Below are 453,562 nucleotides of genomic sequence, written 5' to 3'. Positions count from 1 at the left end.
GACCCTGGGATTATGACCTGAGCCGAAGGCAGATGCTTAACCTACTAAGCCACCCAGGTGTCCCAGATAGCTGGATTTTTTATGGAGCTTCTTCTAGGACTGACATTCCTGTGGAACACATGTTAGGAAGCACCAGTCTGGTGAGTTTTGGAAGAAAAAGCTGGATTCCTCAGTTTTATTCATCATGATGTGCTTACTGTTTTGTAGTACCTCCAGAGCCTTCTTCCCTCTCCATTTATTTCTCCCCAAAATAGGACTTCTTTTTACAAATGTCACAGAATGAAGTTCTAAAGAGCGATTCCTAGCATCCATTCAAGTGAAAAGTTCAGCTCCCAACAGGACCAGGCAACATCCACAAAGCTGACCAAGGAAGACCCGTGGGGCCAAGGCATGACTGGGTCCCTCAGGATGGCAGGACATAGCTGCTTCTTCCCTCCTGCCAGGGAAGCTTTAAAAAGTGCGGGTACTCCCCACACCAGAAGGCATCAGCAAGGAGAAAAGAGATCTCTGTCACTTGTCACTCACCCAGGGAGCAAGAGGCTGGCCCATCCAGAGTGGCCCGGCTTAGCTCCTGTCCATGCACTTGGCCACCCTGGCCCAAGGAGGGGGAAAGAATTAAACAGAGGATCAGCTTTTTATTTTCATGTAAAAAGCACTTGCCCTGGGGTTATAAATGTTATTGCATTTGTGTAGCACTTTACTGCTGCCCTCAGCTTGCAAGCATCACGGGATCCCAGTGGCAGTACTTTTATAACCCTTGATCAATAGCTTATTTCTATCGCCTTCAGTCCCAGCTGCCAATCCGTTCTGTATAATGTGGGAGGCAGACTTCACTGCTCTCCAGCTGTACATGGCATGAATGTCAACTGTGTGGGGAACATATGTATGTGTGTGTGTGCATTGAGTGGGGGACATGGGATTTTTGAACAAGGAATGACAAAAATGGGCCCCTTGTTCTGGGAGACTACCACAAAACTGAGAGTTTTCTCTCTAGTAACTAGGAGAGCCTTCTCTCCCTTTCTCTCTCTCTCTCTCTCTCTCTTTCTCTCTCTCTGAAAGGACATGGTTGGTATACTTTGGTGGGTCAAGAGAAATAAGACATGATTCGCTCTTGCTTGATTTTCTGTTATGTATATGCAGGAGTGGGAGGGGTGTTGGTAAAAAGGTGGAATGAAAAGATGTGTGTTCTAGGAGAGAAAGGGCCATGGCTCTCTTATCACCACCCTTGTGTTCCCGGCACCAAGACAGAGCCTAGCATGAAGTAGGTGCTCAGGAAATATTGCTTGGCTAAACTAATGAATTCCCATTTGCAGTAGGAGGGGAGGAGGAGAGTCCTAGAACATTCTCCCAGAACTGCCTGAGCTAAGAGCAAAGGACAAAGGCTTTACGTTGCCTGCAGCACTGGAGACCACAAACAGCTATGGCGTGTCTGCTTTATTTAAGGCTCACAGTTAGGCAGCATAGGAACCATGGAGAAATAAGATGGGTAAGGGCAACCAGCTTCCACTGCCCTATCTTTCCATTGAGCAGAAGCAGCCAAGCAGCCCCTCAGAGGACAGATAGACCTCACCTGGCTGTCTTCTCCCCAAGAAGCCAATTTTAGGACCAACCCCCACGAGGAGAGGCCTTGAAGCAGGACCCCAAGACTCCTCAACATTCTCCAGCACCAGGAAAACGACTCTGGCTCTCACTAAGGCAGCCAGGCCTGCCCTTGTCTGAACCTGTGTCCTTGAGACTCAGCCAAACCTCTCCCGGCTTGGCGGAGGGATGTTGAGGTGACATTCTTCTCTCCCTGCCACTCAGCATCTTTTAAACAATCCTCCTCCACCTTGGGAGAAGACGCATGAACTCGCTGCAGACCAGGGCCACGGAAGCTGAGAATTCCCTTTCTCCCTGGGAGGGGATTTTGGTGCAAGTGGAAAAACACACCTCCCATGAAAAATAAGAATCTGGGATCTCTGCAAGTTGTTTCCAGCAAAGTTTTTTCGGTTGCCAGTGGCAGAAATCCACGTCAAACATAGTTAGGTGAAGGAGGGACAGGGACCTCGTTGGAAGGATATGGAGGTGTCTCATGGGGCCAGGTCAGTGGGCCTCAGAAGGACCTGGAACTGAGCCCTGGAAGGGGTGGAGAAGCAGGAGTAGCAACTCCCCACGTCTCCCTGCTGCCAGCTGCACTTGAGTTTCCTCCTGCTTCCAGCTCATCCCAGAGTTCACAGACTCAGGGGCATGTGGCAGGAGGGGAGCAGGAGGTTGGCACAGGCTCTTTTGGCTCTGGACCACACCGCCTGTAGTGCACCATGAATTAATATTTTTAATAAATCCTGTAATTATCTTGTGAACAGAGCATTTTCGTGGCACTCTTTTTTTTGGGTGAAAAGCATTAATTTGTTCAATATAAACATTAAAAAAATATACCATCATTTTTTCTAACCTTGTTTCTTTATTTCTTGAGGCACCAGGAGCCTTACAAACCAGAAGTGAGCTCTAAGGCCCCAGCTAAGAGGTGCGCTGTGCTCTGTGTAGGCACCCCCACCCACCAACCACCCCGTGGCGAGCTCCCCAGGCCCCGTTGCAAATGTCTGGGAGAGAGATTCTGCTAGGCTCCACCTGTGCCAGAGGTTCACCCAAGCACTGTCGGTTGTAATACTGCAACTTCCTTTACCAACGCACAAGAAAAGGGGTTGCTATGGGTGGCACAGACAGATGACCCCACAGTGTAATCTACTGAACAGTCCTCTTCGTGGGCTTGCTCTGTGCAGATGCCCAGCTCTTGCAAGTCTCCATCGGGGCTAACGGAGGACCCCCAGGACCGTGGAACGAGGAGGGAGCTTACCTTTCATCATACCCAAAGTATGATATCCCTCAATCTTGCTGTTCTAGTGTGCCTCTATTTGCCTAGAGCCTCATACTCTTCCTTTGTAATTTTCTGACTTATCCTATCTTTTGAGTTCCCTTAAATTCTTTGTGGCACCAAAAAAAAATTTTTTTTTAAATAAGTGTCAGGGTTTATATTTAATGGTATCAAATCAACATGCATCTTGTAGGCTTCTCAGGATCCTAGCTGTCCTCCAAGAGGGTTTGGTCCAAGTTAGCCCTGGCTTGTCCATCCCTCCTTCCCTCTCTCCTTCCTTTTTTTCTCTTGTTGTCCAAGAGTAATGTTTTTCTGTAGAAGCAATACAGACACCTCAAACTATTTTTTAAATGGGAAGTATGACCAATAAGATAAAAATCATTCATATTTCCACAGCACATCCAAAAGATAATCATTGTGAACATTGTGGTGTATAACTTTCCAGATAATTGTCGATTAAATTAGCCCTACTCTTAAAATAACCCTGCTATAACATTAACATCTATCCTCCTTTTCCACCTAGCAATATATCATATGTGTCTTTGCACATTGCTGCATGTTATTCTGGAAACATTTTACTTCCTAAACTGGAATCCAATTTGTTTTTCTGATGTGTAAAATATTCAACCCATACAGAAAAATAAAGTTTCCCTCCTAATTCCACTTCCTAAAGATAACCGCTGTTACTAAAAAATAAATCCTTCAAGTTTTCATATATATATAAACACACATTTACATAAACAGAATCATAACACACAGTGTTTTGTAACCTGCTTTTTGCTATATATCACTAGATCATGAGTATCTTTCATGTCAACACATATAACGCACCATCTTTCTTCATGTTTACGTAGAATTCCATTCCGTTGAATGAGTAAGTTATTTAATCACCTATTGTTAGAAACATGTGAGCTATTTCTAATGTTTTAAACTATTATCTTACTATTATTCACTGTTATTACTAAACATTATTGTGTACACATCTTTGTCACATGGCTGATTATTCCGTTTGAAAAAATTCCTAAAAGGAAAATTGCTGTGAAAAATAGGATATATCTTTCTAAATTTGATTCATATTAAAATGTCACTCTGTACAAAGTTTTACCAATTTATATTTCGCAAACATGTATGAGTTAAGATGATTCTTCATACTGTCTCCTGGATAGGCCATTCTCACTCCTTTTTATCTTTGCCAGTATGATGGCCAAAAATGACATTTTATTGTGGTTTCCATCTGCAAGTCTTTAATTATTGGTGAGGTTTTTATATCTTTGTCATCAAATTAATTTATGAATTATCTGTTTATGTTCTTTGCCCATTTTATTCTATTGAAGTATTCTTTTTTTTCTTATTGGTTAGTGAAAATCCTTAACATATTAAGGCTATTAACCTGAACACCTATGTTGAAATTATTTTTCCTCATTTAGTTCATTGTGTCTTTTGCCATGGAGAGTTTTTTTATATATACATATTTGTACTAGCCCTAGGTAACAGAAAGTCAAGTAACAAGGGCTTAAACTAGAAAATATTAACTATTTAATTAACCTGAAATCCAGAGGTACATGGTCCCAGAATCCGTGTGGTGGTTCAGAGGTATGATCTGTCTCTATGTACATCTCTCAGATTTGCCATCTCCAATGTGCTGACAAGGTCTCCCCTCATAATATGAGATGGCTGTGACACCTCCAAATCTTACATCCTCATAGTCCAATTAGGAAGGCAGAGGATGAGGACAAAACAGGTTTTTTTCATCTCACAGATCTGTTATCTCATTAGGAAGGAAAATCTTTCCCAGTAGTCCCCAGCAGATTTTTATTTACATCTCACTGGTAACCAGTAGTGTCTGCCAAAATAGTCAAACCTGTCAGTCATTTCCTCCATGACTTGTGGCTCACTACCATATTACCAAAGGCCCTTCCCACCCCCTAAATTATTTTAAAATGAACTCCAGTATTATCTTCTTGAACTTCTGAGGGTTTTGTTTTTTTTTTTTTTTTTTTTTTTGTCAATTTCGTTTTGCTAATTTCCAAATCTTTGAACTATCTGGAATTCATTTTTGGGTGTGGTTGAGATTATCAGTGATACCAATAGCTTTTATTAAATAATCAATACCTTTCCCCCACCGCATTGAAATACTATCTTTATTATATGCCACACTTTCCTACATTCATGGATCTGTCTCCATTACCTGTCTCTTCCTGCATTCTCTCACAAGGTTTTATTCACTATTGTTTTATAGGTCATTTTTACATCAGGCAGAACAAGTTAACCTATTTTCATTATTTTTTGGCTATTTTCCATTTGTTTATTCGTCTAGATAAACTTCAGAATAAGTTTAACTAGTCATCTCCCCCCACCCCAACAAATGTTATCTCGGTATTTTGGTTGCAATTACATCAGAATTACAGATAAATAAATAAATAAAAATTACATATTAATTTTGGGAGACTTCAGATCTTTTTTTAAAAAATACTTTATTTATTTGAGAGAGAGAGCGAAAAAGAACACAAGCCAGGAGGAGAGGGAGAAGCAGGCTCCTCACTGAGCAGGGAGTCCAACACAGGGCTGGGTCCCAGAATCCTGGGATCATGGCCTAAGCCAAAAGCAGATGCTTAACCGACTGAGCCACCAGGTGCCCCTAAGTTTTATACTTTCTTCAGAAATATCCATTTTTGTTAAAGTTACTGGTATTTTATTTTTATTTTTTAAAAAGATTTTATTTATTTATTCACAAGAGACACACAGAGAGAGAGAGAGAGAGAAGCAGAGACACAGGCAGAGGGAGAAGCAGGCTCTATGCAGGGAGCCCGAAGCGGGACTCAATCCCCACTCTCCAGGATCAGGCCCTGGGCTGAAGGCGGCGCCAAACCACTGAACCACCCGGGCTGCCCAGTATTTTATTTTTTACACGAATTGTGAATGGATCTTTTGTGCTAAAAGAAAGGGAAAGGAGGAACCATTCTTGCCTTCCTTAAATATACCCTATTTGGTTATGATTTTTTAAAAATATTGCTTGACTCAATTTGCTAATATTTTATTTAGCATTTATTCCCAAGAGAGGTTGGGCTATTGTATTTTGTATCTTTTGAAGGATTTTTATGATGAAATTTGCAAAGCTTATAAATGAATTAGAGAACTTGTGATCTCTAGCTTACTCTAAAGCCTGTTCTCCAATACAGTAGCCACCGACTATGTGTGGCAACTGAGCATTAGAAATGTGGTTACTGAGGAACTACATTTCTAATTTAATTTTATTTAGATTAACTTACATTTATATTTTTTAAAAGATTTATTTAATTATTAGAGATGGGGGAGCACACAGAGGGAGAGGGAGAAGCAGATTCCCCGCGGAGTAGGGAGCTCAATTTGGAGCTCAATCCAAAGACACTGAGATCATGACCTGAGCCAAAGGCAGACACTTAACTTATTGAGCCACCCAGGAGCCCCATCTTACATTTATATTTTAAAACTGATCCTCGATTCAATTATTGGAAAACTTTTGACTATGTTTGGAATAATGTGGGTATGTGACTCTCCAACTGAAAATTTCATGAAATCTAAAATCTTTAGAGATCGATATTTCTGATGAAAATTTAGCGTCTGAATTGAGATGTGCTTTGAACACTGGAGTTCAAAGAGTGTGAAAAAATCATGTAAAATGTCCCATTAATAATTTTTTTATTAATTACATGCTAAAATGATAATATTTTCACGTATTGGATTAAATAAAATGTATTATTAAAATTAACTTCACCTGTTTCTTCTTACTTTTTTATGTGGTTACTAGAAAAATTTAAATTTTGTATGAGTCTCACATTATACTTCTTTCTATTGGACTACACTGCTCTAGATTTTAAATAACAGCAATTACCTGATACTTAACATTTGCTAGAGCTACACTTGTTTTTTTTTAACAACTGCATATTGTCCCATCAAATGGATGAACTAAATGTGGTTAACCAACTGTTATTGTTGAATATTTTAGGTTATTTTTTCCTTTCTTTTTTCTACCTTTCTTCCTTTCAACAATCACAAACAATTTTGTGTTTAACACGTTTGTGGCCGTATCTTTGTAAAAGAGAATGACATGATCAGATGTACCTTTCGGAAATCACTTTGGTCATATTGTAGAGCACAGGGTGGCCAAGGCCAAGCATGGATTCAGCCAGTTAGGAAGCCATCGCAAAACTTCTAGGGAGATGGAGCAGTGGAGATGGAAAGAAATGGACACTTTCCAGAGATATTTAGGACAATTGGATTTGGAACGGATTAGATGCCAGAACCATGGCAAGGAAATCATCAAGGAGGTCTCTTCCAGTTCTTATGGGGCAACCAGAAGTTGGTAGACAGTCATTAAGTTAGGAATCCTAAAGAAGGATGAGTTTGGGGGGATAAAATCTAGAGTTCAGTTTTGGAATAGTGATTTCACATGCTCTTGAGACATCCAAAAAGAGATGTGGAATAGACAAGTCAGAGCAAGAGGAGAGGAGAGGAGAGGAGAGGATGGGGCAAAATTTAGGAGTCATTAGAGTATAAGCAATATTTGAAGTCTGGGGGGGGGTGCCTGGGTGGCTCAGTCAGTTAAGCATCTGTCTCCAGCTTGGGTCATGATCCCACGGTCCTGGGATAGAGCCTCATGTGGGGCTCCCTGCTCAGCTGGGAACCTGCTTCTCCCTCTGTCTCTGTCCCTCCCCTCTGCTCATGCTCATGCTCTATCTCATAAATAAATAAATAAATAAATAAATAAATAAATAAATAAATAAATAAATAAATATTAAAAATCTTTAAAAAGCCTGAATAGGCCTGAATTATACCTTCTGGGGAAAGAATGTAGATTGAGAGATCTGTGTGCTGGGAGGAGGGGTGGGAGAGAAACTAAGCCTTAAGGAACACCAATATTGAAAGCCAGGTGGAGAAGGAGGAGTTAAGGATGGAGACTGAGAGTGACTAGAGGTATGAAGCAACGCCAGGGTCTGTGGGCTGTCACAGAAGCCAAGGAAAGAGACAACTTTAGGGAGAGATTATCAACTATTACTGAGAGTTTTATTGAGATGAACCAAAAAAACCAAAATCTATTGCTCAATCTCACTAATAATCAGGAAATACAAATTAAAACAATAAGATACCACCGTTTACCCACCGGATGGCTAAGATCTTCAAGATTGATAATATTCAGGGTGGGCAAGGGGAAGGGGAAGGTTTAATCTCACATCCCATCCGTAGAAATGTAAAGGTACCAACTTTTGGGGTTGTCTTGGCAGCATCTATCAAAATATAAGCGATATACACTCTTTAACCCAGCTATTTCAATTCTAGGTATCTATCCCAGGGAGATACTCACTCATGTGCAAGAGGCTGTGATTACAATACTGTTCACTGCAGCACTGTGTGTAAAACTGAAAAACTGTTAATAACATAAATGTTCTTTGGTGGAAAGAAAACAGTGCCACGTACTATTGAATACCGGGTAGTGGTTTAAAAGAATAATGTAGGTTTATATACACTTAAATGGAAAGCTCTCTAAGACACTGTGCAATGAAAAAATAAGTCATATAACAATATAGATAACAAAATACAATTAGTATATGTTTAAATACCTGTATATTGCGCATTTAGATTTACATGTGTATAAATGCATAGTGAAATCTCTACGAGGATATCTGGCAAACTGTTAACAATGATGAACCTAGAAAGTGTTTTAGGGTTAGTAAGTATGGGTAAAGGAAGACTTAGTTTTACTTTGGAATGGTTTGCATTTTTAAAAAAGATTTTATTTATTTATTCATGAGAGAGAGAGAGACAGAGACATAGGCAGAGGGAGAAGCAGGCTCCCTGCAGGAAGCCTGATGTGGGGCTTGATTCGGGATCCCAGGATCATGCCCTGAGCCGAAGGCAGATGCTCAACCATTGAGCCACCCAGGCATCCCAAGAATGGTTTGCATTTTTAAAATGAAAATGTATTCATGAAGTGTTGAAATTTCTGTGCTCATGGCATTCAGAAACATGAGGATTATTGATGATGAGTTTTATCTAGGTTGTATCCATGGATGAGCTGATGGGAGTGAAGCCATATTGGGGAGGTTTTCTGTTTACGTATGTACTGTTATTCCACCATGACCCCCATTAGATCTGTGACAGCTATGTTTGAGCCAGGCTCTTGGGGTGGGGTGGGAAGGGGTGGAAAGAATAAGAGCTTGAGATGTGAAAAGATTCAGGTGGTGATCCCAGTACCACCATGTACCAGCTGAAGCCTTTTCTTGTCTGTTTAATGGGAGCATTCACTGAGTTTTGTAAGGATTCAATAGGATGATATTGGTTGGATTTTTTTTTCAAGATTTATTGATTTATTTGAGAGAGTGAGCGTGAGCAGGGAGAGGAGCAGAGGGAGAGAGAGAATCTCAAGCAGGCTCTCTGCTGAGCTTGGAGCCTGACAAGGGGGCTCAATCCCATAACCCCAAGGTCATGACCTGAGCCAAATTAAGAGTCCACCACTCAATGGACTAAACCACCCAGGTGCCCCGAATGAGATGATATTGTATCACCAACACCATTCAGGTGGTCTCTAATGTTATCTTAACACTAGATCCTGGGGCCCAAAGCCTGTCCTGGGTCTTGAGATGACCTCTCCAAGTGCTCACCCCAAGCAGCCATGGCTTGCCCAGGACCTGGTTTCACGACAGGGAGGCTTCCCCTCAGCTAACTGGTAATGGCACCTTGAGTAGCTCTGTTAGAAAGGATGCTTAAGGCCAGCAGGCAAGTGCATCACAAACCATTAGCAGTGTCTGAAGCGGATATAGGAGTGCGGCACAACCACATGTGTGCCTCCTATATATACCAAACAGGACCAGAGGCTGCCTCTCTACCACCTTTTCTGGGAATTGGGTCACTTATTTCTCTTTCTCTTCACCTTTCCACCTTTCTCTTGCTACCTACTGCTTCTATCTAATCTATTCTGAAGTGTTCTCCCCCTATTACGTCTTGCAAGTGTATTTGTGTGTAGGGACGGCTTCTTGAAGAGAAAGGCCCTCAAAAATCCCGCAAAGATGAATATTTAATGATGAAATAGAGCACAGTGATAGTTGGTCATTGAAATAATTTGGGGGCCAGAGCTTTACCCTAGATTTTTCTTTTAAAGATTTGTTTATTTATTCATGAGCGACACAGAGAGGCAGAGACATAGGCAGAGGGAGAAGCAGGCTCCTTGTGAGGAGCCCAATGCGGGACTCAATCCCAGGACCTTGGGTTCACAGCCTGAGCTAAAGGCAGACGGTCAACCGCTGAGCCACCCAGGTGCCCCCATCCCTAACTTCCTTTTCGGCTCCTTCTACAGTCAAAGGGACACTCGAGCAGTTGATGACACCTATAATGGCATTCTTCAAGCCTGGATGGGCCCCACAGCCTGCTTATGACCACAGGACAATCCAACTCTGAATGTGGGGAAACCCAGATGGATGTCGACCCTGGTGAGAGGAGCCTTCCAGGCCCAACAGCTTCCCACTTCACTTTTCTCAAACTTCCATCTCTCCCCTACTTAACAAACTAGGCAGCATCTGGGACGTAAAAGTGGTTGGGTGGAGGCACCTGGGTGGCTCAGTCAGTTAAGCCTCGCAACTCTTGATCTCAGCTCAAGTCTTGATCTCAGGATTGTGGCTTCAAGCCCAGCACCCACGAAGGAGTGGAGCTATTTCTCCCACCTCACATACATAAACTAATGCTCCTTGCACACTGTCCTTTTCTCAATGATGTCTTAATCTTAAAACTGAATTTTCTGGGAAGATGACCTTCCATTTTGTCTGTATTGTTAGTTTTTTTTTTTTTTTTTTTTAAGTAATGATTATGTTTTGTTTTGTTTTAATAGAGGGTTTTGGGTTCTGTTTTTTTTTATTTTTTTTTTTTTTCATTTTGTGGGAGGTGAGGGAAGGAGCAGACTTTCAAGTAGCTTTCTCTACCTTCATCTTTTAGTGTGGAGTTACTACCTGTTCGCTTGAGTTTACTGGGTGCCAGCTAGATATGGTTTAAGAGTATTTTTCCTCTTATCCATTGATTTGATACAATTAATACATTGGCATAAAATACAAACAACTTTGCCTATATCATTTGAAAGACTCTGGAGTTAGGGGCCATGAAAGCTGAGTGGCAAGAGCCCAATAATGGGTCAAAGAGCTGAATTAGAATGGCATTTTTTGTTTGTATGGAAACAAAACTCTCTCATTCTATTTGTCCTAAGTTGTCATTTCCTTCATGTTTTGCTGTTCGATAGCATCTCTATTGGCTTTCATTGCTGCATTACAAATTATCACAAACAACACCCATTTATGATTCGAAGTTTCTGTGGATCAGGAGTCTGGGCAGGGCTTCAGGGGGTCCTTTGCTCAGGGGGCTTAATAGGGTGCAATGCACCCAGGGCTGGGGTCTTATCTGAAGCCCAGGGTCTTCTTCCAAGCTTGTGTGGTCATTGGAAGAATTTGGTTCCTTGCAGCTGCTGCTTCAAGACCAGCAAGAGCTTCTCTGATCTCAGGGATGGTAAAAGATGCTTTAAAAGCTTCTCCTGCTTAGGTCAGGCCCACCCAAGAGGAGCTTCCATTTGATTAACTCAAAGTCCATGGATTCAGGATTTGAGCTACAACTGCAAAAACCTCCTCACCTTTGCTTTATAATGTAACCTCTCAAAGGAGTGGTGGCCATCTTATTCACAAGTCCCACCCACACTCAAGGGGAAGAAATTATACAAGGGTCATTGAAGTCCTCTTAGAACTCTGCCTATCACATCATATTTTTGCACTGAGCCATCATAGGCAAATAAGAAAATATAATAAAAAAATTAAACAATTGGAAACACTACGATATGAAAACGTCCTTTAATGTGTTGATTTAGCCCTCTACACTGTTCCCATATGAACATGTATTTTTTGAATGGGATTATGCCATACATACATAGCATCTCTATTTATTGGTTTTCTATTGCTGCATGACAAATTATCACAAACAACACCCATTTATGATTCGAAATTTCTGTGGGTTTGAAAGACTCTGGAGTTAGGGGCCATGAAAACTGAGTGGCAAGAGCCCAATAATGGGTCCAAAGAGCTGAATAAGAATGGTACTTTTTGTTTGTGTGGAAACAAAACTCTCTCATTCTATTTGTTCCTGACTTTTTTCCACTCCAACATGTTTTGAAAATATCTTTCTACATCCACACATAGCTATCTATTGCATCTATGTTAAAGGCTGTATGTAGTATGCTCCAATTTATGAAGCTACTATAATTTATTTAAGCAGTCTGCTATTTTGGGCAGGGTAGGTTAAATAAACTTTTTATTTTTGAGCAGTTTTAGATTTATGAGACAACTGCGAATATACAGAGCATACAGTTTATAGGACAGAGAGTTCCCATATTCCTCACACCCAACAAAATAACAGTTTCCACTCTCATCAACATCTTACCTTAATATGGTACCTTTTTTTTTACAATTAATGAATGTCTATTGATAACATCATTATTAACTGAAGCCCATACTTTATTCAAATTTCCTTGGTTTTTACATAATATCCTTTTTCTATTCCAGGATCCTGTTCAGGACACCGTATTACATTTCTCATCATGTCTCCTTAGGTTCCTCTTGACTGTGAAGTTTCTCAGACTTTCCTTGCTTTGATGATCTTGACAGTTTTGAGGAGTACTAATCGGGTTCTTTGTAGAAAGCCTCTCAATTGGGATTTATATGATGTTTTTCTTACGATTCTACTGGGGTCATATTTTGAGGAGGAAGATCACAGAAGTAAACTCCCATTTTCATCCCATCCTACCAAGCGTATACACTATCCATATGACTCATCACTATTGATGTTGACCTTGATCAACTGGCTGGGGTGTGTTTGTCCTGTTTTTCCACTGTCAGATTACTCCATCTTTTCTCCCTTTCCCCCCTCCTTTTCCACCCTTTTCCTTCACTATGTGAAGCCCACACTTCTGGAATGAGGAGTTTGCTCCCCCACCTTGAGGACAAACTACATGAATTATTTGAAATTCTTCTGCATGGCAGATATGGCTCTTCTCCTCCAGTTATTTATTCAATCATTAACATCAGAATGGACTTGTGGATGTTTATTTGGGTTATAATCCAATATTACTTTATTTTTCTTCTCACATTGTTCCACTTTTAGCCATCGACAGCTCTTTCATTTGGCTCCTGTGACTCTCTGATAGACTGCTACCATTGTGGATGGTAGTCTTCCTTACTTTTTGATCCTACAAGATGCTCCCAGCTTATCTTACAAATATATTTTTTTAAGATTTTATTTATTTACGAGAGAGAGAGAGAGAGAGACAGGGAGAGGCAGAGACAGAAGCAGGTTCCATACAGGTAGCCCGACGCAGGACTCAATCCTGGGCCTCCAGGATCACGCCCTGGGATGAAGGTGGTGCTAAACCACGAGCCATCAGGGCTGCCCTCCCAGCTTATCTTAATGTGTTTCCTGCCCCCGTCCTAGAATCAGGGGTCTACTAGTTTGTCTTTTAAAAAATATTTTATTTATTAATGAGAGACAGAGAGAAATGCAGGTACACAGGCAGAAGCAGGCTCTCTGTGGGGAGCCCGATGCAGGACTTGATGCTGGACCCCAGGATCATGACCTGAGCCAAAGGCAGATGCTCAACCACTGAGCCCACTGAGGCATCCCAAGGGGTCTACTAGTCTTTGATACTTAAATCATTTCCATGATTTTTAAAAACAATTTCTAAACAAGACTGTAATGAACATTCTTGAAAATATATAAATGAGTATATATGTCTGATGATTTAATTTGAATTCTAAAAATGCAGAACTGGAACTTATATAAAGCCAATGAAAGGATTTTGAGCAAACCTCTCTCTGTGTAGCCACTTTGGAAAATGGGCAGTTTCTATAAAGTTAAATGCACACTTTCTATATGACTGGCAATTCCATTTGCAGATATTTACCCAAGAGATATAAAAATATGTCCACTAAAAACACTAGTACCAAATATTCATAACAGCTTTATTTATATAAGCCAAAAACTGGGACAGTCACAATGTCCATCAACAGGTAAATGTAAAGACAAAGTGTGGTAAATCCAGATCATGAAATATCACTGAGCAATGGAAAGAAATAAACTATTGATGGGTGTGACAATATAAAAGCATCTCAAAAATATGCTAAGTAAGGGGTACCTGGGTGGCTCAGTCAGTTAAGCACCTGCCTTAGGCTCAGGTACTGATCCCAGGATCCTGGGATTAAGCCCTGCTCAGCAAGAAGGCCACTTCTCCCTCTGCCGCTCCCCCTGCTTGTTTTTTTGTCTCTCTCTCTTTCTAATAATAAAAAAATGAAAATCTTTAAAAAATAAAAAATATGCTAAGTAAAAGAAGCCAGACACAAAAGAGTATATCCAATATGGTTCCATTTATATGAAATTCTATAACAGGTATAACTTACAAATAGGGATAGAAAACTAACTCGTACCTGGGGTGGGGTGAGCTGGGTGGGGGAGATTGGCTGCAATCTATAGGGAATCTTTTAGGGCGATGGAAATGTTCTATATCCTGAATATAGTAGTGGTTTTGCAGGTTTACACATTTGTCAGAACTCTTTGAGTTGTGCACTTAAAATGGGTGCATTTTACTGTATGTAAATTATACCTCAATAAAACTGACTTAAAGAAAACAACAGAAACGCCTGGGTGGCTCAGTGGGTTAAGTGTATGCCTTTGGCTCAGGTCATGATCCTGGAATCCAAGGATCAAGCCTTGGTCAGGCTCCCTGCTCAGCGGGGAGCTTCTCCCTCTCCCCCTACCCTGCTCATGCTCTCTTTCTCTCTCTCTCTCAAATAAATGAAGTCTTTTAAAAAGAGAAAGAAAGTTTTCAACAAGAAAACTGAGTCCAAAAAAAAAAGAAAAGAAAACTGAGTCCAGATGGCAGGAAAAAACCCTGTGTTGAAGGGAGTAGGCAAGGAGGGATGCACCTGCCCTGGATGGGTCTTCTCAGGGAAGAGGCTGGGGCCTCTGTAGCCTTCTCACCCCCTTCGCCATCTACAGACTCTAATCTGATTCTGCTGTGTGCCCTCCCTACTCCTCGGCTGACTGCTGGGGAACAGAAGGGATTCTCTCAGGGACTGAGTCCAGCTGCTGGGCCTGGGCTTGGAGAGACCGAAGCCAAAGACACCAAGGTTACCCCCGTACCCAGCAAGCCCCAAAGCTGGAGATGCCTTGTGACATGTCTGTGTGTTGGGGTGCAGAGAAAGGGCTGTCAGGCATCGGGGCCCCAGGAAACTTTGCCGCAGAGTACTCCCCGACGGAACATGACCAAAGTGTGGGTGCCTCAGTGTGGGTGCAAAAGTGGGTGCAAAAAGTGGGTTCATACATGGCCACTTAGGGTGGGCTGCTGGCCAAGGAGTGAGCCTCAAGTCCTGGCCCAACCAGCAGCAATGTGATACTTCAAAGAGGGGGTAGCACGGGGGGCCTGGGAGGACAGCAGGCACAGGTCACTCAGCAGGAGCGGCTTCTGGAGGCTGTTGGAGAGACCAGGACTTGAGACTCTGGTCTGAGGGACATGACTAAGTGTCCCCCTCCACCTAAAGGCAGTGGCAGTCAGCGATGACCCGGACCAGCCTATAGAACCTTCGAGGGGAGCCTTAGTGGTGTGGGAGAGTGGGACATTTGTAAAATACCAGACCTGCTGCCAGTCAAGCAGAATTTTGAGATCTGAGGTATTTATGCAACCGAGCTCACTCACTCCTGCGTGAACCTTTGTCGAGGGCCTTTGATGAGTCAGATGCTGTATTAGTCATCAGGGATTAAGCAGGGGCAAAACAGAAGAATTCCTGCTATCGTGGGACTCCTGGTCTATGACAGACCCACGCTGTCATTTCACCTGGAGGTGGGTGCTTTGGAGGAAGACAAGGAAGGGTGGGTGCAGGGAACAGGAGAGCTACTTCGGTGGGGCTGGTTCGGGCCTCGGGGAGATGACACTTGAGCACGGCAACTTTGTGCCCACGGGCTGGAGAAATCTGGAGAAGCCTGGAGCACACTGGTTACTGGACAAGTTCCTAGCAGGGCAATTTCAGGGTCAAAGAGAATAATCATTTTAAGGCTTTTTATAATACTGGTAACTCTCCAGAGAGTTCCCTAGATTGCCTTTTCAAAGAAACAGGAGACACACTATGCATTTAAGGAGTGCTCCAGAGACTTTAAAAAGTGTGTGTGCAAATGTGGTGGGGCAAGGTCTTCTTCCTCAAATGCCATCTCTGAAGGGACAGTTCAAGCCCACTTTCCACTCACGTCAGACCAAAGATTTTAGGAGCTAAACCTCCTAGGAGGTGAAACACCAGTCAGAAAGGCCTGCATTAAAAAAAAAAAAAAAAGAAAGAAAGAAAGACCTGCATTTCTACCCCAGCCCTGCCACTCAAGAGCTCTGGTGCAACTTTGAACAACTTGGTCTATAGCTCTGTTAAGTCTCACTTTCTCATCTGTAAAATGGGCCTTCCACAATGCTTTGCTCAGAGGTTTGTGTGACAATTAAGTGAGATGATCCAAATGAGGTGCTTTGCAGAGCACCCAGCACAAGGTGAGTGGCCATGATTTTCACTCTGTGAGGTCAGCAGTACTTGGTGGTCAAGAGCAGCCCCCTAGCACAGGGCAGCATGTTCCCTCGTGGACACAGAGATGGTGTGGGCTTGCCCTGCGCCTGCTTCTGGACGTCATCAGATCAATCACTGAAGTTCAAACGTTGCCTGCTAAGGTTTTCTATCTGCCTAGGATTTCTTACCCAGGTTTGAGCTAGCCCAACTTTAAAAGACCCCCAAATGACATGCACATATCTGTATGTGTTTGTGTGTGGTGTATCTTTTTTTTTTTCCTCCTAGAAAGAAACTGGATTTTTCCACTCTCCCTTAAGCAAAACCAGCTGAGCAGAGTTAACTCAAACTTCTCAAAAACAATTCACCTCTGCACTTAGACCAGATTTGGAATGTTTCAACCCTAACGTATACTTGTGGGGGGGGGGGGGGTAGGGGGTGTCCGAAAATCCACAAGTGATTTGAATGAAACGGGGTCTGAGTGAAATCATCATAAGCCTGAGCACATTTCAGCCACCAGATGTGGCAAGTTTTCATTGTTTACTTGCAACCGTTTGTATTTTTTTAAACCCCAAACTCAGATACAGCCATTATTTTACTTGGAACTCAGACACGAAATGTTCTGTCTCTGCTCCCCTTGCACACTTTGTATTATAACATCAACTTCTCACACCCGCTCGCTCAGCAATCACACCGTAGCAGTTCCTTAAACTTAACTCTGAAAAATATGCTGCACCCTCAGACTCCCTCCCCAGACCCCTCCCCACCTCAGGGTGAGGTGTCCACGGCAGGAAACCCCAATCTGGAAAACCCTTCTGAGCTGTCAAATGCATCAGCTTCCCAATGCCGGTCTGTGAACCAAGCGTTCACTCCTCCCTAGTGAGGGAAGATCAACAAGAACGATTCAGGGAGGTTTTTGTAACGCTAAATATGTGCCATGTCTAACCCTCACATAACATCCTTGTTAACTTTTTGTTTTCAAATATGCTTTTATGAAATTGAGCACAAATAGATGGAGGTTAGTTATTTTTCTATACTGTTATGCTTGGCAAAATAAAAAGCTGGCCAACTGAGGCTCATCAAAATATATTTTGAGATTTTCCTAGCTAACGAGCTACAAAAATCTGGGAATCACCTGGAAAAGGAGCCAGCCTAGGGCATGAATTGAAGGACATGTGTGTGAACCAGACACCTGCTCTGTGCTGGGCTCATACAAGCCATTTCATCCCACCCTCAAGACCACGCTGGGGCGAGGATGACCGTATTTTCACGTAACGATTCAGCAAAGTGAGGTTTCCTGTCTGTTAAGTGACCTGCCCACGGCCACTCAGCTGGGAAGGGGGAGGAGGAAAGCCAGGATTTGAACCCAGGCTGCCTGAAAGCCCATCCAGCGTGGCCCCCTCCACCACCCCACATCTGTTCCTGCATCCCCTCACACAACGGTAGATTCAGAAAAGGATCTAAAATCCACTTGGAGTGGAGTCTTATTCAAGAGCCTCTGTAAATAAATACATTCATAGATCAAAACAAACCCATCCACAAACAGAGAGAGAGAGAGAGAGAGAGATGAACTACGGTATTTCGTGGTCGATGCACTTTCAATAAACACACGGGCTGAAATTAGGAAAGTGTTAAGTGCTGACAGTCAGGGAGAAGCTGATTCATAATGCAAGGGGGCAGGGGTGGGTCCCGAGCACATTAACTGCCCTCTTCGGACGCCCAGTCCTCAGAACAGGAAGTGGACACGGCAGCGGCTGCCTCATTACCAGACAAATGTAAAGAAAGTGACAGTCTAGGGAAAAACAAGAGTGATTAAGGGATGGAAGAAGCCATGAGTAAAGATGAAGAAATAATTATACAGCTTAGCTAACTCATAAATCAAGGACAATCATTCCGTCTATAAACACCAGCAAGGTGAAAAGAACCAAAGCGAAAGATGGGCTATTTAATGTACATTTAGAGATGAAACAATGGCTGGAATTAAGAGAGTGTTAAAAGCCCAAAGTCAGGGACAAGAGGACTCACTGTGAAAAATCACCTCCCAAGGGGAAAAAAATGGCCAGAACTGCAGGGGGTGGGGGAGTTGAGATATAAGAGGTTGGACAAAAGTTCAGAAGAGGCAGGTGGGGAGCAGCCCCCACTCTGGGCCCTGCAGGACAATCATCTCTGACCCGAGTCTTTCCCTGCTTCTTTCACACCTTCTCTCCCTCCTCCTTCACCTCAGGAAGATAGGATGACAATTCGAGGAGGAAAAGAGAGTCAACAAATATTGCAAGGTGTCATAACACAAGCCTGGCTGGGTTTGATTTGGGGCTGTGACAGAGGAGCACTAATGATCTCCGAGAAACCAGTCCCACTGCAGAATGATCCTGGGGACAGGGCAGGCCCTCACAGCCTTTCCCCTGGAGCTCTGCGGGGGATCCGGTGACCCAGGCTTGTTTATCCAAAACCAGCTGTCACAGGATTACCTGCCAGCTCAAGAGGGGCTCCCCATCACTACCACCAGAGGAAGGTGAGAATCAGGCAGAGTTTTGGCCTCAGCCAGCCTCTGGAATCTTCTGCCAGTGGGTGGTTTTTTTAGAAACCCCGAAAAATGCCTTAGAAATGCCTGGGCCCTGATACCCAGAAGAGGATAGAAGACCGAGGTTTTTGTCTGCTTCCCACTGTGATCAAACCATTTGGGCCAACCTGTGAAGAATAAGTCCTTGTCCTGAAAAGCCTCACTGAGGAAAACGCTGGTCCAGGAGGTCAAAGGTTGAAATGTGGATTCAGGGGAGAGTGGAGAAGTTGGAGATGTGAAGAGAGAAGGTGAAGGGTAGCTCCTTCTGGTAAACACACAAAACCCAGGGCAGGAGGGGAGACAGACAAAAGGCAACAGAGGTGGAAAACCCTAGAAACCTGGCTTGTGTTACAAGCCTCCTGGGGCCTAATTTCAAGTTTCTTGCATTGTCATGCATATCACTGGCGGTCCACAAAGGTTTACCATCACAGCACAAAGAAAGAAACCTAAAAACAATGGGTGATAGAAAGGCCCAGAGAATCATGGGACGCCTAGGGCAGCAAGCTAGGAGTTAACTAAATAGGGCACATGGTAGAAATGATAAGCATACTGAGGGCAAGGAATCTGACTACAGGTTCTAGAGAATTTTCTCCCAGTGCAGCAATAAGCCTTTAGCGGATAAATGAGGTCAGCTAAAAAGTCACTATTTTAAAATAGTGACAACCCTCATGAGGAGCGGTTCTTCTTTTCAATTTCTCTCCTTGGTCTCTTTGTGATTTTTTTTTTTCCCTCATAAAATGGGCAGTCCAAATTTTTAGTCTGACCTGCTTCTCAGAATGGCCCATCGGCTTTAAATGAGCAAAAGGAAAGAAACAGAATACCCTGGTTTGGAACATCACATCCAGCCATTGATTACATGGCCAGCCGGCCTAACAGGAGGGTGGCTGTGCCCTGGGCTCTTGGTCTCAGGGACAACCTTTATACTCTTGCATTCATTCACCAAACCAGGAGCCACCAAGCACAGATGGCAGGCAAGGCACAGAGCTGGTCTCTGCAGGAGAAACAAAAACACACCGGACCCAAGAAACAGAGGTCCTTGAGGACAGGAGGGGTGGTGTTTCTTTGAGGACTTTTTTCTATCCCTCAGTTTCTACCCCGTAGGAAGAGGGACACTGCAAGCCACCATGAATCATTTACTAGTTAGTATAAATGAAAGCTCAGAAATGAGGTTAGTATAAGGGTTGAGAGAGAAAGAAGACATGGATCTGTAGGAGGGAGTACCAACCAGGGTACAGAGGGGAGGGCCAACCCGTGAAGATCAGAGGAACTGAAGACAAGCCCATATAACTCTGTTAACTAATTAAATATGTACACACATGCGTGTGTGTGCATGTGCACAGACACATACACATACACATACACATACACATACACAAACACACAGAAGATAAAACTTATAAGGCAGCTCATTGGAGCCAAGGATAAAAGATATAAGCCCGAACTCATAGGGTTACTGTATGCATGCAAGAGTGTAAGAAGCAGACAAAAGTGAACAAGGATCTGTAAAACTATGTGACAATTGTTACCATTAGTTATAGAGAAGGATAATGGATGGGATTTTTTAATGAACCGTGTATTAGATAATGTATTTGTATCCGAGTTAAAAATCCTGACTTTGACAATTATACTGCAGCCCTGTAAGAGAATGTCCTGATCTTAGGAAATACACACTGAAGTGCTTCGGGGTTAGGTCAGTTTTTTTTTAATGGTGCATATACAACATCTGAAAAGCACAAAGGATGGAAGACTGATGGCAAAGGGGTGAGGAAGAGAAGGCAGAGAGCGGAATGAAGCTTCACTAAGGATTTGATGACTGAGGACGGCGTGAAAAACAGGGAAGGGGTTCATGAGAAGAGCGGTTGCAGAGAGGGCATACCAGACAAGGGTCATGGCATGAGCAAAGGTATGGCTCAAGCATGGAGCTTAGCCCACCTAGACAACTTAAAGAGTGAGGCCTACTTAGAGTTTCCAACATGTGAGGAGGAATGTGGATGGACAGACAGATGGGACAAGACTCTGAAGGGACTTGGCGCTAGTGCAGGGTAGGTAGGCTCTGAAATTGGAAGAAATTTCTTATAGACACAATTCTTATCTGCAAATCAACCACTATCTGTCTTGTGAGACAGAGAATATGCATGTAATGTGTGCAATAACAGGCTCAAGACCATTTTGAAGAAACGGTTTTTAAAATCAGGTCAACTGAGCCAAGAAGCGCTCGGAATTGAGTTGAGTGAACTCTGTTTCATAGATGTCTATGAGCAAAGACTCCATAGGCATGGTGCCAGACTCTGGGGATAGAGAGATGAAATGATGTGGTCCCCACCCTCAAGGTAGATCACAGGCTGGCAACAGGAAGAGCTTCGTAGACAAAGTGAGTTTTGAGTGGGAGAAAGGGGATGCAGATTGATAACCAGCCAGGCCTTTCTTCCAGCTTACCACTGACCTCCAGAGTGTTTGGCCTCTACTATGGTTGGTACTTAGGCATCAGTGCACTGATGTTAGGGATGGAAAGGCCATTTGGTGGCCTTCTAAATTGGATGTAATTGACCTCTACTTAGCCACAGTGATGATCTGTTGGAGGAAGGAAAAAAAAAATTAAACTGGTCAAGAAAATTAAAGACTAATTTCATTCATTCACATAGATGCAAAAGTCCTAGAAATTGAGTTCAGCAATGTATAAAAAATATAATATGTCATGATCAAGCTGGGTTGATCCTAAGAAAGCAAAAGTGATTTAACATTGGAAAAGCTATTAATGTAATTCATCCCATCAAAGGATAAAGAAGGAAAACTGTATGGTTATCTAAACAATTGTAGAAAAAAAAATCATTTGCTAAAATCCAGCACCAATTCATAATGAAACTTCCTGCCTGATAGAATTTTGTTTTTGTTTTTGTTTTTTTACCAAATAATTAGAGTAAACGTCATTCTTCAAACATCATTCTTCAAGGTGAAATGTTAGAAGCATCCCTTTAAAAGTCAGGAACAAGACAAAAATGTCTGCATCAATTCTTCTTTCCAGCATTGTACTTGAGGTCCTATCCAGTACAATAAGAAAAGAAAAAAAATTAAAATGTATAAGTTTTGGAAAAGAAAAAAAAAAGACTGACATTATTATAGATAATATAGTTGTTTACTGGAAAACACAAAAGACTTTATAGATAAATTACTAGAGTTAATTTTTAAAAGCTTAACAAGGTGAGTGGATAATATAAATCAATTGCATTTCTAAACTCCAGCAATAAACAATTATAAAACATAATTTCAAAAGATGCTAATTATAATAGCAACCAAAACTAAGGTACTTAGGAATAAACATGATGTAAGGTGTGGAAGACCTTTATAGAAAAAATCAACTTTATGGAAAGACTTTAGATAAGTTTTAAGTAAATGGAGAGATGAGCTGTATTCATGGATAAAAAGTCATAACATGAAAATGATGCCAATTCTCTTTCAATTGATCTATTGAGTCCACTCAAGTCTTTATCCCAAGAGGGGTTTTCAAGTAACTTGACAAGCTATTTCTAAAACTTCTATGGAAGGACAGAGTCCTAATAGTAGTCAAGATATTCTTGAGTAAAGAATAAGGTGTAGGGACCTTTTCTACTATATATAAAAACATAATATAAAGCCATAGTAATATAGTGTGGTATAGGAACAGGGACAGACAAATTTTCCAAAGAAATTGAACAAAGTACTCCAAAGAAGACCTACTTGAAATCTTGGAAGACCTTATGGAAACTTGATTTATGACAGAGACAGCACAGCAGATCACCAGAGAAAGAATAAATTATCCATTTAATGATGCCCACAATTTATTGTTCACGTGGGGAGAGGGGAAATAAGACGGATCCCTATTTCACACCACATCCAAAAATGAATATGTAAATTAAAAGCAAAACATACAAGACAACACTTAAATTTTTAGATGAAAATATAGAATTTCTTTATGAAGGATACCTGGGTAACTCAGTGATTGTCTGCCTTCAGCTCAGGGCATGATGCAGATCCAGGGATCATGTCCTGCATTGGGCTCCCTGCGAGGAGGCTGGTTCTCTCTCTGTCTATGTCTCTGCCTCTCTCTGTGTCTCTCATGAATAAATAAATAAAATCTTTAGAAAAAAAATAATTTCTTTATGAGATCAAGACATAGACGGATTTCTTTTTTTTTTTTTTAAGGATTTCTTATACAAGGTACAAAATGTGCTAACCATAAAACAAAAGGCTGCTATATTAGACTATATTAAAAACTTCTTTCATCAAAATATATCTTAAATGAGGCACCTGGGTAGCTCAGTCAGTCAAGGGTCCAAGTCTTGACTTCAGCTCAGGTCATGATTTCAGGGTCATGAGATCAAGCCCCAGGTCAGGCTCTGAGTTGGGCATGGAGCCTGCTTAAGATTCTTTCTCTCCCTCTCCCTCTGCTCCTTCCCCCCTAAAAAAAGAAAAAATATATATTATATATATATATATAGATTAGACTTTAGATATAGATAGACTTTAGACTTATATATCTTTAAGAAAATGAGAAGCCAAGCCACAAAATGGGAGAGGATGTCTGTAATGCTTTAACTGACCAATGAATATATAAGAAACTTCTCCTATAGCGGTCTGCATGCTCATTTCCTTGTCTCTTTCAGAACCTTTACTCAAATGTCATGTTTTTAATAAAACCTTCCCTGATCACTGTTTAAAAAACTGCAAGTTCACCACCACTCCTGGCCCTGCCTATTGTCCTTTCCTGCTTTATTTTTAGCTGTAACACTTATCATTACCATACATACTATATATGTGACTAAATATGTGTCTCTCCTTCTCCCCAACAGACTGTAAACTCTGAAATGAGACCAGGAATTTTCATCTATTTTGTTCACTACTGTGTTCCCAGCATACAGAAGAGAGCACATAGCAGGTGCTCAATAAATATGTGTTGACTAAACAAACACTTACAAATCAATAATAAAAATAACAACAACCCAAAAGAAAAACCAGCAAAAGGCTTAAACAAGGCATTTCAGAAAAAAAAGGAAAAAAACACAACTTGTCAATAAACATATAAAAAGATGCTTGAATTTATGAATAATCAGGAAAATGCAAATTAAGACCAAAATGAGATACTCTTTTGCATTTACCAGATTGGCAAACATTAAGAATTCTGATAATACTAAGTATCAGCAAGGATGAGGAGCATAGGAAACTCTTAATACATCTACTGGTGGGAGCGTAAATGATTTCCCTCTTTAGAAAATAATTTGGGATTATCTTGTAAAGGTGAACATGTGCTTAGTCTACATGTTGGTTTCTCTGTTCTTGGGTTTATACCCTGGACCAACGCCACTTGAGATGCAGTCCACAGACTGGTGTCAGTATATAAATGATCTGTGATAAGCCATCATGAGACAAGTACAAAAATTGAAAGTAAGCATTAAGAAATGTAATAGCAACCTGATGCTGCCAACTTATATTTATTTTTCAGATAAAGATTTTATTTATTTAGTCATGAGAGACACACAGAGAGAGGCAGAGACACAGGCAGCGGGAGGAGGAAGCTCCTCGCAGGGAGCCTCAAGTGGGACTCCATCCCTGGACCGGGATCACACCCTGAGCTGAAGGCAGACACTCAACTGCTGAGCCACCCAGGTGTCCCCAGACATTTTTTTTTATCATGGTGAAATATACCTAACATAAAAATTGACCATTTAGAGGTGCCTGGGTGGCTCAATTGGTTAAGTGGCCAACTCTTGACTTCAGCTCAGGTCATGATCTCAAGGTCCTGGGATGGAGCCCCATGTCAGGCTCCACACTCAGCAGGGAGTCTGCTTGAGGATCCTCTCACTCCCTTTCCCTCCCCTTGCTTGAGCTTTTTTCTCTCTCTTTCAAATAAATAAATAAATATTTTTTAAAATTTGACCGTTTAAGTAAATCATTTTTAAGTGTATAGTTCAGTGGCATTAAGTACATTTACACTGTTGTGCAACCATCACCACCATCAATCTCCAGAACATTTTTGATTTTCCTCAACTGAAATCCCGTACCCATTAAACAATAACTCCTCATTCTCTCTGTCCCCTCAGCTCCTAACAGCCATTCTACTTTCTGCCTCCATGATGCACATGGAATCATAGAGTATTTGCCCTTTTGTGACTGGATTATTTCACTTAAGATAATGTCCTCAAGTTTTGTCCTTGACATAAGGACAGGATTTCCTTCCTTTTAAAGGCTGAATAATAGTCCATTGAATGTATACACATTTCATTTATATATCCATCTATCAATGAACACTTGGGTTGCTTCCACCTTTTGTCTATTGTGAATAACTGCCATGCCATATTTAGTGAAATATATGTCTGTTGCATATAATAACATTTCATTTTCCAAGTAATCATGTTTATGGTGTTTTATATAAATATCAGTCTGGAACAGATTGGAAAAAAATTTCAATTGACCCACAGATAGTTCAAGAAGCACCACCCTGGGGGTAGTGGAAGGGGAGGTGGGTGGGGAGATGGGGTGACTGGGTGATGGGCACTGAGGGGTGCACTTGATGGGATGAGCACTAGGTGTTATACTATATGTTAGCAAATCAAACTCCCATAAAAAAAATTAAAAAAAAAAAAAGCACCACCCTGGAGTAAAGGCTTCCAAGCTTTCCTAAAAACCATAGTAAGAAAACTCTTCACACAACAGCCTGGGACACATAAACCTAACTGAAGAGGAAGCTTCATGAAGCAATACTTCACATGAAATGCACTAACATAGTTATAGCTGTCTTTCATTAAAAAAAAAAATCCTGGTTGAATCTATTAAATTGATTTCATAGCCCACTAAAGATCATGAATCTCACTTAGAAAACCAGTGCTCTTGAGAAATCCTTGTACATGTATGTCAGGAGCCATGTGAAAGAATATACCCAGTAGCGTTCTTCATAGAAGCCAAAAAAAAAAAAAACAAAAAAACAAAAAAAAAAACAACCCAAACATCCATCAATAGGAAGCTAAACAAATAAACTGTGATATATTCACCTAATAGAATATTACAGGGGTCCAATCAATGTTTATTGAATGAATTAATAAACAGCTGTGAAAATGAGCTATTTGGATGAATCTTAGAAGTACAATGCAGAATGGACAAAGCAAATCACAGCCAACTCTATACTGAATTAAACCATTTTTTAAAAGCGAAATAAATCAAGCAATACTAAACACTACATGGCTAAGAGGTGCATACATGTGATGAAACTCTCCTACAAAGCAAGGGAATGATAAACACAAAATTCCAGACAGTGGGTACCTCTGAGGGCAGGGGCAGAGGGTGGAACCGAGGAGGAGTTCACAGATTTGGAAATATGTTACAAATGTTCATTTTAGGGACACCTGGGGGGCTCAGTAGTTGAGCGTCTGCCTTCAGCTTGGGGTGTGATCCCGGGGTCCAGAGATCAAGTCCTGCGTCAGGCTCCTCACGGGGAGTCTGGTTCTCTCTCTACCTGTGTTTCTGCCTCTCTCTATGTGTCTCTCATGAATAAATAAAAAAATAAAATCTTCTTAAAATGTTTGTTTTATTAATTATATTTTATATAATGATATGATATAGTATAATGTATACTAATGCTATATAAAATATATAAATCTAATATAAATATTATCTATTTATACAAATGTTCATTTTATTGTTACGCTTTGTATCCAGATATATACTATACATATTCTTCTAGCAATCAGAACATCTTTTATAGAAATGAAATAGATGGAACTGGAGGACAGAGAATTCTCCCCACCCTAAGCAAGTCACCTCTTCCATTGGTAGCAAAATATCAATAAAATGAGCCCCCTGAGCTTCTTCCAAGACCGTGGGAAAATCGCCGATAAGCATCTGAGGATCAAGTTGGAAAGAAGGGTATCAAGACAAGCACTGGCACACATCATGTCCCCTGACAGAGGAACTGCTCCAAGTCTCTTAAACTCATTCCGCAAACCTCCATCTCTCACCACTTCCAACAGCCATGGAATGTTGTTCTGCATCCCTAACTATTGGTTGCTCTTAGAGTTCTGCTTTGGGGAGCTCAGGGAGGCGATAGAAGACTACCGGGCTCCTAGGCTCCTAAGGGGTCAGGGGCCATACCTTATTCACATCTGTATTTCTAACTTTCAATCCAGTGCGTGTGTGGAATAGGTATTGGGTAATTGTTTCCTGTATAAATGGATGAAGCACTTGGTGAAAGAAAAAATAACCATTGCAATTAAACTAAACTGCTTCTGTCATTGCCAGTGAGTGAGATCACAGCAGGTGGCCCTGACTCATTGGCTACCTATGACATAGTTATGGGCAAGGCTTCCCAAAACGTATTTATGAATTGAAGATCTACTAGAGAAGGTAAGATGAGTTCACAGGATAGAAGTGGGGAAGTAGTTGGCTCTAAAATAAGAATGAGAAACCTTGGGGATTTTAAGTCTCATCACACATATCAGTAAATTGGGGATTATCTCTTTTATCCCCACGTTAATTGTTATGGTTCTTGACGAAGTGTCATGACCATATAGAATCACAGTAAGTGGCATGTGGAGGCACTGTCTGGGATTGAATCCCGGTTCCTCCATGTATTGGGCAAGCTTGGACAAATGACTTAACCTCTCTGTCCCTCAGTTTTCTCCTCTGTAGAATGGAAACAGTGGTAGCGCCTAACTCACGGAGCGGTAATGACCACAAGTGACCAAGTGAGCTGCTATCCATGAAGTGAACAGTGCCTGGCACATAGTGACTACCCTATTTATCATTAAAAAAAAAAAATCTTTACCTAGATTGACACTCTCCCGTCTGCCCACATGCCCCCAGTCCCTGTTTCTGCCAGTTAATCTCTGGCCCCGGGGACACATCAAATCTTCCTCAAACAACCCTTTGCATAGCATTCTCACCCACCCACCTCTATTCAAGCCCTCCCCTCCCTTGTCACTTTGCAAAGTAATATTCAAATTCCTCAACTTGACCTATCAAGACCTCTGTGGTAGCCGTAAGCCCTTTATCTCTCCCTACTTGCCTGCACAAATTTTTTTTCTAATAACCAAACCAGTCTTCATTGTGTCCATACTGATCATACCGACGCCCACCCAGACAACACCATTTCTTCCACTCCCAAGCCTGGAATGCTCTTCCCATGACTTCAAGGTCTGGGAAAGACACTCTGAGAAGTGAGAGAAAGGCACCAAAATGGAGACTGGGGAATATCCAAAGCAGATTTTGCATTTCTAACTTGACTTGGCTATGATCCCAGGAATGGGGGAAGGATTTTTCTCCCTCTTCCTCCTCCTTCTTCTCCTAGAAGGGTATAGAACATAGTGGTTAAGACCATGGGCTCTTGGGATCCCTGGGTGGCGCAGCGGTTTAGCGCCTGCCTTTGGCCCAGGGCGCGATCCTGGAGACCCGGGATCGAATCCCATATCGGGCTCCTGGTGCATGGAGCCTGCTTCTCCCTCTGCCTATGTCTCTGCCTCTCTCTCTCTCTCTCTCTCTGTGACTATCAAAAATAAATAAAAATTAAAAAAAAAAAAAAAGACCATGGGCTCTGGCTCTATTAGTTCCCAGTTGGGCAAGTTACTTAATTGCTCTGTGCCTCAGTTCTACTCATCTGTAAAAGGGAGGTGGCAACCCTTTCCCTTTTACCTAGTACCTTCTGGAATGGATGTGGTGGTGTGCCACAAGGATCCCCCTTCGAGACTGAGACACTTATTCCCCAGCTGCAGGAGTGATGGCCACCGACTGCTCACACTGAGTCCCTCCCAGGAACTGACCTCAACCAAAGGAAGCTGTACTGCTCAAGATTACGTCCCCTCCCTGGGGAAGCCTGCTTCCAGTACTGAGGCAATAGAGGGTACAAAAGCCTGGCACCCTGGCCTTTTTTAGACAACTCCAAAGGGGCACGGCAGCTTCTAATCTCCCCCATAAAATCTCTTGAGGTCCCTGTTGTGACCACATCAGAGGCCAAATTCTCTCTCTGCCCACTGCAGCTCCCGTTCCCTTCCCTCACAGGTGTTGTTCCCAAAACTACCCTCAATAAAACTGCCTGCATGCAAATCTCTGCTTCAGAGTCTGTTTCCCAGGAAACCTGACCTACAACAGGTGGTTGGTCTAGGAAAGCAGTCTCAAAACTGGGATTTGGGAGCAGAACTGCTTGTTAGCTGACTGGCTCTGAAGACCCCATTACTGATGGAGGTGGACCACTGAGAGCTCTGACACGTGGCTAGAGTGCAATTGCTAAAACTTTCACGGCTGGTGGCCTGGGATGGGACACAGGTGGACACTGTGCCCTGGGGTGCAGCATATCAAGTGTTACAGAGGTTCTGGTAAGTACTATTTATAAAGACTATAGAATGAGATGGCTGTTGCTGGGGGTGGCAGGGGATTGATTCACTGGAGAAAGACACTGAAAGGCCCAGAATGATTAATCACCAATATAAGGCGGAGTGTAAGAGCTTGAGGCCATCTTTGGCAGCATATAGAGAGACTCATCTCCTGCGCTAGAGGGCAGAGAAAATGAAGGATCAGGCCCAGCACTTAATTATAGGAGGAACAGGACTCCAAAGAAGATTGAATTCTCAACTCCAACAGATCTGCTATGCCAAGGTCGGAGGCCTGATTAGAAAGAATGGGACCCTGAGATTCTTGTGAGGCTGCAAGCAAGACTGGTCAGGACTACAGTCATCTCAAGGTTTAACTAAAACTGGAGCATCTGTCCAAGCTCATTCTCATGGCTTTTGCAGGTATTAGAAGATCCTTTCCCAAGCTCATCCCTGCAATTGCTGGTAGGCCTTTGTACCTCTTCCTGAGTCCTGATTGTTCTCTTCACATAGCAGCTGGTAACAGGAGGGAGGGAGGCAAAGAGGGAGGTAGAGAGAGTGAGAGGGCACCAGGAAGTCTCCCAAGCCATAGCCTTTTTGTGTCCTAATCTTAGATGTGCCATCCCATCCCGTCTGCCATTTTCTATGCATTAGCACCAAACCACTGGGTCCAGTCCACACTCAGGGAGAGAATACATGAGGGAGGGAGTGCCAGGAGGCAGGGGCCATTTAGGGACCACCTTAGAGGCTGCCTACCACAACCTGGCAGACCTTTTCAGGTTCTGGAGATAGCGCGTCCCATACTTGAAGATACCGAGGCAACCCATTTACTTAGTGACAAAGAAGAATGTCAGCTTTCAGTGAAGCCCAGAGCAAGAAAGGACTCTTCAGCAGGTGCAGGCTGTGGTGTGAATGACCCATCAAAGGGACTATGATGGGAAAGGCACTGTATGAAGTTTATGGCAAACCCCAGGAAGAGTCACAAAGCAGATCCCTAATATTTTGGACCAAAGCCATGCCGTCTAGAACAGGGGACTGTATATCCCATTCAAAAAATAAACAGCAACCTGTGTTCTCCTGAGCCCCAGTAGACACAGAGGACTTGGTTATGGGACATTAAGTGACTGTGAAGCCAGAACTCTCCATAACAAGCTGGATCTGTCAGACTCACCAAGTCATAAAATCATTTGGGCTCAGAGCTCTCCATCATAAGATGGAGGCATATATCCAGGCTTGATGAAGCCTGCACAGAGCATGATGGCATAAGTAAGCCACATGAGTAGGTGACTCAGACTCCCATGTACCTCTTTCTCAGTTCATACCAATGGCCACATGGGGAATCATTTATGGCCAGCAGATGAGAAAGGGAAAAGGCTGAGCGTGGGTCACAGATGAGCCCCTCAGTATGTGGGTGCAAAATGAAAATGTACCATGGCTGCATACAGCCCTTCTCAGTAAGGGGTGGGGAAAGGTGGCAGTTCTGAAGGATAACAGTGGGGAAATCCTTCAGTGCAAAGCTTTAGATGGTCATTCATTGCATACAAAGAAAAATGGCCTGAGATTAGACTATAAAGACTCAAAAGCAGGTGTGATTGGCTTGATTACTTGGTCAAGGGTCTGGAAGGAGAAAGGTGATCTGGGAAAGAGGTAGATAGATGAACCTATGGGATTGTGCATGAAGATCTTTTTTCTTTAAGATTTTATTTATTTATTCATGAGAGACACAGACACAGAAAGAGAGGCAGGCAGAGACACAGGCAGAGGGAGAAGCAGGGTCCCTGCGGGGAGCCCGATGTAGGACTCGATCCGGGGACCATGGGATCATGCCCTGAGCCAAAGGCAGATGCTCAACCACTGAGCCACACCCAGGCATCCCAAGCGTGAAGATCTTACTGCATGTCAACAGCCATTAAAGGTCATCCACCACGTAAAGGACACCAAACAATCAAGTAGGCAGAATTTCACAGGTAGTTGATGTCCGCCAGCCTCTACCACCAGCCATCCCAATACTAGCATGAACAGAGCAGCCATAATGGCAGGAATGGAAGCTGAGCATGAGCCCAACAGTATAAGCTCCCACTCAGCAAGCTGCTCTAGCTACTGTGGCTGCCAAATATCAATGTACCAGCAACAGCGACCAATGCTGGGCACCTTCATGGCCCGATCCTTCCAGGAAAGCAACCAGAACTTGATGGGAAACTGATTACATTGTAACCCTTCCACTCTGATTGGGGCAGCAGGCTAGAATGAACACATATCCCATGCATGAACTTGTCTGACTACAGACAGAATGTTTGACACACTGGAACAGAATCTCGCATAATGTTGTCTGAGACCAAAGAGCTCCTGAAGGAGGTATAGCTATGGATATATGATCACAGGATCCACTGGTTCATGGTGTACTGCACCACTCAGAAGCTCCTAGCCTCTCAGGGTGATGGAATGACCTTCTGAAAGTACAACTGAGCTACAACATGGAGATAATGCCCAGTGAAGATGGAACACCATCCTCCAGGACATAATTTAGAGCCTACATCAATGGCCATTATATGGTGCTGTGTCCCAGTCAGGTGGAATAGATGGGTCTGGGGATGGAGAGGTGGAAGTAGGAGTGGTTCTGCTTATCACTACTCCCAGCGACCTCAGCTCAAGGAGCCTAAAGGTCTTTGTTCCTAGAAGGTTCTAGGAAGATTCCATTCTATCAGGGATGCAGTAATCCAATTAAACTTTAGGTTGCGTGATCAATTCAAGTTTCTTGTGCCAAGAGACCAGTGGACAAGGAAAGGGTTCATCGTGCTAGCAGGGGAACTGATACTTACCATTAAGAGGAGGTGAGACTGCTGTTGTAGAATGAGAGCAAATGAGATCACTAGATGATCACCGGGACACACTCTACATCTCTTCAAACTCTGTGTCTACTATCAACCTTAAGTTACAAATGCAGCAACCACAGCCTGAGGCCAAGCAAGCTGCCTAAACCAGCAGATGTTAACTGAGAGTGAGGGGAATCTGGAATGCAGAGAGAGGTGGTAGCAAGGAATATTTAGTAGCCTGAAGAGTCAGAACAGTTGTTGTCCTACTACCTTCCTTGCCTATGTTTCCCAGAAAGAGACTTCTGGAGAAGCTTCTGAGGAGGCAAACAGTATATTAAGCAAGTGGATCTGAGCACAAGGGACAGACTGTAGTGGATCCTCTGGTGTTCTGCACATATTACCTTCCCTCGTTCAGGGCTGAGTATTGGTTGCTAACAACTCACAGTTCAGTTCCTCTCCAGGCATCGCCCTCTGTCAAAGGAAGCTGCTTTGTTCAAATTGCCTCCTCTCCCTAGCAGCTTACATCCAGTGGTTTGCTAACAGGAGGTAAAATAATTCAGCTCCTTTGTTTTAATTGGGACAACTCTGCAGGGCCCTCCCAGTCCCAGCACCTCCTAGAATCTGCTGAGACCTCTGTTGTAACAGTTCCACTCCCTCTGTTAAAGGGCATCCACCACCCTTCACAGGTGTTTCTGAGAGTATTCCCACTTCCTGCATGCAAATCTCGGCTTCACTATCTGTCTCCCATGGAACCTAATGCTTTTACCCTGAGTCATTATAAGAATTAAATGACTTAGTTTCTGGAAAGAGTTTGGAATAGTGCCTGACACAGAGTAAGCCCTGTATAAGTGCTTACTGTTACTACTCTCTCCAATATTATGAAGTGTCCTGCCCTCATTCCTTAAACCTAGGTTAGTTCTATTACTTCCCCCACTCAGAATCTTCTACTGTGGAAGATCCATGTGCTACCGGTGATATTTGAAGTGATTTTAGGTAGTATACTGACAAACATCTTTTAACTATTGTGAATTTTTATTTTACTTTTCATTTTGAAATAATTTTAGATTCACAGGAGGTTACAAGGAAATGGACGGGAAAGTCCCAGGCACCCTACTCCAGTCTTCACCAACATTAACATCTTACATCACGATAGTACCATGGCAAGACCAAGAAATTGGTTTTGATATAATCCATAGAGCTTATTCAGATTTTGTCAATGTCATATGCACTCGTGTGTATGTGTGTGTGTGCAGTTCAAAGCAATTTTATCTGTATGGGGTCTTGCATAACAACCACCATAAAGGAGATTCTCAACTGTACCATCACCTCATGAATCCTTTGTTACCCCTTTATAGCCACAAACCTGCTCTTTTCCCCATCCCTAAATCTCTGTTCTTCATTTCTATATTTTTGTCTTTTTAAAAAATGTTATATCAATGGATTCATACATTGAATAGCTACATAAAGCTATTACCAATAAAGCTACTATGAATGTTCATGTACAAATTCCTGATAAAAATAAGTCTTCCTTTGTCCCAGAATACATGCCCAGAAATATAATGGCTGAGTTATACACTAAGTTTTCAGTTTCGAAAGGAACTGGCAAACTATCTTCCAGAATGGCTCTACCATTTTACGTTTGCACCAGCAATGTATGACTGATATAGTTTCTCTACACCCTCAAAGGCATTTGGTATTATCACTATTTTTCATTTTAGTTGAGTTTACTTGTATTTTTATTAACATTTTATTTATTTATATTATTGTTTTTTAAAGATTTTATTTATTTATGAAAGACACAGAGAGAGAGAGGCAGAGACACAGGCAGAGGGAGAAGCAGGCTCCCTGCAGGGAGCCCAATGCAGAACTTGATCCCAGGACCCTGGGATCACGACCTAAGCCAAAGGCAGATGCTCAACCACTGAGCCACTCTGGTGTCCCTATTTATATCATTCTTATATTTATGGCAAATAATACTGGTTTTGCTTTTATAGCAGTGATATAAATTTTTATTTAAGAATAAAATTAGGTCTTAAAAAGTAAGTTGTATCAAAGGAAAATATTAAGTAACACTTCCAGTGTACATGTTGATGGCAAAAATCATGAACTTGGTGCACAAATGTGTGAAGTTTAGAAAGCCCCACCACAATTTATCTGTATTATGAGTTAAATAGGTTTTTGTGGCCCAACCATTTTGTTTATGTAAAAAATATTCCAATTAATTGATCCACAGTAAAATTTTAGAACATACAACTCTATATTGAAATCCACTCCCACTAACTTGTATTGCTTCATTCCTTCAGACTATGTTCTATGTTATCTACCCAATAGGAAACTCCATAAAGATAAGGATTCTTACACTTCTTATGACTTAGCACTTAACACATCAATAAGTGCTTTGTGATTACTTAAATGCATAGTAAGAATTCCTGGGAATATTGAAATTGCTTATTATGACAGACTGTTATACTGGCAGCCCCCAATGAACCATGCCTCCTGGCAGTTAAGTGCTTGAGTAATACCTTCACTGTAATACCAAACTGACTCTATACTTATGCAGAGCCTTGGACATTAGCAAATGTGACACAAGCGGAGGCTTGATAAGCACTTGCACGTCAGAGCTTGCTTGTCCTCTTGGAATGTTCCCTCCTGGAACGCAGCTGCCACATGGGAAGAAAGTCCAGGCTTTCCTTCTGGAGAGAGACCACATGGAGATGCACAAGGCCACATATGGAGGACTGAAGTGCCCAGTCAAGTTCTCAACAAAACCAAGCGCATGAGTGACCCTAGCTAACAACATATGGGACAGAGCTACCCAGCTGGGCCATGAATCATGAGAAATATATCACTTCTGTTTAAAGCCATTATACTTTGGCATGGTTGGTTATATAGCAATAGACAACAGATACACTTAATGCTGCCTAGGCTGGGGAAAAGAGATGCTTTAGCAATTGGATCAATGAACCCACAATGATGGGTTCTGGACAGCTGTAGAACCCTGAGAAGACACAAGCAAAGGGAAGACAGAAAGAGGACAGGAAAGAACATAGGACAGGCTTATTTATTGATGAAGCTCAGGATGTTTAAAGAAAGGAATCATAACGTTTAACAGCCTAAATTTCCTTGTGATCACTTAGGCCAGGAAGGGCTACCAAGCGACCTAAGTACCAAATCTCTCAACTGCCAGGCCCACCACCAAGGGATCACAGAATTCTTTCCTGATGAACTTAGCATACCTTCTGGATCTTTCTCAGCATACTCTCTGGACAGCCACTAACCAATTAACCAAGTTGGCACAGGGTGTAAGATCAATATCCATCTCCAACCTCTACCATTATTTTTACTAATAAATGATTCTGGGACCTAAGGGATTTCTCTGCAGAGCTTGTCACAGATCTGAAAAGTAGCTACTTTAAGTAGGATTAAAACTCCATATTCTTGAAGAGCCTTGAAATTGGTCAAATCTGGGTTTAAGGTCAGGATATGTCACTTTTTAGTCATGAGATCTAGCTCGGACAAGTTATTTAATCTCTCATTGGCTCGATTTCCTCATCTATAAATAGGGATAATATTTTTTTAAACGTTGAGCACTGGAGAGCTCCTTATTTTTTAAAATTTATTTATTTAAATAATCTCTATATCCAACGTGGGGCTTGAACTCACAAACCTGAGGTCAAAAGCTGCATGCTCTACTGACTGGACTGAGCCAGCCAGGGGCCCCAGCAGAGATAATGTTTTTACCTCAAAAAGTTGCTGTTAGAATTAAATACATTCATATATTTTATATAAAAACACTGACCACCATGCCTGGCATGTAGTAGACTGTCTGATTACACTGACTTCCCAGCAAATAGCAAGGAGTGCTTGAAATCTGACCCATGAAAATGAGCAAAGGGAAATTTAACATACTTTGTCCACAGCAGAGATGTGTGGTGGGCATCAGAACCAGTGGGGAGGGCCATAAAAGGGAGAAGCAGCAAGTGGGAAGGAGACATCTGAGAGAACTCTCTCTCTATCCTCTGGGTGTTGGGGCTGTCAGCAATGAATCCTACTACCAGTGCCACTCTCCGTTCTGTGATAATTGTCTCATAATTTTGCCATTTACCTACAATATGCAAATTGGGACCTGCGGACATGACACTGAAACTCTGGCCATCACAAAAGTTTCTCAGCAAAGCAAAAGCCATTCTCCAAGCTTAGTCTCATTCCTCCTGTCTGGACAACTCCTGCAGCTCCAATAAAGACATCCTGAGCCTCCTTGCTCTCTCCCCGCAAGTCCTTGAGGAATGCCCCCAAAGTCCCATTCCACTCACACCCTTCCTAATCTGATCTTTCATTTGCTTAAGAGCCTTGCCAGGTCCACATCCTTGCCAGGCTGTGAGGTCCCAGGTAAGAAGGCACTTGCTTGGGGCACCTCGGTGGCTCAGTCAGTTAGGCAGCCAATTCTTGACTTCAGCTCAGGTCATGATCTCAGGGTCCTGGGATCAAGACCCATGTTAGGCTCCATGCTCTGCAGGAAATCTACTTGAGGATTCTCTCCCTCTCTCCCTGTCCCTCCCCCACTTAAATAAATAAATAAATCTTAAAAAAAAAAAAAGGCAGCACTCACTAATCCATTGACCAAGAAGAGCATCACAGTGTTCTCACCCAATCATCCCAGCTCATCTTGACAAAGAGGATCCCATCTTGCTGGAGGAAGCCAGCCTTCCCATAATTCCTCCCTACTCCAGGTAGGATCCTTTGGTTGCAAGCAACAGAAACAAATTTGGCTAAGTCAAGCAAGGGGATATATTAGGAGGATGGGCCAGTTCACAGAAGCAAGAGACAGCTGAGGATGAGGCTGGTGGAGCTAGGAACAATGACAGCCATGACATCCTGGAATAGGAGCAATTAACCATCTTGTTAGAACTCTGCCTCTGACTCAGTCTTATTTTATATTTTGCAATTCTGTTGAACATCCCAAGTCCTTGAATCTGACTGGCTTGGCTTGAGCAAAATGCCCTTTTCTTTGCCACCTTGATTGACAGCCCAACTGAGACTACAACCAATGTGGCACGAGTAATTGTCCAAAACTGAAAATGGGTTTGTTGCCAAAAGAAGGAAGCAGAATGGTGGACCAAAAATTGGATAATGAAGCCAAAACTTACATGTGTCCAAAACACCCCCATTCTCTCTCCACTTACACAATTCACCTAGCCACCAGGATTCCAGGTGCTGTATATGAACAAAAGTTGGCAGAACTGTAAACCAACTCTGGTGATAAACCAGCTGAAGAAAACTCAGAGGAGAAATTGTTTTTTTTTGGGGGGGGGGTCAGAAGACCCGAGTTCTAGGTCCAGCACTGCTACCAGTTGTGACCTCTGTTTCCTCATCTAAGTAATGAGATAAGCAGTGATCTATCCAGCAGATCATTATACACATCAAATAGGTAATACACTTGAAGGCTTTTGAAGGCTGTTGAACATGCAGACTTGAGGGGCTGTTATTGGTCTGCCTGGGTTTTTATAATTTATTTTACAGATTGCATCATATCAACTACTTAACCTGAGATTGTGTTCAGCCAGGAGCAATGCAGTTTTGCCCTTAGCTGGCAGACAGGCTGCAGTGAAGTGAGATGAAGGAGAGACAGCCCTACAGGTAATGCAGTGGGCAGTCTTATTTCAACCTATTTTGCAATGCAATGATCTTGAGGAAATATTAGGATGCAGTTCATAGAGAGTTCTTACTAACTCAGAAAAATCAACTCCAGTGAGAGCCAAGAAATAGAAAACCGCCAGTGTGTAGGAAATAGCCATTTGGAAGAACGCATCAGATATTCCAATATTCAACACAGAATTGAATGGCAATGTAGCATAGTCGTTCAGAACATGAGCTTTGAGTCATGAAGACCTGAGTTTGAACTCCAGCCACATCCCTTGCTTCATATTTACAAGTATGACAATAATCCATTCAACAAATATTTAGTAAGGACTTATCAAATGCCAGGTATTATTTTAGGCACTGGTGATACAATAGTGAACCATATAGATTAAAAACCCCTGCCCTCATGGACTTTACATTCTATAAACAACAACAACAAAGTAAAATATACAGTATATGAGATAGTGATAAATGCTATGAAGAAAATAAAGCTAGAAAGGAAGCCAGTGGGGTGATTGTGGAAGAGCCATTATAATCTGTCAGGTGATCAGGAAAAGCCTCACTCTGATAATTACAGTTAAACCAAGAGATAAAGGAAGGGATAGACTGGACTATGCGGATGTCTGAGAGAAGACTATTCCAGGCAAAGGGGATAGCAAGTGTGAAGGCCTGGTCATAAGAACACACCTAGAAAGTCCAAGGAACCACAAGGTAGCCAGGAAAGAAGAGGAGAGCTTATAGTTAGAGAGAAGTTGGACATCAGAACAGAGTATTGGAAATGGGGCCAACACATAGGGCCTCATACTTTGGCTTTTACTCTGAGTGAGATGGGAAGCCATTAGAAGGTTCAGAGCAGGAGAGTAACAATCTAATTTTTTTTTAATTTACTTTTTTTTAAAGATTTTATTTATTTATTCATGAGAGACACAGAGAGAAGGCAGAGACATAGGGAGAGGGAGAAACAGGCTCCTCACAGGAAGCCTGATGCGGGACTCGATCCCGGAACTCTGGGCTCACACGTGAGCCGAAGGCAGATGCTCAACCAGTGAGCCACACAGGTGTCTCTTTTTTACTTTTTTTAATTTAAATTTTGTTAGCTAACATACAGTGCAATGTTGGTTTCTGGAGTAGAACTCACTTACATACAACACCCAGTGCTCATCATAACCAGTGCCCTCCTTAATACCCATCATCACCCATCTAGTAGGACATTCCCCACCCACATCCCTCTATCAACCCTCGATTTGTTCTCTATCATTAAAAGTTACTTATGGCTTGTTTTCCTCTCTTTTTTTTCTTTTCCCCTTCCCTTACGTTCATCTGTTTTCTTTCTCAAATTCCACATATGACTGTGATCATAGGTGTCTTTCTCTGACTTATTTCACTTAGCATAATATACTCTAGCTCTATCCATGTCATTGCAAATGGCAAGATTTCATTATTTTTGATGGCTGAATAATATTCCATTGTGTATATATACACATCTTCTTTATCCATTCATCAGTCAATGGACATGTGCTCTCTCCATAGTCTAGCTACTTTAACAGTGCTGCTATAAATACTGGGGTGCATGTACCCCTTCAAATCTGTATTTTTGTATCCTTTGGGTAAATACCAAGTTGTGCAATTGTTAGATCATAGGCTAGTTCTATTTTTGGCTTTTTGAGGAACCTCTAAACTGTTCTACAGAGAGGGAGAGATCACAACTGACACCACAGAAATATAAACATCTGTAAGATAATACTATGAAAAATTATGTGCCAACAAACTAGGCAACCTGGAAGAAATGGACAAATTCCTAACAACCTACAAACTACCAAAACTGGAACAGGAAGGTAGAGGAAATTTGAACAGACCTAGAACCAGCAAAGAAATTGAATCAGTAATCAAAAGTCTCCCAAAAACAAAAGTCCAGGGCCAGGCAGGTTCCCAGGGCAAATCTACCAAACCTGTGAAGAAGAGTTGATACCTATTCTCCTCAAACTGTTCCAAAAAATTAAAACATGGAAGGAAAATCTCCAAAGTCATTCTATGAGGCCATCATTACCTTGATTGCAAGACCAAAGACCCCACTAAAAAGAATTATAGGCCATCATCCCTGATGAACATGGATACACAAATTCTCAATAAAATACTAGCCAATTGAATTCAACAGTACATTAAAAGAATTATTCACCATGATCAAATGGGATTTATTCCTGGGCTGCAAGGGTGGTTCAACATTTGCAAATTAATCAATGTGATACACTGCATTAATAAACGACAGGAAAAGAACTATATGATCATTTTAATAGGTGCAGAAAAAGCACTTGACAAAATACAGCAGCTTTTCTTGGTAAAAATCCTCAATGAAGTAGGATTTTTAGATGGAACATACCTCGATATCATAAAGACCATATACAAAAGACCCATGACTAATGTCATCATCAATGGGGAAAAACTGAGAGCCTTTCCCCTATGACTAGGAACAAGATAGGATTTTTACTACTCTCACTATTACTATTTAACATGCATTGGAAGTCTTAGTCTCGGCAATCAAACAAAAAGAAATAAAAGGCATCCAAATTGGCAAGGAGGACTTCAAATTTTCACTATTTGCAGACGATATAATACTCTATCTAGAAAACCTGAAAGACCACCAAAAAATTGCCAGAAGTGATACATGAATTCAGCACAGTTGCAGGATATAAAATCAATGTGCAGAAATCTGTGCATTTCTATAAACCAATAACGAAGTAGCAGAAAAAGAAATCAAGGGGCAGCCCGGGTGGCTCAGCGGTTTAGCGCCGCCTTCGGCCCAGGGCATGATCCCAGAGACCCACCATCGAGTCCCACGTCAGGCTCCCTGCATGGAACCTGCTTCTCCCTCTGCCTGTGTCTCTGCCTCTCTCTCTCTCTCTCTGTATGTCTCATGAATAAGTAAATAAAATCTTAAAAAAAAAAGAAAAAGAAATCAAGGAATTGATCCCCTTTGCAACTGCACCAAAAACAGTAAGATACCTACAAATAACCTAACTAAAGAGATAAAAGATCTGTACTCTGAAAACTACAGAACACTTATGAAAGAAATTGAAGAGGACACAAAGAAATAGAAAAGCATCCCATGCTCATGAATTGGAAGAACATTGTTAAAATGTCTATGCTACCCAAAGCAATCTACACATTTAATGCAATCCCCTATCAGAATACCAACAGCATTTTTTCACGGAGCTAGAACAAACAATCCTAAATTTGTATGGAACCACAAAAGACCCCAAATAGCCAAAGCAATTCTGAAGAAGAATAACAAAACTGTAGGCAGCACGGTTCCAGATTTCAAGCTACATTACAAAGCTGTAGCCATCAAGACAGAATGGTATTGGCACAAAAACAGACATGTAGATCAATGGAACAGAATAGAGAACCCAGAAATGGACCCACAACTATATGGTCAACTAATCTTTGACAGAGCAGAAAAGAATATCCAATGGGGAAAAAGTAATTTAAAAGTAAAAGGCTAATTTGAGCTGTTCTGTTATGGGCAAGGGCAGAAGAAGGAAACCAGTTAGGAAGCTAGAATATAAACGCACGTGAGTCTTCTAGTTTCTGGCCCAGCATGTAAAGTGGTTGGAAGTTGCCACAAGAAGCAAAAAGCTGAACAAATTGAAAAAACAATGACCCTTCTTAGATCTGTCAGAGAAGTAAGGTCTCAGGGCAAACCACTGCTGCCATAATTTGGAGATACAGACAGGTGAATAAATATAATCACAACTCATCAGAGCAGAGATCACAAGCAGAAACCTTTGTGAGAAGCAGTGCTGGGTTAGGAAAACTTAAACTTTAAATGACAAACTGCTGGTGGCTCAGTGCAGACAAGTCTAAAAGTTAAAAACTGCAGGGGGACCCAGTTTTTGAGGGGCACCCACGCTTTTGTGAGTTTTACCCCCAGGAACGCAACTAGGTTCTCACAGCAAATGTTGGAGAAAGAACCCCTCCTGGTTCTGGCATGGGTAAAGGAAAAGGAACCCTCTGAACTAGACCAGAATATTGTGTTCTTCTTAGTAAGGCTTGCCCTCAAGAGAAACTATTTTACTGGAGCCTAAACCATGGGAGATTTTCCAGAGCCTAACCAACATGAAGGAAGGGAAATACTCAACTCCAGCCCCTCTCTGACCATCCTGTCCTACTTAAGGCAGGGCGGGGTTGAGAAGCATCTGTGAAATTCACAGTCTAGAGGGACAGGCTCCCTAAAAGACTAAGACCTACCCAATCATAGAACTATGTAACACTTTCTTCCTCCCACAGTTACATACTACAATTCCTTTTACCTAGTACATTATGTCCAACCATCAAGAAAAAATTACAAGGCATAGTAAAAGGCAAAACATACAGCTAGAAGAAGTAGAACATGAACTAGACTGAGAGATGGTAGGGATGCTGGAATTATCAGACTTGGAATTTAAAACGACCATGATTAATATGCTAAGGGCTCTAGTGGATGAAGCAGACAGCATGCAAGAACAGATGGGAAATGGAAGTTCTAAGGATGAATCAAAAAGAAATGCTCTAGAGATTTAAAAAAAAACCTGTAACAGAAATGAAGTATGTCTTCAATGAGCCCACCAGTAGACTGGACACAGTTCAGGAAAGAATCACTGAGCTTGAGCATATCTCCACAGAAACTTCTGAGATAGAAAAGTAAAAAATAAGCAAAAAAAAAAAAAAAAAAAAAAAAAAAAAACCCGGGGGAAAAAACAGGACAGAATATCCAAGAACTGTGGGACAACTACAAAAAATATAACATACATATAATGGGGATAGCAGAAAAAGAAAAAAAAGAGGAAGGAACAAGAATATATATTTGAAGCAATAATGACTGAAAATTTCTCCAAAATTTTAAAAAGATTTTATTTATTCATGAGAGACTGAGAGAGAGAGAGAGAGAGAGAGAGAGGCAGAGACACAGGCAGAGGGAGAAGCAGGCTCCATGCAGGGAGTCTGACGTGAGACTCAATCCCAGGCCTTCAGGATCACACCCTGGGCTGAAGGCGGCGCTAAACCGCTGAGCCACCCGGGCTGCCCAACTTTCCCCAAATTAATGCAGAAACCAAACCACAGATCCAGGAAGCTCAGAAGACATCAAGCTGGATAAATACCCCCCCCCAAAACCACCCCAAAACAAAAGCAAAAGGAAAAAAACTATACCTAGGCACGTTATATTCAAAATGCAGAAAATCAAAGGCAAAAGAAAGAAAAGAAGCCAGAGGTGAAAAACATCTTACCTTATAAAGAAGCAAAGGTCAGAAACACATCAAACTTCTCCTCAGAATCATGTAAGTAAGAAGACAGTAGAATGAAATATTTAAAGTGCTGAAAGAAAAAAAAAAACCCACCAACCTAGAATTCTGTATGCTGTGAAAATGTGCTTCAAAAGTAAAGGAGTTTAGGGATACCTGAGTGGCTCAGTAGGTTGATCAGCTGACTCTTGGTTTCAGTTCAGGTCATGATCTCATGGGTCATGGGATGGAGCCTCACGTTGGGTTCCATGCTCAATGGAGAGTCTGCTTGAAGATTTTCTCTCTTTGCCCCTCCCCCTACTTGTGCACCTGCTCTCTCTCTCCAAAATAAATAAATCTATTTTTTTTCAAAGTAAAATAGTTTATTTCTCAGACACAAAAAATGAAGTTTGTTGCTAGTAGACTTGCCTTGCAAGAAATGTTAAAAGAAGTTCCTAGAGAAAAGGAAAATGATATGGGTCAAAAAACTTACATCTGCATAAATGAGAGAAGGAACAAATGAAGGTTAAAAATAAAAATGTTTATTTTTCTTAATTGATCTAACACAACAGTCTGTTCAAAATAATAATAGCAACAATGTTTTCAATGGTGTGTGTGGGTCTGTGCATGCAGGCTGGTATGCTTATGTGTAAGTAAAAGGAATGACAGCAATGATACAAGGGATGAGAGGAGAGAATTTGAACTATTCTGTTATTATAAGACACCTGCACTACCCATAAAGTGGTTTAGTGTTATTTGAAAGGGGAATTGGATTTGTTGTAAATGTATGTTGCAACTCTAGGCCACTAAAAAGTCTTTTTTAAAAAAGCATAACTGATATACAAGAAAGGAGAGAAAATGGAATCATATAAATGCTCAATTAAAACCACAAAAGGAAGAAAAGAAATAAAAGATAAAAATAGGAACAAAGAAAAAAGACAGTGAATAACAAATTAACAAACATGGTAGAGACTAATCCAGCTATATCAATAATCACCTTAAACATCAAGGGTTTAAATAAACTAATTAAAAGGCAGGGATTGTCAAAGTAGATCAAAAAACAAGACTCAACAATATGTTGTCTACAAGATCCACTTTAATATAAATACATATATAAAGCAAAATTAATGGATGAGAAAAGATATACCATTTTAACACTAATCAAAATAAAGCAGGAGTAGCTATATCTATTTCGGACAGAATAGACTTCAGAGCAAAGAAAGCTATCAAGGATAGAGAGGTGTATTATATAAGGATAAAAGGGTCAATTTTCTAGGAAGACATATCAGTCCTTAGTGTGTATATGCTTACCAACAGAGTGTCAAAATATGTGAGGCAACAAATGATAGAACTGCAAAAAGAAATAGATGATCCACTATTATAGTTGGAGACTTCAACACCCCTTTCTTAGAAATGGACAGATCCAACAGACTGAAGATCAGTAAGGACGTAGTTGAACTCAACAGCACCAGCAATCAATTGGACATAATTGATATCTATAGACTACTTCATTCAACAACAGCAGAATGCACATTCTTCTCAAGTTCACATGGAACATTCACCAAGATACACCACATTCTGGATCATAAAACATACATTAACAAATTTAAAAGAACAGGAATCATATGGTAAAATTAAACTAGAAATCAGTTACAGAAAGATAACTGGAAAATCCCCAAATACTTGGAGATTAAACAACACATTTCTAAATAACACATAGGTTAGAGAAGAACTCTTGAGAGAAATTTAAAAATATTTTTAACTAAATAAAAATTAGGGGGCACCGGGGTGGCTCAGTGGTTGAGCATCTGCCTTTGGCTCAGGTTGTGATCCTGGGGTCCCGGGATCGAGTCCTGCATCAGGATCACCTCAGAGAGCCTGCTTCTCTCTCTGCCTCTATCTCTGCCTCTCTCTGTGTCTCTCATGAATAAATAAATAAAATCTTTAAGGCATAAAAAATAAAAGTTAAAATACAACTTATTAAAATGTGTGGCATGCAGCAAAATCAGAGTTAGAGGGAAATTTCTAGCATTGAACGCATATATTAGAAAAAAAAGAAAGAAAAGATCTAAAATTGATCATCTAGGCTTCCACCTTGGGCACCTAGAAAAAGAAAAGCAAATGAAATCCAAAAGCAAGATGAAAGAAAATAAAAAATTAAAGGAGAAATTAATGTAGTTGGAAATAGAAAATCAATAGAGAAATTGACAAATGCTGGTTCTTTGAGAAGATAAATAAAACTGATAAGCCTCTAGCCAGGCTAACTATGTAAAAAAGAGAGAGGGCACAAATCAGAAATGATAGAGAGGACATTATTACAGATCTCATGGACATTAAGAGGATAATCAAAGAATATTATGAGCAACTTTTTGCCCACAGATTTGATAACCTAGGTGAAACGGACCAATTATTTGAAAGAATCTGCTAAAACTCACGCAAGAAAAAGTAGACAATCTGAATAGGCCTATGAATATTAAAGAAACCAAATCCATAAGTGACAATCCTCCAAAACAGAAAGCACAGCTCAGATGGGTTCACTGGTAAATTCTACCGAGAATTTAAGGAAGAAATTGTATTAATTTTGTGAAATCTCTTACAGAAAACAGAAGCAGAGGGACTACTTCCTAACTCATTCTATGAGGCTAGCCTTACCTAAAGACCAAAACCAGACAAAGACATTACAGAAAGGGAAACTACAGATCAGTATCTCTCATGAACACAGATGCAAAAAACCCTCAACAAAACATTAGCAAGTCTAATCCAACAATGTATAAAAAGAATTACACACCATGGCCAAGTGGGATTTATCCCAGGCATGCAAGGCTGGTTCAACATTTAAAAATCAATTAATATAACCCATGACATCTACAGGCTAAAGAAGAAAAATCACATGATCAAATCGATAGATGAAGGAAAAGTATTTGACAAAATCAAGCACTTACCCATGATAAAAACTCTTAGCAAACTAGCAATAGAAGGAAATCACAACTTGATTAAAACATCTTCAAAAAAACCTACAGCTAATGCCATACTTAATGGTAAGAAGCTGGAAGGTTTCCCAGTAAGATAACGAACGAAGCAAGGATGTTCCCTCTTAACATTCATTTTCAGTGTTGTGCTAAAAGTTCTAATATAATAAGACAAGAAAAGGAAATAAAAGCATACTGATTGGGAAGGAAGAAATAACAGACTCTTTGTTCACACATGACATGACTGTCTATGTAGAGAATCTGAAATATTCAACAAAAATAAAAAATCTTGGAACTTATAATCAATTACAGCAAGTTTGTTTGATACAATATCAGTATATGAAGTTAATCACTTTCCTATATATCAGCAATGAACAAGTAGAATTTGAAATTATAAACAAAATACTGGGACGCCTGGGTGACTCAATGGTTGAGTGTCTGCCTTCGGCCTAGGTCGTGATCTCAGGGTCCTGGGATCAAGTCCCGCATTGAGCTCTCTAGAGGGAGCCTACTTCTCCCTCTGCCTGTGTCCCTGCCTCTCTCTGTGTGTCCCCCATGAATAAAGAAATAAAAATCTTTTTAAAAATTCTATATTAGCACTTTTCAAAAATGAAATACTTAGGTATAAATTTTTTTATTTAAACTCAATTAGCTAACATAGTACATCATTTGTTTCAGATGTGGTGTTCAACAATTTATCAGTTGCATATAACACCCAGTGCTCATCACATCATGTGCCCTCCTTAATGCCCATCACCCACTTATCCCATCCCACCACACACCTCTCCTCTAGCAACCCTCAGTTTGTTTCCTATAGTTAAGAGTCTCTCATGGTTTGTCTCTCTCTCTAATGAATCTCCATTCAGTTTTCCCTCCCTTCCCCTATGTTCCTCTGCCCTGTTTCTTATACTCCAAGCATGAGTGAAACCGGATGATAATAGTCTTTCTCTGATTGACTTATCTCATTCAGCATAATACCCTCCAGTTCTATCCACATAGATATAAATGGAAGTATTCATCCTTTCTGATGGCTGAGTAATATTCCATTGTATATATATACACCACATCTTTATCCATTCATCTGTCGATGGACATCTCGGCTCTTTCCACAGTTTGGCTATTGTGGACATTGCTGCTATGAACACTGGGGTGCAGGTGCCCCTTCAGATCACTACACTTGTATCTTTGGGGTAAATACCTAGTAGTGCAATTACTGGGTATAAATCTTAACAAAATGTGTACAAGGTTTCTATAAAGTACTTAAATGAGGAACAGAAGAGAGAACCAAGTAGTGGACCCACATAAATATAGTCAACCGATCTTTGACAAATGAGAAAAGGAAATACGATGAAGAAAAGATAGTCTTTTCAACAAATGGTGCCAGAAAAACTGAACATCCACATGCAAAAAAAAAAAAAATTGAATCTAGACACAGACTTTATACCCCTTGCAAAAAGTAACCCAAAGTGGGTCATAAAGGGGCTGAAGTCACATTTAAAAAAAAAAAAATAGATCGTAGACCTAAATATAAAACATAAAAGTATAAAACTCCCAGAGGATAACATAGGAGAAATTCTAAATAATCCTGGATTGTTTGGTGATGACTTTTTAGATACAACACCAAAGGCACAGTCCATGAAATAAAGAGCTGACAAGCTGGACTTCATGAAGATTAAATATTTCTGCTCTGTGAAAGACGCTGTGAAGAGAATGAGAAGAGAAGCCACAGTCTGGAAGAAAATATTTGTAAAACATCTCTGGATTATGTTTTCAAAGAAGACCTAGCAGAGTTACCAGTGGAGTGGTTGGAGCATGAGGGCAAGAGAAGAAGAATCAGCGTGCAGCCTAAGCAAGATAAAATGTGACGAAAATGCCGTAGGGTGCCGGGCACATACTAATTCAGCAAACACCAAAATCTCCTAAAATCACAGAAGAGATGATGGTCCTCCCCAAGGTAATATCTTAATTAAGTAACTTGTGGGGATGGGGTTCAGGACACACAAAAAACTTGAAAGTAGAGGATGGCTAAGTTCTAGTCAACTCTCCCCCCTCATTTTTAAAGATTTTATTTATTTATTCATTTGAGGGAGAGAGAGCATGAGTGAGGGGAGGGGCAAAGGGAGAAATAGACTCCCCGCTGAGCATGGAGCCCCATGAGGGGCTTGATCCCAGGACCCCAAGATCATGACCTGAGCCAAAGTCAGATGCTTAACCTACTGAGCCACCCAGGCAACCCAACTCTCCTCTTTTATAGGCAATATTTTCTTGTGATCAGCAGCTCTGTTCTGGAAAGAGAGGATAAATGAAGTAGGGGCAGATAAATAGATGATTCATCCAGAGCCAGTACATAGTAATAACTCCACAAGTAACACCTATTAGTGATCACAGTGGCAATACTAAGCCAGAATGGTGGCGTGTTATATTTTTTGAGGCCATGTGCTAGACCAGCATCTTCACTGTAGTCATGTAGCCTGTAGCATGAGGTTAAGAGGAGATTTGCGTTAAGGTATGGAAAAAAGCCAAAGGATTAGTTCTCTAAACATTGTCAATTCCCAAAGAATACAATTCTACTTCAGTTGGAACTTTCCTATCATCTTTCAAGCACCTACTCTGAATTAGGCACATATATTTCTCTAGTGCTAAAATTAGCCCAGCAAGGTAGGTATTACTGTGTCCATTTTACAGACGGGAAAAGTAAGGCTTACACTAGGGGATCCCTCACTAGGAGTTTCAAACCTGAGTTCAAACCCAAGCCTGTGTGTCTCCGAAGCTCATGCCCCACCTCACTTGGGTTTTGTTAACAATAGCAAACCTTCACTGAGCACTTACTCTGTGCCAGGCCTGGTGTTTTACAGCTATTAATATAAACTATGATCATCCCCATCTTACAGATGAGGATATTAAGGCCTAGAGAAGCTAAGAAACTCACGTAGACCCCCTTGGCTGGTCATTTGGGACCCAGGCAGTGTGGTTCGAGGCTGCAAGGTTCATACTCATATGTTAAAAAAAAATGTTTTAATATCATAGTAATATATGCTCATGGTAACAATTTTAGAAAATATAGCAAAGAAAAAAGAAAGTATCCCCTATAATCTTACCATTCAGAGATAACCATGATTACCATTTTGGTGGACAACCTTTTCATCTTTTTCCTACACACACATGCACATATTCACACACATGTATACACATATTTTACAAAAAATAGGATTATATGTGCTTTTACCTTATTTTTCACTCCCTAACTATAGTAGTATGTTGTCAACACCTCCCTGCTTTAAGTGTTTTCTTCAGAGGTGATTTGTTACTCTCTTGGGCCAGGCACCTATTTGAGGATCCATAAGAATCCTCCCTTCCACCAAAACGCGCCCACATACACACAAACAAACGCGCAAACACACACGTGCATGATTTGGCATATAATTCCAGAGATTCCCTGAACCATGGACTGTAACTGAGAACCCCAGTTTTACAACATTATTTCTAATGCCTGAATAATATTCCAACATGAAAGGATTCCCTATAAGTTACTGAAACCTAAGTCTGTCCCCTACGGCTGGACATTTAGATTATTTCCAATTTCCTGCTAGTGTAAACCATGTTGCAATGACTACTCCTATGGAGAGATCTTTGAGTATGGCCTTATCTATTTCCTTGGGATCAATGCCAAGAGCAGGATCATTTTTAGCACTTTCGATAGTATTTTCAAATCACCCTCCAGAAAGGTTGTATCTATTTGCGCTCCCGCCAAAAGAGTCGAAGAGGGCCCATTTCCCCACATCATTGCTCACAGCCGGTCTTCTAAAACACTATATTTTGTACCTTTTTAACTCTGCCTTCCAACTTCTCTTTTTCTTTTCTGCTGTCTTGGAGACAGTGATTTCTGACTCAAGGAACTGGAAACACTAGCCGTCTTTGGGGACGACTCCAGGATGAGAATTGTTGTCTTTCCCTGCTTCAAAAAAGCCCCAAAGGCTGTGGTTCCCTGGATATTTCAGAAGACACTCCTTTGCAAATCTTTTTGCCCTTGTCTCTCATAGGAAAAGTGTCACTTAGGCGCGAAGAAACAAACAGGCTACCCTTAAAAAAAAAAAAAAAAACTTGGTTGATTTTTAAACATTTCTATTATGAAATGTTTGTCCCCAGAGGAACTAGGAGGGTTCCTTTTAGTAGATCTTAAAATTCATAGATAAGTAATTCTGTAGTGTGACTGCTCCTTCTCTCCCACTTTAGACAGCCAAATCTGTCCTGATGTATAAAATTTACTGGGGGGGAAGAAAAGCCAAGTTTGGCTCGAGAACCCCACGAGGCTGGTTATAAGAAGAAATCTCTTGCATATAGTAGGCACTCAATAAATGTTTGTTGAACCGCGCTGGAAGATTTGGACACGCACCCTGGAGTAATAGGGGATTTCGTGTACGTGTTTAACTACGAAAGCTTTCATTAACTGTGGCAGTGTTAAATACAGTCGGTACTAATGAGGAGGAGTGGTGACCTGAATACACCAAAACAGAGGGAAATCCCAGATCAACTCTATTTAGTCTTGAAATACAGTCCATGATTTTTTTTTCCCCTGTAACAGATGTACCTTTCCAATTCTGTTTGGCTTAGGCGAATATTACAACAAGCTTATCCTCCCTGAGCCCGCAGAGAGAGACTGTACCAGGCAGCCATCGGGCCAGATTTAACAGTCACCAAAGAAATCCCAATATGGACACATTAGGTGATATAAAAGAATCCGCATTAATTGCGTTCGCTGTGATATGGACATTAGTTTAGCTATGTCGGGATCTGTCCTTTCTTTTCTAAAGTTGCACGCTGGAATTAACAAATAAATAAATGCCTAAAAGTTGCCACGGGCCATCTGCAAAAGGGGTGATAAAGATTTGACTCTGTGATAGCAAGAACTACAGCTTCCTGGAAGTCGTTTGTGCAAACCAGTTTAGATGTATTAACTCGAAATCCTCACACCAAACCTCTTCGGGGCAGGTCATGTTTCTGCCCTGATTCTGCTCCAGAGAACTGTCCTCCCTCGTTGGGGAGTGTAATGTTAGAGCCCGCAGTCAAAACTTCCTGCCCTCCTGCCCTCCTGCCCTCCTGCCCTCCTGCCCTCCTGCCCTCCTGCCCAAAGGGTGGTGGGGCACCAGACCTCTCCTGCAATCCTCAGCCTGCATGGAGGAATCTTCAGACCGATGAGGAACAGCCCTGAACACCACTCTGAAGAGCTCATCCATCAGCCCTTCCTGAGGTCAGAGGCTGGGGCTTTTCTGCCCATTCCACACCCCTGCCCTGCTAGGGCAGCCCCACATGGTCTCTATCGCATGCAATCCAAGGATGCGGGTCAACAGAGAAAGGCGGGCTGACTCACCCCCGACGGCCCAGCTAGTAAGTGGCTAAGTGAGAATTTTGAACCCAAGGCGGTCTGATGTCACAGCCCCATGCCACCTCTCAAAGGATCTGCATAAAGGATACGTCCCTGTCCTTCCAAGTCCTGACGTTTGCTTTCTCTGCCACCTGCTTCTTCCCTCTAGGATCCTTACACACTTAACTTCCATATCCGTCTACCCACAGGGCTGGAAATACATCACTGGACTAATGCAACTTAGCCCTCCACGCTGCGCATCCGGTGTTAATTCAGTGAGTGCTTTCAGCCGCCCTCCTACCACCTCTCTATAAGGAAAACACCACTGAAGGGGAGGCATGAACAGGTCTTCTGGTCCAGCCTCCTCCCTCAAAGAAATCCTGCCTTAAAATCAATAGACTTCAGTCACATGACAGGAGTCACGTTGGCCCCCACCATTATCAGCCTCCCGTCAGCCTCAGGGCGCACTGTGTGCTAACCGAATACAGGAGGCCTGGTTCCTAAAAAGACAGACTGGAAGAGAGGGTGCCAGGGCCTCGTGGGAGTGGGAAGACCACAGGTCAGCGAGCCACATCTTGTACCTGGTGGACGAGTTTCCCCGAGCCTTGGTTTCCTCATCTGTAGGATGGAGACAATAGTGCCAACCTCACAGGTTCCTGAGAGGCTTGTATGAGATGAGAAAGTTAAACTGCCTCATACACTGTAGGAGCCAACAATGCTAGTGCTTCCCTTCCTAAAGAATTTAGGACAGTTGATTGCTTATTCCTATTTTTAAAGATCTCCAAGGAAGGAGAAACCATAGCATCCCTTGGTAGCTAGTGCCAGTGTTTCACAACCCACTTAGATGATGTGTGAATATAGCACAGAGGCCCACATCCAAGGAGCCTGGCAGAGGCTGGGAGGTGTGCCAAGCAGCTTGCTGGACCGCTACCCAATCCTATCCCTTCCCCCGCCATTGCCTCCTAAATATATATATTAGCTTAGCCATCCTTCACAGGCCAACCTCCTTTTGGAAACCCTGTCTGATAATCTGGTTTGAAATGTTTTCGGTCTTCTAACCACTCTATCACCTGTTGGCTGTAAGATGCTCCAGACATTTATCAAAAACCGCCTGGTACTATATAATTATGTTATTGGTTCATTCAATAAATATATATCAAATGCCCTTCTGCATTGCCAGGCAGCATCCTAGGCACTGGGCATATAGCAATGAATAAATCAGATGAGGTCCCTGCCCTCATGAAGGGCACATTCAAGCAAGCAAGCAGGGGATTTTTTTTTTTTTTACTAGAAAATCAGCACAGAGGATGTCAGTGGATCAAAAAAGCAGTAGAGGAAATTAGGACAGGGTTGGGGGTGGGTGACCCTTCTTCATAAGAGGAATGACCGGGCCTTGCTCCTGCCCACCTCGTACGAGCTTGCTCTCATTCCCTGTGCCCCCAGGCAGGCTTTTTTTAGCTTCCTCAATTGGCCACACTCCTTCCAACCCCAGGGCCTTTGCATACTCCTCTTGTCTGGAATACTTGTCCCTCCCTACCTCACCTGGTTAACGCCCTCTTTTTGATGAGGTAAGAGTTGAGCAGATACTAGAAGGAAGGTAGGAGACTACTTAAATGTGCTTGGTTTCTCTAGGAATATATGTTCCTGGAGGGTAAGAGAAGGCAGTGGGGAATAGTGGTTAGAAAGGCTAGTTCCGGGGCACATGGGTGGCTCAGTGGTTGAGTGTCTGCCTTTCTTTGGGGTCCTGATACCCAGGTCCTGGGATTGAGTCCCGCATCAGGCTCCTCACAGCGAGCCTGCTTCTCCCTCTGCCTGTGTCTCTCTGCCTCTCTCTCTCTCTCTCTCTCTGTCTCTCATGAATAAATAAATAAAATCTTTAAAAGAAAGAAAGAAAGAAAGGCTAGTTCCTAAGTTGGATTCTCAGCATCCCTACCTTATCACACCCTAGTTGTATGACAAGTTCGTAATTTCCCCAAGTCTCAATCTCCTGGAAAATGGAGAAAGAATGTATTTATCTCATAGGAATATTGTAAAGATTAAATAAAGTCACGGAGGTACAGTGGTGGGCATCAGAGACCGATTTATCCTGAAACTTTACTAATGAAACTTCAGGAATTTACCCCCATGCACAATACACACACACACACACACACACACACACACACACACTTGCATAAGCCTCTTACAATGAATGCCTTCAGAGGGGCCTAGCAATGGGTTTACATGGTCACACGTTTTTGTAAAATATATTAACAACAATCAGTTAAGACTACTATCTCTTCCCATCCTGACCCTCTTCTGTTATATTTCTCACATGAGATGGCACTGGAAAGGACAGGGGCCTTTTGCATTCATAACTCAGACAATGAACCCAACCATTCTACCCTTAAGAGGAGAGGAGACTGGCCTTCCCAGAATGTGGTCGGTTCACCATCCGAGGATCCTTCTAGAGTGTGGTGGGCTGTGAGCAGGGGCTGGGGTAGCCCACCCACCACTGCCCCCACACCTGGAGGAGGAGGCTTTGGGGGAGCAGGACAACACATCTCCCCTGGGACCTAACTCCAAAGCCTCACGCTGAGACCTCAGGACACTCTGGGGCCTTCCTGAACCATTATCAAGAGCCAGCCCCAGGGCCTGGCAGTTCTCATACTTAAGCTGAAAAGCTCTCGAAATCTCTACCAGCATAGGAATGAGCTGTTTTCTCCTCCTAAGGGCGGAAAACAGCTCATGACCATCTTCCGAAGGAAAACCTTCTCCCTACTTGAAAGCAGTTATAAAATCATGTCTCAGCCTTTTATTTCCCGGCCAAATGATGCCAATTACTAATAGTGAAAGGAAAGAACGTGACTCATTGACGTTCCAGTTCTGACGGCTGATTGCCATAAATTCCCTGGTCCCTAGAGCTCACTCCGCCTCTCCTTTGTGACCATTCTCATAGTCAGTGCCCAGAAAGTCACCCTTTCCTCTTGCTCTCCTCCAGGAAACTTCTAGGAAGATTTCTTAAGGCCTACCAACCCATGTGCAAGGTCACACTAAGTCCCTTTGCTCACCTGCCAGCCAGACTTGGGGGGAGGCCTTGATTTTAGTATCTTCCTGTGTATTGGTGTGTGTGCAAGCAAGTTTATTTCTAGGACCGATTAAACAGAGAATCTTTGTCCACCCCACCCCGCCCCCAGTTCTACCTGCCATCCTCTCCTGCTTTCCCTGAGGTTGTGTTTCCCATTCATAAACTCAGCAGGTTCACCATTACTCAAACTACCCAGCAGCAACGGTGGCGGCAGTGGCAGCAGCAGCAGCAGCAGCAGCAGCGCATGTTCGCCCTGAAGGGACATTGTGCTCATGACCCCCTGAGCCCCAGGTTCCCAAAAGGTCAAGACCTCAGCCTTCTCTCTGCCTTCCTGCCCACCCCCCAAAATCAGAGTAAGAACTTCAGGCTCACAGGAGCGACTGCCTTTTTAGGCAGGAGGGAGAAGAACTTGGGTTGACTTTTAAATCATTGTCATAATACATTGAATTTATGGCCCAACCATGTTAGGACACATATTGCCCTGAAAGTGTGAACTGTGTCTTGGTGAAGACTGGAGGCAGGGAGGGGAGGGGAGGGCCACATAGAGTAATAATTTCTTCCTAACTTTCTGGAACAGTCTCAATCTCTGGGCATTTTTAAAAAATTGAAGTGGTTTGTTAAATGTGTGATTAAATGTGATTAGAATGTATAGCTTTCAAATACTTAGAAAAGGGGGCGGGGGGAATGTCCTTTCTTAGACCATGTGCCCTGGTTTGGATTCAGAGAATCTGATCCCTGTAATGGGAGAACACTGTATCCTCAGGTCCAATAGCTTTTGCTGACAGATTCAAGAGGCTGAGGCTGGAGTGGCGAGTGTGAAAACACTTTGAAAAGACCTTCCACTATCGATGCAAGCATTTATCATCATCATCATATCATCATTATTAGCAATAATAAGTGCATCAGGGGGAGCTTTTCAAATGCAAATCTAATCACATTGTGTCTTTCGTCCAAGGCCTCCCACTGCTGTTAGGACAGAAGCCCTAGCGTGGCATTCTTTGCAGGAGGAATTGGAGGTCCTGGTTCCTGCCCACCTTGCACCAGCTCCTTCTCACTCCCTGTGCCCCATGCAGGCCTTCTCTCAGCTTGAATTCACTGTTCTCCTTCCAACCCCAGGACCTTTGCATGCTCCTTTTTGTCTGGAATATTTGTCCCTCCCCAGATCACTTGTTTAACCCCCTCTTTTTGTCCTAATATCATACTTTCTCAAGGAAGCTTTCTCCACCTTTCCGGACTGGGTAAATCCTTCCCTTCTATGTCCCCATAGAATCATGTTCAGCCATCCAGCTACTTATTAATTCATAGTTACCGAGTGTCTACTCTGTGCCAGACAGCATTTTGGAGATGAGGAATATAGTAGTGAACAATAGAAGTCCCCAGGGAGCATCTACTCTAACAGAAGAAGAGGTAATAAGCAAATAGGCACATACATGTACTAGCACGTCAGGCAGTGGTAAGTGCTGTGAGGGGAAAAAAGTTGGGTAAGGATTAGTGTGGTAGCAGGAGCAGGAGTGATCATTTCAGATTAAGGGCAGCAGAGAAAGCCTTCCTGAGCAGATGATACTTAACCTGAGGCCTCAATGAAATGAGGGAGCAAGCCATGAAGAAGTGTATGGGAAGACGCCTTTGGACAAAAGGAATAGCAAGGGCCAGTGTCCTGGGGCAGGAATGAACTTAAATATAAGTCCAAAGGACAGCAGAAGACCGATGTGCCTGGAGTCGAGAGAGCAAATTGGGAAGGTACAACACAAGGTTGAAGGACATGTAGACAAGTCTTTTGAGGAATTTTGCTACAACCAGGAGCAGAGGAATAGGGCTCCCACCAGGGGAGCATATGAATTGTACAGAGGGGTGTTTCTGTTTTGGCTTCTACTTTGTTTTAAGATGGGAAGCATGGGGATCCCTGGGTGGCTCAGTGGTTTAACACCTGCCTTCGGCCCAAGGCATGGTCCTGGAGTCCCAGGATCGAGTCCCACATCAGGCTCCCTGCACGGAGCCTGCTTCTCCCTCTGCCTGTGTCTCTGCCTCTCTCTCTCTCTCTCTCTCTCTCTCATGAATAAATAAATTAAATCTTAAAAAAAAAAAAAAAAAAAGACGGGAAGCATTACAGTATAGTTGTGTGCCAAAAGGAATGTTCCAGGCGGGAGGGTGATACCGGTGATTCATGAGAGAGAGATCACTGCAGTCCTCCAGTAAGTGAGAAGAATGGGATCCAGGGCCCAGGTGGAGAGTTTGGCACGACACAGGCACGGGGACGATTTGTAGTCTGTGACAGGAGAGGGCACAGCACATACATATTGATGCTGGAGGCTGGTCAGCTTAGTGGTGGATAATGAGCATTCTGATGGCCTCAGTGAATGGAAAGATGAGCTCTCATCAGCTGAGAACCAGGCAGGAGAAGGGCACTGGGGCTGGAGAGAAGAGGAGAAGCTACAAATACCGTCTTGGAAATTAGCAGACTGGCTGGGGGCTGTAGTAGGAGCGCTGGGCATCGCTGAGGCAGGCCAGTCATTCGAGGACTTAAATTAAGACCGGTCTGTGCCGTTGCGAGTGTTTTCTCCAGGCCTGTTCCTGGGTATAGATGCAGGTGCAAAGGAAGTGCTCCCATTGAGTTTAACCAGGATTGGGTTTCGGTAGGTGGATACAGCGAGCATGGAGGTTATGAGTGATCACAATCCTAGACCATAGAGCCTAGGTTGGGTGAGGAGGAAGCCTAGGTGAGAGGCGGTGAAAAACAGGAAAATACGATAGTCAGTAGATCAAAGACCTCCAAAGGGTCAGAGAACTGTTGGAATGGTAGTCCTAGGATCACTGAGCTGGGAAGATAACATGGTGATGGTCTGAATGGGATGCTTCGAATGGAAACTTTAGAGCTGCTGTAGTGATGGCAAGGTCTGCGTGTGACTATGGCTGAGGCAGAGAGGAGGAGGGGACCATGGTATTGAAGCATTTGAGAAACAAGAGGCAAGATTGACAGAACATTGTCAACGTGGGTCTCACAGTCACCATGGACGATGGCAGGAGTGGAGGTAAAGAGAGAGTCAGTGAGCCAGGTGGTCAAACTATCGATGAACATGTGAGCAGGAGGTAGGTACAGAGCACAGAGATGGTCCGATGACAGGTGCTCATATTTTTCGGGTTTATATGATTTTTTTATTAATGTTGATTTTACCCAGGACACTGTATGCACCATTAAGAGTAGGGACCATGTCTGCTTATATTCACCACATGTACCTACAGCTTCTAGCTCAATGCCTAGCGCATAATAGGTACTTAATAAAAACTTCTTGAACAAATGAATGAATGAGCAAATACTATTCTCTGGAATTGGAGAAAGAGAGAGGGTGAGAGGCATTGATCCAATAATTTGCTCCTTTTTATTCCCGTTAAAGTCCTCAGCACAGTGCTTATTTTCAGAAATTTCAGTCAATGGTCACTCCACTAACATTTATGAAATACCTGTTAAATGCCAGGTGCTGTGCTGCATGCTTCAAAGAGCAGTAAGACATGGTTGCAGCTCTCAGAGATCTCAAAGGATATCCAGATGAACTCAGGAATAAATAACTTTAGTATGATGTGAATAGAGCAATGATAGAGGTATGTGCAAAATGCTCTGAGGAGGGATGCCTGGGTGGCTCAGTCGATTAAGTGTCTGCCTTCAGCTCAGGTCATGGTCTCCGGGTCCTGAGATCGAGCTGCGAGTTCGGCTTTCTGCTCAGGAGGGAGTCTGCTTCTCCCTCTGCCTCTGTGCATTCACACACACGTGCTCTCTCTCCCTTTCTCTCAAATAAATAAAATCTTTTTAAAAAATGCTCTAAGGATACTGAATCTGACTGCTGGGGGGAGACGGGAAGGTTGCGGGTTCAGATAATATCTAGAGGATGAAGATGGGCAGCTACCAAGACAAGTAGAAGGTAGGTGAAGGACCAACCTATCCAAAGGTATCAAGGATAGGAAAAGCTTACCAAATTGAGAGGTCTGATGAAGACTGGCAGTTAAACTAAAATGTCTTTGGCCCTTCTATTTATGGTCAGTCGGTTTTTGCAACCAGCATGTTAAATAACACAATGGAGAAAGAATAGTCTTTTTAACAAATGGTACAGGGACAACTGGACATCCACATGGAAATGAATGAAGCTAGACTCCCACTTCATACCACATTCAAAAAGTAATTCCAAATGGATCAAAGACCTAAGTATAAGCATTAAAACTACAAAACTCAGGGCACCTGGGTGACTCAGTGGTTGAGCGTCTGCCTTTGGCTCAGGTCGTGATCCCGGGGTTCTGGGATTGAGTCCTACATCAAGCTCCCCATAGGGAGCCTGCTTCTCCCTCTGCCTATGTCTCTGCCTCTCTCTCTGTTTCTCTCATGAATAAATAAATAAAATCTTTTTTAAAAAACTGCAAAACTTTTAGGAGAAAATCTACGTGCAAATCTTCATGATCTTGGATTAGGCAATGGTTCATTAGCTATGACACCAAAAGCACAAAAAAAAAAAAAAAAAGGTAAATTGAACTTCAACAAATTTAAACTTTTGTGTCTTATTTTTTTTAGCATTTTATTTATTTATTTATTTGTTTGTTTGTTTATTTATTTATTTATTTAGAGGGTGGAGAGAGAAAGCTCAAGAGAGCACAAACGGGGAGGGAAAGATGGAGAAGGAGAAGCAGACTCCCCACTGAGCAGGGAGCCTGATGTGGGGCTTGATCCCAGGACCCTGAGATCATGACCTGAGCTGAAGGCAGACGCTTAACAAACTGAGCCACCCAGGCACCCCTAAACTTGTGTTTTAAAAGAGACCATCAGGGATCCCTGGGTGGCTCAGTGGTTTGGCGCCTGCCTTAGGACCAGGGTGTGATCCTGGAGTCCCAGGATCAAGTCCCACATCAGGATCCCTGCATGGAGCCTACTTCTCCCTCTGCCTTTGTCTCTGACTCTCTCTCTCTCTCTCTGTCTCTCATGAATAAATAGATAAAATCTTTTTTAAAAAACAAATAGATCATCAAAGTAAAAAAACAACCCACAAAATGGGAGAAAATATTTGCAAATTATATACCTGATAAGGAACTACTGTCCAGAATACTTACAGAACACCTACAAGTCAACAATGAGAAGACAAATAACCTAGTCTTAAAATGGGCATAAGATCTTCACCAAAGAAGATAGGAAAATGTCCAATAAGTACACAAAAATCATCCTGTCATTACTCATTGTGGAAATAGAAATCAAAACCATGAGATACCACTTTATAGCCACTAAATGGCTCTAATGACAAAGACAGACATTAACAAGTATCAGTGGGGCTGTGGAGAAATTGAAACCCTCATATAGGGCTGGTAGGAATGTAAAACAGGGTAGCTGCTTTGGAAAATAGTCCCTCAAAAATTAAACATAGAGTTACTATATGACCCAGCAATTCCATTCATGGGTTTGTGTGTGTGTGTGTGTATACAAATATATATATCTTGGATATACTTTTCAATTTTTTTGGAGATATATATGTATATATATATATCTCTCCAAGAAAATTGAAAACATATGCCCACACAAACAGTTGTACATGAATTTTCACAGCAGCATGAATCATAATAGCCAAAAAGTGAAAACAATTCAAATGCCCATCAATTGATAAATGAATAAACAAAATGTGGTATATCCATACAACATATAACTATTATATAGCAATTAAAAGGAATGAAGTACTGATATATGCTACCACATGGATGAACTTTGAAGCATTATGCTAAACAGAATAACCAGTTGCAAAAGACCACATATTATATGCTTTTATTTGTATGAAATGTCCAGAATAGGTAAATTAATAGAAACTAAAAGTAGATTAGTGATTACAGAGGCTGGGGAAAGCAGGAAATGGGGAGTGACTGCTAACACAGGGTTTCTTTTGGAATTGATAAAAATGTTCTGAAATTAGATAGTGGTGATGGTTGTACAACTTTGTGAATATACTAAAAACCATTGAGTTGTACACGTTAAAATGTAAATTTTATGGTATGTGAATTATAGCTCAATTTTTTAAAATGTCACCTGGGGTCTCTATGGCATGCAGGCCATGTTAAAGTATGTGGATTAAATCCTACAGGCAAGGGAGAGTTTCTTAGTGCTGTGTGTGTGTGTGTATGTGTGCTCTTCTTCCACTACAGTTGGAAAATCAGGAAGGTGGTATCAACAAAAACCCCCCAGGGTGCTATCACCTCAGGGCAATCAGTGTGAATGGTTTGTTGTATTTCCTTACACTCTCGTTTGTGTTTACACTGAGATTATGTTTTATGTACAATTTGATATGCTGCTCTTTTTTTCAGTTACCATAAACTTATCCTAAGCATTATTTAAAAGTAAATTTTCCTACCTAATTATAATAGTTATTTATAGTAGAAACTTTGGAAAATATAGAAAATTATAAAGAAGAAAATTAAAGTCATTCATAATCCCACCAGTTAGAAATAATCATTACAGACATTTTAGTGTATTTTATTTTGTCTTTTTTCTATGAGTAAATGTCATTTTTAATAGCTGTATAATAGGCCATCCAGTATCATAGATTACTTTTATTGTAATACAGTTAGGCTATTTCCAATTTCTCTCCATATAAATAATGATGTAATAAATATCTTTGTTCATGAAGCTTTTTCATAGATGGGGTTATTTCCCTAGCTTCTCAGAAATGGAATTTCTAGTCAAAGACTGAATATGCTTCAACTTTTATGATGTATCCTTCAACTGCATTCTAAAATGGTTCAAAAAATTGCATTTCTATTAGCAATAAATGAGACTGCCAGTTTCACAGCATCCTCATCAGCATTGTGGATTATACTTTTTAAAATTCTCTTTTTTTTAAAACAAATTTTCATTCTAATAGAGATTTCACAAGAAATAGAACAGCAGCAGCTCAGGTCTGTATTTTAGATGATAAAGCAGCTGGACTAAAGAGAGGCAGGAGAGTGCTCGCGTGGGAGCCAATTAGGGAATTGCTGTGCTGGTTGCAGTAGTAAAGGAAAGAAATGACACCGCCAGGCAGTGCAGATGGGCTTAACGACATTCAAGATTAGAAAGGCATTTCTAAGAAAGAATGGGTTGGATTTGTGACTTATCCAAAACTAGCAGGAAGTGAGAGGTGTCAAGTTTGACTCCAAAATGTCTAGCTTTGAAGGTAAAGTGGAGGGTGATTGCTGCAGCCTGAGGCAAGGAAAAAAGGAAGCAGGAACAGGAAAAGAAAGCTTCCTGATTGCCCCTTGTTACTTTGGGTGCCTTCCAGCAGTTCCAGGTGGAGACATCAATGTATCCATTAACGACATGAGCCTGAAGCTTGGAAGAGATGGGATAAAAGTCTGGAACCATCTGTATGTAAATAGTAATGAATGAGATCCCTGTGGGGCCAAGGAGTAAATACCAGGGGAAAACCTACCTTCATAAGGCAGAAAAGAGGAATGAGCGAAGGAGAAAGAGTTGCTTAGGGAGCAGGAGGGCAACCAAGAGACACTGGCAGCAAGCACCAGGGGGAGGGAGAGGGTCAAGAAGGGAGAATAGTCAACAGCATCAGATGCTTTGGATCCTACAAGAGTCATGAGTCAAAGAGGAGGACCCAGGAAGGTCTCTGGAAAGCCGGCAGCCTGGGGGTGTCGGGAGGGTGTAGCCTCATTGGGAAGCCATTCTCCTCAAGGTTTTGCCTCTCCTTTCATCGGGGCAGGAGCTGGTCAGTGATCCCACTCTTTCCTGCCCACCAGAGTGGACAGTGTAGTACCAATGGAAGCCGAGGAAGAGGCTGGGAGGCCCGGCTCTCAATCCCAGCTCTGCTGTAATCCCAGGCACCTTTGATCTCTTTACCCATAATACGAAAGGGTTGGTGAATAAAAGGGTGCCTGAAGTTGGCCTTGGTTCAGTGTCGTTCTGCACCCAAAGTTTCCTATGATTGCAGCAAAATGAGAAAAACAAGGCCAACGCCGGGTGTTCTCATGAAGGAAGTTAATTTCATGCCATGTAAAAGTCTGTCCTTTATTCCGAGATGATGTCTTTCCTGCTGCTTATAGGAAGCTGTCTTTTCTTTGGTGAAATGGTGGTAGATGGCAGTGGGGTTTTTTTTTCCTGGTGTTTCTTCCTCGTGCCTTCATTTCACAAATAGGTTGGTAACTCTCTGTTAGCCCACCAAATCTTCTTGGAATGTGACTGATGTATGATTTTTTGGAGCGGGGGGGGGGGGGGGGGCAGAGAGCGAGAATCTTAAGCAGGCCCCATGCCTAGCAGGGAGCCCAATGTAGCGCTTGATCCCATGATCCTGAAATCATGATCTGAACCAAAAATCAAGTTGGATACACTTAATTAACTGGGCACCCCCAGTGGCCTAGATATTTTTTAAGGCTCTCACCTCTACAACCCAGAAATCTCAGCGCTCTGAAGATAGTCCTAAGAAGGAAAATACGATAGTACAGTGTGGGGTGGAGCTAGCATCAGTACCGTTAACCCCACATTTCAGCCTAAGGGCTTTGAGTCTGAGTCTGTGCCCTGAGATGCTGCGTTTTGGCCCCTCTTTATCCTGCTGTCTTCTGTATGCTCTGCAGGTCTGGCCTCCCAGAACTCCGCCTCGGCCACTGCCACTCCTCCCAGCAACTGAGGCTCTCCTGGCATTTTATCCCAGCTCAGTGCCAGGCTCCTGCACACAGTAGATACTCAGTGAGTAGTTGTTGAACAAGTGAATAAATGACTTCCCGTTTTATCCATGAGGAAACTTTTTTTTTTAAGTCAACTCCACACTCAACGTGGGGCTTGAACTCACAACCCTGAGATTAAGAGTCACATGCTCTGCCCACTGAGCCAGCCAGGTACCCCTATCTATGAGGAAACTAACTCACCTCCTCCTTTAATCCCCCCAAAGACAGGGATGTGCATCTCCACACAATATCTAACAGCTATCCTGTGGGTGCTCAGGGAATATTTGAGATGAGGGCTATATTTTTGTTTTTGTTTTTTGTTTTTTTCAAAACACCACTTGGCTAATCTTCAGGCCTCCCCAGATCAAACTCAGGCAACAATAGAAGCATGAGCTAGATCTTAACCCTGAGAGGCGATTTTATTCTGTTTACACTGGTGGATGAAAAAGGAGTCCATACGTGAGACGCAAAGCTTTTGAACTTCACCTTTATTTTTCTCAAAGTATAATTGCTCTTAGTTTAAGAAGTTAAATTGTGCTAAATACACCTTTAACGAAAAACATCTCCTCTCTACCCCAGAGGCCACCACGATCACTCTTCTGCACTTTTTTTTTTTCTGGTATTTACCTCCATAAATCTAAAGAACAAACTTAGATGCTATGTCTCCATCAGTTGAGTTCCTCATCAACAATTGGCCAGCCAATGAATGAGGAGTTCTCTTCTCTAAAGCACTACTGTTCCCCTCTTCCACTCAATGTAAGTATAATCCCTGCTCATGTTCACACTTAATATTGACCTTATTTTGATTATATAGTTTGTATTTACTTGAGCTAGTGCACCAAGATTTGCTTCTCTTCTTGGACAACTTTTTGTTTATCCCAAAGTTAATACCTGCCTTTTTTTTTTCTTTCTTCATTTGCTTATTATTCTGGATGCCTCACAATGCTTTTCCTTAGGCCTTCTAACAGCCTTTTGAGATTTCCACAAACCAAGCAATTCAGATCATCTCCACCCATTCCGTTTTTTTTTTCTCACAGACCTCCCTAACCATCTTTCTCTTTTCATCTGGACTGATTGCTTCCATTGTCATCCTAGAATCCTGGAAGCTTCCTTTGCCATTCTCCTGATTTAGATCTTCTGAATCCCACGTCACCTTCTAGCTTGGTTTATTCCACACAAAAAAAATAACCCTGTGTATCTAAAAATGTCTTTACTTCCCTTCAACACTTAATTGATAATTGAACTGAATACAGACTATAGGTTGAAATCATTCTCCCTCAGGATTTTGATACCTTGCTCTATTTTCTTCCAGCTTCTGATGTTTTTCTTGAGCAGTATGAGGCAATTCTAATTGCTGATCCTTTTTAAAAATCTACTCGTGTCTTGGGAAGCTTTGAGGATTTTTTTTCTTTATCTCTAGGGTTCTAAAATTTCACAGTGATATGCCTCAGTGGGGTCTCTTGTCCATCTCTGTGCTTGACACCCAATGGACACTGTCAAACCAGAAACTCATATCCTTCAGCTCTGGGAAAACTTTTCCTATTCCTTGCTTTAATAGTGTTCTCCCTTACCTTTCTCTGTTCTCTCTTTCTGAAATTTGGCAGAGTGAGGGTAGAGGGTTTTGTTTTAGACAGAGTGGCCTGAGAAAGTCTCTCTGATGAAGTGACATTTGAGCAGAAATCTGAATGAGCATCTTTTCGTTTAACTGAGGAGATGTCACCATTCATTCATCCATTCATGATGAATTTAATTCATAATGAAATTTTATTTAATTCTCCTCAGTCTGCCTTCAGTGACCCCCTGAAATGCCTGGGCCTTTCTGAGAATCTGGAGGGCAAGCTTTTAGACCTCTTGTGGGCATTTCCCCCTATAGGGCTTGAGTAGATGCTCTTTCCATCCCTTCTCTTGTCCACGGATGTCCCTTTGCCCATTCTTCTTGTCCTTTTCATTTAAATGGGACTTTAAGAGAACATGCCAGTAAACATGTATTTGACCCACTATGTTTAACCAGAGGATAGGCTACCCTGTGAAACAAATTCTAGCAAACAGACAAGGCTAAGAATTCTTTTTTTTTTTTTTTCTAAGGAAAAGAAAACCCTTGCAGAATCTCCCTCCTGTAGTGAGAGCACTGCACTTGACAATCACGGAATTTTATGGGTGAAGTGACCTCAGACATTATGTACTCTCACCACCTCATTTTACAGATGTAGAAAACGAAACCCAGACAGCATAAGTAACGCGCCCAAAGTCACAGAGCAGAGAAATATAAGGAGTCCCTGTATTTTCCACTTGTAATCCTATGCAGTTCCCACTACCATTCAGCCTTCCCAGAAAAGCCCCTCAGGCAATAGAAAGATTTTCCTCTTGACAGGGCTTCCAAAGCAAATGCCTTTTTGCTCTCTGGGCCAGTCTGACCCTGATCAGTCCCATCTGGAGAAGAGCCATGACAATGACCTAGACCGTTGTTTCTCAGTAAGACTGGGAGTGTTGGTGGGATAGTAAACAGAGATGATTTCTTAAAGGACAGAGTCAGGATAACAAATCCACCTTAAAATAAACATCAAGTCAAATTACCAATTAACACCTAAATGTATTTAAACAGAAATAAGTTTAATCGCCTAATTAATTTTTCACCAATTAAGTCCATTTTTACATGTTGCATTTTACACTGTCTTGGCAATGAACGTGATCAGATCCCTTCATAACCATTTTCCCACTTCCTTGTTTGCCAAGGAGTTCAATACGATTGTCTGTCCACAGAAAATATAAATCGCCCCAAACTGGTCATGTTGCAACTTTATGACGTTTATAAAGTAATTCTGTGGGCCGGCCCGGGGGATGGGGAGCTGGGTGGAGCTGCAAAGATGAAGATGACAAGATAGGGTATAATGGAGTAGAAAAGGTACCTGTGGTAGGCAGCCTCTAATGCGGTCCCTAAGCATCCCTACTTCTTGGCATTCACAGTCATGTGAAGTCTCCTACCCTGGAGTGGAGGCTGGCCTAGTGACTAGCTCCTAAGGAGGAGAATTGATGGGATGTTACTACTGAGATGAGGTTATGACTTCCAATGTGGTTGCTCCCCTTCCCCGACCCCTCCCCAACCCCCTGCCCCTTCTGCTCTGTCCTCCTGCCCACTCATCCTTCACCCTTTCTTTTTCTGTCTGGAGTCACTGAGTCTGGGTAAAGTTATGTCATGAGTACCCCCACAGAAAGGTCCACACGCCAAGGAGCTGAAGCCTCCTGCCAAAAGCCCCACAAGGGAGCTTAGAGATGGCACCTCCAACCCCATTCCAGCCTCTAGAGACTGCAGTCCCAGGCAATGGCTTCAGATCAACCTCCTGAGAGACTCTGAGCTGGAAAGACCACGGGGCTTAAGCCACTTCCAGATTCCTGACATTGAGCACCTTTGTGAGATAGTAAATATTTACTGTTTTCAGCTGCTACATTTGGGGATAATGTATTAGACAGCAACAGTGGAGGAGACCTAGGTTTGAGTTCTGACTCTTCTAGTTCCATATCAAGGCTTCTTGCATGTGTCCCTTCACCTCTCTTAATAATGCCTGTTTTCTCATCTGTAAAATGGGGATAAAGACCATAACTACCCCACAGAGTTGCTGAGGGGGTCAAGGAAAAGAAAATAGATTTTAAATGATCGTGAGGCAGTAGGCACTTTTATCTACACTGCCTCATTTAATGTCCTTCAAATGGGAAAAAAACAACACATGTGAAACATATCCAGTAAATTGGAAAAGCATACTAGCATCATTAGAGCCAACTCGTTTTATGATTTATTAAAACGTTGTTTAACCAAACATCAAGCTTGGATCAACCTTAAATAAACCATATGCCTTTTAGAACTGATGGGTTTTAATTAGTTTTTTAATTAGCATGTGAGAAGTTTGTAAACCTGTTAGTTTTGCTATCCAAATCAGAAGAACAAGCTTTATAGGATTCTCACAAGAGGAGCTCTTCAGGGGCCAGGGTTAAGGCCCATGGGCCCCTTGAATGAATATGGCCCAAGCATAACTCTCAAACACAACCCCCCAAGCCAAGCCTGATTAATGACCTCGCTCTCTTCCTGTCTCCAACTTGGAAACCGAGTCATCTACCCAGAATCCTCCCCTTCCACTCTTCACCCCACATCCTGTCACCAAACCCTGCAATTCTAATTCAGAAGCATTTCTTCCTTCCCACTCCTGTGCTGCTGTTTTAGTCTATAGTCATCACTTCCACATTTACTCATTAATATTATTAATATATGTAATTCTAATAATATACATAAATATATATAACTATACTATCACAATAAATATTAATAAATCCTATTTATTGACAGTGCCTTGGTTTCACAGGTTCAAACTCTGCACTGTTGGTGAAACGCATAGGACCCTGTCTTCGCAGAGCTAATAGCTTGCTTCATTCAGCTCCACAAGAACTACCTTAGATGGAAGGTTAAGAATAGGCTGCTTGGGATCCCTGGGTGGTGCAGCGGTTTGGCGCCTGCCTTTGGCCCAAGGTGCGATCCTGGAGACCCGGGATCGAATCCCACATCAGGCTCCCGGTGCATGGAGCCTGCTTCTCCCTCTGCCTATGTCTCTGCCTCTCTCTCTCTCTGTGACTATCATAAAAAAAAAAAAGAATAGGCTGCTTTGGTCAAATCTTGGCTTTTCCGCATACTGTGTGCCTTTGGGCAAGTTACTTAACCTCTCTGTGTTTCAATTTTCTCACTTGGAAAACAAGGATAATAATAACACCTACCCCATAAAGATTAAGAATATTTCAAATGCACAGAACAGTGCCTGGCAATCAAAAAATGTTAGGTATTATTATTCTGGGGTCCATTTCACATTTTCTCCAACACCTGTGTATCTCTCTAGGACAAACCATCCTTCCAGAGCAGTCCGATTCTTCTTCCTAAGGAGCCATTTGACCATGTTGGTCCCCTAGAAAATGTCAGTAACATAGGCCTTAGCATGGCCCACCTGTCTAGCTCATCACTCTGGCCCTCATCTTCCACTTCTCCCCATCCCATCCCCCACGCTCCTTCTCCACTGAGTGTCTCACCATTCCTAAAACAGACCACTCTGAGCCTAACTTTGTGTCCTCGTGCCTGGATAAATGAGGTCCTGTGGAGAGACAGGCTTGCTCAAAGCGTGGCAAAGGACAGCGCCCAAGATGGCGGCTGGATGCTCCCACCTCTCTTTCAAGCTCTGTAAGGAAGAGATGGAAGAGGGCTGGGACTTAAGCCCTTCTTTGTGGCAGGGAATAGCACAGGCCTTAAAATAGCTGGGATGTTTGCTACCAAGAAAAAGCACATGAAAAGAAAACGAATTAGACCTTTTCCTACCTTCCCTGGGAGCAAAGAACTGCCTCTGCTATCATCAGGGGAAAGAGAAAAAGAAAGGAAGAAAGAAAGAGCATGGACTTTAAAGTGAGACCCACGTCTAAATTCTGGCTCTACCTCTAGAAACAAACACGTGCCCTCAGTTTCTTTGGCTGGGAAGTAGGAATGATAATGGTTCCTTTGCAGAGTTGATGTGAGTGTTCCACGGGAAAACTTATGCAAAAGTACCCAGCACAACCTGCAGAGCTCTAAATGAAAGGCTACCTTCTGGTGTTGCCCTGTTCTTTGCCCTGTGCCCTGCTCGACCCACCCTATCTGCCCAATGAACTACTCCAACCTCAAGTCCCAGGCTCAGCAGCCACCCAGAAAATTCTTTCCTGGTTTTCTCAGGCAGAGTTCATGGCTCCTGCCACTGCCTACCCCCTCCAGGCTGGGAACTCCTCCAGAGCACGAATCACTACTTAAACACCTCTGGATCCTCAGCCTGGCATCATTCAAAAACAAATGTCTGTTGGGTAGTGAGTGTTCTATGATTTCCTTATGAAAATAAAGACTTCTTAGATGCCTTAAAATATTTTCATTACAGTACTCTTTGCAACAGAGAAAATTTGGAAGCAATATACACATCTAATAATTAGAGGTTACGCAAATTATGGTTAATCCTCAAAATGTGTGCTGCCATTAAAATCATCTTGCAGAAATGTGCTGTTGACATTAAAAAAAATGTTCTCAATATACATTGTGAGGGAAAGAAGCAGGTTTCAAAACAGTACTATGTACAGAATGATCCCATTTTGTGACAAAAATATAAATGTTTATGTATGCATAAAAAAGGTCTGGAAGGACCCAGTGGTTGTCTCTGGGTGGGTGGAATTTGCATGTTTCTTTTCCTTCCTTATGCTTATATGTATTTTGTGATTTTTCTATAATGAGCATAAATTACTTTTGTAGTAAGAAAAAAATTTTTTAACTACCAAAATTGTTTTTCTGATTGTAATGCATTTTCATTGTAGAAAATTTGGAAAGTCTGAAAACTATAAAAAAGAAAAGATAATTATGCACGTTGTTCTACCAAGAGAGTCTATTAACATTCTAGTATATTTCTTTCTAGTCTTTTTTTATGCATGTATGAATTTTTTTAAACTACTTGAGATCAAACTGATCTATAGTTTAATGTCCTGCAATTTTTTATTACATTGTGAATATTTTCAAAAATTATTACCAATTCTAAATGCTAGATGTTTCACAAAGGGCTAGAAAAATCAGCTATCCTGGGAGGGAAAGAAACTAAAAAGAAGGTTAACAGCCTCCCAAGCATAGCATAAGCATTTTAAAGACTTTCTTAGGCCCTAGAGAGGGCTTATATTGTTTAAAATACTTTAAAATATTCCATAATAACAATTTTAACTACAAAATTTTTGAAGGGGACTTTTATACTTTTGCTATTGAATTTGGCTAAACATACTCATTTAATTTACAACTGGTGAACAACTCCCTTAATTTATAATTGGCTATAATTTCTCAGTAATAACTATTGTACATATTTGGGAACTCTTGCAAAGTGAGAAAAATCCAACCTACAAATTGTTTTCAAACATAAAGAAACCATAAATTTCAACAATTCATGATGTTAACATGCTGTTACATTTAATAGGTTTTTAATTAAACATTTCTTGATTTTACAATTTCCTTTTCATGTTTTAAAGCCAATAACTTTTTTTGGATTTCGAACTTTCCCATAGGCCCTTGAAAAGAATGTAAGCCTTGGGCTGTGTGTCTACTCTGCCTCACTGAGGAAAATGCCCTTGTTTGAGTCACTCAGGCTACTGGGCCTGCAGCAGACAGACATTAAAAACTTCCAGAAGAAAAAAAAAAAAAAAAAAAAAAACTTCCAGCAAGGTTGGGAGCCACTGCAAAGAGCAGCAATGGGAGAAGCCAATTTATTCGCCAGAGTTGGTTTTTCTGTGCCAATCTCCAAATAGAAAGTAGGAAGTTTTGGACAAGGGATTCCTGCACCAATAGGCTTTTGCTTCTCGAGTACAGAAAGTAAACCGGGGAGAAGGAGGAGAAAAAGAGGGAGAGGTAGAAAAGGAAGAAGGAGGGAGGGAGGGAGAGGGCCACCACTCATTAGTCGTTTATTACTACCCCTTGCTGAGCTGAGTTGATTTACATAACCTATTTCATGCAATACTCACAACAATCCTATGAGACAAACTATTGTCACTGTCCTTTTACAGATAAGCGTCCTGAGGCTCAGACTGGTTAAGTCATTGCCCCAAGGTCACACAGCTAGAAAGTACTGACCCAAGACCTTCTGACCCCAAAGCCTGTGCATTAACCCCTATACCATAAGGCCTCTCCAAACATACCTGCTCTATCTGGATGGCCCTCCTACTTCCAGAAGAGCAGAATTTAAAGCTGCTAGAGCCCTGTGAGATCAGCTCACCCTTCCTTTGTCATAGCACTGCTCACAAGGAAAATCTTGTTCCCTGTCGGAATCCTGCTGAGCCAGGTGCTCCCATGGCCCAGGGGCACTGTGCCCGGCCCAGAAAATGTGCTCAGGAGATGTTGGCTGAATTAACAAATTAAATAAATCTCTCATTTTGCTGAGAAGGAAGACCAGAGAAGGAAATGTGGTGGACCGTGCAATGCAGGTAACCTGCCTATGGCCACCAGCAAGGTAGTGATGACCGACTGCATTAGAGTGTCAGCCCAGGCTTATTGCACTATTTAACCTAAATATATACAGAGCTTTCCTCTTTCTTTTATGGCACTTCATTCTCACAACAACCATGTGATTGTTCTCATATGTCATCAAATCTCAGACCATCCATAGGACACACCACTATTTTATGACACAGTGAGAAGAAACAACACTGTCAAGTATCCTTGAGAGACACCCATCAACTAGAAGACGTAGGCCTACCACATGAAAAATGTGTGAGATGTTATCCACAGTTTATAGATGTAGAAACGGAGGCTCAGAGGAATGAAATGGCAAGTCCCGATCACAGAGCTATTAAGGGGCAGACCTGTGTGATTCAAAGCAATCCTGGGCTCTCTCTACAATTTTACCTCAAGGCGTTATAATTTGATGACTAAGGGTTTTCTTTGGGGGGGGGGGAGTGCTGCTATTTAAATGAGCATCATTAGGTGGTGACACAGCTCCTTCCCTACTGGATTATAAACATGATGTCTGAGAGCCATTGTCTCAGCACCTAGCACTGTGCTAGCACAGAGCAAGCCCTCAAAAATGATCTAAGAGATGGAAAGGGGTCATTCTATGAGATATGTCAGAAGTACAGAAAACGGGGGCTGCCTGGGTGGCTCAGATGGTTAAGCACCTGACTCTTGATTTCGGCTCAGGTCATGAGCTCAGGGTCCTGGGATTGAGCCCCAGGTTGGGCTCCATGCTCAGCAGAGTCTGCTTGAGATTCTCTCACCCCTTCTCCCTCTGCCCTTCCCCCCACTCATGTGTGTGTGTGCTCTCTCTCTAAAATAAATAAATAAATATTAAAAGAAGAAGAAGAAGGCAAAGAAGACGAAGACAAAGATGAAGAAGAAGAAGAACAGAAAACATGGACATGATGTAGAAGTCAGCCACCTTGGGCCAGGTGAGGTGACAGGTAAGTACAGAATGGGGGTGGGGTGGGACAGAAGGCCAGTACTTTGAATGGGTCCTGATACAGATGGACCTGGTCAGAATCCCAGCTTTGCCAGCTACTGGCTGTGGGACCTTGGGTGAGTCACTTAATCTCCCCGAGTCTCTGTTTCCTCATTGGTAAAATGGGAATAATACAGTTCTGTGTATCTCATAAGATGGTGTGAGAATTCCATGAGAAAACAAAAGGAAAAAGCTTAGCACAGTGTCTGACACTTGGCAAATAAGCCATCAAGGCTAAAGCCAGGTAAAGGAAGAAATATCTGTCTTAACACCATCTTGAACAGAATCGAACCAGCTGGGTGGCAGGGGATTTCATAATTGGGAACCCTCAGCCTCAAACTGGCCATATAAACAGACAGTCCTTCCATGGAAGACCTCCCACCAGCTTTTGCAAGATCAAATACACAAAATAAGAAATGAGAGCTGAGAAATCACCTTAGCATAGATACTGAGCTAATTAACAGAATCCTACGCACTTATCTTGGTCAACCAAAAAGCAGAAATGTCTAAACCCTGGGTAGAAGGGATGATTTTCTAGGAAAATAGGAAATATTGCAGCTAATTCCAGAAGAGTTTTAAAAAATACACTCCCAAAACCTGAAGCCTATTAAATACTGCAGAATAAATTGAGAGTGTTTTCAAAAAGCTATACCCCAAAAAAGTGTCAGGTCCAGATGGTTTCATGGGTGAATTTTACCTGCTATTTAAATTGTTCCAGAGCAAAGAGAAAGCAGGAAAACTTCCAAATTCTTTTTATGAAGCCAACAGAACCGCGTATGAAACCTGACAAAAAGAACACAATAAAAGAAAAGAGATACTGGAAGCTGCCTCTCTGCAAAGTCTGTAAACACTGGAAGCATTTCCCTTAGAGTCAAGAGCAAAATAAAGATCTCCACTAACACCATCATTATTTAACATTGTTCTAGAAGCGCTGGCCTATACAATTATACAACAGAGGGGAAGAAAAAGAAAAGAAAAACCAGGAAGTATGAAAACAGGAAAGAAGAGAGCAAAATTATCATTATTTTTAGACGATGGGACTGGAAGCCTACAAAATGCAAGATAGCTAATTCAGGAATTATCAATAAAATCATTCAATATTGATATAATAAGATGACTGATGATATGACTGATAAAAGTGGGTAGCTTTCTTATATGCAGTCATCAACCAGTTAGACAATATTAAAAGAAAGATTGCATTCAGAGGGGCCACAACAAAAACACAACTATTACAAATGTGCTAAATCTGTAAGAATGCTGTAGAATGCTACTAGGCTTAATACATACCCTGTTTTTGAATAGGAAGATGCACTATTGTAAAGATGTCAGTGCTCACAAATCATCATAGTTACAGTGATTCGAACTTTTTTTAAAAAGATTTTATTTATTTATTTATTCATGAAGAGACACACAGAGAGAGGCAGAGAAGCAGGCAGAGGGAGAAGCGGGCTCCCTGCAGGGAGCCCGATGTGGGACTTGATCCCAGGACCCTGGGATCACATCCTGAGCCAAAGGCAGATGCTCAACCACTGAGCCACCCAAGCATCCCCCAATTTTTAAAATATACAAAAAGAATTGCTTTTGGAACAAGATGGGCTGATTCTAAAGTTCATGTGGAAACATAAGAATGCAAGAATAGCCTGACTAGCATGGGAAATGTGTGGGGGAAGGCAGTGAGGATAGACTCCTTACCAGACACTAAAAAATAATGTAGTTTCTTAGATAAGACATGGAAACCACAGAAAAAAAGGAAAAAAATAAGTTGAGACTTCATCAAAATTAAAAACGTAAGGAAAAAAAAACCCCAAATTAAAAATGTTTGTGCTTCATAGGACACCATTAAAGAAGTGAAAACACAACCCACAGAATGGAAGAAAATATTTGCAAATCATATATCTGATGAGGGACTAGTGTCCAGAATATATAAAGAGCTCTTACTACTCAATAAAAAAGGATAAATGATCTCATCTTAAATGCATGAAGTATTTCTCTTTTTTTTTTGGTATATTTTTTTATTGGAGTTCAATTTGTCAACACATAGCACAACACCCAGTGCTCATCCCATCAAGTGCCCCCCACAGTGCCCATGGGTGAAGTATTTCAATAAACATTTATCCAAATAAGATATGCAAATAGTCAATAGCACAGGAAAAGATGCCCTACATCACTGGTCATTAGAGCAATGAAAATCAAAACCACAATTGGATACCAATTTACACCCACAAGGAGGGCTATAATCAAAAAGGTAACTATATTAACCAGTGTTGAAGGATGTGAAGAACTCAGAATCCGTACACACTGCTGTTAGGGAAGAATATAAAATGCTGCAACTCTTTGGGAAACAGTCTGGGATTCTTCAAAAAGTTAAACATAGAGTAATCATAGGACCTAGCAATTCTGCTCCTAGACAGATACATAGATATACCCAAGATAACTGAAAACATATATCTATACAAAAACCTCCACATAAATGTTTATTGCAGCATTATTGATGATAACCAAAAAGTGGAAACAACCCAAATGTACATCAATAAATGAATCAATAAATAAAATGTGGTATAGACATACAGTGGAATATTATACAGCAATAAAATGGAATGAAGTACTGATCTGTGCTACAATGTGGATGAGCCTTGAGAATATTATGGCAAACGAAAGAAGTCAGCCATAAAATGTCACATACTGTATAATTCTATTTATATGAAATGTCCCAAGTAGGCAAAACCATAGAAATAAAAAATACATCAGTGATTGCCAGGAGCCAGGGGCAGGAGAGAGTAGAACATGACTACTAACAGGTATAGGGCTTCTTTGTGCGGTAATGAAAATGTGGTGGAATTAGGTAGCAGTGATAATTACACAACTCTGTGAAGCTAGCAAAAAACTGAATTGTACACTTAAAAGGCTGAAGTGTATGGTATGTGAATTATATCTCAATAAAGCTGTTATTTAAAAAAACATGAAAAAAAATAAAAAATAAAAATAAAAAATAAAAAAAATAAAAAAATAAAAAAACATGATGTAAAACTTTGGTAAGCAAAATAGTTACCTCAAAAGACTAGAATAAAATACAGTTACCCACCAGACTTTAGTATATAACCAAAGTGGCATTTCCAAAAAGAGGAAAGATGGATTATCTGGAAAATGATACTGGACCAACATCCCTTGATGGGTTAACAATGAGGGGGAGGGCACTTGGAACCCTACCTTGCTCCTTTCACCTAAATATATCCAGATGTATCAAAGACTTAAATGTCAAAAAGAAAGCTGGAAAAACACAAGAAGTAAACAGGGTTTGTTTGTTTGTTTTAAATCTCAGAGTAAGAAAGGCAAGACACACACACAAAGGCTCCCAAGAAAGAAAATGTATAAATTTGACTTAATAAAGGTTTGAAATTTCTAACATGGAAAAAAATCAAAAGACAAATAATAAACTGGACAAAATATGTGTAAAAATATAACACATTTTCAATTTTCCTTTTTATATAAAAAGTGTGTTTGTGTCACTAAGATAGAAAAACAAACATGAACAGATCATTTCCAGAAATAAAAATGTAAATATGAAAAGATGTCAACTTTGCTCTCAATTAAAAGAATGTACATTAAAACAACTAGATACATTTTTCATCTATCAGATTAGCCAAGGTGAAAAAGTTTTCCAAAATACTGTGTGTTCAAAGATGTGTAAAAAGTAGTACAATTGGAAACTTATGATCCACATAAAAATCTGCACACAGATGTTTACAGTTGACCACTGATACAAGTTTGAACTGTGTGGGTCTACTTATATGCAGATTTTTTTTTGGATAAATATAGTAAAGTACTGTAAATGTATTTTCTCTTCCACATAATTTTTTTGTTTTTTAAGATTTTTATTTTTAAGTCATCTCCACACTCAATGTGGGGCTCAAACTCACAAACCCAAGGTCAAGAGATGCACACTCCTATGACTAAGCCAGCCAGGTGCCCCCCATATGATTTTCTTAATAACATTTTCTTTTCTCTAGCTTACTTTACTGTAAAAATATGCATATCATACATATAACATATAAAATATGTGTTAATTGTGTTTTGGTAAGGTCAATAGTAGGCTATTAGTAGTTAAGTCTGGAGTGGGGGGAGTCAAAAGTTATACTCGGATTTTCAACTGTGCAGGGGTCAGCTCACCTAACCCCCTCGTTGCTCAAGTGTCAACTGTATAGCAATTTCATTCATGATTGCCAAATCTCAGAAGCAACCAAGGATGTCCTTCAATATGTGAATGGATAAACCACCTGTGGTACATCCATACCATGGAATATTATTTAGCAGTAAAAATAAATGAGCCATCAAGCCACAAAAAGACATGAAGGAATATGAAATGCATCTTGTTAGGTGATAGAAGCCCATCTAAAAAGGTTAAAAAGAGTCTATAATTGCAATATGACATTTGGGAAAAGGCAAAGCTATGGAGACAGTAAAAATATCAGTGTTTGTTAGGGGTTTGGGACAAGAAAGGGAGGGATGAACAGACGGACTACAGAGCATTTTTAGGTTCAGTGAAACTACCCTGTATGACACCACGGTGGTGGATACATGTCCCTAGACGTTTGTCAACCCATAGAATGTACAACACAAAGAGTGAACCCTAATATAAAGTATGGACCTTGTGTGATGATAATGTATCATCAATAGTAATAAATATGCCACATTAATAGGGCATGTAAACAACAAACTATGAAGGGGGGAGGGAAGGATGTGGGAACACTGTACTTTCTAATCAATTTCTCTGTAAACCTAAAACTGCACTTAAAAAAATAAAAGCTGGGGATCCCTGGGTGGCTTAGCGGTTTAGCGCCTGCCTTTGGCCCAGGGCGCGATCCTGGAGTCCCGGAATCGAGTCCCACATTGGGCTCCCTGCATGGAGCCTGCTTCTCCCTCTACCTGTGTCCCTGCCTCTCTCTCTCTCTCTCTCTATGTCTATCATAAATAAATAAATCTTTAAAAAAATTAAATAAAATTTTTAAAAAGCTACCAATTTTTTTAAGCTTGCACAAATACAGTGGTGGTAGGTGTGTAAAATAGTACGATCCCCTTGGAACGAGATTTGACAATACCTTCCAAAAATTTTAAAACACATATCATTTCTCATAGGCAGTCCACTTCTCAGACTTTTCTAACACACACAGTCATGGGTAGGAAATGGCATTTATACAAGACATTTATCAGTTCTGTAATAGCAAAAAAAAAGAAAAAGAAAGAAAAAAAAAAAAAACAAGAAATAACGTGGTGGCAAGCAGAATAATGCCCCCCCAAATGTCCACATCCCAATTCCCAGAACCTGTGAATATGCGTGGCAAAAGAGAATTAAAGTTGCAGATGGAATTAAGGTGACTACACAAAATAAGGAGATTCTCCAAGTTGACACAATGTAATCACAAGTGTCCTTAGAAGTGAAGGCAGGAAAGTAGAAAAGAAGAGTGAGAATAGGGTGATTTGAGAAAAACTCCATCTACGGTTGCTGGTTTTGAATATGAAGGAAGGGGACACAAGCCAACGAATGCAGGTGGTCTCTAGTAGCTAGAAAGAGCAAGGAAACGGATTCTCCCCTTAAGCCTCCTCCAGAGGGAAGGCAATGCTACCGACATCCTGATCTTAGCCAGCAAGACCCGTTTTGGGCTTCTGATTTACAGAATTGTTGGATAATAGGTTTTTGTTGTTTTAAGCCACTGAATGTGTGGTAATTTGTTACAGCAGCAATAGGAAACTTTACAGACCTAAACGTCTATCTGCAGAGAACTGGCTGAGCAAATGCAGTACAATACTGTGCAGCCTTCTCAGAAAGGTGCCTCTATAAATACTGATATGCAAGTCATTTCAAGGAACATTGTTCAGTGAGGGGGAAAAAATGCAGAGTGTAAGAAGAACGTATATTGCATGTTATCTATGTCAAAAGGAGGCACAGTTTAAAATTCACATACATCCTCATACATGCATTGGCTATCTCTGGAAAAAGACACTAAAGCCTGGTAATATTATTTAATATTTATTGCCACCAGGGGAAGAGAAAGGGTCACAAGAAGTTCCAACAGCAGAGATGCTCATTTTTCACTATATCCTCTCTCAGGCTGTTGTGCTTTTTGTTTTCTGGTGTGGGTTTGTTGTTGTTGTTGTTGTTGTTGTTGTTTTTAATCATGTACAAGTATTACCTTAAGAATAGAGAGAAAGAAAACAGTTTCAAAAGGGAGGGAGCTCTGCTCAGACTTAAATGAGTTCTTAGTGTTTTCATCTTCTCAAGGAGTACTGACTTAACCCCTTCCACAGTGGCGTACTGTCGCATGCCTTTTCTCTTGTAATCTTCCTTAACGACCCCGACAGGTTATCATCATCCCCAACCCACAGGGGTGGCAAAGAGGCTCAGAGAGGTTTAGTGGCCAAACTGTACAGCTGCTAAGTTTTGCAGTTGGGTTGTAGAGCCTGGTCCTCTGCTTCTCCTCAAAGCCCACTCCAGGATGTGGCTGGAATATGGACCATTCCAATAGCCATGGTAGCGGCCCTTGGAGCCCTCAGCTGCTACCACGCAGAATTGTCAGCCCTCCCTGGGCCTTAGGGTCCCTCTCCCAGACCTCAGAGGAGGCCCTGTCTACACTGCCTCCTGGATGCCGCCCACCTTCTCCAGTTACATCCCTCAGCAAAGTTCCTTTTGGGCCTTCTGGGGAGAGGCCGCTACCAGCAGGTCATTGTGGCTCTAATTGTTCTCTGTGGTGAGCTCACGTTGCACTGGACTCAGTGCAGACACCTGCTTTCCTCAGGCAGAGATGAAACCCTAGAGATGACGGGCCTCTGTGGAGCATGACATCTTGATCAAATAAGGCTGCCCTGAGATTTCTCATTCCTCCGAGCTTGGGGCCAGAGATGAAGGGGGTTCCCTCCTGTCTGTCAGCAGCTTACAACTTTAGGCGCTCAAATCTACCTTCCTGGACCTCACTTTCTGGTAAAATAGAGATCATATTCCTGTGTAGCACGGACAGATGTTGCTGGGCCGTTTACCTATCAGGAGCCCTGATTAAATAGAGCCAAACTGCCTTTTATGTTGAGGATCTCAAAGCATTTTAAAATGAGTAATTAGTGAAGTTCAACCTCCCAGAAAAAGCCAGAATTATTGTCTTCGTTTTATAAATAGATCAAAGGTCACACAATCAATGGCAGATGTAGGAAACAGATGTAAGAATTCTGCTTTTGTCCCTGGCTGCAGCCACTAAATCCCACCCCTGGTATCACTGACAGACCTCCTTTCTGCTCTCTGACTTCTGGCCAAAGACGTGGAATTGGCCTTTATATGTTTCCACTTAAAGGTTTGAATTCTATGTATGGTTCGTATGCCTTTGATATGTCTGGAATTTATAAAAGAGAAGGAGAAGAATGATATTTGATGCTTTTCAGAGATCGTGTTGGGACTGAGGCTTATATAATGGGTCAAATGCCAATAAAGGAAAAAAAAAAAAACCCCGCTCACCAGATCTTCAGGAAGTTCACTTTTATTCTCTCTCTGAAAGAATTTTGTCTGTTAAAATTAAACAGAGTATATCTTTAGTCACCCAAATGATTATTGTGGGAACAACAGAAGTCACCACTTATTGAGCACCAACTGTGTGCTAAGTACTGTTCTTCTTACTGGCATGTTATACATTGTGATTTTCACAGACTTGCAAGGAGGTCTTTATTGTTTGTTCATTTTACAGATAATATATAACTAGGCTTAGAGATAAAATATAAAGTGGGGAGAAAGGAAAGAGAAGGCTCAAATAAAATTAATTAAGCAAAAATGATTGGCTATATACTCCATGCCAGAGGTGTTGCGTTGTGATAGAGACAAAGATGAAAATACAAAGATGAGGAGAATAGCACCAGATTCCTGCTCTCGAGGAATTTATAGCCTTGTGAGTGTGTGGTTGAGGCTGACGGCTGAGCAGAAGCATATAAAAAGACAAATAATGTCAATACAATTCAGTCCAGGGATCCCTGGGTGGCACAGCGGTTTGGCGCCTGCCTTTGGCCCAGGGCGCAATCCTGGAGACCCGGGATCGAATCCCACATCGGGCTCCCGGTGCATGGAGCCTGCTTCTCCCTCTGCCTATGTCTCTGCCTCTCTCTCTCTCTCTCTCTCTGTGACTATCATAAATAAATTAAAAAATTAAAAAAATACAATTCAGTCCAGAAGTATTTATTGGTTTGCTGGTAGGTGTTAGACAATGCATTGGTCACAGGGGATGGTCCCACTTCTCATGGAGCTTATAGTCTAGTGGGCAAGTCAGACATTGATCAAATAATTACACAGATTTAAACTGCAATTGAGTGGAGTAAAAGACACCAGATGGGCTACCACCTGACAAAGGATTAGTATCTAGAACATATAAAGAGCTCCTACACATAATAAAAGATAATCCAATAGAAACACTGTCAAACCAAGGGCAACTTTTAAAAGATGAACGGCAAACGGCCCATAAACAAATGAAAGTATGCTTAGTCTCTCTTGTAAACAGGGACTTGCAAATTAAAACATCGAAATACCATTTCACACCCATCAGCTTGGCAAAAATTTTAAAGGCTGACATTACCAAGTGTTGTTGAGGATGCCAAGCATGGGAACTCTTACTTACATATTGCTATCAAAGTGTAAATTGGTACGACCACTTTGAAAAACTGTTCAGCCATGCTGAGTAAAGCTGCCAATTCACATGACCCGAGTCCAGCAATTTCACACACAAGTATCTGCTCAATGGCTCACTTTCACACAAGGGGATGGGTTAAAAAACATTAATTGTAGCATTGTTTCTAACAACACCAAATGTGAAAATCAGCTAAACAAACTTCAGAAAGAGATGGGTAAATAGAATGTGGTGAAACTCATACAATGGGTCCCGAATTAGCAGTGAAAATGTATGATTTAGAACTACATGTATCAATGTGACATTTTCAAATCATAATGCTGAGTAAAAAAAAGCGAGTTGCACAATGATATATTCAGTATAATGCCACTTCTCCAAAGTTTACAAACATGTCAAACAATTCTATAAAGTGTTTATAGACACAAACATATGTAGTAAAAATACAAAAGCATGTATAGCAATGATATGCCCCAAATGCAGGAGAGTGGTTGGTTACCTTAAGAGAGGGACAGACATGGGTTCAAAGGGCTCTGTCTAGATCTAAAGATGTTTTATGTTCTTGAAAAAAATGATTTGAAGAAATTATGACAAATGTTAAGCTTTGGCAAAGGTTGGAGGGCAGGGGAGGGGTGCAGAACAAACAGGTTTGATGATACTACTCTCTGTAGTTTTTTTATAGGCTTTGATCTATCCAAGAAGGATTGGATTGAATTGGAGGTGGAATGAGGGGAGGGGTCAGGGAAGCTGTCTCTGAGGACATGATGCTCACTTAGAAAGAGAGCCAAAAATTGAGTAGGTGAGGAAGGGCAGAAAAGTGCACCAGGTAGAGAGAAAGAACAAGCTGTGCAAAGACCCTGGGGTCCTAGGGTGTGCATAGACACTGGGAACTGAGACCCCAGTGTGGCCAGAGCAGGGGGAAAAGGGGCTGGAGTTGGAGGTGATGGGGGAGGGGCAGTGCAGAGACCATGCAGGGCCTCCTAGGCCATCTTGAAGGGCAAGTCTTTACCCTATGAGGAATGCAGCAGAGACGGGAAGCTTTGGGGCCCAGACAGACTTCTCTTCGATAGACAGCAGACCAGAGAAGGCATTCCTGTCTCGAGTGACTCATATCTTGAGTTGTGTAGAATGAGTAAGAGGAAGCCAATTGGGGAAGGAGAAAGAGGGAATGAGGTGCCAGTTCCCGGGAGAAGGCTCAACAGCAGTAAAGACACCACGGACCTTCCTTCCATAGGGTGGTCCCACCTGGGTCCTACACCCAGGACTAGCTCCGAAGGTGCTCGAAAATGGCAGACCAGAGTGTCTATGAAGACAGAGAGCCTGAGGTCCCAGGCCGGGCAGCCAGTCTCAAGCAGAGAGAGAGGCACGGCCCGGGCCCACATGGGTTGTAGGTGGCTTGTAGGTGGCTTGTAGGTGGCTTGCTCCAGCAGTGGTGGGGGATGGATCTGAAGGAGGCTGGAGTGCAGACAAGATCTTTGCGAGGAATATGTTAATAGCCCAAACCAGGATGGCTGGACCTAGGAAGCCAACCCAGAAGTGGAGAGCGCCCAAGAGGTATTTCGGAAGGAGGGCGAGACCGCTAGGGCGTCGGTTGGGTGGTAGCGCCCTGGCCCGCAGGGCAACAGTAGGGGCGCGCCGGAGGGGCGCGCAGGGCAAGCCAAGTGGAACCGTCCTGCGAGCAGCGGGGTGGGCGCCCCGGGGCCCAAGACGGCAAGCTGGGACCGGGGGCGCCTCCTGGGGGCGGCTGCTGACCACTCACAGCAAATGAGTTGGTCCAGAAGGGGGGCAGAGGAAGAGGAAAGTGAGCAGGTGTCTGCGGGACGACGAGGAGCAGGACCGCGGCGGACTGGGGGGCGGGGAGGGGGCGGACCACGCAGACGCTGCGCGGCCGCGGGGAGACCCGCCGGGAGTGGGGGGGCGGGGGGGGGCGGGGGTGCAGGCGGAGCCCGGCGGCGCACGGCGCGGGCAGGCGGGGTGGAGCGGGCGCGGCCGACCCCCGCCGCGGACTCCCCGCGGCTCCCCGGGCCCCCCCCCCCCCCCCCCCGGGCTGGAGCGGCCGAGGCCGGCTGGGCGCGCCTCCTGCAGCCCGGGGCCGCCCGGGTCCCCCCGCCCCCCGCGGCGCCCCGGGGTCCCCGCGTGCCCGGGCCGCGCCTCCCCGCGCCTCCCCGCGCCTCCCCGCGCCTCCCCACCGCCGGGCCCGGCGACGTCACTGCGGCTCTGACGCGCGCTAATGGAGGCCCGGGCGCAGGCGGCGTGGCGCGGGTGTCCCCCGGGGAGGTCCCGGTCCTTGCAGCCCGCGGCCGCGTCCTTGGCCCTCCTCCAGGGGAACCTCGATTTTCCCATCTCGGGAAGGCCGGCTGTCCTTCGGCTACTGACAAGGACGCGACCGCTTGGTAAAAGATCTGAACAATGCCCGGAAAGAAAGAGCCGGACCCGAGACAGAGCCTAATAATAGCCGCCCGCTCGAGTTCTGCTCGCGTGCTCAGCGCTCTTAAGAACAATAATAACGACAACAGCCATAAGAGCCACCATTTATTGAGCGCTTACTCTGTGCCAGGCACTGTGTTAAGCGTTTTGCGGGCAACCCTCGGAGGTAAGTACCGTTATTCTCCCTATTTTAAGGAAGCCGGGGCACGGAGAGGTTAAGGAATTTGCCCCAGGCACACAGCTAGCTGATGTCAGTGCCACAATTGCAACCCAGGCTGTTCTGATCCCGTGTCATCCTCATGTCAACCCATAAGGTCGGGATCCATCTTAAAGATGAGGAAACTAAGGCACATGGAAATTCAAGTACCTTGCCCAAGGTCACCTAGCTGGAAAATGGATGAGGCAGAAAGCGAACCCCGGGCTCCTCTCTGTCCGCAGAACCCGCGGTCTTGGCCATAGGCGATGCCACTTCCAAACCACCTCCGACAGCCCCGCAGGCTTTGGCCCCGGGTCGCAAGAGGCGCAGCCCCTGCAGGGTTTAAGTGGGTTCCCGCGGCCTCCGATCCCCGGGTGAATCGGACGTTTCGGAGCATCGTCTCTGCTCAGCCCGCAGGCGTCTGGTGGGGACGCGTCTCCGGGAATCCGGTCGGGACCCGGCCGCGCGGTCCTCGGAAGGGAAGGAGCGGGGGCGGCGGCGGCGGGAGGGGTCCCTGGTCCCACCTGCAGAGCGGCGGGGCCGGCGGCTTGCTCTGCGCGGCCGGCAGAGGGCGCCGTAGCACGCGCCTCGGGTCCCGTGGTCACCAGACCCCGGGGCCCGCAGCCTGGGCCTGCGGACGTTGGGACTCGGAACCGCCCAACTAGGGACCCCTCCGGCCTGGCGACTGGCACCTCTCCGGCCCCTCCTCTCAGCCCAGGGGGCCGCTTGTCCTGACGACTCTCGCCCATTTTCTGTGGTCCTGCCATCCCACCGTAGGCCTTGCAGTCTTCCCCAGTCCCTGCAGCACTGATCTGGTCCATTCCATTCCATTAGGCTCAGGTGTTTTCAAAGTCAGCCTTCGCTCTGTCTCCCCTTCTCATGGGCGCCTTGGTGATGTAAAATGGGGATAAATCATTGACTTGGAATAGATAACTAATTTTCTTCTCCAAAACAGGAGGAGGGGCTTGTGTAAGGAAGGAGCAGCCGATTGGGGAAAGGATCTATTTTTAATAGCTACAGTGTCTTAAGAGCTTGTTTCGTGCTGAGCCCTTTCTGTGTCTTGACTCCTTAATCCTCACTACAGCTCTGAGAGGAGTGCATCACTATTTCGACAGAGGAGACAAGACTGGTAAATGGCAATGCGGGCATCCACCAGGAGGATCTATCTGTAAAGCCACGTTCCCATCACCCGAATGCACAAGCTGATCCAACTGAACAGAAGAGGTAAGATACAAACCGAGCAAAAAGAAACCAAAATCTATTCTAAGACTGCTTAGAAATACCACACGTGAATCAGGGGCTTCCCGTTGCTCTCTGAGCCCAGTTTGGGACTCAAATGTCTGAAAAAGAAACACAAAACCTAAAGGTGCAATGAGAGGAGAATAGGAATAAGGCTTTTAGCTTTTGTTTGAAGAGCATCCAGAGAGGCCCACTCACTTTCTATGACTGGGCTCTGAGGAAATAAAGGTGGTTCTAGGAAAATCTGAAAAATATGAGAGGGGAAAAAAAAATGCCTTCTGTGGTTTTTACTTTAACCAAGCCGCATTTTGCTATTTGTGTTTTATTTTTAAATTAACATAGCTCTCCCCACCCTTTAAATTGGCACATAAATAGCAAAAACAGAAGGAAGGCCAGCTACAAACTTCAAACTTGGTGGGTTTCTCAGGAAGGAGGCGCATGACTTGAAGTGGAAATGAGGATTGAATGAGGTGCTTTAAACATTTGAAAGACAGACTTTCCACAAGGAATTTAGATCATAAGCCCTTAGAACGGGAGCTTTGTCTGGATTTGGGCTCAGTATAGTGCCTAGAATCGGTGAGTGCCCAAGAAATGTGGAAAACGAATCACACTTTTAATGTATGTCTGCATCATCTAACCATCTGGGCCACCACTTTGCTTATGGTTTTAGAGGATTTTCCTGTCCCCTGAGTCTTAGTCACACACCCTCCCACAGACCCCTTAGTTTCCCAGAATTTTGCTCTGGGAATTCAGTCAAGTTGAGGCAATTGTTATTGATGATGATGTCACTAGGCTTGGTTAAATAGAATGACTGCTCAGCTCTGGAATCACCAACTGGAGGAGTTTCCAAACAGGGAAACCGAGGCAGAAGGGACCTCGGGAGACTTGTCACTTCACAATTCTGATTCTCTTGTCCTGTCTTTGAACTAGAGGAACTCTCCTCTTGCCCAACGCAAATGAGCCCTGGGCATCCCAGCTGCCTCTTGCAAAATTGTTGGACTTTTCTGACCTCACCTCTCTCTGCTCCTTCCCTCATTTTTTCAGGACATTCATTCTACAAACATGCATGGACAGCCCACTATATGTAAGTGCAGCTAGGAACCTAACATGAGCTCATGAGCTCACTTTCTCCCACCTGGCTTCTGACTTCATGGCCCATGACCTTATGGCTCCAACTTTCATGCCTGGAGAGGTGCCACAATGGTCAATGGCTTGTTCTCCAGGTGGTGACTGTTGCTCAGACATATCTGACATTTTTTTAAATTTTTTATTTATTTTTGATAGTCACAGAGAGAGAGAGAGAGGCAGAGACACAGGCAGAGGGAGAAGCAGGCTCCATGCACCGGGAGCCCGACGTGGGATTCGATCCCGGGTCTCCAGGATCGCGCCCTGGGCCAAAGGCAGGCGCTAAACCGCTGCGCCACCCAGAGATCCCCCAATATCCGACATTTTGGATGTGTCTCCCCTGGCAGGGCATGGTCTCCCCTGGCAGCTAGGGGAGACCATGCCCTGGGACCCCAGGATACCACCTTGGTGACATCCATTTGGTAGAGACTTGGGCCCTGATATATATTCTCAGAAGCAGGGCCTGGAAATGCTCTTGCACTTGCCTATACTCCTTCCTACCCTTTCCTAGTTGTCATATCTTCAGTTCATATGATCATTGTTGACAACCTTATTAATAGCTTGGGCCGTATTTATGAAGCATTGGTTACAACAACAACAAAATCCCACTAGTGCCACAATACCCCACTGTTCAAAGGAAAATGTTGGCTCAAAAAAAACAGCAGTGACTGGCTGGGATAATGCTATGAGTCTTTCGGGTCATTTTGTTATTGAGCCTTGGGATCAAGTGATTCAAAATAATGAGAAGGAAAAACACTAGCCCTGTTTTAGCCTTCCAGATTATTCAGATGGAATAGATTTTCAACATCAACACACTGGTAAAGAAAGAATGCTTAAGGTATACATCGTCAGTTTTTGTCTTTTTGGAAAATCCATTAATACTCAATGACTCGGTCTTCACCCATTTCCCCCTCCCCCCCAAAAAAGAGTATTGAACCACACAGGATTCAGATGATGTCCCTGGAAATCCCTTTAGAGAGTAGATTCCAAATCATAATCATTCTTCTTGAATATCTCACCCCCTCCCCAAGACTGTCCCATCCCTGCTAGCTAACCACAGCATCATTTTCTCTCCCCATGGGGAAGGCAGATGCCCAGAGACCAGAAGAATGAGGGAGAGTAGTGAGTAGAGCTCTTCCCTTACCTGAGCTGCAGAGCCACTTGAATCTAGAGAACTGTTACATTTGGGCTGTGTCTGTGTGAGTTCGTGGTTGTGCTTTTTCTGGCTGATCTCCCAGATCTCCATAACACCGGGACCTGAGATACTCTTAAAAAAAAAAAAAAGCCTATCTGTGACCTATCTGTGAAGGACGTGTGTCCGTCCACCCACCAAGAAGTTCTTGGTGGTCAGTGTCTGCATGTCCAGCAGCTGGGGTGAAGAGCTTTGGAACCACTGAACATTCCTGCTGGGATCTTTCCAAGCCCTTTTGGGAACCGGCAACAGCGCTTGTCTGGGGAAATTAGTTTTGCACTTTCACAGAGTGAGAAATTCCTCAGGGGCATTCTTGTACTTGGGAAGAGAAATCAAACCCGGCTCATTCCTTTAGAGCCCATGCCGTTAATAAAGCAGACCGGCTCCAATTCAGTGGGTCCCAGCCTGGGGCCCGAGGGGCGGGGGCGGACGCAGGGGAGTCCGGCGAATGTCACCTGCGGCTGCGGCCCTCCCCCGGCTGGCGCAAGCCTGAGGTTTCGGGGGATCGTGTTGCCAGCGTGTAAACACCGTGAGTGACAGCCAACGCTCCCATTCGACCACAGAAGATCTCAAACCCTTCCTATCTTCCTAGAAACCCTGGCGGCCCGGCCCGGCTGCTTGCTGTCTGATGCAACAGTTTGCAACGCTCGGTTCTGGGAGCAGAGCCTGCCGCGGGGCGCTGGGCGCCCTGCTGACGCGCATGCGCGGGCTGCGGCCCCGCCGGGCCGGGCGGGGGAGAAGCTTTTCACCAGATGTGCCGGGGCCGGGGCCGGGGTGGGAGGGGGCGGGCGGGCGGGCGGGGGCGGGGCGCGGGCGGGCGGGGAGACCTTTGGCAGCGCGCACCGGCGATCTGAGCTTAATTAAACTTCTCCCGAGGCATTGGCTGACTGATTGACCCAGTGATCCAAAAAAAATCAGAGAGGCCTGAATCGCCCTAAACGCGACCGGAGAGAGAAGTTGGGGAGTTGGCTTTCGGTTTCCAGGGCTGGGCCTTTGGAGTCGGCCGGCCTTCCCGGAGCCCCGCAAGCCACGAAGCTATCGAGACCTCTTGGGGCATCGGGGCCTCCCTTATCTGGGCCCTCCTACCGATTTCTCATAAAGGGAAGCACAGTGGGTACAGGGAGGGGGGGACCAGGGCAACGTTCGGATGGTGTCTTGATCCGTATCTTCCTGCCTCACTTCTGCACCCATGTGCTTTAGAAGGTTTTACCAGCAGAAAGCATCACGGCTTATTTAACCAGTTTTTTCCAGCCATTCTGGTACTGGCTGCATGGTTTTCCTCCATATCCACATTCCATCTATATTGCATATTTTTAATTGACTTCTTTTATGAACTTTCCTTATTCTCTAAATTAACTTTAAATCGATTCTCTTTTTTTCTACATAGCCTCGCCCTGAGGAATAACATTAGCGAAACCACAGTTTGATGTGTCAGTCATCTATTTTAATACCCTTGAAAATAAATTCATAGCTGTTCAAAATTTTTTTAAAACATGTGTACGTTAGCTAAGAATTTCTTGCCTACTGCATTTGGAGGAAAACTCCAGGGGTAATAGAAAATAATGTGGGTTGAGTGATTGCCAATGTCCCAGGCACTGAACTAAGCACTTGAAGTCTGCATCCTTATGACACCTTATTAGGTGGGTGTTCTTTCCATTTTACAAAGGGAAAGTGGGAGGCACAGAGAGGTGAAATAACTTGCCAGAGATCACAGAGCCAGGATGCAAATTCTTACTCGCCTCACTCTAGAGCCTGTACCGCTGGCCTATCCAAGAAAGCTCCGTTACTGCTGGAGATCACCCAGGTGGTTAGTATAGGCTGGATTTGAACCTAAGTCAGTCTGACTCCAGAACTGAACTGTTAACTGCTGTGTGGAACTCTTCCCTATTTCCTCAAATCTCACCTCATACAGCCTTTTTAAATGTCTGCCTCCTTTGGAATTTAAAAGGGGCTTCCAAGTTCTTTTTTCCTCACCCCCCTACATCTCCACACTCCTCCCCCTGGGTGGGACAGAGGTTCTGTTTCCACGGTTTCCTTCTCTCCTCTGAACTAAAGCAACCCGCAAAATTTCTCATGATATCCATGAGAACCCCCACCTTAAAGATCCTATCCACTCTTCTCCACTGACCATAGAACTTCCACCCACCAGCATCATGAAACTACATTTCCCAGACTGCCATTCTCACCTGGAAAGAGAGCAAAAATCCTATGTCAAACCATGTGGCTCCTATTTTGGGGTTGGAAAATCTGGTCACTAGCTTGGATAAAGATTGGTATGCCCATAGACTAATTCTTCTGGCCCCAGGCAGACATGAATTTCCCAGGCCTCAGTGATGGGGGGAGGGGGGCAAGTTATTTCAGAAACAAAACCTTCAATTAGAGGCATAAATGAAGACTTGGAATAAGACTTCTAAAAGATGGCTGACCCCAGCCCAGGAGGTATATTTTCTTTCTTCAACTGCCCTTACCACCACCACCCCTTCCCTCTCTTCACTTCCTCTTCCTTCCCCTTCTTCCAGATTCTTCTTTTAATTGTACCATTGTGCCACTCCCTTCCCCCCTCCTCAACCCCCCGTGCCCACACCCACTCTTTAACTGTTTAGTATAAAATCCAGCCCACCAGACTGAGGTTTTCTTCGACCCAAATGTTATTTTCAGAAGGAGCCATTGAGGTTGGGGTGTAATTGCAGCGTTGGGCCTCTGCAAGCCAAGCTGAAAATAATCAGTGAGGCAGATGGGGTGGGAAGAGAGTGTGGTGGCCGCTTCCACCAAAGAGCGGGAGAAACCCAACGGAGTGAGTCAGAGAGGGGCGAGTGCCAGGCTGGTCTGCTGGGCTTACTGCTGGGAGTTCAGTTAAGGGGAAACTACCTAAGGTTTTGGGACCTTTGACTAAGGCCCGATCCAAGGTGGTTCCTGGCTGCACATCACAAGTCCATATTTCTTATGAAGCCGCTAAGCTGCTCTTGCTCTCATTCAGTTGGGCCATAGCAACCAGCAGGCCAGATGGGAACTTAACCATCCAGTTGGCTCACCAGTCTTTAGAGCAGGATTTCTCAGCATCAGCACTATTGGCATGTTGGGCTTCAGAAGTCTTAGTTGTGGGGGGTGGCTGCTGCATTATAGGATGTTGAGCAAGATCCCTGGTCTCTACCCTCTAGATGCCAGTAACACACACACACACACACACACACACACACACACACACACAGCCATGACCATCAAAAATGTCTCTAGACATGCCAAATGTCCTTGGGAGGCAAAAAATGCCCCTGGTTGAGAACCATTGGTCTAGAGTGATCCAGGTCTATAACAGGATCACATTACCTGTCCCATGGTAGCCTCATTGCCTTACATCACATCTGAATGGGCCCTGATAAAATCTATTGGCCAACTCCTATTTCCAATGATAGCTGTTGAATACTTCAAACCCAGCATGAGTGCCTCTGTAGTGCCAGGCACTAAACAAGGTGCTGAGAAGAAAGGGGCCAACAGACAGACATGGCCCTTGTCTTCATGGATATGACAGACTGAGGGAAGACAGACACATGAAGCAACCCTGAGCCAGAAGCATATAAAGAGAAGAAACTGGTACTATAAGAACATCAAAAAGGGTTTGTCACCTAGGTTGGAGATTCAAGAAGGGCTTTTGGAAGGAATAAGGAATTGGCCAGTTGGAGATTTGAGGGTGAGGGAATTTTTTGCAGAGTAGGAACAGTGTCCCCAAGGATCTCAAAGAAGCCTGTCATGAACCAGGTTTCAGACAGTGGGAAGTCATTCTCTCCTCTAACCCCCAAATTTGCTTCTCCTGTACTCCTCCAGATTTCTAGTACAAGCATTTAAACTTAGGATCATGTTTAACTATCTTGACCACCCCCGCCTTGTTCCTGCCCAACCCCCTTGATCACCCAGCTACCAAGTCCTGTCGGTTCTATTACCAGAATCCCTGCAAACTGCTCCTCGTCTCCATTCCCAGCACCACAACCCCAATGCAGGCTCTCTTCATTACTCAGCCAAATTTGTGAAATAGCTTCCTAAGGAGTCATCCTCCAGTCTCTACCTCAGAGAAAGACGGAGACAAAGCCCACATCTCTGCTGGGTTAAAAAAAAAAAAAAAAAAAAAGCCCTGCATGGCTTCCAGAGGCCTGTCAGGCCTCTGCCTCCCGTGACTTTCATGACTTTTGGGTACTCTTCATTCACTGCAGCCAGCATACCTCCCGCCCTCCCACTCTCCAGCCACACCAGACCCTTAGCCACATCCCATGCACCCCCACAGCTCTGCAATTTTGCTGTTCTCTTTGTCTGAATTATCCTTCTCCAACCAAATTCAGTTGGGGAATTCCCACCTATCCTTCGAGACCCAGACAAAATGAACTCATTATACTCTCCTATCCCTTCTCAGAAGTCTTCTCTTAATTCTTCCTTTTGTTTTCACTGGGATTTATATATAGCTGCTGGTTTACCATTTGTCTCGTTGATCCATAGTTAATCTGTTTAAAGACGTCCCCTCCGCCAGAGTCAGAGGGCCTCAAAGGCAGGTCACATAGTGTTCACTACCAGTTGATTACCCAACACTCATTCCCTTCCTAAAAGAAGCCAAAGAAATGCAAGGCTTTGGGCAGCCCCAGTGGCTCAGCAGTTTAGTGCTACCTTCAGCCCAGGGCCTGATCCTGGAGACCCTGGATCGAGTCCCACATCAGGCTCCCTGCATGGAGCCTGCTTCTCTCTCTGCCTGTCTCTCTCTCTCTCTGTCTCTCATGAATAAATAAAATCTTTAAAAAATAAAAAGAAATGCAAAGCATGGTGTATTATTTGGCTTATAAGCTAAGCTGCTATAACAAACAGACCCAAGGTACAGAGGCTTACGTAAGCCCATGTGCCTCAGTGGAAGCTGACCCCATGCCCAGCTCCAGGGGTTGGCCCACCACCCTTCTCAAGAATTGGTTCAAGAATTGGCTCAAGAACTCAGGCCTAAACTCATCAATGTGCAGTAGAGAATTTTCTGGTTCCCCAATATCAACAGTCCCCTTCTTTCATAACAGAACAGAAGATTTGGGGAGATGGCTGCCTTATAAGAGCTACATTTCCCAGACCCCCTTGTAGCTTGATGTGACCTCGAGTTTAAGTGGGCAGAAATGATCTTACCGCTTCTAAGCCGTGTCCTCAAAAGGATTGTGCATGTGCTTCCCTGGCCCTTCCCCAGCCCTTCCCCCTGACTAAGAGATCAGAAAAATTAAAGCAGTCTCCCTGGACCTAGGGAGGGAAGCCACATTTGGAGGACGGCAGAGCCCTTCTATCAGTCTTGGATGACTTTTCTCTGAACTCTTATAGGATGTGGAAGTGACATAAATTTCTCTTTTGCTTACTCTTCTGTATTTAGAGTCTCTTTGTTAAAGCAGCTGTTCCCTGCTCTGGAAAACACACAGTGCCTGGCTTCCCTGGGGCCTTGGGGCCTGGTTCAGGACTGGGCCTATGACCTAGTTAGGGCCAATGAGACACGAGGCAAAGTTTGACTGGGGGTTCTGGGAAAGAAGTCTCTTGTTATGAAAGAGCATCATGGAGCGACCCTCTCTCTCTTCCTCTGGCATTGCTGGGCCCGGGACCGTGGCAGTCCTCTTGCTCACACCCTAAGTATGGGGCTTAACCTGAGGGGATTGCTGAGATGGTGGCAGGAGAATGAAGTCAGAGTTTCTGGACCGAGTACCTCCGAGCCCACCATAAGGTAAGATGTGATGGAAAACCAACCCAAGCTGCCTTAGACCACAGGACACTTTTCTATCACATCTCACCTTACGGCCACCCTCCTCTCACTCCTCTTCCTGCCCCTGCTGGGTCTCACACAGGAGTCAATAAATACTTGTTGCATGAAGGCCCAGTTGTTCTTTTGCCCTCTTACCTATAATGATGACCTCACGGATAAGCTCTAAGCATTTATCTTTCTCTCTGCCCCAACCTAAACATCTAAAGTAGTCACATGGACTTCATCTCTAGCAAATTCTTCTCAGAACACCGCCCCCCTCCCCCCAACTACTTATACAGGGAGCTGAGGGTTCAGCTATAAAATGAGAGGGTTGGATTAGATACATCCAGCACATTTTCCACCTCTAATGTCCCATGGCTCTGCCTGAGGCTTGTTCTGAAGAAGCCATCCAGTGCTCAGACCAAAGACCCGTCTAGCACTAACCGCGGACAGTCGACTGAGAGGTCCCTCAGGCCCCCGCCCCAATTCCAGATGATTCCACAGGAGCCCCCTTCCAGCACTAACAGTCTAGAGTTCTGTTCAACATCTTTGCAAGCTCTGAAGGCCCACGGTACTATCATACTATGCTAAGCCCAGGAAGTTTTTGACTGGCTGCCAGACCTCCTGCCCCAAGCACAAAAGATAAAGGCCTAGGGAGGGCCTGGGCCATCACAACGTTGTCCTTCCAGATGAGGCCAGAAAAACTGGCAGGCAGCAGGAAAGGGGGCCTTGCAATGCTCAGGCGTTCAGGAGGTCCTGCAGCAAGGACACTCAGGTTCCTGTGCCCATTGCCCAACCCTCCAGACTGCCATTATTAGTGCTGCTCCAAATGGGAGTATAGGCCAGTTCCGGGCAAAACATTTCCTCTTTCCAGCCATGAGACCTCCATGAGACCAGGGAAAGAACTGCTCCGTGACTCAGCCCCCTGGAATGTAGGAGAATTCCATCTCAAGGAAAATGACCAGTAATGGACCCTGGCAGCCAGGGTCCAGAGGTGCTTCCTCCGGAGTCTGCAGTGACTCCAAGCTTTCCTCCCCATGCTTTTTGAGGTTGCCGTTTATAGGATGCTCACTAAGAGCTAAGCCCTGTGCCCAGCACTCTACCTGCATTGGCTTATTTTACCTTCACAGCAGCTCTGCAGGTAGGCATCGTTGCTGGTCCCATTTCATAGATAAGCAGATTGAGGCTTAGGGAGGTGAAATCATTGCTTGGCATTCATAAGCCACAGAGCTAGATCTGACCTCAGGTTCTTAACCAGAGTGTTTGGTAGGAGGCTTTTGGCAGCGTCTTCTCTGGTCTTCTAAGTTGGGCAGGCAAGGGGGAAGGGCACAGTGAGACCTCAGCCCTGTGAGGTCAGTGCTGTTGAGGAAGAAGTCGGGACCAGCGAGAAGGGCAGGCAGTCAGTCACTGGAGTGAAGGGCAAGGCAGGCAGAGACCACCAGGCAGTCCCGGTCACATATAAGGAAGGTGGCCGGCTCCACTGAACCCAGCCAGTCATGAGCTGTGGGGGAGTCAAAGCCTATCCTGTAGCCAAGGCACCAGGGCATCCCTTGGGTGCCAGGTTAGCTGACCATGAGCAGAACTGAGCAGCCCCCCACAGGACCCCATGGATCCCAAACTGGGAGCCCTGGCACCCAATGGGTCTGAGTCTGTAGAATGTCTTCCTGCCCAGCAGGATCCACTCTGCCACTCACATCTTCCCAGCCTTCATACAGTCTCAGGTGGGCCACTTCCTCCCTGATGACCAGGTCACTTGACCCCTTTGGAGTTCGGTGTCCTCATCTGCATTGTGGGGACCTTGCACAACACAGTGCAGTGCCTGGCACAGGGCCAGAGGTCAGTAACCGGGAGCCGAGTTCATTGTCATGAAGAACAGCCTGGGCAGCACTAGAAGAATCAGTGACCTGTCTGTGAAGATCTTTGGAGAGCAGGGGCAGAAAAGATAAGGTCACACGGGGTGGGGGAGGGGGGGAGTCACATGGTCGTCAAATGGGGAAGCAGCAGGATTTGGGGTAGGGCATCCAGGGACACCTGCTGCTCTCCCTGCCTGAAGGACTGGCACCCATTTCCCTGGCACCTCAGACTCAACCACAACCGCAATGCCTAAGAAGGGGATGGAGGAGGTTTGGGGCCTCCCCTGCCGCTCCAGAGGGAAGACTAGATGCCTAAATGGGTCTGGGGCGGGGAGGGGAGGCAAAGGGCCACCAAGTATCAGATGTTGCCACTGGGTGTTTGCCATATGCCAGGCTCTATGCAAAACATCCAGACACTAACTGTGGACTCTCCAGCTCACCCCTCCAGCCGCTAGACAGGAGGCATGTGTCTGTTATCACCACCAACAAAAACATCCCCGTTTGATGAAGGTATTGAGCCTCAGAAAGGTTAAGAAAGCTGCCAAAGGTCACAGAGCCAGAATGTGGCAGAGCTAGAATTTCAATCAACTTTATCTGATAGAAGCCTCCAGCCTTCCCAGGATGATTGAATGTGTCTCACTGCCCATGGCTCTGGCATCGAAAGGGCACTGGTCCTGGCATTTGAATCAAGGAAAGAGGAACCCCATGGAAATGGACCGTGTGCAGACCTGCCATGACCCAGCATGGGCCTCTGGGCCTGTTCCACCTTGGGGATGTGCGCCAGATGTTGGAGACAGGGGCAAGCCTGAAAAGGATGGTTCACTAGGAGGTTGCCTCTTCTGATGCTTGTATGAATGCGGGCACACGTGTGTGTCTGTGTGTGTGTGTACATGCACCTACATGTACACAGGCACGTGTGGGCACACCAGCTAACCCCCATCTTGGCCCAGGAGAGAATGAGGAAGGACAGGTGAGGTGGGAAGGGTTGGATGGCTCCACAGTCATCTCCATCTCAGTTCCCCGGGCGGAGGCTCTAATATTTTCCTGGAAAGCTGGCCATGAGCCTGGAGGCCGTGGGTCTCCACAGAGTCAAAAAAGGACACTGGCAAAATCTTCTCCAAAATCAGTTCAGACTTTATCACCCTCTCTGAGCCTCCAAGCCAGAGGGTGGAGTCCTGCCAAGTGAGGACAGGCTGTCTCAGAGCACTTCCTCGCCAGATCCGGCCTTCTGAAAATCAACCTCCAAATGACCCCACGACTTGCTCCAGACTCCGAGCGATGCAGAATGGTTCCCTCATAATCGCCCCATGGGACACAGCGTGGTGTGGTGTGAGGAGCATGAATCTTGGGCTCATCTGAATTTCAGCCTGGACATCAGTCCAGGAGCTGTGAGTCCTGGGGCAGGTGACCCAGTCCTTCTGAGCCTCTCTTTCTTCTTCCGTAAGATGGTGGTAATAATTACCCATGGTAGATGCAGCCAGAGTGTGAGTGCTCCTGCCACTTCCCTTTTCTCCTTCTTCCTTCTGGACCTCCCTAACCTCCACTGACCACTTGACCACCTCGCTTCGGGCCCTCAGTTCCCAGAATCCTCCCAGCTGTGGCCCAGCTTCTGAGCTTCGCAGGAGACAGTGGTTTTGCCACCCTTTGCTTGTGGCCTGCCATGGGCCCGCTCCCCTGAGAGCAAAGGCCTCAGAGCACTGCCACCGGGACCCCACCCTCTTCGTAAACACCAGTTGGGCACCAACTGACCTCAGGAGGGAAGTGCTCAACTGGGACCCTCCTCTTCCAGCCCTGCCTGCTGCTAGATGTTCCAGGGGAAGTGCCAGGCCAATCTGGCACCCATGCACCCAGGGCGCCTCCATCCTGGAAATAGGCACTTGGAGCCAAACCCTGGGCTGAAGGTGGAGGAAGTTAAGGTGCTTGAGTGTTGCTTCTCTCCTGCCCTCCCACAGCACCAACCTGGGCCATCCCAGACAGGGCAAGTGCTTCCCAATTTAAATGTGTTTTAATAATGATCCTAATAGACATCCATAAGAAGGGCTTTACCATCCCTCTTGGTTTCTTAAAAAGAAATTAAATATAATGAAATATTCATTTTAATTCCAGGCAGTGGGGATGTAACTGTGTATTTTATTATTCTTTGTAACAGCTTTTTCTGTATTGTTAAGATTGCTCTAAAAAAAACATTTTGGGGGGCACCTGGGTGGCTCAGTTGGTTAAGCATATGCCTTCAGCTCAGGTCATGATCTCCCTCTCTCTCTCTCTGCTGTTCTCCCTGCTTGTGCGCGCGCTCTCTCTCTCTCTCTCTCTCCAATAAATAAATAAATAAAATGTTTTTAAAATAAATAAATAAAAATAAAATAAAAACTTTTTTTAAGATTTTATTTTTAAGTAATCTCTACACCCAGCATGGGGCTCAAACTCACAACCCCAAGATCTATTGACTGAGCCAGCCAGGCACCCCTAACGAAAAATATTTTGAAGTTGATAAGATTCATAGGATTTTTTAAAAGATTTTATTTATTTATCCATATGGATCCCCTTGGGATCCCACCATTTATACCATTGATTATTCTTTTCTTACCTGAAAAAGTACACTTTGTCATGGGAAAGTTAGAAAATACAGACAAGCAAACAAATGAACACATAAAATCCTTGCAGCCTCACCCTGCTGAAATAACCCTTGCTGACATTTTCATGTTTAACCATCCTGTCCACGTTTTTATGTACGTAGGTAAACGTATATAAACACACATTTTACAATAAAATCGGAATCCTATGATTCATGTTATTTTTAACTTACTTTGTGTTGTTGACTTACCAATACATCTGACATTGATTAGGATTGTTTCAGCTACAAATGACAGAAAATCCAAAGGAACAGTGGTTTAAACATGTTAATTTCTCTCTTTAGGAAAGGATGTCCTAAAGTAAGCAGCCCTGGCTGGTACAGCAGCCCTGTGACCATCAGGGACCCCAGGCCCCTTCTACCCGGGGCTCCCCATCATCAGTGCATGCCTTCCACTAGTGACCCAAGACGCCAATGGAAGAAGCAGCAGGAAAGAAGAGAGTCCTGCCTCCTCAAAGGACGCTTCCTGGAATTCACATGCATCACATCTGCTTGTACCGTACTAGCCAGAACAAAGTCCCACGGCCCCCAGAAGATAAGATTTATCTAAGTAGAGCTTTTATTACTATAGAGAAAGAACAGATATTGGGGGGATAACTGGCTTCTCTGCTGCATTTTACAAACGTCTTTCCAGAGCACATAGTTTTATATCCCTTTTGTTTTTCTCTTATTTTTTAGTGAATGTGTGACCACATCATTAAATATTCTTCAACTTTTAATGGCTGCTCAATATTCCATGATAGCAGGTAGCATCACTGATAGATCCAATACCTTATTTGATATGTGGGTGTTTTGCTCTGATAAATAAGACTCTTCAATGGCTAAAACTTGTCAGAGGAAGAGATCCCAACCTTTCCTCTCTACTTGGGGGCTGCCCTCCAAAGACATTTTGCTGAGGAGTCAGATTAGTATCTGCCTTGAAAGCTGGCTTAAGGTTCTGTGTTTGTTTCTGAAAAAAAAAAAAAAAAAAAAAAAAAAGAAGCTTTTTGGCAACAGGAATACTCCTCCATTCCCCTTGCAGAGGAAGTCACAAGGGTAGGCACTTCTCCCTTGGGTGGGAGGAAGATGGGGTGAGGATGTGGGAGCTGCAGGTGCAGAGTCAGTGGGAGGAGACCATGGACTCTACAGAGCTAGGAGAGGACCTGCTCCTGTAGAGGCTTAGGAGACTGGATGGGGCCCAATTCATTCTCCACTCAAGTTCAACCAGCACTTTCTGTGCCTCTTCTCAGGGTCATGCCCTGGACCAGTCCCTGGGGTTGTCTCAGAGTAGACATCGTCCCTGCTCTCCAGGAACCCAGTCAAGTATAAACTCACCGATGTAGGAGTTCAGCCTGCCGTGTCGCCTCAAATAAGAATCCTCAGGCCCACACCCAAATACCTGATGCCATGTAGGTGGGCCTAGAACCTGCATTTCTTTCCGTCTCCTGGAGTGACTGATGGGCATGCTCAGGAACCATTTTAGTGGAGGAACATCAGTCAAGGTGTTTAGAGGAATCCTTTTAAACCAGGCAGACCAGGAGCCTCCGTCTGCTCAGTATGTGGCTTGAACCTTGACTGAGAGTTAAGCTATAAGAGGACACCTGTCAGACACACCTGAACCCAAATAGCAGGTCCATCCTTCTGTAGCTGAGTGATCTCAAGCAAATTATTTAACCTCCCTAAGACTCAGTTTTCCCATTTGTAAAATGGGAAGAATTGAAGTCCTTCCCACGTGAAAAAATAAACATCAGTGCTTAGCAGAGTGTCTGGCACCCTATAAATGGTAGCTGTTACTATTAAATCATTAAAATTATTGTTAAAATTAAAATAATTGTTATTATTAAATTAATTAAAACTGGTGGCCCAGCAGTTTAGCGCTGCCTTCAGCCTAGAGCATCATTCTGGAGATCTGGGATCGAGTCCCACGTCAGGTTCCCTGCATGGAGCCTGCTTCTGTCTCCACCTCTGTGTGTGTGTGTGTGTCTCATGAAAAAATAAAATCTTTAAAAATTTTAATTAAAACTGCTTCTATGTAACTACAGTGAGGAACTAGAGACAAGATATAGAAAGCATCTTATACGCTGCCTGACTCATGGCGGTAGACATTCAATACATTGGTATTATGATTACTATCATCCTTACATTCATTTTAATTCTAGGCTTAGCACCTCTGCAAGCTGTACCCGCCACACAATATTATCCTCCCAATAGAAATCATGGATAAAGCCTCGGACTCGTGGCTCGGAACTGTGGGCTTACTGTCCACCCCTAGTGCCTGCCCCAGCATGAAAGAGATTTTCTCAGAGCCTTCCAGAAGGATGTGCAAGCTGCAAGCAGGTCAGCGTGAGTGGGAACCTCAAGTCCCTACTTTCAACCTCCGGCTTTCTTGGGGAGCCAGGCAGAGCCCTGGGCCATTCGCCCAGCCCCAAGGATCAGGAAACCGTGCAGGCCCCGCGCTGCTGGGACGCCAGGAGGAAGAGGCGGTGTCGCTGTTGATAACTGCATTTTCGAGTGTTCCGTGGATGGCGCGGTTACCATGGTGATGCTGATGGCTGTGAGCGAAGCTGCAGCCTCTCTCGAGTTGTGAGTCAGGTTCAGCTTTATTTATTTAAAAAGAAAACCAACGCCCTGACCTGGGAAGGACAAAGCAACACGCAGGTAGAGGCCGGGGCGTCCACTGTGGGTGGGGGGTGTGATGCAGGGCACCCCTCGCAGGCCACCCGGCTTCTGACGTCAGTTGGCCCAGGCGGCTACCAAGGCCTGGAAAAGTCCACAGAGGTAAGTGGGGAGGCCGGCATTTCAAACTGGCCCAGGAGAGGAAGCACAAAGCGAAGCTGCACTGCCAGTCGGAAACCTCTTAATAGGAAGCAGATCGCATTTTGTCAGCTCTGGGCCAGACTCCTTCAGGGGACGCTGCCCCGCCCCGCTGTGACAGTCTTCAGGGCCCAAGATGATAGGCAAGTGAGGGCCGGGTCGGGCCCTGAGATGACTGGTGCTGGCTGGCCCACACCCGGTGTGTATACACCAGCAGTGCCCTCTGGGGGGTGAGGGGGGCAGGGTCCTGGAAAGGACAGCAAAAATCTTCTCCCTGGGGCAATGGGGCCCCTTTAACCAGAATTCCTGCAGGGGAAGAGGTAATCATAATAGCACCTACTCCCAGGGTGGCTCTGAGGATGAAATGCGATAATATTTGCAAATGTTTAACACAGAGCCGAGCTGGCACATAGTAAGCGCTGGATAACTGGGCTATTGTTAACTTTTGTTCAGGCCCTTATCTGAGCCCGGCTTGGGTAGAACAGCAACAGCCTCCTAACGCGCCACCAGCTGGTTCTAGTCTTACCCCCAATCTATGGTCCATACCACAGCAGAATGGTTTATTGAGAATACATCCCAACCGTGCTATTTTTCTCCCCAAAAACCTGCCAGTGGCTCCATTTACCTTCAGGATGACTCTTAGAATTCCTTGGAGGGGGCCAAGGCCTTAAATGATCTAGCCCTTGGCTGCCCTCTCCAGCCCTGTAGCTCACCACGCCCTGCCTGCCTTGATAAGTTTTGGCCATTACCCCAGTGTCAGCACTCTCCCCAGGGTGCCAGGCTGTCATTCCTCCAGGATCTTTGGCATGCTGTTCCCCTTGCCCAGAAAGTCCACACTAGCAAATGCCTGCTTACCCTCCAAGACCCACATCAAGAACCCCGTGTACCATGAAATCTTCCTGTCTTCCCCTCAAACACGGAGCAGGCCACTTCCTCCTCGGCGCCACCTCAGTACCCTCCATAAAGACATTTCTCACTTTACATTGCAATCCTTGTGACCCGTGCCCGTGACCTTTTCAGCTTCTTGAGGGCAGCACTGATTCTAAATAATGTCTGGGTGCCCAGAACATACCACAGTATCCTAACATTCACAAGGGAGGACTGTGAATGGATGAATGAATGAATGAATGAATGAAGACAAAAATCCCATTTATAGAAAAGGAAACAGGCCCAGATAGGAGGAGTGACTTGGTTTAAGTAGAATCCTGAAGCTCTATAATTCAGGCCCTTCTGATTCCAGAGACCAGGGACGGACCATCCATCCATCCATCCATCCATCCATCCATCCATCCATCCATTGCTTACTGAGCACCAATCATCCAGCAGGTACCGTGTTGCCCCCTACAAGGAGTAACCCTGGCCCTCAGGAGTCTGCAGACAGGTGGGATAGAATGACAGGTATTCAGACAATTCCCACACTTTTCGCTATGAGCTGGGACAGAGGATGTAGAAGGAGCTATGGGAATTCCAGGAACCATTATATGGATGGACAGAGGGAAAGCCTCTCTGTCTGTGTCTTCCACTCCCCTCTCCCCAAACTCTAGAGCCCAGGTTCCCTTGGACAGCAAGACCAAGGCAGCTGCCCTCCAAGTGCTGTTAAAACAGGTAAGCAGACATATACATAGGCACAGATGTACCTAAGACAGGTGACATGGAAGTGCCTGACCCCATGAGGCAGGACATGCAGTCACAAGGACACGCTTGCACTCCTAAACAATCATGTCAAGAGCCATCAAGGAGCAAGGATAGAGGAAATCAGACCCGCAGAGCATTTTCGGACCTTTGACAACATACCTCGCCCTTTTGCACACCAGGTCTCATTGGATCCCCACCAGGGGCGATCCTCCAAACAGATCTATTGTTTTCTCCCATTCCATTTCCAATGGACAAACTGAAACTCAGATGACTTGCCCCCCATACCACCACCACCTGGTCAGTGGAAGTTCCAGAACTGACTCATCATTCCCCAAGCATTTGCTAGCATTTAGCCTGTGCCAGGTCTCCTGTGGGTCACAAGGGATGCCAAGGTGAATGAGCCACAGCCCCTGCCCCTTGTGGGAGACAACAGCCTTGGCTCTCCTCCAGGTTTGAATCTCAGGGTCACCACTGACTAGCCATGTGAGCCTGAGCTAGTTGTTAGCCTCGGCAATTCTAGTTTGAGTCTCTGATTCAAAACATAAATCGGATCAAGCCTGTCTTGTGCTCAAACTCTCTGGTGGCTCAAAATAAAATCCAAACTCTTCAACATGACCCAGCTCCTGCCCCCTGACCCAGCTCTCTTCCTGTCACTGTCCACCTCTTGTCCCATTGGCCTCAGGTCTCTGTGTCTTCACATGAGAGGACACCACTGGGTTCAAAATGATGGCCCTATACTTTCCTTCAAGGTAATATCTTCATATTATATGACATGATACTATGTATATTTGACCGTTTGTTTATGAGTTACTAGTACAAAAGGGTAGGAATGTGCCCACTGTATTTATTAGTACACCCCCCAGTGCCTAGAACAGTACCTGGCACACAGTAGGAACACAGTAAATTTTTATGAACAGGAATGTATCAATAGGGGCATCTGGGTGGCTCAGTGGCTGAGCATCTGCCTTTGGCTCAGGTCGTGATCCTGGGGTCCTGGGATGGAGTCCTGCATCAGCCTCCCCACAGGGACCCTGCTTCTCCCTCTCCCTGTCTCTGCCTCTCTCTCTGTGTCTCTCATGAATACATAAATAAAATCTTCAAAAAAAAGGGATGTATCAATAATCCTGTTTCCTCCCCTTTAAAATGATACCTGCTGCACATAGCTATAAGGATTAATTATGTTATAAATGGAAGATGCTTAGCCTGGTGCCTGGCACTTCCCTGGCACACAATAATGCTGTTATTTTTTGCTATTGCTGTTATCATTGGGGAGTCAAGGGGGAGACAGGTGTAAAAATAAATTGCACAGTATGGTAACAAAGCTCTTACTTCTGAGGCCTCTCCTCCACTCTGGGGCTCAGGTAGCAGCCTCTCCATGGTCTGAAGATCAAGGGCCAAAGCTCTTGCCCTCCTGTCTGTGGGGGTCACCCTCAGGGTCTCACCCTGATGGCCAGGAGACCTCTGGGCCCCGCCTGGCCTGGGGGCAGTGGGCAGAGTCCAGACCAGGCCTCGGAAACCCTTGACTTCTCCCCTGGGAGCAGGCCCCACATCAAAGCCAATCTGAGAGGGGCGAGGCCTGGAGATAAATGGAAGATTAAAGAAGGCGAGGTCTCCACAGGCCGCAGGGAGAGGCAGCAGGCAGGCGACCACAGAGGGGAGGCCCTGACACAGCCCTGGCAGCAGCCATCTTGGGGGGCAAGAGGTGAGAGGGGGGCCCAAGCCTAGGCCAGTGGAGCCGGGAAGAGTAGCTTAGCCTGGGCCTGCTCCCCCAGCATTACCCTTCCTCTGGTTCCTCTAGTGCATGCCTACTTCTTAACCCTTTCACAGCCGGGCTGCATTAGGGAGGTACATCAGAGGAACCCCGGGCCTCTCTTCAGGAGAGTTTGTTTGGTCATTGGGTTCGGTCATTGGGGTTTGCTCCCTCCAGCAAAGGAGCCTGTAATGAAGACCTCCTGGCCCCAGTCTTCCTCCCCAGGAAGGTCTGTAATTAGTGCAGGAGGCGAGGCTGGGGAAGCTCAGACAATGTCATTTGAACCAGGATGAGACAGGGCTCAATTGCTAGTCTGCACATTTTTTTTCTGGTGCCATTTCATATACAAAACTCCAGCAAGCTTAACCCTTTCCTAGCTGGGCCCTGATGCTGGGGTTTCAGCTTGGCATATCACCCATTCCTGCGTGCAACGTGTGCCCATCTCACCTGCCCCCCATGCACACCCCGATGCAGGTGATCCAACGTCCATAACAGCCAACAAGCCATCTGACAATTCATCATCCAACAAGCCCTCGCTGAGCGTCACCAGATGCTAAGCACCCGGAGAGGGGACCCAGAGGAAAGTCTGCCATCTTGCCATCAACGAGATTACAACCCTCTGAGCAGTGGTGGAATGCACACTATAAGCAGCTGGTGAGCAATGCAAGACAGGATAGAGGCAGACGGTGAGGACCAGCAAGGGGCAGGGAAGGAAGTCTCCAGGAGTCAGGGATGGGCTCATGGGAGGTTCACATGTGGTAAGCATTCTGTAAATATGTACTGAGAGAGCCGTCTTCCTGGAGCAGAGCATTTCGGCAACTAGGGTGTGAGGGCTGAACCCACAAGGAGAAGCAAGAGTAGCTCTGAGCCAGCCAGATGGATACAGATGTCAGAGTCTACTGGGAGGCAGAGGCTATCGCTTCCTCTCCCTTGCCCTGAAGCCCTCATTCTGAACCCCTGACCTATGGTCTGTCTCACACTGATGTACAACCTGTTTGGTTACAGATCTGAGACCCCCCCTGGACTTTGAGCAACCTAAGGGCTTTGTCTATTCTCCTCTGGTCTCTGATGCCTAAGCACCGAGCCTAGCACTCAAGAGGTACTCAGCAAATACTCATTGAATAAATGCCTGAGTTTGGATGGGAGGGTGGAGGTGAGGGGAAGAATCAGCCTCTATAGCCTTTCCCAGAGGGGATGCCAATTGTGGCCTCACTGCCCCTATAAATCATATCACAATCTCCCCAACATATAAAGAGCTTCTAAAAATCAATAAGACAAGACTGACCACTAATTTTTAAAAGGTCAAAGAATATGAACAGAGTCTACAGAAAAGGAAACAATGTTCTAAGGCATCTATAAAGACTCTCAACCTCACTAATATAAGAGAAATGCAAGCCAGAAACCATTCAAAAGTTTACTCATATCCTTTATTTGAAAGACTGTAGAGAAACCAGCACTGCTGTATATTGCTGCTGGGGGTGTAAATTGATATGAACTAGTTGACAATATCTATTGACATCACAAATGCACATTCTCTTTGACCCAGTAATCCCGTTCCTGAGAATTTACCCTACAGATATACAGTGCTGGAACAAGGCTATCATTATAGTATTGTCTGTGATAGTGAAAACTTGGAAACAATCCAAATGTCCATCATTTGGGGACAGGTAAGTAAATTATGGTACACTCATACAATGGATAGCTATGCAGCTATTTAAAAAAAATAAAGAATGAGGACGTTCTCTATGTACTAATATAGGCAGATCTCCAAAACAGATAAAATGGGGGGGGGATGTAGAACAATGTGTATAATATGCCTCTTTTCAGTTAAAAAAGAGAAAAGAGACAAGGCACCTGGGTGGCTCAATCGGTTAAGTGTCCAATTCTTGATTTTGACACAGGTCATGATCTCAGGGCCATGAGATTGAGCCACGAGTTGAGCTCTGCACTGAACATGGAGCTGCCTAGGATCCTCTCTCTCTCTCTCTCTCTCTCTCTCTCTCTGCCCCTTCCCACATCTGTCTCTCTCTCTCGCTAAAAAGAGAGAGGAAAAAAATATATATGTATATATACGTATATGCAAATACACGCACAAACATACACACCCCAAAGAAGATACCCAAGGAAGTAATCAAATTGATTATATGTTGGTTGAAGGGTGGGAACATAGTGGTGAGGATATGGGATATAAGAATGGGAGGATTACCTCTCATTGTCTTCCTTTTTTTAATTTTTTGAGTCACATGACATATTTATCTATTCAACAAATTCAAAAAGACTAAAAAAAAAAAAAAAAAAAAGCCCTCAAAAGCCATCTACCTAGATATCAGGGGTTCTAGGCTTTTCCCCAAGTTGCTAGGTGAGAGGATCCCACGTCAGCTGGCAGCCCCTCCCTCACATTTCCTCCCCAGGCCCTGCCCGTATTTCCCTGAGGCCTTGGGTCCCAGTCTGTGGTGGCTGTCATCCCAACCCATACTTTATAAGCATGGACTATGACATCAGACCAAGTCACTGTGTGAGCCTCAGGAAAATAGGATAATCCTGGTCTCTGCTTCCAAGGGTTATGAGAAGGCTTAGATGAGGCTTAAATAACAAAAGGCATAGGAAATGCTTAGCCTAGATCCCAAGACATAAATGTTATTGTGATAAATGTTATTGTATAAATGTACCAGACCCATTGTTCAGGTTTTTTGCCAATATATTTATTGGATTGTGGTCGTTGTCTTATTGATTTATAGGAGCAATCTATAGATTCAGAAGATTGAGATATTCACTGCAAATTGGCATGGTGCAGAGCACGGTGCATTGAAGGACAACAGGACCATAATAAATGGCAGTTTGTGAGAATCATTATTTCTGTGATTATTTCTCCTCTGGGCCATGCACGCTAGTGTCTGCAGGCATCCCCTATTAGCGGCCCCAGGGCTCATCCGGACAGGACAGGCCCGAGGAACTGAGTCTTTATTCATTGGCTCTATGTCACCATGTGTCTCTGCCAGTGTCCCCTGGGTTGCCAAAGACTGTCATTCTCCACTTCAGCTCTCAGAACAACAACATCCCCTTCCACTCTCGATTAGACTCATTCTTGGTACCTTCCCCAGAGGTCCCCAGGTTTGTGGAGCACAAGTGTGGTGTCAGCCCCTATAAGGAATGAATTCACTAATGAGTAAGTATCAGGCCTACCCTGGGAAACCCTAAGTCTTCATGCAGGGGCTCCCCTAGGGGAGACAGAGTCCAGGTGGACAGGCCTGCAGGGGTCCAGCAAGGGATCAGGGCCCAGAACACACACCATTGGAGCCCCTCACCCTGATCCTTGGATCCTCGCTGCTTCCTTGCCATAGAACTAAGAAAAAATGTGGCTCCCTTTGGGCCCACATCCATTCATTTTCTCCAGGGACTTAGTCCGCCCTTCAATTCTGGAGGCTCCAGAAATGTTTCTCAGAGCATCTGGAATATATATTTGCTTTAACTGGTGATTGCCAAGGCCAGCTCTGCTGGTTTTCTGTTTGTTCTGCTCCACCATGGGAGCTGGGGCTGGTCCCTGAGGATGGGGGACGCCCATGGCCCCCAAAATCCTCTCTCTGTGCATGACATGGGACAGGAACCCTGACAGGGACCTGCTCTTCAATGAGAGGAGCCTGGATGAGGGCCACCAAGAGGTAAAGTTTGAGTCTAGGGGCACCTGGGTGGTTCAGTGGTTGAGCGTCTGCCTTTGGCTCAGGTTGTGATCCCAGGATCCTGGGATCGAGTCCCACATCGAGTTCCCTGGAGGGAGCCTGCTTCTCCCTCTCCCTGTGTCTCTGTCTTTCTCTGTGTGTCTCTCATGAATAAATAAATAAAATCTTTTAAAAAATAAATAAAGTTTGAGTCTACAAAGCCCCCAGGCTCCTCCCAACTTCCCAGAGAGCCTTCAATTACTGTGCAACTTGTCCAGTACTAGAGACTGGCACAGTGGAAAGATTAGGTCAAACAGACCCAAGGTCGAATTCCCACCTCTTGCTTAATGGCTGTGTGACCTTGGACCAATAACCTCTCTGAGCCTCATTTCTTCATCTATAAAAGTAAAAATACTTTTGTATTTATACCTTATCTCACTTCAGGATCTAATAAAGGTGTTTGAGAAACCCTGCAGACAATCGAATTAGACAGCTTTTACCAGAGGAAAAGGGTTTTGGAGAAAGGGGGACAAAGACCTAAGATAAAACCAGGGCTGCAGTCAGCTTGTGAAATATACTCCCATGAGCTCCAGGTGCAAGAGGTATGCCCCAGCAAATTCATCTCTGAGCTTCCTGACAGTTCAAGTAAAGAAGGCAATCCAATGAGACACAAAATCCAAAGTGTCCATTACTGGGCAGCCCGGGTGGCTCAGCGGTTTAGCGCTGCCTTCAGCCCAGGGCCTAATCCTGGAGTCCTGGGATCGAATCCCACGTCAGGCTCCCTGCATGGAGCCTGCTTCTCCCTTTGCCTATGTCTCTGCCGCTCCCTCTCTCTCTGTGTCTCTCATAAATAAATAAGTAAATGAATGAATAAATAAATAAATATTTTTTAAAAAAAACAAAGTGTCCATTAGATTCAAAATGCCTGAGGGTGTGGCCCTCTGAGTGGCCAGCACATGGCAGGTGCTTAATATGTGCTCACTTCCCAACTTCCTCTTCCTCAGCCCTCTGTCGTCTCCCAGCTAAGGAATATCTGTGGGATCTTTCGTGCAGGCAGCAGGCAGCTCTTCAATCGTTCAGTACAGACTAAATACTTACTGTTTACTGGGCTCTGAGTAAGGCAAATGTGGATCTAGCTGCCCTAAACCCAGCTAGATCCTTTCCTGCTGTCCCCAGATCCTTGGTCCCAGAAATTATCTCCTTCCTTCCCCCCACCCACCACCCACCCTTTAGGGTCTCAGGGCTCTGCCTCCCCTCAATATGCCTATAAACCCCAGGGAACCCCGCTCTTGTGGCTTGCCCCTCATTCCCCACATAGCTTCAGGCTGCTCCCTCCTACCACCACATTCATGGAGCTCAGCCACGTGCAAAAGCACAATTAATATTCCACTCAGTCTCCCCCAGCCTGCTGCCTATTGGAAGAAGATGGAAACCAGATTTGTGGCCGCACGCGCTGGCGTGGATGCGCACAGGGGAGGGGGGGGGCGCTCTTAGGTGTGAGCTGGAGCTTTCTCCCCAGAGGCTTACACATGGGCACAAATGGCAGGAGTCCCCCCTTTGCCAGTGCAGATCTGCACCTCCAGACCCAGGAACGTCCACCTGAGCAGGGTGTGCACACACGGCCACCCCGCCGCACACTGCACTCAGCTCCTGGCCAATCAATGCCCAGAGAACACATGAGCTCCTCACACACAAAGGCCACATTTGCTTTCGGGCCAGAGGGAGACAGAATCACAGCAGTTTAGAGCTGGTAGGATGGAATCTGAGAGAGCATCCTGTCCAAAACCCTCATTTCACAGAAAAGAATCTGAAGCCCTGGCTTAACCTTGAATGTTATGGGTTGCATTTTAGCAAAGCTCCAGATTTAAATGCCTAATGCTGCCTCTGTGCCTCCTGGTGATGGACCACTTCGGCCTTGTGGGACTTGGAGGTTGGGGAAACTGAGGCATAGGGGCAGGCAAGGGGTGAACGTGGCAAGTGTGGCAGGTAATGGGCAAGGTCCAGCCTCTGACTTTCCATAGCCCTGGCCTCCCTCTCAGCCTCATACTTCCAGCTCTGCCAGGCCTAGGTGGGGCAGGATTTGTAGGGGAGTGTCCCCGACAGCAGGAGGGCTCACAGAAGCAAGAGGGAGCCTGGCATTGTTGATTTTTTCTCCTCTGACTTCAGACTGAGAAGGCAAAGGGGCTGGAACCTGTATCCCTGCGTGTACGTATGTCTCTGGGGCTGGAGCCAGTGGCCTGAGTTACTCAGGCATCTAGAAGCAGGGCTGGTACAGGTGATTCGAGGTAGAAGAAAGAAGGGTGAGTTCAGAGCAGGACTGAGCAAAGCAGGAAGCGGGTGGGGCTGTTCCCCAGGCGGCAGGCAGACAGAGGGCCAAGGGGCGGGCCTGCCTCCCGTCCAAAGATGGGACAGTAGAACAGAAATTCAGGGAAAGCGAAGCTAAAATAATTACCAGGAAAAGTCGCTGGAAGAGAGGCAAGTGTTTTCTTAGTCCTTAAGGAACTTCAGTCTTCAGAGAATTTGGAGAGGGAAAAAATCTATCTTCAAGGTCCTTTTCCAAGGCAGGGTGGCTGTGATTCACTAGCTGCTGAGGAAGGGCCCTGGCAGGCCCTCCCCTCAGCTCCTGCCTCTCCCTAGTGAGCAAACCCAGGTCATCTGGGGTGAGTGGAAAGGGCCCTGGGTAAGAAGCCTGAAGGCCCAGATTTCAGCCCTATCTCTGCCCCCATTGAAGCTGGTGACCTAAGGCAAGCCTCCGGTGCCCCAGGCCTTGGTTTCCTGTGAAATAAAGGAGTGGTAAGTCATCAACTCTCTGAGCCTCAGTTTTCTCATCTGAGGATTGGGGATGATAATGAATCATGTTTCATCAAATCTAGGAATCGATAGCATCGACTGTGTGATGCACCACTATTTTATGTTCATTAAGAAGGAAAAAAACAACCATCGATGGTAAGACATATTCTGATTTCAGTGATGCTAAAACGTGCATCTCAGAATCAGTGAATATGATACTTATTTCACAAGCTTCTTCCAAGTATTAAATGCAATAATATAAGTATTCAGTGCCTGGCACAAAGCAAGCACTCAATACATTTCAGGTATTTTTATTGTTCAGGGTGGAGCAGGGAAGGAACCACAGGCCAAGGGGATGGGGAAAAAGGAGAACCTGGGTCTGAAGCCCACCCCCACCCACCTGGCAGGGTGCCACCCCAGGGACTCCACATCTAGCCCCAGCAGGGGGCACAGGGAGAGCAGCCATGCAGCCCATTTTAGGGAGCTCCAGGAGAACAAAGGGCCCCATCTGTGCCCCGGAAGTCAGACTAATCTCCAGGATGAATGCATTTTCATTTCTCAGAAGTTCCTGTTAGAGTATGCCAAAGTGTTTTTCCCTTTACAATCTGGGCAAACAAGGCAAGTTTACTTTGGGTGACCTTCTCACCACCACCCAGGGCCTGCCTGCTGAATGTAAATACCCAGCCTTGCACCCTTCTGGAGGCTCCGGGTGGGAGCCTGGAAAATCGGAGTGCCAGGCTTCCTAAGGAGGCAGGTGCTTCGCCCCTTCCCACCTTCCCTCTCCAACAAGACCTGTCCTGCTATTCGCACATTTAGAAGGTCCTTGGAGAGGACAGGACCCTATGCGTCATTAACACATCTCCCATTTTATAGATGTGAAAACTGAGACCCAGAGGACAATGACTCTCCAGGGGTATCAAGGTGTGGCAGTCCGCATCCACGCTCCCCCACCCTCAGATACACACACACAGACACCGTCCCTGCTCACAGCTCAGCTGGACAAGGATTCCCTCTCTGCACCTGACCTTCAGTGTCTGGGACAGCCAGGAAGCTTATCTCTGTCCTTTCTCTCTCCTGTGCGTCACTGCCTGGGTTGGGATGTCTTTATGCATTTCACTTCACATCTGAAGCAGCTGCTGGAGAGCAACAACCAGATGTTCCTAAGCCCATAATACAAGGGACTACAGTCTGTGCTCTTCTTGACCTGGATTGCAGGTGTTTGCAGTACCGATGTTTAGCCTCCTTCCCCTGACCCTTCATACATAGAGAAGGGGCCTAAGGGGCTGGGTTTTGGGACCAGGTCCAGGGACTGGCCGGGAGGGAGCAGACCCACCCTATTAGGAGAGAACCCAAACTTCAGACCCCATGATCAGTCTAATTTCCTCTCCCAGAATATCGGTAAGAGAAGATATAGAAGGGATGAGCTGCTACAGAAGGCTTCAGGTGGGCTCTCTAACCTGAAATAGCATGATTCTTTTCAGTACATGAATAGAGCCTCTGTATGATTGTAGGCATCAGGTTTGTGTAGGGCACTGGGGTTTCACGTTTATCATCTCACTCCCACATCAAGGCCTGCCCTTCCCACTCTTTCTCTTCTACGTACTGTTGCCTTTGTCTGGAATGCTTTTCCCTCCATTTTGCCCCCCTTATACCATTCAGCTCAGACTTCCATGCCCAGCTCACACATTGCCTCTTCAGAGAGGGCTTCCTTCCCCACCCCATTGTATTATCCTCTTTATTTCCTTCATGGTCCTCCCACTATCTGAAATCACCTTCTTAAATTTTTTCTTCCTGTTCTTTCCTCATTCACTGTGTAAAAGTTCTTAATCACCGCTGTATTGCCAGTGCCTGGTCTAGGGACTTGTCATCATGCTCAATAATACTTGCAGAATACGTGACTAAATCCCCCACCATTCTTGTCTTTGTTGGACTTGGCCATGCCCTTCATCCCAGAAAAAAAAAAAAAAAAGGTTCTTATTCCTACTATGTGCCAGGCTCTGCATTGCCCATTCCCTCTCTTCTCTCCACCAGCCCCCCCACCCCCACCCTTCCAGGATTTCTCCTGGGAGATCCTGCCTCTCAGACTCCACAGGAGGTGCCGGAACCAGAATGTCTCCCCAGGATTATTTTCAATGGTTTCCTGGGGTGTTCACCTGGGTAAGAATCAGGAAAGAGAGGACACTCTAATCCTATTTATCTAAAACTATATAATCTTCCCCAATCACTTAAATGGTGCCTCTGTCTCTAATTACAGAGCCGGCTGGGAGGAACACAGGCACAATTTCCAGCCAACCTCAGGCAGAGGGACACTTTTGTTCGTCCTGGGGACCTGCAGGGACTCTGGCCTGGGAACCAGGACCCCCAGACACCTGCTACCTCAAGCTCACCCACCACAGACTTGGCGTGTTGGTCCAGCCAGAGACTGTGCCCCCCTCCTGGAAAAGGATCAGCCATATTCTGAGTGTTGGAATGCTCCCCAGTTGGCCAGATGTGATGCATATGGGGAACACACTCACAGCCTCAGCACCCTAATTCTCCCTGTCACTGTTCTGGAGAGTCAATTGATTGCTTTACTTTGGCCCACCTAAACTGCTCACAGTTGCATTGCCAGGTGAACCAAGTCCCTGGAGCATGGGCTGTGTGCTCAGCTTCTTGGGAGCACACTCTCCGGGAGGCCTGGGAGCTAATACTCATGTGACAGCCTGGAGAGTCAGGACCTTATTCTCCAGAACTATGTCAACTGGGTCATGAGATGGAGGAAAAGCCACGTGCCTGCCTACCTGCCCCAGGCAAGCAAACAGCCTCTATCTCTGACTCACTGTGTGTGCCCACCTTGGCACCAAGAGAGCAATTTCAGTGACATTCTGGCTTAACGGCAATGACATCTCTGCTTCTTAAGGGCTTTTTGGTTCCTGAGTTAATTAAAAGCCCCAGACGGAGAGGACACACTTAATCCTATTAATGACTTCTGGGCAGGAACTGGTGTGCTCAGCCCTCTGAGGGAGTGCCTTTCTCACTCCACTCCATTTGTTCAGGTGCCTGGTGATTGTTTATCAGCCCTTTTCAAGAGATTAAGCTGTACTCCTGAGCAGGCCACTTAGGTAATGGATCCGGGGGGCCTGGGAGTGTTCAGTGACCACGGAGTGTGCAGCCAGCCGCACTTGGCAAGCTCCATGGCCACTGTTCTTCAACTTCTTGTTCTTCAGAGCCATTAGAGGGACTGGATGATTGATGAGAAGAGGGGTCCTCGCCTCATTTCTTCTGTTCACTGGGCTCTTTCACACACAAGAAGGCTGGACACAGTCTTTGCCCTGAGGGATCTCAAGAGTCCAGTGGGGTCATAGACACGTGAGCAAACAATAACACTTTAGACTCACCACAATGGAGGTAAGCACATTGCTTGCCTCGCGTGTATAGGATGCTAACTGCTCCAGCCTGCGGACCAGGGAAGTCTCCCTGGAGGAGGAGACATGTGAAAATCTTCCCACTGAGAGATCTGTTGAGGGGCCCAGAAGGTGGAATTCATTCCCCAGCTTCAGATTTGGTTTGGGTTCTAGCATAAGGCTGGAAGAATGGAAACAACTCAGCGTCCTCATGAACTTATGGGAGAGTTGGTTGGCAAAGCCTCAACAAGATGCCAAGGTTCCAGGAACGAGGAATTGGCTCCAGGATAATTTTGCTTCAAGCCCCTACCTTGATCTTCCAGGGAGCAGAGACCTTGGCAAGGCAGCTCAGCTTGCAGAGGTCTCTTTAAAAGGGGAGGGACCGTTCCTCAGGCCGCGCCCTCCTCTCATTAATATGAAATCTATCGTGAATATTGATGTGGGGGCGTGGCGCCCGGGCCAGCTGGGCTAACCAGCCAGGGGTTCCCGGTTTCACAGAGAGGAAAGTGACAGAAGCCGTGCAGAGGGAGACGCCGAGAGAGCGGAGCGCCGGGCAGCCACCCAGTCTCGGGGGAGCGCTCAGCTCCCCCACCCCCGGCTCCCACCCTGTCCGGGGGGCTCCTCCAGCCCTCACCCCCACTCCCAGGCTCTCCATGGAAGCCAGCTGTGCCCCGGGAGGAGCCGGAGGAGGAGTCGGCTAAATGCTCGCGGTGCGCCCGGGGCCCCTGAGCCCAGCCAGCTCCGCGCCGCTGCCCTAAGGCCCCCGCGCCCCCCGCGCCCCCTGCCCGGGGCCGCGCCGCCTCCGCCCGCCCCTCCCCGGGGCTTCGCCCCGGACCTGCCCCCGCCCGCTAGCCGGCGCTCAGGCCGGAGCTCTGGGCCGGGCGCGCCGCCGCCCTGGAGTGAGGGAAGCCCAGGCGAGGGGGTCTCCGGGGCCGGCCGCGATGGACGCCGTCTTGGAGCCCTTCCCGGCCGACAGGCTGTTCCCCGGATCCAGCTTCCTGGACTTGGGGGATCTGAACGAGTCGGATTTCCTCAACAATGCGGTAAGACCGAGGGTCCGCGTCCCCCTTCCAGCGCTCCGCACCCCTCGCCGCGGCGGCGCCCGGGCCCCCCGGAGGGACGGGACTACCCACCCGCGGGCAGACGCGGGGGCAGACGCGGGGGAGGGGGCTCGCTGCAGGGTCCCCGGGAGACACGTGTGTAGAGCTCTGAGATTTGGAGGCTAGGTGCCTCGACACCTCCCTGGACCCCGGACCTAGACCCGAGCTCCGAGCTTGCGCCAGTGCGCACCCCTCCCGGGGGCTCGGTCCGCGGGGACGCCGACCGCCGCCTTCTTGGGGAAGGGGACGTCGAGGCGTCGCAGCCAGCCGATGCTCGGATACTAGCCCGACACGCACCAATGCTGCCCCCTCCCACGTCTTCTAACCGTCCTCCACCCACCCCTGGGTTCCCGGACCAGATTGGGCGCAAAGTGGCGGCGCCCCTGCCTGCGCCCCCTTTAGGACCTCCTCGTCTGCGCGGCTGGTTCTCCGCTGGGGGGCGCACAGGCAAGCGTTCGGGAGGCCGGGGACCCAACGCCCCTCGGGGGGCCAGAGTCGTACCCGGGTTCTGAGCCCGTCCTGGAAGCTTAGGGGCGCTGCGGCGGCCGCCCCGGGGAGTCAGACCCGAGGTTCCCCAGGGAGCGGCCTGGGCAGCACAGGGTGATCGTTCAGGGGGAGCGAGGTCTTTGGAGATCTTTCTCCCCATCTCTGTGTCTCTAGGTCTGTTCCTCTGTCCCTCGGGTCTCCCCGGCTTTCCCTGCCCTCCCCCCGGTCTTCGTGACTGTCTCGGTCTCTGAGCTTGTCCTTCTCTCTCTTCCCCTCCCTCCCTAAGGAAACGTGGCTTCTCTGTCTTCTTCCCTCCCTTCCTCCCTCTCTCAAGCTCAGCCCTAAAGCCCTGCTGGGGGGAGGGGCATGGGCTCGGAAACGCAAGAAAATATTTGGGTTCAGAAGGGCCTGCTGGGTGGAAATGAGAATCTGATGGGATCCCCTCCGTGAGTGAACTGGCCATCTCTCTCCCTGTCTACTCTCTCTCTCTCTCTCTCTCTCTGTCTCTCTGTCTCTCTCTCTCTCTAACGGGTCTCTGCTGCCCGGCCTCTACCTCCTGGGACCACCATAAACTTGGCCAGACAAGAGCCAAATGCACAGAGACTTCAAGGATTGGGGCATCTTCCACTTAAATTGTCCCAGGAAACAAGCTGACGGCCAGGAACCTGAGTGAGGGAGGCATGGGGTGTGAGGTCTCCCAGCCCTCCTTAGGGAGATCTGGGTCACCCTGCTCTCTGAGGATGGCCTCTGGTCCCAGTCAAGTGGAAGAAGGGAGAGGCCTGGAGCTGGTAGTGGGAAGAACAAGGCTCTAGTCCTGCCCTGCTTCAGCTCACCCCTGGGAGCCTGGGCCCCGCTACCAGCATTCCTCCCTGGGCCTCTGCTTCTTTGTCTATAAAATGGGGAGAGGTTGGATCAAGTGTTTCTGAGGATGGTCTGGCACGGATCCTAGGAATAAAGTGGCAGGGATTTGGGGTTCCGTTATACCCCCACCCCTGGAGTTGGTAACAGACACTAATCAGGGGGAGAGAGGTTTGTTGGAGTCTATACCCTTGCAGCCAGGGGCTGACAGAGCCCTCCCCACCGCCACCCGCCACCATGAGGTGCCCTCTGCAGCTCTGAGTGGGGCTTTCTTCTGAATGAACTCTGCCGCCTACAGCCTCTTCCTGCTGCTCCATTCAGCCTTGTGTCCCCAGCTGCTTGGCTGGGCCTTGGTCCAGCGCAGGAAAGGAGGCAGGATCAGACAGTGGTATCCAGCACTGGGACTGGGGAGGGAAAGCCCTGCTGGGGAAACTCCTGACCTTGAACCCAGGCAAGGCCAGGCCAGGCAGGGAGAAAGGAAAGGATTCCTAAGAGGAGACACCAAGAACTCCCAGGCTGGGAAGCAGGAGATTTGGTTCTCACTGTTCTGTCACCAGCCAGCTGGCAGTTCAGACAAGTGACTTTTCTTCCTCTGAGACTGGGTCCCCTCATCTGAAACACGGAGGTATAGATCCTTCCCCAGAGTGTTATTATAGAGACCCAGTGAGAAAATTAAAAATTGGGAGGAAAAAGCCTGGCAGGTAAGTTTCCACAGTTAACTTGTTTCAGAAATTAGATGGGGTGGTGTTAAGAACTACTCAGCAACGAGTTGCTGTGTGGCCTTGAGCGAGTCACTTTCCCTCTCTGGTGCCTCCACTTTAATGTCTAAGATTCCTTACGACTGGGACCACATACCAACCCTACGCCCAACTCCCTCTTCATTCTGCATGAGGGTAGGAAAATGTTTTCAAGGTAAGGATGGGAAGGGAAGGAGCCTGTGTTGAGTTTCTCAGTCTGGAAGATGGAGAACAGGGCATTCGCTATCCTTTTTAAAAATCCAGATAAAAGCCATAGAGTCATGTGGAAAATGTGTGTGCTCTGTTGCTCCGTGTAAAAAGAAGAATCAAAAATGATGATGCTCACCCCGAATACAACTCTGTAAGAAATACACATTGGCTTGGACAGAGACAGAATGAGTATGCAATTCAGGTCAGCAGGCATGCTCAGAGGTGGTCGGGGGTGCTTTCTTTTTTCCTTCTAGAAAGAGACCTTCATGCTCTTCCCAGCTTCCCTCAGTGATTCTCTGATTCTCGGAAATACCCCTCAAAAGGGGCTGCCCTTCCTGCCAGATGTGGGGGTCTCCTCCTCCCTTCCCCACTCTCCCCCAGCTCCTGATGTGACCCCAGGAGAGCTTTGTCCCCTGGATCCGGTGATCCTCCTCCAGGCCCCCGGGGAAGGTATGAGAGGCTCTGGTGCTCAGAAAACTGGAATAAAGGACCAGAGGGAGAACAGGTTGTGTCTCCAGATAGAGATACTAGGTCTGTACGGTGTCTCTTGTCTTCTTTTTCTGGCTCAGGAGAAAGGATGAACTCTGGTTTCTCTAGGGAGAAATAGCTTTGGATCCCAGAGATGCCCCAACTGGGAGGGTGTGGGGAGGAGGAAGAGAAGGAGGAAGAGGAGTACTGTTTTCTCAGAGGGGAGCAGCAGGAAGCTGCAAGGATGTTTGCCCAGTACATTCATTTACCTCCCAGCAGTTGGGGAGGCCAGGTGTGGGAATGACTAGGACCCAGGGACCAGCCCAGGGGAAGGGAGGTGTGGGGGCTAAGCCGAGCACAGAGCTAAATAGGGAAACAGAGAACCACCACCACCACCACCCCAGCCTTGGGGGATTAGGGAGATTAGAGAAGTATGTGCATTTGGGTGTTCCTGTGTCTGTGTGTGGGCCTTTAACAGCCCCTAAAAGGGGAGGTGTGTGTGTATATGTGTGTGTGTGTGTGTTTCTTTAAATTCTCACCAACAGGAAGAGGACCTAAAGGCCAAGACACTCTGGTCTCAGAGTAGAATCCCCTAGGAAAGGACTAATGGAGGAGCCAAAATCTGAAGGCTCCAACTCAGGAAGGGAGATCTCCCCAGACACCAAGTCCTCCTCCAAAACACTGAGTTCGATGGGGGTTGGGGTCTTTTGTTTTGTTTTTGCTTCCCCCACTGGGCTACAAGCTCCTTGAGGGCAGGGGTTTGTCTTGTTCACGTGATATCCTCAGTGCCTGGCACAGCACCGAGCCTCAAGGGAGCATGGCTAAATGAAGGAAAGGGGGCCCAGCCCAGAGCCCACATTTTTTTTAGGGAGGAGGGGAAAGGGTGCCTAAGCCCCCAGCCATCAGGATCCTGCAACCCATATTGTCTCTGAGATTCAGGAAGTGATCTCCACGATTTCCAATGAGTTGTCATTACCTTGAACCATCCCCATCCTATGGCACAGACCCCTGGAGCCCCTGAACTAGGTAATGTATAATTCGTTGACCCACAGCAGATCTGAACTTGTGGCTTAGGCCTCACCTTTGAACATTGGCTCTAGGGCTTCCATCTTCCCCAGTTTTCTCTAGTTTAGGTTGCTGTGGGACTCCTGGATCCACATTCACCCAGCTTCAAGCAAAGTCTCTTCTAGTCCTGCCTCAGGGCCTTTGCACATGCTGTTCCTGACATCTAGAATGCTTTCCCTCCAGTTCTCTCCATCCCATTCTCCTTAATTCAAATGCCACCTCTTTAGAGAAACTTCCCAACCACCTCAAGTGGGATGCCTTCTGATTTGCTGTTTCAGCCCTTTGATTTCTTCATAGCCCTCATCCCAGATTACAGCTATTTTATTGGCTTATTGTCCATCTCCTCCATTGAGAAAGCAAGTTCCATGAGAACAGACAACCTGTCAATTCTGTTCATTGCCATAAACCTAGCCCAGCGCTGTGGCACAAAATAGGTGCTTAATATAGTAAAACTCCATTGTAAGACAAGAAGCCAAGTCCAAAACTTTCAATCATGTAAAATGTAAAGTTGTGTTATTTCAGGATCAATGAAGAGCAACATTTTTCTGTTGGTCCGTACTATCACGAAAAAAAGCACAAAAGTAGACTGTGGCACCTTACCACATGCAGCAGACCAAATGAGAAAGCTCCAGAGGAGCACCAGGCAGTCATATCTTTTACCAACCGCTCTGCCTCGAGATAAGAGCTTTGCCCACCTTTATTTGAGGTGGGCCCCAGGCATAGGACAGAGCCAAGTTTTGGTTGCATTATAGTGGACTTTGCTCCATTTCAAGGACTTACTGTATTTGTAGAGAAAATTACTTCAGACCAGAACTTCCCTTGTAAGGGAAGGGGAGAATGTTTTTTAAAAGACAGGCCTGAGGGACACCTGGGTGGCTCAGTGGTTGAGCGTCTGCCTTTGGCTCAGGTCGTGATCCTGGGGTCCTGGGATCGAGTCCCGCATCAGGCTCCCTGCAGGGAGCCTGCTTCTCCCTCTGCCTATGTCTCTGCCTCTCTCTCTCTGTGCCTCTCATGAATAAATAAATATTTTTTAAAATAAAAGAGAGGCCTGAGTGTTCAAGAAGTGTATTGCTAATTCCAGAGGGGGCCCGGGGTTCTCAGGGTCCTGGCCTGGCCAGGCCTGAGGCTGATGGGGATGCTGGATCCCACAAAATGCTGCCTGTCCCCAATCTACTATGAGGGTCCCTCCGGCTTCCCTGGACCAGCTGGGGCTTTGCTTGCTTGTTCTTCAACATCCAGTCCTTTAACAAATGGGCACTGAAGGAGCCCCTTGCTGGTCACTATGCATAGTGACCTCCAGCCACTGAGAGCAAATTGAGAGGGAGGGGGAGCCTTGGTAGCAGCACCACAGAGCACTGTGAAAGAATGGAGCAGGGCAGGTGCCGGAGGAGGAGCATCCAGCTGAGATGGAGGTCATGGAAGGCTTCTTAGAGGAGGTAACTTGGCAGCCTCCCCCCCTAATAGCTCCATCCCTGTTGGCAAAGGAGCTGCTGGAAGTCACTATCCCTCTTATGGAGCCTGTAGAGGTATCATTGTCGCCTGTGCAGATAAGAAAACAGAGTTTGGAAAGGAGGCAGGGGTCCCATGGAGTCTATCAAGTTGGGGAGAGAACCATCTTCTCTCTCTCTCTCTCTCTCTCTCTCTTTCTCTCGTTCTGGTTTGCACTTTGCTCTCTAGGGCAAGGAAAGTTTGGGCTCCTGATATCAGAGGGGACCCACATTCATTCTCACCCACTGTCATCCTCAGGGCACCATCGATGCCTAGAGCATTAGAGGCAGAGCCAGCAGGTTGCCTGGCCTGTGAGCTCAGAGGCCCTGCATTCCATCCCAAGCCCTGTCTTCAGACTCCCTTCAGGATGCTGCTCCCTGGCCCACCTGGGAATTCGGACATTTGCTCCCAGGACTCCCCAGGAGGGTCTATCTATGTTGGGCCTGGCCTGGCTACTGTGCCAGGAGAGGAGAGGGTGAACAACATCCCCACTTTGTGTCTTCCCCTCCCCATACCATTTGCCTCCTGCAAGTCCTGGTACGGAGGCCCTCCCAGAACATCCTTCTCTGGGACCTAGCTTGCCCCTGGATCTCCCTCAAGAAACCAGCTCCAGATGCTGGAGAACAAGCTGTTCTTCTGGAAGTCTCTGCGCTCCAGGGGGGCAGGATAGAAGAGGAAGATTAGGGTGGAGTTAAGTCAAGACCATGAGCATGCTCTGGCTGGAACACTGTGTAACCCCCTCAAGCAGAGGGGAAGTCAGAATAAGTGGCAGGACCCTTGATCAAGGTGGGGGAAAAGGTAAGGGTGGGGTACCCAGTTCAGGAGAAGTGGGGAGGTGCAGGATATGGTCCAGAACTCTGGCCATCCTAGAAAATATGTCAAAGGGATCGATTTCCTTGGAATGTCAGAGATTCTGATCCCCATGACCTGGATGTACCATGTTACCAAAGAGGTCAACTTGACAACCGGGGCAGTAATGGGCTTCTCTGCCGCTGGTTTCCCTGTGCCTCCTCTCCCACCTCCTCTCCCAGAGCCCTCACCGCAGCTTCCTTGGCCCTTGGCTCCTGACTCTTGGCTCTTGGCTCTTGGCCCAGGAGCCATTTCACCCATCCCAGAGAGGCTGACACATCTGGGCTGGGCTGTGTGGTCCAGCATAACAGCTGGACAGCAGCAGCTGTCCCCCTTTCCCCCTTCCAAAAGAAAAACAAAAATGAAAGCAGCAGAGGAGCAAAGCAGGCTCTTCGGGCCCTCATGGAGAGCCAGGAGGCAGTTTTAAAGCAGCAATTGAGAGGGCCTGCTTCAGAGGCAGGCAGGCCCAAGCCTTTGCCCACATGTGCCCCTCTGCCCGGACTGTCCTCGCCTCTCCTCACCCCATTTCCCAACTACTGTGTGACCTTGGGCAAATCACTTCCCCTCTCTGGGCCCTGGCTTCCCCCTTGCTGAACTAGACTGAGAATTCTTTGAGAGCAGGGACATCAATTATTTTCATCTGTTGCCTAGTTATAGCTAGAGCGACTGAGTGCTGAGTAAATGCTTATTTATTGGATGGATGGATGGATGGATGGATGGATGGATGGAAGGAAGGGAAGGAGGAAGGAGGGGTGATGGATGGATAAGGTGGGTAGATGAACAGGTAGTAGAAGAAACGACAGTTCCATACTTGTAGCTTCAATGGTACTTTTTTTAAAGTGGATTTTAGGGCAGCCCCAGTGGCGCAGCAGTTTGGCGCTGCCTGCAGCCTGGGGTGTGATCCTGGGGACCTGGGATCGAGTCCCATGTCAGGCTCCCTGAATGGAGTCTACTTCTCCCTCTGCCTGTGTCTCTGCCTCTCAGTCTCTCTCTCTTGCTGAATAAAATAAATAAATCTTTAAAAAAAAAAGTGGATTTTATTTTTTATTGAAATAGTGAATTTTTTTAAAGATTTTATTTATTTATGAGAGACACATAGAGAGAGAGGCTGAGACACAGGCAGAGGGAGAAGCAGGCCCCATGCAGGGAACCTGATGTGGGTCTCGATCCCAGGGCTGCCCTGAAATATTTTAACCTAAATTCTACATCTTCCTTTTATTTTACCATAATAGCCTTTTCTATCATAAAAGAATAATAGGTTGCCTGCTTATGAATTACAAACTATAATAAAAGCGATACATGTGTACTCACTACGTCACTGAACAACTAGACCCAGTCCTGAATATTTGGGTCTCTCAAAGCCACATGAGTCTGGGGGAGAGGTGTCCAATAGACACTGAATCCACTCCAGTCTGGGCAGATTCTGAACAGGAGTGTCCTGAGACCTGGTGCCTACTCCCAGACCCAAGTCCACAGGTCAGATAGCCAATACCTCAAAAATAGGGGAAGGGGAGCAGGGAGGTGGTGCTGAACCATACCTGAGGTGAGGTGGGGTGGCCATTAATGGTTTCCTTTAACTGGTCAGACCCGGGAGCAAATCTTGGCTCTCACCATTTGTCATCTGTGTGAACTTAGACAGGTACCTGAACTTTTCCCAGCTTACTTTCCTCTCCATTGAAGTATGGCCATAGAACAAAGGGTTCTATGAGGATTCAGTCAGATAAGGCCTACCACAGAGCCCAGCACATAGTAAACCCTCCATAAGTAATAGTTATTGCCACTGATTTTATTCTGATTGTAATTGTCATGGCCTGAAAGGAAGGACCCCCAGCATTGGCCAGGCTTGGAGGAATGGCCCACCTTCTCCATCCCTGTGATGAGCTCTGGTGGTAGGGATTTTATTTCCCTGTTGGGAGCTGGAAGGCTCTTTTGGGGTAAAGACAAAAGATACCAGACCCCTTCTCAAGGCTCTTTCTGGGCTTCAGGAGAGGAATGACCTGGGGTGAGCTACACTGGGGCCCCAAGTGAGGACCCAGTGCATGGAAGTCGGGGCCAGAGTTTGTACCTGGCTCTGTACTGGGTGTTGGGATGAGGCAGCAGAAAATCAACCATTCCCTCCACCAACCAGTGTTGTCCTGTGTGCACAAGCTCTACAGTCAGGGCTTGGATTCAAATCCTGATTCAGCCTCTTGCTAAATGAATGAACCTGGGAGAAGCTACTTAATTCTCTGTGCCTCAGTTTCCTCAACCTTAAATAGAAGTACTACCTTCTGAAAATTAAATGAGATACTCCATAGGAGGAACTATAACAGTGCCTGGGACAGAAATATTAGCTATTATTATTATTATTATTATCATTATTATTATTATATTATTTTCATTCTTAGGCATACTCTATATTAGGCCCTGTGTGAGGCCTAGCAGAGGGTTCAAGGACTCTTGAACCTAGCAGAGGGTTCAGGAACTCCATCCTGGCTCCTGCTCTCAAGGAGGCAAAGATCAGAAGGGGAGATATAGGTCACATTGTACCCACTTAGAGTTCAAGGCATGACACTAACCAGTGATCCAACAGTCTGTAAGTGCTCTAGTGGTTCAAGAGGGACCTCGGGTGGTACAGGTGGACGATCAAGGAAGACTTCCTAGTGCAAGTGGCATTTTAATTGGCCCTTAAGGGATGATAGGAGTTGGAATGATAAGGGCAAAGGTGTTCCAGACCCAAGGAATGATATAAGCAAAGGCCCTGGGGCATTGGAGCTCACAGCAGTTTTCAGGAGCCTGGAGTAGTCATCCAATTAGAATGGAGGGAAGAAAAAGATGAACGTCTCCAACTACAGTGCTAGTATGTATGAGACGCATGTACAACAGACCTTGAATGTCATGCTTGGGAGCTGGGAGTTTTTTCAGCAGGCAGGAGGGGGCCAGTGATAGTTCTGAGCTGGACAAAGCGGTGGTCCCAGCAATTCTGAACTCTTAGTGCTAGGAGGTCTAGGGTCCGTTGGGAATTGGCTGCCAGCCTGTCTGGATGATGAGGGACCCTCCCCAAAGGGGGACAGAATTGTGGGCCCTCCAGGAGTCCAGAGCAGCCTGAGGTCCCTTCTCTTCTCTGACTTCCACCCTATGCCCTGATATGACTCTCACACTGGGCCAGGAGTACCAGTTCCCATCAGGCTCTTTCATCCCCAGTCCTCGGGCCAGGCTGACCTGGAGAGGCCCAAGGCAACTCCACCCTTGCAAAGGAACAGGCTTCCCTCTTCAGGGCTGAGAGCTCCAATCTAAACTATGTTCTTCTCCTGGCCCAACCCCAGGGCCTTAACGGGGTTCCCCAAACCCCTCCTACGGCTCAAGACCCTCCATTCTCAGGCAAAGCATGTCCCCGCAGGGCCTGGAAGTCTAGAAGGTTCCAAGCCCTCCTTCTGAGGCCAGGCCCGCCTGGCACCCTCACCTCCTTGGCCCTCCTACCCATCAGTTGGGACAAGATGCCCAGAGCCCCTTTCATCATCCTCCCAGAGAAGAGGCCCAGCCCTGCCCTCTGCTGCCCCAAGGCCTTCACCCCTTCCTCTCCTAAAGCTGCAAATCAGTTCCACATTTGGGATCTGGCATGTACTATCTGCTCAGAACTTCCCCTCCCAGTTAGCTCAGGCTCACATCTCCCCCCCCAACCCCACATGGTCAGCCCATGGGGTCTGCAGAAGGGGAAGGGCTCCTGCCTTCACTAACCCCTCCAGAGGTCTGAGAGGGAGCTGGACTGTGGCTAGATACCAGAGAGACCATGGACAGGAGGTCCTCCAACCCCCCCCCACCCCCAGGAGAGATGAAAGGGAAAGGGTAGAGGGGGTGGGGCAGAGGCAGAGCTTGAGCAAGCACATGAGGGGATGAGGGGTTGGGGGTGGTGAGGGAAGGAGCGAGGTAGTTCCGAGCTCAGCACATTCCTGAGACATCTGGCCGTGCTGGAAGGGCCCCAGCTGGCCCGCATGGCTGTCGTTCCAGCTTCTCTGCTCTGTGATGTCAGGACCCAGCACTCCCCCTCCTCTCACAGCCACACTGGCCTGAGGTCCACCTTGGGGCGGAGTGTCGGGGTCTCCTCCCCAGCCCCCTCATCCTCAGTGAGCAAGCATGGGGCCACCGAGGACTGGAGGAAATGCCTGCCCCAGAGAAGGGCCTGGGTATGGCAGCAGGAGGCCCACACCAAAGACTCAGGGGTTTGCCCATGCAACTGACTCAAGGAGATTCCTCTTTGGGGTTGATGCCAGTCCCTCCCTTCTCCTTGGAAGGGAGATAGAGACAGAAGAGGGACTCTGGGAATGGCTGCTTACCTCAAGCTGTGTGATCCTGAGCAAGTCCACTCCCTTCTTGGCTTTCTGTTTTTCTCTCTGTAATAATAACAATAATAACAACAACAACAACAACAGCTCCACTTCAGTGAGACCCTTTCATGCCTCCTGCATTGTGTCAAGCACTTTACAAATGTCATCATTTATTTAAACCTCACTGCAACCGAGGAGCTGGAGATAGGTACCTCCTATTTTAGAACCGAAACTGAGGCTCAGAGAGGTTAAGAAAGTTGCCCAAGGCTGCACAGTAGGTAGCGGAGCCAGGGTTAGGGCTGGATCTGTCTGCCTCCCTTGCTCTTAACCATCAAGCAACATTGCCTCTGTCAATAAGAGGGGACGGACCTAATGATGCCAGAATTCTTTTCAGCTCAAAAATGGTGATGATTTTTTTTGGCTATTGTGGGGCTCTTCAAGAAGGGCAGGGGCAGGCATTAGTCACACACTGGGTGGGGGAAGAACAGAGGCAGCTGGCTTTGAAGCAGCTGATGGGCCAGGAGTCTTTGGAGGTCCCCTCCCTTGGAGTCCCAGAGAGGCCCAAACCCCCAAGGCGAGAGCCACAGCCTGATCCCCAGTCGTACCCAGGGGTCCCACACCTCTCCTGCTGGAAAGGAGTAAATAAGGAGAGAGGATGCAGCTTCTTCCAAAAATAAAACCTGAGGACAACTCAGACAGGCCGGGACAGCAGAGGAAGCCAGAGGCCGAACGCTGAGTGCACTGGAGAGAGAAAAGGGGCCAAGGGAATTCCAGCCAGAGCCCAGCGGCAGGCTCCAGCTGAGGGCCTTCCAGCTGGCCAGGGGCCGGGAGAGCAGCTTGGCTGGGTGGCCACGGGGCTCTGTTGATACTCCTGGGCCTAGCCAAACCCTGGGGGCAGCTCCTGTGGTGCTGAGTGGGGGACCATGGTCCCCGTGAACTGGTCTGTCTGGGGCTTAAGAACAGAAAGGCCTTGGGAAAGGACAACCTGAGTGCAATAGGCTCCACCAGGGAGGAGCTGAGGGGAGGAGGCCAGGAGCATGGAAACTCTGCCTGGAGCAGGAGCAAGCTGGCACTGCAGCGGCATTCAGGGCAGTCATTCCTGGAGGCTCAGCTGCAGAAAAAAAAGGCCTCAGTCCATTAATTTGCTGGCACATCCCTTCATTCACCCACTCATTCAGTCCATCAAGCAGTCACTCGGCAAACATCTGAGCACCTACCATGTGCTGGGACCAATGTTGGGCTTTGGAGAGACACATGAGACTTGGACAGAGCAAGACATAGAGGTAATATGGCTGGATCGTTTCAAGCTATGGGAAGGCACTTGGCAACTATCCTAAGGGCAGTAGGGAGTTATCGATAGATACTGAGGAGGAGAGTCACATGGTCATATTGTGTTAGAGGAGTCCTCTTAATGGAAGTTAGAGAATGCTCTGGAGACAGATCTGAGTTCGAGCCTTAGACCTACCTTCATCCTTCATGTGGGGTGTTCATGCTGCTAGTCGGAAAGCCTTTTCTGAGCAGGAATTGGGCTTTGTTCATCTCTATATCCACAGGGCCGAGCACACAGTAGGTGCTTAGTAAATACTGAACAAATGCATAAGGGATGAATAAATGGATGCCATTAGATGCCCTTATTCTTCAGAGGTCCCCTGTGCCAGCTCTGGCACTTAGTCTCCAGTGTCCTGAGCTGTCCCACAGGGATCCTCTGGCCACCATCTATGGACCAACATCTCCAGCAGCCAGACCGTGGGCTGCTGTGCCCTCACTGGTGCCAGTCACAGCTAATCCCAGCCCTGGGCGGCGGCATTCACTGCCACCGCTTCCTCCGGCCCAGACAGTACTTGGCACTGACCCCAGGGCTGGGCCACGGTACATGGGCCGCCTGGTCAGAAGATGCCAGGGGCTGGCCAGGAACCTGCAGGCCAGTTCTCCATTTTCTGAGGCATCTGCAGCCTGGCCAGGGAAGGGTTACCAGTGTCAGGAGAAGGAACCGGGGAGCCAGACCAGCAGGGCTGGGGGGTCGACAAAGAACACGCACCTTCCCTGGGCCCTGCAGTGTACAGAAAGCAGCCTGTGGTGGGTGGCAGCCTGCGCTTTCCTCTCCCTTCCTTTCTCCAGCGCAAGCACAGAAAAGCTCAATCCCCATGTCATCCCTTCTTCTAGTCCCAGCCCTCAGTGTCCCAGCCCCAGGCGAGCCTGGGACTCCCAAAGCTCCCTTGCTGGGGGTCATATGACTCAGGCCTGTGGGTTGGCGCAGTCAGCATCTAGTTCTGTGGTGGTGTGAGATGTTGTGCATGTTCAAGTGAGAGCGTGCATGACCGTGTCTGACCATCTCTGGGGTGGCTGCACATATGTGTGGGTGTGTAAGAGACTGTCCATCTGATCACACCTGGAGTGTGTCCTTGTCGGGGCTGTCTTAGGTGCCTGCCTGTGAGAGCCTAGGTGAGCCCCTGAGGGTGTGTGTATGCCAGGCTGTATGTGGAGTGTGTCTGTGGGTGTGGATCTTACACTTAGTGTGGTATCAGAGCAGTGGTGTTTCCCTATGTAAGAAGGAGTCTCACAGAGCACGTCTGTGTAGCACATGCACACGTATGCACACACATACACACACAGAGAAGCATTTCTGCTTATTTGGACTTGGGCTCTGTGGTGAATAGTTTGGGAGGGGGAAAATATGAAACCTCAGCACCCGCCTTCCCTGGGCTTGTGGGGATTGGGGGATAAGAGTGAGGTTGGAGAGTGGAACAATGTGCCCCCCTTAACCCCCATGCCCTTGCCAGGAAGGCTCAGGGCCTGGCTCCAGGGACGGGAGAACTGGCTTCATCCCTTCCCAGTCCCCAGGGAGGCCAGACAGAGCAAAAGAGCCCACTCTGCACACTAGTTCACCTCCCTCTGTCCCTGCCTACCATTTCCGTCTCAGTAGGAACGCAGTCTATACCACATGGGGAAACAGGCCTGGAGAGGAGACACCACCTGTCCCTGCCCAGGTCTGCCCCAGAGCACGGCTGGATCTTGAACTGGAGCCTCCCAGTCTGAATCCAGGCCCTTTTCCCCTTCACAGGACCACTTTTGATTCTGGCCCTGAAAAGGGGACCCCCAAATGCCTGGATGGTGATGCTTAAGGACAAGGAGGGCCTGACAACTAGATACCCAGGGGCCCACTTCCCCTCCCCTAAGTCCCTCCCTGATCTCTTTTGAGTCTACCCCCCACCACACATGCACACTCTCTCAGGGCAGGCACTGACTCAGACTGGTGGCCCATCAGCTTGAAATGGGGTCGATTTTCTAGTGACCACGAGGCAAGTAACCGTCCCGGAATGTATGGGTCAGTGGAGGGGGGGCGTGGGGGCCCAGCCTTCGGGGGAAGGAAGGGGGAAATGTGAGAGGACTCTCCTCCCATCTCTCCCCAGAGCTCACTCTCGGAAGGAATGTCCGGGCTCGGGGTTCCCCCCCACTCCTTATCCCACAGCTCAGCCTGGACCCACTCTGCTCTCCTCCCCCCCTTTCCCCAAGCACAGACTGAATCAGCGCGGGCGAAGGGAGAGGCAGAAGGCAGGGACCGGGGTGCACGCGCCCTGGGGCTGGGAGCCGAGGGACGCAGGCGCTCTGAGGCCGCCCCAGGTCCGGGCAGAACCGTCCCCTACACACCCTGTCAGCAGACAGCGCCCCCCCCCCCCAGCGCTGTCCCCCACTCTCTGCATGGACCCCAGTGGAGAAATTGCTGCAGAGGAACTGAGAGGAGCTTCAGGTGGTCCTACGACCGCCCCCGGGAGCGTCCCCACTCCCCGCACGACCGAGGACCCGATGCCCGGTCCATGCGCCCTGTGGGGGGGACGGAAGAGGGACGGAAGGAGCGGAGCTGGAAGAACCTGAAGGGGCTTCGGGATGGCGGGCCGGGGGCGTCCGAGGAGACCTCGCTCACCGCTGGCGCTGCGGGGTCGTGGGCCGTGCAACTCGGACGGGCCTGCGCCTGCGTGGCGCTGTCGGCCCTCCTGGGAGCCCCAAGGGGGATCCCTGCCTCTGCCCCGAGCGCAGAAGAGGCCGCACAGCCGGACCTGGCGCTCCCGGCCCTTCCCACGGCCCCGCGGTCAGCGCGGCGCACGGCCCCCCTCGGCTCGCGCCCCGCCGCCGGCCGCCCGCAGCCGCCTCCCATTGGCCGGGAGCTCCGCGGGCCCCACCAATGAGCGGGCCGGACTCCGGCGCGGGGCCGCCCCCCAGCGCGCAGGCGGTCACCTCCCGCGGGCCGCGGGCGGCCGCTGGGGCTCCGGCCGGGCTTGCGCTCCGGGCGGGGGGGCCGAGGCCCGGCCCGCGGTGGGGGCGCCCGCGGGAGACCAGGGCGCGGGGCCGCGGGACCTCTCCTCCGAGAGACAGGAGCCGGGGCCGACTGCGCGTGGCCTCCGAGAAGGAGCTTATATTGGCATGGCTGTAGGAAAAAGTCTTTAACGAGGAGGGAAACAAATCATAATATTTCCTTCTCTGGCTCCCCATCCCGGTTGCCTGGCAAGGCACCCCAGAACGCTCACCACCCCCGTAGAACCCTATCCCCCCTCTGAATGATGACCCACGACCCCCTGCCGTTTGTAGATTAACACCCCTCCTTTTTCACCCCCCACCCCGCCCCGGGCAATAATTTTCTGCGGGCAGTCTTAAATCCTCAGCTTCTAGTGTGTGCCCTGGAGGTAGTGCTGGCTGTGGTTGGAGGGGCGGGGGGAGGGGGGGACCGCGGGCATGCTGGAGTTGAGGAGGCCTGAGATCCCCAGGGTGGGCTTTCCAAGGTTGGGGGAGGGTGGGTACAGTGGGAGAAGTGAGAGAACAACGCGGAGAAGGTGACCCCCATTCCTGTGCAGCCTCAGAGCTGCAGAGAATCCCACCCCGTCTCAACATCACCAGCTCATGGTGTGACCCTGGGTAGGTGGCTTTCCCTTTCTGGACCTCAGTTTCGTCGTTGGCAAATGGGGTGGGGGGAGGATCATGGGCTTTCTCAGGTCCCCTGCCTCTAATATGATGATATAAATCAACCATAACGGAGCTGCTTTGAGAGGCCAGGCTCCAGATAGAAATAAGGCTACAAAGCTCTCTGAAGGGAGTCCTTTCTGGCATGGTCCCATGAGCAGGAGGCTGGCCTGGAGGTAATGAGACATGCCCACCATTGCCACCAGTGGCCTCACCAGCACACGAGGAAACCTTGAGCAAAGAGGACTGGGTTTTCTGAGTGTCCTCCACCCCCACCCTGCCTGCCCCTTGGCCGCCCTCCCCTTCCACTTGGCTCCCACCCTCTGGAAGCTCCATCCTGCTGGGCCTCAGCTGCTGTTTCCAGCAGGTGGGGTGGGAGCTGCTCACAAAAGGGGGCCAGGTTTCTGTGGGCACCCCAAAAGGGCTTTCTGAGAAGGACCTGGCTCATCTGCCTGGAGCTGAGGCCTTCAGGGACCCCAGCCCAGACTGGAGGAAGCATGTCTCCTCTCCCAGGCCCCAGGAAAGGCCTTGGCAAACCCTTATCGCCTGAGAAGCAGCTGCTGGAGGAATACCTTAGCGGCTGACTCACTGCCCTCCCTTCCTCACCACCCCCTCCCACTGGGCCCCACACCAGGCCTCTGAAAAACCCTGAAGGAGAGGGCAGGGACAACGCGCCCCCAGCTGGGCTGGCCCAGGCCCTACAGAGGGTGTAGCTAGCACAGTCCTGCCTGTGGCTGGCTGGGTGTTTTTTTTTTTGGGGGGGTGTACCCTGTAAATGGCCTTAATGTGGGACCACAGTTATTCTTAGAGACATGTTTAAACCTAGGACTTCCTGGTACTGCCTCACCCCAGGCACTGATGAACACTTGACATACCAATGGCATTGCCTTCTGGGGTACAAGGCCCTGTCCCTCCACCAATAGGTACCATGGGCCAGGTGCTAGGATCCAGCAGGTGAACAAGCTACAGACCCTGCTTTGGGGAATTTTCAGTCTGGCAAACAGGCAATTATTGAATAGAGGAATGTCTGCCACAGTTGGGGAAGGACTAGGTGGTGAGGGGTTGTGGACACTTCCCTGCTGTCCTTGGCTTCCCGGGCTTCAGTTTCCTTGTCGGTCAAATGCAGCTATGCAACCTATTTCATGGGGTAATCATGAGAAGTAAATAAAATTGTGCATATGATTTTAATCGTGCACTTTGGAAGGTTAAAATCGCAATAAAAATGTATGGTGATAAGTTCTGGCAAACTGGGAAAATGGGAGAGTACCTGAGTCAGTGGGTTTCTGCATTTATTTTGCCCTAGATTCTCTGATCATTCTTCAGCTCACCTCAGCTCAGGCCCAGAGTTTGGCTTTTAGGAGCTGCAGTTTTCATACTAATAACAGCTAACAACTATTGAGTACTCACTACATACTAGGCACCATTCTGCTACATACATTTCTTGTGTGTGTGTGTGTGTGTGTGTGTGTTCTATGTATGAGGAATATGTACTTAACTCATTTTACCCTCATAATCCTATGAGTGTTAAGCACCTAACAAATATTTGATCTTCATGACAACACTATAAAGTAGGAACTATTATTTCCCCTTTACAGATAGGGAAACTAAGACACATGGCAGTGAAATAACTTAGCAAGTCATGGGGCGAGGAATCAAACGCAAGTCTATCAGACCCCACAGATGTTCACATGGCTCTGAACCTTATTCTCAGAGGGTTTTTCTGTTCACCCCTTTGGGACTGGGGCAGGCTTTGAGTATTCCATGCCAGAAAGGCTCAACAGCTCCATATCTCAAACCAGTCCCTGAGAAGCCACTTGTTAACAACTCCCCAGGTTGGACGCCAGGGCCTAATGCAACCCCCCTCACACAATCTCTTCCAATCCAACCCACTAGCAAATTCGTGCAGTCAGTAAATAATGAACAGCAGTAGCATTTCCTTACATGTATATAATTATTTAGAGAGAGAAAAAATAAGCACCTACTATGTACCAGCCACCAGGTGCTTTATTAATAAGAGGCAATGTTTGTTGAGTAATTATTATGTACCCGGGGCTATTAGAAGTACTTTACATGTATGAATTTGTTTTGTCCTCACAACAATCCTGACAGAAATGATTATCATCCTCACTGTACAAAGAAAGAAATGAAGCAGAGAGAGGTTAATTATCTTTCCCAAGATCTCAGAGACAAATATTTTTCAGATTATTTTGTTTCTAATGTATTTTACTTCATTACCAAGCACGTATGCACAGGCGCGTGCACACACACCCCTGAGATGAAAATTTCACCAGGTATTTAACTTCACTATGAAGTGCACTCTAGTATTTTCTACTCTTATTTTTTTTCTGTTTTATTTTTTCTTAAATCCTGGTTGTGACCTACTAAATTGATTTCACAACCCATTAATGAGTCACCACCCACAGTTTCATCGGCACTGAGTCATAGCTAGAAGGATCAAGGCCAGGATTCGAACCCAAGTGACATGGCTTCAGAGCCTAATCTCTTGGCATAAAGAACATCTTGGAAAAAGGAGAGTCAGAGGCATGAGGACAGTTGGGGACCGTGCTAAGGAGGGGAGTAGAAGCCTTGATAATCCCACCACCTTGCACTCCAGCAAGAAACACAAAAGTCACTAATATTGCCTTTGGGATGCAAACTCCCTGGCATAGACACGCACTCCTTACTTGTCTTCCCACGAAGTAGGGTGGACGAAGAAACAGACTCAGGCAGTCTGTGCGATTAAACCAAGGTTACAGGAGCCAGAACTAGAGCCCAGTTTTGTCATCTGGGATGCTGTTGTGCCCTCCACAGTTCACCCTTGCAGATAATGACAGTGAGGCTGGAGGTGGCAGGGAAGGTAGAGGGAGTGGTGGTGGCAAAGGTAACACAGTGACAGTGATGATGGTCATGATAGAAATGAGAGTAGTTGGTCCTGGGGCTATGGGCGGTGGGGAGGTCGGTGGTGATGGTGGTGGTGTTAACGATGGCGCACAAATGATGGGGAGGTTGCAGCAGCAGTGGCGGTGGTGGCAGGCCCAGGAGCCCCACCACAGCAGTATCGGTGCCCCCTTGCCACACGAAGCTGACTGTCCCCACCCTCCTCCTCCTTCCCTAGCACTTCCCTGAGCACCTGGACCACTTTGCGGAGAACATGGAGGACTTCTCCAATGATCTGTTCAGCAGCTTCTTTGATGATCCCGTGCTGGACGAGAAGAGCCCTCTACTGGACATGGAACTGGACTCCCCCACACCAGGCATCCAGGCTGAGCACAGCTACTCCCTGAGCGGTGACTCGGCACCTCAGAGCCCCCTTCTGCCCATCAAGATGGAGGACACCACCCAAGGTAAGAAAGGGTACAAGGATCCAGGGACAGCACAGGCCCAGAAGGCCCAGGAGGGGAGGAAGCTCTTGAGGGATCAGAGGGGGACACTGCAGGCTGACACTCCCAGGGGCTCCCTGGGGGAGTCCTCCACCAACCCCTGTCAGAGGAGTGCTCCCTGGTGCCTTTTTGCTGTCTCTCCTGTCAAACCCATATAGACACTGCTCAACAGGGTTCTTTTGCTGACTTAGATCAATGGTGTGCAGAGGGCGGTTCCTGACCGGCAGCACCACCCGGGAACTGGACATTTCTGTAGTACTGTCCGGTTCACAAAGTACCTTCATGTTAATTCTCTCATTTACCTCCCACAAGTCACAGGTGGGATAGGAATCTATCATTTTTTTCACAATCCCCATTTGATCAAAAAAATGAGGCTTCGGGAAAGCTGAGTTGTGTAGGTCACAAACACAGTAACATGCACAGTAGGGACTTGGGAGAAAGCAAAGCCCCGCGAGCGAAACCTCACACCTTTGCCACCATCACGTGTACCAGCCTCGAGGGCCAGCAGGAGGTCCTGGGTGTGGGCCCCGGGCAGATGCAGCTGGGCATTTTGATGCCTCTACTAGCTGCTGGTGTAGATCTTGAGCAAGGTGCTTGACCTCTTTGGGCCTCTGTTTCTTCAACTATAAAATGAAGATAATATATGTGCCATAAGAATTCTGGCCAGGATTTTTAAATCTCTCCATAAAGTACCCAGTTCAGTGCCAGCACCTAATATATAAAAAAGAATTAGTGGCTATTTTCATTGCGCATATAAAAGTCCTCTTAATACTAGAGTGGCTGGAACAATGAACAGCATTTTTAATTCCTCTTTCTCTTCAGAGGACAGTGGTCTTGAATGAGTTTCTCAATATTCTCAGCTATTCAATGGGGAGAATAAGAGTGCCTGCCCCTTAGGATTGCTGGGATAAAAGAATTCCTAGATAGTGAGGACTGAGAGCCCCACTCAGCTAAAGAAGTGTGTGCTGCTTCCGGGGGGCTTCAAGATGCCCCAGGGCCAGAGATGGGACTCTTTACCCCACCCTGCTCACCCTTGTGAGGGCAGGGACGTCCTCTGGGGTTTCAGTGGCTTCAGGGCTTGTGGCTGCAGAGGTCTTAGCTTCCTTGCTTACTCTGACCTCTCAGCCAAGCGTCTGGAAGTCACGTCAGCTCGTCCTCAGGCACACGCCCACCCAGGGAGGGGCAGCATGTGGGGTGGACCCCCCTCTGTGGCAGGTTCTACATCCACCCCTGCTGGGTCAGCCCAGCAACTCCTTGGCCACCCCAAGTCTATTTTTAGAGCAATTTGTCTGTGGGCCCTTTGCAGGGGCAGCTTCCCGGAGGCCGGACAATTGGCCCTGTAATTTGGGAAGATTGTGGGTGTTCCTGGAGCCCTGGAGCAGCCTGTGGCCCAGAGCTGGGGCGCTCAGGCTCCCAGCAGGGTGGGGCCTAGTCTCTGAGGTGGGACCAGGCACCACTGACCCCCTCTCTCTACCCTCAGCAGGCCCCAGAGGCCAGAGCCCCCAGTCCTTCCCTTGCATATTGGCTCCCCAGACCCCCACTTCACCTCACCACTGCCTGGGGCTTGCTGGGGCCCCCGTGAGCAGGGCTGACTTGGGGTGTAGGACTGGAGGCACCCATCCGGAAAAGAGGTGATGCCTGCCAGCCCTGTGGCCCGGGTGAAGCCAGGAGCCCCACTAAGTAGGCAGGAAGTGGACACTTCCCTGGGAAACCTGAACATCACACCTCACCACCCACATGCCCTCCCCACCCTCATCTCCTCACTCCCCACCTCACACCCCATCACCAAGTCCTCTGAACTCTACCTTCTAAATATGTCTCCAGTATGCCCTTCCTCTTCATCCCCACTGTCACTTCCTTTGCTTCAGCTTCAGCTTCTCTCATTAGACTGTCACCAGCCTCCTGCAAGCCTCCCTGCCTCCATCTTGCCTGTAGGCTGACCTGTCTCCACATGCAAGCAAAATGATTTTTTTCAATATTACAAATCTGAGCGTGCTTAAAACCCTTCAGCGCTTCCCCATTACCTTTAGGACAAAGTCACAGCTGTGAGCCCAGCCTCTAAGGCCACACTACGCCTACTGACTCTCTGAGCCCATCTTCCCCTTCCCTTTCCATTCCAGCTGCATTAAACTGCTTGGGACTCTCACTAGGTCCCCAACGCCTAGCACAGTGCTCAGCCAATGTTCACCAAGCAGCAGTCATTGCATTAATAATTGAACATTTACATCTTGTCAGGCACTTTCACAGATGAAGCAGCAAAGGCTCAGAGAGGTTAAGCAACTTACCTAAGGTCACACAGCCAGTCAGGAAGGGGTCCAGATCTACTGTCCACGCCTGCTCTGTGAGCTGCTGAGTAAAGAAGGTGCCCCACCTCTTCTGGCCCCAGCCTACCCCACAAGCGCCCCTCTCTGCCCTTGCTCGCCTGTACCCTAGCATCTCTCCTCAGCCCAGTGTCGAGCAGCTCCCAGGGGGAGAAGGGCAGCAGAGCCCTCTGCTCCAGGCTCAGGAGTCCTCAATCAGTCCCCTGAGCCTGGTCCTGCCCCCTTCCCCAGACGTGGAACATGGAGCATGGGTGCTGGGACACACACTGTGCTCCGTCATGGTGAAGCAGGAGCAGAGCCCGGAGCTGCCCGTGGACCCTCTGGCCGCCTCCTCGGCCATGGCCGCCGCTGCCGCCATGGCCACCACCCCGCTGCTGGGCCTCAACCCCCTGTCCAGGCTGCCCGTCCCCCACCAGGTGAGCCTGGGGACTGTTCATGGGGCCTGAGGGAGGGAGGCAGGGGGGTGCATCTCTGTGGGAGGAGACCTCCAACCCTGCAAAGCCCAGGGTTATGTGAACCGGGAGCAACGTGGCCCTCGGGCCCTGAGGGTCAGAACTCCCAGACCAGGCCTCTGCCTACCCCTCGGGCTGCCCTTCACCTTCCTAGAGTGGGGACAACCCGCTCTAGGGGTGCTTGTGGGGTAGGCTGGGGCCACAGCACCCTCACTGTGTGCAGGAGGCTTACGGGGCCCCGGGCAGGGCTTGGCATCAGAGGCCTGGTCCAGGCTCTCGAGATGAAGATAGCACAGGTCAGAATGCTCTCCCAGAGTGTCAGGATTTTTTAAAAAGAAAGACCAAAATGAGAATATAAAAGGTGCGTGAAATTTCAATTGTATATATTTGTGAGATCAATATTTTTTACCTCGTAAATTCATGCCACCTCCCATGATATATAGATCCAAACTTGACATCTGAAGAGCCTCCTGAGAATGCAAGGCCCAGACTCCCCAAGCCTGCCTGGGTCCTAGCTCGGGTCTCACCTGTGCTCTGGACATGTTGCCTTCTCTTTCTTCCTCAACTTTCTTATCTGTAAAATGGGGGCATGAATTGCCTCTAAGGGGCTTCTAGCCTGGAGTCTACAATATAAGGGCGGTCTTAAAATCCCTAGATTCAGGGTTTGACTGCCTCTGCCCCCTGCTGGCCACACGTCTCACCTGATCCAAGTGTATGTGGCCAAAGGCCAAGATCAGCCCCTCTCAACTCCCAGCTGCAAAAGGGGAAGATCTTTTCTTCCAAGACCATCTCCCAGACTGGCTCAGTGACTCCTCAGGCCTTGTCAAAGCAGGAAGGGAAGGCACAGCAGCAGCAGTAACAGCAGCAGCCAGAGTCTTGGGAGGTTGGGTGTGTGCCCCAGAGAAGGAACCTGAGGCCCAAAGAGTTAAGCCACTTGCCCAGAATCAATCACACAGTCAGAAATAATGAATTTCAGGGCACCTGGATGGCTCAGTTGGTTAAGCGTCCGACTCTCGATTTCAGCTTAGATCATGATCTCAGGGTCGTGAGATGGAGCCTGCTTAAGATTCTCTCTCTCCCCTTGCTCTCTGCCCCTCCCCCACCTCTCTCCCCTTCTCCCTAAACACACACACACACACACACACACACACACACAGAAATAACAAACTTCATTCCAAACTCAGCCTACAAAACCTGGGAGCCCACACTTCCCACTCCAGCGAGATCACAACGCCCTTGTGGAAAGCACAGGAACCAGAAGTTGGCATTGTCAGTAATGGGCGGTGTGACCCACCCTTCTGCATCACAGTGCCTCCTCTGTCACTTGAGGGCTGAACTGGGATGTAGACCAGGGAGTCTCCAAGGGCCCTGCCAACTTGAACCTTCTGTGATTCTTACTCATCCACCTAAATTGGAGATTCTGTGTCTCACCCACAATATCATGACCTCTCTCTTCTGGCTGTGGACCCAAAGCGGGGAGACTTGGTCCTGAAATCTAGCACCCAACGACACAGTGCCTTCCTCAAAGAAAACACCACTTAGATGCATGTTGATGATCATGTCTAAGAAATCATGCATGTACTTTTTTAAAATTCAATTAACAGCGTATTATTAATTTCAGAGGTAGAGGTCACTGATTCATCAGCCGCATATAACACCGAGTGCTCATCACATCACGTGCCCTCGGTAATGCCCATCACCCAGTTATCCCATCCCCTTACCCCCCTGCCCTCCAGCAACCTCAGTGTTTCCTATGATTCAGAGTTTATCTTTGTCTCCCTCTCCGATTTCATCTTGTTTTATTTTGTACTCCTCTGTTTTGTTTCTTAAATTCCACTTATAAGTGAAATCATATGATTGTCTTTCTCTGATTGACTTATTTCTCTAAGCATAATACCCTCTAGTTCCATCCAAATCATTGCAAATGGCAAGACTTCACTCTTTTGATGGCTAAGTAATATTCCTCTGTGTGTGTGTGTGGTGTGTGTGTACACGTGTGTGTACACATCTTCTGTATCCATTCTTCTCTCAGTGGACATCTGGGCTCTGTCCATAGTCTGGCTATTGTAGACATTGCTGCTATAAACATTGGGGTGCAGGTGTCCCTTTGGATCACTACATTTGTATTTTGGGGGTAAATCCCTACTAGGCCATGCATGTTCTTGATGTTCTTTCTGGAACAGCAAATTGGAATATAAATAAACAGGAATGCACGTTTGCTTAAAACATAAATCTATTTCTGCCAGTCCCTTGCAAAAAAACCATCAGGGACTCCTTATGGTTTCAAACTTCTTTGTCTGGTCCCTTCCTATCTTCTGGGAATCTTACCACCACCCCCACGGCACCCCCTCGCCAGGCCTTCTGGCCTTGTTTCCTACTGCTCCACCCCTGACACATACCCCTCCCTACACCCTGGACACCCTGAATACTTGCAGTTTCCAGATCCGGCCGTGCTCTCTGGCCTCTGTGCCTTTGCACATGTTTTTCCCTCTGCTTGGAATTCCTTTCTTTTCACTTATCACCTGCTCTGTCCTTTATCTGGAACACTCCTACTTATACTTCAAGACTCCTGTCAAAGTTCAGCTGTTTAGAGAGCTCACCCTGAGCCCCCAGCCAATTAAGGCCTTCTTCGTCTGCACTGCTGTTAACTATTCACGGAACAGCTACAATGTGCCAGACATTACTTCTCATCCCCTTGGCAGCCCACATACCCAGGCCCATGTGGCCTTCACAGTCAGCACAGTGGCAGCCTCCACCAAAACGATGGGCTTGGGCTTGGCGGCCACAGGAAGCCTCCTTCGCTAAGCTAAAGATCTAAACTATACTAACTACTTAATCATCATTCCTTTCTTTTAGATCTGACTTGGCTTCTCCAAACCTGAGAACTTGCCTCTCCTCCCCCTGGGCTGTGCCCAGAACCTTGTGTCCAGCCATCTCCTTAATTGTGCAGAGCAAACTGTCAGACTCAAGAAGGGTGGTGGGTTGAATGGCATGGTGGGGACAGCCCCAAGGGCAGCTGATGAGCTGGACCTGTCTCTTCCTCAGGCCCCAGGAGAGATGACTCAGCTGCCAGTGATCAAAGCAGAGCCCCAGGAGGTGAATCAGTTCCTCAAAGTGACACCAGGTAAGTGTGTCCAGAGAGGGACCTTCCTCTCCAGTCTTGGGCAGACAGCATCCCTACTCCCTTGGCCCAGCCCACCCATCTCCCTCAACACCCACCATCTCTCCCCAGAATATGCTTTCCTCCCTGCCCTGCACATTTTCCATCCCTCCAGCCCCCTTCTTACCCAATCGATAACTGTTATCTCTGTTATTGACACCCTCACCTTGTTTTCTAATCCCCCCCATCATTCACTAATGGAAGCCCACTCTGTAGCCACCCATGCACCCATTCATCCATCCATCTATCCATCTGTCCACCCATCCATCCATCCATCCATCCATCCATCCATCCATCCAGTAAGTGTTCACTGGGCATGTCTGGGGAAGCAAAGAGAGAAGACAGTTCCTATGCCCAAGTAGATCACAAAATAGCAAGGGCCAATTTCATAGCAGCCATCTGAGTTAAAGATGGCAGATTCCCCAGGAGGCCTTGGAAGCACATCCCCAGACCTGACAGGGGAAAAGGCAACAGAGGAAGCTTCTTGGATTGGCCAGAAGGAGAATAGGCTAATTGAATCTTTCCAATCCTACCTCACTAATTCACCAAACATTTGGGGTTTTGGGTTTTTTTAAGATTTTATTTATTTATTCATGAAAGACAGAGAGAGAGAGAGAGAGAGAGAGAGAGAGAGGCAGAGACTTAGGCAGAGAGAGAAGCAGGCTCCATGGAGGAAGCCCAACGTGGGACTCGATCCTGGGACTCCTGGATCACACCCTGAGCCAAAGGCAGACGCTAAACCGCTGAGCCACCCAGGTGTCCCAGCCAAACATTTGTTAAGCATCTACTATGTATCAGGCCCCGGGCTGAGTAGCATAAAGTTTAGAAAGATGAGTAACACCCAAGTTTCACCCTCACATTGCTCACTCCCTCACAGAGAAGATTCACAGAAGGTGGAAAGGGGCCATTGTGAAAACACATCACCTTGTAGAGTACCCTTCAATTTGTAAGGCATTTTCACATGCATGAGCTCATTGGGTTCTCACAGCTCCCTGCAGCCAATGTACCCCCTTTCGACAGGGAAGTGAGGCTTGGAGAGGTTAACAAATAGGACTATAGGTCACACACTTGGGGCGCGTGGCAGCAGAACTTGAACTCAAGCCCTCTGACTCCAGGTCCCAGGCTCTTTACATTATGACATCCTTGAGAGGCAACTCCAAGTCCAGGAAGGGAGAGAGGACTCGTGCAGGGGGCAGCCTGGGGTGGAGTCTAGGAGGATGCAGCTGTTCCTCTTGAGCCTCAGCCTGCTGTCCTGCTACGCTCAAGTTGCAAGTGGAAATCCTGGGATTGATAATGGCTAAATGTTTTGCAGTGGGGGAGAAAGGAAGTGACTAAGGCTGTTTCTTGCCCAGCCTAATCCCCATGGGTCTGGCTGTGGGCAAACTCCAGTCACCTCTGGGATTACCAAGCTGGAGGCTCAAAGGGCCCAGGCCCTGTGAAGTCAAGGATGAGGGGGGACTTCAAGAATCCGGCCTCCATGGTATCTACACCAAGGACCAGGCTTAAAGGAGCCAGGTCTCTGTGGCGTCAGACATGGGATGGCATTCAAGAATCAACTTCTGAGCTCAGAGGGGCTCCTGCTGTTACAAGGCCCAGTATTCTTTCCCCACAATGTCAGGGCTGGCTGACCTCTGATGTCCAAGCAGAGGTGGGATGCAACCTTGCTAACCTGGATTCCACCCCCCTTCCCACTCTCCCCAGAGGACCTGGTGCAGATGCCTCTGACGCCCCCCAGCAGCCACGGCAGCGACAGTGACGGCTCCCAGAGTCCCCGCTCTCTGCCCCCCTCCAGCCCTGTCCGGCCCATGGCCCGCTCCTCCACGGCCATCTCCACCTCCCCACTTCTCACCGCCCCTCACGTAAGCAGCTGGCAGTGGGCTAACCATAGAGGCAAGGGATTGAGTAAGTCCACTCTACATGAAACCAGTGGAAAAGGGTCTGGGGAGCCCCAAGCCTGATCCCCCATCCCCATTAAAATTCATAGAGAAGTGCCTGCCTGGCAGATGGGAGTGAGAATCTCTAAATCCTGCTTTGGGGTAAAGAGGACACAGGTAGAGAGGTCCAAGAGGCCTGTCAAACCCCCACTGTTGCAAAGTCAGGTCTAGAACTTGACATTCCTGACCTCCAGGGGGGATGGCCCAGGCTGCCTCCAAAGGAGTGCTGCTTGGAGACCCCAAAATCGCTCAAGAAACATGGAGCTAGGCCCTGAGTCCTGTGTGGAGCCTCCCAAGTGAAGACTGTTAGGGTATGAGGGGGTTGCTCTTTAGGGGCTTTGGAAAAGTAAGCTTTGAGGTTGTAGATTCCAGGATGGGATCTAGGGACACCCCCACCCCCACCCTGCAAAAGTATACTGAGTGCCCAACATGCTGGACTCCCAGCACAGTCGATACATGTTATTGGATTTAATTCAGACCCACCCTTCTTCAAATTAGGAAACTGAGGCTAGAAGAGTTGAATGCCTTCCCCAAGTCACACAAAGAGTAGTAAATGGCAGAGCTTGAATTTGAACTGGTGGCTCTCTGGTTCCTAACCATCACATCCTACTTCCCACAGAAATTACAGGGGACATCAGGGCCACTGCTCCTGACAGAGGAGGAGAAACGCACCCTGATTGCTGAGGGCTACCCCATCCCCACGAAACTCCCCCTCACCAAAGCTGAAGAAAAGGCCTTAAAGAGGGTGCGGAGAAAAATCAAGAATAAGGTAAAGCATGAGCTGGACCCTGGCCCTGCCCCTAGGACTCCCTTGGTGGATGGAAGCCTCTGCTCCCCTGCTGATGCCAGCCCTAAAATTGAGGGGGCCCTGGAAATGGCTGTGTGACTGTGGTAACCCCTGTTTTGGGGCCTCCCCCTCTAGATCTCGGCCCAGGAGAGCCGCCGTAAGAAGAAGGAGTACGTGGAATGTCTAGAAAAGAAGTAAGCATCCTGGGCAGGGGGGCAGGCCTGGGACCCACTCCCCAGGCTGCACTGCTCTCCCCAGTGCTCCCTCAAAGGGCACTGGAGTAGGGGGCTCAGGGAATAGGATGCCACAGGGTGTGGCGGACAAGACAGAAGGGGCCCTGGAAGAGTCTGGGGCCTGCCCCTGAGCCTGTGTCTGCTTGGCCCCCTCAGGGTGGAGACATTTACATCAGAGAACAACGAACTGTGGAAGAAGGTAGAGACCCTGGAGAATGCCAACAGGTGAGTGGCACCTCCTGCACACTCCCTGGCCCCCTGTCCTTCGGCCGCCAGCACCTGGGTCTGGCATAGCTTGGGAGGCAGGAGACAGGAAAGGTAACTGAGTTCAGGATGACAGGAACCCCAGAAACAGGAACCCTGGCTTCCCATCCTTCTTCCTCCGCACATAGCTCTAAACACCTGACAGGGCAGGTGAGCCACTTAAATCCGTTGATGTAGAACAGTGGCTTTCAAAGCAGGATTCCCCAGACCACCACCAGCAGCAGCCCCTGGGAACTTTTAGAAATGCTTATTTTCAGACCTCAAGCCAGGCCTACTAAATCAGGAATTCCCAGGGGGGGCCCAGCAATCTGCCTTTTAACAAGCCCTCCAGGTGATTTCAACGTACCCTAACATTAGAACTGCTGGGGTAGGTGCTTGCCACTCAGAGCTCTTCTCACCAACAAACAGCATCAGCAACCCCTGGGGGCTTGTTAGAACTGCAGAATCTTGGGCCCCTCCCCCGATTTACAGAATCAGAATCTGCATTTCAACAAGATCCTTCAGTGATTCGCAGGCACGATTCCCTTTGAGAAACCTCAGTATGGAGCCAGCTAGCAGCAGCCTGGGCTTTTTAATCCCACTCTGCTGTTTTTTTCGATTGGGGAAAATTGTGAAACCTCTCTGGGCCCCAGTTGCTTTGTCCAAATGGGGATGATAGAAGCCCTACCTCACAGGATTTGGGGCCCAGCTCTGTGCTTGGCATTTAAGGATACTCAATTCATGTTAGCTTTTCTTCTTTTTTTTTTTTTATGGTTATTCTGAATTCTTGATAGTGCCTAGCGATGAGCCCACAGTAGGTCTCTAATAATTATTTGCTGGGGTAATTTAAAATGACAGGCGACAGCTGGTATGTAGCAGGTGCTCAACAGAAGGCTTTTTCCTTCTTTCCTTCCTTCTCCCCCAGCCTCTCCAGCAGGATCCAGCCACTCCCCCGATTGACCTGGAGAATGCCCCCCACTCAGGGAAGGGGGGCGGGAGCCCGCACCCCTCACCCCTCTACCTCTGGCCCAGATTCCACTCTGGCCCAAAATAGGGCCAGGCCCTTGGAGCTATTTCGCCACCTGCTGTACATTCTGGTAACTGCAACCCCACTGCCCGGCTAGGTGGAGGAAAGAGACCATTAAACTGTTGTTTGCCAAGCGTGGGCTGAGTACCCCCCTGTGTATGCCCCCAGAGAATTCCACCTTGGGTGGGACCCGGTCCTCGCCCTCAGGGAGCCCACAGTTAGTGAAGGAGACTGACGTGGAAATGCATGGATATAAACGAAGTGAGGCTACAGATGCTGTGATAAAAGCAACAGCAACAAGATTAACAAAAATGGTAGCTACCATTTACCGGACCCTCACTATACACCAGACAGCTGCCAGGCATAGCCTTCCTATCAGCTCTGGGAGATATGGGGTACAAAGAAAGGAAAGTCTATGTAGCCCTGGCTAGTGTAAGTGAAGAAAAAGGTGACCTCGGCCCAGGTGGGGCAGACACTCCTCCCCAGCCCACTTTGGCCAGGAGCCTCACAGGCACACCTGAGCTCCCACAGACTGACCCAGCGATTCACCACGAGACAGGCCCCAGTTCCCCAAGCCACACCACAGAGAAGCCAAGAGGGAGGTAATCTTTTCTGTCTTGACTGAAACGAGCTCCTGGTGTGGAAGTGAAGTCTGAAGCCAGCCCAGGTGCTCCCTGGGAGAGCTCCAGGAGGCAGAGATGCCTGCTGGGGCAGAGCCTGCTGGGTGACCACTGTGCCCTCCTCAGGACCCTGCTCCAGCAGCTGCAGAAACTCCAGACTCTGGTCACCAACAAGATCTCAAGACCTTACAAGATGGCCGCCACCCAGACTGGGACCTGCCTCATGGTAAGTGCTGCACAACTACGAGTCTTCCCTAGGCTGGCTTTCTAGGAAGGCAGGCAGAGCTTTGAGGGATTGGCAACATCACCAGGGCACACCATCCTAGTGCCTGGCGAGCTGGCTCCTGCAGACCCCAGCTTCTCTCCCCAAGCCCATGGAGCCTTCTAGAACATGCCCATCCCTGACCAATTCTAACACAATGTGGATGTGTAGTGACTTACATGAACCCAGCTAGGGGATAGCAAGGCAAGTTCCTTCAGGAGGCAGCTTCTACACCCTGCGGGGGGAAGGGGCTTAGGGAGACACAAGGAAGTACGGACTTGGTTCTTGCTTTCTGGAACAAATAGTGAGAAGGAGGCTGAGTAAATCTCTAGAAACCCAAAAGAATGTGCAGGGTGTGGCTCAGGCATCCACAGGTCCCTCTTCCACTCTGTCCTGGAAATGTGCAGCCTGCTGCCTCCCGGCTAATGGCTCCTCAGGCCCTCTGAGATCCTAGTGCTGTCAGGCAGTTACAATGTGGGCAGGGCTTAGTTCCAGCTGTGTGACCCTTAGCTCCTCCTGCTGAGAATCTGGTGTGATGCTCTGTCCCCCATCCTTGTCTCCTCCTAAAAGCCCCCACCTACTCCTTTCTTCCTATCCTGATTCCTCTACCTTATAGGTAATAACTGTGTTACCACTTCCCTCCTTTTCTAATGCTGACTGTGGTGGCCCCCCACCCTACGATGGGCTGAGATGGCCTGAGCAGCCTCCTCCACCTTCTCCCTAAAGGGTGGAAGACCCCACATCTAGGAGGTGGTTGGCTCTGGGTGCTACTTTCTTGGAAAAATATGGGCCTTTTATACCTATTGATTTTGGGGGAGAAGGATTGGGGATGGCCAGGGTTGCACACCCCCCACATCTGCTCTGACCCCCACCCCCTCTACTACCAGGTGGCAGCCTTGTGCTTCGTTCTGGTGCTGGGCTCACTTGTGCCCTGCCTCCCTGAGTTCTCCTCCAGCTCCCAGACTGTGAAGGAAGACCCCATGGCCACTGACAGCGTCTACACAGCCAGTCAGAGTGAGTGCCTCCTGAGCCAGGCTACCTTCCCTCAGTCTCAACTTCGGGGCAAAAGCCAGATAAAAGAGAGGAGGCCGGCTTCCAGGTTGGCAACATCTCATTCGACCTCTTCATTTTGCAAATGGAGAAACAGGCCCTAAAGGGTCTGTGATTTATTCAATGTTCATTGTGGAATTGGGACCACAATGCAGGCTTCCCGATCCCAGCCCACCCAAGAGTGGCCTGCGGGGGTGGGGGTGGTTTAGGGGATAGTGGGAATGTTCCCACCCTGCCCTTTCCCACCGCCCCACCCCCAGGAATTACAGTAGCTGTGGTTATGGGCATCTGCTAGAAACGATTAGTATTTCACACCTGGGACAACAAATGAGTTGAGGTTCCAGCGCCCTACCCAATAAGCTGGTGGTGACTGTCCGAAGCACCGTGTAAGGAGAGCCAGGATCCACTGGTAGTGTCAGGCGTGTGCAGAGGAGGGGCAGTTGTGGTTGCAGGCTCAGACCTTTACCATCCCCTGGGTGACTGTGAGGTACGGTGCTTAAAGAGCATTGGGCCTCAGAGTTGGTCATGCCTGCCATCACCACTTGCTGACTGCGGGACCTTGGGCACATGTCTTGAGCTCCCTATGCTTTAAATGTCTTCATCCAAAAAACAGGAGTTACAGTTCTGCACTCACTGAGCGTGGTTGTCATCACAACTAAATGGCATGATGCACATACACTCTTAGCACAGGGTTCAGTACACAGCAGGCGCTTACTAAAGGAGCACATTCCCTCCCTTTTTGAAGACCTCACAAGAGGAGAGAAGAGAGAGACAATATGTGGGCGGCAAGGAGAGAACTGGTAGAGGGTGCGGCAAAGAATAGTATGGATTTCCAGAGGCAGAAGGGACTTCAGGTAGACCTACAGAGGAACTTCCTCCCTGGGAAGGAATTGTCTGGCAGGGCAGGAGGAGGAAAAGGAAACGGATGGGAGGTCAAAGAGGGAGGAGACAGCAGGAATAGGACTCAGGAGGGATAGGCAGGGAGAATGAGCTAGACCAGCAGGGCCTTCAGAGGTGGAAGGGGTGGGGAGGGTTAGAGGAAAAGGAAGTGGAGGCGTTGAGTGGTTGACTGAAAGCCACTCCCAGGACATGTGTGGCCAGAGACTCTTCTTCAGGACAGTTGCTGAGGGAGGTGGGGTGCAGGGGGTGTGAGGCCTTGAGAGTCATGAATTCATTCTCCAAAGCCAGAGAGGCCCTCTTCCGGTGAATTTGGAGGAAGAGAGGGATGTGGAAGGTGGAGGCCATGTTGATGGATGAAGCCAGAGTCTGAGGAAGTGAGGGGATGAATGAGCTCCTTGGAGTGAGTGCAGTGGGTTGCAGACTCCCAGTGTGCACCTGTGGTAGGACTTGGCTTCTAGAGCTGGCTGGCTTTCAGAGCAGGTACATTGCTCAGTTGCAGGGAGTGCCCTTTACACAGACTCTTAGGTCATGGCCTGAGGGCAGGAAGGTGGTGGTAGATCCTGGAGCCAGACGGACCTGGGTTTGCCTCTGGCTTCCAGCGTAAGCCCAAGTATCTGATAAGCTGGAAACTCAGTTACCTGTTCTATAAAACAGAGCTAAAAATATCTCCTTCCCAGGACTTTCAGTGAGATATGAGTGATTTGATATGCAGGTCAAAGGGCTTTGCACAATGCCACGCACAAAGGAGATATCCAACAGATGTGTTTTCTTTTCCTTCATTTTCCAGAAGGACACACTAGGGCCTAGAATGGGAAAGGGGGTGGGCAAACTCCTGGGTGGCTCAGTGGTTAAGCGTCTGCCTTCGGCTCAGGGCGTGATTCTGGAGTTCTGAGATAGAGTCCCACATTGGGCTCCCCACATGGAGCCTGCTTCTCCCTCTGCCTATGTCTTTGCCTCCCTATCTTTCTGTGTCTCTCATGAATAAATAAATAAAATCTTAAAAAAAAAAAAAAGAATGGGAAAGGGGGTGCCTGGGTGGCTCAGGGGGGTTAAGCCTCTGCCTAGCTGTTCCCTCCCACCCCCCCTTTACTCCCCCAAGACTCCTTGCTCACCGGGAAATCTGCTTCTCCACCCCCCCCCCTTGTGCTCTCTCTTTCAAAGAAATAAAATCTTCACCAAAAAAATTTAAAAATAAAAGGGAAGAGATTGATTCAAGTTCTCACAGAAAGTGAGTTAGTAGAAGCAGGATCAGAACCCAACTCTCAGATGCCCACCCTGGTACCCAGTGCTTAGGAAGAACTACTTTCTCCAAGTTCTTCCCTAAACAATTTTCAATCACTTTCCCCAGATTGTCTCATTAAACCACATTTCTATGAGGTTGGCCCTAGTATCCCTATTTTACAGATGAGCAAACTAAGGCTCAGAAAGGTTAAAGCAAAGGCCTGACTCACCTGAGGTCATACCAATTGGAAATGTTAGAACTGGGGCTCAACAAACTCAGGCCTGTAAAGTTGCAGGGCCCTCATCCCTCACTGTTGGGCTGGGAATGTGGCTGGGAGCAGGGAGCCTCTGCACTGAAGCTCACCATGAGTTCTCTGTCCAGTGCCCTCCCGGAGCCTCCTGTTCTATGACGAGGGGGCAGGCTCGTGGGAGGATGGCCGCGGTGCCCTGCTGCCTGTGGAGCCCCCAGATGGCTGGGAAATCAACCCCGGGGGGCCGGCGGAGCAGCGGCCCCAGGACCACCTGCAGCATGACCACCTGGACAGCACCCACGAGACCACCAAGTACCTGAGTGAGGCCTGGCCAAAAGACATCGGTGGAAACGGCACCAGCCCCGACTTCTCTCACCCCAAGGAGTGGTTCCGTGAGAGGTAAGTGGTTGGCCCTTTGCCATCCCAGGGTCCCAGGCTCCACCCACATTCTGCTCCAGCATGCAGAGAGGTGAGAAGCTCCTCACTGGACAGACTCACCCCAGACTTCTGTTCTCTTTCCAGGGATCTGGGCCCCAATACCACCATCAAACTCTCCTAGGCCGCGCCAAGACCCAGGACACAGGACCTACCCTCTGGCACCCAGAAGAGGGATTGTCTTGCTCTCTAACCCGGATCCAGCTTGTACCCCTGTCCCCTGGGCTCCCACCCCAGGAGAAAGGGTTCCACTTCTCCCCAGCCCTATCTTTGCCCCAATCTTTACCAGGGCCCCTCCTTTCCCCACCACATTTGGACTGTTCCCTTGGGCCGACCACTCTGTTCTCACCCCTCCCTCCCACAGTCATCCGTCCTTCTCAGATAAACCACTCACTGGGCTAACCCCCTCCTTTCTCATCATGACCAACACGACCACTGCCTGCCCGCCCCCTCCCCGCAAACACACCCACCAACATACCGACACACCCCCCCACCCCCGCCCCACTGTACAGAGACCAAGAACAGAAATTGTTTGTAAATAATGAACCTTATTTTTTATTATTGCCAATCCCCTAAGATATTGTATTTTACAAGTCTCCATCCTCCCTTCACCCCTCCCTTGTTTTATATTTTATAAAGTTAGTGCGGGCTTTGCTGTTCCCGGGCCCTCATCTGGCCTCCCCCTGCCGCCGCCCAAGCCGCCAGGCCTTTTTAATTGCCAGACTGCTTCATCCATCAGCTCAGCACATGCTTTAAGAAGGCAAAAGTAAAAAAAAAAAAAAAAGATGCAGCATCAATTCCTGACTTTGTGCCTTTCTTCATGGAGGGGGGTGACCAGGACCTGGGGATAGGCAGTGAAAAGGGGAAGTTGATTTTATGTCCTGCCAGGGGTTCATTGGAGAGGGCAGGGGTGAAAGGCATTTCTCCCAGGCTCCCTCTTCCCTCTGGGCGCAGGATTCAAACTAGACAAAGGATTCTGCTGTAATGTCCCCACCCCGCGGCCCCTCCTCCTGCGCTGCCTATGGAGGTAGAGAGGCCTGGCAGCCAGTCTTGGCCTTTGGGGATGCCACCTGCAAGCATCAAGCACCTGCTATGGACCAGACCCTGGGCCAGACACCTTCCGGGCAGTACCCAGCTTGGTCCTCCTGAGACCCACCGCATTTCAGCTCTTGTATCCTCGGCCTCAGCTGGGTCAAAAGTACAGACTTCACGGCAGGAAGAGCTGTGCTCGACTGCTGGGACTGCCACTTACTAGCTGTGTGTGGTAGGCATCCAAGCTTCCTGCCCCCCAGGCTCCCCCCATTGCCTCCACCACACACATCTATTTAATCCCCCCCCCACTAGGGTATGCAGAGGACTTGTAAATATAAGGGGATGTCACTCCCATAACTAGGTGACCTTTTATTGCAAAAGAGACTTAGCAGATGTCATTAAGGTCCCAAATCAATTGATTTTGAGTTAATCAAAAGGGAGGTGATCCTTGGTGGGTCTGGCTTAATCAGGTGAGAGCCATTTTAAAAAGGGATTGGGCTTTTCCTGAAGAAAACAGGCTTCTGCTGCCTTGAAGCAAACAGCCATGTGTGAACCGCAGGGAGGGGGCCGCCTCCAAGAGAGCTGAGGGCCTTGGGGCTAGAGTGGCAAGGCCCTGAATTCCACCAATGACCTCCACATGCCTCATCCCCGCTCCAGAAGAGACCCCACAGGGCCAACGAGGCTGTGCTGACTGCGAGCCACAGAAACCAAGATCATACATATGCTGTCACAAGCTGCCACGTTTGTGGTAATTTGTTACACAGCATAAGAAAGTAAAATGCTTTTGTGAGCTGAGCCTCCATTTCTCCATTTGTAAAGCAAGGACGTAACACCCAAGGCATGAGGTGGTTGTGGGGATTTAATAAATTATGTCAGGTGCTTAGAATAGGGCCTGGCCTGTGGTGACTCCAAGAAAGATGAGCTGTGCAATCAGAAACAGTATCAATCAGCGTGCTAAGGGCCAAGCGAGGGGTGCTGTCATAGCACAGAGGAGGGTACCTCACCCAGACTTGAGGGCTTCCTGGAGAAGGTGACATGGACTGTTGGAAGCAGGCAGGAGGCAGAAAGGGGTATTCCAGAAAGAAGGTGAGCAGCTCGAGCAAAGGCCTTCAAGATGAGAGAGAGCAGGAAAACTTCAAGAAAATGCAAATAGTTTAGAAGAGCCAGATGGTAAACAGCAAGGATGCAGAGAGCTGAGGCCAGAGGGTGATCAGGGGCCAGATCCCAAGGGGCCTAGAATGCCTTCCTAAGGCATCTGGACTTTATCAGGCAGGCATGATACTTTCCTATTCAGAAGTGGTAGGACAGTGCCTACACCAGTTGCCCACCAGAGGAAAGGCTGGACAAGACCAGACAGTATCATGGAACCTCAGAACTGCCATCAGGCCCCATCCTCTATCCCTTCTATCCCTCTTCCTTCACCACCTCATCTTAACCACTTGATAAGGACTTCATTGCCTGATGCGGTGCATCACTTTTATTTTATTTTAAAGATTTTATTTATTTATTCATGACAGAGAAAGAGAGAGAGAGAGAAACAGGCTCAGGCAGAGGGAGAGGGAGAGAAGCAGGCTCCATGCAGGGAGCCTGATGTGGGACTTGATCCCAGGTCTCCAGGATCACACCCCAGGCCAAAGGCAGCGCCAAACTGCTGGGCCACTGGGGCTGCCCAGGTACATCTGTTTTAACTGCTGGAACACGCAGGTCTCTCCGCCAAGGCCATGAAAGGCTGGGATCTTGGCCCTAAACTTTTATCATCATTATCCATAACTTCTAATTTTTTAAAAATATCTTATGTAGGGCAGCCCTGGTGGCTCAGGAGTTTGGCACCACCTTCAGCCTAAGGTGTGATCCTGGAGACCAGGGATCAAGTCCCACATCAGGCTCCCTGCATGGAGCCTGCTTCTCACTCTGCCTGTGTCTCTGCCTCTCTCTCTCTCTCTCTCTCTCTCTCTCTGTATCTCTCATGAATAAATAAATAAAAATTTTTAAAAAGATCTTATGTATTTATTTGACAGAGAGAGAGCACAGCATGGGGAGAAGCAGAAGGAGAGGGAGAAGCAGGCTCCCCACTGAGCAGGGAGTCCCATGCAGGGCTCGATCCCAGGACCCTGAGCCCGTGACCCAAGCCAAAGGCAGACGCTTATCCAATTGAGCCACCCAGGTGCTCCTTCACAATAACTTTCAGCAGACCTTTCCTGAGATCCATCCATTCCCTCTAAATCACCCAACAAATTGTCCTCAGAGGCAATAGGCTGGTGGTTGAGGCTAGGGAGTAAAGCAGCATCAGGGCTGGTGTGATGGAGGGCTGAACAGAAAAGTGTCACGTATTTCAGATTGGATGGGCCAGGGAGGGCAACTCAGAAGAGGTGGCCCTTGAACTGAGTCTTATAGGATGGGTAGGAGTTGATAAAGTAGAGAGAGGTAAGGGTGTTGGGGGTGGAGTGAATGGCCAACTGCTAAGGAGTAGAATCTTGAGAAACAGAGTCAGGACCGAAGGGAGGCAAGGGGGCGGTTAGGGGGCCAGATGTACAGAGGGGCTTGTACAAACAAGCCTGAGAATGAGCCCTCTCTTAAAGGCACTCAGCTAGCCTCATCTTAGTCGTGGTCCTGATGAAATAGATGGCCCTTTCAGGGATCTAAACAATGAACACGGGCGCCCTGGGTGGCTCAGCGGTTTAGCGCCGCCTTTAGCCCAGGGCCTGATCCTGGAGACCCAGGATCGAGTCCCATGTCGGGCTTCCTGCATGGAGCCTGCCCTCCCTCTGCCTGTGTCTCTGCCTCTGTGTGTGTGTGTGTGTGTGTCGTGAATAAATAAATAAAATCTTTAAAAAAAATAAACAGGGATCCCTGGGTGGCGCAGCAGTTTGGCGCCTGCCTTTGGCCCAGGGCGCGATCCTGGAGACCCGGGATCGAATCCCACGTCGGGCTCCCGGTGCATGGAGCCTGCTTCTCCCTCTGCCTGTGTCTCTGCCTCTCTCTCTCTCTGTGACTATCATGAATAAATAAATAAATAAAATCTTTAAATAAAATAAATAAACAATGAACATTTCATCCTGAAGGTGATGGATGGGGAGCTACTGAATATTTTTAAGCCAGAGACTCAGATAATCAGATTTGCCTGTCCCAGGGCTCTGCAGGGGGTATACAAGAATGAGACAGAGTCCAGAGCTAATTAGAAAGAATTACCAACAGCTTTGATAGCAAATTAGCTCTGGGGTACAGGGTGAGGGCAGAGCGTGGGATGACACTGAGGCAGCTGACATGGAGGCTATGGTGGATGATGGGATCACTGGCCAAGACAGGGAGTACAGGAGGAAGATCAGGTTTGGAGAGAAAAAGAATTCATTTTAGCACATCTCGAAGTGAAGTTGCCTGTAGAATGTTCACATTAACGCGGAAGTCTAGGGCTAGGGAGAAAGGGATCTCAGGCGAAGATTAGGACATTGTCAGCATCGGGATGGTATGTTGAAGTCTTGAGTCTCCATAAAGGGAAGAGAGATGAGGGCAGAACTCCAGAATACAGACATTAAGAGACAGTAGGAGGTGAGGAGCGAACAAGGAGGCTGAGAAGGAATGACTGGAGAGGAGAGAAAACGGAGAAGAGAGTGGCCCAGAAACTGGCAGAGGAAAGCCTCCAGGACTGGATGGAGCTCAGTGGTGTCAGATGGCATCTGAGAGGCTGGGAAAGATGAGAAGGAGACAAAGTCTCTGCTAGCTTGAACAATGAGGAGGTCACCAGTGATCTTGGTCACAACTGTGTTGGGGTGGAATGGGATGGAAGTGAGAACAGGAGGGACACATGGGAAGGAGGGGTCAGAGGGACCTGGGGATGTAGTGAATTCTTTCAAGGAACTCCATCCACTATGAAGGGAAAGAGGGTGGCACCTAGAGGGTGGAGGTAGGTGAGATCGAGAGCAACTTGGAGGAACGCTTGGGTGGCTCAGTGGTTAAGCGTCTGACTTTGGCTCATGGCATGATCCTGGAGTCCGGGGATCAAGTCCTGTATGGGGCTCCCTGCATGGAGCCTGTTTCTCCTCCCTCTGCCTGGGTCTCTGCTTCTCTGTCTGTGTCGTCTCTCATGAATAAATAAATATATAAATCTTTTTTAAAAAGAGAGTGAGCAATTTGGGGCTGTTCTTTTTTTTAAGATTTTATTTATTTATTCATGAGAGACAGAGAGAGAGAGAGGCAGAGGGAAAAGCAGGCTCCATGCAGGGAGCCCGACATGGGACTTGATGCCATGTCTCCAGGATCACACCCTGGGTTGAAGGCGGCGCTAAATCGCTGAGCCACCTAGGCTGCCCCTCTTTTTTTTTTTTTTTTTAATTCTATTAGTTAACATACAGTATAATTTTAGTTTCAAATATACAATATAGTGATTCCTTTAGATGGGAGAGAATTGACCATGGTTATTTCCAGAGGACAAAGAGCCCACGGAGAGGGAAGAGGATGGATGAGGCAGGTGGGGCAAGGATCCATGGTGTGGATGGAGAGGTCCACTCCAGACCAGAGAAGCCCAGACAAAGGGAGGGCATTCTACAGGTGCAGAATGTGAGGAGACTGGAAACTGAGGCAGCCCCCACCCATAACTGTGAAGTTGGGTCATTGTAGAAGGTTGGCTGGGGAGTTGAATTGGGGGAAAGAGGAAGTTTGAAATAACCACTCAGAGGAAATGGGAGACCAAGATGACTTTTGGTGGGACCCCTCATCATTTGTTCATTCATTCACTTAACAACTATTTACAGGGTATCCCTTATGTTCAAGGCACCATACTAACATTGGAGCACAAACAAGATCTGGCTCCTGATACCAAAGGGCTTGAAATCTAGGGCCACACAGTTGGTTGGGTGTCTGACTCTTGGTTTCAGCTCAGGTCTGATTTCAGGGTCATGAGATCAAGCTCCCATCCAGGCTCAGCATGGAGTCTGCTGGAGCTTCTCTCTCACTCTCCCTCTGCCTCTCTACCCCCCCTCAAATAAATACATAAATCTTATTAAAAAGGGAGGGGGCTTAAAGTCTAGCATTTTCCCATTATTGACTAGTGACCATCTGCCAGGCATTGAACTGATAATTTTATATGTCCCCAGTTAGGAATCAAAATAATCCTAAAGGTTGACTATCTTTACAGATTAATAAAGTCAGGTTCAGAGAGGGAAAATGACTTGACCAGGGTCATGGCTAGCAAGAGGCAAAGTTGGTATTTGAGCACAGGCCTATTTGGTTTCATGCTGCCCCTGTAACTTTCTGTCATTCTAATACCCCTTTCTCTCTCTTCTAGATGCCCTTTCTCCCAGCCCAGCTTTTTATTCTTGCACTAGATCCAAGGACACCAGGGCTTCCTAGAGCAACTAACCCAGAGAGCTCAGGGATTGGTGAGCTGGTCTAAGTGAGGTCATCTATGATCACCACCCTATGCCTGTCCATCCAAGACAGTCTTTCCTACCTCTGTAAGGATGCAGGGCTAATCCCCTTGCACAAGCCACCTATCAACATACCACCTCCTCAGAGCCATGTATCACCACCCCTACGGGGGTGACACCCCCCACAGGTCCCTGGTGATGGAGCTGCAGCCTCCACACTCTGCTGGCAGCCAGCTTTGACACACACACACACACACACACACAAACACAAACGGGCAGCCCAGGTGGCTCAGTGGTTTAGTGCCGCCTTCGGCCCGGGGTGCGATCCTGGAGTCCAGGGATCGAGTCCCACGTCAGGCTCCCTGCATGGAGCCTGTGTGTGTGTGTGTGTGTGTGTCTCATGAATAAATAAAATCTTTAAAAAAAAGACACACACAAACATCTGATGGCTTTCACGGTGCCAGTCATCCTGTGCAGATTGCCACAACAAACCCTTTGTTACACCTGGAAACCAAAGCTCTAGAAGCAGGGAGAACACTGTGGACAATGCTTGGAGCTGGAGAAGGCCAGAGCAAGGTTCCAATTCCAGAGGGCTAGATGGTCCCAGGAGCCATCTGGCCAAATTGGGGTGTAAGTCACAGGTGCTCCCTGGGTCACTGGGGGAGATAGGCTAGGAACTCACCCCCCAAAGGAGGCTCAGTTGCTTTGTCATCAGAGTAGCAGTTAAGGGTAGAGGTGCTGAGGTCTGTGCTGCACTTCAATGGGCCATCTTGGCAAAGCACTTAGCTCTCAGAGCTTCAGTGTCCTCATCTGTTAAAGCACTCACCTTCATAAAGAGGCTATTGGGGGTAAGTGAAAACTTGCATACGAAGCTCCCAGCACAGGTCAGCTGTGCAGTAAACACTCTAAAAGGCATTAGCTATTATTTTCTGAGCACAGTGGCAATGGGCTAGAGATGATCAGAACAGTTAGCTGCAGCTGGGAGAGGCTGCAGAAGGTGGCCAAACTGGTAAGAGGAGAGGGCCTTCATTTTTCCCTTGGATTCTTGGAAAGTGAGCAGAGCCATTGACTAACTGATAACACAGTCAGCAGCTGGTCCTAAGGGAAGGGGGGTGAGGACAGGGGGGAGATGCTTCAATTTAAAAAGGATTGAGTGGGGAGAGCTCTGCGGGGAAGAGCTGAATGAAAAACCACCCTGGAAACCCAGCAGCTAGGCAGCTGGTGAGGAAATGTCAAATCCAGCCAGAACTACCATAATTCATGGTATAGGAGGTTACCTTGGGCCAGGCTGCTTGGAAAATTAGAGATCCCAAGGGCAAACTGGGGGGGGGGGGGCTCCCAAGTACCTGCCCCAGCAGGCTTCTTTAGAACTTGGATTTAGAAGGGAAGCTCCCCCGTGGCCAAGATGTTTAAATGCAATTCCATTTATTCTGTTCATCCAACACAGGAGGGCTGGACCAAGAGAGAGGTGGGACACAGATCTGAGGCAAGCCAGGTCCTGCCCTTTGGGAGTCATATTTATTAAATAAGTGATTTATTTGCTTGAATCATTCAAATGACATCTCACTGTCTTCATCTGTAACACGGAGGAAGTGATAATATCTACCACCCAGGGTTGCGGTGAGAATCAAATGAGATGTTAGTTATTGTTAGAATGTGAAGGGGAGTGCCCTAACAGAGGCCCAGGAAATACAGGGCTGAAGAAGGAAGATGGCATCTGCAGCAGGGTATCAGAGAGGGGCATGTGGGGGCTGAGACTCTTGAGAACAGCCTTGACTAAGGATGGTGGACAGGATTTTAGAGAAGGGGACACACCCCAGACAATGGGAACAACCTGCACAAAGTCACAGAGGAGGACAGCCCTTGTAGGGCCAGTGAGGGTCGGAGGAACCCTGAGCAGCCGTCTCCTTTTGCAGCCCATTCTCTACCTCTGGGAGTCTGGTCCTTCCCACCTCCCTGGGCTGAGTCAGTGGCAGAAAGATAAGCCACAGACTAGATTAGATACAGACTAGACACCGGATGCCGAGGACAATGGGGTCTCAGAGGAAGGAGAGGGCCTTTCAGCTGGAACCCTCCAGGGAGACTTCCTGGAAGAGGGGGCATTTGAGTGGAGCCCCAGATTTTGAAGTATACTAAGGAGGAGATTTCGAATGGACAGTGCTATACAGAATCAGGAGTGCAGGGCAGCCCTGGTGACTCAGCGGTTTAGCGCTGCCTTCAGCCCAGGGCGGGATCCTGGGGACCCAGGATTGAGTCCCACGTCAGGCTCCCTGCATGGAGCCTGCTTCTTGCCCTGTCTGTGTCTCTGCCTCTCTCTGTCTTTCATGAATAAACAAATAAAATCTTAAATAAATTTTTAAAAAAGAATAAGGAGTGCAGATGAGTGGAAGGAAAGAGATGGAACCAAAGCATAGGATGTGGGAAGATAGATTCAGGCCTTGAATGCCAGGCTAAAAGTGTAGGCAAAGGGAGACCTTAAACTCCACAGGGGGGAGTAAGTGCGATGGTCAAAGGCCAGTTTCAGAGAGATGAGTCTGGGGTAGTGAATAGGAGGTGTTAGATCTGAGAAGTTAACCAGGGTCCCATCAGCATCCAGATGTAAGGTTCAGCTAATGAACATCCCAAGGTTAAGAGGAGAGGATGCAAGCGGGAACCATGGTATTTGGAAGCGGAGAAAGAGGGAAGAGTCCAAAATGGACTCCAAGGAGACCTGTAGTCCTTCCTTTCTGAATGGTTCCCTCCTCTCCCATCAGCTTTTCCTAACGCAGGAGGATGATTCAATCTTCTGGAAGACCCTGGCTCAGGAGCCTTAGGGAGTTAGGTCCTAGGAGGCAGCTAAGCTGAGCCTTGAGGCCTCTGGGCTCCAGTGACAGGAAGCTCTCTGTTCCACCCCCACCCCCAGCTGGGGGTCCCTGTCCCGGCACGGTGGGTGCGGAAGAGCTCTAGGCCTAGAGACGGGGTTACGGGCAGTCAGGCCCATCCCCAAATTTAATGCACGCGAGAGTATCACCCTTTACGGTGCCCTTCCCCAAGTCTAAGTGGGTCTCTAAATTCCCGTGGCGCCGACAGGGTTAAAGCCAGCTCAAGTCACCGCCCCCGCCCCCCCCGCGCACCTGCCCGCGGCAACGGCGAACGCCGGAGCCGGCAAGCGCGGGACTAGGGCTGCGAGGGGTGCGCGGGGGCGGGGGGCAGCGGAGCAGCTGATTGACGGGCGGGGCGGTGATTGGCAGCTGCCGAGCGGCGGGGTGCGGGGAGGGCGGGGCGGCGGGGCGCTGGGTGGGCGTCCCACGCCCCCGGTGTCGCGGGCCGCGGCGTTGGCGCCCACCGCCGGCGGGCCCGGGACCGCTCCTGCCGTGCGCGAGCCGTGCCTGCGCCGGGCGGCGCCCTCCTCCCCGGACCCCGCGGCTGGCGGTGTCTCTCGGGCGACGCTCGGGTGCGCGGCGGTGGCGGCGGCTGCCGGAGCGCGCTCGCCGCGCGGGCTCGGGCTCGGGCTCGGGCTCGGGCTCGGGCTCGGGCTGGGGCTCCGGCTCCCGCCGTCCGGGGAGCGCCCGGCGCGCACACGCAGCGCCCCGACCCCGCCGAGGGCCCCCGGGGCGCGGGAGGGTCCCCGCCAGCAGGTCGCCGCGCCCGTCGGCTGCGCCCGGCGTCGGGAGGGACCGCGGGCCCCGGGGCGTCCCTCGCTCCCTCCCCGCCTCGCGTCCGCCGGCCCAGGAGGCGGGGAGACTGAACTTCAGCGGCGACGCCCGCCGGGCCGGGAGCCGCGCGATGGCCGAGGGGCCGGGCGGCGGAGGGCCCCGCGGGGACGGGGCCGGCGGCCGGGCGGCCGAGGAGGAGGTGGTGCGGCGGCGCTGCCGGCGGGGGGAGGAGGCCGAGGTCTCGCAGCCTCGGCCCGAGGGACCCCGCGGCCTGGCCGCCGTGCCCCCAGTGGAGGAGCGGTTCCGCCAGATGCACCTACACAAGCAGGTGTCCTACAGGTAAGGAGAACGGGGGCGAGGGGAGCGAATGGCTCGGGACCCCCACCCCCACCCCCACCCCCACCCCCACCCCCTTTCAGTCAACATTCTCTGGCGCTGCTCTAGGCCCCCGCGATTCAGAAAGGACCACCACGGGGTCCCTGCCCTCCGCGTGCCAGGGTAAGGGGGCGCTTCGGGAGCCCCTCTCTCTAGGAACCACCCTATTCATTCAACATGGAATTACTGACGCCAGCTGAGAGTACCAGACGCTGTACTAGGCACCGAAGAGAGAAATAACCGAGACATGATCCCCACGAACCTCTCTCTGCTGAGGAGAGCCAGGAGATGCCCCCCATGACCCTTCTTCTGGGGCAAAGGGGGACCCCCCTATTCAGTCTCTAGGCCTTACCTGGACTTCCCTGTGGGCTGACCAGGTGCTTGGCACTGGCTTGAGGAAGTGACTAGGGTGCTCCCTGCCACCATGGCTGAGACCCTGCTGCCCAGAGGTGAAGAAGGAACCCCCTCCTGGACCTCTTTGCCCTGACAGGCCCTCGCTGGCATCCCCAGTAACAGAGTGAACCTCTCACTACCCTGGAATCTCCTTAACCATCTTCTGTGAATGATTCCCAGCCTCCCTGGTCCTACCATCTCTACCCAGGGGAATCAGCTGCCACGGGCCCCAGAGACCACATTTACAACTTAGAATAGGGTGTGGGAGAGCTGCCCCTCAAGTAAGAGTGGGTAGGGGGTCTGAGGAGTAGGTGGAGGTAGGGCAGGGGCAGCCCTTCCTGGGAGAGGTCTTCCTCTCCCAGACCACAGCCTCCACATGGACTTGCTGCCCCTCTAAAGCCCCTAGGCCAGAGTGACCTCCTCTGGATGGTCTAGTAGGGACACTGAGGCATCTGCAGTCCCTAAAGCTGTCGGCCTGGTTAGAGAGGACAGGTTTCCTGTCTGTTTGCAACCTGGGGACTTGAGGTGTGTCTCAGGCTGCCCTGCTTCTCCTTGGGGCTTCTGGGAAGGCATTTCATAAAACTGGCCCAGCCTTGGGAGCTTGACAGGCTTGAATGGACCATGAGGCCTCCATCACTTGGGGGAGGATGGGAGAGAAGGGGAGGAAACTTCACTATCATGAACTGGGATGCTCAGAATAAATAGGGAGTAGGATGGGTCCACATCGGCTCTGCCTTCATTTTCTGGGGTTTGTAAGGAATCAGGGCCCCCCGGCTCCATATCCAGTTCTCAAACACCAAGTTGAGAGGAGGGCATCATCTGTCCCCTGCCTTGTGTTTGCAGATAAAAGTGTCCCCCTGAAGTCCTCTGGGGGAGGAGAGAGGACCAGGGACTGATGGGGAATGGAGCATAGAATGTAGAATCCTGGAAGAAATATTAGTCTGGGAGTCCAGAGACCTGGCTTGTGTCTTACTTCTGCCAGGGACTTGCTATAGGTCCTTGAGCTAGACAGTCCCTGTCTCTGAGCCTCAGTTCTTCATCTGTAACGTAAGGGGATGCCTCCCCACAAACCTTCCTTGGCTGTGGAGCAAGGACAAATAGCATCTGAAGCTGGAAAGGAGGCCAGAATGGGATTGAGATTAGAGGATTGTAAACAGAGAATAATGAAAGGGCTGAGATGGGAAGTGTGTGCATGGTGTGTGTGCACGCGCGTGTGTGTGTGTGACCGTGCATGTGCACGTGCGCACCCCCCCATCCAACCTCCCCACAGGAACAGCAGCAAGGACTGGGATTCCCCCAGGGTGGTTCCTGAATGGAGACCCCTTCACAGCCCCAACTTGAGGCCTCTAGTCACCTCAACGATGCAGGGTGACCCAGCTGTGGCTTCTCTCAGGTTGTAAAGGGATCAGGAGACCTTCAGGTCCCCTGTGTGAGGGCCACAGGACACAGCAGTGAGGTGGGTTCCAGCTGGCACCCCTGGACAGATCACACAAGGCACCTCCTTGCACCCCGCAGTCAGGCCAGGAGCCCAATCTTAGAGCAGCACATGGCATCGAGGCAAAAAGTCTCGTGGGTAGAGGGCAGCCCTGGAAAAGCACAGCCCTGGGCCTCTCGGGGGGGGGGGGGGGGGGAGACCCTGGCTGGAATGAGCTGTGTTTCTAGCTGTGTTTCTAGCTAAGCCCTCCCGTGTGGCTGCTGTCCTGCATGGCCTGATGACGATCCCACTCCTCCCTTGTACAGGTCACTGGGGGCTGGCAAGACTCCAGCCCACAGTGGCCTTTTGCACATCCTCCGCCTGCCACAGTTGTGCACAGCTCTGGCTCGCAGATAAACCTCCCACCCCGCTGTGACGAGTTGCTAAGAAAAGCAATTGAAAGCCCTTCACAGAAAGAAAAGGCTTTTAGACAGAAATGCGGGGGCAAAAAAATCTGAGGGCGAGGGGTGGAAGCGGAAGCAGGATTGAGGCCTGGCTGCCTCTGACGTAAGTGAGGACGGGGGCTTTCAGCAGGACACTAGAAGCTTTTAGGGACGTTATGGTTTCTGGGAAATAGGTTCCCGCAGGCCCTTTTGTGGGCTGGATGCGGCCCTGGCAACTGCTTTAGGTGGTTGGAAAGATGGCACAACTGCCAATAGTAACTCTTGATGGGTAAGAGGAGTGGGGGTACATCTCGTATCTTTTTTTTTAATTTATTTATGATAGTCACACACAGAGAGAGAGAGAGAGAGAGAGGCAGAGACACAAGCAGGCTCCATGCACCGGGAGCCTGATGTGGGACTCGATCCCGGGTCTCCAGGATCACGCCCTGGGCCAAAGGCAGGCGCTAAACCACTGCGCCACCCAGGGATCCCCTACATCTCGTATCTTTGTGTGGGCTCGAGGAAAAGTATCTCCCATATAGTTGAGAAAGTCCTGAACACTCAAGATTGGGCTCAGGAGACCATTTCTCCAGCCTGGGAAAAGCCAGAGGGGGTACAAGCGACATTGGGTTTGGTCTGAAAGGGTCAAAAGATGATGAGCTGAGTAGCTAAGCCCAGTGGTTCCCACACCAGATCACCTGGGGATATTTTTAAGAAATCCTTTCTAAAACCTTATCTGTGGAGACCCTGCCATAGGTCACCCAGGGTTGGGACGTGAGCATCTCAACTTTAAAAACCCTTCCCAGGTGATTTTGGTGGTGAAGCACGTTTAGAAACTTGTGAAGAAGCTGAAGGAGAGAGAAAAGGTAACATGTGAGTGTGGCTGGCAGGGGGCTCCCCTGTGCTGGGCACTCCTGTGGCCCCAGTAGGGCCCTGAAGGAGGACCAGCACCTCTGTCTACAGTTCTGGCCCTGGGCCAGGTACTGTATGAGACAGAAGTGTGGGACACGGTCCCTTCCCCTGCCAAAAGCATGATTGTGTCCCAGGCCAAGCTTTGCATGTCACACAGTCTCTGTCACTCTGCTCTGCCATTGTAGCACAAAAGTGGCCACAGACAATACGCAAACGAATGAGCGTGGCTGGATTCCAGTAGAGCTTTATTTATAGATGCTGAACTTTAAATTTCATATCATTTCCACTGTCACAAATATTATTCTTTTGCTTTTTTTCCCAACCATTTAAAATTGTAAAAACCATTCTTAGCTCACAGTCATCCAAAAAGAGGCAGCAGGTCGGATATGGCCCACCGGCCCTGGTTTGCCAGTCCCTGATCCAGGAGATGGGACAGACGTACCACAGGGAAGACAGTGATGGTTGGCATTGAGAATCAACCCCGGGTGTTGGGCGAAGCAGCCCAGGCCTTCCCACTGAGAGAGGCATTGCACATGCATGCAGCCTTTGGGGTCAGATAGACCTGGGTTCTAACTCCAGCCAGGGCCCTTCCAACTGGTTAGGTCACTTTCCCCTCTGACCCTGTTTCCTCATAGAGAAAACAGGAACAATAATACCCACACAGGAGAATGGCTGGGAAGATTAAAGAAGATAAGACGTGTAAAATTCCTGATTCCTGTAGCAAGGATGAGACCCAAGTTAGAAGATCTTTGGCTCTCTCTAGCTGGGCCTCCGGGGGTGGGGGGTACGGCAAGTGTCCAGGAGGGCCCCCAAGGAGGCTGGCCCTGAGTGATGGATGGGTAATAAGACCTGGGAGTGGTAGAGTTTTACGGAGACTAAGCAAAGGCTGAGCATGAGTGCACGTCCCACAGTGCAGCTCTCCCTCTTCTCCCCCTCCCCCGCCAGAGGGGGGCTGAGGGGAAACGACTGGGGGAGCCAACTGGCAGGGAAGGGTGCCCCTCCTGTGGGCACAGGGGGCTGTGGGCACACAGCTCCTCAAGGGAGGGGCACCTGATCCAACTCTCCCTGCTGCTATTTACCAGAAGCTAAAAATAACCCAAGAGTGACAGGGAGATGGGGCCGATTTGTAATTTAAATAGCAACAGGATAAAGCAAGGAGCTGCAAGAGATCACATTCTGTCCTGAATTAAAAATGCAAAAACCGGGGGCAGAGAGCTGAGCTGGAGCCAGAGGAGGGGTCTGCTGCCAGAGGAAGCTGGGGAGGGGTGGGGGCTGGAGATCCTTCCTCCCCTCAGGCACCTGAGGTTCTTGCTGACCAGTGACTCTAAGGCCAAGGAGGGCAGTGCCCAAAGGTAGAGCTGAGAGCAGTGCCCGGATTGGGATCCCAAAGAGATGGTTTTCTCCAACCCTATTTTGGCACAGGGTGCTTAGGACATACTCCCCAGCAGCTCGTGCTCCCACCCCTGCGTCAGGGGAGCACAAGCTATTTGGGCATTTTGGAAGGAAGCTGGCAGCGTGCTGCTGAAAACGTAGCTCGGGGCCAGGCATCAGGACGCCTGGCTTAGGGTCTCATTTTTGCTTCGATTGGTACAATTTCAGAGCAGAGCATTCTGAGAGGCCCCTCGAGGGTCCAGGTCCCACGGACAAAGGTTAGCACAGGCTTCAAGGATGTACAAAGTGGGTAAGGAAGGCATTAGGAAGAGATTTGGCTTCTGCTGAGCTCTACTGTGCTTGGCCGGGGTCCTCAGCCTACAGATGTCCGCAGAAGGAAGACTAAGCCATGTTCATAGAGTAGGTGGGGATTTGAGGACTCCTGGGCAGTTCACTCCAAAGCCCTTTTTACTCTGCCAGGCTTCCAAGGGCTAGACTTTCATCTTTAAGGATCTTTTCTTTTGGGTCTAAATGTACCTATCTCTAGGAAGGGTGGTAGGTCAAGAGGCATGAGGTTGAAAGGTGCTTCTGCAGCCCTGTCTTATGACCTGATAGATGGGGGTTGGAGGCTTGAAAGACAGGAAGTCTGCTGATCCTGCCCTGGGGGCTTGGCTACAGTGGGGGTGGGAGGGAGCTCCTTCCTGAAGATCCAGCTGACCCACAGTAAGGAAAGAACCACCCAGGCTCCTCTCACCTCCAGCCTGGGAACCTAGGAGGTGCCAAAGGACAGTTTCAGAGAGAGATCATGGTTTGAGGGCTGCCCTTGACTGCAGAGCTGCTGATGCTATACCTCTAGCTCTCTTGCCCCCGCAGAGGAGGATCCCAGCACCCCCTCCAGATTTCTTCCTGCACATGACTTTAATGAGGCTGCCCAGAGGAGTCTAATCAAATTTCCATCTGTCACTAGCCAGTGGCACATGCAGCCCTACTCAGGTACATGTCTCCTCTGTGGGGGCAGAGGCTCTGTACTTTGGCAGAGATCAGTGATCAGCAGGTGCTGTGGGACTTTGGGTTGCTCAAGGGCTTCAGCAGGTACCTGGATGACAGGCTTAGCTGCTCAGGAGGGATTTAGATTCAAAAAATTCCCCATGTCTCACCACAGCCACTAGTGCAAACAGGACAGTCTCCCTCCTTCTGTTCAGCTTGTTGGTAACCTTTACTCAGCATATCTCCACTTCCATGGGAAGTTACTGAACATGTACTGTGCACTCAACATGGAGCTAAAAGCAGCACAGGGTTCGAGAATCTTGTAAGGAGACAAGATTAATGTGTACAAAAGGTCTCATGATATAGGAATATTCTTGGGAACAGAAGCGAGTGTCAGAGATAAATTGTGGGGTGAGAATGCTGGTTCTAGGGCACCATTCGAGACTTAGGTGTTTAAAAAATATTTGTTATACAAATGAATAAGTAAAAACCTGGAGGTTGGGAAGGAGATGCAAATGAATCAGCACAGAGAGATTTTAGAAATCATCTGGTCCAACCCAGAGATGTTAAGTGACTTGCCCAAGAGTCGCACAGCAAGGGCTGGGGTTTGAACCAGAGGATTCTGTGCCTGGAACTCTTTTCACCTTCCCACTTTTGCTTCTTGGGCTTCGGTTTTAAAGGATGGAGATTTTGATTGGGCAAGCATTATGGGCAGACAGGACAAGGAAAGCACCATAGGCAGAATGGATTGGCACGGGTGAGGGTGGCATGTTAATAGAAGTGTGAAAAAGCAATGTTTATTGAGCACCTACTGTGAGGCAAGCACCAGCACGGTGTGAGCTGAGAGAAAATCTCCACGGGGAAAGCCTGGACAAAGAGGCAAAAAAGAAAGGAACCAGGAACCAGAGCATAAGGAGCCTCGAAGGTCAGGCCAAGGAGGCCAGCTTGGCTGGTTTTGAGAGCAGAGGCTGTCCAGATTGTGGGTTGAGCATTTTGTGCCCTGGTACATTTCTTTTCCCCAGCTCCCATTTGCTCATCCAGGCCACTGAAAGTAGAACATCTCACCCTCTGGGGCCTCAACAAAGCCCAGAATAATTTTCTTACCCAGATTCCTCTTCCTGTGCGTATCTGAATGGATTCTGAGGGGTCCCCAGCTCCCCAATGCTGGCACAGGTTGTACTAGGAACTGTCAAGGGCATCCTTCCCAGCACTGCGCACCTGTCCTTTCCAGCCTTGTCCTCCCAACTCCACCTGGAAAGTACTGACAGTTCGGAGGAGCACAAGCCCAAGGGGATCCTGGTCCTACAGTCAGGAATGCTCTGCCTCTCAGAGCCTCCAGCCTGTCCGGCTTCCCCTTCAGGAGTCACATTTCCTGCTCTCTGCTGCTCCAGGGCCAACCTCAGACTGAAAACAAGCCCAGCCTCATTTCCTCTGTTTAACTGCTCCAGCGACTTGCAGAATCCCTGGGAGAGGAGGACATGGCTCTGCAACATTCTCCTTCTAGAATAAGCCTTGGCCTGGCTGGCAGAGTCTCTGATGGGCCACAGCATACAGAACCTGCCTTGAAAAATTCAGATGATGGGCTGCAAAGGGGGGTGCCAAGCCTCAGAGTCATCACCATGCTATGTCTCAACCTCAGAGAGGCAATGCAATGTCTTATTTAAGGATACAGATCCTGGGATGAGGTTCTTAATTCTACCACTTACCAGCTGGGTGACCTTGGACAAATGAGCTTAGTGGCTCTGTGCCTCAGTTTCCCCATCTGTAAAAGGAAGGAAGAAACAGGATAGGGTCGCTATAAGGATTCAAAGGTCTCTGGGACAGACATGTCCAAGAAATATTCACTGTTGTTTTATCATTATTGAATGTGAATTATTCAGACAGAGCATAATTTATTAAACAAATATGCATTGAGAAATATTATGTTCCAGCCATGAGGGACACAAAGGTGACTATAGCACCCGATGGAGGTTTCCAAGGCTGGGATAGCATCGTGTGCATTCCTGTGTCTGCAAGTTCTGCAGTGTAAATGTTTATTGAACTGAACTGAACTGACACCATTTCTGTCCTCGAGAAATTTACAGCCTTTCTGGGGTAACAAACACATATAAAGCTCAAGCACTAATTACAGGGTGGTGTGATTAAAGAATGCTTGAGGAAGGGATGATTTCCATCTCAGAACCAACCCTAACCATAAAGAGTAAGCGTATGCTTTACTATTTATTTACTAAATCTTCACGATGGCCTCAGAGTCCAGCAGGCAGTTTTGTTATTTTTCAGACACATCAAGTATGTCCCTTACTCAGGGCCTTTGCTATTTCTGTTCCTTCCACCTAGAATGCTTTTCTCCCAAATAGTCGTGTCATTTGTGCTCCTGATTCATCTAGGCTCAGAGAGGCCTTCCCTGATATCCCACCTAAGTGGGAAATCAAACTGTTTCCTCCTCATCAAACTCTTTCCCCTTCACTTTGGCTTCTTTTTTTCTCTATAGCACTCCTGGCATTACTTCGTAGAATATCTGCTTTCTAGGTGTCTTCCCCACTAGAATCTGAGCTCTGTGAGCTTAGAGCCCTGGTTCCTTGCTCACTGCCTAATACAGCGTTTGATGCACAGAAGGCGCTCAATAAATATTTATTGAATGAATTCATCTATAAACCCTTTTACGTCTTATTTAATCCGCACTAAACTCCATGTGCCTAATTATTACTATTGCCCTTCCTTCCATTTTACAGATAAGAAAAGTGAGGCTCAGGAAAGCTCCCTGACATATATTCATCAGCCTGTTTATCTCCTACATTATTCCAGAAAGGATTTAAGGTGACTCAGAGAAGTAGCCCTCTCTGACCTGATCCAGTAAGTGGCAGAGTCAGGACAGGAGCCCCCATCTTCTGGCTCTGTTCTGTTTACTTTTTCCTCTCCACCGCTGTCCCGTGTGCCCAGCCCTGGGTTGGATGGTGTGATGCTCACAGAGGCGTTAAGGAGAGAGAGGTGTGTGGGGGCTGGCCACTGCCCACCGATGTACCCTCAGAGTTGTGATGAAGTGGGAGATCCTAGCAGGTGCAAGAGGTGAAGATGGGAGAGTCCGCATGGAGAGGATGGCCAGACGGAAGGCGAGCTTCGGATTCCAGCCCGGGCAAGCCTAAGCCTAAGGCTGGCTGGCAGCCTCTGACTCGGGCTGTCTCTGGCTGCTGGGCTGGGCTTGTCCTCACCTGCCTCTGGCCCTCCCATGCCGCTCCTCTTCCCAAGCAGCCTCCTGCCCAGCCGGCGGAAGGCGCCTACGAGGCCTGTGGTCCTCTTCTGGGGCGGCCGGCCGGCCTCTCGCGGGGCCCCCCGGTCAGGAAGTGCCGAAAGAGGAAGAGAGTCGCCGCCGGGCAGGATGAGCGTACTGGGGGCTGGCCACAGTACCGGGGCAGGCTGCGATGAGGCCACAGCCCTGGGCCCCGCGGAGGCGCTGGGGACAGAAGAAGGGGAACGGCCGGGGGCACTGAGGCAGATGTGGCGCTACCGCTCCTGGGACGTGCCACAGATCCCAGCCGAGGCCCCCCAGACACAGTAGGTACTCGAGGAGGCCCGGGAATGGGCTCGTGGGCTCGGGGACCTCTGGGCCTCTGTGAGTCCTTTATCTGGGGTGGGGTGGGGGTGGTGGCATACGTGAGCTTATCTACCAGTTGTCCAGCGGCTCTGCAGAGGCTCAGGGAAGGGCAGAGGGGTCCTCGACAGGGCAAGGGAAGTTCTGGTGTTTGAATTGTTGGGGGGCAGTGTGGCAGGAGGCTGGGCTGAGGGAGCTAACAGCAGAGGGATCTGGGAAGAAGAGCCCCTTCCCCCGCCAGGAGTGTGGTAGTGGGTGTTGTGAGACTGTGTGCAAACTCCAGCTGCCTCTGGTCTCCTCCCTCAGAGCTTAGTGTCAGAACCATTGTGAAACTTCCTCAGAGGGACCCATGCACCCCAGAAGGACAGTGTCAGGGCGACTTGGGGATTTCACTGCCCTCTTCCTGGTTCCCCCGGCACCTGTGCTGGCTGGAGGGCTGGCGCCCCACCTCCCTGGGTCAGACCTTCTCTGGAGAACCTTTAAGGATGCTGGGAGAAAGTTCTGACCTCCTGGGTGCTGGCTATTTCTCAGAACCACAGGCCTGCCCTCAGGTCACGGCCCCGAGCGTTGGTGATATGCCGCTGGCTACGGCTGGAAAATGGGCTGCCAGAACCCCAGAGGAGAGGGTGAAAGTGAAGGTGACACAGGATGTGGCTTCGCAGAGAGGAGTGCTAACAGAAACAGCGGGCAACTGATGTGGGCATTGGGGTGGCAGACTTTGGGAGGAAGGGGATCCTGTTTTCCAGGTTCCTGGTGTCTGCTGCTCATTCCCAAGCATGCATGCTGGCTGGGCCAGCCCAGGGGATCGCTCTCTGATTCCAAATGCTTTCCTCATCTCTTGAGGGGGACCACCTCTGCTGCCTTTGGGGGTGTGTTTGTGCTTGTGCTTGCGAGGTATACTTCTGGGCGGGTGATGAGTGCATAAGAGCGACGTGGCAACTTGCAACTGCTGTGGGCGGGGGGGGCAGGCGGAGGTGGCTATCTGTGAGTAGGAGAGAGATGTGTATGTTCCCTGTAGGTGTATGTGTTGGTGGATGAGAATATGGTTCTTATGTGTCTATACGTGTGCATGTGTACGAGGCATGCAGGTGACTCCTGTAGTGTAAGAGATCTACAGGCTCCATTGGATATTGCATTGGGAAAACACTACATGTTAGGAGTGTGCCAAGGGGTGGGAAACGACTGTGAAGAGCTGAGGAGAGAGGAATTTGTATGAGAAACGTGTATGTTCTTTGTTGGTGTGTGCCAGGGTCACTACATGACCTTGGTCCTAGCATGTATATCGGAGTGTGAGGCTGGGGTGGGAAGTGTGAGTCTAGGTAAGGAGTGAGCCTAAGTGTGTGTGAGAGGCGTGTTTGTTCTGTGTCTGTGGGGAGCACTGTGTGACTTCTGCGCCTGTGGGTGTGATTTGGGAGAGCAAGAGGGTAAGAGTGGAGACTGAGCGGTTGGGAGTGGGTACAGGGTGAGCAAGAGAGGCGTCTGTACCCGAGCGGCTGCGGGAGAGAGGGGGTGACAGCTGCCCTCGCGGGTGTTCACTCGTGAGCGGTGAGCGTGTAGGTTGTTCGGGGAGGGGCTAAGGGGAGGAAAGGCTTTGTGCGCCGGGGCGTGCCCAGGGCAGGTGTGTCGGCCCGGCCCGAGGAGATACTGCGGGATCCGCGAGGACCAGCGTGGGGGGGAGGCGCGACCTCGAGGCCCCGCCCCTCCCGGGCCCCGCCCCTCCCGGCCCCGACCACTCCGGCCGCCGGGGCGGGTTGCGGCGCGGCCCACGGCCGGCAGAGGGCGCCGCGAGCCGGAGCCGCCGCGCAGCCGAGGGGGCGTGCTCGGCGGCGGGCAGGCAGCGGCCCGGCCAGCTATGCGGGGTCCTGCGGCCGCGGCCGGCGGCACTTCCTGGAGCGGCGGCGGCCCCTTCCCGGGCACCTGGGCGTGGGGCGCGGGGGCGCGCGGCGCGGGGCGGGCGGAGCGAGGGCGCGCCATGGCCGCGGCAGGCGGCGCGGAGCCGGCGTGCTGAGCCCCGGCCGCCCGCCCGGCATGGGCGTCTCCCGCGGGCCCGCCGCCGGCCGGGGCTAGGGCCGGATGGAGCCGCGGGACGGCAGCCCCGAGGCCCGGAGCAGCGACTCGGAGTCGGCCTCCGCCTCGTCCAGCGGCTCCGAGCGCGACGCGGGTCCCGAGCCGGACAAGGCGCCGCGGCGCCTCAACAAGCGGCGCTTCCCCGGGCTGCGGCTCTTCGGGCACAGGTGAGCGCGCGGCGGCGGGCGGGCGGGCGGGGCGGGCACCGCGGCCGTCTCGGGACGGACCTGGACGGGACGTGTCCGCCGGGCGCGGGCGCCGCGGGCTGTGTGCGGTCGGCCCCGCTCGGCTCGTCCTGCCGCTCGGCGCGCCTCCTCTGTGGTACCCAGGCCGGGGCAGCCTCCAGCTGCGTGCAGGGGCAGCACCGGCAGGGGGGTCCCCGTGGCCACTCACGCGCCCCTTCTTGGCACGGAGAGACCAGGGTCCCCTCGAGCCTCCTGGCCGCAGTGAGGTGTGTGCAGGGGGTGAGGGGTCATGCCGCCCCCACCCCCGGGCCTCGCCGGGGCGCTTGCCTACCACCCCTGCATGGCATCTGCAGAACATGGCCTCTGCTGATCCTGGCACAACACATGGCTGTCCCAGAGTTCTGGCCACTGAGCTGATCGCTCATCACTTTAAGCCTCTCGCGGAGGCTGGGGGTGCCTGGCCACCTGTTCTGTATTGCTCTGCTCTGCGTTAGCGGAGAGACCCCAGCCTCTACCTTGTTAGGCAGTAGGCACTTTTCCCCTCTACCCCGCATCCAGCTCTTGCTGGGTAAGGGGTGGGGTGGGCTGCAGCCTGGAATCTTTGCTGCCTGCTCAAGCTCCGTCCGTCCTGCCCCCTCCTCTTGCACACCAAATGTCACCGTCTTATGCCTGGGACGGGGTTGACCAGGACTCTGGTGAGGACCTGGGGGAGGGTGTGGAAAGACTGAGTGCAAGCCGCTCATGGCATGTGTGCCAGCGTTGGCTGGGAGCCGCTTCCTGCCATGCAGCCCTGGTGTAAGGTGAGTGAAGGTGGAGCCCCGTGAGTACCCCACCTGGCTCCCTGGGCTTTTTCCTGACTGACCACTGCCCTCCTGCAGTGGTCAGGGAGCTTGCAGCCAATCAGCTAAGGACCCCAGAGGCTTGGACTCTGATCACTTGGAGCCTGCCCAGGTCCTCCCTCTCACTTTTCTTCAGTTGCCCTGGCTTCGGGGCATTCGGCACACCCCCTACCCGAGCTTTGCCCTGACCCTTCCCAGGGTAGACTTTACCCACCAATAACCCCGGGCAGTTTTTTCTCCTGTCGCACGGGTTGGCAAACCTGTAATGCTGACCTATGCCCTCTGCCAGCCTTACCCTGGCCAGGGCCCTGTTCTTTGTATCTGTGTCACCAAGCACACGCAGAGAGCAGGATTCTCACACTGCCAGATGGAGCTCCGTGGGCTCTTGTGAAGCCACGCAAGCTTCAATGTCATATAAAACAGGCAGAGAGAGCGAGGCTTCCAGTACCTCTGTTTTGTCACCCACAGCCCTGCAAGATGGAGCAGTTTACACCTAGCTCTGCAGGATGTAGCCTCCGGTGTTCACAGGCTCCGGAGGGAGAGGGAGGGGCTCCACCAGAGGCTTCCTGTCCCTGCCCACAGGGTACCAAGTGTTGGGTTCTTGTGGCCTGTGGCTGTGGCCCCTTCTGAAGGGTACAGGTTTGTGCGTGTAGGGATGACCCTCAGGCACGTCCAAAGGCAAGAACAAGAAGCAAGAGAATCAGCAAATACCTTCATGGAATTCTCTAAGCAGGATACGTGTTGTATAGATGAGAAAAAACTCAAGCTCAAAGAAATGAATAGTTTGTCCAGAGTCACCCAGCAAGCAAGAGAGGAGAGGGAGAGTTTGAACTCTAGTCCAAAACCCTTTCTGTCTACCAGGCTCCCAAACAGAACATCACAATGACCTAGGGAGCTTTAGGAAATTCAGATTCCTAGATCTTATCCTCAGCATGCCTGACTCATCAGGTCTGGAGATTGGGTCTGGGTGTGTGTGTGTGTGTGTGTGTGTGTGTTTTAAAGCTTCACAAGTGTTTCTAATATGCTACCAGGTTTGAGGACCAAAGTATTACATCACTCTGGGGATGGTACGTGATCTGATAGGCTGTTTAATAAGAAAATCAAACAGCACCTCTGGAAGCATGTGAGGAGCGTCTCTGCGTAGTAGCACTGTGCTGGGGCAGTGGGTTATTCAGAAATGAATATATTTGGAAAAGCCAGTAGAGTCAGGGAGAGGGCAGTTGGGAAAAAGACTTTCCTGAATGGCCTGGGAACTCAGAGAATCAGATGCCCCCTGGGGCTGACCCCCTACCCCTTGCGTTGGTTGGAGAGAGGGGGCAGACATTTGGGATAGTACACTTGCTCTGGGCATTGTCCTTTAATGTTTTTTCTTTGGTTGAATCGCCTTTGCTAGTTGCATTTTCAGGTGAAAGTCCCCAGTGCCGTGGCTGGAGCCAGCCCCTCCCCTCCATCTTTTCCTCGGTCTCCATGTTCATCCTTAACCAGGCTCTTGCTTCTTGTTGGGCTTCCATCCTCTGCGTTTAGCCCATCCTCAGACCTTGGGACTGAGGGACCTGAGAAGTGAATTGACAGTGGCCAGAAGGAAGGACCGACGATAACAAGTAGATTGGTGGTGGCCGCTGAGGCTGCATTCAGATCTTGGCTTGGTGCTTGAGTTCTATAATCAGTGCTCTGCTGCGGGCTTGGGAGGGGTAGTGGTGGTACATGGGCCTCGCGTTTGCCATCCCCAATCTGGGCAGGTTGAACAGTCTGTGAATGGCAGCCTCTTTGGCATCTTCCTTAAAGAGGCTTTTCCTTAAAGCCCATCTCAGACCCCGGCAACTGGCTTCACTCTCTTGGAACCTGGGGAGCAGTAACAACTGCTTCTCTTTTAGCACAGCAAGACAAAAAGCTAGGCCCTGATCCTCCCAGTTCCATTCCACCTCATGGATCCTTGCGGGGAGCCATCAGCCCCTCCCGGAAGAATAGGTATAGGCCCTGCCCTAATTCCAGGACATATGGGGTTTCCTCTGTCCTTATCCTTCAGATGCTATTGGCCTAGGGGGTGGTCAGTCAGAAGCGGGAGGGCAATTGATTCCACCTTCTTCTGCTCTTCCAGGGCCCACATGGAGAGAGGACTCACTTATCCTCTGGCATGGTCCCAGCAGCCTGACCCTGGGCAGGTCACACAGCTTGTGGATTAACTGGTTTTGCACCTCAGGGGCATCAGAAATTACTTGGCACTTCACACGCCTAGACATAAGGAGCCTGGCCCTGCAGAGCCCCTGGGAGCCTGAGCATTGGCTCTGTACCCCCTGTCCCTTCATTAGTGCTCAAAGTCGTCAGTTCCCAGAGGGCAGGAAATGCAACTGTGGAACAAGTTTGAGACAGTAGGTCCCATTTAGAGGTGATGCCACATGGCCCCAAGTGAGCGTAGTCTAGACTGGTAGAGGGTGCCCGCTGGGCAGCCTGAGCTGAACTTTGGGTTGGATTTTGCAGTGCTCGGGAAGGTACGTGGTGAGGGATGCCTCTTGTAGAGGTGAGAACCCCTGTCTGTGGTGCCGGGATGTCTGGGAGCAAAGAAGCCTCTTTAAGTGGCTTGTCTTACTCAGGCTAATACTGGGAGTGGCCCGGGTGTCCAGAGGACCAGGTGCAGCCAGAGTCCCTGGATTCCTGCCAGTTGGAGAAGAAAAAGGGACTCCAGTAGCTGAGGTGTGGCGCCAGTTTACCCCATTCTGCCTAGCCCCTGCAACATCGTGTACCAACGTGGAGCAAGCCGAGGTTGGGAACTAGGAGAGGTGTCTGTCTATCTGTCTCTCTCTCTCATCTTCCTCTCGTCTTCCTCCACTGCCACACACCGGCCAGAGTCTCTGCTTACAGGTCACGGGAGGGGATGGGCAACTCTTGTCATTTTCTCTCCGTGCTGTCCTCCAAAAAGGTCACATCTCAGGATGCAGAGCCACCCAGCTGGCAGAAGAGAGCAGGAGGGAGAGAGGATGTCCTCCCAGGCAGGGACTGAGTGACCCTAGTCAGAGAAATCCTAGGCGCTGGGCAGCTGCAGGTAGAGGAAAGAGAATCAGACTTGCTGTCCCTGACGTCCTAGAGCCCTCTCCAGAATTCACCTGTCATCCCCCCAGGCAGAGGAGGAAGTGAGTGAGCACATGGCCCTGAGGCTTGGCCTGTACTGGGCTCTAGGAGGAGCAGAGATTGGGTCCCTGTATCCCTGCAAAGGCTCAAGAGAATTTCAAGGTCCAGAAGCAGATGGGCAACTTGTCCTTGCAGTATTGCTAGAGCGACACAGGGGGGCGACAGCTACCGTCGTGGAGAGGGTGCTGGGAAGGGAGATTCTCCTTCCATCCAGTGCACTAGTCCTAAACACCTGCTGTGGGTGGACCCACAGACACCTCCCCCTGCCAAGTAAGTACCTGATGCTCTGGTTGCCAGGGCAGAGCCAGTCAGAATGAGGCAGAAGGCAGGCGGGGCGGGAGCTTCCCCAGCACCTGGCCCAACCCCTCCCCCTCCCTAAAGATTAAGGCACAGTGATGCAGCCCTGACTGGGCCACGGTCTCACAGCTAGCTAGGGGTTATCTAGGACCCAACACTGGTCCCCTGACTCCAGTTTCATGTCAATTTGTACCGCATCTCAGGACCCCATGGCCTTCCTTGTTTTCTCAGGAATCCTCATCTGGCAGCTTTCACCCTACCCTCCACCTGTCCTCCTCCCTGCCCTCTCTGCATCTCCTTCTGGAGACTGCCACCTGAGTGGCTCTGTAGGTCATCGTGGGAGACGGTGTGGGTAAGAAGGGGGAATTGCCACACCTGCATCCAGGCTCACCAGCTCCCCTTGTCCCTGGGCCAGATTAGTGGGTACACCTGTGGGTGGTGCTTCCTGTTTCCTTGGTGGAAACCCTGCTACCCTTAGGGCACCCCCATAGTTCTCAGCATGGGACCTTCGTGGCACTTTAGTCAGGGGTGGGAGCCTTGAAAGGTAGTTTTGGGTGGGAAAAGAATAGGCCAGAGCAGTGACCAAGCGCTCTCGACGAGCTGCCTATCATTCTGCCATCTTTCCTTTGTGTCCCCTTCCTGATCTGAGACACCAGGTACAGTTAGGTGGTGGAGAGCAGGTTTGGGTGAGACCAGGGACCCGTGGCCCAGGGAGAGGAGGGGGAAGCTGAGGCCATGAGCACTCCCAACCGCCCCCACACTCGTCTGTATCCAGGTTTGTGATGTACAAACTCATCTTTCTCTGCCAATTAACAGTTGCCAGAAATCTGTGAATCTATACATTTTGTGTAATCCTTACAACAGTATTGTAGTTGGTTTTATTCCCATTTTACGGATGAGAAACAAAGGCTCAAAGAGGGGACACCTGGGTGGCTCAGCAGTTGAGCCTCTGCCTTGGCTCAGGGGTGATCCCGGGGTCCTGGGATCGAGTCCCACATTGGGCTCCTTGCATGGAGCCTGCTTCTCCCTCTGCCTGTGTCTCTGCCTCTCTCTCTCTCTCCCTCTTTGTGTCTCTCATGAATAAATAAATAAAACCTTTAAAAACACAAAAAGGCTCAAAGAGGATAGAGGCCTGGCCTGGAATCACGCTGCTCGCACTGGATCTTTTCACGACACAGGCTGCTCCACTTCTAGCATCCTTTTCTCTTGTTCCCTAGCCCCAAACTGGTAGTGCCTAAAACAGGTTTGAGTGTTCTGTGACTTGAAGAGACTTTTGTCTTGTATGCAAGTGGAGTGGGACCCGGGAGATGTTCTGTTCCTTGACCTCAAGGGAGAATTGGCACCAGAATCCCAGCTTCAGGGGCAGCAAGGCTGGGCTGGGGGAACCCTTGGGACTGGGACGAGGAGAGTTTGAGGGAGAATGGGCTGTGAGCAGGTTGTCATGTGCTCCCTGGCTGGGTGTGGCGTGGAGGGTCAAGTCTGTGATCTTTTATCTTGCTTTCAAAGTGTGGGTTGCAGAAGACTCAAGAGACGTGTTCAGAGGAACCCTTGATATCACCCTGAGGTCATGGGTGGCCTGTGGCCTGTGGCCTGGGGAGAGGTGATTGGAAGACAGCACGATGCACTGGGCCTCATTTGTACTCAGCACCTCACGAGCAAGAAAGAGCCCCAGAGCCCTCTCCCTCCCTTTCAGAGACCTCCTCCCCCTGCTCCTGGCAGAGTGCCAGTCCAGAGCTCCCACATAGAGGCCTCTCCCCTGCCAGGGCTGAGCCCGATCACAGCACATGCCAAAATAGCTGTCTGGGAGCCTGGGCCTGCACCACCCACGCCCCAGCATCAGCATCTCGCGGGTTAACAGCTTGCCTGGCTCTCCGCCCCCCCTTCCCCAGCTTGCTGACATTTTACTAAGGCGGGGGCGGTTGTGAAAGGGAGCAAGCTGGTTCCTGCTCCCCAGCCCACACAGACACCCCACTGACACAACCTGCCACCCGCTCACCCTCCTCTGGAAGGCATCCTTTGGGGGGAGACCTTCCAGGCCCCACAGACATGGAGTTCCTACTATGAGACAGTGTAAAGAACACAGTTCGGCTTCCCTGCCACTGCTGAATCCATCTGTGGAAGACCCAGAGCAACCCCAGGGAGCTGTTCTCCCTCTTGGGGGTGGGAGGGGGGGTGGTTCTTAAAAATTATCTTATAAATCTTTTAAAAAGCACAAAATATTTTACAGTTAGAAGAGCTAACAGAATCCTGTAACACTCGCCACTTAGTTCGGTCAAATCTTAACCATCATGCCATCTTTATCTTAGATAGAGGTAGAGGCCCTGTGTCTCCCTCCCCAGAGGAAACCACAATCCTGTTTTTTTTTTTTTTTTTTTGGTGTTTGTATTCTCATGCCTTTTAAAAACATTTCCTACATAGGTGTCCATCCGTAACAGCATATAGTATTGTTTTGTATGGTTTTGCACTTGACTAAATGGTGTACCATACATATTCTGAGTTCGGGTTTTTTTCTCCATATCATTTTGGAGATTTAACCAGCTAGAGGCATGAGCCCTGGTGTTCCATTTTGGGTGCTCTATACTAATCCTTTCTATAACTGTATGGCAGCTTATTTGTGCAGTACCCTGTTGATGGTCATTTAGGTTGTCGGTGGTATGTTTGCCATGGGAAGCAGCCCTTCAGAGACTGTTCCAGTACAAGGCTCCTTGTGTGCTTGGTTACAGGGTGGTGTATCTTCCACTTAGTTGTTGCCAAGCACTGCTCTAGAGCAGTTGTCCTCATTTTTAGGTCTCTGGAGTTATTTCCTTTAAAGTTCTGCTCAACTGAAGAGTCGGTTACCATGAACAAACTTCTAGGCTCCCATGAGGAAGACAGGGTGGGTGTTACCCTCATGTATTAGATAAGGAAATTGAGGCTCAGACAGGGTAAGAAACCTGACTTGAGGCCCTGTAGCTGAACTGCTCTGGACCTTTGAGTCTAAGTCCTCGACAAAGCTCTCTGTCTCCGGCAATTTCTTGGAGACGTTTTAGGCACAGACTCAAAGGCAGGAAAAGGCCCTGTGTGTGGTGTGTGGAAGCAGGGCGGTGGCGGTGGCATTTGGGGGGGGGGGGTTGACAGCTGATTCTGAGAAGCTCTTCTAGGGGATGGAGGAGGGAGCAGCACAGATAGAAAGCTCAGAGAGGGAGTTAAATTTTGAATGAGGGATGAGGGGGCATGCTGCTCTGGGCAGATGGGGAATGGGAGCCTGCTGCAAATACAGGAGAAGGCAATGAGAGGACCGGCCACGAGGGAAGACTGTTCCGGGGGCCAGCAGGGGTGTGGGAGACTCGGAGACATATGGACAGCTCCGTCAGGGATCGGTTTCAGCATGTGCCTCTGAGCCACCAGAGCTCAGCCCTCACCAGGAACTTGTCCTCCTAGTGCTGGCCAGACGGCCTCAGGAACCAGCCAGCCCCTGGGTCGGTGTGCCTGAAGCTCTTTGCTCTCAGCTTAATCAGGCAGCTGAACCTGGACCATTCACTTTTTCCTCCATTCACTCTTTCTTCCACGTCCCACACTTCTAAACCCTGGGGATGCAATTACGGGCACTTCGTGGTCCCGGGGGCTCACAGTCTGGTAGGGGATACCAAACTAGCGCTGGTGGCCAAGAATAACCAAGAGAGAAGGCCTGAGCGTGGGAGCAGCTAACCTCCCGGGAGAGGGGGCTGGGAGGAACTTTCCAGCAGAGCCAGTGTCTGAGCCAGCTCCGAGAAGACAAGAGCAAAAAGATGAGAGGTCACTGAGCAGAAGAGGGGAATGGTATTCCGGACAGACTGCCCAGTGCCAAAAGCACAAGCACAGAGAGAACCCGGAAGTAGAGAGGGAGGGGTTTCAAGCATAGACCTAGAGCAGACTCCTGGGTTCAAATCCCAGCTCTGCCATCTACCAGCTGGATGACCACAGGCAAGTTATTTCATCTCTTTGTCCCTCAGTTTCCTTACCTCTAAAATGGGGGTAATAATACTAATAATTTTTACAAAGTTTCATGAGTTGAAATTTGTAAAATGCTTATTAGAACAGTGCCTGGCACAGGCTGTGTCATCTGTCAAAATGTAAAGAAGTACAGAAGAGATGGCACAGGAGGCCGAGAGGCCAGTTGAGTCCAGGCGCAGGGCTTTGCGTTTTGCTCAGCTGACAGTGGAAGGCTACTCGGGGGTCAGTGGGCACCCTGGGATGATGTGTGGTGCTGGTGGGAGGATGGCTTGGAGAGGAGGCTCTAGAGGAATGAGTCAGTCAGTCATTCCACAGACGTTTCTCCAGGGCTTTGCAGGAGCCTCACCCTGAGACGAGCTGGAAGACTGGGGATGCTTCAGCAAGGAGCTCAGAGCGGGGGCCTGGGCCGACCCCCCAAGCCCCTGAGCCGCCCTTCCTCTCCCTCCTTGCCCACCACCCTCATGTTGCCAAGTCCTCCTGTCCAGGTTTCATAAGGAAAGCCATGGAAGCATGGAGTGGACCATGGCACCTAGCCCTGAAAGGGGGCTCCCTCATCACTCTTTGGGCTCTAGAGAGGAGAGGAGAAGAAGGTAGCTGCTAAAACAAAGGCTGTTGCCATCCCCTTGTGCCTGACAAAGAAAAGTGGCCTGGGCCGGCCTGGGCCCTGTGGTCAGTCCTTGGGTGCGGTGCCTGAGGTGGAGGAAGCCCATCTCTTCCCTTATGGCCCTCGCCCCTCCCCCACGGAATTCCCTTTTCCTTCCTTCTGAGCTGATCGGTGGTAAACACTGGACTCACTGCCAGGCACTGTGCTGGGCATGCCCAGATATACTGGACCTGGCCCCTGGTCCCCGGGAGCTTGTGGCCTGGTGGGTGGGTGGATGGGAGGAACAAGATATGTGCATTTGAAAGAATTAGGACTTCCAGGGGTCCAGCGGCAGAGAAACCAAAATGAGTGATGTGACCAAATGAGTGATGTGAGGTTACTAGTGAGAATGGTGAATTCTTGGTTGGGGCAGCTGTGAGCAGGTGGGGTTTTGATACGAGCTGGGAAGCAGCCAGTATTCCGGGCAGAAGGGATGCTGTGTGCAGGGACACAGTAGTGGGCTTGGGCAAGGCCACATTGGGGCACAGAGAATAGGATGGCTTGGTTAGAGCTCAGGGGTTTGTGTCTGGGCTGAGGAGGCTGGGTTAGTGCCACACTGCAGAAGCCACATTTGCCAGGCTGGAGGTTTTGGAATTCATTCTGAGCTAGTGGTTCCCAAAGTGGTCCTGGAGGTGCCCTAGACCCTTTCAGAGAATTAGTGTGGTCAGAACTATTGGCATAATAATACTTTCAGAGCCGCCCTGGTTCACGCCCTTTTCACCGTGTTAGTAGTGTTTGTAGTGACCGTGCAGAGGCAATGGTGGTGTGGAGCAGCTGGCCCTCTGACACAAACCAAGGCAGCGGCTCCAACACGAACTAGAAGCCGTGGTATTCTTCACACTCACCACAACAAAATGCAGTAAAATGTATTAATTTTATAAAGCCCAGACCCTCGAGTATACATCTTTTTAAATATTCTGTATGAAGAAATGTGAAATCTAAGTCAAGGCAGTTTTGCAGACTGTGATGGTTGTCTTGAAAAGCAGTCTTGGGCAGCCCTGGTGGCTCAGCGGTTTAGCGCCGCCTCCAGCCTGGGGCGTGATCTTGGAGACCCAGGATCGAGTCCCACGTTGGGCTCCCTGCGTGGAGCCTGCTTCTCTCTCTGCCTGTGTCTCTGCCTCTCTTTCTCTCTCTGTGTCTCTCATGAATAAATAAATTAACTCTTTAAAAAAAAAAAAAAGAAAGAAAGAAAAGCAGTCTTGCTGCTGGGTTGCAAGCTGTACTAGTTACTTTTTTTAAGGAACACCTTTTTAACTCGAAAGAACACCTGGCAGACAAAACTCTTCAGAGTTGGGTATTTGGCAGACATTTTCTCAAAAATGAATGAAGTGAGCTTGTCACTTCAAAACCAGTATCAGTATTTGTTGCTGATGATAAAATTTGAGCCTTTGAAAGGCAAGAATTAGAATTTTGAAAACCTCATATGCACTGTCTAGAGCCTGACAGCTTCCCAGGACTGGAAGACTTTTCTGGTGAGACCAATAGCGACGTTAGCAAGTATGACTTCTTGATTTTGTATAAGGAAATGTGTCAAGTTTGGAAGATCTGCATAACTCAGTAAAATATATTTTCCAATGCTTGATATTACAAAATTCACAATGCAAGATAGATGAGTGAAAAGTTCATTAATATGGTTTCAGATTCCATATAGCCACTAACCTTTAAGAAACTACCACTTGTCACATTTTGATGAAGTAGCAAAGAAGAACATCCATAATTGCCTAAAAAGGCTATTAAAATACTCTTCTTCTAACTACATGTCAATGTGAGGCAGAATTTTCTTCACATACTCAACCAAAACAACATATCACAACAGATTGACTGCAGAGGCAGATAGGAGAATCCAGCTGTCTTCTATTAAACCAGAAATTAAAGAGATTTGCAAAAATTAAAACAATGCTACTCTTCTACCTAATTTTTTTTTTTTTTAGGAAATACAGCTTTTTAATTTTATTTTTATTTTTTTTTATTTTTTATTTTTTTGGAAATACAACTTTTTAAAAAAATAAAAGTATGTCTGTATGTTAACATAAATGAGTTTATTGTTTTTAGATAAGTTAATATTTTTTAAATCTCTCAGTTTTAATTTGTAATATGGTAAATATTACTAGTTCTGACCCCCGTAAACAAAACCTTTTGGGATCTTCAGTAGTTTTTAAGAGTGTAAAGGGGCCCTGGGAGTTTGAGAGCTACCACACTTGACCCTGGAGAGCCAGGAGTGTAAGCTGGAGGAAGGGGGTGGCATTCTGGACAGGATGGGTGTGACATGAGCTGACCTCTCCGGGACACAAGCCAGGGCAGCTCTGACAGACCTCTCTTGGCAGGGTGGGGAGACCCAGGCTGGATAGTCCCAGCTCAGCCACTTCTGGGCTCCGGCAGTCACAAGCCTCCATGAGCCTCAGCTGCTTGTGGTTTAGCTGGGACGGTAATGCCACCCGTGCAGGAGAATTATAAGCCTTCCGTGTGATAATGCTTGTGAAAAAGTGCTTTGTAAGTTGTGAAAGACTCAACAGATATTTGTTTTTGTGGTTACTTTGATGGGAGCCAGTGCTTAGCTGTCTCAGACGCTTTCCCCCAACCCCAGAACACCTGTCCAGTGGGTAGGAGAGGACATTCGATGGCCAGAAAGGGTGCGATCCACCCCCCACTTCTACCTCCCCAGACCTTCTCTGGGAGCCAAGGCAGGGGCCGAGTGGCTCTACCGGGTGCCAGGTGGAGGGGAGGCTACTGGGCTATTGCTCAGGCTGGCTCTGGGGACTTTGGGAAGAGAAGCCAGGAGGCAGGACTGGTGCGCGTGTGCCCGCCCGCCCACCGGCCGCCTGCTTGCTGCAGGGCCTGGAGCTGCCGCTGGGAGAGGAAGTGCAGTTGGTTACCAATCGGGTTATTTTCATAACGGCTGTCTCAGGCTGGGGGGAGGAGGGTGACGAGGGGGAGGGGGCAGGGGAGCAGCCACAGCGGCTCTGCTCACTCTCCAAACTAGGACTTGCTCCGCCAGAGGCCGGCAGCCTGGAGCTGGAGGCAGAACCGGGGCTACCTGCCCACAGGGACCCCAGGCCCCACCCGTTCGCCCACCTCCTGCCCGCCACCCTGCCTTCCAGATCAGGTCAAAGGGGACTACCCCCCAACCCTTCCTTGCCTTCTGCTTCCTCCTTCCTGTATCTGTCTGGGTGGGTCTGGGGAGGAACGGATCATGGTGGGCCCAGGCACCACCATTCCTGGATGAGGCTCTGAAGCTGATGGAAAAGGGAAGGGAAGGGGTAGGCTAGGCTCCTGCCCCAGCCAGACCCTGTTGAGGTCAACATTACTGGCCTGCGGCCGCCTTTCCTATGCAACCCTGGCTCACCTGCTCCCTGCTGCGCGTTTGTTTTGTTTTGTTTGGGGCAGGCTTCTCTTAGCAAGTAAAGACCTCGGGAGAGCCTGGACCCTGTCTCACCAGCACCCTCCCCCCCCCACAGGCCTGCCTCCACACTGTCTCCACCTCCTTCCCTCTGACCTTCGGGCTGTGGGAGCAGAGCACCCAGAGGTGGCTTCTGACCAGTAGCCCCTGGGGAGGCCTCTCCAGACCCTCACTCTGGGGCCACTATGCACCATTCCCAGCCTCCCTGAGGAGATGGGCACATGGGGCCCTGCTCACAAGGGGGGATGAGAACCCTGGCCAGATCCCATGGGGTGTCCTGTGCAGGCACCTCTGGGGGCCAGGCCTGCTATGAGGGGCAGAGGGCATTTCTTACTGTATGAGCAGATACCCAGGTGGCTCTCGCTGCCAGACTCTGTTCTTCATGTGGTGGGTGGTGGCTACCCCAGGGACTCCTGCTTCCCTTTCTAGGTTCCCACTCCCACCACAGGCAGAGACAAAAACCCCAGGCACGATCCACACACCCTTGTGTCTGCTGTGGGTGTAGGCTCTGCCATGCCCCTACCCTCTGCCAGGTATCATCAAGTACTTTATACCATCATCTCATCAGAACCTCCCTTATGCCAACCTTCTCAACTGGGTAGTATCACCCCATTTTGCCGATGAGAAAGTTGAGGATCAGAAAGGTTAGTTGATCCAACCGGGAAAGCAATGGGAGGATTCCAAAGCCCTAGGGCTTTTCCACTTGAAACTAACATAGGGAGGGAGATAGTCTAGGCTGGGCGGCTGGGAGTCTGGTTCTCTCGAGCCGGTAGCCAACGAAGCTGGGTCGTTGACACCCGCTCACCCACTGGCAGCTGCCCGTAGCCACACTCGCTGCTGTTCATCAAAGGCACATGGCCGGATGTGTGTCCCTCCTATAGCATCCTTTGTCTTCCCCAGGCTCTCAACAGCCAGCTGGAACCCTTGAATCCTTTCCCATCCTGTTCCCTTTGGGTGTGACAAGCTTCCCTCGGGTTCCCCGCAGAAGGCTCAGAGGCAGCCATTTTGCTGTGCTATTGGTGTCAGAACCCTGCGGGGTCTCCTCCAGTGACCTTTACATGTAGTGTGTGGTATGCTGAAGATAGATGGCAGAGCACGAATCGAGAAGACACTGCTGCTTAGAGCTGTGCTGCGGGGAAAGGCTGGGACACGCCTGAGGCCAAGTGGGGCTTCTCAGAGGACCCAGGAGAAGCCTCAGCAGAGATAGGAAGTCTGGAATCAGGCTATTGCTGACCAGAGGACAGAGGTTTCTATGGAGACCAGAGGAGCAGGAAGCATGGGGCCTGGGGGGAGGAGGCATTGGGAACATAGAGGCATGGGTGCTGTGCAGGACAACTTGTCATAAAATATCAGCTCAGCCAGTCTCGTAGTCTCCTTGGACAAACAAGATGACAGGCCCATGTGGGGACGGCTTTGTACATGGTCGCACGACAGTGGCCTGGCTAGCCTGCTTTGCTCCCCACTCAAAGTGACTGCACCGCCAGGCAGCTGATGAGACTCCTGGACGGTTGGACTTGGGGCTCCCCGGCAGCATGTGGGCTGGAGCCCTATGGAAGCACCCGTAAGCTGCCACCCTGTTGTGAGGCGGCCCCTGCCTCCTGGCCCCACTCATCAGTGTGGGTCTGGGCCCTGGCCACTGCCCCAGACCTCATCGCCGCTCACAGAGTGCCTGCAGCACCTCCCCCCTACTTACTGTGGCCTTTTGTTTTCTGGGTGACACTAGCATCAGGCGGTGTGTGTCCGGGTGACTAATCTCCTCCAGGCTGGGCAGCTGTCACAGGGCAGCCTGACCAGACGGGCGGGGAAAGCTGACACCCTGGGGGAGTGCTGGCAAGCCAGTGCCCAGGCAGCAGTGGGCAGCTGGGCCTTCAGGCTTCTTTTCCTGGGTACAGAGCAGACCAGAGTCAGGCAGGCCTGGGTTCAGGTCCCAGTCCTGCCACCGAGCGGCCTTGTGACGTGGGGCATGTACTGCACCTATTCAAGCCTCGTCTCTGTAGTGGAGCCACTGATCCTGCGTGCCTCACAGACTTGTGGTGGGGATCAAGTGAGATGATAAATGAAAGTACTTGCTTAGGGCCTTGTCCATTGTAGGTATTCAAGCAGTTCAGCGGCCATTGTTGCTCTTATCAAGGCTCCCCTTCCTGCCCCGGCCCACCTGAGTCTCAGCCCCATTGCCCAAAAAGAAAGATCCTACTCTCCGCTGAGCTTCTAGAGTACAAACTTTGCCTTCACGCAGACTTGGGTTCCGTCATCGGCTCCCCATTGGCTAGCTGTGGACTTCAGGCAGCTTACCTCCTTGTGTCCCAGCTTCCCATCAGGAACATGGCATGATGCAGGGCCTATTTTTTCATGTTGCTCTGGTTTATAAAATGATAACGTGTGTTTATAAAGGGCTTAGCAGAGTGCCTGGCCCATGGAGGGCACTCCGTAAACGTTAGCTCTGGCGATAGTGATTTTTGTAGCTAGCCAAGAGCTCTCTGCCCACGCCCGTTCACTTGCCCTCAGAGCTTAACTCCTGCCCTTCTTCCTGTCGGAGGAGGGACTGTAACAGGCAGAGACCAAGAAGAGCCAGGCAGTCTCGAACACTGGTTCCCCAGGCACACTGCCTCCGTTGTTCCCTGGTCACAGGAGCTCAGACACCTTGGCCCTATGTGCCTCTCCCTAAATACCTCTGTACCCATCCAGGGCTTCAGCCTGGCATTGCTTGCCTGGACTCACAGGGTAGTAGCAGATTAAAGAGTGGGTGAGTGGGTGATGGGAGAAACAGGCAGTCGGCACGTAGCTGTGGGCCTGGGTCCTCGAGCCCTGCATCCACCACCGTTTGTCCAAGGCTCCCACCCACCATGCCTGACTTCCTCTAGGCCCTTAGCAGGTGGCCGTATGTCTCTTGCTGGCCCCAGGCAGATGTCCCATGGCTGTGACTTGGACCTCTCTGTGGCTGCCAGGGCCCAAGAGATCACTTGGTGGTGGGATACAGGCCCTGGGCATTCTGGAGGCATCCTCCCTACCCCTGCCCCAAGTATACCTGGCTTCCTGCCCTTCCCCCACTGTTTGGAAGAAGTGAGGGTACAGTAATCCCAGCAGCCTGTAAGAAGGGGCAGCCAGGAGTAGATGAGCTGGCGAAGGAGGCTAAGAATGGGTCAAGGGAGGGTGGTTTGAGTAAGGATAGTCCCCCACAGGAGGGAACTCTGGGTATAGAGTTGGAGCTTCTAGCATTGGTCCCCAGGACACAGTGCAGTTCACAGGCTCCCTTGGCAGCAGGGCTGGAAGGGTTTTCAGACCTCACCCGTCACCTGGTACTTGCACACATGGGAGATCCGTCCTCGGCGTCTCCAGAAAGGTGAGACAGAGCAGTCTAACATCAGGAAAGGGCCTGCTTTTAGCCCCTCAGAGATAGAGATGCACACCCAGAACACACCTGAAGGCTTTCCTCTTGGCTCAGGCCTCTCATAGCTTCCCATGTAGAGTCCCCATGGTTGAGGACTGGGGTGGCTCTCTCCCTGTATAACTCCCCCAGTCTGAGGGCGTTGGTCACCAGAGCCCTTTGATCCCTAAGTCAGATCTTCCCCTTGTCTGGTGCCCAATCTCTGCCTGACCCCACGGTTTGGGGCTGAGTCTAGGGGTCTTATCTGGACTGAATTTCCTTTCAGAGAGCCTCCTTTTATTACCATAGCTTACTTTGTGCCATGTCCCAGGAGGGGACACCTAAACCTAACCTGCTCTCAGTTGGTAGCTAAAAAAAGGCCCAATGAGAGGGCGGGGAAAAAGGCTTCTCCTTGGCCCCTCAGTCTGTAGAAGCCAACTGTACACTGGAACCCAGGACGGTGGGCTTCCAGTTTCCTTTTTTTCTTTTCCATCAGCTTCAGGCAAGGGAGTCAAAGGCCAGGGCTTTGTGGTTTATGATGCCTGGACAGGGGAGCCACATGGGTGGCTGGAAGCCCCTTGTACTCGTTACTCTTGGGGCAGCAGAGGGTATAACTGGGGAGAGCGGTAGTGCTTCCAACAGTGGTGCCTGTGGGCTCCCCTGAGGATTCCGTGGTACCCTCACACGACCTATTTATGGAGGTCAGAGGCCGTGGACCCCTCCTTCTTCCTCCCTGTGTCCCTTCTCTGTTCAAAGGGTAGAGGCCATGACTGGGCTCCAGAGCGTAGGATGGGCCAGAGCCTGGCCCAGCTCCTGATGCTCCCGGTCTCTGCCCAACAGCCCTCCACCTGCCCCTGGCATGGAGACCTTCTTTAGGAGACGCTTCCAGCGGAAGGAGCCAGGCCCCGGGGAGGGGCAGCGGCGGCCCAGCAGCGTGGGGCTGCCCACAGGCAAGGCCCGGCGCCGCTCCCCTGCTGGACAGGCCTCCTCCTTGCTGGCACAGCGGCGCCGCTCCAGTGCACAGCTCCAGGGCTGCCTCCTGAGCTGCGGGGTGGGGGCCCGGGGTGCCAGCCGCCGGCGCTCCAGCACCGCACCTCCTGCCTGCAACCCCCGCTTCGTCGTGAATGAGGTGCCCACCGCACAGCCTGCCACTGTTGGGGCGCAGCTTCTCAGCACACCCTTGCTGTTGGCTGGGCTCATAGGCATGAATGAGGAGGAGGAGGCGTCTCGGGAGGAGGACGTGACAGTTGCGGCATTGAGTGCCACCCAGCTGGGCGCCAGGAGACTGGGCCCCTCCTTGCACCGGGGCACCCTCCTGCCTGTGCCTGGCTGTCTGCGCCGGCGGCGCCGAGCCTCCTCCCACCTGCTCCCTGCTGACGTGGTGTATGACTGTGCCCTCTGGGGCCTGCACGGTTACTATCGACGCCTCAGCCAGCAGCGGGCCCCAGGCCCACACCCCGGCCCTGGGGGCCGAAGAGCCTCAGGCACCGCAGCTGGCGCTCTGCTGCCTGCCCGAGTGCGCCCGCTGTCCCGCAGGCGACAGGTAGCCCTACGGCGCAAGTCGGCGGGACCCCAGACCTGGAGTGCCCTGCTTGCGTAGGTATAGCTGCGGCCGGCAGGGCAGGTGTGCAGACCCCGAGGAGGCTGGCCTGGAGGAGGGACCTCGAGGCTCTACCTGGCCTGAGGGCCCCCTTCTTGGGAATAGCTCTGGATAGTGCCTGGAGGCCAGCCCACCCTCCAAGGGCAATGAGGAGGGCTGAGTCTCCTGCTGGGAACTGCTTAGGTTCCTAGGCTGCTATGGCACGGGTGTTGTAGTCCCTGCCTTGGCCAGGGGTTGAGGTCACGGTGAGGGCAGAGATCGCAGGTAACACGAGGGGAAGGAAGTAGAGTTACCAGGTGCTCAGCTGGCCTCAGCGATCTCCTTTTCTGTAGGAAAGCCATCACCAAGTCGGGCCTCCAGCACCTGGCACCCCCTCCTCCCACTCCCGGGGCCCTGTGCAGTGAGCCAGAGCGGCAGATCCGGAGCACTGTGGACTGGAGTGTGAGTGGCAGGGTGCTGGGAGGGAGGGACAGGTGGGTACCAGCCCCTGCTGGGCTTGGGGGGCTGCTGCGGGAGGAGCCCATGGGCCTTTGGGGTCAGGGCAGACCTCCTGGGGTAGCCCGGTTTGAGCCAAGCCCTCAAGAGCGGGGAGAGTGGGAGGAGCCCCTGGCTGGCTCAGTTGGTAGAGCTTGCAGCTCTTGATCTTAGGGATTGTAAGTTCAAACCCCACGTTGGGTGTAGAGATTACTTAAAATTTTTTTAAATCTTCAAAAAAAAGAAAAATGGGGACAGTGGGGAAACAGGATGGAGCAAAGTAGATTGTGGTGGCTGGTTTATCTTGGGGGAGAGGTGAGTTGGCAGGGCAGGGACTGACGTGCTGGGTAGCAGGTTGCTCTGAGCATGCTCATCTCATGGTCTAGGAATCCGCGACGTATGGGGAACACATCTGGTTCGAGACCAACGTGTCGGGGGACTTCTGCTATGTTGGGGAGCAGTACTGTGTAGCTAAGATGCTGGTGAGTGAGCTCTGGGTGGCATGCTGCCCCCTGCTGGTGGAGCGAGTCTAGAAGCCTATGGACAGACCTGCAGGCCTGACAAGGGAAGATGGGAAGACTCTCACTTGACACCCCTGCTGTGGGCTGCCTGAGGATGGCAGAGGGAATGGGGGCTGTGTTCTTTCTGACGCCAGGACTGGGAATTCCCAGTGAACACAGAATTCCCGGCTGTGCTGGGGCAGATGTAAGGATTTCTCTTTCTGCCTGGGGCAGCATCCTGGAGGGAGTTACCTGGTGCCTCAGGGCCCTCTCTTTGTTTTCTGTAGCAGAAGTCAGTGTCCCGGAGAAAGTGTGCAGCCTGCAAGATCGTGGTGCACACCCCCTGCATCGAGCAGCTAGAGAAGGTGAGTATGGGTCCTCAGCCTTTCCTGCTCCTCCCTATTGAGTGCTGAAGTCATTTTAGTACACGCACGCGTGTATCTCTGCACGCATATTCACGTTACAAGCATTGTGTGGTGAAGAGCCAAAGACCTTGGGGCTGAAATGTCTGCCTTTGAATCCTGTCTCCCCCCATAAGCTCCTCTGTCCCCACTGCCCAGAACAATCCTGGCACAGAGTGGTGCTCACTGACTGTTATTCGGTGGGATGAATAAATAAGTGACGGCCAAAACACCATTTTATCCGCACCTAAGTTAGCATTTAGAAGGGGCCATTGTCTTGCCGAAGCTTGGCTCTGTCCCCTATATGCTGCTGCTCTAGAGACCTTTCCCTAGGGACTGTTGTCCACAGTGTGTCTACAGCTGGTGCCACGTCTGGGCCCTGTGCTTCTAGAGGGAAGTTGGGGGAACCCTGGGTAGGCAGGTCCAGGCAGAGGGTGGGAGGGCTCCCCAGGCAGCAGAAACCCATCAGCACATGGGAAAGCCTGTAAGACTAGGACCAGCGTGAGCAAGGGTAACGTGGGCCACTTGCCCCAGCCCTTAACTCAGAGAGTGAGGCTTCCCTTGGCAACTTGGGTGCTCCAGCTAAGGCTGGAGCAAAGACAGTTGGGAAAAGAGAAACAAACGTAGCCCCAGGCATTATAGAGCCCAAGGTGGAAATCGGACCAGTTTCCACAAATGAGCTCATGGTCTCCAGGGATCAGCCCGCGCGAGTCTGCAAGCAAGGATCAGGGTGCCTTCCCGTGCCTAGGTTGGGAGCACTGGAGGGCAAGGGGAAGTATGGGAAGAGGCAGGGAGGTGGACGCAAAACTCCCAGTGTCCCCCATCCCAGGATACTAACAGAGGAAGGAAGAGCCCTTCTGGATAGTGGAGAGGAGGCGGAGAAACAGGAGGGCTTCTGAGAAGAGGTGTCTCATATTCTGATGGTTCCCAGGAGGCTTTGGGGCTATCACTACCTTGTGAAGATGACTCCGAATGACACTTTCTTAGAGAAGGTGGATAGATGCCTGACTGCCTGAAAGGAGGTTCTAACAGTTGGGTGGTCATTGCAATGTTTCACAGATAAATTTCCGCTGTAAACCATCCTTCCGTGAATCAGGCTCCAGGAACATCCGTGAGGTAAGTGCCTAGGGTAGTTATGGGTAAGGAGGCATTGAGTTTCCCGAGTGGGCTTCTCCACGGTGTCTGTAGAGTGCCACCAGGGGACCCAGCCGCTCTGGGGCTCAGGGACGTGCAGGGCTGAGGCTCTGAGAGGGTCTCAGTGGGGGAAGGCCTGGCCTTGCCTGCAGAACGGGTGAGGCACAATGCCTGCCTCTTGGGCCTCCTCGCTCTCCAGCCCTCTCACCTCACACACACTTCTGTGGAGAACTTGCTGCGGCCCCACGCCTCCCATTAATATATGGAGCGGTGCAGGCCATGCTTCAGGCTTGTGCCTCTCCCACTCCTCACTCCAGTGATACTCTCCTCCTCCAGCCAACCTTCGTGCGGCACCACTGGGTACACAGACGACGTCAGGATGGCAAGTGTCGGCACTGTGGGAAGGTGAGGCTCTGCCCAGGCTGGTTGGCCAGCCTGCTGCCCCTGGGCCTGGACCCCGCAGCCCCCAAGCCTCAGGCCGAGCATCCGGTCTGCCCATCACTGACACTGTCTCCTGAGTGCAGAGTCCTGGGGCTCACTCCCACCCTGGCTGAGGTGCCCAGTCAGCTCCAAACGCTCAGGTCTCTACACAGAGCAGGAGAGCAGGGAAGAAAGTTACCTTTGGTTCAGTGTATCTGGACTGCCTCAAAGTCGTGGTTGAGCCCTCTGAGAATTTCATAGACTTACTTGTTTGGTCACTGAGGACATTTGTTGAGCACCTGTTGGGTGCTGTACTCAGGGCTAGGTAGTGAGGCCTCTGCCCTTCCTGCAGGAGACTGTGGCCTGAAGACACACTGTGGGCGGTCTTCCCCGAGTGCAGTGCACGGTGTGGTGGTCACTTGTTCCTTGTGTGCTTCTGGTTTGTATCCCTCAGGAAGCATAGGTTCTAGAAGGTCTTGGGGCCCTGTCTCTTTCCTCTGTTCATTCTCAGTCCCGAGCACAGTGTCCGGCACACGGCAGGCCCTTGATCAATGTTGTGGGATGAACAAGGGAATGAATGTGATAGATGCCTCGAAGCATATACCAGGGGGCCTTGGGGTATGGGCTCAGGAAGGAGGGCATCTGAGCTGGCAGGAGTCAGTTGTGGACCCTTCGCAACAGATTGGGTATGTGCACCCAGCGCCTCGCGGGTAACTTCAGGTTAACCTTGTAGAGTGGCAGGCCGCCCGGCTCCAGGGGCTTATCTTACAGATTTTTTTTTTAATGTGAAAAAAAAAAAAATGTGCTCAGTTTCCCTGGGGCCCCAACCACCCACTGCCTGCTTCCTACCCTAGGGCTTCCAGCAGAAGTTCACCTTCCACAGCAAGGAGATTGTGGCCATCAGTTGCTCCTGGTGCAAGCAAGCGGTGAGTGGTGCTCGCCCCTCCCTTCCCTGGCTGCTCTGGGTGTGTCCCCCCCCCCCCAAACAGCTGAGGCCTCAGCTCACCTGCGCCCCCTATTCTCTAGTACCACAGCAAGGTGTCCTGCTTCATGCTGCAGCAGATAGAGGAGCCGTGCTCCCTGGGTGTCCACGCTGCTGTGGTCATCCCGCCCACCTGGATCCTCCGTGCCCGCAGGCCCCAGGTGAGTCCTGCCCGCGGCTGTGATACCACCCCCATGCTCGGGCTCTGCCAGCCGTCCCAGCCCACCTTCCTTGTCACCAACACCCCGGCTTTCCTTGCAGAATACCCTCAAGGCAAGCAAGAAGAAAAAGAGAGCATCCTTCAAGAGGAAATCGAGCAAGAAAGGGCCAGAGGTTAGTCCTGGGGCCCGACAGACAGCGGGAGGGGAACAGGAAAGAGGGGCCTGTTCCTCCAAGTGCCGGGCTCTGGGCCCTTGAGGAAAGTAGGAGACTGTGGCCAGGCCCACCTTGAGGTCTGCCCTGGAGGTGGTTATGGGAGGGGCCACCGCCGAGAACAGGGGCGAGGTCTGCCAAGACAGGCTGGAGCCTCATAGTCTCTCCATCTCCAAGGAGGGCCGCTGGAGACCCTTCATCATCAGGCCCACCCCGTCACCCCTCATGAAGCCCCTGCTGGTGTTTGTGAACCCCAAGAGTGGAGGCAACCAGGTACTCACAGCCTGCCCTCTCTGCTGAGAGCCTTGGGGGTTAGGAGGGGGTGGTTCAGGCTCCGCACCCCTCCCTGCTCCTCCCCAACTACTGCTCCCAGGTCCATTGCAGGCTCCTGCCCCATCCCTCTTGCCCAGAGATTCTGAGGAAGTCGGAGTTGGTCTCCACCCCTCGCCCCCTGCTGGGCCTGGTTCCCACAGCCCCATCCTTCGGTCCTTGTGGACGTCTCCCCACCTCAGTCCACCGGCCTCAACTGACCCCTGCCCTGTCCCCCACAGGGCGCTAAGATCATCCAGTCCTTCCTGTGGTATCTCAACCCCCGCCAAGTCTTTGACCTGAGCCAGGGCGGGCCCAAGGAGGCGTAAGTACTTGCTAGGGCTCTGCAGGGTCAGTGGCGAGGGCTTGCCGTGCACAGAGGGTGGGGCACACGGACCCTGACGCCCTTCCTGTCCTCTGACTCCAGGCTGGAGATGTACCGCAAAGTGCACAACCTGCGGATCCTGGCGTGTGGAGGTGATGGCACGGTGAGTCCTGCTGCCTCTCCGGGGCCCAAGTCTGGGCCCCGCTCAGCTGACCCAGCCTCTCCTGCTCTGCCCCCTCCAGGTTGGCTGGATCCTCTCCACTCTGGACCAGCTGCGCCTAAAGCCACCACCACCCGTCGCCATCCTGCCCCTGGGCACTGGCAATGACTTGGCCCGTACCCTCAACTGGGGTGGGGTAAGAGCCCACCGGCGGGGAGGGGGCTAGAGCAGGGGCTGTGCAGCTAGGGAGGCCTCTCCTCCCCTCCTTGCCCTCGCCTCCACCCCCCCCCCCCAGGCTCAGTTCCCGCCTGTCTCACCAGGGTTACACGGATGAGCCCGTGTCCAAGATCCTGTCGCATGTGGAGGAGGGGAATGTGGTGCAGCTAGACCGCTGGGACCTCCGTGCTGAGCCCAATCCTGATGCGGGGCCTGAGGAGCGGGACGAGGGCGCCACTGACCGGGTAGGTCGCCAGGGCAGGGGGTGAGGGAGTGGGGGGGAGGGCAGTGGGGCAACGGGGCAACCCCCAGAGCCCTGGTCTGAAGCCTTCCTTCCCACTTGCCGGTTTTGGGGCTTTGGACAAATCTCTTCATTTCTCCTGACTTTGAGCTTATCCTATATGATGGCAATAATGGTCCCCCGTAAGCTAGCTGTTATCAGCCGCTTGGCAAATATTTACTGAATATCTACCGCATGCCAGGTACCATTTTAAGCAGCAATGAAACAAAGTTCCCTGTCCTCACTACAGAATATGGCACTTCGGGAAGAGCCTACAGAATATGGCACTTCGGGAAGAAGTGTCGGCGGGGCTGGAAAGCCAGGGAAGAGAGTGCCAGCAGGGCCCAGGTTGTTTTACATCTGGGGTGCTTGGAAGAGCCCCCAAGGGAGCTGGGAGCCTGAGGGCAGAGCCTGAGGCAGGCTGCGGGCTAGCGGAAGAGCTTTCTGGTGGATCCTGTTAACCATGGAAAAGGCTTTCAAAAATGAATGGGCTGAGCCAGCCTGGTGACCTCTGGCCTGCAGGAGGCCAGAGCAGGGTGGTGGCTGTGAGGCCCAGCCCTCACGCTGGGCCCTTGACCTTTTTGCAGCTGCCCCTGGATGTCTTCAACAACTACTTCAGCCTGGGCTTTGATGCCCACGTCACCCTGGAGTTTCATGAGTCTCGAGGTTGGCAACTACTTGCTGAGAAAGCATTGGGAGTCTTGGGAGGGAAGGACACGGGAGGGTCTCCGAGAGGGTCAGAACTTGCCCCCAGCAGTGCCCAGCCCTCGCTCCCCGCCCTATCCCAGAAGAGCCCCAGCGGGATCAGAATGACTGACTGTCCCGTTTCTTGTCGCCACCCAGAGGCCAACCCGGAGAAATTCAACAGCCGCTTTCGGAATAAGATGTTCTATGCCGGGGTGAGTCTGGGGTGTGCCAGCAACAGCCCCCCCACCCCGCTCCACATCCACTAGTCTACCGCCCATGCCGCCTGCGCACCTGTGTCTGCCAGGCCACAAGGCCCCTGCCGGGCAACGGTGAGAGAAAGTCCCTGTCACCAGATGGTGACGCCCTCTCTCTCCCACAGACAGCCTTCTCCGACTTCCTGATGGGCAGCTCCAAGGACTTGGCCAAGCACATCCGAGTGGTGGTAAGTGGGCCAAGCTGGCAGGCAGAGTGGGTGGGCCCAGTGGGGAGGGAGGCCCAGTGGGAAGGGAGGCCGCCTTGGCGCGGGTATATACCCTCCACTCACCTCTGTTCCTGCCTCCAGTGTGACGGAACTGACCTGACCCCCAAGATTCAGGACCTGAAACCCCAGTGCATTGTTTTCCTGAATATCCCCAGGTGAGCAGGGGAGGGCTCTGTGTGCCCGGAGGCCTCCATCCTGTGAGATGGTCCTCTGAAGGCCCTTGTGTTGCCTTCTCCTCCAGGTACTGCGCAGGCACCATGCCCTGGGGCCACCCTGGGGAGCACCATGACTTTGAGCCCCAGCGGCATGATGATGGCTACCTCGAGGTCATTGGCTTTACCATGACGTCCCTGGTGAGTGGGCCAGCATGGAAACTGCCTGGACTCTGGCTCTGTCCCCACAGTGACCAGAAGGAAGGATTGGGTGGGGGGTGGGAAATCACCAAACTTCCCCTCACTGGCCAAGATGGGAGAATTCATGCTCCTCTCCCTGCCTGGGGTCTTGCCCTCCCTCCCTCCTCTGATCAGGCTCTCACTATCCCCCCCCCCCAACTGGGATCTTGTCCTCCTTCTGCTCTCTGTCCGGGGGGGGGAGGTTACTGTCCCTGTGTTCCCTGGCCACCAGAGCATCCTTGGGGGGAACAGAGCTTGGGGCCCCACTACTCCCTGCCCGGGCTCCTGACCTGAGCCTTCCCGGCCCACAGGCAGCACTGCAGGTGGGTGGGCACGGCGAGCGGTTGACGCAGTGCCGCGAGGTGGTGCTCACTACGTCCAAGGCCATCCCGGTGCAGGTGGATGGCGAGCCCTGCAAGCTCGCAGCCTCGCGCATCCGCATCGCCCTGCGCAACCAGGCCACCATGGTGCAGAAGGCCAAGCGGCGGAGTGCCGCCCCCCTGCATAGCGAGTATGTTCCCCTCCCAGCCACCACGTGCCCTGGGGCCCAAGGCCAGACTCTGCCCCTCCCTCGAGCCTTGGTTTCCCCAGCTGGAAAGAGGGCCAACAGCCTCTCTGCCTCGGGGAGGCTGGGCAGGTCCCCTCGGTCTGGTGCCTGGCCGAGGACCCTTCCCGAGTGCTCTCTCACCGCCTGCGCCTCAGCCAGCAGCCCGTGCCTGAGCAGCTGCGGATCCAGGTGAGCCGAGTCAGCATGCACGACTACGAGGCCCTGCATTACGACAAGGAGCAGCTCAAGGAGGCCTGTGAGTGGCAGGCAGGGTGGGGGTGGCAAGGAGCTGCTAGGTGCCCCGAGGACAGGCCAGGGGGGCACGGCCAGCTGCTGACGGCCTGCTCTGTCCTCCAGCTGTGCCACTGGGCACCGTGGTGGTCCCGGGAGACAGCGACCTAGAGCTCTGCCGTGCCCACATCGAGAGGCTCCAGCAGGTGAGGGGGCCGGGAGCCTCCCCTGCGTGCGCCTGCCTGCTCTGGTCTTTTCTCTGCCAACTCCCGGCCTTGACTTCTCTCAGCAGGAGCCCGAAGGTGCTGGAGCCAAGTCCCCCACCTGCCAGAAACTGTCCCCCAAGTGGTGCTTCCTAGATGGTGAGTGGCCCTGAAGGGCCAGCTCCTGGCAGTCCTAGGCTGTGTCCTGCTCTCTCGCACAGGGCTCCTGGTTGGGCAGCAGGGTACCCGGGCCTGGGTAAGGCCCCCTGCACCCTCCGACAGCTTTCTGCCTCCCCCACAGCCACCACTGCCAGCCGCTTCTACAGGATCGACCGGGCCCAGGTAAGCACTCGCCATTGTCCATCCACCGCTAGTTGCAGGCCACCCGGGGACCCCATACCTTCGGCCTGCACTTCCACACATGGGCTTACCCGTTGTCACACTGTGTAGTGCCTGCACACCCGCTCCTACTCACGGACAGGGTGGAAGCACGCTGCTCACGGGAGAAGGGAACTGACATGCCCAGGAGAGACTGGCTGGGTGGGTGCAAGGGCTGTGGAGCATGGCTACCACCCAGGAAGACACAGGTGCCAGGTGACCTGGGTAAAGGCTTAGCTGCAGGAAGGAGCTAGGAAGGCAAGGAGGAGACTGGCCAGGCCCCCTCCCCTGGCTTCCGGTGTTCATGCTCCCTGCAGAGGCTTTTTTGGGTCTGCTGGCCTTGCTGCATCCGCTCCCCTACCGTCGTCGGCTAACCTGGGGGGTCCTGACTCTCGGCCCCTGACCTCCCCACCCACAGGAACACCTCAACTACGTGACCGAGATTGCACAGGACGAGATTTATATCTTGGACCCAGAGCTGCTGGGGGCATCTGCCCGGCCTGACCTCCCAACCCCCACTTCCCCTCTCCCCACCTCCCCCTGCTCACCCACGCTCCGGTGAGTCCCGGCTCTCCTCTGGCCCCCTGGCTCGAAACCCCACCTACAAGCCAGTAGCTCCTGAAGTCCTGCCTGCGGCGCCAGACACAGACACCAGACGCACATCCAATGTCCAGCTAGCTGCCAGTTCCCCACGGCCCCTCCCTGGCCGGGTCACTGGCAGAGAACCAAACCTGGCCAAAGCCCAGCTGACCACCCCCGGGGAAGTGGCGTCACCGTACACCCCGCTGCGCTGGCCAAAGCCCTGGGCTCCCCGTCTCACGTGTCCACTGCACACGCCCCCAGCCCCCCACATCTGAGCACCGCAGCCCAAGCCTTGGCCCCCAGCCTCCCCTCCATCCCCACTGCCCACCACCCGTGGCCTTCGGGCCTCAGGGCCTCAAGTGTGCCCACCTCTGCACTTTCCTTGCCTCAGACACAACCCCCTCCCTGTACCTCACTGAGCTCCCCGCTCCACTCAGACCTCAGCTTAGGGGTTTCCTCCCCAGAGAAGTCTTCCCAGGAACCCTGGCTGCGGTTGTGAGATCCCACTACCCCGTCTGGTGTTCTTCTTGACCCTTCCCACCTGGAGAAGGCCTTATTTATTTGTTGACTTGTCTGTCTCTCTGACTAGAATGTAAGCTCCGTGAGAGCAAGCTCTCCGTGTCTTGTCCCTGCTGTATCGCCAGCACCTAGCACGGCACCTGCTAGGCACCTGCTACGTAGGAGGCACTCAATAAACTGTTGAAAGAACACAGGGCGCCCCCTGCTTGGGGCAGGGTGGGTGACAGGCTGGGCCTGTGCTGTCACTGGGTCCCATCTCATCCTGCTCTGCTTGCAGGTCACTGCCAGGGGACGCGGTGCCCCCCAAAGGTGAGGCCTCTCCCATCTCCCTGGTCCTGGGCAGGGCGGGGAGGGGGACCCACACACACCCTCCCACAATCACAGCCCCGAGGTTGGCATGGTCACGCCACCTAGCCCTCAGCAGGCGCACCTCGGCAGGCCCACATCCCCGCCCAGGGCGGCTGTGTGCCGCCCGGGCCGGGCCTCAGCCCCAGAGCGTAATGGGCGGGTGTTCCGTGCAGGTGAAGAGCTGATTGAGGCGGCCAAGAGGAACAACTTCTGTAAGGTACTAGCGCAGGGCCGGTCTTCTCCCCACGGCGACCCTGAGACGCGTGCCCTGTGGGGCAGGGCCTCCAGGTGGGGCTGAATCAGCCTGTTCCAAGCTGTCATCATCTGTCATTGTCCAGCCCTCTGTAGGGTCTCCATGGTGACTGTCCCTGTCCCACCCCCAGTGGCCTTTCACAGTGGCTTCCTAGCACGGTCTGTCCCTAGTGCTCAGAAAGGAGCGAGTCCTAGAGGAACCATGGGCTCAAGGCCTTGGTGGCCAGTGCTCCCCAGGAACCCATGGGTGCCTGGGATGGGAGAAGCCCAGCGTGTCTCCCCTGCACCCCAGAAAGTCCCCCAGAGGGATGATGTGTGCGAGCGTGCGGCCTCTGTGAGGTGGGGACATTTCTGTGGCTGGCGGGAGGGTGGTCCTGAGGAGCCCCAGCCCTGCTCTGCCTCCTGCCCTCAGCTCCAGGAGCTGCACCGAGCGGGGGGTGACCTCATGCACCGGGACGAGCAGAGCCGCACGCTCCTGCACCACGCGGTCAGCACAGGCAGCAAGGAAGTGGTCCGCTACCTGCTGGACCACGGTGAGCTTGCCACTAGGGTCCCCGCGGCCAGGGGCCAGGCGGGAGGGCACCAGGCGTCTCTGACCTCCCCCTCCCCTCTCCTCCAGCCCCCCCAGAGATCCTTGATGCTGTGGAGGAGAAGTGAGTATCTGGGCAGGGCCAGACCCTGGTTGCCCTGGAAACTGCCCTGTCCCCATCTAGCCCCTCCCACTTGGCCGGTCAGAGCCTGTAAACCCTTCCAGGCCACATCCGCCCTGCCCTTGCCCCCAACGGCCCCGAGCTTCCTCTTCTGTCTGACCGCCCTCTGGGGACAGACCAGAGGGCCCCAGGACAGGATGGGGGTCCACGGCCAGCCCCTCTTTCCACAGTGGGGAGACGTGTCTGCACCAGGCGGCAGCCCTGGGCCAGCGCACCATCTGCCACTACATCGTGGAGGCTGGGGCCTCTCTCATGAAGACAGACCAGCAGGTGAGCAGACCAGCAGGGAGTCCACGCAGCACAAAGCAGCCCTTTCCCGACGGAGGACTGGAAGCTTCCAGGCTGTCCTTCAGTCACTGCTGTCCAGACCCTGAGAAGCCTCAGCCTGCGGTGGGGGGAGGGGGGGCGAGGGGGGGTAGCCTGCGACTGGCTGTCGTTTGAAGCTTTTCCTTTCCTCACTGGCGACCTGGAGGGAAGGTCCCCTGCCCTCTCCTAAGCATGTTGGGGCCAACAGGTCCCTGAACTGATGGCAGCTCCCCCCCTCATCCAGGGCGACACTCCCCGGCAGCGGGCCGAGAAGGCTCAGGACACGGAGCTGGCCGCCTACCTGGAGAACCGGCAGCACTACCAGATGATCCAGCGGGAGGACCAAGAGACGGCCGTGTAGCTGTGAGGCCAGCGCCGGGCAGCAGGAGGGACAGGGCCAGCCGGAGGAGGAGCCCCCTCATCGCCCACTGCACTGCCACATTCCAGTCGGACTGCCACGGGGGGACCCAGGCCCCAGGGAAGGAGCCCCGTGCTGCCCCCTGAGGAGCCGCCCGGGCCCAGGGCTGGGCTCTGAGGAGCTGGGGGACCTCACCTGCCCCCCTGAGGCCCCAGCCTGACCCAGGGCTGACAGGGGAACAGGAAACTGGACTGGGCCGGGCAGGCCTTTGGGGGCCTGGGGCTGGACAGCCCTCCCCCTCCTGCAGCGGGTGCCCTCCCTGGGGTTTAGGGGTGGGGGGGCGCAGCAGGGTTTGGGGCCCTAGTGGGGAGCCTTCGGGAAGAGGCTTCCTAAGCCATCTGGTCCCTTAGGGCCCTGGCTCTGAGCGTGCTGGCAGCTTGGGCCCTCTCTCCTGCCCTGTCCCCACTCTTCCCGGGGCTTCCTCCCGGAACCACAGAGCCTGCTGCATTTGCCTGCCCGCTGCCCTGCTTGGCGCCTACCCCGGTGACCCACCCCCTGCACCCCAGTCATTTCATCCCCGCTGACTGTGTGGCCTGGGGATTGGAGTGGGGCTCTCATGGTGACATGTTTACAGCTGGGTGTGACTCAGTAAAGTGGATTTTTTTCCTTTCTGCTCTTCTTTTCTTGCGGAGGAGGTCTTCCAGGAGCAGTGGGGTCTGGTTGGGGGGTGGGGGGCCCGGGACTGGCCACCCTGGACCCAGACCCTTACCTGGGGGAGACCTGGCTCTTGCTTGGGGGAGGGGTCTCTGGCCTGCCCGGGGCCTGACCTCGGCCTGGCGGCCCAGCTCGGCGGGGCCCCGGGGAGGAGCTGATTTCCTCTCGCTTCCCGCTTCCCGCAGGGACGATAACAATGAAAGTGAAAGAGAGGTGGGCGGGGGGCGAGGCCCAGATTCTTCGGCCCCTTGGCCCCGCGGCCTAGGGCAAGCCCCCTCCCCCAGGCCTCAGCGGCTCTCGCTGTTTAGGGCTCGGGTGAGGCGACCCCGGAGGCCCCGGGTCGGAAGGGGGGGCGCTTGCTGCGGCCGAGGCGGCCGGTCTGGAACTTCTCAGACGGCTCTTGTCAGCTCCGAGCCTCACCGGCTCCAGGCCCGGGTCCCCTCCCGCCCCCGAGCCCGAGCGCCCTCTCGGGGCGGCGCCCCTTCCCCGGCGGCGGCGGGGTCGCGGCGGGCCGGCCCTCGACGGGGTTACACAGGCCTCGGGGCCGGGCGCACCGAGGCTGGGACGCTGCTGGCGGGCCGAGCGCCGGACCCGGACCGCGGGGCTCCGGGCCCCCTCCAAGCCGCGCAGCGGGCAGGGGCGGCGGCGGCCAGCTGGGGCCGGGGCGGCCGGGGCGGACGGGGGCCTGGGGCCGGGCGACCCCGGGCTCGGAAGCGGGGCGCCGGCGGGGCCCGTCGTCGGAGCGCGGACGGCCCGGGCGGGGCGGGCGGGGTGCGGGACCCGCGGCGGGAAGCGGGGCTGGAAGCCCGGGGGCGCGGGGCGGGAGCGGAGGCGGGCACGCCGGGGTCGGGGGGCGGCGCGGGTTTGAGGGGAGGGGGCGGGGCGGGTCCTCCGTCGGGGGGGTGCGGGGGGCGGGGAGGGGGCGGGGGCCCATGTGACCGGCTCAGACCGGTTCTGGAGACAAAAGGGGCCGCGGCGGCCGGAGCGGGACGGGCCCGGCGCGGGAGGGAGCGCAGCACCGCGGGCAGCGAGCGAGTGAGCGGCGGGGCCCCTCGCCCCCGGGCCCCAGCCGAGCCGCCGCCCCGAGGCGGGCTGGGGGTCCGGGCCGTGCGCCCCGGCTGGCGGCGAGGGGCCGACCCCACAGCCCTCCCGCCGCCGCCGCCGCGGCCCGTGGGCCTGGGGAGTGGGGCGGGGGCGGGAGGGGCGCGCGGCCCCCCGTGGGGAAGGGGGCGGGCGGGGGCCCTGACCCGACCTGTCCCCGCAGGATGCAGCTCCGAGGCTTCCTCCTCCTCGCCCTCCTCACCCTGCTGGCGCTCCCCGCCGCGGTGGCCAAAAAGAAAGGTGATCTGGGGTGTGGGGGCTTGCCGGAGGGCTGGAGACGCGCGGCGCGGCCGGGACCCCGGGAAGCCGCCCCCGAGCGAGTCTGAGCTCCGTTCCCCGTGCGTCCTAGACAAAGTGAAAAAGGGCGGCCCGGGGAGCGAGTGCGCGGAGTGGACCTGGGGGCCCTGCACCCCCAGCAGCAAGGACTGCGGCGTGGGTTTCCGCGAGGGTACCTGCGGGGCCCAGACCCAGCGCATCCGGTGCCGGGTGCCTTGCAACTGGAAGAAGGAGTTCGGAGGTGAGCTGGGGCGCCCGCGGAGGGCAGGAGAGGGGCGCGCGGCCTCAGCGAAGCCGGGGCGGCCCGTGGCCTCCAGCCGCGGGCTGCGCAGGTCTGACCCCGGGCGCTCTCCCCCAGCGGACTGCAAGTACAAGTTTGAGAACTGGGGGGCGTGTGACGGGGGCTCGGGCACCAAAGCCCGCCAAGGCACCCTCAAGAAGGCGCGGTACAATGCCCAGTGCCAGGAGACCATCCGCGTGACCAAGCCCTGCACCCCCAAGACCAAAGCCAAGGCCAAAGGTCAGAGAAGCGGGGAGGGTGTGAGGTCATTGCGGGAGGGGCGGGGGGGGGGGGAGGCGCGGGGGCGCTGCCACCGCCCGGGAAGGGGAAAGGTTAAGGCTGAGGTTTTGGACGGTGGCGAGTGGCTTGACAGCCTTGCCCCGGGTGTCCCCTCTGTAGAGATCCCTTATGTGAGCCCGGGCGGAGTGCGCGGGGCCCACAGAAGGTGCTCGGGACTTAGAAGACCCTCTGGCCCAAGTGGAAGTACAGACAAGCTCTGCTCTGCGGGAGCATCTTGCTTAGGATTCGGGGAAGCTGTCCTGGAAGGGCTTGGCTTTGTCGTCTGTGCAGCCCGAGGGAACCCGGGGTCAGCGTGGGTCCCTTTCTGGTGTTAGAGGGACTTCCCGGCCACACTTGCCCCCGGCCCTCGGCTCATTCCTGACTCACGGCAGCGCAGAGAGGCCACCGGGCAGGGGCGAGTCCGCCCACCGCGCCGGGCAGGAGGTGGGGGCCGGGGCTGCGGGGCCCACAGCCGGGAGGGTTGGGGGCCCAGCCAAAGCGGAGGTCGGCGCGGGGCAGCTCCTGCCCCAACATGGCTGCGCTCCCCACCGGCGGCCGCTGAGCAAGAGCCACTAGGGGGCAGAGTCTTCCCCCCATGTAGCTACCCGGGTCCCTGCCAGGTCACCCCAACTCGGCTAACACCTTATTTCTTGCTTGTTTTACAGCCAAGAAAGGGAAGGGAAAGGACTAGCAGCCAGGTCTGGATGCCCAGGAGCCCGGGGCCGGTGCCCTCCCTCCCGCAGGCCCAGGATCTAACTACCAGTGCCTTTTGTCTCCTCGTTAGCTTTATCAATCATACCCTGCTTCTTCCCTTCATTCCTCCACCAGCACCCCCAAGTGTCCCCGGCGGGGAGGGACAGGGGATTGTGGACAGCTTGAGCCTCCTGCCCCAGAGGGATGTGATTCCCGGGACCCCCTTTTGTTCTTCCCCACAAAGATGCCATTACTAAGAAATAAATAAACCATCGTTTTTTGTTTTTCCCAATAAAAGCTTTTCCTTTAATATATAAAAGCCCCAACCCAGGGAGTTTGCTGTGGTAATTTGTAGGGGCAGGAACTTGTGAAGGAAAGGCAAGGCTGGAGGAGCTGTGGCTTTCAGGGGGGTTGGGGGCTTGGCGGTGAGTGCTCCCCAGAGCTCATGGATAAAGCAGAATGGTTATGAAAATTGCTTCCAGGGCCCCTCCTCACTCCTGAAAGGGTGCCCCCATCAGGTCCCCTGAGCCCTTCCGTGTGGTCTTTCCAGGGGGCCATACCAGGGGCTGGGAGAGAACCCAGAAGGCTCGTGAGAACTGACACTCCTCATCTCAGCCAAAGGTCCTTTGGTACAGCCCAACTACCACTAGAAGGTTCTGTCCACTGGGAGGGAAGAAATGGGGGCTGCTTGCCTGTGCCCACTGCCACTGAGGCCTGTGTGGGTCAAGTCGGCCCCATTCTCCCCTGAGCCCCCGGGCCTCCCTCACACTCTGCAGAAGCCTGCTGGGAGGGCTCTTCAGAATCAAGTGGGCCTCTGCTCAGCATGGGACCGCAGGAAGCCAGGCCTCAGTTCCTGAGTGTTGAGACCCTGATCCCCCGGCTGCCCCATCCTGACCGTGACCAGGGCCGTGCTGTGGGAGGGTGAGGGAGGGCGGGGTGCCCAAGAGCCCACTCCACCTGGCCTCCAGCTAACCCACCTGCCCACCCAACCAGGGCCTGGCTGAGTACTGCAGCAAGGGGAGATCTCTGCCCCTGGGATGGGACCTGGGAGGAGGGGCTGGGCCTACATGCGGGGTGCAGCAGGGAGAAAGCACCAACTACAGCAGAATGGGGGGGCCCCACCCTTCCACCCCCTTCCCAAGCCTCCTCTCCCAGGCACTGGCTCCTCTGCTCCTCCCGAGGGGATCCTGGGCTTTTGCTCCCCCTCCAGACGTCCATTCTTCCAGCCATGCTGGATAGGTCACAGTGGGGCAGGCGCCCCAGAAGGCCGGTGCCCCCCCCAGCTCCCTGAGGCAGGGCGACGGAGGCGGGCCAGGCAGTTTTGGCTTCGGACGCTTCTGGGGCTGACCCTCCTCAGCCTGAGCGGAGATCTGGTCTCTCTGAATCCAGCCAGAGCTTCTTCCTGAGACTCACGGGGTCTTGGGGACCTCAGTTCTCCTCCTCGGTGAACATGGACGCGGAGAGATGCTTCCAAATCTCTCCCTGAACGGCCACGTGAGCGACCACGCAGCCCAGCACACACTCGTGACCACCAGCACCTTCTGTGGCCCCCCTGCCACCTACCTGGCAGTGCCGATGTTCCGATACTGGCACAGCAGCAGGTGCCGGAAGGTCTTTTTAAAGGTGGCATTGCAGAGAGCGTAGCAGGCCGGGTTGATGGTGCTGTTGACGTAGCAGAGCCAGTAGCCGATGGACCACACCGTGTCAGGAATGCAGCTCTGGCAAAAGGTGTTCACCAGGACCATGACGTTGTAGGGCGTCCAGGTGAGGATGAAGGCCAGCAGGATGGCAAAGATGGTCCGCGTCACCTTGCGCTCCCGGGCCGCCATCTGCCGCTTCTTGCGCACCTGGTTGCGGGCAATGCTGGCGAACTTGCGGGCCACGTTGGCCGCCGGACGCATGCCGGCCGGCGTGGCAGGAACGATCTCGATGGCTGTCACGCACTCGTTGCCTGTCTGCTTCGTCACAATCTGGATCTTGGACCATTTGGACGCGGGGTTGAGGGCCCGCGGCTGTAGGGGCGGGGCGGGCATGGCAGGCGTGGTGGCCTCCGTGGTGGACAGCTCCGTGGCTGGTCGTTCCTTGGTGTTGTGCGTGGCGCTGCCGGAGCTGGACTCGTTGGAAGTGTCCTTGTCGGCCACGGGGCGCGGCGGGGGGGGCAGCACGGGGGGCGGCGCCTCCTCCAGCTTCCCGTTGCGCAGCTCCTCTTGAGCCGCCTCCCCCGGCGGGGGTTTCTTGATGCTCTGCTTCATCAGGGGGCTCTTGAGGAAGGCCAGGGTCTTGGCCTTCTTCTCCTTCGGGCCCTCGGGCCGGTGCTTGTGCACTCGGCTGCGACTGGCCAGGGAGATGTGGATGTAGAGCACCGTCATGATGACCACGGGCAGGTAGAAGGCAGCGATGGCTGTGCCGAAGGTCACCGCTGGGTTGGACAGGAACTGGATGAAGCACTGGTTGTCTGGCACCGTCCGCTTGCCCACCACAAACTGCCAGAACAAGATGGCAGGTGCCCAGAGCACGAAGGACAGGACCCAGGCAGCGGCGATCATGAGGCCCGCCATCTTGGTGGTGCGCCGGGCGGGGTAGGTGAGGGGCTTGGTGACGCAGAAGTACCGGTCAAAGCTGATGATGAGAAGGTTCATGACAGAAGCATTGCTCACCACGTAGTCCAGGGCCAGCCACAGGTCGCAGACCACGGCGCCCAGGGGCCAGTAGCCCTTGATGATGTACACGGTGTAGAGGTTCATGGAGAAAGCGCCGATGATGAGGTCGGCGCAAGCCAGGCTGAACAGGAAGTAGTTGTTGACCGTCTGCAGCTGCCTGTTGACCTTGATAGACAGCATCACCAGGATGTTGCCCACGACAGTCACCAGGCTCAAAGAGCCCGTCACCGTGGCGATGAATATCATCTCCACCGTCTCGTAGCGGTTATGGGCCGACGTGACCAGGCGGACGGACTGGTTGCCCGAGCTGCCGTTGACTGGCGTGAAGTTGGCCATCCTGCTCGGCGGAAGTGGGCGGCCGGTGTCTGGAGGAGGAAGGAGAGAGAGGAGAGGGTGAGCCGTGTCCGAGCGCTTTACAGAGGTAACTCGAGGCCACCGAGGGACACCGTCCTGCCGGGCCGCAGAGGATCTGTCCCCTCGCTCGCCCCGTCGTGTCTTCAGCCAGTCACCGCGGTCTGAGCGCCTGCTGCGCACAAGCACCGTCCCGGGTGCCCGAGTCACAGGAGAGAATGAGACACGCGCGGCCCCCGCTCTCGGGGAGCTCACAATCTGGCCAGGGCAGACAGATGAACACGCGAGCAACCCAACAAGTGCTAGAAGGAAAACAAGGCAGGGCCACCGCAGAGTGGGTGAATCAGAGGACAGACCGGGACGCTTCCTTGCTGGGAGATCAGTGAAGGCCTCTCCAAGGAGGTGATCTGGACGATGGCAAGGAGGCGGCCATGCGAAGAGCTGCAGAGGCGGCTTAGTCAGGGCCAATGGCCAGAGCAAAGGCCCTGGGGCACATGCGGGGCACAGACAGAAGGCCGGTGTGTGCGGGGCCCAGAGAAGCAATGGGGAGGGCTCCAGGCAGCACGTGGCTCTGGGCAGAAGTGTTCATTCATTCACATCCTCCGTCATTTTGTAACCAAACATTATCAGGGGACCTGTCCTCCATCCTTCCAGGAGGCACTGAGGACACAGGCGAGAATACATATTAGCAGCTGACACTTACTGTCTGCTACGGGGCCGACACTTCCTGTAACTTTCTATAAATATTAACCGATTTCTTCCCCCCAACAAGTCTGTGAGGTAGAAACCTTTATTTCTCACTACTTCCAGATGAGGAAATCGAGGCACAGAGATGTTCAGTAACCCGCCCAAGTCTCCAGGAGTCCTTGACATTGTGTTGCTGTCCCAGAGCTAAGGGTTCCGTCAGAGGGAGGCCCAAAGAGCCGCAAGAGCCGGTGATCCCACCTTGGTGGGGAAGGCTCCTGGGGTGACCAGGGGTGCCCTGGAGTGGGGAACTTCAAGGATGAGGAGGAGAGTGCCATGTGAGGGGGCAGGGGGGTGCCCACCACTGCAGCATCCCCTCCCTGAGCTCCCTCTGCCGGCCCCAGGACGGGGAGCTCAGTGCTGGGCAGTAGGGCCTGTCCACAGCCAGGGGCTGAGGACCCCGAGTCATCAGAGGCCGAAAGGAGGGCCTGTCAGCCGTGGAAAGACGTGCATGGCTTCCAAGGGGCCAGAGCCAGGCCTCCGTCCAACTGGGAACCCAAAGGAACCCAGCGTGTCCCAGAGGGAAGAGGGGGGGGAACGCTGCAGGGGAGCCTGGAGCCAGCTCAGGGGCACCTCCTGGCCCACCAGCACACATGGGGGTCCCCCAGCTAACCCCCCCCCAGCCTGCATCCCCTTCCCACCCAGGTTCTTCATCTCTCCCCCGCCTTCCTCTCCATACACGTGAGAGAGGCCCACGCCCAGCGCGCTGTGCCAGGGCAGCCGTTCAGCCCTGCCTCCTTCACACCCGCCAACACGCGCACCATTACACACACGCACACGGGCCCCAGCCCAGCCCCGCCAGCCCCGCGCACTGCCGTATACACAGCGTCTGTGTGTGAGAGAGAGGCAGAGGCAGAGGCAGCCAGTGTGGAGGAAGGAGCACTCACCCTGCAGCCCAGGCTCCAAGGCCAGCAGGGTTGTGGCTGTAGAGCAGCCACTTCACCTTCAGGCCCCTCTCTCGTTTGCAAAATAGAGAGGACTGGGTCCTGGGGCCCCTCCCAAGCAGCTATGGGGATCAGGAACTAAACTTTCCATCTGCAGCATGACAAAAATGCACCAGAGGCTGGAGGCGAGTGCCAGGGTGACCCTCGTGGCCTGGCAGTTCACGTTCCAGGGTGACCCTCCTGGCCTGGCAGTTCACGTTCGCCTGTCCAAATCCCTGGTTCTCAGGAGGAGAGGCTCAAAGAGTGGTGTTGCCACCTCCAAGGTCACAAAGGAGTCAAGGGCAAAGACTAAATGCCACCCTCTCCGGGGGCTCGGACAGCCCACTTTTGGGCTTTGAGAGCTTCAGGTGCCACCTCTGAGCTGGGAGGCAGAAGCAGCAGCTGCAGAGGCTGCCCTCCCCTGGCAGGTGCAAGCAGGTGCAGAGAGCGGGAGGCCTCCGTCCCCCGGCTCCAAGGAAGCTCGCTTTAGCCTCCCCGGGGCCAAGACGCAGGCCAGCGAGATGGAAACGGGACTGGAGGGGCCAAATATGAAAAACATAATAGCCCTTGTTCATTGAGTGTTAACTATGAGTCGGGAATCCCTCTGAGCTTTTTATGTAGATTATCTGGGTTAATCCTTACAGGAGCCTGAGAAGGCAGGTACTGTTAGCATCCCCATCTCACTGATTACGGATCTTCTGACAGATGAGGATAATGTTAATTAACTTGCCCAAAGCCATCCAGTGTGTAAGCGGGGCTGGGCGGGGGGGGGGGGGGGGGGATTAGAATCCAGGAGTCCCCTTCTCAACCTCAACCTGTCTCAGGCTGATTTCCTGCCTCTGCCGTCCACTGCTCCAAACGGAAGGACTAAGGGTCCCCCCACCCCCGCCGGCTCCCCCACTTAGCTTTCTCAGAAGAGAAGAGACCTCTCATCTCCATCTTGGGGCATCTTGTCTCCAAGGAGGCGGCAGGTGGTTTAGTCCTGCTCTGGATCCGCTTGGGGAAGCTGCCAGCCGCAGAAAGGGCGAGGCCTGGTGTTTCCCAGCCTACCCCCCCCCCCCCCCGCCATCCTTCTGGACCCCTTGGGTTTCCCGCAGACATTCTGACAGCAACCCTCTCTGGGGCGTTTCTCTGCCATCCAGGCCCGCCCGAGATCTGGGGAGGCAAGCAGCCGCTGCCCAGGGCTGTGCACACCGCTAGATGGCGATGTCGAGCCCCGGGTGCCAGCTCCGGACAGCAGCTCTCCGCCACCGCCCCCAACTCCAACGCGACCGAAAGCGCAGAGGCTCCAGGGCAGGGCCGCCCCGGGGAAGGACGTGGATCCCCCCCCCCTTCTTGCCAGCCCCTGCCCGGGGGCTGCCCTAGGCTCCGCGCGGGTTCGCCGGTGGCAAAGTTAGGGGCGCGCGGCTTCCACTCGGCCCCGCGGAGGGACGTGTGGGCGGGAAGGCGAGTGCGAGTTCTGTTTGTGTGTGATCACCGGGGAGCGCGAGTACAAGCGAGTAGCTGTCTGCATGTGCGTGTGTGCGCGCTCGGCCACGCCTGGATACCGGTGTGCCCGTGTGCGCGTGAGCAGGCCCGTGCCATGTGGACACGTGCTTGTGCATGCGTGTGCGGGCCGGGGGGATGCGCACGAGTCCGGTTAAGCGCGCACCTGTGAGTTGGGGCGCAGGAGCCAATGCAAGGCCCACGATCGGCGACCTGCCCGGGTGTGGACGGCCCTGCCGGGAGGCTCGGCTCAGACTTTCGCAGAGAAGATCGAGTCTAGAGCCAGTGTCTGGATTGTGCCCCGCTCGTGGGAGGGGAAGGGTCGTGGCCAGACTACAACCCGAGCTGCAAGGGGCCCCCTGACCTTGGGGCATCGTATTAGCCAGCGCCCAGTTGGTGTCTGCGCCCCAACGCGGCGATGTGGCGACCCAGCCTGAGCCTGACTTCTGTCGAAGGGCCGCTGCTTGAGTCGCCCCGCTGGCCTTACAGGACACCGGGCCCAGGGCCCAGCTCGGTGTGCCCGCGGAGCGTTCTGGCCAAAGGGTGCCCAGTCTGCCGGGGGTGCGGGTGGGGGTGGGGGTGGGGCGGGATTGTACCGCAGCACCCCCAAACCGCGGAGGCCCAGCCAGGGCTTAGGTCAGTTGAGTGTTGAGTGTGAGATTCTTGCCCTCCCACACTTCTAACCCTGCACCCCGCCAGAGAGGCACCGTCTGGACCCAGCGGCTAGGGTGGGCTCCCGGTTTCTCAAGCCCTGGACCTGGGCGGACCTCGAGGGCCGGGTTGGGGGTTATTTCGGGCTCATCTGCAGGCTCCTCCAGGCCCCCGGCCCGGTGGATGGGGCCCTGGCTCCCCGGTGCCCCGCCCTCCCCCCAACCCCCTAGCACGCAGTTCCTGCAGCCTCTGGGCGTGGGCACCGTGCTTTCCCGGGTTCTGGAGCCCCCCCTTTTCCGGACGAGAAGGAGCGCGTGCTCTGGACGCCGTGGGGAGGGGGTTGGGGTGTGGGTTCTTAGGCATTCACTCCAGGGCTCCGGGAGGGCTGTGGCCCCGGATCCGTCCCTGGGGCGGGGAGAAGAGACTCCGGAGTTCACAGGAGGGAGAAGGGGCTCGGGGGATCTGGCATGGACACTGCACCTGACACTTCCGCCACTGGGCTCGGGGCTGGGCTCCGGCTCTCCCGGGCTCGCAGCCTGGGCAACAGCAGGGGGTGGTCCTGGAGTGGGGGAGGGGCGCCAGGCCGGTAGGGGCTTTCCGTCGGGGTTCAAGGTCGCGGATGGAGGACTTCAGGTACCGGGGTGGGCCGGCGGCGCCGGGGGCGGGGGGCGGGGAGACGGGCGGGAAAAAGGCTCCTGAGGCTCCAGCGCCTGGCGCCCTCCTGAGCTGCCGGTGGGAAGGCTGGAACGCGGGGTCCCGCCCCCGACGGCTGCCGGGGCGCCCTGAGGGCTGTGGGCCAGCACCCCTCCCCCGACCTCCCGAACGTCCATTCCTTCCCAGGGGCGCACCTGGAGCCGCTTCCGAGACTCCGGGTCTTCCCTCCCGCGGGGCCCCTCACCCCCGGGCCCTGTGCAGCTCCCAGCACCGCGCTCGCGCCCAGAGGAGCCTGGGGCCCCGTCCCGGGGGGACCCGCCTCCGGGGAGCCTCGGAGGGTCCGGGAGCCCCGGGTCCTTCTCCCGCAACCGAGTCCCGCCGCCCCCGCGCCGCCGCGGAGTCACTTACCAGACACCTCCGCCCCGGTCCCCTCGCACCTGACAGACGGCGGGACCAGCGGGCGGCCCGCGGGCCGGGGGCGGGGACCGGGTGCCGAGGGGCGGCCCCTGCTCCGCCCGCAGCTCCCGGCGCTGTGGCTTCGACTCGCGCTCACGCTCGCACTTTTCCCCGAGCCGCGTGATGTCACGGGGAGGCAGCCAATCCTGGTGGGGCCGCGCCGCCCGCCCCGGGCCGGCCACCCAACTGCGACGCGCGGGGGGCACCACCCGGGGCGTCGGGGACCCCGACTACGGCGCCCCCCCGGGAGCCGGCCGGCAGCTCCGCGCTCGGCCACGGCGGGGGCACCGCCCACGGTGGGCAGTGCGGCTTAGCGGGGGGCGCTGCCCTCCCGGGAGGCTGGGCTGGGGGTGGGGTGGGGTGTCCGCGTTGTCATGGGGACGCGGCGCCCCCTCGCGGGCTGGGGAGGGAGCTGGCAGTCCCGTCTGGCTGCGCTCTCCGCCTCCGCTCTGACCGAGCACCAGGACCTGGAGGTGGCGTCGCGCCTCGCCCGGGCCGCACTCTCCGCAGGGTCCCGCTCACACGGGGACCTCGGAGGCGCGAACGCTTGACCCCAACGAGAGGTCACGGGCGGGTGGGATGGGCTCGGCCGCTGCGGTCCCGTCGGGGCAGGGAGCCGAGCGCTGGCAGTTTGCAGCCCCAGGGCCGCCAGCGTCCGGCCGCCGGGCTGCGGGAGAAGAGGGGCGCCGTCGGGGCCGGGGAAGGAGCTGGAGAGAGGAGGCAGGCAACAGTCCGCCGGCGAGAGAGGAGCCCGCCCATCGCACACAACCCTGGCCCGGCCCCCCACCCCCGCCGCCCGGCTCCCCGCTCCCCGCTCCCGCCCTCCAGGCGGGGAGAGGGTGCGCGTCCTCCCTCCAGCCGCGGTGGGACGCGCCGCCCATCCAGCCGCGGCCTAGAGGGCGAGTTCGCCGATGCCTTGAGGGGAAGCCGAGTGCCCAAGGTCACCCGGGGCGGAGCCGGGAACGGGACCTCAGGGCGAGCAGCCGGTCTCTTGAGGTGTCCGGGAACCGCACGGGTCGGGGCCTGGGGACTTGGGGCCTTGCCTGTGCGGAGCGGGAGGGCCCGGGAGTCCGCGGCGGGGGCGCCCGCGGGGCCGAGGCGGTGGCTTCAGCACCTCGGAGAGCTCCGCCTCGTCCCTGACCTTGCCCGCTCGCTCCGCACCACCAGGCACCCGCGATTCGGCCTCCATCCGAGACGGCCCTTCCAGGGGTCCGCCAGGGGCCTGAGGCGGCCTGTCACCCCAAACTCTTTGAGCGCAAGCATCCGGTTAACCTTAAGACCGCCGGTTCCTTTTCTCGGAAAAACAACCCGGTCCCGCCCCTCCACCCTCCCCCAGGAACCGGGCGAGGGGCTGTGGGGGGGCGGCAGAGGCGGGTAGGGCAGTGGAGGAGAGGCTGACGGGGGGGGGGGGGGGCAGGAGGAAACTGGGGCAGGAGCCAGGCTGCGGGGCTTTGGGTGTGGAGTTCTCCACGCTGAGGGAGGAGGTCGGCCCTGGTGCTCCCGAAGGCGGCTGCGATTGGCTGTCTAGGCTTAGTGTGAGAAGCCATGTCCTTTGTGCGAATGATCTGATCTCCCCGGAGCCTAACCAAGGACGAAAGAAGCTATTGTTCTTGCCCCCACTTCACAGATGTGGAAACTGGGCTCAGTTGGTTCATAAGACAATAGGTGACAGTCCTGCCCTTGTTCCACTTTGCCATCTCTCTCATAGGGTCCAGGAGAGGGTGGTGCTGCCAAAGGGGGAACTGTGGTGTGCCTGTGAATGGGGAGGGGGGGTGGTGGCCAGATGCTTATAAAGTCAAACAGAGGAAACAAGCCAGGCCAAGGACAGGAGGCCACAGAAACCAGAGATGTCTCAAACTACTGCCTTGAGTTCTTCCAGAAACTTTCAGGCAAAGCTGCTCCAGTTTCCCTGAAATCCTTACCATGGGGTAGGTAGGGTTGACCCCTCCAATCCCAGACCCCAAAGTGGAACTGAGTTGGGAACCGGGGCACAGTTTTGTCTTTACTCCTCGCCTTCCACCAAAGGTGAGAGGGGCGGGGCAAGTACGTGGGTGGAGGGCTTGCAGTGGGGCAATCCTTCCGCCCACCTCTTCAAAGAAGGCTGGCTCTAACCATTCTGCTGCTCTCTGACCTAGAATGACTCGAAACTACAGTTCCAAGTAACTTTAAGAAGTTACATAACACAAGCCCTATATCCTACTACAAGGGAAGAAAGCGAAGCAAAGGCAAGTGGCTTGCCCAAGGTCATACAGCTGGCTGAGGTCTTTTAGTCCAGAATCCACTCAAAATTTTCTAGAAAATCCTAGGGTTCATAACTATGTAATTGCTCTTCACACTGTTTTTTTTCCCCCCACACTGTTTTGTATTACTTGCTTGCCCATTTAATCTTTTGGTTATATCTCTGTTGGGACTGTAATTCTACATGCTCCATAGCATCTGCGACAGAGCTGACTGACACAAGAGACAGTTAAGAAATAGCTGCTGCTGGGGCACCTGGGTGGCTCAGTCGGCTGAGTGTCTGCTTTTGGCTCAGGTGGTGATCTCAGGGTTCTGGATGGAGTCCTGCCTGGGGCTCCCAGCTCGGCAGGTCCCTCTAACCCCCAACTCATGCTCATTTGCTCTTAAATAAATCGTAAAAAGAGAAATGGCTGTTGCTGGCGAAAATGCCTGGGTTGGCCCTGTCTTCCCTGTATACTTCTCTAAGAGTTGGGGCAAATATCCTCCTCCCACTTTCTAACTGGCTTGAAACTCAACGTGGCAAAGGCCCACGACTACGGCAGGCCCTTCAGCCAGTGTACTAAGGATACAAGGTAAAGGGGAACTCAAACAGCCAGCAAGTGGCTTCTCTGAAGAATACCTGTAGTCAAGACCAAGCTCTCTGCCTGGCCAGCCCAGACACCCATCATGGGTGGTTTCCAGAGACTAAGGAGGATCCAGCCTTTTGGCCAGTTACATTTTCATTCCAGACCCCCCAGTCCTGGTAAGAAGCAGTCAGGATGAGTGATTTCCCATCATCTCTACCTACCTGTCACTGTTAAAGCTGCCCCAATCCTTAGTGGGGGCCTGGGGGGAAGCAGGAAGTGGTGGTATGTAGAGACATGGTATGCAGACACCTGGTATGACGCACACGTGGCCGCCCTCACCTGACTGGCAGCTTCTGCTGAGGTGACAGACAGGGCTCCCCACATAGGACAGCAGCACCAAAGACAGAGCCTGACTGACAGAACCTGGGCCCAGCTTAGTTCAGTGACCCTCCTCTCCCCCCGCAGCGCCACCCCCTCCACCTTCCACAGAAACAAACAGAGAGGAGCCTGGTGAGGGGCATGTCATCATTTTAATGATGTAGATCTTTGGTGTTTCCCTCATTAGCAGTCAGACTATCCCCTCTCCTCCCACCACAATGTTTCTATGATGAGTTACAAACAGAAAAGAAATCACATTTTCATACTAAAAACAAAATAATCAGAGCCTTGATTTCTCCACTAGAAACTACACGTACAGTTCAAGATTCCACATGCAACACCTTAAGTCACAGACCGAGACCTCACACTCTGACCTGGAGTCTCATCCCCTCCCCCAGCCTGGGGCTGGCTTTGGCCTGGGCTCATGGAATACTGCCACCCACAGGTGCTGCGCAGAGGGCCGGAGGGTGGGGTGGGGCAGGGGGAGAGCTTGGTGGACAAGCCCTGGGGGCTGGCCAGCCTACACCCCCCACTCCTGAGTGAGGACCTGCCCACCATCCCTTGACCCCATCCTGTATCAGACAAGCAGGCTGCCCCCTTCACTCCGTGGCTGTCCCCTATTAGTAAGTGCAGGAAGTTCCTGTCCTCAGGAATCTGGGAGCCTGGCCTGACCCCTGACTGTGGTCTCTGTGGGGTAAGATGATAGAGACAGGGTGAAGTTCTGGAAGGCTCAGAGATGGAGGTGGTTCCTGGGGGCCAGGCTGCTCCTCCTGCTCTTGGGCTCCTGGTGGCTCTGCCCATGCAACAGGTAGACAGGGCAAAGCTGCCCCACTGGCCACTGTCCAGAACGGTTTGGCCCAGATCTGGAAGACAGTTCACCCTTCTGGGGCTCTCTGCCCAGGGGTGAGTCTCTTAAGCCATGTTTCTAGGAGAAAGGGGAGGTTCATGGCAGGGATACCCACTTCCTCCTCCATTCACACGGAGCACAGCAGTATGGCTCTCCTGGGCTCCAGATCCTGGAAGGTTCTAGCCCCCTGAGGCAAGCCTTGCCCATTCGACTGCCTCATGCCCACTGCCTCTGACTTCCTCTCGACCCCCCAACCCTCTTGCTCCTGTTCCCTGATGCAGCCCGCAGCTCTTCCGCGTGTACAGTTCCCAGTCAGCTGTGAGGTCCGGTTTCTGCTCAGCGGTTCGAGGGGGAAGCACCAGTGCACACATGTGTCTCTACCTGTTCCGTGGCTCCCTGCTGGGGCCTGCAGCTTCCTCCCTGCCGCTGCCACCGCCATCAGCAAGGTGGTTGTTGCTGGTCAGGTCGCAGTGCAGCGTTGGTCCTTCGGTGCCAGGAAGGGGGAGAGGGGCAGGGACAGGGGAGGAAGAGGGCAGAGGGTGGCAGGGGGGGCTGGGGCGGCTCTCGCCCGGGGGCACCAGGCTGGTCCCAGGAGGCTGTCCGGGGGCTCAGGCCCCGCTCCGCCAGCTGCCCAGGCTCCGGGAGCAGTCCCCGAGAGGCGGAGGGCCGGGGCGAGGAGGCGCGGGCGGCCGTTGGCTCAGCGCCCGTCTGGGAGCCGCGGTGGATGCGGTGGCTGACGATGATGCTGTTGCCGAAGCCGCCCATGGAGGCCATGGTGGTGCTCTGCTCCCGCTGCACCACGGCCGTCATGCCCCCTTCCGCCATCAGCCGCTGGATCCTGCTGAGGGCGTCCTCCCCGCTCGCACCGGACTCTGAGCCTTCGCCTGGAAGGTAGGGAGCACAAGACAGGGGGAGTTGGGCGCTGATGGGGGCCACTGAGGCAGGCAGGCAGACCACCGTGAGGAGGAGCTGGGGGATTCTCTGCTAAAAGCAGAAACAAGAAGGGTCCAACTCCCTCCTTCTGAGACTGATTCAGAGACCTGAAAGCCAGATAAGACTCCTCAAAAATGGTCATAATTCCCATTTCTGTTTTACTGGTGGGGAAACTGAGGCTGAGGATGGAAGGAGGTGGCTGAGGCCACCCAGCCAGTTAAGAAGCAGAGCTGGACCAGAAGGCAGGCGTCTGGCTTCGACCCTTCTGGCAGTAGTCACCACACGGGTGAAGGTGGCTGGGGTGGACACACATGGCTTGCTCGGCCTGCCCTCTCCCTGTCCTGGGGAACGGGGGGCCCGGGCCCGGGGAGCGGAGTGCTGCCTGGTACGCGGAAAGAGAGGGCAACCCACAGGCGTGGCCCAAAGGCAGAGTCTGCTCTGCTTCATTTCAAAGCTGTGCTATCTTCCCTCAGTGTTGTTCTGTTTACTTCCTAAAAGCCCACGAGGAAGACAGGATTTTGAACTGTTCCCTAGAAGGCATTCGGTCTCCTCTTTCCCCACCAGCTTTCCCAGGCTGTTTCCCATTTACTGTTCTCCTTGGGCTGGGCTGGATGCCTGATACTCTCATCTTTCCCCAGAGACAGCCAACTGCCCAGGCCTGAGGATTCAGCCCACATCTCCAGGGAAGGAGAGAAGGTTCTGGCCCAGATCTGTTCCACTCACTAGCTGTGTGACCTTGGACAAGTCCCTTAACATCCACCTCCCTCAGTTTCCAGACTTTGGAAGAGGGATGAAAAGATCCAGCAGGCACAGTGCTGGGCTGAGGAAATGAGGTAATGGGCAGAGCAGGCACTTCACAGCGGCTGCAGTGATCCACCTGGGGGCTGGGAGTGGGGCTACATCCTGAGGGACCCTCCCCTCCGCCTGTGCGCAGCTCTCGGACTGACCCAAGCCTGTGGGCAGCTATGATCAAGGCCCCCGGGGCTGCCGGGGCTGGCGCTACCTATCAACTTATTTCCTTTGGCTACTTGCTGGACAGTTTGGGATTTTGCAGATTTGGGGGCGCTGATGGTAAGGGTTTTTCTTTTTTGGGTACTTATTGTCAACAGCTATTTTTGTAAGATTTTTTTTTTTTTTTTTTTTTTGCTCCCTCCCTGTCCAGTTCCTTTTCGCTGCTTGCCTTGTTAGAGCTGGATTTCCAGCCAGCCAGTTTCACAGCTTCGCGGTGTCTAAGGCCCCATTAGATCTTTCCCTCCTTGTTAGTGCTTGGCAGCCTCACGCCATGGCTCTTCGTCAGACGGTTCTCCTCAGCACTAAGCAGTGGGGACTCCGGCTGGGCTTTCTCCCTGTCAATTCTACCCATCCACCCCCCGCCCCCTAAGGCAGCTGCCCTTCCCCACTTCCCCCTCAGACAGCTCAGTGCCAATTCTCAGGGCAGAAGAATCTGAAGGGCTCTCAGCACTTCTCTTGGGGGCCAAGAGTGAGAGGAAAAGTCAACCTAGGGCCCGGGTGCCAGCACAGCTACTACCCTGTGAGCCAAAGGGCTGCCTGGCAAGGCCCCCCTGGGGACCTTCTTGTGCTCGCCGCCACCCCCATCGCTTTCCAAGAACTCTGTGCACCAAGGGCCTCCCAAACTGGGTCTGGGATGTGTCGGGGGCTGGCCCGAGGCCTGCTGGCATTGGAGCTCACTGTGCTGGGCTCTGTGCCTAGTGAACTATCAGCTCTTTTCATGTAGCTCACTTCCAGGGGGAGGACAGGGCTGCCCCTGGGGCTCTGAGGGAGGTGCCAGAGCCAGGTCCTCAGAGAGACCCTCCTGCCCTTTCCCACTGGGCCTGTGGCTTTGGCCCTGGCCACCTCTCACCAGGACTGCAGCTGTATTTCCTGGTCTTCTTGCTTATCTCTTCCCCTTCCACCCAGCCTCCATGCTGCTGCTAGTAATTACCATTCTAATTAAGCTCAGATTCACTGAGTTCTAGTTAAGTCCATAATCTGTTTAAAACCCAGCAGCTCCAAGAGCCCTCACAGTTGTCAAGACGCCTTAGCATGACATTTAAGGGCCCTCTGGTCAGGTCCGAGCCTCTTCCCTGACCGTCCTCCCTTCCTGCACCAGTGACCTTAGCAAAGCCAACTGGGCACTGCTGTGTGCCTGCCTGCCCCTGCTCACACACACTGTGAATGTCAAAGTCAATGTACATACCACCCTTCTCACCTGGCCTTCTGTGGACCCCAGCTGGAAGTGCCTGCTCCCCCCAGAGCCCTCACAATGCCCCATTCCTCCATGCATGTGTGCATGTGTGTGTGTATGTGTGTGTATGCGCACGCGTGTGTGTTTTATCAGTGGCTATGGTATCTCCCTCCAGGGCTGCAAGTCCCTGACGGTCTCAGAGTAAGTTTTATTTATCTTCAGGTCCAGTGTCTAATGCATGGTCTTGGACTTGGTGTCTATTCCACCACATGTGGCTGAATAAAAGGGCTCCCAGAGGCTGAAGACAGGTGCTCCAGACTTAAGGTAGCTTCTAAAACCTGGTCACATGTCACCCCTCTGCTGTGTGAGAAGTACTTAAACATTTGTTTCCTTTTTGGACTTCTTCTTCTTCTTCTTTTTCTTTTTTTTTTTTTAAGATTTTATTTATTTACTCATGAGAGACAGAGAGAGAGAGAGAGAGAGAGAGAGAGAGAGGCAGAGACACAGGCAGAGGGAGAAGCAGGCTCCTTGCAGGGAGTCCGACGTGGGACTCGATCCCGGTTCTCCAGGATCGCACCCTGGGCTAAAGGCGGCGCTAAACCGCTGAGCCACCCAGGCTGCCCACCTTTCTGGACTTCCTATTGAAGGAAGAGACAGTGGCTTCACCTCTGAACCTGATTCTCTCTGCAGTATCTTTGGATTCATGGTGCCTAACACAGTATTAGCCATAAACTAAGTGCTCAAAGGAGACGAGACAGAAGAAGTTAAACCATGCCCACGGACGGCTTCTTCATGGCTGTGAACTGTGCTTCTCTTTCAGGGAATTCCAAGCCAAGGCTAAGAGCCACTGGAGGCAGCTGGCACATCCTTCAAGAAGAAAACATGCTGGAGCTTGAGGAAAAAAGGCAGCTGTGGCTGGGGATCCAAGCTATTAGCTCTAGGAGCAGTGGTGGCCACAGAGGTTAATTCTGCTGTCTCTTTCCCCAGCAAAAGCATTTCTTTTTGTCTTTGAAAAATGGGAAATGGAGTTAGTGTTGACAGGACAGCTTTTCCTTGGCAAGTTCTAAGGTACTTTCTGGATGCGGAGGCCAGGATGGGATCAGCAAGTTCCCATAATGCCCTGTAACTACATTTAATTCTGGGACTTTCACTGCCCAGAAGAGGGAAGCCAGGCTGAGTGGAAGGAGGAGCTGCCCCTTCCTGCCCTCAGGGGACATGCTGGCCTTCTAGCTCCTCGCTTTCCACATCTGCTTTTCCCTGGCCCCGGGCCCAGGCTATTGCAGCGAGGCTAACTAACATCTTCACCAGACAAGAGGAGGCCCTGGCAACCTTTCTCCAGCAGTCAGAGACAGGGGAGTGCAGTGCAGCCAAGCTCAGGGACAGGCCTTTGCCTTCACTCCATTCACTCATTCCACAACTTCCTGAGTGCCTACTGTATGCCGGGCAGGCACTGTATTAGTATGGGGAGCAAACAGCGAGCCCAGGGGATGCTCCCCTTCGTTTCTGAGTGATGGGGTTGGGAAGCTTTGAAAGTCGATAACCCAAAAAGCTGAGACTTGCCGACTCTCCCTGTGGACAGCTCTTCCTAGAAGTCTTAGAGCTGAAGAGATTTTAATCAAATTTTTATAGAGCAAAAAAAATGAGGAGTAGCCTGGAAAACTTTTGGTGCTGACTGACAGGGAAAGGGCTAAGGAAGGAGCAGCCCCAGAACGTGAATTACTCAGGCAGAGCTGTTGCCCTCATTAATCCATCTGGGAACTCTAATGTGTAGGGGTGTGTGTGCAGTGGTATCCCCCCGGCCCCACCTTCTAGCTAAGTCCAGAAGGGTCAGCTGACTTCACTAAGGGTTTCTTCTCCATGTTCCTGCAGGTGGCCCCCAGTTTGCCAACATGAAGAGAGAGGAGGCAGGGCTGGGAGTAGAGGTGGTGGTGTGTGGAGCCACTAGGCCTGCCTGCTAGATGGGAAAGTGGGCCCAAAGAGACTCTTGCTTCCTGGTCCCCTGTGTCTTGCTACCAGAGTGGCAGGAGTGGTTGGTGGCTGATGGGGTAAGCACCTCAGAACAAAGCTCCTGGCCCCAGGAGAGACAAAGCTGGCAGTGACATACCTCTCTCTTATTTCTATCTACGTGAGGGGGTGCTTTCTGAAAAGGACTGGGATGCTGAGAAGACCTGGGATCCAGAGCTCTAGGCAAAGGTCACAGGGTACCAGACAGAGCGAGCTATCTGAGCCCACTCTGCCTGCACTCCAACATTAGACGGCTATACATGCCAAAGAGTGCCTCTGGCCTCTGAACAGTTCACCCTCCACCACCTGCTCTCCTCTGTGGGGTGGAGGCCGGAAGGGAATCAGGTTCTGGCCTCTGAAACTGGCCAGAACCCAACAATGAGTCATGGGCCTCAAAGGGAGAGGGCCCAACTTTTAAAAATCTCAGTTCATGGCGGTGAGAAGGACAGTGCCCTGTAGGGAGCTACAGTATGGAAAGTTGCTCCCTGGGGGGAAGACAGGCAAATTTGTTACCCTGCCTCATGCACACCATGGCTTTTCCTTCTATGATCATTTTTTGAGCACACAGCTCAACACAGACTGAAAGCATGTGTGTCTGCTGGTGGCTGCCTTGTTTGATGCTCCGACTGACAAGGGGGCTCGGGTGAGGGTAAGGAGAGGGACCGAGTGAGAACAGCCTGCTTAACACAGCTGCCAACAGGCTCCAAAGTGGCTCAAGCTCTACTGCTGGGAAGTGCTAATTGGTTCTCAGAAGTGTGAGGCCAGCACAGAGCCAGCCAGGGCTGAGGCTGGCTGAGCTACACCTGACGTAGGTGAAGGAAGGGGCCGGTGGTGTGTTGGCACAGCCAGAGTGGCAGGGAGCCACGAGCGTAATAGCAGCTGGCCTAGAAGCCCAAGGCCGGCGTGCTTGTCCCCAGAACAAGAGCTTGCAGCAGTGAGTCTCTCTGGTAGTCTTTTCCATCTAGGCCACCCTGTGTACTTTCTCTGGAAGAACAGCCTGGGTCCTCTGAGTTTTACAGAAGACGGAGGTCAGGGGACTTGGTAAGAGCAGCTCAGCTTGTTGGAAACAGTGACCCAGATCAAGGACGTACTGCTCCTGCCTGAGGAGGCTCCTCACACCACCAAGGGAATGTTCCCCAGGCAGATAAGAGGGTACTCCTTTGGAGAGGGGAGGGTCCTTTCTCAGCACTACCAGTCTGTACGGAGGGACCAAGTGATAGGACCCGCAGTCCTATTTCCCCCGTAGAATGCCAGGACTCTTACCTTCACCAGGACCCGAAGCTGCTGTCCCGGGCTCCTGGATTTCCCTCTCCGTCTGTGTTTCGGCATTCTGCAGCTGAAGGGCCAGGGTCTGGGTGCCCTGAGATGTCACAGAGGTGGTGGGGTTCCGGGGCTGCAGCCCAATTGCATTCATCAGACCCATGTCTCTGTCTGTCCTCCACGTGGCTCTGCTGGTTCTAGGAGAAAGAAAGGCAGACTGAAGCCAGGCAGGGCTCGGGACAGCATGCCTCACAGAGTTCCGCTTGTTCCCTGCCAATCCTCAGGGCACACAGTCCCCTGCACCAGGGCCTGCAGGCTCAGAGGACAAGCCCTGAGCTCGGCAGCTCCCCCCTCTCCACCATGGCAGATAACGCCCCCCGGATCAGGTCAGGCTCTGGAACAATGAAAGGCTGCAGAACCATCCAATTTTGCAGACCAGCTAACTGAGTCACTCATTAAGCAGTGAGTGTCTTTCTGGGGAGGCAGAGATGGCTGATCTTAGGACTCTTATCTACATACATTCAGGAAGCCATCAGCTGACATCGTTGGACAAAGGGTGAGCAGGAGAAGAGGGATCTTTTCTCTCTTAACTTTTCCTTCCTTCTAACTACATGCTGACAAGATTCCAGTTTAAATTCTTGGAATTTCCACTGTATCTCCATTTTGGAGGAAAAGCCCTTCTGGGCTCCTTCAGGGCCTTCCCACAAGAGAGCCGTGAAGGTAGGCAGCACAAGCTGACCTACGAGTAAGGGCCAGGCCCCCCCACCCCAGGATAGCTACAGCTGGCAGCAGAGGGAGCCCAGGACTTCCATGGCAGGCACCAGCCCCTCATTTCTAGCTGCTTCTGGGGACTCCTCCAGCTGTGCCCTGTAGGAAGCAGTGGTTGCCTCGGGTGTATTATTGACCCAGCACTTTTTCTCAAAATTTTCAGTCCTCATTAATAAATTAAGTGATAAGAGGATCAGTACCAGGTTCCTACTTTCTAACTGGCCCCTGGGGAGGGTCTGTCTCTGGGCTACAGCTCTGAGCAGCATGGTCCCTCAGGCACTGTCCACAGATTCTCCTTGGACCACGAGCACACTTCTTGGGGACAGCATCCCCCCTCTAGTGCTCCCTCTTCTCTCCTCACCCCGCTGTGTCCAGACACCATGGCCAGGATGGGAAAAAGCCACAGGATGTCCTAGTTTGTTCTCAATCAAGACTAAGAGCAGATGTTTTGTTCTCTTCCTTAGCCATAGAATATTTTCCTCAAATGAATTTGTGCAAAAGCTCAATGCATAAAGCAGATCAAAGAGGAGATGCTGTGGCTGAGGAGAGGCACCCAGAGAGCCCCAGAGCAGTCTGAGGGCACCGCTTGAGAGTCCATCTGAAGCAGGTGGAAGGGACAGGCCTCTAGCAGCTGTGCCCTTCCCCCTTCCCAAACTCACCCAGGCCTTTCACTGCTCCTGCTGCTGGAGTGGACAGTGAAGACAGTCTCATTTAGCTGGTCCCAGTAGTACTCAACACCAGAGTTTAAGGCCCTGAAAATCAGTTGGGAAGGGTGGAGGGGGAAAGGTGGAGAACATTAGAGAGAGAATGGCCAGAACTCCTTACACTTCCTGAGCTTTGGCCCAGCAGTCCTCTTTTGTCTCTCCTAGGGCTGAGCTGAGACCAGGACTAGAGATTCCCACCAGGATGCTCAGTGCTGGAGCAATGTGGATGACTCTCCAGCAGCCCAAATGCCTGTAGTGGTGGGGTTTTAGCCTCTTCCTTCCTCTGAACAATGCCTAACCAGCTCCTTCTTGGGACTAAGAGATAGCTAAAAAACAGCCACACTTTACATAGGCAGTGGGTTGAGTGGTTTTCAGACATAAAGAAAGGAGCTAAGATGGCAAATGAGAGGCTGGGGAGGCCCTGGAGAGACAGGGTGCCATGGACAGCCCTGCCTAAAGTGTGGGCTTAGTGCTTTGAAAGGGAGAAAGCATGGGTTCTTGTTACTGGGTCTTCTCTGATGCCAGGGGTGGGTGGGTTGGGGGGAAGGCCAAGAGGAAGGAAAATGAGACACCTTACCATTATTAATTGGCCTTGAGCTCAGAAATCTAAGCAGGGGAAAGCCACCACTGAGCCAGAATGGCCCACATGGCTTTCTGTTCTAGAGCTTGAGCCTCCTTTGCCAGGGCAGGCTGAGAAGCAGCTGGGAAAGGTGCTCCTAGAACCAAAAATGGCCCATGAGTGCCCCAGAGCCTCCTACTAGGGTAGGAGACAGAGAGCCTTGAGTGGCCACTGGCCGCACCGCTGGCAGCAGAGAGGAGTTTCTATCTGTCCAGTTCTCTAGTTGCCAACCTTGCCCTGCTTCCTCCTTTCCCTGTAATGGACCATCAAGCAGTTTCTCCCAATCTCACATGGGAACTGCCACCAGAAGGGATGCAGTAGCTTCTCAAGTTTCTACAATGACCTGCCACCCAGGCAGGAATTCTGTTACACAGACTGCTCTGCTTTTAAGGATTCCTTCCTGGAAGAGGTGTTACCGAGCAGTTGCTGTGGTTGAGGGTGGGGTATGGGTGGTGAAGGTGGAGACAGGAGATGGGGAAGAGGTGTCTGAGCTCATCAGAACTCTGGTGTCCCAGGGACATCCGGCTGGCTCCGTCGGGAGAGCATGCAACTCTTCACCTTGGGGTAGTGAGTTTGAGACCAATGTTGGGCATAGAGCTCATTTCACAAAAAAACAGGGCAGCCCCGGTGGTGCAGTGGTTTAGTGCCTCCTGCAGCCTGAGGTGTGTGATCCTGGAGACCCGGGATCGAGTCCCACGTCGGGCTTCCTGCATGGAGCCTGCTTCTCCCTCTGCCAGTGTCTCTGCCTCTCTCTCTCTCTCTGAATAAATAAATAAATCTTTAAAAACAAAAACAAAAACAAAACCCTGGTGGCCCTGTGGAGACTGTAAGAGACCCAGCCCTGCTCCTAAATGGGACACAGCATGCACATGTGCTTGAAGAACTGTGCCCCCCTCATCCATATACTGGAGCCTTACCCCACAGGGTGACTGTAGCTGGAGGGTCTTTAGGAGGTAATTCAGGTTACATGAGGCTGTAAGGGTGGGACTACAATCCAATAGGACTGTGGCTTTATAAGAAGAGTGAGAAAGTGGGATGCCTGGCTGGCTCAGTCAGTGGAGTGTGAGACTCTTGATCTCGGGGTTGTAAAGTTCAAGCCTCACGTTGGGTGTAGACATTACTTAAAAATAAACTCTTAAAAAACAAGAAGAGTCGGGGATCCCTGGGTGGCGCAGCGGTTTAGCGCCTGCCTTTGGCCCAGGGCGCGATCCTGGAGACCTGGGATTGAGTCCCACGTCGGGCTCCCAGTGCATGGAGCCTGCTTCTCCCTCTGCCTATGTCTCTGCCTCTCTCTCTCTCTCTCTCTCTCTGTGACTATCATAAATAAGTAAAAATTAAAAAAAAAATAAAGTAAAAATAATATTCTTAAAACAAAAAAACAAAAACAAAAACAAAAAAAAAACAAGAAGAGTAAGAAAGACCCCCCGCCCTTCCTTCCTTCCTTCCCTCCTTCTCTCCCTCCCTCCCTCCCTTCCTCCCTCCTTCTCCCTACCATGTGAGGACACAGTGAGAAGACAGCCTTTATCAGAACCCAACCCTGCTGGCCCCTGATTTCAGACTTCCAGCCTCCAGAACTGTGAGGAAATAAATTTCTGTTAAGGCCCCTGGTCTATGGTGTTCTGCTATGGCTACCCAAGCTAAGACAAGCTCCAACAAAAGCCAACTTTTCAACCTAGAGGCGTTGGTCACCTTCCTTTAATGGCAGCACTTCTTCAGTCAAGAGCAGAGAAACCAAAGCCCGTGGGTCATAAGGAAAAGGCCAGCCGTAGGGGAGTGATGTCAGGATTAGCCAGGGTAGAAACCTGATAGGACCAGGATGACAAGGTATTGTGTGTCAGGTGGCTGTGTTATTGCAGGTGAAAGGGAACAAGCCTAGCTCAGAGCCCCTCATCGTGAGGGTCATGAAGATTCTGGAGACTGGGCTTCACCTGAGGGCAAACAAGCGTCTCCGGAGGGAAACAAAAACAAAAACAAAAACAAAAACAGAGCCAGACACAGTGCTCTTCCTTTTCTGCTCTCAGCTACCCCCTGGGGGCCTTCGGGGCTGCAGATTTGGTGTGATCTTCAGACCATCCCTTTAAAAAGCTCCTTTCTTTTCAAAACATTCAGCTATTTCTATGGGTGTTGTCTGAGGCAGCAGGGGCACTGCAGCGCAGAGGTGACAGGAAAGGACCTTCCACGAGGGAAGAGGCAAATGGCCAGAGGTCAAAAGCAGAGGCCTCCAAAAACAGTCATTACTGAAGCTTTTGATGAGCAAATCCTGGCTGCATGAGGCCCTGTGTAAAGCCAGCTGCCAGGGAGCCTCTGATTTATAAACCTGTCAAGATTTATTGACAGGTGGCAGTACCATCTGGGGCCCTGCCAAATACTTCCTCTGTAATTCCTGCTAGCCAGGGCTGGTTAGTGACAACAAACTGTCCACATTAGACCTACACTGAGCCATGTGCTGTGTGACCAGGAACCTTCCTTCCGGTCTTAGAAGACAGGCCACCGGAAGGCCCACTCTCTGGGCTGGGACTGTTAGTGTGATGCTGATGGTCAAAGGGTCTCCTAAAACACTTTCCATCTGGCAGTATGCACTGTCAGCTCAGAGCTGCGGATTCGGGACATTCAGTGATAGGGTCAATGGTCAAAGAGAACGAGACAACGGAGACTGGCAGATGTGCTGCTCTGTGCCACCCATCTTTTCTGCCCCCACCAACAGGTCTACTATAGCCCTGACTTGTTCTACTTTCTGTGGTCAGAGCAACATGTTTTGGAAAGTTTGGTTAAAATTCCAGGTACTGGACCAAGGATAAGAGCTAAAGACACCCTCTCTGGCTACTGAAACTCAGCCTTTAATACTCAGTATTACTGATTTCCTTCTATAAGCTAAAGAACACTTCAACCACCTCCTTTCTCCTTGGGTTTTAGCAAGGATCAATGAGTCACTGTTTGCTCTGCATTCTTCCTGGAAGCCAGGAAAACACACGAAGGGATAAGGAAGCATGGGAAGGCTGATCAGGTGAGTCTTTTCAAATGGACTTCTACTTCACACCTGGCTTCCTTCTGCAGCATCTGTAAGCTGTGCTTTCTGGGCTTGGCTAAGTGACTCCCTCACAGCTGGGACCTCCTGGGCTCCCTGAACACAGCTAGGAGCCAGCCTGGATTCCTTGGTGGTAACCACACTCTCAAGCAGAATATGGCTCTGGACTTCTCACCTTTTTTTTTTTCCCCCAAGATTTTATTTTTAAGTAATCTCTACACCCAATGTGGGGCTTAAATTCACAACTCCTAGATCAAGAGCTGCACACTCCACCAACTGAGCCAGCCAGGTGCCCCTGAACTTCTCCACTTCTAGGGAATATTCCCTTTGAGAACATTCTTCTTTCATCTATCACTTACATGGCTGTCTCTTTGGAAAGAAGGACAGGCATTTATCCCTGCTCTCCATAACGTAGGAAAAAGTTGGCACCTGGATCTTGTGGAACAGCCTGAAAGATGAAGTGTCTATGGCTCCCCTTTTGATTTAGGGGTGTGCCTTTCCCTTCTCTGGTCAGTGAGGCTTGACTACAGTCGCTGTTTATAGCAGTAGCTTTGTCTTCAGGGATAGAGTGGGGGCCTTGTCAGGGGTCCCACACCTAGCCAGGGGGCCAGACGCCCCACAGGCCCGGCCTAGTTTCTTCTGGCATGAGTCCCTCAATTCTGTCTTCAGAGCTGACTCTGAGAAGCAGTGGTCTTCCCAGCAACACCTCCCCCCCATTTGTAGGGCTGATCTATGAAGCCGGAAGTGAGCAAGCTCCCCCTCACATCAATCTGGTACTTCACACCCACTATGGTTATCGGTGGGGGTGTTGGCTGGGCTGGCAGTCAGCCAGAGGCACAGCAGCAGCTTGGGAGGAGTGGCAGGAGGGGGAGCAAAGCAACGGAGAAAGGAGTGCCTCACAGCTAGGAAGGGTGAGGTGACCGGGCTATCAGCCACCCTAACGGCTTTGTATAGGGGCTACAAGGCCAGCTATTCGTCTCCTCACCTGTCATCAAAATTTCTTTCCCTGGAACGATAGGAGTATTTCCTACAGCCTTGTTCTACTGTCAGTGGGGTTTTAGTGCCACCAAGAGATGCCCAAGGGGCTGGTGAACTCTGTCTTTGGGCTTGGAGCGAGTGTGGAGGCTAAGACAATGGAGGAGAAAAGAAGAGCAGGACTGAGAGCACAAAACGAGGTGCGGCTGCCTGTGTCCACGGACAAAGGTAGACAAGCACCTGTTCTGGAGGAAGGGCTTTAACCCTGGCCCGGCTGGCTATGCCCTCGGGAACAGGTGTGCCAGAGCCGTGTCAAAGGGGGAAGGGCGGTGAGTATCAGGCAGCTGCCTCCTGGAGAAACAACAACCCTGAGCTCCTACTGCCATATTCGTTTGTTCTCCTTGTTCTCGGCCAGATACCAACCACAGACTGTTCGAAAGATGTGAATGTTCTCGCCTCTCCACTCATTTCCCACCGTGTCGATCACCTGACTTGCTTAAATGCCTCAACGTGATCAAGAGCTGCATTCTTTACCTGAGGTCTTAAGAGAGTTATGAAATTATATGGGTGCTCTTATGGTATATTTTCCTGTATAAGAGTGCACAATGTTTCCATCACAATTTTAAAGACATTTGTGATAGAAAAAAGGTTAAGAAATCAGCTGTAGGAAAGAGCTCTGCCTTGGAAAGTCAGGAAGCCTAATTCTATCACTGATCTGCTGGAAGGCCTGGGGTGAGTCTTCCCTTCTTTACCTGAATACTGTGGTCTTCCCTACCTGAAGCCAAATCCCACAGATACAAAGGGGACTGAGAAGTGGAGAGACTCTGAACAACTTAGGACAAAGTCATGTCTGTCTTAATTTACTTGGTTCCCTCAGATATGCAGCCCTAAGGTTTGGGACATTTGCCAGAATGACCCAGAATTCAAGAGAAACAGCAACCCCAAATGGGCAGGCCAAGCTAGCTCTCTCTTGAGCCAACACAAGTTGGCCTGCGATAGGCCACTGTCCATGGTGTCAAATGCTAGTGTCCCCTTGCTCCTGGAAAAGGCCTGAGTTCCTGAGGCTACATATCCCAGGCAGTCCAGGATGGCTCCAGCCTGCTGACGCTGGATGTTGAAGACGACATATGGGGAGAAAAGAGAGAAGAGAGGCCAAAGCCAGCTTCATGTTTGGCTGAGGTGTCTGTGACTCACACCAAGTGCGGAGGCCGGGGTTTCAGACATAAAAGCCTTTGTGGGACCACGATGAACCGGAGGTAGAGATTCTGCAGGTCACTCTTGCAAGGGAAGGGGCTGGGAGTTTGGCTGGGACAAAGGTTTAGTGGCTAGAACTACAGACAAGACAATAATGTTGAGGAAGGAGGTCTTGGAGAAACAGGGAAAGAAAGACCTATAACTAGTGTTGGTAAGAATAAAATGATGGTCCAGAATTCTGTGCCAGTTTTGGAGAGGATGCCTATCAGAGTCCTCTTATGAACTCCTAAGAGGGTGAGATAAAATAATCAGTCTCATGTGCTTTGGGGAGAAAGAACAAGCTCAGAGCAGACTAATCCCAGAACTACGGTCAGGCCAAGGGGAGGGCAGAGACGGAAAGACCCAGCGCCGGGACTAACAGCGGCACAGTCGTCAGAGAGACAGGCTCAGTTCTGGAAAGGCATACGGACCTGCTAAGAGAGGCCCTCTGGACAGAGAGCCTGAGAAGAGTGCGGCTTGGCGGAACCACAGTCTCAGACAACAGCCTCTCTTTGGGAAGGACTCCGAAAATGCAGGATGGTATCAAAGAGCTGCCCTTAGACCTGGGTTTCCTTTCCCCTGAGCCACTGACCTAGCTCAGCTGACAAGGGCTCAGTCACCAGTCACCTACCAGGCACAGAACTGACCCAAATACACACCCCAGGAAAAAAATCACCAAAGGCCCTATCAAAAGGCAATGCGGACATTTCCAATAGCCAGAGACCCTACCAGACCAGTCACGCCATGCTCTGTGATCTGCAGAACGCCCTGGGAGAAGACTCTGCACCAAGTGAAGGACAGCATGAGGACGGCCTGGAGGCAAAAGTGCCATTTAGTCGGTCGGAACCCTGTGGTGGCCCACGCAGCAATCAGCCTGATCTGCACGGAAGCACAGAGCTTCACGCGCCCCACCTGGCTGGGTCTGGAGACTGATGACAGACCTGGCGGACGCCCAGGGTCTGGAGTGAACGAACAGACCTCTAGCCTCCAAACCACCAGGGGAAGGGGTGTCATCAGGACCTACGACAGAAGTGCTTTGGCCCCCTGTCCCCTCGTAGCCCTTACTTCAAGACCAGACAACAATCATTTTGATTTTAAATGGAGATTTTCAATTTGCCTTCACTTTATGAAGCGCAAGCAGAAAGGAAAACAGGCAGGACACAGACCCAGGCTGCTAGAGATCAGTGGCCTGACAAATTAGGGCTTTACCAATACTCTATTTCCAATTTTATTTCTTAAGTTATGTCTATGGCATTTACACAAACCCAAGACCACCTGTTGAATTTTTCAAAAAGCATTTAGAAAAGAATCTTTGATATCTATGCTTTTGCCTGCAGGGAGACTTTACTATCACTAGGGAACCAGAGAACAAGAGAAAAACAAAGGAAAAGAATACTGCCTTAGATTTAAGAAGACATAACAACTAAACCAGTCTTTTGAAGATTTCTGGGACAGACAGCTAACCCTAACAGCCCTAAGGTAAAAGGACCTTCTATGGAGTGATGCACAGACTGAGGCAGGCTCTAGCAGAACTTTGATTTCCCATCAACAAGACCCCCACCTCATGGCCAGACCCTCAGATGATACCAATTACTACCGTCCTTAGCCTGAATGACCCCCCTCCCCACCCCCACCCCCCACTGCTGCCCACCCTGGGCCACTCACTCTGGTCGGCAGATCACCAGGTCTCCTTTGTTGGTACCATAGGCCAGGCCAAGCCCTGGCTCGGGCAGCCAACGGGCAGAGTTGATGCTGACATGTCTCCGCTGGTCAGCAGGCATGGGGTAAAGGACGTTGAAAACTCTCTGGGTTGGGGAGAAAAGAAGGAAGAAAAGAGAATTCAAGGAGAAATAATTTGTTACCAAGAATAACAAAGTCCCTTCTATGGCCAGAAGCAAGCTAACCACAGGGAGGAAAGGAGCCGGTCAACCTGGGAATGGAAGGCCTCTTACACATACAGGAGAACCTGCGGTAGCAGGGGAAGGCTGGGGCCCTCTTACTTTAGGAGGAAAGCTACAATTCTCTTGAGCAAGACTAGGGGCACACTTTGGCTTTTCCGCAGGAAGCTTCCTTGTGCTCTCCTTATAGCCTTTTAGCTCCTTTTAGCTCTCTCACTTCATGGCTTTAAGGCAGCCTCCTGGAAAGGCAGGCAGAGCTCTGCTGACCAGCAAGGCCTGTCCCTAACTTTCCCCTGACCAGACAAACCAGTGAGAGCCAAGCTCAACTGGGAGTCCCGTTACCATGGAAATCACAGCTCTCACAGCAATGGGGAATTGAAGGTGACAGGGGGGCGGGAGGGGGTGATAACACCAGAGAACATTCTTAATTCATCTAATTAAAAGCAATGTTAAAAATGCTATTGTTAAGGAAACCTAAAAGGTGCTCTACGATTGTAGGAAGCAGAGGAGAGGGGAATCTTGAACACACAGGTACATGATTTCTTTCTAGCTTATATAAATCACCAAGAAATAGATTGTTTCCATTTCTCCAAGGGAGAGAGTCCCCTTCAGTAGTTGGCTTGCTTCCAAAGCTCCTATTTTCTCAGGAGGCAGCTTAGCTGTGGCTAGGGTTTGGACGGGAGGTGAAAGAGAGTCTCCAATCTCTCTGGCCACTGCACTGCAAGATATTCCACAGGGCAGTGGGAGAATGAAGGATGGGGACTTTCTTTCGAGTTTAAAAACCCTGGGCTGGAGTCCTGACACTACTTCCCTAGAATAGCAACTTCTCCAGATCTCAGCTTAAAAAGAGATAGCACTTGGGGTGCCTGGGTGGTTCAGTCAGTCAAGCATCTGACTCCTGTTCTCAGCTCAGGTCTTGTTCTCAGGGTAGTGAGTTCAAGTCCCACCCCTAACCCCCCACCTCCCTCCAAAAAAGAGAGGACCAACATCCAAATAATTGGAGACATGAAAACATAAGATGTGTAGAAAATGCCTGGTACAGTGCAAGCTCATAAATGGTAAATGCTGCTATCATTATCTGCATCTGGGGCTTCAAAAAAGGTCATTAGGGTCTAGGAAAAGGAGGAAGCCAAGTATCTATCTTTTTTTTATTTTTATTTTTATTTTTTTTAATTTTATTTATGATAGTCACAGAGAGAGAGAGAGAGAGAGAGAGAGAGGCAGAGACACAGGCAGAGGGAGAAGCAGGCTCCATGCACCGGGAGCCCGACGTGGGATTCGATCCCGGGTCGATCCTGGGCCAAAGGCAGGCGCCAATCCGCTGTGCCACCCAGGGATCCCCCAAGTATCTATCTTGAGTTTTAGTCAACGTTTTCCCTTTTAGCCCCTTCAGGTTTTAATCTATAAAACAGGGATGAACTACGTCTGCCTTTCCCTGCCCCCTGATGGAAGAAAAAAAAATGGAAGACCAAATGAGATATGGTTTAAAAAGTAATATTCAAAATTGAATTTAGGGTGGTACAATAATTATTACTTTTCATATTATCTTGAGAGACTTAAAATTAAAAAAAAAAAAAGGAAAGAAGTAAATATTGAGCTAAGGGTCTGCTGCACATACACAAATTAAGTGATAAGAAGCTCTGGATGTGGGCATCCCGAGTGGCTCAGTGGTTTAGCGCCGCCTTCGGCCCAGGGCCTGATCCTGGAGACCTGGGATCAAGTCCCACGTCGGGCTTCCTGCATGGAGCCTGCTTCTCCCTCTGCCTGTGTCTCTGCCTCTTTCTCTCTGTGTCTCTCATGAATAGATAAATTTAAAAAAAAATCTTAAAAAAAAAAAAAAGAAGCTCTGGATGTGGGGCTTGTTCATGTGTCTTGGGTGTCTACCTGAAAGGCCTTCACCAGGATGGGCTCTATAATAGAGAGGAGAGCAAGCAGCACAAGTTCTCAACATACTGACACAGAGAATAATGTTGTGAATAATTTTCCAGATTTTGTAGTGCCAAGAAATGTGCCTGGGTGGCCAGTGGCACACCTCCAGAATGGCCCTGCTAAGGTCCTAAGGTTGAATGGGTCTCTTACAGAGATGGAATTGATTCTGTTTTGAGGCATAAGACTGATAGCCCCACAGCTGCTGCTTTAAGGACCTTCTATGCCCTCCCTTTCTGAATCAACTCCAAATGTAAGAAATAGCAAGAATCTTTGGTCTAACTGAGGAGACTACCAAAAAAGAGGCCAATGGAGTTTATGAATTTCTAAACTAGTCATGTAGAATATGGCTGCTTGACCTTCAGATTGTCTCTTCCTTGCACATATATATCTGGCAGGCGCCTTGAACAAGCCTATGGCTACTACTCTCCATGAAGATGGCAATACCTAGCTTTTCCCTATGTACGTAATCAACTCTTTTCCTTCAAATCAGGGGATGAAGTATGGTACCTTTACCCTTTCTCATAGAGGTTTTCCTTCCCAGAAGATAAACCAATGGTTTCTGTCCTCCTCATAAGTCCATATGGTTAAATATGAGTTGGTGTATACACTCAGAGGACAAAGTGGCTGTGATCTAACCACTGTGGTAGGATCACTGTTTAATTTTCCTTCACCCCAAGGGCAGGTGGCATGAATGAGCAGACACCCAGGGTTAAGGAGGGATAGGTGTTAATTTCAGGGGATTAAATGAGGGGAGCTTTGGTCTTGGCCTGTGGCAGCCCTACAAAGCTTCACAAGGGATTCTCACCTAAAGTCACAATGATTCATAACTGCAGGGAGCTGGGCAGAGAAAGTAGCCTTGCAAGAAGAGGGATTATGTTAGTAAAATAGACGCTTTAAGGTTGTGCCGAATTTTTTGATGGAGGTCTCAAAGAAGAGAGTAGGCGAACTCTTCCAGAAATGTTCCAGACCAAGAAAGAAGCAAACATTGTCTCACATGTCACAAATTTACCTTTTATAGTTGTTGCAAAGGAATTAACAAATACTATCAATTTGCTTCTAAGTACAGGAACCTACTTTGGAGACAAAACCCTCAAGAGACCAGTATGAATGGATGACCCAGCTGAGACAAGGTCAGATGGACTGGGAAGAAGTAATAAAGGGTGAGACCCCCAGACCTTGCTGCACAGACGTTCACAACCTCTATGGCTACAGAAGTCATGGGGCATGGATTTGTCCTCTGACTACGGTAGTCCCCCCGGTCTTCCACCCCTGTCAAGTCCTTAAACATCATCCAAAGGGCAGCTCCCACGTGCCCATCTCTTCCAGTGTTTGGGTATTAGACTAAATCCTGCTTTGTGGCAGGAAGCCAGAAAATGCCACGTGAGGATCAGCAGCCACCAGGACTCCTAATAAGCACTCGCTTGCTTATCACACTCTAATGTGGGGGGTGGGAAGGAGGGCGATGAGAGCAAAACATACGGGGGTGGGTGGGAAATAAGAACACAGAAGGTGAAGGATGGGTAGGACTCAGACTTACAGTCCTGAGAGGCCATCCGGTCCAACACTCCCCATTTCACACATGCCTGAAACTAAAGGAGCCCGGAGAGAAACTGGCCCATTTTCAGAACCACTCAGAGATGTAGTTTTCCCTCCACATTCTCTGGCCAGAGCTCTCAAAGCACCTCGCCGAGAAGGGTATACTCCTCACAATTAGCCCTAGTGATGAGAATATCTCTTTGACGAGTTTCATTTTTTTTTATTTTTTATTTATTTATGATAATCACACACACACAGAGAGAGAGAGAGAGAGAGAGGGAAGGAGGGAGAGAGGCAGAGACACAGGCAGAGGGAGAAGCAGGCTCCATGCAGGGAGCCCGACGTGGGATTCGATCCCGGGGTCTCCAGGATCGCACCTTGGGCCAAAGGCAGGCGCTAAGCCGCTGCGCCACCCCGGGATCCCCTCGACAAGTTTCCTAATGCTGAGAGGGGCTTTGGTAGCTCTGGCTACTCCCACAACATTGGTGGTGTAGGCTAGCAGTCTTTCCAACCTAGTGACTGGGGGAATGGTCTCCTCTCAGATTCCAGTGGGGACCAGCTCTGGCTCCATAAACTCAAGGTTCATCAGCCCTCACCAGAAAGTCTGAGACAGTGTTAAGGGACAGCTCTGGCCTTCCCTTAAAATCACCCCAAATATATCTCAAGTAAAGGTTTCCTTAACACTCCTCAAGGACAAAGCTAGGTGGCCTGCCAAAAAAATCTCTTTTCCCTTCCTCTTCATGAAGCTGTACCACCAAATTCCATGACACTGGAGGAGGATTATCAGAACCTGGGGACCCTTTGTGGGGCTAAATGTAAAACCCAGCTGCTGATTCATGTTGGCAGAGTTCTGGTTTCACCTGTCTCAGCTACAGCTGCTTCCTGATAGATGACAAACACTGACAGCAACCCCTCTCCCCAAGCAGACTGTTCTCATTTCTGTCTAACATCTATGAAGGGAATTGGAATCAATAAGCTGGAAGGAGAGTCAGTGGAATCTCAGCACGTCACCAGATCTTCACAGTTCCAAGGGAGTGGGAGAAGATAATGATTCTTCCGCTTCTGGGGTCCAAGACAGTCTCTTGTACTTCTTGCTCTGCCATCCCTCAAACTTTTGACTAATAGTAAGTAGGAACAAAAGAAAAACAGTTCCTAGATCAAAACTAAAGGGGTCTTGTTTCTTGTTCAGAGATGGACAGAAAAAGAATGAGAGGCGACCAGTTGCTCAGTGGGAAACCTTCCTCTCTACCTTTTTAAAATTAAGAGGAAAAATGTATTGTTGCCCTCAACAAGATGTTTTCTTTTTGGCTGCATATCAATAAAGCTTAGACCATTAGTTCAAGCAGCAAAAGGCACTGTTCAAATCAGCACAGATAAGAAGCTAAAAGAAAAAACTTTGTGGTTATCTTGTTTGGGTTTGGGAATCTCATCATCTATAAAACTGAAATGGCTCCACGGTATCAAGACGATGTGTGTACTCCGCAGATCTTCCCTGTTTTAACGAGGACTGTGGAAGCTGATTGAAAACTGAGGCTGGAAGGGCCATGAGAGAAGGCACAAGCCAAGGAGTCCATGAAGAAGAAAGGAAATGTGAAGAGGAAAAAAATGCCTTTTTGGTAAATCAGAGGTCTTAAGCTTTTAGAGAGGGTTACTAGAGAAAAATTAACTCTCTGGGAAGAGGGAGAAATCAATGGAAAGCAGATGCTAAGGGACACCTGACCTTTCCATTGGAAATGAATGGCTACACATCTTGTTAGAGGCTGAGAAATGCACACTTCCCAGAGCAGACCAGGGGAGAGGCTCTGCTCATCTTTCTTTTGAGCTGCTGATTTGCTTAGATTCATGAATTACTGAAGTTTCTTCATCCCTAGGAAAATCCGTTTTTCAGAAATTTTAATTTCTCTTACTGTCTCTGAGCCTTGTTTATATTCTACTTTGGAGTTTAGAACTTGTAAAGAGGCTGATTTTAAAGTGACCATTTAAAAACAAGAATTAGAATACCAGTTCACCTACCTCTCCCCTTTATTCAGCTTTAGTAGGAACAAATCTGCCTAGATCACTCTTGTCCAAACCAAAGTTCTCCCAACAGAAAAGAAGAGCAACAGTCCCTTAACTTTTTTTTTTTTTTTTTTTTAAAGTAAGCTCTAGGCCCAACGCAGGGCTTAAACTCACAACCCCAAGATCAAGAGTCACGTGTCCTACTGACTGAGCTGTCCAGGCACCCCCTTTTCCTAACTTTTGGAATGTGTCAGCCTTTGCTGCCATTGATAATAATGCTTTGAAGTCATTTCTAGCCAACCTCTTGTGATTTACTGAGACCTGTAAACTCTCTTATTCATTTATTCCTCTCAAACAGAACCCATAGAAATAGTCAAAGAACATGAATTTTCTTTTTCAATTGGCCTGATGTTTTCCAAAGGCCATCTCAGGCCATTAGGATCAAAACAGAGAGGTTACTTCAGCTGAGGGACCTACTTTAGTGCTAAATAAAATACCAAGGCACTTAATACTCCTAGAACTCCCAGAAACTAAAATAATTACTTCCTCCTCTTCCCACAAGTCTGTGCAGAGAACAAGTTCTTGAACTTCCTTAGTTTCATAATCTCAAAAGAAATGGCCAAATGAGTAGTTGTTCTAGATATTCACCTTGGATAAGAGAGTCTTTCAGTATATTCCAACACATTCACTATGTTTTAGTTGATATGTATTTTTGGAAGAGGAGTGTTGAGGATGATTAAACATTAAAATACTTTGTATTTTATACTTAAAAATATATTAAAATACTTTCAGCTTCTACAAATTCCAGAATTGGTTCCCTTACCAATCCTTGAAAAAACAAAATGTTTTGCCTTTTGCTTTTGCAACTATAACTATCTACTGGGAATCTCTCAACATGTCTCAGTGCTGGGACTAGCACAACAAGAAACCAATGTTGGACAAATTGTGAAATGAGTGGACACTCCCTGTTTTCATAAGAATTATCTCCTGGATATTTTCATTTAATTACCATTACCAAGACATGTGCTAGACACACTTATAGTGCTGGTGACCAGAGGTGTGTGTTCATGTATGTGTAGGAAATACACACCATGCAAAATATCAAAGGGACACACATTCCTGGAAATGCTGAGTGTCTCCTGTGTGCAGGAGAGAGTGAAGGCTGGGAATCCAGCAATGTAAAGACCAGTCAAGAAGCCAGTTGTGGGAGCACCTGGGTGGTTCAGTCAGCTAAGCATCTGCCTTCAGCTCAGGTCATGACCCGGGGTCCTGGGATCGTGCCCTGCACTGGGTGCCCTATTCAGCAGGGGTCTGCTTCTCCCTCTCCCTCTGCCCCTCCCCCTGCTTGTGCTCTCTTTCAAATAAATAGATATAATCTTAAAAAAAAAAAAAAAAAAAAGGAAGCCAGTTGTGTGGAAAGAGAACAGGGACCAGGTCCATTTTATGCATGGCATTCCCAGACCTCACAAAATACTTGGCATAGTAGGGGCACAATAAAATTTTGTTGAGTGTAAAGAATAACACACAGAATAGATTGCACTCTACTAAGAGGCCATAGGGGAAAGAAATCATGAGTTACCCTAGAGGTATCTGTCATGGAAAAATTCACCTAAACTAATTGTAGCTCTGTTTTTTTTTTTGTTTTTGTTTTTTAAGAGAGAGAGAGAGAGAGAGAGAGAGAGAGAGAGAGAGAGAAGCAGGCTCTATGCAGGGAGCCCGATGTGGGACTCGATCCTGGGACCCCAGGATCACACCCTGGACCAAAGGCAGACACTTAACCGCGGAGCCACCGAGGTATCCCTCTACTTGTTATTTTTAATGTTTTATCTTGCCCCCTCCCTTCTCTGACAAACTGCATCAGAAACACCCCTGAATTCTCCCCTACTCCCTCCCCCTTTCCTGCAGTGTACTGAAGAAAGGCACTTTCTGAGGATAGATGCTTTGTACCACATCTCAGAAGTCAACTTTAAGATAATTGCAGCGGAAGCAGCTTTTAATCAACTGACAGGCAGCTTTAAGAAAATTAATGAGGACAAAATCTTAGGAAGGAGTAAATCATTTCTGACAACAAAGCAGTCTCTCTTTTATCTCAATCTCCCCTTGAAGAAATAGTACCCACCCTTCCAGGATACAAAAATAAAATATCTTTATTTTTGGTTTTTGCGACTCCCAAGGCCAGACAAGATTAAGAAAGGCTCATTCCCTTAGATTTCTGTAGAATACCCCGGACTGAACTAGAGTTCTCGGGCACTTTTGAAAAATTAAACTTTCAGAATCTTGGGAAGTATAGATGAGTGGATTATGTCACAGGCTAAATACGGGGCAAGGAGGCTACAGTGAAGCCTACATACTGAAGAATTGAGCTAGGACAGGCCCAAAGAGCCTGCACATGTTGGTTACATAAACGCTGGTCAGTGCTGACAGCACTAGACACTCAAACTGCCCCAGGATCTAAGTTATAATTTAGTTGTGACTAATTTTGAGCACTCTGGATACCAAGGCTTTTCTGTGGTTCATTTTAATGAACTTAAAATAATAATCAGTCATCACTAGGCTCTGTGAAGATGGCTATAAAAATGACAGAAAATGGTTATAAAGAGAAAGACAACTGATGTTTCTTTATAATTAAGATGACTCTAAGATATCCATTAATGGGCATCATAGTGATGTATCCCATCAAATAATAACAGTGAATGGAATGTTGGAAAAGGGAACTCAAGAAGTCCTCCTTCAGATGGGGAAGGGCCAAGTGAAAGATAAAGATACTGCTTCTCACTTTTTAAGCTGAAGCATCTCTGTATTCTACAGCACACAGGCAAGCAGGCATGAGCTCACAGTTAAGAGCTCAAGTAAAGTCAGCTGTGGGCAGGTAAGAATTTTAATCAGAAATGGAAAAAGGCAGGACACCTGGGGGATTCAGCGGTTGAGTGTCTGCCTTTTGGCTCCAGGTGTTCAGGATTCAGGATTCCAGGGTTCAGGATTGAGTCCCATATCGGGCTCCCTACAGGGAGCCTGCTTCTCCCTCTGCCTGTGTCTCTCATGAATAAATAAATAGATCTTTTTAAAAAAAGAAAAAGAAATGGAAAAAGGTAGGGTGCACCTGGGTGGCTCAGTCAGTTAAGTATCTGCCTTAGGCGCAGGTCATGATCTCAGGGTCCTGGACTCGGACCCTCACCTTTGGCTCTCTCCTCAGAGGGGAGTCTGCTTCTCCCTCTCCCTCTTTGTGCACACATTCTTTCTCTCTCTCTCAAATAAATGGGTGGAAGGAAGGAAGGAAGGAAGGAAGGAAGGAAGGAAGGAAGGAAGGAAGGAAAACAAGAAATGGAAAAAGGCCTCATGTCATTAGTACTATCACTAGGATGCTGGCATGATCCAGAATGCTTTGGGCTGGAGGTACTCATCAATTTCTCAAATTCCTGTAAGTATCCGAAAGATCTGGTTAATTGGATCCATAGAAGTAAATCAGATGAGGTTCCTGAGACAGAGTGAGAACACAAAGGGAAAGGTCAAAGTTATACTGACATGTGAAGTCTAATAAGAATCCCCATGCAGTCAGAGATTGGTTCTCCATCTAGACTGAGTGTGCAGAGTCATCAGGAGGGCCCCACCTCTACATCCTCTAATTCTGCAGGTCTCATGTGAGGCTAAGAATCTGAATTTCTCTGAAGTTCTCTAATGATGCTGATGTGCTCTCAGGGGAGTACACATTGAGAACTACAGCCCTGTTACTTATGAGTAGATTGTAGTTCTATAAAAAAATGTTAACAAATCTCCCTTCCTTTCCCTGTTGCCTTGGATCACTTGAAGATGAGGGGGATGCATATCTCTAGAACCAGAGCTCCAGAGAAAAAAAGGTGTACATGGGGACAGTTCACCACTGTAGGACTCTCAAGGTGAAGAAGTAGGGGAGGTCAGGGGCGAAGAGGAAGAGAAAGAGGGGGATGAGAGGAAGATGAGGGAGAGAAGGGGAAAGAGAAGGGATAAATAAAAGAAGGGGGGGAAGAAGGGAGGGAAAAAGGGGATGGCTCTCTTCCCAACACCCCCTCCAAACTAACAACCTACCTAGGTAACAGTTGCTCAACACTTGAATGCAGTTTTACCACATAGCCACAAAGAAAAAGCTTTCAATAAAATTGACCCTTGCATATTTGAAGCTTGGCCTTAAAGAGCACTGTGCTGTTCCACAGAGAAAGGAGAGCCAAATTGCTTCCTGTCCTAGAGCTTCTCCCATCCAAGTCAAATGACAATGTCCTCATCCATCACTTCTGCCAATAAAATGACCAGAGAGAAAAAGCAAACTAGCACTGGTAAGATTCAAGCAACCAGTGCCTCTAGGACTTGCAGGGATTATGCAATGAGGATCTTCTTCAGTTCTTACTGAAGCACTTATGTGCACATATCCCCTACCTGTTGGGGGAATAGTCTATGTATCTGGGAAAAACAGCAGACAACACTTTAATTCCTGTGTTGAAAGCACTAATCCTTATTCTTGCTTTCCAGCTCAACATGCCCCAGAACCACTTATACCCTTTCCCCCCACCCCCCAACCCCAGTTGCTAATTTTTGCCCTAGGTAAAATAGCACTTATTAGTTACACAAAAGTGGAAGAGCAGTCTGGTCTATGACTATTTCTGGTATCATTAGTAATTTTATATTTTTGTTATGCTTTCACTTGGTTACAACCAAAGTTATAACGTGCAATTGCGACTATTTTGGAAAATTAATTGCAGTTTTCTGTTACAATATTATGCCTTTGTTCCAATTAGAAAATGAAAGCAGAGAGGGCACACATGCAGCTTAGTGTTTGAGTATTCAGCAAAACTTTAGCTCAGCAATCTCCAAATGCCTAACTTAAAAAAACCAGACAAGTGAACAAAAAAGCCCTCCCTGGCTCCAGAGCAAGGGAGTCAGACAGAAAATAAGGCCCTAATGCAGAATAGCATCCCTAGCCTGGAAGAGCCTGGAATGGATTGGGGTGGGGGGAAGGGAATTAAATATGTGCTCAGTCTTATTTTTCCAGATTTGCCAATCAATACTGAAGTTGGGAAGACTGAGCCTAGCCTCAGAAGGAGAGAAGGGAAATATCAAAAGGACCCTGATCCTAGAAACACGGATAAAAATGAAATTGCTCAACGTGGAGGGGAGCGGGGGGTAAGGCAGCAACAGCGAGAAAAGATGGGAGGTGAAACGCAGACAACCAAAAAACTTAGTAAGAGTCTGGTGGGAAATGGAGCACAAAGGCCATGGTGCCTGCAACAAGATTAGCCAAGGATCAAAGCACCATGCATGAAACCACAAGTAAGCTTGAGACTGTGTCTCTGCCTTGCTGAAGAGGCTGAGGGCAGAAACCTAAAATGAAGAAAGCAGTCATTAAGAACAGCAGTTCTCAAACTCAAGTGCGTATCAGAATCACCTGGAAAGCCCGTTTTACAAATACAAACACCTGCGCCCCTCCTGCCCCATTCTTAGGTGGCTCTTTAGGTCTGAAGTGCTGTCTGTTTCTGATAAGGACCCCATGTATTCTAATGCAGGTCGTCCGAGGAGCACAGTTTGAGAAGCACTAATCCAGAGACTTGAAGAACTGCTTAGAATAATTGTACCCAGACAAAACAGCAATTAGCAATTCATTTTCAGAAGAGTTTTCATATGGTATTGGGTAAGAGATCATCTCTTGGGGAGAGATGTCACTTAGTGGGAATTAAAATAAGGTAAGTCAATGCTCTGGAATTGACTCCTGGGAATGTCTATTGGCCCGACAAGCTCACCTCTCTGAATATTATCACAGTGAATTCCAAGAGGTAACACCAAAATGAAGGGGAATTCCAGGCAGAAAAGCTTGAGGACAGGCCAATTACCCACAAAAACATTCCTTGGCAGACAGAGCTTGACATTACAGATGGAGACACCCACCTATACTTACCTGTGCAAAGAGGGAGATGCTCTATTGTCCCATTAAACCCTTGCTCCCTGTTCTCAGACAAAATGGCACTTCTTGCCTTAAACGGCGGTACAGCACAGCTATCCAAAAAAGCTGGTGTCTTCCCTTCCACCAATGACTGAATTCAGGGACAATTGCTGAATGCTTTGGTGCCTCTGGAGGTAAGGGGCAACCAAGACCTGGAAAACCAGAAACCTTTCTGTAGCGCAGGGGTTTAAAGTCAGACTCGGTGGACACAGGGTAAGCAAAACCTTGTTCAGAAGCCTGGATCCTGTCTCCTGGGTGAGAGGAACACTTCCCAAATGGGAGCTTTCTAGTTACTTCAGCTCCCTAAGTGGCAGATGGTGCCTACTGAGAATCAAAAAAGCCTCACTAGGAGGCCTGAGAAATAGCTCTTGTCACGAGGCATGCAGCAGCTGGCTAGCCGCCCTGAGCCCCTTAGCAGGACAGCAATGGATTACCACATCTCCTCAGCAGACTCCTCCAACTGCATTCCCTGAGCTGCCAGCCCCATATGTGACATCTTGGCTTCCGCCCTGTAGCTGTTTGCCCTCAGCCAGATGTTTCTAGCTACTTATGGGAAAGAGGAACCTTGCTAGGATGGAGGACTGGCAGGCTGTGCCCAGGAGTTGGGCAGGAGCCCTGGCTTCCGGAAGAGGCTAGAGATGTCCATTAGTGTTGCCAAAATCAGATCCTGTCTCTTAATGATTATAAACAATTATTCCACAATTAGGCAGGAAGGGTTTAGAAGAACAGCTGTTGGGACCAGGATTTTAGGTAGTGAAAGGCAGGTACTTTTACCATCCAAATCTGCTAAAGAGAAACAAAAGAATATTTAAACCTCTGTGTCCATCCTCAAATATCTAGATAAGAAAACAGGCCTGTGAACTTCCCATGACATCCTCTTCCAAGCAACTAATACCAGATATTTCCAAAGTCATCTGGAATTCAAGAATCGGGAGTTTCCTGTCAGTATGATGTCAAGAGCACAGATTGCCTGTTTCTTCCCTTTCAGAGGCTTGGTGGAACATGCTGTCCCCTATCACTGGTTCTGCTTGTTATCTATCACCTAGAAATGCTAAGGAGGATGCTTTTCTTGAGATTCTCTTCCATTCATTCAGCTTTTCCTAAATGTCAGGTTCCTTATTAGGTACTCGGACTTCATAAACATGACACAGATATGGTCTTCATTTCTGGGAGCTCACAGGTCCATAGATGGAGAATGACATGGAAACAAATAAGTGAAGTCTGGTGTGATGAGTGTTAACATGAGCGCGAGTAACAAAGCATGGTGGTGGCACAAGAAGGGAGTGATTAAGAAAGGTTTTGCAGAAGGGAAAGAGCTGCCAAAGTCAGGTTTGAGAGAGAGAAGAGCAGGCCAGGTAAGAGGCACACTGGCAAGAAAGAGCCTTCTGAAATTCAGGATGCTTGGAAAATGACTCAGTAGAGTCAGATAGAGCGTCCTTGTAGGAGATGGGAGGAAGAGGCTGGCATCGACCACGCTAGGCCACCCACTCTCTGTCAATTTCTACATAATGGATCCTATCTCTACCTTTTTCTTTAAAACAAATGCTTCATCCCAGGCATTAAACATCTATATGCATAGCACTAAATGAAGGACCCTGGGGGATACGCCCCTAAGGAGCTTACACTGAACCTAATTGGGCAGATTAAACATACACACCACTCAGATAAAGAAAACACAAAACAACACATAAACATGCACATAAAACTATAAATGGCACCGAGAGAGAGTGCTAAGGGAATTCACAGGTTCTTAGCTTGAGATGGAGCTTAAATACCATCTAATTAGAGAACCATTCAAATGCTCAATTCCCCTTGGCAAAAGCAAATGAGTCCCCATGGGAACTCAGTCAGAAACCAGTAGAGTTGAGTCCAGAAGGCCACTAACCCCATGATGCCCATAAGGCTTTTTATGGCAATACAAGAGACATCCACCTTGGACAAAAGAGGGTCTCAATAGGACCTTTCTCTGCTAATGAAATGGATGAGACTGTTAAGAGCATAGCAGCTACCCAAAGGCCTCATCTTCTAACATGATTACAACCCATAGAAAAGAACACTTCATAGTATACCATGTATCACTTTTTATAACTTACTTCCTCAAAAAAATTTTTTTAATAAGCATAAATATTTCATTGGGTCCTTTATGTATCTCCAGACTAAAGGTCTCACACTGAGGTAAGGAGGTATTCAGTTTGGGCTTCATCCGAAATACTTTCAGGCCTCTGGGGAGTTCAGCTCAGGAACTAGGGTATGAGAAAGCTCCTGCCTTTTAATAGTCCAAAGCTTCTAAAAGTGAAGCCTCCTGGTCAAAGATGGGCTGGACTGCGGTCTTTCTCACTCCTTACAGACATGCTATTTCTAGTCCGTGCTGGGAGGTCACACCATTGTCCTTCACTATCCTACCAAGTCTGGAGAACTGCCCTATGATGGAGGCACAAGCCATGGCACTCACCCTCATGGAGGTCTCGCCACCATGGGCCTGTTGCAGCCTGAAGACTTGGGCCACCATGTGCTCTGTGGAGGGATGCAGCAGGATCCTCCTCGAGGCCAAGCCCACCATTACGTATCGGCCCATTGGCGATAGGCTCACCGAAATGGCATTGGGACCTGAGAGCCAACAGAACAGAGAGACGTTTCCCAGAGTTCTTGCCATTACAAGGAAATAACACTCCCTCTCAGTCTTTTCTCTTTACTTCCAATTTGCACTGTTGGTTTCCCAGGGGCTCTCTCATAGGAGTGCAATGAGGAGGACAATGGGAAGGCATGTCAAGTGTTGGATACAATGTATGACATATAGAAAGTACTTAAACGCTAACCACTGTCATCACAGAATCACATCTTAAAAAAAAATTGGTACCAGTCTGCAAACACTACTTTGAAATCTATTTTCACTTCACATATTATGATCATTTTTTCCACCATTAAATATTCTTCTACAAGAGCATTTTAAGGGCCAAGTGGTATTCTGCCTTATTGGTGCACCACTGCTGATTTAAGCAATTCTTCACCATTGGGCATTTTTCTCTATGATAAGCCACACTGCTGTGAACACCCCTATATATAAATCTTTGTACAGTTTTCCGATTATTTCCTTAGAAGTGGGATTGTTGGATCAAAGAGACCATATTATTTAAGGGGCTTCTGATACACAATGCCAAACTGCCTCGCGGTGCATGAGTGTACGTGCTTCCCCAAGCCGTGAGCAAAGCTCCTCCTTTATCTGGAGCCATCAAAACAGGAGCACGTTGGTGATGCTAGCATGGCAGGAAGGACTCTGATAGTCTTCTGCAATGCTACCAGCCAGGACTCCTGCAAAGTAATCTTCCTCTGGCCTGTGCCCCAGAGAAGCAGGTACAGGATATGACCATTACTCCAACCTAAGCTGTGCCTCACCTAGGAATGCCCATGCCAAGGCACCAGCATCCCTCTGTCACTAGGTTGGGCTTCCTATCCCTTACCAAATCGCTTGGTGTAGAGCATTTCACCCAGGTTATGGGGGGCCAACGAGTACACTGCCAGGATGCCTTCATCAGGAAAGCCCCTTTGGCTGCTAGGGATGAAAGCTGCTAGGAGCTGGCCATCTGCAGAAATGTCACAGCTGGCATCATTGTAGATCTTGCAGTTCTGCACCAGCACATTCACGGAAGCTGCATCAGACAAAGAAAGAAAAGAGGGTAAGAAAGTTTGAGTTGATGGTGTGAAAAATTCTGGGCCAAGAAATTTCAGGGCCTTTCTAAGGGCCTGAACCCTCTTCAGAAATGCTAAAGGCCACTTCATCAATCAAACTAAAATATGATGGGACAAGCAACAGAAGAGATAGAAAAGATATGTGTCTTTTACCACGTTAATAGGAAATGACAGATCGTCAACACAATCACAACCACCTGCTGAGTCTTAGCTCACACTTAGGAAACATCATTTGAGAGAGATTAGATAAGGAAAAAGTTATTAAAAATTGTTCCTAAAGAGCCACTCAACAGGTGTTATTGTCCAAAAGATCAAAACTAGGATGAATGAAAATGCAAAACCACTGATTCCAAGAGAAAGGTGATGCAGGGAAGCTTCCTTGGGGTGAAGGTCCTACTGCACAGCTGCTATGTGCCCTCAGAGAAGTAAGTCATTTCATAAGTTTGGGTCTTACTTTCCGATTTCAGAGAAATGGAACAGTTACAGATTTCAATCTTCCAGACAGCCCCTAACACCACAAGAGAGGACAAAGAAAAACACAGCCCAGTCATGGCTGAAGGGCTAGAACCCTTCCTTTCTCACTAGGCTCTAGGCCTTATCCATACCATAAGCAACATCCAGGGGCAGCCTCAGCCTGTACTTAGCAGCTACTAAGAATTAAGCCCAGGGTCAGCCAGGCAGCAGGCTCAGCACAAGGGAGCAGGGTAAGGGTGAGGGTGGGGTGGAGGAATGTATCAGTGGGGAAGTGGAGATCCCACTCCACACAAAAGGACTAAGGAGATGTTGGCCAGCACTGGGCCTGTTCCTGCACGCTTGTGGTTTGGTTTTCATTTGAAATCTCCGAAGCTCACTGTGTAATTCCCTGCCAGGAGGAAACTGCTTACCCTTGATGTGAACCGGGGAATAGAGTGCCCAAACCATGGGAACAGCACAACACATCCAAAGGGACCATGCTCCTCTAGGCTGTCTCACTACTTCAAATTCACACGCAAAGAAACTTTTTGGTCTCTTTTTTAAAAAGACTTTATTTATTTATTTATGAGAGACTGTATATACAGAGAGATGCAGAGACATAGGCAGAGGGAGAAGCAGGCTCCCTGTGGAGAGCTTGATGTGGAACTCAATCCCCAAACCCTGGGATTACAAACTGAGTCAAAGGCAGACACTCAACCGCTGAGCCACCCAGGCATCCCACTTTTTGGTCTCTTATTTGGAGATTACCTGGATGTTCACTGTCAAATGCATTATATGGTTTAAAAAAAAAAAAACCAAAAAAAAAAAAAAAAACAAGAAGAAGAGGCGAAGCTCAGTTGCCTTCACAAGATTCCAGGTGATCTATTCCAGGAAGCCCAAAGGCAGGAAATTAAGGAAAACAAAACAAAGAACTGCTTTTCAGGGGTCTTGAGGCTTAGGGTCTCAGGAACACAGAGTGATTTCTAACACCCTATATTCATCCTCCTTTCCCTGTGTGCTGCTAATGAAGCCACAGAGATGACAACGTAGATCCCAAAAGACATCAGAACACATTGATTGGGCTATTGTGCCAACTATCGGGGGCTGACACCTACAGCACCATTACACATAAAACCGAAAGGGACCACAAGGGTGGCTCTGTTTGCTAACTAATAAAATAATGACATCCAAATATTCACTGCTATCACCATTAGGGCTCTGTACTGCTCAACTTCCAACCCACCATCTGCTCTACCCTGTGTGGCTAGATTTATCTAGTTAGCACTGCAACCGTATGCTCCTTACTCAGGGTCCCAAGCCTGGTGCCAAAAAGATGACAATCTTTCCTTACTTCTCTGGACTGACACATGATTCCAGCTGGGAATATATGAAAAAGGGAAGGGGAAGAAATAAAGGAACAGGGGAAGCTTCAGGAATGAGTCCATTTTGATTTTCTAATGTTGAGGCTGACACAACCATCAGAAAGATAAAAAGAAACTGTGACCACCAAATTTTAAGATGGTTTTGCACAATTACCATTTATTCCACATTAAAGGTCTTAAAAATGCATGGTGTGTATTTTATGAAAGGCTTTTCTATCTTACTGTTACATAGATCTTACTCGTGTGTTAACATGTAACTCCGTTAAACATATAGAAGCCTACAGTAACTCTCAAAACTCACCACCAAAGTAAAAAAAGCATTGAACTGCTTACTGCCAGATTAATTCCTAAGTGGGGCCAGGGTGGGAAGGAAAGTACAAGTAGGGTTTTCCTTCTTCTGGAAAGCTTGGCTCTAAGCCCCTGAAAAACTGGGCATATAGACAAAAAACATTTTGTCAGCCTCCAATCCAAACCACTGTGTTTGTGTTTACTACATTATAATTCCAAATCAGTGGCCACCTCACAAATTTTGTCCCCTCTCCACCAACTCCACCCAGTTTCGAAAGCACTCCCAGTCATTGCAGTGAGCACACAGACAGACATGCAAATGACAAATGAAAAGAGAATGCTGAAAATTCAAGCAGAGCTTCTCCAGCAGCAGGTTTAATTGCAGAAACTGTGCAGCTAGTGATCTAGGGTTTCGCTCCTGCCCTAATGAAAGGGATGTGGCAGGCACACAGTGATTTGGTAGCTTCGTTTCTGCAAGCACTGGGTGGTGTGTTTATAATTTCATTTTTATTTCAAAGTTCCAATTAGCAGCTTTTATTTGCTGTTCATTGTCTATTAATTTCCCACGTGGAAATGGAAATGTTCAGTTACATGGTGAGTGGTCACTGCTTCAACTCACTTGTGCTGCTTCTCCTCCTAAGGTTGAAATTTTGATGAGTTATTTTACACAGGTAGAGACTTCTTAGATCTGTTACTTGTTTTCTTGGGCCCCAGGAAAGTAATGCACTAATGACAAAGACAACTCACTCTTTGGACTTAACAATAATGTAAGCAGATAGAGAAAAACGTGAAGTGTAATAAAGCCTAAGATACTGGTAACCCACACACCACAAGAAATCTTTGTTCTGCTCCCTGCCTGGCCTTTTGACACTGCTTCTCAAGTGTTAGCATGCAACAGAATCACCTGGAGGGTTTACTAAAACACTGAATGTTGGGATGAGGCCTGAGAATTTGCATTTCTAACAAGTTTCCACGTGTCTCTGATGCTGCTGGTCTGGGACCACATGGGAAAACTGCTGCCTTACTAAACAGTCCTTGATCCTTGAGCTATGGCTCCAGCAACCTGCCCTGCACTTAAAGGCAAAAACACATGTGGGGAAGACTGAGGGGGCAGCTCAGAATGGAAATAAAGGTTAGGAAAGAAAGGATTTTTCAAATCAAAGCTGCTTAAGAGCTTCAGGGGGCAGCTCCAGGGGGAAAAAAAATGATGCAGAAGACAGCAGGAAGCCATGTTCCAGACTCTGCAATGTAATCTCCTCCTAATTATAAATGATTTCCAAGTGAAAATGCCCTAGCAGGGAATGGGAGGGGTTAGAAATACTGATGCCTGGAGGAGCAGATGGCTCTGCCTTCCTATCAGCTCCATAAATTATAAACAAACACCTTGTACAAAGATCGATTTGTAGCCTGTTGCTGGCTGGGAAGATGAGGCCATGGGAGCGATTAGCAGTTGCAGTACTTTTGCAAATGCATTAGATACTGATTTGGAAAGCTCAAAGGGGTTTAAATCAGCAGGAAAATTTCCTTTTGGCTATCTCTGAGGCCCTCAGGTTGCAGAATAAGACCTCCTACACAGTATTCCACATGACACTACAAGCCCTCCCCTAAGGCACCAATCACTATATTTCCTATGTCTGCCTTACAGAACATAGCTGTTGGATTTCTGAAGGCTGGTTCTGGCAAGGTACCCAAGTGACCAATCCTCTTTACCCAATAAAAGCTCACTCTTAAAAACCAAAGTGAACCCACTGAGCTATTTTTTCATGAAAGTGGTCTCAAAATTATGTCTGTGAGGCCTTTACATAAACTTCTAAACTTTACAGAGAGTAATTCATTAATACTGCATCCCAACTGAAAGAAACATGTGGCAAGAAGCTTTAACCTAACTCCAGAAAAAAGTTAAATGCCATTCAGGTAAGTCAGGTGGCCAGCAACATAGTGGCTTTTGAACACATGTAAAACTCAAGACCAGTGGCTCCCAGGCACAGGCTGTGCCAAAGCCAAAGGCTACCCTTCATTGAGACGTATGTATTTTTCAGAAATGAATCCTACAGCAAAAGAGATTCCCTACTTACTTTTTCTCATAGCTAAATCTATCAAGAGTGAAGATGTAAACTGTAACTAGACTTTATTAGGACCAACCAGCAAACAGTTAAGAGATAATGATGGGAAACTAAGATAAAAGTGACTGTTATTCTAGAGGGTAATACTATTGAAAGGAACACTAGCTATCATCAGACATAGATGCCCTTAACTCCCAGGATTCAGTTTTTCTTCTAAGGTCAAAACTCTTAAAAAAAAAAACTAGGTACTATTAAAAAGTAGGATTCTAACACGATGTATGAGCCAACCTAGTCAATCTCGTTGCATATGATGCTGCTTTCTCATAACTAAGGTTTTAAAGTTTCATGATCAAAAGAGGTAAGAAGAAACACAGAAGGAGAATTATAGAAAGTTGTAGCTGGAACAAGTTGAGGCTTATTTAAAGATTTTATTTATTTATTTGTTTATTTATTTATTTGAGAGAGAGAGAGAGAGAGAGAGAGAGAGAGAGAGAGAGAGGCAGAGACACAGGCAGAGGGAGAAGCAGGCTCCACACAGGGAGCCCGATGTGGGACTCGATCCTGGGACTCCAGGATCACACCCTGTGCCGAAGGCAGTTGCTAAACCGCTGAGTCACCAAGGAATCCCCAAAGTTGAGGCTTATACAAAACATCTTAGGGACGATCAGAAAGGCCAATCAAAGCTATGCCAGCAGCATATTCAATGCCTATATTTTGAATACTTTGCTTTTCTGTCAAGGCAAATGATCTGTCACTGGGTGGAAATGACATGCTTGAGAAGGGTGAGAAGCCTATTACAGATAAGGCAACAGGGTGAGAGCAACATCTTATTCATATGGACATCACTCTCCAGAGATGATGACTATATGTACCTCAGAATTCTAAAGACGAGAGCACGTGGGAATTTTTAGAGTTATGGCCATCACTCAAAGACTCATGGTGCAATTTTCTAGAAAAAGATATGATGAAAATAGCTAGCATTCACTGACCATTTAGTATATGACAGGCACTGTTCAGAATGCCTAACACTATAAACTAACTTAATTCTCATAACTACACTATGAGGTTTGCACTATTACAATTCTCATTTTATAGATCAGGAAATGAAAGTGGAGTGATTAAATAACTAACTAACCAAGGTCATACTGCTAGAAGGCAGCTGCCCAGGGATTTGAATTTAGACACTGTAGCTTAAGAGTTCATGTGTTTGGGGTACCTGGGTGGCTCAGTCAGTTAAGCATCTGCCTTTAGCTCAGGTCATGATTACAGGGACTGGGATAGAGCCCTGAGGCGGGCTCCATGCTCAGCAGGGGCCTACTTCTCCATCTCCCTCTGCACTCTGTCCCACTCACACACACATGTACTTGCTCACGCCCTCTCTTCACTCTCTCACATAAATAAATAACATCTTAAAGAAAAAGAGTTCAGGTGTTTAACCATCATAGGAAGTTGATAGAGAAATTTATCAAAGAACTACCTACCCCTATGCATGCAAAAACAACCAAGCAAAAAAGCAAGTAGGCATGCATGCATCAGGACCAGACCTTTAAAGTATAAAAAGTATAATTACAATTTTATTTAAACCATTCCAAAGAAAAACTTCCAAATTATATTTATAACACAAGCATAATAACATTGATACCAAAAATCACAGATTTCATAAAAAAGAAGACTGGACAGAGCCATCTCACTTACAAATATTAGTGAAAAAATCTATCAGCAAGCCACATGGAAGGAATTTTACATTAAAGAATACTCCACATCCCATATAAGGATGGGTTTAATATTACAGAATCTATTAACATAATGATTATACTAGTAGATCAAAGGAGAGGAAAAAAATATGATCATCTTCAATAGATACTGAAAAGTCATGACTAAATTCAATATCCATTCTTGATAAAAACTCTTAATAAAATAGGAATAGATGACTTCCTTAAAATGACAAACTAGTTCTAGTTCAACCTAAAAGCCAGGAATATGCTTACTGGGAAAAAGCTAGGAATGCCTGGCTGGCTCAGTCAGAGGCTCGAGCATGTGACTCTTGATCTTGGGGTCATGAGTTCGAGTCCCATGTTGGGTATAGTTTACTTAAATAAAACTAAAAAAAAAAAAAGTACTGAGAAAAAGTTAGAAGTTTTCCCACTAAAATCAGGAGCAATATGAGGATGACTATTATTTAACATTGTTTTGATGGTAGCCAAAGCAAACAAGAGAAAGAAATCACAAATATAAAACTTAAAATATAGAAGGTAAAATTATCATTACTTAACAGATAACAAACCTAGAACACCCAGGAGATTACTCTGGGTAACAATCATAATTAGTAAACGATTCAGTAAGATAGTACGATTTAAAAAATAAGCTTCTAACAGTAAACTTAAGAGCTGTATAAGATCTAGGGGCCCCTGGGTGGCTCAGTCAATTAAGCATCTGACTCTTGATTTCAGCTCAGGTCACGATCTCAGCAAAGAGTTTGTTTGGGATTCTCTTCCTCTCCTTCTGCTCCTCCTCCTGCTCGCATGCATGCACACCTGTGTTCTCTCTCTCTCTCTCTCTCAAATAAATAAATCTTTGGAAAAAAATGTATAGGATCTACATGAAAACTTTAAAACATTCCTAAGAACACAAGAGAAATTTGAAGAAATGGAAAATCATACCATGTTCTTAAATCTAACCATAAAGATATTGAATCTGGGGCAGCCCAGGAAGCTCAGCGGTTTAGCGCTGCCTTTAGCCCAGGGCGTGATCCTGGAGACCCAGGATCGAGTCCCACGTCAGGCTCCCTGCATGGAGCCTGCTTCTCCCTCTGCCTGTGTCTCTGCCTCTCTCTCTCTCTGTCTCTCATGAATAAAATCTTTTAAAGAAATAAAAAAAATAAAGATACTGAATCTCCTTAAGTTAACTTACAAATTTATTTATTTAATTTAAATATTATTTATTTATTTATTTATTTATTGTAGACACACACACACACAGACACAGAGAGAGAGAGAGAGAGAGAGAGGGGCAGAGACACAGGAGGAGGGAGAAGCAGGCTCCATGCCGGGAGCCTGACGTGGGACTTGATCCTGGGACTCCAGGATCACTCCCTGGGCCAAAGGCAGGTGCTAAACCGCTGAGCCACCCAGGGATCCCCTTAATTTACAAATTTAATGTGATTGCAATAATTACAGTAACAGAATTTTTTCAGGGAGGGTGAAGGGAAGAAGCAAAATAGTTTTAAAGCCCATACTGGAAAACAGAACTGCTTGAGCAGACAGGAAAATCTGGATTAAAAAAAAAAATAACAAGAGATGGGTCCTACCAAATTCTAAACACAAAACTTGAAAACTTAAACCTCTGTGGCAGGTATTCTCACATGAATAATCAGAAAGGTAACGAAGACAGAATGGATAATCTAGAAATACACCCAAACATACAAAGAAAAGTAAAAATAGGATCAAAGTGACATCCCAAATCAATGGGGAAAATGGTCTATAAACTGGTTGGGACTAAAGAGCAACCACATGGGGTAAAAGCTGGATCATATTCTGCTCATTTGGGACCATGTTAAACTTCTAGTGAATCAAAGCTTAAAGGTAAAAAAACTAAAATATAAAAGTACTAACTGATCTTCCTAATGATGACACAAAATCTGGGAACCATAAATGGAAAGTTGGATAATGTGACTACTTAAAATAAGTTCTATGACAAAAATAACCTTCAGCAAAGTCAAAAGAAATATGACAACTAGGAAACTCCTATTGTAAGTTAATTTTATGATTTAGAAAGAGCTCCTGTAGAACTGATAAGGAAAAGATCAGCAAAACAGTAAAAAATAGGTAAAGCACATGGACAGGTCAAGAAAAGGCAATATACACTACACGAACTAAGCATATGAAGAGGCACATGACCTGGTTTGTAGTATGAGAAATACAAATTTAAAATACCTGCATACTATTTTTTACCTATCAGATTTGCAAATATCCAAAAATACGGTAACACATTCTGTAAGCAAGAGTTTAGGGGGAACAGGCATTCTTATCAACGCAGGCAAGTGTATAAACTGACATAACCCCTACAGAAGGTGACTTAACAAGCATCTACCCAAATCACAGATGTACATACTCTTCCTAACTACAATTCCATTTCTAGGGATTTATCCTAATGGCTATTCTTACACAGGTGCAAAATGACAAACCGAAACATGTTTTCTATAGAAAAGACAAAAAAAAATTTTTAAGTTGCTCAGAAGAAGACTGGTTGAAAAATGGAACCTAGAGACTCCATTTGGATAATGGAATACTAGGCAGTCATTAACAAAGAAAGAGTAAACTCTTTATATACAAGTATGTAAGGATCACCAAGATATATTGTAAAGTACAGAAAGTGTACTTCACAGAAAATGAAGTGCGGAAAGAAGTGTGTGTAACATGTTACCATCTGGATTAAAGAGAAGATGGAAAAATATACATTTGCATTTGTTGGTATATACACACATACCATATCCTTGAAAAGATATATAAGAAACTGCTAATTGTTGTTGCCTAGGGGGATAAATAGCGGGTGGCTGGGAGCAGGGCTGGGAAACTTTTCACTGTCAATTATTTTAAATTTTAAAAGTTTTTTTTTTTTTTAAGATTTTATATATTTTTTTATGAGAGACACAGAAGGAGAGAGGCAGAGGCAGAGTGAGAAGCAAGCTCCATGCAGGGAGCCTGATGTGGGACTCGATCCCAGGATTCCAGGATCATCCCTGAGTAGAAGGCAGACGCTTAACCACTGAGCCACCTAGGCATCCCTAAAAGTTTTTTTTTTTTTTTTTTAAGATTTTATTTATTTATTCATGAGAGACACACAGAGAGAAGCAGAGACATAGGCAGAGGGAGAAGCAGACTCCTTGAGGGGAGCCCAATGCAGGACTTGATCCTATGACTCCGGGGCCATGCCCTGAGCTGAAGGCAGACGCTCAACCACTGAGCCACCCAGGCATCCCTAGTTTAAAAATTTTTGAATGGTGAATGTATTTCAGATTATAATAATAAAAAAAAAAACAAGTAAACAATATAAACAAAATAACTGGAAATAAATTATGGCAAAGAAGATTTGGACCAGAACGTGGAGATGAACAAGCAAACGTAGTATTCAACAAAGGAAAACGTAGATTGCAGTTGATTCCCAGCAGAGTTAAAGAAAAGATTATTGAACATGTGGCTTATAAGCACTTAGAAGGAAAGAAATGATTGCTACTGTGGTTACACTAAGATCAGGACATGAAAAATTAACCTCATTTTCATGGTGTGATAAGGATACCAAGACTGGCATATCGGGAAATGCCACAGAGAATATCTTAATTATTTTAAGGCATCTGACAAACTCTTACAACACTTTATAGACAAGATTACAAAAATAATATGGGTTTCAGGGGGTTTTGTTCCTTCTTTTTTTTTTTTTTTTTTTTTAAGATTTATTTATTCATGAGAGACACAAAGAGAGAGAGAGAGAGGCAGAGACACAGGCAGAGGGAGAAGCAGGCTCCATGCAAGGAGCCTGATATGGGACTCAATCCTGGAACTCCAGGATCAGGCCCTGAACCAAAGGCAGTCGCCCCACTGCTGAGCCACCCAGGTGTTCCAGTGTGGGTTTCAATTGTGAACACCATGCCCAGGGTGCTAATTCAGGAACCAAAAATGTCAAAGAGGGAAGTCCACAGCAACATCACACAAGGCCCAGTACAATGTCCTGACTGATCCACCATTTGTGATAGTAATCCAAAGGAAGATAGAAAAAGTGTATTTATCAAATTAGTAAGTGATGTAAGATTGAAAGAGAGGGACTGAATCCAAAAGACAGTGAGAGGGAGGAGCCAGGAAGGGCAACTGACACTATTAAGATAAAATTTAATTGAGGCAAATACAAACTTGTTTTGGTTTTTAAAAGATTCAAAATGCACAAATAAACACAGAATGGTAGAGCCTTGGTTTCTTTTTTTTTTTTAAAGATTTATTTATTTATTTATTTATTTATTTATTCATTCATTCATTCATTCATGATAGACACACAGAGAGAGAGAGAGAGGCAGAGACACAGGCAGAGGGAGAAGCAGGCTCCAAGCCGGGAGCCCGACGCGGGACTCAATCCCGGGACCCCAGGATCGCGCCCCGAGCCAAAGGCAGGCGCCAAACCGCCGAGCCACCCAGGGATCCCCAGAGCCTTGGTTTCTTAATAATTATCCAGAAATTTGAAGTGACCATAAACTGAACAGTGGCTTCAGAAAAAACTGTTGAAATCTCAGGCTGAATTAACATTGTCCAAACCACCATTATGCTATGTACTGGACAGCTCCCATCTGGAGTTTTCTACTGTTTTGTTCTGGCCCCCTAAAGTCAAAAGGTAAGGTGAACAGAACCATCAAGGATTTGGAAACCAGGTCAGTAAAAGGAATCTCAGGAAGGAAGTCTGGCTGGAGAAGAAAGATTTAAAGGAAAATGGCAATTTATTTTCAAACAGCTGGAGGACCATCAGAAGAGACATCATTAGACGTATTCTGTGGAGATTCAGAGGTTGAACCAGGACTGATGGGAGGAAATAAGAGAAGGGAACAATAACAGGAGTTTATCAGTGATGGATCAGGCCATTTCATCAGATAGTGTGGCCTATCACCTGAAGTATTCAAGTAGAAGTTGAACTGCCACTTCTTAGGAATGTGCAAGTCCTTCTACATAAAAAGTGAAGCGAGCTGTCTAAAATGCTGTGATGAACAGCTGGAACATGGGATTGCAGACTCCCCTGGAAGCTGGGAAAATGGACTATGAGACAGACATGTTTGTAAATCACATATGAACCATGTCATCTACTTTGTTCCACCGAGCTCTGGATTAATAAATGAGTTTAACATCACCATAAGCTTTCCTCAAGGGGCATAAGCACTAGCTCTCAGTTCCTACACTCCCTTCCCTTTCTCTGCTTTTCAGTTTCACTTAAACATTGAGGCTTAGGACAATGAGCTAACAGTTGGTAAACTCCCCAGAAGAGAGACACCTTCATCTTTGTATCCATCTATCTTGGCATTGCTCCTAGCACTGCAGCTACCATGGTTCACTCCTCACGGTGGGTGCTCAAAACACATCTGCTGAATGACTGCCTGAGAGCTGCAGAAATGGCAGGTGGCAATCAGCTGATCAACAAGATGATGAAAATGCTGGTGCTCCATGGGTTTCTGAGTTCTGGCTCACCAATAAGAAATACCCCTTCTACCAGTACCAGCTCTACTTTGGCTTACCATTACTGATTTCCGGGAGGTCAAACTTAGTGAAGTCCCACCACTGGAGCCGGTAGGTAGTATTGGCAATGTTACTGGCCACAGCTGACTGTCCATCACCAATCACTGCCCCTGGTGGGGGAGAAGACAAAGAGAACACATTATAGTCTTTATCCATGTTTCCTCTGTACACGTAAAACGACATGTACTGGGATAAGCAGGAGAGGGGGAAGAGGAAAAACCATCTGCCAAGTCCCCATCTCAAAGAGAAACCAGACACGTCTCAGAAACAATCCTACCGGAAACATAATCCCATTCATCAGCCCCTCCCATGATTACTTAACATTTCCTTAGTGCCAACAATGTGGCAGGTACTGTGTACGTCTTGTCTGCCAGACTCTTATTCTAAAGAGACAGAGTTTTCATAAACATGTGGGGTTGGGGGGGTAAGTAAAAAAATGGGAGGACAACATTAACACAGAAAAGCATTTCATTCCTGGATGTCTTTGTTGTAAGCAGTGCTCTTTGGGAGAAAATGTCTCCTTTGTACATGACCTTCTTCCTAATAAAACATCTCAAAAGGAGGCGTCTTTCAGGGAAGAGAAGAGACAGCCAGTATGCAGCTGACTGGATAGACAGAGACAGTAAAGAACAAATGAAGTCATCGTTGTTAATTTCTTCTGGACCCCTGGCATGTAACACAGCAGAAATTTATGAGTCTGGCTTTTCAGTATCAGAGTATTTTTATTAAGGCAATATTTTACAAACCCCTCCCCTCCCCGCCCCATGAGAACTTCCCTGAATCCAGGTTCACTTGAAACATCTCACGGTTTAACTTTCCCTGAGATATACACTTCTGGATGACATTCTTTTCCTTGGTAACCAATTAAATAAAAAATGGATTTTTTTTTAACAGGGTGACACTTTAATTTGCAGTTGTATTTCATTTACATGAACATGTCATTTCTTCCTCCTCCTTCCGAGGTGCATTTCATACACAACCACCCTTTTGATCAGACAGAGCCAAACCCTCTCGGGAGAACAGAACACTGTTGTATGCTAGACAACCTAAATGGTATTCTCTGCTGCAAATCACCTCTTACTTTAAGAAACTGAACTTGTTAGAGCGCACTAGCCTTGGAACAACGGACAATTTTATACCTAGATTCCTCGGTTATTACCATCTTCCTCCTCTGCATATCACTGTAAAAGGGTCTCGGCATCTGTATTTTTCCCCCCATTTGATGAGCTGCATTTACTGCTCTGCCATTCCTGGTCTTTCTCTATTCTGAGCTGCATTTATTGCTCTGCCATTCCTGGTCTTTCTCTATTCTGTCCTCAAATGGTCAAGAGGTTGTTCAGAGAGAAAATGTTCTCTATACAAGCCAGGAAAGTACTCCTCTCATTCTTTTCCTGTTGCAGCAAGCCACTACATGGGAAGACTCTTCAACATTAGTTTATTGATAGTGTCCTTGTCCCAGTTTTGATTTGTTTTGTTTTTAAAAGATTTTACTTATTTATTCATGAGAGACACACAGAGAGAGGCAGAGACATAGGAAGAGGGGAGGACACTCCTTGTGGGAAGCCCGATGGGGGACTCGATTCCCAGGTCCCCAGGATCATGACCTGAGCTGAAGGCAGATGCTCAACCACTGAGCCACCCAAGCATCCCTGCAGTTTCAATTTGTAAAGAAAGGTATAAATAACAGTTCATTTCCAAGATGATAATACTGCTAGATTATGTATTCTCGATATGGGTAATATTGCCCCTATGGGGGCAAAAACTGGTTCATGGGGAAGTCTTAGTGCAATCACTAGCTTGCCTCCTATATACTGTAGTATATGACAGAAATACAGCCCATCTGTGATATTAAAATTTCATGGGAGGGGGGGTCATTAGGTGGAAAATGTCTACAGTCTCCTTCAGAGAGTAATAATCAAGTAAAGGTTGAAATACTGTTCTAGATACACTACCTACACCACAATATTCTTTTAAAATCTCACAGATTCAAAGACATAGACCCAGATGGTCATGATCACCCTGAAGGCCTGAGAAAGTCAGCATTTGGGGGTGTTGTCAATGAGCCCACTGACCTCAAACTCCTACTGAGGGCCCTGTGGCATATCACCCAGATGAGGTAAATAAATAAATCTTCTTAAAAATGTTAACCTTTATAGAATATTCTATAATAATTACACCTGACTTGAGAACTTTTGCTGAACTTCTTCTGGGTCATGAGGAGGATAAGCTACATATAGGACTTTCTTTTTCTTTCCTTTTTTTTTTTTTTAAAATGACTTTAAAAAAAATTTATTCATGAGAGACACACACACAGAGAGGAAGGCAGAGACACAGGCAGAGGGAGAAGCAGGCTCCATGCAGGGAGCCTGATGTGGGACTTGATCCCACGTCTCCAGGATCAGGCCCTGGGCTGAAGGCGGTGCTAAACTGCTGAGCCACCCAGGCTGCCCCATATAGGACTTTCTTAATAAAACTTTTTAATTTTTTTATGCCCCTTTGATAATGAAAATCATTTATTAGTTCTAAGGAATACCACTTCCTTGGAAAGAATTACTCAGTTTCACTCTAATCCAGGCTCAACATCACTAAGCTTATGAACTGTTGTCCTGGCTTGCTTATCTAGGTGGTTGACATATCTCTCTGACCACCAGTCTCCCTTACACCACTATAGTTTCCTTATCATGTCATCCAACTTTTAACAGAAGATCATAAAACACCAAATGATAGAAGGTTAGTTTGATTTCTCAGTAGATGATGAACAAAATGCTAGCTGCTAAAAGAGTAAGAAATAAACTGAAGAAACAAAATCCATACTCCAAAAACTTAAAATCTGGAGGAGAGGATGGGAGCTACAATCAGGAAAACAGTTAAGGAAAATACCACATGCTTTAAGAGTGCTGTGGATCTGCAACTGGGAACACAATGATTAAGACTCCAACCCCCAGCTCCAGTAGCTCCTGTACCGTCCATGCCTCCAGAAATGTCTTCTGGAGAACAGCTGTGCAATGTAATAAACATGGATGACAGCACTGTATGGAAGAGACTAGGGAGGTGTTCTCTGCCAATGGTGCCAGAGCGCTGAGGAGAAATGGAGCCTGGCACCAGAGAGTCGATTTTCAGTGCCGTGTAAACATAGATTAGGAAGCAAAAGATGCCAGCAACAGATTAGCGTATTGTCACCAGGTTCTCTTCTATAAGAGCTGCAAGCCAGCTGAGCCTGTCTCTCGGAAACATCAGGAAGAAAAAGTATCACCCTATTAAAAAGCCCCAACCATTTAGTAGGCCTCTGGCCACTAAGCTGAAGGTATAGGAAATGTGCCAGAATGAGTTAATGGACTAAGCTACAAAATATTTACATAGGAGGCACTTAGCCTCAGAAGCCAAATCCTGAGAGACTGTTGAGAGATTTCTGAGGCCTCAACGTTTTCTCAGTAATAATGGGATGGAACAAGCTAGACTCAGGGTCTCTCAACCTCCGCTATTGATATTTTGGGCCAGATAATTCTTTGTTTAGGGCACAGAGTAAGTCTTGGGCTTTATAGGATGTTTAGCAATATCCCTGGCCTCGGCCCAATAGATGCCAGAGGCATACTACACCCAGTCACCCAGTTGAGACAACCAAAATTGTATCCAAACTTTGCCAAATGTTCCCCAGGGACCAAACTCATCCCTTGGAGAAAACTCCAGCTAAATAAATATAGCCTACAGTTTTGTTTTTTTTAAAAGATTTTATTCATTCATTCATTCATTCATTCATTCATTCATTCAAGACAGACATAGGGAGAGAGAGGCAGAGACACAGGCAGAGGGAGAAGCAGGCTCCATGCAGGGAGCCTGATGTGGGACTTGATTCCAGGTCTCCAGGATCATGCCCTGGGCGGAAGGCAGATGCTTAACCACGGAGCCACCCAGGTGTCCCTATAGCCTACATTTTAACTCCAAGACAGGCACTCTTAGTAAGTACCACAACTACTAGAATGCCTACTGCTAATAGCATGCAAACTCTTAGTGATACTGATTTTGGAAAGAAACTAATCAAAGGCATAGCATCATACAAATATTCTCTTAGCAAGCTTAGTTTTCCATTTCTGTATGGATTAGAGGTTAACTTGAACTGGGATATTATGGCTTGCAGTTTCGTTTTTGTATGACATTTGATAATACAGGCTTCAGAATCAGATGGACCTGATTTTGACACTTTCTGCTAGTACCTACTATAGTGTGATTTTGTGTAAATTAACATCTCTGAAACTCTGTTTTCTTATCTGTTAAAAGGGTATTATAATAATAATACCTACAGGGCACCTGAATGGCTCAGTCGGTTGAGTATCTGACTCTTGATTTCAGCTTGGGTCATGATCTGAGGGTCGTGAGATCGAGCCCCACGTCGGGCTTTGTACTCAGCATGGAGTCTGCCTGAGTCTCTCTCTCCTTCCCCCAACCCTCCCCGTGTTTGCATTCTCTAACAAAACGTCTAAAAAATAATAACAATGCTTACAGTTTATAGGGTTATTGGGAGAACTTATTCAAACAGTAAATGTAAAGTGATGGCAAATAATAAGTGTCTAATAAATGACTACTATTAAAATTAATCATTTATTCCAATCTCTGTATGCTTTTCCTTTATAGGTATACCTCTGTAATCAACAAGTCATAGATAGAGGTCCTTTTATAAAAGACTGGCCCAAATTATGTGCGAGGGCCAAGAGAGAGAAGCATTTAATTTTAGAATTAAGGTCAAATGTCAAGGCCCTAGACTCATTAGTAACTTTGTACTTGAAAAACAGCTAAGGTTAAAATCGATCACATTCTGGGCCACAAAACCCACTGAAACACATTTAAAAGAATGGAAATCATACAAAGTATGCTGTCAGATGATAGGGAATTAAACTAGAAATTAGTAGCAAAAAAATAACTGGAAAATCCCCAAATACTTGGAGATTAAGCAACACACTTTAAATAACACATGGCTCAAAGAAGACATCTCAAGAGAAATTTTTAAATATTTTGAATTAAATGAAGATGAAAATACAACTTATTAAAATTTGTTGAATGCAACAAAAGCGGTTTTAGAGGGAAATGTACTGTACCAAGTGTATATATTAGAAAAGAAGAAAGATCTAAAATCAATAATTTAAGCTTCCATCTTAGGAAAGAAGAAAAAAAATAAAAATTGGAGAAGAAATCAATGAAATGAAAAACAAGAAATCAATAGAAAAAATAATAAAACCAAAAGCTAGTTCTTTAGAAAGATCAATGTAATTGATAACCTCTAGCCTAGCTAACTGAAGAAAAAAGACACAAATTATCAATATCAGAAATAAAAGAGGGACCATCACTACTGACGTGTGGACACCAAGAGGATAATAAAAGACTACTATGAACAATCTGATGATAATATAGAAGAAATGGACCAATTCCTTGAAAGACACAGTCTACACCAAATTTACACAAGAAGAAATTGATAATCTGAACAAGCCTATTATCTATTAAGTTGAATTAATCATTAATCTCCTCAAACAGAGGGTGCCTGGGTGGTCCATTTGGTTACGACTGACTTTTTTTTTTTTTTTAAGATTTTATTTATTCATGAGGGACACAGAGTGAGAGAGGGGAACAGAGATATAGGCAGAGGGAAAAGCAGGCTCCCCGTGGGTATGGATCCCAGGACCCTGGGATCATGACCTGAGCCCAAGGCAGATGCTCAACCACTGAGCCACCCAGCCATCCCATGCCTCTGACTCTTGATTTTGGTTTAGGTGATGATCTCAGGGTCATAAGATGGAGCACGACATCAGGCTCTGTCAGGCTCCCTCTCCCTCTGCCTCCCCTGCCCCTGATTCACTCTCAGACTCTCTCTCAAAATAAATAAATAAATCTTAAAAAAAAAACAAAAAAAACCACACAAACCAACCCAAATCTCCCAAAGAGAAAGTGCCAGGTCCAAAGGGGTTCACTGGTAAATTCTATCAAACATCTAAGGAAGAAATTACATTAAAAAAAAAAAAAAGAAATTACATTAAATCTCTACAATTTCTTTTTTTTTTAAGGTTTTATTTATTTATTCATGAGAGACAGCGGGGGGGGGGGGGGCGGGCGGGCTGCGGGCTGCGGGGGCAGAGACACAGGCAGAGGGAGAAGCAGGCTCCATGCAGGGAGCCCAATGTGGGACTCAATTCTCGGTCTCCAGGATCACTCCCTGGGCCAAAGGTGGCGTTAAACCACTGAGCAACCCAGGCTGCCCCAAATCTCTACAATTTCTTACAGAAAGCACAAGTGGGACTACGTCCTAACCCACTTTATAAGGCCAGTATTGCCCCGATACTAAGACCAGACCAAGACAGTGAAGAAAGGAAAACTACAGACTAATATTTCAGAAGCCAAAATCCTCAACCAAATATTAGCAAGTCAAATCCAGTAATATATTTAAAAAATTATACGCTGTGACCAATGGGATTTATCCCAAGTAAGCAAGGCTAGTTCAACATTTGAAAATCAATATAATCCAGTACATCAACAGGATAAAGAAGAAAAATCATATAGTCATATCAATACATGCAGAAAAAGCATATGACAAAATTCAATACCTACTCACAGTAAAAACTGTCAGGAAACTAGGAAGAGAGGAGAACTATCTCAACTAGATAGAAAATGTCTACCAAAACCCTACAGCTAACATTTTACTTAATGATCAGAAACTATATGATTTTCCCCTAAGACTGAGAACAAGCAAGGATGTCTCCTCTCACTACTGCTCTTCAACATTGTACTGGAAGTCCTACCTAATGCAGTTAGAAAAGTAAATAAGAGGAAGAAATAAAACTTGGAGAAGAAGAAACATTGGAGAGGAAGAAATAAAACTGTTCACAGATGACACGACTGTCTATGTAGAAAATCCAAAGAATAATAAAAGTAACTCCTAAAACTATTAAGCAATTAAGTCAAGACTGCAGATACAAATTATACAATTGCAGATACAATTATATCAAGATATAAAGAGTTAACAGCTTTTTTATATATCAGCAATGAACAAATTGGAATTGGAAGTTAAAAATACAATACCAATACATTAGACCAAAAAAAAAAAAAAAGGAAATATTTAGGTATAAATCTATCAAAATATGTACAAGAGTTCTATGATGAAAACTACAAAACGCGAATGAAAGCAATCGCAAAAGATCTCCAATATTTATTGGAGAGATACTCCATGTTCCTGGATAGAAAGACTCAATACTGCTAAGATGTCAATTGTCCCCAACTAGCTCTATAGATTCAATGCAATCCCAATCAAAATCCCAGAACATTACTTTATGAATACTGATAAATTTTAACGTTCATCTGGAAAGGCAAGATTCAGAATAGCCAGTACAATATGCAAGAAAAGAACAAAGTTGGAAGACTGACACTACCTGACTTCAAGACTTATGATAAAACTATAGTAATGAAGATGGTGTGGCACTGCTGAAACAATAGACAAATAGATCAATGAAGCAGAACAAAAAGCCCAGAAATAAACCCAAGCAAAGAGAGTCAATTGATCTTTGACAAAGGTGCAACAGAAATTCAACAGAGAAAGACAATCTTTACAACAAATGGAGCTGAAACAACTGGACATTCACATGCAAAAATATGAATCTAGACACAAATCTTGTACTTTTCACAAAATTAACTCAAACTGGATCAGATCTGGATGTAGAACACAAAACTCTAACATTCCTAGGAGATAATACAAGAGAAAATCTAGGTGACCTTGAGTTTGTCAATTACTTTTCTACCAAAAGTACAATCTGTGAAAGAAAAAACTGACAAAGTTGACTTCATTAAAATTAAAAGCTTCTGCTTGGAGAAAGACACTATGAAAAGACAATGAAAAGCCAAGCCACAGACCAGTAGAAAATTTCTGCATAACATTTAACTAATAAAAGACTGGTTTCTAAAATATACAAAGAACTCTTAAAATTCAACAATAACGAAACAACCTGATTTTAAAACTGGCAAAAAATCTGAACAAACATCTCACCATGAAGATATACAGATGTAAATAAGTATATGAAAAGATGCTCAACATTATTTCTCATTAGGGAACTGTAAAATAAAATAACAATGAGAAGCTACTACACACTAATCAGAATGGCTAAGATAAAAACCACTGATCATATCAAACGGTGAAGAGGATGCAAAACAGCAGGAACTCTCATTCCTTGCTGGTGGGAATACAATGGTAAAACTAACTTTAGAAGACAGATTGGCAGTTTCTTTGCACTAAACATACTCTTAACCAAATGATCCAGCAATGTTCCTTGGTATTTAACTTAAATCAGTTGAAAGCGTATGTCACACAAAAACCTACACACAGATGTTTATAACAGCTTTATTCATAACTGCCAAAACTTTGAAGCAACCGAGGTATACTTTAATAGGAGAATAGATAAACTGTGGTACAACCATACAGTGGAATATTATTCAGCTCTGAAAAGAAACAAGCTATAGAGCCATGAAAAGACAATGAGGAAATTTAAGTAAAAGCAGCAAAAACCTTAAGTAGTGTGATGCTAACTATGTCATTCTGGAAAAACCAGAACCATGGACATAGTAAAAAGATCAGTGGTTGCCAGAGGTTTGGGGGTGAGAAGGAGGTATAGTTGTAGCACCAAAAAGATGTTTTGGGGCAGTGAAATTACTTTGTAGGATACTATGATGATGGATACATGTCATCATATATTTGCCAAAATCCATGAACTTAACAACATTAAGAGTGAAACTTAATGTGAACTATGGACTCTGGGTGATAATGGTATGTCGTCTGTGTTGGTTTGTGGATTACATTAAGTTTCACTATTATATATATATTATACATGTCTCCACAATATACACACACACACACACACACACACACACACACACACACTCTCCATTTTGGAGAAGGATGGTGATGGTGATGGGGGAGGTCTATGGGTATAGTACAGGAGGAAATATATGGAACTCTGAGCTTTCTACTTGATTTTTTTGTAAACCTAAGACTGTTTTTAAAAAAAAAAAATCTATTAATTAAAAAAACAAAAACAGAGAGAAAGACAGAAAGAACCCCAGACTCTCACTCATGTTCTAGGAGACAGTGGAAACAGTAGCTATTTATAAGGATATTGGCAGTCACAGCAGTTCACTTTCAATCATATAACCACAGAGTTCATCCCTGGAGCCTCAGAGCAAAAAAATAAATAAGGATGATTCTAACATGAGACAAAACAAGGGCAGAAAAGGAACTTAAGTCCAGTGATCCTGGCCAACCATCAGAGAACAACAACAGCAAAACCAAGCTACCAAGTTTCATTCTCTCAAGTCAAGACTTCAACTTGTAGGCTGAAAGCCTTGGAAATGTGTCTAGGGATAAAATCTTAACGTCATGACAGGCACATGGTAGGTGAGCTCTACCCATACCTGATAGCCTGCATGCCTCTCTCTGCCTTTGCTTCTCTCAGACTCTGTTCTGTTGCTTGGAAAGGAAAATTAGAAACCTTTTTTCAAAAACAGCTTTTAGTCTCTCTCCAAGATCTGTTCTAGGAGCAGGAAAGTGAAGAGCATGATTCAACAGTGAAAATACGGAACAATGGGAATCATTAGCAAATGTATCAGAAAAGCTAATTTGGGAGGGTAAAAAAGGGCAAGTTACAAAGAAGAAAACGATTAAATTATATTTCAGTCCTATAAAATTGTTCCATTTGAGGCCTAATTCAGAATGGCCATCTCTGACTGTGCTGCTGGGAAGACAGAGTAAGAATGGGGCTGGGGGCCAAAGACTCATCAGCCTGGAAACACAATTACTATCCTTCTGCTTGGTTGTGATATGAAGTCAAGAACCAGTTTGCTAATTGGTCAACAGAACAGAGACCAGAAACTCCAGGGCAAGTCCAACTGAACAGTTTATCAACTTAAAAAAAATTCTCTTTAGAAAGGCAGTCACAAAAGACCACATATTGTATGATTCTATTTACATGAAATGTCTAGAATAGGTAAAGCTATAGAGACAAAAAGTAGACAAGCGTTTGCCTAGGGCTGGAGGAGGAAGGGGAGGGCTGGGGAAAGGGAGAAGTGACTGCTAATGGGTACAGGAATGTGATAAAAATGTTCTGAAATATACAGATAGTGGCAACAGTTGCAGAACTCTGAATATATTAAAAAACCACTGAACTTTAAATAGGTGAACTATATAGTATGTGAGTTATATCTCAAGGCTATTATTAAAAAATACTAATTATGTTTCCCAAATTTCTAAGAAGTATTTTGTGTAGTCATCAATAAATTATGCATGGATTATTCATGCATAATTCATGCAATTTACCCCGTTGTAAAAACTATATAAACTACTCAATATAAATTTTGGTTAACTTGGAAAGTAAAATATGGCAATCCCATTTTCGGAATCTCTTTGCATTTCTTTAATAATTTCAAGTACTGGGGAGTCTCTTTTGTTTACTGGCTCACTGTTTTTTGTTTTTTGGTTTTGGTGTGTACTGCACGTACCCATATCTTATGTGCATTTCTATGTTTGGTTATTTTAAGTTTTTTCTTGCAGACTGTTTAAAGCTCTTTGTAAATTAATAAACTGGTTTCTATGAAAAATAATTATTCTTAGAGCAATACAACATGGGATTATTTGGACATAAAAAGCATTTTCCTCCCTAAGTATATACTGAATGGCATTCCAGGAAGAACACTTACTCTTCTTTCCAAAAAGCTGCATTCGAATGTAGTCTTTAAATCTGCTTTAAGAAGGAAATATAAGGGATCCCTGGGTGGCGCAGCGGTTTGGCATCTGCCTTTGGCCTGGGGCGCAATCCTCAAGACCCGGGATTGAATCCCATGTCGGGCTCCCAGTGCATGGAGCCTGCTTCTTCTCCCTCTGCCTATGTCTCTGCCTCTCTCTCTCTCTCTCTCTGTGTGTGACTATCATAAATAAAAAAATAAAAAAAAAAGAAGGAAATATAACTAAGTACTTTGTCATACTCACTTTGTTGCCTTATCACCATTTAAAAAATCTCATCTAAAACCACAGTCAATTATTCTATAGCCTGGGGACCTAGAAAGAGGCCCTGGTAGCAGATAACACGGCTTCCTCCAAGAGTAGAAGTCTCTCATTTATAGTTTTGACATTGAAGAAACTGACCAAACTATATATAGTTTGTTTAAAAGCTTTATGAGATGTAATCCACATATCAGACAATTCACCTACTTAAAGCATGTGCAACGCAAAGGGTTTTAGTATATTCACACCAATGTGTAACCATTATCAAAACCAATTTTTTACAATGACCATCACTACTATATAATTTCAGGATATTTGCCTCCTCTTTCTCCTCCCTCGGTACCTTCACTGTTAGCAGTCACCCTCCTCTACTCTGGCCTACTCTCTCCCTCCTAGCTGGAGGCAACCACTAATCTATTTTCTTTTTCTATCATTTTGCCTTCCCTGCACATTTCATCTAAATAGAAACACATGACAGGTGACTATGTCTGGATTCTTTCATTTAGCACCACATTTACAAAGTTCATCCATGTTGTAGCATGTATCAGTACTTCATTCCTTTTATGGCCAAAGAATGTTCCACTGTATGTTTATAAACGAACCACAGGTTCACATGAGAGTAAGGTAATAGTTTTTATTTATAGAAAACACACTGCATGGAACTTAGCAATCATAAAACTGTCTGAGGGAAACAGAACTATTTCCTGTGGAAGGAAAAAGTAGATTTTTAAAGAGGTTTTCAGGTTTTCAATTCTGAGTATATTGCCTATAGCTGAAACTGAGTCTTCACTTTTTCCTGAGGCTAAAATAAAAGATAAGAGGAGTATTAGGGGACATTGTTTTCTGTAAAAACAAAAATAAAACCACAAACAGGTATCACGTAGATATCTATAATTCTGACACAGGAAACGTTCTCACTAAGTTTTGTAGTATATCAGAATTAAGCTGTTTAATAACTGCTCTAGGGGTTCCTGGGTGGCTCAGTTGGTTGAGCATCTGCCTTTGGCTAGGGTCATGATCTCAGGGTCCTGGGATTGAGCCCCACATTGGGCTCCCTGCTCAGCAGGGAATGTGCTTCTCCCTCTCTCCCTACCCCTTCCCCTGCTTGTGCCCTCTTCCCCACTCAAATACATGAATAAAATCTTTTTAAAAAAAGAACTGCTCTAACTGGTCACTTAAACTGATCAAGATAAATCATACAATATAAATTTGAAATGTATTTATCATAAACCAAAGGGTAAACATTTTACAGATACAGGTATCAATGACTATACATGCTCTTAGCAGGAACTGGGTCCCTAAATCAACAAAATTTTATTGTTCAATAAACTCCTAAAGGCTCCAAAACCTCCTACCCCTAAGAATAAGGGTAGCATTAGTCCACACACAAATCAGGAACTTTAGGGGCAGATTCCAGAAAGATAAGGAAATGCCTTATTGTGGAGGTCAAAGGCATTGGATAAGGCCAACAAAACAAATCATAGTCTGAAAACTCAGCAAGGAAATTAGAAAGGCCTGGAATACAGAACATGTGCACAGAAGGGAAAAGAAATAGTTATGAACTATTTCTACATATTATAACAGCTTCATCAAAATTTTTCTCAAAACAACAATTCTATCCAGGATTATGTGACCACAGTAGAATAAGTTTTATAACACACCAAGAGAGGAAGAGATAACCGTGTATTCATTAGGGCCAGAGCAGTGGATATAGTCTTCCTTTCAGAGTAAGTAGCACAAAGAACCTGGTATTAATTTCTTTAAAAACTGTAACAAAGGGTGCCTAGGTGGCTCAGCTGGTTAAGCATCTGCCTTTGGCTCAAGTCATGATCCCAGGGTCCTGGGATCAAACCCTGCATTGGGCTTCCTGCTCAGCAAAGTCTGCTTTACTCTCTCTCTCACCCTCTGCTCCTTCCCTCTGTTTGTTCTTTCTCTCTAATAAACAAATAAAATCTTTAAAATATTTAAAATTAAAAATTGACAAAAAGGACCCAACATAAATTTACCATCTTAACTATTTTTAAGTGGTTTAGGAGTGTTTAGCAGTTAAACCAGTTCAGCAGTGTTAAGTATATTCACACTATTGTGAAACAAATCTCTGAAACCTTTTCATCTTGCAAATATGAAACTCTAAACCCATTAAATAACTCCCCTTCCCTCCTCCCTCCAGCCCCTAGTCACCAAAATTCTTTGTTTCTATGAATTTGACCACTTTAGAAACATGTATGAGTGGAAGCATGCAATAACAGTATTAGTTTTTAACATGTCCTTGAAAGTAGAGAAGCAGAAATAGATAGCATGCACCCAAAGCCATTCACAGACAAGGTGTGAAATCAGGATCATACTCAAATCTACAGGAAGCAGCTAGTTCTGATGGGAGAAGGTAACCTCTAGGCTGGGCATGGCCATTTTCCCTTAAAAAGCCATTCAGAGGCGTCAAACAGAGCATAGGGCTCATGCCACTAGACTTAGTGACTTCAGAAAAGCCCAAAGGTGGTGGAGTTGCCATAAGGATACTTCACTTTCTAATTCAGGGATCACCAATGATTCAAACACGTTGCCTTGAATGTATCTGCGTCATTTGGAGTTCAGCAATGTATTTGACCCTAAAGCAAAGACAGTAAGCTGCTCTTCACCAGGTCCTCCCTCCTTTCTCCCATCATTTTTTTTTTCTCCCATCATATTAAAACCCAGGATTAACCTTGACTGTTGGGAGGGTGACTGGTACCTCCTAGCTCTCTGAAGTCAAACTAAGATGCTCCTGTGTGGGTAGATGAAGAGGCTGAGGCCCACCATTTTCATCACCATTCTGGAGATCTGCCCTTCTTCAATATATATGTCCTAATGAAGCAATTATCTAACACTTACACTAATGATGTAATTGGAACAAGTAATTATGAAAGCAGAACATCCATTTTTAAAGAAATGAATATCATTACCTTTCTTCCACCCACAAACATTATTTAAGACAAAAACAAATAAGCTCACAAGAACACATGCTACTGAAAGATTATCAGGAACAACATTCCAAAACCCACAGCATTCAAGAGAAATACAGAAAAAAAGCCCAACAACCTCCAAATGAAAACAAGTTAAAAACCTAGCATTCATTCCCACCAGGCAGGATTTCCTCAAAGCCTCTACCTCTGACAGAAGACACGCAGGTGGATAAAAGCATTAAGAACTACTCTACCTCCACTTCCACACCCCCCACAACCTGGCATTCCAGGACCCCACCACCTCTGTTGTTGGGAGGATACTGGCTTAGGCAGGTCCCTGAGAGAAGCCAGGAAAGAAGTTGGAGAGGCTGTCATCCTCTCAACTGTTGCACAGTGGAGCTGCTCAAGGGGGTGCCTCAGCAGCAAGAGGATGGGCAGAGAGACGGGGGAGGGCAGGAGGAGGACTGAGGGAGAAAGAGGTGAGAGAGAAAGATGAACAGAGCATATGACCGACTCAAACACTGAATGGCTCTCACCAATCACTTGTCTTAAATTGCTGAGATTCCTGCAGCTTTTATTGTTTGGTGGAAGCACAAGTGAGCTGAATTGGACCAGAGGGTCCTGGGCTTGTCAGCAGCAGGAGGGAAACGACCTTTATTGCTGCAAAGAGGATGCAGATTTCAAAAGCCTAAAATCTGCAATGAAGGGAAATGGAAATGTGCTGAACGTGGGTTTGACTGGCAGCTTTCCTCATCTGTCGATCACAGGGTAATAAACACTGGGAGATGGCAGAAATGAAGATAAATGCTTTCAGCAGCACCATTCCCCACCCTCCCCTCCTCTTCCGCCCCCACTCAGCACATGACAAGAGTTAAAGCAAGAAAATAAATCAGCTTCTTAACCAACTCTTTTGTTAAAACTTTCCTTACAGGCCACCTACACGTGAATTATTGCTCTATGAGCCTACATTCTCATTAGGGAGCCCAGTTTGTAAAGGGTGAAAAGCTCCTGTCAAATCACACCTGTATATTTCAGGGTACAGCATTACCCAGCTGAGTCAGTCAGGGCCAACATGTGAGAAAGAGGCCAGGGCCACTCCCAGAGAGGAACACAACACCCTCCCACCTCCACCTCCACCCCACAGGGTGAAGGTCTCTAATCCAAAGCCTGGCACACTCAGTTTAGAGGAGACTTTGGAGTGCCAAGGGCAGCATGTTGTCACTTCACTGCAACAACTGCCACATTACTATTGAGTCAGGGACAGAAAAGCTAAGCTCTGAGGGCTAACAAAAAGCTCCCGGGGCTTGGCAGTCGAAAGTAAAGTCGATCAGAAAGTGGACTACAGAGGAGAATTCAGTCTTGAGCATCAGCTTCACATTCACTTTGGAATGAGAGAAACCTTTAAAAGGTGAATGATCTTACAGGTTTCCCACGAGTAGGTCTAAGGGAAGTATCGTGTATTCTGTGACTGACATTGAAATAAAGCATCTAGCCAACCTGGTTTTTGTAACGAGACTAGGATTTTTTAAGTCAGATGAAAAGGTCAGCAATTCTTAATGCTTGTGGCAGTTGCTTATAAGAAGGTGGTTGGAATTTTGTTAAACCGCCCCCCCCCCCAAAAAAAAAAACCAAAAAACACTACATCCTGATTCTGTCAAAAATCTTAGTAACTAGATCATTTAAGACATTTGAAAAGATACTCTACTCTACTGGCCCAGCCAGGCTATTTCCCTCTAGATCCTGAAATGGAAAAAGATTCCAGACCTTTGTTTTAAAGAGCAGGCACCAACTAGTAGAAAGTCTGGAGCAAAAATAAATGGGAGAAAGCGTGGTGACTGGGTCTGTTTCAAACCACAAACTACTCAAGAAGCTTGAGTAGTCCCCAGAGTCATGCATATGCTGTGGGATCCTAGGAGATCAACACTTGTCACATGAAGATAGCGAATTTGAAATAGTTTCTAATTAAAATCCACTGTTCAGACAATAATACCAGGCACAAAGTGGAAAAGCATTATTAATGAACCCCATATTGAGACACAGCTAAAAGAATGTACCTGGAATCTAAACAACAATCCAGATCAGCCTTTCTAATCTGTAAACCTCAATAAAATCTTATCTCCTCCTGAAAGCTTTTCTGAATTATAAAGAAATCTCTGCCCACACAACATTAACCATTTCTTTTTTTTTTTTTTAAGATTTTATTTATTTATTCATGAGAGAAAGAGAGATAGAGAGAAAGACACACACACACAGGCAGAGGGAGAAGCAGGCCCCACAAAGGAAGCCTGACGTGGGACTTGATCCTGGGTCTCCGGGATCATGCCCTAGGCCGAAGGTGGCACCAAACCACTGAGCCACCCGGGCTGCCCGTCATTTTCATAACACAAAACATTTGTCACCTTTTATATTATCTGGCTATAAGTACATAAAGTTTGCTTTGAATTCAAGTGTTTATATAACTCTGTGTATACTTAGCCATCAATTTTCAGTTGGTACTACATGGTCTTTCCCCCTCTTTCTCTTTTTGTCTTTTTAGGGATGTGCAGAGGGAGAGGGAGAGAGAGAATCTTAAGCAAGCTGTATGCCCAGCACAGAGTCCGACACATGACCCTGAGATCATGACCTGAGATGAAACTAAGAGTCAGATGCTTAACCAACTGAGCCACTCAGGTGCCCTTGCTTCCTTTTTAAGATGACAGAAGGGGTCAATCTTTTTGACTTACATTTTTTTAAAGATCTTATTTATTTATTCATGAGAGAGACAGAGAGAGAGAGAGAGAGAGAGAGAGATAGGCAGAGGGAGTAGGCTCCCTGAGGGGAGCCTGATGCAGAACTCGATCCCAGGACCCCCGGATCATGACCTGAGCCAAAGGTAGACGCTTAACCGCTGAGCCACCCAGGTGCTCCCTGAGTTACATTTTAAATACCGTACAGTCTTGGGACTTAGAATATCATATAGCAGACACAAAATATACAAGGGTAAGGAATACTGATGGGAACTGCAAGGAATGCCATTGCCAGACTTATAAGCTGTTCCTTCTAAACGTGAGAAAATGTCACTTGTAAAGACTAGTCAGTCTTTACTGCTTATAATTATTATGGAGACAGACTGAATTATAAAGAACCAAACCATATGTGAAGGGAATTTGTAGTCCAGTATATACATCCATGGGACTAAGCAACCGCAATTTGCAAAAGGAGCTTATCTCTAATTGTAAATAAACCTAACCATCCATCAAGAAGAGAACTGTTAGGGGCATCTAGGTGGCTAAGATGGTTAAGCATCTGCCTTCTGCTAAGGTCATGGTCTTGGGATCCTGGGATTAAGCCTCGAGTCGGAGCTCCCTGCTTAGCGGGGAGTTTGCTTTTCCTTCTTTCCCTCCCCCCTGCTCATGCGCTCTTTCTCTCAAATAAATAAATGAAGAAGAAAAGAAGAAAAGAAGAAGAGGAGGAGGAAGAGGAGAACAGTTAGATTTTTAATCACACTATGGAACACTATAGAGTCATTAAAAAGAACTTACACATACTGACACAGAAAGCTGTCCTTGATCTATTGTTCTATATAATATCACCTCCATTAAAAAATAAAATGGAGAAAACTATATAGATGAGTAAGTACACATATGTATTGATTGTGCATGGAAAAAAATTTAGAAAGACACATTCCAAACCAACCAGGAATAAGATGAAGAGACGTTTATTTACCGTGCATATTTTGATAGTATCTGAATTATTTACAATGAACCTGTATTATTTTATGGATTGTAAAAGGGCAGGTAGAGTGATGAGTTACCCTTTATAATGATCTACTAAAAAGTTACACATTTTGCTATTTAATAACTCCAGTATTTATTTAATACATACATTTATTTGTTCCATGAAGCTAACTAGTTGAAGGACTTAAGAAAATATTCCTTGGTCCTGGGTTTGCAATAAAATTCACAAACTCCAAGTTTTCCATTTTCACTGAGAGCCCATCAGAATGGTGCCCTGAGATGCTCTTCATACATCTGAGAAGTGATGTCTTGTTAGCCAAATAATCTGTGCTATGTGACTAAAAAAGGAGCCAGCACAATTCCATCCCTGGAGTAAATATCTTAGAGAAAATGCTACATATATACACAAGGAGATATGTCAAAAAAAGAAGTCTGAGGCATGCCATAATAGTAAAAATCTAGAAAACTTAATGTTTGTCAGTAAGGGAATAGACAGAAAATGTGTGTATGTGAATATTAGAATACTATGTAACAATTAAAAGGAATAAATCAAATTAAACTGTGTCAATGTGGATTGATTAAAAACATGACAAATTTCAAAAGTTGTAAAATGATACACGTGGTATGATACCCTTTATATAAATACAACTCTTCAAACACAAAACAGGGGTGCCTAGGTGGCTCAGTGGTTAAACCTTGGACTCTTGATTTCAGCTTGGGTCACTAACTCACGGTCCTTGGACTGAGCCCTGTGTCAGGCTCCTAGCTTGGCCTGGAGTCTGCTCCAAGTGCTTTCCCTCCCCCTCTGTCCCTTCCCTATCCCCCTGCTTGCACCCTCTCACTCTAAATAAAAAACATCTTTTAAAAACCTCACAAAACAATGATATTTTATGAATATATTAAATTATAGGGGTGCCTGGGTGGCGCATTGGGTCTCTAACTTTTGGTTTCAGTCCAGGTCATGATCTCAGAGTGGTGAGGTCAAGCCCTGAGCTACACTCCATGTTCAGTGCAGAGTCCACTTGAGACTCTCCTCTCCCTCTGCCCCTCCCCACCCCTGTATTCACTCTCTCAAATAAATAAATCAAATCTTAAAAAAAAAATTATAAAAGATGGACTGCAATTATATAAACCAAATTCATGATAGGAGCTGACTCTGTAGAACAGGAAATATAATTAGGGAAGTCAAAGGGAACTTCAACTGCAATGATTTTATTTTGAAAAACTGCGGCAAATAGGGCAAACTGGTTAACAACGCTTAAATCTCGGCTGGGGGTAGACAAATGCTTGATGTGTATGTGTGTGTGTGTGTATATATATATATATATATATATACATGCCTGTATATTTTATGCCTTTCTGTATTGTTAAAATGTCTCAGGATTGAAGGGAGGGATAAAGGGGATAGGAAGGGAGGAAGTAAACAAGCAAGCAAGCAACTGGGATGGGGACACAAAAGAAAGACCTCTAAATGCTTTCCCACATTCTTAAACCTTATCCAACAAGGTATGGGCAAGGCAGTAATTGGCTAAAGTGAAATAGTTTGGGATATGGAGCCCACAAAATTCCAAAGGTGGGTAGAGATGGCCACATTTCATTTACTTAGAATTCCTGATTTAAGTAAAGATTTAGTAAAGATTTTTGCCCATAGAAACTTGTACTGAGTCTTGATGAATCAGGTTTCTAACATGTACAGCCTGAACTACTGCACTGGTGAAACAATCTAACAGGTGGCTATGAATGGCAGATGGTCACACAAACTTTGTACCCCACCAAAGCAGAGACTCTAAAGCCACAGGCATACTAGGAACAGTCTGCTTGCATCAATGAAAAGTACAAACAGATGCCCAGCCCCAAGCTTTTCTCTTAGATACTATCTTGATGCCTTCTAACATCTTACCTTGAAGACAAGAAATGTATACTTTAATGCCAGGTTAGATAAATTTCTGAAAGGTGCCTGTGGCAAATTTTTAGTTTTAAAAAGAGATATTACACAAAGGAAAGCAGAAGAAGATTAAGATATGTTTTAGTCTTGTCTTTTCTGCCAGAACTGCTTATATGGATTTCTCAGGGGACAGTGGACCTGCCGTAACACTTCAGGGATGCCTGCAAACCAGTGAGCATGGTAGTACACACGGTTTTTCAAGACTGTTGCTGGTCATCATAAAGAATGCATAATAAGCTGCCAACTTCTCTATAAGCCCCTTAGGGTAAGAGTAACATCGTGAAATAATTTTGTAGTTAACACCAAGTGATGGGCCCTTGTCCCTTACAAAATCATCTATCTTCCCTTCTACTCTTCTTGCCCCAATCCATCTTTCTTTTTTTTTTTTTTTTTTTTTAAATATTTTATTTATTTATTTAGGATAGTCACAGAGAGAGAGAGAGAGAGAGAGAGAGAGAGAGAGAGAGAGAGGGGCAGAGACACAGGCAGAGGGAGAAGCAGGCTCCATGCACCGGGAGCCTGACGTGGGATTCGATCCCGGGTCTCCAGGATCGCGCCCTGGGCCAAAGGCAGGCGCCAAACCACTGCGCCACCCAGGGATCCCTCAATCCATCTTTCAATGCCAGATTATTCTTAAAAGCAGAGTTGTGATTGTGTCACTCATCTATTCAAAAAACTTTAATGGCTCCTCGTTGCCTAAACAGAGCAAGATGCCTTGGTTTTCTATTCAAGACTCACATTGTTCCTACTAAGCAGAATTCCTTCCCCTCTCTTCTAATAAATGTGTACTAAAATCCCCTGATCCCCTAGCCCTACTCAAGTACTCTCTTAATTCTTTTTTTCTGAAGTCTTTTCTGATCTCACTAACCTGATATGATTGTCTCTTTGGAAGCCCTAAGCAGTCTGCTTATCTTTCTTACTCCACCTATTCCTTCTGCTTACCCCATGTCCTCCTGCCCAAGCTGGACTCCCTGCCATTATTCATTCTATTTGAGGATATGTATAAAATTCAGTCCACCAGAGGTTCAACTCAAAATCTATACACCAACCATAGTTGTTCTGTATCTACTCTAAACTTTCCCTGAACCTGAATCCCCACAGTACACTGTAAATGGATTCTTCTGACGGAAGGACACATAAAATTTTCTCATCCTTGGATGAGGTATCTTGATGCTCTGCCACAGAAGATATACAGTAACTCCACATTAAATACAGATGCTGATGACCACTTGAACAAGTGTGACTCTCACTACTAGGTTGTTAGTCCCTTAGCAGTAAGGCTTATTGTAAATCCCTCTGAGAGATGTAAGCACCTCTCTGTCCTCGTGTCCTACAGAGCATCTTGCACAAAGGACGTAGGTGCAACCCAATTTGTTCACTTAGAGCCAAAGTACCTTTGCCTTGAGAAATATCCACTCAACCATTAGGACACTTCCTGAAACCCCTTTTTTGTTTGCTAAAACTCTAGGAAAGCACCCAACCTCTGAAAACCTACGTAGTACAGTAGTCAGGGCACAAAGAAATTGATGGTTACATGCAGAGGAAACACTCCCAAGAATTTACTTCCTTCATAACTGCAGCCAAAACAAAGCAGGGGTGGGCATATTTTTGACTGCAAGTCAGTATAATATAAAAAAGTTTCTGCATCCGGACTCTGGCAGATCCAAGCTGGGAGCAGGCAGTCCTCTTTGTCTGACTCTGCAAGGCTCTTGCCTTAAGGCCAACAGGATTAGCACAACCATTTCATGCTCTGAAAAGTCAGAAAAGGCGAGATGGGGAGCTTTTCACTCGAGGAAATGCCTGGTAGTCAGAGATGGTTCTGTTTTTGTTCAAAAGATAAGCAGGGATGCTGAGGTTAAAAAGCAAAATTTCCAACAATGCTTAATGAAAGGTTTGGAGACAATGTACAGAATTAGGCAATGAGATAAATTCCAAGAAGAGAGGAGCAGGTGCCAGAGCAAAAATGCAGCAGAGAATCAGCACTAGATGTTTTCATGCATTCAAAAATTTCCATGTATTTAAAATGTCATCAGGACGCCCTGTGAGCACAGACTTGATGCAGCAATTAGGGATGCAGGCTTATCCCTCTTGGCACAAAATACCCACAAATAAGCTCCCAGTATAAAAGTCAAAAGAAAGCAGAAGGACTCTCGGTCGTCTCTGCACTGGGAGCAGCTCTCCTGCTACAGCTCCTCATCCCCTGAAAATGTACGCCTGTGCAAAGTTCATCTCCACCCCCTTCTTGGTCTGGAGCACCTCTCAGCTGTTGAGCCGATCCTTGTCTGCAGTGGTGCTAAAACCACCGGAGACACTGACAGATAAGAGCATCCGCAGCTTGGCAGCCCCACATCCCCTGACCTCACTTATTCCTAGCTGCAGCTTCCAAACCAGCGCCATTTCAAGGGACATTGACATAGCAGCCAAGTTCATTGGGGCAGGGGCTGCCACTCTAGGGGTGGCTGGCTCTGGGGCTGGAATTGGGACTGTGTTTGGGAGCCTCATCATTGGTTATGCCAGGAATCCCTCTCTGAAGCAATAGCTCTTCTCCTACACCATTCTGGGCTTTGCCCTCTCGGAGGCCATGGGGCTCTTTTGCCTGATGGTGGCCTTTCTCATCCTCTTTGCCATGTGAAGGAGTCATCTCCACCTCCCATAGGTTCTTTCTCCCATGTCTTGTCTGCTCTGTATGTTCCTTTTCCTGTACCTCCCCAGGTAGCCTGGGGAAAATGATTGGCTAGGGTTTGACGGAGGGAAGACAAATAAATACTGTATCAATAAGAAAAAAAAAGCAGAAAGAAACACTTTACCATAAAAAAATTGAACAGTTGCTACATTCTCTCTGGATAATTAACTATGGACCTTCCTATGAAGAGGAAAACTAACCTCAAATACTGTATTCAAAGACGCGGAGCCCGTAGAGCCCGAGGTGAAGTTTAAACCTGGGGTCTACAGATGGGGCTTCAGGAGGTCAAAAACCCACTGAAATAGCAAATAAAACTGTGTGTGTACAATATTATATTAGTTGTGTATTCTATTTTCTGTATTTTATGGTGTTCTGACATCCTGGTTGCTTTGCCTGCTGAGGGACTGCCCCTCCCTGGGCCAGCTAATTCCTAGAGATAGCAAACAACTTGCCTGCAAGCATGCAAACCAACAGAGTCCATACAGACAACCACTTTCTTTATCAAACTCACACAGCAAACGGCTATTTCCTCTGCCCTAAATCACCCCAGGGCTAGGTATGGACAACCAGGGACAACCTCACAGCCCAGAGCCCGACAAAATTATTCAGGCTATCTAATCCTAAATTTACTCAGCATATCAACTCTGCCTCACCCATTCCTTCTGAAAACCCCAAGAAGGGCTCTAGCTCACGCTTTCCCTGCACCTCCTTCTGCCTGACCGCAATACTTCCCCACATGGCCCTGCAGAGTATGGTGTGTTCCTTTACTCTGGGAATTTTAGGTAACAGACTATCTTTTTTTTTAATGGCAATGTTCTCATCATATGTTGGCTTTATCATACCTGAATAAAACCAAAATCCTGGGTACACTTTAATACAGCTACATGTATACCTTTTAGTCTGAGAGGAGAGTCCAAGCGTTTTAACATACATTCTTACAGAGTTCACCGACCTCTGCAGGGTTAAAAAATAGTGACTTAAATGTTTCAGGTCACACTGGAGCTCCAGTTCAGTGGAAGAGAACATATCACCGATGAAGTCTTTCTAGGGCACAGGTAAAGCCAGGTGGTTGTTCTTCAAGTGCCAAGAGAATGCAGAAATTGCAGAGGGCTTTATTTTCTGTTTTTCTCAGTTCTTTGCAGTGCAGGGGATCATAAGGCAAGGGAGTATAAAGGGAGAAGGTTCATAAATCCCTGAAGTGGTGATGGTAGTAATAAATTAGCATTTCTCTCAAATAATACAAAACTTCTGAAATGCTTAAAAATCCACAGGGTTTGGGAGATTAGGGATTGTCTATGTAATGTTCTATAAAACGACTAGCACACTGCCTATCAACGACAGTATCACTGGCAAAGAGATAAAGCCTTGGCCTTCAACCTCACTAAGGCTGACAAAGATAGAGAGATTTTTTAGACCAAAGTACAGAGTCTTGAGACATGCCCAGAATAAAGAACAGTGATCTCAAAACAGAAAGTTTTTGATGGCTAAGTGAGGACTGAATATTAAACAGATATCTATCACACATAGCACTGTGGAAGAGGTATATAAAATGGTAATAAGATGTCCTTTTTCCTTGCTTGGAGCCTATAATCTATTTGGAGAGATAAGACAGCCGTATAGGAGGGGTCAGTGGGCTTGGGGAGGGGAGATTTGGAAAATTTACAGTGGAAATAGGAGCTGGGCTTAAAGGAAAGAGTAATAGGATCTGGAAATTAGGAGAGGAGAAGAAGAAGGGCTCAGGGTAGAAAGAGGCTACTGCTCAAGGCAAGTCAGGATTCAAGGGCTATTATCAGTTCAGTGGAAGCAAAGGCTCATAGAAAGAATATAAAACTCAGGCTGAAAAAAGACAATGAATTTGTCATCTGTGCAGCAGGAAATAGAAATCCTTTGAAATTTCTGTGTAAAGGAATTACAAAGTAGATAGCTTTTAAATTTTAATTTTTATCAAAGCACTACATACACATAATTTTAACAGTTAAAGAGTATTACAAGACTAATAAAGTCATATAAGCAGCCTCTTGCCCCATCCTCTCCCTGATTTCTGCTCTCTAGAAGCAATTACTTCTCAAATCTTTTAGCTGATTTTCTTCTGATAATTAACTGTCATATTTCTACTGTCACTAAATTTTCCATTTTGGCTATTATCTACTGGCTTCCTATGATGGGAGATGATTTCTTCCACCCTCTTTCCTCCCCCATCCTTCCAAAATAGCTTTAACACATTTTTAGGTTAAATAACATTAATTATTTACAGTACTAAGACTATATAAATATTCACAGCATGCAGGAATAGTATAGTAAGCTTGTATTTCTTTCACATACAGTTTTGTTTCTTCTGCGGGAGAAAGGCTCTTTCTTGTCACTCACAACTCATCTCTTTCCCTTTCTCTCTACAATGAGCATGTATTTTTAATTCCTTCACTGTCATTTTAGAGGGGATTTAGGAGAGGGTGGGGATAAACACAGGTGTTCATTCCTTAATGTTTACCAGAAGTCTGATCACATTTTATGAAGTGTACTCTGGCGAAGTATTTCAGAGGTGGGACAACAAGAGGCAGGGCACCACCAGTTAACAGAAACAGGGTTAGAACAGTGAGAGGAGAAAGAAAGGAACAGTGAGAGATTCTATCAGGGATGAACCATCTGAACACAGCAGGAGAACAGAAGATGGCAGAGCTGGAGAGAAGTAAGAATCCATAAAAACTCAGGGTCAAGAAGAATGTTGGTGGCATTAGCAAAAACAGGGAGGGGAAAAACATTATAAAAAAGAAAGTTTGGTTTTTGAAACATTAAACAGAGGATGGCTGGGGGCCATCCAAAGTGAAAAGAATTTATTAAAATGTCTGAGTTATTGCAGTGCCTGGGTAGCTCAGTTGGTTAAGCATCTGCCTTGGGCTCAGGTCATGATCCCAGGATCCTGGGATCCTTTGTCTCGTTGCCCTGTCCCTCCATCCTCAGTGAGGAGCCTGCTTCTCTCTCTGCCCCCCCACTCCTGCTCGCTGTCTCTCAAATAGATAAAAATCTTTAAAAAAAAATGTCTGAGTTATTTTCTTTAAAGTGACAAGTAGGAAAACTGAAGAAGACGAAAGCAAACAGGAAAGATGGGATGAAGCTGGTGGACAGGAGGAAAGGGAACCTGGGAAAGGAAAGCTTTTCAAAGAGAAGTGATCAAAGAATACTGTTTAAGAGAGAGTAGTTCTTAAACAAGTTGAATACAGAGTTACCATTTGAACCAGCAATTCCACTCCCAGGTATATACTCAAGACAACTGATAACATATGTCTGCACAAAAACTTGTACATCAATGTTCATAGCAGCATTATTCATAACAAGTCAAAAAGTGGAAACTGTTCAAATGCCCATCAACTGATAAATGGGTAAATGTGGCTTATCCATGCAATGGAATATTATTTAGCTACAAAAAGAAATGAAGTACTGATACACACTACCACATGGATGAACACAGAAAACAGGATGCTAAGTGAAAGAAGCCATACACAAAAGACCACATATTGTATGATGCCATCTATCTGAAATATTCAGGAGAGGCAAATCCAAAGAGTCAGAAAGTAGCTGCCAGGTACTGGGTGGGGAGAGAGGAATAAGAAGCAACTGTTCATAAGTATGGGGCTTCTATTTGGTGTGATGAAAATACTGTAGAATTACTCAGTGATGATGGTCACACAACTTCGTGAATATACTAAAAACTACTGAAGTGTACACATTGAAAGGGTGAATTTTATATGTGAATTGTATCTCAGTTAATAAAAAAGAGAGAAGTAAAAATGAATGAGGACTAGGAGAAAGTCACTAATTTAGGAGCTAAATCACTGTGATGGAACAAAAAAAGGTAAGAGATCACCGTATTCTTATAGATGAAGTTGAGAGATCAGTAGAACCAAAGTAAAGAGGAAATCTTAAAAAACTGTGTCACTCAGCCTAACTATATGTTCAAATTTCTCTCCCAAGAATTTGAAGCAGCTCTAAAATCACCTTAGAACGGAAGAGAGAAAGGGTTTTGTGAGCTTTTAGTTAATTTAATAATATCCATTGAGGGATTTCAACGTATAAGAACTTAACTAAAATGCAAATTCTTACAACCTAAATTGCATCAATTAATTAGGGAACCAAAATTTTACTCCAAACCTTGAATGATCTGTTCACTTGGGAAAAACATGAATCTATACCCCCAGGACACATGATAGTGAGAAGTACATAGCAAGTCCTCAGACATTTGTTGAATGAAAGAATGTTGGCTGAGAAACAGTGCTGCCTTCTGGGAATGGTGTGTGAACTGTAAAAGCAATGGGTGGCAAAGGTGAAAAGACTGCAGTAAGCAGTGTATGCTCGTAGTCATAAAAACCAAGAAGGCCCCTGCATCACTCATAAGGAAAAGGAAGATGTAATCGAATGTTAGATTTAGTTGGTTTAGGCTTTGTACTTCTCTACATATAGCTGTAATATATTTTAATTTAAAGTGCCCTAGGTAATAGGTTTGGTTGTATGTTAAACTTTAGCTTCTACCCCCTTCCTCCCCACGATGAAACCATTGTTTTTGTAAAAGGATTTTTTTTATTACTTTGAATGTCTTAGGAATATAACCCTTGCATTACAGCAAAATAGGTTATGGCAGAAGCACTAGGGACTTGAAATATGAAAAACAAAAAACAAATTAGACTGGAGGGAACTAATAACCTAGCAGGAGAAAGAAAATATGTACACAAATATGAGAAGACAGGAAAAATATTGTAAATACACTATACATCCTAAGTACAATTTGAAGCTAAGTTCCCTTGACAGTAAAATAAATCTAAGAGTAAGACATAGCAACATATATTTCACTTTTTAAAGTTATAATCATCTTGGGCACCTGGGTGGCTCAGTTGGTTAAGGTGCTGCCTTCAGCTCAGATCATGATCCCAGGGTCCTAGAGCCCTCCCTGCATTGGGACACCCTGTTCAGCAGGGAGTTTGCTTCTCCCTTTCCCTTTGCCTCTCTTCCTGGCTTGCACTCTCTTTCCTGCTCATTCTCTTAAATAAATAAAAATAAAGTTACAGTCATCTAATACCCATACCTTGTATTCTGTTATAATTGATCACTGTGATTTATGTTTTTCTTCTTCTTTTTTTGAAGATTTTATTTATTTATTTGAGACAGAGAGAGCACAAGGGGGGAGGAAGAGGAGTGGCAGAGGGAGATGCAGAAGCAGACACCCCACAGATCAGGGAGCCCAATATGGGGCTTGATCCCAGGACCCTGAGTTCATGATCTGAGCCAAAGGGAGATGCTTAACCAACTGACTGAACCATCCAGGCGCCCCTTATGTTCATTTTTCAAAAACATATAGCAAAATACTTTTACATTAATCAAGTAAGTAAGTTAAGACCTACACTATCTTCTGAGGAAAACTTCATAATTGCTACCATTTTCTGAATGCTTATTATGTGCCAAGGGTTACAATAAGTTCTCATTCAAGAAAAGAGTCTCATTAAATCTTTATAATTACCTTAAAGGAAGTTTGGTTATTCATTAGACAAATATTTATTGAGTGCCTACTTCCTGCCAGACAATAAACGAAGCAGACAAAAATTCCTGCCTTCATGGAAATTACATTCTGGGAGGAGTAGGGAAGAGGAGGAGAAACATAACAGTAATGAGTTCACCACAGAGCATGTGAAATTATGTCAAGTACCATAGAGAACTACACAACAGGGAAAAGCAATGGCAAATGCAAGGAGTGTTGAGTTGGCAAGTTAAATAAACAGGGTAGTTACTGAAAGGTGTTACTGAATCCTTCCCTATTCTACGGATGAGGAAAACTAAGCTCTGATAAGTTCAACAACTTTCTCTTGGTCACCCAGTTAGTTAAGAGGTGAAAGGGAATTTGAATTCAGCTGCCCTTATTATTAAGCTATATGGCCTCTCCCCAAGCTAGTAATAAATTCAGTTATAAAAGTTTACTTTATCAGCTATTTCCTTAAGATTATGTTGGCATTTTTAATCTCTCAAAGGGGTTAAGGAATAACTTTTTATTTCAATATTTGAGGTTTCATTTCACAACCATATTAACTTTTACAAAGGAGTGGCAAATAGCCTAAGATCTTTGATGTTAAATTCTTAGAAAAGAGGTCAAAATAATAATTAGCCAGGCAGTCAGGACATGTCACGAACTACATTCAGCCTGAGAAGATGATGTGCAAACCGCGGACAGGCCCAACCTCCCTCCTTACAGCAGCTGCCATCATCTCTGTTATGCTCCGAAAGTATTTATGTCCCAAGGACTCCTAGCACAAGCCAAATGTTCTTTAGCAACAACTTTTATTAAGCTGAGATGGATCCTTTTCAGCCACCTGAGCCTGCCTCTTAGCATTAGAGGTGTTCCTGTCACCAAAACATCCAAAGTTGGCAGTCCCAGTGTATTTTACGTAGTTTAGGTATTGCAAATAATCTGGGTGCTAAGGCATAGATCTACTTTTATTCCTCTTGACTTCAAATAATATCTTTTCCAAAGGAAGTCTGAGTGCTTTGCCATTTTTTCCTACTTAATCCCTGGAAGGAACATGGAGGTAAGCACCACATCCTCTCCTTTCAAGTGGACAGAGACTAAATGACTCACTTAAATTATATAGCAAAGAAGCCAGAATGACAATGGCACCCAGGCTGCCAACTTCTAGTTCAGGTTCCAACATGCAAGATCAGTAGTTCCCAAGTCTTTTTGTGTTTACAACACACACCTGGGTACTACAGTTTGGGGCAGAAATTAAAAGACTCAAAACAACACTCAAATCAGCAATCATAAAAACACAGTAATAATAAGACAATGTTTTATGGTGCTTATCTAGTGGACTTCGGTACTGCATCAATGAGCAGGCTATTGTCCCAAGCCCAGATTGTTCACTCACCCACTCACCAGACTAACTTTTCACATGTTCTGGGAAACACCAGCCTCTTACCTCTCACTCCTACCAACTTGTATCCTACCCTACAATACTCATGTGACTTCCTCACAGTCCCTAATCAACAATTTAAAAAAATTTTAGGGGATCCCTGGGTGGCTCAGCGGTTTAGCGCCTGCCTTTGGCCCAGGGCATGATCCTGGAGTCCCGGGATCGAGTCCCACATCGGGCTCCCTGCATGGAGCCTGCTTCTCCCTCTGCCTGTGTCGCTGCTTCTCTCTCTGTGTGTCTCTCATGCATAAGTAAATAAAAATCTTTTTTAAAAATTAAAAACATTTTTTTTAGCAAATGTGCATTTTATACACTGATCTAAACTTGGTGGCCTGCCAGTGTGCTAGGCTATGCAACAAAAGTCAGCCTGCCTTCAAGAAAACTTCCTCAACTAAGAAGTCAACTCAAATTAAGTGGTTAATTAAAACTTTAATGTAACATCACAGGGAAGCAAGCAATTGACAAACAGTGCCAAAGGCACTCTCAGTAAGGACTATATCCTCCTGTATCACATCAGAATGACAGCTTCTATGATAGCCAGAAAGAGACAACCGACTTGATCTAAGGAAGCCAGAGCTGGAAAGACACTATGCCTCTCAAAAAAAAAGAAAAAGAAAAAGAAAAAAAAAAAAAAAAAAAAAAACTTGTTGAGAAAAAGGAGACTAATGAAGTCTGGTTTGATGATAAGAACTTCAGATATGGTGAAGAGACATAAGGAAAACTAGAGAAGTGATAGCTTGCATTTTTGCAACACATTTCTTTGATAGGATAAATATTCTATCTTTTGAGTAAAGCTTTGTAACAGAACAAAGTTAATTATTTTCCTGTTACTTGTGGGGGAAACTGTGACAGTGATGGACATGGTCTCTAGAGCAGAAAGATGAGAAGAAAGCAAAAGTCAAGAAAGCCAGACGAGAAGCAATAAAGTATATAGTTGAGAAATAGAAATTTTAAAGCTCAACTTGAGATGTTCCACAGATCTATAATATAAGGAGAGGACTGCGCTATGTTCTCACAGGATCAACCTGAGTGCTTGGACAAGAGGAGAGGAGAAAATGAGTGGGGGTGGACTGAATATATTGTTAAATGAAAAAAAAAGTCTTATCAACAGCATAAATAAATAAATAATAAAGTACATTAGATCCTTCTGAGAGTGGAATAGTGGTAACCCAATTAACTATAAATCCTAGTCAACCAAAAACAAAAACAAAAATCCTAGTCAACCTAGATGGCAGGCAGCCTCCAGGGTTCAATACTGGATATGATCTGGAATACAAAGGATTAATCATGATTAAAAGAATTCAAATCTTTGGTTTCTCAAAAGCAAGCAGTACAGGTAACTCCTTGAGATTTCCTAGTGTTCAACATTTAAAAAGATCAAAGTCAAAGGAGACCAAAAGTGAAAGAATCAAGAGTTCGAGGACCTTCAACCAGGTCCTATTTTGAAGAAGGAGCAAAGAGGCATGCATTTCTTTGGAAGGTAGTCTGAACCTTAATCTCACCTGTATTCATTTATAATATTCTTTGAGTTTATTAATCACACAAAAAAGCTCCCCCACCCTCGCACTGCAAACTGTCCAATGAAGGAAAGACAAGATATAAGAGGAGATATAAGAGGAGCTCTGAGGATAATTCAATTTGCCACAATGAAAAGGCCTAAGGATTCATTTTTCACATTTTCCTTCAGAGACAAGGCCCTTAGGCCATTCCCAGTTTGATACTTGGTTTCCCCTTATACTCCCCACACAAAAATTATGAGTCATGTAAAGTTGTAAAATGTAAAACAGTCAAATTGTGACCAACATTGCTTAGCTTAGGGAAATTAAGAATCCCGTAATTCTTACCAGTTACTTTTTACTTTTACACTAAGGTCCCAGATGAAGAAGGTGGAATAGCAGACTATGACATTTGAAATAAGGAGGGCAAAGAAAGCAGGCATCTTTTTTTTTTTTAAAGCAAGCTCTGTCTGTGCCCAATGTGGGATTTGAACCCACAACCCCAAGATCAAAAGTCACATGCTCTACTGACTAAGCCAGACAGGCACTCCAAAAGCAGGCATCTTTAAATAAAGGATACCCCCCTCCCCGAAACCAGGACTAAGTTATTTTTTTCAGAATTTCTAAACTCTAACAGCGTTTCTTTAAATGTCAGAAAAGAACACAGTCTCTCTCCAGAAGTTGCATTAGCCTTTTTGATAAAAGCCCCTCTCCCACTTGGGAGAGACACTAATAACATAAAGGAAAAGGTAGATAACTCTACTTGTGCTTAAAAACAAAGACTAATAAATCTATGATAACTAACTTAAAACACAGAGTATCTGGAAATAATAGTAGAAAGGGACAAAAAGTATACATGAAGTCTGAGGCAAATGAACATACAGTCGGTCTTTCTTTCACCACTACAATCTCCAAATTCTATGGCCAATTCCTGTTACTTGTACCAATTGGCAGACTGAGAAAATCTATAAATGAGTCTTAGGAACCACAGTTTAATGGGTGGGGTGGGGACAGGTGTAGTCTGGAAGCTGCCAGCAGAGCAAGCTCACTGTTTTCATTTAGATGGCATATTTTTAGGGATGGCTTGGGTTGGATAATAGTGGTAGAGAGGTAATCCAAAGATTTCCAAGCTAACCCATGGTGTTGGCTGCTTCTATCCCCCTAAGACCTTAAAATTCTTCCGAGGTAAGACAAAGATCAGAATAGCTGGAAAATTCTTTAGAGCAGGTGTTCCTAAGCTATCCCTGTAGTCTCTTCAACTAGAACATAAGGGTGGAGAAACTGGGCACTTGAAAAAACTTATTTCAGCTTTGCACTGATATTTTCAGTTTTAATTCGTTTACCTAATAAGCAATAGAACATTTCAACACTTTTCCCCTGTCACATCACTTTAGCAGAATCAATAAAAATAGTCAGACCAAGAAACACTCTGTGGCTTTATAAACTCTCAGTTACCACCTCTTATGTTAGTTGCATTCATTTTACCTGAAAGAAAATGGAGTTCAAATTCTGTGACCCATGAGAGATAAACATAAAGGTAAGAGAGGAAAGGGACCCAAAGAGCAAAGCAGAAGCCAAGAAGGACACTGGCTGTCTTATCACCACATACTCAAGCCTCTTATCAGACAGTAAGAGATAAGCTCTTTAAACAGTCTGTACATTTCCATTCCTAGTGTTGTTCTTCTTTTCCAAGGAACACCACTGCTCCACCTCCTTTTGGGAATGGAATCTGCATTTTCCCCAGCCCAGGCTCAGCTGAACACATCACTTCTCTCCACTTTCTAGTAACAAACATGGTCACACATGTACATTTCAAGTTGCAGTAGCAGCTCCCTTTCTGCCTCATGGTCCTTTCTTGAATCTTGGCTAAGCTTTAAGGCAAGGCAAAGAGATGTTTAATAAGCATACCGGGTACCCTGTTGAGCTGGATGATGAACTTCTCATCCAAGCTAGCTAAAATTCCCAACGGTAAGTATATACCTCTCTCGTACATAAGCTATCCTATTTTTACAAAATTGCCCAACACAAAATCCAGGGCTCACCTGCAGCAGAGTCTGCATCCTACCAGTCATTGAGATGGCTCTGAAAGAACATCAAGGAAGTTCTAAAAGAATCATGGATAAATATGAAATTTGCCTCTATGTGCCTGAGGTCCAATCTATGCATTCACATTTGGAGCCCGTAACACAGTTTTATTTTGTTTACCAATCTCATCAATAAAGTCAAAAACTAAATCCTATGCTTGAGAACTATTCTAGTTTCTCCCAACAGTTGGTATAAAATAGTACAACATATCACAGTGACTGGGCACACAAAGATCCCTTGCCTTAGTTTTCAGGAACTTTTCTTCCAAGTTGCTTCTGTTAAAGGATTATAAACGATGCCACAGGTACAGGTTCACTGACAGCCAATTTAGTAAGTGCTCATACTGTTAATCCTGCCAGTCTTACTCCTACACAGAAATACATGTGGCCCCAAGGGGCCCAACCACCCACAGAGCTCTTCTGCACATCTTTTCACCCTCTAGCACACAAAAATAGAGGGCTACATCCCAGAAAACAGAGAAAGAGAAAAAGTAGTTTTTTTGAAACATTATGTCTAGAAAACCAGGATCTAGCATTCTATTTTTTTTAAAGATTTTATTTATTTATTCATGAGACAGTGAGAGAGGGGGGAGGGGCAGAGGGAGAAGCAGGCTCCATGCAAGAAGCCCAACGTGGGGCTCGATCCTGGGTCTCCAGGATCATGCCCTGGGCCGAAGGTGATGCTAAACCACTGAGCCACCTGGGCTGCCCTAGCATTCTATTTGGATGTAATTTCTAAATTCATGTCTCTGAATAATCCAAATAATGATCTAAGCCAAGATGTTTCTTTAAAATTCCAAATCGATACACCTCTATCCCTTGGTATGCTGAAACTTTCAAGTATATGTAAGGACACTTAAAAAAAAAAAAAAAAGGCAATTTGTTTAGAGTGAGCTGCCAGGCTACCACAGATCTCAAAAATCTGCTTAGTTGTGCTACAATGTTACAGTAATTGCCCTTAATGAGTTAATCCTCCCTGTATTCAGGCCCTTGGAGAGTGACCTCTCGGACTCCAGGCTTGGTGACCGGACTTGCTTTTAGCTCATGGAACAACAGAAGTGACATAACTGGAGACTTGAAACGTGCTTGTACATTGAGGCCTGACCTCTCTTACTTCTCTTTGGAATCCCGAGACTCTACGTGAAGAAGCATTAGTTAACTTACCCACGAAGAGAACAGAGATAAATCATCCCAGCTGAGGCTAACCAGCCTGCCAACTGCCAGACAATGTCCACAAAGCCATCTGTATATTAGTTTTCTATGGCTTCCATTAGAAATTACCACAAACTTAATGGCTTAACATAAATTTACTAGCTTTCAGTTCTGCAGGTCAGAAATCCAATACAGGTCTCATGGGGCTAAAACCAAGGTGTTGGCAGAGTTCTGTTCCTTTCTGGAAGCTCTACAGGATAATCTATTTCCTTGCCCATTTGAGTTGCTGGCAGAATTCAGTTCCTTGCAATTGCAGGACTGAAGTCCTCATTTCCTTGTTGATGGGCAGCTGAAGGCCATTCCCATCTTCTATCATTGTATATCTCTGACTACCCTTTCTCTTCTGCTTTTAAGGGTTCATGTGATTAGAATGGGTCCATACAGATAATTCCTCCCCTACCTCAGAATCTGTAACTTTAATCAGATCTGCACAGTTCCTTTTGTCACAGAAAGTAACACGTTCACAGGCTCTAGGAACTAGGATTTGGAGATCTTTGGCAAGTCATTATTCTGCCTATATATCATGACCATATACATCCAGCCAAGCCATCAACTGACCACAAACAGCAGCTAAGTTGGCCCATATCAGAAAAACTGCACACTTAACCCACAGAATTTTGAGGAAAATAATATGCTGGTTTAAGCCAAAAAAAATCTTAGGGTGGTTTGTGAGGCAGGAAGAGCTAACTGATGCAAGCCTACACCACTTCTTAAATTTTTTAAAGATTTAAAGTAATCTCTACAGCCAATGTGGGGCTCGAACTCACAAGCCCTGAGCTCAAGAGTCGCAGACTCACCTGACTTAGCAAGTCAGACGCCCCAACACTACACCACTTCTGAAGGGTCTGTGCAACCCACAGTCCATTAACATCCATCTTTCCCACTTCTCTGCTCTATTTCAACAAGCATGCCTAAGAGGCCACCGGCCATTTTCTGCTCTCTGAATCATAACACAAAACAATTAAATTACTGGTGTTTCTTCTTCCAGGACAGATCTAGAGATTACTGCTGAAATTTAACAAAAGTCAGTCTTATTATCTCAACAGAACAACAGAGCAGCTTTCCGATCCATGACGAAAAAACATATATGCTAGAAGTCTTAGAGAAAGATTTGAAGGAGGGACCATCTTTTGACAGAGCAAAAGCTACTGATGGAAGAGGGAAATTTCACTGTTACCCAACCATCTCTCCTTTGCATAAAGGCCAATGGGAGCTTTGAGGCACGGCCTCTAAACTGGGGTCTCCAACCCTAGCAGCAAGCACATTTTCTCAAATGGGCTCTCCCTCAAATCTGCTGATACTGTAAGGTCTGCAAAACTTAAGTAGAAGGAAAATGCAATAGCAAGTTAATGTCCTTTTGGCTCTTTTGGCTGACTTCCCTGTGCCTGGGTCTTGCCTATTAATTGAATGCTATTCGGATTTCATCTCAAAAACAAATGAGGATGGAGACCAGAGGCCTGCCTTCCCCAGACTGATAAGAGCAGCACAGTGCAATTATACCCGAACAGCTTTGTTTTGGAATGTAATCACCGCCCCAGCCTTCTTCCCAATGGGATGGCAACAGTGTAATTACCTCTTCAGGATTCATTGTTTGGGAATGCAATTCTACAGGGCCCCCTTTCTAGGGGAAAGGAGCTGCAACAAGAATATAACAGAATTCGGAGCCCCCTACCCAGCAGCAGTCTTGGGAGCCAAACAAATTATTTTTGTTCTCTTTAAGTGAGGCCAGAGTTTAAATTTCAGTCTGTTTTTCTACCAACAGGGAGTCACCCACATCCCATGATGGTTCTGTTTGAAAAGTCCCCATCTAAAGCCAGACTGCTTGCATTCTAATTCTCACTTTGTCAAGTACTAGCTGTGGTCTTGGGCAAATTACTTAATCCCTCTATGCCTCAGTTTCCTCATCTGCAAAAATGAGTAGTAACAAGGCATCACTAGAATGTTGTGAAGATTAAGTGAATATATGAGAAGTGCTTAGAACAGTACTTGGTCTATAGTAATTGCCCTTGGTTTTTCTGGTTTGTTTTTATTTTTTATTTTTTTTATTTTTTATTTTTTTTGTTTTTAAACCACATTTGAAGCACCATATTCTACAACCATTACATTTTGCAAATGTGATCTAATATTAGCTCATGGTCAAATCTAAGCTTGACTTACCACGTTCTTTCTTTTCACCACTCCTTTTGCCAGTTCAGCGCGCAGGGTAATGTTAGATAACTTTAAGTGCTGCTACAGAACCAGCACAGCCTCTGACATATTTGCCCAGGTAAAACTTTAATAGGCAGGAGTGACTGTGGTATTTCCATGTCATTCCTTTTATTTATGTTACCAGTCCAAGGGATATTATAATAAAAAAACTGGTGGAATCTTGCTGTTGAAAAAACTAGTAAGTTTTTTTTTTACCAAAAGCAGCCATTGGCAATATGGCAGATTCTCACGAAAATTTACCTTTCTAGCCAGATTTATGAAAATAAATGATATATCTTCCTCACATGCGTAAAGAACACCTCACCTTCCTGAACAATACCCTTGTTCCTACTGGGAACTTTGATCTTTTACCTTCTGTTCACCTTTCCTTCTGCTCCTTTGTAGCCTAGTTAAATTTTCTGCATATGAAGAAATACTCCTGATATGTGCTTCACCAGCCATAAGCCTCAAGAGTAAAAATCAGGACTATATTCTTTAGGAATTCCAGGCAGGCATTCCCAAAGAATATTGTTCCACTGCTAAAGACAAGAGGAATGAAGCTGGGCCCCTTCTGCATGGTGCATACAGCTGCAGTGAACTGGGCTTAGGACAAACCAAGGGACTGATTTCAGTTGCCCTGTAATAATGAAAAGCTGTGGTTACAGGATAACTATTTGGCTCTGGGGTAAAAACTCCAAAAGAAACACCTCCAGGGAGTCTCTACACTCCAAAAGGTCCCTGGTCACCCACCTACAAGTGCCTCTTTCCACATCATGGCTTATACCAAGATATCTGTGCTTGCTTTTGGCTTCTAGTTGAGTGGCACAAGGACCCTGGGGAAGAGTTGGCCTTGCAGATCAGAAGTTGTTAAAGTAAGGAAATTAACACCCACAGGTTGGCTCTACTTTGGTAAAGAGGGTGAGAGGTGCTGTCTGCCAGCTTCCATGGCATTTCCAGCCAGTTTGGAATAAATGAGGCTGCTTGAGTTCATAAAAAGAGAAAGAAAAAGAAAAGCATATGTGAGCTCAGAGTTTTAAAAAGAAGGAGGTGGAAGGTTAGCATGGTTTATTAGCTTCCAGTATTTATCCTGATCATGTGGGTAAAACTGATGGAGTAGATGGGCCAGCAAAAGGATTGTTCCAAGTCTTTTTTTGGTGTTAGAACTCTAATCTTCAATAAAGTAGAGACTGTCTGTCTACTGCTTCTACTAGAAAATATGGGCTCTCACCTTACATTTAGCTTTTTCTTTCTTTACATCTCCTCTTTAGATTTCTATCTATTTCTATATATATTTTTTAAAGATTTTATTTACTTATTCATGAGAGACCACCAGAGAAAGGCAGAGACATAGCCAGAGGGAGAGGCAGGCTGGGGAGCCTGATTGGGACCCCATCCCAGGGGCCCTGAGATCATAACCTGAGCCAAAGGGAGATGCTCAACCACTGAGCCACCCAGATGTCCCTAGATTTCTATACTGTATCATTTGTTTTGAGGGTTGCAAACCAGTCATAACCTAAGAAGACAGAAGTAAAAGTTCTGACATTACAAAGTACATAAGATTAGAGGCCACCTTCAGTTAACACCGTCATAATAACTAGTATTTCTAAGAACTTAATAAACTTTGAGATCACTCTATGTCTAGGGAAGCCCCAGAATACAGAGAATTTAAAGTACAAGTAAACAATGTGGTCTCAATCCAGATATGCTGACATTAACATTTCTCTTTTTGGAAGAAGGAAGAGGAATAGGTGGAAACTTGGTTAAGAAGTCGGGGAAGAGGGATGCCGGGGTGGCTCAGTGGTTGAGTGTCTGCCTTTAGCTCAGGGTGTGATCCTGGAGTCCTGGGATCAAGTCCCACATCGGGCTCCCTGCATGGAGCCTGCTTCTCCCTCTGCCTGTGTCTCTGCCTCTCTCTTTCTGTATCTCTCATGAATAAATAAATAAAATCTTTAAAAAGAAAAAAAGAAGTTGGGAAAGAGGTTATAGGTCAATTCCTCCTACTTTCTGCTACAGAAATACTTTAAGGTACTGAACTCCCACAGCCAGCTTTCTGTTTATACTTCCAGTCTGGTGTTTAGCATGATACCAATTTAGTAGGTGGTAAGCTTTGGAGGGCAGAGATCATGTCTTTTCACCTGGATACCTAATACTGTACCATATAAACAATAAAAGTTCAATAAATGCTCATTGAATCAAAATAGCTGATATGCCAGCTGAGTACTCTGTATGTAATTAAGAATTCATTCTTCCCCATTATTAACAGCTCCAGATGAAGAAGAGTTATAGAGCAGGGCCTCACCAGCACTGATTATCTTGGGTTCCTGGTATTACCACCTCATCTCTTCCCATGCCTCTGGCTCCGCATCTGTTCCTAGCTCAGTGAGTTCTTAAATTTTAAGTATATCATGATCATCTAGACTCTTTTAAAACACAAATTCCTGGAGCCTACAACCAGAGTTTCTGATTCAGTGGTCTGGGGTAGGGCCCAAGAATTTACATTTATTACACGTTCCAAGGTAATGATGCTACTGGCCCAGAAACTACATTTTGAGAATTCAATGTTGCCAAGGTTACACAAAAGCAAACACCTGGTCTGCTGAGCAGATATGCATTTTATCAACACAAGTCCTGATGGAGGACAGAAAATAGTTCGTCACATGCCAGCTTTGTGATTCCTTTATTACTCTTCCCCACTTGAGGGACATGACTACAAGCAACAGACGACACATTAGACCATCAAATTATCAACACAAGGACTCTCAGGTTACCATCTGTTGGTGCTACAGAACAAAAGGTCCACAGTATTTTCAATTCACTGACCACAGCAAAAAGGGAAAAAGTCCTGCTTGGGACGCAGGAAGAGCACCATTTGGGAAGAACACAGAAGAGCAGTGAGAGATCAGTAAGGTTATAATCAGTGAGGAGATTGTCATAGCTCTAACTCATACTGGTCTCCAAAATTTATAATGAAAATCATAATAATGATTATAGCAATATCTACTGAATACTTGTGTTAAAAATACTATTCTAAGTGTTTCATTCATTTAATTTCACTCACTTAACTCATTTAATCCTTAAAACAATCCTATAAGCTAGGACCTTTTTTTTTTTTTTAACCATGAGAGAAACAAAAAGAGAGGCAGAGACACCGGCAGAGGGAGAAGCAGGCTCCATGCAGGGAGCCTGACACCAGACTCAATCCCCATACCCCAGGGTCATGCCCTGGGCCAAAGGCAGGCACTAAACCGCTGAGCCACACAGGGATCCCCACTAGAACCTATTCTTATGCCCATTTTACAGATGAAGAAATTGAGGCTCCCAAAAGGTAAAATAACTAAGATCACACTGTTAGGAAGTAGCAGAATGAATATGTGAACCTAGATAGTCCTGGAGCCCAAACTCAAACATTTTGCTATACTGCCTCCCAAGCAGACTATATACTATAAATGGCAGCTATCCTTCCCAAACTCCCACTTACTCATCCTCACAGACCCATTCAAAAAAAAAAAAAAAAAAAAAAAAAAGCAAAAAAAAAAAGACAGAATTTCTTCAAACTGTACCAAAAGACACAAATCCTTAGTCCACATCGTGTTTGAGCTACATTCTCCTTAGCTACACTCTATCAGGATTGTCAGTTAAAGTCCCAGGGGAATTATTAAACTTTTAGTAGCAGGGCCAAAACAAAATAGAAAATCAGGCCACTCCCTGGCTAGACTGTCAACTCCCTAGGGGCAGAACCACTTAATTCTTTCATAAGACCCAAAGTGCTCTGGAAAATGCTAAGCATTTAAAAAAGTGCTACATACACTTCAAAATGACAGTACAGAAAGGGCACAGGTGGGGAAGCATCAGTGGGGAAAGATCAAGAGGAAATTTCCTGGGGGAGAGATGGAGGCACAGAAGAACTTAATCACATAATATAAAAGGGACAGAAAAGTTTATTGACAAAGCCTAGTATTTTCCTCTAGGAAAGCTTTAAAGAGCACAGGCAATTCAGCTTAGAAACTAAGACCCCAGTTCTCAATAAGAACACTTCTCACTAGTAGTGTAAGGAGATGCAGTAAAAGAGTAGGGTAGAGAGGACTCCAATGCTCCAGTGACTGGTAGACACCAAGTAAGTAAAAGTTCTGGGTGCTGTAAGGCATTTGGGAAGGCTGGGTTCTCTGGAAGGAGTGTTGAATTTACTTCTGTTTCCCAGGCAACCAAGCCAGCCCCTTATCGCCTTCACTTTCATCACTGGAGCAGAATGAAAGGTAATTGGGTTAATTATTAAAGAAACACTAGCTAGTACTGCTACTACTAATTGTCCATTTATCTGAGGTTTATAAACAGCCATCTTAATTGATGTTGAGTTGGAATGTGTCACTCACTTTATTTGCCTGGCTACTAGGTACCAGACACAGAGATAAAGGGTCCAGCCACGGAGATCAAGGGTCCAGCGATGGAGATAAAGGGTCTAGCCATGGAGATAAAGGGTCCAACACCAGAACTATTATTCATTTATGTTCATACTCATTTAAGTATACCATGATGGCCCTCAACTGTACTCGCTACTGTTCATCTCTCCCAGATTTGCCAATTCAAGCAAAGGTCTAGTATATTAGGTAATTTGTTGTATCACAGAGCTACGATATCAAGTTGAAAAATCAGGCTAATTCCTAAAAGTCAGCAAGCCTAGGGCCCCAGATGCCCATTTACATGGCCAAGCTAGACCAGGCAGGCCTCCTAAAAGTAATTCTCTAAGGTACCAGGGAAATGGGGAACATCTAAGAGATACAAAAGACAACCAAATATAAAGTTGACAAGGAAAAGAAAAGTCAAGTCTTACAAAAGAGGTAGCTCTGTCTTATCCACAACAAGCAATAAACAGAAGGATGCTTAGGACATGAGATTATATAAAACAATTATTCTAACACTGCATCGTTGGGTTTATAATATATATAGATGTAATATACATGACAATAATAGCACAGAGGAAAGAGAAGGGAATAAAGTCACAATGCAGCAAAGTTTCTGTATCTTACCAAAATTAGGTTTGTATAAGTCTGAGGTAGCTCAGACTTTAAAAATCAATAAAGATATTAAAATGGTACATTAGAAAATATCCACTTACTATAAAAGAAGTCAGCAAAGGAGAAACAGGAACAAAAAAGACATTAGAAATACAGAACAGAAATAGCAAAATGGCACACAAAAATCCAACTATAACAACAACATTAGAGGTGAATAAATAATCCAATCAGAGATTGTCAGAGTGGATAAAAACAAAAATCAGCAACACAGATATGAACTGAACAGGTCAACTTAGATGTGGATTTTTTTTTTTAATAAATACAATACAGTAGTATAAATGTATTTTCTCTTACGATTTTCTAAATACCATTTTCTTTTCTCAGGATTATTAAGAATACAGCATATAACACAATATGCAAAATAATGTGCTCATCGACTATGTTATTGGTAAGACTTCTGGTCAACAGTAGGGTATTAGTAGCTATGTTTTTGGGTCGTCAAAAGTTATACATAGATTTTCAACTACATGGGGGTCAGATTCAAAGAAATAAATAGTTTGAAGTTTAAAAAGATGGAAAAATATATATCACACAATCAACAACCATTAAAGAGCTGGAGTAGCTATATTAATATAAGAAAAAATAGATTTAAAGACAATATTGCTAGAGAGAAGAACATTTTATAATGATAAAAGAATTAATCAGGAAAGCATAACAATTATAAAAATATATGTAGCTAATAACAAGGTCTCAAAATATATAAGGCAAAACCTAACAAAACTAAAAGGAGAAATACACAATTAATCAATAATAACTGGAAGTTTCAATACCTTGCTCTTACCAAAGGATGGGACAACTAGACCAAAAATCAGCAAGGATATACAAAACTTGAACAAGTGTATTAACCAAGCAGATCTCCCCAATACCACACTCCATGCAACAACAGAATATACAGTCTTCTCAAGCACACAGGTAATATTTACTAGGACAGACCATGTGCTAAGCCATAAAACAAGTTTCCATAAATTTAAGATATTTAAATCACACACCACAGTGATATTAAATAAGAAATCAACAGAAGGAAATTTGGGAAATTCACAAATACATGGGGAACCCTGGGTGGTGCAGCGGTTTAGCGCCTGCCTTTGGCCCAGGGCGCGATCCTGGAGACCCGGGATCGAATCCCACGTCGGGCTCCCGGTGCATGGAGCCTGCTTCTCCCTCTGCCTATGTCTCTGCCTGTCTCTCTCTCTGTCTCTATCATAAATAAATAAAAAATAAAAATAAATAAAAAATTTTTCACAAATACATGAAAATTTAAGAACATCCTCCTAAATGTCTAGTGGGTCAAAGAAATCATAAGAGAAAAATTAGGATGACTGGGCACAAAGCCATCTATAGCTCAGGACACTTGACCAGGCCCCAGTGACCTGTGTCAAGGAGGAAGAAAATCCTAACACTCCCCATTGATTTTAATCAAAACACTAAATTAAGTACATCAGGCCCACATCTGTTGGGAACAGATGCTCATTAGGATGAAAGTCAAAAGGATTAGGCAGGACATCTAATACTCTATTTTACAGGTCTCTATCTTACCCAGGTCTCCTTCCCTCAGAAGTTTTTTGTTCTTCCAGTAATTACTAGGAAGATGTCAAATGCCAGGACTTCTCATTTTACTTGTATGAGGCCTCAAACATGCAGAAAAATATTTTAAGCTTATGAACCTTTTGGCAGATACCCCCTACTTGAACTCAGGCAAAACATGGCACAGAAGATTATGAGTCAGGCAGACAGACCTGGTTTAAAGTTCTAGGTCTGCCTCTCACTGTGTTATATTGGGCAAGTGACCTGACTTCTCTGAATGTCAGTTTTCTTCCCCGTAGAACAGAAACGCACCATCTATTCCACAAGGTTGCTATAATGATTATAGGAGGTAATATATGGGAAAGCACTTAGGACAGCATGTGGCTCATAGTAGGCAGTCATTAACTTTATGTCCTTTATTATCAGTGGCTGTTACTGCACAGAGCCAGACCTGTCTACCAAAAAGTCAGCAGAGGGAGCTCCCCAGACTTCTGTGTTTCCCCAAAAATACACCTGGTAGAGTTGCAATAGCTTTAAATTTACTTATACATCTTTAAGTATAGGTTTAGAATTTGTGTTGCTAAAGAAGGGGCATGATGTGCATTGATGGGTGACTAGAGGCCATCAGGAACCTAAAGAATTGTGGGGAAGGCACCAGATAAAGAAAGAGAGATGAGAATTAATAATCAAAACACTTCCTTGTAGTAGCTTCTGCTTTCTATTATCATTCTAAGGCTCATGTGGGAGGAAGTGGGCAGAATGGATCATTTTTGTTGATGACTCTAAATGGCTTTGGCTATGGTTCACTGGAGACTCATTTGCCACCATAGTACTGGTCATGCTTCCTATAACTGCAGGTGTGTGTATGCTTCATACCTGCAAAAAGGCATTCACCTTTCAAAGGGTTTGGCTTTATGTTTGAAGCTAAGAACCAAACAGCAAGATTGAGGTATGGTCAACCATGTAAACTTTGAGCTAAGCTATAGAGGATAGGAATCATGCCTCTTATTCATTTTGGTAGCCTAGAACAGCACCTGGTACATAGCTACAGAACAAATACCTGTTGAATATAATTGTTTTGAGACCATCACAACCTCATTCCAATCATACAAGTGAAATTGCCTTTCCAGGAAAACTGGGTGCTTACTGCTAACAGGCCAATTTGTCCTTCACTCCAAAAGCCGTTATTACAGGAGCTCTATTACACGATTGCAGTAAGTTTAATAAAAAGCAAAAATCTGCGTCAATGAAGGCTAGAAGGCTCAGAGAAAGGGCTACTACATAATGATTTTCTTCAGCATACAGCACTGGGTCATAAAAGGCTATGTCTAGAAACCACTCAAAACAGAGGAATTAAGTAAGAAAAACCCTGAAAATCAAACAAGTTTCCTGGGAGCTCTTTTCCCTCTTCCTTAGATTAAGGTCCTAGAAGAAGCATGCCATTTTGATGCTTTATCCTTTAAAATAACTGTAGGGAGGTAGACTAGGAAGCTTTGGAGTCCCACTGCCTAGTTCAGTTCTGGCTTCTCAACTTCTAGCTGTACCACTCTGGGCAAGTCAGCCTTCTGGGCTTTAGTTTCCTCTACTGTTAATTAGCTAATAGCACCTATCTCAGTATAACTGCAAGAAAGAAATTAAATATAAGTGGAAAAGTATTTAAAATACTCCCTAATATACAGCAAGTGCCCAATAAATGTTAGGCTTTTTCTTTTTTGGTTGTTGTTATTATTCTTGGAATTTTCTCAAGAGACAAATAATACGGCTGTCGACAGAAACTGGAGGGACACCCAAACACAAGTCCCCCCCACTTCCTGAAAGTCTGCTTTACACCACTTCAGTTTTACAAAAGACCTGCATTAGTACTTTGTTCTTGCTAACTGAAGGAAATCCAAAGAGGATTTTCACTTTCACGAAAAAAGGCAATAAGTGAAAATAGCATTTAGCATTTGCTTTACAGTGAGCTGTTACAGAGGCAGCATGCACCCTGAGCATCAAGCTGTCATAGCTTTGAACTGTATCTGTCAGCACATCTGTGCTTTATCTCAATTTATTTCGTGCATCCATTAGCAAGATGTGTCCTAAGGTATCAGAGAAGCCTAAGAGAGGTCTTTTTTTGGGGGGGGTTTGGGTACACTAAAAATTTTTTCCATATAAATTAACGGTAACTGCTTCTTCCCTTTGCACCATTTTGGCTTGCAAAAGCTTTTCTAGGAACACTCTACTTTTGGACAGTAGAGGAAACCTGAATCTACAAATGATGAGGGCCTTTAAGAAAAGACCAATAGGTTCTCTGTAACACATATCTTAAGAAAACAGAAGAAACTAGTTTAATTGTGAATGGAAACCATCTGCTAATCTAACTCAAGAGTGAGGTTCTTGAGAGTCTAGATTTCCTCCCCCTTGAGATACTGCACATTCTTTGTTAGAGAACTTTTCTCAGTAGATTTCATATCTGTTAACAACTACCTGCTGGACCATAACCTCTGTATTCAAAAGTATCCCTAAGTGAAAGGGGGCCTCTTGGGGGTCAGATCTCTCCTCATCAAGGAGGAAACAGGAAATGGTGGTATAGTTCTTAAATCTAAGGAGAAATAAATATACAGCCATTCCCAAGCAAAGCTAAATGCCAAGGAAACACAGATTTTCCAGCAGTAGAGGAACAGGAGGTGCTGTGTGGGGTGATGGAGGCAGATGTCTAGAACAAAGGGTGGAGTAGGGCTCTGTAGTATTGCCTGGCAGCAAGCGATTATCTGTCAGTGAGGAGCTTCCACATGCCATCAGCCAAGCCACACAGAAACATGAAGCATGGAGACACACAGAGACATGGGGTCTGTTAACCCCCTAGGGCCAGACATCCTTAGACAAGGTTGTCAGGAGACCAGATGTAGTCTGCTTCCTCACCAAGGCTGGACCTACAAAGAGTCCTGGTGGCTAGCAGAGAATCCCACTGAGGTTTCTGGGACTTCTAAGCCTTGATATTGGGTCAAGGATAGTCCTACCTAGGGGAGGCCAGATCCTGTGGCCTCCAGCTGTCACAGTAGCTTGTTTAGAAATCACATTCTAGGGGATCCCTGGGTGGCTCAGTGGTTTAGCGCCTGCCTTTGGCCCAGAACATGATCCTGGAGTTCTGGGATCGAGTCCCATATTGGGCTCCCTGCATGGAGCCTGCTTCTCCCTCTGCCTGTGTCTCTGCCTCTCTCTCTCTCTGTCTCTCTCATGCATAAATAAATAAATAAATAAATAAATAAATAAAATCTTTTTAAAAAAAGAAAAAAGAAATCACATTCTCCCAGGCTGACAGTATTACTGCCTCACACAGATCCCTTCCTACCTTTAACCACCACATGGCCCAGATTTTCCAAAACATAATGTCTTTATGAAATTTTTAATAGACGCTTTACACACCTAAATGTGGTTTTTTATACCTCTCATGCCTTCACATACATAAATTTAGAGGTTCACAGTGGAAGTGAGGGGAAAGTGAAGTAAAGAGTGTGATGGGGAAATACTCTGTCAGGAAAAAACAGGATTCTGCTTTGTTTCCTCCTCTAGACACTGCCCAGAAGCAGCAGCACATACTATGTCTGAGAGCCTGCTAACATTATGTATCTTAGCCCAAAAACACTGGTCACTGAGCGATTCAGCCACCATAAAACTGTCTCAGATGGGCTTGTCCAGCCCATTTTTTGTCTCTGAGATTTCTGAGCCAGCTCTATGGGTCTCTTCTCCTCCTCCTTCCCTGGAAGATTCCACAGTGCCTGGAAACTCCATCTGCTGGCAGATGAGTGAAGGGTTGAAGAGGTGTGCATTAAGCTCCTAATTAAATCACAGGATCTGGTTTATGAGTATCTCACCAACCAAAACATGAACAAGACACCTTTATCATTCAATTAAAAGCATAGCCAGAAACGAATTGCTAGATTAAGAAACAAACAGTTTAAACAATTTTTTTAAAAAAAGAAAGATGTTTGAAGAAAGTGGGAATGGGCAAGATAAACAGCTTTGCTCCATTCTAGTTTCCTGCTTTTAAGTAAGGAACTGAGTACAAGACCTCAAACAGTTTTCAGCCAGATGCCAAGATGCCATCACATCAACATAGGTAAAGAAGGGGAAAGCTTTACCTGGCTCCATGCCCCTTCAAATTTTCAAAATCCAAAGAAATACTTCCTTACCTGCCAGGACCCTGTTAACAGAGGAGTGAGTAGCCAAGCCAGGCTGTCCACGTTCGTGAAAAATCCCCGCATAAGGCAAGTACTCAGGCAGCAAGAAACGCCTACAAGAAGGAATCACATGTTAAAAGCCTATAAAAGACCATCATAAAACAAAGGAGATATACTATCCACCTACCCCCAACAATCAAGTCTAAGGGATCCACTAAACCTAGGAATCCACAAAAGCTCAGCACAGAGTAAAAATGCCTGGGATTTGTCCTTCTGCAAACTATATCTCCTTCCTGATTTTTTTCTTCTGCAGTTTTGCAGGGCTTCTAACCTGGAATAGGATACTCCCAAGGCCACTTTTATATCTTTTTGTTGTGGCCAATCATCTCCTGTCAAGTCTTTAGACGGCAGGGCTGGATTATAGGCTCACTAGGAAATAACTCCAGATATGAAATCCAAAGTCCAGAAAGAGGTTTAAAAGTGAAATCCCGCTCTCATAAAGTCTCCTTCATAAAGGCTGACTACTCAGTTCTTACCTTGGAACGAAGCGTCCAAGCGAAGGCGCAGACATCCGGGCATTGCGTGGAGCTCGGTGCCTAGATCTGTCACCATTGTCCCTGGAGAAAACAAAGACTACATATAAAAGAGTCACTAAAGCAGAACCAGCCACCGGCCCAAAAGGCAAATATTTCCCAAACAAAATTCCTACACTCAGGTGAAGATCCCAGAGAAATTAATCATCCGGTTGCTTACTAACTTGGAATGGCGCATTAATATACTACATTTCTAGGGTACCTCAACTAAAAGATTTATAAGCATTTTCTGACAGTTTGGTAAAAAGGAGGAACATTTTCATGAGTTAATGTGATCTTTGAACCCTGTATCACCTGAAACTAAAGCCAAGTTTAGATCTTCCAAGGGACCTGGAATGGAAATATATAAACTTCTTTTTCTAGATTGAAAGATACAGAGAAACTTTAGCTTTGGGCTAGCTTGAAGGAAGAAAAATTCCCCCCATCCATTTCATTCAGCAAATGCTTATCTCTAAATGAATATGTTTAGGTCTTTGGTGTGGAAAAAAAAATCACTCATGAAAAGTGAAAGAAAAACAACACAAGAGAAAGACTAGGCAGTCCATTTTTTTAGAGCCTGTAAAATTGGCAATGATGAAGAGTATCAGAAAATGCAATCCCAAGCATTTGAGTAAAAAGAAAAAAGTCTAGGTGTTTTCTTTATGGTCTGTTAGAGCAATAGTAATAACCACCACTTATTAAATATCTACTAAGTTCTAATATAAAGGTTATTAACATGTTATTCTACTTAATCCTTCTAACTATCCCATTCGCTTTTAGATATGGAAATTAAAGGGCAGCCCCCAGTGGCCCAGCGGTTTAGCGCCGCTGGGGTGTGATCCTGGAGACCGGGGATGGAGTCCCACTCCCTGCACGGAGCCTGCTTCTCCCTCTGCCTGTCTCTCTCTCTCTGTGTCATGAATAAATAAATTAAAAATCTTAAAAAAAAAAAAAGTACACAGATATGGAAATTAAGGACCAGAAAGGCAAATGCCCAAGGTCACACAACTGGTAAGTGGCTGAGGCAGTATTCAAAGAGCATCTATTTAAAAAAAAAAAAAAAAAAAAAAAAAAGAGCATCTATTTGATTCTGAAGCCCTTTCCACTATACTTCACTGCCTCCTACAAGAAAACAAGGACTTCACATGGCTTAGTTTCTAATGCATCAAAGGAACAATAAGCCAAAGGGCATTGGCTGGACAGTGCAGTTAATTAGCTGCTTAACCAACTCCATGAAATAAATAAACCTCTAAAAGCTTGATTTGATATTTTTTTCCTAAATTCTCCCTTTGGATTATCTTCAACTTAATGAGATCATCTTCGAACTGGCCCTCAAATCAAAGTTAAGACAATACTTTAGCTTTCAAATGGACCACTGGGAGCTTTACAAGCCAGAAATGAAAGCCTAGGAAGGTTTTTATATCTTGGTGGGATTGGATGCTGTGCATTAACAAAGGAATCAATATCAGGGATATTGGAAGCTGATCCATTAAAAGTCAGTACTGCTCTTTATTTTCCCAAAAGAGAAGGTATACTATTGTTTTCCTTAATATATCATATCCCTTTGACTTGAAACTCTACAGATGAAGGGAGAGGCAAGGGGCTGGGGGAGGGAGACAAACAGACACTACATGGAAAGTAAAAAGGTTATTAAAAAGAACAGTTAAATTGTGGATTTAACTGTGGATTTAACAGTGGACTGCAGCTCTCAGGAGCCCACAAATCATTTTAAGATCTCAGTAGCCACAGGCACACAGGAAAAGAAAAATATTAAGATAGTTCTCAAATTAAGCATATTATTATTTTCATATATATATTTTAATATATGAAGCTTCAAATTTTGATGAAAGTACCAATTCACTTAAAAGTACAAATGAGGGGATCCCTGGGTGGCTCAGCAGTTTAGCGCTTGCCTTTGGCCCGGGGCATGATCCTGGAGCCCCAGGATCGAGTCCCATGTCGGGCTCCCGGCATGGAGCCTGCTTCTCCTTCCGCCTGTGTCTCTGCCGCCCCCGCCCCTCTTTCTATGTCTATCATAAATGAATAAATAAAATCTTAAAAAAAAAAAGTACAAATGAGGGGCACCTGGGTAGCTCAACTGATTGAGCATCCGACTCTTGATTTCGGCTCAGGTCGTGATCTCAGGGTTGTGAGATCAAGCCCCAAGTCACGCTTCCAGCTGAGTGGGGAGTCTGCCTGAGATTCTCTCCCTCCTCTCCCTCTGGCCCTCCTCAGGCTCACTCATGTTCTCTCTCTCTCTCAAATAAATAGATCTTTAAAAAAAAGTACAAATGAATTGATGACAGCTTTCCATATCAGCATATTTTACTTATCAACGGGCACTAAAAGAACAGTTAACTATCATGAGAAAGTTAGAAAACATTTTGAAATTAAAAAGGGCCCTAAGCCTCAAAAAGGTTAAAAACTAAGCCAGAGAAAGGAGCACCATGGGATAAATGCAAGTACTATTCCATAGTTCTGAGAGCAAGAGCTGGCCTTCCCAGAATCAGTCACACTGTGGAGCTGACAACTGGTTTCTCCAAGGTCCAAAGACCCCTTTTCTCCTGGACAATAAACAGTACTCCATCTGGTGTCAGCAGGGCTGAAGAGCAGGGAAGGAGAAGCCAGTGCACTAGATCAAACTGATCAGCAGTTGCCAGTGCTCAAAGAGGGCACAGAGCTTGGTGAAATGACATAAGGAGACAATTTAGAAAAACGAACAAAGACATTAGGGCTGGGGGAAAATCTGGGCTCCTTCGACATAATTCACAAGCCTCTTTTCATTATTATTATTTTAAAAAATATTTTATTTATTTATTCATGAGAGACACAGACTGAGAGAGAGAGAGAGAGAGAGAGAGAGAGAGGCAGAGACACAGGCAGAGAGAGAAGCAGGCCCCATGCAGAGAGCCCAACATGGGACTCGATCCTGGGATCCTAGGATCACGCCCCGGGTCCAAGGCAGGCACCAAACCGCTGAGCCACCCAGGGATCCCCCCTCTTTTCATTATTATTAAAACTGACAATCAACTCCTTCCTTCCTTTCTTTCTTTCTTTCTTTCTTTCTTTCTTTCTTTAAAGAGAGTGCACAAGCAGGGGTGCGGTGGGGGAGGGAGAGAAGGAGAGAGAGACAGAGAGAGAGAGAGAGAATCTTTAGCACAGAGCCCAACTCAGGGCTTGATCTCACGACCCTGAGATCATGATCTGAGCTGAAATCAAGAGTTGTACACTTAATTGACGAAGCCACCCAGGCTCCCCTAACCAACTCCTTTCTGATTCAGTTTCTCCTTCCATTTGAAAAAGGGAGGTAGGACAAAAAACATGGGCAGAGATAACGGCTTTACAGTACTTAGAGATTAATGGGGGATATACAGGAAAATACAAATGAGATCAGCTGGCTCAAACACAAAGTCTCAGACTGATGGTCACATTCAGCACCATGAAAGACATATACACTAAGTGAATAGACATGCACCTGCTGGTCCTCACCTTAACATCTTGACTAAAGATGGAGAAGTAGGAACTAAATGGCATCTCAATAAAATGTAGAAAAGACTTCAAATTAAAAGCATTGAGAACTCTAGCATAGAAAGAGAAGAATAAGAGCACGGGCCTCAAAACAATTAGAAAACTGTGGAATGCGGTGAACACACAGTGAGATGCTGCCTAGGAGAGACAACAAAGAACAGCTAGGAGAAAAGAGCTCAAATGCTGTTCCAGGAAAAACCCTGTAAACAGGAATGGGAAAGGTGGCAAAGGCCAGAACGTTTGACTGAGGACAAGTGAGCAAGAAGATGGATAAAGGCTCTGTGCATTAGTACTGACCACAAAAATCCCTAACTAAAGCGTGTCTCTAAGTAGACTAGAGGCAAAAAGAGCAACTCATGACCCTAGATTCTGTGGTCTTGAAAGAAGGGAGGATTCAGAAGTAAGGAGTTGGGCCATGGAAACCAAATTCAGGTCACAGAATATCTGCAGTAGTGATAGGAAACGGAAGAAGGGGAGAGGGAAACTGCTAAGAGTTCCAAGAAAAGGGCAAAGGACTTAAAAATACTTAAAACAATGCCATATTTACAAAGCCATACAGACTCTGTCACTCACTTTGGTGCAGATATAAGATCAATGTGACTCGAGGCTGCCTAAGCCAAAGTGAGTGAGGCAAAGACTGAAATCTGAGTGACCAGAGGCTGTCTGCCAGATGAAGAGAGGGTAAAGGCAGCCCTAGGCAGACCATTTACCTTAGGGTTGGTGGAGGGAGCTATGCACGCATGCACGCATGCACGCACGCACGCACAGGGGCCTAAATGTAACACAGCCTTATGCCCTCTCCCAAGGGGACCTGGAAAAAAACAAACCAACCAACCAAGCCAGTAAAGAACAGAATATGCAAATATACTGGTACTGCTCCTCCCTCACAGGAGGACTCTTTGTCCCCAGAATGCTTTTCAGGGAAACACCAGAGAAATCCTCATCAATTTCATCAGCTAGAAGCTGCCTTTAAGCCAGCAGGACAGAAGCTGGTGGAGTTATTAATGGCTTTTCCAGTTGTTGAATTCTGTGCATCTCTGATTAACTCTCAGAGGGGTATTTGGGAAGGAGAGGGAGGAAAAATAAGATTTTCTTATACTAGATTTTATATGGAAAAAAACACCCTTCAAACAATAAGGCACCCAAAACAAATGTTAAATACAAGAAAATGCATCTCTGGAACAAGGGAGAGACACACAGCAGCAACTCTTGCTAAATGCCTGGGATTAATTGCCTCAAAGAGAGGCCGTAATTTAAAGGAATGAAAAACACACCTAGAGACTGCTGTCTGAAGTCCTGACCAGACAGTCAGGTTGTCATTACTCCTCATGACAAACAGCTCTGCCTCAGGTCTTTATAAATGAAGCTCTTGCAGCAAAAAGCTCAAAAGGCCATTGTCCTCTTGACAATACACAGTTGACTCTGCTGAAAATTAGACTATTAAAAAAATAAGTGTTTCCCTTTGCTCTTCTGTTTTTACTCAATCTCCAGACAATAGAAGGCCTAGCTGGTATTCCTCTCCCTGGATGGCACAAGTCCTTTCCTTAACCCTAGTACTCATAGTAAGAAACCGAGGCCCCTGTCTTTACTGTCAAGGATCATGCACACGTGTAAGGGCTTAGATTTCTGGGAGGAAGGGAGAGGGCCCTCAGGTGTCATTCACAGGGGATACATAGGAGCACAAACTTTTGGAACCGTGGAGCCTTAACTTTCCCTAAAGGAGCAGTAATATAACAGATAATTACTGTTTACAAATTCCTCTCCACTTTTAGTCTAATTTCTAGCCTAATTTCATCTGCATATACTCCATATTCCTATTGGACATTTTATGTTAAAAAAAAAAATCTCTAAGTGGTTATGTCTTACTCCCCCTACCTCCTGAGCCGCTTAATTCTTTCATTCTGTGTTTTCCCATACTATACCCAAGGACGATCCACATATATTCCGTTTTCTTTCTCTTCTAGTATTCCCCATAATAAATATTCATATGTATTTTACTGGCCCAGAAAGAATGCTAATTCAGAAGTTACCAAGCAATAGGCTCAAAACCTTCAGGTAAGAACTAGAATTCAGGTAGGCATATATTTAGAAATAGGTTGGGGCTCTTCTGGTGCCAGATATCCTGTTCCTAATCCTCAGGAAGGCTCTCCCCTTTTCTGAGACTTTTCATTATTCTGCCTCTGCTGAACAGGAGGGAAGTTCATCTAAGGTAGTCAGCTCCCACAAAGATCTGAGTGCTTCAGGGTTAAACTGCAGAGATTATCCCCTCTGATTTTACAGATCAGACGCTGAGGCCTAGGGTGGATAAGGGACTTGCCCAAAATCAAAGGACAAATTTTGACTCAGCCAAAACCAGAACCCAGGGCCATCCTCTAGTCAAGAGTTGTCAAGCTATAGGGACAGTGGTCACTGACAAGTGATCCCAGTTCCCACCTGCTCCCACAGCTGCTCTAGGAGTCACTTACTCTTTTACCTACTTAGTTCAAAACTGGCTCAAGTAGGAATCAAAAAGGACTCGGGCAATATTTTGTTTGGGAAGCAGGAAGTCAGACAGCTGAGCTATTGCAGCTAATTTCTCAGGAACGTCCACAAATGTTCAGGCCCCATTCTTAGAAAACACCAGGCCTCATACACACCCAACATGTAAGGTCCAGTCCTCAATTGTTCTCTCCTGTATTTCATCCACTGTTTCCTAACTGGTTTTCCTAAACCAGGCTGTACAGTTGCCACTTTAGGTCACCCTAGCCAATGCTGTCAGAAGTAGCCGCCTCAAACAGGTCTTCAGTAATGGCTGCCCCCAGATAAAAATAAAGTCCAAACTTCTTGGTCAAGCATTCCAGGCCCTCAGTTCAGGCCTTTTCCATCTTCTTTTTCGTATTACAAATACTCTATAACTCTAGCCACAGATTTATTCAGGGTCCTTTGAATAAACCCTGTAAATCTTCTGTCTCTGGGCTTTTGCTTAGCTAGTCCCTTTGAATCTCCTAGAATCTCCTTCCCTACCCTCATCCTCCACATCAATTCATCAAAGTCCTACATAGTCTGTCCACCCAGCTGAAACGCTGGGAGCCTCCTCACATCTCCCCAAATACCCTCTTCCCTTCATAGAATGCTGCTCTGTATTTTAGTGTTACCTTATTATAGTCTGTCTAATAAGTTACTATGTAAAAATCTGCTCATGTTATTTCATTGCCTAAAACTCTTCAATGACTTCCTTTTACCTAAAGGATAAAGTTCACCTCCTTTGTAAGATACACAAGACTCTCCAAAGATGTGGTGTTACCCTAACTCTTGGGGCTCATCTCTTGCCACATAACTTGGACTTTAGAATCTAGACAAACTTATCAACAAGGGAATTCTGAAATATTTCATGTTTCTATGACTGTACATTTATTTGCCTTTCTCCCAAGAATATCTAGAAGTGACAGTCCTATTTTAAGACATATAACTTTCTCTTTTATAAACCCAACTTGTAAAAAAAAACAATCAACCACTATGAAAATCAAGTAAGTGAAATTATTTAAAACTCTCTGGTAAAAAGAAAGAGAACAGTTTCTCATCTCGTCCCACTGTAGGAACTACTTCTATTCCTCTATGCCTGATTCCTGACTGTTCTAGCAAGTTCCAATCTATAAAGAGAAAAACTTTAAAGTGTGTTTCCTTAGAATTTCTCTTGTATTTCTAGTATCAAAGAGTCTATGGTTTGTAAGTTAAAGGAAGGAACAAAGGCAACTCCTCTTCAAAATGAAGTAGACAGAACACTCTCTAAAGATTTACCCTTCCCTTTCTTGGCTACAGTTACGTATCTGTTATTAGTAGTCACCAACTCCCACAGGAGTCCTGGAAATTCTGGGCACAGAAAAGAGGGCAGGACCAGGTACTACCAAGGACACGTAGCTTCACTCTATTGGAATTTCTAGCCACGAGAACTTAAAGTATATGAATCTCACAAAGTTGCTAGGATTTCACCTTTACACAGATGATAATATTAATATTATTTGGTTTTTAATGTATTTTCTTTGCCATAGCTCAATTAAATTTCAGTTATAGCAAAAGGACAGGCAAAGAATATTAAATTCTGAACTAAAGGCAAGCAACTTCTCTTATGCCAACCCAATCAGATGGCAGAGTTGAGTGACAGCCTTCAGAACTCTCAGCTACATCACATATCAAAAAGACCTTTAACAACTTCCTTGCCAGAAGATGTCTGGGGACAGGGACCATAAAAGGAGAAGCTCTTTCTGCATTAGGCTGTATATGTGTATGTGGTACTGCCAGAACAATTCATGCCAAACTAAGGAACTAGAATCCATTTCTGGCACCTAGAAATGATTGTCATACCGCGAAACATTTTTGCTTATTTGGTCACAATACACATTTCTGGGTAAAAATTCAAATACAACCCGATAAATTAGAAGAATGAAGAGAACAAATGTAATAGACCTAAAGTGACTTCATCGTAAGGCTGAAGGACTAGAATCCTCACTGTGATGTTCTTCCAAAGGAAGCCCAGTGTCACAACGGTAAATGAAGACTTGCTCTCTTCTGTCCTGGCAACAATTTTAAGAAGTGAATATAATTCCCCTGCAGCTGGTATGTATGGTGTCGATATTTGTGACTGATCCAATCTGAAGCTTCTAGTTCTGTCATTGGCTCAGGGTATTCTTTGCCTTAGAAGGTAAAGCAGTTACAAAAAGACACAAGAAGGGCAAGAATAAGCTGGGGATGATTCTGGGATTCTAATTACGTTTAGAATAAGAGATAACGTGAGGAAGGAGCTGAGGATAACAGAAACAATAGACATATGCCACTTCTTATGCAGGCCTTAACAATTAGTAGGACAGGGCACTTCACCACAGTGCTTCATAAAAGCCACCCTCTTTCCAAAGTGATGGTGAAAATTAAAATGGCAATTTTCCTTATGCTTATTTGCTTTCTACATTGTAGCAGGTGGTCTGGGCTCAAAAGCAGGCAGACAGCAATGTCAGGGGCAGCCACACCTTTAGTCTGCTTGTGAATATCTTTATGCAAAGACAGATGCTGAAGGCTTCAGGACAGACCTTCTGACAGCAGGTTTCTGGATGTCCTGCTTGTGCATTTTGATAAACACAGGGACCCTGCAGTCTCAATCCTGGCTGCAGACAGAGATGAATGGCAGAAGAAGATGCCTGCCTGGGTAGATGGTCATTAATCCAGACCACAAAAGAATCCTAGCCTATTCTAGAATAGAATATTAAATCCTAGAAAATTTAACCTGATGCTGACCAACATTCAAAGCTATCCTCCATATAGATAAATCTAGAGTGTTCTTCCACAGCAAATTCAGGGAGCAAGAGCTCAAATGTGGTTCTACATCATTTATAGGGTTTTTATTTACTTATTTTTATTTTTTTAAGATTTTATTTATTTATTAATAGAGAGAGAGAGCGCGCATGCGAGAGAGAGAGCGCGGCAGAGACATAAGCAGAGGGAGAAGCAGGCTCCATACAAGGAGCCCCACAAGGGACTCGATCCTGGGTCTCCAGGATCAGGCCCTGGGCTGAAGGTGGCACTAAATCACTGAGCCACTGGGGCTGCCCTGTTTACTTATTTTTAAAGATCTATTTATTTGAGAGAGAGAGAGAGAGAGCATGCTGTGGGGGAGGTATGGGGGGGGGTTGAGGGAGGAGAATCTCAAGTAGACTCCCAGCTGAGCACAGAGCCTGAGGCAGGGCTCCATCTCCTGAGATCATGACCTGAGCCAAAATCAAGAGTCAGATGCTGAGGTGCCTGGGTGGTTCAGTCAGTTAAGCATCTGGCTTCAGCTCAGGTCATCTCAGTATCCTGGGATTGAGTCCTGCATCAGGCTCTCTGCTTGTGGGGAGGCTGCTTCTCCCCCTCCTCCCCACTCATGCTCTATCTCACTATCTCATTCTCTTTCTTTCTCTCTCAAATAATTAAATAAAATCTTTTTTTTCTTTTTTTGAAGAGTCAGATGCTTAACCAACTGAGCCATCCAGGCACCCCCAATTTTAAGGTTTTAAATCTACAGGACAAAAAAGTGAGACACTAAGTATGTTTGTTCCTGTTCTCAAATCTCAGACATGTCCAATCTTAGTTGTCTCTGTATCCTCATTAAAAAAATACTACAATGGAGTAAATATCTCATTGGGTTATTGTAAGGACTGAACAAGATTTTAAAATATATATATAAAGTATATTAATATATTTATACATACTACAAATGTTTTATATGTTATAAATTAGTATACACATGAAAAATATTATTATAGCTGATATTTTTCATTCAGATGGATGATGGGAAAGAACCAAAAAAAGATGGGATCTGGGGGCTCTGCACACCTGGTTGCGATAAGGTAGAGAATGGCAAAATGACCCCTAGTTTAGTAAATGGGAAGAGCTGAAGATGTCAAAGTGGGATGGCAAAGGCAGGAGGAGCACGGTGCACTGTGAAGGTGAGGATACCAGTAGAACAGTCTCTCTTAATGGCACGCTAAATGTTAGGAGAGTTCAGGCCCTATCTAACTTACCTGCTTCTCTGTACTTGAAAGAACTGTAAATTATGACTATACAAGCTTCTGACTTTCCTTCTAGTTATCAAAGCTAAGGAAAAGGACTGGGGCAGAGAAATTAAAATGGGCTGGTACATTCCCTCATTTCTCACTCACTCCCTCCTCAGAGAACCTAGAAATTAAAAGGAGCAACCAGAAACAATGCTCAGTTTACAACAGCAGGGAGGAGGGCAGGGAAAGAGACAGGAAAAAAACGAACAGACAGATAGTAACTCAGCACCAACCAGCGAGCAACTTCCTTCACTAGGAGACCCCGACTACTAACACTGAAGTGACTAATCCATAGCTATTAAAAAAAGATTACAATCTGCATCAGCCCAAAAAGAAGGGCAAACACCCTGTGAGAGACTTTTGGAGAGGCATGAGAGAAATCAGCCTCATTCCTAACCAGGGAACAACAGAAGACCCCCAGGGAGTAACAATGGTAAGTCAGCACAGGAAAGGTGAAGAAGGCAATGCAAATTCAGGTCGTGCTGAAGCCATGAGGGAGGTGAGAGCACAGGTGGGCTGTGGGGAGCACAAAGAGGAGGCAGTCTGACACAGGAAAATCGAGGGGGAAGGAAGGGGAGAGGGAGGAGGTGGTAGCAGAAGAAAGAGAAGGTAAGATGAGAACAGAACATTTTAAACTAACCCAGAACTCCATTGTGAAGGACAAGTCACGAGGCAAGATACAGCTCAAAGGCATCAGCCCCACGTTTCACCACTGCAAAGAGATAACACAGCCTTCCAAACCCGCATGGAGGGAGGCTATGCAATTTGCACTGACTCCCAGATCTCCCTTGGATTACTGAGGCTTTTCAGCGGTACTAAGTCCCAGGCTTTTCAGTGGTACTAAGTCCCCCATGTACTTGAAACTGCTTCTCTGAATAGACCCCGGTGCTGGAAAAATCATCGTAACCCACAGGGGAATATATTTCACTACTGGTGTCTGTCCAGCTAAGAGAGTGGTGACTCTGCCCTCATGGCCATTATAGGCATCCACCATCCCCTAGAATGGACTGAAGGGAGAATGACATGTGCTGGGAGCCAGAGGGCAGCCAATGAGAGAGGACCGGCACCCCTGCTTCCCAGGCCACCACAGCTGCTTCAGGGAATCCCTGCATTTCTTTCACATTTACATCCTCCCCACACAAATGAACTGTCCGTTCAGTCTGCCTTCTGCTTCCAAATACACAATTGCTAGTGTGTTTAAGAATCGTATCAGGAAGGCAAATTGGTATAAAGCTTGTTTCCACCTTCTTAGCCATCTTTGGCAGAGAGATTTCTCCAAAGCATCTTAAAGCTCTTTTGCAAGGTGGCTCTTGGGGAACTATCCATTCAGCTCACGGAAGAGGAAGGTAGACAGGAGGCAAGAACTCTTAACATCTCAGACCTGACCAGGCTATGTCTAGATGGAGCAGGGGGAAAAAAGGAAAATGACTGACAAGCTGTCCTATTCTAATACAAAAGGAGGAAAAAATAATATTTAACCACCTCCTTCCCTTCCTCCCTCCCTCTCTCTCTCTCCCTCTCTCATTCGTTTTGCATGTTTGAGAATATCAAAATATAGGAATCAAAACAAGAGCCAAATGTCCAATTTCATGCAAGCCAGGAAAGCTTTCAGAATGGAAAGAAACACAATGAACTGCTAGAAAGGTCAGGAGCAACAGGTCAGAGAGTTCAAACACAGCAGTAAGACGGAGGTGTTTGACCCTATGCGTGGGGCTGACCCTGCTCCTTTAGCTCACCCCTGCCCTTTAATCAAACCACTCAACAACACCAGAAGAGCAAGGAATTACCTCTTAAGCCACCACATTAACTTGACAGGCAATTCTCAAAGGATCTTTATTGGAGAGATGGGGAGAAGGAGAAAGTTTAGGCAATGGTGTAGGACCTCAAAGAATTCATGTGATTCAAGGGTACTAAGAGGAACTGTCTTCAGGGAAATCGGAGTATTCTTATGATGTCTAATCTTGCTACCTACTCTGCTTCAGAGAAAAAATACCAACAGTCCTGTCTCCCTGATGTTATGAAGAAAGATCACAAGAAGCACTTCCACAGCCACTGTTCACGCAAAGGGGAAATAAAAGTGCTGCCTATGGAGCAGCAGTCATCTTCTCCAGCCTGGCCTGGGGCCAACGGGCTGTCTCCCCACAGGCTCTGGTGAATCAGCAGCACAACTGCCAGAAGGGGGTGGGGGTGGGGGTAGGGGGATGGGGTAGGGCTGTGCATCTTAACCCCCTTTCCCTCAACCCATCCTATTACTCATAAATAGTAACTTAGGGGGTTGGAGCAAAAATGTCAACCACTGCTGCTTGGACAGTGGTCAACTTGGAGGCACACACAGCTCGGAAGGACAGGGAAGAAAGCAAGCTGAGGAGGTACTTACTCAAAGTCCTCAAACTCCAAGTCGGTTCCCTCTACTGATGGGCCCTGGTTGTCTGAGGAAGAGGAGGTGGAAGAACGGAGACGGTTCTGCTGATAGCGCATGGAGCGCTGGCGAATACTGTCTCTCCGTGAGAGATACTGGATCATCCTCTGGGCGTAGTATGCAGCAGGAGATAATCTGAGAGAGACAGAGATGGACAAACACAAACTAGCACTAATGTGGGGAATACTTTGGAAGACAGTAAATCCAGCTCTCCCATGGCATCTCCCTGCTGAGGCGAACTCCGGAGACATGAAAAATAAAGGGCGTTTAACTCACCAGGAGGTCTGTACTGCACAATACGTTTATCAGACTACCACCAGTGTTTCTGTTCGGAGAGAAGGCAAAGAGGCTGTTTCATCAGTCATCATCTGCTCAACAGCTGCCCCCTCCCAAGGGGATAACACTGGACCTCCCTTTTTTGTTTCTTAAGGGACCCTCCATAGCTTCTCAGGGTACCCTTCACACAGATTCACACTCTTCTTCAATCATTCATACTCAAAATATAATAAAAAGGGACCACAGCAATCATCTATAGGCCAACCTTTCTTTCATTTTATAGAGAACAGAGGCCAGGAGAGGGCAAACCAGACATGACTAAAGAAGGTACCATCTTCACCAGGATATCCTCCTTCTCCAACAAATCCACACAGCTCCAGATTTGTCCTCACTCCCTAAAATGAGCTCTTGGAACCTCTCAGCTCTATGGATTATTCATAGGTATTTGTAACAGAAAATATTCAGCATCGAGAAAGAGTAAAATATATGCAGGAAAACAAAACCTAAAAGGGAAAAAAAGATTTTCTATTTCTTACAATAGAGCATCAGAGGCTACATGGGCACTAAGCAATGTACAAGACAACAATTATTCTTCTTTCTTCTCCCTTACCATGGCTACTCTCAGTGGATAATTAGTCTAGACCTCTATTCTTCCAGCTGGGGCTTAGTGTCTTCATACTCCATGAAAACATCTAGTGTCTCATACAATTCACCACATCCCCTTCTTTCTCAAGTTTTTCCTCCATCTTTCACAACACTGCTACATAATAAGAAAGAGAAGAATAATAGAAAAACGTTTTACATGATCATATTAAGTGAATTCCTAAGAAATTTCCAGACTTAAAACTTGCCTGAGGCACACACTTTAACTCAACAATTCCACTAGGAATTTTATCATACAGAAAAACACAAGGATACAAAGATATATATATATATATCTGTATATGTTGTTAGCATTAGTGAAAAACTGGGAAATGTCCCAAATGCCCAGCAACAGATTAAATAAACTATATATGTACAAAGAAACACTATGTTGCTATTAAAAAGAGTAAGTCATCCCTATAAACACACAAGAAAAACTCTCAAACAAAAATTTAAGTGGGAGAAAAACTGAAGAATGGTATGCATATGCTAATACATATATAAACATATATATTTCTGCAATTAGAACAAAAAACTAAAAGGAAACACAATAATCCTGTTGAGGATTCCTGAGAATCCTAACTTCTATATAACGTCTGAATACAAAAGGGAAAAAGCATATAAATATACATTTTTTAATGGAAATCTGGAAAAACTGATTGAGAATGGAAATAGTAGTTATATCCAGTGATTGGAAAAGCATTTACAAAATCTTGCTGCCTGACCTTTCATTACCCCTGGATAGTTTCTGGGAAAATCCTCAGTAAATCTACTGACTCAGGCCAAAGAGATTCTGCAGTCATTTACTATACGAAACTAAGACTACCTCTGAAATGCCAGTCATCAGAGGTGGTATCCTTCTGGCCAATCATCAAATGGAATTCCTAAGCAGGTCAAATGACAATCTTTGGAATTCAAAAGTCCTTGTTATAGAATAATATACTGTGTCTGGCATTCCTGAATCCAAATTATACAGCAGGCGGGCATGGGATAAACAAATGCCTTGGCCAAGATGATCGGAGTACAGGGCTATTTCTTAAAAGTCTCAATGTGTGGAGCTTCCATTATCCATTTGGCTCCCTGTTGCCATGTATTTTGCAAGGATGAATCAAGAATCCTAAATTTTCAAGAGACAAAAGTCAGCAGTTTTGAGTTATTCCTAAATCACTAAATACACAGAAATCTTTTAGAAGTCAACCATTGATGGTTAAATTCTCAAGTCAATCAGACTAGAAAAGAATATAAAAAACATTTCAAGAGCAGAATGAAGATTCTTTTTTTGGAACTGATTCTGAAAAGTGACCATAAGTACACTCATTCCTCAGTTGATAGCCCACGCTAACTAATGGGAAAATTATATTATTGGTGAGAGAAGTAGGAAGAATGTTGATGCAGACAATAATAAAGACTGCCCTTTTATGTAAGGGCACAATTTCAGCACTAGGTAATCCCAACTGTTTAATTTCACCATAGGATAGGAATTCCCTAAGCTACAAAACTATGCATCAATGGTAATGAAAAAAGGATTCCTGCACAATTATTAAACATAAGTACATCCCGGCCTCATCTTTTTAGGTATCCACAGGGAAGCTAAGGTTCTGAATGCTGAAAGGTCCCACAAAGACTCTGACCTAATAAGTATCGTACAGGGTGAAATCTAAGAGGAAAAAGAAATTAAACAGCCAGTAATGAGGTAGCAACCAGTCTCCTACTAAAGAGCTGGATAATCACCAAACTCTAAGGTGTCCCAAGTAAAAATTTTAAATGTTTAAATAAATCCACAAGTTTTCTTCAAGGAAGAATATGTTCTCCTCCAAAGAAAACGTATTCTGTGTTCAGAGGGGAAATATAAAAATAGCAACACCACAAAGTATGACACTTTCTATGATAAAGAAATCTGAGTAGGAGTAAATAAAAGATTTATTACATGAAAGGAGGACAAATAATGGTCTTAAAGAATCACTGTTAAACTCTGTCAGGTTAAAAATTCTGGGGATGAGATTCCTATTGCTGTCCTAAAAGAAACTCTTTAATATTAAGCAAAAAATTTCCTATCTCAGTGTTTCAGAGTAATCTGATTGATGCATAAAATCTCCCTCTGTTATTTAGGGCTTACTACTTTCAATGTGATCAGGGACTAACATAAACTTCCTTGGTTCGGTCATCATCATCTCAGCTGCTTCCCCATTCCCCTGATCCTTGGATTTACCATTTGTAGGGCATGGAAAAGGAAGTAAGAGTACCCTCTTAAGGAATCTTTCCATTAGTCTCTCAGAAAGAATGTTCAACATCATGACATAACTGTGGCCAACAACAAAATCACTCAATATCCCTAGAATCAACTTTGTCTATGGGTCTTTCCAGACTTGAAATTCTTAACCTAAAGCAAAGCTCATTTAGCTCTATCTAACCCAATCTGTTAACTTGCCTACCTCACCATTACAAATTGCTCTTTCTTTTGGTAAAGCCTCACAATATGCTCTGGTATTGCTTAAATAATGTGAAGGTTATCCCCTATTTAGGTCATTGACAGAATCAGCAAGTCTGGCTGTGACAACACCAAAGACTCACTATAATAAATGACATACATCAACTCAACACCCAACGCTGGTCCTCAGTCACCAGTATGAGGTAATGGTGGGCCGGCCTTGAACTCATCTAAGTGTTTTTTTTTAATCTCTCTGAGAACTCTTCAAATATCTTCTAATCGGTGTGAGGTAAACACTTTAATAAAAGATTGACTTGTTTTAGTTACCCTTTTGTCAGTCATCTCTTCCTTTAGGTTGCATAAAAAAATTGAACATCTGAATGAACTTGACTTCTGCCTTTTAACAGTCTAAATTCTCTCTCAAATGAGAGTGAGTAGAATTTCTTGTTAGTTGGATAGTTTTAATTTGTAAGTAATTTCCCTACTAATAAAAACTTGTTTCCCTTTTGGTTGTCCATCTGAATGGCAACAGCCTCCTGATCAGCAAAAAGGAATATCCTGTGACTCTGTCAGTGGCTTCCTCAGGTCCCTCCTCTAAGTGCCCCACTTATAGAAATGAGCCCCAAGAGACAGGAGCTCAGTCACAACCCTCTGCCACCAGAGGTTCTGTTCACTTACCTGCAACATTTCCCAATCACCTGAATCACCTGTCTCAAAACTGTAACTGAAGAGTAAAGAGCACCAGGACCAGAGAGGCACAGAGGGGCTTCCAACAGCTTGGCAACCCAAGGGCAGCCCCTCCCCCCCACCTAGTGCCATTTCTCACTTTGGCCTTACCTCGCTGGGTCTGGGTAAATTGGGTGCTCTCTGGATCCTGCTCCATCATAACGGGATAATGAAATGAGGGAAGACTCCAGCAGCCTCCTAGCAGAGATTAAAAAAATGGCAATAATCCCTGTCAATTACCAACTCAGAGGTCATTCATAAGGAAAAATAGGGGGAGAGATAAAATAACATCCCCCTTTGCAGCTAGCTAACACTTGCTTTCTGGGATCACACCCTTCCTACAAACTAAGTACCTAGAGACATAAATAAATGAGCTACAAAGCTCCCACACTGGACACGACCACTGTATTTGCTGAATACTACTCTTCTGTGAGAAATGAACAAGTGCTTGAGAGACATGATCTTATTTCTATCTGCAGTATCTCTAGCAGACAAATAGGAGGTTGGGATCAACACAGGAGGGGAAAATTAGGCATACCCACAGATATTCACGTAGTGCCAACATTTATCTTGGTGTTTGGTTTCTCCATGGTATCCTAATCCACATCCCCTTATCTTCTACTCATTCTGCTCTGCCCACACCCTTTTTGTGAGGAGTACACCTCAGCCTTCCTTAACAACTGACAAAAATCTTTAATTATATAATCTAGCCCAATCACAAGTTCAACTGATCACATGTCAATACACCCACATTTTATTGAGCACTTTTTCAGGGCCAGGCAAATACTAAGCACTTCATATATATTTCCTTATTTAAACCTCACCACAACGAAAGGTAGGCATTACTATCCAAACATGAGAACACTGGGCCTAAAAGTTAAGTATATAGCATGTGCACAGGACTATTAAGTTATAGCACCAGGACTCCAGAGAAGGTCAACTTCAAAATGTTTCAAACCACAATGCTATACTGTAGGACCTTCCAGGCTCCCGATAGGTAAAAAGTGCCTATGCTTCCACCGTGAGTTCAGGCTAGAATGTGGGCTTGGTATTGCTGGCTCTTCCTGTTTTTTAAGGGAAGCCAGAAATCTGGACTTATCCATGACATCTCCTAACTGTTAAATTTTAGCTAAAACATTTTTCCCCCTCTTTGTACAAGGGCCAATTAAAACACGTCTGATAAATGTGTCCCAGGAATCCCCCAGTTTGCCATGTCTGCCACACTGCTTTCCAACTCAAATGTGCCTTGGCAGCCAGTCAAGCTCCTGCCATAGAACACGTTTCAAAGGAAATGGTCTCAGAAAGAAATGCATATTGTTCCTCTCCAGCAGCATCTTGCCTGGTTCTCCCGGGAACAGGTCTCCGGCTCCCTGCCAGACTCTTCTTTAAAGCAGATCTGCAGGATAAGGACAGCAGCTACCAATCTTTTCCAATTGAGTTAATTCAATTCACTGTTATTAAAACCAGCTGGCTTTAGGTATAGTCATGTGCAGTCACTTTATCTCAGCAACTGGCTCACCAAAGCATTTCCCCTAACAGCCTGGAGAAGAGATACAGCAGAAACCCTGTCAGGCTGGCTCACTGATGCTCAGGACAACCAACTGTTAAATGATGCTTCTTATCTAGACAAGGCCTTAATACCTCCCCACACAGTCACTTTCTAAACAGTCCTACCACTGAAGGAGAGAATATTACAATGCAACCAATGAGGAAGAGAAGAAAGCAATAAAATAGCATTCTCCAATCTGGGATCTTCAATGATATCACTGTTGACAGCAGCAGAAATGCTGTATCTCATCAATTCTAAGAGACACCCTCCCATTTTAACAGTCTGAAATTGGGACGCATCTGATAATTGTGTGACACGTTTATTTTTTTAGATTGATTTTATTTATTTATATTTTTTAAAGATTTTATTTATTTATTTCTGAGAATACACAGAGAGGAGAGAGAGAAGCAGAGACACAGGCAGAGGGAGAAGCAGGCGCCATGCAAGGAGCCTGACGTAGGACTCGATCCCGGGTCTCCAGGATCAGGCCCTGGGCCGAAGGCGGCGCTAAACCGCTTGAGCGGGCTGCCCTAGATCTTATTTATTGAGTGGAAGGGAGGTGCAGAGGGAGAGGCAGACTCCCCATTGAGTAGGGAGCTAAAGTAGGGCTAGATCCCATAACTCTGAGCCAAAGGCAGACACTTAACCGACTGGGCCACCCAGGTACACCTGACATAGCTTAATTGGCAGGATTTTTTTCTTTCATTAGGGGCGCACAAAATAATGGCATGTCTTTGAGTTCTGAACTACAGAATATTTGTGAGAAAAAAGGGTAGTGAGAGGAGGTACCTAGACTGGGAAAAAAAGAAAAGTGAAATTCTGAGAAGAGTATCTATTCAGGACTTTTATGCCACCTTAGATAAATACTTGTTCACTACTAATGAATTAGTTCTATAGGAATTAGGAAGGAGTTGAATGGAAGCAAGATCTGGGAGCAGCTGACTTCCCTGAACACCAGTAAGTTTGTTCCATCCCAAAAGGGCTCTAGAGTTAGTCCTGAGTATAACTGAGCCCCATCAGGTTATCCTCCAAATGGCTGCTTAGTAAGCAGAAGCCGTTTGACAAGGAGCATCCTGCAGAGTGACCAACATATATCTTTCTTATGTACTTCTGCCTGGAAAATGATGCTGCTGAGTTAGGAAGCCAGGATTACCCCCTACTACTATGCTAAGGCAGTGTCAGTATTCAGAGAGATGAGATGACTTTTTAAGGATCCTGTAAAGGAGATTCCTGAACTAGAAGAGTCTGGATTAGATAATTTCAATTTTAATGATTGCATTTTTTAATCCTGCAAAGTCTAATTCCCATCCTAACTTCCTATTTAATTAGAAAGACTTCTTTAAATCAGAGTAAAACCAAAATGTTAATAAGCTTTGTCTCTGGGGTGTCCCTTTGAGGTTCTTTTGGAACATGCATCCCCTGTGCCTACTTACTACAAAATCTGCTGGCATCATTTATGTTCCCCAGACAATAGAGTGGACTGGCAAGCCATATATATGCAGCATTTTAACTGCTAATACACAAAATAAGGAGAGCCAATTATGAATAGCACCCCCACACACTTATCACTGATTAAACATTGAGTTCTCTTCAGTTACAATACAAGTACTATCTGAAGAAATAAAAAGGACCCCTCCAATTGGTATTAACAGAGAAAGAACTAGAGCTACCAGATCAGTAAATGTCACCACCACTCCTAGGAACCTTAAAGAAAGACCTTTCTCTTCTACGGTCCGCTTCCTATAAAGAGCCATCACTGGAGAAATGACATTAGAAAATGGGACAAGATGGCAGCTGTGAGCCTTCTTCTCTGGCCACCACAAATGTGACTTAACCATCATGTAACTCAATACAAAATCAGGTTGGACTTAGGAGGGGCTTAGACAAGCTTGTTCAAGCTTGAAGCTACCATTTCATTTTGACCTGTAATCACAATTCAGAAATATTTAAAGAGTCACTGAAGCCCTTCACAGGAAGAAAACACAAAAAACTCTTTACAAGTTTGCCTCGTTCATTCATTCTCTGTACCAGTGGTGTCCAAGTGAGTTACACGGAGGTTGTGCTATTCTGACCCACTGGAAAACAGAAAGAAAATATCAGAACTTTTTATTTATAATACAAAACCATAATGTATAATACATACACACACACACGGATTGCTCAAAAGCCTTTTACTAATAGAAGTACTTTTATTAAAAAGTCTTAAGACAAAAAAAAAAGTCTTAAGACCATTGTTCTATCAAACCATATCCTACTTTTAAGAAAATTCAACATATGAAATAAACACAATATATATAAATATAAAAACCATACATTCAAAAGAAGCACAAATACATAAATATAAAAACCATAAATATATAAAAGGATAACCATACTCATACATAGAGCAAAAGAGAGAGATTGGTAAAGCAAATGTAGTAAAATGCTATTTAGGGAATGTGGGTGAAGAGTATATGGGAATTCTCTGCACTATTTTTGCAACTTTTCTGCCAGTCTGAAATTATTTCAAATTAAAAACATTCAATATACAAAACTGAAAAGTAAACCACTGAAAACTAAAAAGAAAACTCATTCTCAAAAGAATGACTCACTCCTTAAAAAGGATTTCTCAAAACAGCAAATTGCCCTAATGCCCTAAAGGCAGGTTTGATAAACTACAGGCCCCAAGCCAGCTGACTGTTTTCATAAATAAAGTTTTATTCAAACATAGCCACATCCATTCATTTATATATTGTTTATGGCTGTTTTGAAGCTAGCAAGGCTGGGTAGCCTGGGTGGTGCAGCGGTTTAGCGCCACCTTCAGCCCAGGGCATGATCCTGGCGACAGGGGATCAAGTCCCACATCGGGCTCCCTGTGAGGAGCCTACTTCTCCCTATGCCTGTGTCTCTGCCTCTCTCTCTCTCTCTCTGTCTTTCATGAATAAATAAATAAAATCTAAAAAAAAAAAAAAAAAAACTAGCAAGGCAGAGCTGAGTAAACCTGACAGGCTTAAAATACTCACTACCTGGTCCTTTACAGAAAAAAATCTGCCCACCCCTGCTCTAATATATTTAATTTACATAAAACCCCTTGAAAGACAAAAAGGAGGGACGCCAGGGTGGCTCAGTGGTTAAGCGTCTGCCCTGGGTTCAGGTCATGATCCCAGGATCCTTGAATGGAGCTTCCCATCAGCAGGGAGCCTACTTCTCTTAGTCAAAAATAAATAAATAAATAAAATCTTGAAAGAAAAGAAAAAGAAAAAGAAAGAAAAGAAAAGAAAGAAAAAGAGAAAGAAAGAAAGAAAGAAAGAAAGAAAGAAAGAAAGAAAGAGAGATGGAGTCAAAGGAAATAGAACAGAAAAATCTGAAATCAAAGTATTATATACTAGAGTAAGTTATCAAAAGTTAATATTAAGCCCTTATAGTATCATTGGTCAACAGAAATACAATTCAAGCTGTTAAATTCTTAACATTTTAAATGACTACAACTATTTCTTCCTTTCCTGATTAATACTCTGAATATGTGCAAGTGGGTTCCCTAGATCCACTATATCCTTTGATGAGTAGAAAATTAAAAAAAAAAATAGTGGGAGAAAGCTCTGGAAAAGAACAAAGTTGTCAGAGCAGATGAGATGGGTCATCTAAAAGAAAAGAACTTTCATTTCAAATCCAGCAGATATCAGAATTGAGAAGCAGAAAGTCTGGGTACCTTTAGACACGTCTAGACAGAATGAGTAAGCCGGTGACAACTTCCTTACTAAACAATTATATCCTGAAGATATCCTTTTAACTAGTTGTCAGATCAAAGAAAAAAAAATCGATATCCTAAAGCAAATAAACATGTTCAAACCTCTAATCACTGGGAATAATCAATTGCCAGAACCGTGTGACCTAGGTGATATGTAAAGCCTGCTCCAAGAACCTAAGATGCCACTGATGTCCCATGCCTAAAGAGTAATTTCCCAGCCTGGCTTTGATGTCTAGGTGATATCTGCTATTTCAGTTCAGGGAAGCCAAACCCAAAACTGATACCTCACTTATGCCTAGACAATAAAATCTAAATTCCTCAGCTTAGCCCCAAAGCTCTGCAGCTGAATTTCCCATTTCTTCTGGATATATGATACACTCTAGCCTGGTGGGTTTCAACCTTTTTGGTTTCAGAACTCCTTTAACATTCTTAAAATTTAGTGAGGACCTCAAAGAGCTTTTGTTTATATGTGTTTTATCAATATTTATATTTGAAATTAAAACTAAGAGGGTTTTTTTTTAGATTTTTAAAATTTATTTGAGAGAGCAAGCGAGAAAGAGAGAGAGAACATATACACACACACACAGAGGGAGAAGCAGACTCCTCACTAAGCAGGGAGCCTGATGGAGGGCTTGATCCCAGGACCCTAGGATCATGACCTGAGCCAAAGGCGGATGCCCAATCAACTGAGCCACCTGGGTGTCCCTAAAATTGAGAAATTCTTAACACAAGCACATATTCCATTAGCCATCAGAATGATAACCTTGTTACATGTCACAGCGAAAACTCCAATGGAACACCTGTGGAAGAATGAGCATGAAAAAGACAAAGAAGGACTCGGCTCAGCAATATTACAAAAACAGTTTTGACTGCAGGGATCCCGGGCCACTTTGAGAACCATTGCTCTAGCTAAACTAAGCACACCCTCATTATCTCATCTATGTATTTAGGCTGGGCATTGCTTCTTTCTGGGAAGTTCTTCTTCCCATTTCTGCCTTAAAAAATCCTTCAAAACTCAAACATCTGACTCCTCCAACCAAAAGATCACACTCTCTTCCCAAAGACCCCACTACATTTTGAAACCTCTCTTAAAAGGCCTCTGCCAAGTCACCAGGTACTATCATTACCTATAAGGGTTTCTCTCTGCTACCAGACTACAAAAAGCAAGTACTGGGTCCAAGTAATCTTTCTGTCCCCATTAAAACTCCTATCCTAATTAACATGTGATAAGAGACTAATAAAAACCTGTGAATAGATCAGTAGTCCAAAGCAGATTTGGAAGAATAAGCAAGAAGACATATCTGATTGCCCCTCACCGACCCCATGACTTTCAGACAAGGTTGCTAAATGTCTAAAAATTCACACTAAAATTCCTGAAGGAAGAAGGTCTTCAGAAACTGCTTACATCATGCTTTATCCCTCTGGTCACTTAAGCTGCTCAGGTTAAAGTGCTGACATAGTTGTCCTGATAAAAGCAGTGCAGCCTGGTCCCTGGGAGGCTTATTAAATCACAAAGTCAGAGAGGCTGGCTACTTGCCTAGGAAACTACCACAGATGCTCTTGGGTTGTATATTGCTAAAACAGACCTCACAGGGGAAAGAGGGCAATGTTTTCAGGGGGATGGAGGGGCAGGAGGCCAAAGAAACTTGGATGCACCATTGCCTTCTTCATTTTTGAATCCTGCTCTGCAAGCCCCAATCTTTGCCTTGGCGCATGCCTAGGCTAGGAGATGACAAGCCCTTATTCTTTGTAAAAAATAATTGTGTGTTCTGAAATGACACCTCTATTATGATTTCCAAATTGACATCTCTGCTTTAAAGCGGAGGCACCCAAGCCTCCCCATTTCACACACTGGCAATTATCGTTTAAGCTATCCAACGATAGGCACTCATCTGATCTCTGCAGGGCCCCCTAGTTCTAGGGGTGCACTTACAGCACGATGTTGTTGCCAGTGGAGCCTGGCAGGCAATTTCTGCCCCTGCTGTGGCGTAGACCAAGGTAAGGTGGCACTGCTAAGAGGATGACATCAAGGAAAAAACAGACATACTCTAGAAAGAGCTCACAATGCCTGTCCTATGGATTGGCCTTATTTTACTATCATCAAGCATAAACAATTCATGGAGCTCAAAACAATGCCTTTCACCAGAAGGTCTTTACAAAACATTAACGTATTCTTCAATGCCTCTGTGCAGCAAGAGACAGATGGTAAAGCACCAGAGCACAACATAATCACATATACCAAAAGGAAAGAAGCTGGAAACAGAATTCATATTCAGTACACAACTAGTTATACAAAAGTCTTAACTGAAAAGTCAGCCAGACCCCTCTGGGAAAATCTGACCCTCTGCTGTCTGCCTGGTGGTTTTTTGTTTGTTTTAATTAGGCTCCACACTAAGTGTGGAGCCCAACACAGAGCTTGAACTCACTACCATGAGATCAAGAGTTAGATACTTAATCAACTGAGCCACCAAGGTCCCCCAGGTGGTTATTTTTAATAAAATTATAAAATGATTGGTTGGCACTACGCTTAGCTTTTGTATATCCTTAACACATTACACTATAATTATAAAATTTCAATGTATAATACTTTTGTCAACATTTGAACTCAAAGACTCAGGATAATCTACATGGACATGTTTACTCTCTCTCAAAATTCAATTTCTCTAGGAAACTTGGAAGGTCTGCTTAGAGACCACAGACTTTTTTTCTTTTTTTAATTAGAAATTTAGATCAGGGACTTTTCACCAAAGGATGAGTAAGAATATATCAATGATGACAAGTTCCACAGCTAGTTCTGATACTCACGCATACCCCAACAAGCAACAGCTGTGATATACAGGTTTAGATTTTAATTAAGAGGCAGTACATCCTAATTGACTGGTTTCCTCCAAAATCAAGAGATTTACAAAATCTAATAATCCTAATTTCTCAGCTAATTTTATTCAGCATAATAGATAATTCCAAAAAAGGCTCTCTTTAGACCAACTAATTCTACAAAGACTATATATTGGGTAGAATCATTTACTGCAAATCAGTACACTTCTTTCTAGGTGATTTTTCACATTCATATTCCTAACCTGAAATTTATAAAACCCTTGACCAAGGCCATTTGTTCTTAAACGACAGGCCACTGACCTTGGTATACTGCAAACACTATATATTATAGTATGACGTAAAACCTTAGGGCGAACATCAGGAGGGCAAGAAGTAAATGAAGCCTCACACAAGAATGAGGAAAAAGGAATACACAGTGGGCTGGAGCATTTACTAACCAGAGGCAAAGAGGTAGCCTTCCTGGCTTACGATTGTTCAAATAATGAGGTTTCTGGAGTCTACAGAAATAGACAAGGGGCAGAGACTCCAGCTGGGCCCCCAAACAATCCACTGTTAGCCCTTGAGCAAACACAAAGTTCAGAGTACAATCACTTTCTTACATCCTGGGTTCATTCTGAATGGCTTCTCTTAGTGACATCTGATTTTCACTGATTTGCCTCTGGGGGTATACTACTTGCCCTTCCACCCTGATTCTGTCTTAAGCAGCCTTCTTGATTCCTTTTGGACTCCACATTTGACTCCACTAGAATAATTTCTCCACCGTTTCCCTCTGTCTAGACAACATGAAATTTTCATAAATGACACCTAAAGTACAATTAGTAGAGAAACTGCAATTTCCACTCTCCTCCCCCGTTCCCCAAAAGAATTGCACATTAACGTCCTCCAGTATGTCAATCAAACACTACCGTGAAGATTAACTCTGTGGAGCCTGGAAGCCATTTAATTCCCAGCTTATTAAATATCATGCCTTTCCTCCTCTACCATAATTAGAAGATTCTTTTCACTAATGCTTGTAGTCTCAGAGATCTAAATGCCTGCTATATCAATACCTGTGTAAAAAAAAAAAAAATCCTTACAAACACCACTTTGTCCAGCTGCATCTAATATAGGGAAATCACAGAAAAAAGCAAAAAGACAAGACAAAAGAGGAGAGAGGCAATGAGAGGCAATAAGAAAAAGGCATGACTCAAGACCATCAGAACCAGGCAGGGATACCTGGGTGGCTCGGTTAAGCATCCAACTCCTGATCTGAGCTCAAATCTTGATCTCAGGGTCATGAATTCAAGCCCTAATAGTTCAAGCCCTGCTTTGGGCTCCACGCTGGGCATGGAGCCAACTTGGGGAGTTGAGGGGAGAACCAGGCAGTACTAGTACTATTATAACTATAACAAGAATGAGGTGGTTTGAAGACACTGCCAGTTCCTTTAAAAAAAAAAAACAAAACTGAAGGAAAGCAAATCATGAAATAACTTTTTGATGGGAGGGGATTCCCCCCAGGGAACATATGGCAATGTATGGAGAAATAGTTGTTGCAAATGGGTAGGGAGAGTACACTGGAGTCTAGTGGATAAAGGTCAGGGATACTGCTAAACACCCTACAAGGCATAGCACAGACTTCCACAATAAAGAATTATCCAGCCCCAAATGTTAATACTATTAGCTGCTGTGGAAAAACCCTGGTATATCTTAATGGTCTGAGACTAACCAAGAGAAACTCTGAATAACTAATAAATGACACAAGTCAGTGCTTTAGCTTTGAATAAGAATAAAGTTTTTTTTTTAAAGATTTTATTTATTTATTCATCATAGACAGAGAGAGAGAGAGAGGGAGGGAAAGGCAGAGACACAGGCAGAGGGAGAAGCAGGCTCCATGCCGGGAGCCTGATGTGGGACTCGATCCCGGGACTCCAGGATCATGCCCTGGGCCAAAGGAAGGCACTGAACTGCTGAGCCACCCAGGGATCCTGTTTTGTTTTTGTTTTGTTTTTTAAGTAATCTCTACTTAAGTAATTTGGGGCTCGAACTTATGACCCTGAGGTCAGGAGTCACATGCTCTTCCCAATAAACCAGTTAGGCGCCCCAAGGATACAGTTTAAATTCATAATTTTGTGTCACTTACTACTTATGTGACCTTAGGAAAGTCCATTATCTTCAATGTCCAAATTTAAAGGGAAAACCCGAGATGCCTAGGTGGCTCAGGGGTTGAGCATCTGCCTTTGGCTCAGGGTATGATCCCAGAGTCCTAGGATCAAGTCCCTTATCGGGCTTCCTGCATGGAGCCTGCTTCTCCCTCTGCCTGTGTCTCTGCCTCTCTCTCTGTGTCTTTCATGAATAAATAAATAAAATCTTTAAAAATAAATAAATAAAAAATAAAGGGAAATCCCTATTCCACAGGGTTGCTATAAAGAAGAACATACGTATAATAGCACCACACAGTCCAATGAATACCGATTATCCCTTTCTTCCTTGGATTACAACTCCCAAAGTGTTTGCAGGAAATATGACACATTCTGGTTACCCATGTCACTATGCCTAAAAAGGTGGTTTCCCAGAAAGAAAACATGTATCAAGAAGGATGAGTACTATAGAGGCATATAATATATATGGGTATCTATCTGAACCCTAAGAGTCACATGAACATCACTCAAACTGCTAAGAGCAGTCAGCCATTCATCCATCAATCTGTTAGTCTATCCAACCACTGATTCAAATCTCAAGTATTTATTGTCAACCACTGGGTATGTATTAATATATAAAATAGATATGGTCCCTGTAGTAGTCTCCAAAAATGGACCCCAGAGAACCATACTGCTTAGTATTCTTGCCCTTGTATGGTCTCCTCCCACACTGAATCTAGACCAGTCTGTTAGCTACTTTAACCATGAGAATGTGGCAATCTGTGCCAGTTCTGGTCCTAGCCTTTAAGTGAACTGACAGCTTCCATTTCCTTGGAACTGTCACTGTGGAAAGCCTTAAGCTACCAAGTAAAAAGTCTGGCTAGATGGCTGGAAAGGGTACATGGTGAGAGGAGTTCCTGAGATTACATGAAGAGGGAGAAGCCTAGCCATCCCAACGGAGCCTCCAGGTGACTCTAGAGAGACACCAAACAAGACCAACAGAAGAACTTCCCATATGAGCCCAGTCTACCCAAAGAACAAAGGAAGATAATAAAATTGTTGTTTTAAGTCACTAAGTTTTGTTGTGTGGTTTTTTTATACATTAAACAAATGAATGAAATAGTTCCTGATCTTGTAGAACTTTCAAGCTAGTCATAACAGCAGCATTAGAACTAAGTCCATGAGAGATTAGTTCTAATGGCTCAGTTGGTTAAGCATCTGCCTTTGGCTCAGGTCATGATCCCAGGGTCTTGGGATTGAGCCCTGCATCGGGCTCCCTGCTCAGCGGAGGGTGGCCTGCTTCTCCCTCTCCCTCTGCCTGCTGTTCCTCCTGCTTGTGCTTGCTTGCTCTCTCACTCTCTGTGAAATCAATAAAATCTTAAAAAAAATTTTTTTTTGAGATGAGCACTGGGTGTTATGCTATATGTTGGCAAATTGAATTTAAATAAAATATTTTTTAAAAAGAACTAAGTCCATAAAATTAATTATAAGCCTGAAGTAATCACATCTCTACTCAAAGAAACCTTGGCTATCAAAACAGACCACCAAACAAGACATCTGGAAACAGATCTTAAACAATAAAACTCAGTACAAACTCACTCACAGTGTCCAAAGCACAAGTTCTCAGTATTGGTCAGAAATGTCAATGTCAATTTAGAAAGAATTGCTACTATTTCCTCTCTATCCCAATCAGGCTCTCTCCCCCACCCCCACCCCCTTTTTTTTTAAGCTTTACTTATTCATTCATGAGAGACACAGACTGAGAGACAGAGGCAGAGACACAGGCAGAGGAAGAAGCAGGCTCCCTGCGTGGAGCCCAATGTAGGACTCGATCCCGGATTCCAGGATCACGACCACAGCCCAAGGCAGGTGCCTAACCACTGAGCCACCCGGTCGTCCCAACACTCTCCCTTTCTGGAACACACTTCCATCCTGGATGGCTCCCTCAATGTAGAAGGTGGCCCTAGAATTTGGGAAATTAAGGCTATTTATGCTCCCTCCTTTATCATGGGGCAGGACCAGTTCCTTTTATGTAAATCACTATAAAAGAGTGCAGGAAAGAGGTGCCTAAGTGGTTCAGTTGGTTAAGCAGTCTGACTCTTGATTTCAGCTCAGGTATTGGGCTCCACGTTAGGCAGAACCTACTTAAAAAAAAAGTGTCCAGAAAAAAATAATATAATATCTCATTCTCTTGCTGTGGGCCAAAATACTTTCTGTATTACTTAACTATCTAACATAGAACTTCACCATGTCCACTGCAAGTGACTAATGGAATTACCTAGCACCAGCTCTATCGCAATAACCATTCTTTATTCACCCTTTATAGGCACCTCACTTTTTTTTTTAAGATTTTATTTATTCACTCACGACAGAGAGCGAGAGCGAGAGCAAGAGCGAGAGAGAGGCAGAGACACAGGCAGAGGGAGAAGCAGGCTCCATGCAGGGAGCCTGATGTGGGACTCAATCCCGGGACACCAGGATCATGTTCTGGGCTGAAGGCAGGTGCCAACCGCTGAGCCACCCGGGGATCCCAGACCTCACTTTTTTATGAACTGTTTTTTTCCAATTTTATATGGTGAGATTTCACAGATATTCCATAAAGCCTGAAGCCCCAAAAATAATACTAAAAAAAAAAAAAAAATCTATAGGCAATATGCCATAGCAAAGGTTTTTGTTTTGTATTTTGAGCAGGGTAATAGGACAAAGGGAAAAAAGAACAGATATTTCTTGAGCATCTAAACTTTGCAAAAGCAACTGGTGCTTAAATCACTTAGCCTTCAAATAATTTTCCAATTGAGAAAATGGATGTTCAGAAAGGCTACTTAAATGCCCACGGTCACACAACAGAGCCAGAAATTGAATCCAGTGTTGCTCAACTCCACTTTCTATTAGAACATGCTATAAGAACAGAGGAGGAGACTGAGAGTTAAAACAATGTTGCATCACACAGGACAAGAGCAAAAGCAAAAATAAAAGGTGACAATGCAAAGGATTTTAGTACACTACAGAGATTTGGGGGAGTGGTGGTAATGGCATTAAAAGAACTCCTAGGTGGTCTAAAATAGTGTTCTCTACCTTAGTGTGTATCAAAACCACCTGGAGAGCTTGTTAAAAATGCAGATTACCTGCCCTCCCTGCCCCCAATGCCCCAAGTTTCTGATTCAATAAACCTGGGGTGAGCCCAGGAACTTGTATTTCTAACAAGTTCCCAGAAGATGCTGATGTTCCTGGTCTGGGGATCACACTTTAAGGACCACCAGCCAAAGAGCTCACAATAAACATATTCCAATATACCTACCCCAACTCTCTGACTTCATCATATCCAGGATAGTACCATGTAACACAACTGCCAAATTTAGTGGGTCTATGAGGGACTAAAAAGTCAGTAACTCTGTTAGGATGAATATTACAGCAACACTACTTTGCTTTCAAGGAGCTAACAGAAAAAGATCAGCCCAGCTTCTGCCTTAATTCTTTTTGAAAACTCCTAAGAAGACAGTGTGAAAAAGAATCAGTACAGCATGCAGGAAAGACTGCTAGACTTCTGGGAAGACACTAGATTGGAGAAACTTAAAGAAAAAAAGAGTTCCAGAACACCTGGGTGGCTCAGTGGTTGAGCATCTGCCTTTGGCTCAGGTCGTGATCCTGGAGTTCTGGGCTCAAATCCCACATCGGGCTCCCACAGGGAGCCTACTGCTCCCTCTGCCTATGTCTCTGCCTCTGTCTCTCTGTCCCTCAAGAATAAATAAACATATAACTCTTTTTTTAAAAAAGGGGACACCTGGGGATCTCTGGGTGGCTCAGTGGTTTGGCGCCTGCCTTCGGCCCAGGGCGTGATCCTGGAGACAAAGGATCAGGCTCCCTGCGAGGAGCCTGCTTCTCCCTCTGCCTCTGTCTCTGCCTCTCTTTCTCTCTGTGTCTCTCATGAATAAATAAATAAAATCTTAAAAAAAAAAAAAAAGTCCATATTACCCAAAGCAATCTATAGATTCAGTGCAATCTCTATCAAAATCCCATTTGCATTTTTTACGGAAAGAAAAAGCTCCCAAAATTCATATGGAATCTCAAATGACCAATAGCCAAAACAATTATTTTTAAGCTTTTACTCAAATTCCAGTTAGTTAGCCAAAACAACTCTGAGAAAGCAAAACAAAGCTGGAGACCTCACACATTCTGATTTCAAAATATATTACAAGCTACAGTAATCGAAACAGTATGGTACTGGTAAAAGGCAGGCACACAGAACAGAATAGAGAGCCTAGATATAAATCGTTGTGTATATGGTCAAAGGATCTTTGACAAAGGTGTCAAGACTCCATGGACAATGGTGGAGCATATGGCTGGCTCAGTCAGTAGAGCATGCTACTCTACTTGATTTCAGGGTCATGAGTTCAAAGCCCAGGTTGGGCATGGAGCCTACAAAAAAAAAAAAAAAAAAGAAAAGACTACATAGATATTGGAGCATCAATAGTTTCTTCAACAAACAGAGCTGGAAAAACTGGCTATCCACATGCAAAAGAATGAAGATGGGCCCTTACCTTACACCATACATAAAAATTAACCCAAAATGGATTAAAGACCTAAACACAAGACCTGAAACTATAAAAACTCCTAGGAGAAAACATGGGAAAAACAAAAAGAAAAAAGAAGACATAGGGGAAAAGCTTTATGATACTGGAAAAACTATGATTTCTTAGATATGACATCAAAAGCACAGGCAACAAAAATAAAGATAGACAAACGTGGCTATGTAAAACCTTAAAAACTTATACACAGAAAAGGAAACAATAAAGAGAGTAAAAATGTAATCTACTGAACAGGAGAAAATATTTGCAAACTATTCATTAGATAATGGGTTAATAACCAGAATATATAAAGAACTCCAAAAAAAAAAAAAAGAACTCCATGGGCAGCCGGGGTGGCTCAGCGGTTTAGCGCCACCTTCAGCCCAGGGTATGATCCTGGAGACCGGGGATGGAGTCCCACATCGGGCTCCCTGCATGGAGCCTGCTTCTCTGCCTGTGTCTCTGCCTCTCTCTCTCTGTCTCTCATGAATTAAAAAAAAAAAAAAAGAACTACAATTTAACAACAAAAAAACCAAATAACCCAATTAAAAAATGAGCACAGCACTTGAAAAGACATTTATCCAAAGAAGATATACAAATGGCAGCTAGGTGTTTCAGTCAGTTGAGCAATGGACTCTTGATTTCAGCTCAGGTCATGAGTGATCTCAAGCCCCACACTGGGCTCCATCCTCAGCAGGGAGTCTACTTGGGATATTCTTTCCCTCCCCCTTTATCCATTCCCCTCTCCCCCATGCGCGCTTTCTCTCTAAAATTAATAAATCTTAAAAAAAAATCTACAAATGGCCAACAAGCATATGAAAAGATCCTTAACATCACTTATCATCAGGAAATGCAAATCAAAGCACAATGAGACACCCACTTTGTACCCATTAGGATGGGCACTGCAAGAAAAAAACAAAACAAAACAAAACAGGAAATCACAATGTTGGTGAAGATGCAAAGAAACTGGAACTTTGGTGCATTGTTGGTGGGACTGAAAAATGATGCAGCCACTGTAAAAAACAGTATAGAAGGTCCTCAGGAAAGTCAAAAATAGAACTAGCGTATGATCCAGCAATCTTCCTTCTGAGTGTATATGCAAAAGAACTTTGAAAGAGTTATTTGTCCTCTGCAGAATTATTCACAATAGACAAGACGTGGAAGCAACCTAAATGTCCAACAGACAAATGGATAAAAAAAAATGTATATACATGGAAAATTATTCAGCCTTTAAAAAGAAGGAAATTTTGTCATATGCTACAACATGGATGAAACTCGAGGACAATTTATGAAGTGAAATAAGCCAATTTCAAAAAGACAAATACTGCATGACTCCTCTTACATGAGGTATCTAAAGTAATCAAACTCATAGAAAAAGAAAACAGAATGGCAGTTGCCAGGGATGGGGGAGTGGTGGAAAAAACAGAAAACTGTTCAAGGAGTATAGTGTTCCACTCACACAAAAAGAAAAATTTTAGAGATCTGTTGTCCAACTCTATGTATACACTTAACCATACTGTACATTTAAAAATTAAGAGGGTAAATTGATATTTTTTATCACAATAAGACCAAAAAAAGGGGGGGGGGGTCACATTTGCCACCAGAACAGAGAAAAGATAAAAAGACCACTTTGCTAAGGTGAAGTGATCCAAGGAAACAGCAGGAAGAGAGAGGAAAACTGAGAAATGTATAGGAACATGTGTAAGGGTGGAAAAAAAATAAAAGAGGTATAAAGTTTCATACTTGTACCCTCTGACGCAGCAAAGGAAAAGGGCGCAGTGTTAACAAACTGCGATTGATTCTCTCTTTATGACAAGGTCATGCTTTCAGCTTTTGCTTCCTTTATTATTCCAATTTTCTGCTCTAACTTGATTCTAATTTCCTGGCAGGTGGCACCCAAGCAGCTTTTCACTGGAACCCACCCCTCTATCCAAAGTGCTCGGCTCACAGGGAGAGGTGCAGACATTCTTCACTAAGATTTCATAGTCCATCATCAAAGGAAGGTTACTTTCATACTACATAACCTGACATAACCGAAAGCTGTTCACTAAAGTGTGACCCAGCCAGCAAATAAGCTTGGCACTCCACTTTCCCTCTTTGGAAACAGAGGAGGAGTTTATTAATTGTTGCTATTAAAGAAAGTCAGGCAGCTTCTCAGGTGAGAGGGCTGTCAGCACGTCAGCCCACAGCCAGCAGGGGACCCCTTGCGGGTGAATTAGGCAGGAATTGAGTAGAGAGGATAGTGCAAGGCCAAGTGCCTCCCTCCAGGTGGAGCTGAGTGGTAGGGCACTTGCCTACCCAGGCACTAGGAGGGCCCAATGGACAGAGCATCTGACCCTTAACCTCAGGGCTGAGAGTTCAAGCGCCACGTTGGGGATGGAACCTACTTTAAAAACAAAAATACTGTCTTCACAAAACCATCCACACATTTTGCTTGAGCTAATGCAGAGGTAACCAACATGAAACTGAAATTAAGAAACCAGCCCAGTGCAGATTAAGGTACAAAGAAAGTTCCATGCCTTTACTAAAGGGGCAATTACTACTCAATTCCTGCTGATAATTATGTAGGAATACAAGCCAGATCTAATTTTTTTTTTCAAAAGTATCCAGAAATCTGGACTTATGTGGGAAAAAACTGAAATTTTCAGAAACACTGTAAAGGTCAAACAAACACATCTGAAAGTTATTTTTCAATCTCTGGGTTAATGGTACAGGCCCACCTACTAAAGCCAAATTTGCTCACATGAATACATTGTCTGGAATGCTCCCAAAAAAAGTAAAAGATGCACTGGATCCTCCCCTCCCTATAAATTAATAAGAAATCCAAGAGGAGGAGAAGCTACCTGCATAGTTCTAATGAGCTGGGACCGATTACAATAAGCAAAATATATTATGCAAACAGAACCCCATACACCTGGTGTTATTGTCTTAGCAAAACCTCCAACGCACCCTTTAGAGCACTACTGTGCGCAGATACAGTAAAGAAGGGGATCTGAAGGGGGAAGAATGAGTACATGGGAAATTGCTCCCAGTGTATCTGCAGCACACACATAGATCCCACTGTAGTCCCTGTAACACTCCAACACTCTGAGCTGACAGAAGCGATTACATCTTTTCAAGTTCTCAGTGTGTATACAAAGCACACAGCCTGCTCTACACCATTCAGCCCCAGAGAGAGGGATGATGGGGGATAATTTAGATCAGTCTTAACAGGTGCTAATTTGACCTGCAGTGGGAAAAGGGCTGCCTTTTGAGCAAACAGCCTGCAGGGCCTAGAGGCTCACACCCTCCCCCACACCAGGGCAAGCCTCCTCACTTGCAAACAATTCCCAAGACGGATACTGAGCAAGGTTGGAAAACCCTGCTTCAGGGCAGATAGGAGAGGAAACTAGGAAATCTTTATGCACTTACACCTGCTTTTAACCAGCAAAGAATCTTTTAAGAGCCAATACTTAGGACATCTAGTCCAAAGTAGAGAGAGGAGAGAACCAATGCAGGAGTCCCTTACCTGCCTCTTCAGAGCCTTTATTATCATAATGCCTTCTATTACTATAGCACCTGACTCTATTCCAAATCACGTATCATAAAGCAGGGATTGGCAAACCAGGGCCTGTCGGCCAAATCTGGCCTGCTGCCTATTTCTGTACAGCCCATGAGCTAAAAATGGTATTTATATTTTTAAAGAGCTGAAAAACATCAAAAGAAGACTATTTCATGACACGTGAAAATTATATGAAAGTCGCATTTGTGTCTATAAATATAATTTTATTGGAACAGAGCCACACTCATTCACTTACATGTTGTCTCTGGCTGCTTTCATGCTACAATGGCAGAGTTCAATATTTGCAACAGAGACCGTATGGCCTACAAAGCCTGAAATTTTCACTATCTTGCCCTTCACAGAAAAAGTTTGCCAATCTTTGATATAGAGGATATAACCAGGGATCATGCTCAGAATTCAAAAAGGCTCAACTACAGTGACCCAGTTGAGCAGGTGAGCAGTGAAGGAGGGGATCCCTGGATGGCTCAGCAGTTTAGCGCCTGCCTTTGGCCCAGGGCGCAATCCTGGAGTCCTGGGATTGAGTTCCGCGTCAGGCTCCCGGCATGGAGCCTGCTTCTCCCTCTGCTGGCTTCTCTGCCTCTCTCTCTTTCTATGTCTATCATGAATAAATAAATAAAATATTAAAAAAAAAAAAGGTGAGCAGTGAAGGTGAAAATGATTAATACTAGTACCTCTCTTCCACCCTCCCCTCACCCTATTGCCAAAAAAAAATGGGTTTTCTAATTACCCCTAAAGACAAGTCAAAAATCTAAGTGTTACTGCCTTAGAATAAGGCAAGAGATGCCCGGTTTCTCTCATTTAACAAGACCCAGAAGACTAGGTGGCCTAAAGCAGTAAATGAATGTCAAAGATGGAACCAAGGTTATGTCTCCCTCATACAAGATTGATGGAAAAGAAAAGCATGTGAACATCTCCAGGTGGCAGATATTTAGAATTAAGAAAACAAAAATCCTTTTCAACCCTGAGTAACAGGTTCCTGAGAAACCCAGTGGTAAGAGAATTTACCACTGAAAAACTTACAACCTTATGGGACCAAAAAAAAAAAACCAAACCAGGAACAGGAGTCCCAATCTATGAAATTATATTCACTGAACTAAAACAGGAAACAGAAAATATCTTAAATTAGTAACAATGAATACTGTACAATTAATTTTCATTTACCATTAGCAATGTTCCTACTTTTCGGCCCCAGCAATTTCACTTCTAAAAATTCATCCTCCTCTAGAACACATGCACAAGTACACAAAGATGACACAGCAACTGTCTGTGAAAAGCAAAAAACAGAAACAATCCAGATTCTATCGACAAGGCACTGATTAATTATAGTCCATCCGATTGCTGGAATACTATGCCACTGTCAAAAGGAATACAACAGATCTATATATTTACCAACATGGAAAAATGTCCATGACATATTAAGTAAAATATGTAAATGGTAGAACAATAGATTTAGTATGATCCTGTTTTTACAAATAAAGAAAAAAATGTGTTTTTACTTACATAGAAAAAAAACTCTGGAGTTAACACATAAATTGTTAACTGATTAGCACTGCAGAGAACATTTTTTTTTATATCACACATTTCTGTAATGTTTGAATTTTTACAAATGAATTTGTATTTGTTTTATAAGCAGAAAACAACAGACGTTTCAAAATTTCCACTGATTATCTCTCACTAGAGCTTTTTGAGGCTTTCTCTGTTTCAATAACATGCCATTATGGGTTGGGGGGGGGTGTCAAGGCTTTGTTGCAGATAAGACTGCCTGCTAAGAGGCTTGCTTGCTTTATTTATTTAGCAACTCTTCATCCAAACATTTATGGCCTTTCTAATTCTGACATAATCATTGACTCCCGCCTTCTGGTTTTACCAGTCTCAAGACACAAATTAATCTAAAAGCGTGTGATGTTGCCTAACTTTAATTTACCCTATTTAGCAGAGCTCTTCAGTCTATTCTCAATCAGCAGCCACAGTGATCCTTTAAAAATATAAGATCATGCTACTCTGCTTCCGATGGCTTTCCAAACCACTCTGAGTAAGAGGTAAAATCCTTTAAATGGTTTAGAAGGCCCTGCATAATCCACTCCCCATCACCTCTCTACCTTCATCTTCTATCACTCTACCCTTTGCTGTGCTCCAGCCAAGGGTCTCAGGGATTTTGCATTTGCCCTTCTTTCTTCTAGAATGCCCTTGCCCTCAATGTTTAGAGTTTACTCCCTTACTTCTTTGAGGTCTCTGCTCCAATATCACCTTCCCAGACTTCCTTTGATCCCCTATTTAACACTGCAAACTTCCACCCCAGTACCTCCTACGTTTTAAAATATTCTCCATAGAACTTACCACCACTTGGCATACTGGCTAAATATTATATCTATTTGTTTGTCGTCTTCCTCTCATTAGAACGAGAGATTTACTGTAGGTGCTTAGTAAACATTTGTTAACTAAATGTATAAATGAATGAATCAATCAGAGTAATTATTTCACTAGCCCAATGCCCAGAGTTATAATAAGAGCCTCACTCACCTGTGACAGCCCTTGCCATAGTCCCAGGTGACTACAGGACTCAGTCCCACCTCTAAGGCCTGGTTTTAACTTCCCCCAGCTTCCCCTACATCTTTCTAAATACTAATCTTCTTATTCCACCATCAGTTTTGTCTTCTTTTTGATTCCTCAATACCTGCTTCTCTCTATTCCCAGAACAAATCATGATTTGGTCATATCACAAATTAATTCCTCTTGGTTGAGAATTCTTCCCTATTTGTCCTCAAATGCCAAAACTTCTGAGTAAGAAGAACTCAAAAGTTAGGAAGGATTTATTGTAACTTGAATACCAAAGACAACAATTTCACCAACCTTTTAGGGGCATAATTAGAGGTAAAGCAAAACTCTATCTTAATTATAAGAATTATGGCCCCCCACAAAAAAGAACATAGTATCTCAAAACTAAAAAAAATGTAATAATTTTAGTAATGCTCAGATACCAAAACGAAAAAAATTAGAGCACCTGTTTTCTCAAATTCAGAACACCCTACTCTAAGCAGATTCAGTGAAAGCCTTTCACAGAAACAAAGGACCAATGGGAAACAGAACCTTCACATTTAATTTGGCTTACCTGCATCTAATTTGGACTCTATCAAGACCAACTATTTCATCATTGAGACTGCGAAGACTTTTTCCTGTGGCTTTTAAGTTTTTTTAAAAGTAATCTCTATAGCCAATGTAGGACTTGAATTCAAGATCCTGAAATCAAAAGTCACATGCTCTGCCAACTGAGCTCAGTCAGGCAATCTGAGACTGCAGAGTCTTTAAGGAGAAACAACAACACTGACTGGCAGAGGTATTGATATCAATGAAAGGCCAAGCCACAGACCAACAAAATGGTATCAAGAAGCAGCTGTACAGCCAATATCTCTGATGAATATCGATGCAAAAATCTTCCACAAATACTTGCAAACTGGATCCAATAATACATTTAAAAAAATGATTCAGCGGGGGGTGGGGGTGACGGGCACTGAGGGGGGCACTTGATGGGATGAGCACTGGGTGTTATTCTGTATGTTGGCAAATTGAACACCAATAAAAAATAAATTTATTAAAAAAAAAAAAAGATTCACTGAGCGCCTGGGTGGCTCAGTGGTTGAGCATCTGCCTTCAGTTCAGGTTGTGATCCTGGGATCAAGCCCACATCAGGCTCCTCACAGGGAGCCTGCTTCTCCCTCTACCTGTGTCTCTGCCTCTCTCTCTCTCTCTCTCTCTGTGCCTCTCATGAATAAATAAACAAAATCTTAAAAAAAAAAAAAGATTCACTACAATCAAGTGGGATTTGTTCCTGGGTTGCAAGGGTGGTTCAATATTTTCCAATCAACCAACCAAAGTGGTACAACACATTGAATGAGAAAGGAATCATATGATCATTTCACCAGACGCAGAAAGAGCATATGACGAAGTACAGGATCATTCATGATAAAAACCCTCAACAAAGTAAGTTTAGAGGGAACATACCTCAACATAATAAAGGCCATATAGCAAACATCATCCTCAATGGAGAAAAACTGAGAACTCATCCCCTAAGGTCAGGAACAAGATAGGGATGTCCATTCTCACCACTTTCATTCAACATGGTACTGGAAGTCCTAGCCACAGCAATCAGATAACAAAAAGAAATAAAAGGAATCCAAATTGGTAAAGAAAAAGTTAAACTGTCACTATTTGCGAATGATATGACACTATATATAGAAAACTCAAGATTCCACAAAAAAACTGCTAGAACTAATAAACAAGTCGCAAGATACAAAATCAATGTGCAGAAATCTGTTGCATTTCTATACACCAGTAATGAAGCAGTAGAAAGAGAAATTAAGAAAACAATCCGATTTATAATCACATCACAAATAATAAGATACCTAGGAATAAACCTAACCAAAGAGGTGAAAGACTTGTCTGTCCTCTGAAACCTATAAAACACTGATGAAAGAAACTGAGGATAACACAAAGAAATGGAAAGACATTCCATGCTCATGGATTAGAAAGACAAATATTGTTAAAATGTCTATACTAACTCAAAGCACTCTACATATTTAACTCAATCGCTATCAAAATACCAACATCATTTTTCACAGAACTAGGAGAAACAATCCTAAAATCTGTATGGAACCACAAAAGATCTCATATAGCCAAAACAATCTTAAAAAAGAAAAGCAAACTGGAGGCATCACAATTCCAGACATCGAGTTATCTTACAAAGCTATAGTGATCAAAACAGTATGGTAAGTGGCACAAAACCAGACACATAGATCAATAGAACAGAATAGAAAATCCAGAAATAAACCCACAATTATGTGGTTAATTCATCTTTGACAAAGTAGGAAAAAATATCCAATGGGAAAGACAGTCTTTTCAACAAATGGTATTAGGAAAACTGGAAAACTACATGCAAATGAATGAAACTGGACTTTCTGGGCAGCCCAGGTGGCTCAGCGGTTTAGCACCGCCTTCAGTCCATGGCATGATCCTGAGGACCCAGAATGAGTGCCACGTCGGGCTCCCTGCATACAGCCTGCTTCTCCCTCTGCCTGTGTCTCAGCCTCTGTGTGTGTGTGTGTGTGTGTGTGTCTCATTAATAAATAAAATCTCAAAAAAAAATAAAAGAAACTGGGCTTTCTTACACCATACACAAAAATAAATTCAAAATGAATTAAAGACTTAAATGTAAGGGACACCTGGGTGGTTCAGTGGTTGAACATCTGCCGTTGGCTCAGGGCGTGGTCATGGGTTAAGTCCTGCATAGGGCTCCTGGTGAAAAGCCTGCTTCTCCCCCTGCCTCTCTATGTCTCTCATGAAGAAATAAATAAAATCTTAACAAAAAAAAAAAAAACAAAAAAAAAAAGACTTCAATATGAGACCTAAAACCATAAAAATCCTAGAAGAAAGCAAGACAGTAATTTCTCTGACACTGGCTGGAGCAACTTTTTTCTAGACAGGTCCCCTGAGCAAGAGAAACAAAACCAAAAATAAAGTTTTGGACTACATCAAAATAAAAAAGGTGTCTTCTGTGTACAATTCTAGGTAATGCTACTTCATTTATTCAACAAGAAATTATTAAGGCAACAACTCTCTGAAGGCTAAAGGATGTAATACAGTAATGCGTTTTTTCTTTTTTTACTAAGCCAAAAAGAATTTATACTGCATAATGAATCATAGAGGATATAATTTCAATTCCATTTGTTGAATTCAACTAATATTTGTTGAGCACCTATGATGTGCCAGGTAGTATTTTAGGGACAGCAGGAATACAGACATAATCGCTGCCTCAAGGGGCCTCATTGATAGAAAGGGAAACAAATACTTTTCTGTCATGTGTACAATATTGCAAGTTAAGTATCTACATCTAGTACAAACAACAAAGAGAAAGTGATTATTTGGGACATTCAGGGAGGTTTTCTCAAAGGAAAAGGTGACAGCTGTGTTAGGTTTTGAATAATAAATCAAGTATACACTCATCCAAAAGAGTGCAGCAAAGCTACTAAAGATGGACCCCTCTCTGTATTATGATCAAGCTGCAAAGACTTGTGCTTTCCTAATTTCTAGGTTACCTTCTCCCTCTTATGGATCTATGACTAGCCCTGCAAGAGCTCCCCGGAAAATCCCCATGTGACTAGAGCTAAGGCATCAAACAAGTTTGTTGGACCACAAAGCCTCAAGAGGCTTCAGACTGCTCCAAACTCCAAAGCAATTCCCTCACAAACGTCTAAAAAAAAACCAAGAAATCATATGAGGGCTTCCAACTCTAACCTTTAATGTTCTGGGCCAAATTTCCCCAATCTTCTTTTATCATAAGGGAAAAGTACAGATCAAGATATCAGTTCTCAGAACACATTCAATCTTATTAAATACTTCAGAAGAAAAGCCTTGTCACCTTTCTGGAGAAGGAATGCAGACAGAATTTAGCTGAGGAAGATTTGGCCCAGATTTTGATCTTCCATTTGTTGGAATTTTTACAGTGAACTTCCCTAACTGGGATCACTCCCAAACAGTGCAGTTCTATGGGCAAATAACTAAAACAGTGTTTCTCCTGTATCCTTAAAAACATTGTATTGGTTACACTTCTCTCAAGAAACAATATTTACAAATGATTTATCAAACCTCCAATTTCTTACAAAGAGAACTGACTGAAGAGCCACCACCCTCATCCCACCTCTGCACCCCCCCCCCCCCCCCCCCCCGTGCGCCCCGCACCCAGGGAATGAATGATCTACAGGAGCAATAGAGGTTCTGATGGAAAAAACTCAATGCATGAAAGCACTAATTTCAATGAAAAAGAGGAAAGAGTGCCCTTCCTAGGATCTAGGGGTTTGAAACCCACTGTTGTTATAAGTACATCTTATTTTTTTTTAAAGATTTATTTATTTATTCATTCATTCAGAGAAAGCGAGAGAGAGGCAGAGACACAGGCAGAGGGAGAAGCAGGCTCCATGCAGGAAGCCCGATGTGGGTCGATCCGGGTCTCCTGGATCACACTCCGGGCTGCAGGCGGGGCTGCAGGCGGAGCTAAACCGCTGCGCCACCAGGGCTACCCTATAAGTACATCTTAAACAGTCATTTCCGCCCTGTGTATCTAAGTTTTCTCAGTAAAAAAAAAAAAAAGGGAGGACTTAAATACACTCTAGGTTTTCTCCAGTTTTTTTGTTTTGTTTTCTCCAGTTTTAAGACACCATTTAAATAATTTTCTCTTTTCCTTTTTTTTAAATTTTATTTTCTCTTTTCCTAATATCAGCCTTTCAAAGCCACAAGGACTCCTGCTGCAAGCTGCAGGGAGCCACAATACCTTGATCTTCTGCTAGATCCTGGGCTATCAAGACCTAAAAAGAAGTTTCTGGTGGTAAGGAAAGGGTCTGCCACCCAAGTTATAACTTGTAAGCTGGAGTCAAGACTACACAGGAATCTTCCCCTCTTCTGCCCACAGACAAAAGGAGACAAATGTGAACTGGGGATCACAGGTCAAACGACATAGAGTTATAATGAAATACACATTTGTGCTCAATATTCTCACTAATTTGCAAACACTATTAATTAAACCAGCGGCAGCAAAGATCAAAATATGCCTCTTTAGTCTATCACCTACTTCAAGGCCAAAGAATAAACCTCCCTTCAAGTAGACTAGGCACCTAATAAGGACACCTTTTCCTCCTGGCCAGTCTAGTGGCAGCAGCAGCTCAACAGTGACACCTGCTGGGGAAATCCAAGGAAGGGCTGGCTTATCAGCTAGAGAACATCAAGTCCCTTTTGAAGGTGGTAGAAGATGCTGATTAGCACCAGTGTATGGATTAGTAATTGACACTAGAATACAGCCACTCAAATTAAGAGGAAGTGATGGCCCTTCTGTAAAGGTTGTACACTTGGAATATTTTACAATGTTCCTCAATTTTGAGCAGGCTGTCAGCCTTTACAGTATATCTATCTCATCCTAGTTCATCTTAAGTGATTCCACAAATCATGTAAATACTGTATTTTACAATGAAACCATGCATTATTTGTATTTTTAAAAGAAAAAAATACATATGCACAATTGTTTATACCAAGATGGGAAGGGATTTCATCTACTACAGCCTACACTTTTAAATGTTTAAGCTTTTTATATTTAAACCACAGTTTCTGGGTTTTCACGGTCTACTTCATTAAGAAATGATTAATATCTTAGTCATATGTGGCTTTTTACATTTAATTAAAATTTAAAAATTTATGTGTAGTTTCTCAGTTCACACTAGCCACATTTCAAATGCTTAATAGCCACGTGTGGCTAGTGCCTACCACACCGGACACCACAGATACAGAACACTTTTATCACTGTAGAAGGTTTTACTGGATGGCATTGCTCTAGAGAAACATTACAGTATCTTCAGATGAAATTACATGATGTCTGGGTTGGGGGAGTGAACAGGGGATATAGATGAATGAAAGCTGGCTAAGTGCTAATAATTTTTAAAGTCAGGTGATAGATATGTGAAAATTCACTTATACTTTTCTCTTTATTTTTATATGTTTGAAGATTATGATAATAAAAAGTTAAAAGACAATAAAAATAAATAAAAATGATGAACCTTTCTATGAGGTATCAATACCATGGTGGGCAGCTTAGAAAAATCTTCAGTGACACACACCAGAACTCAAATCCCCACTCAGGAACCTACTTACGGATCATTAACAAGAAACTTGATTCCTCTGAGCCTCACTTTCCTCAACTGTAAGATGAGACATTTAATACCTGCCTTACACAGAATTATGGTGGAAATTAAAAATATAAAGACACAGTATCTAACACATAGTGGGCCCTTAGTAATTGATATCCTTAGTTATTATCAAACAGAGTTTATTTTAAACCACTCAGGTATTTCTCAGGACACCACCACCACCAGGAGAGGTACTGCTACAATACAATAGAATGGACAAAGGCTGACCAGAAGCCCACTGGTACTATGGAAACAAGTACTGGGAGGCTTTTAGAACAGTAACTGAAGACAGTTCTTTTACAGCTACCTTTCATAAACTCTTTGCATGCCTACTCTATGTCACGCAATGTGCTTGCTACCTTCCCACCTCTCTTGACAAAGAAGAGTGACAGTCTCAGGTTCCTATTATGGGCCACTATGCAAGGCAAAATATTCCAAAGCCGGGAATTTGGTAGGTGTTAATCCAGAACTGGTCTCAATTATATGCACATAGTAACAACCTCTATTATTCTATCTCTCATATCCAACCAAGTGTCCTATCTTCCCCTTAGCAACTGCCCCTAGTAGCCACCCACTATCTTGCATTCAACATGTTCTTTCCTGTCTTAGAATGTGCTGGTCCCCTAAAATAAAAAGGTCTTTCCTTTTCCAAAATCCTACCCATTTTTCAAGACTTGATTTTGCACGGCCTTCTTTGATGGCACTTCCCTCTCTGAAATGAGACTGCATTTAATCACAGTACCACACAATGAAGCATTTGGGTCATCTATGTTTTTTATGTAATTGCATGTAAATAAGTCTTGCCTCTATAATAACACTCCCAGTGGGTAAAGACCAGGTATTATACTTCTTTTTAATTCCCTACAGTGCCTAGCACAGTGCTGGAAAAATTGTAACCATTCAACAAATACTTATTAACTGGGTAATTCTCTATAAAGCATTCTCTCAAAATAACAAGTACATTATGTGCACAATCCATATTCCCACCCTTGTTAGAAGCTTATGTCAGAAATTTCAGTTGCTTCAACAGAGGATGTAATGCAGAGCAATATGCTGTTTGGATCCAACAGGCATATTCTGGGAGTTGCTGATTACGCTAAATGTGACCTTTACAGAATTACAGAAAGAAGTCCCTAATAAATCAAGATAGATGCGCACATAGCCATACATGGAACATGTGGTGGGCGGTCAACTACACCCACTCTGTTTCTTCCATGGAAGAGTTGCCTGGGATGCTGATCTGAGTATGGAGAGGCCTTCCTTCTATAAAGAACAATTATTCTTCTTCCCCACCTTGAGGTGAATGCCCATCTGGAAAATCTCCTCAAAGAATCTTAACTAAGCAACTAATTTGCTATCCAAAAAGTATCTCTAAAAAATGGACTTTCCTTGACATGTATAAGATATATATATAATTTTCTTTTCCCTATGTCAAGTTGCAACGTTTCAAAAGATAGGGTTTAACAGGTGAACAGTTGTCCAAAGAGGCACGACTGAAAAAGAACTAACAATGTTCATCTGTACCAAGCAGAGTTCTCTTTTACTACTTATTCCTAAGCACTCTGGGAAATTTTTTTTCACAATAACTAGTGCTGCACATACAGTCCTCTAAGAAGTTCACAAAGTAGGGCAGAACAAGTCAATGGCTCTACCTCCTCTTGCATCTCTAACCTGATCTACATTCTCTTTCAAGGCTAAAGGTCTCGTGACAGTTAGCCAGAAAAGGAGCTAGCAGAACCAACTGACTTATACCGTTAGGACCCATCCTATCTCTGCCACCAGAGCAAGATTTTTCAAGAAGATGCAATGGACATCAGGGAGACCAGAACCAGATGCCATGGGTCCCAGACACTCCAGATCCAGTCACAACATCTACAGGACTGAAGGAAGAGACGTTAGGAGAAAAGTAAGGGATGTAGGAGAAGATAAGAAAGCACCTGCTTACCTCCTGAGCGAATCTTCCTCAGAGCTCTCCTCAGGCATATCCTGATGTAAGGCCTCCTGTGATACAGTTCCAGATCTGCTAGACTGGGTGTAAATTCTTTCCCAGTGGCCTGTCTCCTGGTTGAAGGCCACCCCCACAGTCCTCTCCTCCTGCGGACTAGCAGAGCTGCTCAACTCCAGCCTGCTGGAGCTGGGTGTTTGGCCCTCAGTCCGCTCAAGGGGTGGCAACTGGCTGCCACTTGACGGCATGCCCTCGAAGGTGCTGGGGACCTGCCAGGAGGAGCTGGCCTCGCTAGAGGAGTAGTTAGGTGTGGTTCTTTCCCAGCGCAGGGTGTCGTTGTTGAAGGTCAGGAGATTGTGGCAAGCGCGACAGCGGTTCAGGTGGCCACGGGACAGGTTGGAGTTGTTCTCACTACTGTGTGGGGTGGGCTGGTGGGAGGGGCCTGGCCTCTCAGACTCAATGTTGTTATTGAGCATTTCCTGGGCCTGTTGGGTCTGGGGGGCTTCTCCGCTCAGGCTATGGTCTAGCTCCTGAAGCCGGTCATACTCCAGAAAGAAGCGTCTCAGGTCACACTGAAGCTCATGGCGAATGCTGCCTGAGTTGTTTTGGCTGGAGCCACTTCCTCCATCTGACTCAGCTGCCAACCCTGAAGTTGGAAAACCCCTCCCTTCTGTGGCTGAAGTGTACACAGACGCTTGAGAGCCACCTTCCTGCTGTCTCAGCACAGATAGCAAACTCACCGAAGAGGCACTGGTCCTGGGCGGAGGCATGGATTCTGCCTCAGAGCGGGAGTTCAGACTGAGCACTGTCCGGGTCCACTCAGACCCTGTCAGCCCAGGAGCTATTTCTCGGTGATACCTAGAAGGGTGGCTGGACAGAGGGCCTCCCAAAGAGCGACGGGTGGGACCCAGACTGAGGTTGCGGAGCGTGTTGCCGGCAGTGCTGCTCTGGACTGTACTGAAGGCAGACGGCCGGTTCAGGAGGCCCTGGTCCTGCTGCGTTGATGAGGCCTGCTCCGGGGGATGGAAGGGCTCGGTCTGTACAAAAGAAAAGGAAGGGGTAGTAGCCCTGGCAGAAGCAGGGGGGACACTGTCCTGGTGTGGCAAGAGGGAAGGAACTCGAGTGCCAGAGCAGCGGCTGCAAAGGCACAGGATCCCAAGGTGCTGGCAGCACTCAGCTGTGGGGTAACTGACCCGCTGTCGGAGCCTGATGTAAGCGGAAGTCCTGGGGCGCTCCGTGGAGGGCTGAGGGGGAGGCGGTGGGGGTGAGGGGGTAGCAGAATCTTGCACTGTGCTTTGCTCTCCCACCTGGATGCCAGAGGAGCGGGAGGACAGCATGTGCAGGAAATTGTGGAGGAGAGGCGTCCGGCGAACTGGCTGTGATTGCAGCAGAGCACGCTGACGGTAGTGGGATAACTCTGTTCCGTCGATGGGGATCTCTGGTTCATCATCACCCTGCAATGTGGAGCCAGGTGGGGCAGGGGTAGAGCAAAGCAGTTAGGTAGAACCTCCAGGTCAATTAAGGAAAACTAACTACTAATAACCATCCAAGCAAACCAACCTTAATGGATTGACAACAACTCTATCCTGAAGCACTGAGGATTAACTAACTGATTTCAGATTCTGGATCATCATATGGAATTAAATTATTCATTCCAATCAGTGACATTTCTGAAGGAGTACAGGGGCAAACCAATTCTTTATAAAACATATCTCTATGACATGGAGGCAGTGAAGGAAGCAAAATGTCAACCAGCCAGTGGCACAGAAATGACAAGCTATCCAACACAGCCTAGTTACTTCTAATAAGGTGATCACTTGGTGGGCTTCAGAATTGACTCCCCATCAAGATTATGGCTAGCTAGCACATGGAATATGCAGTATGAAGCTAGTTTTGAATCTCAGCTGGAAAAGAAATACTTGGGCATTACAAATTATAAGTCCAATATAGTAGAAACCAGAGCACTAGTTTAGAAAACAATTCTCAGTTTAGATGGAGCTGGAACTGCTGACTAACTTACCTGCTGATTGGAAGGGTTAACAATGGCTGTGAGTAAGTAGTGTCCAAGAGGATCAAATCTCACCAGACTGAAAACACAGAAGAGAAAGACAGACACAGATAGATGTTAATGGTGAAAAGGAAGCCTGTTTTCAAATGTATAGCAATCATTACTGATAACTGTGGGATTACCCAGGTATTCACTTCATGCTAGAAACTTTCAAAATTTTTGAAGATTACAATAACAGGGCTCAATACTTCCTGTTAACCTCCTTGCACTTGCGAGAATAAGGGAATATGTATCACAAAAATAATTTAAAAAAGCAGCTAGGCTCCCATCCCAAGAAACAGCTACATTAAACACACTCTTGCTAATATCTAAGAGCCTATCATAAAAGTAAAGCATAGCACGCTCCCATACCCTGCCACAGGGTTAGTTTTTCCCTCACAAAGCAGTTACAATGGCAAGAAGCAGGAGTTCTGGTGACAATGAACAGTTTTAGCATCAAGTGACATAGCTGAGACTAGAAAATTTTCTTATATCCAACTGCAATACCAAGAGAAGCAAAGAAAACTAATGCATTAACTTTATTCAGGCAGTATGTGTTTTGATCTTGAGGGCTAAATATCAATTAGCAGATCTGACATATACTTACATCTCCATTTTTCAGTTTGATAAATACAAATAACTGGGCTTAGCAACTACCCACCAAGTTAACCTCTACCAGAACACCTTTCAGGTTTCCACCCCACCCCCCAAAAAAAGGGCTACCCCAAACCTAGACAGCTTTGAACCTAAAAGACATTCTAACAACTCTGGCCTACAGAGGCCAGAAGATAAGATCAATCAGGAATAGCTAAAAAGAACTGCTGATTGGCCAGCAGTTTAGAAAGTAGGAGGAGCTGAAAAGATAACCACTTGCTCTGAGTAAGTATAACAAACTGCTTCCTGAGGTGACAGCAAGTGCAAATGTTCTCTGCCAATGTTCTCTGCCAGACATTGCTGGTGGACAGAAAGCACTCACCGGACCCGCTCCATCTCGCTAGCTGTCTTCACCACAGCAAAGGGCTCCCGCCGACTCCAATCCCAGAAGTGGATCTCATTGGCAGTGGCAATCAGCAGGAGCTGAGCCGTAGGGTGGAAAGCCAGAGAAGCAATGGCATTGTTGCTGTCTGTGAACCAGCTTTCACTGCCACCCTATAAATGAACCAATCCTAATTATTCTCAGGTTACAAACTGGCAGCAGACTAGGATGTCAATTTTAAGAAAGGATCATTTAGGGGTGCCTGGGTGGCTCAGTGGTTGAGCGTCTGCCTTTGGCTCAGGGCGTGATCTCGGGTCTGGGGATCGAGTCCCACATCGGGCTCCTGCAGGGAGCCTGCTTCTCCTTCTGCCTGTGTCTCTTCCTCTCTCTCTGTTTCTCATGAATAAATAAATAAAATCTTTTTTAAAAATAAATAAATATGTCCTCTATAAAATGTAAGAATTCAGTGATCTGGTAGTGTCACCAATTTATCAGAAAATTATTACTGTCTATCAGTTCTCCAAGTCATCTACAATCCAAAGCAATGAGCATCCACATAGTTCCTATTTCTGAAGCCTGTGAAAATGCAAGCTTGGTGCATGACATGGTACACAACAACCCACTAGCAAGTCTCCAGGACAAGAAGCATATTGCTTTGGCAGTCATGATCAGAATACAGTACATTCTTGCTCTAAAACAAAACGCATCTATCCTGAACATATTTTAAGAACTTCCAGAACTATGTCACAATGGGCAAAAGGAAGAATAGCTAAATAAATGGAGGAATATTGACTAGACTTTCCACTATTTAAGTGGGTAAATCACTTACTCAGATGTAGTTCTGAGAACCTGGCTAGTCTCTCCTCCAGTTAAGAACTCAATGGTAAACAACTCTCTGCATTTAGAGTATCAAAGAAATGGAAATACTTACATGCAAATCCCAAATCCTGACCTCCCCATCTAGGCAGCCAGAAGCAATAAGGCCTGAGATGGTGGGATGAAAAGTGACACACCACGGAGTACGGCGGTGTCCAATCAGAGAATGAACACATTTACCAGTCTTCACTTCCGTAATATAGATATTATGGTTCACGTGGGTGGAGGCCAATAGAGTCCTAGGGAATCAAAGGGTGGGAAGTGAATGTAAAGTGTGTAGGAGGGTAACAAATTTTATCAGTTCTGGATAGTCAGCTTTGGAGTATTCCCCACCCCAGTGCGGAAAAGCTACACCTTAGGCATTACAAAAAAAATAGAAATATTATATCTTTAAAAGCTTTGGCTTCTCCACACTGTCCCCAAATAACACACATCTCCTTCAGAGACTATTTTTTTCTAGCTGGAAAAATTATCATGCCATCAGTGGCCTATTATCACACAGGCAAAGGGCTGTAATTGAGAAACTTCCCAAGTTTGATTCTCAAGGTCCACTGTTTCCTTTGCTTATCCCCATTATTTCTATGGTTAGTACTGTTCATCTACTTTCACCTTCTGATACACTGGAAAAGCTCTGTTCATGCAAAGCTTCAAAGAGCCCTTAGGGATGTTACCAAGCTAGGCCAAAGATATAAAAAGCAATGCTATTGCCAAGTCTTAGATTAAGTTACAGATAAGTACTAGGTACCTGTCTGGGCTGAAGGCCAGTAAAAAGGTAGAGCGTGGACTATCTGGCAGTTCTACTCTCTGAAAAACAAACCAAAAAAAGTCAAAATACATTATTTATAAACTATGGCTTACTCTATCTCAAAAGCACACAAGCCACTATAGACTAGTGTTCAGTATAAGCTGAGAAACTGGAGACAATGATCAAGACTCAAGTTGAGAGAAATCCAAATTACCTTAAAGAAAAATGTCTAGCTCTAAAGGGAAAAGATATTTCTAGCCCATAAATTCTTCCAAATTTATTTTTAAGACTCCATTAAGTTAGATACATCAATTCTCTTGCACAAAATAAATCATATCCCAATTCCATTAGCCCATTCTAAAACCCCATTCTACTGTCACCCCTCCAAATCCTATGTCAAAAATATCCGTTTTTCCTACCTTGCCTTCCCATTTCATCCACCGAGTTTTATCTTCCACTAGCTCCTGAAGAAGCCGCTGAGCTCCAAAGGCCCGAGTGCCCCGTTCTCGCCCCCATAGTATCCGGACAGCATTCTTCTCTGGAACAACCTTCATAGTGCTCAGTAGCCACTGTCACACCAGGCACAGGAAGAGAAGGAGCAAGCAATAGCTCCACAAGCTGAAGCAGCTAAAATGAGGCCATTCAGGTCCTTGTAAGTTGTCTTCATGGAAATCTAAAGGATGGACATTAAAGTCAAAGAACATCTATTCTACAATCAGAGAAGCTTCCCACTGCAAATACAATTCTAGCTCAAAGAGGAAAGTATGTTTTTCATATTTAATGACACTCTCTCAGGAAAGACCCTTCTCCCAGAACTTTTCTTCCAAAAATATTTCATCCTTTTTTTCAAGTTTTTATTTAAATTCTAGTTAGTTAACATATGTAACAAAAATATTTCATCCTTAAATTCCTCTCCTATCCTCAGTAGCTCAGCCTCATAGCTAAAGAATAGATCATTCTCTAAAGCAGTTACTCTTATTATTTTATCAGGTAGGAAGAACTTTTGTTACTAATAAAAAGGTCTAAAAACCTGCCAAAAACAAAACAAAACACAGCACATGCCCTCCCTTCTGTGCCACACTGCCTCCCTAGCCACCAGCCCCCACTCCTTATCACTTGGGCAGCCTCCAAGCCAAAAAACACAGGCAACCGATTTTAAAAGGCTACTTGAGTTCTGTTTTTTTGTTTTGGGGGGGCTTTTTGTTTTTGTTTTTGTTTTTCAGAGGGGGAGAGGAGCAGAGGGAATGTAGAAGAGGGAGAAGGAGACAGAAAATCTTAAGCAGCCTCCATGCCTAGCACAGAGCCCAACACAGGGCTCAATCTCACTACCCTGAAATCATGACCCAAGCCAAAACCAAGAGTTGGATGTTTAACCAACTGAGCTACCCAGGCACCCTGAAATCTTTTTGTTTGTTTTTAATTTTTTTATTTATTTATGAAAGACACAGAGAGGGGGCAAAGACATAGGCAGCGAGAGAAGCAGGCTCCCTGCAGGAAGCCCAATGCAAGACTCAATTCCAGGACCCAGGGATCATGCCCTGAGCCAAAGGCAGATGCTCAACCACTGAGCCACTCAGGTGTCCCATGGAGTCTGGTTCTTACGCAGTAGCTTAAACTCTATCTTCTACCTAAAATCATGTGCATAAGGAGAACTTTGGGGTATCTTTCTCATGTTCTTTTTCTCTTCTCCACTAAGGTTCCAGAGTAGCAGAGACAGAGGATGAAAGAGAAGGAAAAAAAAAAAAAAAAAAACTCAGTTCCTTCTTCTCATCTACCACAAGCCATAGAGCCTAAAACTATCACAAGATAAAGAAAAATTCAACTAAAACATCAACTTGCAGCAAAATATACACATATGTAACAATTAAAGAACTGTGGCTCCTCTATACAATGGAATATGAAACCCAATAAAATGGCATCTCAGAAAAATACATATAGAATGTTATTCACTATAGCACTGTTAATTCAACTGTTGTGAAAAAGTTTCAAATGTGCAGAAAATTGAAAAAAACAGTACAATAAAGATACTATTCACCATTTAGACTCAATATTTGTTAATATTTTATCATATTTGCTTTATCTATCTCTATGAACACACAATGAGTTATTTTTTTCTGAACCATTTCATCAGGCTTCAAGATGCTTTACCCCTCCCTATATACCTCACTGTGCATCTACTAGGTATAAAGACATTTAACTTCATAACCACAACACCATTAAGTACACTGATTATCATCTAATGCTCAAGTCCTCATTCAAACGTCCCCCAACTGTCTAAAAACTGTCCTTAATAATTGGCTTTAAAAAAACCCATAATCCAACCAAAACTCAAGCAATGAATATGGAGGTCATGTCTCTTTAGTCTCTTTTATCCTAGAATGGCCTCCAACTTTTGTTTCTTATTTACAACACAAGCTACACAAGCTTTTTTTCTTTTTAGAGATGGGGAGAGGCAGAGAGAGAATCCACCCTCGGCAAGGAGCCCAACACTCAAGGCTTGATCTCATGACTCTGAGATCGTGATATGAGTGGAAATCAAGAGTCAGATGCTAAACCGACTGAACTACACAGGCACCCCAACACAAGCTTTTTTTAAAGCCCAGGACAGGTGACTTGGAGAATGTCTTATACCCTAGTTTTGTCTGACTGTTGCTTCACAGTGCCATTTAGCTTACCTCTCTATCCCTTACATTTCCTATAAACAGAAGGTTTGGTCTAAAACACTGATTGGATTTAGGCTGAGTGTTTTGGCAAGAATGCCTCACAGGTGATGCTATCTATGTGCTTCACAATGCAGCACAGCAGGTGGCATATATTCTCAGGCTGTCCCAGTTAGCAGGACTTGGTAAATTATGTGATCACTCAGCAAAATATGACTACTTGGTTGAGTTTGTAATTGCCAAACTTTATAAAGATATATTCCCCCCTTAATGATGAGCAATCTGTGGCTAATATTTTGCATCAAGTGAATATCCTGCTCCTTCTCAACTTTTTGCTTAATAGTTTAGCAATCACTGATGATTCCTTCTTGAATTATTTCATTTAGAGGCTGAAAAAATGTTCATTTTCCAATTCCATCGTTACTTCTACATTTATTAGCTGGCATTCCTTTGGAAAGAACTTTCCGTTAATAACTGAAGCAGAGTAAATGCTTTTTTCCCCCTTTAATTACTACTTCCGTCTTATTGTTTATAATAGCAAAAACTGAGGACACTCAAGTGTCCATGTAAAAAGGAGACTAGATGACTAATCTATGGTAAGGCAGATTCTATGGGTACTGGTAACAAGAGATCTCCAGGATAAAACATTGTGAAGAGAGGAGAAAAGCAAGGCACAGAACAGTATGTATAGTAATGCTACCTTTGTGGGGTTTTTTAAAAGATTTTATTTATTTACTTATTTATTTATTCATGAGAGATAGAGACAGAAACACAAGCAGAGGGAGAAGCAGGCTCCCTCTGGGGAGCCTGATGGGGAACTCAATCCCAGGACCCCAGGATCATGCCCTGAGCCAAAGGCAGACGCTCAACTGCTGAGCATCCCAGTAATGCTACCTTTGAATGAGAGACAAAATTAAATGGTCACTCATTATGGAAAGGACAAGATGAAGGGAGACAAAGATGGAAGCAAGACTTCTCAAATGTTTTCGTTTTGTGGAATTTTTATTTTGGAATGTATTACCTACTCAAAACTTATTTAAAAAAAAAGCATAATACAAAATCACATATACATTATGATCCCAATTTTGTAAAAAAAAAAAAATCTTGGAAAATTATACAAAAGGAGTATAAATACTAACAATGGTTGTCTTTAATAATTAGAAAAGGCAGTGTTCTTTTCACCTTTTCACTTTTTAAACTTAGGAAGTAGTAAATGCTTATTGTAAAAAGTGAAACAACAACGGGCTCTTTACATTTCACAAATGGCTGCAATCTGAAAAGTACACAACTAGATGTATCCAAATACAGACAGAAGGAAAAATATTTATAGCCTGTGCTGAAAGGAGTTTTCTCCCTGGCATATTAAAATGTAGAAAGCCAGGAAGATTTTACAGAAAGATGCAACTCCAAGTTCCTAGACACATACAACAAAGTTCCCTAAGGAATGACACAGAAACAAACTCTAGCCAGTATCCTCACGGTACAGCTCTCATCACTCATTAGTGCACGATATAAATATATCCACACTGAAAATGTCAACATGCTGCAGGCCAACCTCCTGAATAAACTAAGGATGAAATAACTGAAAGGAAATAATCTACTTGGTGACCCTGACAACTCATGGTTTAGCACTGAAAGTCTGGAAGTGACACTGCCACACAGCTGAATAATTACTAACCAGGAAGGTGCCAAAAATACAGTTCCCATTAGTTCACCTTAACCCTTTATTAAGTCTAATTTTTTTGAGCCTATCATTCTTTTATCTAATACAGAGATGTCCAGAAGAAACGAGTTTTGAGGGTCACTTGTCTTAAGAATGTGACAAAGTACTTTCACAGAAATACATTTAAACCATTTATAATCTTACAACATGTGGTGAAAATAGCAGCAGTCCAATTTGTACCCAAAAAAAGTCTGACCTGACCTGTTGTAACTCAAGAGGAAGAATATATAGGTCACAAACACCATAGAATTCAAAAAACTGTGATACAACCTAAAGTTTCTAAAGGAACTGGAAAAAAAAGAAAGAAAAAAAAAAGAAAAAGAAAAAAAAAGGAAGAAAAAAAAGAAAAAAAAAGAGAAAAAAAGAAAAGAAAAAAAAGAAAAAAAAAGGAAAAAAAAATTAAAGGAACTGGAAGAGGAACGAGCTGCTACAAGCACCAGTTATCAAGAAAAACTGAAAACCTCTAGCTCAGGCTTACCAAAGAGCTTGTCTATCAATTCCCAAGGACCTAAACACACTAAAAGTTCAAACAAGAAAAAACTGGAGTGATGCCAAGAAGTCAGAGGGCCTAGAACAATCGCACAGTCTCTCTTTTGTCTGACGAAAAATATTTGTTCTGTTTCTTTAAAAGGATAAGGGCCTTACACTCCTCACAGCTACCTGTGAAGAGATTTTACTTTGTTCTCTATAAGGAACAAAAGGAGCTAAATCAGACTGAAGTCAGACAGGCCCGTTGCTGAGGAGGAAGTGCCAGTCAAGTGTGTTTTTCATTCCTCTTTTTAAAAAGGAGGAAGAAACAAGTTTCCCAATCTGTCCCTTAAAGCAGACTGAGACAAAGGGTGCCAAGAATAGTCTCTGTGAAGCCATTACACAGTCCCCAGAATCAATTCTCGGTCACCAAAAGCCTTATGCAAGGAGAACCAACCCAAAGGACACAACTGCGATGTGTACACAAATGCCCCTTTCAACACCACCCCCCTCATAACATGACTGATCACTCTCAAAAGATGGGAAGATAGGGGTGCCTGGGTTGCTCAGTCGGCTAAGTGTCTGCCTTCAGCTCAGGTCCTGATCCCTGAGTCCTGGGATCAAGTCCCCCATCAGGCCCCCTGTTCCATTGGGAGCCTGCTTCTCCCTCTCCCGTTCCCCGTTTGTGCTCTCTCTGTATCAAATAATCTTAAAAAGAAAAGTTAAGATAAATCACCTTTAAAGACTGTCTTAATTCTAGGACATAATTGTATTTAACAACTACTAATAAAAATCACCTAGAGAGCATGCCACAACCAAGTGGGAACTAAAAGTTAGATTTACAGGTTCCCTCAGCAATTCAACTTTACTCCACCTCCTCCCCAGAGGACTTCAGGCAAGTTGCTTAACCTATTTGAGACTTAATTTCCTTCTTCTTAAAACAGGAATGGCAATATCTGCTTATCAGGTTGCTGTGAAGTTCCAAGAGGAAAAGAGTAGAGTGTCAACATCATTGCTGTTACTGTTGTCATTAGTACTGAATTCTCTTTGGGATTTCCTATGGTCTCCCTCATCAAATAATACAGCTAATTAAAACCCCAGAGACACAAGATGCTGTAATTCCCAAAAGTAGCATATTTTTCTAAGAAACATTTCAAAGACTATTACCAGACATCAAAGTAAAAAGTATTCAGGAAAATAAAGTATATCTCCGTGGCAAAAATAGTTAAATGAGGGTGCCTGGATGGCTCAGTCAGTTAAGCATCTGACTCTTGATTTTGGCTCAGATCATGATCTCATGGGTTGTGAGATCAAGCCCTGCATCCGGCTCTGCGCTGGCTGTAGAGCCTGCTTAAGATTCTCTCTCTCTCTCCCTGTCCCTCTGCCCCTCTCCACCTCTTTCTCTCCCTCTCTAATTATAATAATAATAATAATTAAAGAGACCTGAGCTACCTCTCCATAAGTAAGGTGAAGTAAAAAAAAGAACCAACAACTCAGAACTGTACCTACAACCTGGCTAATAATTCAGACTCCAAATCCTCCCTTCCAATAGCATTCCAGGAGTGTGAATCAGAAAACTATTAGATCTGGAAGTAATTGTTAAAATGAAGTCCAATCATCTAATTTCTTTGAGTAATTACATCTCTCTCCACTGCACTAACCATAAAGGACTCCTAAGAGTCAGGTCAGCTATGTAAAATCAACACCTACTCCATAACATAGGATTCATCCCACGGTTAACTCTTTAAAAGAAAATAAAAAAGTTCTTTAAATACTAAATCTAAGATTACTTGCATAAGTAAAGCTCTCCAAACAACTGGAAAATTAGTGACAATGTCAAGCCTTTAATTAGAGGCCTAAAAGTAGCCCAGGACTCTTTAGAAACTCCTGTGGGTGGAAATACACACAGTTTTCTACAATTGGCAGCTTTGTTTACATTAATAGAACTTTTAACAAGACATTTTAGGATACTTCAAACGACACGATATAGGATCTAAGTCCAAAATGTGAGGAACCCAGCGAGCCACAGACCTGCCTGTATACATACAGCTCTTGCCTAACTCCTACACAAGACCGAGTTTAGAGGTGATCAAGAAACTTGGGACAAAGCATCACAAATCTATAACAGCTGTAGACACAGGTAACATTCTGAAGGCAAACACACTTGGAAGTAGGAAAATATCAACTATTACCTGAATTCTGTACGTACCATGTATGGACTTATAAAAGATATCCTAAAATATGCCAAAGTGATAACTGTCATTGAATCTAGATAGAGGAGCACCTGCATGGCTCAGTGGTTGAGCATCTGCCTTTGGCTCAGGTTGTGATCCTGGGGTCCTGGGATCAAGTCCCATATCAGGCTTCCCTCAGGGAGCCTGCTTCTCTCTCTGCCTCTCTCTCTGTGTCTTTTATGAACAAATAAATAATCCTTAAAAATTAAAGGAAGAAAAAAATCTAGATAGAGAAATTTTTTTAAAACCATAATTTCTAGGGGATCCCTGGGTGGTGCAGCGGTTTAGCGCCTGCCTTTGGCCCAGGGCGCGATCCTGGAGACCCGGGATCGAATCCCACGTCGGGCTCCCGGTGCATGGAGCCTGCTTCTCCCTCTGCCTCTCTCTCTCTCACTGTGTGCCTATCATAAATAAACAAAATAAAATAAAAAATTAAAAAAAACAACAAACCATAATTTCTAGATAAGAGACAGCATAGTATAGTGGTATATGGGCCCTGTATTCAGACTGGCCAAATGAATCCCAGCTCTGTCATTTTCTTGGTAAAAGGAGGTTTCTTGGTTTCTTGGAAGAGTTACCTAACCTCCCTACACTTCAGTTTCCTCATCTATAAAGTGTGACCACTAATGGTAACCATATGATAGGGTTACTGTGAGGATTAAAAGATTTACCAAATGAAAAGTACTCACTATTCTAGAATTCCAGTGCTTATACTAATTTCATTCTGTAATGAAGAATTAAAATTAAAATAACAGTAAGAAAAATTTAAAAAAAATTAGGCCAGCAAGTCCTGCAAACAAGTTAAATACAAATTCTTCTAGGCAAAATGAAATTGACCACTGCAGCAGTCTCTAAACCATTTCATATAAAAGATCTGAGTATTGATATCTTTAAAAAAATAAAATAAAACCACAAGGTAATGGTTAAAATAATAAGCCCTAACACTTTCATAGTGCTTTTCATATCATAGGCACTGTTCTTAGCACTTTACGTAAAGTAAATTTACAATCCTTGGAGCTGCTCCATCCAGGGTTCATGAGGTCCTCAGGGAACAAGTCACACAGTCAGTGGTGCATTCAGGATTCAAACCCAGGCAGTCTGCTCCAGAATCTGGATACTTAATTACTACAGAAAATTCCATAGTGCCTGAGATACCACTTTCTATTCAGTCTCTCTTCTATGTCACTTACTAGCCTAGCCTCACATGTATTCGGCCCTAAATAAATGTTTCATTGCCTTACACTATCAATTGGATATCTGCTTGCTTTATTTTTGTAATGTTCATTTCTTCAAAGGAGAAGAAATTAATGAATGACGTTAAGAAAAAATAGTTTTTGAAAGAAAAAAGGACTCTAAACCCTTTGACCAGAAATAACTCTGAATTTGATAAAGTACCATATGAGACAATATCACAAAATTCAGCTATGTATTTACCCTACAAAACTACCAACTCCATGGAAATAAGAAAAATTACTTCTCAATAAGAAATAGATGCCACCATACACTGACTTCTGTCTGGTTGCCAGGAGAGAACATAGATCTTGAAACATTTAATCAACAGAAGATGTGATTGTGCCCTACTCTGTCAAGCCCGTGAATACTCTTTTTGTCAAACATGAACTACAACATAAACACATCTCAGAAAAGAAGGGGACTCTTGCATGTAGTCTCATGCCAACCACCTCTCATCCATGTGACAGGCACAAGTGTTAGTGACCTCCCTGCACTGCCAGAATTAGTTCCAAGAGGTTCCATCACTAACGTAGTTTACCATCCTGTGCTAGATTCTCTCTGAAGACAGTTGCCATCAATTTCTTCCTACCCTACTCCCATATTGCCCCACCTATCAAAAGATAACATGTTACATACTTCTCACTCCAGTATGGGCTGACCTTGTTTGTGACTTGTTTTGACCACAGAATGTGGCTGAAGGGATGAGTGTCAGTTCCACGCAGCAGCTTCATATTTGAAAGACAGCTTATTTATTTATTTATTTATTTATTTATTTGTTTGTTTGTTTGTTTGTTTTTAAAGATTTTATTTATTTATTCGTGAGAGACACAGAGAGAGGCAGAGACACAGGCAGAGGGAGAAGCAGGCTCCTCACAGGGAGCCCGATGCGGGACCCAATCCCTGGACCCGGGATCATGCCCTGAGCCGAAGGCAGACGCTCAACCGCTGAGCCACCCAGGCGTCCCAAAACAGCATATTTAGAATAAAGTACAGAAGCAGTGAATATTCTGAGAGCAGGGAAGGGAATATGAGATATTAGTTAGATCTTTCAGGCTTGAAAGTGCCAGATATAAAAGTGATGTGATTTAATGGGTAAAGATAAGACGAAGAAGAAGCTCCAGTGACTGATTTTTACCACTGAGTTGTTACATAATCTTTTACAAATCACACTGGTGCTAAATTTCATTTGTCTCCATGTACAAACTGAAATTAATAAGATTTTTTTCGTACCTTAAAGGAATAATGTCCTTAGAGTATATTAGAAGAAATGGGTTACAAAAAATTCAAGTCAGTTACTATTTTTTTTTTTATGATAGTCACAGAGAGAGAGAGAGAGAGAGAGAGGCGGAGACACAGGCAGAGGGAGAAGCAGGCTCCATGTACCAGGAGCCCGACGTGGGATTCGATCCCGGGTCTCCAGGATCGCGCCCTGGGCCAAAAGCAGGCGCTAAACCGCTGCGCCACCCAGTGATCCCGAGTTACTATTTTTGAAAGTAAAAGCCAAGTTAAGAACCAACAATAAGGACAGTAGACAATAAATGGGAGTTCACACAAAGAAGTCCAGCACCCACAGTTCTGAGAGTGCAAAGGAAATCACAGGGGCCATGAAGCAGAATCAGAGTACCTTTAATTAATCACCTGACAAGCAGGTGTCAGGTAGAAGCAAATAATTTGAAAGAATCAAAATCAATACAACCAAAATTATACACAGACCGTTTATAAGACAAAAGCCCAGAAACAAAATGCTAATAATTAGAACCTGCATTCCTACTGCAGATATGCACAACATTTATGTTCAGAACTACAAATACTCAAAAATACAATTGTCTCCACCTAGAGAGTCAGGCTAAGAGGTAATAATGATGCAAGTACCTGGTACAAAGGTAGCCAGCTGCAATTTATCAAGAGATAAGCAAACAAGATGACCTCTTTTTTGTTCTTATATCCACCATCACCCCCAATATTTTTCATGTAACTCAAAATAAGGCACACCTCCACAGGGTATATTTCACAAATAGGCTAACAGCTTTACAAAACACTCTAAAGAAACAAAACTAAATAAACTCTAATTACTGTTACTACAATAAAGAGAGGAAAGAACAGTGGCTTTTCTGCTACAGAGTTTGCTTACTAGGGCTTCCTAAAGTAGCTCACAACCATGTAACCTAATGTCTGAAACACAGCAGAGTTTTAACTCAAACACAAAGTATGATCAAAACTGGAGATAGAAAGTTATAAGTCCCAAATTTGAGACTGACAATCTTCTATATTGCCATTTACCTCAGAAAGATAACCAAAAAAGAAATGAAGTTTTTATCTGCAAACTATTCTGGGGAAGATGCGTGCTGAGAATACGAGAAGCCCTGGAAATGCAACAAAGGGCAAAGAGGAAAGCACTACCAAGAAGAAAATGAAGCCCAATTTTGAGTCCCAAGCTATCAAAAGCATCAAGAAATCAGGAAGGCTACCCTTAAAGGCGCAAAAATGGCAAGAGATCTTCTATTACTAAGCAAAGAAAAAAAAGGAGCTTTTGATGGAAGAAATTTCACAGAAGCAAAAACAGCCTAACCCCAGAACTGGGAATTGACCCCAGCTGCCTCAGGCAAACAGGCCCAATGACTTTGGCAAAAACATACCTTTCATCCACCAATATTAGGAGGTTGAAGTAGAGCCGGTTTCAAATCATGAAGGATGGCATCTTTCTATTTTCTGCACAGTCTTTGGGAAAAAGAAGACTGTAACTCTCCTACCAGGAGTAACACACTGCCCCCAGTATTCCTGGAAACCCCTGGAGACACAGCAACAGTACCGTAAGATGCTTTGAGAACCTTAACCCAAGAATCTTCACAAGCCCCAAAACAGATGATATTACTAAGATTATTGAGATGAGATTATTTAAGAAAAATAAAACCTGGAAGAAGTTAAGAAACACATCTAGGTTTGCAAGATGAGTCGGTAGCCAAAGCAGGATTTGAATTCAGGCTTTCCCTTCAGATAGTATCAGAAGAGAGCTTGACTCCCAGTCCCTGGCTCAGCAGATACTGTGTTCAGTGTTCTCCAATGTTAGAGTCAGCCCAGGTCAGGTTCTTGGCTGACTAGAATAGGGAAAGAAAAAATTTCCCTCAAGGCTTCAGGAAAAGAAGTCAAATTATTAAATGTAGAGCTCTTATGCTAAAAGGTCTGCCTCCCTCGTCCATCTTGCCAATCACATTTCTCAGCCAATTAAAATAAGCTACTGGATTTAAGAACCTAGCCACTTCAAGCTCTGACTAGAATCTGCATTCCATTTCCCCAACTTTCCAAACGAAAAACATTTAAGGGGAAGGATACAAAAACAATGATAGCCAAGAAACATTTATTGAACTATGTACTCAGCACTATTTTAGGCACTGGGGATACTATACTGAACAAGAACATTCCTGCCCTCAAGAAACTTATGTGATTATGTAATTAAAAAGTGAGGATACTTTCAGGGTACCTGGGTGGCTCAGTCAGTTGGGCAACCAGCTCTTGATCTCAGGCTCCAGGAATCAAGCCCCACATCAGGCTCCATGCTCAGTGAGGAGCCTGCTTAAGGATTCTCTCTCTCCCTCTCTCTCTCAAATAAATTACAAATCTTAAAAAAAATAATAATAATAATTGAGGATACTTTCAAGTATTCATATGCTAGGAAGAAAATATGGAAAGTAATGTTGTTGGGGGAGCAGATTAAAGGGAGGAAATCAATGGTGGCAAATCACTTCCTATTTTTCTATGAATGAACCTGAGAAAATATGAATAAGTCAGGAGAAATTTTAAAATATTTTCACATAAATTAATACTATAGGTGTGCCTAGGTGCCTCAGGTTAAGCGTTTGCCTGTGGCTCAGGTAATAACCCCAGGGTTCTGGAATGGAGCCCACATCAGACTCCCTGCTCAGTGGGGAGAGTCTGTTTCTCCCTCTCCCTCTGCCTCTCCCCTAGATCATGCTTTCTCTCATATAAATAAAATCTTAAAAAAAATTTTTTAAATACTATAATGAATATAATCTAACATCACTTCTTATTTTAAGTAATTATATGTAAGACTAAATTTGAAAGCATCCTTACCTCAGAAGTAGAGATTTTTTTTTTTTTTAAGATTTTATCTATTTATTTGAGAGAGCAAGCACACAAGTAGGGATAAGAGGCAGGAGAGAGAGAAGCAGACTCCCTGCTAAACAGGGACACCCCCCCGCCCCCCGCAACGTTGGATTTGATCCCAGGATCCTGGGATCATGACATGAGCTGAAGGCAGACGCCCCAAAAGTAAACAGTGATCTTAAAGCCTTGTAAGTACGTAGCAGAAAAATCTCACTATTTATACAATTATCTCCAACACGAGTGACAGAATATAACACATATTTAAAGCAATACTTTTATGTAACACTCATTGAACATTTGCCATACACCTTGAAGTGCTATCTCCTTTTCCATACAGTATCTCATTTATTTCTCACAATGACACTATGAAGATATGTACAATCATTATCCCCATTTCACAAATCACAAAACTGAGGCTTACAGAGGTTAAATTAAGGAAAGATTCAAAATCATATCAGTTGCCAAACTCCATGCTCTAGCTACAATATACACTGCGTCTATAGAACAGGCATTAAACCTCAGATGTGGAAAAAAATCCTTTTTGTGTCTTCCCATTTGGAAGAGCATAATTATAAACAGTTGATTCAGAAGAGAGAATGAATAAATTCAAGTGAATGTGAGTCAGAACACAGTGACTCATGCTAAACCCTTAGGCAAATTCCATGACATCCATGCCTCAACCTACCTCTTCATAAAAGGGGCTAACCTCACCAGAGCTAACCATTACTTGCCTCCTAGAGCAGTGCGTTAATTAATATTTATAATTTTAAGTTAAACTTTTTATTTTGAGGTAATTGTGGATCTACATTCAACTTTAAGAAATAATAGTGAGAGAAGATCATCAGATGAGAGACAAGGAAAACTATAGTGTTATTATTATTGCTCTGATTCTAGAGCAAAGCACCAGAAATCAAGGTAACTAAGTTATGTGCACCATGTGATATGGGGTGTGGGCATGACTATAAAAGGGCATCAGGAGAGATCCTTGTAGTGAAGGAAATGTTCTACTATCTTGACTGTATCAATGGCAATATCCTTGTTGTGGCAGTGTATTATGGTTTTGTAAGATGTTGCCATTGAAGGAAGCCAGGATAAAGGATACACACATGCTATCTCACTTTCTTTCTTTCCCTCTATTATTTCTTACAACTGCCTATAAATCTATGATTATGTCAAAATAAAAAGTTTAACTTAAAAAAAAAAAGGTAACACAACACATGCTCATTGCAACAAGTAAAACAATAGTCTGGTCAATTTCCTATATCCACCCTCCTAAGGTAACCATGCAAACTCACTGCTCATATAAACATATAGGTATCTAGCAGGGTTTTTTTTTTTTCCTGTATAAAAATGGGATTATATATACTACATATTACTCTGCAACCTACCTATTTCACCTATTATCATGTATCATAGAGAGCTTTAAAAAAAATCTTTAAGTGCCAAGGAGAATGGCAGGTATAGAATATTCTTTTTTTAAAAAAAAAGATTTATTCTTGTGTCTCTGCCTCTCTCCCTCTCTCTCACTGTCTTTCATTAATAAATAAAATATTAAAAAAAAAAAAGGGGGGGGATCCCTGGGTGGCTCAGCGGTTTGGCACCTGCCTTCAGCCCGGGGCGTGATCCTGGAGTCCTGGGATCGAGTCCCGCGTCGGGCTCCCTGTGTGGAGCCTGCTTCTCCCTCTGCCCGTGTCTCTGCCTCTCTGCCTCTCTCTCTCTCTCTCTCTCTCTCTCTGTCTTTCATTAATAAATAAATAAAATATTTAAAAAATAAAGATTTATTTATTCATGAGATACACAGACAGAGAGGCAGAGACACAGGCAGAGGGAGTAGGCTCCCTGCAGGGAGCCTGATGCAAGACTCGATTCCAGGACCACGGGACTGTGACCTGAGCCAAAAGCAGACGCTCAACCACTGAGCCACCCAGGCGTCCTTAGAATATTTTCTGACTGGGACAAATCTGACAAATGTTTACCATGCTAATGTACAGTAGCTGAGTCAGCCACATTTAGTGAGAGTGAACAAGAAAGTTACAATATAGAAGTAGCATTCTAAAGAGATCACACAAATGCAAGGTCTTCAGCAGCTATTCTAGGATCCCAACCCCCTCTCTGCCTCCTCCATGGAACTCTTCATAGGCCCAGAAAAGAAGAAATGCTAAAAGATTTCTTTTCAGCAGAAAATTGCTACAGGGGATAATTCTCCCACATACTCAAGACACAGCAAACAAACTTCCTGAAAACATATTCCTGCTTCAAGCAGAAGTGTAAAATGTATTGTTGACAATTTTTAAAACATCCATTTTTGTAATAACTACTACACTATTATGTAGTAATGTTTTATATATTCTCTCTTTAAGCCCCCTTCTATTCCTCTTCCATTTTACAAAAATCTGACTCAATATAAAATTGCTTACCCATAATCAAATAGTGAGTACATGATAAAGTTGGTGTTGAAAGCTATAAAACTACTGTTTTTCCCACTTTATCAGGTTTTTCTTTATCACATGCCAACAGATGAGAGTCAATAAATTCAACACGTGTATTTAGACAGAAGCCATTTTCCACATATGTCGCTGACTCTGATCCAATTTTTTTTCCATTTAGCATATTTTGGGGAAGCTATACTATATTCCCAGCCCTACAGTAGATGACAGGGAGAGAGAGGTAAAATAAAACAAAAACCAGGATAGGCCTCCAACCTCAATGAGCTTTCAGTCTAGTAAGGAGTCTACAACCATATTATACTGTGACTATACAGCTACCATACTGAAATGTGGCAAGTACTCCTCACAAGCAAGTACAAAGTGCTATGGGTTTGAAGAATCCAGCTATCTACCCAAAAGCAAATGATAATTTCACACATGAGTTTCCTTTACGATTGTTACTAGTTTCAATTCTGCTCTGATATACAACTTCCGTACAAAATACTGCCCTGAGCACACTCAATAAGTATGAACAAAAGCTTGCCAGCTCACATCAGCATGAAGTTCCTTTTCCAAAAATAATGCTGTAATTTTTTTAAATTTTGGCAATGAGAGGCACCTGGGTGGCTCAGACAGCTAAGAGACTCAATCTCAGTTCAGGTCTTCATCTCAGGGTCATGAGTTCAAGCCCTGCATTGAGCTCTAAGCTGGGGACAAGCCTACTTTTAAAAAGAAAAATAATTAATTTGGCAATGAAAATAAAGTATCTCTAAACTTTTTGGTCAAGTCATGGATGTACAGAGTTAAAAGTGACTCAGATGTCATTTTGAACATAACATATTAGAAAGTTAAATTCACCTGTCTATTGTTATAAGACTTACTAAGAGTAGCTCTGAGACAAAAGCCCAGGTTTCTCAATTCATTATATGAGCTTCCCTTCTACAATTGCTTTTAAGTCCAATGAAAATGAATTTAATGAGGTAAAGGTTTTTTTTCTCTCTCTCTTTTTAAAGATTTTATTTGAGAGAGAAAGCACAAGTGGGGAAGGAGTGGGAGAGGGAGACGCAGACTCCTCACTGAGCAGGGAGCCCAACAACCCAAGGCTCTATCCCAGGACCCCCGGGGACACAACCTGAACCCAAGGCAGACACTTAACCAACTGAGCTACTCAGGAGCCCCTGGGTTTTCTTTACTCATCTACAGATATATTCATAACTACATCAACATGCACAGTTTAAAGACTATCAAAAACAAACATGCTAAACACATGATGTGGTACATATAGAGGTAAAGGACTGCCTATCCTTGATATGGAAGACGTTCTTCAGGCATTTGGTGGGGGGGATGTCAATACACTCTAAAAAAAAAATTAAAAGCCATCAACAGTATCATCATCATCTTACCAACAGCTAGTATTTTAGGGGTATCCACTATGAGCCAGGTATCTTGCATGTTATTTCTGATCCACTCATGAAAGATAGGTGCTATCACCCCACTGTATATTTATGTGTGCCAGGTTTATAGAAGTATCCCCAAACTCCATGGCCCGAGCCAGATTTCCAACTCTAGAGTGCATGCTCCTATCCCACTATCTGACACTCCCCAAGGACAGAATAACTGCACTGCACATGTGGCTGGGACATCAAGTTACTTCAAATTTTGACATAATTTCCTGACTGGCAGGTATGTAATTTAGTTGTCTTTTCAATCTTCAGGTTATTTTCACTAATTTTCTTTCATGATTCCTCAGTGGTCTTCCAGGTTTTCTTTCTTTTAAGAAGGAGATACCCTGGGGGATCCCTGGGTGGCTCAGCGGGTTAGTGCCTGTCTTCAGCCCAGGGCGTGATCCTGGAGACCCAGGATCAAGTCCCACATCGGGCTCCCTGCATGGAGCCTCCTTCTCCCTCTGCCTGTGTCTCTGCCTCTCTCTGTGTGTCTCTCATGAATAAATAAATAAAATTAAAAAAAAAAAAGAAGCAGATACCCTTTTTCTAAATACAATCTTATGTGAAAACACTAAAATACAAGAGAGATCAAAGTTGAGCTGCTCTGGTTTAAGCACAGTGGGAGAACCAAAGCTCTTCCTGACTCACAGCCAGCCACCCCTTCAGCACATCCAAAGAACACAGCTTGAAAAACTAACTTGGGTCTGGCTCACTCAGTAGAGCATGGGACTCTTGGTCTTGGGCCTGTGAGTTCAAGGCCCACATTGGGCATGGAGACTACTATATATATAGTAGTTTCATATATATATAATATATATATAATACATATAAAGATTTGTTTATTTTAGAGAGAGAGAAAGAGGTGGTATACATGCACAATCAGGGGGTAGGGAAGAGGGAGAAAATCTTCAAGCAGACTCCCAGCTGAGCTTGGAGCCTGACAAGGGGCTTGATCCCACAACCCATGAGATCATGACCTGAGCTGAACCAAGAATCAAACACTCAACTGATAGAGCCACCCAGTTGCCGCAAGTCTACTTAAAAAAAAAAAAAAAAAAAAAAAAAAGGGATGCCTGGGTGGCTTAGCGGTTGAGCATCTGCCTTCAGCTCAGGGCATGATCCCAGGATTGGGGATCAAGTCTCACATCGGGCTCCTTGCAGGAAGCCTGCTTCTCCCTCTGCCTCTCTCTCTCATGAATAAATAAACAAAATCTTTTTTAAAAAATTAATTAAATTTTAAAAACAAATGATAGTATACAAAAAGAAAAACACTAATTTAAAACAGAAGACTCTAACTTCTCCATCTCAGCTTTGCTATTCACCATGTGTATAACCTTTGGCAAGAAAAAGTTTCACCTTTTCCTGTCCTTTACAATAGAGGTATCACCACCCACTTTATAGGTTATGAGTACTATATGGAGAAGGAAATACAAAATTCCCAGTACATGTTAAGTATTCAAAAGTTGGCTCCCCTCTCTTTTATCCTGCAGAGGTAACAGTTGTTGCCAATTTAAGAAAACTCAATAAATATATTTGACGATATTTTTGGTAGCAGAGAAGTGAACAAGTAAGTGCTCCCACAGCTCAACTAAAATAAACATAATAAATGCATTAAAACTACCTACCAAGGTAATACCCCCTCCCAGGTTAGCTTCCCAGTCAATGACCCATGGATCTCAAAATGTGATTTTGATAATAGCAAGAGATCCTTTATGAGATTGACTTTAATACTTTAATATTGACTCTAAGTGTCAGGTGAATGTGTTAATATTCTCAGTACCTTAACTTTGGCATTTCCTGAGCTGAGCACTTAAACTGGCAACTTAATACTACATTCAATGAGTGTTTTTATGTTAATGTTCTACAATAGAATTTAATCTTCATTTGCCCATCTTCTGGGCTTCTTTTTCTCCAAGCACTACAAAACAAAAATACATTTATGTCCTGTGCACCTTTACCTGCAATTTTAACTTGGCCCTTCCTAAATAGTCATTAAGAATCTATTACTGTAGTCTGTTACTGATAATGTGTTCCCATTTCTACATATCTAAAGACCAAACCAATTTTTACAGGAAAAAATTCTCAGTCCTAATCTAAACCCAGCCAACAACTCTCAAATCATACACTCTATGGAAGCTGCAGATGTTGGCTTCGAGCCCTACGGTTTAGGAAGAATCACAATAATACATCACACAGCCATGAAAAGACATTTATATATATATAATACACACACACACACACACACACACACACACAATCTCTGAGCATTCAACTCAGGAGCCAAAAAGATTCAAAATGCTAATGTTCCATTTTATCAGGAGACCTTGAGCAATTTACCTACTCTCTACTGATTATTTCTTCATAAAGAAAATGAAAACATACTCATTACAATGCCAGAGATACTGTTTTGATTAATCATAAAACCTATGTCCTGGGGTTAACCAGGGACCTCAGCAAGTCGTCTTTCTCATCTCCCTCATTCCTTAACAAGCCCACACCTAAATCATCCTAGAAAGATAGTTACTAAGTCTTTGAAGAAGATATTTCACAATGTTCTTTGGTAATATTCCAGTATCTTGTTGTCAGGAAGTACTTCTAATTTGTAATCTATATCCCGTCTGCTGCAATTAAAACACATTCCCTCTTGTCGTCTATGGAAAAAGAACATCTGCTTAATACCACCTGAACAATATCCCTTCAAGAGATTAAAAAATATAGGAAGTCCATTTTAAAAAGCTTCATGAAATCGCAACATTGTTTAGATGGGTCATCTTAGACAAAGAACATGTCTTAAATTTTCAGTTCCATCACTGATTTGCTCTGAAGATAGGAAGTTTAAAACCATGCAGATGCTGTACCTCAATTACCCCATCAGTAAAATGCAGATAACAAAACCAGTATGTTAGGAGAATTCAGTTCCTCAAGAAGTTAAAATAAAGGAAAGAGATTCTCAATCCCAACTTAAGCCCAGCCAATAGCTTCAAATCACACACTCTGTGGAAGCTGCAGATGTTGGCTTGATCCCTATGGTCTGGGAAGAATCACAACAAAAATACATTACGAGACAGCTCTGCAATTACACTCCTATGTAGATACCCAAAACAACTGGAAACAAGTACTCACACATATATGTTTACGGTAGCTCTAATCATGATACCCAAAAGGTGGAAACAGTCCAAATGTTCACCAGTGGATAAATGGACAGATTATTGGTGTGTGTGTGTACACACACACACACACACACGAAAGGTTACATAATGTTATGATCTCATTTATATAAGATAGCCAGAATAAATCAATCTATAGATACAGAATGCAGATTGCTGGTTTCCAGGGCTGGTGGAAGGAGGAAAATGAAAAGAAACTGCATAACTAGAAAAAGGATAATTAAAACATTCTAGAACTAGATAGAGGTGGTGGTTGCACAATACTATGAATGTACTAAACACCACTGAATTGTTCACTTTAAAATGGTTAATTTTGAAAAAAATAAATAAAATAAAATGGTTAATTTTGAATAAATAAAAAGGTTAATTTTGGTGGGATGCCTCGGTGGTTCAGTTGATTAATAAGCATCTGCCTTTGATTGAGGTCATCATCCCAGGGCCTGGGATCAAGCTCTGCATGCTCAGGCTTCCTGCTCACTGGGGAGCCAGCTTCTCCCTCTTCCTTGGCATCCCTTCACTAGTGCTCTTTCCTGTGCACATGCTCTATCAAATAAATACAATATTTTTTTAAATAAAATAAAATGGTTAATTTGGGGAGTGCCTGGGTGGCTCGTCTGTTAATCGTCCAAATCTTGGTTTCACCTCAGGTCAACATCTCAGGGTGGTGAAATTAAGCCCGCATCCTCCCGCTCCACCAGGGAGTCTGCTTGAGATTCTCTGCCTCTCCCCCTTCCTCGGCCTCTCCTCCCCGACTCACACTTATGAGCGCACTCTCTCTAAAATAAAATAAATAAATAAAATATTTTAAAAATAATAAAATGTAACAGAATAAAATGCTTAAATTTGTGCTATGTGAATTTTACCTCAATAAACTAAAAAAGAATGCTAGAAGACTAACGGGGACAATATCCATAAAATGCTTAGCCCTTCCCTGAAAGTCATTATATAAAATTCCAGGTAGAGGGACATCTGGATGGCTCAGCAGTTGAGCTCTGCCTTCAGCTCAGGACTTGATCCCAGAGTTCAGGGATCAAGTCTCACATCGGGCTCCCTGCATGGAGTCTGCTTCTCTTCCCTCTGCCTATGTCTCTGCCTCTCTCTGTGTCTTTCATGAATAAATTAATAAAATCTTAAAAAAAAAATTCCAGGTAGACTGGTAGCAAAAATGTCTCAGTATAACCTATTAGACTCTAAGCAAAGACTATGTAAATAAGAAACAAAACAGAAACCAAAATAAAATCTAGAGCCCCAGTTATATAGTATTCTATATGACAATAAGAACCAATAAATGAGTGAATAGAGATAAATAACCAAGCACATCAGCTATAAGACTATAGCAACAATGACCATAGGAAAGCAACAAGAAAAAAAAAAAATGTAAGGAATGAACTTTTTAAAAGCCAGTAACACCAAAATACAAAGATGCTTTAGGTAGGTGGGTAAAAAAAAGAGAAGCTAATGATAGCAAAGATAAAAAGGACATACACTCTTAAATTCCAAGGCCACATATAAAGACCATGAGAATCTCTACTCCTGCCATTTTGCAGTTATCCTCATTCCTTAACCTCTTTCTCCTTTAATCCAACTTCCTGGCAAGACACCAAGCCTAGGCAGCCAAGAAGAAAATAAAAAGGTATTGTTCCTACTGTCACAGACCTTATTATATTACTTCTTCTTAAAGTATTACTTCTTATGGGTAGATAGGCATGTTAATTACCAAAATATAGAAATCATCTCTACTTCCTCCCTTCCCACTTTTTAAATCCACTTCAGTGTGGCTTCTGGCCCTACAATCCTCCAACACTGTTGTTATGATCATCAATGATCTTTGTGTTGCTAAATCCAAAAAATACAGGCAAATGACTTTCTTCTCAAAACATGTTCCCCCCGCCCAAAAACAAAAAACAAAAAACAAAAAACAAAAAACATGTTCCCTTCTCAGTTTCCTAGATTTCCTATTAAATTCCTTGGAGCTTGGTCAGGAACACTCTCCTCCTCTAGTCTATACATGTATTCCCTCTGAATAATCTTGGCCATTTTCCTTGACTGTAAATACCACCTATCTACCAAGAGCATCCAGATTTACTGCCAGCGCCCCTTCCAGCAGCACTGAAAGGCTCCTTGCTTGATGTCTCCACTTGCATGTTTTCAGAGAGCTCACATTCAGCATGACTAGAGTTAAGATCTTCATTCTATTCCCCAACTCTACTCAAAATCTGCTCCTTCTCAAATATTTCCATCTCAGAAATGGTTAACTTCATCTACCTAGGTGCACATGCCAGAAATTCAGGAATCATACTAGACTCTTCCCTCCTCCCACATATCCAGTCCATTATTAAATCTTGCCTGTCCTAACTCTAAAATATCTATTGAATTTTAACAAAAACAAAAATAAAAATAAGGGATCCCTGGGTGGCGCAGGGGTTTAGCGCCTGCCTTTGGCCCAGGGCGCAATCCTGGAGACCCGGGATTGAATCCCACGTCGGGCTCCCGGTGCATGGAGCCTGCTTCTCCCTCTGCCTGTGTCTCTGCCTCTCTCTCTGTGTGTGTGTGTGTGTGTGACTATCATAAATTAAAAAAAAAAAAAAAAAAAAAAAAAAAAAGTTTAAAAAAAAAAAAATAAAAATAAAATGTCTACTGACTCTAATTCCTTCCATCTCCATGGCTTAGAGCCTAATCCAAGCCATGATCATCTTTTGCCTGGACCACAATAAGACATCTTAACTATCATACTTCTCCCACTTCCAAATTTTCCATAATTTCCAAAATTTTTTCCACAAATTTCTAAAATTTCCCACAACATAACCAGAGTGATTAACCTCTCTGAGCCACAATCTCCACATCTGTGAAATGCGGAGCATAAAAGTACCTACACCATAAAACTGTTGCAAGAATAAAAAGAAACGGGACAACTGGGTGGCTCAGCCGTGGAGCCCCTGCCTTTGGCCCAGGGCGTGATCCTGGAGTCCCGGGATCAAGTTCCACATTGGGCTCCCTTTGCCTGTGTCTCTGCCTCTCTCTCTCTGTGTCTCTCACGAATAAATAAATAAAATCTTAAAAAAAAAAAAAAAAAGAATAAAAAGAATCAATGACACAAAGCTCTTGGTACAGTACCTGGAACAAAGCACTTCAATAAACACTGGTTCTGATCAGCTCTTATTATGGTATTCACAACACTTAGCACAGTGGTGGACATTCAATAAACATTTACTGAATGAATGAATGAATGAATGAATGAAAGAAAAAAAAAACAAGACTCCATTTCAACATTAAACAGATTTTTAAAATGACAGAGTAGAAATATTGCAGAGACGAAAACAAAGATAGTTAATGCAAAGACTGAAGCCACCCACAATTTATAATGGCACAAGGGATGAGAGTAATAAAAAACGGACTCTACTAGATTCCCAGTTTTTACCACTATACAAAAAGTATGTTCACTCTTCCAGAAGTTTACTCAAGGTGATTTGGTAACTTAGACTTTTCCCTAAATATCATTCTTTTCCATGCCTTAAGTCAACTTTTTCCAAATCCTTCAAGCACTAATCACAGTTCAAATAGATAATAAAATTCAGACGCTAAAAATTTTCTACCTGTTTTGCAAAGAAATGTTCTGTTCCTAAAATAGCTCTGGCCTGTTTTACCAACATATTACAGAATCCTCAAAATTTTGCCATTTCTCTTCTATTTGGAATTCTTTCAGACACTGTTGCTTTCTAGGTTTCTCTTTCCCAGTAAAGATGCATCCTATTACTTTAATTTGAAGCACATTGAGGGAAAGGAAGAACAAATACGCTGCTTTAAATTCCCATTCCCTCTTCAACTTTTCTCAAAAGACACTAAACTTCAATCTAAGCATCACTATTATTTGTTCTTCTTTTGGGGAATATACAATCTTTATCGTGCTATAGTAATAATATTAAAAATTATAACTGGCATATATAGCACTATCTGTTCTAAATGCTTTACATATATTAACTTATTCAATTCTCACAATTGAATGCTATTCTACGCATGAAGAAAGGCACAGAGAGGTTAAGTAACTTGTTCAAGGTGCAGAGCTAGTAAATAGTGGCCCCGAGATTTGGACTCAGACTGCCTGGCTCCAAGAATCAGTGCCATTAGACTGTTATTCTAGAGTCTGGGAAGACATGTTTTTCTACCCTGTTTTCACTGGTCAGCTAGACTGAAATACTCCAATTCTCTTCCCAAATTAAACAAGCATATTAATCCTCTGCAACTCAGCAAAATTTCAAATGTGTCATTAGATCATAAACATTTACACCTAAAGCAAAGTAATTTTGATTCATGGAAGAATGAATATATGTTGTAACCTGGGGAGCAGAAATAAATAAATGATGAAATCATGAAATGTGAAATTTGCCTCAGTTAATTCTACAGAGAGAAATACGATTTCAATAACCAACAGCAAAAAAATACTACAAAATACTTGTAATATCTTGGAAGAAAGGCACCAAACAAGATCGTATTATTACACTGTATATAGTGTATACAATATACATATAGTACATTGTATGTATTACTGTATAAACATACTCACCAATAGCTTATATATTCCCTCTCTCAATTTCACGACAATCCTTATACATAAGTCTTTCCCCTTATACAAGGCTAAGTACTTCAGCTCAGTCCCTGCTACAAATAAACCTGAAGGCATGTATCCAGTGTTCAAATTCATTGAACTCAACCTCCAAAGAACAGCTATTTGGGGAAAAATTAATAAATGAGAACTAATTAAATTCAGGTCACATTAGAAGTAAAAAATTAAACTCACTAGCCAAGCATGTTGAATTTTTCAAGTCATAGTCATCCTTTATTATGCCAAATCCAGTATCACCACACAAGAAGTAACAAATATTACATGTAGTAATTTTAAATGAAGACTTCCTTTGTGATAGTAGCAAGAGAACCTTAATATGTTGTGACTGTAACTTTTTAAGGGGATTAAGGATGCCATAACTGATGACTCTACCCCCCGCCCCCCCAGAACACCCAGTGCCCTCCTCTCCTCGCTCCTTCACCTCTCTGTTATCCAGTTTGTTTCTTTCAATATTTATCAGATACGTGTTCAATCAACTCTGCTCCCCACTGGAATAAACTCGGGAAGAACAAGAACACGCATGTCTACCTTTGTATCCCAGCATCTAATAAGCATTCAATAAATATTTGCTAGATGAACAAGTCTGAAAAGGTAAGAGTTGAAAAAGAGTCACAATAAAAAAATAGTTCCAAAAGGTCTGCAAGGAATGTATTGTACCTTAGGAAACCACACAGTACAAGAACAGTACTCAATGATGAAAGAAAAAAGTTTAGGTGGAGAAGTGGAGATTATCAACTCTAAGAGACAGAGAACAAGATAGAAAAGATACTAACCTACAGATCTGCAGGCAAGACTAACTGGAAGAGAGGGGATAAATATTTTCAGTCTCACCTCATAAACATGCAGCACCTAAAACTTGTCTTTTCACTAGCACTTCCAGGCACTCACTCCTTTCCACCTACATATTAGTAAGCTCCTCCAATGCTGGTCTAATGTTTGTCACCTCTATTCTCCATGACTGTCAGGCATAATGCTGCCCTAAAAGAAGCAAGGTGTCCAAGAACCTAGATGACATTTACTCACTGTTGCTGTAAGATAACATAGCAGTTAACATCTGAAGAGCACCTTATCTTCTTAAAGCAGCTTCATGTGCTTTTTCTCAACAGAAGTATTAGAAGTATTCTCTTTCCCATTCTTTAAATACAGATTCATAAAAGTATTCAAAGCATCGAATTTAAATCCCACCTCTGCTACATATTTGCTGTGTGATCTTGGCCAAATTATTTACTCTTTCTGAGTTCAGGATCTACTGGGAAAATAATATCTGCCTTAAAGGACTGTTACGAGTATTGAATGAGATAATACATGTAAAGAACATGACACGGTAAATGCCCAATAAAGGGCAGTAGCCTTCCCTACGGCCTCCTTAAATAATTTGTACAGGATTTCCCAGCTAGGAAGCTCATAAGCCTAGGACTTAAACGCAGGTCTCCTGATTCCTTAATCTGTTTTCTTCTTACCACATCACTTTGGCAGACTGCCACATACTACTAGGCACATAAATACATTCTGACAATAACTGATCACAAATTTTTTATCTATCAGAAACTAATTTTAGCTTTGAAAAAAGGGAAAAAGAAACAGATCTAATTAATTTCAGAGGGAGAAAGGGCTTGAAAATAAAATATAAATTACCCCCAAACCAGAGGACAGGTTGTACCATAGTACTTCTGTACAAACAGAAATTATGACAAGAAACAGAAAGTTCTCTCTGGGTTTATTAGAAACAATTGGAGAAAGAAACAAGAATGACTATGACCAAAGGAACTTAAGGGTGTTTTTTTTTGTTTTTTTGTTTTGTTTTTTTTTGGTAAACCAAATCACTGGGTAAAAAGATCTGCATCCTATTCCAAAATAATTCTATCAAAGCTGAGACACATCCTTTAAAAAGAGACCTGGGTGCCTGGGTGGCTAAGATGGTTTGAGCTTCCGACTCTGGGTTTTGGCTCAGGTCGTGATCTCAGGGTTGTGAGTTCAAGCCTCCTGTGGTAGGGCTCCATGCTCAGGAGGGAGTCTGCTTGAGATTCTCTCCCTTTCTCTCTCTCTAAAATAAATACATAAATCTTTAAAAATAAATTTTAAAAAATAAAAGATCGCAGTGTGTTAACAACAAAACTTTTTATCCAATTCCTTTCAGAGCAGGATAAATGGAAATAGTGAGATAAGTTGTCAACATAAGCTGTCAACATTCATGAAAATCCTTTAAGATCACAAATGTCTGGATTCAGTGTTAATAAGGAGCTTTGAATGATGATCAAAAAAATAGGTTTTGGGAACACCTGGGTGGCTTAGGGCTTGAGTGTCTGCCTTTGTTTCAGGGCGTGATCCTGGGGTCCAGGATCAAGGGTCCCGCATCGGGCTCCTTGCAGGAGGCCTACTTCTCCCTCTGCCTCTCTTCCTCTCTGTGTCTCTCATAAATAAATAAAATCTTTAAAAAATAATAATATAGGGATCCCTGGGTGGCGCAGCGGTTTGGCACCTGCCTTTGGCCCAGGGCACGATCCTGGAGACCCGGGATCAAATCCCACGTCGGGCTCCCGGTGCATGGAGCCTGCTTCTCCCTCTGCCTGTGTCTCTGCCTCTCTCTCTCTGTGTGTGACTATCATAAATAATAAATAAAAATTAAAAAAATAATAATAATAATATAAAAGTTTTGGGGCACCTGGCTAGCTTAGCTGGTAGAGCATGCAAATTGTTGATCTCAGGATCATGAATTCAAGCCCCACACTGGATGTGGAGCTTACTTTAAAAAAAAAAAAAAAAAAAAAGAATAAAAGTTTCCTAAGTTTCCTATCATGTGTTGAAAATATTTTGAAAAAAAAAAAAAAAAGAAAATATTTTGAAAATTATACTGTATAAAACTACATTATTATGGCTAACAAAAATAACTAATTGTTTTTAAATGACATACACAACTAATCTTTTCCAAGTGATAAACATAACTCCTTCCAGAAGTTCTACAATACATTCAAAGAAGTTTACATCTTTAATAATCCCCAAGAACTTGCTCACTAAAAAAGAAGACAGAACAATTAAGTCATATTCTGAACCCATAAATTTCTGAAAGGAAATGCCAGAAGAGAGCCTGACATGATACTGACAGAACAGCGTAAGATTTAACTAAGACAAGTAAACAGTGGAGTCAATTTCTATCATAAAGCAAGATAGAAGCTGTTAAGAAGCTTTATCCCTATAACCCCACTACCAGCAGCACAGCCAAATTTCTTGTCCTCTTCAATCCAACTTAAATCTCTGTTAATTATTGCTTACAGAAACATAACAAAATGTTCCTAACATTTTTTGTGACACTCATAGCAAACTCTTATCTATTATTTAGCATTCACTAAAAGTCACTGAGATACTACACTAACTATAAATTCTATGCAGAATCAATCCTCTGGAGGCAATGTCACTTCCTTGTCTAAATTCTTTCCTCTGTTATAAATTCTCTTCTACCATAAAAACTTTTCCAGAAAGCATACATTCTTAGTCTAATTTCCCAATGTAGATTCTCCAGTCTGGTGACTCTTCATTAATCCCTTTCTGGAAGTACCGAGGTCCTGATAACTAGGAAATCACTCATGACCGAGGGCCTACATTTAAATATTTTTGACATAAAAAATAATTAGAGGAACAATAATGTTTCCAAAACTCATGAGAATTCCAAAACTGTTTAAAAAGAACATAAGCTTGTATACTTTCATCTCACAACTAGAAATTTAGTCTGTTCTCTTTTAAAACCACTGTCCCACTGATTCGACATCCTATGGAAATACTTATTCAACCCAGAATGACCTCTGGCCTGAATTTTTTTTTTTCAACAAAGAAGCTACACAAATTAGGATCGTGACATTGAATCCAACGAAAATAAAATGAGTAAGAACACTTAGTCCCCAAAGTTTCCAAGTTGGGAGAGAAATGGAAAACACAATGGAGTTGCCAGAATTTTAACTTTGTATTTAAATATCTCAATATCTGAATGGTTCTTACACACAACCTGTTTAACTTTAATATATGCATAACTAAACCACTAATCGAATATAATAAAGCTGTTCCGAAGGCTACTCCTTGGGTTTCCTTTGGATTCTCCCTAGAAAGCAAACTCTCAGGACAAATATCTGATTTCAAAATCTTAACCATTTTCCGTTGGATATTAATCACTTAACACCACAGTTGGAGGGTTCCACTGAGAACAAGCTAAGGGGAAGGGGAAAAAAATAAGTATCAACCAGAAAGTAAACTGGACAGCAAACGAAATTTTCTACCAAGAAACAGAATTGTCATTGTTATTCTCACAAAAATGATACAGACTCTGGCAAGCAAAACCAGCATGGTCTCTTCACTTCTGAAGTAACAGTGACAGAATCTGAATTCCTAGGTAGGAGACATCGCAAACGACAAGTCACTGTGTGCATAAAGTGACAAATAAATAGGAAAAAAAAGCGAACTTATAAATGACAAAAAAAAAAAAAAAAAAAGACTTAAGGTGCATTTAAAGATCTGTTGGAGACATGGGGAAAAGTCAAGTATCAGAACTCAGTCTCAGTTTCCCTACCCCCAAAAAGCAAACACATGACACTTCGCTCAGAGTAGCCAGGGGGCCATGTTCCACTTGCCTCCACCTACTCAAAGGTCCTTTCAAAAGCCAGACTCAGAGAGGGGTCTCCAGCGCAATTGAGTCGTGACACCCGGAGCTTTGGAGGGTGGGGAGGCGGGAGGAGAAACGGAGGGTCAAGCGCGCAAAGCTCTATCCGTTCTTGGAGAGCGACCCCCCCCACCCCACCCCCACTCTAGAGGTGTCAACACCCGCCCTAGACCCAACATCCCCTCCCTACCGAACCGCGCAGAGTAGCCCCGGCATCTCCCTCCTTCCGGCCTCTCCCTCAGTCGCCCGCCGCCTCTCCGACCGCGCCCCCGAACGCAGCCGGGTAGCTCCTCCTCCGGCCGTGTCTCCGCGGCCGGCCCGCCCGCCCACCCGCCGGCGCCAAGGTCTTCTCAACCCGCCGGCGTAAGGATGCCGGACCGGGCCTCCCAGGCTCCTCCCGGGCCTACCTGCAAGACGGGCGGGGGCTCCGTCTGCAGCGCAGCGCGAGGACTCAGCCACCGACGGGAGGAAGAGGCAGGAAGGAAGCAAGGGGTCCGCTCTGCCGACCAGCGGGAGAAAGCAGCCTGAGCGCGGGGCCTCGCGAACAAGTCAGCCTTCGACCCGGCGCCGCCGCCGCTCAGAAGACATCAAGCAAGAAGACGGCGCAAGAGATCACCGAATACACAAACGCCCCAGACACCAGAGGAAGAGCGCCCGAGCAATCGTTCAAGGAAGTGCAATCGAGCGCCGAAAAACAGCTCAGCTCCAACCTTAGGGCCGACTCGTGTCCAAGGCATGAATAAACAAACCCAGATCATAAGCCGTGGAGTAAAGTAGCCGGTGTTTCTGCCATTTTCTGTGTTGGTTGCCAGCTAAGTTGTTCAGAGCGCTGGAGTTTTTCGTGATTGTTGAAGATCAAGTCATGGCACAATAATAACACTTGGCAGTTCAGCGACTACCTTACGGACTCCCAACGCTATTTATCCCAACTGATCAAGTGTGACTCTTAGTTTCCTTACAGGCAATGAGGTAAATAAAAGTAAATATACGTATAAATGACAGAGGCACAGAGAGACGATGAGAGGGAATCCAGACTGAAAAACAAAGTTAGTAATCGTTGTTGAAGCTCCACAGTAGCTCCTGTAAAGCACAGCAAAGAGAAGCTGGGAAAACTCGGTTTTGTAGGCTGACCTAAGGCAGGACAAAAAGCAAAAAAAAAAAAAAAAACATGCTTTTTAATTTTATTCCAAAAGCCTGAGACCTCAAGTATGCTTCTTATATACTGATCAAAATTCTCCTTGGGTTCAGAACCTGACAAAGTTGGCATTTTCATTCTTAGAACAATAGCCCCTTGCTGAAGTCTCTTAGTAGACAAATTAATATGTTCAGCATAAATGTGAATTAATACATACATCCTAGGTCAATTCAACAATTCACATACATTATTCCAAATAAGGATTACCAAATGTAGGCAATAACAGCCTACCTTATCACCTCCAAAGGAGGAAGGAGAGATGGAGAGTAAAGGTGTAAAAAATAAAGTCCTAGCCCTTAAAGAGTGTATAATCAAAGTGAAAGACGCATCCTCACATTAGCTTCATTTACAATTTATTATATATATATATATATATTTAAATCTCCTTTGAGACATCTGGGTGGCTCAGTGGTTGAGCATCTGCCGTCCGCACAGGGTGTAATTCCTGTCCAGAAATCCAGTCCTGCTGGGGCTTGCTGCGAGGAGCCTGCTTCTCCCTCAGTGTCTCTGCCTCTCTATGTCTCTCATGAATTAATAAATAAAATCTTTTTAAAATTTTCTTAAAAAACTAAAAATCTCCTCCTTTAATTATGTGACAACATTTTTATAATAGAGGATAAAACCAGTGTTCATAATATGAGGACAAAACACTGGGCTTTTGTCATCTACTACTGTTTTAGGGGACTTAAAAATGAGTAAACATAGCAACATTTGCAAAAGTCTAAAGAGAAGAATTTAACAATGTTTCCAAAATACAAAGCTTTTAATTTGTTCATATTCCCATACAGTCCTTGGAAATATCCTATGTAATGTTTTAAAGCTTAAGCAGAAAGTGTTAATTGTTTTGCATTATATCATTTCCCTATTAAATCTTGAATAGTTGCTATGCTTAACAGTTGTACAATATTCCATTAAGAGGATATACTGACCTTGCTCCCCATTGTTGGATCTAAACATTTTCTGTGTAATAAATATTGCTGCTTTTGGAAAGAGGCAGTTGTAACCTTTTTATTTATGATTCGGGCCTATTACACATAAAAAGAGTAAGGAAGCAAAGAAGAGATTTATTTCTCTGTCATATAAAAGAAATCCAAAGATGCACAGTGTAGGGTAAGGAGTGGCCATTTGGTGACATGCACCAGGCTTCCATTCTGTTGCTTTAACATCTTCAGTAAGTGGTTTTCATCCCAGGTCTAAGACAGCTGTTCAAGCTCTAGCCATCATGTCTACATTCCAACCAGCAGGAAGCTGAAAGGGGAAAGGCATGTCGCCTGCCATAAGGACATATCTTGAAAATAGCACAGGACATTTCCACTTATATTCCACTGACCAGAAGTTAGTCACACAGCCACACCTAACTGGAAATTAGTCTTTACCCTGGGCAGTTCTAAAAGTCAGGGGCAAAAGAATACTAAGTGGCAGCTAAATAAGCAGTCTCTGCCACATTCCTGAAGCCAGATGAGGAGCAGCAAATAGACTTCCTTTTGCTGCCATCCAGGGCTGAGTTTCTATTCCCAGAATACATGTTTTAGAGAAGCTTCCTTCTTGGAAAGGCTTGTGGGACATAAGCATCTAAAGCTACAGCCCTCATTGAAACTTGACCCAAATAACAACATTATTTTGAACTTTTTTTTAAATTTTTATTTATTTATGATCGTCACAGAGAGAGAGAGAGAGAGAGAGAGAGAGAGAGAGAGAGAGGCAGAGACACAGGCAGAGGGAGAAGCAGGCTCCATGCACCGGGAGCCCGACGTGGGATTCAATCCCGGGTCTCCAGGATCGCGCCCTGGGCCAAAGGCAGGCGCCAAACCGCTGCGCCACCCAGGGATCCCAACAACATTATTTTGAAAGCTTGATTTCGGTGAGAAAAACTAAAGAAACTAATTTTAAGGCTACAAGAAATTTTCAGTCTTTCAAAAATTAGGGACTCTTCTTTTGGGAAAAACACCTGAAGTTTATACAAATATAAATCTAAAATCATCACCTAAAAATGGAGATATTTGAGAAGCTTGAGGCTAAACTGCTCAGTGAAACCATGGAAAAGATGGCTTATTCTGGAGACAGAGATGCATCTCTACAGATAAAATTTCTCTAGAGAACCATTTCTTTTCAGGTGTGGATTTAAGCTTTACTGTGACAATAAAGTACTGCTTGTTTTTATGGGAGTCAATTTGGACAGAAGAGTAGATCACAAGAGATTAGTTTGAAATCCTCAACACACTTCAGTGTGTGAAGTTGAATCTCCACACACTGAAGGAAGACTTTAAAGAAAAAAAACCAGGGGGGTAAATATCATTCTGGGGTATATCACTGATGCTTACATCTCAGAGTTATGATTCAATAATTCCTTTTTATGTTGATTACTGATTATGGTATTGGTTGAGTTCTCCAATGGGGAGCCATCTCCTTAAAGGTAGGATGATGCTTCCCCTGAAGTGGGGTGACCATCTGCCCCAGTTTGATGAGGACTAGGGGTTTCCCAGGACAAAGAACTTTTAATGCTAACACTGCAATGGCTCTGGGCAAACCAGGACAGTTGGCAAACCCTAAGAAGCGACCTAGCCACTGCCAATCACACAGAAGGAACTTGTAAAGACTAAGCCAGGAAAAGAGGATTGGGATATGTAGACATGAGGAAATTGCCTGGGATGGAGAGTGAAGAGAGAGAAAAGAAGAGAAGCGGAGAAAATCTTTCCTTACATTGGCTCTGGGCTGTAAGAAACATCTACTACATTCTGCATGGTAGAAATCGGGCTGAATGAAGGATGAAAGAACTCTGTAGCAGTACCATGTGTCATCTTATTAGGAATTCCGGGAAGAGGAATTGGGCCTTGAGCAGCCAAAATGATGAGCCAACTGTAGGTTTTGCTGTTGCAATTCTGTTCTGTTATTTGGTAGCCTCGTCTCATGGCACTGTTGGTTAATGTGCTAGATGGTAAAGTAGAAGCAAGGTAATGATGCAGGAGCAGCACAGGGAAGAGATCCCAGAACACAACTTAATCATTCACAGTAGGAGGTGCTTTCTTCTTTGGAATTATTTATATAGGATATATTTTCATTGGTGCAATTTATCAATGGATTTTATTTTATTTTATTTTATTTTTTTATATCAATGGATTTTAATGTATGAACATCTTAAGACTCTAGAATGACAAAGAAATCAGCCTTTTCATAGAAAGCTATGTATATAAGGGTTAACGTCTCAACAAAATGTTAGATCCTTAATATTTTGTTGAGCAAACATATTCCTTTCAAATGGACTTTTTAAAAAATGTACTAACTTATGATTTCAAGGTCTAATTTCCTTGCTCCTCTTTAGTATATCATGAGATCTCATGACTCCTATTTGATTATCACAAAAGTGGTTTAGAGCATAGTCATTAAAAAAAAAAAAAAAAAAAAAAAAGCCTGTGAATTTAACGTGTTAGGGAACTGAGGTGTTCCCAGCATTCAGCTAGGACTTTCCTTCTATCCTGCATTGCCATTCTTACAATGAACGAGCTCTTACTTAATTCGGTTATCTCTTGTTCTCACCATTTCGTAAAATCTGGGCTGGATCTAGAGAGTGATATGGGTCCTGAGGACATGTGCATATACAATGACTAAGTTTTCTTGATTTCTTATTTTCTTGTCCTCCTCCTAGCTTCCCTCCATTGCCAGGGACACTGACTGCTGAGCTTGGTCCTTGAGTTGTTTTCAATTTATCATTTCAAGTCAGGACACAATCACAGTATATGTTATCTGTCTAGCTTCTATTTTACTTCTCTCCCCACCACCTTTTCTATGGCTTCACTAAGAAGACCCCATTAGTCTGGACTTAGATTAATTTGCTATATATCCTTTATAGCCCAAGGGTCAAGAAAGGAGCTTCATCTCTATTCAGTTCATTTTAAACTAAGTTTGAGGTCTCTATTTTGTATAGTTTGAAATTAGTAAACCAGTGATGACCCAATATTGTGGTTTTCTCTTTATATATCCTGGGACTTTGCTGTCTTGAAACATCTAAGGGCAAATCTGGAAAACTCCTATGCTGACCAGATGGCATTATCTATGGGAAGATGAAGCTTACATAATCCTTGACTCTTTCCCAAAACTGTACCAGGAAGATACCTAAAATCCACAATAAAGACCTCAAGAGAAGACTTCGCAGGCACCTATAAAAAAGCTCCTAGGAACAAATTTTGGCAATTTGGAAGTACAGACCCTGATCCTACCCCAAGATCATTTTGGTGAAACTGTAACTAAGAAATGAAAAAATCCTGGTCTGTGAAAATTCAGGGTGAAAGGAGATTAAAGAGATAGATTTCAACAGTTACTCTGTGGAATTATTAGGAAATAAAATGCTCCCAGGAAAAAACACTGTCAGCCAGTATTCAGTCAGTTCAGCACTTAGAAATTATCTTTGGTGTGCAAGTAATAGACTTGAAATTGCTTTTGAAATCTCTCCAAGACTGTCCCTCCCACTCAGGCTTTATGTTACCATCTAGTGAGTTAAGTTGTGAAAAACCCCAATTTTCCTTAAATGCAGTTTTTTAAAGCTAAAATGCCAGGTATTTTCAAGGCTCACACTCTACCTTGCCACTTAGGATACACGGATGGCAGTCACCCTTTCCTCATGCAATATGCACAATAGAACCAAAACCTTGTAGGGAAAATTATCCATCTCAGGAAACCTGGAAAGACCATGAGAGTTAAAATAGTGCATCATGAGGGAGACAAAGCAAGCTTGGTCACAGGTTAGATTTTACAAAGGAAAAGTATGTAACAGGGCACCTCTGTTGTACAATGAGTAGAATTAATGTTTGCAGGCACCTCTTTGTTGTCCATTCTCATCTCCATGATATCATTGTACATATTAAGCTCAACCTCCTGCCAAATGGACCCAATCTTCATGGAGTAGAATGATGATGGGAAATAGCATTTGGAGTAGAAATAAACAACAGATAATAATCCATGATTGTTTTTAATCGTGGCGATGAGTCACCCTCAATTTATTTCCAAATTTCTTCTGTCATCAGCTGTTCATTTCTTTACTTTGAAAATCATCAGATTAACACTGCCAAAAGCAGGTAGGAAATGATCCAAGAGGACAATTCTGAGGTATCACATGGTAAGTTGATGAGAAACTGAGAACAAGACAATCCTCAAGAAAATCTCTTTTTTGTCCCAGCAAAGGCACCAAAGCGTGAACCTAATTCACACTTTCATTATTCCAATCAGGCTATTTTTATATCAGTACAATTTTAGAATAAGACTTGGTGGGAGATTATTTATTGCCTGGGAAATTCTGTCCATCACTTTGCACACAAGATATCCAACTAGGTCTAACACCAAAATTCATTTCACATCAAGAAATTTTCTTACCTTTTTTTTTTTTAACTACTTTCACAATGCCTTTATTCCTTAAATCTTCCTTCTATACAAGGAATTTCAAAGCATAATAGCCAAAAAGACATTCTAAAATCATGAGCGTAAGAAATGTGATCTATTTAGATGTGAGCTATCAAAACCTGGGTAAAATCTCCTCTGTCCATCAATCTATCAGGGTCTTTAGATATGTCAAGTATAATCTTGCTATTTTATCTATATTTGACTTGTCTTCTTTAAGCTGATTGGGTTCTTAGCCTCTAACTTCTACTCTGGGTTGTAAAGAGGAGATTGTGGAGTCCAGATGTTCTCCTTAGAAACCAGGTCCAAGTCACAGTCCAACTACTGCAGAAAGACTAAAGATGGAAGCTTCAGGCCATCCCTAACATCTTAAAAACACAAAGCTGCAAACTCAGATTAGTAGCCACTTAACTTATGTCAGACCATTCCCTACCTTACATGTGTTCTTTACACTTGCCTCAGATTATGCCTATATAGGCAGCAAAGTAGAAAAGCTAAAATCCCACCCAATAATTCAGGACAAATGCTGTTTTCATTTGAAAACTCTAGAAAATTAAACAAGCAAAAAACATTCTGGCTGAATGTCGTTTTTCCCTTTGTTCTGATTTTGTAGGCACAATCATACATGTCTGCTACTAGGGAGTTTTCAAGTCAGTGGTGCTCAACCTGGAGTTCTGTGGAACTTTTGCAGGGAACTATCGTTTTGGTTTGGGTTTAGCTAATGTATTTGAAAATTAATCAAGATATTCTAGCATAGCCACAACCCTTCTAAAACACACATATTAAATGTCAATTTGTGACAAGTGTCCACATAGTCATGCTAGATGATGGAACTCTCTAGAGGATGGTCAGAGAGAAGGTATGTCACAACTCCTTCTGGAAAGTTCCTCCCCACACCTTTCACATTAGCTAAAATGAGTGAGCATCAGCTCCTGACGGATTCGGTCAGCCTCTAGGTCCAAAGACTCCATGTGCTCAAACTCTTCTTCAGGGGGCTGTTCCATGGGTCCTGTCATTGGAGAGGACCAAACATCCATCCCATGCTCCAGGGAGATGTTGTGGAGGACACAACAAGCCAAGATAATGTGGCTAGACTTCTCTGGTGAGTATTGCAGTGCTCCCTTAGATCCATCCAGGCAGCGGAATCGGGAGCAGAGAGTTCGGAAAGTCTTCTCAATCACACTGTGAGTTGCAGAATGGGCCATATTATAACGATATTCGGCTGGAGTTTCAGGAATGTGAAGGGGGGTCATGAGCCAAGTACGCAGAAAGAAGGAACTGTCACCTGTGGGGAAGGTCCAAAGAAATCATAAATTATTCTAATTGGAATAAAAACAGAAAGAAAAATCCAGGAACACATAGAGAATGGATAAGAAAATGCAACAGACTCTGGAGCCACTGTGCCCCAGAAAAACCAAAAGGGAAATGTTGTGGTAAAAAGAAGGCATGCCAGGATCATAAGCAGGAAGAGATGGGTCTTGGCTACAAATATCCTTGTTAAAACCAACAGAGAAAAAGGGTGATAGCTTATAAAAAATAAAAAAAAGAGGGAGGCAAAAGCATAAGACTCTTAACTATAAAGAACAATCTGAAGGTTGCTGAAAGGGAGGTGGGCGAAGGAGGAGCTAAATGGGTGACAGGGATTAAGGAGGGCACTTGTGATGAGCACTGGGTGTTGTATGTAAGCAATGAATCACTAAATTCGGTTCCTGAAACCAATATTACACTATATGTTAACTCACTAGAATTTAAATAAGAACTTTGAAATAAAAAATAAAATGAGTAGGCATAATCACGATAACTTGTGAAATAATTCAGATTCTCAAAATATAGGCAAAATTTTAAAAATGTGCATATACATTTTTGAACATTTTCCAATTAAAAACAAACAAAGAAAAAACAGCCAAGTCTGAAAAAACTGTGGGAAGGAGATAAAGGCACTAAAGGAAATAAAATTTCTATATTTTCCAAACTCAGAGATATTGTTCTTTAATGAAAGGTTAGTAAAAAACTATCATACAGCAAGCCAATCTTCAAACTCTCCAAAGAGAAAAAGTGCAAGAGAGAAAAAAGATAATTCCGTCAGGAGAGCTCAAAACATTTGGGAGGAAAATTTCTAACTTTACCATTAAAGTGTCAGGTCTGAAAACACTACCTAGGGATTTCAGAGTATTTCACGGACAACAATCATTCATTCTCCCAGTCCTAAGAACAATAAGATAAAAGTCCCAGCACCTGTGGTGGAGATCAGAACTCGGGTGTTCCTAGATAATACATTCACTGGAACCTGCCTTTGTAACATAGGAACTAGTAGAATTTCACATTAACAAGAATATAAATATGACACAAATAGTAATAGTGATAAGGAAACCAAAATTAAAATAATATACATGAGGCATTTTCCTAAGGTGACTTCCTTATCAAATGATTTCAGGCAGTGCTCAGAACAAAATAAAATACAAGGCTGGGATGCAATGTCCTGTTACAACAGCACAATGTTTCTATAACGCTTAATTGTCCTGACTCACTACAGCTGGCAGATGAAATGTCTCATGCAGAGGCACAACCCCCTAGAAATCTGAAACAAATAGGCTCTAGGAGTACCAACTTGCACAATAATGTGTTTCTGATCCACTATCAGTTTTGGTAAATAATTATGGACTGTTCAGAGAGTCTAGGCACTGTTCCAAAAACATACAGGACTCCTCTCTTTCAGGAGCTTACATTTTTAAGAACTGGATTAAATTTTTTTTAAAGTTTTTTTTAATGTTTTTACTTATACATAATACATAACACATAATATTGTATTAATTGTAGGTGCTGGATTAGCTTTAATTATCTAAGAAATGTCATAATGGGGGGACGCCTGGGTGGTTCTGCGGTTTAGCGCCTGCCTTCCGCCCAGGGTGTGATATTGGAGTCCTGGGATCCAGTCCCATATCAGGCTCCCTGCATGGAACCTGCTTGTCTCTCTGCTTGTATCTCTGACCCCCTCTCTCTCTGTGTCTCTCATGAATAAATAAAATCTTAAATAATAATAATAATAATAAAGTCTTAAAAAAAAAAAAAAAAAAAGAAATGTCATAATGGGGCACCTGGCTGGCTCAGTGGTTGAGCGTCTGCCTTCAGCTCAGTTTGTGATCCCAGGGTCCTGGGATCAGATGCTGCATCAGGGTCCCCGCAGGGAGCCAGCTTCTCCCTCTGCCTATGTCTCTGCTTCTCTATGTGTCTCTCATGAATAAATAAAATCTTTAAAAGAGTGTCATAATATTTTCAAATTTTACATTTACTTGGCTTTTCCCTCCCAAAGTACAAAGTATTTTATTTTAGTTGAACTCACATCTACTAAGTACTGAACTTAAGAAACTGATCCTTTAAATAATAATGAAAATACTATCAGTGACTTATTGAACACCAACTATGTAGCAGGCACTGTGCTAGGCACTTTAAAAATATTATCTCTTATTATCCAATCCCAGCTCTGCCTGGTAAGATATTATTAAACTGATTTTATGAATGAGAAGATCAAAATATCCGTCAGCGATCCTGTGATATGCCAGGCAAAGGAAGAGGGAGCTAGTCACAAAATGCTAACGTCAGACTCAGTCATGAAAACAATGGGATAATGCCAGAGAATAAGATAAACATTTATGATGAATGCCAAAGCACAGAGATACTAAATGGTATTTGTTAAACATTTCTCTAAGAAACAGTGTGAGCCTTCCTTAAATGGGGAGACATAAAGGATAAACTAGTTAATGTAGACTTTTTATAAAATGCCCCATGGTCATTAACTGGTTATAATCCAAGCACCACTGGAAAACAGACACTCAGGAGGGGATTAGGATCAGAATTGCTAACCAGATTACAATTGCTTACATGATCAGTCAGCCACAAGACATTCTGGCAGATCTTACCCAAAGCTGCTTAACCAGACTAGGCCAGGAGCTGAGGAAATAAGAACTCAGGTGGAATCCTTTGTAGGACCAGGTACATTTAGAGAAGAGGAATAAGGTAATGCAATTTTGAAGGGACAGATGAGAACGAGGATATGAAGGGGCGACATTCATGGTAAAAATATACTACAAAACCACAGATGTTCGCATTTACCCCTCTTTTGATGGAAACACTATTCTAATTTTTTTGTTTGTCATTTCTCTGCATTTGTTTATATTGTATCTAAGCAATATAATGTTGTTCTTGGTTTTAAATTTTACAAAAGTGATTTCATACTAAAAACAAAACAATAGCGCAGCCCGGGTGGCTCAGCGGTTTAGTACCACCTTTAGCCCAGGGCATGATCCTGGAGACGCGGGATTGAGTCCCACGTCAGGCTCCCTGCATGGAGCCTGCTTCTCCCTCTGCCTGTGTCTCTGCCTCTCTGCCTCTCTCTCTGTGTTTGTCTCTCATGAATAAATAAATAAAATAATAAAAATAAAAATAAAATAAATTTTAAAAAATAAAGTATTTTTTAAAAATTAAAAAAAATAAAAAGAAAACAATAACAAAAACAAAGAGGAATCACAGTCCATTCTACATTTGGCAAATTTAGAACTATTCCACAGATCTGATGCTGTTAAGATATGATCAGCCATCTCATCTTTTTTAACATCTTGTCATCCTCATAATCCTGCCATCTTTCCCCATTATCCAACACATTTTTTAGATACCAGTGTCTTCCAAAGTTATCTATTTGTACAAATCATTTGAGCACCTGCTAAAAATGGATATCCATTCTTTCCTTGATGATTCTATTCCCATAGTTTGAAGTGGGGCCCAGTGATGTATATTTTTAATAAATTCCCCAGATGACTCTCTCGATCTGGAAAATTTGTGAAACACTATACTAGTTCAGAGGTCTTCAAACTAGTTTTCCTGTTAGAGCTCATGGAGGTTTTGCAAGGGTATGTGCTAGAGAACTGCTAGTAGTACTAAGGGAATCAATTTCCACATGGGTATATTTTTCCCATCCCTAGTACCTAGTATGTAGCCTGGTACCAAAAGTGGCCTTAATAAACATTTGTTAAATGTTGTTACCACATCCATCTCTCCCACTTTCAACTCTCTGAAAAGAGGAGAATCAGAAAAGTACATAAAAATTTGTCAGAGTTGGGGCGCCTGGCTGGCTCACTCAGTAGGGCATGCGACTCTTAATATCAGGGTCTTAAATTCAAGCCCCACATTGAGTGTAGAGCCTACATTTTAAAAAAAAAAAATGTCAGTTTTTCCTTATTTTTTTTTAAAGATTTATTTATTTATTTATTTATTTGAGACAGAGAAAGAGAGGCAGAGACACAGGCAAAAGGAGAAGCAGGCTCCATGCAGGGAGCCCGAAGTGGGACTCCATCCTGGGTCTCCAAGATCACGCCCTGGACTGAAGGTGGCGCTAAACCGCTGAGCCACCAGGGCTGCCCAAGTTTTCCCTTATTTCCAACTACATCCTGTCAATACCATAAAACAATAAAGTCATGTTTCCAACCGAATCTGGGGTCCCAAGGTGTGAGGAAAAGAGAAAAAAAGTAATTCCTACATGACCCTGAAATCCTTAATGAAGGGACTATTTGCCAAATAGAGTTAATTCCTCATGTGACCTAGTTTTAAAAGTTAACCACAAGTGGCTTAGATATTGTATCTTAATTTACTCCTACATAAAAATGTTAATATTTAAAAAAAAGTTAATATCAGTGTTAAACTCAATAGTTTTTATAGCAATTAAGTGAGATAATCCAATGCAAAGTGCTTACAACATTGCCTGACAAGTTCTAAGCACTCACCATGTTTTAACTGGCTTTACAATTAGGTACCAAAGTGATTTCATAAGAAATGAGCTTGGGGGTGCCTGGGTAGCTCAGTCAGTTAAGCATCTGACTCTCGGTTTTGGCTCCAGTCACAATCTCTGGGTCCTGAGATCCAGCCCCACTATAGGGCTCCACATTCAGCACAAGGCCTGCTGGAGATTCTCTCCCTCTCTCTCCTCCTGTGCCCCTCCCACCTACTTGCGCGCGCGCGCACACACACACACACACACTCTAAATAAATAAATAAATAAATACTTTTAAAAAATGAACTTGGAACCCAAGTACTCTCACAGCTGCAGAAGTAACTACATGAGACACTTACAAAACAGACTTTCCTTTGTTTCATGGTATAACTTGTTTGAAAATGAAATTTGAGGGGCACCTCAGTAGCTCAGCTAAGTGTCTGCCTTCAGCTCAGGTCATGATCCTGGGGCCCCGGAATCAAGCCTTGCTTATTAGCAGGGAGTCTGCTTCTCCCTTTTTTCTGACCCTCTCCCTGCTCATGCTCTCTCTCTCAAATAAATACATAAAACCTTTTATTTTTTATTTTTTTAAATTTATTTATGATAGTCATACAGAGAGAGAGGGAGAGAGAGGCAGAGACACAGGCAGAGGGAGAAGCAGGCTCCATGCACCGGGAGCCTGACGTGGGATTCGATCCCGGGTCTCCAGGATCGTGCCCTGGGCCAAAGGCCAAACCGCTGCGCCACCCAGGGATCCCTAAAACCTTTTTTAAAAAATGAAATTTGAAAGTTCAAAACAAGCACAAGGTAGGATTTTTTTTTTTTAAGATCCTGGGATCATGACCCGAGTTGAAGATAGACCCTAACTGCCTGAGCCACCAGGCACCCTGGCACAAGGTAGGATTAAGGAAAAAGTCTAGTAGGATAAAGAAAAAGGGAGCACATTGAAGACAGAATGCAGAAGCAACAACTCAAGTAAATCACTGAGTTCCAATACATTACACGGAGTAAGTATCCTGGCAGCTCTAAACCAGTGTGACAGCAGTCTCTTCCCACTTGGAACAAGGGAGAAATAAAGAATATTAAAGAAAAATAATTTCTTTTTTTAATGATTTTATTTATTTATTTATTTATTAGAGACAGAGAGAGAGACAGGCAGAGGGAGAAGCAGGCTCCATGCAGGGAGCCCGACGTGGGACTCGATCCTGGGTCTCCAGGATCATGCCCTGGGCTGAAAGTGGCACTAAACCGCTATGCCACCGGGGCTGCCCAGAAAAATAATTTCTGAGCATCTACTGCATGTTAAACACTGTTACGAATACATGCAGTGCAGAGATATGATCAGTGGTTTTGTTTTTGTTTTTACAGATTTTATTTACTTATTCATGACAGACACACAGAGAGAGAGAGGCAGAGACATAGGCAGAGAGAGAAGCAGACTCCACGCAGGGGAGCCTGATGTGGCCCGGGACTCCAGGACCATGCCCTGGGCGGAAGGCAGACGCTAAACTGCTGAGCCATCGAGGGATCCCCACGATCAGTGTTTTTTGGTTTTTTTTTTAAGATTTTATTTATTTTTGAGAGACACAGAGAGAGAGTGAGGCAGAGGGAGGGAGGGAAGGAGGGAGGGAGAGGGAGACGGAGAGGGAGAAGCAGGCTCCATGCAGGGAGCCCGAGGTGGGACTCAATCCCGAGTCTCCAGGAGAACGCCCCGGGCTGAAGGCGGCGCTAAACCGCTGAGCCAACCGGGCTGCCCATGATTAGTGGTTTTAAAAGAGAGGTCTTCCAATCATTTTCATCTCACATAATATGTCGTCGTGTATTTGTCCTGTTGCTTATATAAGAGTAGTGCTTTAACACAAACAAATAAACAGAATAAGCTGCCAAGCTCAAGGGTATTATCAGTGTTACCCAAATATTCTTCCCAGCTGTGCAGTAACCTCAGTTTGCACTGCTCATTTTTGAATGGGTTCTTGTCCTACTTGAATCACTAAGTCAGGCTTCCCAATGGCATTTGCGGAGGGGGGCACAGAGAGAGGGAAAAGCAGACTTCCCATGGAGCGCAGAGTCCCTCGCAAGGCTCCATACCAGGATCCCGGGATCATGACCTTAGCCCAAGGCAACCTTAACTGACTAGGCCATGCAGGCACCCGTATCATTTTCATATAGATATCACAGTGACAATAACCAAGAACAAAAATCTGTACAACACTTTATAGTGAATTCTCATATATACTACCTAATCCTAACAATAGGTATTACTACTATTGGCATTATTTTTTTAAACATTATATACATGATAAAAAAAATTAAGGCTCACTTGTATAGATGTATTATATTTAACCATATCCATACAGATTGAGAATTTCAGTTGTAGGGGCATCCCTGGGTGGCTCAGCAGTTTAGCACCTGCCTTTGGCCCAGGGTGCGATCCTGGAGTCCCGGGATCGAATCCCGCGTCGGGCTCCCGGCATGGACCTGCTTCTCCCTCCTCCTGTGTCTCTGCCTCTCTCTCTTTCTTTCTTTCTCTCTCTCATAAATAAATAAATCTTTAAAAAAAAAAAAGAATTTCAGCTGTATTCAAGGGGAACATTTTTGTAGGACTGTTGTTGCTTTGTTTCCAACTACAAAACACTGCTGGCAGTGTAATTTTATTTCACACCACCAATGTTCATATTTATGAACATATGCCTCAAGATAAATTCTTAGAAGTGAGACTCTGGGTTAAGTACTATGTTTTTAAGCTTAAATAAATGTCTTTTAAGTGTCAATTTTTTTTTAAAGGATGGCTTAGAGTTATTACCTGATGTCTCATTAAAAAAAGATAACAGGACTGAGACTCAGGTCTATAGATTCTCAAATTTCATTCTGCTCTGCTACATCATTTTTCTATGGCTACAAAATGAAGCATGTGCGCCTGCAAACTTACCGAGCAGCCAGCTATCTTTGTGCATTCCAGCTTCAAAATGACTATTGAGGGAAGACTGCTGTAGCACAGCATAGTCCTGTAGGCTGCCTGGCCAGTTGGTCTCCACAGTCATTAGTGCCCCTCTGATGTCACACACCATCAGGCAGTTCAAAGAATGCAGACCTTTGCGATTCACATAGGAGAGGTCTTCAGCATTTGGTGCCTTGATTGCCACATGGATACAGTCAACCACCCCTATTACCCCTGGCATCCCTGCCAAGCCATAGAATTCATCCTTTAGAGCCTGCATGGAGGCTTCATCAGCTGGAAAGCGAATGAACTGTGTGGCTCTTTCCACAAGTGCTTCGGTGACATTGGCAACACATCGACTCATAGATGCCTGACTGATTCCAATAGCATCTCCCATCCGAGTCTGGAAGGAACCTGAAGTATAGAAGCCCAGTGCTGCAAGGATCTGTGTCTCTGGGCTAATAGCTCTGGATCTCTGAGTAGGTCTAGAAAGACTTGCCCCCAAGAGCTCCACCAAGTAATAAATGAACTGTCGAGGAAACCCATACATGGACATCAAGTATTCATCAGTCACGTCATCCAGCTTAAAGCGGTCCAGTGTGCGGTGACCTCGGCCATACAGCAAGAGATCACAGTCAAGCACTGTTATTGGTATAGCCATGGTACACAGAAATGTGATCTCTCCTTCCCTCTGCTACTTTTCCTGAATTCCTCCCAGTGAAGATGTTGGTTCAAGAAGGTATTTAAGGAAGTGTCAGAATTCAGCAGCTACCCATCAGTTAAATGGCTCTGGCATTTATACTCTTCTCTCTGTAAAGGTTAAAAAAAAAAAAAAAAAGCATTAGAAACCTACCAAAGACTTTAAAGTGATTCAAAGGCTACAACAGCTCCTTTTCTCGAACTTTCATTCTGTCCAAGCAAAAGGTGCTATACCTGTAACTTTGGGTTTTTCTCCACTAACTCATAGCTGTACAATAGGCTTGCTTTGGTTTGAAAGATAATGGGAGTTGTTTTGTATTGTAGCAGAGCAGCTCCCTGGACACAGGAGTAGGAAGGAAGGAAGGAAGGAAGGAAGGAAGGAAGGAAGGAAGGAAGGAAGCAAGGAAGGAAGGGAGGGAGGGAGGGAGGAAGGAAGGAAAGGAGGGAGGGAGGATGGGAGATGATTTTGGTGGCTCACTTAATCCTTGGGATTTGAACTGGAAAGAGAAAAGGATTAATGGAGGAGGGGCACCTGGCTGGCTCAGTCCCTAGAGGGAGGGTCTCTTGATCTCTGGGTTTTAAGTTCCAGCCTTATGCTGGATGTAGAGATTACTTAAAAATAAAATCCTTGGGGCAGCCTGGGTGGCTCAGCGGTTTAGCGCCCGCCTTCCGCCCAGGGCGTGATCCTGGAGACCCAGAATCGAGTCCCACGTCGTGCTCCCTGCATGGAGCCTGCTTCTCCTTCTGCCTGTGTCTGTCTCTGCCTCTCTCTCTCTCTCACGAATAAATAAAATCCTTTACAAAAAAGATTAATGGAGGCGATAGCATAATTACCCAAAAGGAAAAAGAGGTCTGCTCCTAACTACACAGGCCAAGAACTGGCTGACTTAAGTCTTAACTACTCCGGGCAGGGATTAGTCACGGCGCATTACTCAAGCCCTCTGGCTCCACCTGGTAAGTACGAGAGGAACGTGAGGGGCGCTAAAACCAGTCTAGCAAGAGAGGTGGGGGCAAAAAACTGCCCACGGTCCAGCCCGGCGGACTCAGATCGTGTGCTCTAACGACAGGCTCTTAAAAAGTGCCTTAGAAATGATACTTATGCGCCGGCCACTCAAAGTCAGCCAAGGCCCGTCACCCACCTCTCCGCGGCTGCCGGGTTACCAGCAGCACTCCCCACCCACCCAGTGGGTCCGGCCCTCCAGTGGAACCCGCCGCCGCGCACTAGCCGCCACGGCGCTCACCATAGGTACCGCCCCCTTGCGTCAGCATCCTCCCCACGCCGCGTCCTCACTGCCGCTGCCGCGGCGACGTGCGGTTCGGCGGCGCACATTCCACACTCGGCCCAAACATTCTCACTCTTTCAAAGAACCTCCGTCTTTGCGACTTTCTTTCCTTCTGAGACACTTGGAAAAATTGGTGAGAAAGATTTACATGGAAAGGAAATCAACTTTTATGGGAATAAAGAGGAAAGAGATGAAACAGGGCGTCCACGCTGTAGCGAAAGTGCGGATGAGGTTTGGCAGCTGTATTTCCTCCTAGCCATCTTCCTACCCCCCCCCCCCCCCCCCCCCCCGCCTTCATCCGAGCGGATGAAAACAAACACTAACGATGGCGGTGCCGGGAGGCCACCGGCTGCTGGGCTTAAGGCAGGAGTGATCGCTTGAGCTGTGAGGGCACTCTTGAAGAGCGCCGGTCAATGTGAGTGCGACAACTCGCGCAGTCCTAGGAGTGAAACACCCGGGCCCACGAGCCACGAGCCTCCTGAAGCGTGAGGTATCTATCTGCGACCCCTGCTGTCACTGCAGCTCCGGAGCGCAGAGCCCTCAGCCAGGAGGCGCAGCTGGCCGGCCCCAGGCCTCGGCCTCCGTAATGAGAGCCCCGAGCCACTCTCTATGTCGCAGCTTCGCAGGTACTAACTTTAGTGGGGATACCCCCAGGTCACTCAGCGCCCCCGGGTGGGAGGCTATGGATCTGCGGCCTATCGGGTACCTCCTTGTGAGAACGAAGCTGAATAGCTGCAGTACAGTCCCCAGAGCTTTGGGAAGTCGGGCTGGTGTAGGCCCCATTGGCTCTCTGGCTCCTAGTGTTTACAGAAATCCCCAAAGCTTTCACCTACTTTCTCAGTTTTTTGGGTTATCATGTAAGTCTTTTTGGAGGTAATTTGTGAGACCGTAAGTCCGGTGTTGGTATCAATATGAGTGAAGTAGGTTTTCATTCAGTCAAGATTTGTTGGCGGGGGAGGGGAGCTTGCTGACTGCGAAATATGCACTCCGCGTGTAGGTGAGGGTAGCTGTTGACTAGTGAAAAAAAGGGACCCAAAGTTCACCACTATCTTCTTACCGGCAGTGGAACGACCTGTGGAAAGCTGCGATCCATTCTCATTTAATAAATCTCTGGGTAAGTGGCTAAGCACCATTTTGGGTTCATTATTAACTCACCTCCGTTTTCACTTTCCAAGTCAGTTCTCAGTTTGCCTTGTCAATCGATCGAAGCATTTCGCTTTCAGTATTTTCTCTTAGAGAGCTGGATCATTATACTTAATTTAAAACTCGTCTTCTAAGATGGTAGAATTTATTACACACTTAGAGTGAGACGTATCCAATAATAAGAAACAACAGACCTTTCCTTTACACTAATTTCTAGGTTTTCATGTGTTAGTCCTTTTCTGTGCTGCTGTGGTGGCTCCAACTAAATTACACTTTTTTGTTTTGTTTTCAACTCCATTTTTCAGCTAAGCAGACGTAAATGCTTGTGAAATGGAATCCTGAGTTAATATTTTTAATGCACAGTGGATGATCAATAAGTGCTGAAGCAAGTGTCAAATATACTGATCTGTATAATAAGATAAGTGTACTTAATTTATGCACTTTTCAAATTGTACCCCTTTGGGTATAAAGTTAAGAATATGGCAACTTTTGAGATTCACATTTCATAAAAATTGCAAACCATTGGGCTTTCCATTACTGTACTTAAACTTAACAGTTCTTATTGTGTATTTGTATTTTAGGAGTGGTTATTAAAATTGAGTTTAAAAAGTTGAATCTAGGGATCCCTGGATGGCTCAGCAGTTTAGCACCTCCCTTCGACCCAGGGCGTGATCCTGGAGACCCAGGATCAGGTCCCGCATCAGGCTCCCTGCATGGAGCCTGCTTCTCCCTCTGCCTGTGTCTCTGCCTCTCTCTCTGTGCCTCTCATGAATAAATAAATATTTTTAAGAAGATAAAAATAAAAAGTTGAATCTGGGGCAACTGGATGGCTCAATCAATTAAGCATCTACCTGTGGCTCAGGTCATGATCCTGCGGTTCTGGGATGGAACCTCGAGTCAGGCTCCGTGGTCAGTGGGAAGTCTGCTTCTCTCTCTCCCTCTTCCCTTTGTGCTCTCTCTCTCTCAAATAAATAAATAAAATCTTGAATAAAATAATTGGAAAAACTGCAGATCTTGAGCTACTAAACACTCCTTATATTATTTTATTTAAGGATTAAGAATCAGCTGGACACAGTGAAGTCCTACCATATATGCACAATGGAATTATACTGTATGAATGTGGAGGCAAGAGATTTTTATTATCCTGCCCCCATCCACCCTGAATTAGCTGTATTAGCTTATGCTCAGAGCAGGGTGCCCATAGCCTAAATGCAAAAAGAAGACATTAACCTTTGAATTTTCAGACACCCAAGTCCTACCCAAAAATATCCAAAGATAATTTTGCCTACTGAGAAAAAGTACCCACTGTAGAAATTATTGTACCCACTTGATAAGGTGCATTCCCATACTCTGCATTATATTTTGCTTAAATGGGAGTGGAAAGTGTTTTGGAATCTTTATCTGTAGAGAAGTTATTAACCTTAGTAATACCTGAAAACCGCTGAAACTTCATTTTTAAAGATTTGTTTATTTATTTTAGAGAGAGAGTGCTGAGCATGGGTTGATTGGGGGCTTGATCTCATGAACCTGAGACCAGACCTGAGCCAAAACCAAGAGCTGGGCGCTTAACCGACTGCACTACCCAGGTGCCCCTGAAACTTCATTTAAAATTCTTTTTTCCTTTTTTTTTAATCTTTTTTATTTTTTTTTAAAGATTTATTTATTTATTTATTTATGATAGAGAGAGAGAGAGAGAGAGGCAGAGACACAGGAGGAGGGAGAAGCAGGCTCCATTCAGGGAGCCTGACGTGGGACTCAATCCCGGGACTCCAGGATCGCGCCCTGGGCCAAGGGCAGGCGCCAAACCGCTGAGCCACCCAGGGATCCCCTCCTTTTTTTTTTCTTTTTTTTTTTTTTAAAGATTTTATTTATTTACTTATGAGAGACACAGAGGCAGAGACACAGAGGGAGAAGCAAGCTTCCATACAGGGAGCCCGACGTGGGACTCAATCCTGGGTCTCCAGGATCACACCCTAGGCTGAAGGCAGCGCTAAGCCTCTGAGCCACCTGGACTGCCTGAATAATTCCATTCTTAACACTGGGTTAGAGTGCTGTTTAGATTAGAGGATGAGCACACCTAAATTCCTCATTATGACTCTATTATTCAACTTTGTTTTCATTTTTATTTTTTAATGCAAAAAAGGCATAGAGGCTCATTAAGAAATGCAGGCTATTTACCTCATACTGCCTAAGACTTTTGGCGTGTTATGTTCACTTGAGAGTCTTCAAATACTATAGTTAATTTTTTTTCACTAAAAGTTAACTATTGAACAAAGGTTACCTAGATTTTGTGTGCGGATAATTTAGAAGTAATTTCCAGTTTGGGATGTTCAGCTGAGTAAGGCACCATTTTTTCATTAATGGGTTTAATATAGGAGAGGGCTCATGGGCTGCTGGTCCTTACTTCCTCTCAGTCAAATTGTGGAAACCAATAAAAACTGTAAGTAGTCCCTGATAGGATAAGGGCAGTACAGCCAGGAAGAATGCAAAGGAGGCTATCTAGGCCTCTCTGCCCAAGGACTGTCAACAAACTTTTCTTATAGTTTGGTTTTAAATCTTAAAAGGATTTAAAATCCTTACAGGAATGTAAAATTAGTTTTAGGGGCACCTGAGTGGCTTAGTGGTTGAGCACTGGCCTTTGGCTCAGGTCGTGATCTCGGATTCCTGGGATTGAGTCCCATGTCAGGCTCCCTGCAGGGAGCCTGCTTCTTCCTCTGCCTATGTCTCTGCCTCTCTATGTATCTCTCATGAATAAATAAAATCTTCAAAAAAAATTAGTTTTCGATGTTTTAAGTAGGTTTCTTAAAGGGATTTACAGTTAATTTAAAATAGTTGTTTAAAAAAAAAGTTTTTAACTATAAACGGTGGGTCAGTTTATTAGAGAAATCCTCTCAGTGCCAGTGTAGGTGGCACAGGAAATTTGTTTTGTCCTCGTGGTTTCCCCCATATGTCCTTGGTTACAAGAGAAGGGCACACCACTACTTAGGAAAACAACTCCATTAACATGCAGAGTTGACTGCCAGCCAGTACAGTAGTATCTTCTTAGTAAAATAAAGGTAACTAAAGAATTTATAGCAGTGCTAACTGAATAGTGTTATTTTGGAAAATGCTGCTTTCACTTTTGACTTTTGATTCATACAAATGTGAAAGAGACGCAGTTAAAAATCCTCTCATATTCTCTCCAGTCGTAAGGCTTGTTTGTTCCCCACCCTCTCCAATTCTTTCTATATTGCCCACAACTATTAGGTCATTAGGAGAGATTATACTGCGAAATACTGAGATTGGGATGTCCTGCTTTAAATATAAGTTTAAGGATGTTTTTACCCCAAATCTATTTCAGTTGGAATTTTCAAGAAACCAGATATTTGGCCTTATTTATTCTTTGAAATAAGTAGTTAATAAGAATGGCTTTATCTTTATTCCCACCTGCCATTTTTTTTTCGGTTTATTTGATTTCTGGTTTCTTAAATTGAATACTTATTTAAGTCTTTTAAAGTAATTTAAGGCTATACATTTTCTTCTGAATTCTTTTACTGTATCTCTTTTTTATTGTCAGATAGTCTCCATTTTGTTAATTTCTAGATAATTGTAACTTTGGTTTTTATTTCAGTGTTTATTATAAGAAGCTTCTTAATTTATACATGGTTAACTTTTTGTTGTATATTTCTAGTTTATTGGATTATGGGCAAAGGCATCTTGGAAAAAATTTTTTTAATTTTAATTTTAATTTTTTTTAAAGATTTTATTTATTTATTCATGAGACACACACAGAGAGAGAAGCAGAGACACAGGTAGAGGGAGAAGCAGGCTCCACGCAAGGAGCCCGACATGGAACTCGATCTCGGGACCCCAGGATCACGCCCTGGGCTGAAGGCAGGCACAAACTGCTGAGCCACCCAGGAATCCCCGGAAAATTTTTTTTAACGGTCAAGAGCATGATTAATTAATTACATTTCCTGAACCTGAGAGAAGAATATGAAAGGTCAAGTTAGATAACAAGATAATTATTGAGGGTCTCATGTAGCAAGTACTCATTATCTCATTCAATTCTCACCACAACCCAATGAGCTAGGTATTTATTTATTTATTTATTTTTATTTATTTTTTAAGATTTTATTTATTTATTCAGAGAGAGAGAGAGGCAGAGACACAGGCAGAGGGAGAAGCAGGCTCCATGCAGGGAGCCCGACGTGGGACTCGATCCCGGGTCTCCAGGATCACACCCCGGGCTGCAGGCGGCGCTAAACCGCTGCGCCACCGGGGCTGCCCTAGGTATTTATTTACCAACATTTTGTAAGAAAGGAATCTGAGGGGCAGCCCAGGTGGCTCAGTGGTTTAGTGCTGCTTTCAGCCCGGGGTGTGATCCTGGAGACCTGGGATCGAGTCCCACGTCGGGCTCCCTGCATGGAGCCTGCTTCTCCCTTTTCCTGTGTCTGTGCTTCTCTCTCTGTGTGTGTCTCTCATGAATAAATAAATAAAATCTTAAAAAAAAAAAGGAATCTGAGGTACAGAAAGATTGAGTGACAGGGCACCTGGGTGGTTCAGTGTTTGAGTGTCTGCCTTTGGTTGTGATCTCGGGATCCATACAGGGAGCCTGCCTCTCCCTCTGCCTAGGTCTCTGCCTCTGTCTCTGTCTCTCATGAATAAATAAATAGAATCTTAAAAAAAAAAAAAAGAGAGATTGAGTGACTTGCCCTGTCAGTACTATTACATAGAGACTTGGTATTATTATTCAAGTCCTCTGTATTTTTGTTTGTACTGTCAGAGAAGTATATTGAATCTTCAGGTATAGTTTTGGTTTGATCAAGCTCTCCTAGTATCTCTAGGAATTTTTGCTTTATGTATTTTATTGCTGTATTGCTTATGTATAAAGGTTTACAGTAATTATATTTTCTGAGAGTATTTTGTCATTACTCAGTATCCCTTTTAATCTCATTTTTGTCACTTTCGGCCTAGAATTTTGTAAATATTGCTACTTCTGCTTTCTTTTCTTTCTTTCCTCATTCTCTCTCTCTTTTTTTAAAGCTGAGTATATCTGCTTATTTCTTTATTTTCAAACTTCCTTTGTAACTCTTTAGGTAGGAAGCCTGTTTCAGTTGTTTAAACCTTTCTGTTCTATTCCTCAGTTGTCTACAAAGAACTTTCTAAATGGAAAAGAAGATCTCTACAGTTTAATAATAATTCTAATACTTAGAAAGTGGGGAAATTACTGTTTTGTTCTGTTTGTACTTGAACTTTTTTTCTTAGTTATTCCTGATTTGCCATACTGAGCTTTTCAGTCTGAATCTAAAACATTAAAAAATTCTATGTTAAAAACCAGAGGGGTGCCTGGTAGAGCAGTCAGTTAAGCTTCCGACTCTTGGTTTTGGGTCAGGTCATGATCTCAGGAACCTGGGATCGAGCCCTGTGTCAGGCTCTGCTCTGGGCATAGAGTCTACCTGAGGATTCTCTCTCTCCCTCTCCTTCTACCCCTCCCCATTCACATGCTCTCTCTCTCTCTCTCTCTCAAACAACAAAACAAAACTGGAAAACAGACTTTTTTTAGTAAACTTTAGTTAACTTTTTTCAAGGTTTTTTTTTTTTTTTTTTTTTTTTAAAGTAAACTCCATGCCCAGCATGGAGCCCAATGAGTGGCTTGAACTCACAATCCTGAGATTAAGACCTGAGCTGAAATCAAGACTCACTTAACTAACTGAGCCACCCAGACACCCATAACTTTTCCCAGTTTGAAGGACTGGAAATACTATCTGGAGTCATTTTTATATAATCTCTTGCCAAATTATCCAGTTGTTTCATTGGAATTATTTGTCCTTTTCTTCTTTGTTGTTTGTGTCACCTTAAATCCAGTGTTATCACCAGCTCTTGTCTGGATTGCTGAAGAAACTTCTTAGCTGGTCTCTCTGCTTCTTGTCTCTTTTCTTTATCTTCCCCTCTGTATTCAGATTAATGTCCCTAAATCTTTATCCAAAGAAAAATCTACATTGACTCCCTACTTTTAGAGTCTCTTTTGCTCACTTTGATGACTCCTTAGTAATCTGGCCAGAACATAGTTACCCCCTTTATTTTTCTTTACCCCTTTACATGAAAATTCTCAGCTGAGTATTTCCTAATTTTGCTTCTCCCTTATTGTTTCTCCTCTTCCTTTGTGACTCCACTTACACATATGTTAGACCTATTCCTGTGTCCTTTGTGTCTCAGGTAACCACATGTCTCATTTTGTACCTGTTTTCATGGTATGATTAAATACCTTAAATCATGCCCTTTCACTCTCAAAAGTATCCTATAAGCATGTGGTCATTTTGTGTCTCTCATACACTTTTCTTTTTAAAGATTTTATTTATTTATTCATGAAAGACACAGAAAGAGAGAGAGAGTCAGAGACACAGAGCGAGAAACAGGCTCCCCACAAGGAGCCCGATGTGAGACTTGATCCTGGATCCTGGGATCACACCCTGAGCCAAAGGCAGGCGCTCAGCTGCTGAGCCACCCAGGGGTCCCTCTCATACGCTTTTCTTTATCTTCCATCCTTTTGCCCTTCTTTGCTTCATTCCTGATATTTTCTTTTGGCCTATATTCATGTTCACTCTAACTTCTGCTGGTCTAATCTGCTGTTAGACTCAACCATTGGGTTCTTAATTTAATGTTTTGTTTTTTAGTTCTATAATTTCTACTTGGTTCATTTTGCAGTGTTTAGTTCTCAGAATCCTCAATTTTGTGCTCTATTTAATTGAGCATATTAAGCATAGTAATTTTTAAGAATGTGTCTTATAATTATTTATTTCTAATGTCTATTGTAGCTATTAGATTTTGGTCATTTGGGTTTATCTCCATGAATGCTCAGTTTATTGTAATAGTGCAAAATATTATATATGAAAAATCATAATTTGCAGGCTAAGGTGACATTATTTTCTTCCAGAGAGAAATTACATGTGTTTTTGGCAAAGGCTAAGGATAGACCTTATCCCACATTGTTGAAGATGAGTGATGCTTAAAATTTTTCATAATAAAAACTTTTTAAAACGTTCTCTGGAAGTCATACAAAATATAACTACATTTAATTGCTTCCTAAGAGAAGAATATCCACTGTTTTGGTAAATTAAAAAAAAATAATAGTGTATTTGTCCTGGGTTGTGTATTACGGATAAAAACGGAAAGAGGAATAGAGATGGACTGTGAAGAACAAGGAAGTACTTGGAGAAAAAGGAAAAGAAGACCTATACGTAATATCTGTCATCTCTGTCCCTTTTGTCCTCATTTTGTGTGCTAATCTTAAAATTCAACCCATTACCTAATGTAAAATGGTATGGCTGCTTTGGAAAACAGTTTGGCAGTTTCTCAAAAAGTTAAATGTTGAATTACCATATGACCCAGTAATTCCCTTTGTAGGTGTATATAAAGAGTTGAGAACATATGTTAACACAAAAACTTGTACATGAATGTTCTTAGCAGTATTATTTATAATAGCCAAAAAAATGGAGACAGCTCAGATGTTCATCAGCTGATGAATTAGTAAACAGAATGTGGTGTAGCCATACAATGGAATATTATTTGGCCATAAAAAGGAATGAAGTACTGAGACCTTATATAATATAGATTGAACCTTGAAAACCTTTTGCTAAGTGAAAGAAACAAGTGACAAAGACCACATATTACATAACTTCCTTTATATGAAATGTCCAGGATAAGCAAGTCTGTAGCTACAAAGTGAATTAGTGGTAGCACTAGGTCCTAGAAGGAGAGAGAAATGAGTAGTGACTCATGACAGATGTGAGATTCCATTGGACTGTAGTGAAAATGTGGTGATTGTGCATCTTTGTGAATATATTAAAAAGCACCAATCTGTACACTTTAAAATGGCGAACTTTATGATACATGAATTATATCTCAGTTTTTAAGAAAAGCTATATAAAATGATTTAAAAAAAAAAAAAACCTCTTAGCTTTCTCAACATCCTGAGTCACCCTGCCTGCCCCATTCAAAAGCTCTAGATCTGTGTGCCCTTCCTTCCAGGCTACTCTTGTCTCTTAATATGGTACACTCTATAGTTTTCAAAACTACCTTTCCTTGTTACCTTATGCTCAGATCTTTACAACTATGATTCTGTCAAAAAAAAAAAAAAAAAAACACCAACTATGATTCTGTCTTGCCCAAACTGACTTCTGATGATTTGAGACTTAGCATTCTTTAGCTGCCATAAGCTTTTTCTTTTATATGTTTGCCATGTTTACAAATAAGCATGTTTTCTTTCAACTTGCCCACTCTTTTATCTCAGTTGTGTAGTCTCTCATATGTCATGTTCTTTTGCATTTTTGATGTTTTATTTCCATGTGTAGCCTGTTTTATTTTTTAAATTTTTTAAAGTTTAATTTTTTTTTTTTAGTAATCTCTACCCCCAACATAAAGTTTTATTTTTTAAATTTTTATTTATTTATGATAGTCACAGAGAGAGAGAGAGAGAGGCAGAGACACAGGCAGAGGGAGAAGCAGGCTCCATGCTCCGGGAGCCCGACGTGGGATTCGATCCCGGGTCTCCAGGATCGCGCCCTGGGCCAAAGGCAGGCGCCAAACCGCTGCGCCACCCAGGGATCCCCAACATAAAGTTTTAATTCATGACTCCAACATCAAGAGTTGCATGCTCTGCCAACCGAGCCACCCAGGTGCCCCCAATCTGTAAATTTTAAAATTATGAATTCATCTAGCTAAAAGTTGAGAGGAAGAGTTGTGAGTGTGGCCTGGCAGCAGGCTCTTGGTAATCCAGAGTTGTTGAAAGCTTCTCCCAGGGCTCTTTCAGGCTTGCTTCTGCCTGTTTCTAGGGGTTACAATAGTTCAGAGATGAGTTTTTAGATTAACTTCTTAGCTTTTTATTTCCTTACCATGCTTATAGGTAATGTAATTTTGGATCTTGACTAGGCACTTTACTGACTTATGCTTATGAAGTTTGAGAGTGATTTTCCCATCTCCAAACCTTGCCATTATAGGATGACAAACCTCTTTATTGCTTTTCTAGGATTCTTCTGGCCTCTGTGATCAAGCAGCACTTGGCTCTGCAGTTTTGAGCAGAGCACTGGGTTTCTACCAGCCTGTAAGAGTGAGGTACAACCTCCCCTTCTCCCGATGCTTGTGCTCATATATTTATTAGAAGAACCTGACTTTGGGGTGCCTGACCGGCTCAGTAAGTAGAGCGTGTGACTCTTGATCTCAGGGTTGTGAGTTCAAGCCCTACATTGGGTGTGGAGCCTATTTGGAAAGAAAAAAAAAAAAAAAAAAAAAGAACCTGACCTTGCTTCTCATAAGCCTCAGTTCCCTGGCATCAATTTTTCTTTACATCTATGGCATTGACTTACCTTTTCTGGAGCCTGGGATTTCTCAATTTTTCTTGTTCAGTTATATGTAAAAAACTTTAATTGCCATATGTTATCTGCATTTTTAAGTGCTTTAGCAGGGGGGAGGACTAACATCATTCAGTCCACCTTGTTGGGTATCCCCCTCAGAGATTTTAAACTCCTATGTATCATGACCCAGTGCATTAAACTCTTTGCCTACTTTATTCTAAGGCAAGGATTTTCTATGACAGAATTTGGAAGTACAGCCAGAGCAGCCATTCAGATGTTTGAAAAACTATTTGAAATGTGTCTAGGGACACCTGGGTGGCTCAGCGGTTGAGTGTCTGCCTTTGGCTCAGGGTGTGATCCCATGGTCCCGGGATCAAGTCTGCATTGGGCTCCCTGTATGGAACCTGCTTTTCCCTCTGCCTCTGAGAGTCTGCCCCTCTCTCTGTGTCTTTCATAAATAAATAAAATCTTTGAAAAAAAAATGAAATGAGTCTACAAGGAGATAGACCTAATTTTAGAAAGTTTTATACTGGGTAAAAGTTAGTTTTCTACCCGTTATAAGCCATTTGATGAGAATTTATTTTATTTGTTGTTCATTTAAAAAAATTTGAAATCCATCAGATCTACAGAGAAATTATAAGAATTTTACAGTGAACTCTCATATACTCTTCACCTAGATTCTTCGTTCATGATGAATCGTTGACATCTTCATCATTCATGCTTTGCCACATGCTCTACTTGTCAGAAAGCATATGTCTCTAGATGTCATAAGCTATATAATATAGGATTTCTCTCCCCCCCCCCCCTTCTTTTTTTTGGCTGGGCCCTTGAGAAAAGTTACTTGTATTTTTTCAGGAGGAGCATTGACCAAAGTGTAATTGTATCAAATTCAGGAAATTTAACTGTTACCTAGTATACAATCAGTACCAAATGTTACCAATTGTTTCAATACTGTTCTTTAAAGCAACTTTTTAAAAAAAATTTTATTTATTTATGATAGTCACACAGAGAGAGAGAGAGAGAGAGATAGGCAGAGACACAGGCAGAGAGAGAAGCAGGCTCCATGCTGGGAGCCTGATGTGGGACTCGATCCCGGGGCTCCAGGATCGCGCCCTGGGCCAAAGGCAGGCGCTAAACCACTGAGCTACCCAGGGATCCCCATAAAGCAACTTTTTAAAGATTTTCTTTCTTTCTTTTAGATTGTATTTTTAAGTAATCCCTACACCCGGTGTGGGGCTTGAACTTAAAACCCTAAGATCAAGCATCACATGCTCTACTGACAAAGCCGGGCAAGCTCTCCCTATAGAAACTTTTTTAGAAGTCCATGATTGGGGCACCTGGGTGGCTCAGTCAATTAAGCATCCCATTCTTGGCTTTGGTTCAGGTCATGATACTTGGGTCTTGGGATCAAGCCCTGATTCAGGCTTCATGCTCAGTGGGGGAGTCTGCTTGAGATTCTCTCCCTCCCTCCGCCCTTCTCCCTGCTCCTGCATGGTCACTTGCACACTCTCTCTCAAATAAATAAATAAGATCTTTAAAAGTCCATGATCAAGCATTGCACTTAGTTGTTTGTTTGTTTTTTTTTTAAAGATTTTATTTATTCATGAGAGACACGCAGAGGGAGGCAGAAACATAGGCAGAAGGAGAAGTAGACTCCATGCTGGGAGCTCCATGCGGGACTAGATCCCAGGATGAGCCAGAGGCAGACACTTAACTGCTGAGCCACCAGCATCCCGAGCATTTAGTTGTCATACCTCTTTAATTGCCTTTATTCTAATAGTTTTCAACCTTTTTTTTTTTTTTTTTTTTTTTTTTGGTCTTTCAAAAGATTGACATTTTTTAAGACTACAAGCCAATTCCTTTGTAAAATGCATTGTCTTTTTAAGTTCATCTGATTGCTTCTTCGTGGTTGGATTCGGGTTATACAATTTTGGCAGGAAAGCTATATAAGTGATATGTCCTTTTTACTATATCACATCAAGAGAAATGTAATGTCAGTTTTTCAATTGTTGGTATGTTTCTTTCATTACTTTAAGACTGTGTTTACTAGACTTCTCTGTAAGTAATAGGTAATCTGTGGGAAGATTGTGTAAATATCTCATTTGCCAACAAACTGTCACTTAGTGGTTTTTATCATCTACTGGTGAGCCCCACCACCCCCACTGCCACAATGATTTTCTTGAGTCAGTTATTCCATAATAGTTGCAAAATGGTGATTTTTGTAATTTTGTTACTCCTTATTCACTTATTACTTGACAGTCTACTCTGAAGAAGTATTAACCTTCCCCCATTTATTGCACATCTGCCTCTGAAACCAATGTTGGGGAAAATATGAAAATCCTTGCTGTAGAAAAAAAATAGCAAGAAAAGATTGTCTCTGCTCTCCCATTGTTAGTTGGAGAAGTAAATATAAAATTGTGAGTTTTAATATCAGGGCTCCCCAGACTTACAGATTCTTACATGATAAATGTGAGTTTAAAAGTGCTTTATGAGGGGCACCTAGATGGCTCAGTCGGTTGTGTGACTATTTTTTTTAAGATTTTATTTATTTATTTATTCATGAGAGTCACAGAGAGAGGGGCAGAGACACAGGCAGAGGGAGAAGCAGGCTCTATGCAGAGAGCCAGACATGGGACTCGATCCCGGGTCTCCAGGATCACGCCCTGGGCAGAAGGCGGCGCTAAACTGCTGAGCCACCCAGGCTGCCCTGAGTGTGTGACTATTGATTTCAGTTCAGGTCATGACCTCAGGGCCATGAGACTGAGCTCCATATCAGCTCTACACTGGGCATGGAGCCTGCTTAAGATTCTCTTCCTCTCCCTCTGCCCCTACCCCCTTTCTCTCGTGTGCATGTGTGCTTTCTCTCTGAAAAAAATCTAAAAGCGGTTTGTGGGTACAGCGTTATTTAAATTCTAATCAATTTTGAAAATAATATTTGTGCTGACACAACCCAATAAAAAAATGGATCAAAGACCTTAACAGAAACCTTATCAAAGATACACAGATGGCAAAGAACCATATGAAAAGATACTTAGCATCACATGTCATCAGTGAAATGAGATATACATACAAAATATTGTTGACAGGATTTCCTATGCTGTACTTTCCATCTCTGTGACTTATTTTATAGCTGGGAGTTTGTACCTCTGAATCTCCTTTACCTATCTTACCCATCCCCCTACACAAAACTGAACATACTCTTAACCATATGATCCAGCAATTGCACTCCTTGGTATTTACCTAAGGGAATTGAAAGCTTGTCTCCAGCAAGATAAGGGTTCTTGGAGGCTTCTTTGGGGGAAATGTAGTGTCCTCAGAGGACAAAACCTCTATATACTGACACTAAGGGTCTTTCAATTGAAAAAGTTTGGAGGGAGGGGCAGCTTGTTCTCCATGACCCCCTGAGCCCCGCCAGTTTACCAGCCTCATATACCCTGATTTTCTGCTGTCTTTTTGGTACTATATGCTCAGTGTAAAAAAGGACAGCCAAGGGATCACCAGGCATTTGATGAAACCTTCCAACATGGCTGCCAGCGTTTTTCAAGCCAAGTGAAGGAAGGGGTCTCCAGAGACTGAGAATGTATATTGTATGGTAGAGATTTCTGTGATTTGTTCTGCGTAACTGACCACCCCGACCTGCACATACGAAGACAGGCTAAAGAATGTTGTTTGCGAGACTTGTGCTGGATAAGTGGCCTTGGGAGCCTGATTAGTTGACATTAGCTGGCCTCCAGGTTAGAATTAGCCCTTCTAGTCTGGATGCTAAGAGCTGTAAATTTTGTCTTATATCCCATCCTGCTCTCAACTGGGCTGACCCCCCCAGAATGGAATCTGGGAGGGGAGGCAAGCACATATGGCACAGGCTCCTTGAAGATGTCAAGGCATGATAACATAGGAATGCAGCTTGCTCCAAACTGCACGTAGGTGAACACAAGTGTTTAACTTCAGACCCCATCATTTGCCCTATAAATACAGCCCTTAAAAGGATTTTCAGTTGGAAGTCTCACCTGAGGGGAGAACACTCTACCCAGGCCTCTCAGTTGGGACTCCAGCCTGGCTGTCTCCACTAGGCTTCCCCAGCTAATGAAGTCAGATGTTGTAAGTACCCGATTTGATGTAACTCTGTCTTATTCTCCTTTACTGCTTACTATTGTGCTCGCCTTTGCATATTTCCTTTTTTTCCTTTCTGTTTCTATTAGATTTTTATAATATCAGTAAAGTGGGTTTTTCCCCCTTTCAAAACCCAAGAATACAGCTGTTGTAAATCTTCATAACAGAGTGCCTGTTATAGACCTGATCATTGAAGTCCAGTATGTTTTTTAATTTATTGTTTCCAAAAAGTTAATGTCCAGTCTTCTAATATTAGGGAGGAAGGGCAGTTTTACACTCAGTGGAGTTATAAAAAGGGTGTAGGGCTCAGGGTGGGGTCTAACTGCTTCTTTGTGGACTTTTATAAAATAATCTTCCTATATTCAGCCCCATCTGGCATTCTACTTTAGGAGATATCTGGTAACTCATTTCTTGGCCTTTCTTGGGTTCTTTGGCTTATATGAGCTTGCTTTGTTTAGGGTTTCCCCCAACAGCTGGCTGGGGTATCAGCTCTGCTCTGCTTAATCAAGTATCTGTTCCTTCTGTTTTCTTCTTCCAGAACTGTGGTGCTGTTATCTCCATGCTTGTTCTTTTGGTCTGTGTGTATATGTTTTTTAAGCCTCCTGCCCCTGCCATTTCTTGTTTTAATGATGTTTTAGGGGTGAACAGAAATAAACATAAGCATGGAAAGCTTTATACTTAACCAGTCTGTTCACTACCCCCCCCCCCATATTTTGTTGATATCTTTTATTTGTTACTTCCTTTTCTGCCACTATTTTCAGCCTTTATATTTCTGTGCTTTTAATGAGATTGGAAAGATAGTTGAGTTAAATGTTTATCTGGTTATTTAAGTAGAATTCTTTTTTTTTTTAAGTTAAAATTAGCATTTCAGTATGAAAGTGAGCCAAAGATCTAGAGTACCTACTTATTTGGTCAGGTGTGCTTTTCCCTTAGTTGATTATATATTTTGAACTGGAGTAGTGCTATAGAATCTTCTACCTAGTATTTGGATATTGATGATTATCTACATCCATTACATAACAATAGGAGAATTTATTTATGTATTTATTTATTTTGGGGGGAGAATTTATTTAATGGCATAGTCTCCTTTTGTTGTGTTAAAATATAAATAACATAAAATTTACCACCTTACCATTTTAAAGTGTGTAGTTTAGCAATATTAAATACATTCACGTTGTTATGCAGCCATCCCCACCATCCATCCCAAAACTTTTTCATCTTATAAAACTGAATCTCTGTACTGTTAAACACTAACTCCCCATTCTCTCCTCCCCAACTCCTGCAATCACTATTATACTTCCTGGCGATAATTTTGACCACTCTTAAGTACCTCATATAAGTGTTACCATACAGCTATGTGACTGGCTTATTTCACTTAGCTGATTTCTTCAAAGTTCATGTTGTAGCATGTATCAGAATTTCTTTCCTTTTTAAGGCTGAATAATATTCCATTTTTGTGTGTATACCACATTTTGCTTATTTATTATACTTTTGATACTTGGTTAAAAACATTTTAGTATGGTATAAATCTACATGTTCTCAATACTTTGGGAACCTCAAAAAGTTATTTGTTATGAATTTCTATTAATGTAAATGATGGTGGCACCTGGGTGGCTCAGTCAGTTAAGTGTCTGACCCTTCATTTTGGCTCAGGTCATGATCTCAGGATCAGGAGATAAAGCCCCATGGCAGGCTCTGAGGTCAGCTAGGAGCCTGCTTAAGATTCTCTCCCTCTACTTCTCCCCCACTCTCATGAGTGTGTTCTCTAGATCTCTAAAAAAAGAAAAAAAAAGGAGGGATCCCTGGGTGGCGCAGCGATTTGGCGCCTGCCTTTGGCCCAGGGCGCGATCCTGGAGACCCAGGATCGAATCCCACGTCGGGCTCCCGGTGCATGGGGCCGGCTTCTCCCTCTGCCTGTGTCTCTGCCTCTCTCTCTCTGTGTGTGTGACTATAATAAATAAAAATTAAAAAAAAGAAAAAAAAGGAAAATAATGTTCAGAGATTGTTACTAAATTGAAATTGTTATTCAGGGCCCACTAAAAAAATTGTGTTGTTAAATGTTTCAAGTCTTGAAGAAAAGCCTTAATTTGAGGTTATTTTTCAAGCGGAAAATCTGTAAGTGGTGAGTCTGGGGAAAATAGGTGTTGATGAGGGAACAGCAGTATTTGTGGGAAGATTATGATGTGTAAATATATTTTTGATGTAATTAAGCCATTTTATAAAAGTAACACTTGATAAATATAATCAAATATATGTTGGTGGGAACCACATAGAAATTTTTGTAAATATCTGAAATTATACATGGTAATTAGGTTCTGTCCCTAGAGCAAAAAATTTAATAAAGAAGGTGGTGAGTAGCTCTGATTAACTTACATTTCAGCACATTATCAGGAAAGGGATAAGAAATTTAAAAGTTAGCAGAAGAGTTTGCAATATAATTGAAACACTGGAATGCTAAAAGGTAAGATGGCCTTGACTTGAACTAAGTGATAACCTAAAAGCCCTACTTTGGCTCAATCCTCTAGCAGCTGATGCACTGTCTGAAAACCCACCCTGTCAGGGCATCTGCACGTTTAATGTAAACAGTTTTCTAGGCAATTATGTGTGCCTAGACAATGACTAATGTCTGCAATGTCTAAAGAAAAGAAAGTTGAAGACATATACTATCAAGTAAGTCTCTCAAGACTCTTCCTTTAAAAATTTTTTTGAGAGGGGGCACCTGGGTGGCTTAGCGGCCTTTGGCTCAGGTCATGATCCCAGGGTCCTGGGATTGAGTCTTGCATCGGGCTCCACTCAGGGAGCCAGCTTCTCCCTCTGCCTGTGTCTCTGCCTCTGTCTGTGTGTTTCTCGTGAATAAATAAATCGTTTAAAAAAATTTTTTTTGAAAGCGAGAGTGAGTACATAGGGGACAGTGGGGGGCAGACAAGATGGGGGAAGGGCAGAGTGGGAGCAGAATCCCAAGCAGGCTCCATGCCCAGTGCAGACCCTGATGTGGAGCTAGATCCCAGGACCCAGAGATCATAACCTGAGCCAAAATAAAGGGCCGGACACTTGACCAACTAAGTCATCTAGGCTCCCTTCTCTAGAGTCTTGTTGGAATTTCAATTTGCTTGCCTCTGAAGTGGAGGAAGATAAATGAACCTCATAGTGGGATGATAACCAGTTAACCATCTGAAATGATTTTAGTTTCACAAAATAGTCTCCTTTTAGGAAAGGCAATATGTTGATCACTTGAAGCTTCTCTTTTGGTCTACTTAGCAATTTTATTTTTCAAATAATAAATTGATTTATGGTATATAAACTATCTCTGGTGACTGAAGTTGTCCTCAAAACCTTGACTGAACTGATAAAATTCATTTTTTTTTAGCATATACATCCAAGGACTAGACACTGGTTCTGGATCACCATTTACTTGGTAATTTCAGTGACCAGGATCTTTCTTAAAAGTGCCAGCAGGCTTCTGATTACCTTTTCAAAATCATTTCACCTATTTTCCCTGCTGACTTTGCATGGGAAATCTTGAAGGTCAGACTAGGGAGTTTGTAGAAATTTCTGGAGCATGGGAGCACTATAATGATATAATGCTTTACTCACATCAGTTTTCCTGAGGTTTACAATGTAACCCAGAAGAAGGTGTTGGGGAGGAAAACTTTTCCTATACATTCTTAGGTTTAGTATCTGAGGGCCTGCAACTTAAACTGACTGAAACTAGCAACCGTAGGAGACTAGCAACTGTAGGAGTGCTCAGTGATGAATAATCCAGGTGGTTAGAATTTGGGACTTAGATGCCTAATTTAGTAAGAGAAAGGGGCCTAGGAGAAAAGGCTTAAAAAAAAAAAACTACATTTATTTATTTATTTTTAGTAATCTCTCTACCCAACATGGGGCTCGAACTCATAACCCCAAGACCAAGAGTCTCACAGTGCTCCCACTGAGCTAGCCAGCACCCTGGAGAAAAGGCTTTTATAGGAAGAACAAATAAGTTTCTTTAGAAAAGACAAACAAGTCTGTAGAAGAACAAATCGGAAATAATAAAGTTTGTGATAATATTTGTTTAGGTAGGTGCAAATGGTATTTCCATCCTCTTCATGACCTTGAAATTCCCCCAGAGTGAGGACTTGTGATCTCTCCTCGGAGTAGATGCCAACCTGAAATGGGAATTTATGGCTGTCCTCATTTTTCAGAAGTTTCTGCTTTTAGTCAGATAAGGGAAGCCCAAGAAGGTTTCTTTCTACATCTGTTGAATCTCAAATGTCTTCAGCTTAAAATAATCTTTATGCCAAAGTGGCTTATTTTGGAATGGCATATCCTGATCTCCTTCAAATGTAGAGTAACTAACCAAATGAGTCTCTTCCAGATAAGAAATGAGACCTGGATTAAGATGGTTCTTTGGAAATGAAAATGTCGCACATATAAAGGATTTTGTATAAGCAAGAACTTGAAGGCTTTAGTAACTGGCTAGTATTGGTAAAGGGCGGAAAAAAAGGAAAGAATTCAATTGTAGATCTCTTTTTAATGTTTGTTCCAAATTTCCCTTTAAATTACTTGAAACACTCAGAAAGGATTTTGCTAAAAGCAAGGCATAGGGTAAACTTTATATAACATTTATATTGTAAAGAATGAATTAACTGCTTGATTGGCTAAGCCTAAGGGAACAGTAAGCTCTGATGCCCGTAGATAACTTTTTACCCAATGGAGATTGCACCCCTTTTGGCCAATAACTCTAGTTACATAATCTTTTTAGTGCTTACCAGATACAGAAAATCACAAGAATCATTGTGCTATTATGTTTGCATTGGTAGATGTTCTGGTGGTGGGAACACAATTCCCCACTTCAGTACAAAGTAAGGGCAGTACAATCCTCCAGCACTATTCTTATCTTAGATCTGTTGCTGTGGTTGCTTCAAAGCCTTGTGTGGTTTAACCCTTGAAAAGGCATTTTGTTTTTACCATAACATTTGCATTCTTTTTAACCAAAATTAGGAAGGTTTGAAGGTGGGTGTATGTTTCAAATGCCGTCAAACATCCAAATGGTAGGCTCCAAAAGAGAAGTCCGTTATAATTTAGATCACTTAGGCTCTAACCTGTCCTTGATCACAGTGAACTCTACTGTGGCATCTGAGTCTGCAGTCATTTCTTCTCAGGTGTTTTGTTTCTCCTTCATTGGTTTCTCCCCCTTGCCCCATAAATTTGCTCGATAGCCCTGTGCAATAGAGAAAATCCTTTTCTTTAATTTTTATTTATTTATGATAGTCACACAGAGAGAGAGAGAGGCAGAGACACAGGCAGAGGGAGAAGTAGGCTCCATGCACCGGGAGCCCGATGTGGGATTCGATCTGGGGTCTCCAGGATCGCTCCCTGGGCCAAAGGCAGGCGCCAAACCGCTGCGCTACCCAGGGATCCCAATCACAGCAGCATGAGATCTCTTCCTGTCTAACTTCTCAGAATCCAGCTGAAGTACCATCACTCTAAGAAATCCTCTCAAAGGTCATTAGCAACATGATGCCAAGTCCAGTGGCCTTTTTCTCTCCTTGAGAATGAAGGAAACCAGAATGTGTCACACCAAATTATTCCTCTTTGACATAAAAATTATTTTGATCTGAAGGCAATTAAGCAGCAAATGCAGGAGAACCTTTCTATACCTTCCACTTTTCTGCCTGAAGGGGAGATATAAATTCTCCTTTTCCTAGAGGCAGACTCTTACCAGCCCAGAGAGGACACCTGTGGAATTTGCAAACAAACCTTACTCTGTTAATTTCTTCCCATATATTTTCCTTCCCACAGTTTGCTGTCCTTAGAAGCCTAGAACTGCTTTTCTTTTCTTGTCATTTCTCTACACTTTCATCATTCTTAGTTGAAGATACCATATAAGCTGCCCTGTTGAATTATTTTCTATTGAGGTTTCTCTTGTGAGATGTGCACTGCAGGTGTTGATAAACTGGTTTTCTCTTATTAATCTGTATTTGTTAAAGAGGCCCAGCTGAAAACCTGAGGGGGTAGAGGTAAAGTTTTGCCTCCTCCACAAGAACTTTTATATTATTTGACCATCCCTTCAATCTTGAAACTTATTTTCCCTCAATTTCAGTGATAACTGCTCAGAAATCTTTTGCTTCCTATTTCTCTGGTAAGTTCTGACAGTTCTCCTTATGGTTCTTTTATGTCAGTGTCTTCCTGAGGCCTTTGTTATTTTCTTGGTATCTTCCATGGTGATTTCATCTACTGCTATAGTTTTTAAACTGTTTCTTCTTTTGGAGAATATCTACGTCTTTCTCCAACTTTAACCTCAGTCTTAACATTGCCATTACTTATAAATTGGACATTTTCAGATGGATCTTCTGGTGTTTCTAATTCAACTTATTAAATAACCTGAACTGATTTTCAAAAAATAATAAGTGTCTGGCTTTGGCTCATGTCAGGATCCTGGAGTCCCAGGATCCTGAGCCCTGCTCAGTGGGGAGTTACTTCTCCTTCTGCCCCTCTCCCCACTCGGGCTCTCACTCTCAATCACTCACTCTTTCTCAAATAAATAAATAAAATCTTTAAAAAAAATAACCTCGATCTCAAACTTCTACCACAAGAAAAATTAATTTACAATGGATTATGGATGTAAACATGAAAGGTAAACAATAACATTTTTAGAAGAAAATGTGGAAGATCTTCATGACTTTGAGATCAGCAAAAAATTTTTTCAACAGAGCACAAATAAATGCTAAAAAAAAAATGTTGAGAAATTGGACTTAGTAAAATTAAGAACCTCTGTTAGTCAAAACACTCCTTAAGAGGATAATACTTAACAATGGAAAGAAATGAACTATGAACATAGAGCACAACATGGATGAATCTCAAAATAATTATACTAAGCAAAAGAAGCCAAAGAGTACATACTGTATGATTTAATTTATATAAAACTCTAGACAATGCAGTTAGGAATCTGTAGTGATAGAAAGCATAGTAGCAGTTACACAGGGATGGGGCATTGAGGAGGTGCTAGAAGGAGGGATTACAAAGGAATATGAGGAAATTCAGTGGAGGTATGTTCACTATTTTGTGGTAATGGTTTTACAGAACATGAGAGACTCCTAACTCTGGGAAACGAACAAAGGGTGGTGGAAGGGGACTGGTGGTGGTGGGCGGGGGGTGGGGGTGACTGGGTGACGGGCACTGAGGGGGGCACTTGATGGGATGAGCACTGGGTGTTATGCTATATGTTGGCAAATTGAACTCCAATTAAAAATAAAAGAAAAAAGAAAACAGGTGAAATTGAAAAAAAAAAAAACCAATGTCAAAACTTACTGCATCTTGGGGTGACTGGATGGCTCAGTCAGTTTAGCATCTGACTCTTGATTTTGGCTCAGGTTGTGATCCCAGGGTTATGAGTATCAGACTCTGCACCCAGCTTGGGAGTATGCTTGTCCCTCTCCCTCTGCTCCTCCACCTGGCTCATTGTTTCTTTCTCTCTCTCAAATACATACATACATACATACAGTCATAAAAAAAAAAGCTTACCCATGTCTTACACTTCCCATATATTGTTGATACCTCAGTAATACCTCAGTAAGGCTGTTTTTAATGTGGAATAAACATCACAAAATGAGAATAGGTGAAGGCCATTTAATCAGAGCTTGTCATAGCAGGAGAGTTAGCTGCCATCACTTGCATTAGCAAAGACTCAAAAGCAGGTAGAACAGTGGGAAGCTTTATAGTGGAAGAAAGGGAAAGCTTCAGATATGTCCTGATTTGGGGTTATTGGCACGGGAAAGCTGTAGGCAGCCTAACTACAAGTGAGGGCATCCCATGTGGTTGTTTATGGATACATATTTGGTTTTCTTTGGCTGCAAAGTTGGAAACAAGGACAAAAATTAGGGAAACTGTCAGTTATTAATCAAATCTTGACTGTTTGAGGTCAGTTTTTATAGGGGTTTTTGTTTGGCATCCTGGACTAGTTAGTCTAGAGATAGGCTGACTTTCTTGACTGGCTACAGTAGATAGTAGGTTGGCTTCTTAGGCTAGAGAGTAGAGATATTAGTTTGGCCTCCTTCCTGGGCTGCTTCCTGCAGGTTAGGGGTCAGAGCTCCATTTTTATATATGTAGTCTGGCCTTTATCTTTTAGTGTATTCAGACTCTCATGAAAAGAAACAGATGCCATATGAAAGGCAAGACACAACTGGGAGGAGATATTTATAGTGCATATCCAACAAAGTTACTTATATCCACTATATATATTTTAGAAACTTCTACAATTCAGTAAAAAAAGATAACCTAATTTTTTAAATGGGCAAAAGGCTTGAACTAGTATTTCATTAAAGAGGATTTCCAAATAGCTAGTAAACATATGAAAAGGGGCTAGTAGGAGAGATTCACTGATCATTTAATCACTAATTTAAACATTGTTTAATACAGATTAAATGAGATGCTACCACACCCCTACCAGGATGGCTAAAATTAAAGTATTAGTAGTATCAAGTAGTGGTAGAGCTGTGGAGCAACTGGAACTCTCATACACTGCTGATGATAGTGTACATTGGTAGAGATTCTGGAAGACTGTACATGTCTTAAGAAAATTAAATATGTGTACCTTGTGACCCAGCATTAACACTTCTGGGTGTACATCTGACAGGAATGAGTGTTTATATCCACCAAAAGACTTGTGTAAAAATATAATAGTTAAAAACAGGAAACAACCCAAATGTTTATCGTTTATAGTTAATTTATAGTTTGTGGCATATTCATAAAGTGGAGTGCTACATTGCAATGAAAAAATAATAAAGTGCTACATGCAGCATTATAAATGAATTTTGCAGGCATCTTGAATAAGGGAGAAACTACCCACAAAAGAGCTAATATTGTTTGATTCCATTTAAATAAATGGAATGATTTGTCAAGATAGATAAGACTGATCTATGATGATAGAGGTCAGAATAATGGTTACTTGATCTGAATTGTGGTTATATGGATGTATACATACAAAATTATCTGTTGAAATAGAAATGAAAACAAGATATTTCTTGAGCTGTACATCCAAGATTTGTGCATTTCACTACATGTAAGTTACACCTCATTTTAATTTTTTTATTTTTAATTTTTTTGTACTTTCAAGTTTTTATTTAAATTCCAGTTAACATATAGTGTAATATTAGCTTCAGGAGTAGAATTTAGTGATTCATCATATATATATAACACCCAGTGCTCATCACAAGTACCCTCCCTTAAACTCATCACCCATTTAGCCCATCCTCTACGCACCTCTCCTCCAGCAACCCTCAGTTTGTTCTGTATAGTTTAGAGTCTGTTTTAGGTTTGCCTTTGTCCTTTTTCCCCCTATGTTCATCTGTTTCATTTCTTAAATTCTGCATGAGTAAAGTCATATGCTATTTGTCTTTCTCTGACTTATTTCACTTAGCATAATACATTCTGGCTCCATCCACATCATTGGAAATGGCAAGATTTCATTCTTTTTGATGGCTGAGTAATATTCCATTGTGCATATATATGTGTTTATGTATATATATATAGTGTATATATATATAGTATATTTTTTGTATATCTTTTATGTACACATCCCACAACTTCTTCTCACATTCACCAGTTGATGGACATTTGGGTTCTTTCCATAATTTGGCTGTTGTTGATAGTCCTGCTATAAACATTGACCCCTTTGAATCAGTATTTTTGTATCTTTGGGTAAATACCTACTAGTTAAATTGCTGGATCGTAGGGTAGATCTATTTTTTACTTTTTGAAGAACCTCCATAGTGTGTTCCAGAGTGGCTGTACCATTTTGCATTCCTACCAACAGCGTAGAAGGTTCTGCCTTCTCCACATTCTCACCTGTTGTTTTTTGTGTTGTTGATTTTAGCCATTCTGATAAGTGTGAGGTAATACGTCATGGTAGTTTTGGTTTGTATTTCCCTAATGAGACTAAAGTTGAGTGGCTTTTCATGTGTCTGTTGGCTATCTGTATGTCTTTGGAAAAATGTGTCTTCTGCCCATTTCTTAACTGGATTATTTGTTTTTTGGGGGTTGAGTTTTATAAGTTCTTTATAGATTTTGGATACTAACCTTTTTATCATATGTCATTTGCAAATATCTTTTTGCATTCCATAGGTTGCCTTTTAGTTTTGATCGTTTCCTTTGTTGTGGAGAAGCTTTTTATCTTGATGAAGTCCCAGTAGTTCATTTTTGCTTTTGTTTCCCTTGCCTTGGGAGATGTTCTCTGGTAATAGGTTGCTATGTCTGATGTCAAAGAGCTTGCTGCCTGTGTTATCTAGGATTTTGATGGTTTCCTGTTTCACGTTTAGGTCTCTCATCCGTTTGAATTTATTTTTGTGTATGGTATATTTCTCAATTTTTAAAATTTCCTGTTTCAACTCTTCTTTTGTTTATCCCTTTACTTAAAACTAGCTCTGCCTCTGGCTTCCCTGTTTATTGTTAACTGAAACCATGTTAAACTTTTTGTAGTCAATCCTTAAATCCCGTCAGCTCTTCCTTTAAAATATCTCCCATCCGTGCTATTTCCAAACTGTGTCTGTACTAGAGTTTTAGCCTTGACCACAAGCCTGCATTTATTGCCAAGGATTTAACTGGTCTCTCTGCTTTTCCTACTGAAAACTATTCTACAGTATGCCAGCAAAGCTATCTTTCTAAAGCACCATTCAGATGATGCTAGTTCTCTGTACTAATTCTTTTCCTCAAAAGTCTTAAAGGAGTTCTCGTATCTGTTGTATTAGGTACAGATGAGGCTTGCATTGCATTTAAGATTCTCATGCTGTGGCCCCAACCAGCCATACTATTTCCCTATCCATACACAGTCCTTTGGAAAACTGGAATACCTAATAATTCCAAATCCATTTTGCTCTCTATTGCTGATACTCTTTGTTCATTTCTTCTCTCCCTAAATGCTTTCTTCCTCATACCAGCCCTATCTCAAACCATCTCAACCTGAGGGATCTATCGTGTGCCCCATAAAATCCATGAACTCCCTGAAGTTATATCCAGACTTTTCTATGTATGTGCAGTTTTCTAGAGAAAGGGCTTGTCTTGTTATCAGACTCTCAAAAGGGGTCCATAAACCCCCAAAAGTTAAATTGGTTTAGTGCCCTTTTGAAGGAGTACAAATGATCTCATTTTGTGTTTGGTTTTGGGGGTTCGTTCTTTCTTTCTTTCTTTCTTTCTTTCTTTCTTTCTTTCTTTCTTTCTTTCTTTCTTTCTTTCTTTCTTCTTTTTGTTTTAATTTATTTATTTTACAGAAAGCGTGTGTAAGAAGGGGGAGGGGCAGAGGGAGAGAGAGAAAATCCCAAGCAGATTCAAAGCTTGTGTGGAGCCTGACACAGGGCTCAGTCTCACCACTCTGAGATCATGACCTGAGCTGAAATCAAGAGTCAGACGCTTAACCAGCTGAGCTACTCAGGTGCCCCTCATTTTATGTTTTAACAAAGTTTTTATCTTGTTAAAATTTAGTCCTCAGTATGGTGGGTAGTAGAACTTTTTAAAATAGATATATTAAAAGCTTAAAGTTTCAGATGCAGGTACAATGGCTTGTCCTTATATTGTTTAGGTCCTTAGATTTTAGTTCTTTGTGTGGAATTTATTTTCCTCAAAAGGCAGTATCTTAATATTTTTCACTTTGGTATCTTAGGGGGAAATTTTTTTCCTCCCACATGACTGTTTGCACAGCTAGACAATACCATCTCTGTATTCTTTGAATTTTAAAAGATATTAGTCACATTTTTCAACACTTTTTTTTTTTCTATTTTAGATTCCTATAGGCAATGGAAACTGATCTCAATTCCCAGGACAGAAAGGACCTGGACAAGTTTATTAAATTTTTTGCCCTCAAGGTAATATATCTATTCTCTTGAGCTCAGAACTGTTAGAAATAACTTCCGTGCTTCTCCCTTTTTGGAAATACAGAATAACAGCTTGCAGCTTGCCCATTTTAAGGGATACTTCTGTCTGTTGTAAACCAAACTGTGAAGTTTGGGGGCGGTACTGGGGGTGTAACTAAAAAGTAGCTTCCAATTTTCCACAGCTACTTTTTCAAAAAAAATTTTCTTTTTGCAAGGCTGTTTGCAGAAATGTCAAACTATTATGCCAGGTTATTGGCACAGTATGTTCCCTCGGGGTGGGAACAAAGACTGTGGCCTGGAATGGACAGCATTTTGGGCATCTTTCCCAAAGCTTCAACTAACTCTGAAATGTCTGACTTCCATTTATTGTTCCCTTCTGGGTAAATGTGGAATTAAAACTGAATTTTGAATGCTTTAGAAGTTATATTTTCCTAAATCTAAAAATCATTTCCACCTCTATCATTCCTTCTTCTCACGATTGCCATGTAAAAAACAATCTATGCAGTAGATTCTGGTTGTAAAATTAGTTGGGAGACTTTTGCCATATGGGCCAAATGATATGAATAATTGTGGAATCCTTGGTTTAAATCTACTATGATTACATAAGTGTACGCCAGTGAATATTTAAACCTACGGTTGGACTTGTTTCTTTATGAAAGTCAGAGCCGCCATGTGCAAATTTCCTTCTGCCATGTGAGACTATTACATATTACAGATCCCAAGCCTTGAACTAAAATTCCTCCAACTGATTGACATTTTGCCCTCAGAAATATTTACAGTATTATTTTTGTGTCATTTTTTTACTATGTTCTTGAATTTTAAAATCTTAGCCTTTCCAAAAGTATAGTTATGGTCATTGGCGTCTTTTTAACCCTGCATTCAGAGTGTTTTTTTTTTTTTTTTTTTTTTTTTTTTTTTTTTTTTTTTTTTAAAATGCTGCCCTCTTGTTTGTTTTTTTTTTTTTTTTTTTTTTTTTTAATTTTTATTTACTTATGACAGTCAGAGAGAGAGAGAGAGAGGCACAGAGACACAGGTAGAGGGAGAAGCAGGCTCCATGCACCAGGAGCCCGATGTGGGATTCGATCCCAGGTCTCCAGGATCGTGCCCTGGGCCAAAGGCAGGCGCCAAACCGCTGCGCCACCCAGGGATCCCCATTCAGAGTGTTAACTCTGATTGCAAGTCAAATCAATTTAAGACTCATCTTTGATTTGTTTATTTTTTTTAGACTGTCCAAGTGATTGTCCAGGCTCGACTTGGCGAGAAGATTTGTACTCGTTCGTCTTCATCCCCAACGGGTTCAGATTGGGTAAAATTCATGTTTTTTGTTAAGGCGTGTTTGTCATAAGGAATCATAGTGCAGTAGTAAAGAATACTATTTATAGTATTACTAAACCATAACATTAAAATATCTAATTCCATTTGATCCATTCACTTGGAAAGTATGTTCTTCATCAAATGTTAGTCCTAGGTTTATTTAGTTCTCATCTTTCTTCTGCAGTAGGTGAAAAACTTTGTCTTTAGAGGACAAAAATACCTTGTTAACTTATCTTTGAAATAAGTCATTTGCTCTTTCAACCTGAGTTTTGGGGCTCTGATGCAGGATATCTCTTCTGGGCAAGGGAGAAATGAATGAGTGTCCTTAATCTACCCAAAGCAATGCCTATATTACCCAACATAACCATCTTACTGTTTTATGTTTCCGTGATGTTCCTTGTGAGTATTTGACGCAAAGTGCCATTTGTTTTCTAGTTCAATTTAGCAATCAAAGACATCCCAGAGGTTACACATGAAGCAAAAAAGGCACTGGCCGGGCAGTTGCCTGCAGTCGGGAGATCGATGTGTGTGGAGATCTCTCTCAAGACATCTGAGGTAAGGTTATGGCCAGGTTGGTGTCTTCATTTGATACTCAAGGCTCTTCATACTTCATTTCCAACTCAGCCTCATTCCTGCCTCTTCCCTTTCTGAATTTATCATTCTCTGAGGAAGTCATGCTTTTTGTACTTATTCTCTCAAATACTTGGAATAGGCTCTTTATCCTTCTTATGTGTCAACTATATATGAAATGTTTCTATTCATCCTTCAGGACTAATGTGCTCTTGAAAATTCGCCCCCTCTTTCTAGTGGGAGAGGTGACTACTTTCCTTAGACTTAACCATGTACTTTGTTTCCTTTGTTTCTAAAGTATAATTCATGTATTGTGATTTTTTTTAGATATATCTTTACTTGCCTTATTTCACATCAAGATCAAGACAGATACTGTTACTTGCATGTTTATTAATCTGTTTCCATGACAAGATTATGAAGCTGCATGGTATAATATAAGGCAGTTGGATTTTGGAGCTACACAGACCCGAGTTCAGATTCCAGCGAGTGACTTTGGCCAAATTACTTAACTATCCCCAACCCCATAACCAGCACCAAACTAACATGACACTTCATAGTCTTGAAGGGTTATTATATTTTCTCATTTAACCCTAATTTGTAAAGTACCTAACATGACTTATAGTAGGAAATCATTACATGTTCCTGTTTGTTTTTTACACTTTTATTCTTGAGGTCAGCAATTATGTCACATCTTATTTATTTGTGGTTCTTCAAATTTGTTTTCAAATGAGGCAGGATATAAATAAATAATCATCTCTTCTGCCTAGCGCAGTGTCTGGGATAGCCCATTGTGTGCTGTCAATGAATTTTGTTGAATGAATGATGTCAGCACTTCCATGGAAACCTTAGCACCCCAGAAAACAAAATTTCCTATTCTTCTTTATTGAATTGCCAATTTATACTATGAATTATTTTCCTTAGTGATCCATAGGGAGTCCTAAAGGAATCCCTAGAACTCTTTTCTTTCCCAGGTGAAATCTGAGTATAAAATGTTCCACTTGTCCTAGACAAACTACATCAACTTGTCTTGGATACTTCCTACTATTCATCCTCCCTTGATTTTGGGAAGCAGGGGGAATTAAAATTTTATGATGTGATTTAAAAATGACAGTGTGATGAAAATGCTATATATTTAGGATATATATTTAAATTTGATCTAGAACAAGTAAGTTCTCTATTCCACAAACTAACCCAAGACTAATCCCGAACCTAAAAGAATAGCCTATTTCCAGTTGATTGGTAATAAGGTTACTTATGTTCAAAAGTATGACTGTCTTTTTTAATAAGTAGGCACACAGGAGTGTTATAGGGTTGAGGGATTCTGGCTTTAGTTATCTGTTTTTCTTCCCCACTCACTAGACTAAGTCTGTTCAGAGTACTGGAGAAAGACTGAACAGTTTGGCTAAAGACCATTACACAGCTAAAAAGATTTTTAAGTGAAGAACTTGTTAAGGTATTCCTTAATAGTGGGTGTCACCTAAAAATATCCCCTATAAGATTGGAAGGAAAGGCTCTCTCCATCATCAGAAGTATTGGCCTTTCTGAAGAACAATTTTAATATACATGGCAAAAGTCTTAGAAGCATGAATACTCTTTAACAGTGCTAATTCTGGAAATTTGTCTTAAATTAATTTAGGGCAAGGACGAAGTTTTAATCTCAAGGCTATTTATTACAATGTTGTTTGTAGTAGTGAAAAATTAAAAATGACCTATATGTCCATGTATGGGGAGACTGATTGGATGAAATGACAGTCATATGATGGAATAATATGCAACCATTAAAAATGGTGTAGAATTTTTAATTATAAGGAAAATTTCATGTTTTTATTAATGAAAATGTAAAAATAACATATATACTATAATCTCACATTTGATATTTTTTTAAGTTTATTTAAGTAATGTCTACACCCAATGTGGAGCTTGAACTCATTACCCTGAGATCCAGAGCTGTATGCTCTTTTGACTGAACCAGCCAGGCGCCCCTGACATTATTTAAGTGGCTAATTGGATTATAAATTGATTTTTTCCCTTTATCTTTTGTAATATTTTATAGTGATTGTATAGTGCTTTATAATTTAAAAAGTAATTAAAAATGAAACTGAAATATCTTTCAATTGTCCCATCTACAGGGAGATTCTATGGAACTAGAAATTTGGTGTCTCGAAATGAATGAAAAGTAAGTGCTCTGTCTTAGGGTCTGTGGTTTTTGTAGCTGAGGATAAAGCAGATGACATCATGTGAAAAACAGGGCTTTGTTATCAGTCATGGAGGGTGTTCTTCCACTTGACAAAGCCAATAGGTCTTTGCTACAGTTTGCTTCATGCTTGGCTTCCAGCCCAGTCACAGAGATGACCTTCAGCAGGAGGGTCAATCCAGCGAGACTTAGACACCACAGGGAAAGGAGCAGAGAAAAGACTGAAAACGATTTGTTGTTTTCCCAGAGTACAGATAGTTCTCTGATTAAATCCCTTGCGAGCTCTTGTAACATGACTGCTCTGTGTTGTCTGTTTTCTGTGTGGCAGACATCCAATACGATTTCCCCTCACTACTCCTTTTTAAACTCTGTGTTGGTCATGGATTGGAAATGCATGTTATTTTTCTTCTCCATTTTCTTCCTTCAAGACAGATTAGGTTACTTCCTGTCTTAAGCTTCAGTTTTCAAGAACAGTATGTAGGAAAATAAAGGAAATAGCAACACATCAAAAGAAATATATTAATAAGTCTGTAGGGTGTGGGCATTATTTTTCTTTCCCAAATAGAAAGTAATTGCCAGATTATAGTCTAAAATTTTAGTACCAAACACTTTTCTCCAGATTTCCTATTAAATGTTTAGAGGTAGACAGCTCCCAAGATAGTATATTGAAACTGTTTGCACCTTCAGTAATATAATTGCAGTGTTGAATTACTGTTTTTAAGTGTGTATCTTTATTTCTTAGAAAACTGTTTCAAATCTAAAAAAAAAAAAATAGGATGTGCCTTTTGTCTATCTGCCTGAATCTAGTGCACAGAAAAGTGAAACTTTAGCTTTCCTCAATAATCTGTTAAACTGACAAAGAACTCGGATTACGCTTTTAGTTCAGAACATGTTTTCATGATAAATTTAATCTTAATACAGTTCCCACACTTAATTTGCAGTCATCTCTGTTAACTGTAATACTCTGTGGAAGGTGTTATGTGGACTGCAAAGCAGGTTACATTCTATCAGAATTTATGAATAAGGCTAACAGATGACTCTCAGTCACTAGACAGAGCATAACTAACACCTCTATATCCGTTGCATTTCTGTTCTTGGTTTTATGTGAGTTGAGTAGGCGAATGCTGATAGTGTCTGTGTGCTCCTCAGGTGTGATAAAGAGATTAAAGTGTCCTACACGGTGTACAACAGACTGTCGCTGCTGCTGAAGTCCCTCCTTGCCATAACTAGGGTGACACCAGCTTATAGACTCTCCAGAAAACAGGGGCATGAATATGTCATATTGTACAGGTAAACGATAGCATTCACCTTCTCAGTTCACTCATTAGCCTTGTCACTTTGCATACTGCTACTTTGCATACAGTCACTTCGACTGGCATGGCATATGGGTATTCTGTGGTTAATTTTGGACAGATGGTTGGTTGGGTAGTTGATGCTATAGCTTTACTATGATGGCCTGTCCCTCCTCCTTTGTGAACCTCACCTTTTTAAAGCTACCAGGTCCCTTGTCCTTTTGTCTGTGCACAGTCATAGTTTCTGTGGAATAGATTTTGAGGCTGTACTGATCTACATCTCAAAGCTGAAGAAGAAGCTTAAGGGTTTAAAAAACAGGCTGTCCTGGGAGGATTCCACAGCCTTCTATATTTCAGAATTAAATTAAAACTTGTCTAACAGGGATGCCTGGGTGGCTCAGGAGTCGAGCATCTATCTGCCTATGGCTCGGTGTGATCCCGGGTCTGTGGATCGAGTCCCACGTTGGGTTCCTGCATGGAGCCTGCTTCTCCCTCTGCCTATGTCTCTGCCTCTCTCTGTCTCTCGTGAATAAATAAATAAAATCTTAAAAAAAAAAAAAAAAAACTTGTCTAACAGTCTGCTAATTCAGTTTGGTTTTGATTAGTTGTCTGTGGATATAAAGAACTTTTCAGTGGTTCTTTGACTATTTTCTTGGAGCAGTTCACCTCAATATATATTTATTGTGTGCCATTATATATATATATATTTTTTAAGATGTTATTATTTATTCATGAGAGAGAAAGAGGCAGAGACATAGGCAGTGGGAGGAGAAGCAGGCTCTATGCAAGGAGCCTGATGTGGGACTCGATCCTAGGATACCAGAATCCCTGAGCCAAAGGCAGACACTCAACCTCTGAGCCACCCAGGCATCCCTAATGAGTGCCATTTTAATGCAAACATTGTGTGAGGCCCAAGGAAGAACTATATACAAAGGTCCTCTCCTACAGATGTTTCTTATCTATTGGGGGACACAGTTTGGCACATGCATAGTTATAATAAAAAGCAGGATTGGAAAACTATATAGCAGTATCAGGAGAAAAGTACTGGGAGAATACAGAGAGGGAAAGTTTGTTCTGGGTGGGAGAAACCAGACAGGCTTCCTGGAGAAAGTGGCATTCAAGCTAGACCTTGAGGCAGAGAGAATTTCAGCTGGTAGAAGTAAGGGAGAATGATCATTTCAGGTGGGGAATGCAACAGATGACAAGGCATAGAAGTGGGGGGAACAGGATGTGAGCTGTGCTCAGTTTGTCAGATGGGCCCTAGTGGTGGTATAGAGGATGAGTAAGGAAATGTGAGAGCAGACTGTGGAAAGCCAGGAGTTCCCAAATCACCCAAGACTCTTTTTTCATTTTAGTGATGAGCTACTTGTTTTAGCCTTTGGCTTACCTGTATGGTGCTGATTATGAGGAGAAATTAGTATAGCTGACTATACTAATAGAGGACTAAGGATCAGAGACTTAACTAGTTACGGTGAAACAATCTACAACCTGAAAATAGTTATCAAGTCTGTCTTTAATTTTCTTAGCAGTAATCTAGCAATCTTACCATGTTTATTTTTCAAAGTCTTTAAAATATTTTTGTTGTCTTCTCTGTAGTCCTTAGGTTTTAAATTGAGTATTCCATTTGAAAATTACTAGACTTTTATTTATTTATTTATTTATTTATTTATTTATTTATTTATTTATTTTTAATTTATTTTATTTATTTATGATAGGCACACAGTGAGAGAGAGAGGCAGAGACATAGGCAGAGGGAGAAGCAGGCTCCATGCACCAGGAGCCGGATGTGGGATTCAATCCCGGGTCTCCAGGATCACGCCCTGGGCCAAAGGCAGGCGCCAAACCACTGCGCCACCCAGGGATCCCCAGACTTTTATTTAAATATAACAAAAGATGATGCTCTCTTACTTCTCACTTACCTATGCTAAGCCCCCTTCATTTTGACTCTTTTGTAAGTAGCCATACTACACTACTAGTCATCAGCTTAGTTAACTGGGACTCTTAGTCCTTTTCATTACCAGTGTTTAAAGTCTTCCTTTATTCTCTATCTCTGGAGTAATATGGTATTTATGGCTCACTGTTTATCATTTAGGAGTGCTTTGGGATACAAATAATATGGTTTAAACCATAGAGAAGTGGATGATCTCAGAGGTAGATTTGGCTCTTTTTTCCCCCCTTTTTCATACTATTGTTAACAGCTGCCTCTTTTTTTTTTTTAAGTTGTATTATCATTTTCCCCCTGGCCTTGTGGATTTAATCAAATCACTGTAGAATTACATCATTATAAAAATTCATTCTGAATTTGTTGTTCATCAAGACTGAATTAAAGTTAATTATTATCTGCTATCTGTGAAGAAAACTTTGGCTTAACACCTGAATGACATAAAGAACCTATATGGCCAAGAAAAAGGTTAATTAGGTTATTTTAAGCACTGTACCCGTTACCAGTATTCAAATGAATATTGAGCTTTTTTCCTTTTTTTTAAAGATTTATTTATTTATTTATTTGAGAGAGAGAGAATGAGCAGAGGAAGAGGGAGACAAGAAGACTCCCCCTGAGCTGGGAGCCCCACATTGGGGCTCACAACCTGAGCCACTAAAGGTTGCTAGCAGAATCTCTTTTGGTAATCTTTTATTGACATCATTCTTGTGGTGGTGTTTTTTTAATAAGCCTTTATTTATTTATTTATTTATTTATTTATTTATTTGAGAGAGAGCAAGAGATAGCACGAGCAGGGGGAAGGGGTAGAAGGAGAGGAAGAAGCAGACTCCCTGTTGAGCAAGGAGCCTGATGTGGGACTTGAGGATCATGACCTGAGCTGAAGGCAGACATTTAACTGACTGAGCCACCTATGCACCCCAGTGTTATTCCTGTGTTATTTTATGGCAAGAGTCAGCAAACTGTGGCCAGCAAACCATGTGCTTGTTTTTATAAATAAAGTTGTTTTATTGTTTTTTTTTAAGTTTATTTATTTATTTATTTATTTTTAGTAATCTCTACACTCAACATGTGGCTCAAACTCATGACCCTGATATCAAGAATTTCACTCTCTTCCAACTGATCCAGCCAGGCACCCCTAAATGAAGTTATTTTAGAACACAGCTACCCCCTTCATTTGTGTGCCATCAGTGGCTACTTTTGCAGGACAACAGCAAAGCTGAGTAGTCTGCCTCAGACTATATTGCCTGCAAGCCTTAAATATCTGATCCTTTTAACAAAAGTTTGCGGATCCCTGCTTTATGATGTATGTCACTTTTGTGCATGTATTTCAGAAATTTATATACCTTTCTTTTCTCTCATATCAGATTATAATTTATGAGACCTATCCTGAATCTCCTCCCTGGCTTTTCCTTATCTCATGCCTACCACCTAACCATAGGGCTTTGTATGTTGTTGGAACTTAGTTTTTAAATTGAACAAAGCCATGTATGTGTTTAATTTTTAACCATATTACTAGAGAAGTATAATAAAGTTTGTAGTATAGGTGGTAATGTTTTATAGTTCAGACTTTTAGCTAATATAGACTGGTCTTCCCAGAGAAATTCAGAAAAAGGTTCTGCTGTGCTTATATTTCTGTATTTTCAGAATAGTCTTATGTAATTCTTCTATAGTAGAAAAAAATTTTCTAATTTCTTAACCAACTTACTTTGGAATGACTTGTGATGAGCATGGAGACCTGCCCTTAATTGAAGACCGTTCTCAACATATAGTATCTTCTATTGTATATTTGAAAGTTGCTAAGAAAGGAGGTTTTTTTTCCCTTTTACTTCCAAAACTTTTTTTTTTTTTTAAGATTTTATTTATTCATGAGAGACACAGAGAGAGGCAGAGACGTAGGCAGAGGGAGGAGAAGCAGACTCCATGCAAGGAGCCCGATGCGGGACTCAATCCCAAGACCCCGGGATTATGCCCTGAGCCAAAGGCAGACACTCAACTGCTGAGCCACCCAGGCATCCCCCAAAATTTTATTTAAATTCAAATTAGTTAACATATAGTGTAGTATTAGTTTCAGGAGTAGAATTTAGTGATTCATCACTTACATATAATGCCCAATGCTCATCATAACAAGTGCCCTCCTTAATACTCATCACCCATTTAACCCATCCCCCCCACCCATCTCCACTCCATTAACCCTCAGTGTGTTCTCTATAGTTAAGTGTCTCTTATGGTTTGCCTCCCTCTCTGTTTTTCTTTTTTTTCCCCCTCTCTGTTTTTAATCTTTTCTTCCCTTCTCCTATGTTCATCTGGTTTCTTACATTCCACATATGAGTGAAATCATATGGTGTTTATCTTTTCTTTGACTGAACATACTATACTCTAGTTCCATTCATGTTACTGTAAATGGATGGCAAGGTTTTATTCTTTTTGATAGCTGAGTAATATTCCATTAAATATATCACATTTTCTTTCTTTATTTTCTTTATCCATGTCCAGTTGATGAACATGTGGGCTTTTTTTATAATTTGGCTATTGTTGATAGTGTTGCTATAAACATGGGGATGCATGTGCCCCTTCTAATCAGTATTTTTGTATCCTTTGAATAAATACCTAGAGTGCAATTACTGGGTCATAGAGTAGTTCTATTTTTAACTTTTTGAGAAACCTCCATAGTGTGTTCCAGGGTGGCTACACCAGTTTGCATTCCCACCAACAGTGTAAGAGGGATCCCCTTAAGAAAGGAGACCTTAAATGTTCTAAGCCCAAGAAAAAAAAATTCTATATGTATGGTGATGGCTGTTAATTGGACATACTGTGATGTTCAATTTGTAATATAAACAAGAATTGAATCATGTTTTACCTCTGAAACTAATATAATCTTGTGTGTTGAACATACATCCAAAAAAATCTAGTACTTTCTACTAGATTTACTTGCCAATCTTCTTTCTATATTCTTTATTCCCCAGGAGATATACTTTTTTTTTTTTTTTTTTTTTTTTTAGATTTTATTCATTCACGAGAGACACAGAGAGAGAGGCAGAGACATAGGCAGAGAGAGAAGCAGGCTCCCTTTTGGGAGCCAGATGCGAGACTTAATTCCAGGTCCCCAGAATCACGACCTGAGCCAAAGGCAAATGCTCAACTGCTGAGGCGTCCAGGTGCTCCTGGGAGGCATACTTTAAAAATATATTGCAGGAGGGCAGCCCCGGTGGCCCAGCAGTTTGGCGCCGCCTTCAGCCTGGGGTGTGATCCTGAAGACCCGGATCGAGTCCCATGTTGGGCTCCCTGCAGGGAGCCTGCTTCTCCCTCTGCCTGTGTCTCTGCCTCTCGTTCTCTCTCTCTCTCTCTCTGTGTCTGTCATGAATAAATAAAATCTTTAAAAATATATATATATATGTATATTGCAGGAGTGGGAAAAACAACTAAAATCGCAGACTCCACTTAATTATTATTTTTCTTTTTTCTTAACCAGTTCTTTCCATATACATCCATATGCCTGCAGCTTAATTGAAGTAGTAACATCATTGCTCCATTAGGAGAGGTGTTCATGCAGATAAGAAAAGAAGGGTTTGTTTTGTTTAGGTATTCTGACCATAAAGACCTTTAGAATAAAGAATCATTTGTTTCTTTTTCTTTCTTTCCTAAGGATATATTTTGGGGAAGTTCAGCTGAATGGCTTAGGAGAAGGTATGTATCAAGGTTGAAAAGCATTTGTAGTGTTAAGAGCCCTCTTGACTTCAGAGATGGGCTTAGATGCTGCCTGTAATAATAAGTAGCTTGTGACTTTAATATATGTGATACAAGTAAGAAAAAGACAGGTAGGTAGGTGGTCCAAAGAGCTGCCAAGGAATGACTGAATTATTTTCCCCAGAGTTCTAGTAACTCATCATTCTTTCTTATTCTTTATATCATTGTCTGTTTTCCTAATTTTCTATAATGAGCTTGTTAAATGTTTCTGATGAGCATTAGCAGTTTTGACAAATTGAAAATGAAACCCAGAAAACTGGGAAAGCGTTATTAGAAATATCGCCTGCAAGGCCCTTGCTCTTTTCTATACTTAGTTCTGAGTGGCAGCATAAATAGAAGTGCAGTCACTTCCGCACCTATGTAAACTGTGGGGTTTGTGTGATAAAGCCCCAGGGTCCCCTTCCTGTGTCACTGGGCGTGTGACACATTTGGGCTGGGTTGGTTAGGATTTGCTCAGACTTTAGGACTAACAGTTGTTTTTTCTCTTGGTAAGTTTATCTGGAAATAGAATGCTGTTTTCCCTTCCAATATTAGGTCAATATAAAATAAATCAAAAGAAAAACACATACACACATAAACATATATGAAATTGAGGCCATTGCACCCATGGGACTAAGTAGATAATGCCACAAATTGTGATAAGCTGAATGATTCAGGGAAAGCCAGATTGGGGACAGTGTCAGTATTCTCTGGGGAAAAGCTAATTATGTATTTCTTCTAGGTTTCCAGACAGTTCGTGTTGGGACAGTAGGCACCCCTGTGGGCACCATCACTCTTTCTTGCGCTTACAGAATTAACTTGGCATTTATGTCTACCAGGTGAGGAAAGAGCCTTGGAATCCAAAAGAGCTCCTCCAAAGATATTAAAGATAATAAAGTTTGTTTTTCCCTCAAACTCTGTGGCTAAACCTACAGTTCAGCTTTGCCATTGCTGAAATCAGTCCCCTTTTGAAAAATGACCTTGAGAGAGAGCCCAGTTTCCAGATTGGAGAATCTGAGTGTCCTAGAGCCATCAATGTAGAGTTGTGGTTTATATTTAGGGATACAGTAGTTAAGACCCTAGTGGTTCTTGCCAAAGGTATAAGGTGAGGGGTCCTCTAAAAACTTCGGGGGGGCTGACAAGGTATTCTAATAAATATTGCAATCTGCTTATTGCATTACAGGCAATTTGAGAGGACCCCACCTATCATGGGGATTATCATTGATCACTTTGTGGACCGTCCCTACCCCAGCTCCTCACCCATGCACCCCTGCAATTACAGGTGAGGATGTGTAGGGGTTTTCCCAAACTGCAGCTAGGGAGAAGCATTCATCCTATACATAGAGGACCTTTATCAGCACTCATCAGTGGGCAGGGGGCAGTGATGGAGACCCACATGGAGAGAAATGGAGTGATTAGCTTCCCTTCCTGCTGCTACCTGTAAGGTATATCAAGACTTGGAATGCATAAACTGTCTCAGAAAATTCTTGGACGTTTTGGATCTAGATGGTAGTGATTTAACTTTCAATATGATACTACTTAGAGACTATCAGAGTAGCAGTAGTTAACAATGTCCTTCACAAATTAAATGGTTTTCTGGTCACCAGTGGCACAGTTTAATTATGCCCAGAAAACAATTCTGTAGAGGTTGAAAAAGATGTGTATCAGGAAGGATCCTGCCTTTATATGAAGGACTTTTGAAGTTGAATAGTTCATCTTTGGAGTCAAGACTTGTTTCACTGCATCTCTATTGCTGACAGTTCTTTGGTCCCAAAACTGGCCAGGCTTAAGAAAATTTTCTCAAATGATGTGTCAGGTAGGATGTTTGGGTTAAAAATAAAAACTTTGGCCAACCTCTAGATGTTGTCTGGATATTTGACATTATCAAAGACTCAACACGCCTCTTGCCATAGTGAGCTCTGCCTGAAACAGCTCTTGTCACGACTTGCATCCTTATCTAACCTCCCTTTGTATCCTCTCCGTAATTGACTGCCGTCACCATAAAATTCTTGATTTATTCCCCACCCACCCCCTCCCACCCCCGCCATAGAACTGCTGGTGAGGACACTGGAGTAACATATCCTTCTGTGGAAGATTCTCAAGAAGTGTGTACCACCTCTTTTTCCACCTCCCCTCCATCTCAGGTAGGGGGAAACATGTTCTGGGGTGGCTGTAGTTATTTGGTACCTATATGGGCATGAAATGGTGTCAGAATTTAGATACAATCTCTTGTGGTGGTGGTGGTGGTGGTGATGATTGTTTCCAGGGAGTTATTTTGAGGGGTGAAGGAGAGCCTTCTTATCCAGCAGGTAATATTGCAATGTTTCTAGTCTATAAACATGCTTTTTTTTTAATTTGAGAGAGAGAGTGTGTGTGTGTGTGCGCACGCACGCATGTGCAGGTGGGGGGCGGTGGGAGGGGAGGAGGGAGAGGGAGAGAGAATCTGAAGCAGACTCTGCTCTAAGTGCAAAGAAAGCCCAGTGTGGGACTTGATCTCACCATCCTGAGATCATGACCTGAGCTGAGCCAAGAGTCAGGCTGAGCCACCCAGGTGCCCCTCTAGTCTGTAACCATTCTTAACCTACAAGATTACATGTAACCTTTACGTTCCTGGAGACATCTTAAAATTCCCTAGAAAATAAGTCACAAAATTCCAAATGCATTCTGATACCAGAGAGGTGTTCTATCCTACTCATGTTAATTTGGTAGCTACTTCGCTTTTGAAGTGGTAAATATGGCTTCTAATAATGGAAGGAGCACATAAAAAAACAAAAATTATTTGACATAGAATACCAGTAAGAAACCAGCAGTGCAGTTTTTCTTAATAGTTGACACAGATTTCTGGCTATCTGCATTCTTTATCTGAACATTTTTAACCATTAACTTTTCCACTTGAGTCCATCTCCAGTGTCAAACCCAGTTTCAGTGAAACAGACTCCAGACGAGGTTCCCAGCTTCCCAAGCGGACATGCCTGTGAGACCATGTTGTATAATGTGCGTGGTACCAAGTCTGCTTCATCTAAGGAGTTGTTTGTTGCCAGATGACTGAATTTCAGGGCGCGTTTCTTCCTTTTTTTTTTTTTTTTTTTTTTTTCATTTCTTCCCTTCCACCCTGAGTCATTCATCTCCCACGTCATGGCCTGCAGCTCCCTGCTCTGGGTGTTCATCTTTATCACTCCCCTCCTCTTCAACTTTCACATTAGACGGTTTCTTCTAGACCTGATCCAGTTTTTTGTTCCCTCAACTAGTCCCAGATTATCCCCTTTCACCATCTTATTTTTGGAGCCCAACAAATTAATTTACTACCCATAAATTTTTGTTTTCTGTGTTTTTTAATTAAGAAAATATTTAAATTTATTTCATTCTGAGTTGTTAGGAGATATTGAATTAAAATTATGGTTCTAATCTGTTTAAAAAACAGAAGTTAGGCCCAAAAGTTAGCTTAAAAAAAAAGAAAGCTAAAACAAACAAACAAACCTATTCAATGTGTGTGAAGGAAATTACAAAATCCATGGGTCACTATTATTTCTATTGTCCCAGTTTAGAGTTAGAGGTTGCCCAGATGGTTTGGATGAGTAGGGGGTGGGAATTGCTACTCCCCTCCTTCCATGAATGTATATAGGCATGAATGTCACCATTGCTCTGGGAGGGGGCAACTTTTGGCACTCTTACTAACTAACATAGGGCAATACTGATCCAAAAAGAGGGGCAAGCCCATCAGAGCACTTTGGTGAAAGTAGATTATTTTTTAGATAATTAAAATGTGAATATGTTAAGTTTGATGTTCATCGAAGTTTTATTTTTAAATTTTTTAAAAGATTTTTTTATTCATTTGAGAGAGAGGGAGAGCATGCAAGAACATGAGCAGTGGGGAGGGCTAGAGGGGAAAAGAGAAGCAGGGAGTCTGACAAGGGGCTCTCTTCCAGGATCCTGAGAGATCCCAGGACCCCGGGATCATGACCTGAGCCAAAGGCAGGTGCTTAATTGACTAAGCCACTCAGGTGCCCCTATGTTGTTTTATAAGTGATAAATTCATAAATAGTAAATGACGTTGTGACTTGGGAGATATGAGGATGGTGAGGCTGGGCCTTAACAAATCAGTTTGTCTCTTAGGTACAGTGGAAATTTGACACAACCCCAACAGTAAGGGAAAGTTAAGTAGTTCCTACATCTCCTGTTTGCACAAAATTTATGACCTGTGTAAGGGGAGCCTATCTTTCTCATGGTGTCAGTTACCTTCTGTGTCTTGTCACAGTTTGAAAATCGACCCTATCAAGATCATATCAACATTGAGCATCCCATGGGGTGAGCCCTGTCACTACCCTCTGAGTACCTCCAGTCGAGGCTTATTACAGTTTGGTGCAGTAGTCTTCATTTTCAACCTTAATGGTAGAACAGAGAGAGAAAATGATTTGCCAGCAGGTCTCCTCAGCATTCCTATAAATATTGAACTACTTTCTTCCTTGGTTTAACCTAGGGAATTGCATAATTGTTCAACTTCTGTTTGAGCTTTTTCCTAGAGTCCAGTAAATGCATGTTAATGTGGTGTTTGTTTTCCCAACAAAAAAGGGACCGCTGTGTCATGTGGACACAGAGTCAAATCAAGAAATAATTGTGACCCTGTACCTACTACTGTGATTTCAGGTCCAACCTCCAGTTCTAAGCATTAACTAGCTAACTGGTAAGACTTAAAGGTGGAACAGCAAGATTCAAAATAATCATAATTAGCTTTGAAATCTAAGAGTGCCCCAGCTTTTACTGCATCAAGTTCTCCTTCACCATGTGGGGCTATAAGACATACACACACACACACACGCCTACACCTATACACAACCATTCATCCTGCCTCAGATAGTGTAGTCAAGTGTTACAGCTGGGAACCTGAGCATTTTTTTTTTTTTAAGATTTTATTTATTTATTTGAGAGAAGGGGGACCTGGCTGGCTCAGTCAGTAGATCAAGTCAGTAGATCAAGTAGTGATGTTTGATCTCCGGGTCGTAAGTTCAAGTCCTATATTGGACATAGAGCTTACATTTAAAAACAAACGAAGAAAATCCACCATATCTTTATTTGAGAGAGAACAGGGGGAGGGCAGAGGCAGAGAGCGAGAGACGCAGATTCCCCGCTGAGCACAGAGCCTAATGTGGGGCTTAGTCCCAGGACCCTGAGATCTTGAGTCTAAGTCAGATGCTTAACTGACTGAGCTTCCCAGGCACCCTGGACCTGAGCATTTAAAGTTCCAGTCAACAGACGTCAGTTGTTTACATCTGTCCTTGCAGATTCTGGGTCCCCAGGAAAAGGTCTCTGTTCTAGCATTGTAACTTGAGCATCTTTATCCTCAGCATGTCTTGCACCTGCTCTCAAGTCCTTGCTGCTGGGGGCCATTCCCTAACACCTTTCCACCCTCCTTTGACTAAAAACACACTAATGCTTGGTTTGGGCTTCCCTCTTTTGCCAAGTCATAACAGCTTGACTCAGCTTTGTTTTCCACCTGCTCATCAGGGCAACAAGCATGCAGTGGAGCCCCCTGGGACAAACGTATCTTCTTCACACCCTTCTAAGTTGTCCTTCTAGGAAGGCAGCCATGCTGCTCTCTCCCTGCTGCACTCCCGATTTCCATCGTGCAGTTTGGCCTCCATGGCTACCACCCCTTCCGGAGTTGTTTTCACTTCTTTCTCAAGTCCCTTTTCTGTTTTCTTCTCTTGTTTTTCCTGTCTCTGTGTGTATCTGTGCACAGTGTGTGTTTACTGTCACAAAGGCACATTTTCAGACCCCTACTCCTGTGGTGACGGACACTCTGAGGGTCCCCATGGCAGGACTGGCCTTTTCCCATCAAGTGAGTCCATACTGGGAAGAAGGGGATATAATAGGATGGCATCTTTTTATTTAAAAATTATACATAAAGTACAGGGTATAGCTATTTAAATGTCCCCAAGTGTTCCTGGGAGTTATTTGAGGCTTGGTAATTGATTTTTAACAGGATGCAGCCATAGCACAGCAGCCCAAAATAGGATGTTTCGCTTGCCCCTCCTCCTACCATTGATGTAAAAAACACATGGAGTTATTTATATCTTGTTTCCAAATAAACAATCCAAGAGTGGTATTCTTTCTTTTTCAATATAAATAGGAACCCTCCCATACCCAGGGGTGATGGAGGGTGTGATTAGGGAAGACGCCTTCTGTTTCAAAGGGACCTCAAGGACAAAGGAGAAAATAGAATGACCTGGGAAAAACCAATGACTTTGGCTGCAAGTTCTGCTCGGGCTTGTGCTTTGCCAGTCGGCTGGGCTGGAAACCTCAACAGTTAGCCGAGCCCCTGGGGAAAGGGGGAGCAGGGAACTCATTTGAGGCCTTTGGAAGGCTGCAGAGCTGAGAATGTCAGTCCCACTACAAACAAGTCTCTGCTTTCTTAGCCACAGAGTAATGGCCTGGTCTGTCTTTAACATCAGGCCCCCGCCCCCACCCAGCACTGTGAGGATGTGGGCTGGGATCCATTCTTTACCTCTCCATGACCTTGATCATTAGTCGTACTTTAGGATTGCCTACTTTTTCCTCCTCCTTTCCTCTGCCCCTCTTTGTTTTTCTCTTGCTTAGCTCTCAAGCTCTCGCCTTTCCTATCAGCCTGCTGCCCTGGGCGTTGGATCAGCTGACCTGGCTTACCCAGTAGTGTTTGCTGCTGGCCTAAACACCACACACCCTCACCAGGTATCTTTAGAGATGGGGACGACCCCGGGGTTCCTGTGCTGCCTCCCCTGCCCCAAGGCAGTTGAGGGGCCTCTTCACACACCACTATTTTGCTAAGTGTTCTGAAACAAAGTTCTTGTGTAGCTTTACGGACCTAGGTGACTCCAGGAGAAAGGGCCTCCTAGAGTTCAGAAAGGAAAGAAGAGCTTCCAAGTGTTTTCTCCCTCTCTTTCCTTTCCTTCTGTAGTCCTTAACCACGCATGACTCCTGTTAGCTGAGTCCCAGAGAAGACGTAGATCCGAGGTTTCCCGCCCACTTGGGGGCAGCACTGGTAGTGGAAAAGCTCCAAGGCACCTACCACCGCCCTAGACCAAGTTCCCCTCTTGCCTGACACTGCCATTATTCACTGTATTCCTCCCTTTTCCCCCAAAGCTCATGGTTCCCGGGAAGGAAGGTGGGGTACCCCTTGCTCCCAACCAACCTGCTCACGGTGCCCAGGCTGACCAGGAGAGACTGGCAACCTACACCCCTTCTGACGGGGCCCACTGCGCTGTCACACCTTCCAGCAGGTGAGTTCACAGCATGGCTGCTTGGGCACCCAGGGACCCATCCTCCCTGACATATATGCTTATTGGGCGTCAGTAAAGAATTGCTTTCAGCATTGCTTCAGGCCTGGCACTTAGACCCCAAATTTGGAATTCTTAAAGTCCTCCATAACAACCTTATATTGTGTCAGGTATGTAAGGAAGCAGCCCCTGGCTTGCTGTTAATAGCCAACAGCAGGGGCCTAGTTCTTATCACCCTCATCCGGTGAAGGAGCCTTTTGGATGTGTGTGTGTGTGTGTGTGTGTGTGTGTGTGTGTGTGTGTGTGTGTGTTTCTCCCACCTCAAGATTTCTTCCCTTGGAGTCAGTCCTCAGTGTTTCCTGAGGACCCATGCAGGGGGTTTGCTATGACCCTAAAGTTGGGGGCTGCTGTGTACCTGTGCTGGTAGTTAGGATTTTTTTCCCCCCTGTTATGTTAGTCCCTCATGGAGATTCTTTAGAAACAACTGTTTGTCTTCATTAAAGATTTGTAAAAATCTTTGTCTTTTCTGATTACAGAAGTGATATATTCTGTAAATTTCAGATTAATGAAGACAGTGATGAGGTAGAGCATGAAGGTTCTCACACTCCTGCCCTGCGCAAGTCCCCACTGTTACTACTTTTTCAAAGATGAGAAGACCTCAGAGGGTTAAATAAATTTGCCAAAGAGCACGTAGCTCACAAAATGGCCAGGCGCAAGCTGAGCTCCTCTTGCCCTTATATCGGAGTTCTGCCCGGGGACAATGCGGCTGTCCCGACCTGCCCTGCCCTCCCTTGACTGCAAGGCCCCGGAGATCAGACGTTGACTGCCCCATCACATCCTAAATGAATTTGTGGATAATAGAAATTTTTGGTATTTTTTTACATTCCCACAGTGGAGTGGTAGGAGGGAAATTATTTAGGAAGATCTTTTTGTGGCATCCATCAGAAAAAAATAACGACTTTCATTCCTGGCTTCCCAAATTTCCATCCTTTTATCCCCCCCCCTCCCCCCCCCCCATATAACCAAAGGAAGATCCTGTTAGTCGTTTACACTCTAGTTTTCTGAGCCTTGACTCCAAGGGCATGTCTGGGAGCAGCTAGAGATAGAGGACCCTATCTCTTTGCGGTAGGGGGTTCTTAAATGGGCAGCCAAATGAAATGTGTCATTAAAAGACTTTGCTGAACAGACGGTTGATTGGGGGTGATGAGAAGAAATGTGGTATGGAGCATAGGACCTCAGCCCGTGCGTCATGGGCGGAGAAAGCTCTGGCTATCTAAAGAGCCAAATTTGGGACTCTCAAGTTAGAATAATGACACTGCCTCTTGTGAGGTAAGGCTTAAATTTAACATGGTGCTATAAACTCTAAACACTGTAAATGATTCCTTCTTACGGTAATTTTAGATAACAAAACAAGAAGGCAGAGAAAGGCTTAAAGCTTGAGTCTGCTTATGTCGTAGATTAATGTTAAAATCACAGTTGTTTATGAGCACTGCTTACCTGTATGCATGATTGCTATATGCTTGGTAACTGATGTTTATCAATGGTATTTTAGATTAAATTTAATGTAAGCTTTACACAGCTTACTGAGTTTCATTCACATGTGCCTCATTTTTAGTTGCTTCCAGTAGTGCAGTCCTCTGCTCTCAACTCAGAAGAGAGGGTGGCAGTGGCAGCAGCCAGACCCCATGTTGCCATTTCCCATGTGGGTAGGTTGGTGGGGGGGACATTCCTGCCCTGGACTGCAGCCTTACCAACAGGTTTATGGGAACCAAGCAGGCTCTGCTGTGGTTTGAGAGTGAGTACCAACACTGTCTTTCTTCTCCAGCGAGGATACTGAAACTGTATCAAACAGCAGTGAGGGCCGGGCATCCCCCCACGATGTCTTGGAGACCATCTTTGTCCGAAAAGTGGGGGCTTTTGTCAACAAGCCCATCAACCAGGTGATTTTTCTGGCACTACCACCTGTGAGAATATCTGAGCCCTTAGAATGAGGCCTGAGGGACAGGGCTCCTAACCTAGGGTCTGTGGGACCCCTGAAACTACATGCAAAATTGTGTGTGTGTGTGTGTGTTTGCACGCGCACGTGCGTACCTGCGTGCACATTTTTTTGGAGGAGGGTTAATAACCTGTGACACCCCCGCCAGAAGAAGTTCACAGCTTTTGTTCTGTGATCGTATAAGCCTCCCATAGGAGAGGGTGACTGAGCCCCATTTGGTACAGACACCTTGCACTGAAGTGTCAGTATCTCAGCCTTCCTCAAAATAAGTAATTCCCCCTCAGCTCTGCAATGCAGAATAGTTACCAAATCGCTGTGGGTCAGGCTTCCAAAGCTAATTCCCAGGGTCATGGGTAGCGCTACCCCTGTTTATGCTGTGGGTATATGATGGGAGATGGGAGATTCAGGGTTCTCTGACAGGATAGGACCCAGAGGATGGTGTGATCAGCCTGGCTGTGTGAATCTGCTGGGCCACGGAGGAAGCCTGTAAGCTGAGCCAGGGGTGGGCACTAAAATTTTCATGTCCTTTCAGGTGACCCTGACCAGTCTGGACATACCCTTTGCCATGTTTGCTCCCAAGAATTTGGAGCTGGAGGATGCTGATCCCATGGTGAGTCCCCCTTTGACTAAAGTTAACAGTCAGATGGTGCTGTGCTTGTCGTCTTACTGGACAAAGCACTGTTCCTTCAGAGACCACTGGCTGTGCTCCTGGGCTTATAGATTTTCAGCCAGTGTTGGTTCCCTTACAAAACCTTTGACTGTTAACAGCAGCTTGCACCCAGTGCATGAACCAGCCCATACCTCCACCTTATTCTGAAACAGGTGAATCCTCCAGATTCCCCAGAGACTGAATCTCCTCTCCAGGGCAGCCTGCACTCTGATGGCTCCAGTGGGGGCAGCAGTGGCAATACCCATGATGACTTTGTTATGATCGACTTCGTAAGTTGCCATCACTTTCCTTGACCTTTGCTGCCATGGGGGAAATAAACCTAGACGCGTCCAGGGTTCTTGGACAGGACTTCCTTCACAAGGATCAAATGGGCTGGTCTAGACAGAGGGGATGGGACAGGTGGGCATCTCGCTGTGCAGTTCATGTGGGGAACCTGCCCTCATACCCTGCTTGGGGACACACTTGGAGGCCCATGAGCAAGAAGGCATTTTGTGCCATATCTTGGGTTGAAATTCAACTCTAAATGAGGATTGCTGGTGGTATCCATGTAGGTCCTATTCCTGCCTGAGTGGATGACTCTTTGCTAAGGAAAAGAATTTGAGGGAAGGGAATATTAACCTTACCATGGGAGAGGAGTATAGCACCAGGACTAGAGCTCAGCTGCCCAGAAGAGAAAGGCATAGCAATTCCTTTCCCTAAGATGAACCTGGAGAAACCATTTCTCTGATAATTACTGGAAGGAAAGAGGATTGTTCATAGCTTCTTTCCCCTGATTTTCTTCTGTTACATAAGGCAAACTAAACTGAGTCTGTCTTGTTTTTGAAGAAACCGGCTTTTTCTAAAGACGACATTCTTCCGATGGACTTGGGGACCTTCTATCGTGAATTTCAGAATCCTCCTCAGCTGAGCAGCCTCTCCATAGATATCGGGGCACAGTCCATGGCTGAGGACTTGGTATGGAAACCCCTTTCCCTGGGTTACCTCATCCTGTGACCTCCTATCCTCTTTTGATGGTCATTCCTGTTCCAAAGGCCTAGAAATTTCTTCCTGTTACTCCCCCAACTCCCACACCTCCCTGTAACAGGAAAGAGATACTTTAGATCCTTATCGTCTGTTGATCACACTTGAGGTTTGCATTGTGCCTGGCAATCGTTATCATTGAAATTGCTTGCATTGACTTCCTCCTCTTCTGTCCACGCTCACCATTACTTCCCATCCCTGCTGTTCAGTGTCTGAGGTCTTCTGCTGCCTCTGGCCACTAAACCAAGCTGCTCCAGTAGCTCTTGCATTCAGCTGTTCAGTTTCTCAGGCAGACACCAGGGGCACAGGGCAGAAGAAACATGAGGTCCTGAGTATTGCTGTACTTGCCCTTTCCTCGAAGGGCTCATTCTCGATTCAGCTAGCAGTTTTCAAGCTTAGCCAGATGTCCTGAGACTGACTCTAATCCCTGCATCTATGTTTAATGTATTTCCCATGTCCAAAGGGCAGTGGAGCACCCTGCACAGCTACAAACTCCAGGTGTCCTATGGCTCCACCCAGCCCATCCCCAGGATGTTGCCAGACCAGACACAGTGGTTGGGTGGTGCAAGTGAAGAGTTTATTATAGTGAGAGTACACTCGAGAAGTGAGAGCTGGCAAGCTCGGGAGAGTTGTGCACCCAGGATTTGGGTCTCTGTCTTTTATTGACAGTTATTAACTGGGTGGGGGGGGGATATTTATTATTTGGAAAGAAGATTTCTTGGGGAGTAGGTTTTCACACCTTTTCTCCCTCACTAGATCAGGGTCTCCAGTCTTCTTTGTCTTTGGCCTGTCTGGTTTGATCTGGCTTCTTGTGGCTTTGTTTTTGGAGTGCTGCTGGCCAGAATAGACCTCTGACTTTCCCCAATAGCTTTCCCCCTTTTCCCTCTTTGCTGGCCTCCATGCATCCTATTAAAACCTAACTAGCTACCTACTCTAACACCACAAGATATCAGAGACCTTCTACCTGAGGTGGGAATGTCACCTTCCATAGCAACATTAGAGGAATAGCTCTAGTAGGAATAGGAATATTGGAATATCTGCTCTTGATTTGCTTGAAACAGAAAAGCATGCTCAGTAATAACAATACTATAACAATATCGTTATTGTTAACATTTAGTGAGGCTTTCTAGGTACCAGGTATTTTTCTAAGTGCTTTACACGAATCTTCAATAATCCTAAGAGGTAGCTTTTCTTATCCCAATTTACAGATGAGAAAACCGACCCTGTAAACAAATAACTTGCCCGTGGTCACACTGAGCTGGCAACACACAGCTTTGATCCTAGAGTCTGGCTTCTGATTTTAGGCTTTTAATCACTGACTCCCTGGCTTCTCATTGGAAACCTGCTTGGAAGAAACCAGCTCGTGAAGGCTCTGAGGGTGATTCTGCAGGCAGGAGTGGTCCGTCGCCCCTGCCTCCCGAAGCGGCCCTGGTGCTTCCAATGTGCCTGCCACCTGCCAGTTCAGGGGCGGGACAGTGCCCACCTCTCCCCAGTACCTTGTGCCAGTTAGGAGCTCTCCCGTCTGTGGTGGTCAAACTCTTCAGATACACATTCATCAGACAGCACCTGATTAGGGTTAAATTTTTATACATAGTTGATACTTGAGGGCAGTTAAACTTAACTCCTCAGATTCTGTTTTCTTGTTTATTGATTTCTCTCGACTCTCTAACGCACCCCTGCCTCAGCTGATATTCCTAGGCCTCACCACAGACCTACTGAGTCAGACTCTCTTGGGAGCATGGTGGGGACGGCCTTGTTCACGTGCCCCCAAGGCATTCTGCTGCCCAGCACAGGTCATGAATAACTCTCGTAAACTTTTCTTAATCTATAGCATGCTGAGCCTACTGTTTCATTCTAGTGTCAGCCTGATCTGTGCCAAAGGTAATTTCTCTGTGTCATCCTGTTGTTGGCATGGCCCTTTTCTAGCTCGTGCAGTATGTGGCCCACTTGGATCCCCTTGGCTGTTCCGCCAAGTCCCTGAGCCCCCCTCAGGCCCTGCTGGACACAAGCCCCCTTCCCGGTGGCTGCCCCACTGCCCTGCATCTCCTGCTGTCCCGGCCAGCAGTGCTGAGCTGAACTGTGTCCTGTGATCCCTTCTTCAGCCCAGGGGCCTGGGCCAGCTGTCTCTGCAGGACCCTACCTGAATAAGCAGCTCTTCTCTCCCCTCCTGGTACAGGACTCACTACCAGAGAAGCTGGCTGTGCACGAGAAGAATGTCCGAGAGTTTGATGCCTTTGTAGAAACCCTGCAGTAAAAGTTGGTGTCCTCGAGTACCAGCAGCATCCCCTTTCTGTGGTCCCACTCATCAGCTGCTCCCCTCCCTCATCTTGCTCCAGGTGGAGGAGAGGCTGGTGTCCCCCATGGGGACCCGGAAGTCCCTGCTCTCACACCTCCTGGAGACTCTATGGCAGCAGGCAAGCCCGGTGATAGCATTTGAGAGGACTCACCCCCTGGCCTTGGGGATCAGAAGACCCTTTAGGAATAAAAGGGCCCTCGGCAGGGCCATCTGCTCACACCGCCCATCAGCACCTGCTTCACAAAGGCTGTCATCCTGTTCCTCCTGCCGGCCCCCTGCCCTGGGTCCGCCCTGCAGCTGGCCCTTTGCCGGCCTGCCGTTTACCACTTGACATTCCAGCTGGTGGCCCGGACCTAGTGTGGAGGCAGAAAGAGGAAGGAGACAGTGCTGGGAGGAAGAAGGAGGGGCTCCTTCAGGCTCTTTTTTTTGTCCCTTTTGGTTTGCTGTCTTCTTCCCTCCCTCCCTCTCTCTGCCCCTGTGCCTGCACTTTTGGCAGTATGACAGGCCTCTTGCCCAAGGTGGTGAGAACTGCAAAGTCAGCCATTCCCACCATCTCCACAGAGACCCTGAGCAGCCCTGGCTGCTGGCTGTGCTCAGCAGCTCAGCTCCATTGAAAGAAACAGAAGCCTAGGTCTCCAGGGTTCTGTCATTGGGAATTGCGGCAAAGTTTCTTTTTCTCTCCTTCCTCCCCCTGTTGCTCTCCTTGGTTATAAGACATGATAAATATTTATTACTTTCAGAGAAATCAGATATTTTATAGAGAAAATATGTTTGAGGTTAGATGTTTTCACTTAGGGAAGGTGGAGGGCCTCTTCCTGGGGTATGGCCTCCTCTGTGGAGGCTCCTCAGAATCTGGGTTGCTGCTCTGAGGATCTTCCTTCCCATATACATAAGGTGGGATCCAAGAATAGGGCTGGCTGAGGGTGATGGAACCTCCCAGAATCGCTGCACTTGAACTGACGACAGGCTTTACCTTAGTCTTCTGCGTATTCCTGGTGAGAGCCTTGAATCTCTCCCAGCTTCTGCAGAGTAACTGACTCCATTCTGGCAGCGCAGGAAGTCTTGGGTGCTAAATGCATATAACTCTGTGAGTACAGTTCTCCAGAGTTGTGTGCAGTGCACATATGATGCATTGTATGTGCCCCACTGTGGCCCCAAGGAAGGCCAGATGGGCCCCTCTTTCTGGAGGGACTTGTTCCTGTTTCTCAGGGCTAGGTTATGGGCCTTTTCCTCTTTCTACCTGGGCCTGGCCACCACCTTTCTTTAATCCCAGGGTCTGCACCCCGCCCTGAGGTTTACTAGCTGGATTGGTTCCTTGTTGAGAAACCAAAGCTAGGCGGATGATTGACTTAACCATTTAGGTATTGTTACTTAAGTCAGTCAAGCACCTAGCCTCATGTACCTGCCACCTGTCCCTCTCCCAGCCTGACTGGCAGTCCTGGCTGAGGCAAAACTCCTCCTGGCCCACCTGGGCTATTCACTGGCAGCAGCTGTTCTGCAGTGGAGCAGGTGGTCCTCAATGGCTTGTTAATAAATGCATGTGACATTGTTCCCACCTACAAGGCTGAATGCTGGAGGGGGCTCTGATACTGTTTCAGGTGGGCTGAGCCCCGCCCCTGTTGCATGCGTTCTGCTGCCACAAAGAAATGTTCCCAGCAGCGGTATCCAACTGGCCCTCATATCTGGGCCAGAGTATACCCATGGCCTGCTAAACCAATCCAGATTTACCCCCGAGGCCCCAGTGCTGAGAAGGGTGAAGCCGTGGTAAAGCTGTTGATTGCCCCTGCCCCCATGTCTTACCACAGTATCTCAGCCACTGGCCTCCTCCTGAGGAGGCCACGGGAAGGCCTGTTAGCCATTGTCCTCTTTGACTCCTGATTGTTGGCCTTTACAGGCAGCAGCCTTTCCTTTAGAACCCCATCAGTGAGAGGCCAGGGAGGCTGAGCCCTGAGCTGAGCCTGGGAGGAGCAGAGCAACTGTCAAGGCTGGCCCTTGCCCCTCAGCCCCGTACACTGACAGGGATGAGCCCTAGACTGACTCCAGTAGCACCCCGGGGACAGGATTGGGGCCTGTCACCCGTCTTCAGGTGGCAGGGTCCCTCCCCCTCCTCCAGCCCACCTTGTTTGGAAATACCGAGCTATACTTTAAAATGTATTCAAGAGATTTCCAATAAATTTTTTCTGTACTTTACAGCCTCCTGTCCTGCAAGTTGTTTAAAATGCTAACCCCGCACTTCCACTTCTCTGCAGGTCCTGCCTGCCTGGTAACTGTTCGGCCCCTCCGTGGAAGGGGAAGGAATGGTGGAATGGCTTCCCTGTCAGGCAGGTCTTGGCTACCTAGCAGCTGTAGAGCCTCACTTCCCTTGGCTGTACGTTCCCGTTTGGGGGGCTTCTTTGTGAGTAGTCCGTGAGATAATGTGCGTGAAGTCGACATGCACCACAGTGTCCACCTTAGAGGCCATCAGCATCAGCTCTTTGTGGCCCCCCCGGGCAGCACAGCCCACCACTCAGCCTGGAGCTCTAGCTTTTGGCTCAGGCCTCTGCTGTGTTTCCAGCAGGGCTAGACAGGGAATGTGGGCTCTGTAAACTGCCCTCTATCTGTTTGCTAATCTAGGATGAGGAGTCGTGGCCGAGCAAACCGGACAGAGGGGAGGGGATTGAGTGAAGTATCAGTAAGTCAAGGGCCTGTCAAGGGCAGTTTGTTCAGCTGCCCCGATCTGACAGGCCGAGCCAGACACCAAGGTGGTCCCCGAGGAGTCACAAGTAGAAGAGCCTTGTGGGAATTATTCCTGCCTGGCCTCTTGGGAGCTTCTATGGCAGGCATCTCGGCCCTGGTAGAGCTAGCTCCTGACTCCTACCTTGTGCCTGTGCTGAACGACGGGAGTGCGAGGGAGGTGGAGCTAGTGTCCCAGAGGCAGAGATGGTTCTAGAGGCAAGGGACTAACTGCCTGACAGACCAGGGCAACTATTGTGTGGGTTGCCTCCCTGCCCCCTTCAGGCTGAAGCTAGGGCAGAAAATGGTTCGAAAATTCTAAATTCAGGGATCCCTGGGTGGCGCAGC

General features: G+C 45.5%; 7 protein-coding genes, 4 long non-coding RNA genes, 1 other non-coding gene and 1 pseudogene across 65 annotated transcripts; 7 read left to right on the top strand and 6 right to left on the bottom strand.

Moving 5' to 3' along the window:
• Window positions 1-78,147: 78,147 nt before the first annotated feature.
• Window positions 78,148-87,552, bottom strand: LOC119877243. Its single transcript, XR_005373476.1, has 4 exons — window positions 87,386-87,552; window positions 86,883-87,005; window positions 79,602-79,649; window positions 78,148-78,294 (listed from the first exon to the last, which is right to left on the bottom strand). It is a non-coding gene; the product is annotated as an uncharacterized LOC119877243 (long non-coding RNA).
• On the top strand, window positions 82,939-106,171 carry LOC102155146. 13 transcript variants are annotated; one of them, XR_005373470.1, is made up of 10 exons: window positions 82,939-83,344; window positions 84,459-84,598; window positions 97,435-99,786; window positions 101,183-101,268; window positions 101,487-101,547; window positions 103,196-103,279; window positions 103,802-103,981; window positions 104,333-104,426; window positions 104,874-104,994; window positions 106,066-106,171. It is a non-coding gene; the product is annotated as an uncharacterized LOC102155146 (long non-coding RNA). The 13 variants fall into 13 exon arrangements; XR_005373469.1 differs by having other exon boundaries at window positions 103,119-103,279; XR_005373471.1 differs by having other exon boundaries at window positions 101,183-101,340.
• Window positions 106,172-113,967: 7,796 nt separating this feature from the next.
• CREB3L1 (cAMP responsive element binding protein 3 like 1) lies at window positions 113,968-148,747 on the top strand. The gene is made up of 12 exons (XM_038563456.1): window positions 113,968-114,199; window positions 132,790-133,018; window positions 135,607-135,791; window positions 138,873-138,951; window positions 140,689-140,846; window positions 141,541-141,690; window positions 141,844-141,902; window positions 142,098-142,166; window positions 143,958-144,057; window positions 144,981-145,107; window positions 147,647-147,914; window positions 148,038-148,747. The coding sequence occupies exons 1-12, from the start codon at window positions 114,098-114,100 to the stop codon at window positions 148,072-148,074; spliced, it is 1,563 nt and encodes a 520-aa protein (XP_038419384.1). The 5' UTR covers window positions 113,968-114,097; the 3' UTR covers window positions 148,075-148,747.
• Window positions 118,350-128,777, bottom strand: LOC102155021. 4 transcript variants are annotated; one of them, XR_005373462.1, is made up of 5 exons: window positions 128,644-128,777; window positions 126,187-126,305; window positions 125,707-125,832; window positions 124,731-124,787; window positions 118,350-119,619 (listed from the first exon to the last, which is right to left on the bottom strand). It is a non-coding gene; the product is annotated as an uncharacterized LOC102155021 (long non-coding RNA). The 4 variants fall into 4 exon arrangements; XR_005373460.1 differs by lacking the exon at window positions 128,644-128,777 and adding an exon at window positions 126,760-128,326; XR_005373461.1 differs by lacking the exon at window positions 128,644-128,777 and adding an exon at window positions 127,628-128,325.
• A 9,363-nt stretch (window positions 148,748-158,110) lies between the features above and the next one.
• Window positions 158,111-199,190, top strand: DGKZ (diacylglycerol kinase zeta). Of its 13 annotated transcripts, none has more exons than XM_038563438.1 (32): window positions 181,546-181,696; window positions 186,195-186,950; window positions 187,287-187,395; window positions 187,815-187,910; window positions 188,219-188,293; window positions 189,389-189,445; window positions 189,800-189,868; window positions 190,738-190,809; window positions 190,910-191,026; window positions 191,127-191,198; window positions 191,415-191,510; window positions 191,789-191,871; window positions 191,974-192,034; window positions 192,114-192,227; window positions 192,352-192,492; window positions 193,115-193,193; window positions 193,371-193,426; window positions 193,594-193,656; window positions 193,777-193,850; window positions 193,937-194,048; window positions 194,399-194,598; window positions 194,790-194,890; window positions 194,992-195,071; window positions 195,158-195,227; window positions 195,370-195,410; window positions 195,865-196,004; window positions 196,825-196,856; window positions 197,069-197,112; window positions 197,560-197,680; window positions 197,767-197,800; window positions 198,028-198,127; window positions 198,408-199,190. In XM_038563438.1, the coding sequence occupies exons 2-32, from the start codon at window positions 186,214-186,216 to the stop codon at window positions 198,522-198,524; spliced, it is 3,363 nt and encodes a 1,120-aa protein (XP_038419366.1). In that variant the 5' UTR covers window positions 181,546-181,696; window positions 186,195-186,213; the 3' UTR covers window positions 198,525-199,190. The 13 variants fall into 13 exon arrangements, with proteins under 13 accessions (XP_038419369.1, XP_038419368.1, XP_038419367.1 ...); XM_038563437.1 differs by having other exon boundaries at window positions 195,155-195,227; XM_038563436.1 differs by having other exon boundaries at window positions 188,216-188,293.
• A 101-nt stretch (window positions 199,191-199,291) lies between these two features.
• MDK (midkine) lies at window positions 199,292-202,183 on the top strand. 6 transcript variants are annotated; one of them, XM_038563453.1, is made up of 5 exons: window positions 199,292-199,448; window positions 200,500-200,576; window positions 200,686-200,853; window positions 200,971-201,132; window positions 201,837-202,183. In XM_038563453.1, the coding sequence occupies exons 1-5, from the start codon at window positions 199,432-199,434 to the stop codon at window positions 201,860-201,862; spliced, it is 450 nt and encodes a 149-aa protein (XP_038419381.1). In that variant the 5' UTR covers window positions 199,292-199,431; the 3' UTR covers window positions 201,863-202,183. The 6 variants fall into 6 exon arrangements, with proteins under 6 accessions (XP_038419381.1, XP_038419378.1, XP_038419380.1 ...); XM_038563450.1 differs by lacking the exon at window positions 201,837-202,183 and adding an exon at window positions 201,292-201,521; XM_038563452.1 differs by lacking the exon at window positions 201,837-202,183 and adding an exon at window positions 201,292-201,521 and having other exon boundaries at window positions 199,396-199,550.
• Window positions 202,184-202,349: 166 nt separating this feature from the next.
• On the bottom strand, window positions 202,350-209,866 carry CHRM4 (cholinergic receptor muscarinic 4). Of its 2 annotated transcripts, none has more exons than XM_038563448.1 (2): window positions 209,741-209,866; window positions 202,350-204,889 (listed from the first exon to the last, which is right to left on the bottom strand). In XM_038563448.1, exon 2 carries the CDS (start codon window positions 204,858-204,860, stop codon window positions 203,424-203,426), a length of 1,437 nt encoding a protein of 478 aa, XP_038419376.1. In that variant the 5' UTR covers window positions 204,861-204,889; window positions 209,741-209,866; the 3' UTR covers window positions 202,350-203,423. The 2 variants fall into 2 exon arrangements, with proteins under 2 accessions (XP_038419376.1, XP_038419377.1); XM_038563449.1 differs by having other exon boundaries at window positions 202,350-205,535; window positions 209,741-209,857.
• A 3,237-nt stretch (window positions 209,867-213,103) lies between these two features.
• On the bottom strand, window positions 213,104-383,165 carry AMBRA1 (autophagy and beclin 1 regulator 1). Its single transcript, XM_038563409.1, is given in 20 exon segments — window positions 213,104-214,365; window positions 214,367-214,701; window positions 220,203-220,396; window positions 221,627-221,719; window positions 229,189-229,328; window positions 243,302-243,456; window positions 244,308-244,496; window positions 255,987-256,097; window positions 302,988-303,088; window positions 303,512-303,592; window positions 316,016-316,192; window positions 320,241-320,327; window positions 349,153-350,189; window positions 350,460-350,606; window positions 351,173-351,239; window positions 352,176-352,348; window positions 353,107-353,290; window positions 353,797-353,855; window positions 354,216-354,469; window positions 382,948-383,165. Coding segments are annotated over 19 exon segments (3,636 nt in total). The 5' UTR covers window positions 354,351-354,469; window positions 382,948-383,165; the 3' UTR covers window positions 213,104-214,194.
• Window positions 215,325-221,411, top strand: LOC111090970. Its single transcript, XR_005373458.1, has 4 exons — window positions 215,325-215,583; window positions 217,158-217,259; window positions 217,756-217,896; window positions 218,805-221,411. It is a non-coding gene; the product is annotated as an uncharacterized LOC111090970 (long non-coding RNA).
• On the top strand, window positions 277,775-278,292 carry LOC119864229 (annotated as a pseudogene).
• On the bottom strand, window positions 287,210-287,282 carry TRNAK-UUU. Its single transcript has one exon. It is a non-coding gene; the product is annotated as a tRNA-Lys (tRNA).
• Window positions 383,166-388,679: 5,514 nt separating the features above from the next.
• Window positions 388,680-399,880, bottom strand: HARBI1 (harbinger transposase derived 1). 5 transcript variants are annotated; one of them, XM_038563430.1, is made up of 3 exons: window positions 399,763-399,880; window positions 397,814-398,632; window positions 388,680-390,408 (listed from the first exon to the last, which is right to left on the bottom strand). In XM_038563430.1, exons 2-3 carry the CDS (start codon window positions 398,481-398,483, stop codon window positions 390,029-390,031), a joined length of 1,050 nt encoding a protein of 349 aa, XP_038419358.1. In that variant the 5' UTR covers window positions 398,484-398,632; window positions 399,763-399,880; the 3' UTR covers window positions 388,680-390,028. The 5 variants fall into 5 exon arrangements, with proteins under 5 accessions (XP_038419358.1, XP_038419356.1, XP_038419359.1 ...); XM_038563428.1 differs by having other exon boundaries at window positions 399,661-399,778; XM_038563431.1 differs by lacking the exon at window positions 399,763-399,880 and adding an exon at window positions 399,703-399,747.
• Window positions 399,881-400,097: 217 nt separating this feature from the next.
• ATG13 (autophagy related 13) lies at window positions 400,098-452,694 on the top strand. Of its 17 annotated transcripts, none has more exons than XM_038563412.1 (20): window positions 400,098-400,430; window positions 400,868-400,918; window positions 409,955-410,040; window positions 426,145-426,226; window positions 427,461-427,541; window positions 427,985-428,104; window positions 430,249-430,295; window positions 431,463-431,603; window positions 437,191-437,231; window positions 438,013-438,109; window positions 438,454-438,552; window positions 439,321-439,414; window positions 443,008-443,106; window positions 443,865-443,975; window positions 444,387-444,523; window positions 446,346-446,460; window positions 447,049-447,126; window positions 447,339-447,455; window positions 448,012-448,140; window positions 450,383-452,694. In XM_038563412.1, the coding sequence occupies exons 4-20, from the start codon at window positions 426,158-426,160 to the stop codon at window positions 450,458-450,460; spliced, it is 1,653 nt and encodes a 550-aa protein (XP_038419340.1). In that variant the 5' UTR covers window positions 400,098-400,430; window positions 400,868-400,918; window positions 409,955-410,040; window positions 426,145-426,157; the 3' UTR covers window positions 450,461-452,694. The 17 variants fall into 17 exon arrangements, with proteins under 17 accessions (XP_038419340.1, XP_038419348.1, XP_038419349.1 ...); XM_038563420.1 differs by having other exon boundaries at window positions 409,955-410,119; window positions 443,892-443,975; XM_038563421.1 differs by having other exon boundaries at window positions 409,955-410,119; window positions 447,381-447,455.
• The last annotated feature ends 868 nt before the right edge of the window (window positions 452,695-453,562 follow it).

The sequence above is a fragment of the Canis lupus genome, chromosome 18, assembly GCF_011100685.1.
Source record: "Canis lupus familiaris isolate Mischka breed German Shepherd chromosome 18, alternate assembly UU_Cfam_GSD_1.0, whole genome shotgun sequence".
Classification (NCBI taxonomy): Eukaryota; Metazoa; Chordata; class Mammalia; order Carnivora; family Canidae; genus Canis; species Canis lupus.
This window is presented reverse-complemented; position numbering and strand designations above follow the sequence as displayed.

What these genes read in the sequence shown, in the direction of transcription:
- CREB3L1 (XM_038563456.1), top strand. Translation starts at nt 114,098, where the DNA reads ATGGACGCCGTCTTGGAGCCCTTCCCGGCCGACAGGCTGTTCCCCGGA. An exon ending in GATGGAGGACACCACCCAAG is followed by an intron (nt 133,019 to 135,606) that starts GTAAGAAAGGGT and finishes CCCCTTCCCCAG; the next exon opens with ACGTGGAACATGGAGCATGG. An exon ending in GGCTGCCCGTCCCCCACCAG is followed by an intron (nt 135,792 to 138,872) that starts GTGAGCCTGGGG and finishes TCTCTTCCTCAG; the next exon opens with GCCCCAGGAGAGATGACTCA.
- DGKZ (XM_038563435.1), top strand. Translation starts at nt 186,214, where the DNA reads ATGGAGACCTTCTTTAGGAGACGCTTCCAGCGGAAGGAGCCAGGCCCC. An exon ending in CAAGTGGTGCTTCCTAGATG is followed by an intron (nt 195,228 to 195,369) that starts GTGAGTGGCCCT and finishes CCTCCCCCACAG; the next exon opens with CCACCACTGCCAGCCGCTTC. An exon ending in AGAGGAACAACTTCTGTAAG is followed by an intron (nt 197,113 to 197,559) that starts GTACTAGCGCAG and finishes TCCTGCCCTCAG; the next exon opens with CTCCAGGAGCTGCACCGAGC.
- MDK (XM_038563450.1), top strand. An exon ending in CTGGAAGAAGGAGTTCGGAG is followed by an intron (nt 200,854 to 200,970) that starts GTGAGCTGGGGC and finishes GCTCTCCCCCAG; the next exon opens with CGGACTGCAAGTACAAGTTT. An exon ending in GACCAAAGCCAAGGCCAAAG is followed by an intron (nt 201,133 to 201,291) that starts GTCAGAGAAGCG and finishes TCCCCTCTGTAG; the next exon opens with AGATCCCTTATGTGAGCCCG.
- CHRM4 (XM_038563448.1), bottom strand. Translation starts at nt 204,860, where the DNA reads ATGGCCAACTTCACGCCAGTCAACGGCAGCTCGGGCAACCAGTCCGTC.
- HARBI1 (XM_038563430.1), bottom strand. Translation starts at nt 398,483, where the DNA reads ATGGCTATACCAATAACAGTGCTTGACTGTGATCTCTTGCTGTATGGC. An exon ending in CAAAGATAGCTGGCTGCTCG is followed by an intron (nt 390,409 to 397,813) that starts GTAAGTTTGCAG and finishes CCTTCCCCACAG; the next exon opens with GTGACAGTTCCTTCTTTCTG.
- ATG13 (XM_038563416.1), top strand. Translation starts at nt 426,158, where the DNA reads ATGGAAACTGATCTCAATTCCCAGGACAGAAAGGACCTGGACAAGTTT. An exon ending in ATGCACCCCTGCAATTACAG is followed by an intron (nt 438,553 to 439,320) that starts GTGAGGATGTGT and finishes CCCCCGCCATAG; the next exon opens with AACTGCTGGTGAGGACACTG. An exon ending in GACTGGCCTTTTCCCATCAA is followed by an intron (nt 443,107 to 443,864) that starts GTGAGTCCATAC and finishes TCTCTTGCTTAG; the next exon opens with CTCTCAAGCTCTCGCCTTTC.